Raw genomic sequence first — 487587 nt, 5'->3', positions numbered from 1 at the left:
CCATGACACATTAAAACAGAAAAAACAGTTCTTTGTCACACTACATGAATTGTTTAAAAGAACCCATTTGAAGGGTAGAATTTTTTTTTAATCGCTATTTTGGCTTAACAAAATACCACATTTACGAAGAGAGCACTTCTTATCCAATAATTAAAAAAAGAAGAAGAAGAGGAAGAAAAAAGAAAAAGAAGGAAAGAAAGTTCTTAAAATGATCTTTTCCAGCAAACTGAAGGCAGTGATCCAAAGTCCTTCTGAGCAAAATCCAGCATAAATTCACATTTCATTTCCATGCCAGGGTGATGCTCCTGGAAGTACTACCCCAGACCCCACCGCATCAGGCTCCTCCTTTGAGTGTGGCCCGAGTGTCTGCATGTCTCTGTGGACGCTGAGAAGAAAAAAAAAAAGAAAGAAAACCGGTCACATCCGTAGAAGTCTGTGGAAGCCAAGGTGACAAGACTACATGTTATAGGCCACGTAGATGGGGTCCAGCTGGTCGGCCAAGAACCCGTCTCGCAGGTGCATCCGCTGTTTCTCTCCCCGGGAGTTGATGGGGATGACACCGATGTCCACCACGACCACCACTCCTACAATCAGGTAATGCTCTTCCAGGACCACATTGGTTACCAAGGGAACCAAGTCCAAGGCTTCCTGCTCTGACCCGTCAAGTTCAACCACAACCACCAACAGGTTTGTCCAGGTAAAGACAGCACTAGAAGACAGAAGAAAAGCACCATTACTGGGGGAGACTTCTATAGAATGATAAGACTTTGTTTCTATTCACATCTGCCTAAGAGATCCCACCCACCTCCTCAGACTGGCACATCCCTCTGAGCTGGGTCAGCATTCAGCCTTCCCGGCAACAACATACCTTTCCAGATTTTCTCCTGGCCTTCTCTCATGGTGGCTCCTGTGTGGTATATATGGTGTTTTCTGGATTCTGCTTCAATGGCACAGGGTTCACTTCTGTCCCCTGGGGTGTATGGATTCTAGCTCTGCTACTTTACAGCTGCCTGGGATGGGTCCCCCACCATTTTCATCAGCCCTCTAAAGTGGCCTATCACCAGCTTGTTCAGCTCCCAGCTCTGGGGCTGCAGAAGTTTGGGAGCAGGAAGCACTCAGCCCAGCCCTCCCACTTTCTGGTCCTTAGGCTCAAGCTCAAGATGGAATCTGGTCAATGTGTGTGAGCAGGGTGATCCTCGCAGAGGTTATACAAGTGCTGGAATATTCTGATATGAGACACTGTCATTGCCAGACTAGAGACGTGCCTGAGCTGGCCCCAGAGGACACGACACATGGAGGGCAGAGCCATTGAGCCTATCTCCAGTCAAACAGTGGGCAAGGCGACATGTGAGCACGATTAGCAGTTCAGTCTCCCAGTACTGAGTTTGGAGATGACAGTAAATCAGCAGCAACTAATTCAGACAGCAGCATTTATTTGGTGGAAAGCCCCTTGAGGACTCACTCCTTAACTGCTGGAGACATACACCCAGTGCTTTACCACTCTATTAACCTGTGACACTGGCTTTTATGATGGATTAAAACCCTGATTTTCACCAGCTCTGGCACACACATCTACTTGGATGTAGGAACCAGAGTGCTGAAGGGTAGAAGAAACTATATGGATAAACCAGAAAGTTCCTGGTAGGAAGGGGACACATGAAAAAGGACACCAGATTTAGAACCAATCACATCAGCTCTCCCCTGCCTGTCTAATGATCTCTGTCCTAACTTGGGATGGGATGTATTTAGACGCACCATTTTTCCTACAAGCATGAGACTAAGTGTACTAAAAATAATGCAAATTCTATTCAGTATCATCAATACTCACGTATTATGCTGAAAGGGAGAATTACAGAGAGCATTAAGCAGGGTGTTGCTTGGGACTCCAAACACCTCAGAGATGTTTTGAAAGTGATTTCCTAGATGTGCTGGTGTTTCATTCCCTTGAAGCCCTATAACACTGAAATATTGGTTCGAATGGACTCTATGATACATTGTTGTATCTGACACCAATGGCCAAATAAATACATCTCCCAGGTAATTTGGGTCAAATGGTATCACATTATCTGAAGTATATGCCACTGTCCTGAAGTACTGGGCACCACTCAGCCATCTATAGTGTGTGGAACGTAAGATTCACTGTCATTCCTGGGTTTACCAGGAAGAGTAGGATAGGAACTGGAGGCTTTCTAAGGGGGCTGTATCAACATGAGAAATGAACTTGGTTGATGTAGTGGCTTGAATAAAAATGGCTCCCATAGACCCATGGTGTATGACACATTAAGAGATTTGACCTTGTTGGAGGAAGTATGTTACTGGAGGTCTTAGAGGTCTCAAAAATCAAGCCAGACCTAAAACTCATTGTTTCTTCCTGTTGCCTATGGATTCAAATGTATAACTCTTAGCTACCTCTCCAGGGCCACGTCTGCCTGTGTGCCTCTATGCTTTCTGCCATGACAATAGTGGACTAAGATTCTGAACCATAAGCCAGGCACAGTGAGATGTTTTCCTTTATAAGTGTTGCTGTGGTCATGGTGTCTCTTCACAGCATTAAAACCCTAATTAAGGCTTGCATTTGGCAATGTGGAGACAGTTTTGTCTTTGACATGGGGTTTCTCAGTAGCAGGCAACCTGGAGAACATGTGACTTGGCGAGGCGGAGACAGAGGGAGAAGACTCTAAGAGGTGTAGCAGGAGAAGAGAAGAGATCTGTGACTGAACAGTTCCCAGAAGCCCTGAGTCTATCAGAATCAAATCTCCTGATTCATCAATTCCTCCATCCTGGGCATCTACAAAACAAATGAATTGGAGGCCCTGCCTGACCACATCAGGGTCAGACTCAACTCAGGAGCCATGTAGTAGGTAATCCCAGTAATGCTTAGGATAAAATCCCAGAGGGAGGCCCCTCAGCATGCATCTTGAGGGAGACGATAAAGGCAACAAAACCAAGGATGCAGATGAAATTTAGAGCCACATAGGTACAAAATGAGGTCAGTCCTGGTCCCATGTCAAGTCTCAAGAGGTCTGCTTACTATCTTTTCCACTTCTGCCATCCATCTACAGTAAGGAGGAAACGAACAACTGGAGCTTTTGACCTAGTGATGCTTAGGATAAAAATGCAGGGGAGTTTTGGGGTGCTGAGCATAGAACTCAGGGCCTTGGGAGGTCGGTGTTGGTAGCATGTGATGACAGAACATGTTCATGCAAGGAGGATCTCACGTACTTTGCCAAGAGCTTAACACTCAGATTCAGGACTATTACAAAACATCTGCCTATCAGGAAACACCAGTTCTAAAGCTCAGCACCCCAATTTGTTTATTTATTAACAAAATAAATAAACAAATAAACAAGTAAATAAGTCTACTTATACTATTTTGGTTCAATAAGTGGCAGTAAGTCTGAGCCTGTGTTTGGAAACTCTTTAGAAGAATGAACAATCAGAACTAAAGTCTGAAAACTACTCAAAGCTATTCCTGCAGGTGCTTCTCTTACTGCTTGTGGCCTAAGACTGAGATTGGTCATGTCAGGCTCTCTGCCAGGAGCGTGTTTAGTGCCCTGAGTGTGTAAACACGTTGTCTGTCATCAAGTGAGTGACAAGCCTACAGTGAAAAGCATGGAGTCACTTTTCAGACTGAGACTCAACACCAAGGCACCACGCCACACCATGCACAGACTGACGACCTGCATTGCCTCCTTCCTTTTCCCACACAGGGGGCAGAAGTGAGCTCATGGGTGGAGACCTGCTGGTCAATGGCGCTGACAAATGCATTGAATGGGCTCAGGCAGAAGACGGAGATTCTCGCCTCTGGGAAGGACAAGAACTAACGTCCCCACTCTTGGGCCACTGTGTCCAGGGCCTTGTGGCTCAGGCTCTGGTTTAATTGAAGCATTTCTGACCTGACACACATATCTAGTAAGCTCACCCAGACAGTGCCTCTCCATGCTTATGTTTCCCATGCAAGTATAATGCCTCTTACTACCAAGTGTCAGTGGAAGGCATGTGTGTTTTGTTTGTTGTTTTAATTTTTGAAAACACAATACAGAGAACCAAAATAAACTTCACACCTATATGATTGCAGAAATTAACAACTTGGCTTCCTGGAAACACTATTCAGATGAAAACTTTCTTGCTTCCAGTCACCTGAGATGTCCTAACAGAATAGTTCTTTCCTGCATTGTCTTTAGCCCTGAGGAAGGCTTACCTTGAAGAGAACTCCACCCAGTCAAGTGCCTTGTCTTAGGGAAATTCCTCCACATCCTGTGATCAACAACTAGGCTCCTGACACCACAACAGACAATGCCTTCCTGTCCCCTTACCATTCTGTGACGCTTTTGTGGGCCCTGATGACTGAAGTCTCTATGTCTATTGGGTGGTACCTCATGCCCCGCAGCTCCATGGCTTCATCCAGTGCCCCCACCACGTAGAGAGCATCATGGCGCTCTGTTGGAGAAGAAACCAAGAACCAGTCAAGACCTTGCTTTATTCTATTTTCTTCAGAGTGACATAAACAAGAAAAGGAGATCGGGATCTAGGGATGGTTGGCTTCTTCCTCCTGGGGAGTGTCAGCTGCCTCAGGCTCAGACATTCCTTTATATCCTCCAGAGCAGGATGTCTAATCACCAGGTTCTCTTTTTTATGTTTTAGTTTTTGCTTTGTTTTTTCTTCTAAGGTGTGTTGTGTGTGTGTGTGTGTGTGTGTGTGTGTGTGTGCTTATACACGTGTGCACACATGTGGAGGCCACAGGTCAATGTCAGGTGTTTTTCACTATCACTCTGCACATCATTTTATTAGACATGATCCTCCCATTGAATTTGGAGCCCAGAAATCCAGTTATTCAGCTAGGCTGGCTACCAAGCCTCAGGAATCCTTCTCAGCATCCCAGTTACTGGTGATAAGGCCATACCTGTCTTTTCTTATTCTGTATGTGTTAGGATTCTGTCTAAGCTCCACCCCACAATTACCTGGCAACAGCAAGGTATGCCCCTCCCCATAGTTGCCAGGCAACAGCCAGGTAGACCTGGCCCACTATAAAAGGGGCTGCTTGCCAACCCTCCTCCCTCTCTCTCTCTCTTGCCTCTTGGCACTCTCTCCTCTCCTCCCCCCTCTCTCCACGAGGTCATGGCCGGCCTCCACTTCTCTTCTCTACTCTCTCTCTCTCTCTCTCTCTCTCTCTCTCTGCCTTTCTCTGCCTCCAGCACCCCATGAACTCCCATCCTCTGCCCTGAATAAACTCTACTCTATACCATGCTTTCACATAGGTATACAACAAGCCTCTCGTCACCCTCCTAAGCCTTTTCACTCTTTATCCTAGCCTGCCTCATTTCTGACTTGTCCACTAGGAATAAGCCAACCTTCTTTTGGACCAGCTTCTACCATCAGACATAAGATCACATCTACATCAGTGATCAAGGGACTTAGCAATGACTAATGGACTAACACCAGTCAGCACTTAAAGTCTGCGCTTCATGGGGTTGAACTCACAAGTCCCTCAGCTGTTCTCCATCGCCTACCCTGAGGCAGGGTCTCTTATTTAAACACAAAGCTTGCCAAATGGACTAGTTCAGCTAGCTCCAAAGATTCTGACTCCTGTGAACTGGGTTTCAGGAAGGCTACCAGGCCCACTGGAGGTCGAACTCTGTTTTCACTTGCTGAGTCATCTCCCCAGGCCTTCAAGACTTTCTTTTATCCTGCAAGAAAACCTTATAATAATGAAGATGTGGTCAGCTCTGTCTTTGCTTAAAAATAAGAATTCTATTTTAACTGGGTAATAAGTATGCCAGGGAAAATTTCGAATAAACAAATACCATGAAGTAAAAGCACATAGATCTTTCCTAATCTAAGCAGACAAGCAAGACGGAGACCTCTACTTGCTTCTCCTTACAATAGAGCTGTGCTTTCTTGCTCTGAGTGTGGGTTCATGCAACCATCCAGGACCAATGAGGTGAGGACAGCAGCCACACTCTGCTGCTTTGTTTCCTAGGGCTTAGCTGGCAGGATTCTGCAGGTTTTCCTTGAGGGCTGTAAACTAATACCTTCATTTACAACTTCAAACTTTACATCCTTGATTAAATGAGCCTGTGACTACCCATCATGAAACTGCCGCACTAGCATGTTCTGTCTCCTAAATGCAGCACTCAGGTTAGCAGGTGTGTTAGGTGATTTAGGAAGCCTCATCATCAAAGTCTAGAATCTCATCTGTCCAGGATTTAGGTCTCCCCATGACTCTAGAAGTGTATGGTAAAGCAGAGAGTCAAGGAAAGACTACAACAGAAGTGAATATTCAGGGCAGTTCTTTATTTTCTGTGTTGTGGGTGCATCTGCTCATGTGTCAACATAGGATATCTTCCCTCAGTTGTTCTCTTTTCTTTGTGAGACAGGCTCTGTCACTGAACCTCAAGCTCACCAATTTGGTTAGGCTGGCTGCCTGTGAGCTCCAGGAATCCACCTATTCTGCCGTCCTTATCCCGGGATTACAGGTGTATGTGGTTGTACCTAGCATTTTCCTTCAGTGCTGGAGATCTGAACTCAGGTCTTCCTTCTTGCATAGTAAATACTTTACCAAATGAACTATCTCCTCAGTTATTTGAATACATATTGAAAGTTGATTTTTTTGTGACATGTGGCCCTCAGGCATGCACTCTGCCACTGAACCACCCCCAAGGCTTGTGAGTATGCTTTGGTATCTCGGCTTCATGAAATATCCTAATGTGACTCTCGATATGGAGCCACAGGAAGGTAGCAACAGAGTATTCTACTGCTAGACACAGGGCTGTGTCCTAAGCAATGGGAGTAGGAAGGCCCAGTTGTTGGCAATTAGGGCTCAGAGACTCAGACTCCCTTCCAAATGTCAGAGGAGTAGTCATGGTAGACACAGCATGCAACCTCTGGAATTTATGAGGACACTAGGCACACTTCACCATAGGGAGTGCTGTGCTTGTATTTAGCTTTACATTTGCTCTTGGTTCTCAGAAGACAAAAGAAGGCACAGTTCTGTCCACTGCATTTATTTATATCTTACCTGCCTGTGTGTACAAGGTCATGTGTGTTTGGTTGTACAGGTGTGTGCACATTTATGTATATGCATGGGAGCCAGAAATCAGCATCAGATATTTTCCTTGGTTGCCAGTCACCCTGTTTGCTGAAAAAGGGTCTCTCATTGAACCTAGAAACAACGTGTCTAGGGTGGTAGTCTAGATGGCCCATGGAGCTAGCTTCTAGTGCTAAGATCTTAAGAAGCACATAGTGAGTTCTGGGGATTAAACTCAGGTCTTATGCTTACATGGTAAATCCTTTACCCAGTCCCTACTGGTCTCTCTTCAAGGTCAGGCACTTTCAGATGAGTAAGGGCAAGCAGAGGTCCTGGTGAGGCTCTCAACCTCAGAGCCATTTTCAGTGTTGGTCAAATTCAAATTCTGTCCAATGTGTAGCATCTTCCAGCCTGGACTCACCTCCATTTGCATCTGTGAGCTCAGTTCTCCTCAGGAAGCCCAGGTAGCCTGTTCGGGCCCAGATGGTCTGGGTGTCTCCAAAACTCAACCGGGAGTTGAAATGATCAGACTGAAGAGATTCATCTCCATAAATGGTAAAATAGCCACTGGCGTTGTGGGCACTGTGGACCCAGATCTATGGACAGAATGAAACATCATTGTGCATGGGCTACTTTGTCCACTCAGCCTTCTCTAGAGAAGAGAAGCTAACTCTCTACTACACAGCAACTTGTTTTCCACAATGGCTAAGGCTTCCTTGATTCAGTCCCAATACAAGACAATGGCGGTTTCCACCAGCTGTCTGGGTTGAGGGAGTGGGGGTGGGGAGTACAGACACACAAAGTTCTCTATAATAAAAGTACTATGTAAAAATAAGCTACAGCCACACAACCAAATAAGCCATTCACAATCTGAAAAGTTCATTAAAGCAGATTACAGGAAGATTTTAAAAATGAACAAAGTTGTATGAGTTTTCTATAGTTTTTCAAATGTGATGGTCATATTTAAGAGCAATTAGGAAAATGCTCAAAGCCTTCTATTGTACCTTTCCCTTTCACTTGGCCAGCATACCTTTTGAAGCAGACTATGATCAAATAACACAAAGTACAGTGAAGGGGCAAAGTCACCAGAAAGGACAGGCAGGTGAATGTGGGGTGCAGAACGGTTCAGTAGAGGCTGACATAGGCGCAAAGCAATAGCTGTGGATGATGTGGAAGCACTTAAAGGCCCAGGTAAACATGGAGTCAGACAATTCTCGGGACATCTGGACAATGCATGCAGTGATGCTGATAGCAAGGCCAGACCCATAAAGGTGGGCTTTCAGGTTATACTGTCTGAAGCACAGGCATTCTGAGGGCTTTCAGGTTATACTGTCTGAAGCACAGGCATTTTGAGATTGCATATTTTGTTATTTTACTAACATTAAAATAGCTGAGTACCTTGAAGTGAAAACTTCATCTGTACTATTTACCACTGTATCCCAAGACCCCAGATTAGTAGTACCTGGATCCTAGCAGACATTTACTAAGCACCTGATGGAGTAATTAAAAAGTAATACACAGATAGAAGGGAAATGTCAGATGAGGTAACAACTGTTTTCTGTTCTCCAGCATGCACTATTTCTTTGCTAAGACAACTGTGACAGATTATATTGGTTGTCAACTTGGCATGATCTAGAATTACTTTGAAGAGAAGTCTCTGGGCACATCTGTGAGGGATTTTCTTGATTAGGTTAACTGAGATGGCAAGAAACACCTGAGCATGGGCAATTCCACTCTTTAGGCTTCATTCTAGACTACAAAAAGAGAAAGCTAGCTGAACTCCATCTGTCCCACTACACTTATGACTGTAGGTATAATGTGATCAATGGCCTTGAGCTCCTGACATCATGACATCCCTACAATGATGGACCCTACCCTGGGACCATAAGGCAAAATAAACTCTTCCTTATTTTGCTCTTGTCACAGCAACAAGATAAGTTAATTAATACAATGTCATATAATTCGGTCTCAAAATACATAGAATGTCATATAATTCAGTTTTAAAAGGGGAAATGGTAGCCTGCTCTTCCTAACAATGTGAAGTAGAAGTTAGGGAAAGGCACATACCACTTAAGTCTCTTATATGGACTCTGAAAGGTTGTGCTTATATAAAGCAGAGAGCTAAAGAGTTGTCACTGGTACCTGAGGATGGAAAGGGATGGGGGACATGTTGGCTGAAGGGCATTAGCCTTCATTTAGATGATGAAGGACTCCTGGGAGGCGAGATTGTGCTCTTTTGGCTTGAAATTTGGCAACAGAACTTAAATTTTCTCACCATACACAGAAAAGGTAATTTTATGAGGTGATAGGTGTATCGATTACCTTGAATATAAGTCATTTTACAATGTATAAAACTACCAGTACATCAAAAATATTATGTGTACATTCTGACTTATATACTCTATTTGCCAATTATGGTTCAATCAGATTGGAGTAAAACTATATATATAAAAAGTCAACTTCCTAACATCTCCATTCCTGGTTGCCCTGGGAGGGAACAGAACTCTGAATGTAAGTAACACTTGTTTACCCTAGTTTGTATTTTATATCATCACAAGATGCAAACAAGGGTTACAAAGTAGCCAGACAAGGAAGGAATGTGGAGAGTAAGTAGAAATGGTTAGTCATGTGTTTACCCACATGCTCTGTGGGAAGTGCTCCTGGGTGAGCTGATAGTGTTCTGCTGCTGTTCTGCGACATGTAGGGTGGAGGATGCAGAGATGATCACATACAAGGTTCCTAAGCTGGGAAGCGTAGGCATAGGCAGAACAACTGGAAGGAAAGGTTAGATTTGGGCTGTGTCATTTGCTCATGCCCTCTACCTTCTCAGAGAAATCCTATCAGTGGAGACAATAAGGACATGGTGACACTTGACCTCACCAAAAGGGTGGCACTACTGATGTAAGTGCTGAAAAACTTAGGTTTGGAAGCATGATGAGCTTTTCCCCTCCAGTTATACCTTGCCAACAGCATGAGGGGACCAAATGACAGGGTGTGGATGTCATCACAAGTGACATAAAACGCCACTCTTCTCTCTGATCTGAAATACACATCTAATCACCACTTTGATAATCTTGGGCTTTTGAGTTTCATGGCCATTGTGGTAGGTAGAGCTCTGTTCACTCTGTAGGTTTCAATAATTTCCTGATGAAGGAGTTCTTAGAAATGGAGAAGGCTCATGAGAACACTCTCTAGAGTGAATCTGCAGAGATCAGACTTGCTGTGATTTTGGAATTCTCTGATGACTGTGTCTCCAGTGTCCTTAGGGATATGCCACTCTATAATACTGAGCTTTCCGGTGGTGACTGAATCCAGAAAGCACACCGTTAGCTCCTCCCTGGACACCATGACTTGCCTCATGTGAGCAGCATGAGTTGTGGATGATAGCAGGTGCCAAAGCAAAAACAGGCTCAGAGGACAGATCTCCCAGGAGGCTCTGTGTGACTCACCTCTCCAAGGTGGGAGTCCCCCAGTGGGCCTTTCGTTTCTGGATTGGCAATAATGATCCGGACCCCAGGAAGTATCTGTTTGAGGAAAAAAAGAGGAGACAATTTCTGATTGTGGCTAAAAAGGCAGGCAGGAATCAAACACTCTCCATTGGCAATCTTGCCCCAATGCCAAGTGGCCATTTCCTTTCCAAAGACCATTTGGAGAACATCATGGCATAAAGTTAAGGTGCACCTGTCCTGCTATTTTTCTCCTCTCCGCTATATTTGCATGCTAACTTCCTACAGGACCTATTCCTATGGGTAAACCACTTACATACAGACACTGATATTAAGTCCTTCCTCCCAATATACTTTCAACCTAGCAATAGTTTACTGTATCACATTGCAAAGAACTCAAAGGTCCACTCTAAAATCTCAAGTTTCTGACCTGAGTCAGGTAACATTCAAGAGTCAAGTTGTAGCAAGACACTCTGTGGTAGAAACTCATGTCATCTTGGAGCAGTCAGATGACACCTGAAGGGCGATGCCATGGTGTCTGTTCCTAACAGGCCCTGCAACTGTGTTGGGGTGGTTGTTACCACCTTCCTACCCCAAGAACCACTTCATTACAGGATAGAACTTGTAGTTATGAACATACAGATTCTAAAAGGCTGACAGCAGCATACGACCTAGGCAGATGATTCAATGAGTATGGGTGTTTGCCCTGCAAACATGAGGGCATGAGTTCAAATCCCCAGCACCCACACAAAAAACAATGTATGATTGTGCATGGTTGTGACCCCAGCATTGGGGAAGAGAGACAGGTGGATCCCAACAGCTCTCTGGTTAATCAACCTAGTCAAAAATGTCGTGGATTCTAGATAAATGAAGACCATATCTGAAGGCAATATGCAGAGAGTGAGTGAAAAAGGAAGGAACCCAATATCCTGCTTTGTCTGCTGTGTGTGTACATGTGTATGTGTATGTGTGACTATGGGCATGCATACCACATATACATCCACAAATAAAATAAACTTAAAAATAGAACTATGTCAAATGGAGAATTGTCATTTGTACCAAAAAGTAAAACAGCATGTAAATTTAAATACCCTTTTTAGTTCTGTCTTCACAGAACAACTCTGTAACAATGTGACAGAAACTAAACTCCTAGCTGATCACTGAGAATCATTATCCACACACTTTAGTGTAATATCCTGTTTTTAAGCTAGACCACTAGGATCACAAGAATCAATAGAATAGTTCACAGCCTTTGCTTGCATTGCGTATGAATAGGTGACTAAATAGTAGCCAATGGCATTTAAGTATAAGATAATGTGAAAACCTTCTCAAGTTCTGAAAGTCTTTTCTCCTCTTGAGGGCTAGAACAAGAGACTAATAATTGAACTGGAACAGTCACATTAAAACCTTTGCAACCCCCCCAGAATAGAGCCCATAGGGAGATACACAGCATTCAGGCTTGTAGTGGCTCCAAGCATCATAACTTTGTTATTTAAAAGTGATAATGTTTGAAACACTATTGCTGACTTCCTGTACTCATAGTCAAACCTCCTAAAACATTATCTTCGAGACAGCTTTCCCCCGGGGAACACACAGTCTCTGAGAGCACATTTCTTCAAGAGTTAAGGCCTACTCATCCTTACTCCCCTTTATGCTGGGGTGAGACTTTAACACTTGTAATACTTACTTTTCCAGACTCCATCAGAGGTAAGCTGTGAGGGGATCCCCTTTCTACCAACCGGACTCTGTAAGTAGAAAGACATAACTTAGTGGCCTTTTTGGCCACATGGCTCGGGCTTGGGCTTGGCAGGCTATTAAAGTAAGTTAATTGTTAGTATTATTCTACAGCAAAGGTGGAAATCCTACAGAGGGCTACTGATAGCAGAGGCAATTATGCCCTGGCAAGGACAAATGGCAAGGACACGTCAGTAAAGGATATGGAACCACATTTGCTCCATCTACAAGACAACTAGAACGATGCCTGTGTGCTCAGAGCGGAAGGATGGGCAGGAAGCAGCATCCTTACCCGTGATGTGATGGGGCCCGGGTGTGACCTGTAGGCCTACAGCTGGTATAGTTATGCTTGAGTGTAGACAGCATGCTGAGGAAGACAGTCTCTGGGTTGAGTAGCCACAGATGGCCTGCTAAACTAAGAGTGCCTGAGCTGAGGAACAGTGAAAATCCTCTCCAGAAGGAAAATGGTTTGGGACTAAAGCATAGTTAACAGTAAACTGGTCTGGAGAACTACTGAGAAGAACTTGGCTGACCACGACCTGGCTGGCTCATTGTCCTACCCGGGGCTTCATCGTGCTGTGCAAAGTCAATGAACTATGAACATCATGCATTCACCCAGGGCCTTTATTGCAGTCTGAGTTACAGAGGCTGGTGGCTGTTCCTTTACAACTGATTTATAAGCTTAAATCCTTGATATATGACCAAAGAGAGGTGAGCTAGCTCGAGAGTGGGAAAGAGCTCCACAGTCAGACCTTGGCTCACCAGGTCTCAGCACTGGCACTGCCTGGCTCCACCAGTAGCAGCCTCTTCCCCTTCCATGCACGGTCAGTTCATGGGACCTTTGAAGAGCGTGAGAAATGTGAACCACATCTCTCTCATGAGCCACCGAGAAAGACTTAGAAGCAAGCTCCATGGGAGATGGGGCTCACCTCAGGGATGGGAGTACAAGGTGTTATCAAAGTACCCACGGAGGAGAGTCCACAAGAGCAAATGTCCTTCAGTTTCCTCCATGGAACATAGTTAACTGATTTTCAAGAATACTTCAGAATATAGTTTCAAATGCTTGTTAATTATAAAAACCATATTATATCATGATCTTGTGATCACATTCTAACATAATGTTTAGTGAGTTAAAGACTCCCAAGTCTGAAGAGATCCAAAGCTGAAATAAAGGAGGGGGAAAAAAGCTAATAACAAAGATTTAAAATCTCATCTAATCTCAAGGTACCTGTCAGTTCACTTCAGCCAGAGGAACAATGCAACTCCAGGGAGCAGGTCAAGAATGGTACAAACTACAGAGCAGTGATAGCCCAGGTATAATTGTTAGGACAGTCATCTGTCAGAGGTTAGTATCTAGTAAAAATGAACATGCTGTACCCATGGCCCAGGTCCTATCTAGGAGAGCCACAGGCCACAGAAAGTTGACAAGACTAATGCCTTGTGGTCAAGACAGAAGGCCCCCAACTCTTCCCAGAAAATCCTGGAATGTACTTGGGAAAGAATGCAGGAACACTGGCACATAACCCCCAGAAGCACAGATTCATGTTAGCATGTGTACACACATACACAGAACACACCTGTGTGTATGCAACACACACACAATATTCCCAACACACTAATGAGAACCAATACACACACATACACACACACACACACACACACACACACACACACGTATACATACACATCCTTACACATATATGGAAGTCCTCATTTGTAGCACCTTTTTATAGTCATGGGCATATATACATAGCTCATGAATAACATACTACCCAGATGCTCTTACACTTTCAACACCCTCTAGCATACACGAGCTTGTGTGCCCATGTTCAACATACCTATATCACACCACACACATGCACATGCAGAACTCATGCCACTCACACAATGCACACCAGGGCCCAAGCTAGCAGAGAGTCCTTTGGCAAATAGATGTCTTTGATTTTCCCTTCTTCTACCCCGCTGCTGACTGACATAACCCCACCGAGGGTATGTTGCCTTTTTCTCTGTCCACTGCTCTTGGGAATCTTGGTATTCAGCTATTCACTAGGTTGCAATTAATCTAGAATCCATGCTTTTCTTTCATTTCGTCCTGCTTGCCTTCCTCCAGGATGGTTCTCATGGAGCCCGGGCTAACATCAAACTTGTGATGTACCTGATTTTCTGATCTCCCTACATCGGGGATCATTGGCGTGTGGCACTACCTCCCGTTTATACAGTGCTAGGGATGGAATACAGGGTTTCTTACCTGTTAAGCTAAGCAAATTCTCTAACTGACCTACATCCACAGCCCCAAAATTCATACTGCTCTAGCCATACCCTTTAACTATGACTTCAGGTTACACTCCATGACAGAGGTAAACAAATCTTCAAACTAATACTGGGTTGAGATTTGGCAATCCACTAAAACTGTGTCGTGAAATGTCTGAGAAATGTTTTTCTTTTCTACAGAAAGATGAAACAAGTCAAGTGCTTAAGAAAAGACCAAACTGAAAGAGATCAAGTAATATGAATTCATTTTCAATAAATACACAGTAAATAATACATTTAAAAATTAATAAGAACTCTCAAATAGCCCCTGAACATTTTCTCTTGTATATGTGGGAACTAAATTTATTCCAGAAACTGGAGGAATATGTATGCTCATTATGTAAAGCAGAAATATTCTCCACATCAACCTGGCTACAAACAGATTGCTAAATCCCTAACATTGGGGTTACAAGAATAAAATGGGTATTAACACCAAGCAGGCGTGGTTAGTGAATCTATTTAATTCCTTGCTTCTAAAGGGTGGGCCTACTGAGACCTTGATCGCAACTTCTAGCCTGCACCTATCTGTCCTCTTTTCTTCTTTCTCTCACAGTGCATACACAGCATACTGACAAACGAAGCTTCCTTAGGTTAATTAAGTGATAATTGGGCAGGTATCTTGATGCTCCCAAGTGAATGCCCCATTAAATCAGTTGGTAAAGTAATTAATCCTTATGACAGATCCTCACATAGGTGTAATGAGAAAACCACTACCCTACTTTCACAGGAACTCCAGAAGAATGAGAGGATCAACACTGTCAGAACTCTCCTGTCTCACTGCCTTCCAGCTGCTGGTTTTGCATCTTTTCTGAGGGAAGCACATAGGGTGCTATAGACTGATAGTCTAGGTCTCTGTAGGGAAAACTTACAGCACCCTAGAAATTACCCTCTCTCTCTGTTCAGCAAGGGTCCCGGGAAGTTTCAAGGTACCCTAAGAGCCTCAGAGTTCTTTTCTCCTTGGGCTATTACAGTTACCTGCAAAGACTCATTTTATTGTGCTCATGCTAAGCATAGGGAAATTGAAACCCCAGGGTCATAAGCAGGGAAATCTTGACTCTGACCTGTCTGAACCTGGAACCCTTATGTCACAGGAGCTGCAATGCAAGGTATACTTTATGTTTGTCAATCAGGGTCAAATGTAATGCTGAAGAAGTAAAACCTGGATATTATTTTCTTCTGAGAAGAAGTGGCTTCAGTGTGGAGGATGCAGTATTTGAGTTGTAAATAACATACTTGGCTTCTCAGAAGGTGATGAGGGAAAGCCCACTGGAGAGTGCCTGCTGTAGGAGGATCCAAAGGACGTGGATGGGGCTGTCAGTGTGTCTGGGTATCAGGAAGGTGACGTCCACTGACAAGGGAATGAGGGATGAGAAGGTACTCAGATTCTAGGTACTCAGCAGCCAAGGAAAAGGGACCTAGGCAGACGGAGTGAGCTGTGCAGGACTGATTTCTAGGAAGGCCAAACAAGCAGGGACATTGTAAACACCTAAAGTGGAGGAGGGTCTGAGGAGATACCTCAGTGAATCAACTTGAGTATCTCAAGCACTCACCCATATCCTGCAAACTTAAAGAGAGCGAGTTGCAAAGTCATGGAGTGAAAGAAGTATCTCTCAGCCCCATGATGTGGGGAAGAGCTGCTGCTGCAGAGAAAGAGCAGGTGTCTCTGCCAGACAGACTGGAAAGGCCTGAAGCAGATCTAGGTGAAGGAGGTGGAGGGGTAAGATCCCAGGAGATACTCTGGGGGCTCAGGAATAGTCCTCAGTTTTTCTCTACTATAGAAGAGAACTGAGCAAGTCATTTCAGAGAAACAGCACTGCATCATATCCAAGCTCTGAGATGGTACCTGAGCCAGTCTACCATGCTGATGGGAGGCCTGGTGACTGATCAGATCCAGCCCCTCACTTTAAGGAAGCCCATGCAGGAGGAGCAGTGGCCTAGGAGTCCATCAAGGGCAAGATCGTCCATGGTCATCACAACTGATGACATTATCCAGTCAAGTTTAATGACACACAACCCGGGAGCAATTTCCAGTACACAACTCACTGGCATGTCTCTTTCCAATAATTTTAATGTGCAAAGCAGCCTAGGCTGGGAAGACTATTACTACTGACTTGAAATTAGGACACAAGCATCATTCAGAGGCCTTAGTTAAGATCACAGAATTGATTGATTGCAAAGGACTCATCTTCAACACAGGCCTCCTCTTTCCAGCAGTACATCACTGATGTGACAGGGAATACAGATCGCTCACCACTACACACCACGCAAACCCTTACTTCATAGCAGTTCTCCCATGCCCTGCTCGTGCAGGATGAAGATTTATCACAGTGAAGACAAATGATGGGTAAAAGATCAACAGGTGAAGATAGTTCTTGAGACTGTCTTTTTCTCAGAAGAAAAAGCACAAATCCAATCTTAGGCCTTTCCCCACTGCCCAAATACTCATAACACAGGGAGACATCTAACCAGAGTGCACTGAGAACTCTGCTCTCTCTGGATTTGGAAGGACAGCCGGAGGGCAGAATTGCTGGAGGGTCACTAGCACAGATACTCTTTCAGTAAGGTATACAAACAAGACATTATTTTTCAGTAAGGTTTACAGTTAAGTGGATTTGAATTCAGATGCAGAGCTCCCACTTGGAGACCGTCAAGCATCTAACCCTGGGACAGGGTCACCAAATTTGGACGCCTTGTCAGTCTGTACAGAGAATGGTTCCTGTCTCTGAGGAGTTTCAACTGTATCCTTGGTCAGGCAGGGTACAAACTGCTTCCCTCGTCCTCATCCCCTAACCACACAACTACTCTTTGACTGTTTTCAATGTATTATAGCGTTGATAGGTGAGCAAAATTCTAGAAAACACAGGGTAACCTGACACATAGCAACACATTCATGTAACACCTAACTACCTATGAAATACATAAACCTGTGCTCCATCTGTACACCACACAACAACAATGTAGGGGCATCTCAATGGCCACTGAGCAGAACACAAACCATTCAATGGGGAGAACTGATGTAAAATAACAACATTTTTTTCTTTTCTCTTGGACATCTCAATAGATTCTTCTAGTCGAGGCAAGGTTTTCTCCAGACTTATCTTATATGGCCCCCCTCCCTGCCTTGTCTTCCTGAGACATAATACAAAAACACAAATGGGCACACATTAATAATCTCATTTAAAAATCTGTTTAGTAGCTTTGCAGAAAAGGTGAGTTCACTTCAACTTCAACTGTTTCATAAAAACATCAACATATGGTGCAAATGTATACATCCCTCATGTAGAAATGTTGATGCATGGTGACATGAAAAATGGGACCTGATATGGCCCTGACTTTTAGACACCTCTAGTCACACCATTGATCTTGTACAACCAAGTTTTTACCTGTAAAGTTTTGTCCAGCTTTCCCAGGCATACACTATCTCCACATAATGATAGTTTAAACAAGTAAACATGGCTACTTTCATCTTGGTTAACTTGGACACATACTTGCTGGATCACCAACAATGGAGGAAGGGAGGAAAGAGGAGAGGAGAGAACCCATACCTGTCATGTCTCAGGGCTCTCATGTCAACATAGACAGTGGTGGGGTCAGGTCCCGATGTCCCCTGCAAACAACAACACAGTGTGGTTAACCTGTTTGCATGGAAAGAAACTGTATCTATACTCTCTACTAACTGGTACGCATTTGCTTGATAAAAACATTAAGCTGAACAAACAACCCCAAAGACTTGGTGCTAAATCTATACTTCTCCATGTAGCCTTCTAACATCTGATTTGATCATCTAAATTCCCCAGGGAACACCTAAGGCCCATCACAAAGCTTGACTCCAGCCATGCATGTATAATAAGAATAAAGGGAGGAATACAACATGTTTTTCTAGGAAAAGTTTGGCTGCAAAAGTGGGTTGTCAGGATATGAAGTGTCTCTTGCTCAGAAACTTTCATTACACGCATTCAGAACAGCTATTTTTAGACCGTAAGATATTAAAGCATAAGCGTGACAGGAGCTGACAGATTGAAAGGGAAGATACAAGAGATAATTATTTTGTTCCTTTTAATCCCGCTTGTGCCTCTAGCCTCAGATGGCTATTTTTGTCTGTGACATAAGTCAGGGAGGCTCTATGCGTCTCTAAATCAGCTGAGCAGTAAGTACTCTGAGCTTTAACATAGCAGTCCAGAAATCTTGGCATCATAAAGGCCTTCTAAAAATATACTGGGCTGACTTCTGACCAATGGCCTCTGCTCAGGGAAGGTATGTACTATTGAGATGATAGAACATTTTACATATCATAAGGCAATACAATAAGAAAGTTGAAAAACATGGCAAACACAACAGACTTGTAAGAGGGCTGGGGAAGTTACACCCTTCAGAATTTACTTAACTGTACTACATTTCTTTAAGATCTCACTTTTGTACCAAAGTATGTTTAAAGATAAGAATACCAACAATAACAGCTTTGCTGGGTATGGTGGCTTATGCTTTTAATCCCAGTGCTCAGGAAGCAGGGGCAGTGCAAGCGGGTAGTTTTGAGTTCCAGGCCAGCTATTGTGAGACCCTGTCTAAAACAAAACAAATCACCACCATTTTGTTCCAACACTGTGGGATAGTGATGACTGGGGTCCCACCCCTGTGAGCAGGAAGAGGAACCACAGTCGAACTGTGGATGCTCACAGTGACAGTGGCCTCCAGTGTTCTGGCCATCTTGTAATTATTCAACACAGCTGTGCTTCAGAGCAGCAGATGGAGAAACACCATCTGATGAAATGAGCAATGGGAGACTCATAGCCACACGAGGCCAACTGAAGACCAGCAGGGCAAAGAATGGGTCCTGAGAAGTGGGTGATGGTGGGAAATGGAAGTGGAACAGTGATCACACTCATGGTGACACACCCTCTGGGTGGTACTACTCTCCGTGGTATGTAGGACAGGCCTACAGACCTCCTGTCAATCTCTTCACCACACTTGCAGCTTGTCTCAGTGCTGGAAGCTGGAATGGCAGGAGGTAAGAAGTGGGTGTGTGCTGGTGTGATGAACAGAAAAGTCCCCTACCTGCTCGGCCAGTGTCCACAGCCTGTGGGGCTACAAGCAACAAGAGGGTGGGGGCAAGAAAGAAGGAGAATATACCAAGCGACAGGAGGGACACGGATAGGAGACACACAGAACAATGCAACAATTAAAGAATGGGATGAAGAAAAGGGAAGGATGGGGGTTGGGGAAAATGCAGAAAGCAGGGAACAAAGTAAAAACAAGATGAAAACAATGTCAATGTGGAAACCATTAAAATTAACCACTATACTGTTAAAGATGGGAAAACTGAAAAGATGTCAACATAGCCACAGAGCACAAAAGAGAAATCGAGGATAGTCCATGGCATGTGAATTGTCCCAGGACCTTTATCAGTAAGGTAGAGAATACATCTCAACAGTGGCTTTAGGCTGCTTTGTGCTCTTTCCAATGACACTTAAAAGAATATACCTTATTGCTTCATTTCAAAGTATATATTTCAATGGTTCAATTTAATGACTTTATCAAGTTTTTAAAAGATGTGTGTGCATGTGGGTCTGTGCCTCTGAATGTAGGCACTCAGAGAGCACATAGGTCTTAGATCCCCCTGGAGTTACAGATGGTTGCGAACTGCCCAACATGGGTGCTGGGAACCAAACTCAGGTCTTCTGCGAGAGCTGTCCATGCTCTTAACCTCGAAGCCACCTCTTCAGCTCCTTAAGTAATTTTAAGTTCCTCACAATGGTGAAGAGAAGCCTTTACATCTGCAGTTACAGTATCTCACCCTATCCATAAGATCAGTAAGACAAAAGGATCAATGGTACATTGTTGAGATATGAAGGTATCAAGTACCAGGCTCCTAGACTGTATACTTGCTTCCTCCTCTTTACACACTGAATTTGACAGCAGCCTAGGGTACATAGAAGCCTGTCTCAAAAAAAAAAGTCCAATTTTTTAGGGAGAGTTGGGGTGGGACAGGCAAGTTTCAAAAGACAGTGAAAATCTAGCTAATTCACTGGCCTGTAATCTGCCAGTCTATGCCATGAGCTGCTAAATTGGTAAATGGAAGGAGATTCACAGGGACCAGACAAGGACCATCTTGCCTGGTTTTGAAATGTTTTACTGACACATGGCCCATGTGTCTACACGGTACTTTTCTTTTGAGCTGACCCTTCTGAAAAGATCATAGCAACACGAAGCCTGACTTCCTCACTCTGGCCCCCGAGTGCCTCCCTGCAGAGGGCTGGCGAGCAACATGTGAGCACTCGGGCTGCCAGAGTCTGATGATTGTCATACAGACAGACTTTGGGGTTCATGGACCTGTGGAGCTCTTCCTACTACTTTAGTGAATCCTCATGAAATCAGTGGGTGACTGAATGAGGATGTAACTTCAGGACAAGTACGGTAACCACTCGACTTACATGAGGAACTGGGTGAAGTGCTTAGTCCTGCCATGCCAAGTGGGAATGACAGTACTTACTTCACAGATGAACTGTGTGTTGCTTAAATAAAGTAACCCGTGTAATGTGTTGGAATGAATGCCTACCACAGGGAACATACTGAATAAAACTTAGACATCTATCTCATATTAATGACTTAACTTTTAGCCAGGTTGTGGGTAAAATGCAGTCTGATAACCAGGAATACTTCTTGACTGCACCAAAGAACAAGTCAATCTCCTCTCAGCTTCTCTAGACTCAGCTTCTACTGGACTTGTTCTCCTGACCTATCCTCAGATGGGTCCACAGACCCTGGACAACAAGGAAATAGCCAAGATCTCCAGAGACTGGACAAACACCTGCCATACCCCTTTCTCTAGGCTCCACAGAGTCAAGTCATCCCCAATGTCAGCATGAAGCAGCCAGATATCACAACGATGACGAACCTATTCCTGCTTCGCCGTCACATCTTTTTAATTTTTTCTTTTTTAAACAAATACTGGGGAATGTCTATCTAAGCTCCACCCCACACTTACCTGGCAACAGCCAGGTATGCCCCGCCCCATAGGCCTGGCCCACTATAAAAGGGGCTGTTTGCCCTCTTCTCTCTCTCTCTCTCTCTCTCTCTCTCTCTCTCTCTCTCTCTCTCTCCCTCTCCCTCTCTCTCTCTCTCTCTCTCTCTCTCTCTCTCTCTCTCTCTCTCTCTCTTTCTCTCTCTCTCTCATGCTCTTGGCACTCTCACCTCTCTGCCCCTCTTAGGCTCTCCTCCCCTCCCCCTCTCTCCACGTGGTCATGACTGGCCTCCACTCCTCCATTTCTCTACTCTCTCTGCCTCTCTGTCTCTCTCTGTCTCTCTGCCTCCACTACCCCATTAACTTCCATTCTCTGCCTTGAATAAACTCTATTCTATACCAAAAAAAAAAAAAAAAGAAAAGAAAAGAAGAGAAGAGAAAAGAAAAGAAATGAAAAGAAAAAGAACAAGTCAAATGATGGAGAATACAGGTCCCATGATCTCAGACTGGAGTCTGAAGTATCAAGGACAACATACAGCAGAAGAGAACAGGAGGTTGCAGCCAGTGACTAACTCCCCAGAGCACACTTTATTTTTACTTCTCTCATCTAAGAACATGGCAGAGGAAAACAAGTAGCTTGAAAGCTCAAATTAATTAACCTCTTATTATAGCTATTTGTTTTATGCTGGGAGAGTTGTACTGCACTCTCAGCAGTCTAACTTGTGTTCTCTTAAATGATCAAGGACTCTTAGTTCTATCATTGTGACTACCGTATTTCTCTTTATGGGGTAGTTTCAAGATTTAACATTGACTAGAACTTTTACTATTGATTTAATTTTACGGTTTTTTATAAACAAGCTTCTCACTCAGATCAATAACTTACCTTATCCTATGTAATAAAACCATCAGCATTCATATTTAAGTTCCCCCCCTTTAATGAGAAAACATCTGAAGATGTTTTCTTTATTGAGAGATGGAAGGAGATTGATTATCCTTCTTTTCCTTTAATGAAAAGAAGATGCTACTTTATGTGTTACATAGATAATGCAGAGAGAGTTTCTTTGCTTTGAATAGCTGTCAAAGCGATGAGAAATTGCTTCTAAGACAGGTTGATAATAAACAATGACACTGTTTCATGGTACCACAGAGAATGATGTTAAGCTGGGCACAGTGGTACATGCATTTAATCCCAGTATTTGGAAGGCAGAGATAAGCAGGTATCTGAGAGTTCGAGGCCAGCCTGGTCTACATAATGAATTCCAGGAGCCAGAGCTACATGGTGAGAACCTGTCTCAAAAACAAAGTAACCCAAACAAGCAAAAGAATCTGACACCTAAGTTATTAAACACTAAAGTAGTAATTCGATATTTCCAATATCTACTTTCGTCATAAATTCAACAAATGAAAATTGTGTCATTTTAACAGTTCAAGATTCTGAGAAATGCCATTCCTAAAGGTGACAAATAGCTTATTCTTAGAGGTTTTATTTATTTATTTATTTTGGTTTTTATTTCATGGCTCTGTCAATTGGCAAAGTCTACTTAACCTTTCTATGCCTTTCTCTCATCATAAAAACAATGACTAAACTTTATCCTTCTGTGTATGGGAGGATCTAACTAGAAGCTAAGAGGATCTAATTAAAGGGTTTGATATATTTATTAAAAATACTCCTCAGTCTGTCTCTGTGTTTTCTTATAGAGCAAAGTTTGGATGTCCATTTTCTCTTGTAAGTACAATTCACTTGATACAGATTTACACTGTGAGTTTATTTTGGAGGAAATTCAGATGTGCTATATGCTTTTGATATGGGAAACTAAACTCTGACCAAGAAAGTATTCACTTAATCGCAATAACTTTTGTTGAAATGCATCTAATGATGGTTAGATGATTCCAGGTTCAGCATTTTTTTGTTCATACTCAGAAGAGACAGCATCGGCAGATGTAGCAGTGTGTTGGCCCCTAGAGAGTCATCAGTGAAGCTATTCCCTAGCACAGCCGCTTACAGAAGACAGAGAGGATGTGTAGAGCAAGAAGAGGAAGAGGAGGGAAGGTCCTTGCACCATGAACTCTGAAAGGTCTTGGACGGGACCAGGACTAGGATCCAGCCTCTGCCACACTGCAGATGAAAGTTTCAGCATGCACAGGCATGATGACTCCATAAAGAGGAGGTGGTTCACCATGAGCCTGAGCAAGGGTGGAGAGCCGTGCGAGGCTGGGCAGTGAGAACAGCCGGGGGCCACGGGTGAAGACGTTTGCGAAATAAAAACAAGTCCTGAGTTATTCCTGCTAAATTTTAATTTTTAGAACTGCATTCATTTACTTATGACTGGTGGGGGAGGAGAATGCTGTACCTTGCTACGTGTGTGCAGGTCTGAGGACAACCCGTGGAGCACTCTCCTTCCACCATGAGGTTTCTAGGTAGCTCTGGCCAGCATCCTTGAGAGGAAGCACCTGTATCCACTGAGCAGTTTCTCTGGCTCCTTTAAACTGTAAAAGGGTGTGCTATCTGATATATTGGTGTATGTATATGTGTGGATACAACTATAGATGTGGCCGTGTAGAGCAAGTATTGTTCCTCAGATACCTCACTGGCTTCGAATTCGCCAAGCACACTAGGGTGGCTGGTGCTTGAGTTCCTAAGATTCTTCTCTTAGGTGCTGGGATTTTAAGTGTGTATACCAGACCTGGACTCCTTAATCATGTGGGTTTAGGATTTGAACTCAGGTCCTTTCAAAACAAGCAGTTTAAAACTAAGTTATCACCCCCGTCTTCTCAGATACATTTTAAATAGCATCTACCTATGTCTGTTCAGCACTAGAAAAATTACATGATTTCATCTTTTGAGTATTCAAGGTACTGTTGAGGCCTTTCGGTCTGTAATTTAAAACTCCAAATCTATAAAGGTGCATAAAAGCCTAAAGGGCCAGAAAATTCCTCTAAAAGTGACACCACTAATTTCACAAAACACTATCCCTAAGGAATAGACATTTAGGGCCTAGACACACACAGATGAGGCTCCCTTTCCAATCTGCTTAAGGAGTGTCTCAGAGAGATTAAATTTTCTCATCCTAACTAGCTGATTATCCAGAATCTCAGTGCTGAAGGGATATAAGGATGGTGATCAGATATGGAGAAAACCACTAGTAAGAAATAGCCAATCAATCGACAGCTAACATTCCCTCTGATATGCCAATGTTTGTGCACACCGGTGATGCTGGTCCTCCTCAGAGAAGCCTCGCCTTCTTCACCTTAACCATTTAGACAGAAGGTGTGAAAACCTTAGGAATATCTTAGCTTTTTATGTTTCTGTTTGCACACTGATCTTCCTCACACCTTATTTTACACTGTGTCATGTTCTAGAGAAAACTCCACAGGGTGCACCAAGGTTTTCTGCCTTCCACACTGTTCATGGCCCTATTTGCTCAGCAGCTCTGTCACATAGTTTCATAGCGTAACAGAACACGATGTCTCCAGTGACCAGCCTTCCCCAAGCTTTGTTGCCTCCTCCACTGCTATCGCCTTTCCACGGGCCATCACGCCAGTGAATGTGGTGTGTGCTGCAAACTAGCACCTGCCCAGACACTTCTTTGATCGCTCACCCTAAAGGACCTGTCTGTGCCCGAGGCACTCTTCACTCTCAAGTGATACTCACGTTTTCAGGGGAAAGGGCACGTAGAGCTATGTGTTGACTGTTTTTCACACTGACAATTAGAAATGTATAGAGGGTAAGAACTTTGTCACGGCTAGTTCCTCACAGGGTAGAGGTAGGAGAGGGTATAGATGGGTACAGAAGCTTTAATGTGTGCGAGCTATGAGTTGCCTCCCCACAGCCTGCTGAGCAGTGATGCCAGAAATGGAGCATTTGTTGATACTTTTCAAAAAAAAAAACTTTTTTAAAATTAGAAATTTTTTTTGAAAATATAATTACATTTCAAGCTTGTCTCAACACAATACTGGCCAAGGATGGCCTTGATCACCATCCCATGCCTACTCTTCTCAAGAGCTGGGGTTGCAGGGTGGCCACCATGTTGATTTATGTTGTAAGGTCTAAAGCCCAGGGATTTGTGCCTGCTGTGCCTGCCACTCTATCCAGGTGCTACCTCCCCAGTTCCACAAAGTTAATCCTGTAGCACATCTGGCTCAAATGACCTTTGCCAAAAGGTTACAAACCCCTAAATAGGACCATTACTCCTATTGCTAACAGTAAATACAATTTAATAACCATACTGATAAGAGTAAAATAAATAAAAGAATATATTATTTCTTCCCATTATGAAGATAACATTTAATTTACTCAATATTGTTAGAACATATTTATCAGATAACCACTAGGTTCCAGGTATATAGGAGATAGGGATTCCCTCCTATTTGTTGGATCTTACATTGCCTCATTGCAAACAATTGTTTCAAGTAAATAGATGGAAACCAATAACTCGTAAGAACACGTTCTTAACATGTCTGGGGAAACATGAACAAATATCTATTCATCCCGAAGAGGACATCAACAAATGTTCAATGAACTGATGCCAATTTTAGCTTACTTTATCTGGCATACTTAAAGGAATGCAGGTGAGGAGTCACTTATAGAATGGATGCCTTGGTCAGCAGCCTCACCAGAAAGCCACCGCAGCATGGGTGATAACTTAGGAATGTAACAGTCCCAGGAACTCCTATACAACTTGCAGGCAGCTCTGCTGAAGAGTCTCCCCTCTTTAGCAATTCCTTATTGCTTATCAAAGCAGTCCTGTGGGGGCTCATTTGTCAGACATCTCAGGGCAAAGATGCTACTTTCATTCTTTGTAAGCCATCTTAAAATATTGTTCATTTAGGGAGACAGGTATGAATGAAAGGCTCATAAGTTAATACGCTTGTATACTGCACACCCTTCTCTGCAAATTTTCGATTTTGTATAATAACAAACTACAGAACTTTGCCTTCTTTTGTAGTAATATTAATTAATTAATGCTAATAAGGAACCCTTTCCTGCTTCCCTTCTCCCATTTTGTGAACATCACTGTGACCAGAGCCTGACTCCAAGCACATGATCGCTTCTCCTTCCCGTGGCTGCTCTGTTCATCTACTGTGCCATTCCAGGCAGGAGGTGGGGGTATTTTATTGTGCGATCACTGCATCACTGGGAGAGGTGGATTTTTGTGCCTCAAGCAGGGCAACCATTTATGATAACCAATACATGGCAATAGAAAAAATTGATTTTGTTTCTAAATAAAATTAGATTTTATTCTCTACTTGGAAAACATTAGCTAACTAGTTACAAAATATGGCCTAAGTACTTCTTGAGACTAGCTTCATTACTGTATATCTGAATAAAATGAGTTCCGTGACCTTTTCACAATGCACACAATATACTTTTATCACAGACACCCCTTTCACTTCCTCTTGACCCCATCCTCCTTCCCGCTAACTCTTCCCTCCAATTATACCCCATTGTGTTTTTGTGTCCTCTTCTTTGTAGAAAAAAAACCAAATTTAGATTCTATACATGAGAAGAAATACTTAATAATTATCTTTAATTTGAAACTGCCTTGCTTAATTTAACATGATAATCTTGTTTCATGCATTTCCCAGTAAATGATGTAATAGCATTTGTCTTTATGGCTAAAGCACATTCCATTGTATATATACACATACACCCCTAAGCACACTCCATTATATATATACACGCACACACCCCTTCACATTAGCACATTGTATATACACACACACACCCTTCACATTAGCACATTGTATATATTTGCACACATGCACCCCTTCACATTAGCACATTGTATATATGCACACACACCCCTTCATATTAGCACATTGTGTGTATATACACACACACACACCCTTCATATTAGCACATTGTATATATGCGCACACACCCCCTTCACATTAGCACATTGTATATATACGCATATACCACCTTCACATTAGCACATTGCATATATACGTACACACCCCCTTCACATTAGCACATTGTATATATATGCACACACCCCCTTTACTTTAGCACATTTTGGTATGTGCTAAGAAAAAATTTGAAAACTTGACCATTAAAAAAAAAGACAAGATATATTCGGTTCATCTAAGTAAAAAGACTTTTCAACAATAGGAGTCCATTGTTAAAAAACTATGCAGTCAATTTTAAAGGAAAGAAGACAAAAACTGGGAACACGTACATAAGAATGTTTAACAAGCTGTTGGTAGCTACTTTCTGCTTTGATATTCTCAAAGCTGCTCTCTCTCTGCCTCTCTGTCTCTCTGTCTCTTTGTCTCTCTGTCTCTGTGTGTGTGTGTGTGTGTGTGTGTATGTGCACGTGCGCGCACACACGTGAGCATTTACCCTTTTACACAGTGGCTGGGTCTAAGCGCCGAACACGGACAATCGAGACGCCAATGGAGCCTTCTGAGGTTTACCCCGCAGCAGACTGCAGCAGCTATCCCTGCAAGTATCCATGGCAGGGACAGTGCACGTCGGGCCTGGAAGCCATTTGCTTTCCTGCACCTGCCAGGCCAGCTTTGGCTGTGAGCTAGCTAAGGAAGTCCTCCTCATATCTCACCCAGGACAGTGAGTGCTGGGCACAGACTTGAAGTGCTCATGTACTATTTTTGGCAATCTTCATCTTGTCACTTCACCCTTCCCACCAGTATTCCCTCTGCTCTCTCACTGTAAAGCTCCCTTCAGAGAGCTGCCTCCCTTCTAGCTATTTCATGGAAATGTGGTCTTGTTGTTTCTGTGTTGAAGACCTGACCAACACAGTAAAAATCTCCCTCGAGAAATTACCATCTCCCTATATATGATTCTAGACCTGTGGGTCAATGATTCTCAACCTATGGATCATGACCCTTGAGGTGTTAAATGGCATATTCTCAGGTATGCATATCAGATATCCTACATATCAGATATTTATACTATGATTCATAACAGTAGCAAAATTACAGTTAGGAACTAGCCACAAAATAATTTTATGGTTGGGGACATCACAGCATGAGAAACTGTATATAAGGGCCACAACATTAGAAAGGTTGAGAACTAGTGAAATAAGTGGTTTTCTTTTATCTAATTTTAAAATAAGTCTGACAGCCCAGTTTGGCCAAGAGCTATTCTTGTGCCAAAGTTAAAACATTCCAGGACACAGTAAGTGATGTGAATAATGGCTAGAAAGGAAGTCTCCAAGCAAAAGCAGAAAAGGAAACTGTGTAGCAGTCACACCTGTGTGATGACAGATCTGTCTAATGTAAGTAAGCACCTGCCAAGGGAAATCCCCTGAGCAGGTCTACACTGCACACATGGCATTGACACGCGGTCTTCTGACTCAGCACTCCATGGTTTCAATGAAACTTACCTGTAAGCAAATTGCCAGGTTCACTCTGCAGCCAAACGAAGTGCTAACGGCCCGGGGGTGGAGGCCCAAGTCCTTAAAGAGCTTTGAGAAAGACTGTGTAAGGGCGATTCGGGGGCGCTCTTCTGCCACAACCACACAGGTTCTTACCCGGGACAAGTCCAGGCCTCGTGCCTGGAAACAAGGACAGGGACACTAGCTAAGCCTTCAGCATATGCAGCTGTGTGAAACCTTATTCAACCTTCCACTCAAGAGTCCCATAGGGTCACTCTTCACTTCTAGTGCCAGCTGTACCCAAAGTGTTTCTGTAAGCTATTGGAGGAGGTTAGTGTAACAAAACCAAAACAGACCCTAGCCAAGCCAATCAATCAGCTGAACAAACACAGGACAAAACCATATACACATTCAAACTGGTAAAGATGCCATTGCAAACATGTTTGAAGCAATAGCGAGAATGATAAGGAAGGTTGAGGAAGGCACACTCCCTGGGGAGAGCAAGCATTAGTGTGCATTTTGTAGGGGTAGGACCTGCCAAGAATGGACACATGATGGGGCTAGAGAGCTGGCTCAGAGCTTAAGTGTGTGCTGGTCTCCAGAAGACTCGGTTCAGATCCATCACCCACAGCTCACGGCTCACAGCTGCTATAATTCCAGCTCCAAGGAACCAACACTCTTTTCTAGCCTCCATGTGTGTCCGCAAACACGATGTGTTCAAGTGCACATGTGCACGCGCACACACACCTTTAAAAAAAGAATGCACATATGGGAAATGGGAAATATGTTTAAGCAAAAAGGCAGAACTAAAATGTTAAGACAACTTTCTAATGACAATTCTTTGTTTATACCTGATGAGACTTGAAAAGTCATAGACCAGCTTTCATTATCAAGTACATCCATAATTATTTCTGAGGTTCTGCCACAAAGATAGCTGAACTATATAATGACACACACAGGAGGAAGAATTCAGTGAAATGAACAAAAATACTGAATGGCTAAAGCTGCCACACCCAGGCTGGGCTGAGAGTCACTTCTGATCTCATCTGTGGTCTCAAGTGAAGGTGACAGTACACAATCAGTACCGCTGGCTTGCGACACGGGGACGGCCCAAACTAGGCCCCGCAAGCTGTGGAAACAGCAGGGATAACTGAAGTGTTCCTCATGTGCTTTACCACTAGACTACATTCTCAGACTTCAGGATAACCTTGACATTAAAATCTGATATTTAACCATAACTGCAGACACAACACTGAATAGGAACTACTAAACTCTGGATGACACTAATAACTCTACCTGTGACTGTTCAAATGGCTGTGCTACAATAGCAACTCCAATTCTCAATACAAAGTAACTTCTATAATTCTTAAGTGCAGGAATGTGGGTAGAAAGGTTGCTTAATCCTCTGAATTTAAGTTTCTCGTCTTTACAAGGGATAGTAGTGTGTCCTGATTCACACAACTTTGGCAAGTGTCAACTGAACTATAAAGGTTATCACTCAATTGTGATAGCTCTGATAATTATGTACATGCCAACAAAAAAGGCAATGAAAAAGCACCTGACCGTGTTGTAAAACAATATAGATGGATCTAAGAGATACTCTCTGTAACTCCTCCTTTTATAAATAAGTAATTTCAAAAAAAATGCATTTGGATAGCATAATTCATATTGCACTGGGATGAACAGAAAAAAGTTCAGAGGAAATAAATGTACTAGGTTCTACTTGACTATATGAGCACACACAGAAACTTAAGTAACCTGCACAGCTATAGGCACACACACTGCACATACAAGCAGAGAAGTACAGGATAGAACACTATCAAGACAGGTCTTAGCATTATTTTTTCCCTCTTATCATTAACTAATGATTCCTCAACTCACCATGAAAACATGTCTATCAAATTCCCCCAGCTTAAGTGGAGGGAAACACTGTTCTTACTTTAAGTAAATCAAAAAGAAAAAGGTAAAAAACCCAAACTGTTTACTTAGTTGCAAAATAAATTTTTGTTACAGTGCAGACCTTCAAATAAGGGCCTTCCAGCAAAGGAAAGATGATCACATAAACATTTTCTACTTGAACACCAAAACCAGCTAGGAACAGAGACAGTTTACATCTTTTGAATAATACTGGAGGACTTTCAGACAAACTACTTTCACAATTCTTACTAGTGTCTAACAGTGGGAAAGTATTCATGAGGAAAACCTAAAACCTTAGTTTCCCCTAAATCAATCTGCAAGCAGATCACATGTCAGCTCTTTGGAAGGACTATGCTGCCCCATCAAGTGTGTGAGTGTCCTTTCTCAAGACTAGAGTGGCCTGGAGTGCTGGTGAGCTTTGAGGCCCTAAGAGGGGATGCTTACCTTGAGGGACTCAGTTTGTGAGCCCAGCCCTTTGGTGCAAAGCTCCATCACAGAATAGGAACAGAAGGTATCCCGGACTTTGTACTGACTCACAGCAAGAAGCCACAAGGCAGGATTGGTCTCCAGCTCAGAGGGTGGGATCAGAATGGACTGGTGCCCTGAGTACACACTGCAGAGACAAGACAGGCCATCAGGGCTGGAACCCAGGACAGGTGGGAAAGAGACAGTAACATTCACCCTGAGAAACAGGAATGCTTCAAGCAAGAAACTTTATTATGTAAAATAACTAGAAAATCCAGATACAAAATATATATATATTTTTTATAAATGTACTTTTTTATTTTTTATTGATATATTTTTTATTTACATCTCAAATGGTTTCCCCTTTTCTGGGTCCCCACTCCCCGCAAGTCCCAAAAGCCCTCTTCCCTCCCCCTGTTCCTCCATCTACCCCTTCCCACTTCCCTGTTCTGGAATTCCCCTATACTCTTGCACTGAGTCTTTCCAGAACCAGAGGCCACTCCTCCATTCTTTTTGGACATCATTTAATTTGTGGATTATGTCTTGGGTATTCAAAGTTTTAGGCTAATATCCACTTATCAGTGAGTGCATAACATGATTGATCTTTTGAGACTGGGTTACCTCACTTACTAAAATATTTTTTAAAAAATCACATAGAAAGAAAATTAGGAGAACCAAAAGAAGTCAGACACTTGACCTTCTGAGTGTGTCAATCTGTACTGTTTTACATCCAAATCACCACACAGAAGGACAAGCAGAGTCATTCTTATTTATTATCTTTATACTTGAGGGTATACTTTAAAAAATGAGATAGCAAATTTTAATTCAAAAGTATCTGTTCAAACCAACAGTTTTAAATACTCATTTATTTATTCACTTTACAACCCAGTATCAGCCCTTCCCTCTCCTCCCAGTGCCCCTCACACAACTCCTCCCAGTTCCACCTTCCCATTTTCTTTTGAGGAGGGGAAGTCCTTCTCACACCTCACTGTCATACACTAACTGAGACCAGATAGGGCACAAACCGCCATTTTTAATGTTTGCTTATCATTGTGAATTAGCAGTACTTGATCCTATGTATTATAATAAACAGTCTCAGATAAATATTCTAAGATTTAAAGAGATATTTTGCTTATATGAAAATTCATAGATGAAACCCACATTATTGCTGTGTTGTATCAAGAGACATATCTGTTTGTGTGCCTGTAGCACAAGCCATTTCTTCTTTAATGTGGTCAATCTCATTCAAAAAGTTTCAGATCAAAATCAAGAAAGCCCAGCTAGCTCAAGAAACATAAGAAAACTAAATGAGGGATTGGAGAGATGGCTCAGCTGTTAAGAGCTCTGGCTGCTGTTCCAGAGGTCCTGAGATCAATTTCCAGCAACTACATTGTGGCTCATAACCATCTATAATGTTGTTCTTACAGCATGCAGGTGTGCATATAGATAGAGCACTCATACATAAAATGAATAAATCTTTAAAAAAAGAAAAAAACCAATGAGTCCACAAACTTATTTCACATAGAGAACCATTGTAGAGGCAAAATTGGTAGAATATTTTCATCTCTCTCTTTCAACAAGTTAATTTTTGTGAAGTGGAAATATAGCAAACTCTGACGTTTTATATGGACTTTTCAATGCAGTTGGTAATTTGAAAATGAGAAGATCAGGTACATTTAAAGAAATAAAGTCAGACTTTATTATATTTTAAACTTCTCTGTGATTTGATTTGCTAAAATGTTTGTGCAAATGTTTAGAGTCATATTCAGTAAAGCCCATGTAAATAATTCTAATATCCCATACTAGGACACATTTTTATTAATTTGCCATTGTTGGTATTTATTTAGGATCTTTTGTTGTTGTTTTATTGAGATAAGATTTTACTTTGTAGTTTAGGCTGGCTAGCAGCCATCCTCTTAGAGCCATATAGTACTATGTTACAGGTGTGAGTCATCACACCCATCTGTACAGCATTACACAGTCATATCTATGAAGTATAAGATTTATATACTATCAAACAACTACCTGCTACAAGTTACTTCTTATCCAATGGAATGTGAGCTGAGTTTAGTCCTTGACAAACTTATATTCAGATGTTCTTTTATCCAAAACCTAAGATTCTATACTGTTTCCCACAAACTTCCAAAGCTAACATAAGATGGGCTTTCCAACAATCATTTTTTTCTTTCAAAGCATGTCCACATTACTCCCAAATTAACATACTTCAGATCTGACAGCAAAGCACTGGTCTTCTTAACTCTGGAGATTCTTTTAAGGGCTTAACCTATGTATCACCCTCTCCTCATCAGATCCATGTACATTAAAAATCTAGTCTTTGTTTAATTAAATGTATGTGTGCACAGGTGCACACGAGTGTTGCAGTGCTCGAGGAGGCCAGAGGCATTCCATCCTCGTGGAACTGGAGTTCCGGGCAGTTGTGAGCTACCTCTTATAGATTCTGGAAAAAAACTGGGTCCTCAACAAGTGCAGTGCATGCTCGTGCTACTGAGCCATCACTCCAGCCCTGCAAACATTCTGAAGACTGGGTGTTATTTCCAGAGCACAGCACAGCTAAAATAGATGTCTCATTCCTCCCCATCTCTGCATGAGAGGTTGAGTGGTGACCATATCCCAGCCTTTTTCCTAGAAATGTGTACATGATGCTCAGGGGAGGACGGCATTCCCACCTGGGCTGATTTTACTGAAACTTTAGATTTCATTTGTTATCAGGAGGCCTCATTTTCCAGGGGGCTTGCTGGCACTTCAGAATGAGCTTACAGATTCTAACGAGGCATGATTCTGAATTTGAGCTTTACTTATTAGGTAGTACTTATTAACTTCTCCAATTAGAAGCCTCAAGGTAGCACTGAACAGCAATCAGAATAAGTAGAAAATTTATCTCGGTTGTATAGATATTTAAAAACTACCTCAAGGCCAAACCCAGGAACATACACCAGAAAGAGCCTATGCTCTAAGAAGCCTACACTTTATACATCCTGTAAACCATAATTACCTGCCAGAAAATGCTGTGTGTTTTCCTACCTGAGAGGCAAAGAACAATGTTTCTGTTACTATCAAATACTATTCAGCACATTCATGATTCAAGATTCATAAGGCTACATTAATTAGATGTTCTTAGAGGCTTTTTATTGAAACTGAGATTTAAACAGGTACTCATTTATACTAAGGACTTTTCAGTACTACTAAACAAGCTTAGTAATTTGAGCCTAATATCGTAGGGAACAAAAACTGAGTTATGTAACCTTAGAATGCTTTTTTCCTCTTAATTCTGACAATCTAGCATATCCATAATTCCCCAATTTTAATTTCTGAATTGCTAGCATAAGGAGATCCAAATTTAAGAACATTAAATACAAATAACCTACAACTCGATATTTCAACAATACACACCGAGATTAATGAACTATTTGATCTAAGCTCTAGCATACAAAAACATTGGGCTCAGAATGTGAATTCAAGACCATCAATTTGAAGCACATTAATGAACAATACATAGAGTCACTGGCCTCTTTAGCATTCCATAGAAATCAAAAGAAAAAACCCATCAAAATAGGCAACATTATACACACACACACACACACATATGTATATACACACACATAAACAACAGATAGATACACTGAAGCACTGACAGAATTCAAGTAACACTACATGAAAATATGTGCATCATAAAGAAGGCTTGTACCACAAAACAAAAGCATATTAACTGCCAAACTGTATTATCAATGCCACGGCAGTATTGTGGATTATTGACAGTTGACAACCATTATCCAAAAGTGATTCCTCTGTCCTGACTCATGAATTTTGAATTTGCCCTTATCAAATCATCCATCAAAATCTGATCCATCAATTTTTATGCATACTGATTCTAGGGACCCTGACTATAAATACTCATGGGTAAGACTACTTAAGTAACAGGTTTACCTATATGGAACAAAGTATTTTGTAAGAATTTCTGGAACTTGGTCTATTCTAGGTTAAAGCTAAGCTTCAAATGATGAAAAAGACATTTTTCTTATATTATAAATGTGTATATTAGCAAGTGACTTCAGATTATTAACCTGACAACCCACATACAAACGAATGACAACTGCACCGAGTCTGGCTCTGAACAGCACAGCCATGTACTGTCTCAGGGCACTCCTGGATTGAGCCTCCTTAACCAGCACTCTGCTGTGAAAGGACATGTGGGCTACGCCCTGTCAGGTATTCCAAAGGCATTCTCTTCTTCTCCAGAAAGCTGTGGCCCTTGTGGTGGCACAGCCTGTAATGCCAGCACCGAGGAGGCAAAGATCTTTTAAACTTTGAGGGTGGCATGGTCTATATAGCAAGACTGTCTTGAAAACAAACCTCTCCCAACCAAGAAGCTATCTACAATTGATATCTGCTGGCAAAGAGAGTTTTCATTAATAGATTCTCATTGGGTATATTGACCACATTTCAGGGCAGACCTTCAGCTTAGGAGTAGTAAACCAACACAAAATGGTATTTTTGTAGATGTTTTGTCTCATTTTGTTCTCTTTGAGCATATTTTTGGGTGCTACAAAATCCATTTCTATAAAAAGGGCTGCTAAGGCTTTGCTGAAGATTAAACTCAACAGACTTAGTTTTTTTTTTTTAAGTGATATTTTATTGAATATTCTTATCCATAAATATAAGCATCAAATATACTTTTTTGAGTAGGTACAATAAGGGGTCTAACTGAGTCCTCTTCTAATTATCCTCATTCCTAACTTCTGTCTCTGACACTTTTTTAAACAATATGCATACCTTAGAGAATACTTTAAAACAATTCCGTTCTATCACTGACTCTCAATAGAATCTTCAATTCCATAACTGAAGGTTACTTAGTGATTGTGCATCTAAGACTCCACATGAATTTTTTTTAAGCAAGCTCTTTGTGATCTGTTTGCACAGGTTTTTGAAAAATAGAAATTTACAGTCTTTTGTTTACATTTATACAACTGCCTTTACTGTTTTAAAACCCTGTACCTTTTTGTATATGCATGTGTGTATGGAGACCAAAGGACAATCTCAGCTATTGCCCCTTAAGCACCATTCACCTTGGGGTTGTTTTTTGAGTTAGGGTCTCTCAGTAGCCATGGAGGCTAGGGTAGCTGACCCTAACTCCAAGGATCCTCCTGTCTCTAACTTCCTAGTCCTTGGTGCTGGGATTGTTACCATGTACCACCACATCTACCATAGTTTCTTGGGATCATATTTTACCATCTGAGGCACCCCTCATCTCAGAATATTTTAGCTTTGAGCCTTGTGAGTGAATTTGCAAGAACAGCTATTAATTAAGGTTACTTGCTATCTTATTCAAATTCAGAACTTTCTTGAAACAAGCTCCTACTCTGAGAATGTTGTCGGGTAGGCCTGACAGCTCCACAGAATCAAACATTCTTCCATTACTGACTGTATGTTGACTAGTCCTTTGCAAAACGAATACGGTCTTCTTAGAGAGGCAATGTTCAGAGGAGACTCACTCTTCTGCTCAGCTGGCCAAAACGGCTTCAGGTGCATGGGTCCAGCTGATATGATGAGGATACTCTGAGCTTTCCCGAGTGCTAACATACTCAATGCAATTGCATCTGCATTGAGGTATACAAAAACTATTAAGCATGTTACTGATTCAATTCAATTTGCTTTCTCAAAAAGCTGAATTATCTAAATACAATGTCCTTTCCAACATACACATCTAGGCTTCAGTAAAATAATTCAATATTAAAATAATATTAAATACTATATATATATTAAATTATATGTATAATGTTAAACACTAACATAATTGTCCATGAATGTCTAAATTTATAACCATCATAATAAGAAAAACTGAGAAATTATAGATACTACTGTCTCAATTATACAACTTTAGTAATGTATATTTATGAAATTTATAAGCATAAACATTATGGATAAAGTTTTGTGTATTAAAATACAAATAACATACAAAAATAACACAACACAAATAATAAACAACAAACAAAAGCAAGAACAAAAACCAACCTGTAGGAAAATACAAGAAAGAAAACAGCATGATGAGAGCCATGAGGCTGGGTCTGGAACACTGGTGCCTGCTTTAGTATAATTCATACACTTAGATGTACTAGAAAATGCTAATTAAAAGTATCCTACGTTAAAAACACACTCAGAAGACTGCATGCCATCTTGCAGATCACGGATACCTCCTGAGACCACCATTCACTATGTGATACTGCTGGCAGCTACATTCTTCGGTTTTCTTTTCTGAGAAAGGCTCTCATATTTCCAGGTAGGCTTCAGATTTGCTGTGATATTAGAGCTGACCTTGAGTTCCTGGTCCTCCTTCCTGCAAAGGAGCTGAGGCTGGACCTGAACCCCTGGTCCTCCTCTCTTTACCTCCCAAGTGCTAGACTAATAGGTGTGTGACATCATATTTATGTCTGTATTTATTCTGTATTTCTAAAAATGTGTACAGAAAAGATGTATGTATATTCAGAAAAAAAAAGATCCAGGAAAGAACCATTTGTATATTTTATTCTATCAATCATTCTGTATGTATTTTCTGGACACTTTCTAAGACCCAGTGCCAAGCTGGTGGCAGAAATGAGTACAATGACCGGAGAGATGTGCTCAGGCTTCATGGGCTTTCCTCTGGGCCTCTCCCCAGCCCAAGTCCACCACTGAGTAAGTCGGGGAGAAGGAAGAGAAGTCGAAAATTTTCATAATCCCCAAAGGCATGACTGCCAGAAATAAGGGCTTTAGATTCAAACCTGATAATCTTCTCATGGTTAAAAAAAATAATTTGTAGCCCCTTAGCAGATGCAGTCTACCCATGGGATGCTTCATCAAAATCTCATTTAGCTGCTGTAGAAACTGAAATTGCAAACCTCTTTAGCTCCTTGGGTCCTTTCTCTAGCTGCTCCATTGGGGAGCCTATGCTATTCTATTGGTTGGCTGTGAGCCATGGGTATTTTGATCCACCTTCCAAGAAGGATCAAAGTATCCACACGTTGGTCTTCCTTCTTGAGCTTCATGTGGCCTGGGAGTTGTATTTTGGGTATTCTGAGCTTTTGGAAAGGGGATAGCATTTGAAATGTAAATAAAGCAAATATGTAATAAAAAATAATTTGTATTCCACCAAAAAAATAAAAATAAAAACCCAAAAAACAAAAACAAACAAACAAACAAAAAAACCAGAAAAGAAAGAAATGAAAGTGTCAAAGTGTCACAGTTACTACACTCTAGTCCTGAGCTAGGGCCTCAGCGAGAGGCACAGGATCAGGGTTTCTACACTTAGCTCCACAGCCAAAGATCCAGAAGAGAAGGTGTATGGTGTCTTTTCATTGAAAAAAACAAAACAAAACAAAATCAATCATTTCAAGGATGTTAAGGAAGAACCTCACCTGCAGAGACACCAGAGGACAAACCCAAGTCCACAGTAGGGGTCCAAGCAGATGGCCACTTCTCTAGAAGGGTAAAGCTCACACTGCAGCTTAATAGAACGGCAAAAGGCACTGGTGGCTGCATGAGACATCTGAAAGACAGAAAGGTAGTAAAAAAACAAGTGACTGGACACCAAGTATCCAACATCTGTGGGACAATATGCCAGTGTTAAATTCATGGTAATTCTTATTAAATATCTCAAAGATACTTTCAGGATCAGAGTCAACTATAGCAAGTCTGGGTCATACTGTTTTAGAAAGGTAGATGCTGATATTTTCATTAGTCTTCTCTTTTTCATTTTTCTTTGGGAGGAAGGGAGGTAAGGGGTAGGTAGTAGGCATGGCCTCACATGGGCCACCCATAGTGGCCTGGAACTTACTACAAAGCGTAAGCTGGCTTCTAATTCGTAGTAATCCTTCTGTTTCAACCTTCTGAGCTATGTGAATTATATCTGTGATTCACTATACTATGAAGTCTTCCATTTTGAACAAATAAACCACACTTTAAATTTCCTGATACTCCCTCCCTATAACTTGAGCAATGGTTAACGATGCTTTGGATCTGAAAAGCAGAGTATATAAACAGAGATTCTTGGGTCCACATGATTCGTGTGCGTGTGCACATGTGTGCATATACACACTTTCAGATCCACAGTAGCTGCTTAATGGGGACATAAAACTATATTTATAACATTCTCTTCTAAGGTCCCACTACTCTTTGGATCACAGTTAGTTAATTCTCCTACCATGCATTCAAGGTAAGTGATCAAAATAACCTTTACTGCCCTGATGTACTAAGAAGGACATCATGTAGAACCAGAAAAAACACTCTGCTGCTCACTGTGTAAATGCTGAGATGCTAATGGCTCTATCAGGCCCTGTATTCAGAGCTAGGATTAAAAAAGAAGAAGAAAGAAGAGAGAAGGAAGAGGAGGAAGAAAATAAGGAAAAGAAGAGGAAGGAAAAAGAGGAAGGAAGAGGAAAAGGGAGGTGGGGAAGGAGGAGGAGAAAGAAGAAGAAGGAAGAAGGAAGGAAGAGGAGTGGGTGGAGAGGGTGGGGGAAGAGGAGGAGAAAGAAAGAGGAACTAGAGGAAGGAGGAGGAGAAGGAAGAAGGAAGAAAGTATGAGAGGGAGGACAAAAGAGGGAGGGAAAGAGAAGGAAAGAGGGAGAGGAGGAAATACGAAGGAGGGGAGGAGAGGAAGGGGTAGGAGAGGAAAAGGTGGAAAAGGAAGGTGAGGAGGGGAGGAGGAGGAAGGGGGAGAAAGAGGAGGAGGAGGAACTAGGTATAGCATGCTGCTAGTCAGCTCCTTTTTTTATTCGATATATTCCTTATTTACATTTCAAGTGATTTCCCCTTTCCTGGATCCCCCCTCCCCGAAAGTCCCATAAGCCCCCTTCCCTCCCCCTGTTCCCCAATCCAACCTTTCCTACTTCCCTGTTCTGGTATTGCCCCACACTGCTGCACTGAGCTTTTCCAGGACCATCTGGGCCACTTTCTTCTTCTTGGACATCATTTGATATGTGCATTGTGTCTTGGGTATTCCAAGCTTCTAGGCTAATATCCATTTATCAGTGAGTGCATACCATGAGTGTTCTTTTGAGACTGGATTACCTCACTTAGGATGATTTTCTCCAGTTCCATCCATTTGTCTAAGAATTTCATGAATTCATTGTTTCTAATGGCTGAATAGCACTCCATTGTGTAAATATACCACATTTTCTGTATCTATTCCTCCATTGAGGGACATCTGGGTTCTTTCCAGCTTCTGGCTATTACAAATAGGGCTGCTATGAACATAGTGGAGCATATATCCTTATTACATGCTGGGGAATCATCTGGGTATATGCCCAGGAGTGGTATAGCGGGGTCCTCTGGAAGTATCATTCCCAGTTTTCTGAGGAACCGCCAGACTGACTTCCAGAGTAGTAGTACCAGTTTGTAACCCCACCAGCAGTGGAAGAGTATTCCTCTTTCTCCACATCCTTGCCAGCACTTGTTTTCTCCTGACTTTTTGATCATTTTGACTGGTGTGTGGTGAAATCTCAGGGTTGTGTTGATTTGCATTTCCCTGATGACTAAGGATGTTGAACATTTCTTTAGGTGCTTCTCAGCCATTTGATATTCCTCTGGTGAAAATTCTTTGTTTAGCTCTGTACCCCATTTTTTAAGGAGGATATTTGGCTCTCTGGAGTCTACCTTCTTGAGTTCTTTGTATATCTTGGATATAAGCCCTCTGTCGGATGTAGTGTTGGTAAAGATCTTTTCCCAATTTGTTGGTTGCCATTTTGTTCTTTTGACAATGTCCTTTGCCTTACAGAAACTTTACAGTTTTATGAGGTCCCATTTGTCAATTCTTGATCTTAGAGCATAAGCTATTGGTGTTCTCTGTTCAGGAACTTTTCCCCTGTGCCCATGTCCTCAAGGGTCTTCCCCAGTTTCTTTTCTATTAGTTTCAGTGTGTCTAGTCTTATGTTGAGGTTCTTGATCCACTTGGACTTGAGTTTAGTACAAGGAGATAAGAATGGATCAATTTTAATTCTTTTGCATGCTGACCTCCAGTTGAACCAGCACCATTTGTTGAAGAGGCTGTCTTTTTTCCACTGGATGGTTGTAGCTCCTTTATCAAAAATCAAGTGACCATAATTCTGTGGGTTCATTTCTGGGTCTTCAATCCTATTCCATTTATCTACTTGCTTGTCACTGTACCAATACCATGCAGTTTTTAACACAGTTGCTCCTGTAGTACTGCTTGAGGTCGGGGATACTGATTCCCCCAGAAGTTCTTTTACTGTTGAGAACAGTTTTAGCTATCCTGGGTTTTTTGTTATTCCAGATGAATTTGAGAATTGCTCTAAGTCTATGAAGAATTGAGTTGGGATTTTGATGGGGGTTACATTGGATCTGTAGATTGCTTTTGGCAAGATGGCCATTTTTACTATATTAATCCTGCCGATCTAAGAGCAAGGAAGATTTTTCCATCTTCTGAGTTCTTCAATTTCTTCAAAGACTTGAAGTTCCTGTCATACAGATCTTTTACTTGTTTGGTTAGAGTCACACCAAGATACTTTATATTGTTTGTGGCTATTTGTGAATGGTGTCATTTCCCTAATTTCTTTCTCAGCCTGTTTATCCTTTGAATATAGGAAGGCTACTGATTTGCTTGAGTTAATTTTATAACCAGCCACCTTGCTGAAGTTGTTTATCAGCTGTAGGAGTTCTCTGGTGGAGTTTTTTGAGTCACTTAAGTATACTATCATATCATCTGCAAATAGTGATAGTTTGACTACTTCCTTTCTAATTTGTATCCCTTTGACCTCCTTGTGTTGTATAATTGCTCTCTTGAGAACCCAGCGGCAGGGGATGGCTGCAGGTTTGAAGGCAACCTGAGTCACACAGTGAGTTCTATGCCAGCCTCAGGAACAAAGAGACTCTCTCTACATTAAAAATGATGGGTATAGGCCTGCTCTCAAGAGTTCACTGTGTGGTGTATAGTTGAGACATAGCAGATAACTATAAGGTCTGCCAGCACTTTGCCAAGCATGATTAATATAAAGAAAGAAGAGAAAAGGTGCTCATATTTCCTTGGCTGGCAGCTATGGAATCTGCTAGGTTTTGAAAGTAGTTTTAACAGAGCGACAAGAGGGCAAACAGGTAAAGAGCTATTAAAAAAGCAAAAAAAAAAAAAAAAAACCAAAACACCCCAAAATCCAAACCAAAGACCCTCCAATCTCTAAGCCCACCCCAGTCTGAGCCCTGCCAATGTCACCATGCACTGAAGGACTGGGAAAGGCCCTAAAGGAAGATTTCCAAATACATGTGCATCAGACATGCACTCAAGCCAATGTACTACTTATCATGGTTGTGCCATGATATGGTGTGTCCTAAGCAGCCTTGCCTTTCAGTGCTGTTTTGCTTTGGTTGATGCTAAGTGTGTGTCCTTCCTCTGGGCATATAACCATTCCCCAGGCGCAGGAATCATTCAAAGTACAAAGCAACACAGTTAAGTGGGTGAAATATAAGACAGCCATAGTACAACATACCCTTATATTTTATATGAACCTTGACATCCCATAGCACCTATTACAGAGAAGACACCCATTGACTCTTCTAAATCTCATGGCATGCAACTGAATGCTTTTGTCTAAAAAGTAAAATCCAATAAGGATTTCTTCCAGAGAAAAATGGCCTCCAAGCAACCCTATGGGACCAGAGAGGCAGACCACATGCCAGATCACCTCCCATATTCTCCTGTGCCTTTCAGCCTTAAAACATATGAGGGTTCATTAATTCATATCACATGAGTTAAAACATATGGGGTTCATTAACTCATATCCCAACATACTTCTCTTCACATAATCATCACACAGATAATCAAAAATCTGGAAAACATTTTACGAGTTTGTAAGTATAAGCAAATTGAGTCACCAAGAACTATTACACAGAGGTCATACTATCCATTCCGTGTAGATGCATTTTTATTTAATCAAGATTTAATATTGTAGTTCCTACATCCATACTCCACAAGAATTATCACAACTGTGGGTTTCTATTTTGGACCTGACAGCAAGAAGGTCAAAGGTCACTTACAGATGGTAGGGTTTAACTCATCTTGCTCTGAGGATATTTCTTTCAGGAAGCTTTTAAAGAAATTATTTAATACTCTAGCTAATTTTGTGTGTTTTCCCTAATTCTACTGGAGAGAGGTCAAGTCTGAGGACTCTAACTTGTGATAGGTAACTAATTCAAACTGTCACAGCCTGACACAGAAGCAGAGATGGAGAGGAAACAGCTTCCTGGGGTTTTAGACCCTGAAGCACAGGACCCTGAAATCTGAGCTGTGATGATGTCCATTTTAAGTGACATCAGTAGTTCTATACTTTGACAGTCAAAAGGCTCGCTGTAGCTTTGCTAAGAAGCCATCCTTCCAGTTATGACTGTGCTCAAGTTTAACAAGTAAGAGAATACAGTGCAAACATGAAGAGCAGCAGCAGCAGATCTGAGAACCAGCAAGCCAGACGGTTGCATGTACTATTCTAGTATATAGAACTAGAAAGCATGAAAAAAATAGTTAGGGTTTTTGTTGCTGTTGTTATTGTTTCTGTTTGAATTTTTTCAGTACTGAAGATGGAGTCCAGGGCAACGACCATGTTAGGCAAGGGCTGCATGAGTAAACTGTCTCCAGCTTTCTCCACAGTATTTGGAAATTAGCTGTCAGGTAATGAAAGGTCATGTATGTTATAGCTCATATAAAAATCATATTATAGCTCTCTCACTGGAATACAAACACACATGACAACATAAGAACAATCAGTGCATGGTTTGTTGTCCACCACTGGCCTGCCCGTTAGGTGGACCCCTCTTCTCACCTTTACACCAGCTAGCATCCCGGTTGTGGACACACTAAAGTCAAGGTAAGCCAGCGTGTCTGGGTTGGAAGGTTTGTAGATCTGGGCAGGCCGCTTCTTTGGCAAATCATCTGCAGAGGAAAATGAAGCTATTAGTCTACTTGACTACACTAAAGACCATAACAGGAATATGCATGTGGGAAGAGAGTCCAATCACTGACCTGTGTCCAGTATGAGGGGCCATGTCCTGACATCTACAGCTGCTGCTGCCTCTCTGGACCGAAGCAGTTTACAAATCAATTGTGTTGTCATCAGACAAGCAGACCGACTCACCTGAGGACCACAGACAAGAAGGGAAGGGATGAATACACACCAGAAAGGACCATATCTGGGACTTGCTCATCACTTCTGTGCCTAGTGTTTCTCAAAGGTTAAAGGTACACAGTTTTAATTCCCAAGAGCTGAGGAACGATCTGGCTGTAAATGTCACCTATGGCCTGCTGGAGTTGATACAGCTACTCTGGCTGGCTAGGTGGGTGTCCTCCTTTTCCCTCATCACCCCGAGTCTCACTGCTGAAGCTTCACCCTTGCGGAGGATGACTGTTTCCAGGACTGTTCCAGAACAGAAACACATATGCTAGTCTTTACATTCCATATACATAAAAACAAACAAAGCATTCACATATACTCTAAAAACAAAGAAAACAACCTTCTACATCCAGAAGGGAACTTGAAGAAAGCACATGCATTGTTTTCATTCAGATTGCTAGTGTTTGGTGATGAGGCCTTCCTATGGCACCAACAACAGACCCCTTCAGTATCAATGCATTGTTATAGCTGCTCCCAGCTGCCCCTGCTTCCATGTTGCTTAGCCTAGATCTTATTCCCAGTGCTAGATGATAAAGTCCCTGGAGACAGACTATCTCCAATTCTATTAGTTTCATTGCAAACCCACATGTACAGTATAGCTAGCAGTTGCCCTCAGAGACTTTAGATCTGTAACTCACAGCTTGCCACTGAGCATAGGCAGGTCAAAGGCCCACAGCATCCTACCCAAGCCTTGGTTACCTCTACGATCATCTTGACTGTAGGCAATGTCGTTGCAATGTTCTGTGGATGTGGAGGTCGCACGGTGATTGGCACACAGCCCGCATATAGGCAACCATAAAATGCAGCAATAAGGTCTATTCCTACACAAGAGGAAAGCAGAAATACTTTTCTGAAGCCAGTTACTTGGCTTAAAGACCTCCAACACTCTCTCTCAGTGCAAGTTCTACTCTGGGAAAAGTCAGACAGGGAAACAAAGATTTTAGCTCCTTCCTCCCTGTGGCTTTCGGTAAGGCTCAGTGATTAATTTCTTGTGGCTTGTTCTTTTAGACACAGATACTAAGACAGCTTAGATGTTTCATTTATATGTCCTTTCTCTACATAACTATTCAATGGTATGATTATGTCTAGGAACTTAAAAACTTAATTACTGCCAATAATATGAACTACCTTCGAAACTCAATCAACTATAGAGATAAAGGTTTGGGTAGGTCTTGCTTTAAGACTCTAAAACAGGGTTAACGTGTAGTTTAGGCCCTGTGAGTGAAAATATGCAGAGGCAAGTGAGCTTGGTGAGGATCCACACAGAAACAAGGAGCATAATAAGCAGAAACTGGGACGCCCCACAAGTACTGTTGGGGGCAAGAAAGTGCTTCCTTCCATTGCTGTCCTTACCACCACTCTCAGGGGTCAAGACTGATCCTACTGCTTACCTGGGGGGTAGACTAATGCCACATGGTCTCCGTCCTGCAGGTGGCCCCTCTCCATCAGCATCACTGCTATCTTTTCTGCACGCTTGTGTAGCTGAACACATGTCAAGGAATTTGCTATTGTTCCCTGAATATTACAAGAACAGGTGGTTAAGGGGATCTTCACCACACCAGATCATGCATCATATAATCCATTTACATGAGATTCTCAGGTCAATGGATTTTGGGATATTCATAGAACCACAACTTTAATGATCACATTTATATGTTTTCATCATTCTCAACTCCTATACCAAAAGAAAACTAACTCTCCCTTCTCAAAGGCCAGCAACTGTCACTAGCTCTTCAGCTAGGCAGTTCAAGTGATTTTTTTCATGCAGACTTTTAAAATATGCAAAAACAGAAAAAAATCTTTAGGCCACCTCACAAGAGGCTCACCAGGAAAGACTTGTGTGGGTTAGGCACTGAGAAAAACTGAAACACATGCCATTCATTATTTACATTGTGAAGGAAAGAATGAATGAACTGAACTGCATTACAGCAGGGCATGCAGGTGTGTGCCTGCAGTCCCAGCACTTGGGAAGCTGAGGAGGAAAATAGGGGCCAGCCTCCGCTATTTACAGCCACTGTCTACAGCAACCTTAAGATATTGCTTTTGGACGTTTCTAGCTGATAGTCTATGGGTGAGGAAGAACAGAGAAGCAGAATGAAAAGTTATCATGGACAATATGGGCTAAGTTTATAACATTTACGTACATTTTTAAAAGAAGGATGTGGGAGCTTGTGGTAGTCATAGGAAATGAGCTTCAAGACTCAGGGACTGAAACTCCTAAATGAAAGATATGTGTGAAAGTGAGATCCTTAATGAGCTGCTAGGAGAACTGCCATGTGGAAAACACCTGTGTGGACAATGACCAGAGCCTCTGGGCTGTCAGAGAACAGTGTCTGGAAGAACACATTGAATTCCTGTCCCATGTGTCATAAACAGACATATGGAAGGGAAGGGAGGTCCTGATGGGATGTGCAGTGAAGTATACTCTATAATGCATTATGGTACACATACCCTTAGCTCATATTTAGCAAACATTCCCCAGTACTGTTTAATCACAGTAAGTCCTATGAAACTGAGTTGTAGTCTTGAATGACTGATACAAGAAATGGCAGGGCAGTGGAAAGCCACCCAGGTAACAGCCGAGTCAGCCTTCAGACAGCTACTGATGCTGTGATGTTTGATATTAGAGATGCTTAACTTTTCGAGTCTCTAAATTGATCCTTCTCCCACACATGTTCCTTTGTATCAAACTGGTATGTAAAGGAGATCAGTGAGAGCAGAGTGCAGCAAATATGCTGACTAGGCATAGATGTATGGAGTGATATGAGTCTAAGAAATACAGACTAGAAGTTGTAATTTGGTGCTTTCAAGATTAAGCATTCCTCTGAGCAGTTACGCATGGACATGTCTGTCAGCATAAATCAAAACACACACTTCCTGGACTGAAAGCTCATTGAGAAATTCAAAGCACTTATGGGGAAAACTAGGAAAGCACATCTGATGGTCAGGCTCATCAGAGCCACCCTTGACACTGGAGTACGGTGGTCTCTTTATTGGAAAAGCGACATACTACCTATGATCATACACAGGTGATGAGCTTCATGGCATACTGGAAATAGGCCTCAGAAGATAGCTTGCAGGATTGGCAACTCCATCTATCCCTACTGAGAACATCTACCTGCTAAGGCGGAGTGACTTACCATGCTACTGTTACTGTATGCCTGTCTCTGCCTAAGATACCTATAATTTCTCTACATTTATTAGCTACAATTTTCTTTCACATTCAGAAGAGCTAAAGTGTATTGCTACTATAATTTGGATATGGTCTGAATTTTCTCCAAGGTATCATGGGTCAAAATTTAATCCCAACCTTGAGATATTAGAATGCTGGAAACTTATTAAGACCAGTGTTTAGAGGCAAAGCTTCAGGACAGAGAGCAGATTACATAATGTCATTAGAATGGAACCTCCATGGTTGAATTATAGTGGGTTTCTAAGAAGTCGATGGAACCAGCACAGATACCCACAGTTCTTCTCTCCTCTTATCACATGACACTCTGAATTTTCCCAGGATTCTGTCAGCAAGAAACCTTTTATAAGGTGTGACCTCTCAACTTTGCATTCTAGAACTATAAAACAACATAAACCTTTGAAAATAAAATGATCTGCCTCATAGATTTTGTTATAGCAACAAAAAAGGACCAATTGCTGCTATTGATAAGACAAAGTCCACAATTTACCCCCTCCCCTTTTCTTTGGTTCTGAGATTTGAAAAGTTTGGATATGTCACAATGAGCAATCAATAATTTCTTAGAAAATGTCCTTTAATTCTAGCTTCTAAAAAATACCTACCAATAGTCTTGTTACTAAATTTGAAACTTAATTCACATGCTGTCTTTTATCTTTGATAAAATTCTAAAACAATTTCCAAAATACCCTTTATAATTTCCTGGGAATTAATATAAAACCCATCACATTCTGTGATAATAGTGTAGGGGAGAAATATGCCTTGTGGTGACTAAGATCTGAAACTATCATATACAGAGACTTAAAACTCATCAGTATTATCCTCAAGTCCCCTCAGAAGTTGCTATGTGGGAAAGAGGTAGACTATCATACTGTAAATCTGACATAAATTTTTGCTTCATAGATGTGGCCATGTGATAAGATGACCACAGAATGGGTAACCTTTGACTTGGAAAGAACATATTGAATAAACCTGACTTCCCCTGAGCACTGGAACCCTTCACTGGGTCACTGGAGATATAGTATGCGCTGAGATCCCTTGCCGTGGTGGCCAAGTGAAGCCTGTGAAATTATATTTTACAAAGGCAAGAAGTGTCTCCTGGGAAAAGTGCAACTCCTGTATATTCAGAAGCTGAAAAATCTCACTTGGCAATTTATTATACTTCTGAAAACTCCCCTCCTTCCTAGTGGCCAGTGGCTGGGACATAGTGGAACCAAACAAATATAGATATGAACGAATCCATCTTGTAGCCAAAAAATTCTGCTACATATTGCTCCAATCATTTATGTAATTATGGTAGAAAAAGCATTCCAGGAACTCAAGTCACAGGTTCTTTCTTGTTTTCTTTTCTTTTTCTTTTCTTTTTTTTTTTTTTTTAAGTCATTTCCTTTCAGGGCAGGTGGATTCTGAAACAATGGGCCCAGACTAAGGATATTTACATCAGAAGAACTTTACAAAGTCCTTGCCATACAAATGGGTATTGGGCAAGGTAGAAAGAATTTACATTTGAGTTGGTACCTAGCTCATAGCTACCTTTCCCCATCCCAGAGGCCAGGCTTTCTGTCTTGCAACTAAATTTGGATATCGACCCCCCCCAACCCCCCCCCCCCCCACATCCGCAGCACACAAGTTAATCCTGTTCCGCCTTTAACTCTTGACTTTTGCTTGTTATGCAGACAGGCTATCTCTACCCAGGCTCACCTGGATAGCAATGGAGGCCTGTGAAGAACTATGCTGTTTTGCAGACCCCACCTAGGGAGTCTTGGACAAAACAAAATTTTTAGCTTATCTAGGTGTGATTCAGGATACAGTAGATACTTTTTACTCAGAGAAAGACTCTCTGTGAAATGAGTTAGTTCGTTCACCAGGCTGAGGGCTAGAGGCTGCTACCGGAGCTGATCGCCCAGGGCCTACGGTAGCCCCGGGCATGGCACAGAGAAGAATGCAATGGGCAGACTAAGCAGAAATATTCTTGGAAGACAGCAAGAGCCAGACAGCTTCCCAAGTTCTACAATGCTGCCATCTTTGCCAGGAAGCTAGGTATGGAAACTGTCCTTCCTCAGCTCCCGGGCTAGCATGACAATGGAGCCACAATGAAGAAACCGTTTAACTGCATGCGCCCTGGACTTTGGGTAAACACCCTGTATTACCCGAGAAAGCCTAGCCTTTTACAGATGAATGTGATGCTTAATTTGAGATGTTAACTTGACTAGACTAGGAGATATCCAGAAATATACATTCAGATTCAATCCGCCTCCGTGGTCGTGTCAGTCTGTCATCCTGTTGGACCTGTGCCATCCTGGACCAAAGAATCCTGGTTATCCCACGGCAGACTTTGGTCTGTAACAATCCCTCTCTCCCACGATCCTTCCCTTTGTAACCTGAAGAGTAACTCACAGGAGGTTGGTAGCTTGCATGGCAATTACCATATAAGATTGCAAATGGTGTACAATGTGACACAAGTTCATTGCTACTGACTCTGTAAGAGCCTAGTGTGTTTGTGGCCACATACTGAGGGTACATGTTTGTGCCCAGACATAAGAGCCTTAACCATGTTTGTACATGGAGGCAAGAGGGCAACCTCAGGCATAGTTCATCTGTAAGGGGCTGTTAACACCCACCTTTGTTTAGAAGAGGTCTCGCACCTAGTAATCCATCTGTCTCTACTTTCCCATGGCCATTATTATAAGCACTTCATCTCCCACCCCTCCTCCCACCTTCCCCCAAAGTATCCCTTGTGTATATCAAGAATTAACTCAGAGCTGATCCTGTGCCATAGTGCTCCATACCCAAATACCTCCAGGAGAGTGCTTGGCTGCCAGGAGTGCAGACAAGTCTGTGAGCACCACTTCTGCTCAGAGGGACTGGCCCAGAACCGACAAGGCACAGGAACCGAGGAGCAGCCTGGGACAGGATCCTTCTGGTTTCCATCTGGGCCTTGAACTGACCCTGTGCCACAGTTCTCCATACCAAATAACACTGGGAAAGAGCTGGTCTCGTAGAAGTGCCAACACAGCGGTGAGTACAGTTAAGACCACCACTTTTCAAATTTCTGGCCCAAGAGGGACCCCACCCAGAGCCATAAGGACACAGGAACCAAAGAACAGCCAGGGACAGGATCCTTCTGGTTTCACTCTGCACCCAGAGCTGGCCCTGTGCCACAGCTCTCCATACCCAAATTCCTTCTGGAGAGAACTGGTATCACAGGAGTACTGACACACAGGCATGCAAGAGGAACAAGCCACAGCCAGAGAGAGCAAGACCAGCTAACACCAGAAATATCCAGATCTATTTGGAACATTAAACATGATAAAAGTAGGAAAAAAAAATCTCTTATGACGTCCTCTATGAAAGGAAATGATAAAAAGTTACCAATTAGACAGAAACTATTCCATCTCCAAGAGAAAATACTCAGTGTAATGGTAGCTTCACAGAATGAATTAGGTAGTGATCCTTCTGTTTCTATTTTGTGGAATAATTTGAAGAGTATTAGTATTAGGTTGTTTTGAAGATCTGATAGAATTCTGTACTAAACCCATCTGGTCATGGGCTTTTTTTTTTTTTTTTTTTTTTTTTTTTTTTTGGTTGGGGGACTTTTACTGACTGCTTCTATTTCTTTAGGGTTTATGGAACTGTTTAGATGGTTTATCTGATCCTGATTAAATTTGGCACCTGGTATCTGTCTAGAAAATTGTCCATTTCATCTAGTTCTGTTGAATATAGGCTTTTGTACTAGGATCTGATGATTTTTTTAAAATTTCCTCAGTTTCTCTTGTTATATCTCCCTTTTCATTTCTGATTTTGTTAATTTGGATAATGTCTCCGTGCCCTCTGGCTAGTCTGGCTAAGGGTTCATCTATCTTGTTGATTTTCTCAAAGAAACAGTTCCTGGTTTTATTGACGCTTTATATAGTTCTTTTTGTTTCTACTTGGTTGATTTCAGCCCCAAGTTTGATTATTTTCTGCCGTCTACTTCTCTTGGGTGTATTTGCTTCTTTCTGCTCTAGAGCTTTAAGGTACACTGTCAAGCTGCTAGTGAATGCTCTCTCCAGTTTCTTTTTGGAGGCACTCAGAGCTGAGTTTTTCTGTTATCACTGCTTTCACTGGGGTATTCACATTCATAAAAGAAACGTTACTAAAGCTTACAGCACACATTGCGCCTCACACAATAATCGTGGAAGTCTTCAACACCCCTCTCTCATCAATGGACAGATCATGGAAACAGAAACTAAACTGAGACACTGAGACACAGTGAAACTAACAGAAGTTATGGACCAAATGGATTTAACAGATATCTATAGAACATTTTATCCTAAAACAAAAGAATATACTTCTTCTCAGCACCTCATGATACCTTTTCCAAAACTGACCATATAATCGGTCACAACACAAACCTCAACAGATATAAGATTGAAATAATCCCATGCCTCCTATCAGATCACTATGGATTAAGACTGGTCTTCAATAGCAACAAAAACAACAGAAAGCCCACATACACATGGAAAATGAACAAAGTTCCAACTCAATGATAACTTGGTCAAGGAAGAAATCTAGAAAGAAATTAAAGAATTTTTAGAATTTAATGAAAATGAAGGCACAACATATCCAAACTTATGGCACACGATGAAAACAGTGCTAAGAGGAAAACTCAGAGTTTTGAGTGCCTCCGAAAAGAAACTAGCAGCATGACAGCACATCTGAAACCTCCAGAACAAAAAGAAACAAATACACCCAAGAGAATATAGATGGCAGGAAATAATCAAACTCAGGGCTGAAATCAAGCAAGTAGAAACAAAAAAAACTACACAAAGAATCAACAAAACCAGGAGCTGGTTCTTTGAGAAAGTCAACAAGATAGATGAACCCTTAGCCAGACTAACCAGAGGGCATGGAGACATTATCCAAGCTAACAAAATCAAAAATGAAAAGGGAGATACAACAAGAGAAACTGAGGAAGTTAAAAAAAAAAAACCATCAGATCCTAGTACAAAAGCCTATATTAAACAGAACTATAAAATCTGGATAAAGTAGACAATTTTCTAGAGAGATACCAGATGCCAAATTTAAATCAGGATCAGATAAACCATCCAAACAGTCCCACAAAACCTAAAGAAATAGAAGCAGTCATTCAGTCTCCCAACCAAAATTGAGCCCAGGACCAGATGGGTTTAGTGAAGAATTCCATCAGACCTTCAAAGACGACCTAATACCAATACTCTTCAAACTCGTCCACAAAATAGAAACAGAAGGAACACTATCAAATTCATTCTATGAAGCCACGGTTATGATAATACCAAAACCATACAAAGAACAAAGAAAGAGAACTCCAGGACTCTGAAGAAGGAAATCGAAGAAGACCTCAGAAAATGGAAAAATCTTCTATGCTCGTGGATTGGCAGGATTAATATAGTAAAAATGTCCATCTTGCCAAAAGCAATCTACAGATTCAACACGATACCCATCAAAATCCCAACAAAGTTCTTCAGAGACTTAGAAAGAGCATTTCTCAAATTCATCTGGAATAACAAAAAACCCTGGATAGCTAAAACTATTCTCAACAGTAAAAGAACTTCTGGGGGAATCAGTATCCCAGACTTCAAGCAATACTACAGAGCAATAGTGTTAAAAACTGCATGGTATTGGCACAGTGACAGGCAAGTGGACCAATGGGGACCCAGAAATGAATCCACACATCTATGGTCACTTGATCTTCGACAAAGGAGCGGAAAACATCCAGTGGAAAAAAAGATAGCCTTTTCAACAAATGGTGCTGGTTCAACTGGAGGTCAGCATGTAGAAAAATGTGAATTGATCCATTCTTATCTCCTTGTACTAAGCTCAACTCCAAGTGGATCAAGGACCTCCACGTAAAACCAGACACAATTAAACTAATAGAAAAGAAACTAGGGAAAACCCTTGAGGACATGGGCACAGGAGAAAAGTTCCTGAACAGAATACCAATAGCTTATGCTCTAAGATCAGGAATTGACAGATGGGACCTCATAAAATTACAAATTTTCTGTAGGGCAAAGGACACTGTCAAAAGGACAAATAGGCAACCAACAAATTGGGAAAAGATCTTCACCAACCCTACATCCAATAGAGGGCTAATATTCAATATATACAAAGAACTCAAGAAGTTAGACCACAGGGAACCAAATAACCCTATTAAAAATGGGGTACAGAGCTAAACAAAGAATTTTCACCTGAAGAAATTTCGATGGCTGAGAAGCACCTTAAGAAATGCTCAACATCATTAGTCATTAGGGAAATGCAAATCAAAACAACCCTGAGATTTCACCTCACACCAGTCAGAAAAACTCAGGAGACAGCAGGTATTGGCAAGGATCTGGAGAAAGAAGAACACTCCTCTACTGCTGGTGGGATTGCAGGGTGGTATAACCACTCTGGAAATCAGTCTGGCAGTTCCTCAGAAAACTGGACATGAGACTTCCGGAGGACTCTGCTATACCTCTCCTGGGCATATACCTAGAGGATTCCCCAGCATGCAATAAGGACACATGCTCACTATGTTCATAGCAGCCTTATTTATAATAGCCAGAAGCTGGAAAGAACCCAGATGTCCCTCAATGGAGGAATGGATACAGAAAATGTGGTATATTTACACAATGGAATACTACTTAGCAATTAAAAACAATGAATTCACGAAATTTCTAGGCAAATGGTTGGAACTGGAAAATATCATCCCAAGTGAGCTAACCCAACCACAAAAGAATGCACATGGAACACAATCACTGATAAGTGGATATTAATTAGCCCAGAAGCTCTGAACACCCAAGACACAATTAGCATATCAAATGATACCCAAAAAGAAGTTAGGAGAGTGCCCTGATCTTGGAAAGGCTTGATCCAGCATTGTAGGGGATTACCAGGACAGACAAAAAGGAGGGAGGTGATTGGAAAATGTGTAGAGAGAAGAGGACTTATGGGACATATGGGGAAAGGGGAATCAGGAAAGGGGAAAGCATTTGGAATGTAAACAAAGAATTTAGAAAATAAAAATAACAATAAAAAAATTAAAAAAAAATAAAAGGAATTTCAAACAAAAAATAGTACTTTAAAAAAAGTGTTATACTGAGGGACTGCGGAGATATTTGGAGCACTGACTGCTTTCAAAGGATTTGGGTTGGATTCTCAGCAGCCACTTCGCAGCTTGCAACCATCTGTAACTCCAGCTCCAGGGGATCTGATGCCTTCTGTTCTCTGCAGGAACCAGGCATCAAGAAGTGTACAGACATATGCAGTATAAACACTCCCACACATTAAAATAAAAATACATTATATTTTTAAAAAAATAATTAACTCATGTTCTCATACTTATAAGGTAACTGCTTGACTGACTGAGCCTCTCCAGCTTCTATTCACTTTGAAGATTTTAATACAATCTTTTACTGCAGCAGAAATGCTATCAATTTCAGGAACATGATTCATTTTTACAAGTAGTACTTGTTAAGAACTTAAGTTCCAAGTGAATATTTCCATGAAGTATTAATCATTTAGCCTCGGGTAGCAGGTCATTTTCCAACATCCTTATCAACGTTCGTGGGAAAAATTGATTTCTATTCTGAAACCACTGGATAAAAAGTAGGTTTCTAGGTAATGTTATTTCATCATTTAGAATTGTCTTCTAAAATAAGTCATTGGAGAGTTTTCCTGACAAGCTGATCATGCAAAGGCATCCATGGGTTAGCATTCATTCTAAAACAACAAACTCCATGGCCACTGACTGTGCCCTTGACACCATTTTAAGGTTTTAATATCTAAAACAAGGAACAAAATTCATGTTTTGAGACTATAAAGAAAATATTACAAATAAACAAAACAAAAAATTAAACGAGTTGGCTGAAGTTGCTGGAAAAATGATATTCTGCATGATTTGAGACCGAAAGTTTTCTACTATTAGTGATCATTTTAATATGCACTATTTCAACTTTCAATCTTACACACCTCATACCTAACTACTATAGTTGCTAAGGGTGCATGAATTGACACTGAATGCAACAATGAAAAATCCTTGACACACTGAAGTTTCAATTATTTTAAAAGGCCCACCATCAAAAAAATAAAGTTAAAACAATCAAATTCATAACTATTAAAAACAGTGTCCAGGCCAGATGAAAAGCATCCGAGCAGCCTCCCACACCCCGCAGTGGTGCCAGTATGATGAGAGGTGAGTGAGTATGTGTGGAGAGCTGGGAAAGATTGGAGTCTGCAGTGCAGAGGTGGGAGAGAATGTGAGGCTGACTAGACTGTGCACTGCGAGAGGGGTAATCGGAGACAATGGTTACAAGGTCACACTGATTGGATGACATCACTTGAAGAGGCCAGCAGTTGGAATCATTGTATCTACAAGGATCTACTTACACTCCCTGCTTAGACTTCCATAAAGCTTGAACACAGGTATTTATCCATCTTACAAAAATGGGAACACAGATGAGTCAATGCTAAAGGCGAATTTAAAAGTGAGTCACATCTGACTTGCTCTGTTGACAGTTTGTACAGTGTTAGGCAAAGTAAGGAAAGAGAAGAGGTTATACTCATAATAAGTTCTGAGAAAATATTATGACCAATGAAAAGGAGGTCAGTTATAGCCAAGACAACACATTCTAGTCATCACTTTGGAGGCAGTGTTGGAGGAGAGAGCCATGTTGGCTGTGGACAAAGGGAAGTCACGAGGAGCTTATAGGAAAACACAACATGAAGAGAGTCAGGGAAGAGGACATTAGAGAGAAAGGAAAGTATCAGTGTGAAGGAAGATGAAAATGGCGGTTGTATGAAGTAAAGGAATCATGTCTATATGCATAGGATGAAGATGGATTCAGTGAAAACGATGAAAATGGAAGTCTGGGACCAGAGAGATGGTTTAGCAGGTAAAGGATATATGCTCACAGGCGTGAGAGGTCTGTATTCAATATCCAGATCCCACATTATGGAATAAGAATTGATTCCCACAGGTTGTCCTCTGACCCCCAGAAGCATGCTGTTTTACACACACACACACACACACACACACACACACACACACACACACACACACACACACACAAACTGTAATGAAACTGAAATTAAAAGAGGGGAAAGGAATCATTTCAGATGCATGGGTATGTGGTCACTGAATTCTCAAAGTTCAGGCTCTGTGCCCAGCCATGTCAGTTAGGCATTCAGAGAATAGGGGACAATAGGAAAATGCTCTTTGTTGTCTCTAAGGACTCCCCCTCGATAAGGAAGGCTGTGAGCAGATGTAATATGTGATGACCCATCATGACTGATTCCACAAAGGGTAATTTCAAGCTGATAAGGAATTTTACCACAGAGTAAGGTGAGGAATGTCCAAGTACATATAGTCAGAGAATCACAAAGAAACCCTGAGCTAGAAGCCAAGACTTTGATAATTAGGAATCCTACAGATTTACAGACTTATGTACCTGCACTTGTCAAGAGGTCCAACTATTTATCTATTTTTCAAACTTCAGCTCCAAAGCATAAAGAAAAGCTAAATAAATAAATAAATAGATAGATAAATAAATAAATAAAACACCAAAAACCAAACTACATCTTTCCATGTAACTTCTATAGTTAGTATTTGCTACTATATTTAAGGTCTGACATCTAAGTGCTTTTATGGAAGAAGAGTTTGAATTGCTAATGTGAAATTAAAGAGAAACTTCATAAAGTAGAAAGGGTTTCATTCCCTAGAGTCTACGACTAAGCCATTTATATTTAAACAAGTTTGTTTATAATAAGAATATAACCATCTCCTAGGACTGCATTCATCTACTATAGGTACCATTAACCTCTTCATTTTGGGTGGAAATATTGCAGAGAAAGTGAAAGCACTAACTAGTGTACATTTATTGCTTTGCTGTCTGCTTCATGACTTCCTCCATAATGATGAACTATAAACTCTGAGCTGAAATACCCACCCCTCAAACACTACTTCTGTTTAGTAAACAAGAGCAGAAGTCTTTGGGAATATTATAAAAAGAGGTGACCCCCCAGGAAAACGTTCAGACTACTAAAGTAAGCCATTAGGAAATATGAGCTCTAGAGCTCTGGAGCCTACCCGACAATTGAGCAGAGTGTACAGCAGGTGATCTGGAGTGGTCTGCGCTCTCCACTGTAAGACCTCTGAGAGGAACAGGAACTGGAATGATACAAGGATATCAGGGTCATGCTACTACAGTCTGGGTTAGGCAATCTCAATATTTAAGTAAAAATAAATTATTTGAGTACATGCTTTCCTACACAAAGGTATAAGGACATATTTACATTTAAAAAATTCTGACAAACATGTCATCAACAGAATGAGCAAATACTTGGCTTTCCCTGTTGCTATTTATCACTCAATGCATCTGACTGAGACTGACAACTCCAAGGACAGCTATAATATCCTTGGTTAGGCAAGTTCTCTACAAGTCAGCCCAAGGGAGAGAGAAGGGAGCTAGTCCCCTATAGGTAAGATCATACAACATTTAGCCACTTTCCTCCTGGGGTTGCCAGAATATGCAATGTTTGATTTCTGTGATATTCAGGGCAAGAATCTAATCTAGCTTTAAAAAAAGCAGCTTCTATTAAATATGTGATTGTAGAATATCATTAAATTGCATTGCAAATTATATAGACTAAATGCATCATACTAATTTGGTCTGTAATAAGAAGAACAAAGGAGTGACCCCTGGTTCTGGAAAGACTCAGTGTAGCAGTATAGTGCAAAACCAGAACAGGGAAGTGGGAAGGGGTAGATGGGAGAACAGGGGGAGGGAAGGGGGCTTATGTGACTTTCGGGGAGTGGGGGGCCTGAAAAGGGGAAATCATTTGAAATGTAAATAAAAAATATATCGGAAAAAAAAAGGCGTGCGCCACCACAAAATAAACAAATAAATAAATAGAAAAAAATGAGGATAAAAAAAATTTAGTCTGTCAGTGCAAGAGTATAGGGGAATTCCAGAACAGGGAAGTGGGAAGGGGTGGATGGAAGAACAGGGGAACAGAAGAGGGTTTATGGGACTTGCGGGGAGTGGGGACCCAGAAAAGGGGAAATCATTTGAAATGTAAATAAAAAATATATCAATAAAAAAAATTTAGTCTGTAATAAAAGGACAGTCCCATTTCATATGAAGAGAAGGGAAATATCCATATAACATTCCAACATTTTTATCTTTTTATTTTAAATATATAGATAAAATTTTTATTGAAAAGGGAAGTAAAAACACTTTATGATAAAATTAAAGATTTACATGGAAAATATTTCAGATAAACACATTAAAATTGACAATGTTCATGGAAAATTAAAGAGTAAAGTGGTAGACATGTAAAACATTGCTAAATTAATTGAAATATGGGATAGAAACATTTTATGATAGAATTGAATATTTACATGGAAAACTTTTCTGAAGAAATTGTAAAAAATGTAGAAAAACATGTTAGAATTAAAGATTAACATGGAAAATTTTATATAGCTATAATAATGGTAGGCATAAAAGTATTCCTAAGTTGATTGAAAATGGAATTATAAACATTTTCTGATATACTTGAAGATTTACATGGAAAATATTTCTGATAAAATTGAAGAAATATATAGAAAAACATATTAAAATTAAAGATTATCATGAAGATAAAATGATAGGCATAAAGATAATTCTAAGTTGGTTGAAGGTGGAATTATAAACATTTTCAGATAAAATTGAAGATTCACATGGAAAATATTTCTGGTAAAATTCAAGAAATATATAGACAAACACGTTAAAATTGATTATTTCATGGAAAATTTTACATATAAAATGGTAGATATAAAAACTCTTTCTAAATTAATTGAAGGTGGAATTAGAAACATTTGTGATAAAATCAAAGATTTACATTGAAAACATTTCTGATAAAATAGAGGGAGTATATAGGAAGACATTAAAATTGAAGATTATCATGAAAAATAATGCAGATAAAAGGTAGACATAAAACATTACTAAATTAATTAAAAGGGGAATTACAAACATTTTCTAATAAAATTGAAGATTTACATGAGAAATATTTCATTAGTCTATGTCTTTTTATTGGGGAGTTGAGTCCATTGTTGTTAAGAGATATTAAGGAATAGTGATTGTTACTTCCTGTTACTTTTGATGCTATTTTTGTTTGTGTGGATATCTTCTTTTGGGTTTGTTGGAAGAAGATTACTTTCTTGCTTTTTCTAGGGTGTAGTTTCCCTCCTTGTGTTGGTATTTTCTATCAATTATCCTTTATAGGGCTCAATTTGTGGACAGATATTGTATAAATTTGGTTTTATCATGGAATATCTTGGTTTCTCCATCTATGATTGAGAGTTTTGCTAGGTATAGTAGCCTGGGCTGGCATTTGTGTTCTCTTAGGATCTGTATGAGATCTGCCCAGGATCTTCTAGCTTTCATCATCTCTGGTGAGAAGTCTGGTGTGATTCTGATAGGTCTGCCTTTATAAGCTACTTGCCCTTTTTCCCTTACTGCTTTTAATATTCTTTCTTTGTTTAGTGCATTTGGTGTTTTGATTATTATGTGCTGGGAGGACATTCTGGTCTGGTCCAGTCTGTTTAGAGTTCTGAAGGCTTCTTGTATGTTCATGGGCATCTCTTTCTCTAGGTTAGGGAAGTTTTCTTTTACGATTTTGTTGAAGATATTTACTGGGCCTTTAAGATGTAAATCCTCACTCTTGTCTATACCTATAATCCTTAGATTTGGTCTTCTCATTGTGTCCTGGAGTTCCTGGATGTTTTGAGTTACCAGCTTTATGCATTTTGCATTTTCTTTGACTGTTGAGTCAATGTTTTCTATGGTATCTTCAGCACCTGAGATTCTTGGTTCTATCTCTTGTATTCTGTTGTTGATGCTTGCATCTATGACTCCTGAATTCTTTCCAAGGTTTTCTATCTCCAGAGAGTGATTTCTTTATTGTTTCTACTTCTACTTATAGATCCTGGATGGTTTTGTTCAGTTCCTTCACTTGATTATTTGTGTTTTCCTATAATTCTTTAAGGGATATTTGTGTTTCTTCTTTAAGGGCTTCTGCCTGTTGTCCCATGATGTCCTGTATTTCTTAAGGGATTTTTGTGTTTCCTCTTTAAGGGCTTTTACCTTTTGAACGATGATCTCCTGTATTTCTTTAAGGGAGTTATTTAAGTCCTTTTTGAAGCCCTCTATCAGCATCATGAGATATGATTTTAAATCCAACTCTTGCTTTTCCAGTGTGTTGGGGTATCTGGGACTTGCTGTGTTGGGAGAACTGGGTTCTGATGATGCCATGTGAACTTGGTTTCTGTTGGTAGGGTTCTTATGCTTGCCTTTCTCCATCTGGTACTAGTTTGTATACTTAACTCTGGCTGGAGTTTGTTCCTCCTGTGGGCCTGTAAGCCTGTGTCCTTACTCCTCTGAGCTCAAAAGTGAAAGCACTGCTGGGAGATCTCTCTCTCCTGGAAGGCTATGCACAGAAGGCTGTGGAGTTTCCTGGCTCCCTGTTGCAAATGGTGGTGGGAAGACATCTGTCCCAGCTGCTTCACTGATCTTAGGCCCTGTGTGCTCGTAGCTGGTCCCCTCTAGAGAGAAGGTGGAGATCTCACCTCTGCGCTCAGAAGTGAAAGCGCTGCTGGGAGATCACTCTCTCCTGGCGGGCTATGCACAGAAGAGTGTGAAGTTTCCTGGCTCCCTGGTGCTGCTACATTTATTCTTAAAGCCTCTGTCTCAAGTTTGTCCCCAAATCTTTTATTAACAGACATGTACTACGTGAGGGGAATATGATGATCAAGTTCTTTTAATGAAGAAATTGCTGCATGTTATTACACTGACAGTATTTAGATGATTTTGTCACATTCCTGAGTAGCCCATAGTGAATGGGCCTACCTTTGTGCTGTGGGTAACAACGAGTCCTAAGCATTGTCAGAGCTTAAATGTTACAATGAGACTCAGAAATACATAGGCAAGTTATGAGCTCTGCTGTGTGGGTAGAGAGGAGGTAGATAATTGCTCTGTACGCTGCAGTAAGAAATCTAGCTGCTAACAACCAACCAAAAGACAAAACAGTGTACCCCAAGGCCACTATGAGGCACCGTGGGCCTCACATGAGGGCTGGAGGGGTGGGGGAATCCACAGAAAGAAGCAAGTGGTGAAGATCCATGGTTTCCTAATACTTGCCTCAGCCCTGCTCATGTGGATGATGGCACTTCATTTCTGTGCCATGCTAAAATCCCCTAAAACCTCCTGCCCACTGTAACAGTCTCCCCTGGAAGACCATGAAACCCAACTGTATGACTAGTAGGGAGGTGGGGTAGGATCACCAAAGACATGAAAGCAGCAATAGATGTGGAACTGACTCAGTGAGGACTCAGGACAGTGACTCTGTGAGTCTACAAATTATTAACATAACTCTAGAGTTAAGGGAATAACATGAGCTCTGACCTCGGTTCTCACCTTCCGGGCCTGGTCATTGTCCTCTATCTGACCCAGGTCTCTGCCACTAGCCTGGGCAATCCTCTTCCCAGACACTAGGTTTCCCACCATCACTGAGGCAGGGCCAATTTCTAGGGGGAAAAAAAAACAAATAATCTTAGAGACAGACAGAAGTGAATTTCTTAACAGGATTCTTACCCAATTAGTAAAGAATTAACCTTAGGAAATGCTCTGAAAGACCCAGCTTCAAATTGCTCTTATAAGAGAGGTTGCAAAGAAATCACTTATGTGCTTGTGATGGCCAAAATGAAGAAACCTGGATGAAGGCACACAACAGTTATATCTTCACTACACACAGAGTCCCTTAGCATCCAGTGAGCTGATAATTCTGTTGTCTGGTGTAAAGCCAACAGGTGATAATGCGTATTCAGAGGTGATTATAAAAGCTGTACCAAGGATCAATACAGGATGCAAAGCCAGAATGCACTCCCTGAGGAAGACTTCTGGATTACCTCTCTTCTGGGATTGTGATCTATAATGAGATTTGACTCAAACAAAGCAAATTATAACTCTTGGGATAGATACTCATTAAGGGACATGATAGAGGCCCACAATGAGATGTAGAAGAGTGAACCCAGAAGGCAGTATAAAGTGAAAGTTTTTTTCTACTCCACTGCTACAAACTCAATGAGCTTTCTTTCCCTAGTTAAAGCAGCAGTTTAAAAGAGAAACATCAGACATGTTTCCAGTACCTTCACTTTTCAATTATGAAAAAAGGAAATTTCTTTTAAAATATTTTTTATAAAATTTTGTATTACACTTATTTACTTGTGCATGTAAATGCACGTATGCCACTATGTGCATATGGAGGGTAGAGGACAACTGGGTAGAGACAGTTCTTTCTATCATGTGGGTCCTGGGGGAGTCAATGTCAGGCTCAGAACGAACAGCAAGCGCTTTACTCACTGACCTAGGAACTTCTTAAAGAACTGCACAAACTCAAACTCTTGACTGTTAGAAACCCAACACACCAGTCACATCTTTTCATTAAATGCTCACATACAAATGAAGGACTGTATTTAACAGGGAGAACATTAGTCATTCTCTCTCTCTCTCTCTCTCTCTCTCTCTCTCTCTCTCTCTCTGTGTGTGTGTGTGTGTGTGTGTGTGTGTGAAAGAGAGAGAGTAGGGGGTAGGGAGAGAGGTAGGATAGGAAGGCAGGAGTACAGAGGATAAGGGAAAGAAGAAAAAGATATTTAGTACATGAATTACAGTACAAGGACTGAGAAGATGATGGATTGGTGGGTAAAGTATTTGTTATGTAAGTGTGAATAGTGGAATGTGGAGTTCAGTCCCTAAAACCTATGTAAAAAGATAGGTAGGTGTGCCAGCCCCCCGTAATCCCAATGCACAAGATGTAGACAACACAGGCAAAGACAACTTGAAATAAGATAGCTAGCTAGACTAGCTGAATCAGCAAAGCTTCAAGTTTAGCAAGAGCCCCTGCCTCAGCATATTAGGTGGTAAGTGATTAAAAATACATATAAAGTTCGAGTCTTCACTTCATAGGCACTAAAGTGTACCCACATATATGAACATGCATACAAAACACATCATATCCATATTATAATCCATATAATATTATCCATATTATTAGGGGACATATAAAATAAAAAGATGAGATTCATGTTAATGTATACAGTGGCACAGAACAAGGCTTAGAATGGGCCAGTTACCATGACATCCCCAATGACCATTATTCTGGATTCCCCATGAAAACCTAGAATGCTGACTCAGACCAAAAGCACTCCAGGGTCTGTCCATCCTTCTGTCTAACTGTCTACAGCACAGGGTCATTCATCCTCTATAGACATTCAGTGGCCCATGCTGAATTTAGCTTGGCAGAAAACACATCATCCCCTTGACCTGGACACTATGCTTGGGACTCCTCAGTGTTCTTCAGCTATTCTGACAGATGTCATGAGGGAAGCTATAGCTGTGTATCTGTGTCTGTTCTGCAACTGTTGTAGAACTGTTGCTAGTTCTTCCAATGGCTTAAAAGTCATTCAGCACTTCCGTGCTCAGGTTTTTAATCATACTACACACTACTATTAACTGAATAAATAACTTGCCCATGAGAAAAAAACAACTTTGTTGTTGATGAACCTATAGTATAAGGACTTTGCTTGCAGCTCATTGCAAACCTTTACACATCTATTGCTAGAGCCAATGTTTGCTCTGGTTGCCAGTAACACACTTCTTCAGAATAATTGTAAATGTTTCTTCAAAGGGGAATTTTGAAATCATCCAGCTTAATTCCCTCACTATATATATAGAAAATGAGGTCCCAGAACAATGGCCTCTGGGGGCATTACAAGTCATCAGCAAATCTAGAGATAGTTATACACCCAGGTCATACACAGTGCCTCAGCTTAGCAGCTATGCAGTACTTGAGGGGTAGGAGTCAGATAGGATAACACGAGGGTAAAATAGAAAAGGGGAAAAAAGACAAGATACTTCTTAGTACTTCAAAAGCTCTGAGTTCAGTTTGTGGAATGAAAGAAAGAAAAAAAAGAATGTCTTTTGAAGACACATTATATTACTACACCTTCCACCCAAAACATCCCCGAGGTGTAAAAATACTAAGAACAATCTGATCTTAGAGCATAAGCTATTCGTGTTCTGTTCAGAAAAATTTCCCCTGTGCCCATGTGCTCAAGGCTCTTCCCCAGTTTCTTTTCTATTAGTTTTAGTGTGTCTGGTTTTCTGTGGCAGTCCTTGGTCCACTTGGACTTGAACTTAGTACAAGGAGATAAGAATGGATGAATTTGCATTCTTCTGCATGCTGACCTCCAGTTGAACCAGCACCATTTGTTGAAAATGGTGTCTTTTTTCCCACTGGATGGTTGTAGCTCCTTTGTCAAACATCAAGTAACCATAATAGTGTGGGTTCATTTCTGGGTCTTCAATTCTATTCCATCGATCTACTTGCCTGTCACTGTTCCAATACCATGCAGTTTTTAAGACTATTGCTCTATAGTATGCTTGAGGTCAGGTATACTGATTCCCCAGAAATTCTTTTTGAACTATTTAGTGAACGGTTTTAGCTATCTTGGGTTTTTTATTATTCTAGATGAGTTTGAGAATTGCTCTTTCTAACTCTGAGGAATTGAGTTGGGATTTTGATGGGGATTGCATTGTGAAGGCATGGATTGCAACTCCTCAGGCTACTATATGTTTGGCCAATCACTTTTCTTCTTCAAGTATTCCATTCTTGCTCTCTGAATTTGAGAAGGTTACCCATCTGCCTCACTGACCAACCTATGTCCTGGAGAGGTACAGACAGTCTGCAGCACTCAAGACCTGGTCACCTTTGAAGAGTGCTCAGCATGAGATCTTCTAAAGCGGCTTGCACATTTACTACAAAGGGTGCTGTATCCAGACACTAGCGGGGGTAATAAGGTCATCCACCTTTACGATGACTTCTGCACAATAGGACCATTCTTTAATAGGTGGCAGTAAAAGATCCTAAGCTAGTCTTAAGAGACAGGGGATGGGTAATATTGAGGAACAGATTATGTCACCTGGGTTTAGATTCCGGGTTAGGCACATTGTAGCTGTGTGATGTTAGACAAAACTGAATCTCTGTGCTTTTTCATCTTCATCTGTACAATGAAGACCACTCTTCTTGAGAGGTCCCATGAGGATCAACAGATTAGCACATATAGAAACCATGATGTTATATGGTATATCATATTTGTCTAACTTTAGTCTGGTCTATATATAACAGCCCCTATGCTATCAAGTTAGCAGGAGAGTTCCTATTTCCTAATTTACCACATTCTGACAAATTCACTGACAAGTGTGTGTGATCTAGTAGTATGTGACTGATTTAGAAACCGAGAATCATGCCAGATAAAGAGTAATGTGTTCCCAATCTGTCAGGCACTGAGGTAATAATCCCAGCCAGAAATAAATAGAATTCCTCATTTTTCAAAGTGTTATGCCATAGCCTACTGCTTTTACTCCTAAATTAACCACATAAAACCTGTAAGGGTGTATTATTCAGATTCTGTACACTAGGACCTTAATGGGTTTGCCTAGGGCCACCAATAGGTGACTGTGCACAACCATTTCCACCGGAAGTGTGACACAATGAATGTACAGACATCTTCTACCCACATGCTCTGTACAGACTACCTGAGTACTCACTGTCCCAGCAGAGCTGCTACATCCCAGCCAAGATGCAAACACATCTTGTGAGGAGAATGTTTTGTCTGGAGTGTGCATTGTGTGGAGAACTTAAGTAGAAGATTCCCAGTATGCTCAGATGTAGCCCCTCCTGAGCCTGCTATTGACAGAAGAGAGCTTATAAAACCCACTCAAGGCTGTCTGACCATGCAGGGCTCCATGGCATACCTGGCTGCTTTTGCCGTGGTTTCGGTAAATTTGTGACACAGGTGTGTGGGCACATCAGGACATTGCAGGGGTGAAGGGAGCCCTCGAGGAAAAGCTGCTTTGTTTCTGATAAATGGATGCCACCAAGTGGGGTTTTGGGAAGGGTATTTGCTGGTACCAAAGCCAGGCAATAAACTCCAACTTGATGTATACTGTCAATTGCCTGAAAAAAGAAGAAAGGGGCAGTCATTTTAAAATAGGAAATAAAAATAGAAACAGTACATACTGTATTTGTCTAGGTCTTCTGTGTGATGTGGATATAAATGTGTGTGTGTATGTATGTGAGTGTGTGTGTATGTGTGAGTGTGCATGTGCACAATGTGTTTACTGTATAGAGGACAACCTCAGTGTTGGATTTTAAGTGCTGTCCACTTTTATTTGTTTTTGTCTGTTTTGTTTTTTATCTTTTTGAAGAAAGGGTCTCTTTATTGGTTCAGAATTTGCAATTAGGTTAGGCTAGGTGGACAGAGAGCCCCAAGGACCTGCCCGTCTCTGCATTTCCAGCAGTAGGATGGCTTCTGAGGATGGAACTTCAGCACTTATACTTACACAGAAAGTACTTGACTCACTGAGCTCTCTCTCCCATCCACCCTATTTTTGATTTCCTGTTTTTTGTTTGGTTTGTTTGAGGCCCAGGCTGATCTTTAATCAATGACACTTCTCCCGCCTCAGACTCTGAAATGCTAGGATTACAGGAATGTGTCACCAGACCTAGCACTGGGAAATAGCTGCATGAACAAAAACTATGTATATATAAACACTCGCAAAAGACTTGTCACAAGAAAAATATTCATTTTCTCCCATGGAGTCTTACTAGGTGTACAAACCACACTTAAGGACAAGCCCCATACCCAGCAGTAGACGGTCAAAACAGAATGAACACAATAGTATTTTTGGAGGGATTTTTTTCTCATAAAGCTTTGCCTGGGCAATTTTTGTCTTTTATCATAAAGGTCTTTTGTGAATGTTTTATATATGATGTTTTCCAATTTTGTGTTTTTATAGGACTTATGCATGTGCTGGTGTGTGTATCTCTGTGTCTATGTCTCTTGTGCTTATTCTTTGGCTCTTTTTTGTCTCAGTCAGTCAGTCAGTCAGTCCGTCAGTCAGCCAGTCTCTCTCTCTCTCTGTGTGCGTGTGCGTGTGTGTGTGTGTGTGTGGGTGTGTGTGTGTGTGTGTGTGTGTGTATGAGTGTGTGTGTGAGTCTGTGTGGCTGCCTCCTTTCTAATGATAGAAAGAAAACGTGGATTTGGATGGGTGGGAAGATAGGGAGGACCTGGGAAGAGTTGTAGGCGGTGATACCATGATCAGAATATACTGAATGAAAAATCTCTATTTTCAATAAAAATAAAAATTATAAATCTATTGTTTATAATATTCAAAGTATGCATGTATGAAGAGTGCTCTGCATGAAGAGATGATTTTCTCCCTATATGAAAAAGGTTGCATAACTTCACAAAGAGCTATTGTAAAACCATAAATAGTTAAAAAGGGTGTAGAAAACAGTATATATTCTCATGATTGTCATAACACATGCTTGCTGTTCTCCGATATAACTGCTAAGTAGTTTTGCAATTCCTGACTTCTACCTTCATCTGTTCCGCTTGTTCCTAGACACTATAAAATTTCCAATCAGACAACAGAATATGGGCATATGGGCAAAGGATGGTTGGCAATGGTTGGGTCACAATTTTACAGTGAATGTGAAAAGCCAGAACTACTTAAATGCTTTAGACACAGGCATACTACCTGGAGTACTCTGCTCATCCACTGGAAACTGTCTTCCTCTGTGGAGTCCGGCCTCTGCTCAGCCACAATCACTATCCTTTCATCATGAAGGACGGTCACTGAGAACACAGCTATCCTGCAAGAATAGATGGAACTTGTGCTGAGCAGAGGATAGAGACCTGCTTCCATGGACTCTCGTGGACTCTCATAATTAAGGTTAATTACTCAAATCTCAGGGTGCCTTCACACTTCTTGCAGACTAAGGCTGAGGGTGAAAGGAACAATACACGCCAAACACTTGAAGACTATATTTGTCTTCTCTTTTAGGTTTGGGGATCGGTTATAGGTGTACCCAATATATAGTCAAAACCAACCTGCAGCTCCACAGAAAATAGTAAACTTACTTACAGTCCTATGACTTTTGTGTGCCATTTTTTTTGGGGGGGGGGCGGGTAACTTGGCTGCAGCTGCCCAGAGGCTGGCTGACTGAAGGATGAGTTTATGTATGACCAGTGGAAGGTCTAATATTTGGATACTGTATCAATCTTTCTTGAGTTTGCAACTATAAAGTAGCCCTCTCCACAGCAGCAGAAAGTTTCCTTGCAACTAGTGGTTCTTTGCTTAAATTTGCCTGCTTTGTATGATCACCACACTAATGTAGTCACTGAAAACTTCTACGATACATCCCTGCTTTTACAAATAGGTTCCCATTTTCTAGTTTTCCCCCCTCAAAGTGTATTATTTTTAAACTTTTTGAAGGTTTCTTGTATGTATACAATGTACATTGGTCATGCCCACCATTCTACTCTCTATCCAACTACCTCCCCCCACACAGCACATCTCTATCCAACTACCTCCCCCCCCCACAGCACATCTCTTTCCCAACTACCTCCCCCCACACAGCACATCTCTATCCAACTACCTCCCCCCACACAGCACATCTCTTTCCCAACTACCTCCCCCCACACAGCACATCTCTATCCAACTACCTCCCCCCACACAGCACATCTCTTTCCCACACAGCACATCTCTTTCCCAACTACCTCCCCCCACACAGCACATCTCTTTCCCAACTACCTCCCCCCACACAGCACATCTCTATCCAACTACCTCCCCCCACACAGCACATCTCTTTCCCAACTACCTCTCCCCACACAGCACATCTCTTTCCCAACTACCTCCCCCCACACAGCACATCTCTATCCAACTACCTCCCCACACACAGCACATCTCTTTCCCAACTACCTCTCCCCACACAGCACATCTCTATCCAACTACCTCCCCCCACACAGCACATCTCTATCCAACTACCTCCCCCCACACAGCACATCTCTTTCCAACTACCTCCCCCCACACAGCACATCTCTTTCCCACACAGCACATCTCTTTCCCAACTACCTCCCCCCACACAGCACATCTCTATCCAACTACCTCCCCCCCCACAGCACATCTCTTTCCCAACTACCTCTCCCCACACAGCACATCTCTTTCCCAACTACCTCCCCCCACACAGCACATCTCTTTCCCAACTACCTCCCCCCACACAGCACATCTCTTTCCCAACTACTTCCCCCCACACAGCACATCTCTTTCCCAACTACCTCCCCCCACACAGCACATCTCTTTCCCAACAACCTCCCCCCACACAGCACTTCTCTATCCAACTACCTCCCCCCACACAGCACATCTCTTTCCCAACTATCTCCCCCCACACAGCACATCTCTTTCCCAACTACCTCCCCCCTACAGCACATCTCTATCCAACTACCTCCCCCCACACAGCACATCTCTTTCCCAACTACCTCCCTACACACAGCATATCTCTTTCCCAACTACCTCCCCACACACAGCACATCTCTTTCCCAACTACCTTCCCCCACACAGCACATCTCTTTCCCAACTACCTCCCCCCACACAGCACATCTCTTTCCCAACTACCTCCCCCCACACAGCACATCTCTTTCCCAACTACCTCCCCCCCACACAGCACATCTCTATCCAACTACCTCCCCCCACACAGCACATCTCTTTCCCAACTACCTCCCTATACACAGCACATCTCTTTCCCAACTACCTCCCCCCCCACAGCACATCTCTTTCCCAACTACCTCCCCCCACACAGCACATCTCTTTCCCAACTACCTCCCTACACACAGCACATCTCTTTCCCAACTTCATGTTGCTTGTTGTTTTAAAATACAGCCCCCTCCCCAGTTAGTGCTTCCCATGAACATAGGTATGAGGTCATTGAGGCATGGGCGACCTGCCACTAGCTACTCCCAAAAGTAAGCTGACCTTCCATCTCTCAGTAGCTAGCCATCAACCATCAACTAGGCCTAGACCAGTGGTTCTCAGCATTCCCATGCTGCAACTATATAACAATGTCATGTTGTGGTGACAACCAATCATGAAATTACTTTGTTGCTACTCCCTAATTTTGCTACTGTTAAAATTGCAATATAAATATCTGTGTTTTCCCATGGCCTTAGGTGACACCTGTGAAAGATTGTTTAACCCACAGGCTAAGAGACACTGCCTGAAGCCTCAGGAGCACTTCCCGGGCCATGCTTGAACTGTAAATTAGCTTCATCTTGTGCAGGCCTTACATAAGTAATACATCTATTTTGAGTCCAGGCTATATTTTTAAATATAAACAATTTAAATAATTATTTATTTAAATTATTAAATAAATAATTGAATAAAACAGATAATTAAAGCTGGTAATGATACAGCCATGTGTCTATGAACTATTAGTTTTTGATAAAATTGCATCTAGAGGAGTTTCTGATTTCTTCTACAGTACCAGAAAGCTCAGGAGCTACAGAAAAAGATCCCAATATAACTAAAGTTTATTGAGTGTCTGCTGGGTGTCAGGCCAAGCTGGAAGGAAGGAAGAAAACTCTGGGACACTCAGATACATAAGCAGGCTCTTTTCCACATAAATTATGACTGACTGATTTCTGGGTCTCTTGGACTTGCATAGTTGTTTATTATAGAATTTTTCAAGATATTAAGTATTAAGTAAGATATTAATGGGTATCTCAAAGACTTCATATTAGTTTTGGAGGAATCACAACTTGTTGAGACCTCAATGGTCACTGAATCATGGTCATGGTATTTTTGTCATAGCAATAGTAACTCTATGAAACCAATTTTACAAAAAATGAGCATTTAATTTTCAGACAAGTACCACTAACCTGCCTCTGTAGACAAATTTCATGGGCTCTACAGCTAAGGCTGTGGCCACGATGTCGTCTGCATTGTGTCTTCGTCCACTGACTACCATCAGGCCATCCATCTTACCCACAACAAAGACTAGGCCCCCAGGACCAACAAATCCCAGCAAACCTGTCCTTATGAATGGGTATTCACTGATTGGAGCCCCAGAGCTTGTCATGGGAAATACCTAGGGGAAACAAGGCTGCAATTAGGCCACCTTACAGGGTTAACGGGGTCACAGTCTCACCACTTCTCTGTGAAAAGAGACAAAATTTACTTCCCTATATCCAATAACTCTGCCAGCATGAGATCATGGTGACTCTGCTTGAGATTCACAAACATGGCGCCATGTTTACTCTTCATTGTCCATTAGACTAGATTTCCAATCACATATGAGACATGCCTCTGGTCATACCTGAGAGCTTACCTGAGGGAAGATGAAGTCTGAATATGGGTCTTAGACTTTGACTGAATACAAAGGAAGCTAAGCACTAGCATTCATCTAGGTGCTTCCTGACCCTGGGTGCAGTGGGATAAACCATCTTACATCCCCACCACCATAGCTTCCCAGCATGATGGATTGTGCTCTCAGACTTAGCCAACATAAACTCTTCCCACGGAAGGGAACTTTCGTCAGGAAGATATAGGCAGATCAAAAGTAGCTAATGCACATGAGCATACATTTCCCATTGTTTCCCCACAGGCTCAGCAACGTTCTGTCGCATGTCTGGGTGATGTGCAAGAGCTTTAGGAAGCTCCTCTCTTAGGCTCCAAGCTCCAGACAGGCAGCAGCCACTATGCTTAAAATACCAGGTAAAGGTGGTTAATGGAGACACGAGGTACATTTTAAAATAACAAATAACAATAAGATGGTGGTAGCTGATCCCTATTCATTAAAATGTTACTTTTCCTTATTGGAAGCATGCTGAAAAGGAAAATGTAAAGAGAACACAGCTAGTTCAAGATGCAAATCTTATTTACTTCAACCTAGAAGATGAATAAAAATGCACATAGAAAAGGAAATGTTACTTAGACTTTTGCATTCAGCTCCAGTTCCGGACTTTTAGAGATCTGAGTTCATATTCCTATGTATGTTGGTCCCAAAATCTAATATTTAGGAATGAATAATCTATTCTACTCATGAACCAGTGAAAATCCATGTTACTCCTAAGGTTAAATACCACATGAAGAAAAGGAGTCCTAAGACTACTGTAATATAGTGCAGGACACCTAAACCTGAAATCTCACTTCTTCCATGCCTCTGTTAACTATATGTTCACCACTCACAAAAAGTGGGTTATTTGTGGATACCAGATAGTCACACATGCATGGTACACATCTCACACAAATCCTATATATATACACAGCACACACATGCACAACACATTATCTACAAACTACATGTATATCTATACCCATAACCTCTTACCATATATATTTCGCATACTCAGTTGTACCACTGAAGTCATTATTTAATGTACACATTCATTCAGGTTCTCCTGAGTTCACACCTGGCCAAGTTTAGTTGCTACGAGACTGTGTGAGAATGGTTGGCTCCCTGAGTAAGGACATTTACCCATATACCTATCACCCCATATACCACATACCTATGTGGACCATCGCCTATCACACATGTGGTTTTACATTACTCACCTGTCAGCTGAGAACAACAATACACAAAAGCAACCCATTTTAAAGAACCTGCTTATTTTTTCTAGATAAAAGGTCTAAAAAGGTCTAATGCTGATAACACAATTATAAAAAACAAAAATAGTATGCACAAAGCAGCCAGTTTAACTAATATAACTGGTCTTTTGTGACCTCTTCATCTTAGCAAGTTTCTTATTTGATTCTGAACACCTGGTAATGCTGACAGAGGCAGGAGCCAGGGAAAGAGGTAAAGGGCCTTCCCGTGGACCTACCTCGAAGGTGTTCTTAGTCATGCCAGAGAGACCGTAATATGATGTTCCTGTGGCAACTGCACACACACAGAGCTCCCCAATTTCATCCGTCCTGCACAACTGAGGAATCCCATCTGGCTTCACTGAACACATGATGGCTAAAGGACAAACAAGAAAGCACAGGAGAGCATGACCAAGGAGCAGGGAAGTTAACAAATCCAGGAACAGCATTGAGAGAACCAATGGGCAGACATACCACCTTGAATAAAATTCCAATAATGTCCAGTGCTCATTCTAAGAGCTGTAACACCTTATGTTGTATCAAAATGTCAGATTTCATTATTATGACAGCAGTTACTTCAATTACTCTGATTTTAATATGAAAATTATACTTAAGGAGAGAAACTTTATGTGTCATTTATATATGAGATGACAGTCAGGGATGTGTCAGTTATTCACTACACATAGACAAGAAGAACAGGCGAAAGTTCTAAAACAACCTCAGCCCTGCAAATGTAGCAGCACAGGTATGTGTTTGTAAGTCTTCCAAAGCTTTTCTAGTTTGAAAGCAGAATTTACAGCCTCCAGTGACCTACAGAAATCTGACATTTAGTTTAAATTCCCTGTTGCATAAAATCCTTCAGAGAATACTACTTTTAAGTTTCTGGCATTCAGAGAGAGACAGAGAGAGACAGACAGACAGATAGAGAGAGACAGAGAGACAGAGACAAAGAGAGACAGAGAGAGAAAGAGACAAATGACAGGCAGATTGAGGTAACTAGAGAAATCACTCAGAGTTAAGAGCACTGCTATTCTTGCAGAGGACTCAGGTGTGATCTCCATACTCACATGGTGGTTCACAACCATCTGTAACTCCAATCCCAGGAGATCCAACATCTACTCTGGCTTACATGGCACACGTATGGGGCAGACACACATGGAGGCAAAACACTAACACGCATACAACAATTTAGAGAGAGAATGCATATGAAATTGGTAGGGGATAGAATTAGGGGCATAGAGAAGAAATTACAAATGAAGGAATAGGGGTAGATTTGATCAAAACAGTATATGTATGCATGAGATTCTTAATTATATTAAAAAGAAACACTCAGTTCTGAGGATTTTTTTATTCTACTCCCACATCCTTGTAGACTAAAGCGCAGATGTGCTGCTTTACATCAAAATGCAGCAGAGTATAATTCCCCAACTGTGGAAGGCTTATATTATTATGCATTCAAACTGTGTAACTCTGCACTGCCTGGAAAGGAGCAAGTTCTTTATGTGCTAACAAATGAACATAAGACAAAAACACTGTGCACTATATATCCTACCATTGCATTTACAAAGCCAAAACCCAAGAAAGACAATGCAAGTACATATAGATATGGGGGTATGTTTCTTTGATATTTATGGACTACTTCTGAATAGAGATTTCTGAAAAGAAACCTGTGATACTGTAAGTGACTTGAGTGGACAGAAAGGGTTTTCATTGTTATGTCACTTGAATCTTTTGATGCCTCCAGCATGAGAATCCATTTACTTAAAAGCTAAGTTGCATGGTTGTAAAGAAAGCAAGCCACACAGCTAGGTGGTGTGGCTAGTCCTGGGAAGTAGACAATGAGCCTGAGATAGCCTGAATTTGGATTTAGGAGACCTAAGTTGTTTTGACTCTAAAAGAGCTTCATTACAGCAAGGGGACCAGAATAGTTCGAAGGCTGTGCAGTTAGGAACACTCAGACTAGGCTTTATTTCTGTTATGCTTTGAGAAAGAGAAAGACCATTCCCCTGCTCACTTCATCATTACAGATGGGCAGTGTGGAAAACCCACTTTCTGTGATTCCATGAGGGTAGTGTGGCCTTTTACCAACTAGACTTTGTCCCAGCACTCAGATCCCAACCAAGATCCTGTAAGAAGACAATATATGGCTATGTGATATAACTAGATATGTAACAATGACTGCTGCTCATATATGGATTTGCAGCTCTACTGTGTGAAGGCGTGCAGAGAGACTGCAAAGGATGTGCCTACATTCTGGACAGAAACTCTGAATGAGAAGGAGCCCTGGGCTCCACTCTGAAATACAGAAATGGTGGACAAATATGCTGCTGTGTGTGGCCCTATGAGACAGGCATCAGGAACAACAGTCAACACATTAAGAATATGGGCTGTAGTCCTGAACATAGCTCAGAAGCATCAAAGCAGATTCATGATGGACTGAAGAGGCAGGTGGTGTGTGTGTGGGGGGGTGGGGTTAGTGTGTCCTCAATCAAGTGACTATACTGCTTCCATGATAATCAGTAGCTTCACGCATAACAGAAACTGCCATTGCTCAGGTTTCATATACTCTGCTCACAGCCCTTCATGTCTTACTAAAGGCACAGCTTTGGCATCCAACTTGGGCTATGGCATCAGGATGATTGGGGGGGGGGGGGGTCTGGGTTACAAAAACAGAAGCAGCTGAGAAACACTGTGGTTTACAGAATTGGCTCATAATGTCTTCCTGGAGGAAAGTGTTCAGGAGAAGAGATATCCTTCACCAGCTTTATGAATATTGATGATTTCCTTTTCTTGGGACAGAGAACACTGCTTTAGATGTCTAAAGATTAACCAGAAACATCCAAGTTTTAGCATTTAAGTGCTGAACCCATGATATCATACAAAGGGAAATGGAATGGACAAGAAGAGAAGATGCTAGCCTGTGCTCAAAAAGCGTATACTAACTGATGAGTCAGGAAACCATGCAAGGACTGCCACCTTCACACTTGTGCTCACCAGATGAGCTTTATGTCAACTGGAAGCAAGCTCTATCTGAGAGGAAGGCCCCACAATTAAGATGCCTCCATGAGATCTAGCTGTATGCAAGCCTGTGGGGAATTTGCTTAATCACTGATCAATGTGGGAGAGACTGGGCCATTGTGGATGATGCTACCACTAGGCTGGTGGTCCTGACTTCTGTAAAGAAACAGATTGAGCTAATCAGGTCACAGGGAGCAAAGCAGCACTTCCTTATGGCTTCTCTAAACCAACCAGCTCCAGCCTTAGGTTCCTGCCCTGCATCCCTCAGCAGTCTAGTTCACAACAGATAATCCAATTAAAACCTTTCACTCTCAAGCTGTTTATTGTCACTGTGTGTTAGCACAACAATAGAAACTCAGACTAAGACAAAGCACCAGGCTGCACTCACCTCCGGGCATGACAAGGCCGACATCCTGCACGGTGAGCACGGACAGCTTCTCCTCTGAATCCACACGGATCACACCATAGGTCAGCCCATGCATGGATAGCACACCTCTCCCTGGTGGCTGGTTGCTGTCATCTGTGGGCCTAAAAGGGTGGTTATAGGTGAGTATGTGCTAGTGCAAGCAAACAAGCCATTCTACCTTTAGATGTGCACATCTATACACATGGCACCTTACTGACTGCAGAGCTAACGCTGGTATGTCTCGGGGAGAGATCTACTCAGACTCTTTTACAAAGGTATACAACTCAAATCTTATAGTAAACTTATATTGGTACAATTATTGCCTTACTTTCTTTCTTAAGGCACAGACATGTTCCTTGTTGCTGTGACAAATAATCTTACAAAATCAAAATCAAAAATAGTTTCTCCTGGCTCATGGTTTTAGGATATAGTCCACCATGGTGGGGAAGGAAAGGCACTGCAGGTGAGGCAGCTGGCTACAGTTCATGTGTAGCTGGGAACAAGAGAGATGGACACAGGTTCTCAGCTTAGTTTCTCCTTTTATTCAGTCTAAGTCCACTGGATGGTGCTATCCACAGTGGATCTTCTCACTAAAACCAGCCCAATCTAGAAACTCCTTCATAGACATGCCTAGAAGTTTCTGTCCTGTGTAGTTTTAGATACTGTCAAACTAACAATCTGAGTTAACCACGACACATGCTAATCGTCTAGGTACCTTGGGGCACTTGATGGGCTTCAGGCAGACCTCATGCCCAAGTTTGGCCACTAATGTTTTATCATCTGGATGGTTTCCCTGCCTGCATCATTAGGATACAATGCACATCTTAGCTGACTGCAGCTTTAGATGAATATTTAAACACAAATGTATGAGTCATACAAAGAACATTCTCAGCAAAAGCTAGTCAGATCAGACATCACAACTGGCAAAGATCTTAATGTTTTATCTCCTTTCCTGTTCTACCCTGCACCACCACTAACCTGTTCACATTTGCCTATTCAAAGCTCTGGACACTCTGATACGAAAGTAAGTATAAACTATGTGCATTTGTCAACATATTTTCAGTGAAAAGCAAAATCATCAAATGCATATTCTGCAACATGGTTTTACATAAACGCATCTCAAGATCTTTCCATGTGAGTGTCTAAACATACTTATATGGAGAATGTACACAGAGAACAATCAATGAATCTAGCTCTCTTAATACACAGCATTCAATAACAGGCCTCTGTTACTGAATAAGAGTCATTTATTTTAGCTCAATTTTTATATAGAAGGGAATACATCTGTAAAATATGTGTGTAGACAGATAACAAGAGAACAAAGTACCTACACTTAAAAATTTCAGGAATCCTAAAAACCTTTTGAAAATACACCACTTTGCTTTCCTTTTAACAAAATGGGAACACACTAGCATTTTCTCATTGATTAGACCTGTATGTGACTGAGGCTGCACAGTTGTACATACAAGCATTCAGACATTCTCTAGAGTAATCCTATGCAGAGGTGAGGAAATGTTTCTAGACCATGACCATAGCTCAGAGACAGAAGCAGGTGCACCTTAGGCAGCCTCAAGAATGTGCTTCTCACTGTGGTGCTTGGCTGTCTCCCAGAGGGCTGCATTAATCTCCCCCTTAAGTTGATGAAAGATGCATTTCTCTTCCTTGTTTCAGCTGTGTTTTCTTGATTATTGCATTAGATTTGTTCCTATTACTGTGATAAAGTAATATTACTGTGGCAAGTCCTGTAAGAGAGGGCGGGATTATTTTGGTTTACAGCTACAAAGAGGGTACTGTCTGTCAGTGTTGAAGACAGGGCAGCAGGAGAATAAGGCTGACTGGTTGCTTCCCATCATAGGCCAGAAACAGAGTGAATGAACAGAAGGATATGAAACCCCAAGACCCACACTCAGGGACTTACTTCCTCTAGAAAGGCTCCGCTTCCTGATTGTTCCATTACATTTTTGAACAGCACCACTAACTGGGTACCAAGTGTTCAAATACATGGGGTGGGGGTAGTGGGCATTTTACATTCAAACCTCAATTATTCACTGAGTCAAAGAGATGGCAAAATGAAAACATATAGTGCCGATAAGCAGAATTCAGATAGATTCAAAACACTTAATCAATATGAACAAATTAAACAATGGCTAATAAACATAGAGACTCATTTGTCAACTTTCAGACTTGGCTGATGAAAAGCCATGCTCAAGACTGCAGCAATGAGTACCTCACAAAGAACAAGCTACAAGAAGGAGCTCAGCAATTTCCAGGAATGCTAAAGGGCAGTTTCTTTACCCAGGAATATGGAGGAGAAAAATACACAGTTATGCGTTATATACAATGGTGCACTGATGTATAAAGAGCAAATTACCAGAAAAGGAAACAGCACGCTCAATCTTAGCATCCTGGCTTCATGAGAAATATGCTCTAAAGTAAATGACTTCAACTTGTGTCTGAGTTACTTAAAAATATGCTCAGCATTTCTTCCCCTTAAAATGGCATTTCCAACCTCTGTAAAGCATTCAGCAACTATTAGCTAATCTTGCAGTATAAAGCCTGAAAACATAGCTTCTATAAATTTCAAATTATAGTTTGGTACTGCCAACAGCAAGCAGAGCCAGGCCAGCCTCAAAGGCATTAATACAAAATAAATGGAGGCAAGCAGTTATGATGACTCCTTTCCCAGGGCTTAACAGAGTAAAGGTGACTGACTACATTTGCAAAGCCCTGCTGCCATCTGTCATTTACTTACTGTTTGCAAATGAGAACACAAAAGTCTTTCATTTCCTCATTGTATATAGGCTATTTCCCAAGGACCAATTCTCAACTGAGGAACAGTTGGACATTTGGGGGAGGAAACAGCCACTGGCAACATCATGTCCCCCCCTCTTGACTATAACATTCACTGCTCTATTTCTGTACAATATATTATTACAGAACAGTATACACATAATGTTATCATAGTAGGATTAGCATTAATAAGCATCCAGGATTTGTTGAATTCCAACAAATTTGAACTTCAACAAAGCTGAAAAGTATTTATCAGGTATACTTTCAAACACTCAAAGTGGATATATCCAAGCCTATGATACAGGTACTTTTTGATCCCCAAAATACATAAGCAAAATCTAGTTACAAAGCCAGGATGTAAACAGTAAGCAGATGGATACATGGGGGCAATAGCTTCCAGAGGACCAGCTGACCACGGTACTACGTTACTGATGGAGAGACAGCAAGCAAGGTGTGGCTCCATCCCTGGAACTGAGAAACACCAGAACACCAGACACTTGCTCCACGTGATAGTATCAACGTAGCTAATTTAGCTGAGTGTGATAGACGTGACCCCTAATCATAATGCGAGAGATGAAAACAGGAGAACCAGGAATTCAGATCAGTCTTGGCTACACAAGCAAGCTGGAAGCCAGATGAGGAGGATATGTAAGACCCAGCAAATGGTTCAAAGTAGCCTCAGGAATGCTGATTCTGTGAGAGAATATCTAGATTTATGGTAAATCAATCACTAAAATGTTATGGTACAACTCATTTGATGAGGGTTTCTTCTAAACTGCTAACCAGGACTGGGAAGGAGGTTCCTTTCCTAAGACAGCTGCTTTGCTTTTGAGCCACAGGCCATTACTGAAGGCTTTTCTCTTGGATGGTATGAAGAGCACGAAGGTGCCCGGGTCACCAAGCAGTGTGCACATGCACTTATCTCCACTGATTATCAATCCTTTATAGAGGGATCTTTTAAAAACTGAAGTAAAATGGCTCATAAGAAGTTAACTGCACCATGTATCTATTTGCCTTGAAGCTGCTTAGAGACCAGCTGAGACTGGATACTTATTTTAACAAATAGTATTTGTAGGAATTTTTCGGAATGCAAGGAGAAATTCAAGCTCGATTTTTTCCCCTTAGTTCAACCTTTAGAATAGGGGAATTCCAGAACAGGGAAGTGGGAAGGGGTGGATGGAAGAACAGGGGGACAGAAGAGGGCTTATGGGACTTGTGGGGAATGGGGACCCAGAAAAGGGGAAATCATTTGAAATGTAAATAAAAATATATCAATAAAAAAAAGAAAGACGTGATGAAATTCAAAAGATAACTAATTAAAGCCACTCTTTAAGGCAGTGAAGTAGCAAAGTAAAAACAGTATATATCAGACCAATGTAGCTTTCTCTTCTTTCAGATGGCTAGCATAGGCTATTATGCTTTTGAATATGAAATGTTTTCCTGTGTCTTGTGTTTGAGCACTTAGTTCCTGGATGGTGGTGTCTGGGGAGGCTGTGAAGCCTTGAGGAGGTAGGATCCGGCTGCAGGGCATGGTTTACTTTGCAAATGTTAGCAGCTACCTAAGTGCCAAGACCAGAAAGGATAGTCAGCCCATAAGCATAGGGAGGGAGGTAAGTTCCTCTGTGTATGTTCTGTCTCTGAGTAGTAAGTTTTATAGTAAGTTTCTGAGTACAATTTAATGGTGGTCTGAATGAAAACGACCCCCATGGACTCTCAGTGGCATCACTAGATGTGTGGCCTTGTTGGAACAGACATGCCACTGGGGATGGATAGGCTCTGCAGCTTCAGACACTCAAGCCAGGCCCAATGGCTCACTCTCTCTTCCCGCTGCCTTTGCATCTGGATGTAGAGCTCTCAGCTCCTTCTCCAGCAGTATGCTGCTGGAGATGGTGGTGGCCATGCTCCCACCATGATGATGTTGGTCTAGACCTCTGAATTGTAAGCCAGCCCCAGTTTAATGTCTTCCTTTATAAGAGTTACTGTAGTCATGCTCTACACAGCAAAAGAAACCCTAAAACACCTAATAACAGAATATACTCTTCAATCTAAGTAGTAAATGGTGAACAAGAGATGACAATTGCTCTCTTGGTGGTACTTAAGTCTGGCTCTCACTGAGGTGATTTTCAGTTCCAAAATAGTTTATGAGGAAAAATTTATACTTTTTCCTGAATTTTTACTTAAAATAATAAAGTAAAATCAGTCTTTAATAATAAAGAGAAATGCCAGTCTTTTCCTACATTTTAAAAATCAAACCATGGCTCTCTAATATGTTCATTTATTTTTTAAGTAATTATGAATGCTCTTGAAATATTCATGTTAATTTGTGGACTAGTTTTTACCATTTTTCTTTTTACAATTCTGTGTCCCTAATTCCATCCCATGAAGAAAATACTTGATTCCATTAGCAGATGGACATTTGATGGTGGAGTGCTGCCTTTTAGTGGTATTTCTTCTCTTGATTTTTCTCCCAGCTTTTTAATCTTATGACTTGATTTTATAAAGCAGAAGGGGACTGTTAGAGATGGGGCATCTTTTTTTATTTCTCTGGAATTACATTTTAATTGCTCTTTTATATTATCATTAATTGTTTTGCTAGTATCAAGGTACTGAAGCAGAATCTTTTTAAAGTCTTTTTTTTTTTTAGTTGAATAAATTGTCACAGTGTAGGGTAAAAAGTCAATTATTATATGGGGATATGGCTCAGTGATCAAGAAAGACAGACTGCTCTGGCCAAGGACCCAGGTTCAATTCCTGGTACCCACATGGCAGTACACAACAATCTGAAAAAGGGTATGATGAGGTCTTCGAGCTTCCATGGGTACCAAGTGCAAACACAAAACATCCAAACTCATAAAAATTAAAAACATTTTTAAAGGTCAAATATGACTGGGTATGATACTGCATCTCTGCAAACTCCTATATTTAGGAGGTAGAGGCAAGAATATCAGTCCAAAGCCAGTCTCAACTACACAGTGAAATCTAAAGCCTGCTTGGACAATATAAGATAGTGTTACAATCTGACAAAACCAAATCTGCTCTTTCTGTATCCTGTAGATAAAAGAGACCTGGGTGTTAGATTCACAGAGGCCAGAAAGACTCTGCTGACACACATCCACCCTTGGCTTGTCTCATCTTTCTGATGAGTTTGGTACCACATTCCATGTTCCCCTAGCATTTTTCTGTTTTACAATTTGCCTAGAGAAAAAAGAAGCATATAAAATGTTATGGTGACAGTAGTAATAAGATTATAAAATAAGATTTTTTTTTAAAGATTTATTTATTTATTATATGTAAGTACACTGTAGCTGTCCTCAGACACACCAGAAGAGGGCGTCAGATCTCATTACGGATGGTTGTAAGCCACCATGTGGTTGCTGGGATTTGAACTCAGGACCTTTGGAAGAACAGTCGGTGCTCTTACCCGCTGAGCCATCTCTCCAGCCCATAAAATAAGATTTTAATACTTGGGTATTTCAGTCTGTTTTTCTTGTTATAACAGAATGCTATACAGAATGATCAACATGGCTAATAGAGGTTTGTTTAGCTTCTACTTCTAGAGGTTTGGAAGAAATCCAAAAAGAGGTTGTTGGCACTGGTAACCATGTGCTGTTCATCATAATGTGATAGAAGGACATGCACGTCAAGCTAGAGCAAGCCTGCTAATCTTCTACTTCTTTCTCTCTTCATTATTGTTGTCATGGGACAGTGAACTCAAGTAATCCTAATCATCCTCCAAAGGCCTCACCTCCAGACACTATCAACATATAGATTTGGGGACCAAGTTTCTCCCCAACCTAAAATACAGAACTTAGAAAACAAATGTGTCCAACAGGAAGCCAGAACATAACTGTATGACTTCCTGATGTCACCTACCTAACCTTCATTAAGATGGAAACTCATGTAAACAGAGATGGACACATATAGACACAGAAAGACGAGTTTATGGGCTCCTCTTGCTACTTCTTGTTCTTTAACAGCAACATGACATATCAATACTGGTCATTCTGCTTGGAGACTGCCTTTCTCAGAGAACACCAAGCATATTAGTCATAACCATTATCTGCCTCTGGCAACCACAATGTAGGCATACTGCCTATGGCAGATTGCCAGCCTGCTGCACTCCCACAGAGCTCATCAGGGTCCTCTGCTGGCTCTTGGAAACATCTCTGCATTCTGTCCATCTATCAAGCAGGATACTAGAGGCTTCATTCATTATACATGACCTAGAGCCTTCCAATATGGTCTCCTTTGTGCAAGAGGCATTCTGTATTACTTACAAGGAAAAACTCACTCAGCAGTTGGTGGATCATGGTCACCATCTCACCAGGTCTGAAGCTTTGGGAAGACTTAACTTTTCACATCTCCAAAAATCTGACCCATGGGCATGTCCTCACTGGCACCCATGGTCCAGCCATAGGGGCCAACTAAACAGCTTTCTTATAACTCTCCCAGCTTGCCAATTTGTGATTCGTTCTCTCCCTCTCCCTCCCCCTCCCCCTTCTTCTTTTTTTTTAAATGGAAAAGAACCACAAAGTGATAGATGTGCTAAAGGGCCGAACAAATCTGCCAAGAGTACACAAATGCATCTGCAATTTTACCATCAATGATTACTTTTAATTAAGTGGACTAAAAGCCAGGCAAGCAATCAGCTGTACTGATGTTTACTGGAAGTTCAATTTCTCTTTCATTACCAAGGCAGAATAAGCTGTCCCTGGAAGATTATTAAACATGGGACACAATTTGGTTAGATGACAACATAGAAGAAATGTCAGTCCTAACCACTTCGAGCCAAAGTAATTAGTCCTCTGAAGCCCTTTCTCTACAACAGAACAGCAAAATCTAACAGTGAAATGCTTGTTTTCCTTTAAGAATTGCAAGTATTATACAAAATAAACATTACTGTTTATTAAGATGGTCAACTTGATTGGATTATGAAACATTTTGGATACCAGGAAAACACACATTTGTGTATGTCCAAGAGGGCATATCCAGAAAGGATTAACCTAATAGAGAAGTTAAATAGAAGATCCTCCTGAAATGTGGACAGTATCATCCCATGGGCTGCATAGAAAGGGAGAAAATGCAAGAGCAGAGCCCCATCATTCCCTGCCCTCAGCTTCCTGGTCTTTTGAGAAGCGAGCAAGCAGCTGCTTCATGTTCCTATCACTAGACAGCTGCCTACGACCCATGATTTTCCTACCATGATAAACCACAGCCCTTAAGTCATGAACCAATGTGAATAGCTCCTTTATGTTGCTTCTTCTCAGGTAACAATGAAACCATTACAAACAATTCACCATGTGCATTCTAACCCCTTCTACACTGTCCTGTACAACACTCTTTAAGAAAGTTCCATTTTGTCTTTACACTAAAATCTTTAATGAAGCTTTTCACAGCCCCACATAAAATAGTTTCATAGAATGTATCAAAGCTCTTTTCTTTAACCTAATCCTCAGAACTCTCACACATTAAAAACTCATGTCAAGTCTTCAGAGAATGTTTGGAGAAGGCGGTATGCCATCAGCACAAATGCAGTGACAGTCACTCCTGTCAGCTCATTTTCGCAAAACAATACTACATATCATCCTATCCATGCATACAACATTCACATAAAACATCAGACAGAGGACACTTTTCTATGTTCATATATTATAGAAACAATCCACAGAGAATCTTACAATGGGCCACAGCTCGCCATCTCTAAGTGGCCCAAGAAGACAGATGTCTACTCAGCAGCCAGTGCGGAGGAGGCAGCCTGCATAGGTGAGACCAGCCCTGCAGATCAGAAGATCCTGTCTGGAGGCCTCTGGCAGAAGCCTTCCAGTTTCCGCCTCCAGATTGGGAACATCCTCTGCCACAGCACGCCATCTCCAAGTGGCACATGAAGCCAGTTATAGACCCAGCTGTGCGAAGGAGACAGCCAGCATAGTCTGTATCCAGAGTTAAGCAGGGCCACAGAGCTACAAACCCAAATACAACTACCAGAGAGTGGGTCTCAGCGCCATCTTTGCTCCTGTGACTGTGTAACAGATTGGTAGGCAGGAATCACCAGAGTAGAAGATCTGTACCAGGACTCCACCTGTACCCAGGAACTCAGCAGCACCACAGCAATTTGTGCCAGGGGAAAGCAGGTCACCCAGGGTTGCTGAAATAGGCCTGCAGGCACACAGGAGGGGCAAGCACCAGCCAGTAACAGCAGGAACAACTAAAACAAGAGCTAACCAGATGGTAAAAGGCAAACGTTGGAATGTTGTTAACAGTAATAAAGGCAATATGGCATCATCCGAACCCAATTCTCTCACAACAGCAAGTCTTGGATACCCAAACACACCAGGAAAGCAAGATTTGGATTTAAAATCATATGTCATGATGCTGATGGAGGGCTTCAAGAAGGACATAAATATCTCCCTTAAAGAAATACAGGGGAACACAAGTAAACAGGGAAAAGCCCTTGGAGAACTAAGAAAAACAAAACAAAATAGGTGAAGGAATTAAACAAAGTCATCCAGGATCTAAAGAAAGAGGTAGAAGCAATAATGAAATCACAAATGGAAATAACTTGAGATATAGAAAACCTAGGAAAGAAGTCAGGAGTCATGGATCTAAGCATCAACAAAATACAAGAGATAAAAGAGAGAATCTCAGATGCAGAAGATACCATACAAAGCACTGATACAACAGTCAAAGAAAATAAAAAAGGCTCCTGACCCAAAACATCCAGGAAATACAGGACAAAATGAGAAGACCAAACCTAAGGGTTATAGGTAGAGAAGAGAGTAAAGATTCCAACTTAAAGGGCCAGTAAACATCTTCAACAAAATTATAGAAGAAAACTCCCCGAACTTCTTCCCTAAAGAAAGAACTTCTTTAGAAAGTTCCTTTAAAGAAGGAACTTCTTCCCTAAAGAAAGAGATGCTCATGAACATAAAAGAAGCCTACAGAACTCTAAATAGATTTGACCAGAAAAGAAATTCCTCCGGTCACATAATAATTAAAACACCAAATGTACTAAACAAAGAAAGAATATTAAAAGCAGTAAGGAAAAAAGGTTATGTAACATATAAAGGCAGACCTATCAGAATTATACTGGACTTCTCACCAGAGACTATGAAAGTCAGAAGAGCCTGGACAGATGTGGAACACAAATGCCAACCCAGACTAGAAACCAAGATATTTCATGACAAAAACAAATTTACATAGTAGCTTTCCACAAATCTAGCCCTTCAAAGGATAATGAATGGAAAACACCAACAAAAGGAGGGAAACTACACACTAGAAAAAGCAAGAAATTAATCTTCTTTCAACAAACCCAAAAGAAGATAGCCACACAAACATAAAAATTACATCAAAAATAGCAGGAAGCAACAATCTCTGTTTATCAGTCAATAGAATTCACTCTATTGTAAAAGGTCACAGGTCACAAGTTCTCCTATGTTTAAATGTGTACTAGACCATAACATCAGTCTCTGGAAAGCTATAAAGTGCATGCAAAGATGGTGCTGTCTTCACTTTTATTCCTCACTTCTAGTGGATCATCTCCCTACAGGCTGTGAGGCTTACAGGGTAGAAGCCAGGGGTGGGGGGAATAAGAGGTGGGGGAGTACAGAGTGCATAAGAGGGGGGTTCCCACAAGGTTGTTTGTAAGAAAATCGATGCAACTGGGGAGAGTCATATTAAATAAAGTTAGTCTCAAAAGGACAAATGCTGTCCTGTTTTTTTCTTGTTTGTGGATCCTAGATTGTATATAGTCATATAAAGAGATGTATGCATATATTAAATAAAAGGAGAAGTAATGTTTAGGGAAACAAAAGGCTTAATTGGAACAAGGAGGGTTGAAGAAAGGAGGATTAGAAGAATAGGGCGGGGATAGAATATACTCAAGGTATGAAATATATCTTTAAGAAAATAAATACATTCAATGCTGAAAGGAGTTGTTATCTCTTGAAGTCAGTTGTCTCAGGGAGTCTAATCCCAGTAGTTAATTTAAAAATTCATCTGCTTACAACACCAGCATTGGTTTAAACACACATAACAATTAAGCAAGAAAGTGGCTACTGTGGTAAGACTGAGGATGTGATCAGAGTACCAAGCAAGCACCAGCAAGCAGGCCTGGACTCAAGACCAACTTAGATGTCTCTTACGGTGTTTCCTGATTCAACCTTAACAACTCAAATCATAGCTTATCTATTTCTGTTCATGAACCTCAGGATCAATGTCAATCAGAAAGCTGGCACATGTGAGAACGTTACCACCCACACCAGGAAGGAAGAAAGCAGAGAAGGGCCATTACCTGCCATGAGAAGTGTCCAGAAAACTGTCATGATACTGTGCCCACAAGTCAGAGTTGTATGTGTCCAAAGCCTGGGGAACAAATACTTCTGATTCATTATTTCTTTCTATAAACTAAATAACCGTGGCCTTTCCACAGCTTTGTAAAATCCTCACCCTGGCAGGGACTACATGGCTGGAGATTTCCTGAAATTGTATGCTACTCCACAGCAATGTAGTGACTGCTTTCTTTTGTCCCAAAGTATGACTGAGATCAGAGAGTTGCCCAAGACCTCTACCCACTAGTTCTCTCACCAAGTGTCCTCTGGACAGGCTAGTAGGGGACAGACAGCTGACGGCATGACACACTGCAATCATGCTGGAGCTGATTTCCAGCAGACCATGATATGAGAAACAAGTCAGCCTAGAGACAACACACTATGCCATTTGGTGAAATAGAAGCAAATAAAAATCCAAAATGGCATGCCATTCTACTGTGCAAGCTGTAAACAACGTTCATGAAATGTGCATAAAGTCCCAAGAAAGAGCATGGCCCACAGCAGCCTCTCCCAGAAAATGGTGTAGGGTTACCACATGCATGGAGCTGAAAGTACGTATGTCTGAATACTATTTTTACTCATTTATCTAAAAGTAATTAGGTACCAACTAGTTACCAGGTAGAGGGTCACAGTAAATGATGAATAAATATACCAGTAAGTGGCACAGCCACTGAGGGAAGTCAGTAATTCTATGGCAACAGCAGAGCTCAGAAGTAAGCTCAAATATGGATGGAGTGGCCAGGCCACCTAGGCAGAGGGAAAAGGTGGGGAACTTGGAGAATGCCACACCTGTGAGGATTAGGAGACTCATTTAAATGAGACACCTGCACTGGGCCTTGGCCAGAGTGTGTTTGGTGAAAGGGAGGACTAGTTAGACGTGGTTGGGAATCCATGTGAGGGGTGATGGGTCTAGGAAAAGTGGTCGGATTCAGAAACATCCTGATAGGATGAGCACGTGAGTATGAGAGAGGGGAAAACCTGACTGTGTCACAGAAGGTTGGGGAGAGAAAGAGGTAAGTTACAAACACTTTCACCAGCACAAGGGCATGTACGTGCTTATTCTACTAAAGCATGAAGTAGAATGAATACTGGTGACTAATGCTTCAATCAGAAATCATATCCTGTGTGCCTCCCACGTGTGACCCATGGGAAAGAAAGACATAAGAACAGGGGCAGAGTACCCAGAGCGAGAGATGGACCTAGCTCTCAAGGACTCCTGGATCAGATCCCGAGTCTCAGTGAATGGTGAGAACTATGAAAGCTGGCAGGTACACAGAAAGACACAGTAGTCTGTGGATACAAAAGGAGCTTTTGGATACAAAGCTACCAGGTTGCACTTCATGGCCAGGCCTGACAACAGCAAAAGCAATGATGTTGCTCACTAAGGAGCAGAGGTACTACATTGTACATTTGCAGGCATAGACCTGTCATTTGAAGGGGACTAGTCCACATATATAACTGACACAACCAGAAAGTCAACAGGCCTTATAATATGCCTCCTTTAAAAAATAAGGGTATTGGTGAAAATCAAAAAAAAAAAAAAATCACTCTGGACAAGAAAATGACTTAGAGGTGAAGGTGCTTGCCATGGAACCTGATGTTCAATTCTAGGACCTCATGTACAAAGATACAGTGGCAAACATCTGTAAACCCAGCACCCCTATCATGAGACCGGAAATAGAATCAGCAGGAAGCGTATGGGCCGGCTAGCCTGGAGTATGCATCACAGAAGATACCTGCCCTCAACATGGTAGCAGGAAACTGATACCCAACAGCTGCCCCCTAACCTCCACATACACACTGATATATGCACCCCCCCACTCATGTACTCTCCCTTATACACAATAATGAATGTCAAAAGAACACACTGACATAGTGGTGAACTCTAGGGAACTCATATCAAACCCAATTGAAAACTTGCTAAAGATGCAACTGCATTTTTTCTACTTAAAAAAAAAACTGATATAGTATTGAGATAAATGTTGTAAGCAGCACAATGTGGAACCCCTACCTGATCCCACTTGCCCAACCCCCATACCATGAGGATGCTTTCCATGAAGGTCCTGCACAGGCTCTTCTACCTTGTCAGTAACCAAGTGTCACACTGCTCTCTCTGACATTGGGCCAAAGGGTTTTCTGACAGAAGCATAAAGGAAGGACACAGGAAGGTTCAAGAAGACAGTGCATGGCAATTCCCACATAACCAAAGAAGAGGGGAGAAGGTCAGTTCCTCCTTATCCTTCATCCATGATGCTGGTCTTGAAATAAAATAATAGCCTTACAAATACAGAGGCAGGTCCTAGCAGCCAACCATTGGTCTGGGTGTGGGGTCCCCAATGGAGGAGCTGGAGAGTGGTCCAGAGGAGCTGAAGGGGTTTACAGCCCCATGGGAAGAAAAACAGTGTTGGCCACCCAGACGTCAGGACTCCCAGGGATAAACCATTAACCAAGGGGTACACATGGTTCCAGCCAAAAATGTGGCAGAGGAATGCCTTGTCAGGTATCAATGGGAGGAATGGTCCTTGTTGTTGTGAAGACTCAATAGATGCCCCAACAAAGGAAAATCGAGGGAGGGGGGTCGGGTGGAGGGACATATCCGTGGAGGCAGGGGGTGGGAGGAGCGGTTAGGGTCTTTAGGAAGGGGAGAAATCGGGAAAGGTTTTACCATTGATAATGTAAATGAAGATGATATTCAATAAATAAAAAAAAAGAAATTGGAGATGAGGATGATAAACAGAGGAGACTTGTAAAACTAAGTTGGGACATAGCTGATGAAATAAGTTTTCCCACCCATAAGATTACAAGTGCTACTAATATAGAAGTATTAGCCAAAGTATTAACAACAACAACAACAACAACAACAAATACAGGAAACCTGAGATTTCTCAGAAGACTTGTCTCAATCCCAGCGGTCACTACAGAACTCCTGAGAGACAGGATAAGCATCTCAATGTCGTCGCACATGTTGCTGATATCCTAGGAATATCTGACTTACCCAGAGCTATGCATGTGGAGAGGATGTGAACATGTATTATTAGTGTGGAAAACAGGGTATACGATGTTGCTTTTGAAATGAGCTAAGTGTGATGCTAGGTTTATGGTGGGTTCTCATTTGTGGGCAACATTAGGAACACTGAGGTTTCTAAAATACTGTACACCCTCAAACAACACTTGGCCAAAATGGAGAAGGCTTGATGTGTATGAAAACCCAGGTCTTGGAGATTCCCAAAGACATGCTGGCAGATGTACTTCCAGTTAAAACAGAAACAATTGATTAGGAAGTGGGGATTCTTAACAGTAACCCCACTTGGTTAAGGAGCTCTGAGAAGCTCCTGAGAGACCAGGCAAGGTCTGTTACCTGGAGTGCGTTTGACATCATCATGGTGTGGGGTAGAAATGTAGGACATTTGTGTAGAAATGCTTTCAGTTGTACTAGTTTGAAGTTGTATACAAGATGTACATAAGTTTATCCAAAAGAAACTTTGTACCGTTCAAAGTTTTCATACATTATTTGCTTTCTGAGTTATTTCCCAGTTAACCTTTTATCATTTATATAAATGGATATATAATATGTCCATGTTATACAAACATGGTTCAAACATTGTACCATCAAGCCTACTTCACTCTATTCTCTGCTGACTTTAGAGTCAGTTCAGATGTGTACAGGTGCTGTAAACACTTGTCACCTCAGCTAGACTGGCTGTGACACGCCTCAGGATCCCCTCTCTGCCGTCCCAGCTCTGGGGCTAGCCACGTGCAGCCCCATGCTAGCACATGGGTACCACAGGTATGAACGCAGGTCTACATACTTGCCCAGCGACCATGATACCCGTCGATTATCTCACCAGCAGTTATTTTTAGTGGAGGCTATGAAAACTGACTTTGTTAAATAGATAAAAGATTTTTTAGTGAGACTTCTACTTAAATGCTGTGGTAACAATACAGATTTTTTTAAAGCTCTCCAAATAGGTTTAATCCATGGAACAAAAATTAAACTTCTGTCCAGTTTTAAGCCATTGTAAATTTATATGAAGCCATCTTCCAAAAAAGCTGATAGAGATCCAGATATATCACAGAAGATGTGGTGAGAAACAGAAGTTAATAATTTCACTGGCAAATTTGAATTGAATTACATATTTATATATAAAACAGCAAATCAGTCAGTAGAGATTAGTCATCAGAATATTGTTTTGTTCATTATAGCCAAAGCACATCTGCACACATTCCTATACTAGCAACTGTTAGAAATCTCATAAAACCATACTATTTCTCCCATGAGGTTAACTAAGTTACCAAACAATGTATTGTGTGTAACTCAGCAACAAGACAACTGTCAGTGCCACTGAGAGGAGACTAGGAGTCTGTAGCAACCTTCAATTTGGCTGAACTAGTTATAAGTCATCAACCCAGATGCAAGCCTTACTTGAATGTGACTGCTGACCCACACACAGTTCCAATTTGTCCCGAGTTTTTTCTAAGCTAAATAACACATCTTATTTTTGGAAAGATTATTTCTGTTTGTAAAGTCTGAGGCTTTGAAAATATTTTCCAAAAAAAAAAAAAACTTAGATAAAGGAAATTAAAATACAGATAGTCCTAACTTTTCAAAAGCACATAGACACATTATCACACATACAACAATATGAGTTCTAACACAGCACAAGGTAGCAACCTCTGTGTAGATTCTTAGCACTATGGGAACTCAGTAGCCCCCTTAGCGGCAGGCATCACTGGTTCTTTTTCTGAGCTGAGATTGAGACCACAGGTTGATCAACACGATGTTTTCCTCAAGTACTCTCCACATTATTTTTCTCAGACAAGGGCTCTCAATGGGCCTCATTGGCAGCTCACCAATTTGGATAGACTAGCTGGTCAGAAAGCACCAAAATTTGCCTGTTCCAACTCATCAGCATTGGTTTGAAGCTATGTACCACTGCCCCTAGATTTTTATACGGCTGTGGAGACCCAAACTCAGACCATTTTTACATAGCAAGCACATTACAACTGAGCTATTGCCCTAAGCTCTCCACTGGTTCTTTTTGTTACTCTTTCTCAGCACCATAGGCACATGTCTCCAAGGAACCAGAGGCCTCCTCTGGGATGTGAAGTCAGTCATCCGAAAATTACTCAAGGCATTATTTAGAAATAAAATATTAGTTTCAGAAACTATACTCTAATTTCTAACATTATGCAAGGCCTGCTGCTTCGTTTTAAGGGCTTCTAGTCTGGGTTGACAGAAGATTGTTTTGCCAGAGGTGGTGGCACACACCTGTAATCCCAGCAGATATGGTGGTATACACCTGTAATCCCAGGAGATGTGGTGGCACACACCTGTAGTCCTAGCAGATGTGGTGGCACACACCTGTAGTCCCAGCAGATGTGGTGGCACACAGCTGTAGTCCCAGCAGATGTGGTGGTACACAGCTGTAGTCCCAGCAGATGTGGTGGCACACAGCTGTAGTCCCAGCAGATGTGGTGGTATACACCTGTAATCCCAGGAGATGTGGTGGCACACACCTGTAGTCCTAGCAGATGTGGTGGCACACAGCTGTAGTCCCAGCAGATGTGGTGGCACACAGCTGTAGTCCCAGCAGATGTGGTGGTACACAGCTGTAGTCCCAGCAGATGTGGTGGTACACAGCTGTAGTCCCAGCAGATGTGGTGGTACACAGCTGTAGTCCCAGCAGATGTGGGAGCACACACCTGTAGTCTCAGCAAATGTGGTGGTACACAGCTGTAGTCCCAGCATATGTGGTGGTACACAGCTGTAGTCCCAGCAGATGTGGTGGTACACAGCTGTAGTCCCAGCAAATGTGGTGGTACACAGCTATAGTCCTAGCAGATGTGGTAGTGCACACCTGTAACAGTAGCACTTATGATGTCCACCTACTTCAGCCTCTGAAGTTCACAATCAGTCTGGGCTACACAGTAAGTTTAAATCCAACAAGAACTACATAGTGAAACTTGTGTCATAATAAAAATGATAAAAATGTGAAAGAAATACTCTTTCATCTTTGCATCTATAATTCTGAAATCCACATATGAAGAGACAAGTATCATTTGTTGTACTTGTGAATACTTCATGTAGATATAACATTTAAAATCCTACCTTTTCAGGGTTGGGAATGTACTATGATGGTGAAATGTTTGTGGAATAGGTGAGATCCTAGGATTGATCCTCAATACCATCAAAAAGCAAATAAAAACCACGTTTACATACTCATTACAAGTTGAGAATCTCTGACACAAAATGCTTGGTCTAAGAAATGCTCTGAAGTTAGGTCACTGGTTTGAGTTTGAAAGTTTTCATATGCACAATATTTTGTGGATGGGAAATACGTATAAGCACAAAATTTGCTTATATTACATATATTATTCATATAGCCCAAAGATAATTTTACATGTATTTAAAAAACAGTGGGTATAAATTGAGGTTTTAGAAAAATGTGTCATCATTTTCGTCACCATTTGGAGGATCTGTGGTTGTCTGGTGTCACCATCATTTCTCTGTGCTACTGACAAGCAACAATTGTCTCATAATTACCTCAGGTGAGTATTTAGCAAAATAGGGCACACTATCAATCTCCCCCTGCAAAGGTTTTGTTTTATTTTTAAACAGAAAAGTGGCCACATATTTTGTTTGGTGAGAAGTATCAGAAGCAGCAGGGAATCAGCAAGAATCTTCTCCATGGTCAAGAAGGCAGCTGCCAAATGTGTGCTTACAATGTTTCCTCCAGAGGCATTGGTCTCATGAACAGGAATCTGATAGATGTGTCATTTAGTCACAAATGACCACTGTTCCAGTCCTTTAGTCAATTCATCTCACCTTCTCACCTTGCCATCGTTGGCACTCTTAAGTGTTAGCACTACCACTATTATCATGATCACCTCTTCTACCATATCCCATAAATGTAACTGGAGCCTCTGATGTGAACAAAGCACTATATCCACTTCCTCCTGCTGACAGAGTCTAGAGATGTGTGTGTGCTGCTGACGAAGCTCAGGCATCCTCCCCACGATACCACTGGACAGATGGAGTCCATCAATACCTTGTTCACTCTCATAACAAAACATCCTCAGGCAATAGTATGTGCCAACACTCATATCTGTCTTTTGTCTTTGTATTCCAAGCACTGTTGATGGCACAGGTGACACCCTATCCTTCCAAACACCTTCCATACCCATACCTGTGTTTACTGCTGCTAACGCCATGTTCAAGAAAGTGTTTTTTATACTAACTACCATGCATGAAAACTCTAGTCAGATGGGTGGACTCATGAACACATGTGACAAGACCACTTTCCTAAGGAATTAGAGGATAAACAGAATAGCCATCTAGGAATGATAGCAATCTTACAGCTGTCACCCAGTCAGCATCTTGGTGTGAGCAGCCACTGCCAGGATGAAATGTTTCTGAAACCAATTAGGAATGGCATCCTTGACAATTTATGACAGTAAGAAAGTTTTTTTCCTTTAGAGCAGTGGTTTGCAACCTTCCTAATACTGCAATCCTTTCATACAGGTCTTCATGTTTGTTTGTTTGTTTGTTTGTATTTGGTTTTTTGAGACAGGGTTTCTCTGTATAGCCCTGGGTGTCCTGGAACTCACTCTGTAGACCAGGCTGGCCTCGAACTCAGAAATCTGCCTGCCTCTGCCTCCCAGAGTGCATGGATTACAGGCGTGCGCCACTACCGCCTGGCTGGTCTTCATGTTTTAGTGACCCCCAACCATAAACTTATTTACTTGTTACGTCATAACTGTTAATATCACTGGTGTTATTAGCCTTAAATATCTGATATGCAGTATGTCTGATATGTACCCCAACCCCAGATAGGTGGTGACCCACAGGTTGAGAAACACTGCTTTAGAACAAGTTTGCTAAGGTTTTTTTTTCCTCTCAGAGCAAGTTCACTGTGCAATGACTTATCATGGCCCCACGCAATTATTCTTTGTGAGCATTCTTTATCCTTGTATGGACTGCCTTCCCAGCTGTATGCAGAAAGCTCAGTGTCTTTCCCAGTAACACTGATCATCCATGTTTCATTAGCATTCCATTTTCACTGACACCGGCCTTGGTAAATCTGTCAGTGTTGTCAACGTCAATACTGTTTTGGGATCGGGAGATTTATTTTCACCACACGTTTGAAATCTTGATGTAGTATCTTTCTGGATCTATGTTCCCCAGGCTGTTCTTCACCTCTTGGCCTCAGGTTATCTTTCCTCCTTAGCACTTAAGTATCTGGTAATATGGGCAGGGATCAACACCTTGCTACGCTGTGCCTTTTCTTACAACTTTTCACAATCATCCTGATAAATATACAATTTTTGTTCACTTTGTTTATGGTGATAGGTATCTATACTTGTTTCCATACTAGCATAGCTTTAAGTGGCAATAGGTGCACTAGAACACTGAAGGTCAAGAACTTCCTTCCCAGTTTTTTTGATTGTTTCTCTAGTTTTTGTTAACTTGGACCATCCATCACCTTTAGGACACAACTCCAGTGGATTATCCCACCTTGGCTTCAGGTTATGCTTGGTGGTCAGTCCACTATGAACTTAAGAAGTTTTATGCTTGTAACAGTGCACAGTTTCTCCAAATCTTAGCTCTCTGTGCACTACGGAAATGCTTTTTTTTCTTAAATTATCCATGGAAAAACATAGGTTCATTCCTTCTTCTTTTCTTCAACACTTCCCATAGCAGCTTTATACCATATATTAGAATTTAATCACGTAATGGTTAAGGTTCATGGGCCTTGTTTTCCTAGGGGGCATCCCAGGGAATTTATTATTGGCATGCCTGGACTTCATATATGCCATGTTGTCACTCCCTGTGAATACTCAGTGGGAGAATGCATGAGTGTCAAGAACAGGGACACGGAAAGTAAAGGAGAATGGGTCACTATGTCCACTATTAGATACTAAATGAACTACAAATCATGTCCCTATATATTGACTGCAACTTGTCATATGAGGAAGAAAGGAAATACAGAGCAAATTGATGCATTCTCACATTCTCTAATGGCACCTATACCCACCAAAGAGGTGTTGGTCTGGTGTTTAGTTCCCAAGTCACAGATGGAAATAAATAATAGAGAATGTGTGTGTGTAAATTAAGAAATGTGAAGAGAAAAGACAATCAAATTCTTAGTATTCTGAAGTTTTCTGTAAGGTCTATGCTGTTTTCTTATTCAAATGCTCTTAAGAATAGATGTGTCTCTTTTGTTACCCTGTTGTATGGAGGGTTATGAAAATCTGCATAAGGTATAGGAGGATGTTATTTACCACATCAGGGCCAGGACCCAATGCCATTCCTCTACTGGTTTCCAGACTGCTCCAAGGTACTGTGAAAAGACTTTGCCCTGAGAGGGTAAACTCAGCCAAGCATACTACGGAGGTCTGAGATATCTCTGGCCCTGGAAAATTGTCTTCCAGAGAGGTACAAAGATCAGACCACCAGAGAAGCAGCATATTAATCTACTCTGCTCAGAAAAGGAGAGGTAGTACCATAAGACTGAGGGTACCCTGACACTCGAGAGAGACATTGAACCAACTTCAGGGAAGGGCACAGTTGGGTCCTCTGTGAACAGCCATTTTTCTTTTCTCAGTCAAAACTTAGAAAAGAAAGTAAATATATTTCTAGAGATTGTATCACTTGGACACTTAGTTTGTAGGCAGGAATTGAATTGTCAAGTCGTGTGTTATTTCCTATCAGTTGCAACAACTAAGAAAGAAATTTATGTTGTAAAAGCATAGAAAACCATTGCACTTAGCACTTGATAATCACATTTGCTCACTGAACATAGAACCTGACATCATATTCTACTATGTTCCAGAGAATACATGGTGTTCTTACTGAAAATAGTTCAGGATTATACACAGATATTTTGACTCATAAAATGATAAACCTTTCCCATTTGATCCACTATCTTTAATTTCTAAAGGAAAATAGAAAAATCTAGTTAGGGAAAGGGGGTTCAAAGGTGGGCAATAGTGTCAGAGATAGCCCCTGCTCCAGTTAGGGGTCCCACATGAAGTCCAAGATGAACATCTGTTACATATGTGTAGGGGACCTAGGTTCATTCCATGCGTGTCTTTTGTTGGTGGTTCAGTATCCACGGGCCCCTATAAGCCAAGGCCATGTAATTCTGTAGGTTTTCTTATGGTGTCCTTGACCCCTCTGGCTCCTACAATCCTTCCTCCCCACTTTCTACAAGAATCCCTGAGCTACACCTAATGTTTGGCAATGGGTCTCTGGGCTGATTCCCTTCACTAGGCTGCCTTGTCTGGGCTCAAGAGGAGAAGCTGCCCCTAGTACTACAGCAATTTGACATGCCAAGGCAGATCGATATTCATGGGAAGGCTTCCCTTCTCTGAGGAGAAAGGGAGGAGGGAGGGGGAGCTAAGATGAGAGTGGCTGGGAGGGTAAGAGGGAGGGGCTAGGAGGATAGAAGGGAGGGGAAGCTGTGGTTGGGATATAAAGTAAATAAACTAACTTTTATTAGTTTTATTAGACACATGCCAGATCTAGTGTCTCTGTCTGCTGCCCATGGGTCAGAATGTAGATCTTAGCTACCATCCCAGTGCCATGTCTGTCTGCTGCCCATGGGTCAGAATGTAGACCCTACCTACTGCCCCAGTGCCATGTCTGCCTATATGACACCATGCTCCCTGCCATGGTGAAAGGGGAACAAACCTCTGAAACCTAAGCAAGCCCCCAATTAGGTGTGTTATTTTGTAAGTGCTGTGGTGTCTCTTCACGGCAATAAAACAGAGGCTAAAATAGAGTCCAAGTTCAAAGTCAGACTGAGCACATGTCAAGACTCTGTGTTTCAAACATGTGAAAGATCTGTATGACAAGAACTTCAAGACTCTGAAGAAGGAAATGGAAGAAGACCTCAAAAAATGGGAAAACCTCCCATGCTCATGGATCGGTAGAATCAATATAGTTAAAATGGCCATTTTGCCAAAAGTAATCTACAGATTCAATGCAATACCCATCAAAATCCCAACTCAATTCTTCACAGAGTTAGAAAGAGCAATTATCAAATTCATCTGGAATAACAAAAAACCCAGGATAGCTAAAACTATTCTCAGCAACAAAAGAAATTCTGGGGGAATCAGTATCCCTGACCTCAAGCAATACTACAGAGCAATAGTGTTAAAAACTGCATGGTATTGGTACAGTGACAGGCAGGAGGATCAATGGAACAGGATTGAAGATCCAGAAATGAACCCACACATCTATGGCCACTTGATCCTCGACAAAGAGGCTGAAAACATCCAATGGAAAAAAGATAGCCTTTTCAACAAATGGTGCTGGTTCAACTGGAGGTCAGCATGCAGAAAAATGCGAATTGATCCATCCTTGTCTCCTTGTACTAAGCTCAAATCCAAATGGATCAAGGACCTCCACATAAAGCCAGACACTCTGAAGCTAATAGAAAAGAAACTGGGGAAGACCCTTGAGGACATCGGTACAGGGAGAAAGTTTCTGAACAGAACACCAATAGCGTATGCTCTAAGAGCAAGAATTGACAAATGGGACCTCATAAAATTACAAAGTTTCTGTAAGGCAAAGGACACCATCAAGAGGACAAATAGGCAACCAACAAATTGGGAAAAGATCTTCACCAATCCTACATCAGATTGAGGGCTAATATCCAATATATATAAAGAACTCAAGAAGTTAGATTCCAGAAAACCAAACAACCCTATTAAAAAATGGGGTACAGAGTTAAACAAAGAATTCTCACCTGAAGAACTTCGGATGGCGGAGAAGCATCTTAAAAAATGCTCAACATCATTAGTCATTAAGGAAATGCAAATCAAAACAATCCTGAGATTTCACCTTACACCAGTCAGAATGGCTAAGATTAAAAATTCAGGAGATAGCAGGTGTTGGAGAGGGTGTGGAGAAAGAGGAACACTCCTCCACTGCTGGTGGGGTTGCAAATTGGTACAACCACTCTGGAAATCAGTCTGGCGGTTCCTCCGAAAACTGGGCACTTCACTTCCAGAAGATCCTGCTATACCACTCCTGGGCATATACCCAGAGGATTCCCCACCATGTAATAAGGATACATGCTCTACTATGTTCATAGCAGCCCTATTTATAATTGCCAGATGCTGGAAAGAACCCAGGTATCCCTCAACAGAAGAGTGGATGCAAAAAATGTGGTATATCTACACAATGGAGTACTATTCAGCCATTAGAAACAACGAATTCATGAAATTCTTAGGTAAATGGATGGAGCTAGAGAACATCATACTGAGTGAGGTAACCCAGACTCAAAAGGTGAATCATGGTATGCACTCACTAATAAGTGGATATTAACCTAGAAACCTAGATTACCCAAAACATAATCCACACATCAAATGAGGTACAAGAAGAAAGGAAGAGTGGCCCCTTGTTCTGGAAAGACTCAATGAAGCAGTATTCAGCAAAACCAGAACGGGGATGTGGGAAGGGGTGGGTGGGAGGACAGGGGGAGAGAAGGGGGCTTACGGGACTCTTTGGGAGTGGGGAAATCATTTGAAAGTTAAATAAAAAATATATCGAATAAAAAAAAGAAAAAAAATATTAAAAAAAAAAAAAAGACTCTGTGTTTCAAGAAAACACATGAGCAGCAGCAACTAAATCAGCCCAGTGACCACGTGTCACATTGCCCCTTCTGCTAAGTTAATACCACCTAAAATAGTGATGAAAACAAAGTATCCTTGGAGATGACTGAACCAAGATCCTTTTTGGTGATGGTCCAAGACCCACAATGAAAACCTCACTAGCAAGAACACATTTTCATGAAGAACAAATTATGCAGTCAATATTATCCATGTGGACCACATGTTTGTGACTTTTTTGGTGACTGTGCTGCTATTTAACAGCACTCCTGAATCTTAAACATTTATATTCAAAGGACAATTTAAGGATTACTATATCCAGTTCTCTAACTCATCGGTGGACTAATCTGAGGTCCTGAGAAAAGTGCTTTGGTGAAGGTTGTGTGGTGGCTGACCATCAGCAAGACTGGGCTCAAACTTAAGACTCTAAACACTCGGCCCCCACCAAACATGATGCTCCTTCTTCTTAATACCTACTCTTAGGAACATAAATCAAACCCGTATTTTAAAGTGATCTTGGAGGAGGATAATTATGATAATCCTGCTGCACTATACAAGTGTAAGTATGTTTTGTGTTTCAAGGTCAAGCACAAAGGTCAGGTTATTCAGAGAGCACATATGGCACACTGCTTCTAAAGCATAGACACTAGACTCTTGCCAATAACATGATTTATCATCCATTTAAAGTAGTGACCGTCATAATTTCTAGTTTGACAAGATTAAAAGTGTTTTATACTTTGAAAAAATTCAATTTCACAAGCCTTTAATCTGGTTAATAATACAACAAAATCTAGAGAATCACGCGTTTTCTTACCTAAAAAAAAATATTTGTACTGGTTAAATTTCATTGTCAACTTCACTGGAAATGGGATTACCTATAAACCTCCTGGGCTGCATGGAAGGGTATCTGCAGTCAGGTTTAACTGAGGAGAAAAGGAGATATGTGCGGAATGACAGTGGCACCAGCTAATGGGCTGGGTCTCCAGGCTGAACACGAGAAGAAAGAACTGGCTGGGCATTAGCGTTCATCTCTCGTCCTCCTGACTGCCGATGCACTGTAACCTGCTGCCTCATGCCCTTTTATCATGCCTTCCTGCCCCAAGGAAGTGTATGCTCAACCTGTGAGCCAAGATCAACTCTTCCTTCTCTAAGCCGCTGTCATCAAGTGCTCCATCACGGCAACTAGGACGGTAACTAACATACTCTTCCTGTCAAGATTTTGAGGAAGCTCTATTTTTAATTTTTAAAAATTCTTTGATAATTTCAAACATCTGTATAATGTATTTTGGTTGTTTTTATCCTCCTGCTCCTCCCTCATCTTCTTCCCCCTCAAGCAGCTTCTTCCAAACAAATTCCCTGCCACTTTCATTTCTATGACATGCTGAATTTAATTAAGGCTGGAACACAGTCTCTTCTATAAAAGTAAAGCACAGCCTCTACTTTTGAACACTGAACCTCCTCTTATCATGGAGTACACATGCATTACCTGCAATAGAAGCCCACCAGAGGTGGGCACAGGGCAATGAAAAGTATGTTACAACTTTCAAAGACCAATATGTTGTCAACACTTCTTCCAGTTAGTGTTGATAACTTGAGAGGCCGGAGTGACTGACAGCCAGTGCCAGTTACTGATGATGCTGATCAGGTAATTCTCCCTTATAGCTATTTATACGGCTTGGCTTTTCACACTCTGCATCTCCATACTGGCTAGAGTAACTTATGATCAATAGTGAACAATGTTGCTCCCAGCAAAAGCATCTGAGGATATTCACCCCCAGGCTGTGAGATCTTCACAGTGCTCAGAACTCCTCATGTGCTACCATACTGCTCAACACTTCAGAAAACCAAGGGTTTTTATTTCCCTTTCCTTTACATTTTTTCTCTTTCATGCTTTTCTTTCTTTCTCTCTTTTTTGCTTCCTTCCTTCCTTCCTTCCTTCCTTCCTTCCTTCCTTCCTTCCTTCCTTCCTTCCTTCCTTCCTTCCTTTCTTTCTTTCTTTCTTTCTTTCTTTCTTTCTTTCTTTCTTTCTTTCTTTCTTTCTTTCTTTCTTTCTTTCACAACAGGATCTTATTATGTAATGTATAGCTGGCCTGAAATTCATTCTATAGACCAGATAGGACTTGCACAAAGAGATCCAGCTGCCTTTGCCTCCCATAGTGTTATGATTAAAGGTATGTGCTTCTATATCTGGCTTTGTTTCTTAAAGCACATTTTCTTCCATGGGACAAAAAGTAGAGATAAAATGAAACCACATATTCAGGGACATGAATACTTACTTCATTCTACTCCCAAATTAAACGTTTTTATACACGCCAATGAAAACTGAGTGCTGAAACCTGAAAATCATGCCAAGTCCATATCTTCCTATATAGCATTCTAACAACTCAGGTAAGAATTAATCTGGAGAGAACCAGAAATATATTTTTTTGAAGTAACCAATCTAGAAAATTCAAGAGAATTCATTCTTACATGTAAGAGTGAAATAAACTCATTATAGAAAACTGAAAGCCTATTCTTTTTTTTTTTTTTTTTTTTTTTTTTTTAAAGACAGAGTTTCTCTGTATAACTGCCCCGGCTATCCTAAAATCCACCTTTAAGGCCAGGCTGGTCTGCCCTCCGAGTGCTGAGATGAAAAGCGTGTACCACCACACCTAAGCTGAAGCCTGTCCTTATGCTCCTACTAAGCACGTAACTAAGTACTAAGCACCTCCCCTTTCAGTTGCTCCATTAGAACAGCTGTATAGTACAACTGACATGACCCAGTACCTCCGGATTGCCACAGTGAGGGCCTCTGGTGAGCTGGCACAGGGACAGATGACCTCCTGTCGAAGGCCTTTACTCTGGAAGACATTGAGAAACGCGTCACAAGAAGAAATAGACCCTGGAGGGAAAGAGGGACAATGGTCAGACAAGTGTAACAGTGTGCCTGACTTAAAATTTTCCCATAATAGCAAAATAATTTTGAAGTTAGAATTCAGACATAAACAGAGTAAGACAGTATGGAGAAACAAAACATTTACTACAATTTATTATTTATGTTATAGTAAAAGATAATATTTGCAAGCCTTTAGAAAAAGAATTTTAAAACTACAACTTCTTCATGTAAGACATTTTTGCTGACTGATGAATTTACTTTATTAAATACCTGAAACCTGGACTACAACTTTCAATATGCAAGTTCCAGAAAAATGTGTCAATCTATACAAAGAAAACTTCTCTTAAATGAATTTGCATTAATTACTAAAACTCTATGAAATATGCCTTTCAAATATGAATTTACTTTAATTTATGCAAGATGATCTGAGGTGATGTGTATTAAAAGTAATTAATTAGTTCATAGTTTATACAGTTGCTTGAAAATTGAAGGAATCATTTATAAACTAAGTTATCTGTTTCTACTTCACTGTCACCCACCAGTCATCAGGAAAGCGTAGTCTGCTTTAGTTTACAAATATATAGCTAAGCATAGTTTGCAGATGAGATTAGAAACCATCTTTCATTCAATACTCTTCTGACTCAAGGCTTCTGATGTTATAGACTACTATCAAAAAAACAAGCTATTTCAGAACATATAAAAGGCATTTTATGAAAATGCTAGTTTATTTTATCTGATCTTTAAAGTATTTTATAATGAAGTTGTGTTAAAAAATGAAAATTTACTGATCAATGATATAACTACAGTAGACCATAAAATAGTGCTTCCTGAGCTTTTATTCTATGCCAAAGAACTAGACATGCGGATTGACCCATTTTATCCTCAAGTATTATGATCTGACTACCACTGCACAGCTGAGAAAACAAAATTCAAAAAGCAACTGTCTCTATAGAACATGGGTGTTTCTTTGACTCAGGCCTGCAGACTATGAACACCTCATCCTTAACCATTGCTATCCTGGTCTTTAAGGAGGACACTGCTTGGTTATTTTAGGGAAGTCTCAGCCAAGATACAGATTAGAAAAATTAAAGCATTAAAGTGACAAGAAAGACAAGTGGAAAACAATGATCTTTGAGACTTTCCCATCTTAGAATCTACAATTGACGCTTCACTTACAGGGATTTGCTCCATCAGCCACTATTAACATGCGCAGGGAGGACAGGTTGACATCTCTCTGATCTCTGTGTGCTACAAGTGCCCAGTGCATGTCTCTTGATTTCACACAAGCCACTTTTGCTACAAAGGAAATAGAAGTTATCATATGTCAATACCAGATTATGTGGAGCTGAAAAAGACAGGTAATTGTGATTTGTGGGGAATGGTGAATTATCTTGTCACCAAGTCGCCCAACAGCCCACGAGAGACCAACCTTTATACTGGCAGACCTTCTGGATCCAGGAGAGGGGGTTTACCTTCATCAGCGAGTATGGGATGCTGATGACGTGCATCATGTTCATGACACTCTGAAACCAACGGATGAACACGAGAGGTAAGCAAAGAGGTGAGGGAACAGGAGGAGGGGCTTGCTGTTCTGATGCAGGGAAACATGTAAGCCAAGGATCAGCAGGCAGCAGAAATAAACATGAGCACTTCGAGGAGGTACTGAGGTAGACTAACACAAGAGGAGCTTTCAAGGACGAGAAGATGGCTGACTCAAGTTAGACTCAGTATTATTAGGGTATACTCTGGTATAATCCTTTAAAACAAAGTGACCTCTTGGAAGCCTGCATATCCTCTCTGTTCCTCAAGTTTAAGTCCAAGTCTTCTTGTTAAAATCTTGTATTAAAAAGAACCCCCAATAGGCATTTTTCAAAAGCTGATGCATGGGGTTGGGGAGATGGCTCAGTCAGTAAAGTGCCTGCTAGGTAAGCATGAGAACAGAAGTTCTGATCCTCCAACCCCACGTAAAAAGCTCTGCATTATGCCATGTGTCTCATTAACAGCAGCACCCGGGGGAGCAAGGCGGCACAGACATGGAAAACCTGACGCTCATTAGCCAGCCAGCCTAACCCAATCACTGAGCTTCCACTTCAGAAAGATCCTGTCTCCAAAACACAAAGACATCAGACATTTATCTTTGGCTTCTACACACACGTGCATAGGAACCTGCATAAGTACATATACCACATGCACAGACACATAGAGCACAACATATACACCACACGTATCCAAAATAAGATGACAATATAGAAATCTTTAACACTGATGAAAAAATGCTCATCATTGCAAACCAGGGAAATGCAAGTCAAAACTACAATGAGTCACTCTCAGAATGGTTATTACCAAAAACTCAAAACGTTTGTGAATACTCAGAGAAGGGGTAATCTCAAAGAAACTTGGTGGGAATGCACATTAGTATAGCCATAGTGCAAAATGGTTTGAAGATGGCAACATATAAAACCCTGAAAACAAACAATAATAACTAGAAAACTACAGTGTGATCCACCAGGATGACTACTGGGTACATTTACAGAGGAACTGAAATCAGTATGTTGAAGATATCACACTCACGAGCTCATTATAACCCTCTCTGTAATAGCCATGATATACATTTAGCCTAGGTATCTATCAATAGAAGAATAGATAGGAAACATGATATATATACACAGTGGAATATTTTGAAGACAAAAGAATGAAACCCTGCCATGTACTGTAATATGGATATAATTGAAGGATACTATGTTAATCAATGTTAATCAGACAGGCATAGGAAGACAAAATAATGCATGGTGTGATTATATGTAGAAGCTAAAATGTTGATCTCAAAGACGAGGTGAATGGAGTAGTAGTATTGTGAGTTCAGATGGGATGAAGAGATGGTGAATACACACAAGGTTCAGCTAGATGGGAATATCAACCTCTAATATCCTTCACTTAATCTTCACCAAATGACCAAGAAGTGATAACTTCTCAACTTCTATATTACAGTAGGATAACAAAGGTGGACAAGACTGATAGCTTTGGAGTAACTACCAGTGAAATTCTGAATGCTTTTGGAATAGTAATGATACATGATCCATGGCAACTACTCTGCTCTCAACCTAGCACATATTACATGTACCGAAAGGTCACCTGTAATTGTTAATTACAAACAAATATATAACATTTTATAGTCTTTCATTTTACAAGTTTGATTCCTTTTCAAAGAAGAGTATAATAGTTGTCTCCAAAATTGAATTTGCTAGTTTATAGACTGTAAGAAATGCAACTTTAGAAAGGTATCGGAACCACAGTCTTCCTTCCAGCCTTGCCAATGTAGATTGTGACTCTTAAACAATTCCACAAAGTGGATGATAAAATCTGACTATAAAAATGGTCAATGAACATAGGATGTGATTAAGACTTAGATCTTTTTGGCGATTCCTCAGAAAATTAGACATAGTACTACCTGTAGACCCAGCTATACCACTCCTGAGGATATACCCAGAAGGTGCTCCTACATGTTCATTGCCCATAAGGACACATGCTCCACTATGTTCATTGCTGCCTTATTTATAATAGCCAGAAGCTGGAAAGAACCCAGATGTCCCTCAACAGAGGAATGGATACAGAAACTGTGGTATATATACACAATGGAGTACTATTCAGCTATTAAAAACAATGAATTAATGAAATTCTTAGGCAAATGGATGGAACTAGACAGTGTCTTCCTGAGCGAGGTATCCCAGTCACAAAAGAATGTACATGGTATGCACTCACTAATAAGCGGATGCTAGTCCAAAAGCTCAAAATAAATAATTTATAATTCACCCAGCACAGGAAGCTCAAGAAGAAGGAGGACTTAAGTGAGGGTACTATGGTTCCTCTGAGAAAGGGAACAGAATACTCACAGGAGCAATAAAGGAGGCAATGTGTGGAGCAGAGTCTGAAGAAAAGGCCACCCAGAGACTGCCCTCAATGGGGATTCATCCTATAAACAGTCACCAAATCCTGACACTACGACAAGAAGTGTGTACCAAAAGGAACATGCCATGGCTATCTCCAGAGGGGCCCTGCCAGAGCCTTACAAATACAGAGGCAGAAACTAGCAACCAACTAATGGGGGACTAATGGATCCCCCATCAGAGGATCTGGAGGGTGGTCCGGAAGAGCTGAAGGGGTTTATAGGCCCATGGGAAGAACAATGACTTCGGACACCCAGACACCCCAAAACTCCCAGGGACTGAACCATCAACACATGGTTCCAGCCAAAAATATGGCAGAGGAATGCCTTGTTGGGCATCAGTGGGAGGAGTGGTCTTTGGTCAGGTAAAGGGTCAATAGAGGCCCCAACAAAGGGAAACAGAGGATGGGAGGGTGGGGGGTGGAGGGAAGGGGGGAGGTGGGAGTGTGTCAGTAGAGGGGCATATACATGGAGGTGGGGGGTGGGGGTGGGGGTGGGAGGAGGGGTAGGGAATCTTTGGGGAGGGGGGCTTTTGGGAAGGGGAAATTGGGAAAGGTTTTACTATTGGCAATGTAAATGAAGAAGATACTCAATAAAATAAAATTAAAAATAAAGTTGTATGCCACAATGGGGAAAAAAAAAAGACTTAGATCTTCTGCATAGCCCCAGGAAGGACTACACACAGTAAACCTCAAGCCAGTGCTTTCAGGGTTGGAATTTGTACACTGGGAATCACTGCTCCAAATGAAAATGGAAAGACCAGAGTACATCCCCCACCAGGAATGAAGTTTCTACAGAACCTATGCAAACCCAGTTGCTCTGGGAGGGCTTCTTCCCACTGAGTTGTAGGGTGACAGAGCTTATGCATTTCCAGGATGAGGCAAAATGTGTACTTCAATGTTTAATCATCTGGTGTTAGGAGTCAACAAAAAGGAACTCAAAAACTGCCAGGTACTGCAGACGGGAATGTAGAACATCATGATTAAAGCATGATGTCAACAAGAGAGCCACATGAACAGAACTGGTGATTCTCTCAAAGGGCTGAATAAAGCAGAGATACAGAAGACAATGAATAATCAAAACCACGGCATATGCTATTACAGATGCTAACTCTAATAGTAACCATTTTTTGTTCTTGAGAATGTGACAACAGAACCACATGTATCACAAATGCAGGCAGACTCAATACCAAGCCACATAATTCTTATGCTAAACACAACAGGTAAGACTCATTAGGTCTCCTAGCTACTCGAGAGGTTGAGGGAGGATGATCCCAAGATCAAAGCCAATCTAGATAACTGAGACTCCATCTCAAAAATAAAACACAAAATAATGTGTATTCCCTCTGCACCAGCACACACCAACGTGCCGACATTTCAAACCGTTCTTCTGCATCTCTACATGTGAGTGCGTTCAGATGCTGGGAGTAAGCCTCACCGGAACAGAGGCCAGAGGGGTTGGAGCCATAAGCGGACTGTCTAGAGGGAGCTTAGATGTTCATGGATCACATAAATAGGTCTTGTTCCTCAACAAATAGCAAACTGCAATGTTTATATTCCCAACAGTTATGTAAAAATGGGTTTTCTACTTTGGAATATAAAGCCTAAGAAAGTACTAAGAAACAAGGTTAGTCAAAACCACCCTAACTGAAATAGATGGGGAATCCCAAGCAGGCATTTTTTTTTCTTTAAGTGCCAACACCATCTTCAAATCTAAGGTCATCTTTCTACTAAAGTATCCACAGCCAGCTCAGCAATCACTTTTCAAGTGGCATTGATAATGAGCCAAACATCTCTCCATAATGCATACTAAATTTTCATTTAAAGGACAAGTGTAAAATCTGTCAACAGATAAAGCACCAGCAGGAAAACTTCAGAGCCTAAAGTTGGGGGGATATATGAACTTTAAAAGGGCTATTCTCATAGCTGATACCTCAATATATGGGTCAAGATTCAAAACAGTTTTTCTGAGACCAGCTGTCTTTACTGAACTTTTGCAGTAAGCTGTTATGTAAAGCTGAGTGGACAATATGTCTCCTAACAAAGATTTGTCTATCCTGTTGGGAAGGGCCTTCATACTTGCATACTTGCATAAAAGATGCATGAGGCACAAAGCGAGTTTACTTACTGTCAGTATGCCATGCCAGAGCCCCACATCCTTCTTGAAATCTAGGACATTCACAATGGTTTCCGCTGTAGAAGAGAAACAATTACAAGTTTTATTTGACATGATCACACAGCCTGAGTGGTGTGCCAAGGAAAACCCACAACCTAAGGGGTCATCCTGGATCTTAGAAGAATACCAAATTACTGTCGTCACAGCACCCAATAGTCACTTATGGACCACTAAGCAGCACTAGCCAGGCTGGAGACTATCTCCAGAATAATATTTGGGCATGTACGTGAACAGCAACAGCTGCCCACACATCACCACTGAAAAGTATCTGAGCATATCAGACAGGCCTGTGATTCCAGCACTAGGGAGGCCGAGAGAGGATACTCACAACTTTGAAATCAAGGCTGGACCACACAACTAACTCAAAGTCAGCTTGGGCATTCACTCAATAATACCCCCATCCAATAGTACCTTCATATTTATTTCCTGCTTTCCTGAGATTCTCTTATAATTTCTCCTCTGAGACCCTGTTCTGCTAACAGGGAAGCATGGAGGGAGAAAGTTTTGGCAGTGCACAGACTTGTTTTGTCACAAGAAAACTCTGTAATAGTGGTGGGAGTAGGACAATAAAGAAGGTAACATACATCTAGACAGAGATGGTGTAATATTGAAGCAGCATAGGGGTGAACATTCCAAAGGAGTAGCAAGAGCAGGGGGAAAGCTGTGAAAATATGTTGTTGAAAATAATTATTTCTTAAGACCCTTGAAGCAGTGACGCCAGATGCTCCAGTACTGAGGATGTGACCTTCATTTGACCTTCTTGCTCTTCTCAAACTGATTCAATGGGCATTTCAGTCCCCTGTACCCAGGCTCCTGGCCACTTCTCAGTGTTCTAGGGATTTATCAGTTCTAGGACTTATGGTCTCCTAATTCTGTCAAAATTTACCAAAAGTTTATGCATTCTATTTCCTGCTCTCCTACCAGAGAATAAAATGGAGGTAGACCAGGGAGATTAAATCAAAATATAGACACCCAAAGAAAATATCCTAGATTCCTTTTTATAAAGTAATTTAAAGTAAAGAAATTATTTTATATTCATGTATGCATTTATATTTGCTTCTGATACCTAAAAGGTGATAGCCCTGGATCTTCAAGACATGTAGATCAGGACACACAAGTCACTGTTTTAACAAAATAATAGTGGTGTTTAGAGGCCATGTTTCTCCAAGTGTTAGATGGCATAGCCATTAATAGATCATAACTAGGAATGACTTTAACAGAGCATGACTAAAGCATGACATTATTCTTCAAAAGAATAAGGATGAGGCAATCACATCAACAGCAGGAAAAAGGAAACTCACTTAGAAGTGGAGCAAGGGACCACTGGCTTCTTCAGGTCCCAGAAACTGATGCTGGTATAGGTGTCAGCTGTGACTATGCCCGTCCTGTACAGGCAGTTGGGGGTTACTTTAGCTTTTCCTTCTCTGTGTCCACTCAACCCTATTATCACGTTTACTGCCACCCACTCTACCTCTGCTTCTCATAATCAGAGAAACACACCAGGAAACACAACAATCCTCCAATAAAGCTTGAAAACCCTATTCTCAGAATTTCTTACTCAATAGTGAAGAGTGGGCTACAACATGGCATTTAAGAGAAAGAGCTTCCAAAGACATAGAGACACATGCAGGTGGGGATTAGCACGTGTGCCAACAGTGAGATGAATCACCCATCTCCAAATCTGTGTGGAAATGTGCTAACACCTCTTCTGGGATCAAACCTTCAAGAATGTGATAAATATTAAATGAGGCCTTGGGCAGGGCTCCAGGGGTCACGTGAGGACACAGTAAGAGTGTATCATATGGAAGGATGTTGGAACCCCACTGCCAACATTCTCACTGAGGACTTTCAGCTCAATCCCTGTACCCACGTTTCACCAGTCCAAGCTAAAACACTAACTACTGCTTAGTAAGGTCCCACACTGACGATGGCGATGGGCACAAACAGAATGCTACTTTGATGGGTCCCAGTAGGAATCATACAGGCTGGTTTGCCATCAAGCATCCCTGGTCAGCGGGGCATCTCCAAAAACCCAGATCCAAGGAGTCTCAGGGCTATCCCCACCTTCTGTATAGCCGCAGGCCTGTGTAAGTGCCTGACAGTGTGTCAGCAGCGCTATCCTTGTCACGGTCACACCAAGAACACTTCCATCTTTACACGTCTTATACTGAAACGAGACAGAACATATGGAAAGGGGTTTTGATAAATAAACTTCTGGTTCCCCACTCAATAGCTTCTAGTTATGAGACACTGTGAGTTCTAGTCACACTGCAGCTAGTATAATGAGGTGAAACACATGTCTTTTTCCAGCACTCCCAGCCTCTATAGAAGGCATCCATGCATCTTACCTCAATGTAAGCCGTGTCGTTATTTGCATCTTTGATGTGTGGAAACCAATCCCGAGGAGGTTTAGAGAGGTGTTTTGATTCTGTGACAAACCATAGCAGCTTTGGCCAACCTAGACAATAAATCATAAATTCCTGTTAAGTAAATAGGACCCTTAGAATGGGTCTGGAGAATGTCTTCATCTATCTCACAGCTTGCTTTCAAGCACTTCAGTCTATATGTAATCTCTGGCATTCTCATATGTAAAACTGACAGCATCATCAAGAATGCTCGAGAGACCACAAGCTATATCATGTCACCCCACAGATATGAGTTACCTGTATTATCAGAAATGTTGATTGATCAGAAAAGTTCTGTCCTGAACTCAATAGGACATTCCTGCACAAGTGAAGGGCCAGACTTAAAAATGAAAGATCTACAGAGGAAGCAAGTTTGGGGGGCTCTGTGGCATACCTTTGAACTGCGGGATCTCTCCTGTTGGGCTTTTTGGCAGTCCTTTGTGACAGGCATCACTAGTCAAGGCAACAGTTACTCCACAGCTTCCAAGCAAGAAACCTATCTGTTGGCTCCCTGCATCCTGAAGGTGATTAAGGAGAGTTAAAAATCTAAGACAAAATTTTACTCCTAGCCAAAACACTGCCTCATCTTGGGTATGTGGAAAGTATCTGCCCTTCCCAAGACTCTTCCCCCAGAACCCAAAAGGGAACTCATAAGCATGAGCTCACACATTTAAAAAGCTGGGTGTAGGTAGAAGGTTGAGAGGATTTGGGGGAGATAGGAAAAATAGTCAAAATATGTAAAAATTAATTTAAAAACAAAGACAATGATCCTAAGGTTTCATTATTGTGGAGAGAAATAATCTCTCAAAAGACTACCTCACAACCTGATTTTCACACTTTTAAAGGCTGGTTCCAGAGGTGTCCCACCTGGTAGGTACAGAGCCAAGAGGAACATTACTCAGAGTAATGACACCCAGGATCACCCCTTCCATCTGGCACATATCATGAATCAATGGTGTAACCAACACATACTAAAGTGAGCTATGGTTACAGGGCCATAACCCTAGAAAGCCTAGGAAAGCACCAAGCTGCCAGGACTGAATGTCACCTTTCAGCAGATGTCACAGATGGGGCTGTCCCTGGCTCCCACAGCCTCAGGAGCTGCCTCCCTGTGTTTTATTGCCCTGTACACAGCCTGCTTCTCATGAGAACAGATGATAAGCAGCCGAGACACCCAGATTCAACTTTTCTCCATCAGCTCCTCCACTATGCTGATGAAATGAAAAGTAAGTCTCTGAGTACCCAGCATTTGTGGAATGAAGAACATATCACAGTGTACAAGAGTCCAGGCTACACCCAGCTTGACTCTATGGGTGTCAACCTTTGGGAAGACTGGCTTGTTGAATCTCCCGCCCGTCCATCCCAGGAAATCACTGGACAAAGCAAAGTTCTGTCACTTAGGTATTCATTAGCATTAATATTTCAAAGCTGTTGTCTGCTAAGTGTTTAGATTATACTTTTCCAAGTGTAGATTTAAAAGGTATAGTATCCTTACAGGGATTGTTTTAGAGTAATAGCCAACAAGCTAATTGCATAATTAACACAACCCTGCAATGAGAGAGGTGGTAAGGCCCTCACTGGATGGGGTCAATCCCCATTTTGCAGACATTTTGGGGGACTTTTTACTGTTGCAATACTGTCTTTAAGTAAAGTAAAGATCAAATACTACTAGTCTGAGGAGGTGAGAAAGGCAGGTAGGAGAGGTAGGTTTTTAGCAGCAGGAACCGGGCTGCTTCTCAAGCTTATGCATACCTTGTTGAGTCACACATACACCACAGCTGTCTCCCAGCAGGGAGTAATTGGAGTAGCATACAAAGATAAAAGGTTATGACACTCTGATCTTGGACATAAAGCCAGGAGTCCACCCTTCCCTATACTCTGTGTGTGTGTGTGTGTGTGTGTGTGTGTGTGTGTGTGTGTGAGAGAGAGAGAGAGAGAGAGAGAGAGAGAGAGAGACTCATCACCTCCAAAAAATTTGTATGAATAAATAGACCCCTAAAAGCTAAAAATATAATTAAGTTGAACGAACATTTGGTAAGCATGTATGAATTCCTAGGGTGCTCAATCCCCAGGTCTGAGAGAATTTTTAAAAATAGAAAGAAAATGAGAAGGGGGAGGTGGGGGAGAAGAATGGCAGCAGGAGGAGGAGAGAGAAGGAAGGGATGAGAGGAGAGGAGAGGAGGGGAGGGGAGGGAGGAGGGGAGGGAGGAAGGGAAGGAGAAAGGGGGAAAGGAGGGAGGGAGAAGGGGGAGGAGGGGAAGGAGGAGGAAGAGAGCTGTGCAATATAAAAGGGTGAAGGCCATGTAACAGAAAGACCAACATGCCAAGACTGCCGTCAGCATCCAATATTGTCTCTACTTGCACCTCCTAGTCTACAAAGTACCTCCCTAGGGGCTGCAGATTAGTTTCAGACAAACTCTGCTAGGTCACTCACAGCCCCCTTGGGGTGACACCAAATACACATGCCAGAAACAACTTCATCTACAGCCTTCTACATCCAACATTCAACCAAGATGGTGGATGAGGTGATAAACTCTACAGATTACATGAAAACAAAGGTCAAGAAAGAACTTAGTGGTCCTTACAGTCTCTGCTTCTGACTCAAGAACAAGATAAATGGATAACAAGTCACACAGCAGCAATGGCTTCCTATGGTCTACAAGGTCTCTAGAAAGTCCCTGCCTCCATCTGGATAGATGAGAGGCCAAACCAGGGAATAGTCATGTAATTTCAGGATGTAAAATGAAATAAATCCTCCCAGACACATACTCTGACCTCGACATCATTTGCCAAGTACCTTGCCCATAAAAATGAACATGGATGACAGGTAGTTTCATTCTCAGGTAAAAGCAGACATGTAGACACACACAGAGGGGAAGAAAGGCAGGCTTGTGTCACCATAACTCCCACCCCCCACATTAAGGGCAGCAGATCAAAGTTTGTAACTTTCCCCTTGATTAAGAAAAGCTCTACAAAACTAGAATTCAAATATTCTTATGAATGTCCAAAAATTTCTCCAAGATAGAAAAAGATATCAGATAATGTTACTGTTTAGAAATTCCTTCTGTGTGGCCTATGTGGCAGTAACTCCTGACATCATATTAAATTTTCCTCATCACTATTGAGATAGGTCAATTAATGTCTTGTCTGTTATCAATTTTAGGTATGTTTATAATGGAAACCTTCAAGCACACAAGGAGATAAGAAAATCATTCTCATGTGTTAGGTCATCCAACATTAATAATTATAAGTTTTTGATCATGCTGACTCTATCAATTATCCTCACTATACAAGTGCATATTCATAAAAATATATATAACTAAGGACCCCAGCAAAGGATATGCATGCATACACACCCTACCCACAAATGTACAGTATCACACATATGGGTACATATTAGGGTCACACACGTGCCAAATACTTATTTGTATGTCCATATACTTTAAGGAACACTCACATAGCATACACTGGCATTTAAGAAAGTGAATCCCTGGTAACTGCCATACTGTGCACACAAGACACTTCAGCTAAGAGACTCTTTCTGGAGGAGACTCTCCTCACCCTGGCAGGCACCTGCTCAACTCCTTGTAGCCCTTAGCAGTTCTACTACATTTGCCCTCAATTCCTGTGGTGTGAGATCCCAAGTGCCTCTCTCAAAATGTCACTCTGTTCACCTAAAGTGGTGAACACACCAGATTCTGACCATTACTCCTTTCAGAGGTTCATCTGAAATGGTATTTGAAATGTTACTTTCTTTTGTTTCTGGACAGTGTTTCATTCAGTAGTCCACTTTGGCCTCATAGAGCCCAACGCATCTGTTTCAGTATCCCTATTGCTGGGGCTACAGCAAGTGCCACATAGCCCACTCTGGAAATATTACGAACACAATCAACCAGCTATGACTTGAGCTCTTTGGAGCAAGCCAGATGGCCTTGACAGCATACTAAAAGTCTCAGGCAGCAACAGACCCACTTGGCTGACAGAAAATCATATAGGTTCAGATCCCACGAGATAGTGATAACCACTTTGCTGATGTACACTGGCAAGGTTCTAGATTGGCTTTTTCTTGTCCCCCTCCCCTGATTACCAACTTCTCCTGATAAAAATAGCTAGATGTTTTCCTTTCACTACCAGGACTAAAAATAAATAAATAAAAGCAAGTTGGTACTTAAGGTATTCAACAAGATTTAGGATTAAAAACAAGAACTTTTAGCATAGGACAGATGATCAGTGGAGCAGCTGGAACAAAAGTCTTCCGGCTGCCATTTGTACCAGGGAGTCAGGCAGCTCCACAGCCTTCTGCACATGGCCTGCCATGAGAGAGTGATCTCCCAGTAGCACTTTCACTTCTAAGCTCAGAGGTGAGATCTCCACATTCTTTCTGGAGGAGAACAGCTAGGAGTGCACAGGGCATATGATTAGTGGAACAGCTGGGACGGGAGTCTTCTGGCTGCCATTTGTACCAGAGAGCCAGGCAGCTCTACAGCCTTCTGTGCACAGACCCTGCCAAAAAAGAGTTAGTCTCCCAGGAGTACAGACACAGGTTTACAGGTGGGACAAACTCCAGCCACAGACAGCAAGACCAACCAGCACCAGAGATAACCAGATGGCGAAAGGCAAGCACAAGAACCCTACCAACAGAAACCAAGGCTCCTTGGCAACATCAGAACCCATTTCTCCCACCACAGCAGGTCCTGGATGCCCCAACACACTGAAAAAGTAAGAGCTGGATTTAAAATTGCATCTCATGGTACTGATAGAGGACTTTAAGAAGGACATAAATAACTCTCTTAAAGAAATACAGGAGAACATGGGTCAACAGACAGAAGCCCTTAAAGAGGAAACACAAAAATCCCTTAAAGAATTACAGGAAAACACAAACAATCAAGTGAACAAAACCATCCAGGATCTAAAAGTGGAAGGAAAAACAATGAAGAAATCACAAAAGGAGACAACTCTGGAGATAGAAAACCTTGGAAAGAAATCAGGAGTCATAGATGCAAGCATCAACAACAGAATACAAGAGATAGAAGAAAGAATCTCAGGTACTGAAGATACCATATAAATCACTGACTCAACAGTCAAAGGAAATACAAATAGCTTGTAACCCAAAACATCCAGGAAATCCAGGACACAATGAGAAGACCAAACCTAAGGATTATAGGTATAAAAGAGAATGAAGATTTCCAACTTAAAGGGCCAGTAAATATCTTCAACAAAATTATAGAAGAAAACTTCCCTAACTTAAAGAAAGAGATGCCCATGAACATACAAGAATGTCATTTATAACTTAGTTATGGTGTTAAACCTTAGGTGAACCTGTAGAGTTAAGACAGGTGATAAGATGTTTAGCTAGATAATTACTCCTAATGGATATGCATGTAAACATTCTCTGTTGCAAACTTCTATTTCAATTTATGATTTGACTTTTTGTGTGAACTTGTGATGAACTTTGTAACATGTGGTCATGTATTCTGAAAGACGTTTAAGGACTGAGGACAAAGAGAGGAGTCAGAACTGAGGAACAGAGGTGAGAAGAGCTGAGCTGAGTGAGGAAGTGAACTGAAAAATTTTTAGTCAGAAGAGAACAAGATTAGAAGGGGAATGCAGAGTGGAATAACTTAGAAACTATAGGTAACATAAAAAAAACTAAGAGAGCAATGTGAGGGATGCAGAGGGAAAGAGGAAGAAAGAAGAGCAGAAGGAGCAGGCAGGCTTCTCCTCACCATGGGACCTGTTCTGTCCCACTGTAAGGACAAGGCAGGCTTAGTCTTTTTAAAAGGAACAAAGCTTTTTTCTTACAAACATGGTTTTAATTCATTTAGTATTAAAAGGGTGGAAGCCTTTTCTTTCTCAATGCAATAAAGATTGGAGCTCATTTTTCATCCAGAATGAGTGAGTTCTTTCTGGTTCACTGGTGCTTGGTCTTTTGCTCCATATGCATATGTAAGTATAGATGTGTATATAAGTATGCAATTGTGAGAATGTATGCATGTGTGTGTGTAAGTATGTAACTGGTGACACTTGGGAGACTGGCAGAGTTCTCATTGCAGTTTTGACTATTAGAAAAGAACCTAATAGTAGTCCCATTATGGAAGAACTTAATAATTACAGATATAATTTTAAGAATTCTTATAGGATCATCATTAAAACTTAAGTCATCTTTTGTCTATAAAACATCACCATAAGACATTACATTATCATTGATCTGCAGAGATCTGCTTCAAAGGAGTGTGCTATTACCAAATGATTATTATATAATAATAATTGATTATTATAATAACAGGAAAAGCATATTAATAGCAGGAATCTTTCCTAATTAGTCCCTCACAGTCTTGCTGAATGGGGCCTCACCTGTCGCAGATTATATAATAACCCAAAGCAGGCCATTTCAGGATGATCACCTGCTAGTATATTAGCTTGTCCCATTATGGCTCCAGACAGTACCTGGATTTCTAAGCAATGATACTAAGGAATAAGAAAATGGATCTAAATAGATTAAGATAAGACAGGGCCACATAAACTTAAGCTTCACCTTGGAGAAGGTGCACACCTGCAAATGAGACATGCTGTGTATGCGTGAATAATTGTTCTCACAAATAGATGAAACTAATGAAACTCTGGTCTGAGCCTTAGAGACAGCAAGAACATGTCACTGAACTTACAAAGCAAAGATAAATTAATTTACAAAAGTGTAGTCTACACAGTCTCACCCAGCACATTCAATTGTCATGGAGCCTGACACTTCCCTCAAATACAGCTTAATGAACAGTAAGTTTGTTACCTTTCTTGTGAGTGGCACTTCGATGGGGACAGGAACAACTTCAGCCAGCAAGCAACCATAGAAGGCCACCATGAAAGCAGCAGGGTCATTGTTGGGGAACACTAGCGCCACCTGGAGACGTGCAAGACACACAGATGCGTCAACAGCAGGATTTATATTTCTACAGACAATAGGATGAAAATTTCAAGTCCCCAACACAGTGGACAGGCAGACCTGTAAGATCAGTACTTAGGAGGCTAAAGACTATAAATTAAAAGTGAACACAGGCCACAGAGCAAGAATCTATATCAAAAGTGATGGATGCTAACAAAAAATGTTTTATGTAAAAATAATAAAAAGAGATATTTTAATAAGCACACCATACTTTTTCTTCAACTTACACGAAAGGAAACATTAACAACTACCAGCTATACTCCCATACCAGACAATATCTCATTTTATTGCTTGCTTCTTGTCTTCCATGGCCACATAATTTTCATATAAAAAAAAAAACCAACCCAACTGTACACAATATGTGCGTTTTTACCCTTTTCATTGGTCTAAATAAATAACTCTGCATATTCTGATATCATTCTCACTACTAAAATTAAATGTTTACATAATTCTTTACTGGGTATCTGGGCAAATGCTTAGGAGCTAGACCCAGATGGACTTAATTCAGAAGCTAAGTCACTTCTTAGTTCTAGTATCGTAAGCACAATTTTGTCCCAAGCTGCAGTTCCCTCTATGAGAAAGAGAAGAAGAGCAATAACAAACTGCATCTGACTGTCCTGGTAACAGTCAAGTGACAGAGTTTACAGAAGCATACATCACATGCCCTACTGGTGACCCTCACATTGCTAGTTCTGGCATAATGTCACCATCAGTCTCTTAATGCTGAGCATGCCAGCTTTCCCTTCCTACTACTATACGGATTTCATCGTTCCTGGTCTTCCCTGCTCATCCAACCTGCCCAGCTTGGCCAGTCACACAGTTCTGGATGGAATTTCTAAATAGGTTTTCCAACATTAACAATATGGCCATATCCTTGAGATTTTCCTCTTATGGATTCCTTTTCATGTTTCATATTTACCTTTTCATGCCTTGCTATGTTCCCTGGAATTTGTGCTTAATAATTATTTATTCATATTTATTTATATATATTTAACACAAAGATTTCTTGATATATTTTCACATTTTTGGTATATATTTGATGCTTTAAAAGTTTTCCTTTATATTCAAAGGTAATAAATATTTAAGCCAATTTCTCCATGCCTTTTAAAAGAACTGAGACAGTTTTGGAGTAGATATAAATTATGAGAAATGTGTTATGTGGTTTATAATAATTAAAATATCAGAGACTGTACTCATGCAAACTAGAATGGCTACGACACTTCACCAAGCAGCATCTCTGGGATGGTCATCCTACCTGCAAACTGTCTCTGAATGTCAGTAAGTGGTACATGACTGTTTGCAGCACAGCCAATTTAATATTTAGCCTACCCCAGTGCTCTCAAAAATGGTACTGCCAACTGACTGTATTTAGAAAGTTTCCTGTATGATAAGAGCTCTTTGTTTGGTTGTTTGGTTTTGTTTCTTTGTTTAATAGGGTTCCCACTGTGCTCTTCAGGATGGTGTCTCTATTTTCACATAAGTTCCTCTAACATGTTGCTATACCTATGGTGTTAAGTCTTTATGAACCATGTGGGTGTATTTTTATAGGCACATAAATCCAAAAATTCAGCACATATGCATCATTTCATACTTTTTTATTTTGGAGTTTCAAATGGATTATTTAAAAACATTTTAAGTGGCCTCATTGATTTTGGTAAGAACATTAAGATAAGGTAGTCTAGCATATTTAATATCCAAGACAAACAGGGTGGCATAAACAGATACTGATGGTAGTTATGAAGCCAGGAGCTGCATCTTAAATTTAGCCATTCTGAGTGTTTTATAATACAGGAAAGGAGGTGGGGAGAAATTAAGTTCTGGAATACATGACTTTTTTTCTACATGACTAAAAAACCAGCTAGAACAAGTCAGAAAGAGAGTAAGATGATATATTTATATGTGTAAGCATATTACCATAAACTAATTTTTGAGACCAAGTCTCATGTGAATCTGCCTTCATAAGGCAGTGTGTGTTGCTCACACGTTTTCAGACGGGTAGGCTCATGAAGAAACAAGAGAGAGACATTTATAAATTCATAATATTTCCAGGTGAGTACGTGATTCATTCCCAAAAAGCGGGCCATGATGTCTGAGGAAGCTGATCAAAACAGCAGAACACACAAAACTCCTCAATCAGATGGTCGCACCTGGTCATAAAGAATGCTTGCTTGCATTTTATGTCCAACCTTATTCTGCCAATGAGGAAGAAAGAGCAGGCTGAGTTCTGAAATTGTAGCAGAGAGGTTTTCTAGTTATTTGAACCTCACTTACCCTGTCTCCAGGCCGCACCATAGGTTCTTGCTTTGTACCTAATTTATGCAGAATGTTGTAAGCAACCTTCATACTTCTTGTCCATAGTTTGCCTGTTGATATAAAGCATAAACATACAAACAACTTAACAACATACACATGCATTTTCAGCTATGTTCAACTGTAAATATAAAACAAGCATTTTGGAGTCTATTTCATTCACCTATTCTGCTCAGTATTTGTGGTTGGAAGCAAGTGTCATGCAGAAGAAAGACTGACAAAAAGGGGGCAGGGATGAAAAGTCTATAAAACTGAAAGCTGAAAATGCAGTCATAAGTAGTACTGCAGATTTAAAAACAGCAGAGAGAAAGAGACAGAGACAGAGAGACAGAGAGACAGAGAGAAAGAGATATAGGAAGATAGGGAGGGAGGAAAGGAAAAAGGGAAGAAAGCAGAGGGAGAAGGAAAGCAGAGATTGGAAATTCTAATTTGTGCCTGTTTAGCCTGCCTTACACTTGGCCTATGATGGTACATGAGCCCACAAGTTAGTTGATAGAGGTTAATAGTATACAGCCATGGGGATGGGAGGGACGGTGTCTTGAAATTTCTCTCACAAACTTTACTCAAAATGTGTTTTTGCTATTTATTTTAAGCCTTCAACTTAAGTTCCTAGAAAAAGGAAAGAAAATAAATAATAAAAAAACTGACACATTGCCAGAGAATCATCAGAACCAGGTCTCAACAAACTTCATTTCTCTTAGTGTGTTAAGCTTGTACTATAATGCTTCAGGAAAATTTAATGCCTTCTTTCTACTGGACAGGGATGTGACTTCAAAGCACATCTCACTGGACTAAGCACTGAGAGGCTTCAAAGCTTTATCTATCAGTGACATCCATCTCTTATAAATATGTGCCATCTTGGGTAACTGCAATGAACACAAACTGTATAAAAATGGCTCTGGCAGATTATTCAAAGTCCAATTCCCTGCAAGCTGTAAACTTCTCAAAGTGTACACTTTCTATTCTCAGGGTTTGGAAGAGAAACCTTTGCACTTAGATAAAGTGCAAATTTTTGTAATTTTAAAATTCTGAGATCTAGAAATTTTTTTTCTGAGTTGAATACAAAAGTAGCAAAAATGTTAAGTTTTAAATTTAGGCTTAAGATAGTATTTTCTTTCTTTCTGAAAAGTTTCAACAAATTATATTTAAGAACAAAAACAAGCTCTGCAAAACCTTCATATTTCAAGCCTTTATCCTGAACTCATACATTTCCTGATAATACTGAATAGTGTAAGGTGGAGTAAAAGCAACTTCAAATCTAAGGAGCGTTCTTGCATTCAGAAGGGATTTTATAGCACAGTCAAATACACTCAGCTACTGAGAGCTTTCAAAACAAATCAAGGTTTTAGCCAGTATATTCATGTAAAAGAATAAAATGCAGATTGATCTAATTATGTCTCAATATAGTCAATGTCTAGATTTTTTCTTGTAAACAGAAATTCCTTTGGCTTATAACACTTTTTTTTTACTTAGAAAAAAAACCCCAACACTCCTCCACTGCTGGTGGGGTTGCAAATTGGTACAACCACTCTGGAAATCAGTCTGGCGGTTCCTCCGAAAACTGGGCACCTCACTTCCAGAAGATCCTGCTATACCACTCCTGGGCATATACCCAGAGGATTCCCCACCATGTAATAAGGATACATGCTCTACTATGTTCATAGCAGCCCTATTTATAATTGCCAGATGCTGGAAAGAACCCAGGTATCCCTCAACAGAAGAGTGGATGCAAAAAATGTGGTATATCTACACAATGGAGTACTATTCAGCCATTAGAAACAATGAATTCATGAAATTCTTAGGCAAATGGATGGAGCTAGAGAACATCATACTAAGTGAGGTAACCCAGACTCAAAAGGTGAATCATGGTATGCACTCACTAATAAGTGGATATTAACCTAGAAAACTGGAATACCCAAAACATAATCCACACATCAAATGAGGTACAAGAAGAAAGGAGGAGTGGCCCCTGGTTCTGGAAAGACTCAGTGAAGCAGTATTCGGCAAAACCAGAACGGGGAAGTGGGAAGGGGTGGGTGGGAGGACAGGGGAAGAGAAGGGGGCTTACGGGACTTTCGGGGAGTGGGGGGCTAGAAAAGGGGAAATCATTTGAAATGTAAATAAATTATATCGAATAAAAAAAATTAAAAAAAAAAACCCCAAAAAACAAACTTAAATTTGAAAACAAAACAAAAACATAAACCTGAATTTGTTTTATTTCCTGTTGGAACTGCAGCTCCCTGAATTAATATGGTTGTTATCCGCCATTCATAGGATTCTTGTCTGCCCCTTAGTGGATAGCACGCTAGGAGAATGTTTTGTCTTTCAGTGCTCTTAGTCTCAGGACAATTCTTGATTCTCAGTCATGCTAAACACTTCTTTGTGGGGGTTCACTAATGTCATAGGCAGGAACCAATGAAGTTCACAGTCACAGTCTGCAACTTAAGGTAACTCATACATGCTTCATTACCAGATGTTAGGATTTCAGCCATGTTTTCTTCCTCATCTCAACCCCATAGATCTTTAAAGTCATTTAATATCTCACTTGGGGAGTTCATTTCTCTATCAATGGTCATCAGTTGGTAAGAAACAATACAAGGAGCGGTGTTTTTTCTCCCATAAATAATTTAAGCCTTTAGACAAAACAGGGAAACTATTCTAGCTGAATAATTACGTTTTGTTGTCACTGAATAAAATAAACAGCAATGTGTTATAAACAAACCAATCAATTAAAACTTTCACAGTTTGCTAATGCTTCAATTTCATGTCGGAGAGAACTTAGGAGTTAATATCATTATACACTCACACACAACTTAGTTTTACATACAGTCTCACAAAAGTACAAAATCCAAACTCTGAACAAATATTCTTGAAATATACTTAGTATTTTTGCATCTTGTAGTTTACAGAGAAAAGGAACTGAGTAAGTGCAGGTGCTAGTATAAATCAAGGAGAATACACACTTCCAGCATGGCTGACAAGGACTGGTTTCTTCAGCTTTTCTTGGATTTGAATGACATCTAGGCTGCTATGCAGATAGTGTAACTGCAGAGAAAGGGCAAGAGTGGATATGGAGGGTACTACGGTCTCATTAGAGCACATCACCCCTGACCCTGGAGCAAGGGTTGGAGAGACTCACCAGGAACAACAAGGAGGGGTGGAAAGGCTGTCTGGCACATCCCTAACCCAGGCTGCCAAAGACAAGTAACTCAGAATGGATGGGAGGAGCTCACGAACTTCCACCCCCTACTTGAGGAGCTATTGGCAACTAATGGCTGCTGGGGACAGAAGAGTCCGTTTTCTTCAGGGATTCAGGCTACCCATGCTCTAGGAGATGGTCCTACAGCCATGCCTATACAGACAGCACTCAACAGACTCAGTGGGTGCTGGGAGAAAAAATGAGCACATTAAGTTGTGAGTAGAAAGAGGGGGTGGAGATAGGAGAAGAACTGAAAGGGAAATAATGGGAAATAGATTTGATCAAAATATGTCACATGCATATATGGATATTAAGAATTTGAAAATAAAAGGAAAACCAGAAACATTTATACAGTCAAAAAGAAATATATACTTACAGGGGTCCTAACAAAAGAGAAGGTGGGGAAGACGAAGAAGTGAAAACAAAAGCACTGTTCAACACTGAGCAGCACTGAGCAGCACTGAGCAGCACTGCTTATTTTCAAGAATTAAGATCATGGCATTTCTATTTCATATACTTCCGATTTCTATTGCAACTTGAAGTATCAAATGCTTTATAACTATCTACATTTTCTACTAGATATTCTAAATTTCTCAGCTGAGAATTCTCCTACCTCAGAACTTAATAGGAAATTAAATTTGGAGGCTGAAGGGAAACTTGAAGACTTTACAGACTATAGTCCTTCAATTATACCAGTTGTCTCAGGCATTAGAGCAACTTAAATTCAATGAGCCCCGCATTTTCTCAGAAAAAAGCAACCAATTTGTTTTTCATTTATTTTGTTTTCCACAGAGATAAGACTCATGCATAGTATCCACTGTGTCAGGCAACACTTTTATATTATGTACTGATAAGGTACAATCTTAGATTTAAAAATATCTTATATTTAAAATCTTATTTTCTAATATTTTCTTAACAAGCAAAAATGAAGATTGACCCAAGCATATGAGTGACAAATAATATTAAATACAGCAAAAAACAAATATAGAAAACTATAAGTGACTTACAAGCAGACATTACAACATTTCAGGCACAGGTATGGTGCACATGTAAGACTATATATCACTCAAAGCAATAGTCTGTTTCTTGTACCTCAAACTTATTATAGCCTTACCAGAAGGGCAAAGAAGCAAGCCCAGCTTCCTCAACAAGGAAGGCCAATAACAGGGAGGGGCTACAATTTTACTCCACATGATAAGCCTCTTGAGAAGAGTTATTCAACTCTGACTTCCCAAGCCAGAGCACTGCACCATTGTACAACACAAACTCAATATACCTTACTCAGCAATTGCAGGTCACAGGAAGGCACACAACTTCTGGGACAAACACACAGCCTGTGCTAGGGTCCTGACCTCCCACACAGGTGAGTGTTAGAATCATTAGCTATAGAGCAGCAGCAATTCCAAGTATATAATGAGCTTTCAGGATTAATTTGGACAGGTATGAGGGCCACCCATACAAAGTCTTCTATTTTGACTGAATAAAACCTTTTCCTAAAAGGATACTTTTTAAAAATACCAACAATGCTTATGCTAAATCACAGATAGCATTCTCTATCTTATTTTAAAGTGTTCAATGCAGCCACAAATATAATGAGACTATAAAATACATACTTGCAAACCTAACTTACTCTTAAGCCCAAATCCCATGTTGGTACCTGAAATGCACAGGTGCCCCTGGCGTTGCACTCTCCAAATGCTGGCTCTTAACCTTGGTGACTGATTTAAAACTCAAGCTCTCTCCTCATAACTATCCAAGGTGTTTGTAATATAAAAACAAAGCCAAAGTTTAAACAAAAAGGAATTTCTAATGTCATCCATGCAGAAGTAAAGTGAGCTATTTGTTCTTGTAGCTATGATGCGTAATTCTCTGTGAAGCTGGAGCCAGTAGTATGAAAATAGCTGTAATCTGTTTTCTCCATAGCGATGCAACTAAAAGAAAGGCCTCTCTAGCACAGCAGGCTATGTGCAGTTTAGTCTGCATTAAGGATACTGTGAGACGAACTAAGGGAAACCTGTTTATCTGGCTTTCTGTACTGTGAATCCAAATTTTAGTTTCTTAGTGGTAGATGTCAAAACGGACACAATCATAAATGCCATGGATCTCAATAAAAGATTAAAATCTGTCAAGTTTAAAAAGTCACAATTCTAAAAGTAAATTTCGGTGTTGAAATCCCAACGGGCCAAATCCTGATCTCACTGAGAGAGCAGAGGTAGATTTTTGTCAGAGGGACAGAATAAGGATCAAGGTCTGGGCGTGGGGTTAGTCCACTTAGATGCAGGATGGTAGCACATGATACAGAAGAACCACCTAGAAATCTGGTCAGACATTATCTTGTATATGTCTGTGAGGTTGTTCAGAGATCAGTGTGGGTAAGTTAGGGATGGTCACCCTTGATACTAACTGATACCAACTATCCAGCCAGGAGACCAGAAAGAACACAGGCAGAAAGTGAGCCACTTTTTCTCCGAGAACTAGAAAGGAGTTTTTCTTTGCTGCATCAGAGATTAGAACACAAGGCTTAGGAGAGGAATTAGCTCATTGGCAGTATGTGTACCTGACGTGTACAAAGTCCTGAGTTCAACCCCTTCCAGAGCAAAAACAATGGTATAAAATAACACAAGTCCAGAATCAGCAGCCGCCAGACTCCCAATAGTCAGCAGGCTTTTATCTTCCTACTATTTAAAGTGTAAGCATTACTTTTGTACAATTTGGTAGGCTGTATCTCTTATTGTTGTACTGTTCCTATTCCAATACTGGAGATACAAATGATATAGATGTTCACACAGTTATAACTCATTTTGTGCATTTTTGTCTCTATAACGGTACCTATGGTATTAATACTTTTTCTATAAAGGTACCTATGGTATTGATACTTTCAGTACCAATTTTGTTTGCATATGTAAATGCAATGAAATTTCCTGAAATTAGTAGTTGTCCACATTATATACTTGTACTCTTATATGATAAAAATTCCCAAGACCTCAGCTTTCTGCTGACTATAAACATAACACTGACCCAAATGGCTTTGATCAGTCTTGTCCAAAGACTTGGGCTACCCACCATGGCATTACAGAGGGCCGGAGTTATAAAGCTGGATGCATGCAATTGCCAATGGTAGTGACACACATGTAGACTTTTGCTTTCTGACTTGGTTCATTATGAATGCAGCGCATCTGCTCATAACTTTATGTGACTTGTATAAATAAACCTGAGTGTTTAGCTCAGCAAAAATGTTTCTGTTCTTACATATATTATTGTAGAAAGTGGCCCATGAAGTATTACGCCAACATTTCCCTATCTTTCTCCTATAAATCTCTATTTAAAAATATAAACAAATCCAGGTGTAGTACATGCCTTTAACCCTGGCATCAGGAAGGCAGAAGGTGGTGGATCTTTGAGAGTTTGAGGCCATCCTGGGCTATACAGCAATTTACAAGGAAGCCATATACACATACACATATATACACATACATGCATGTAAAATGACTTCTATAGAATTTTAAATATTTCTCCATAACTCTATTTATGAGATTTAAAACTTCTGGGACTTTAGACTTCAGGAGTTTCCATCACCTTTTAATTTCAACATCTGGGATTACAGCATATTGGTATTCTGGGGAATTGTGAGTCAAATCTAGGACCAAAGGTTGGATATATACTTTATACTGATTGTCAATGAAAGTATTCATTTGAAATAAACAAGATCAAGTGACATAGCAGAGTTACAATCACAGCTTTACACATTCATTTCTGGTTTTAAGTTTAAAAACAAAAAAGTAGTAACTTCTCAATCAACACAATTTTTTAATGGAAAAGTTCTTTAAATTTTCATCTACTTTTAAACCAAAAACAAACAAGGCAACACAGACATAAATGAGCCACCCGGGAGATGTGTTGTTTTTTTTCCTCTCCATTCAGCAGTGGTTATATGCAGGGAAGGCACAGGTCAGAGAGAGAGAACCAAGTGGCATCATGGGATTACCGTAAGTTAGGATGTACAGAGGTTTCCCATTTGTGTCCATGGTGGTCAGGCACGGGGCCTTCGGAGAGATGGTTCCCCATCGTTGTAGTGCAGCTTCTAAAGAGGGTGGCCAGTTTGTGACGACTCCCAACTGCTCCCCTCTTGTGGCCAGCATCTGGGCACCCTCTGGCTTTGGTTGGTTTGGATCTGGTTGTTGAACTAAATACATTTAAACATACAATATTTTTAAGAAAAAGATATCCATTGAGTAATAATTTTAGTTGTTTATAAGAAACCTAAGATTGATACTTAAAGGCTGATGCAAAACATGCTTTTCTAAAACCAAACCACCATAGATATAACAAAAGCACTGAGTGCTTACAATTTCCAAGGCAACACAGGATGGGGAACTTAGGTGGGTGTGAGAACATTTGTAGATAACAGACAAAACTGAAGCACATGCCTTGATTCTCACATTTTAATGCCTGGGTTTAAAGTTAGCACACTGTATTGAAAACTCTAAAAGGTTCAGTTCTTACATTATATTTTCCCTTGAATGACAAGATATAGGCAGAAATCTACAAATACTCTGAATAACAAAAACAGGGTAAAAGTACTTTCAAGAATAAAACTAAAAGCCTCAACATAGAACACAGTCCCTTTTTTTTTTTTTTTTTTTTTTTAGTCTAGATAGGTGTGAAACTGAAATTATTTCACCTATTTCTAGAAAAGCATTCTCTCTCAGAGTTTGAGGTATCACTTCAACCTCCTATTTGGAAAATCAGCTGAATCTTCCATACATTTTATTGTATTTTTCAATGTTCATGTGTATATTTTGCATGGTATACATGTATGCATGTGTGAGCATTTGGTCACATATACAAATGAGTGTGCATTTGGAGGCTGGAGATTGATGTGAAAAACTGTCCTCCATTATTCCTCTACCTTATTCATTGAGGCAGGGTCTCTCAGTCAAATCTAGAACTCACAGATGAGGCCAGTCTCACTCCGAAGCTTTCTCTGATGATCTTGTCTATACTTTCCCAAACTGCATTCTGTGTGAGTTTTAGAGATCTGAAATCCTATCCTCACACCGGTGCCAAGCACGTATTCCCATTGTCATCTGTTTCTCCATCCCTCAGCTGAGTCTGTTGCAAGATATTTCCTATCCATTCACATTGAGGCAGTGAGAGGCCAGTGATTGGAGGGGAGAGGGAAGGAGGAGCTAAGAGAAGCGAGGGGTGGAGAGAAGCTAGGTGGACTAAATGAGCAGGATATCCAGATGGCTTCTGGTGTTTTGGAGAGGGTAGAAATATTGGGAAATATTGGGAAAATAGATAATACTTTATCACTGTAAATTGGCATTATGTAATTGGAAGTTTTATATACATAAATATATTTAGTTAACTTCAAGTTTAAGAGTCATGCTTTACTGGATACTTGGAAGGAGTAGTGCAAAGACATGGCGGGGTGGTACTCTTTATTAATTATTACCCACTACAAGTCTTAACTTCAGATAACAAATAAACAAGAAGCTTGGGTTTGATCCAACAACAGATTTCTTGTGTTTCAATTTTAAGTTGTCTAGTTGAAGCCCCCATCATTCACTCTAACTGAGGTAGGGGGCAGAATCGTTACTGTGTTTCTCCAATCTCATAAGTTGGTGAAGAAAAGAACCCTTTGGCTTTGAGCCAAGGATCTCTATCATTTCATTTTGCTTTTATATCACAGCACTGAGTCCTTATGAAGAAGCCTAAGTCACAGAACAGCGGCACACTGTGCTGAGGGGGCAGATGGCTTCAAAGCTCTAACTGCATAGCACTTGGTGTACCTTTCAGATATGCATTGGGAACAGCAACCCACACTGACGTAGAGTTCTATTATTGAGGGAAGGCTAGATTATCACTCTTAACAAAATAAAGACACTTTGCATAAAATGTAGCACTGTACAAGGAGCCAAGGACTTCATAAAAGAAGGGGTAGAAAAAAATTACTTACCTTCTAACAATTCCTCAAAGTCATCAACAAAGAATTCTCGTAATGGTGGCCGCTTCGGTCGTTTAAGGGTATTGACAAGCTGCTGAATTTTTGCTGATACCCGGCTACTTACTGGTACACCTGAAAAATAGGAACCACCATAGACATGAACAAATAAACCCTGGAAGGAATAAGAGAATTTATGAACAATTTCCCAAACAACGTTTTTGTTTCTTGTCATGGGAATACATCCTAAGGCCTAATCTAATAATGGTGTCTCAGCACTGACCTATACTTCCATTGCCTGGAAAGATTTTTTCAAAGTGTACTTTCAAAGCCAAAAAGTAAGTAAAGCTCTGAAAAACATGAAAAAATAGCCATAGTTCTCAATATCTAAACACAGTATCTTCTCATCAATTAATCCAGATCAATTTGGTTCTGATGAATCCAAAACTAGTGGCTTAGAAGCTTAGGTGAGAATGTTAGTACTACTGCTGTGTATGATTCTGAGGTGAGGGAACACACAGTATGAAACACTGGACTGCACAACACAGGAGTCAGAAGTTTAGAATGAATAACCTAATTTTGACATAATTTACAGAGAATCTACCCAATTCTGAAACTTGACAGATTTCAAAGTTAACAAAAGATTTAAAATAATGATAAGAATAACATCAATGATCAGTTTCAGTAGTGGGTCTATACAAGAGAACTAAAGCCAATGCTGTAGGATGGAAGGACAGCCAATCCTATAAAAAATGGAATGGTGAGAGGTTTAACTGATATTTATGTATAAGTAGCATTAGGACTTCAACCATGCTGAGTACAGCATGCCAACTGTTAAAGAGATGGCCAGAGCAAGATAGTTAATTGTGAACCATTCAGTTATCATAGCAACATTAACAACATTGTAAAGAGCATTTATTACAGTAAGTTGATACTGTTTTATCCATTTTTCATAATGTTAAAAAATAACCTGTAATTTTACTGTCAGATCCTATGCTAACTTTTATGACCCCTTGTAAGAATATAACACAATTGAAGCAAAATGCAGCAGAAAGTTTACATCTGAGGTGTGCTGATTTGCATTGAACACTGGGAACTAGTAATGTTACTATAAAACACCATGATTAAAAATGTGAGAACTAAGAGTAGCCTTTTACTCTGTGTTTTATCCAAGCACTGATAATTTACTTCTAATTTTGAGAAAAAAAGATGACTCCTTCTCCCAAAATCTAAGACATTAACAACACCCCTGTAAATCATTTTGGTTTTTTTCACTTAACTTAATTTTGCCTTCTGAAGTAGATAATCAAGGTCTTAACACATACTGTAATTTCTTAAAGACTCTAATGACTCAACCAGTATTAGTTATATATTACCAAAAACATCAACATCTCATTAAATCTATTTCTTCTCATGGCTAAATTATGCAATATTTACATTCTTTTTAATAAGGAGAAATTCTTAGACAATTTGGAGATAATTTACATTTTTGGTCAGATCACCTTCTAAAAAAGTTCCTAAGGAAATTGACAAGCAATGAGTGTCTAGAAGTAGGGCCTTCAGTCAGAAAGATCAATAATGGTCATAGTAAGGACGGAAGTACAAAGTTCACACAGGAGGAAGCTCCTCACTGTCAGACATACCATCCCCTGTCTCCATGAGCTCAGCATTGCCATACTTTGGTGCTGTCCGGGATGTGGTGGAGCCCTGCGGCCTTTCCACTTGTATTGAGTGTTCTGAGGTGTATGTGGTTACATCAGGAGGTGCAGAATGATTTTCTGTAAAGAAGCACAGGAGATAATTTTCTTATGAGCCTCACGGTTATTCTGAAGGCCAAACAATAGGGCCTCAAAAATGTCTAGAATATGACAAACTCATACAAAACAGTCATTTTGATCCAATATAGTGACACAAGCCTGTATTCCAAACACTTGGAAACAGATGTAATGAAGTAAGTCTAGTCCTATATATATATTAAAAAAAAATACCTCATAAAATGAAAAAAAAAAGATTATTCTAAACCAAGGTCAGCCACAAAACTCCCAAACGTGATTAATATTAAAACAATGTATACAATCCCTAGTGAATAACAGGTAAAGATCAGATTTAATTTCATACAGGAGCAAGATCAGTGAATCTCTGTAGCATTTAAACTAGAGTACTGCCTAACATGACCAAAGGATAAAGTATCATACGCAGTGCACTTGTCTGTAGAAGCAAGGTACTTTTCTTACTGTGACAACAGAGGTAGCAGGACTTAAAGGACAGCATTGTTGATTCCAGGAGAGCAGGGGAAACATTTTAATCTCTCTGTGCCTCAGTTTTTCTACATATCAAATTGAAGCAATAATGGTGATCCCCTTATATATTGGGTTGATTTAACAAATTAATACATGCAAAATTCTCAAGATATTCCTGATAGTGAGATACACCAAGAGTAGTTAACTAATAGTTTAACAGTTAATTAAAACACGAATAGTCCTAAATAGGTACTCAAAAAAACCTTATAATGTATTAAGTGTATTAAGTGTCATTCCATGGCTGTCTTATTTAAAGATAGTATTGCTGTGATAAAATAGCAAACAAACAAACTTGGAGAAGAAGGGGATTATTTGGCTTACACTTCTATAGCACTGTTCATTATCAAAGATATTCAGGACAGCCACTCAAACAGGGAAGAAACTCGGAGACAGGAGCTGATGCAGAAACCATGGAGGGGTGCTACTTACTGGCTTGTATCCTGTGGTTTACTCAGACTGCTTTCTTATAGAATACCAGCCCAAGGACAGCACCATCCACAATGGGCAGGGCTCTCCCTCATCAATCACTAATTAAGTAAATGCTCTACAAGCTTGCCTACAGCCTGATCTTAGGTAGGCATTTTCTTAATTGAAGTTCCCTCCTCTCAGATGTCTTTAGCTTATATCAAGTTGGCATAGAACTATCCAGTACAAATGGCCACAGAACAGGGCAAACTTCCCCCCTATAGTATTCAGAGTCAAGCTCTTCAATGGTTAAACGGCATTGGAACAGGTTTTTATAATTATTAGAGCATTAAGTCCATGTCCAAGAGATGATCAATGAATTAGACATATGTGAATTCTAATAATGCATATCAGAATGCTAACTTTGATCACTAATGCATAATATATGGAAACTTTAGATTGCTTCCTTTATACTACTCCATATTAAAAGTATATAGCCTGATACTGCCTGAAGGTGGCTGCCTTAGTCTCTGTTCTATTGCTGTGAGAAAAGACACCATAACCAAGGCAATTCTTTTTTTTTTAAAGATAAGATTTATTTATTTTATGTGTATTAGTACACTGTAGTCTTCAAATGCACCAGAAGAGGGCATCGGATCCCATTACAGGTGGTTGTAAGCCATCATATGGTTGCTGGGAATTGAACTCAGGACCTCTGGAAGAACAGCCAGTGTTCTTAATAGCTGAGCCATCTCTTCAGCCCCAACCAAGGCAATTCCATAAAAGAAAGCATGTAATTGGAGGCTCACTTACAGTTCCACGCTTAAATCCATTATCACCACAGCAGGAGCACAGCAATAGGCACAGCAGGCAGGATGAGCAGTAGTTGAGAACCACATCTTGATCTGCTGGCAGGGAGAGTGCACCTGGGCCCAGCATGCGCTTTTAAAACCTCAAAACCCACCATCCCTCAGTAACACATTTCCTCCAACAAGGCCACATCCATGTCTAACCTTTCACACCATGCTGCTCTCTAATGACTAAGCACTCAATCTAAAGAGGCTGTTCTTACTCACCATGACATGGTGTTTCATGGATACCTCCATCAACAAAAGCACAGAAACACCACATAGGAAAACATGTCGTCAAATAGGCTGTAAAAAGCACTTTTATAGTCAGAGACCTAAAACAAGAAGATGAAGGCCACCCTGTTGGATCCTGGTCATAAATGTGCACAAGAGTCTTGGGGTTCTGCGTATGTTCTTGAATGACAGAAAACCTTCCACTGACTTGAGGGGATTTTGTCTAGTAGGCAAATACACACATATCAAGCATGTGGATAATGACTAAATTTCTACAGAAATTTCCTTGCATGTACTATACAACTCTCTTAGATAAAGATTGGTAGCTGGAAGGGAGTAATCTACCTTCCTGAGGAGGCTTCAAATGGCCAACTCTGGGTGACCGACCCATCTTATCCACCAGATCCTCCCTGAGAGCCTTTGGTTCCAAATACTTGAACAAGAAGTTTGAGAAATATACACATGACTGAACCACATGGGTCCAAGTTCTGTAATGAAGCTCCCATACCTTTTGGTTCCTATTTTATAATTGATGGTGACACCTATCTTACACTCACCTCACAATGGCAGTGAGGGAAATACACATACACTAGTGCTATACTTCACTACCATTGTACACACACTGTACTGGAGGAGAGATTTCTCACCAGCATGTCCTTCTGTGGTGTACACAAGAACATTCAACAGCCAGTTAGAATCAGTTGTTGTATAAGGCTTGAGTCAAGGGATGTTCTGTAGAATCAAAGGTGACAACAGTCTCCTAACAAGACCGTTCAGCATGTTCCTTCCTTAGAGTATCATGCTCTTTAACGGTTCTCAGCTTGCAACTCAGCTCTTAGTACATCAGAATGTGACTGGATATGTGGGGTCAAGTAACCTTTGTAGATGGTTACCAAAACAAGTGAACAAACAAAAATAAAGCTAGAGGAATGGACCTTAACCTACTATATTTGATGACCACATCAGAAAGGGCAATCAGGTCAGAGAGATAGCTCAGTAAATTACTGAGCAAGTGTGATGACTTCCGTTTCATCCCAGGAGCCCACAAAGCAAAATGAGACAAGAGACTTCCAAAAGTTGTCTTCCTATATCCACATATGTTCCATGGTGCACATGTTCTCTCCACATGCATACCAAAACAAACCAACACACAAGCAATCAACTAGGTAAATATTTTTTAAAGAAAGACTCAGGGTACAGACATAGACGGAGAAAAGACCATGTGGGGATTACAAAAGGCGTGGTTTCTTCTGAGCTAGGAGAGAGGCCTCTGAGAACTCAACACTGCTTATACCTGCACATCGCTAACTTCTAGGCCCCAGAGCTAAGGAATCAAGACTTCCTGTTCAAGTCTCACAGTCCATGGCATTTTACTACGACCACCAGATAAACTGCTCCATATCCTTACAGGTAGTTTCTGAGAACCTAGCCCCAGGATGGTGTGCCTTTGCCAGGAGCAGTCATCTGAGTACTAGAGGGAGGAGCAGGATGAAGGACATGCCACGTGGTTACTCCTATGAGAGGAGATAGGGAAAAAGAATCATCCAAGTTTCCTCTTTGTCTTCTTGTATTTAACCTTGTCACACTCGTCTGTGCTTCTGACAAATAGGCTCTTATGCATGTTTCCAAATGATCTAATTCTCTAGAACTCCACTACCTCATGGCCAAACATACCCTCTGGGACATATCACTGCAAAACAAACAAACAAACAAAACCCCCATAATCCATGCTAGCTTGTAATGATCAAGATCCTAAATGCATCCTGTAAAATAGAAACCTCGGGGTGTGAACATCCTGAGGTTTAATTTGATTCACATTAGCCATGCATTCAACATAATTTATCATTAGGACTATCCAATCAGAGTTTGCATTAAACAGATTTCACACTTCTATGAGGGAGGGAATAATGATTCTAATACATCTGATAGTATAAAAAAAATAGAAACAATGACAGCTAAGTAACTAAGTATTTCCAGATTTAAATGTGCTGGTTAGTTTTTATCATCCACTTGACACAACCTATGATATATGGTGGGGTGTGGGGTGGGGGGTGGGGGGCTAGGGAGATTTCATTTGAAGAACTGTTCAATTAGAGAGGCCTGTGGCCTAATGACTAAAGAATTCTCTTAATTGATGATAATGAGAGGGCCCAGCCAACTGTGGGAAGTATTGTCCACAGGCAGGATATCTTGGGCTATACAAGAAAGCTAGTCAAGTAAGCCAGAGAATAAGCCAGTAAGAAGCATTCCTCACATGATTTCCAATTGTTTGTGCCCTGACATCCCATGAGACAGGCCCATCCAACCACTCAGCCTACCCAGTCTGCCCTGCTATTTCAGGTTCTTGGCAGGTTGGCAAGTCATGGGCTAGGCTGCTACAAAACAGTATAAACCAAAATACTTCAATAAGGATGCAGATATTTAAATAAAGAGGACAAGCAGAATGCTCTAGAGTCCTGGCATTGAAACTTAAATGTTGTCCAAACTGTAGGTGACACCCAGACAAGCCACAAGATTTGCGTGAACACAGGCTGGCCATACCTCCTTTTGATCAGGTGTAAATATTCCTCTTAAAAACACAACTGCACTAGACATGACATAGTCCTCCACAAAGGCACCTGATGGTGACAGAAAAGCAGAAGCACCCTTACGATATCAAAGCATCCAAATGTGTTTGCCAACCACTGCTTATTCCAGGAGATTCAGTCAGCTTGAGTTCTTACCAAACCAATATCCTCTCCCATGTGTAATCAAGCAGAAGATAAAACATTCCTCTGCAGTATCCCCACAGTAGAAATTGAATAAAATGGTCTCTACTGGGGATGCAGCAACAACTATTGTCTCAGCCCAGAGTAATATACTAAGGAAGATCTGCTATAACACACAAATAAGAACACACACACACACACACACACACACACACACACACACACAATGATACTCCTACTACACTCAGGAAAATATTATACCCTATTACAGCCAGGAAAATGTTGATTTCTTTTTGTAGTTATTCAGCTACACAACAACCCTCTTCTAACACTGCTTCTACCACAGACTGATCTTTCCTGTTTGCTAAACTCCTAAAGTGATTCATAACTGATCTTAAATCTATATTATCTATAAAACAAACCAAGAGAAGGTTAGGTTGGAAAAGGCTGCTGTGGTTCCATATTTAAGGATCTAAGAGTCAAGATCATCTTTTATTATTATACACAGTTACCCATACACTCTTCCTCATACTTATGATATAGAAATCCCAGAAAGATGTGAAAACAAGGCTAGAACTATTATTTCCTCAATGTGACTGTAGAAATCCAACGACATAGTGTCCTGCAACCAAACAGGAACTGCTGCTGAGGATTCCCTGAACATAGGCCAGATTAGGGATTTCACTTAGCCTTTTGTCCTGTGTCAGGTCCCAAGAATGAATCTGAGAAACTCATGAGCACAGATGTGTGAATGACTATTACTAATTTCTAAATTAAATGCACTTAAAACACAGGTAATTAGAAGTCAGTGGCTAGGTGAAATTTTATCTTGTGTACCAATGAAGCATTCTTTTGAAATCAAATGCTAATTTCCTCCAGAGTGGAATGTGCAGAAGATAAAGGATGATTAACATACTTTAGGAGCTAATAAGCATTATTTGGATTTTAACACGTCAAGGTAAAATGTGTTTTGAAGATCACATTATGAAATCATTTCTAGCAGAAAGTGACAGGTCCCTATCCATGTTTTCTTTCTTTTTTTTTTCTTCGATATATTTTTTATTTACATTTCAAATGATTTCCCCTTTTCTAGCCCCCCACTCCCCGAAAGTCCCGCAAGCCCCCTTCTCTCACCCTGTCCTCCCACCCACCCCTTCCCACTTCCCCATTCTGGTTTTGCTGAATACTGCTTCACTGAGTCTTTCCAGAACCAGGGGCCACTCCTCCTTTCTTCTTGTACCTCATTTGATGTGTGGATTATGTTTTGGGTATTCCAGTTTTCTAGGTTAATATCCACTTATTAGTGAGTGCATACCATGATTCACCTTTTGAGTCAGGGTTACCTCACTTAGTATGATGTTCTCTAGCTCCATCCATTTGCCTAAGAATTTCATGAATTCATTGTTTCTAATGGCTGAATAGTACTCCATTGTGTAGATATACCACATTTTTTGCATCCACTCTTCTGTTGAGGGATACCTGGGTTCTTTCCAGCATCTGGCAATTTATAAATAGGGCTGCTATGAACATAGTAGAGCATGTATCCTTATTACATGGTGGGGAATCCTCTGGGTATATGCCCAGGAGTGGTATAGCAGGATCTTCTGGAAGTGAGGTGCCCAGTTTTCAGAGGAACCGCCAGACATGTTTTAAACATCTTGATAGTAAAATGGAGGACTGGACACAGAACTCCACTGACAATCTCTATTCTGCCTTGCATTATCTGATAGAAGACTTTTAGTTTGCTTTTGGAGTAATCTGAATTGACAAACTATGAGTAGTGATTTTGCCTGGCACTGGTTTTAGAATTATCAGCACACAGATGTGCCTTTGTTTGTGAAGCTTCTTTAGTGCTGGAGACACCATGCTCAACAGCTGCACTGGTACATGCACACAGAGACTAAAATTCTCTGTCCCTTCACACGAAAAGTTTGCTGAGCTGCTCTGAAATTATAATGCTTTAACCACAATACTGCCTCCAGTTGAGAGAGAGGTTGGGGCAATAGGGGGATCTTAGCCCTTAGAAGCCAGGCTGTGGTAACATCACCAATTAGTATACATGTGCTGTTTCAAGGCTAAGAGTGTTTGAAAATTATAAATACTTATGATGATTACAGATAAATAAGGATGATTTATAATAGTGGCTATTCAAACTCTCTGAATGAGTTTCTTAATAAAGAAGACTCCACAAGCAAAACATCCAACTGCCTGGCTCTTGCTCATTATAGAACAAATAGTGTATCTCTGTGGTAGATAATCAAAGATTTTTACACATTAGTTTTTGTTGTGTATTTGTGTTTACATCTATACATACCATTGTGCACTTATGTGGGTATGCACATGAGTGGAGGGCACAACTTGACATTGAGTGTCTTTCTCCCATTGATCTAACTATTTTTTGAGACAGGGACGGTGATAGCTGTTCTTGGTTGTCAAATTGACAACACCTGGAATTAACTAAAACTCAGCTGACTGGTGCACCTGTGAAGATTTCCCTTAATTAGATCATTTGAAATGGGAAGACACATCTTTAATCCGTATCTTCTGTGGTGGGAAGATCCACCTTTAGGCTAGGCAACACCTTCTGGTGGTAGCCTAAATAAAGGATACAGAGGAAAAAGGCTTTGCTCTTCCCTGGTTTCTTTGATCTCATTGGCAAGTTCATTCCGTCAGTAGCATTAGCATCCACTTCATCCAATTCTGACTTATAAACACCACCTGAGATATCTAGCCTCCTGGTCTGAGCTACTGGATTTCTTAACTTTCGACTTGCCAGATAGCCATTGTTGGACTAGCTGAACCACAGCCTGCTAGCCATTCTAATGAACCCAGTACATACACTAATACAGGGTCACTAACTGAGCAGGAACTCAGCATTTTTCCACACTGGCTGGTCAATAAGCTCTGGGAATCTCTCTGACTCACTAGGACAAGCATTACAGACAGGGGCTACAGACCCAGCTCTATTACACGGCTGGTGGAGAGCCAAGCTCGGGTCCTGATGCCTGCATGGCAAGCGTTTACCAAGTGAGATATCTTCCCAGCTCAACTTGTTATCTTCTTAGTAGAATAAAAGAATTTTTATGAGAATTCAGTAATGCAAACAGTGTGTATTGAAAGCAGCATTCATGTCAACTGAATTCTAAAACATTTTTGGAAAAGCAATTACTTTTATAAAGATTGGGTTAATTAAAAATACATTCTCAGCATACTCTGAGACATTGTTGTCAGATGAAGGCATTATCAAAAGATTACAGAGGCTTAAAATCAAGAAAAATGCATGTATACACTCTGCTTTTCAATGTATAACATAATGCTATCTGTTGTGCTTTGTTCTTAGTTCTTACTATACAGCTATATTAATACAGTGAGTGTGTTCAATTTCCCTACTTATGTGACCTAAGTCCTATATTTTACTCAACATTTTCAAATACATATTACTGAGTTTAAGCTCATTTTAGTAAACATACTGGCTAGACTAAGTTACATTTCTCAACTTTTCACACTGATAAAATTTTACAGAGCAATAACCCCTTCATTTCTAACTAAAGTTCTTTAGAGTTTTTAATTTTCTTTTATTTTGCTGTATGTAAGATGGAATAAGCCACAAAAAGCAAATACTAAGCTAAAATGCCCAGCTTTATAATTCTTAGTAAATACTTTCATAATTACAATGAATGAGCCAGGTCACTCTGAGTTGGGGTGTGCCCCAGTGGTACCCTAGGTTTAATGCCAAGGAAACAAGTTCTGGTTATGGTGATGGAGAGAAGGCCAGCAACTCAGACAGTGGATTAGTCCATCAGTACTGCAATGAGGACATCAGCCTGCCCCTTTGTTCTAGCATTCTATAGTCTCAGAACTCAGCACTGTCAGGTTCGAGGCTTTGCTTCAGATGTAGAGTAACAAGCAGACTTTGCCATATACACAGCACGCGCCACAGGAAAAAGTAAAATGAGAGCTCAGAGTAGAATGTTTTTATCCTATAGTAAGCCAGCCTGGCTTACCAAAATACATGGAGGATGTCTTAGACATATGCTCAATAAAATTTGCAGGAAAAAAATACAGGGATTTGAGATTTTGCTTGAACCAAAGAATAGAAGAATGCCCATTTTGGGAGAGACTGCATGGCTATCTCTTGGCTTTTCTTTCCTGAGTGCAAAAGAAGTCTCTTCTGGCTCTACAGGAAGCAACTTGCGCAATGGGATCATATGTGATTTGGTAGTTTATTTTGACTCGAGCTTTATCAAACGTGCATACTTATACAGGGAGGCATATATTTACCCTATTTTGCTATTTTCTTGTTCTAAAGCTTTTGATTATCTCAGAAAACGGCCAAGTGCCGCCAACTTTGCCTTTCTTCTGCCTTTGTCTCTTGAATGAAGTACTCTGATTTTCATAATTTTATTATCTTGCCATTGCTTTAAAAGTGACAATTTCTATAGATTAAGTCCCAGATATTCTAGGAACTTATCCTTGCGCCAAATGAGAAATTACTGAAATGTCACAAACTCAGGAGTTATATTTAGGCTACACTGAGCCTTGGTGTGTATGAGTAATGCAACCTTTTTATAGTTTGGATAAATTTAATTCTGCATGCTATAATTTCCTCAAGTATTCCAAGTGTAAACTCACAAAGGGAAAGCCAAAGGCAGTGGTTAATTTGTTCAAAAACATTAAGATTTTTACGGTAGCCCAGTCTAGTCCTCACTCTCAGGGCAGAAGTAGGACATCTAGTGCTCTTCCATTGTTTTGTGGATTACGATGCTTAAACAGTCCAATGGTAAGGGGTTTTCACAAGGTCAACTGCTTGGATTAGAGATACAGTAAGGTCTTTCTATCATGGAGCCAAGTAGAGAAGAGCCAGGGACTTGGAGGATCTCCTCTTAGTAAGATTCTGAGAACCTTCTAAAAAGAACAAAATCAGAGACTATAAAGACTTTCATGTGGCCCTGTTGGTGGTTAAAGTCTCTGCTCAGGTACCATGGACAGCTGACAGCCTCAGCAGTCGTCCTAAGCTCCAATAAGCAATACATTGTGTTGTCTAAAATATCTAATAGTGACATTTATACACAATGTTTAATTTTCTGATATTTCAAATGGAAGTTATTAGTAACATTAACTGGTAATTTTCTTCAAAATGTGATAAACTGAAGTAATACCACTTTAAAAACTTACTCAGGATGTTACTATTTTCTCCTTTTATTTGCAATAGTTCTAAGAGGTACAAGGGCAAGAAATTATGGTTCCCATTTTCCCCCTTCACTGATAAGTGACTTCAAAAACCCAGAGGTGGTTAATGGGGAAACTCAAAGCAGATGCTGCTCTTCAGGCAACGGACCAGCAAACACATTTTGTAGATGAAAAAGGTCAATGCTTTTAACAAAGTTTTTTAACTTTGTACACTGAGTTCAACTGAGGTGAAGCTTAAAATGTCAGTTTGAAATTACGTTACCTGCCCATCAAGTAGTTAAAGATCCACATTCTGAGTATGTGAACTGATTGTGGCATGTTTAATTCATTCATTCCATTTCCTGCTTCCTGATGGAAGGTAATTCCATAGTAATGCAGGTGTGGTTTGAGAGGACTGCATTTCTATCTCATAGTCTCAGTTTGGATGACAGTTTGATATGCAACTGCCTCCAAGTACCTGACTCTTCCTCTACTTGGCCTACATCATAGAAAGACCATTTACCTTGTGAAAACCTCTGAACTGTAAGCATCTAAATCCACAGAAAACAATGGAAGAGAACAGATCTAGAAGTCCTATCTCTGCCCTGACAGTGAGGACTAGACTGGGGTACAGTAAGTAACAAGCACAAGGCTGGAAATGGTAACATCATTCACATATTTCATATGAAAATACCCACAATTACTCATCTAACACATATTCCCTCTAATTATTACTTGCCTCGGTTTCTAAACTGTTTTCAGATGCCCCACAGCCGTGCCTCTGGTCTTTGCGTTTTAGATTTTTATTTTTCATTATGTATATGAATCTGAGGATAGAATCGTGTGAGTCTGGCTGCCTGAAGAGGCCAGAGAGGCTGCTGGATTGCCTGGAGTTACAGGCAGATGTGAACAGTTGAGTGTTTGTGCTGGCAACAAAACCCAGGTTCTCTGCAAGAGGAGTGTGTGCTTTTAACTCCGCTGGGCCACCTTCGTAGCCCATCTTCTACTTTTTCTTATCTACATACCTTCCTCATTTTAGAGTCTACATGCAGAATAGTTTCAAGCACCTAAATAATTGGAATGCATTTGGCAGAAATCATTAAGTCCTCCGAGTTCCTCAAATGAAACCCTCCCCAAATAACAGTAAGTATACTTTATAATCTGTTGTCTTGACCAACACTACAAAATTTCATTGACTAGTTTATAAAACACAAACATGTGATTGGATATGGCTGCAAGCTTTCCTAATGAACAAGATGCATTTTTTTGATGCATTCTAACACCAACACAAAGCTGGCAGAATTCTTGCTACAAGAGATTGAGGTATTGAATAAACATAAGCAAGAGTTTCAGAAATGTTTAGTCTAGTGAAGCAACCCAAAATCTGAAGAGTTTTTCCGGGGATCCATCGGAATCAATAACCAGAGCATTCTGAGAGAACAAACCAACACTCTGTGCTAACTCAGACAATGACAAAAGCAAACTAGCTTCACTCACCTATGTGTGTCTGGGCCATGACATCTGCCAGCCGGTGTGCGGCCCCACTGCCCCCACTCTGAGTGGAGGAGGAGGAGGTTGTTGATGTGGTAGAGCCGTGGATGGCCTGACTGATCCAGTGCTCCATGTTGATGCTGCCCTGGCTAGAAGTGGGTGTTCCCTGGGAATCACCCTGCACTGAGCCTTCATCTTCTGAACCGGAAGAGGTATCTGTTTTCAAGAAGAGATTTTACTTGTTAAACAGTGTAGCAAAGATGGCCACCCCTCAGTCTCAGCCCATTTCCACACACTACAAGAGACTCGCTTCAGAATAATTGCTTTTGGCTTCAAACATTCTTGAAAACTTATTCAGCTCTCCAAATACAGTGTTTTGTTTTTTAATTGAATATATTCTTCATTTACATTTCACATGCTAAAACCTTTCTCGGTTCCCCCTCCCCAAAAACTCCCAACCCCTCCTCCCACCCCCTGCCTCCATGTATATGCCCCTCTACCTAACCCACTCTCCCCACCTCCCACTCCTGATCTCCCTTTGTGCCCATGTGTTCAAGGTTCTTCCCCACTATCTGCTCTATAAGCTTCAGCATGTCTGGTCTTATGTGTAGGTCCTTGATCCACTTGGATTTGAGCTTTGTACAAGGAGATAAGAATGGGTCTATTTGCATTTTTCTGCATGCTGACCTCCAGTTGATCCAGCACCATTTGTTAAAAATGCTGTCTTTTTTACACTGGTTGTTTTTAGTTCCTTTGTCAAATATCAAGTGACCTTAGGTGTGTGGGTTCTTTTCTGGGTCTTCTATTCCATTTATCTATCTACCTGCTCCATACCAATACCAAACAGTTTTTATAACTATTATTCTGTAGTAGAGCTTGAGGTCAGGGATGGTGATCCCCCCAGGAGATCTTTTGTTGTGGAGAATAGTTTTTGCTATCCTGGGTTTTTTTGTTATTCCAGATGAATTTGAGAATTGCTCTATCTAGCTCTATGAAGAATTGATTTGGAATTTTGATGGGGTTTGCATTGAATCTGTAGATTGCTTTCAGCAAGATGGCCAATTTTACTATATTAATCCTGCCAATCCATGAGCATGGGAGATCTTTCCATCTTCTGAGATCTTCTTCAATTTCTTTCTTCAGAGGCTTGAAGTTCTTGCTATACAGATCTTGCACTTGCTTGGTTAGAGTCATACCAAGGTATGTAATATTATTTGTGACTGTTGTGGAGGGTATCATTTCCAAAATTTCTTTCTCAGCTTATATATCCTTTGAGTAGAAGAAGGCTACTGATTTGTTTGAGCTAATTTTATATCTGGCCACTTTGCTGAAGTTGTTTATCAGCTTTAAGATTTCTTTGGCGGAAGTTTTGGGGTCGCTTAAGTATACAATCATATCATCTGAAAATAGTGATATTTTGACTTTTTCCTTTCCATTTATATACCTTTGACCTCCTTTAATTGTCTAATTGCTCTGGCTAGGACTTCAAGGACTATATTGAAGAGATAGGGAGAGAGTGGGCAGCCTTATTTGGTCCCTGATTTTAGTGGGATTGCTTCAAGTTTCTCTCCATTTAGTTTGATACTGGCTACCAGTTTGCAGTATATTGTTCTCAGTATGTTTAGGTATGGGCCTTGAATTCCTGAACTCTCCAAGACTTTTATCATGAAGGGATGCTGAATTTTTTTCAAAAGCCTTTTCAGCATCTAAAGAAATGACCATGTGGTTTTTTCCTTGAGTTTGTTTATGTAGTAGATTACATTGGTGGATTTCCGTATATTGAACCATCCCAGCATCCCTGGGATGAAGCCTACTTGATCATAGTGAATGATCATTTTGATGTGTTCTTGGATTCGGTTGGCAAGAATTTTATTGAGTATTTTTGCATAAGGGAAGTATATTTCAAAAGGGAAATTAGTCTGAAGTTCTCTTTCTTTGTTGGATCTTTGTGTGGTTTTGGTATCAGCGTAATTGTGGCTTCGTAGGATGAGTTGGGTAGTGTTCCTTCTGTTTCTATTTCATGGAATAGTTTGAAGAGTATTGGTGTTAGGTCTTCTTTGAAGATCTGATAGAATTCCCCACTAAAATCTGGTCCTGAGGTTTTTTTGATGGGAGACTATTAACAATTTCTTCTATTTCCTCAGGACTTATGGGACTTATGGTTTATCTGATCCTGTTTTAACGTTGGCATCTGGTATGTATCTAGACAGTTGTCAATTTCATCCAGATTTTCAAATTTTGTTGAGTATAAGCTCTTTGTAATAGGATCTGATGATTTTTTTGAATTTCCACGGTTCTGTTGTTATGTCTCCCGTTTCATTTCTGATTTTATTAATTTGGGTGGTACCTCTGTGCCCTCTGGTTAGTCTGGCTAGGGGTTTATCTATCTTGTTGAGTTTCTCAAAGAACCAGTTCCTGGTTTTGTTGATTCTTTGTTTTGTTGATTCTTTATATAGTTCTTTTTGTTTCTATTTGGTTGATTTCAGCCCTCCCTTCTACTTCTCTTGGGTGTGTTTGCTTCTTTTTGTTCTAGAGCTTTCAGGTGCACCAAACTGCTAGTGTAAGCTCTCTTCATTTTCTTTTTGGAGGCACTTAGAGCTATCAGTTTTCTTCTTGGCACTGCTTTCATTGTGTCCCATAAGTTTGGTATGATGTGTCTTCATTTGCATTAAATTCTAAAAAGTGTTTAATATCTTTCTTTGTTTCTTCCTTGACCAGGCTATCATTGAGAAGAGCACTATACAAAGTCCACACGTATGTGTGTTTTCCATTGTTTTTGTTTGAACCTAAGACAAGCCTTAAGCTGTGATGATCTGATAAGGTGCATGGAATAATTTCAATATTTCTGTATCTGTTAAGTCCTGTTTTGTGAACAATTACATGGTCAATTTTGGAGAGGGTACCATGAGGTGCTGAGAAGAAGTTATATTCTTTTGCTTTAGGATGAAATGTTCTATAAATATCTGTTAGATCTATTTGGTCCATAACTTCAGTTAATTTCATTGTGTCTATGTTTAGTTTCTGTTTCCATGATTTGCCCATTGTTGAGAGTAGGGTATTAAAGTCTTCCACTATTATTGTGTGGGGTGCAATGTGTGCTTTGAGATTTAGTAAAGTTTCTTTTATGAATGTGGGTGCCCTTTGATTTGGAACACAGATGTTCAGAATTGAGAGTTCAACTTGGTAGACTTTTCCTTTGACTAGTATGAAGTGTCCCTCTTTACCTTTTTTTGACAACTTTTGGTTGAAAGTCAATTTTATCCAGTATAAAAATGGCCCCTCCAACTTGTTTCTTGGGACCATTTGCTTGGAAAATTGTTTTCCAGCCTTTGACTCTGAAGTAGTGACTGCCTTTGTCACTGAGATGTGTTTATTGTATGCAGCAAAATATTGTGTCCTATTTACAGATCCAGTCTGTTAGTCTATGTCTTTTTATTGGGGAATTGAGACCATTGATATTAAGAGATATTAAGGAAAAGTTATTGTTGCTTACTGTTACCTTCTTTGTTAAAGGTGAAATTCTTCTGTTTGTGTGGCTATCTTCTTTTGGGTTTGTTGAAAGAAGATTACTTTATTGTTTTTTCTACAGTGTGGTTTCACTTTTGTGTTGGCCAAATACAGTTTTTATATGTATTAAGTTTCATAACTAAAATGCCTTAAGTATGCTATAGGAAATTTATCTGGACATTGCACCTAGGCAAAGATACTTGACTTTCTCAGTATAACTGTTTGGGAAGAAGGCAGTATCTTCTTTGTACATATACATGAAGATATAGAATGGGGCACCATTTCTTAAGACGTGCTTGAGCTGCTTCCACATGTTTACAAATAGCGTTGCTGTGAGTCCTTCAGACTAATTATCTGAACTATGAACTATTTTTAGGCTTAAAAATAAGAACAACATACCCACAAGGCTCCTCGAATTTTGAGATTTTAATGAAGAAATGGCCATTCATGAAGAAATTACTTTAAAGTACACATACCTTATCTTCTCTAGATCTTGGTACATATTCATAATATCATATTTTATGCTCAATAAAATCTACTTATTTTATAGCATTCATATGCTAAAAAATGTTCCCATATTTAGTTGGCTTATCTTTCTATATGAAAAAGAGAGATAATCTAAGGAATATGTACATTATTCATGAAAACTAATAGGTGTATTTTCATTCAATATGCGTTCAGTTGGCAGCAATGGGTTAATGAATGACTGTAGTGTTCGGCATCTAATCTCAGGGTAAGAATAACTTGGGATCCCATCAAGAGATGAGTTAGGTGATATAATAAGAAACAAGAGAGCTCAGAAATATATAACAGGAAAGAACAGAAACAGAACCATTAAGAATAGCTACACTACCTATGTTCTCTACATTTTTGTTAAAAATATTAGAAAATTCCCTTTAGCATATAATTTTATATAACATTATTGATATAGATGAATCTTAACTGTTTTATATATTTATTTTTAAGACTGAGAGGTATGTAAATGAGTACATCAATGACATGTGCAAGCTTCTACCCACGAATTCTGCATACACCCCTTCCTAGTCAATCTCTCATTTCTTACAACAGCTCTACCACCTTTCAAGATAAAATGATAGCATAACATCCATGTGGGCACAGACACAAAATCCTCCACAAAATATTAGTTAACTAAACAAGCAAAATACAGGACGGATGATACACTATCACAAGTGGAGGCTAAAACTGGACACTAAAGCCCACAATGAAAGTTAAAGTTAGTATTTAAAGGTGAATTAATGTTCCTAATACAGTAAAGGAATGAAAACATGTGGAATCCTTTAGCACCAGTATTTGATAACATCAAGGTAATAACATTCAACAAACTAAGAATACAAGGAATATTTCTTCAAACTGTTGAAAGTCTATCAGTAAAAATCCATACTTAGATTTACATTTACTAGTAAATGACTAAGAACATTCCTCCTAAAGCTGAGAACGAGGCAAAGAAATCCTTATCGCTTCTAGTCAACCTTATTTAGAAGGTTATAGCCAGTGAAACAGACTGATAAAACTAATTATAAACACCCCAATCTAAAAAGAAGTGTCTTTATTCATAGATGGTATGATCTTATAGGTAAGAAACTAGTACAAATCCTCTAAAACTCTCAATTACTAAAAAGAGCTCCTGAGCTCTTTGGGTACAAAGATTAAGTGCTACTAGATGGAAACAGGAATTTACACAGGACCTTCTTTGTTCCTGTGGGAGTATGCTGTTATCAAAGTGAGACCAGTCAAGTGTTTTGGCTCCCTGTCTTCCCAAGGATCTCTCTCTTACACTCATTGTAATAAGATGTTATCTACCCTATTGGAGCATAGCTAGAAAGCCTTCACCACAGGCAAGCACATATCATGCTTCTTAACTTTCCTGGGACATATGTCAGCCTTTTAAAATAAACCATACAGCAACAACTATTTTACTAGTCACCTACAACACAGTAATTTGGAAGAAAGAAAATAAGCATGCCATTACTTTCAATCATTTTAGATGAAGAGTTAAGTTTGTCTGTGGACCAAATTATGCCTACTGCTTGTTTTTGTAAACTTTTACTGGACTACAGTACTTCCATTTACTGACATACCACAACGGCTGTTTTCACACTACAACAGCAGAGGTGAGGAATGTGAAACCGGTTAAAGTTAAAATATTGTATTTTAAATTTAAATTACTCACACTCCACAAGTAATACCCAGTGACTCCTGTTTCATGATACCATCTCAACTAATTGACCATTTCACTTGACTTCTTCCAAAATACAATAATATAGCATATTAGTATTTAAAAGATTTAACAATATGCATATACCTGTCTAGCAGAAGAAAGATCTAACTTCAGTTATAACTAAAAAATGAAATATACTCTATACAGATAAATAATTAAATAAACTTTCATAAGGCTTTGAGTAATTATAATGAGTGTTGATGAAAAGTCTAAAACACTTATTAATACAGGTACAAACATAATGATGTCAAAATTTTCCCTAACAAGTTACTCAGAAGCTATTTTTAGAGTGTGGTAACAAAATTGTTACCTCCTGGACTTATACCTGAAGCAATCTATGTCAACATACTGCAGACACTCTTGCACAAGTCAAAGGAGCCAGGTTATATGATCAACTTATGTATATTCTTCAAGAAATGAGTGAACAAAGACTATGTGGTTAGATACATACAATAGGCTTTTATTCAGGTGCAAAGAAAAAAAATCAATAAAATAATGACATTTGCAAGACAATGGAAGGAGTAAAGAGAGTTCATTGTATTACAGAAATAAACCACACTACTTAGAGACGAACCTGTATGTTCCTATCCACCTTTAGGATCTAGATAGTGTGTGTGTGTGTGTGTGTGTCCCTTGAAAGAGGAGAAGGACTTATAAGAGGAGAGGATAAGATCTAAAGAGACGGGGACAATAAAGAGCAAAGGGATATGTGTGACATAAAAGGGAGCGAGTGATAAATGGAGAATGAAAGGGATGATCAGAGGCATGGGGACCATGAAGACACTGAGGAGGATGAGAATGCTGTGATGGAGACCCACTGGATTGTACTCTGACTTAACAAATTTTAAGATAGTTGCTGGCACACATGTAAGAAGCAGAAATATTGAAGCTGTTGCTCACCTGGAGGAGTGTAGGCATCCATGGAGGTCTGTACAACCAGGGATCTTCGTTTGGAAGGCATAGGTACTGCCATTTTCCTTTCTTTGTGTTTAGCAAGAGCTGCCTGGACAGCTTCTGTATGAACATCTGAAACCAAGAGAGACCCCAATTATTCCATCATTTGGACCAAAGTCCTAAGACCAGAGCCACCATCTAACCCTGTGTCCCTGTAGTACATTAGATCTTTGTACCTAAGCTCAGAAATAAATGGGTAAAGGAAAGCACCAGAATGAAATTCCCAGTTGAAAGATACAGCGATTAATTTACTTTACTCGAATTGAATGTATGTAAACAAAATTTTGGTGCCAAAATGCTTGTGGCTTTATAAGCCACTTGCCCAAGCTTGGTAATTCCTTCCAATATACTGCTAGCAGAGCTATGTATTCCTCATAACTCACTACAGTCAGGAAGTGTAAGCCACAATCCAGACACTTCATTAAACATTTTATAAGTATTAATCCATAATATCATTTCCATAGATATTACTGAAGGCCAATTCTGTTTTCTCTTCCCATGGCTTGGGATGAAAGCGAAAGTGCTGCATAGGCTGGACAAAAACTTTAACATGGAACTATATCCCTAACCTGAATGAATGCTACAGTGTAAGACAGCATCTTACAAAGGACTTGGGCTAACAAGATAGAAGCAAGCACTGAGTTTCATGCAGCAATTTTCTTTTCTCTTTTTTAAACTCTGCAGAAATTTTTTGATAAATTATTTGATAATTTAGATATAACAGCTATAAGGTATAACCCATATTTTTATCGAGAATAGATTTTTCCATACAAATTTATTCTAGTTGAGGTTTTCCTCTCCAACTCCCAGATCCTCCTGACTGGCTATCTTCTCTCTCTATCTCTATGTCTATCTCTGCCCCTCTCTGTCCCTCTCTTCTCTCTCTCTCTCTCTCTCTCTCTCTCTCTCTCTCTCTCTCTCTCTCTCTCTCTCTCTCTCTCTGGGTCTCTCTGTCTCTGTCTCTGTTTCTCTCTCTCTCTCTCTCTCTCTCTCTCTCTCTCTCTCTCTCACACACACACACACACACACACACACACACACGTACACAAGAATACAAATAGGTATCTAAAAAATAATAAGATAAAAAAAAAAAGGAACAGACTCTGGCTACTGGTTTGCTGTATATTGCTTTCTGGGGATCCATCTCATATACAGTTAACAAACCCAGACACTATTGTGTATGCCAACAAGTACTTGCTGACAGAAGCCTGATATAGCTGTCTCCTGAGAGGCTCTGCCAGTTCATGGCAAATACAGAAGTGGATGCTCACAGCTAAGCAATGGACTGAGATCAGGATTCCCAATGGAGGAGCTAGAAAAAGGACCCAAGGAGCTGAAGGAGTTTGTAGCCCCATAGGAAGAACAACACTATGAACCAATCAAACCCCTGCCCCAGAGCGCCCAGGGACTCAACCACCAACCAAAGAGTAAACATGGAGGGGCCCATGGCTCCAGCCGCATATATAGCAGAGGATGGCCTTGTTGGACATCAATGAAAGGAAAGGCCCTTGGTCCTGTGAAGGCTCTCAATGTCCCAGTTGGGGGGGGGGGAGACTGCCAGGACAGGGAAGTGGGAGTGGGTGGGTTAGAGAGAAAGGGGGATTGGATAGGTGGTTTTCAGAGGGGAAACGAAGAAAGGGGATAACATTTGAAATGTAAATAGAGAAAATATCTAATAAAAAAACAGAACAGAATAAGTCAAAAAAAGCAGATGGAAAAAAAGCCAAAGAAAAAGCATAAGAAACATATACAGATGCAGAAATGCACACTTTAAACAGAAATCCCATAAAATACACCAGAAACTATAATAGATACACAAAGACTAATAAAAATAAAAGAAAAATATGTCCAGACAAAGAACCCCTACAAATCCACTGAGTTTGTTTTGTGTTGGCCATCTGCTGCTGGGCATGGGAGTTCACATGTACATATGTCCTACTGCGGTTGGAAGGGCTAGTTTTCTTAGTGTCATCCATCCCCGCTAGCTCTACAATCTTTCTGCCTTCTCTTCCACAGGTTTTCTTGAGCTCTGAGGAGAAGAACTGATGAGGAGTCCCATTAAGACTGAGCAATCCTAGGTGTCTCACTCTGCACATTGTCACACTGTAGGTATGGTTTTGTTCTATCCACTGCAAGGGAAGCTTCTTTAATGATTCCTGAGCATCACTTTATTGTTACCTTCCTTTTTTAAAAATTTATTTTATTTTATTTTTTTATTTACATTGCAAATGATTTCCCCTTTTCTGGGTTCCCACTCCCCGCAAGTCCCATAAGCCCTCTTCCCTCCCCCTGTTCTTCCATCAACCCCTTCCACTTCCCTGTTCTGGAATTCCCCTATACTCTTGCACTGAGTCTTTCCAGAACCAGGGGCCACTCCTCCATTCTTTTTGGACATCATTTAATTTGTGGATTATGTCGTGGGTATTCAAAGTTTCTAGGCTAATATCCACTTATCAGTGAATGCATACCATGATTGATCTTTTGAGACTGGGTTACCTCACTTAGTATGATGTTCTCCAGCTCCATCCATTTGTCTAAGAATTTCATGAATTCATTGTTTCTAATGGCTGAATAGTACTCCATAAATATACCACATTTTTGTATCCATTCCTCCATTGAAGGACACCTAGGTTCTTTCCAACTTCTGGCTACTACAAATAGGGCTGCTATGAACATAGTGGAACACGTGTCCTTATTACATGCTGAAGAATCCTCTGGATATATGCCCAGTAGTGGTACAACAGGGTCCTGGGGAAGTGTCATGTCCAGTTTTATGAGGAACCGCCAGACTGATTTCCAAAGTGGTTGCACCATCTTGCAATCCCACCAACAGTGGAGGAGTGTTCCTCTTTCTCCACATCCTCGCCAACACCTGCTGTCTCCTGAGTTTTTGACCTTAGCCATTCTGACTGGTGTGAGGTGAAATCTCAGGGTTGTTTTGATTTGCATTTCCCTAATGATTAATGATGTTGAGCACTTCTTAAGGTGTTTCTCAGCTCTCCAAATTTCTTCATGTGAAAATTCTTTGTTTAGCTCCATACCCCACTTTTTAAAGGGGTTATTTGGTTCTCTGGGTTCTACTTTCTTGAGTTCTTTGTATATATTAGATATTAGCTCTCTGTCGGATTTAGGGTTGGTGAAGATCCTTTCCCAGTCTGTTGGTTGACGTTTTGTCCTTTTGATGGTGTCCTTTGCCTTACAGAAACTTTGTAGTTTTATGAGGTCCCATTTGTCAATTCTTGATCTTAGAGCATAAGCTATTGGTATTCTATTCAGGAAGTTTCCCCCTGTGCTGATGTCCTCCAGGGTCTTCCCCAGTTTCTTTTCGATTAGTTTCAGTGTTTCAGGTTTTATGTGGAGGTCCTTGATCCATTTGGAGTTGAGCTTGGTACAAGGAGATAAGAATGGATCGATGCGCATTCTTCTGCATGCTGACCTCCAATTGAACCAGCACTATTTGTTGAAAAGACTATGTTTTTTCCACTGGATGCTTTCAGCTCCTTTGTCGAAGACCAAGTGACCATAGGTGTGTTGGTTCATTTCTGGGTCTTCAATCCTATTCCATTGATCCACTTGCCTGATATTATACCAATACCATGCAGTTTTTATCACTATTGCTCTGTAGTAAGTTTAAAGTCTAGGATATTGAATCCCCCTGAAGTTCTTTTACTGTTGAGAATAGTTTTAGCTATCCTGGGTTTTTTGTTATTCCAGATGAATTTGAGAATTGCTCTTTCTAGCTCTATGAAGAACTGGGTTGGGATTTTTATGGGAATAGCATTGAATCTGTAGATTGCCTTTGGCAAGATGGCCATTTTAACTATATTAATCCTGCCAATCCACGAGCATGTAAGGTTTTTCCATTTTCTGAGATCTTCTTTGATTTCCTTCTTCAGAGATCTGAAGTTCTTGTCATATAGGTCTTTCACTTGTTTGGTTAGAGTCACCCCAAGATACTTTATGCTGTTTGTAGCTATTGTGAAGGAGGTCATTTCCCTAATTTCTTTCTCAGTCTGCTTATCCTTTGAATATATAAAGGCTACTGATTTGTTTGCATTGATTTTGTAGCCAGCCACTTTGCTGAAGTTGTTTATCAGCTGTAGGAGTTCTCTAGTAGAGTTTTTAGGGTCACTTAAGTATACGATCATATCATCTGCAAATAGTGATAGTTTGACTTCTTTCCAATTTGTATCCCTTTGACTTCCTTCTGTTGTCTAGTTGCTCTAGCTAGGACTTCAAGAACTATATTGAAAAGATATGGAGAGAGGGGGCAGCCTTGTCTAGTCCCTGATTTTAGTGGGATTGCTTCAAGTTTCTCTCCATTTAGTTTGATGTTGGCTACTGGTTTGCTGTATATTGCTTTCACTATGTTTAGATATGGACCTTGAATTCCTGTCCTTTCCAAGACTTTTAGCATGAAAGGATGCTGAATTTTGTCAAATGCTTTTTCAGCATCTAATGAAATGATCATGTGGTTTTTTTCTTTGAGTTTGTTTATGTAGTGGATAGCATTTATGGATTTCCTTATATTGAACCATCCCTGCATCCCTGGGATGAAGCCTACTTGATCATGGTGGATGATCGTTTTGATGTGTTCTTGGACTCGGTGGGCAAGAATTTTATTTATTATTTTTGCATCGATATTCATAAGGGAAATTGGCCTGAAATTCTCTTTCTTAGTTGGATCTTTGTGTGGTTTTGGTATCAGCGTAATAGTGGCTTCAAAGAAGGAGTTGGGTAGTGTTCCTTCTGTTTCTATTTGGTGGAAAAGTTTGAAGAGTATTGGTGTTAAGTCTTCTTTGAAGGTCTGATAGAATTCTGCACTGAAACCATCTGGTCCTGTGCGTTTTTTTGGGTCGGAAGCCTATCTATGACCCCTTCTATTTCTTTAGGGGTTATGGGTCTGTTTAGATGGTCTATTTGATTCTGGTTTAATTTTGGTAATTGGTATCTGTCTAAGAAAATGTCCATTTCCTCCAGATTCTCCAGTTGTATTGAGTACAGGTTTTTGTAGTAGGATCTGATGATTTTTTGAATTTCCTTGGTTTCTGTTGTAATATCTCCGTTTTCATTTCTAATTTTGTTAATTTGGATACTTTCTCTGTGCCCTTTGGTTAGTCTGGCTAAGGGTTTATCTATCTTGTTGTTTTTTCAAAGAACCAGCTTTTGGTCTTGTTGATTCTTTGTATGGTTCTCTTGGTTTCTACTTGATTGATTTCAGCCCTGAGTTTGATGATTTCCTGTCTTCTCCTCCTCCTGGGTGAATTAGCTTCTTCTTGTTCCAGGGATTTCAGTTGTTCCGTTAATCTTCTAGTGAAAGCTGTCTCGAATTTCTTTTTGGAGGCACTCAAAGCTATGAGTTTTCCTCTTAGCACTGCTTTCATTGTGTCCCATAGATTTGTGTATGTTGTGCCTTCATTTTCATTAAATTCTAAGAAATCTTTGATTTCTTTCTTTATTTCTTCCTTGACCAAGGTATCATTGAGTATTGTTCAGTTTCCATGTGTATGTGGGCTTTCTGTTGTTTTTACTGTTACTAAAGACCACTTTTACACCATAGTGATCTGATAGGAGGCATGGTATTATTTCAATCTTCTTATATTTGTTGAGGTCTGTCTTGTGACCAACTATATGATCTGTTTTGGAGAAGGTACCATGAGGTGCTGAGAAAAAGGTATATTCTTTTGCTTTGGGGAAAAAAGTTCTATATATATATATATATATATATCTTTTAACTCCAATTGGTTCAAAGCTTCAATTAGTTTCATTGTCTCCCTGTTTAGTTTCTGTTTTCCTGATCGGTCCATTGGTGAAAGTGGAGTGTTGAAGTCACCCACAATTATTGTGTTAGGTATAATGTGTACTTTGAGCTTTAGTAAAGTTTCTTTTATGAATGAGGGCGCCCTTGTATTTGTGGCATAGATGTTCAGGATTGAGAGTTCTTCTTGTTGGATTTTTCCTTTGACCAGCAAGTAGTGATCTTCCATGTCTCTTTTGATGACATTAGGTTGAAAGTCAATTTTATCTGAAATTAGAATGGCAATGCCGGCTTGTTTCCTGGGACCATTTGCTTGTAGAATTGTCTTCCAGCCTTTTACTCTTAGGTAGTTTTTGTCTTTGACATTGAGGTGTGTTTCCTGTATGCAGCAAAATGTTGGGTCCTGTTTACGTAACCAGTCTGTTAGTCTATGTCTTTTTATTGGGGAATTGAGTCCATTGATGTTAAGAGATATCAAGGAGTAGTGGTTATTGCTTCCTAACATTTTTTATTTTAATTTTATATGTGTGTGGTTATCCTCTTTGGGTTTGATGAAAGAAGCTTAATATCCTGCTCTTTCCAGGGTATAGTTTCCCTCGTTGTAATGGTGTTTTCCCCCTCTTATCCTTTGTAGGGCTGGGTTTGTAGAAAGATATTGTGTAAATTTGGTTTTGTCATGGAATATCTTGGTTTCTCCATCTATAGTAATTGAGAGTTTCGCTGGGTATAGTAGTCTCGGCTGGCATTTGTGTTCTCTTAGAGTCTGCATGAGTTCTGCCTAGGATCTTCTAGCTTCATGGTCTCTGGTGAGAAATCTGGTGTAATTCTGATAGGTCTTCCTTTATATGTTACTTGGCCTTTTTCTCTTACTGCCCTAAGTATTCTTTCTTTGTTTAGTACATTTGGGGTTTTGATTATTATGTGACGGGAGGTATTTCTGTTCTGGTCCAGTCTGTTTGGAGTTCTGTAGGCTTCTTGTATATTCATGGGCATCTCTCTCTTTAGGTTAGGGAAGTTTTCTTCCATAATTTTATTGAAGATATTTGCTGGCCCTTTAAGTTGTAAATCTTCACTCTCATCAATACCTATAATCCTTAGATTTGACTTTCTCATTGTGTCCTGGATTTCCTGGATATTTTGGGTTACAAGCTTTTTGCATTTTGCATTTTCTTTAACTGTTGAGCCCATGGTTTCTATGGTATCTTTGGCATCTGAGATTCTTTCTTCTATCTCTTGTATTCTGTTGTTGATATTTGTGTCTATGGTCCCTAATTTCTTCTCAAGGTTTTCTATCTCCAAAGTTGTCTCCCTTTGTGCTTTCTTAGTTGTTTCTACTTCTGTTTTTAGATCCTGGAAATTTTTGCTCAGTTCTGTCATTTGCTTGTTTGTGTTTTCCTCTAATTCTTTAAGCGATTTTTGTGTTTCCTCTTTCATGACTTCTGCCTGTTGATCAAAGTTCTCCTGTATTTCTTTAAGTGATTTTTTGCGTTTCCTCCTTAATGGCTTTTGTATTCTCCTGAATTTCTTTCAATGATTTTTGTGTTTCCCTTGTAAGGGCTTCTAAGTTTTGATCCATTTTCTCCTGAATTTCTTTAAGTATGTCCTTCATGTGTTCCTGTACTAGCATCATGACCAGTGATTTTAAATCCAAATCTTGTTTTTCTGGTGTGTTGGGGTATCCAGGTCTTGCTAATGTTGGAGAATTGGGTCCAGATGCTGCCATAATGCCCTGGTTTCTGTTAGTAACGTTCCTACATTTGCCTTTAGCCCTCTGGTTCTCCCAGGGGTTAGATGATCTTATTGTCACTGGCTGGTGCTTCAACCTACTGTGGATCTTTAAGATTATCTCTGCACCACTGGATGACTGGGTTTCTTCTGGCACAGATTACTGATATGCTGGCTTCCTCTTTTGTGCCTTTGGAGCCCTTCTCAGTCTTGTCTCAAGCAATGCTATACTTAGGTTGTCAAGGTCAACCAGGTGTTCTCTGTCTGCTCTATTAAGGAGGGAAAAAGTTGTGGTGGGGGTCACTCCCTCTGTTGATTCTCACATAGGACACAGGTCCTGCGATGTACTGGCTTGCAGATGAACCGCCTATGTGCTCAGTTCCTGAGTGCAGACAGACCCCTGGCAGTTTGCATCACAAGAAATCTAAAGCTCAGGGTGTTAACAGTACATAGTGATCCTTTTGTGTCCCTGCAGACAGCAAATATGGCTGCGGGCTATTGTTACCTTCCTTTAGCAGAAAACTAGTATTTGAATTATGCCCAGGTCCTGACCTCTCTAGTCTCAGGTTCTTGGCCACCCCAGCAGAGTAAAGGATGGATTACATCTCACTGAATGGGCCTTAAATTCAATCAGATGTTACTTGGTGCCTTAGCTATGACTTCTATTGTTTCGATAAAATACCATGACCAAACAGCAAGTTGGGGAGGAAAAGGTTTATCTGGCTTAAACTTTCACAGCACTCTTCATTATCAAAGAAAGTCAGAGCAGAAACGTGAAGGCAGGATTTGATGCAGAGGCCAGGAAGAGATGCCACTTACCGACTTGCTCGGCCTTCTTTCTTATAGAACCCAGGACCATAATCCCAGGGTTGGTACCAACCAGAATGAGCTAAGCCCCTCTCCAGCTAATTAAGAAAATGCCCTACAGGCTTGCCTACAGTCCAATCTTATGGAGTCATTTTCTTTTTTGGTTCTTCAAGACAGGGTTTCTTTAACAGCCCTGGATGCCCTGGGAATCACTTTGTAGACCAGGCTGACCTTAAACTCACGGAGATCCACTTGCCTCCTGAGTGCAGGGATTAAAGGTATACACCACCATGCCTGTGTTATTGGAGGCATTTTCTCAATTGAGTCTCCCTCCTCTTGGATGACTTTAAGTTGTATCAAGTTGACATAAAACTATCCAGCACAGTTTGTTACTCCTATACGATTTGTGCTCCTACTATACTAGCATATCATGCAAGGAAGTCACCCTTGGTCACCCTTGTAGATCAAAGAGTTTGCAGCTGGGTTGGTCTTTACAGTTCTCCTCTGGTAACATGAAGAGTGTACCTTCCAGTACAATGAACACTAGTTATGAGGGGTAAAGGCTCTAAGTAGGCACCAGCTTGAAATCTGTGTGCTAATGAGTTGTGCAGGTGTTGGCTTCAGTTACCATCACTTCATGGAGACCAACCAATAGCTTTGGAAATAATCTCAGTTATTTGGGGATATCCCTAGGAGTCCTTCAGCTAACAATTCAATTAGATGTAACCCATTTCTGGAACGGGAGGTTTCATTTGGTAACAAGAGATGTCCACGAAGGCTTTTGTCTCCCCCATTATTTGGTGATTCTTTCACATATGAACATATTTCAAGGTGCTTCTAATATATTAGGCTTCCATTTGACCCCTGAAATGGCCCTTAGTTTTAGTTGTCCCTCCCCACTTACCCACCCTCAATCCTTCCCTCTCCCTTCTGCTTTGATCCCTCCTGTTCTACTCCCTAACTCATATACATTCACATCTATCTATCTTATTTTCCCTTTTTAGGGAGATCTAGCTCCCCACCTCCAATACACATGCATGCACACACTTGGATACACTCTTTCTCAATACCTAACACCTAACCTCTGTGGTTTATATGGATTGTAGCCTGTTTATCAAAGACTTAATAGCTAAAATGCACATAGAAGCAAATACATACCATGTTTATCTTTTGGGTTCTGGGTGACCACATCAAGAATAAGCTTGTTTTCTAGTTCCATTCATTTACCAATAAATTTCATGATTTCAATTTTTAACGGCTGAGTAATATTTCATTGTATAATTGGATCACATTTTATTTATTCATACACTAATGAGTATCTAGTTTGTTTCCTATTTCTGGCTATTATTAATAAAGCAACAATGAACAAGGCAGAACAAGTGTCTCTGTAGTAGAAATATAGTCTTTTGGGGGATATGCCTGTAGTAGTCACTGTTTTATTGTAGTAAAAAGACAACATGACCATTGCAACTCCTATGAGAGAAAACATTTAACTGGGGGCTTACAGTTTCAGAGATGTAGCATCAAGGCAGGGAGCATGGTGGTGGTGGAAATAGCAGGCATGGTGGGCATGATGCTGGAGCAGTAGCTTAGAGATCTCTCCCGATCCAAAGGCAGAGAGAGCCTGGTATAAGCATTTCAAACCTCAAAGCCTACTGACACACTTCTTCTAACAAGGCCATACTTCCAAATCTTTCTAATGCTATCAATGAGTTCCACTACTAAGTGAATAAGCATTCAAATAAATGATTCCATGGGGGGTAGGCAGTTGCTATTCAAACCATCACAATGCCAGGCTATACCCTGAAGTAGATGTATTCCCAGATTCCTAAGGAACAAACATACTGATCTCCACAATGGCTTTACAAGCTTTTAATCCCACCAGCAATGGATGAGTGTTACCCTTACTGCACATCTTCACCAGCTCTTATATGTTTTATTGATCCTGGCTATTCTGATTGGTGTAAGATAAAAATCTCAAAGTAGTTTTAATTTTAACTTTCCTTATAACTAAGCATGAAATTTAAGTGCTTCTCAGTCACTGTGTCTCAGTTGTGTTCCCTCTTTTGAAAATTCTCTGCTTAGATCTATACCTATTTTTTTATTTAGATTATTCAGTTTTTTTGATATCTGGTTTCTTGAGTTTCTTTTTAACGTATTTTAGATATTAGTCCTCTATTAGATGTAGAATTGGTAAATATTTTTCCCACTCTATAGCCTGATGCTTTGTCTGAATGATGGTATTCTTTGCCTTACACAAGTTTTTCAGTTTCATGAGGTCCCATTTATTGATTGCTTATCTTCGTGTCTATGTTACAGGTGTTCTCTTTAGGATGTTTCCTCCTATAGCACCAGTCAAGGATATTCCCCAACTTCTCTTCTATCAAGTTCACAGTATCCAGTTTTATGTTGAGGTCTTTGATCCATTTGTGCGAGGTGATAAGTATGGATCTATCTGCATTCTTCTACATGTAGACATCCAGTTTGACTAGTACGATTTGTTGAAGATGCTGCTTTTTCCAGTATGTATTTCTAGCCTCTTTATAAAAAAAAAATAAGTGCCCACAGGTATGTGGACTTATGTCTAGATCTTCAATTTGATTCTATTAATCAACATGTCTGTTTTTATGCCAAGAGCATGCTATTTTTATTACTGTAATTCGGTTGTATAATTGGAGATTGGGGATGGTGATATCTCTAGCAGCGTTTATCATTTAGGATTGTTTTAGCTATGCTAGCTTTCAGTGTGAATGTGTTTCCATATGAAGATGAAACTATCCTTTTGAGTTCTGTGAAGAATTGTGTTAGAATTTTGATGGGGATCGCATTGAATCTGTAGATTGCTTTTGTAGAATAGCAAATTATACTGTATTAATCCTACTAATCCATGAGCATGGGAAATCTTTCTATCTTCTTCAATTTCTTCAGACACTTTAAGTTTTTATCATACAAGTCTTTCACTTACTTTGGTTACCCCCAAAACATTTTCATAAAGACTATTGTAAAAGATACTGTTTCCCTGATTTCGTTACCATTTTGTCTTTTTTATATAGAAAGTCTATGGACTCTTGTTTGTTAACTTTATATCCTGCTATTTCGTGAAAGTATTTCTCAACTACAGTAGGTTCCTGGTGGAATTTTTGTGGTCACTTATGTATACTATTATCACAAATAAAGGTATTTTGACTTATACTTTACCTATTTGTATCACCCTTGCTCTTGTTTAGTTGTCTTATTGTTCTAGCCAAAGCTATTAAAGACGTATGGAGAGGGTGGTTTTAGTGGAAATGTTTTGAATTTCTCTTCATTGATGTTGACCTTTGCATGGTGCAACATTCTAAGGGGAGATAGACAAAAGACAACCAGCTATGGCAGAAAACTAATGGAAGATATAATCCAGAGTCACAGAGTGGCTAGTCTGAATTGTGAGGCCAGAGAAGTACTTTTGAAGACTACAAATAAATATTATTTCTAAAGAAGAGAAGAATACAGAGTCTGGGCACTAAACTATAAACAGAATGCATTGACTGAGAGAGTGAGGACCAGAGGCCAAGAGAAGGAAGATGGAGGTATAGTATGATAGCAAACAACATACATCCCATTTTAAGTAGAACAGAAAACAGAGGATTTTAAGAAGGCAAAGGACATGGTCTGATTTTTTTTCTTCACTTTTTGGTGAGATTCTTCTGGAAGGTGCATATAAGACTGTGTGTGTGTGTGTGTGTGTGTGTGTGTGTGTGTGTGTGTTTGAGGGGAGTCTATTTCCAGAGAAGAGGGCTTCTTATTTCCACTGTAGCAATGAGTGAACAGAGAATATAAAACTCTTTTTTATGATAGAATCGAAGATTTAGGTACAAAATATTTCTGATAAAATTGTAGAAAAAATAGAATAACATGATAAAATTAAAGATTATTATAGAAAATTATACAAATAAAATAGTAGGCATAAAATATTTCTAAGTTGATTGAAAGTAGAATTATAAAAACATTTTCTGGTAAAATTGAAGATTTACATGGAAAATATTTCTGATAAAATTGAAGAAATGTAGAAAAACATGTTAAAATTGTAGATTACCATGGAAAATTATACAGATAAGATGAAAGGCATAAAAATATTTCTAAGTTGATTGAACATGGAATTATAAACATTTTCTGATAAAATTGAAGATTTATATAGAAAATAATCCTGATAAAATTCAAGAAATATATAGAAAAACACATTAAAATTGACTATTTCATGGAAAATTATACAGATAAAATGGTAGGCATAAAAATATTTCTAACTTGATTGAAAGTGGAATTATAAACGTTTTCTGATAAAATTGAAGATTTACATGAAAAATATTTCTGAGAAAAATTGAAGAAATATATAGAAAAACATGTTAAAATTGAAGATTATAATGGAAAAGAATAGAGATAAAATGGGTTGTTGGCGGCGGCGGCGGCGGCGGCGGCGGTAGCAGTGGCTGCTCCAGCTGAAGGGCCATCAGCGGTGGAACCAAGGCGACACAGGGTCCAGTTAGGCCCTGCGCCCATGACCACTGACCTTCGCTGACCAGCCGGGCGGCAAGCAACTGCGGTTCTGCGGAGCCTTTCGCTGCACGGAAGCCACTTCAGAACTCGGCTGCCCGCCAGTCAGGAGAGACTCACCGCCATCTTGATCCCGGGCTCCAGAGATCGGTCAGACTGAGGTACACAAACATAATCCTAGGCCCAACACCGCAGGGGTCTGAGCCAGACGGGCGTTGGCCTGCACCCAGGCCCTGGGCTGTTCGAGTGGCCATCGGGGCGCCAACCCAGCCAGGAGTTTTTTTTTTTTTTGCCCCGGCTGGTGCACGCGCCGCCATTTTGCCTACAGGAGCCAGAGTGCTCGGGAGGGCAGAGACTGCTAACAAGCGTAGCCTGAGGCTAACAAAACGGGGGTCTAGGCCCCAAAAGGCACAGGACTGACCCCAAGAACTGGGCGGCTTGGTGGGCCATCTGTGTGTCAACCAGCCCAGGAGGTTATTAGCACAACAGACTCTCCCGGTGCTTTCGCGGAGCGCGGACGCGCACGCCCGCCATCCGGGTCACCTGGCGGACCCAAATAACAGACATAGCCCTGGGGAACTTTGCTCGGACCTTGGCCTCCCAGGCGTTTGCCTGGACTCAGGGCCCAGGCGACAAGGCTAACCTAGTGTGCGCCAGCCCGGTTGGGGAAATCGGCTGCCCAGCGGAGTGAGCGGAGCACAGGGGAGGTCACAGCAACATTCACCTTCGGAGCTCCCTGGGGGTGCACACGGGTTCCACCTGGTCCACAGACACAATCTGGGGCAAGGCCTCAGGCAGAAGCCCCCAGCTCAACTCTCTCCGCTTCAGATCAGCCTGGGTGGCCGCCACATCTCCAGGTCCCTCAAGAGGCTAGTGGGGGCTTCCGGGCGGCCAGCTGGGAGAAGTCGGTGTGCTCCAATAAATCCTGCGGGCCCCAGCAGGAGCCTTCAGGTGCCTGCTTCGGGATCTGAACAGCCTGGACAACAGCACCCTGTCTATAGGCAGTGCAGAGTGTAAGCTGTGCACCAGAGGCCAACGGGGAAGGGGCAGCTTGCACTGGTGAGTCCAGCACTGACAAGACCAAGTAACACCAGTGAGAGCTAGATGGCAAAAGGCAAACGCAGAAACGTCACTAACAGAAATCAAGGCAATATGGCAACATCTGAACCAAATTCTCCTCTACCAGCAAGTCCTGGATACCCCATCACACCAGTAAAACAAGATTCGGATTTAAAATCACTGGTCATGATGCTGGTACAGGAACACATGAAGGACATTGAGGAGAAAATGGATCAAAAGTTAGAAGCCCTTGCAAGGGAAACACAAAAATCATTGAAAGAAATCCAGGAGAATACAAAAGCCAACAAGGAGGAAATGCAAAAAACACTTAAAGAAATACAGGAGAACTTTGCTCAACAGGCTGAGGTCATGAAAGACGAAACACAAAAATCTCTTAAAGAAATACAGGAGAACTTTGGTCAACAGGCTGAGCTCATGAAAGAGGAAACACAAAAATCTCTTAAAGAATTACAGGAAAACACAAACATGCAAGGGAAGGAGCTAAGCAAAACCATCCAGGATCTAAAATCAGAAGTAGAAACAACTAAGAAAACTCAAAGGGAGACAACTTTGGAGATAGAAAGCCTTGGGAAGAAATCAGGGGACAGAGATGCAAATATCAACAACAGAATACAAGAGATAGAAGAAAGAATCTCAGATGCTGAAGATTCCATAGAAACCATGGACTCAACAGTTAAAGAAAATGCAAAGTGCAAAAAGCTTGTAACCCAAAATATCCAGGAAATCCAGGACACAATGAGAAGACCAAACCTAAGGATTATAGGCATAGATGAGAGTGAAGATTTACAACTTAAAGGGCCAGCAAATATCTTCAATAAAATTATGGAAGAAAACTTCCCTAACCTAAAGAGAGAGATGCCCATGAATATACAAGAAGCCTACAGAACTCCAAACAGACTGGACCAGAACAGAAATACTTCCCGTCACATAATAATCAAAACACCAAATGTTCTAAACAAAGAAAGAATACTAAAGGCAGTAAGAGAAAAAGGCCAAGTAACATATAAAGGAAGACCTATCAGAATCACAGCAGACTTTTCACCTGAGACTATGAAGGCTAGAAGGTCCTGGGCAGATCTCATGCAGACTCTAAGAGAACACAAATGCCAACCAAAACTACTATATCCAGCAAAACTCTCAATCACCATAGATGGAGAAACTAAGATATTTCACGACAAAACCAAGTTCACCCAATATCTATCCACAAACCCGGCCCTAAAAAGGATAATAGGAGGACAACACCAATACAAGGAGGGAAACTCCACCCTGAAAAAAGCAAGATAGTAACCTTTCATCAAACCCAAAAGAAGTTAAGCAATCAAATTTAAAAAATAACGTCAAAAATGATAGGAAGTAACAATCACTATTCCTTAATATCTCTTAACATCAATGGACTCAATGCCCCAATAAAAAGACACAGACTAACTGACTGGATACGTAAACAGGACCCTACATTTTGCTGCTTACAGGAAACACACCTCAGGGTCAAAGACAAACACTACCTTAGAGTAAAAGGCTGGAAGACAATTTTACAAGCAAATGGTCTCAGGAAACAAGCTGGAGTAGCCATTTTAATATCAGATAAAATTGACTTTCAACCCAAAGTCATCAAAAGAGACTCTGAGGGACACTTCTTGCTGGTCAAAGGAAAAATACAACAAGAAGAACTCTCAATCCTGAACATCTATGCTCCAAATGCAAGGGCACCCTCTTTCATAAAAGAAACTTTATTAAAACTCAAAGCACACATTACACCTAACACAATAATTGTGGGTGACTTCAACACTGCACTTTCCTCAATGGACCGATCAGGAAAACAGAAACTAAACAAGGACACAATGAAACTAATTGAAGCTTTGGACCAATTAGACTTAACTGATATATATAGAACATTCTATCCTAAAACAAAAGAATATACCTTTTTTTCAGCACCTCATGGTACCTTCTCCAAAATCGACCATATAATTGGTCACAAGACAGACCTCAACAAATATAAAAAGATAGAACTAATCCCATGCCTCCTATCTGATCACTATGGAATAAAAGTGGTCTTCAATAGCAACAGAAACAACAGAAAACCCACATACACGTGGAAATTGAACAATACTCTACTCAATGACACCTTGGTCAAGGAAGAAATAAAGAAAGAAATTAAAGACTTTTTAGAACACAATGAAAATGAAAACACAACATACCCAAATCTATGGGACACAATGAAAGCAGTGCTAAGAGGAAAACTCATAGCCCTGAGTGCCTCCAAAAAGAAAATGGAGAGAGCATACATTACCAACTTAATGACACACCTGAAAGCCCTAGAACAAAAAGAAGCTATTTCACCCAGGAGGAATAGAAGGCAGGAAATCATCAAACTCAGGGCCGAAATCAATCAAGTAGAAACAAAGAGAACCATACAAAAAATCAACAAAACTAGGAGCTGGTTCTTTGAGAAAATCAACAAGATAGATAAACCCTTAGCCAGTCTGACCAAAGGGCACAGAGAAAGTATCCAAATTAACAAACTTAGAAATGAAAAGGGAGACATAACAACGGAAACTGAGGAAATCCAAAAAATCATCAGATCCTACTACAAGAGCCTGTACTCAACACAACTGGAGAATCTGGAGGAAATGGACAATTTCCTTGACAGATACCAAATACCAAAATTAAATCAGGACCAACTAGACCATCTAAACAGTCCCATAAAGCCTAAAGAAATAGAAGGAGTCATAGAAAGTCTTCCAACCAAAAAAAGCACAGGACCAGATGGTTTCAGTGCAGAATTCTACCAGACCTTCAAAGAAGAGTTAACACCAATACTCTTCAAACTATTCCACAAAATAGAAACAGAAGGAACACTACCCAATTCCTTCTACGAAGCCACAATTACGCTGATACCAAAGCCACACAAAGATCCAACAAAGAAAGAGAACTTCAGACCAATTTCACTTATGAACATCGATGCAAAAATACTCAACAAAATTCTTGCCAACCGAATCCAAGAACACATCAAAACGATCATCCACCATGATCAAGTAGGCTTTATCCCGGGAATGCAGGGTTGGTTCAATATACGGAAATCCATCAATACAATCCACTACATAAACAAACTCAAAGAACAAAACCACATGGTCATTTCATTGGATGCTGAAAAAGCATTTGACAAAATTCAGCATCCTTTCATGCTTAAAGTCTTGGAGAGAACAGGAATTCAAGGCCCATACCTAAACATAGTAAAAGCAATATACAGCAAACCGGTAGCCAGCATCAAACTAAATGGAGAGAAACTTGAAGCAATCCCACTGAAATCAGGGACCAGACAAGGCTGCCCCCTTTCTCCTTATCTTTTCAATATTGTACTTGAGGTACTAGCTCGGGCAATTCGACAACATAAGGAGGTCAAAGGGATACAAATTGGAAAGGAGGAAGTCAAACTATCATTATTTGCAGACGACATGATCGTCTACCTAAGTGACCCAAAGAACTCCACTAGAGAGCTCCTACAGCTGATAAACAACTTCAGCAAAGTGGCAGGTTACAAAATCAACTCAAGCAAATCAGTGGCCTTCCTATACTCAAAGGATAAGCAGGCTGAGAAAGAAATTAGGGAAATGACCCCCTTCATAATAGCCACAAACAGTATAAAGTATCTTGGGGTGACTCTTACCAAACATGCGAAAGATCTGTATGGCAAGAACTTCAAGACTCTGAAGAAGGAAATGGAAGAAGACCTCAAAAAATGGGAAAACCTCCCATGCTCATGGATCGGTAGAATCAATATAGTTAAAATGGCCATTTTGCCTAAAGCACTATACAGATTCAATGCAATACCCATCAAAATCCCAACTCAATTCTTCACAGAGTTAGAAAGAGCAATTATCAAATTCATCTGGAACAACAAAAAACCCAGGATAGCTAAAACTATTCTCAGCAACAAAAGAAAATCTGGGGGAATCAGTATCCCTGACCTCAAGCAATACTACAGAGCAATAGTGTTAAAAACTGCATGGTATTGGTACAGTGACAGGCAGGAGGATCAATGGAACAGGATTGAAGATCCAGAAATGAACCCACACACCTATGGCCACTTGATCCTCGACAAAGAGGCTGAAAACATCCAATGGAAAAAAGATAGCCTTTTCAACAAATGGTGCTGGTTCAACTGGAGGTCAGCATGCAGAAGAATGCGAATTGATCCATCCTTGTCTCCTTGTACTAAGCTCAAATCCAAATGGATCAAGGACCTCCACATAAAGCCAGACACTCTGAAGCTAATAGAAAAGAAACTGGGGAAGACCCTTGAGGACATCGGTACAGGGAGAAAGTTTCTGAACAGAACACCAATAGCGTATGCTCTAAGAGCAAGAATTGACAAATGGGACCTCATAAGGTTACAGAGTTTCTGTAAGGCAAAGGACACCATCAAGAGGACAGATCGGCAACCAACAAATTGGGAAAAGATCTTCACCAATCCTACATCAGATAGAGGGCTAATATCCAATATATATAAAGAACTCAAGAAGTTAGACTCCAGAAAACCGAACAACCCTATTAAAAAATGGGGTACAGAGTTAAACAAAGAATTCTCACCTGAAGAACTTCGGATGGCGGAGAAGCATCTTAAAAAATGCTCCACTTCATTAGTCATTAGGGAAATGCAAATCAAAACAACCCTAAGATTTCATCTTACACCAGTCAGAATGGCTAAGATTAAAAATTCAGGAGACAGCAGGTGTTGGAGAGGGTGCGGAGAAAGAGGAACACTCCTCCACTGCTGGTGGGGCTGCAAATTGGTACAACCACTCTGGAAAGCAGTCTGGCGGTTCCTCCGAAAACTGGGCACCTCACTTCCAGAAGATCCTGCTATACCACTCCTGGGCATATACCCAGAGGATTCCCCACCATGTAATAAGGATACATGCTCTACTATGTTCATAGCAGCCCTATTTATAATTGCCAGATGCTGGAAAGAACCCAGGTATCCCTCAACAGAAGAGTGGATACAAAAAATGTGGTATATCTACACAATGGAGTACTATTCAGCCATTAGAAACAATGAATTCATGAAATTCTTAGGCAAATGGATGGAGCTAGAGAACATCATACTAAGTGAGGTAACCCAGACTCAAAAGGTGAATCATGGTATGCACTCACTAATAAGTGGTTATTAACCTAGAAAACTGGAATACCCAAAACATAATCCACACATCAAATGAGATACAAGAAGAAAGCAGGAGTGGTCCCTGGTTCTGGAAAGACTCAGTGAAACAGTATTTGGCAAAACCAGAACGGGGAACTGGGAAGGGGTGGGAGGGAGGACAGGGGAAGAGAAGGGGGCTTACGGGACTTTCGGGGAGTGGGGGGGGCTAGAAAAGGGGAAATCATTTGAAATGTAAATAAATTATATCAAATAAAAAAAAAGACAAAAAAAAAAAGAAAAAAAAAAAAAGAATAGAGATAAAATGGTAGATATAAAAAGCATTACTAAATTAATTAAAAGAGGAATAATAAACATTTTCTGATAAAATTGAAGATTTACATGAAAGATATTTCTTTTTTTGTTTTTTTGTTTGTTTTGTTTTTTTTAATTTTTTTCGATATAATTTATTTACATTTCAAATGATTTCCCCTTTTCTAGCCCCCCACTCCCCAAAAGTCCTGTAAGCCCCCCTCTCTTCCCCTGTCCTCCCACCCACCCCTTCCCACTTCCCCGTTCTGGTTTTGCTGAATACTGCTTCACTGAGTCTTTCCAGAACAAGGGGCCACTCCTCCTTTCTTCTTGTACCTCATTTGATGTGTGGATTATGTTTTGGGCATTCCAGTTTTCTAGGTTAATATCCACTTATTAGTGAGTGCATACCATGATTCACCTTTTGAGTCTGGGTTACCTCACTTAGTATGATGGTCTCTAGCTCCATCCATTTGCCTAAGAATTTCATGAATTCATTGTTTCTAATGGCTGAATAGTACTCCATTGTGTAGATATACCACATTTTTTGCATCCACTCTTCTGTTGAGGGATACCTGGGTTCTTTCCAGCATCTGGCAATTATAAATAGGGCTGCTATGAACATAGTAGAGCATGTATCCTTATTACATGGTGGGGAATCCTCTGGGTATATGCCCAGGAGTAGTATAGCAGGATCTTCTGGAAGTGAGGTGCCCAGTTTTCGGAGGAACCGCCAGACTGATTTCCAGAGTGGTTGTACCAATTTGCAACCCCACCAGCAGTGGAGGAGTGTTCCTCTTTCTTCACATCCTCGCCAACACCTACTGTCTCCTGAATTTTTAATCTTAGCCATTCTGACTGGTGTAATGGCCATTTTGCCAAAAGCAATATACAGATTCAATGCAATACCCATCAAAATCCCAACTCAATTCTTCACAGAGTTAGAAAGAGCAATTATCAAATTCATCTGGAACAACAAAAAACCCAGGATAGCTAAAACTATTCTCAGCAACAAAAGAAAGTCTGGGGGAATCAGTATCCCTGACCTCAAGCAATACTACAGAGCAATAGTGTTAAAAACTGCATGGTATTGGTACAGTGACAGGCAGGAGGATCAATGGAACAGGATTGAAGATCCAGAAATGAACCCACACACCTATGGCCACTTGATCCTCGACAAAGAGGCTGAAAACATCCAATGGAAAAAAGATAGCCTTTCAACAAATGGTGCTGGTTCAACTGGAGGTCAGCATGCAGAAGAATGCAAATTGATCCATCCTTGTCTCCTTGTACTAAGATATTTCTATTAGTCTATGTTCTTTTATTGGGGAATTGAGTCCATTGATGTTAAGAGAAATTAAGGAAAACTGGCTGTTGATTTCTGTTATTTTTGTATGTTATTTTTATGTTTGTGTGGTTACCTTCTTTTGGGTTTGTTGGAAGATTACTTTCTTACTTTTTCTAGAGTGTAGTTTCCCTCCTAGTGTTAGAGTTTTCCATCTATTATCCTTTGGAGGGCTGGATTTGTGGAAAGATATTGTGTAAATTTGGTTCTTTCATGGAATAACTTGATTTCTCCATCTATGTGATTGAGAATTTTGCTGGGTATAGTAGTCTAGGCTGGCATCTGTGTTCTCCTAGGGTCTGTATGAGATCTGCCCAGGATCTTCTAGCTTTTGTCTCTGGTGAGAAGTCTGGTATAATTCTGATAGGTCTTCCTTTATAAGTTACTGCTTTTAATATTCTTTGTTTAGTGCATTTGGTGTTTTGATTATTATGTGATGGGAGGACATTCTGTTCTGGTCCAGTCTGTTTGGAGTTCTGTAGGCTTCTTGTATGTTCATGGGTATCTCTTTCTTTATGTTAGGGAAGGTTTCTTCTATAATTTTGTTGAAGATATTTATTTGCTCTCTTCTATACCTATAATCCTTAGGTTTGGTCTTATTGTGTCCTGGATTTCCTGGATGTTTTGGGTTACAGGCTATTTGTATTTCCTTTGACTGTTGAGTCAATGATTTCTATGGTATCTTCAGCACCTGAGATTCTTTCTTTTATCTCTTATATTCTATTGTTGATGAGCATCATTGACTTCTGATTTCTTTCCAAGGTTTTCTATCTCCAGAGTTGTCTCCCTTTGTGATTTCTTCATTGTTTCTACTTCTACTTTTAGATCCTGGATGGTTTTGTTCAGTTCCTTCACTTGATTTTTTGTGCTTTCCTGTAATTCTTTAAGGGATTTTTGTGTTTCCTCTTTAAGGGCTTCTGTCTGTTGACCCATGTTCTCCTGTATTTCTTTAAGGGAGTTATTTATGTCCTTCTTGAAGTCCTCTATCAGCATCATGAGATGCGATTTTAAATCCAACTCTTGCTTTTCCAGTGTGTTGGAGTATCTGGGACTTGCTGTGGTGGGAGAACTGGGTTCTGATGTTGCCAAGTAGCTTTGGTTTCTATTGGTAGGGTTCTTGTGCTTGCCTTTCACCACCTGGTTATCTCTGGTGTTAGTTGGTCTTGCTATCTCTGGCTGGAGTTTGTCCCTCCTGTGGGCCTGTAAGTCTGTGTCTGTACTCCTGGGAGGCCAACTCTCTTCTGGCAGGGTCTGTGCACAGAAGGCTGTGGAGCTGCCTGGCTCCCTGGTGCAAATGGCAGCCAGAAGACCCCTGTCCCAGCTGCTCCAATGATTGTATGCCCTGTGCACTCCTAGCTGTTCCCCTCTAAAGAGAAGGTGGAGATCTCACCTCTGTGCTCAGAAGTGAAGGCGCTACTGGGAGATCAGTCTCTACTGGCGGGGATGTGCCCTGAAGGCTGTGGAGCACCCTGGCTCCCTGGTGTAAATGGTGGCCGGAAGACTCCTATCCCAGCAGCTTGACTCTATAAAACTTAAGAGCTATTATCTGAAGGCAGGTATGACTAACTCCATGGATATTACCACCCATCTACACCCCCCCATACACACACACACACACACACACACACACACACACTCACACACACAATGGTTTAGCCATTAGTTTGAGAATCAGGCTCCTTTCTTCACTACATCTCTCTTGAACTCCACATAAGCAATCTAGATTTCTATTGGAGGCCTCATTTTACATTTAGAGTAGGACTCAGCCAATTCTAGCCTCAGACACTTCTTGTAAATTATTTCATTGACACACAGTCATACTGCTTATCCAGTCCATGACAATAGTTCTCAACTTGCCTAATTCTGTAATCCTTTTATATATTTCCTCATGTTTTGGCATCCTCCAACCATAAAATTATTTTTGTTGATACTTCGTACTGTGATTTTGTTACTGAAGTGTCTCAGTTCTAAGACCATTGGAAATATGTGTTTTCTGATGGTTGTGTCTCACAAGGTTGAGCACCACCAGTCTATGGCTACTCATCATAGAGAGAGGGTAGGCAGGCACATGACTCTTCAGAGACACTCAAGTACCTTCACCTTTTATAGAAAACAGTTGCTAATCTCATGTTAAAGTTATTAAATGTCATGCCCAAGTAGCTTCTTACAGTGCTTAATACCCTTCAGTATTTGTGTGCACTGTTTCCTCATCAATTAGACTCAGTACCATGAGATAATCTAGTTTTCAAGTTATTATTTTTCTAATGTTCTCATAACAAAAGCCAGTAAATGAAGTTTTTAAAGAGGGTCACAGAAGGTATTAATTTTCTTCAAATACACAATTTCAAGTTTAATGTATCTTTCTTGTAAAACTTATTGGTTATAACCTAAAATTTGGAGAGAATCCTGAAACGAAATAGAGAACTACTATATAATTTTATTGTGATTGATCAACTATTTACACTTTTCCCTGAGATGTTCTCTTTTTTCTCTTCATGGATCACTCCAGAACAGTATAAAAGTAACTTCTAAAAGATATATCACTTATACCTAAATATTTCTATTTATTTTTTTAAAACAAGTATTTCCTTTTACACAACACTTGTTTTCCCAAAAACCTGGAAATTTAACAATGACATAGTATTAATTAATTCAACATCTATGTCAATCAACCTAGTGATTTGCTTTATATTTATTTTGTCTCCCTAAATATGATCTCTACCATGAAAAAGACAAGAGATATCAAATTAAGTTGATTCTCCCTCAGTGTGAAAGTTTCTCAACTTATGTTTCTATACTCTGGACATTTTAAAGAGGGAAGGCTGCTTTCTTCACTTGCACTACTTCCTTGTGATTAGATGCAGAGTGTGTTTGTCAGTTGCAACATCTCAGAGTAATTCATCTTCCATGGATGAATGTGACATTTGTCATTTTGTACAGTGGTGTCCATCAGATTCTTCTATAGAAAATACCCTATTTCTGATTCCAACTAAATAATCTGGAGCTGGCTGAACAGCCTAGAAATCCCAGCTACTCAGGATGCTAACATAGAACGATCACAAGTTCTAACTCTGCCTTAGCTCTACTTTGAACTCAAAGCTAATCTGACTTTAATGAGACCCCAAGTCAAACCAAACCAAACCAAACCAAACCACCACCAACAACAACAACTACAACTACAACAACCTCAACCCCTGAAGAAAACTGCTGAGAGGTGCACCAGGTTCAATCCCAGTATGCCCTCAACCTGCCTGGCCAAGTAATCTAGTAAGAGATACTTTGAAACTGTGCATATATTTAAAAGAAAAAAGAATCAATTGGTCAATCTCTCTACTTAGCTGGGCAAAAGAAAGATATAAATTTAAACAAGTTAACCACACTTATACAGATGTGGGGCTTTCTTCTGTGCTGTATTTGTTTTTAATTGCTGCTGTTGTCAAAGCTCTCAGACAAACTGAGGGTGAAGGTCTACACTACACATAAAATTTACACATAAGCATTACTTATTAATTATAAAAATATTTTACAGATTCCTGAGAAATGACTATTTTACAGAGGAAATGACTATGTAGGCTGATACAGGTTAAGGAGTATAAGACACTAAACCATTCTTACAAAAAAAAAAAAAACCCAAAAGGCTTTTAAAACTGGAAAATTTGAGACAACTCCTTGCCGGATGCAGTTCATCAAGGAGAGGCAAATAGGTCTTGTGGGAATGATACATGAGGACTGGTATGTCCCTGCAACCATAGCGAGGTAACACTGAGACACCCAAATGCTTGAATTTCATTCCGTGCTTCCATTAAGTTACTCCTATTAAATATAAGTCACTTTAGCAATAAGTAAAAATCATTTTGAAGTATGGCCTACATTATTGTGTATTTTTCATAAGACTTTAAACAGCTTCATACACAATTTTACTAGGTTCTTACCATGCAACTGAGAGAAAATAATAATAAGAGGACAATTCAAGTCACAAAGACACCAATATTCTCTTGTTAGGCAAAGTTCTTCATAATAAATGAGACATGTGAATGAGCTTTCTTTTAATTGAGCTAAGGTCTTCAGGAACAGAAACAAGAAATACATACTGTGGCCATCATAACAAGGACAGATTGTTTCTAGCCAGGTAAAGCAATATATAAAACCAATAAAGTAACTAAATTTTAAAATCTCTTTTTAAGACCTGCTAGATGGGTCAAGGAGTAAAGGCATGTGCCACCAATCCTACATTCTGAGATTGATCTTCAGGACTTACTTGGAAGAAGCTGAGAACTTATTCCCATAAAAGTGTCCTCTGGCATCTATATGCATGTCATTAAATGCCTATACACATACACAAAATAAATCCACTGGGTCATATATATTAAAGTATTTTCAATAACAGCAAGTCTAAATTGTGCTTTAACCTTAAAGCATCACTAAGTGTTTTAAAACATCTAAACAGTGTTTCCAACTAATTATATTATGAACAATAATTATGAGAAAATGAGAGTATCTCATCCTCAGCCTGTCTGATCCTTGTAGAGCCCTTCAACAGCACATGAGCCCCATCAACATATAGCACAAGGGTACAAAAAGTAACTTTCTAGAAGTGAAGAGAGCCTCTTGAGCCTGCAGATTCATTATGGCCCACAACGTTCTATGCAGAGTAGAGATGTTTGAAACAGAATTTTTCTCCATGCATTAAGATGTTGCATGGAGTTGGCTAATCCAAATCAAACCTCAACTACTCAAACCAAACAGAGCATTACTGCTAACAACTCAAAACAGTGACCAGATGAGAAAACAGACCTCTGAGACAAGATGGGTATAAAAAGCTGCCCAGTGAGACAGGAGACCACAGCCGTGTCACTACCTGACTTTCCTTCAGCCGCCACGTCTCCCGTTGTTTTTGTTGATAAAGTTGAATATATGTTTAACTCTCAACTAGGAAGGAAATGCCCACCACTATTGTCACTGGGAAGGTGTGCAAGAGTCTGGCTTAAAACGCTGTAGATTGGTGATGTTTAATGATTACCAACTTGATAGGATCTAGATTCACTTTCAAGACAAACCTCTGGCCATGTCTGCTGGGATTTTCTACATTATATTAACTGGTATGGGAAGAAGAAACTCAAACTGTGGGTGTCACCAATCTATGGGCTGTATTGCAGTAGGTGGGTCCCAGACTGAAGAAAAAGGCAGTTGACTGAGTACGAGTTTTCATTGTCCTCTCCTTGACAGGACCAGTAATCTCTTGTTTTGGAAACCATACCTTTCCAGATATGGTGGAATATATATATATATATATATATATATATATTCAAACAATAAGCCAAAATAAATCCTTTCTTAAGTTCCTCGTTAGCTATTCTGTCGCAGCCACAAGAAAAGTGCCTGGTATAATATAACGACCAGAGTTGAGTCCTGAAGGAGAAAAGGGCAAGGCTAAGCCCTGGGCTCAGTGCAAATGATAACTTGATGTTCTGCCCTGTCTGTCTCCAGAAGATGTGAGAACCAGGGGATCACAGGAGCCCCCAAACCCCAGCCAGCTTCAGTACCCTGGACCCAGGGAATAAGAAGCACTGTATAAACATGTAAGGCTGGAAGGGTGGGTATTACCTGAGACTATGAAAGCCGCCTAAATTCTGAAAGAGCACATATGATTAAAACCTTTGAGAACAACATGGCAATGTGATAAATGAGTTGCTACAAAACAGATCTTCCTCTTATCTTCATGAGTCTATGAATGAAATTTACCAGCTGTGATACATTAGAAACTCATTAAAGGACTTGATTAAGTGACCCACAAAATCTTAATTAAAAAGGTTCTTGATGCAGTTTTTCATCCACATGAATTAAAAACTAGATAAGAGGCTATGAATGGGAAATGAAAATGAAAAAATAAACCTCATTCATGTGAAGGTATTTGACAGGATGATGAGGGTCAGTTTATAGAGATGTTACAATGTCTTCCTAATGAAAGTCTGTAATGTCCACGATATATTATTAACAGGGTCTGCTGATCATATGAGACACACAGATCATGTTATGAATTCTAATTGTGTGTCAGAAATATAAATGCCTACAAAGACAAAACTCACAGGAAAAGACCTTGATTCTAGGTATGCACTTTGCTGCAGAAAAGTAACTTCTTATTTTTAAATGTCAATGCTCATGAGTACCAAGAGGTGGCTGAAAGCTAGGAACAAATAGCCTACAATATCAGAGAAATGAAAAAATTGCTTTGGGGTAGAGCCCAAGGTGCCCTTAATATAGTACCACAGCAAAAGATAAAGCAAAGCAGCTTAGTAATAACCTAAGAACTACTAAATAAGACCGATGTCCAAGAATCAAGGAGGCCTACACAACAATACTCATTTCAAGCTTTTGGTAGCATGGACTTTAGTACTCTGAAAAAAATGTGTTGAGCTCTGTGAGGAGTAAAAGAATTTGGGAGTCCGACAAAAGACACAAGGACCAAGAATTAAAGTCACTGCTCCTGAACCACATTCTGCTGTCCTCTATGAAGAACCAACCCAAATCTGTAAAGGGTTCTAATTCAGAGAACATCATGGAAGTTGTTTTTGGAGCTGGGTGACAGCGTGTTGATTGTTAGCTCTTTCAGTGATACAGAGCCATCTTTCTTTTCTGTGCTCTCCTCCGCTCTAACAGGTTATAGTTCATTCACTTTAGTGACTTTCCTTCTATTAATAGCCCCAAAGCATCCAAATATATAATTTAAGTCCAGTTTCACACAGCACTAAATTAACAGATCACTATTGTTAGTAAACAATTTGTTAGGAACTTCTTATATTTATAGCAGAAAGCAATCACACTAAACAAAATTTCTTTAGCAGAACTTCAGAAAGTCCAGGAAATAATAAACATCTTTGCATGCCACACAGTGCTTGAGGAAAAGGCACCAGTGCCTCTGTGAGCAAGTTTATTAAAAGCTTAGTGATACAAAAATGTTGGGTAACCTGGGATCATTCATCTCCCATTTCCTGCAAATATTGCTTCCTAAAACAATCACTATAGGTGACTGGTTTGTAAATCTATTCAATCAGACCTCACTCCTCCAATGGAGTTAGAAGATGAACCTTTCTCACTTCTGATTTCTCTACCTTACTACATCCTCTAATAAACATTTAGTTTTTCTTTTCATTTAGTTCTGAGAAATAAGGCACCAAAAAACCTAGTAATGGAAAATACATCTATTTCTGTAGAAACACCAGGATTAACAACCCAGGGTTTGGTGGGAAAATACTGGTTCTATTGGTTACCGTCTGTATTAACTTTAAATTAACTTAAAATTAAATATGTTTGTTGTTGTTGTATTGTGTTTTAAGGCAGGGTACCAAATCATAATCTAGGCTGGCTTTTGACTCTGGGTAATCCTCCTGCCTCCAAAAGTGCTGGGATTATAGCTGTGTACCCCCTTTTAGGCTTGAATAAATTTTTTAAAGGATACAATTTGATCATCTATAAAATGTGAATACCATCAAATAATTGCTGAGAGAATATATAAAATACACAAAGCAAACCCATGGCTACCAGTTGCACAGCAAGTACAAGGTGACAGCTACCTTCATCAATATTTTGAGGCAAAAGGATTATTGTGTAATACTTAAAAGGCATAAAGGGATTAGGTTGCTGACTGACTCCACCAGGTCTTCATGCAGTGCATCGTGAATTCCTGGAGCAACACTACTATGGAACATGTGACAGTTGTGGTACACATGTGATCAACAGTCATCCAAATACTGTATATGTTCTGTTATGACCACAGACTGCAACAAACATCAGTGAATCACGTGTGAACAGCAAGGACTTAGAACTCTGAAGCTAAACTCTCCCAATCACGCCACAAAAACAATCACTAGAATCGTTCTATTCATGAGACTCTACATGTCAAAATGGTTAAGTAAGATCACTGAACAGTCAAAGTCAGGAAATAGACAAATGTTCTTAAAATAAAGAGCATAAAACTCTTTGGGAGTTTTGAATTTTGTTTGAGACAGAACCTCCAGATGTAGCCCAATTTCATATAAAAGATGAGCAACTGAGGCAGGTAGATCACAAGTGCTGGGAATGAAGGTGTGTAACAACACACCTGACAATTCTGTCTCCTTCTGAAAATAACTAGTATCCTGAAAAAATGGTGAGCAAATACCATCATCTGATGCCATCTCAGTGCAATACATTGGCTGCTATTAATAAGAGAATCCTGGTAAATTATTAAATAACACCCATGCTATCAAATGCATATTTGGTGTTAAGCAGTGTGTTGAATAACATGAAGGGTGAATAACAAGTATAAAAAAACCATGAAGATACCCGTCCAACATGATAGCTTTCACTGCCCCTCAAGCCTACTGTGCCTTGGCTGTTCACTCCCCCCGCCCCTATCCTCCTCCTCCTTCTCCTCCTCCTCTTCCCCCACCTCCTCCTCCACCTCCTACCCCTCTTACCTGTACCCCTCCTCCCCCTCCCCTCCTCCTCCTTTTCCTCCTTCTGCTCCAATCCCTGTCAATTCCAGACATTTTATTACCCTCTCCAGCTGTACATTTTCCATAACGACACACAGGTAGATTCACAGAACACTTGCCCTTTCCAAGGCGATGCTTTCACAGTAATATATCTTTGTGCCATCGGTTTCTTTTCACGGATTGATATTGCAGTTTTAGCACTATCAATCCACTGTCTGATGCATTTTAAAATGGATAAATGAAGATACATAGTTTCTTCCAATTTTATCCATCAAGAAAAAAGTTGCTATGAACACTGGTTCCCCAAGTTTTTTGTTTGTTTGTTGTTTTATATAACCACATCTTCAACTTCTTTGGATAGACACCAGAGTTTAACTTTATAAAAAACTACCAAACTAAATCCTTAAACAACGATATAAGTATATATCCTCACCAGCAATGAGAAGCCCTGTTGCTCCATGTCTTTCCTATCCTAGAATTCTCATTATTTTGATAGTCTGCATTTCCCTGATGACATACACGGAGCATTTCCTCCCATGCTTTACTGACCATCTGTGCATCCCTTTGGGGAAATGTCTACTCACATCTTCTGTTTGTTTTAACTTGGTTGCTTTCTTACCCTTTTAATAGTCTGGCTATTAGTCCTTTATCACGTATCATTGAATGGTTAACAGAAACTCCAATCTGTGGCCCATCTTTCATTGTATTTGGGCACAGGTTTCCAATTTCAGTCGAGCCCAGGTTTCAGATTTTGTGGATCGTGCTTCTGATATGCTATCTAAAATTGACCACTATACTGGAGCTTGCCTCGATTTCTTCCATGCTGTCTTCTGGCAACACTTATGTTGTTCAGTTCAGACCTAAAGTCACAGTCTAGGAGTGGATTTTGTTTTTTGTTTCATTTCTATACAAGTGCAGTTCTGCTATCTGTTGAAAGGATCTTTCCCCATTGCTGTGCATTCTGGGCTGTCTATGCTACTCCACTGGCTCTGTTCTTATTTAGTTTCACAGGAGGTTATGGACTCCAGTGCACTGTTTCTATCTCTCCTATACTATCTCCTACACTGTGCTGGATCTCCACACTCCTATGTGAACTTAAGAATAAATGTGCTGACAACAATGACAAGAAAACAACAACACTAGATCTCTGATATCCTCTCAAAAAATGGATGTGATTGGAATCATATTTAACATGTCAATCAAGTTAGATGACCTTTTGCTTTTCTTTTGGTGTTGGAGTTCAAATACAGGGCTTTGTATATGCTAGGCAAGGGCTCTATCATTGAGACAAATGCCTAGTCTTAGAAGTTATTTGAAATGTTATCTGAACAATAGTAAATTTTCCTATGTGAACCACTAATAGAACATGTATTGTCTAGTTAAAACATGGGGGGTGGAAAGCACATGCTATCTGATGTATGTGAAGGTCAGAGAACAGTCTAAGAGAACAGATTCTCTTCTTCCACCACGTGGATTCCTGTGTTCAAAGTCAGGTTGTCAGGATTGGTGGCTTTACCAGCTGAACCCAGTTTAAAGACGATATCTTGCTATAGAGCCCACTCTGCCCTTCAGCTCCTAATATTCCTATCCTGACCTCACAAATTCTGGGATCACAAGTATGTGATGCTATACTTGGCATTTTTCTACTTGATTTGCTGTTTTCTACATATAGATCGTATAGTGTTTTCTTAGCATTATACCTAGGTACCTCACATTTTAGTGCTAATGTTAATATGTTTAAAAAATTCAATTTGTAAAGGTTCATGAAAGAAAATTTTGCTCTTACATCCTGCAATCTTGCATATTAATCAGCTATAGGAGCTTCTTTCTGATTTCTATATGCAATCTTGTTACCCAGGGTTATATAATTTATCTTCGTCCCTCCTGTATAGTTTCTAACATTTTCTCTATTATTAGCTGTGGCTTCTACTACGATACTGTATAGGAGAGGCAATCCCAGCTTGGCCCTGATCTTAGTGGAAAACCCACTTCTGACAATTAAATGTCATTTGATGTTAGCTTGGAACTTTGTACACATTCATTAAAGGGAGAAACTCCATCCTTATTCCTAATTTGTAGAGGTTCCATCACAACTACTAGACTATGTTGACTTCTTTTCCTATATCAGTTGACAAAAATCATACGACTTTTAGCCTTCATTAGCTTGCTTTGATAAACTGGTTGGCTTGCCAGTGTTAAGCCAATCTTGTACTTTCAAAACTAGCCCACCAGCACACTGTATATGATTCTTTCTATCCATAACTGTACTCAGTTTGCTACTGGTCCTAAGAGTTCTGCATCTTATTCATGAAACATTTGTCTACAGTTTTACAATACATTTGCATTGTTTTGTCTTATACTACCCTCACAGTATATTGGAAGATACTTCTTCTGTCTTCTGAAAGACACAGTAAAGAATTGGAAGGGTTTCTTAAACGTTCAGTAGATTCAGGACTGGGAAGATCTAAACCATCACCCAATTCCTTTAATACACATAAGCTTTTTTGAACACTGTGTTTCATTATGTAAGTTTTAGCTTATTCACTAGTTCAAATAATTGGTCCATTTCATCTAGGTTAAAATTCTGGGAAAAATATGTTATATATCATATTCCTTTAATTTTGGGAAACCCATGATCAGTAATAATGTCTGGAATTATTAATGTTCTTTTCCATTTCTTAGTTAACTACGGTTAACTAGGATCAATTTTATTATTTTTTAAGATAACAAACTTTTGGTTTCCTTGTATTTCTCTCATTTTTATTAATTTTTTACTCTATTTTGAGTGTTTTTATTTCTACTTTAGATTTACTTTATTCCTAACTTCTTAAAAACATTTAGATTTTAATTTATTAATTATATTAATTTCTTGTTTTTCAATGCTCTAGATTTCTAAGCACTGCTTTTTACTCATCTCAAGGTTGGTCACTTGTAATTTCATTTTAGTTCAAAATACTTTTCAGTGTTGTATGACTTTGATTCATGTGTCACTTAGAAATAATATACCGAATCTCCAGGTTTGTCCATCTGTTTACATTAATAACTTCTAGTTTAATTCCTCTGTGTCTTGTGAGCATAGTTTATTTTGCCTTTGTATCAACTGTAATAGCTTCTATGACTGAGAATATTATCTGTCTCGGAATATGTTCTGTGTCAACTTAAAGGTGGAAAGTGTCTTGGTGTCTGTAGTACTCTGTACCTATAAAATCCAGTCAATGGATGCTACTGTCCAGTTCATTTATGTCCTTCCTGATTTTCTGCTCCTGGCTCTAACATGGCAGCGTGGGGCTGGCATGTCCCACTCTCACAAAATGCGCCATCCATTTCTCATTGCTGCACTTCTTGCCTCTCATACAGGGATAGCTTATTGTTACTCACCGATGAATTAAGGGTGCGCGGTCTCCTTTCCTCTCTTGCCTATTCTGTGCTCTCAGTCCTTGTCCCCGAAGAATTTTAACTAGGATTACAATACTTGCTTTCTTGACTTCTTTCATTTATAACTGAATATTAAATGGCGATCTCTTGTTGAAAACAAGGGCTTGGGTCTGTATTTTTAATCCACTCTGAGATCTTTACATATTTAGATTACTGATATTTATGCTATTGATAGATATTTGCATATTAGTAAGTATATTACCATTGCTTTATATTTTTCTTGCTTTACACCTATTCTCTGCCTTTTCTAGCACTGTTTTATATAACCCCACTTTCCTCTCTCTTACCATGCCAATTATACTTTACTATAACTTTTGCATAGTCACCCTTGAGTTGACAACATACATTTATAATTAATCCAAGCAGGCTTTGAAATCAGAAAATACTACACCTTATAGGTGGTGTAAGGACTTCATTAAAAATTATTCCTCAAATTTTTGCCTGTCATTTATTTTACTGATACATAAGCTATAATTACTATATAGGTTAATTACTCTTAGGTCAATTAAAATACCTCATTTTGTCCACCATTTACTCTTTTTTGATGTTTTTAATTGAAATATAACTACATCACTTCCCCCTCTTCCCTCTCCTCTCTCCAGCCCCCTTTCCCAACAACTTTCCTAGAACCCATTCCATATCTCCTTTCTCAAACTGACAGCTTTTCTCTGTATTATTGTTACATATGTGTATATACAAATATATGTGTGCATGGATACATAAAGACAGGTATAGATCTTGTATCTGTGGCTCAGGGAACAGGAGGTAGAAAGACTGTAAGAGTCAGAACAGGAAGTCAGCTGTGAAACAGTCTCTCCTAGAAACGGCTGCATAAACAATGCTGCATAAACAATGCCAGAATGGCAATATCAATGCACATGTTAACACGAAAGGGAAGCTTTTCACAGGGCCTCACTCCTAGGAAAGAACTTGTAGGCAGTAATGACTGCTGGGAGAAGGAAAGTTAGCCTCTGGAGCTATTCTTGAGTTTATCAGATCTTGAGTATTAGGCTTTCCAAATGCCTGTTTACACTATTCATTTACAATTCTGAGTCAACAGTATCCCTATGATTTCAATTATTTGATGAGTCTAGGCAGACTCCTTAGCTTTCCTTAGAATGCTTTGGTATTTTTTTTTTAATGAGGACAAGCTTGAAAGCTTCTTAGTGACTTACAATCTAATAACCAATCTCTATATTCTTGATCTCAGTCTTTATTATTTTCTCCTTTTTGTGGAGTTAATTTTTCTTTTCTAATGTCTTAAGGAAAATGTTTACCTTTTTTGTTTCCTGAGATCTCGTTTTCCTAACATGAGTATTTGACACCAAATTCTATCTAAGTACCATTTCTACTGCATACTGCACATTTTGAATCAGGATCTTTTCTTCATGTCTATAATCCAACAACATGTCATTAACCTATTTCTGCTTAGAATAAGAAATCCACTCCAATCCTACCAATATGGCATAGGTAACCAAATTACTTTCACTTTCTTTAGTGTGGAGTCAATAAACCCTCGTGTTCTTTTAAGTGCATCTTCTGCATCTTCTTCCAGAACATGTGAGTCCCAAAACAATGCCCTTGGAACAGAACACTTAGTGGATGCAGCAAAGTTCCTACTTGCAGTATTCAGTGTGGAAGCTGTTGATCTTAAAATGCTGCTAGTCAGGTAGAACAGAATTTTAATTTAATCTTCCCTTGTTGAAAATTAACTGACCATATGTATATACTGAAAACCACACCATCCCTTTACAGATGTATTGTCACCATTCTGGGGATAGTAAATAATATGTACAGTCTAATTCAATGTGACTATGTACACTCTTGTCTAATAGCCCCAAGTATTCTAATGTAATAAGGGATAAGCATGTTTCTATTACCATCAGTAAGGAAGAGATTGAGTTGTCCAGAGAAAGCACAGGCCATGCACTAAGAATCTCCATAAAATCAGTGAAACCAGCTAGCTTAAGAGAAACCTTCAACTAGAAAATTAAACTTCAGGATAAAGGTAGAGATTGTTCTAGGAAGCTCTTTGATAGCAAAGGTGGTATTTGCTACATTTGGCCTAAGCAAAGGGCTCAGTATACACAATCATTTCATACATGTGTTGAAAGAAGTAAAGGAATGAAAAAGAACAGAAAAGTAAGATACAAGTTTATCCCTAGAAACTAAGTGTACCAAAGCTCACATCATGAATGGGGCAGTGGAGGATGACAATTTGAGAGGTAAATGTCAAAGCTCAAGTTTTATTTCATAGTATCTCTTAGCTTTTAAAAAAGTGAAACTAGAAAAAAAATCTGTCACAATAATTGTTAAACTGACTCAAAAAGCTTTTTAATTCTTAACTATTGTAAAACTTGAAATTTGTTAATGCTTAATGTTCATATTCACAGTATTAAAAAAAATTAAGTAGGAATAAATAAGATGTATCAGTAGATCAAAGTGCTTGTTGCCCAAGCCTGGCAGGCTGAGCTTAAGTGTCCGACCCCTGTAACTGTAAAGGAAAGAGGAGACTACAGACTCACCTTCTGAGCACCACTCCCCACCCATCACAAGCACTAGAGAACTCTGTTGAACAGCTGCTTTAAACCCAACACTTTACAAGCAGAGTGCACTTGTCACCACATGCCATCACAAGTGTGAAGCTTCTAAACTCAAACAAACATACAAAAATAAAAACTACCATCTACTCATGAAAGACTGAGAATTTAGAAGGGGAGCAACATGCCAGTATCATTCTGAAAACACAAGAGCTTCATGATCTCCCCAGAAGGATGAAGGTCATTCTAGAGATGCCACCAGTTCTGTTCCAGATTCAGTTGCAAAGGAGACCAGCTGAGAGTACCTGATCTCATTAGCAATGCAAAGCAAAAACAAAACAAATATGCACACCTTTAATCCCAGCACTTGGGAGGCAAAAGCAGGCAGATTTCTGAGTTCGAGGCCAGCCTGGTCTACAGAGTGAGTTCCAGGACAGCCAGGGCTACACAGAGAAACCCTGTCTGGAAAAAAAAAAAAAGTTTATCAAGCCAAATGAATCATTCATTCTAAGCACATTAGAAAAAAGCATCTTGCATTTTACACTTTTTTCTCTTTTCTCATTTTATTTTTTTCTGAAAACATCAACAGCAAAGCCCTGGTCATCACCAATTCAATAGTAAGCAGGATACAGTGGCCATGGAGCACGTAGCCTGCTAAAGAGAAATGGCTTTGTTTTTCTAGGCCTCCTCCTGGAGCACAAGGGTCAGTCGAGAGGACCCGGTGGCTGGGGAGGAAGTGTGGAGTTAATGATACTTGCAACCTTCTTACTAGAAGGCACAGGTCTTAATTCTGGACTATTTTTCCCCCTGTGGGTTTTGGGACCAATCATGCAAACTCTTTTATCATCCTGTATGAATCTGAGGCGAGGAGGCTGCACGCTGTTCAAGGCTTAGGTAATATCTTATCCAGACTAATACAGAAGAGGGGAAGAGCCCCTTCCCAGACTGCTTCTATTAATTTACCTTCCCTCTTTTCTGCGTTTCTCATCTCTTGCTGGCTCAAGGATCCAGGGTGCTGCTGCTGTGGTCAGAATCCCACTCTAGCCTCACCTCTGGTGGTCGGTGGTCACTATCAGAGGCTGCTTCATGATAGGATAGACTGGCAAACTTGGTTAGCAGAACCCTAGTACCTCAGAGGGTGACTAGGAGCGGAGCCTGACTCATGCCTGTGAAAGAGCCTAGGCTTCACCGGCATCACCTGCATCCAGGGGAAGGGCCACTTTCACAGGCTATTTGTATGGGACAAGTTTATGTTCTAGGAAGGTGACTCTGACTGCAGGAACAGGCCACACATCTTTGGACAAACAAGTCAGGAGAGCGTGGGGTTGAGACTAAAAGGCCTAAACTAGGAAGGAAGAAAGATTTAAAGACTTGTCAGGCCCAGAAAAGTGGCTCGGTATAACTTAAGATTTTGAAATAAATCTGACAGATTTCTTAAATAAAAACATAGGACATCTAGTTAAAATGGAATATCAAAAAAAAAAAAGAACAGCATTTTACTTTTAACATTGTTGTCAGTCTTGTTTTTTCTTTTTTCTTTTATTAGATATATCCTTTATTTACATTTCAAATGTCCCCTTTCCTGGTTCCCCCCTCCCCTGAAAATCATATAAGCTATCTCCCCTTCCCCAATCAACCCATCCCTCACCCCCTACCTCCCCCCCCCCGCTTCCCTGTCCTGGTATTCCTCTACACTACAGCATCAAATCTTTTTAGGACCAGGGGCCTCTCCTCCCTTTGGTGTCTAACAAGGCCATCCTTTGCTGCCAATGTGTCTGGAGCCATGGGTAACACCATGTGTACTCTTTAGTTGATGATTTTATCCCTGGGGAATACTGGGTGACTCATATTGTTGTTCCTCCTGTGGCACTGCAAGCCTCTTCAGCTCCTTGGGTCCTTTCTCTAACTCCTCCATTGGGGACCATGTGTTCAGTTCAATGGCTGGCTGAGAGTGTCCTCCTCTGTATTTCTCATACACTGACAGACCTCCCTGGTGACAGCTATATTCAGCTCCAGTCAGTCTTTTTTTAGATGTCAACTTAAACCTCGAGGTTTTCTATTATGAAGTTTTGATTATACAAAGAGGATACTGAATGTAACTAGAAATGAAGCTCTCTCATTTAGGCTTCATAAAGATAGTAAATTACCTAACAGTCTGACTCAATGCATTCTAAATGTCCAATAAATACCTTTATAGGCATTCATTTTCTAGATTTAGGTGCCCCCTACCTCCAATAAGTGCCTTTAAAAGAGCAGAAGTATACACATTATTAAAGAATTATCGATAGGAGTAGTGATTTACATTTGAAACCTCAACACTCCCAAGCCTGAGACAAGATGGTCACAATTTGGAGCCAGGATGTCTGACAAGAACTAAAATGTTAGCACCCCTGAATCATGTGGCACTTCACTCTGATTGGGGTTGCAATCAGTAGTAGTAGTAGTCAGCAGAACTACTACTAGGGCTTGATGCTTTGCCATATTATATGAGTTTGTGGGCAACCCAAGCTAAACTATTGAAAATTCATTATGTAGACTTATGGATTTTGAAATAATATAGAAAAATATAGTCAATAGGAATTAAATTTGCTACCATATAGGTACCTATATTGACTGCTAATTAGTTCAATTATCTATAAGGTAACAAATATTTCATAGGTAACATAATTTGATCACTGAGCAACCAAAGCAGCTTTACTAAAAATAGTCAGAGCCCTTGAGACCTCTCAAGGAACTAGAGGCTCTTTTCTTGCAAATAACCTAAATCTTCCAGGTTAGCTCAAGAAAAACAAGATCTACTCGGAAATTCTAAAAAGATAACAATAGCAGTAGAATAAAACGAGCTACTATCTCACTTCTTTTTAAATTTTTATTTTAAATATGCTTATCTATGTGCGGGCACCTACACATGTGAATGCAAACGCCTGCAGAGTCCAGAAAAGTCGGTGAGGAACAAGAAAGCACAGTGGGAAGAAGTGAAGAAAATAATCTCCTAATGAAAGTCTTCTGTGCTGTGCCTGTATGAATAAAAATGGTCCCCATAGGGTCATAAGGAGTGGCACCATTAGGAAGTGCAGCCAATGGAGGAAATGTGGACTTTTTGTAGGAAGTGTCATTACAGGGTGGGCTTTGAGATCTCTGAAGCTCAGGCCAGACCTGCCGATCCCTGTGTAGAACTCTCAGCTCCCCTCTCGTCATGTCTGCCTGCATACGACCATGCTTCCCCACCACGATGATGGACTGGGAGCCAGCCCAAATTAAATGTTTGTCGTTAAAAGAGTTGCTGTGGGGCTGGAGAGATGGCTCAGCAGTTAAGAGCACTGCTCTTCCAAAGGTCCTGAGTTCAAATCCCAGCAACCACATGATGGCTCACAACCAGCTGTAGTGAGATCTGATGCCCTCTGCTGGTGTGTCTGAAGACAGCTATAGTACACATGGATACTTAAGCTAGAGCTTCACCTATGCGGTCTAAATGTCCTAAGCTTGTGCCTCATAGCCAATGAAAGGCACACCCAATTCATGCATGGTGAACCAAGTACAGTGAGTCTAGAACCCCCATACAGTTCCTTACCTGACCGATAACGTTCATCTCGAGACCCTGAGGATCTTCGGCGGTGGTATCGAGAAGCTGAGGAAGGAGTGACAGGTGCCCGTCGCTCTTGAGGCAGAGCTTGGTCCACTCCTAAAATAAGGTAAAACAGCAGGGTGAGTGTGAGGCTGTTCTCAAACTCTAAGCTAAGGGAACTTAGTTACAAGAAATATTTAGTCATTACATTCCTATCACCTAATTGACCAGAAGCCTGGGAGGGGGAGATGTCACTCCTGACTGTTCAAGAGGAAGGTAGGACATATGTAAGGCAAAGTCTCAGAGAAGTTCTTCCAGTTGTGGGCAGGGTATAGACAAGTGTTCTTTCTTGTCGTAGAGTCCACCAAAGCATGGAAGAAGCATGAAGCCCAAGACATAGGAGGAGGAGGAGGAGGAGGAGGAGGAGGAGGAGGAGGAGGAAGAAGAGAAGGAGGAAGAGGAGGGGGAAGAAGAGGAGAAGGAGGAAGAGGAGAAGGAAGAGGAGAAGGAGGAGGAAGAGGAGGAGGAGGAGAAGGAGGAGGAGGAAGAAGAGAATGAGGAAGAAAAGGAGGAGGAAGAGGAGGAGAAGGGGGAGGAGAAGGAGGAGGAGAAGGAAAAGGAGGAGGAGAAAGAAGAGGAAAAGGAGGAGGAGGAAAAGGAGGAGGAGGAAAAGGAGGAGGAGGAGGAGGAGGAGGAGGAGGAGAAGGAGAAGAAGAAGAAGAAGAAGAAGAAGAAGAAGAAGAAGAAGAAGAAGAAGAAGAAGAAGAAGAAGAAGAAGAAGAAGAAGAAGAAGAAACAGCACATTTCGATAGATAAAGTGTGACTAAAGTCAACTTTAAAACAAACATTATAGATTATTTGCATGTAAATTTGGTAAAGGGGAAGTTATCCATATGTAGCATCAGCTTTCAGCTTTTGTTATTCCCAATTACTAATTCACCAAAATCTTGCTTCATTTAGTGCTAAATATATGAACAAGATGTACTTGAGAGCAGCTTTTATGCATTACCAAAAATGTTATCTTAGTCAACTTCAAAGACAAAAGCTGACACCCATATCTGCCAATCAAACTAGCACCCAGTAACACAGTGTAGACAAAGCTTGGTAGAATGGGAAGGAGTCCATCTCTACAGTTCAGACACCAAGGACTTGCTCCCACTGAGTACTAACAACGGTGTTTCTTTAGAAAAGACCACTGATAACTAGAAGAAAACAGACGTAAAACATGAGCTATGAAAAAAGTTAGTGCCTGTGTTTGGGTAACAGACAACTGGCTCTCCCATGAGCCTGGCTCAGCATTCCTTACGATAAGTCAACCTCAGGGAGCCAAGGAGCTCAGCCTCAGGCTGACACCTACACCTGGACGAACAGTGTGGCCCTTACAGCAGCAGGCTTCGCTCCACCCACCTCGGTTTCTACCTCTTCCACAACTGTGTTGAGATGATGAACCAACAAACTTGTCCAAATGTGATTAACATAGTCCCAGCTGATTTGCCTTTTAATAATTCTGGGATTAACATGTAGACCTTTCTCTTCATCGTCATGCTTTCAACGTACCAATTTGTGGATGCTTGCAAAACACCCCAACTGAAAATCAAGATACAAGCAAACCCTTCCCATACTTTTCCTCCCCTCGAGAAAAAAAAAAAAATCACAACCTAGTAATATTTTTTCATTTCATCTTGTTTGTTTTTCATTGAAGTATATGTGGAGACCCTTTCTCCTCTAGCCTGGGTCATTAGACCTGTGGTGCCATTAGGATCTCTTTCATCCTGGACTTGCTTTGGTTTAGCATTATTTTAGGTCACTGGTTCCTCGAATCCTTCCATGTCTTTCTTCTCCTCATCTTTTAAAGAGGCACAAGTAGCTGTTTCGGACAGGATAGCAGAGAAATAACACATGGAGGTCTAGAATGTCACAAAAGTAGTCTTCCTAGTGTAACTGGCGCGGGTACTGAATATTCTAGGAATTTTTAACTTTATATTTACTTGCTGTCTTTCATTTTGCTTTTCCCAAAAGTGCATAATTATGATACTGTTATCTTTAAGATAATATTTTTATTGATTCTCTGGGAATTTCACAACATGCACCCCAATCACACTCACTTCTTAGTCCTTACCCTTTGCCCTTCCATTCCTCCCACCTTTATGACCTCCCCCACCCAAAAAAATAAAAATAAGAATAAAACAAAGAAATATAAAAACACGTCCAGTTTGTGTTATTCATATACCCATTTGTACACAGTCAAAACTCTCAGTGGCCTGCCCTTAAATAGAACTGAGCACTTTCCCTCCTTCATCCCTACCTGAAGACAGCGATTGTGAAGAGCCTCACTTCAGATAATCTATCTGAACTATTTTTCTTTACACTGTCTCTTCTGTAACAACTTTCATAATTTCCTCTTTATTTTCCCTTAAGGAGCTGAAAGTCAGTTCTCTTCTTGAAGCAGAACACTAACAGATCTCTTTCAGGTAGATTTTTTTTTTTATTTGGGTTGATTGTTTGCCCCTGGAAGAGGTCCCAACTGTCCTGTGCCTTGAGGAAATGCCTCTGTGGCTGAGACTGTTTTCAGGACACTGTAAGCACTCTGACACAGTATCTTTAACTGCAGGATGTGCCTGCTATGCCCAGACCTGGAGCCTTCCTTAAAGCACACATGCCCATGAGGACGGGGCAGTTTCTTTCAGGTCCTTGTGGAGGGATACCCACGATTCTAGCTAGCATCCACGTGTAATGGTTCTCACTTTGCCTCTCCTTCACATTTTAGCACTTGTCATTGTTTCTCATGTTCTCTTGTTACACACTGACAAGCTTTTTGAAACAGCCTGAAGAGCAGCAGAAGTAAACACACTTCCAAGTTGCCAAGTTCACCAGCTGTAAATCTCAGTACTATGAATACAACTTTCCTGTCTTAGTTCATGAAAGTAGTTCTTCAGAACTACTTTCACCCTTTACCACTTCTTGAGATCCATAGTATAAGAGTCAAAGACTACTACCTAGTTTATTGATGAGTCTTCTATGGATATTATCAGTGAGGTAACTTTGCATGCTTGCTTGTATGGATTAAAAATGCAGTTTTGAAAGAGAAATCCATACAGCTAGGCAGAAGAGCTCCACCAAGCTGCCAGTAACAAAACATACTTTAAAATAGTTGAGTCAATATCGAATTCATTGTATTTTATCTGACTTTGTTCTAACCATGATTCAAAATGGTATATTCAAACAGGAAAAAAAACAACAATTGAGTATTTAACTCTATAGAACTGAACAGGTCACGATAAGGTCACTCGCACTCATTCTCTTTCTCCAGCACAAGGCAACTGACCAAACCTTGCTGCTGAAGCAGATGTATCTTCAGCAATAAAAGTACAAATAATTAGCCAAGCAGTTTAGGATTCACCACTGGGAAGAACTCACAGTCATCAAACATTTAGTTTAGGGAGCCATGATTGAAGACCTGTTCTCAAAAAGCCACGGACACCATGTTCTTATAACAGGAAGACTACCGAGAGGAGGGTAACATGGGCACTGCGAAAGAGGACATCATGAGACAGAAAGGGTGATAGTCCCCAACACCCAACAGTCAGGAGCATAAACCATTGATTCTCATCCATGCGAAAATACGCCTCAACCCTGAGTCCCTTCTCCTACAGTATTTATTAGGCACTACAGCCAAGCCATGAGCCAAGTCAGCTCACGAACCCATGAGAATGAAGGACAGGACCATATAGATGTCAGAAAAGCATGGCTAACAGTTTAGAACCTTTCATCCCACCTGGCCTCGAAGCTTAACGAATGGCTCTTCCAACACCTGCAACCTCGGTTTCTCACTTTCGTGTTCTAAGTGAGCACACCCTCTTATAATAATATAAATAGCAACTTAGGACCCCCATCTTCATTGAGCTATATTCACACCACTCTCTGACAATGAGGTAAGTTTTTCTTCTCTTTCATGACCACAAAATTTGGACATGTTCTATTCAAATGTATTGCTAGTAAATTTGGTAGAGAAAATAGGGGTCCGATCTGTCCTCAAGTCCTTTTCTGTACCTACACAGTAAGGCAAACCATGTCTTTAAAATTAGTTTTCAGAGAGAACCCCCTGTTTACAATATTATATGCCTATGCATAATTGGATGTGCATAGAATTTAAATTACATGCTGCCAAACATGGTGGAGAAATACTTTAATCCCAGCACCCAGAAGGCAGAGGCAGGTGAATTTCTCTGAGTTTCAAGACAAGCCTCACCTACACATAGTAAATTCCAGGCCAGCTAAGACTATATGGTTAGACCCCGTCTGTCTGTCTATCTGTGTCTGTCAGCCTGCCCCCCATACACATATCAGATACATTATGAGAAGGGACATAAACAGTAAGCAAAGACTTACAAAAACCATTTTGTTGATTAAAACAGAAAACCATCCATTACACCCCTAGTAACCAAACTCTTCCTTTCCTTAAACTCTGTAAAAGGCCACAAGCAACAACAAACAAAAAGACTTTTGAACAGTTCCTTACTCACTCTCAATGTTTCTTATATGTACGATCCCTTTCCTTTTGAATAGTTTCCTCACTACTCCACAGGCTTTGTAGGTTTTTTATTTCATCACTGAATAAAAGAACAAGAACCTTGATATTCCAGATACACATGCCCTGGTACCTGTAATCTTGGGCAAATTCTTTAACCTTTCCAAGGCCTGGCCTTTCCATCTGTATTTGAAAACACTAACAACAGGTAACACTGTAAAGCACTAGTGTAAGGACTTAATTAGAACCAGGAGATGAGCTGTTATTTCTGCCATTTTGCTGTTGAGGTTAACACAGGAAACTTCAACACTGTGCCATACTTGTTAAGTTCTTCTCCTTCAGAATCACCCCTGCATCTGTGCTAGGGGCCTCTCCCAGTTGCTTACAGACAGCTCTCCTCTAAGCACAAAGCATTCTGTATTCCCCACTTTCTGGCTCTGATGACCATAGCAAAAAGCAGCAAACTCATCCATGGAACACAGCTCCTCCAACTGTAGCCCACCTTCCTCTCTAGTTCAATCTTCCCGGTCAAACAGAAATTGTGATTCTTGCCAACTCTGGCAATTTTGCTCACTAATTTTGCTCTTTAAATGTCTCACCTACCCACCAGATTTGGAAATATGAAGACAAAAGTAAGAAAAGGCTAGATCATTAAGATTTCCCCAATAAAAAGTCCCATTATAGTTGTTGTACCTAACCCATCCAACCATTTCATATGACTAAACACTGAAGTTTATTTCAGTGAAGTATATTTCATGCCTTTCAGATAAACACTAGATATCACTATCAATCTCCATGGTAACCCAAAGAATAAGGTACAGGTGGGCCACTGTCTAACTTGAGACTCAATAAGTTAGAGCCAATAGGGCAGGACAGAGTTACTCAAGAAAAGATATTCAAGCATGGGGGTAAGGAGTTCTGCCTAGAGACTTTATTTCCAGAATGTCCAAAACTGCTTCTCAATCAAGTCCCACTGTCTTCTACTGTTTCAGCAACCTCTGGATAACACAGCAGCCCCTAATTTTACTGTAACTATAAATTAAGAAATTATCTAGAAAGTAAAAAGTACTTGTGGTATGGTTAGATAAGACATTTTCTACCTTTGCTTTGCACTAAAACAGATAAGGACACCACAAAATGAAAAACTAAAACCTCATTCTGAGCACCTTAGTACCTACCCTACCACACAAACCTTATTGTTCCTTTCACTGTTGCTTTCACTGTTATTTCCTTCTTATCGTCTTTGAACACAGCTACTGCACAACATCATGCATCTGTCTCGCAATCATCTTCCTATTATAGTATGTTGACAGGAGAACTCATGGTAAATTATGAATCATCTAAAGCCTGTGACAATTTGACATTTTCATTAAATGTCTATCCTGCTATACTTGTTTGTTTTGTTTGTAGTGCTTAGAATTTAACCAGTGCCTGAGCATGCTAGGTGAGCAATCTACTCCTCAGCAACATCCCCGTCCCTATCTGATTGTGTTCTACAATACTGGACAAGATACAAGTCTACTGTCGGGCCTAGAACTTCAGGTTGTTGTATTCTCTCTTATGACTCAGATTTTTCACACACAGACACAAAAAAATACATGATCCAGTCATAACTGGCACCATCTTTACTGTTAGGTAGCTAAATTCAATTCATCTTGAGTCCTAGGATGCTGACTGGACATTGGTTTAGTGATGCTCCCTTGTTACTACTGATTTTCTAACAAGAAACATAACTCATTAAAAGTCATTAAAAATAACAGAAAATTCTGCCATTCATGAGATAGAACACACATCATAGACAACAGAGTAGTAGCGTGTACATGGCTCACCACCAACAAAGCTCACTTAGATCACAGAGACGTTCCCTTTACTGCTGAAATGTCCTTTCTCTCACCATTCAAGATGGAAAGGATGCCTAAGTCTCAGACCAGAATCCCAGCTTTGAGTTCTTCTCTCCCACTTTTCAGAGAGGTAGCCTTGTATCTCACCTTCACCGTATATTGACTCATGGCACAACGTGCCTCCTCAACAAAGGGAACTTGTCTGTACAGTACTGTGTGCCCTTCAGGTGAAGGAAGTCACGTGTGCCACCAAACAGCATCACTGTCCAGAGACCAGTTGAATGTAAGTTATGAGGGTAGATTTTTGGGGCAGAATGAAGCAGAACCAAACCACCTGCCACTGAGGAAGCTCAGCACTCTTTCACTCAGACACTGAACGTAATAGTAACAGGCTCAGGCAAGGAGTCAGACAGCTTTAATTTCTAGAGAAAAAAGCCACAAGTGTCAACTGGCTTGCCTTTATACCCTCAAATCAAAGACCAAGCTTTTCATTTTCCATGCACCCAATGAACAAAATTCACCAACCTGACAACTCTACTAATCACAGACAACTTTTCCCATCACAATCTAGCAAAGCATCTTCAGCTAGATTTTAGATAAGGCCATCTCCATATTGGCTACACAAAACAACAAAGTGAGTCACTTCATGTAAAGGGATTCACATCAGAGCAGCTAACTTCAGTGAAAACATCAGATACTAGACTTTGCAGACTGAATTGTATAAAATAAATAGAAATAACTGACTAGAATGTGCTAGAGTCCAAAATCATGTAATCCTCTGCCACTTCTGGCACTGATTAGCACTAATGTGTCCAATTGGGATTTAGACTCATCCAAATCAGATAAAATCAGAACTGTCACCACTGATAGTAAGAGAGACCTGGTATAAAAGGCTCACACAAAAACACTGTGACACCTAGATACTGAATGTTTTGGCACTAAACACTGGCTACAGCAGTTGTTGGGGATGTTCCTTGATACTCTAGTGGCAAGGCTACAGTGGACAGCCTTGCCGACCTCCACTGGCAGCATGGGAGTTCAGTGGGCACAGGAGTGGGATGAGAGAACACAGGTCCAGGAGAAAGCACCCACTGCCTGGTGTAGGGACTAAGCAGCAAATTCGCACTGTCAACAGGTCTCACATGGTAGGTTTATTAAAGGGAAAGAGTAAGAGGGCACAGGCTCCCTCTGGGAGGGGGAAGGAAAGAAGAGAAGGACATCAGGGCATAATACATGTGCAGGACAGGCAACAGAGGCAACAGTGGGACTGTGTCCTCTCTGGGCAGGAAGTGATGTATATTGCTGTCCTTTTGGGCTGACTGTGAAGGTACCTGATCGTCCCACTGCTAAAAGGTCCCCTGGGGCTAACGATGATTGCTAACACCTTGTTCTACCTCTTCCTGCTATGTTCAAATTCTGGAACTGGGTGTGCACTTGCCTGCAAGTGGGTTGTGCTCACTGTGTGCAGGAGATGAGAGGTCCTCAGTTAATTCATCTTACTATTGTGGAGTAAGGGACAGAATACCAAACTATAGCTGCCTAGGAATATTTCACAAATAGATCATAGTAAGACTGGGACTGAGGGTCGTCCCAACCAGAAGGACCGGGTGAGAAATCCTTCAACAAGTGGCCTTTGAACTGAACATTAAACAATGCTTAGTACAGGCAAAAATGAACATTCCCAGGATTCCTAAAGTGGAAAACAGCAAGCATGGCCATCTGGGAAGCCAAAGTCAGGCCAGGGCAATAGGAAGTACAATAGCTGGACAGGACTGTTTGACCCACTCTGCACATGGGATCATCTATGGTCTGCAGTAGTAACAAGAAGGGCCCATAAATTCTCATCAAGAACAGATGCTGTGCCCATGTGAACCCTAGAAAGCTGCAGGAAATACAAGAATCTTAGCAACTGTCTTTTGTTAGTCTAATTCACGTACGTCTCACACCAACTCAACCCATAGCCTTGAAGCTGGGCATGAATTTATTTGCTGCTAATGATAAATACAGCCAGGTGAGCTCAGAATACTGAATTTGCAGAAGCAGCTCCATACCAAGAAACATTTCATGACTGCCATGTAATAAGTAACACCTTGCATATTATAAGATATGAGATATAAGACTCATACATATTATAAGAAAGGACGTGGGGTATTTGGATGGGGGAAATTTTACTATTTACAGTCACATTGAAATTTTGTTGCTTTTTGTTACCAAGTAAATCTTCTAAAAGTAGCAAAGACTCTCTATACATGCTACAGTGTGTTATAGAGACTCTTCCAAGAATAGTGTTAAGTAATTTATTTTCTTTTTGTCAATTTGATCTGGTTTTGAGGGTAACAAAGGATCATTTTGAAACAGGCATTTTCTTACTAAAAACTAGAAGTGTCAAACAACTTCCCTTAAGCAGCACTTTCTCTTGTAAAATATTTTCCAACCTATTATTTCTTCTCTATAATTCTCATTTTCTTTTTAGCTTCTAGTACACTGTTCCCTATCTGAATTGAGGTGGGCACTCAACAATATGCCCAACCAAGAGAAGCGATCATCCTCAGGTATCACTACAGTGCTGATCCGAAGACACTGTCCTGAGTATTCTCATCAGGAAGGAGCCACAGCCTGTCCTGCCAGGATTCTAACTTCACCTATGGCACTCTAATCCATAACCATACGCCCCACACATCTCAGAAATATTTTTGGAATACTTCCTATGGAAATCTTAACATTTTATCTGGTAAATAAAAAGATTTGTTCAACTACATGCTCCCTACAGTAAACACTAGAACAAAGATAAAAGAAGAAAGACTTCCCAGGCAGCTGGTCAAAAAAGAGTTCCCTAGGCTGGAGAAATGACTCAGAGGTTAAGAGCACTGGCTGTTCTTCCAGAGGTTCTGAGTTCAATTACCAGCAACCATATGGTAGCTCATGACCATCTAAAATGAGATCTGGTGCTCTCCTCCGGAATGCAAACAGAACACTGTGTACATAATACATAAATCTTTATTAAAAAAGAAAAAGGAATGGAAAGACCATCTTCATGGATATTTTAGAAACACCTGCTTTCCTCACTCTCTTCCCAAGTCCTGATGCTGAATGAAAGTTCATGCAGCAACAACGTCTCAGAAGGAGGTTACCTATAACAGCGTTTCAGAAGGAGCTTACCTATAACAACGTCTCAGAAGGAGGTTACCTATAACAACGTCTCAGGAGGTTACCTATAACAAGTCTCAGAAGGAGGTTACCTATAACATACTTGTGCTAGAAGTGGGGGAGTTTGAATGAGAATAGTTCCCACAGTCTCGTATATAGTCAACAGAGGCATAAGCCAGAACATGTACTGTTTTAGGAAGGATTAGGAGGTGTGACCTTGTTGGAGGAGGTGTGTCACGCATGAGACTTGAAGGTTTCTACATCTCATGCCAGGCTCCCCTGCCTGACTTCTACCCCATTCTCTGCCTGCAGTGCGGGGTGCAAACTTTCAGCTGGTGCTCCAGTACCACGCCTGTCTGCTCCCTGTTGTGACAGTCATAGACTAATTCTCTAAAACTCTAAGCAGGCCCCTAATTAAACACTTCATTTGTAAGAGTTGCTTTGGCTTGGGTTTCTTCACAACAACAGAACAGTAACAAATCATTCATCCTAAAATGTGACACCCTTTTTTCACATCACAGGACTGAATGGAGCTCATGTTTATGGGAAGGTAGAGGGACAAAGCAGACAACACAACTTAATACACATTTCTGCATTCAGTCTTTATTACATTTCCATCAGGAATTCTAAAACACAATCTACAACTAGCACTCAACTCTGTCACATACTACTTAATTCTCAGTCCATTTCAACAAGATCGTGGTAACTGTCAACAAGGTCACTGGGAAGACAAACGTAGACAAAGCTGGGAGATAGCTGAGACGGCTGCTTAGAATATGGAAGCTCATTTCAATCTTTCCATGTGATTGGTTTGCTGTGCTAGGGATCCAGCCTGGGCCTCTCCAGCACTCAGCCATAAGCTACAACACATTTCAAAGCAATGCACTCTATCAGAGGGAAAACCCAAAACATGCTCTATTAATCCAGCTTACAGATACATATGCTCCTGTTTTAAATGTACTTATTCTACTAAAAAGTACATTGAGTCATCTTCTCCTTCTTGAATTTCCTAAGTGCAAAAACACAGTTCAAAGTAAGTCTGACTTTTCAGAGGGACCCTGACCTTGAAACCATCTACTTGAAGATCACTTTCGTTTTTCTACTTAAGAAAACTAACATCTTGATCCTTGGTGATGGAGTAAGAAACCATGCAGGTTTCCATGTCTTTCCCTTTATCATATCTCAGGGATAATTACACATTCTCCGCCTAGGAAATCAGGCTTTAAGCCAGCAGTGCAACGTTAAGGGGTTAAAATCTTAACACTGGACATGCATCCCTTTTTAGGGTCTTCACACTGAAAGTGTCAGCTGACCAAGAATTACACACAGAACACTGTAAGTTAACAAGAAATATAGAAAGGACCCTGATTCTGGAACAGTCAACATTCATGCATGCAAATTCTGAGCTTAAGTACCAAGGTAGGTATTCTCTTTGGGGACCTAACCTCTTTGTCCTTCAGTGCCAGCCCTATACTTTGGGGAAAAGGACTTCCAAAAGTGTCCTTTGCCCAAGGGCTGGTCTCTCTCAGGGATGCAGGGCTCACCGAAACGAAAGTAAAACAGAGGCCGGTTCCCCGCTGCACTGGCCGCCCGCTCCCGGGCTGCCGCTTCTCGGATGTCGCACACCCCGATGTGGGCGGAGCGGAAAGGTCTCCTCGGCACGCCTTCCCCGGGCTGCAGTCTACACCGAACCACCGCAGCTCCATTCGCTGCTGTAACAAGTTGAAAAAAAACTAATTAATTCAGACTTTAGTTTTTTTTAAATTTGTTACAGCGCTGAGCAGAGCTGCCGACCCCATGCAGAAACAGAACACAGACCACCAAGGCTCCAAGGCAGATACCCTCTGCCTCCAGCCAGTCCCAGAGCAGTGAGGGCGACAGAAATGTCTCAGGTAGGCCAGTGCCCTAGCTTCACTGGGGTTTGGTTTGACAAACAAATCAACATCCAACAGCATCTATTGACCAAGCAGCCTTCCTCAAAGACAGGGCAGACACCCACAGATATCAGCGCGTGACCGTGACCGTGACCGCCGGGAGTGACATCGAGGGACAATCACAGCAAGGGGAGGCAATGGTGAAGAAATACCTTCCCCGCCAACACTTTCCCTTAGGTCTTTTACCAGCCTATTTACTTTTTCTTCTTCCAAATAAAACCATGCTTTTTGCCTTCACATGCCAGACCACAGGACATCAATCCCTAACACACACGAGACCACTTTTACATCAACTTCCTTAAAAAAAAAAAATCACATAAAAAGACACAAACAAAAACCAAAATCGCAGAACTACAAGCACAGCAGACTCTTGATATCAAGTTCAGTAGCCACAGAGATTTGGTTTTTTTTTTTTTGTTGTTTTTTGTTTTTAATGCCATGCCAATTCTACAATCCTGGGATTCAATAGTCTGGAGACTAGAAATGGGATGTGCACGCATGCATTTTAAGCTTGGTAGGTTTTCTGTCCTCCACAGAAAGTGCAGTTTCCGTTTCTGCCTTTAGCACTTGTGGTACTAGTCTTTTACCTTCAACATGGATTTTGCTCACACTCGGGTGGAGCAGTTCCTAAAGCCTAGCAAAAACTCAGCGGTGCTCTCCACAGGAAATGAGCTAACCCAGGAATCCACACGGAATGCCAACGTATCTCCGTTTTCTTAAAACCTGTACAATCCAACTTCAGTGCAGGAATTCTCCAAAGCCACAAATGTAACAGTAGTGGCAGGAAGTGGACTTTGTACTCTACAAGTAAGTACCAGTATGCTTATTTTACTGGCACCCCTAAAAACACCAAACCTTTATAATCATGCTCTCCAACTCAGGTTATCACAACATTTCCTAATTATTGCAAACCTTCTATTAATTTAAATCATAATCAATTGCAATAATTAACTCACCAAGTCAAAAAACCTGTTTAAACCACAAATTCTCCTATTTTTATGATTATAGTGTTTCGAAGAAATCAATATAATATTGATCTCTATCTACAGATGAAATATCTATTAAATTATATCAGATATTATTATAGAAAAGACATATATGCCTTCAATTTTCACAAAATCTATGAGTAATTATACAAAGAAGTTGGTTTTGTGGAATGCAGGTATCAAATGTGCACTCCTCGGGCAGATTCCACAGTCAGAGAAAAGCCTCTTTCAAATGTGGCTATTATCTCTTAAACTAGACAACTAATACTATTCAAGGCTTACGTACTTGGAGGCTGGGGAAGGTAGGCTCCAATTAATTTTGACCTCTTCTTTTCATATCCCTTTTGTGTAATGTCACCTGAAAGAGAACGGAAAAAAAGAAACCATTCAGAACAGCTTCAATGGATAAAGTTGGCCATTTAAAGAAGTATGACAAAATATACTGACACTTGTAACTATCTTTTATTTGCTTTATAATTAGAGATTTATAACAGAACCACTGTATATTATTTAATTTTCCTTTACCCTCAAAAAATTATAGTACTCATGGTATATATGTATATGTTTATATATATATATATATATATATATATATATATATATATATATATAGTCATTTGCTCAGTGCATGTTCATCTCTGGCCTTCTGGGTGCATTTCTACCCTGAGGGTCCAAAATTAGATCTGTGCAAATTTCTTCACATTTGCAGGCGCACAGAGCCTGCTCAATCTTCGGGAGCTCTCATTAACTTAATCAACAATAGATTGCACAACTGTCTGGGCTGGAAAGCTAGCAACACCATTACAGAGAAGCATCGCCTTTCATTAATGAGACTTTTTTTCCTTCCTAATCAGGCATGTAAGTCATAAGGACTGCTAGGGTATATTTGGGGGAAAAATGGCTAAGACCAAAGAAAGCATTAGATAAAACCAAGCAAAAGAATAGGGGACCCATAGAGATGTAAAAGATGGTCATTGTTTAAATACAAATTCAAATGTTAAAGTCAAAGATACATACACAAAGCCAAAGTCAGACCTTTTCCTAAGGGTTAGGTCAGTTAGGATACAGGCAAAATAACATTAACATGTACTAGTGTTTCCTAATTGTAAGCTCCAAAACACAGTGCTAATTTTACCCTTTGTTTTTAAAAGAAAAAATATACACATGCACACATTCATATGCATACACGCATACACACACACACACATCACAGACTTTGTCTTTGAATTGGGGCCAGTATAAAATTGATATTGCCCTTTAATTTTCTGAGGGTGTCTCGTATTCTCACCTACGTCTTCAAAGAGAAAAGATCTGAGCTTCCATATAAACAAACAAACCAAAGAATAATTAGTACTGTATGTCGACAAGTTGGTAAATTAGCTTATTCTAATGATATGTGCTTGACTATGGTCAAGTGACACTACAGGTTTGAGGGTCGATTCTACCATTCAAAGCTTGTTTGACACACCTTTGTTTAGGTTAAAAAAAACAATATATGATTAGTATTAAAACATGAACCATAGAAGAGTAGAGAAATAAGGAATACACATTCGCTTATCAATTGGTAAGTGGTTTTATGCTAAGTATATTTTATGTCATCATTATGAAAGAAGGGATCTGTGTAAATATTACACAAAGATTAAACTAGCATGTCTGACTACACTTTTCAACCATCATCTGTATATCACTGAAGCTGTTGCATTAAATCTTGAAAATTCCCCCAAACCGCACCTCTTGACCACAATGGCCACTATAGGTATGTCAGCACGCCATGGAACATTCTTGTAAGTGACCAGGAAAACAGGGGAATGAAGGAATGGATTATAGGATAGCTGTGAAATTGCATTTTGCCCCCTTTCTACAGTTACTTATACCTATAATACAATAAGATATAAAGAAATGTTTGGCTTTGAAAAAAAATAACAAAGGTTTGTAAACAAAACAAAATCACTAGTGTGACTTGAGAGCAAAAGACTATGACCAGTACTCAGAGAAGCACACCTCAACATTTCTGACAGGAAAAAGGAATGGGTTGGTCCCTGGTGCCTCATTCCTACTCAGAAAAGGCAGAGTCTGTGGCCCCTGGAAAGAAAAGCAGAAACAACTTCCCACACATATGCATAGATTCTTGAGAAATACCCAAAAAGACTTATGAAGAGCACTGCAGAAACAATTGCTTTAAAGCCTGTCTTCACATGGGACATGGTAACCTTGACTAATAAGAAACAGCTTTTATTAACAGCAATCATTCTTTACATATAACATTATAACTGAAGAAGCTAGTTTTCATGTTCATCAGAATGATGCATAATCCATCTTGCCTCTGGCTGAGACAAAACCCAATCCACAGCCTGGATTAAATTAAAGGGGAAAGGCAGGCCCATAAGAACACGAGAAGGAGTAAGAAGAACAAATAAGGCTACTCGTGGAAAACCACAGGAAAGAGGACCTCGCTCGGGTCTCAGGCAAAGTGCCATATTGCACTTTTCAGCTACAGCGCATGTCCAGATTGAGGGGCTGCTTTGACAATCCTACTATCAAAATTCTAAGTCCTGGTAAACCCAGAGTCATTCCACACGTTGATTACACCCAGAATTCAGCCCAAGTTTCATTAATTTCTCAACTGAACATTTAACAACTAGAAGAAATTCTTCTTTAATTTCACTTTAGGCCAACTTCAAAGGAAATGAACTTCGAATGCTGTCTTACTTCAAAATTGGTGTTATTTTGAACAGTTCCAAAGTCCCTGCTTTAAGGCTAATGAGATCTAAGGATATTTTTCTCCTTTAGCCCTGAATTCTCCCCTACACACACACACACACACACACACACACACACACACACACACACACCATCCGAGCATTTCTATATAGGATACTGAAGAATTCAAGGTGACCACCATACCTCCAAAGCTTGGGAGTATGAAGGAATGCAATGCAGAATGTTTACCTGTCACTCTCAGTACCCACACAAGGGTCAGCAAACAGACACAGAAGACAAAAGAAGCTCTCTCGTCTATATACTTAACAGGTTTTAGTGCCTGACAGTCTGTTCCATTATCTATGTCACTATGTTACCTGCAAAGCCACATCTATATAGTAGGTGGCTGTTAAAGAAAGTTCTGAAATGCTGTGTCCCAAATATCTTAAACGATCTTCATTCCTAACTGCAACTAATTTTTGAAGAGGAAACCAAGTCACAAATGCTATTTATGGTTCTTGACTCAGATGTTGGATATAGAGAAAGACATATCCTTAACACTAAAGCTTATTTCTTTTATAATCACACCTAATAATTATCATGCTCTGGCCAAAACCAGGGTAGAAAATGACCCCAGAAGAGACTGTTTGCTAGTAGATTCTTTCCTAGGTCTCTAAATGTCTCTGTCTAGTCCCATCTCTGGAGAACAACCCTGCAAACAGTTTCCTGTCAGACTCCTTCCAATCCCTACCCGAGGAGGATGGCACTTGCGTGCTCTAGGTGTCCACAGCATAAATGAAGATAATCCAGTTTCCATAGGGCCTTGGACTGATTCACTTGTCCATTATCCATTTTTGTAACATATTTACCTGTGGCTTATCCTGAACACGAGAGTGTTAAGCTTTTGTGAAAGAATCCATGTCTTACAGAATTCAGCCTTGACCCCTATATTTTCCCACTCAAGGACTATGAGTTGATCAATTTTTCACACAATAAGAGATGGTGAGAAACACCAGTGTCTATCTCTGACAGAGCTATAACTGGCAGCAGCAATACAGACAATTACCACAGACATGGGGGATACTAACTGTTTGGTAAGTGCATGGGGCAGAGGGCAGAGGGGAAAATCCATACTGACTTTGTTATTAAAGTATGCCATACAACAGATCACCCCTCTCCAAAGTGCCACTATCTGTAGCACTGAACCTAGACTCATCTACAGCCTCAAAACATTGAGGCTAAAAATACCACTGCTATTTTCAAAATCTAGAACTACTTAAGCAGCTGGTAGCCACAAGTCCAGCAGATTATGATCAATTTACCCTGCAGATTTATAGCAAACTTTGCAGTTGAGCTTTCTGTGACTTGTAGGTTTCTGAAACTACTGATTTTTGTACTGATGAAGATATAGATAAATAGTTACAGATTATCATCTGTAGAGAACAGGTGATACAATTATAGTAAAAAACAGATGATAGATGAAACATAAAAATAGGTAGATTAACAATAAATGACAGATAAAAATAGGAAAGATGGGATAAAGAAACCAGTTGATGGCCAAATGACAGAGACAGATAGTAGACAGTAGATTTTTCAAACATCTTCTCAGACACCTCTCTGGCTTCTGTTGAGGACTTAACCATTGTCAATGCTCTAGTGTCACGCGGCTCTCTGCAAGTACGCATGGTTTTCCATTTTACATCAGTTCAGGCTAACCAACCAGTGGGCTGACCCTTGTCTCTCCTTCTCATAGTGAATCTGTGCTACATATGCAGTCTTCAGGGTGAAGCCATAAATTCAAAGCAGAGGTGTTCTAAGAGCAAGGAAGCAGATCTTTAACTCCAGATGCTAAGGCTTCATTTTCTGTCTCACAATACAAAGCAGACCACCCCAGAGTTTAGACCAGGTTAGCTAACATTCCTTTAACTTGCAAAGAAAAGCAGTATCATTCAAGGATATTTTGAAAGTCAACTCCAATAAATGTTTCTTAGGTGGTAAAGAATCTCACTGATTCTAAATGTGTATCTAAGGTTTCCTCCTTTAAAAGTGGTTCCTTGTGCTGGAAGATGGCTCAGATGCTAAGAGCACTGGTTGCTCTTCCAGAAGACCTGGGTTCAATTTCAAGCATCTACAAGGCAGCTCACAACTGTCTAGGGTTCTGACATCCTCATACATACATAGAGGCAAAACACCAATGCACATAAAATAATCATTTTTTAAAAGCGATTCCTCACAATGAGCCTTAAATTACAGAATTCTTGTTTATTTCCCATCGAAAATTCCTAATAGCACACTTTTATGTTTTAATTCCCAAGAAACTAATTTATTTGCAAATAAAATAGGAAAGAAGTCAGTGCAGAAATTTTTAACCTCAGCAAGAATAAATTAAATTAAAGTGATCCCTTGTAATGGTAGCCCATGCCTTTAATCCCAGCACTTGGGATGCAGCGCAGGCAGATCTAAGTTTGAGGCTAGCCTGGTCTACAGAGTGAGTTCCAGGACAAGTGATGTCTTGAAACATCAATTTCAAGAAAAATATTCCATGTTATTTGTATGTTCCCCAACACTTCAGATTTAAGCAGCATGGCTTTGGTTTTGTTTTGTTTTGTTTTGTTTTGTTTTGTTTTGTTTAATAAAAGATTCAGCTGGGCATGGTGTGCAGGCTTGGAATTCTAGCAACCCAGGGAGCCAAATCAGGAGACTAACAAGTTCAAAGCCAGCCTGGGCTACACACAGTAAAGACCCTATCTCAAAATAAAAAGTGAAGCAAAGGCTGGGAATAAATCTAAGTGATAAAGTGCTTGCCTAGCATATACAAGCCCAGTACTACAAAAATATAAGGGGAAGATTAACTGATAAATCCCAAATTTACACACAAAATACAAGCAAAAAAACATATAAGATTGAACAATACTCTGAAATAGACATAATTTTTCTTTTCTCTCCACACAAGAAGAATTCTCTTATTTTGTAGACTAGTGTTTCAAAAAAATTTTCAGGACAGAAAAGTAACAGTTGGCCTAGCAAATGCAAGTTACAGTGACCGAAAGGAGCAGTGTCATTGTGGTCACAAGGCAAGTTTGCAAACTTTGACCCCATGAAATTGGTGCAGAACCAACTCAATCGCTGCCAGGCTCTAGACATGAGATCTTTAAGAGCCCCTTACTCCTCAAGGATAAAATGTGTACAATTGAGATACTTTTAGGGCTGGGATTAGTTTGAATAAACAGATGAGTTGAACAGTGATCATTTCCATTCTTGGTGTTGGGAGTTTATTTTATTATTTAATGCTGGAATGAGTGCTTTATATAACAAAGACATCGTTTCCATGTTTGGAATTTTATGGTTGTCAGAAGCCTTCCTAAGGCTCCTCTATTTAATCAACTACTTTATACAGCTTTGGGGCATAAAGGCTCCAACACTCTCGTGCAAATGAGAGTCCTTAGTTCTATGATAAGCTTTTCTCCAGAAAGAAACTATCACTGATGACAACTTTTGCATACACTGTTCACCTGCCTCCTCTCCTCACCCTCTCCTCACCCAAAGCAACCCACACTCAACCTAGACTACTTGGTGGACCACCTAGTGTCTCTTTGTTCTGACTAATAAGACAAAGGTAATACCTGTCAGCTTCCCATCAGTTTTAGAAATAGTAACACACAAAATCTCAAAATGGGTGCCACAGGGATGGCTCAAAGTTTGAAGTACTTTTCAGGCAAGCATAAGGATCTGAGTTTGGATCCTCAGAAGTCACAAACACCCAGCTATAAGATCAACCATTTATAATCTCAGTAGTCCCACAATAAGGTAAGACGTAGAAACTGGAGCTCTCTGGAAGTTCAAAGAAGGCTAATTTTCCCTGTGTAGGTGGTAGTAGGTAGTAGTAAATGAGATGAAACTGACTTAAACAAAGCAGAAGTCCAGGACTCACACCTGAGACTGCACTCCAATCCACCGCCTGCCCTGGAACATGTACACTTGTACTCACACACACACATACACACACAAACAGGTACATACACAGAGACATCATAGACACACAAGTTTTTTCCAACAATATTTCAATTAGCTATGATATATTCAAACTTATGACCAACCTTAGATAAAGTAGGAGGATATGTGAGGTGCACGAGCAAGTGCTAAGCATAAAGGGGCCTGCACAGTTATAATGGTAATAGACCAAGCCCTTCAGGTATAAAGGACAAGGAAGGCTACCTGAATACTAGGCGTTCTGAAAAGCTTGGAATCCTGTACTTTTGGTGCTTCTATCACTAGGTGTCACTTCTTGTCCAGCAGCCTGTTCTCTCCTCAGATCTAGCGACCACAGGTTTCCCATATTCCCCACTCAGATAGACAGAACACTTTCAAGAATGGAAATGTGAACACTCTTCCCAGTTTACAAAGTTAGCACCTGTAGGCTTCCCCCAAGCATCTCCACTTATCAGCCAGAGAGATCTGTTTCAAGAACAGGAATATAAACATGGGGCCTACACAGGGCTCTCACTGCTGTGACAATGACCCCTTCTTTGAAGGGTCACAAGAGGCTACCCTACTATCTCCTTGGTCACTGGTCACATCAAGTCACAATCTACAACATCTTCCCTTTACTTTCATCAAAACTGCTCTATTTATCACTGAATTCTCACACTCACACAATATTCCCAATGAGAAACACAGAAAATTACCTTACAAAAGGACACATTAATACCTGTGTTAAAACGAGAAAATTACCAAAGCTCACTCAAATATCGAGAAGGAAGGAAAATCATTCACAAGCACTACAGATGAACAGGACATGAGACTTCTCTGTGTGTATAAAAGAACTATCACAAGGTTCTTCTATAACTTAGCTAATGACAGAAGCAGAAAGGAAACATATTTTAAATATGCTACTTTACTAGCATTTTACTTTAGCCAGAGAGGTCCAAAACCACTTACGGTTTATATACTCTTTATGATTATCCTTTTTGTAGGTCTCCTAGGGCATTTCTCTCCAGTTATGAGAGGAACTTAAGGGATAGCCTGTGCTCCACTTGCAGTAAAAGGACAAGTGCCAGTGAAAGGGGAAAGTCTGCACAAGTTCCATACTGGGCAGAAGACTTGAAGACAAGCATCTGTATGACTAAGAAGTAAATCTACACCAAAATCCCTAAAGATCACAAGGGTAAGAATTCCAGTAGAGCTATTTCAAAATACCATTAGGGATGGCGGGGTTACAGAATGGTGGGCAGACTTTGTACTAAATTACACTATTGCTACACCAAACAGTACTGGTGCTTAGCTTAAAGTTCCTGAATAAAGAAGTTAGAATAAGAGGGGCTCTTTCATTCATTTTTTTCATTCATTCATTCATGTGTGTGTGTGTGTGTGTGTTGTCCATACACATGTGTATGAGTTTGTGTGCTGCATGTGTAATCTGTACATGTGTATATGAGTGTGTGTTTATATGTGTTATCTGTACATATGTGTATGAGTGTGTGAGCGTGCACTTGTGTCTCTGATCTATATATGTGTATACAAGTATTTGTGTATGTGGGTTCATCTGTGTATGTATGCATATATGTGGAGGCCAGAGATTTACAGTGTCATCTTCCTCAATAGCCAATTTGGCCTTATAGTCTAGCTAGGCAGCTTGCTCTGAGATTCTTATAATCACCTTCTTAGCCCTAGTATTACAGGGAGGCGCCATGTTAACAAAGCAGCCCTTTATCTACCCGACCATTGCCCTAGCCTTGACAAGAGGGGCTTTCAACAAGGCCGGCCATACGACAGCCAGTGGCCACATGGCTAGTCAGTCCAGAAGATTTTTAAGTGATTGTTTCATAAAAACTGCTGCAGTAACTATATAAAACTATATAACTGCTCAAAACTATATAAATACTGCTTTCTAACATTTATAGAGATTTGGATAAACTCTCTCTAAAAGAATCTACAGGCCTAGCGAGATGGATCAGTGGTTAAGAGCACTTGTTGGTTGGATTCTCAGCATTCACATAATGGCTCATAATCATCTGGAACTCCAGTCTCACGTGTTCTTCTGACCTTTGTGGGCACCAAGGGCATACCTGGTATATATGTAGGCAAAACACTCATAAACATAAAATAAATTACATTTTCCCCCAAAGGAAACCTACTACTCCCACTTAACTAGCCCAGACTAGTTTCTAACTAAATTCTAAAACTTATCCTCAGACCCACAAACAAGTGTAGCTCTCATCATAGCAGCTTTTCTTTATAGTAAATGGAGACCACTTATAGGCTTACTACTCTGTGTGTTTATCCTTTAGTAAGTGTCCTGTGACATTTTCTCTCTGATTTTAATGTGTAAAACCCCAGTTGCAAGAGATACTTAAGAGAAGCAGGTTGTACTCCACTTTCAACAAAAAGTGTCCAAAAGGGAAAGATTTTTATAATTGTAAGAGCCAGAATACCAAGAAGTCAGCTATGAGACATTGTTTTCTAGAAATGTCTGCCTAAACAAGACCTAACAGTAACAGACCATATCAAAGGGGTAAGATCTCATTGGGTCCAATTCCTAGACAAAAACTATATGTAACTAATAACTACTAAGAAAGGGAGTATTAGCCTCTTCTAAGAATGATCCTCTAATTGATTATCCAATATAAAATCATCAGCCCTGAAATTATATACATATAACAAAAATGGATGCAGCAAGTTATATTTACATATTTATGCATAACACACACACAACATGGGAGGGGTTGGAGGAAAGAAAGGGAAGAAGAGAAGTGATATAATTGTTTTAATTAAAAATGTATTAAAAAGAATTTAAAAATATAATGATACCTGTACTTTTAAGGAATAAGATCACAATAAAGAAATGTTTTTTTTTCTCAAATTGAAATCTTTTTTTTTATTCGATATAATTTATTTACATTTCAAATGATTTCCCCTTTTCTAGCCCCCCCACTCCCCGATAGTCCCTTCTCTTCCCCTGTCCTCCCTCCCACCCCTTCCCACTTCCCCGTTCTGGTTTTGCCGAATACTGTTTCACTGAGTCTTTCCATAACCAGGGGCCACTCCTCCTTTCTTCTTGTATCTCATTTGATGTGTGGATTACGTTTTGGGTATTCCAGTTTTCTAGGTTAATAACCACTTATTAGTGAGTGCATACCATGATTCACCTTTTGAGTCTGGGTTACCTCACTTAGTATGATGTTCTCTAGCTCCATCCATTTGCCTAAGAATTTCATGAATTCATTGTTTCTAATGGCTGAATAGTACTCCATTGTGTAGATATACCACATTTTTTGCATCCACTCTTCTGTTGAGGGATACCTGGGTTCTTTCCAGCATCTGGCAATTATATATAGGGCTGCTATGAACATAGTAGAGCATGTATCCTTATTACATGGTGGGGAATCCTCTGGATATAGGCCCAGGAGTGGTATAGCAGGATCTTCTGGAAGTGAGGTGCCCAGTTTTCGGAGGAACCGCCAGACTGATTTCCAGAGTGGTTGTACCAATTTGCAACCCCACCAGCAGTGGAGGAGTGTTCCTCTTTCTCCACACCCTCTCCAACACCTGCTGTCTCCTGAATTTTTAATCTTAGCCATTCTGACTGGTGTAAGATGAAATCTTAGGGTTGTTTTGATTTGCATTTCCCTAATGACTAATGAAGTTGAGCATTTTTTAAGATGCTTCTCTGCCATCCGAAGTTCTTCAGGTGAGAATTCTTTGTTTAACTCTGTACCCCATTTTTTAATAGGGTTGTTCGGTTTTCTGGAGTCTAACTTCTTGAGTTCTTTATATATATTGGATATTAGCCCTCTATCTGATGTAGGATTGGTGAAGATCTTTTCCCAATTTGTTGGTTGCCGATCTGTCCTCTTGATGGTGTCCTTTGCCTTACAGAAACTCTGTAACCTTATGAGGTCCCATTTGTCAATTCTTGCTCTTAGAGCATACGCTATTGGTGTTCTGTTCAGAAACTTTCTCCCTATACCGATGTCCTCAAGGGTCTTCCCCAGTTTCTTTTCTATTAGCTTCAGAGTGTCTGGCTTTATGTGGAGGTCCTTGATCCATTTGGATTTGAGCTTAGTACAAGGAGACAAGGATGGATCAATTCGCATTCTTCTGCATGCTGACCTCCAGTTGAACCAGCACCATTTGTTGAAAAGGCTATCTTTTTTCCATTGGATGTTTTCAGCCTCTTTGTCGAGGATCAAGTGGCCATAGGTGTGTGGGTTCATTTCTGGATCTTCAATCCTGTTCCATTGATCCTCCTGCCTGTCACTGTACCAATACCATGCAGTTTTTAACACTATTGCTCTGTAGTATTGCTTGAGGTCAGGGATACTGATTCCCCCAGATTTTCTTTTGTTGCTGAGAATAGTTTTAGCTATCCTGGGTTTTTTGTTATTCCAGATGAATTTGATAATTGCTCTTTCTAACTCTGTGAAGAATTGAGTTGGGATTTTGATGGGTATTGCATTGAATCTGTATAGTGCTTTAGGCAAAATGGCCATTTTAACTATATTGATTCTACCGATCCATGAGCATGGGAGGTTTTCCCATTTTTTGAGGCCTTCTTCCATTTCCTTCTTTAGAGTCTTGAAGTTCTTGTCATACAGATCTTTCACATGTTTGGTAAGAGTCACCCCAAGATACTTTATACTGTTTGTGGCTCACAATAAAGAAATGTTTAATGAGATAGATACAACTAAACTGAATTAAACATTTAATATAAGCATGCATTAAAATATTACAAATAATCCCATTAATAACGAAAATATGTTTTACCTAGTAAAGCAAAGTTAATTAATAAAATTAAAATTAAGAGAAAAATCTATTCAGTAAGATGACACATCTTAAGAGCCTGTAAATTCTGAGTAATGAAACTTCCATTTCTCAATTTTGTAGCTCTCAAGTCTCGCTAGTAAATCGGATTTAGTGGATGATGATGCTTTGATGGGGAGAGTAAGAAGGGGAAGACAGAGGTATTAGGAGCAATCTTCCATTCAGACAGAGAGACAGAGAATGGGATCCAGATTAGGCCAGCCCTCCCTTGCCAACCTTTGTTCCATAAGGGTCACAAGTCTTGAAGCCTCTCATTCTTTTCTAAAACTCTTCTCTGAAGAGAGGTATATTAGGGCTGGAGAGATGGCTCAATGATTATGAACACTTGATGTTCTTTAGAGAATCTGTGTTCTACTCCCAGGATCTGCACATATAGCTCATAATGTCTATACCTCCAGTTCAAGGGATCTGATACTCTTTTGGCCTCCTGGAGCACCAGGAATGCACACAACACAAACAAATCAATGCAAACAGAAAATCTATAGTCACAAAATAAAAATAGCATTGGGTGTGGGGTACAGGAGACACAGGTAACGAAGCAAAAACTGGCTTTTGTTCTTTAGTAAGATGAAGAAAAACAAGGAAATAAGTATACTGATTATCTAAAATGAGTCAAAGATCCCACTGGGTACGTTATAAATGAATATGCTTATCCAGGATTTCTAGGCTTCATGTTTATTGTCATGCTCATTCTACACAGGCCCCAAGAGCCTCAGAGACTCTTAGGACCTCAGATCAGCAGCAATATGGTCCTCAGAACTGCTCCATGCCGCCCTGGCCCATTTCTGCCAACCCATAGTGAGCAGTATAAAAATATAACATTACTTGTGAGAGCTATGCACTAAACAGGAAAAATGACATTTGGAGAAAGGAATGTGTCTGTCATTCCTGGGGTCTGAATACTGGCCAGATATCTGCCCAGGTGACAGTGGATAAGCCACCAGGGACAATGAGAAATCACGCAGCACCAGGCTCACTATCAAAAGAATTCTTTGGTAATTCGTGTATTTAACTTATATGGCAAGAATGAGACTATTCTTAAATACCATGTCCCTTTAGACTCCATATAATTCTAAAAATGTGTCAGGCCACCTTGCAGGTAAAATAAGAAACTAGATAACAGTGGATGTGACTACAACTTAACCAGAACTAAGAGTTTAATTATGCATACCCCTCATATCAGAACCCTGAAGAATAATTTAGAAAGCCATTGAAACACTGTCCTGCATTCCAATGTGGCCATACTGAATGAAACTCTACAAATTGCCCCTTTCTAGTCTAACTGGCTTATTGACAATTAGTGGCCAAGCTCTGTTTCTCAGGGATTCAAGGATATGGGCTCTGACATAATAACTCCTGTAACAAAATTGCTTTGTCATCTAATCACATAAAAAAACAAGAAGATTGCAGAGTTTATCAAAAATCTTCATCACCCTGACAACAGGAAGAAATAGGCTAACACTAGTAAATATAAACGTTCATTACAATCCAGAAACTCAAACAGTAAAAGTGCACATATCAGCAGAGCACTGTGGATTCCATCTGTAAATGTCAGGGTAAGGAATGCAAATAATGGCTGTACTTGGCTTCTACTTTGTTGCTTCTTAATTAAAAATGTCTACTGTATATATGAACGCATCTGTATTTAAAGCAACATGTATTGAAACCACATATCCTCATTACAAGAAAAAAACATACTACCATACCAGCTATCAATTTTAATCCTACTCACTAGGTTAAAAGATGCTTGAATGAACACATACAACTGTGAGTGCTCACTGGGAAATGGAAGATAGTTTACAGAACAGGTTGGAGACTTTCTTTTAAAACAAAAACAAAGATTACAGGTCAAAGTCTAAATCAGAGTACTAATAAAGTTTTCAACATGTAGAATTATTGCCAAGTCATTTGTATAAAAAACAACTTCAGAGAAGTGAGAAAACTCATATCAACATTTCAATGGCATTTAACACAGAACTCAAGCAATACGTAGCAAATTGTTGCACCATTTCATGTATTAGAATCAAGAGGAGAAAAAAAACCTAGATCTAATCACTGAGCTTTAGCAAGGTCAAGGCATAAAAAAGCAAAGTCAAGTTTCAATATGCTGGCAATTATTTAGAAACAAAACTAAAAACATTACCACTGGGGCTGGAGAGAGAGCGCGCAGCAATTAAAGGGCACTTGCCCCCCTTCTACAGGACCCAGTCCACTTCCCCACACCCATAACAAAAGGCTCATTAACTCCCTGTAACTCCAGCTCAGAGGAGCTTCTGGCCTAGTGGGCACTTGAACACGTGTGACATACACTCAGACACACCTGTACATATATATAAATAAAAAATAAATACAAATTATATCATTCAACTCACAATATGAAGAACAAGGCACATACATATCAAACTTGTAAAATAGGTACAAGATATATACACCTGTGAGAATGATAAAAAGCTGAGGCAAGGCAACGATCTACATAAATTAGCATAACTATGGGCAAAGATCAGAAGACAACATAATAAAAACATCAAATTTCTCTAAATTAGTCTACAACATTAAAATATATATCCACTGAAAATCCCAAGAGGATTTCCGGGAGCTAGAGACTAGTGAATTGTAAAAGTTATATGAAGACACAGAGAACTAAAGACCATCCCTGGCCCCAGAACACACACACTGTAATCAGTTTGGTATAGGCTCACACTGCATCATTTAATATTTGCTATAAAGCTATAAAAATCAAAACAATATGGTATCAGCAAAGAAACAAATGAAAACTCAGAGAATCTAAAAGTAGACCTACAAAAATACAGATGATTAATGTTTCACAAAGGTACAAAGTGAGTTAAATGGAGAAACAAGTACCTCAACATGTCATATAAAACTGGAAAATATATTAAAGAAAAAAATCCGTGCCTTATAACAGTAAAATAGATACCAGGCCTAAGTAGGAAACACAACTATTTAGACAAAATACAGGCTAGTTGAAGGGTTTGACTCACAGGTAGAATTGGCCAGCATTCATGAAGTCCTAGATTCAGTCCTCAGATATGAAAGAAACATTTCCTTTGGGGCTGGAGAGATCACTGTGCAGTTAAGAATGTATACTGCTCTCTCAGAGGACTGACGCTCAGTTCCCAATAATAACACTGGGCAGCTCACGACGACCTATAACTCCAGCTCCAAGTTATCTGACATCCTCTTCTGACTTGTCTCTGTGTGTGTGGGGGAGAGGGTATGTGTGTGGGGGGAGAGTGTATTATTTAAAAGTAAACTTAAAATACAGTTTAAAGATTACCTCAACTTGGAGTGGGCAAATGATTTCCACTGCATGGAAAGTATAAGCCATTTAAAAAAAGAATAAATGAAGCAAACTCAACCTAAGAACTTGAAACATTTGAAAATGTTTCCTACAAATTGCATCATTAAGAGAGTAACAAAGAGAAGAGGGGATGAAACTCAGTGATAGAATGTTTTCCTAGTATGTGCAAGGTCTTGGGGTCAATGGAGTTCACACCAGAAAAGGGGGGGGGATCAAATTACTAACTGGCAGAAGTTATCTTCAAACCACATATTGGCACTAAGAGCAACAAACATTCCAAGTAAACATTGGCAGACACACTCTGATGAGGTAACTAAGTGCTTGGTAAATAAACATAATAAAAACACACTGTTCACTCAGAGTTGATTTTTACAAGACATAGATTTTAAAAGAACACCAGGCAGGAGGAACGGAAAGGAAAGTATATATATGCTACAAAGCAGAGATTTTAAAGATGAGCAGGCGGCTGTGCAAAGCCACCACCCATCTCTCCCCTAACATCAAGGAGGGGAGATCACTGACAGTCTGAAAATGACAACCACTAACGAAAGCTTACACACAATCAAGTGCTGGAGAAAAAAATAACATAACATCGAGACAATTGCATATAGAGGAACGAACATTTCAATCCAAAATACCATATACTCATTATCACCACTTCCTATTAACTTCATGGCAATTTATAAATGTGTCTTGGAACGTGCATAAGTGTCAATTCTTCCTCATAAGAAAACACTAGGACAATATGACCAGAGCTGTAGTATCTAAGTATCTAGGAGCCAAGAACTTCATTATATATATATATATATATATATATATATATATATATATATATATATATATCCACAAAAGGGGAAATACTTGAAATGTAAATAAAGAATATATAAAATAAAAAAAAAACAGAAAAAGAACAGTGAAAAAAATTAAACTCACACTTTAACCCCCTAAAATACTTTACTAACCCTGTTCCATAATTACTATGTATTGGGAACCATAGTGTCTTAGGGCATGAAAAGGAAAAATAAAGCATCCATACAGTCTGTTGGCTATACCACACCATTGCCGAGTCCTGCTTGGCCATATGGAAGGGACAGTGTGACATGTTTTCCTGTCCCTGGAACAGAGCCAGCAGGGCGTAGGTCTCCAAGATTAGTAGGTGTGAGTCTTGTGTGTGTGTGTGTGTGTGTGTGTGTGTGTGTGTGTGTATTACTTCATGTTCCTTCCTAGGGAAATATTCTCCGTGCCAAGGTTATGTCCTCTCTGCCAAGGTTAATAGCGCCATGATAATCAAAGATAGCATGAGTCTGGAAGGCAAGGCTGTGTCTAATGTCTCAGCAAACTGGTAAGTGTTAAGACCTTCAGGACAGCCCTTAAGTCTGTGGAAAAGAACTCTAAAAACATGAGTTCAAAAATATATCATCCCAACTATGCAAAATATAAGGATGCAATGTGAGTTAATAAGGAACTTCATAAACCTAAAAGAACAGAGGCTGCTGCAGTATGAGCCAGCTTGTCAGAAAGATTGTAAGGAAGGATATAAAGAGATTTGGGGAGTGGTCATCGAAGGGCAAGATCCCACCCAGCTAAGTTTATTGTTTTTGCATACAAAGGAAGGCAGATTCCTGACGTCAAGTTCAGCCTGGGACAGATGAGATTAGACCCAAGTATGGTAGGAATGGCAATCTAGGGTGAGATCCCACACAGCTAGCATATTGTCTGTGCTTACAAAGGCAGGCAGATCTCTGAGTTCATCTGCAATGTGAAGAAGAAGAAGGAGGAGGAAGAGGAGGAAGAAGAGGAGGAGGGGAGGGGGGGAGGAGGAGGAGGAGGAGGAGGAGGAGAAAGAGAAGAAGAAGAAGAAGAAGAAGAAGAAGAAGAAGAAGAAGAAGAAGAAGAAGAAGAAGAAGAAGAAGAAGAAGAAGAAGAAGAAGAAGAAGAAGAAGACGACGACGACGAAGACGACGACGACAGAATGTACTTGCTGTCTTTTTCTAAGAACCAGGAGGCTATGGTCAGGGGATGCTGATTCGTGCAATAATCAAAGGGGAACCTGGGCTGAACAATTAAATTAATATGTAAATAAAAAACTGAGCTTTTAGTGTACAAGAGCTGAGCTATCCAGAGTTTTTATAGTTTTATAGTTTATCCAACAAAAGAGTGCTGCCTTGAGTAGAACATAGGCTGTCAGCTTGAACCCCATGATTGACTTCTAGTCATTTTTTTTGCAGCTCTCAAACACCCCCTCTCTCAGACAGAACCCATCTCCAAGCTGAGGCTGGTCCTTAACACACCATCAAACTAAATATACCTGGAAATGGAAGCAAAGGATGAGAAGAGGCAGCCTGCCCCTCAGTGACCTCACCTCCCCCAAAACCTAGAAGATACTCAGATGCATGTGCATAAGTACACATTTTAGGGGCTGAAGAGATGACTCAGTGATTAAGAGCACTGACTGCTCTTCCAGAGGTCCTGAGTTCAATTCCCAGCAACCACATAGTACATCACAACCATCTGCAATGGGATCTGATGCCCTCTTCTGGTGTGTCTGAAGACAGTAACAGTGTATTCACATAAAAATAAATAAATCTTTTTTTAAAATGACACATACTAATTGGAGATACACTATTAAAAGATTCCATGAAATAACTCAAGAAGTTCAAGAACAGACTGATACTAAAGGCTGAACCATTAGTTACAAGCAAAGCTTATTTTTTTATATTTATTTCTCTGTCACATCTCTATGTATAGTATTTTAAATAGAGTGACATTTGCTTTAAAAGAAAAATGTCAAGATACACTGGGTTGTTTCAAAATTAGCTGTGATAACAAGAAAGAGAAAATGTAGAAAAAGGAAAGTGCCTATAAAGGTCTTTATGCAGGAGACGCTGGAGGCTCAAACAGTGAGATGAGCAACGGAGGTAAGGTAAGGAAGGATGAGAGCCTAAACAGAGATGAAAATAGGAAAACAGTTTATGGGTGACAATACGTAGCTTCAATTTTGCTGTGATCGTCTGGTAGCTGATGAACATCTTTCCAAGAGTCAATTCTCCCTCAGAAATACTCACCAGTCCTAAAGGATGAGGTAGAAGGGGAATGGAACTGCCTGGCCCTAGATGGAGCTCCATTTTGAAAAAAGCATTCAGGTGGCAAAGCTATATGAACACACCTATATACTCATCAATAAGTATGTCAACCTCATCACACAGGTCAGTTCCACCCTGCTCCTCTCATCTGTAAGCTGACTGTAGGAGTCTCAGGGGATGAGGGGCCTAGTCATGGCTTCCACAGACATAGACAGGCCAAGAGGTCAATCTCTAGCACACACTGCATTTGCATGTAGACATGTGTGCATGTGGGTAGACTCGAGTGCTCAAAACACACACACACACACACACACACACACACACACAATTTCTTTGCTACAATAACAGTGAGAATTGCAAAATTTATCTTCTATAGCCACCTGAATTTGACAGATGGATGCCACATAACTCGTGGGTGGACAAGAACAGTTCAAATGGAGATTAACATGGTCAACCAATTTAGGGCTCTCAGCTATAATGGAGTCACCCTTTTCCTGAAAGAGCTCAATTCAATATTTTTCTACTTAATAATGTACAGAAACAAAAATCACATCAGAACAAGAGAAGTACTTGCTTTAATATTGGAGAGAAAAGATGTTTTCATCATACTCTCAGGATTTTTCTTACACTATGGACTGAGTGGTGATACAAATCACACCCACAGTTGTCACTAGTCAACGACTTCAATGTGTAAGCTTCTTTAACCTCCCCAGTGAACCCACTCTGGAAGTAAGAGTACCATTGGTGCCTCACAGACAAACACCCGATGAGGTTAATGGTAGAAATCTTACTACTGAATAATAAGTAAAAAATGCAGAATACAGGAATGAAGACTGGTATTACCGACAGGTAACTCAGCCATCACTCACCTAAAACACACTCCTGAAGACTCTGGCTCCTACCTGTTGCAATCAAGCATCTTACATGTTTATGAGAATCTGACAACCTGCCACTTCAGTATTGTTAACCTCCCTCACAGGAAACTAAGGCTCAAAGCACTTTGTACATTTGTAATCAAATCACCAAGAGTGTCAAGACCAGGTTCAGCTCAAAATGTTCTCCTTTCCCAAAAAGGTAGTGTCCACAATTCTTGATGGAAAATGCTCTATTAAAACAGCAGGAGCAGTATTTTTCAATCCGCAGAACAATACAAACCGGACAGGAGGCAGAAACAGGAGGATCAGGTGGTCAAGGTCATCGTTACTACATAGTATGTTCTAGACCTGGGTTACATGAAAACATCTCAAAAACAAACAATAAAAACTCCTGGTCACAATTATCAATGATTTTTTAAAAAAGATAATTTGGGACCAAAAGACAGCTCAGTGATTAAGAGTGCTTGCTGCTCTCTCAGATGATTCAAACTGGATTCCCAGAACCTACATTAGGAGTGAGCTTGCTTTCTCTCACTTTCAATCTGTCTGTCTGTCTGTCTCTGTCTCTGTCTCTCTCTCTCTCTCTCTCTCTCTCTCTCTCTCTCTCTCTCTCTCTCTCTCTCACACACACACACACACACACACACACAAATCATAAACACACAGACACACATATACATAGATTTTAAGATGTAAGAGATGATTCCCAAGAATAAGTAATTGAGAACTTTTGTTTTAACTCTGAAGATAATGCGAACTTGTTCCTGAAGTCAAGCTGCATATACAAAATCACCAATAATTTGCCTCATTTTGACAGTTTCGGTCCCTTCTATGTTTATCCTCAACAATTTTTCTCATGTATAACCAGGCTTAAGGATTATAATGCAATACATAGAAGTCACAGGAAAGACCATTTTTAAGAATGGAAGCATACTGATCTATTTATAGTCACTTATTTTTACCCTTTCCAGAATGTTAAAACTACACAGCATATGCAGTCTCTTTAGAGTGGTTTCTTTCATCTCTGCAACTGTGTTGTTAGAAAGTTTTTCCTTCTTATAGTTGAACAGTATTGTGTTACATGGATGCTGCAGTTCCTTTACCCATTCACTCAGTGAAAACTATGTTAGTTAGTTTGGGGCATTTCTAAATAACATTCCTACAGATCTTTATGTTAAATTTTTTGTGGATATGCTTGCCAGTTGTTTCGGTAGCTATCCATTTGGGGTTCAAGAGCTATCTCCTAGGATAAGGAACTTTTAATTTTATGAAACACAGCATGAGAAAGAACAAACAAGTCAAATGAAGAAGCCGAGCAAATGTGACTTTGAAGTAGTGGGGAGGGTCAACTTTCTTGTTCATTTAATGTGTTAACAGATGTATACTTGATGTAATGAGAAGGTCATTTGGCTTCCTTAGCCTTCCTCTCCAGCACCTAGGATATCAGTCTGACCATGAATAAGATACTCACGGATTTCTATTGAGAAAACACTAAATATATACTCAAAACCATCAAGTCATCAAAACAAAATGTAAAAGTCTGAGAAGGGGCTGAAGGGATTTAAAAGTCTACAAGGGGCTGTTATATGAGTCAGCATATAACAAATCTTGTTCTTTCAGAGGACCCAGGTTCAGCTCCCAGCACCCACATGGTAGCTCATAACAATCCATAAACTCCTGCTAAGGAAATCTGATGTTCTCTTCTGATTGCCTTGGGAATCAGGCATACATAGTCTGAGAAATTGTCACAACTCAGAACAGTCTAAAAAAGACAGGGTTATATAAGACCCTGGGATTGAAGGAGCTATCAGGAGGGAAAAAATTATCAAGGAAATCTAAATATATGTAATTTGTAGTTAATAACATCAATTTTGACTTCTTGTAACAGACATATATACATACATGAAATTTAAGTGATAGGGAAAATAGAATATGAAGGAGCACTATAATCTCAATGATTTTACACCTTTTCTCTAAATCTGAAACTATTCTGGGTTATATTTTGGGGTGGGAGTGTTTGAGAAAACATATCACATAGCCCATACATCTTAAACCTCAACTTACCACATAGTTGAGAATGTCTTTGAACTCCTGATCTTCCTGACTCCATCTCTGAGTGCCAAAATTATAAACATACACCACTACACACTGTTTTTAAACTCTGAAACTATTCTAAATTTTTAAATATAAAAATTTATTTCATATGACAATGAAACTATTTTAGTGCATAAAGATTAAGCCTAGACAGATGCTAGCAGCCAACCATTGGTCTGGGTGTGGGGTCCCCAATGGAGGAGTTGGAGAGCAGACTGGAGGAGCTGAAGGGGTTTGCAGCCTCATGGGAAGAACGACAATGTCAGCCAATCAGATGCCCCAGGACTCCCAGAGACTAAACCATCAACCACGGGGTACACATGGTTCCAACCAAAAATGTGGCAGAAGAATGCCTTGTTGGGCATCAGTGAGAGGAGAGGTCCTTGGTCAGGTGAAGGGTCAATAGAGGCCCCAACAAAGGGAAATGGAGGGAGGGGGAGTGTGTCGGGTGGAGGGGCATATACTTGGAGGCAAGGGGTGGGAGGAGGAGTTGGGGGTTTTCAGGGAGGGGGGAAACCGGGAAAGGTTTTAGCATTTGAAATGTAAATGAAGATTATAGTCAATAAAAAATTCTAATACAAAAAAAAGATTAAGCCTAGAATTAGTAGTAGAGATAATAAAAGCAAGAATTATATAATTTACTATGTCTATTTTATGAAGTTATGGGCCCCAAAGTAAGGATCTTTGAAAATAGAATGAAATGGTAATCTTATAGCTTTGTATGCTCAAAAAGAACTTACAGAAAGTTGTAGAAAGCTCAACATTTACTGACAAGTATATACTCTCAGAAGCCCTGGTAGAAACAGGAACAGACGTCAAGTTCCTAGTGTTGCCCTCCCAGCACAGGCTCCAGCTCCTTCAGCCTCAGCAAAATCAGTCAAGGAAGAGAAACAATTTATATGCCAAGAGTCATGCCACAGGGACAGTCGTCTGCATCAGGACATCCCAAAGTCAACATTCCAGCACTATACACTTCTAGCTGAAGCATGTCCTTTCCTATATCATAAGCCTCCCATGGGAATATCTAAGTGTCACCCCGTGATAGTGAATTTTGATTGTCAACACCAAGAGATTAGTAAAGCACACTAGGCTATGTCTGTGATAGTGCTTCCAGAGACAATTCAACCATAGGGCTCTGATCTAATGAGCTGGTTAATCACTTGATGGATATGAAGGCATTATTTAGACATGGAGAAAGCTCAGAAGCAGGGTCTGTTTGGAAGAAGTGGGTAACTAATAATGGGTGCTTGGGGCTACACCTATGTCTGGCCTCTACTTATTACACCATTTGTTTCCATGCCACCATGATGTGAATGACTCTGTTCAACTATGACCTTCCTGTATGACTGACAGTTCTGAAAACATACACCAAAACCAACCCATCTTCCCTTGGTTTCATGGCAGGTATTTAACTGTGATAAAAAGCTGAGTTCCTCTCTTTGCTTCTTGAGCATTTATCTGAGCACCAGAAAAGTACAGGATGCTGATGTATCCTCTACATGTATGCCTCCCTTAGGTTTATTCCTTGAAAAATCATAATGACATCTTCCCTGGAAGGCATAGTTCCCTTCTGCTAGATGGGATCCAGCAGCTTCCATCATCCACAAGGATCCAGAACCTCAAGTCTGACATGTTCCTATGATCATGAGCAGTAGCCTCTACTCCTGGCTCTACTCAACAGTGGTCATTGTCAAGCAGATTCACAATGTAAATTTATGATTAATTTGACCCAGATGATCCAATAATGTGCTGATAAGCTACAGAAGAATTACCTAGTTATCCTGGAAAGAAAACGCCAATGGGGACCATCTAAATATGAGCATATGCCTACACCCTTCCATGTTATGGGGCTGAGGGCAACATTAAGCTAGTCCTTAGCCTAAGTATCCAGCCTCTGATACATGCAATACCATCAAACCTTAACTGGCTTGACCATACCAGTCCTATAGAGTTCAGAGCCAACTCTCTCAGGAAAGCTTACATCAACAGTGTCCTTTCTGTTTCGTAGCAAAGCAGATCTTCTGTTCTTCCATATGGCTACATGAACCAGAAAGTCAGAACCATGAAGGCAAGCTATGGTTCCTAGGCAAGAGAAACTGTGACTGCATGCAAGGACAAAATGTACTAGCTCAGGCTGCCTACCCCATGCAAAGGACTCTCGTCAGGAACCAAAGTGAGTGAGCTACATATGATTCTTGTATCACATTAATCAAACAAGCTTCCCATCAGCTGTAGCATCATATCCACATGCAATTAGAAACATATGTGACTATGGCACTGTGACCTCTCACTGTGACTGTCTCTTTGGACAGCTCCAGAAGGGATACTTTGTGCTCCCTCAAGAACTTTTAAAAGCTTCAGATATTAAAGAAGAAGAAGAAAAACTTTTCCCTCTTAATAAATACATTTCTTTTAGTACACAGTGCACAGAATCCTAGAGTGTAGAGCTCTTATTCAGCCTCCACTTTCTGTTCTGTAAACGAAACCTTGAACAAATATATCTCAAAACCACTGTCAGTTCATGGTAGACCTAAGCCAAAAATACAAAGCTTTTTGTTCATTTGGATTAAACAAAGCTTCAATGAGATGCTAAACTGCTAATGTTCATACAGTTGCCCAGAAAACAATAAAGAAATTTAATGTAGGCCTGTGAAATTACTCACAGTAATTGCTGCCAAACCTTGCAATCTGAGTTCTATCTCCTGGACCCACATTTTAGAAAGGAACTGACCTGAGATTACCCTCTGATTTCCACACATGTACTGTGGTATGCTATATACACATAATAGATAAATGTTAAAAAATATTCTTTAAAGAAACCTTATACTTAAAATTTTAAGACTGAAACTCAGCGACAACCTCTATTGATCGATTGATCTCAATCAAGCAAATGTGGGAAGCTTGACAAGGGAAGTGGCCAACCCAAAACATCTGAGCCCATCCATAGCACAGAGCGGCAACACTGACACTACCACTTCCTTAATAACTGCTCACTGAAGGAGGTACTATGAAAAATAAAGTTCAACAGAGACAACCCATGGTGTTTCTTGGAAATAAATAGTGTTTTATAAACCAGGAGTGAGAGTGTGCATTGTTGGCTGAGTAATATTTTAGTTGCACCCACATATCATGCTTTATCTAATGGGGATCAAGAAGAAACTGGAGAATTTGCAGATACTGTGCACCCAGCAGCCAAGCATTTCCAAACACAATAATAGCATTGGAGTTAGATTATGAGATATTTGTCTTACAGGTGAAAAAAGTGATATTCTTGAAATTAAGACTGAGTCTAAAATCATTATCATGCACTTGAAGCTGCCAGGATTCATTGAGGGGCTCCCAGGAGCTCCTCACACACTGCAGTTTCTAACATGCAATAGCAGGTAAGTATTAACTCACAATGCAAATTATGGACCAGAGCTGGCTCTGCAGGTGGAAACCAAACACAGCCTGCTTCATAATTGGTAGGTGGCTCAGTGACTCCATGTATTCAAGTTTGCAAGTGTGACCTCATTGCAGACTCAGAAACCTAGGCTATGAAATGATGCTACCTACCACTTCTTTGAGTGGAAGAAGTGCAACTGAATAGACACATTCAGAATGAAAGGCCCAGACACACCTATCTCTTCATGAACTTTGAGGGAGCTCAAGAAAGGACTGCCCATTGAACCTTCATCAGCCATGATGGCCTGAGTTCCCCAGCTCTCCATCACCTTCTCCTCCTAACCTAGTAGCCTGATATGTTGGAGATAATGTCATTACTCTCATAAATGGGTCATAGTTTATAGGAATTCAGTCAGTCAAGATGGCCTACTCATGAGGAAGCTTCTTGTACATAAAATTGGAAGGTCACTGACACTGACTTTGCACTAACTGGATAAACGTCACTGAATAGTAACAAGAGCTGTTGGAAATACTGAGATGATTGGCATGGGCTCCTTAATTCAGGGCTTCTGGCAGATGGCTTTTATCATAGTCTCCTCCTGGGTAAGGGCACTACGCATGCGGAGGTAGGGGTATGAGAGACACAGTACGTTATGAGGAAGATACAATGTGCTTCTCGATGTCATAAGCTATCACTGCATTGACTCTGATCAGTCAGCAATCTAAGTGACATGATTTAAGAATGTTCTGAGAAGACCAATTGGAATAAAGATAAAGACTCTTTAATAGAAGGTTCTATAAATGACAATTAAATACAACACTTGGCACCTGAGAGGACAGCCTATAAACCTCACAATTTTACTCCAAACTTAGAAATCATCTAAAGGCAGATAGAACTAAGACAAGCTTACTTCCTACAAGTTTACAGCCCTCTCAGAAAAAGGCACAGTCAGGCAGATCCTTCTGAGGCATTTCCTCTTCTTTACCCCAAGTGACTAGAGAGGAAATATTTGCGGGTCCACTACTTCCTGGGGACCAGTTTTTTTATTCAAAAGCTTCAAGCACAAATGGTAACCAATTAGCTCAGCTCTAAAAAGCCCTAAAAAGGACAAGTCATTAACTTGTCCTAAATAAATCCAACTAACCCAAAACCAAGCTATCTGTTTAACATTCAGTGATGATTGTAGATGGACACGTATGTAACAATCATGTTCTTGTGGGAATCTTTAAAACAGTGACAATAGCAAACCTTATTGACCCCTTGCCTTGGTTTTAGGTGCTACACTTAGCCACGAGTACAACAGTGGCTTCATTCAACAACTGTAAAAATCACAATGAGTTCAATGTCATAACCAATAATTCAAAGAAAAAACTGGATTTGTGGCATAAAAAAGAAGTCAGATTTGGATCTTAACCTGCTCACTGTGTTCTGGAGCCTCACAAGGGTTGGTTTGGTTTTATATTCTTAAAAAAAATTACTAATTTCACTTAAATTTTGACCTTTGTAAATATCCCATTTTACCTGAATGTGTTAACCTTAACTTTCAGGTTCTTCCCACTAGCTCACAAAAACCCTGTGCTCTGCCATACAATTGTACCAGACAAGCTTGGAAATATATTGTAGTATAATGACCATGGTGCCTAAGCTCAAACATTTTAAAAGTAGAATAAAATTGCTTAAGCAAGGATAAATTTGATTTACAAAAAAAAACTCTTGCATTTTGGTGCAAAGGTCTCAAATATTTAAACTGAAGTTACCACAGAAAAGACACACATATGCTAAAGATGCTATAAGGCTGATTAACTAAGAGTTGGTAATGCTACAAATCCCAGTGCCAAATTTCCTTGAGCTACGTCTATCATTTAATAGGCATTTGTTGCCCAGTGTTGTGTCTCACCTGACAGCTTGCAACTGTTACCTTTTGGAACATATTAATTTATTACACCAGTAGCTTCTGAGCAACATAAAAGCATAGAATATCATCAGATAGCATCTCATTTCCCCAATTAGAGGTAGCCCATCTACCTCAAGTTGTGACCAGTGTATCTAAAAAAAGTGCCTTGACTTAATATCTCTCTTGTTCTAAAACTACTACAACCTTCATGAAGTAAAGATTAATGAAATCTAAAATAAGCCAATGACCATATTTGGATCATTTATTGGTAATGCACAGAATCATGATGGATGGTCCCCAGTCATCTGGAAGCACAGAACATACCACTATTTTGTCCCTATTTTCTTTACATCTGCTAATCAAAATCTACTTTTTTCTCCTCAATGTTAACTGCTAACATGGTTAAGTCTATTTTTCTGGACACATGTTTAGTATTAACTTGTAGTAAAGACATTTAAGACTACTTAAAATTATACATCCCCATACACACACACACACACTCACTCCCCTACCCACCTACTTTTTTTTGAAATCTAATATTTGGTGAGGAAAAGCATCAGTGCCCCAACGGAAGAAGTTAGTTCTCCGTTAACCACTAGGGGGCAATAACGAGCAACAAACACTAGTACTGTATTAATGGAAAACCCACTATGGGTATTTTCTAAGTGTTTACAATCCCAGTACTGCCACTATACTCATGTAGAAGTTCAAGGCCTACAGAGTGCACGTGCATATGTGAATATGTGTGAATATGTAAGTATGTGAAAGTGGGGTTCCATTTCCTAACATTTCAGCTGTACCCTCATTAGCTATTGAACTGCTTTCAAATGGATCTGCCAATGCAGCTTTAACGGAGTTCACGGGAGAAAGTATTAGAATCAGTGTAAAGCAGCCAATCATAAGATACTATTATGTTAGCCTACAAAGCTGGTTAAACACAGAAAAGAAAAATCAGCATGGCATTTACTTGGGAAAAGTCTTTCAGGTTCTTTGCCTAGCTCATCGGTATTTGCTATTACATTGTTTTGGGAAGCAGACTAGGAAAACTGGCTTTTATCTAGATTCCTGGGTAAGATACTTTCTGCAGAGGATTAGACCTACTCAAGTCCTGTTACATCAGCCTGACAACAATTTTGTCACCACTTTCAATCACCTTGCACAGAATTTAAAATTGGAAATGGAGAAGGAGACACAGGTGCTGGCACACACTTGCTTTTAAACATTAGTAAAATATAATGAATTAATACTTTCTTTTTGCATATTTTTCTTGGAGAAATAATGTAAATTGTATGATTGGTGAATCTTGGTGAGGATGGTTATTTCTGTGTTTTGTGGTTAAGTGTAGCTGTTTTCACTTTCAAGATGTGGGAGTAGAATAATTTATAGAATCCAAAATATAAGGGATATTAATTTTGCTTTTTTTGTTGGAATTAATTGGCTAAAATCTGTACACAAGGGCCTGCCCCCTTCTGAGCTCAGGATCATGAAATAGCCTTGAATCTGCAGGGGGCAAATATAGAACAGAAATACTCTTCTAGAACTCATCCTTTAAGGTGAGGGTGGCACTCAGTGAGATCTTGAGTTTTCAAGTTTTGAGGTCTTGTTTTCCTGTCATTAACTCCTTAATGTCTTTCTTTTATCAAAATTTAATCACAAATTCTAAAATTCATGTCTAACAAGACACTAACTAGAGTACACCGTCCCTGAAGGACAGCCAGCCCACTTGCATAAAGTCTTGGGTCCCTGTGCTTTGAGACCTAGAAGAACACTCTTACACATTGATATTTTCAGCAATGTGTCACACATCAGTAGTTGGCCTGTGTCTAACATAACAGAAGTCTTGAGCAGGTACAGAGGCTGCTGCGTATGGTATAAGAACACATAAATGATTAGTGTTCCTCTATCTTCATAGTCTTGTAAAAACTCACAAGGGGGTGTAAGGGGTTCACACCTGTCATCCAGAATTTTACAAATTCTATGCCAGGAGAATTACCTTGAATTTGAGCCCAGCCTGGGCTACATAAGTGAGTTTTAGGCTAGCCAGGACTTCTCCACCAGCTAGCTCCAGATCCTATAGCTAAGCAATGCAACACACACACACACACACACACACACACACACACACAAAATGGTGTTTGGTTGCTTTTCATTTTGTTTCCTATATGAAGGTCTCAAGATCCCCACAAAAACAAGCATCCAAATGCTAAGTTCCAAGAAACCATGTTATCATGATCATTTAGCCTGGTCACTGTTAGCAAGAATTATCCAAATGATACAAGTTGATCATGTTATCATGCTCACAAATTAAGAGGCACATAGAAAAGAACATTTAGTGGAAGGGAATGTTTCATTTTCTGGTTTCAGAATGAAAAAAGTTGATTTCTGGCAAACCAACAAACATTAATTAGGTAACTACACACAATGCCGCCAGAAAATTTAACAAATATAATCCAATTAGTTCTTTAACGTGCTATGAACATGGCTCACTTGTAATGATATGTCCATAATCAAAATTGTTATGAAATCATTTAGCTTTTTAATCCCAAAATAACCATAAATGGATAGGAATGGATAGGAGGTGTTAACACTTGGCATCATTTTTACCTGGCATTTTTAATGCATGGTTATTGCTTTCTCAGCAGAAGGATATCCCTGTCCTAGGTATTTCAAAAGTGATTTTTTTCAAACACAGGATGACTTCTAGTATGTGAAAGGAGTCTTAAAAGATGTCTAAGGTATCTAAACATAAAAACTTAGTCCTTAAATAATTCAACCTCTTCCCAGGAATCAGTCTGCAATGGTTTCACAATGAAACGTCATGGCCTTTGATCACTAGGGTAAGCATTCATCATCAATTAAAAACTAAGCACAGAATTAAAGGCCATGGGTGAGTTGAAGTGTACTTTACCCTTAAAAACCTGTGCCAACATGGAATGCTCACTTTGGGGACAGGACAGGCATCTCAGAGACCCTAAGCAAGGGGAACAGCCTCCATTCCTCAGACGAAGTAGATATTCCAAAAACTCTGATAAGACTGGAGATCTAGCTCCTTGTCTATTCTCTGGCCTCCTTGTAACAGGGATGACAACTTGAAGAATTAGATGAATATGAAGGTGGCTTTGTTCTCCATTATCCAGGAAGGAGTGACAGAGATGGTGATTCAAAATGGTTGTTGGTTCAAGCCTTCCATATTTAACAATTCATGCTAGGTCTGGTGTTCCTGAAAATGGACAAGCAGCACCACAGTCTGATGACAATTCAGAAGAATATAACACACAGGATAAATGGGCATCAGGATGATGTCCACTGCTGTGTAGGTTTGGGCCAGTCATGTTTTGTGCCCAGAAATCACTCTGTTATGTATCTGGTAGGTGGCCAGAGTTGACCGACCGGTGACTTTCAATATGAGAGCCAAAGACGACTATCCAAGTTGAAGAGGTGCCATGGCAACCCACATCCCTGCAGAGCCCTCCAAGAGTCCCACATTGCTTCTAGACCTCCTGCTGCCAATGTCCCTGCTTTTGTATGTTCTTATTTGTAGCTTTAAAAATTCGTAAGGCAAGAAAGAAAATCTAAATACTAATTTTTAACAAGACTCTAGATCCTACATGAGAGTCAGACAATGACTCAATAAACAAACCTTATTCCTACTTGAAAAGCTTTATCCTTATTACTAGCACAGTTGTCTCCAGGATTTCAAGTCATTGGCAGGTGAGCAGTACTGAGCCCTTCATCACATGCATGAGGAAAACAGACATGAGAAATAGGTAGATATGAGCACCATAAAGTGATGCAGTCTCAGCTACCCCTCTCTTTTTCATCAAGATCCTTTTAACATTTTAGATAAAGCAATACAAATTTAGCACTTCCTGAAACACATTGGCTCAAAAGTGATGGTAAGTGCAAGTCCCTGTAGTCAGTTGGCACTCCACCTAGTCACAACACCCCCCACTAGCTTCCCTTATAAGTTTGACCTGCTCTCTGCGAGCTTCTAAACAGACTATTGCTACTGCAACCCATCTTTACAATACTTTCCATAAGGAGCAGAGCTGGTCAGAGGATCTAATAGACATTATTAACAGTAGTGCCACTTTCCATTTGATGGAACCCAATATCGTCCTGAAGGAAGTGTATAAGATTTACAGTCCCAGTGTTACCTGAACATACCAATAGGACGCCAGTCATATTCTTAATGTTTCCATACTCACAGAAACCAAACTTTGAAACATGAACCTTCCATGGTATCAGGAGGCAGGAGTTTTAAGAGAGGGATAGGTCATGAGGGTAGAGGACCCAGCTTCTGTACTAGTTACTTTTCTGTTGCTGTGATAAAATGCCATGACCAAAGGGACTTAGGGAAGAAAGAGGTTATTTTGGATTATGGTTTCAGAAAGATAAGCATCTATCAAGTTGGGAAAGCACGTAGCAGGCAGACATGGCAGGACAGCATGGTGGCCAGAGCAAAAAGCTGAGACTCAGCCACAAGCACAAAGAAGAGAAAGCAAACTGAAGTGTGGTGAACGGCTTTAAATTCTGCCTCCAGTGACCTACTTCCTACAGCAAAGCCACATCTAAATCCCCCAACCAATTGCCACTAACTGGGAACTAAGCTCAAATATCTGAGCTTATGGAGAATGCTGTTCATTCACAGTCCATGAATGGAATCATTACCCTGATAGAAGGACTTCCAGTGAGTATGCTGTCATATTTCCACAAGTGCTAATATAGCAAGAAGTCAGTCTACCTGACTGGAAGATGCTCTTAAATCATCCAGTCCTCTCAGGCTTCTACCCACTTTCCTGGAGATTTAGTCATATGCACATACATGTGCCTATGCACTCAGTGTTTCTGAACATGAGCGTGAGTACTCTTTCCCAGAAACTAAGACTTTAAATAGTTTAAAACCCATGTATAGGTGATTGGTGATTAACCCATGCCCACACTTGGATGTGTAAAATCCTTTAAACAAATGTCTATTAAAATCTACCAGGATTTAAATTTCCTATTAAAATATTTGTGTGTGTGTGTATGTGTGTATGTGACAAACATTTGCATACATGTTCATATTAGGCAGATGCATATGAATGTGTATGTGCACATGCATGTGGAGGCTAGCAGACAACTTCTGGTGTAATTCTCATGAATGTCAATTCACCTCCTTTGAGATAAAAGTTTCTCATTGGCTTGGAACTCACCATTTAGGCTAGATTAGATGCCCAGAGAGCCTCAGTGATCCTCCTATATCTAACTCCCCAATACTAGAATTGCAAACATCCATGTTTTATGTGGGTGCTGGGGGATTGAACTCAGTTCCTTGTGCCTGAGCCATCTCCCCAGCACAAAAAAATCTTCTAGCAAGATTCAAAATTAAATAAGTTAAAAATTTATAAGAAAAGCCTTCTATGTTACAATGATATCCAGACTTGGTCTTCATCTTTATACCCTGTAGGCAAATGGCTGTGATGATTAAATGAAAGAGAGACCATTTAAGATCAATACACTCTGTAAGTCTAAGGGAGGGTTCATTATTTTTGCCCATGTCAATAACCTAATGCCTAAGTTTGACACATGGAATTAACAACACATTCTAAATTACTCATGCAGTGCCTACTTATTTCCTATTTTGCTGCTAGCCTGCAAATTTTCCTAAATATACATCTTCCCGCAGCCAAACCAGCCACAGTGAGGCTAATCTGTAACCATAGAAATGGCTTCCAGTACCCAGGACAGTATAATCAAGCTCCTAATGTTTTCTTGGCCCTGGTGTAGGCATGGCCCTCAGTTTGGCACTCAGCCTTCCTCCCCAGCCTACTTCCCTGAGCCCTGGAAAGGTGGGTAGAGAGTATGTTGAGACTGATGGTAGTAGCCAAGGCAGATGCAGATGAGCAGACACCAAGGAGGGAAAAACAGAAGTAAGTGCAACCTCGGAGATCAGTTCTGAACTTTCCAGGGCTATGAACTGGTTTGTTTCTATCACTGTTCACCCAACCATTGTTTCTGTACAGCCCACCTTCCCAGGCATTAGGAATACAGTGACAAAGTGGGGCTTCCATCCAACAAAAAGATAACAGTTAGGGAGCCATGTTTGTTACGCCCTACCATCACAGGGTGCCCAGGAAGTGCAGTTTCACACAGTGCTGTCTGTGTTCATGGCCTCTGCAAGGAAACTTTTAAAGCACCTCCACTGTGAAAGTTCAACCTAAGTCAGGACTGTATACAAATCTGTCTTCTCTAGTGTACAATAAAGAGTTTAAGGACAAGAACTGGATCTTATCTTATTTCCGCTCTGTGCACAAAGATTCAGGTTGATGCTGCAGCTATGAGTGCCTCACTTGTCTTGAACAGTCCACGTCCCATCGATGCTGCTGTCTGACACCATTTTAGAGCTAAAACAGCATTGCAGACACTGGAGCCTAGAACCACCTAAAAGTAGGCAAGACATCTTTCAGTGGTTATTTCTGCCTTCATGGTCTTACTCTAGACTTGAAATGTTACACATGGAAAGTGTGAAATTCAATCCAGGAGGGAAAGAGATAGTTTTCCCTACAGTAAAAACATAAGGAAATGCCAAGCATACCTCACAAGGCGAAATTACATTAGTAAATTATACTGAAAGGAATTGGTTACGCAGTAAATTTTCAAGGCCATATGACATCTCAGTGAGCCCACCATTTCTGAATAAGAATCTCACTAAAGGAAATGAGACAGAGCAGCAACAACTTTATACACAGCATCTGCATGTCTGCACAGTAGACACTGGCTTACATAGACAGGACTTACACACAGCATCTGCATGTCTGCACAGTAGACACTGGCTTACGTAGACAGGACTTACACACAGCATCTGCATGTCTGCACAGTAGACACTGGCTTACGTAGACAGGACTTACACACAGCATCTGCATGTCTGCACAGTAGACACTGGCTCATGTCAACATGACTTACACACAGCATCTGCATGTCTGCACAGTAGACACTGGCTCATGTCAACACAGCTTACACATAGCATCTGCATGTCTAGCAGAGTAGACACTGGCTCACACTGACATTGGGGTGGCATTTCGTACACCATCTAGAAACTTAACACTGACAAAATCATCACAAGTCAAACTGAAAAGGGGAATAAGAGTTCAGTAAGAGGAAAACTAAAATTAAAATTCTATTTTTGTAATATTGGCAGATATGTGTACAAAATCATGTGATTAAAATGAAAAAAAGAAATAAGCTCATATGTGGCATAATATTGATAATCATAAGGAAAATGTACTGGTAACATTCAATTGTGAGCACATTTGACATTTTAAATTCAGTGAATTTAGGCAATCAAATTTAAACTTCCTGATAACTATTAATTAAATGGATGTAATATACTTATCAATGGTTGTAAAACCCAGAGGACTTTAATATAAATAATAAGGCTTTAAGAATTTCTACAAAATGAATGTACAAATTTATCCCTGAATGCTTAAACGTCAGCATTTTCAAATATTTCAACCCAAATGATCTAACTTTTATAACTGTGAGAAGTGAATATTTGCATACAATTTTCAAAACTGCGTGATTCAAAGCAGGATAGAATGGTGTTTAATTATCAACAGAGCAACCTGGTCGGTGTAGCTGTGAAGCTGGACTAGAGACCATCTGTCCTCTATGTAAACGCTTGTTGAACATGAGAACATATAAACAGCATTTTGTTTCTTGGATAGCCCTGAAAGCAGGCCTCCCAGCTGGCCAAGTCAAAATGGTCCTATAAGGCTCTGCAGCACTCATTGGCATGGTAGGAACTAGTGGAGCCAAACACTGGCTCATTTATTTAAAATAATAAAAACTGGCTAGTAATTTATTCACAACACTACAAAGAAAGCTAAGAGTTCTAGCTGCACATCTGCCTTACATAGCCTTGCCCTCGGTACAGTCCTACGTATGGTAGCTGGCACTGTGACAATGAACGTCACCTGAGCTGTAAGGTGAGAGGCTAAGAGAACAGCATCTTAGCCTGGAGCAACTCTGAAGCAAACTGATACTGTGATTAACATCTCTATTAGTTAAGGGTCAGGCCCAAATTATGAATAATTTAAATATCTGTGTGTCAACAGAGAATCCTGCACACATCGGCCATATTCACACAGATTTTTTTTTTCTGGGTAGCAATATGGACATACTTTTCTTTCTAAATATACTTTATTTTTAAAGCAGTTTTAAATACAGAGCAAAATTTACTTCAAAGTACACAGATTGCCCATAAGCATCTTATGCTAGAGAACAATTTCCCCCAGTGACACACAGCAGAGTGGGGCACTGGAATAAGTGACGAGCACACTGACAAGCATATCATCCCATGCCTGTAGGTTATATCATAGCTGTTGTACCGCTATTTTTTTTTTTTTGCAATTTAAGCAGCCCCCTTGAAGAAAGAGGGGGGTTCATTCAAGATTCAAGAAGATAATAAAATGTATAAACCTCAAAAAGTTCCTGAAAGTTACAGATTCAAGAGTTGTATAAGCAGGGACAATGGCTGAGGAGAGGGGACTCTCCACCAGTCCTGCAGGCAAGCTTTCCACAATCGTGCAGCAGCTCTAGGAGCCAGATTTTACAAGTTGTCACCAACACTGGGGTGGGCTTTCCTGAATGTGGGTCCCTTTGAGTTGTCTGTGCTCCTGTAAATAATGCTAGGAGACTTCATAGGTTACGGAGGCCAACTTGGGTGCTATCGTTTTTGCCATCAGTGCCCTATGAAGGATGAAGAAACAGTTGGCTCACATATTCCCAAGAAAACACACAACAAGGGCTCATAAACCATAGTAAATGTACAATAGTTTTTGTAATGTTCTCTAAAACTTCCTGCTTGAAGACTTGGTAACCAGCTTTAAGTATTATTGTGAGGTGATAGAAGGTTTAAGTAGTAGAGGCTAACTGAGGAAGATCACTGGGGTCATGACCTATATTGGTCCCTCCTTTTTGCTTGCTAGCTTTCTTGTGAGATGCCGAGCTCCGCCCTCCCACATATACACAAACATTCCTGCTATAGTATACTGCCAAGTCATAGACATTAAACCACACAAGACAATTGACCATGACCTAAAACCATGCATTAAAGAATTTTCTCATTTAAGTTGATTACCTTGGGTATTTTATCAGAGCAATAGAAAACTGATACAGCACTCCATTGGTTTGGACAAATGTAAAATACCAAATATATTATCAAAACAAAAAAGTTTCACTGTCATAATATTCTGCATTCCACTTATTCAACCCTCTACACGATTAGTTCACAAAACCACTGATTTGTTCACTGTTCCTGTGCATTTCTGCCTCTTTGAGAATGTCATGAATAGTCAGTCATACAGTTACTACATTGCAGACCTGATAAAATGTTCCCTTACTGCATATGTGCTGGTATAACAGACAGGCCTGAGTCACCATTCTTGGATCCAGAACTAAATTTTTGACTGTAAGTGTTATAAAAGATAGAAGAAATACCTCAGGCCTACCAGACTGGATTCATCTTATGAATCCCATGAATGAAAATACACTTGTGATAATCACTTGAACAAAACAGGTGAAATCTACACATCTCTCATGCAGTGAGTGAATCTATTACAGGAAGAGTCTTCCTAGCTGTGAAAGCAGAGGAGACACGGAACAGGACACTCCTGAAGACCTGGACTGCTTCCATCGGACTGCAACAGTAAATCACAGTAAACATCTTGCTGCCTGCTTTAGACAAAAGCAGACACCTTGCTCTGCGGACATGCTGAAAACCTCTGGATGCACCCACCTAGCTACACCATTTAATCTTCACTATAGCGGATACTAACTTCCTACAGGAGATAAACTCTGAGGTTTAAGTCATTTGTCTTGATTCTAGATTCTCACACTGGGGCAGAATTTCCTGGAAGGGAGTAAACTCTGTGCCCTCAAACCCAAGTTCAAATTCTAACCCCTCTGGATCAACATCTAGGAATCTGCATCCCAAGATGCTGCTGCTGGAAGCTGCTGGAGGAGCAGGAGGTGGAGAGAACACTCCCACACGACCTCCCTCCCAGCAGCACCTGGCATAGTGAGTGAGGGACCCCCTTAATTTCCTGCACCACTCTGTTGAGCTCCTACTCTCTTTTCTTGTGCACTAAACTTATAAATAGAATCAAAGGAGAAGTGAATGCAGAAATTCTGTAAGCTTATAAAAAAGAATTTACCTGAAATAGAATTACTTGGAACTAGGATTCTCAGGAGCAGGAAAATACATGCTTGTGAATGTACTTCACAAACAGCTCTGCTGCTGGAGAAGTAAGAGCCCTAGTTATCACCATTAACCTACAGCAATTTAGCTTCAGCTTGTAAAGTTCACTGATGGGCATTAAAGGGATGCCCTATGGTCATTTTTATGCTAATAAAGTTTTATTTGCTGTATAAAACAAGTTATATAAGTAAAAAGTCTACTTAACATGGACATGTGAACATGTGTGTATTTATATGTTTATACAAAGATAAAAAGCTCAGTGTTTTTGTTTTTTTCATTATTTTTTATTTACATTTCAAATGATTTCCCCTTTTCTAGCCCCCCACTCCCCGAAAGTCCCGCAAGCCCCCTTCTCTCCCCCTGTCCTCCCATCCACCCCTTCCCACTTCCCCGTTCTGGTTTTGCCCTATACTTCTTCACTGAGTCTTTCTAGAACAAGGGGCCACTCCTCCTTTCTTCTTGTACCTCATTTGATGTATGGATTATGTTTGGGGTATTCCAGTTTTCTAGGTTAATATCCACTTATTAGTGAGTGCATACCATGAGTCACCTTTTGAGTCTGGGTTACTTCACTTAGTATGATGTTCTCTAGCTCCATCCATTTGCCTAAGAATTTCATGAATTCATTGTTTCTAATGGCTGAATAGTACTCCATTGTGTAGATATACCACATTTTTTGCATCCACTCTTCTGTTGAGGGATACGTGGGTTCTTTCCAGCATCTGGCAATTATAAATAGGGCTGCTATGAACATAGTAGAGCATGTATCCTTATTACATGGTGGGGAATCCTCTGGGTATATGCCCAGGAGTGGTATAGCAGGATCTTCTGGAAGTGAGGTGCCCAGTTTTCGGAGGAACCGCCAGACTGATTTCCAGAGTGGTTGTACCAATTTGCAACCCCACCAGCAGTGGAGGAGTGTTCCTCTTTCTCCACATCCTCTCCAACACCTGCTGTCTCCTGAGTTTTTAATCTTAGCCATTCTAACTGGTGTAAGGTGAAATCTCAGGGTTGTTTTGATTTGCATTTCCCTAATGACTATTGAAGTTGAGCATTTTTTAAGATGCTTCTCCGCCATCCGAAGTTCTTCAGGTGAGAATTCCCTGTTTAACTCTGTACCCCATTTTTTAATAGGGTTGTTTGGTTTTCTGGAGTCTAACTTCTTGAGTTCTTTATATATATTGGATATTAGCCCTCTATCTGATGTAGGGTTGGTGAAGATCTTTTCCCAATTTGTTGGTTGCCGATTTGTCCTTTTGATGGTGTCCTTTGCCGTACAGAAACTTTGTAATTTTATGAGGTCCCATTTGTCAATTCTTGATCTTAGAAAAGCTCAGTGTTTTAAGTAATACCACTGTGAACATGATTACATTTCCTTTTTATACAAACAGAAACTGCCTATTGCCCAGAACCAACATTAAACAGATATTAAATATTAAACCAATATTAAACAGACATAAAATGATAACATATTGAACAGATATGTTATCATTTCCATAATTTTCGAATCACATCTCCAGATCTAACCACCAAACCAAAGCAACAGCATTTAATACAAAAACTGATTTTTTTAAAAAAGCAGGTTTGCAGCATTTTTAGAAATAACCCTGCATTCTATCTCAAGATTGCTTCATACAATGCATGTCAAATTCTATCATGTCAAGAATCCAACAATATGGCTTTGACTATTTCTACATGAGTAATTTTCCAAAGGCATTTCATTTCATGTCAATACCTAAACTCTGAAACTTTCATTCTTGAGCAGTTCATGACTCCTTATTTTCCAATCCCCCAGGAAGTCAGCACAATGCTCTGATGCTCTGAGGTGTGACTCATTCAAGGAACTCAAGTAACATTATATCAAGTGAAGGACTCAAGAGACTAGGTCCTAACACTGTCCAGCTGGATAGTATGAAACAGTAACTTCCCCATAAATATCTCCTTAAGAAGCATAGTCTTGGGATACCTAGACAGTGGAAGGGGGAAAGCCATAGAGAGCAGAGATTAGACTGCATGATGCCAGTCAGGGGACAATGAAAGGGCACTGACAGGCAGGCATTCTGTAGATAGTAATCTACCATGGCATGAGGATCCACCCAAAGTGCTGCCACACCCTACTTCAGTCCTCTCTCTGATCCTGTGAAGCCTGTATTCTTTGAACTTTGTAGCCTTCACCCAGCTCCTAGTTCAGCTCCCAATGGCCTCTGAGGCTAAGTTAGTGTGAGTGGAGCCAGGCTTGCCCTCACAATGCTTCCCCTGCTGGGATTCTCAGTGTGCTGCCTTGCTATACACACATATACTGCTGATTGCTCAGGATCAGTTCCTACTCTGTTGGCCAGGTTTTGCCCACAATTTCTGATGTTAGCTCACATCCCAGAATAGCTAAGACTACCAGAAGCTCTGCCATACTCCCCTCAGAAATTCTTAATTCTTTATCTCTATCACTACCTTTATAAACTTTAGCAACCTTTCTAATTTTAGTGTGACTTTTGTAAAGAAGAATTTTAAAAAGGAAATTTTGAAATACCATGTTACACTTGCTTTTTTCCCCCTAAATATTCAAATGGTAGCAAAGATTTACTGGGAAGCAATTTCCACAGAATAGAATTAATTCTATAAATACTCTATATACTAGCAAATTACTACATAGATATACATACAAAGAGAGCTATAGAACACAATGGTTAAACCAATTTCAGAAACATACACATTGCTTGCTCTTCTAAAGCTGGTGTACAATCCAGACTAATCTTCAGAGCAGAATTCAGCAAGAATATTAAATCAACTTTGAAAGAAAAAAAAAAATAGCATGCCACAGCATATTCAATTTCTTCTTCCCTTTCCTGCCCACTAAACCAACTGCAAGAGATGTTGCCAGATAGATATTCATCAAAACCTACACAGAGATCTGAGGAAATAGTTTAATCAGCCAAGTGCTTTCATATAAGCATGTGGACCTCAATTCAGATCCCCAACAACCACTTTAAGGCAGGCACAGAGATGGGTCTCCGTGATATTAGAGATAACAGAGACAGAAGGGTCCCTGGGGGTCTCTGCTCAGCTAGTCTAGCCAACAGTGAGCTCCAAGTTCAATGATAGACTGTCTCAAAAAAATTCAGATAGAAGGCTAGAAAAAAACACCTCACCAGTTAAAAGCACTTGCTACTTCTTCCAGAAGACTGGAATTCAATTTGTAGCACCCACATGAAAGCTTACAATGCTAACTCCAGTCCTAGATCAGGCTTCTTTTGACCTCCATTGGCATTGTATGCACACAGTGGACATTCAAGCAAACACACACACACACACACACACACCCATACGCACACACGCACACCACCGTCCCATCCTCCAATGCATGGCTAATTCCTTATTCCTAAGCTATTTGATAGCTCTGGATGTAAACTTTCCATCCAAGCTTTCTTATGCCTGCCATCATCAACAGAGCCTTGTGCATTCAACCACACAAATAAGAGCATTCTGCTCTGACCTTGGGAATTCAGGGGAGGAATTTATATCTTTGAATAACCTTATAAAGCAGAGTCATGACCTAGAACATGCCTCGTACACAATTTTGATGGAAAACTTCTCTGTTCTTTAAACTACTATACTGGCTATCTTTCTGTAGCAGCCTTTTATAGTAGCATAGTACACTTGATGCAATGTCAAAATTAAATAAAAATATATTAAATCATCATGCACACTAAAGATTTATCACTGTGATTCTACTGCTCATACTTCATTTATCAAAAATCAACCATAGTTAACATTTGCAATTTTCGTGACATGGCTTTTGCTGGGTTTTGTTTTGTTTTTTAAAAAAGTCTCACTCTGTAGTTCAGCATTATAAAAGAAGCTGGCTATCATACTAAGTGAGGTAACCCAGTCTCAAAAGATCAATCATGGTATGCACTCACTGATAAGTGGATATTAGCCTAGAAACTTTGAATACCCAGGACATAACCCACACATTAAATGATGTCCAAAAAGAATGGAGGAGTGGCCCCTGGTTCTGGAAAGACTCAGTGCAAGAGTATAGGGGAATTCCAGAACAGGGAAGTGGGAAGGGGTAGATGGAAGAATAGGGGGATGGAAGAGGGCTTATGGGACTTGTGGGGAGTGGAGACCCAAAAAAGGGGAAATCATTTGCAATATAAATAAAAAAATATAAATAAATAAAAATAAAAAAGAAGCTGGCTACAGGCAGAATTCCCTCCCAGCCCCTGCCCCGCCACTCTTCCCCTGCACAACATACCCATCAGCACAAGAGCATGTTGGTATTGATACATACATATACATGTATAATACATACAATGTTTGTATTGGTATTTGCATAGATACTTGTAATACTTCTTGGCTAAAACTTTATTTTACTTTTAATTCTGAATTACAGAGAAGGAATAATCATGAGGCAGTGGAGAGAAAGAAGGAACTCTGCAGGTTCTCAAGGTTCACTACTCACTGTTCACATGCTTTCTCTTTGTTTCCTGGTTTCCAGCCTTAAAAGATGTGTAAGGTTATTTCTCAAAACTGTTTTCCTGACACCTCTGTATACAGCATCTGATAACAACAGTCCAAGAAGGGGGATAATAGGGGAAAGAGAGGAGAAGATCACCAACAAAGTTGAAAAAAAATGTACTTGAGAAGACCCCAGCAGGAGGGTTATAATTGACTGTCACTTCTATTAACAAGTTCACATGATCCAAGGTAACTCGACCTCACAAGTTGTATCTTTTAGAATTTTCATCACAATGGCTTAAACTTGGTATGAAGGGAAGGGTTCACATCTTGGCCAGCAAACTCCTAACGTACAGCTTCACATCTAACAGGTGCTTGTTTTCTTGTTATCCTCCTTGCTTTCCCCCCTAGCCCACCCTACCCCCAAGCTATTTAATCTCTACTGATGTCAGTTACACAATATAGCTTTGATTTCCAACTCACCAACTCACCAGCTTTTTAAAGTCACATAGCCACTTTCACTTGAGTCGATTATTGAGCCTCTGCCCAGCTAAATAATAGCCCAAAATATGCCTTGCATGTGGTGTTTTATCCCATAGTCCCATTTCTCACTGCAGAATTAGATATGACATGTGATGAGAGACTGAAAGGTATTAGTTAAGCAAATACCAAACAATCAAAGAAAACCTTAGTTCCTGTGTGTTTGCTATGGCCTTGATTCAAAATAGCTTTCCAGATTCCCAGGGACAAAAAATTGTCACTACTCAGGATCCCAGCTTTATTTACAGAAGAGTCATCAAGTGTCTAATTCACAACAGCTGTTCTTATCAGAACTTGAGGCCAAGCGAAAAATAAAAAGGGAGCAGGGAAAAATGTCTGAATTTATACCGAGGCTGACCAATGTGCTCGAGAGGTGGGTAATGTCAGCTTTCAAGTATGGCTGTACCAGAAACAGTAAGAAGGTAAACTCAGGGTCTACTAATACAAATAAAGCTTCAGACATGATGGAGGTAATGGGTAACCGTCATAAATTTCAGAAACCCTCAGCCCAGCACAGTGTCTTCTCACTGGCAAGAAAAGAGGCATTATCACCTAAGCAAAGATAGTAAGTTCAAGGCTTTCCTCTTGAACTAAATATAATTAAATTCAGGGACGTGAATTGTGTCAATTGTGTCAGATATCTCCATCCACTCCGAACAGTTTATAGATACCTCTAAATCTTGATTTTGCTATTTTAATGTCCACACCTAAGGAAGGGTCACAGTGGACGCTGTCCCTTTTGTCTTTGTCTTAGGACAGAGAGAGCAGATCTCAGCACAGCTATGCAGCAGCTTTCAGTGCATGAAAGAGGAAGGAAAAGCAAGCATATTCAAACTCTGTAACTAAAATTATACTTTCAAAAGGCAGAGGAGAATATAGGACGTGGAAAGGGAAGAGAAGGTAGTTTGGACCAAAACAAGTGAAATTCTAAAATAATAGAATACAAAACAAACTCAAAAGACCCAATCTTGAGAATTGATCGTGCCATAAAGCAATTATATTGTTTATGTGCTGAAAAAGAAAGAGAGAGAGAGAGAAAGAGAAAGAGAGAGAGAGAGAGAGAGAGAGAAGAAGAAGAAGAAGAAGAAGAAGAAGAAGAAGAAGAAGAAGAAGAAGAAGAAGAAGAAGAAGAAGAAGAAGAAAAAAATATGGTTGCCAGTGTGATTTAATCCCAGTCTTCTGGAGGCTAAAACAGGAGAAGCAAATAGAGTTTGAGGGTGCCACCACAGGTCCCAGTGTGAGATGAGAGTCTTTGTTGAACATCATCCTTCCATAAGATCAGAGAGAGCAAAAACAGAGATATGGAAAGCCATTGGGACACTGGAGCCAAAAAAACTAGAGATGCTATAGATAGCCAACCTCTTTACCGTTAACACATGAGCTCTTTCCAAACTAAAATTCCCAACTGGTCATTAGACCTTAAATCTTTGAGGACATTAACTTGTTAAATGTTGAAATTCCCTGCATCTAGAATCCCTTAATGAGGCCAACAGAAGGTTATGGAACTGTGTAGTGATTGGCTTAAGAGTGTCCTTACAGATCTGTATATTTTCTCCTCACACATCTTGCCTTAAACTATCGATGGTTTGTTCACACTCTTGTGACAAGACACACCACAGAAAGAGTTTAATGACAGTACTCCCAGCAGGCTTCACTCTAACTACTATTCGATATGTTTCCTTTTTTTTTTAAAGGTGAAATTTATGATGAGCCCTAATAAAATATCAGAGGCTATGTTGTGTGGGGCCAACTTGAACCACACTCTCACATTCAGCCCCTCTGTACCACGTATTTTCATGTGTTTGATGAGAATACTGAAAAAAAGAAGTAGCTTAAGAAGCAGCTGTTTGCAACACAAAGAATGTGATGCTGTATATCATACTATAATGGTTTAACCTCAAGAGCTTTTATCAAAGATAAAAATATGTGAGCATCTGACACTGTAAACAACATTTTTCTCCCAGCCTCGTGGAAACTGTGGTCCCAGGTCATGACTGGAAGCTCAGACGTTTTCAGATATACCATTTCCCAGGGCGTCTGCCACAGGCTAGGTGGTAGACTAGGTGTTTACACAACAGAAATGCCTTTTCTCTCAATTATGAAATCAGAAATCCAATGCTAAGGTGTGTGCTTTCTTTGAAGGCCCCAAAGCCTTCCTCTAGCTTGTGACAGCATCATTCAATCTCTGTCCTCACAGGCCCTTTTCCTGTCTCTAGTTATTCTTACAAGAACTGCAACCTCTGCGTTTATATCGTTGTGAGATACTGACGTATGCAAGACCCACTCCATTTCTTGGTAAGAATTGCAGTCCTGGGAGGCAAGTTTTAGGAGGATTTGATTTCAGGACAGGTGCTAACACAACTAGCCATGAAATTTAGAATTCAGTGACTGTAATCCTGGAACACTGTGGAGGTAGAAGACATGAGGAAAGAGTGCTGAAAGACAGCCATGTGGTATTTTTGGACCTCAAACCTATGACTCAGTTTTGATTAAACCTTCCCTAGCAAATGGCTTCTGCATAGACAGGAAAGAGAAAGTATGAAATTCAAACAGGGAAGGTGATGATCTCAAACCATTCCTTTTTCTCAAGTTACCATTGGATTCTGTCCTCTATCTTGTGTTTTCAAAAATATCACTTTCAAAAGCACTGGCTAATACTTAAGTTTCCCCATTCTTTTTCTCAGAAAGAATTAAAAATGCTATGATAAATGCTATGATAAATAAAATATGATATTTTATCACATATTTTATAGTGATAAAAGGTAAACACCAACACCTCAAAAAAGGCCAATTTTAGTTCATCTCTAGCACACAGTACAATGGGTTCGTGTTTTCATTAAACATCCACAAAGTAAGCTAGAAGCATCCATTCAGGTTGAAGGTCAAGTCTCATTTTCTACAATCAAGTAATGAGGGGAGAAACCCTCTAGGGAGAAGGCTGACCATTTCAACTTCAAATAGGAAAGCCATCTAAAGGGAGTTGCAGGAAAACAGGAACCATCAGGTATTTCTGTCTACCCTGGGGAAAATTCCCCTTCTTTAGGAAGACAAAGTCTCTACACTGACAAATGCATGTGCTCTTCTTAAAAGACTTTCTAATGACTTAGCACACACTCATTAAATAAGAATTGACACCCCGGCACCGATTTTCAATCTTCTTAATTAATGCATACTGCACTGTAACCTGGTTGGTAAAGTGCTTGCTTAACATACACAAAGTCCTGATAGGTTTCAATCCCAGCATCATAAACTAGGCTCAGTGACACACTCCCATAATACTAGCATTTCAGAGGTGAAAGAAGGAAGATCAAGAGTTCCGGCCACCTTAGGCTGCATGAGACTCCACCTCAAACAAAACAAATCAATGCATACATACTTGCTTCCCGAAGGCAGCTCTCTAATTCACAAAGAAGCTACAAAATAAAAGAAGCATTTAGACTGCTGTGAGTACCCCACATCAGCTTATTAAATGGGTCACGACATCCTAGGAAACAACGTCACTCCTATTACAACCAGGTTTCTTCTTTTGCCTGAGCTGTAACAAAGGGAGAGAACAGGAGACGATGCTGAGCAACGCTAAGTAACATATCAGAGGCGGTCATAAAGCTGCTGCTCTGGCTTCAACTGAGACTGTCTCCCAGGCGACAGGGAAGCTCTGTCTCAGGGTTGAGCTTACTCTCAATTTTCCTGTTCTTTCTGTTTCTAGTCTATATTTCTAGGGATAGAAAATGTTTCCTGAACTTTCATCATTAAATAAGGGTATGACTCTAGGCTTTCTTCTATGTCAACCTGACACAGGAGCCAATGGGAAGACAATGAGTTGGGGCTCTTGAAGCTGAAATCATCAGGCCTTCCTCCTCTCTCAAATCTAAGACAATATAGCCACCCCCCTGTGATTCTTGGTTTTATTTGTTTTGTTATTTTGGGGACAGAGGAGGCAGCCTCTAATCAAACAATCTTACAAACCTTAATATTATCAAGAAAGGACTAAACTTTGTAAGATTTTTAAATTTAATTAACAAGATAATGGTAGTCATTAATACTATCAAAATACTAAATCAATATGAAGACTTTGAAATGTATATTATAAAAACTTCTAATTATACATGCAAAAACTGCATCACTGAAGTACAATGATTGTTAGGGAAACAAAAGAATTCATGTTAGTGAATTATACTATCTCTGAATCGTATTCCATGTCATTTTGTCATTCTTTCATGTCTCTGTCTACTGAAATCTTATAGCATTTCTTATCAACTGGAATAAAACCAGTTAACAGATTACATTAACCATTTAATTTTGTGCATTTTATCATTTTAATAATGATTTCACCTGTACTTAAAAATAATCTTTTTTAAACTTGCATAATTCTAAATAGTATTTATTAAGAATTCACTATTCCACTGAGCACAGTAACACACACCTGTAATCCTAGTTAGGCAGAATGATCATGAATTCACAGCCTGGGTTACACAAGTAGTTCAAAGCCAGCCTAGATTGCATTAAAAAAAAAGAAGAAGAAAGAAAGAAAGAAAGAAAGAAAGAAAGAAAGAAAGAAAGAAAGAAAGAAAGAAAGAAAGAAAGAAAGAAAGAAAGAAAGAAAGAAAGAAAGAAAGAAAGAAAGAAAGATCAGGTGTTCTATTTTCAAGTCCTTCTAGCCAGCAGTTTGATATAGCCTGTTCTTCCTCTCCATTTCCCTAAAGAAAACATCCAAATAAAAGTTTACCGAGGATAAATCAATTTTAAAACCTTTAAAAGATAATCTCTCAAACACCCAAGCTGGCCTTGAACTTCTGATTCTATTACCTCCACTTCGCACTTCCTGGGGTTAGACAACCATATTGTCTTCATGTGGTGTCTGTGACTGATTCCAAGGCTCAGTGGATGCTTCAACAAATGTACTCTACCAGCTGAGCTACATTCCAACTGCTAAAACTAATTCTTACAAAAATTACATTTACACTGGAAGAGTTACGTTTTTAGTGAAATAACACCTGAAAACCAGTTTCTGAAATAGAATAGGTTTATAGAAGGAGGCAGATCTGTGATTTACAAAACCAAATGATTTCAAGCTAATCATACTGTAAAACAAAGTATGAAACCCTATATATACTAAGCACTACAACAAATATGTTAAAGAAGTACTAAACATTTAAAAAAAATAAAAAAACCAAGGTGTCAGGAGCCCTTCCTATGGGAGCCTTGTCTGCTGGTTTTGGCACTGTCTTCCTAGGACCAGCATTTAGCAAAGACCAAGAATTAATATCTACACAACCACTACCACTGCAATCCAGATGTTGACAAAGTAAGAAAGAAATACCACACTATGTTTATGGTAACAATTATAAACCTATTGTGACTTTTGAAATTAGTAATGTATGTTTACCAACCCAAAATCCATTCTCCATTTGCATTAATAAGCAACACTTATGTCCTGGAGAAGGTAGATTCCACCTGGAATTTAACAATAACATGGTCCTCACCTTTTCTGAGACACTGGTTTGAGAAAATTTGCCTCAACGTCCTCAAGGAGGCTGCCCAATCAGATAAGCCCTAGAGTCCCTGAGGAACATCAGAATAAAATGAAGAACAAAACTTTAAATGCTTCAGCCAAAAAGACGGTTTCCTTTGTCTTCCTCTTTACAGAGAGAAGGTTCTGATTATAAACAACTGAGGTAGAAGACAAGCGTCAACTCCTGGCTTCTGAGGAAAAAAAAATGTTCTAGAGATGATGGTGGTGGTGGCTGCACAATAATAAGACATATCTAATGTCACCAAACTGTATACCTCAAATAGTTATTTATACTTTATCACAAAAAAATCATAAATGTAAGCTATCAGCAGGCACTATCCTGTCTTCAAATTCTTGGAGACTATAAGATATATTTGCTTTTAAATATATTTACTTCCATGATGAAAGATAAATACCACTACAGTTTGTAAGATACAGAAAAAAAAATTTTAGGTGTTAATGGACTTAATAAACTGTATGAATAGTGCCTGGATCTAGGCCACAGCATTTGTGTTTGGTGACTCTGGAAACAGTTTGCTTAGAAGCTCACATGAGTGCTGCCCCCAACTCAGGCGTGCTTCATGCAGAACATACTCAGCTCCTCCCTGACACTGGTCTAAAATACAAAAGGCCGTATTAAATCCAGGAGCACTTGGGTGCTGTTACATCTTGCCAACACGCTTTTTGGAATCTCTATTCTTCAGGGTCTTCTCTCCAGGCTGATTTTTCTGCTTCTACGGGCACATAAGGCCCAAGTGTCTAACAAGGTTTCACTTAGACCCTGGCCCTCTCTACTGCCTCTCTACAGGATCAACACTGTGTCCAAGCCAGACACTGTTGAGACTATCCAGAGCTGGCCTGTGTTCAAATTCCATGGCTTCCACCTCTAATCAATGTGACAAGAGTCAAAGGACTTTATCTCCTGTACTATATTATCAAATGATTGAACTGAGGCACATTTGTAAAATTCTAAGAAAACTTAAGGCCTAAAGTATATCCCTCTACAGATACCCGACCCCTCTCTCCTCATACAGATATGAAATGTGAGGAAACTAAGCTATTTCCTCGGTTTTTATATTTAAAAAGCCCCCAAAACATACAACTTCTAAGAGACAAGCATTTCAGGGATCATGAATTAACTATTCCCAATTTAAACAAAAAATATGAAAGATGATTGTAATTCCATAATTAAATAGCAACAAAAGTGAAGGCAAATAGCACCCAAGACGAACTGGGGGAAGGGTGCTCCTACTCTGGCCTTAGCAAAGGGGCTCGTTGGTTGAGTGACTATGTGTGCATGGAAGCTGGTGCACGGAGAACTCGGTGGTCAAACTCAGGTGTTGTTCCTCAGTTGCTGTTCACCTTGTCTCTTGAAATAGCCTCTTCCATTGGCCTGAAACTTACTGATTACCTAGGCCAAGTGGTCAATGACTCCTAAGGATCCACCTGTTTCCACCTTCATAGCACAGACCGTTGATGTGTATACCACCACACACCTGTTTGTCTTTGCGCTTCAGTTCTGAGGACTGAACTCAGGCATCATGATGTCATGGCGGGCACTTCATTATCTCCATTTTATGTCTACCACATAAAAAGCATCTTAGTTCCATAAAATTAGAGCCCTGAACAACTAACCTTAGGCAATAGAGATATTTTTGTCTAGCAAAGGACAAAAGATATGAGCTATTTTTATCACGCCTGATAAACACCAAGTGACAATGTTGATGGCCATGCTAACACAGAGTTAGGAGGAAAGTGAACTGGCTGTGTAGATCTACCTGTGACACTGTGGACACAATCGGACTTCCAAAATATTTTGCTCCTGCATATCAGCCAAGCTGTTATAAATAAATCTCTCTCTGTTCCAAGGATCTCTGGAGCCATGTTTCCTGCCTTCCTTAGGGTCTGTTCGCCTTTCTATGTGAAAAATTGGATAGGTTTATTTCCATAGAGAGAACATACAATACGCACACCACACAGATAGTAAGTAACTTTGTGAGAAGCTCTGCAGAAAAGCACTAAGTGACAAAATGTGCTACACTATGGTTGCCATGGAGATGAGGCAAATGCACAGGACAGCACTTCTTACTACAATACACAAAGACCATCTGGGTATGAGAAATTTGATTTTGTAGGACACTCAGCTCACACTTCGGTCAGTTTTTCCCACACACAGTTGTTTTATGAACTGTAACTGTGTGATATTGTCTAATATGCTCAAACACTGAGCTTAAGATTCTACAAAGCAGTAGGAATGTGATATAGCTCAGAGGAACAGCACCTCGCCTACAATGTGTGAGGCGTTAGGTTTAATCAAAAGCACTGAGAGGCAGAAAGAAAAAAAAATCTTAAAAATTGGGCATAGCTTAGAAGGAACCTACTATTGCACTAAATGGTTATATCACCAAATTGCTTTCTAAATTTTTCTGTTTATTCCCATAAATTTGGGCTGCTCTTAACCTTGGTTAAAGAAACCTCTTGTAGTGAGGTGTGTTCATGCAGACTCACAACAAGTCAAAGTCCTGAGAATAAATGACTGAACTAACATTTATATTAACTCCACCCTCAAGGCTCAAGAAACGGCTTGGGAGATGGGACAGAAAGACTAAAAGCAGCAGACGAGAAGAAACCTGCCTTGGGAGTCTGGGTTACCTCATTCAATATCATTTTTTCTACTTCTGTCCATTTGCCTGCAAATTTCCTTCTTTACAACTGAATAATATTCTATTATCTATTTGTACTACATTTTCATTATCATTCACCCGTTGAAGGACCTTTAGGTTGCTTCTATCTCCTGGCTATTATAAATAGGGCTGAACAAATATCTGAAATAGGATGCCAAGTCCCTTAAGGCACGTGGCAAGGAGTGGTATAGCTGGGTAGTAAAAAAGCTTAGGGTTTTGTGCTTGGCTGATTGGTTTATTGAGTATTCTCCATGGTCTCTCTTATCTGTGGTTCCTAACTCCAAATCCTAAGATTTGACCATACAACAAAAAATAACCAAAGAAACCACGAAGTTAAAAAGAGAGTCTAAGATGAGCTTGGGTGCCTGGAGGAGGGGAGTGGGACACAGGCGTGAGATGAAGCAGGGAAATGGACAGGGACAGGGCTCCAGCTGGTTGGGGGTGGGGAATAAACTCAGGAAACACCTTGGAAAGTATGCAAAACTGTGGGCCAGAATACCAGGAAACTGCCTGTCCTAGAAATGGCTGCATAAACAAGATCAAAGCCAAAGCAGTACCAATGGACATGTTAATATGAAAGGAGAACTTCTGGGTGTCCCAACTCTAGATGAGTAACTAAGGCAGCTAATGACAGCTGGGAGAACTGGCCTCTCCCACATTTGAGTCCCCTTACTTATTGCCCAAAGCAGGGTGATCAAGCCCCAACAAAATGGGACTAAGTGGGTTGTATCATATGTGGGTGAGCATGCACACATGCATGCATATATACATATGTATGTACATAGCAATTATCAAAGGAAAAGAGGTCATCTATTGGAGAGAGGGGAACATGACCTGGCAGAGTCTGAAGGAAGGTCATAGGAGGCAACTAGAAGAATGAAGGGGTGAAACTGATAGAGCTCCGTTACAATTAAAAACATAATAATTTTAGCTGGGCAGTGGTAGTGTGCACCTTTAATCCCAACACTCAGGAGGCAGAGGCAGGTGGGTCTCTTGTGAATTCAAGGTCAACCTGGTCTACAAAGGATAGCCAGGGCTATATAGAGAAACCACATTTCAAAGAAAGAAAAAGAAAAATGTAAAGGATTGTTAGGTGGGTGGTGGTTCACAACTCCCAGCACTCAGGAGGCAGAAGCAGGCGAATCTTTGTGAGTTCAAGTTCAGGTTGATCTACAGAGTGAGTTCCAAGACAGCCAGAGCAACACCGAGAAACCTGGGCTTCAAAAAACCAAGAGAAACATGAGTCAATAAGTGCCACAGAGAGGCCGGGCGGTGTTGGCGCACGCCTGTAATCCCAGCACGCTGGGAGGCAGAGGCAGGCGGATGTCTGAGTTAGAGGCCAGCCTGGTCTACAGAGTGAGTTCCAGGACAGCCAGGGCTACACAGAGAAGTCCTGTCTCAAAAAAAACAAAAAAAAACAAAAAAACAAAAATCAAAAAAAAAAAAAAAAAAAAGCCACAGAACAGGGAGGAGCACTGTAAAATGCCATCTTCTGGACAGGACATTGTCATTGCACTCCAGGATTCATAGCAGCTGTAGCTGCCAGCAAAAACATGCATACTATCAAGTCTATTAAAATTCCAACACACACACAGGGGTTTCACATGACTCCAGCCCTAGCTGAGGAGCTACTATTAGTTGATGGCGCTGGGAGGCAGGAAAGTCCTCTTTCCTTTGCAAGTGTGACCATGGAAAGGCTGCCCATACCTTTCATACAGGTTTCAAATGTGACTTGGGGGAAGGAGGTGAAGCTAAGAGGAGGAACATGGTGGTTGTTAGCTGGAAAGATGGGTTCAGGTAGAAAGGGTAGTAAGGGGTGACCAAAATACATTGTAAATGTATATGAAATGCTCCAAGAACAAGAAATATTAAGAAAGATGAACAAAAGATTTTGAATAGTAGCTAAAGATATACAGATGCACAAAGATGGTCTGTAATTTGTCATCTTAGAATGCTAATCAAAGACTCTTCAGTCTTCTAAGAAGGTAATTGCTAAGTCTTTAGAGTGCTCTGACTGATAGATATGTCTCTAGGCTATACCACAGGATCCATGAAAGCTGTGTGCTTTACTGTATGAACCTCAAGCCATGCAGAATGATCTTTATCTACGAAAAGGGATAGAAATAAAGGAGGTCCACATGGGCAGCCACCTTGTGAACATAAGTGGCCACCAGTAAAAACCGTGGATCTTGAGCTCAAGTGAGTTTAACAGTAGTTCATGTGTGCTAATACACACAATTGCTAGAAGGAGGACTGCCCCACAGGCAAGACAGCAGAAATCATACCTGGTCTCCCAACCCATCTCCTGTCTCCTCTTGATGTTTTAATACCCATTCATTGAAATCAATTACAAATAGGATTAAAACAGCTTTGCTAGTCGGCATTCAAGTAAATTACTGAATCAGAGAACTTGCAAAATCATTTAAAGCAGAGAACATTTGCCAGGTAGTAACGATCTTTTATTCCCATGGTATCTAAAAGCTCCAATTAGGCTAATGGCTGATTTCTGTGGGCTGCTGTCTTAAAATACAACTACATGCAAGTGAGCCTTCACTGTTGAGCATCATTAGGAGGTTCCAATAAGCTATATCCAATAGAAATTTTCCACTAAGTGGCCCTGATCAGATTAGCATTACTCAAGGTTAATCTGTCAAAGAGTCTCCTCCAACCACCTTTCCAGCAATAACTCTGTGGACTGGAAAGGGTGGACATCTCAGCAGCGCTTTACCTAAGTGTTTTTCTGTGTAGGGGATCTCTGGAACCCTTTGTATTCTTACAAAATTACTGGATGCCAGAAAGAGTAATTCTGAGGTTTATACCTATAAAACATGTACCACAGTAGAAAATTATATTTTATTCACTTTAAAATAATAAATTCTGGAGAAAGCAAGATAACTCAGCTGGCCAAAGTACATACTAACAACATGAACCCAATGACTTGATTTCAGTGTAATAGTGGACAACAAAAACCAACTGAATTAAGTTGTCCTGTAACCTCCATATGTACCACGACATGAATACACATATATTTACAATAATAAATGTATCTGGGGACAGATATACTAAGACTATTGAGACCTGAAAGATGGCAGCAGGAAGCGTAATTACTATACAAGTTGAAACACCATAGTTTGGATCTTAAATACCCATTCCTACAATAACAAATCACGTTGAAAAAACGACAGTGTTGTTTTCTAAAATAAAGGATGGGTAGCCAATGTTTTCCTTGAACTTTCTTACATCTTGTTTCATATGAGACAACAAAGTTCTCTCATCCATCTCTGCACTCAGTTCATTGCATAGCAGCTTTTTTGGTTTATGAAGACTATGGCCTCACATCGATATGCAGTTTTAAACCAGGTAAGAATTTCCTTTTTTTTCTGCTATGTAAATATAAAAAATTACTTTCCCTTAAAGACTATTTAGAATTTTGATTATGGAATTTGCATTCTCCTCAACAATCTTCCATACTTAATTCCTTTCAAATCTATTGTCCATCTTGAACTTTAAGTGGTTCTTTTGCTGGCACATGATCTCTAAGCACATACCAATCATTTAGGTAAGCCTGGTCTACATGTCTTCCAATGCTGACAGTTTGTGCTATAACAACATAAATTAGAGATATACATTTTCATCATTAATCACATTATCATTAGTGGGTATAATATTTATGAAAATTTTCATATTCATTTCAAAGAATATGAAATCAAATCAAATATCTATGACTAGGAGGAGAGTAATGTGAAGGAGTCAATCTTTTAATTTCTCAGACGACATATGTAAATGTATACAACCAAAAAGCTAGAGCATGTAACTCATTCTTTTAAATGAGAGGCAGTCCCCGTGGCTCAAAGTTCAGCCCATGAGCAAAATACATGCATACTTCTATGAGGTGACTGTGGTGAGATGTAGCAAAACTGTACTTTCACTATTTCACCAAGCATATTCCAAGTAAAATTAGCCTTTTCTTCCTTCAATTATATGATTCACGGTATGAAAATGAATTTGATGGGCAGATACTACTGCCCAAACCTTGCCCAAGGTTTTGTTCCAAATTTCCTGAAAGAGCCCTGTATCCCAGCCAGGAACTCCCATTGGTCACAGCAAGGTGGAGCCCTGTGGACACATGAAATGCTAAACAAAGGTTACAGTTGAAAATCAAAGAAGCCATGTCCTAGGAAACAGACGGGCTCCAGAACCCATTTATGTGCCCAAGTCATGGGGGCATGTCATCTCTACACACAGTCAGAAGAGCAGTCTCAAGGGCTCTAGAGTCACATTTGGCTACCACTCACCTATTTCAGAAGGCACAGCCATTACAGTGTAAGTGGTCAGAGAACTGTAGATCAGAAGACTCTGCCTCTATTTCAGCCACTCATGGTTTACTTATGTCTGAGGAAAATTACCTTGATTTTGTTAATTAAGCAGGAAGACCAACCTAATGGGTATGGTACCATACCTGGCTAGAGTAACTGGACTTTGGAAATACAAAAGGGGAACTGAACAGTAGCTATGCAGAAACAATGTGACCAGCCAACCTCCTGCTCCTTCCACAATGTCTTCCCACTAGTATGGACTGTACCCCCCCTGAAACTGTAAGCTAAAATAAACCCATTCTGAAACTGCTTTTACCTGAGGAGTTTGTCTTAGCAACAGTCATTTTAAAAAAACAAACAAACAAACAAACAAACAAAAAACCAACTTGAAATCTGTATTTGTGAAGAAAAACCAAGAGTTATAAGAAATTTACTACTCTTTATACTTTCTATATGATACTTAAGATAAAATCATCATGAAGTTACACTATGGAAAAAATTATACAATCTTTCTCATCATGATAGAAAATTTAGCTTGGCTTTTAATAGGATCTATGCAATGAAACAGATGGGCCTATTTTAAGAACAGTGCTTGCTGGTTTTTGAGAAACATAGTAAAGCCCCTGCCAAGTAAAAGTTGTTTATGCTTTTGCTTTGGAAACAGAGGGAAAGTTCTCCTTTAGTACTTGAACATATTAAGTATTTCAAAATTCTGATATATAAAGTATGGTTCTATTTGGTTCACTTTAAATCTAACTTTTAAAAAGCACGGCATAACCTCCAGCCCAGGTTTGACCAGGTCTGTATGAAATGGACCAAAGTATTTGAAAATACCCATTCTATTGATATACCTGTGATGCTCTAATTCAACCTATTATGTGGGGGCCATGGCTGTGATGTAAATGGCCATGAGAAGCAAGCCCACATCTGTAGTTGACTGACGATTCTCCAAAAGACCTTTCTCTCCCTTTCATGTTAATGCATTTTAGATCAGAATCTGACTAACAGCTGTACCAGCTTTTGCCAACTAGACTACATACAGCTCTACTAACATGGCTCAGTAAACCAGGCACCATTTTACACTGAGTTAGTGTTCTTGTTCAATCAACAAGGCTGGGAAAGCTTTTCTTCACTTGAACTCTACTCATCACATAGATCAAGGGTCTAGGGGAGTATAGCATGCAGAGACTCACACCCAGCCACATTCTATGCTATCAAAGCCCCAGTGTGGAACTGGGGGTACCAAGAACTGCATTCTTCATTCTTCATTTCCTACACTTAGTTTGCTCATGGGAACGAAGCAACAGTCGTTTGTGAGAAGCCCCTATGCAACAGTCAGTTCCCATGCAGGACTGTGCACATTCACCATGGTCACACAAAAGGATTTGCAGGCATTCCCTACTAGTGGAGGTGCTACCACTTGTGTCATTCAACTGTCTGATTTTATTTAACCACCTGTAAAATGCCCTGTTTATCTAGAAAACAACACATATTTGAGTACAGAAACTTAAATATTTGTGGTAACACCTTTAAAATTCACATAGAAATGCATCTTTCACCAGTCCATTCATTCATCAGAGAATCACTTTGAGGAAAGCTACTAATACAGCCCAACACAGCCTTGTAAGCTTCCTTATTTTTTCTGGTAACTAGATTGAGGAAACTTTATAGTTGATAGTGGCATATCATCAGACTGTTTAGAGGTTGGATACATATGTAAGGTGTGTAGCATAGAAATCAACATAAATACACTAAGTGTAACACAATGTTTAAAGCAAGAGAACCTCAAAGGGTTAAATGCAAAGGGCTTAAAAGAGAAGGTGAAAGCTACTTACTCCCACTTGTGGTAGACCATACATATCACTGAGAGAGTAACATTTTTCTCATGACAATGAGTCTTTTACAGTTTGCTTTGTCAAATATTAAATTACCACATTTTATGTAATGTTTATATAAAATGCACCATGCTTAGAACTGTAAATTGTCATAAAAACAACTTAAAATCTTTCACACAACTTTTAACCAAAACGGATTAACGGAATGAGACCATGTGTTCCTCAGAACTATTAAGAAGCAAGAAAAGAATGTGATTCCCTACCCTCTTCCTTTACAAGGGGAGACAACAAGAAAATGTCTCATTCCACTTGGAAGTCCTGAAGATCCATCCAATACCAGGGTTTTTAGTGCTCAGTACAGACTCTTCTCACAGTAGGAGAAAAGTGCAAGGCTCAAGAATAAGTCATCCTATTACCAGACACTGAGTAGGAAATCTTTATCAAAACAAACAAAAACCTTTACTGCAACAAGAGAGGACAAAGCAGGAGGCAGGAGGAAACATGATGATGTTATTCCCCACAGGACCCACAGAAGATGCAACCAAGGAAGGAAACACTAGTGATTAATAAAAAGTCTTCTGGAATATAGCAGCAACTTCCCAACCTGCAGTGTCAGAGCTGATCTTCTAAGAAGAGCGTTCTCACTGTACCTGTACCTGGACAGCTCCTACTCATCTCTAACAATGAGGACATGAGCTCTTTTGCAGGGCCATGAGAAACAGCCCAATGCCATCTGATGCTTACAAATTACAACTAATACCCCTTTCATCTGGACAACAGAACATCTGATAGCCACTTACCACACACACATCATGGTCTGTGTTATTATTTAGGGCTTCACTTTTTTTAAAATATTTTTATTTTCTATATTCTTTGTTTACATTCCAAATGATTTCCCCTTTACCGGATCCCCCTCCCCATATGTCCCATAAGCCTTCTTCTCTCCATCCCTTCTCCAATCACCTCCTTCCTTTTTCTCTGTCCTTATATTCCCTTCCAAAGCTAGATCGATCCTTTCCAGGATCAGGACCCTCTCCATATTTCTTCATGGGAGTCATTTGTTATGCAATTTGTGCCTTGGGTATTCAGGGCTTCTGGGCTAATTAATATACCCAAAGGATTCCCTGGCATGCAATAAAGACACATGTTCCATTATGTTCATAGCAGCCTTATTTATAATAGCCAAAGCTGGAAAGAACCCAGATGCCCCTCAAAGGAGGAATGGATTCAGAAAATGTGGTATATTTACACAATGGAATACTACTCAGCAATTAGAAACAATGAATTCACAAAATTTTTAGGCAAATGGTTTGATCTGGAAAATATCATCCTAAGTGAGGTAACCCAATCACAAAAGAATACACATGGAATGCAATCTTATACATTATTCTTTATTTGCAAAAATCTCACAAAGATGGTATACAAATACCCCTATGGTTATATTTATCTCTACTTTCTTGTGTAAAAAAATATAATTTCCTCTATGATAAAGCAAAAACATGGAATTTATTGGATTGCCTTTTCACAGTGAAAAGACAGCACTTTTATTGCCTGGATTGATTATGGATTTTTGCCATTTTATAGGGTTCTCCAAAGATACAATACTTCACAAATTAGCCACTACCTACCATCTTTTCTACTGTGGTATAGACAGGACAGTACAGTTTGCTCATCTTTCATAATTCTTTATCTTCTCCCAATTTTCAGTAACAGTAGCATCTATGCATGCTATCAGGAAGTTTCCAGAAATATGAAACATGAAGGTTCACATTTACCTTTTTAATCAACATGATTTTTACTGTTTTACTTTTGGATTTTGTTCCCTTATAGTATTCCTAAATTTATGTCAATGTAATATTAAATATTCCAATAACCTCTGTTTCCAGGGCTGAGGCCCAGCTGGGACAGTTTTTTCATAGTTAATCTGGCAAGTAGAAATTAAATGACATAGCTTTATAGCATTAAGAGTAAACTCCTGCCTGATTTGATGGCACAGATCTTTTATCCCAGCACATGAATATTTTGCTTACTGGGACTGTCCTAAGCAATTCAATAAATCTTCAAAATATCTCAAGAGGCAGGTAACTAGAAGCTATGACATGGCACAGCCTAGAATGCTGAAGACAGACCATCACCATACCTAAAGGTTGGGGTTGCATCCAGGAAACTAGCTGGGGCACATATTCACGTGGTCTTCTCTCAGTCCGTACCCTTCAGTGGAATTCTCACAAGACAGTAAACTGATTTCAACTCATGTAGGATTTTATGGGCAAACTTTCAATTAAAGTGCCTTGTACAAATGTCGTCTAAAGAAGGACTAATCGAGCAAAACATGATAAACCAGTCGGAATGCCAAATGGCTTAAGAAGTCACCACTGGTCTAGCATTTTTATGACTGGAAAGAAACGATAGTTCTCTCCAGGATGTAAGATGCTGCCAGGAAAGAGTGAGTTTCTCTATGCTGATTCAGAGAATAAATCAGGAAGTTCCAGGAAGCAAGCCTTTAAGTTACGCATAAAGCAGAACCCAAGAAACTGAAGGACCAGACCTCAAACTGAATTACTCTTACAGTCCCATCTCAGTTCTGCAGGTGTGATATTCTATACTGGCAAGAGAATAAAGATAGCAGCCTGGAGGAGGGTGATTTAGACCTGACAGTAGGGGTACTAAGCCAGGCCTAACAATATGCATATGACTACAGACTGAGGCGTTTCTTTATAGTATGCAGAGTAAGGAAGCTCTTAGCTGCTTCAAGTTTTAAAATGCAATTTCACATCGTGAGTTGAGTTGTCATTATGAAAATATTCCTGCCATTTTTTCAGTTATGCTTATAAGACTTGCATAGTACTCTTGCAAGAGTCCACATGCATAAATGATCCCATTTTAAGACTTAAGAAAATTCCTTGATAATCCATCTCTACTTGTTCTGCTATTATCTTAACAGCTCATCCTTTTATTTTGATTGTGATATTTATCCCCTGCACCAGTCCTACACACAGTATAAAGCCCTGTCTTGAAACATGATCCACAGGAAGCTATATAAGGACATGACAAGAGATTGGGAGAAATGTCTCATACCCAGTGTGCCTCACAACATGCACATAACATACAGACTCTAGGAGATCCTTCAAGATCTATCAACAGGGCAGTTAAGAAGAATCTGTGTTTATTGAGGAAAATAAAAGCAGCTTCCTTTCTTGAAAGCTCAGGGAAATCTAGAGACTGGTTTCCTGGACTGAGAGGCTTTGAGCAGAATGTGGAATCCAGGACCTTTCACCCACCCTATTCAGGTCTCATCTGGCAGGATGATACAGCAGATATAAACTGATACGACTGAGTCAACAGCTTCTCTTTCTTTAGACAGCATTCCACAGAGCAGAAAAGAATGAACTTTGCTAGGTGCCCACGGGGATGCTATATATCTGCCAAGACCCCTCAATGTCATTTGTCACCCCAGCTATTTCCTACAATCTTTTAGGACCACAATGGATAACAAAAGGTCAAATTCTATTGGAAATATCACTCAAGAGAGAGAGTGAAAACAACCACATTCCAGTTCTGACCCATTCTCCATCTTTTCCTCCTGAATCAGGAATCTGCCAAATCAAGTCCAGGATCACATGCTACCTCACAAGCTCACCAAGCTTGGCAGGACACGAACTGCCACCTAACAATCAAGCAACACTTCCCAGTCTCCCTCAACAAGCTGACCATGGGACATAGTGCTAGCTTATGAAAGATAAGGAAGATATGGCTCCTGGCACTTGGTGAAGTCTGATTCTTCCTCATACTTCCAAGGAGGGAAAAATGTTTGGGAAGAAGTAACATTCAGTATAGAACAAAACTAAAACATGGCAATAGTCAGGAAGGCCGAGAGTAACAAATGTCTATTCGGACTAGGTCACTCTTGGCGGGATGGCAGTCACCCGCCACTGAACATAATCCCAGATAAAGGGACACCCTACAAGGCTAAAATAATAAGTGAAAACTATAAGACAGCTGTATTTAGCTTGGTACACATAAATAAAGAGGAGACACTGGGCAGGGTTAAGATACTCTGGGAAATGAAAGAAACACCTGAAGAGAGGAAGGAAATATGGAGGGTGTGGTGGACAGTGTAGAAGGTAAGAACACTGATATGTAAGCTTCAACCATTGACTGACTTAATCAGTAGTAAAAACCTGAATGCCTGCCTCTGAAAGTTCCCAAGTCCACCCAGAAATGTCAATAGTAAAAGGCAAGTAAGGCACATTAAACACACTGCCTGAGTAGAGCCAGGGTTTATATCTTGCTCCAAACAGCTTCTTTTGAGCAGCTGTTTCATCTTAGGAACTAGAGAGGTGGCAGGTTGATCGTGTTCTACAGATACAAGGTTTGCTGTGCACATTCGCATGCAGCACCCTGTTCTTATTTTCTTCTTGATCTAAACAGAGCTGCTTTCAAGGACAAATGGCTACATAGTTACCTAAGAGCTTGTCCTAAATGAAGGATGCCAGGACCTGCCAACCCACAGAATCAGAACCCATGTTTTAAATAAATGCATGTAGTACCATCAGTGGTTCTTCAGATATTTCTGACCATGAAAAAAAAAAAAAACCCACACAGCAACATTCAAAGATAGGCAGAACTTGGTGACAAAAGGCCCAGGCAGGAGTCTTCAAAGTCAACTTGGACAAGGCCAGCATTGCTAAACAATCCTTGTGACTCTTCAGTAGACACACGGACTAGAAGTCACTTACATTTTGTTTTGTTTTGGTTGTTGGTTTGTATTTTTTGAAGCAGGGTCTATGTGACCCAGGCTTGCCTTAAACTTCAAAAGAATCCTCTTTTTTTTTTTGGGGGGGGGGGGAGGTTGCTTTGTTTTGTTTTGCCTCTCAAATGCTTCCATTAGATGTGTGTACTGCCACATTAAGAAGGTACATTAAATGCTACCTTATTAAACCAGGCCAGGGTACACATAAATAATCCAATTCCCACCAAAGTCTATCCAAACTAGCTCATTCTCTTGGTGCATTACTTTTGGTTCATTGCTAATTCTTAAAGAACTGTATTTTGGTGGGTACTATCACTGGTCAGTAGTTTCCCCAACTCTGGGGAGAAAAAGAAAAAGTTACTTCCTTTTTAAATCAGTTAATGCACAAAATGGAAAAGGTGGGCACCATTTACACTCCTTTTTCAGGTAAAGAAACTAAAGAAAGCAACACATCAAAAGGCCAATAAAGGAAGTGGAATGAAAGGCAAATCTCCCTTAACATCACCACCGCCACCACCTCTACCACCTCCTCCACCTCCACCTCCCCTACCACCACCTCCTCCACCTCCACCTCCTCCACCTCCTCCACCACCACCTCCTCTACCACCACCTCCTCCACCACCACCTCCTCCTCCACCACCACCTCCTCCACCTCCTCCACCTCCACCTCCTCCACCACCACCTCCTCCACCACCACCACCACCTCTTCCACCTCCACCACCACCACCACCACTACCTCTTACACCTCCTCTACCACCACCTCCACCACCACCACCACCTCCTCTACCTCCTCCACCACTACCACTACCACCACCATTTTGGCCATTCACTATGCATAGCAATTCCAGAGGCAGTTGTTCATGTTGTGACTTTTGTTCGGAGTTTTACTCTTGTTTTCTTTTGCTTTAGAAAGAGTCTCAGTTTGTAACTCTGGCTACCCTGGAACACAATACCTGGGCCATGATGGCTGTCAAATTTGGATGTGCACGCTTCTGCCTTCTGAGGGCCAGGATTAATGATACAAGCTACTACTCCCAACAACTTTTCTTCTAACACTACAAAAGCTGGAGTTCAGATCTGTGCTATTTGTCACTCTTGCAAATCATTCACAAAGTTCTCTGCACTTTCTGGACCTCAGGTCTGTCCTCAGCAGCTAGATGCTACCTCAGCACACCAAGACACACTTCAGAATTAATTCTTCTACCTGTGTCCAAATCCAGCATCTCCCATGTGGTCCCACCCTGCCAAATCAGCTGCCACTGCAGGATCTGAAATGCAATCAGACACTGAGGTTTCTCTAGAAAGCCTCACTGCAGAGTATGAGTGCGATCAGTCATTCAGCTGAAGGGCATGAAGCAGAGGACCTGGCCTTTCCATGAAGTCACTTCCACCTTTACCATCCAGATGATGGCAACTGGTCTACACACCTTCCAATCCAACTCACATGCTACACATTTGACACTCATATGTTAGATATGGGAGGCTCAGTCCCACTTTGTGACAGAAACAGGGACCAGCCATGGGTTAGCTAAGGGAGGCAGGATCAGCCAGAAGTCATTCACATATATATTCCCAAACTTCTAGTTTACTGAGCAACTAAGTATCTACCTGGATAAAGTACGAGTGAGGCAATAGGAACAAGAGAGATCCAATTCCCTGCTCTCATTGGGCCCTTCTGCTTCAAAGGCAGAATAGTCTAAATGAAGCAAAATTCATAGTGTACTGATAGTAGTAGCCAGTGTTGTGAAGCAAGCCACAGCAGAGGAGAACAGACAATTAGTTCAAACAGCATTTACCAGCGGTACACTTCACCAAGATCAGGCCCTTTCCTGGAGGGAAGAATGGAGAAAAGAGCTCAGAAGCCTGCAGGGCTGGATCAGACACAGGAGAGAATGCATTTGAATTACAACACACAGGCATTGTGTCAAACTTCCTGTGAGGAGGTAATGTAGGTAGGTCCAGAATCCCCCTTTCAGCTAATGGCAGTTCATCAAAAGTGCAATGTGAGGCATGCTGAACTACAGCCACGGCGGTCCAGTCCTGAAAAAGATGAAGAGCTCAGCTTCCAGCCAGTTTCTCACCTCTGGGAGCTCTAACACACACAGTATCACCCCAGCCAAAGAGGGTCATTCAGCATGGTGCCCCACTTCTCATGCCTTCAGATGCTATCAGTGGTCCTGAGCATGCTCAGAGAGGTCCCAGATATGAGGACAAGACGTCCCACTGACAAAGGCTGCTGCACCAAGTGGAATGCTCCACCGAACAGAGGCAGATGGGGGAGGGAGACATTCATCCTAAGGTTTCTTCAAACACTTTTAACCTCTGTGAGCTACATTTTCTACAAGCACTGATACAGTGTCAGTAACCATGAGATGAATTTATGGTGAAACCAAGTATACACAGCGATGCCGCTAGCTCAGTCAGTCCCACTGTGGCCTCACTGGTAATATATACTGTACAAATTTAGACAAAATCAGAAACATCTCCAAATGTCCTCCAAAATGAGCTCACAAATTTGACTAAACCTACAAGTTCCAATCCATTTTGCTCTAAATAATAAAAATTAGAATCTGACTCCCCTCAGAGCAGTAATGCATCTTTCAACACCCAATCATTTCTTCCTATTCACTCACTCATCTATTCTAATTCCTCAGTCTGTGGTTCCCAACCTAGATGATCAAGATCACAGGAAGATGACTTGTTTTCAATGTTCACTTTCTCTAAAATGTCTGTTCCTAAACTGTGCCTGACACCTCATCTCTCTTAATAATTTATGGCACATTGGTGTCTTACCTCTCTAATTTAAGAGTAAGCTCTCTGGGTGAAATTATTATACTTCTTTATATTCCCACTTAAGACAATTCTATACAAAGTATGGTTTTTTACTGTATTAATACTATGAAAAAAATACCTAAAACATCACTGATATATTCATTCCTTCAAAATCACTTACTCAGCACTTCTATACACTAAGTCTCTGTGAGGCATTGTCAACCTAATGACATTTAAAATGTCTTGGCCTAAAAGCAGTAAGTCTGCATAAGGACAAGGCTAAACTATCCCACCGCAAGCAAATGGCTTATGAGTGCTCAATAGTTTACAAAAAGTGAGTCTACATGCTATAGAAACCTAGAATGAAGGTCATTTTCCACAATACAGACAAGGAGCCAGCACTGGAGAAACACAGCTGCTATAGAAGTTGAAGAAAACTGGTGGGGTTAAGCCTCCTGGCAGCACTTCCCACAAAAAAGAACAACAACAACAAAAAAAAACAAACAAAAACAAAAACAAAAACAAAAGCATAAAAAAGCACTTCACGTCTAGTTTGATTTACTCTACTTACAGGTTAGTGATTACTGTTAGCATTCGGTCTAAACTCCACCCCACAGTTACCTGGCAACAGCCAGGTAGGCCTGAGCCACTATAACAATGGCTGCCTGCCCCTCCTCCCTCTCTTGTTCTTGCTCTCTCTGTTTCTTGCCCCTGCTCTGTCCCCTGGCCCCTTCCCTTTCCCCTTCCCTCCCTCTCTCCATGTGCTCAAGGGCAGCCTCTTCTCTACTTCTCTCCCTCTGCCTTTCTCTGTCTCTACCACCACCTTAACTCCCTCTCCCCATGCCCTAAATAAACTATACTATACTACAGCACCATGTGGCTGGTTCCTCAGGGGGGAGGGAGGCCTTGGCAGGGGCCGCTGAGACATCCCCTTCCCCACCCCACACCTCATCACTCCTCCATTGAACGTAACTGCCCCCCTCTCTATCTTTTATAAACATCAATAACTGCTTCATAGATGCTAGTGAAAGACGGGAAACTCTCAGATCTGAGACAACGACTTCGTTTCTCATGGCCCAGTGGGTGCATGAGCTTTACAACTATGTCCATTGGTCCAGTAGACACAGTACATATAGGTTTGCGTCAAGCAAAGAAAACCATACATTGGACATGAAGATGACTGGACACAGGCCAAAATCCCACAAACAACACATGGGCAGCAGCATTGCCACACACTAGACAAGGGTTCCCGGGTTGGTCGTGTGCTGGCAAGGGAATAGGAGGCCAATGTAAACATGCTGTATCACTATCCCATGGATCACAGTTCACAGCTCGACCTGAGAGCTCCCAACCCACCTCCACAAGGCTGATTTCACTTCACTCAAGAGCAACCACACAGTGGGAAACAGCAAATACACCTGAGCTTTGTCGCATGTGCTGTAGCTGATAGGTCATTTTTCTGCCAGTGAAATGGGCCAGTTCAAGCCAGATAAGATTATATTAAAGGCAGGTTGATTGGGAAGCTGCTCTCAGAGCAGTTCACTGGCCCCAAGGATTGAGGCTGGGGAAGCTGACATAGGGAAAGGAGGTAGGGGAGAGAGAAAGTGAGAAAGGAGCATGTGCACAGACTAAAAACAGACAGACAGATAGACAGACAGACACCTACCAAGACCAAGACCAAAATGACTGAATTATATAGGGAGGGGCCTCTAGGGGAAGGGCAGCCCAATCCCTGGACTGGAAAATTCAGGGTTGGGGGCAGGGAATGCCAGGTAGGGACTGAGGGATGCTGGGAGAACATGGAGGCCAGGTCTGCTTTGGTATGTAAAATATGCACCTCAGTGCCTTGTCCCTAGTCTGGAAACCAAACAATAGCCCTGTATCTCCTCATCAAATATCCAACTACATTCCCATTATTTTTCTGTTCCTTGGAGATAAATATCTAACTTGGTTACCTTGGTTCTCTGTTTATGGTATCAGTGAGCATCCCCTGGATGTCCAACCCCTAAAGTAACTGACAGAATGTTTGTCTAGCATGCAGAAAGCTATTCCCAGCACCACATACATGACAATCATGGTGGTGCATGCCAGCAAAACCAACACTTGGGAGTTGGAGCAGAAAGATCAGGAGGTTCAAGATCATCCTCAGCTACATAATGAATTTTCAGGACCACCCTAAGCTAGGACTCTAAAAAATAAAATCAGTGTATGTCTACATGTACACACACACACACACACACACACAGTAGACTCAATCTCCAGTTTTCCAACCAGTTACTTACCCTGTAATTCTCCTTATGCTTGCTTACCTGGTTAAATAGTAGATTCAAATTCCAACCTAGTTCTTGACAGGAATGCTCAAAACATGACTTCCCTCCCCTGCACTTTGGGCAACAGCTAAAAATAGGAATTTGATTTTTCTTTTTTAATTTGCCACTACCTAGTAGAGAAGTCAACAATAACAATGAATTAGGACCTCTTCACATATGCATCAGTGGACAGAACTGGAGTAGTGGCGCCTCTATTCTATGAAGCCTATGCCAGTACTTAAATCAAACTGTCATTTTGGCACATAAAGGAACTACAACCTAAATCCGTACTGCAACCTCAGCTCAGGTGAGATAGGAGCCTGAGGACCTGCTAAGCCCTCTATTGCCTAAGTGTTTGTCTACCTCTGATGGCAGTGTGCCCCTGGAAAATTCTGCTCTTCTCCACTGCTGTGGCATTAAGAAAGACTCCAGCCAGACAATAACTGAACAAGTTGATACTATTTACCACAAGGCTGCTTTTAAGAGGGAAACATCACCCAGTTTGGCAGATTTCTCAAGATACTGATTTTAAAGATTTCTTAGTTCAGGTCACTGAAAACATTAAGAGGATAGACAGAAGGAACACATAGGCTAAGCACTCCTCACAGGCTTGATGCTGTTGTACTCACTCCAAAATCAGGGCACAGGGGTTCCATTTCAAAAGAAAGGTAGAATTCAGACCATGGAATCACATACTTCTGTTTTCTCTTGGTCAGAACTCTTTCTACTTTGGGCTTAACGATTGGCTTGATTCCTCTACCATCCATAAGCAATGAAACACTGCCACCCCTCAGCATACACAATCCAGGCAAATAAACTCCAGACTTGTGCAGTGCCCAAATGGGGATGTTTTATTGCTGAGGTGTTTTAACATTGTGCACTTATTTAAAATTAAGGCGGGATCTCATAGAGCCCTTAAATGTGTTATTAATGCTAAAAATCACTTTTTACTTTTTCTACCTTTTACTACCTTCCTAATGCTGAAATTACAGTTGTGCACCATCTTACTCAGTTTTTATTCAATGGTTGGAATTGAACTCAGAGCTCACTGTATTCTGGGCAAGCAAGTACTATCAACTGAGCTTCCTACATACCTCTAACCCTACCCCACTATCTTCCTACCTTCATTCTGAAGATACGTCTACAACCTTAGCGAGTACAACGATCCCCTACATTCAAACCTCTACAGTGAAAAAGAAGGGCTGTCACTTTCTCCTGCTTGTTGAAGATATTTATCTCAATGATCATCACTATGAACCAAAGGCTATGCTGACAGGGACACCAAGATCTGGTTCTTGCTCCAGCCAATGTGTTGAGAGTCCCACGAGCTAGGAGTTTCTCAAGTTGATTATGACTTGCGCTTGGAGCATGGAGGTGCAAAGGGGCCAGATTCAGGATCCATGAACAGAAGGCAATAGGACACACCAGCTACAATATAATGTAAATCCGAGTGCAGTGCAGAGAAGCCAGTTCATCGACATGCAGTGAAACGATTTCCCTTGCATTACAAGAAGGACTAAGGAACCAGGGTAGCCTTTCACCCAAACCTTTCAACTCAGTCTAAAGCACCCACCCACCCTCATTTCCCCACTTTACATCACACTGATTTCACAAGTCTACCTTGAGAACAATTGTCCTCAAATTCAAGGTTCTTTTTTTAAAGTTTTCAACATTACAATTTCTCTTCCTCTCCCCCCATACTAAATTTAAAGTATTTCTCCCAATCTGTTATCAAACACACCTAGTATTTTCTTAGAATTCTAGAGTATTTTATACCTTACAACTAGCTAACCATTAACCAACGACACACAATGCCATGCAAAACAAAGTTTTATCAATACTAATACTGCGAAAGAAGCCAACCATAATGATACACACCTGTAATTCTAGCACTTAGGAGGCTGAGGCAGGAAGATCAAGAATTTCAGTCCAGTCTGAATTACATATTAATAGTATTCCCAATCAACCAATCAATTAGTAAGAAATACAAAGATCTATAACAAGTCTAAGTTATAGTTTTTTTCCCCTTGATCCATCCAAGGGGGAAAAAAAGGCCAGCCCCTCACTTCTGCCTACAACAGCTCACACTGAGCCATTTGAAACCAGGAACCCTCCACCTGACTCAGGATGACCCCAGGACAAGGAGCAGCTTGAGGAAAATCATACCTCTGGCTCTCTTAGCATTCCTGTGTCTAAGTTCACTAGAGAAAGAGCTCTATCTCCTCCTCACAGGACTTCCACTGTCTGAACACTAGGTTCCATCGAACCCATTCTGTTCCAACAAACGACCCATATGTCTCTTTCCACCCACCCATCACATCACATTTTAAAATGAGTTGCATTATTTTTCCATTTTATTCAGACATGCAAATGAAATATACAGACGTCTAAATCAGAATGATACTAAAAACAACGAATCTTTGTTGACACATTCATAGCATGGTCTCTCCACTGATGGATGGATCCCTAAAATTTCAAGTCCCTGCATCTCTCAGGTAAAAATACTTTGAAAGGAAAAGACTTCAGGATGTCAAGCTGGCCTCTTTGCTGCACCCCATTTTCCACATTATCATTTCTTAAACTCTCTTGTGGGCCCTCTGGCAGCACCACTGTAAGCACCTAACAGCACAGCACATAACCTCTCTTAAAGCAGATGTTATCACCCTGCTGCCAGCCCTGTCTCCAACTCACACTTCCACTCCCAGGCATTAGGCATAATTCTAGGATGCCTAGAAGAGACCCTCAACACAATTATAATCCTTTCATGGAAACATCAAAACAGAACACAGAGCACTCGCAATCACAAATGCATGCCTTCATAACTTACATTTCTTAGGAGGCACTATAAAGTAGAGAAAAGTAACTCAGCAACGTAACCCCTGTCTGAGTGCCAGGCCCTATCACAAAACTCCACCTTTAGCCAGGATCCTAACAGCCACAGCTATGGCCCAGAGTTGGACTCACTCTTGCCATGCTCCTAGACAGCAGCAGGAGACTGTGCCCTCTCCTAGCACTCAGCACAGAGGGCCTACCAAGTACTTATTAAACAACCATTTGTCCACAGAAAATATATAACAAGTTTTATTGAGCCTCTTCCTCACTTTCCATATTATAGAATCTGTTATTTTTCTACTTAAATGTTTTCTAGCTTAACTCAAAAGTAATATGCAAAATTTCTCACATGACATGGCAGCCAGCTTCAAGATGGGTCCTAAGGAACCCCACCCTTAGTAAGATCCACCATAGTTTAGTTTTTTGGGTGGTGTTCACGCCATTATTTAGTTGTCTCTTATTTGGACTCAGAGCTACGCAGTATCCGTAGCAGTGAGGGTATGTACTGCTTCCGGCACTAGGTCATAAAGACAGGATCTCCTACATCTGGGGACAGTCTGCTGCCACATGGTCAAAGCACATCCATCAGCCTTTCAGGTAAGTCCCAGGTAGCAAAGCCCTGAAGCTGCCTGTTCACACTAATGTTACTGTGCCACCATAGAAGGGACCCTTTAGGGCCAGCTAAGCATTCATATAAATATAGACTTAACCTGCATTTTTTCTGTAATTCAGACACTGAGACAGAACAATACTGTACTAGGTTCTGTACAAAATATAAACGTATATTGGTTTAAGATGCTACATATTGGAGCTATTATGCAACAACAGATACCTAACACACATGGCTTACAGGCCTCGTATGTTCTATCTCTGTCTACCTTTCCTGTCTCCAAAAATGTCTCTTACTAGACTCAATAACACTGCATTTCTCTTAGTTTCCCCTAAAGGCTGCCCATTCCCTTTACTTTGCAACACATTTAAAAGTTCACAATATTGCCAGGTTGTGGTAGCACATGCCTTTAGAGGTAGGCTGATCTAAATTCAAAGCCTAGTTTATAGAAAGAGTTCTAGGGTAAACAAAGAAAAACCCTGTCTTAAAAAAAAGACCATACAATATGATTTTTAGCCAATTAAAATATAACATATATGCATATATATAAATCCAATAAAAGAGGGATATGCACAGCTGTGTGTGTGTGTGTGTGTGTGCGCGCGCGCGCGCTCCAAATGTTAAAACTACTTGGGTGCCTGGCCTTTCGGGGATTTCCTCCTTTCCCTTCTGCATTTAGGCTGTTGGTACTTCTATACACTATCTTACTCTTGTCCCAAAGTTCTCAGCGACACAGACAAGGCTTTAGAGAGCACCAGTCATCTTTTATGACTGAAGGAGATGCTGCTACCTCCACACTGTCAGCAGAGGCTTGGGTCACCAGCTTGTTCCCCCACAGATCGTAACTGCCAGTCCCTTTCTCTCCACTCTCATGACAGTGGTAGCTTTCGGATCAAAGACTGTGTGCCCTCTCTTAGTGCTCAGCACACAGAGCATACAAGTACTTATTAAATCACCATTTGTCCACTGAAAATATGACCATTTTACTAAGTACGCTTCTGGAATTTTCATCACAGAGCTTATAATTAAATGTTTTCTTTAGAAGCACTTCAGAAACCTAGGTACAAGAATGACCAGAAATACTAATGGGCTGAGGCCAAAATGATCAAAACCACTAGAAATCTGACAGGCAGTAGTACATAATTAGCATGAACTTGTTTTTTACACTTGCCTTTGGTACTTCAAGTAAAATAAAACAATATGCAAAAAGAGTTTACCCTCTATTATCAGTCTCTGAATTTCTGTAGTTAACAGGATCCCCTTCCGTCTTGTATACAGCCAAATGTTAGAAAGGCACAGCACCAGAACATGTCAAGTCTTGTCCTCTGTAAGGGCATGAGGTAACAAAGAAGAGAAAACACTCACAAATACCCCAAGAGAGTGGAGGTGGATGGAACGCTTCCTAGCAATGCTGTGAGCTAGAATCATGCACAATAGCTGTATAAGGTGGTAAAACGTAGCTGTTTAGCCAAGTGTACAGAGGGTCCATCAAAGGATCTAGATTGAAAGTGGAACCCCCATTGGTACACATTTAAAGAAAATGGGACTTGGAATGGTAGAAGATAAAAGCTACATAACTAGAAAAAAGTCCTTTTCTCCCTCTTAAAGCTGAATACCTTCATGAGTGATGGGCTCACTGGAAATGCTAAAGGACTCCTTTAGTACCTACGATCTGACCAGAGGGCCTGACCAGTGGGCCACAATGTTTCCATCCTGTATTAGCTAGGGTTCTGTTGCTATGATAAAATACCACAACCAAGGCTACCTATAGAAGGAAGCATTTACTAGAGCTTCAGAAGGATAAAGTCCGTCGTGACAGGGCAGCAGAGCAGCACACAACAGCACGGCAGCAGGAGCAGGATGCTAAATTTTCATATCTTGAACCTTCAACACAAAGTGGACAGTGCAAACTGGAACTAGACAAGGCTTGTTTGCTTGTATGTTTGTTTGTTTGTTTGTTTGTTTGTTTGTTTTTACTCTCAAACCTTGCCTCCAGTGACATACCTCCTCAAACAAGGCATCTCTTAAATCTCCCCAAATAGGATCACTAACTGGGGACCAAATGTTCAAACACCAAAACCTATGGGGAACTTTCTCATTCAAACCACCACACATCCTAGCTGTGGACGTACTGTCACAGGTAAAACACTGACCTAGTTTGGCCTCAAAGATGGGGGCTCTGGCAGATTCCAACCAACTCAGAGCAACTGAAATATAATGCCTGTCTGCATGTACATTAAACTACCTGCAGATGTCAGAGGAATGACAATGGAAGTCAAAAAGGCTCATTCCATTCGCTAAAGTAGTTGTTCAGTGCAGTTTGAGAAAATCTTATTCTCTTACTTTTAGAAGGCAGAGATAAATTAATGTTTTGGGAAACAACCCTTGTTATATAAATATTCTAACTACTAGTTCCACTTATACTTACATACTAAGACGTTCTCACATTTTTTGCTCTTCATGTAAACAGTTTTTAATGTGTCTCCTATATTCTCCTTTAAGGTACTTTTTCCCCCACTCCTATCTTTTCCTTAATCATATTATTACAAGTATGTTTCCTTTTCTATACACTCAAAAATATAAAAGGCTATCCATTTTTTTTTAAAGATCCTCAATTCAAGGCCGGAGAGAGCGCCCTGTTTGTAAAGTTCTGGCCAAACAAGTATAAGACACCAAGTTTGAGCCCCAGAATTTATACATAAAAGCCAGACATAGAGTCATAGCTATAATCCCAGTAATGGGGAGGTAGCTGACCAGATACCCAAAGCTACTCATGAAAGTTCAGCCACATGCAAGGGGGGGGGGGGAGGGAGAGAGGGAGATCCTTCTCCATTTCTCCAGCAAGATGAGTGACTCCTGAGGAAGGATAATGGCTGGGTCGCTATTTTAAGCTTCATAGGAACAGAAGAGCCCAGAAACAATGCCTCAGCTCAAACAAGGAGCTCAAGATGAGCAGCACAGCTTTTTTCATAAGCACACCATTTGCTTATTTTTAAGTGTGTACTGCACACTGCATTGAACACTGCATATCAGTAGATAGTCTCAGGTAGACAGGGCATGAAATCAGATATCAAGAGAGTCCTTCCCAGTAGGAGAAAAGGAGTGCAGCCAAAAGTTGAACTCTAAACCATGGCTGGATGACAATGGGAGTGAACATTTCAAATTAAATGCTCCAAGAAAATGCTTAGAAATAGAAGGAATTTAAAATATCTGAGACTCAGATGGAGACAAAGAGACAATGGTAGGTGTAGAAGAATAGAAATGGTCCAGCTAGTAGCACAGAGCCCAACCACCATTCAGTAGACATGGCAGGAACCACAATACACTGACATCACTTTTCTACAATAGAACTAGAATGCCTGCAAGTGTGTTGCTGGCAAGTCCAAAATGAATGATGTACAAATGGTCCATTTTCTTACTCAAAAATCTGTATATCAAGAGTCTTGTCTGCTCTGAAGTTTTTTGGTCATTCTCTACAATGGATACTCTATAAAACATTCTCACAGAACAAAGAATTGCCCGGCAATGCAATTGTGGGGCTCTCCTTATATCTATTAGTAAATCTTAAGTTAATTGAGGAAACACTGAAATAAGATAAACCCAAGAATCAATGAATCCACTTAGCCATCTGAAAGGCTTAGGCTATCTGATAATGCCTCAGCATCAATAGTTTTCAAAATAGTGATGTATGTAATAACTCCAGAGGAGACAAGCTCACATTTGTGGAGAGCCTTCACAGTAATACTGGAGCATCATACCACCTCTCTGTGTTCCTAATTCCTCCTAAGTAAAAATCAAAACTATGATTTCTAACAGAGGCTGAAATAAGATTTTGAAAGTTTTATAAGAATTATGTATTTGCATCTATGATGTCATAAAAGCTAATCAGAAGAGAAAAATCCCTCTGCCAAATTATAATCTACTTAGTATCGTAGAACTTTTGAAGACATTTGTGTGTCTCAAGTCAATCATTTTTCTCAAAGAAAGAAGTGTTTGAATATCTGATCCTATACCATAAATCCTGAATTATCTAAATGGGATAATAGGCCATCTGGTCCTTGAAACAAAACCTGGTGTAAAGTAGCAGAGAAGAACAGTAATACACTCAAACCAAGATCCTCTTACTCAAGAATTTGGGCAAAGCAAGTGGGGCACTGTAAGGCTCAAAGCTGCCCAAGACAATCAACTTAATATTTTTCACCCTTGCTCTGTGAACCACCACCACCGTTATAGAGCATAAGGCTCTTGATATCAACATGGAGAAACCATGAGTCCCCTCAGCCTGCCACATCTCACTCCATCTTGTTCAACACTCCTCTCCAGAAGTTGTTTTAGTAGCATGGGTCCTCCTTTATTTTCAATTCACCATCCACACCAAGGAAAAGAAGGACTGGCTATGCAGCCTGGTCCCTGTAGAAGAAAGGAGCTGGGTCACCATCAATATATAGAATGCTAAAAGATAATCTACACAAGAGAAAGCACTGACCATTTAAGATTCTAGCCTCTTAACTTGATATCCCTAATGTGAACTTCCATCTTTCCAGTTCTCAGTCTTTCTGTCACTGCACCTAAGAGCAGACTTCAAGTTTCTGTGTGAATCTGAGGCAATGACAATTTTAGAAATTGGCAAGAACAAATCAAAGGAGTTATATAAAGCAAATGTTTACCCAGCATCTGCTGCATATAAGGTGTAGGCAAGGCTTCCTTGATATTACCAATCTACAGGTAGTCTTTCTTAACAAGATATGCTGAGAACAAAGCATGCATCACAAAGGAAGGGACCACACAGAGAAGAAATACCACAAACTGGAGCAGAAATCAAAACAAAGGAGAGGAAAGACAAAATTAAAGTATTCAATGGCCGAAGAATAAACAATCCTCCCCAACCCCAACATAGCATGAGTCAAACACCACTTACATAAATAATAGTCAGAAATCTTCCTGTTAAATGTCCATTAGGACTCACAATTTTCAGCCTCTTACTGCATGGAAGTGAATGAATTGGTCTCTATTGTTTTCTCCTCTGTTTGCTGATAAACTCAACAATTAAGATACTTGAAAACCCACTAATGTCCCACAAAGTCTGATAATTTGAGAAAACACACTGTCAATCAACAGAAAATTACAACAACTACTTTTTGGTATTTTTCATGTATGACCATTTTCTGGCTGGTGAAAATCACCATCAATTGACAGAAGAGGAAATTGTGTGATGGCACAAATAAGCCTAGGAATCTACTGGTCAGGGGATGCTGAGCCCCTAAGCAGAAGGCTCTCTCACATATGGCCCCTCATGAGGTTCTGTTGCTGCTCTCTATCTCTGAGACTTCTGATTGCAAAACTTCAAATAGCAAGGCTCCTAGCTACGATCTAGCTCTTAGAGCCTTGTCATGGCTTTGTTTTTGCTGTTATTTCCTCTATATATTGCAAAAGAAGGCCTAGGGACACTAATCTGGTTTTATTAATTAGGGATCTATATGGTAACATTGTAATCCAAATTCAAAATAACTCTGGCTCTCCAGTTTACAGAGAGACCATTTCCAGCCAACTGTAGTCTTAGAGACTCAAAAGTCTCTTCTTTTTAAGAGAGTTATTTTCTCTTAATAGGTCACATAAGACTCTACTTTCACTTCCTCTCAAGTCTGTATGAGAGAAAGGAAGATTTTCCAGCCCAAAGAGAAAAGGTTCCTCAAAGTCAGACTTCAACCACTGTGGAAAAGAATACTAAAGAGACGAACATTTTTTGACTAAGAGACAATTTTTTTGCCTGAGACAGTCTTCATCTGTGGGGAAGTCACATCCCTATTCTCTGAAGCTGTGGAGACTTACTTAGGGGACAATGTTTCTGCATGATCTTCTTATCATAGGCATCAAAGGAAGCGTCCTGATGCTGTCTACAGGCCTGTAGGGTACAGTGTCTAATCACTGTTCTTGATGAGATGCAAGTAGTAGAAAACCAAAGTTATAATCCTACAGTAGTCAAGTAACTGAAAGTATATTGAAAAGGTTACTTCCTCAAAGTGTGCAAGTTCATTAGCATGACGTATGGAACATCGTTTGTGATTCAGGCTTATTGATTCCTCTGAATTTTCAGTAATTTTAACACTAAGGGTCTCCAGTTACAGGAGAATCAACAGGCTACTTTCTGAGGTTTAAACCTTACAGGGGTACGTTTATGGCAGAATCGTCTCTGGTTACCAAAAGATAAATATTAAAAAGTAATGTTTTTCTACCTTGGAAAATTAAGCTCACTAGAAAACCAAAGCCACAAAGGCATTCCTGGATAAACTGCATGTGGTTTTAGCTCAGCAAGCAAATCATTACTTTAGGAAAAGTCCTTACCATTTAAATACATCTTTGCCAAGCAATTTCTATGTTTTCTAATTTCACTTTCATGTATCAGAATCATTAAGCAATAGAGTCCTGCCTCATAAGTCACAGAATCTCACTCAATAGAATCTCCTAACAGATCAGCAGGTAGCTTCATCAACTACTGGAGCCTCCTAAGCTCTGTGGGCTGATTTGGAGAATGCATTAATATTTTATGTTTAAAGGCTTCTCCATATATAGCTGTCAATGACTACTAAATCCCTACAGTAATACAGACATAGGTCATCACTCAGGTCCAGCAGGCTAATGACACCCATATAGACTATTCTTAAAGTACTTTCAGCAGGCTTTGCAACAACAGTGTTTATAAGGTCTGGTGGAGTTGTCTATCTGTTTTAGCTATTAGCTGATAAACACTTCATAAAGACTCCAAACAGTGACTATTTTAATGCTTATCCCTTAATTATGATGATAATGGTATAACTGCTCGGGAGAGGAAATTAAAAAAAAAAAAAACCCTGCCAAGAACAATTGCAATTAATTTCTTCTCTCCATCTGCCATTACTAGAATTTTCCAAACTGGGTGAAGCTCCCAACAGAAAATGATAGCACAGGTCTGGTTCAAGTTTCGTATATCGAAATTTAATGGTCAAACTAACTGCAGCTTATTGGCCAGTGTGCCTCCTATTTTTATACAGCCCATGAGCTAAAAATAGAAAGATTATGACAAGATATATGAACATGATTGAAATGAACATAGTTTTGTAGCACAGAACTTCATGTTCACTCGTCTGTATCTGTCTACAACGAACTGCTTTCCCTTTGCAAAGACAGGTACTGATTCGAGTATGTAGGACTGCATGTCTCAACACTCCATACCATTATTTGAGTAACATACAAGTTGTATTATCATATAATTTTATTGTAGTATGTCTTTAAAAGGGTAATCCCCAATGTACCACTACCACTTTTGTTTCTCTTTCTTTCTTTCTTTCTTTCTTTCTTTCTTTCTTTCTTTCTTTCTTTCTTTCTTTCTTTCTATCCTTTTGTTTTGTTTGGTTTGGTTGTCTTTTTGCGGGGTAAGGGGGAGGACAGGGTTTCTCTGTGTAACCCTGGCTGTCCTGGAACTCACTCTGTAGACCAGGCTGGCCTAAAACTCAGAAATCTGCCTGCCTCTGCCTCCCAAGTGCTGGGATTAAAGGCTCGCACCACCACTGCCCGGCTACCACTACCACTTTCAAGCATAGAAAAGAAGACTAGTTACCAGTTCAGAGGACAAAGCCATATATGTTGGTTGTGAAATGAGGTAGGAACTTATACATGCACTGTATGTGAGCATCTATATAAAGATTTAAATATCACAGTATTCAACATGTAAGGAAGCCTGTCATGAAAATTAAAAAAAACTTAGTGTATTTATTACAAGAAACACACACATATATACATACAAAAAAAAATAAGGACTCCTACCAAAATTTGAGATTCGTTTATTACCAAGAAAGACTATTAAGTGATGTTAAGTCAGTTGCATGATGGCTGCAGCCAGAAATAACATGTCATAAGGAAAAAAACACATGTGTGTGGTCTATGTGTGCACAGTATATGTGCACGTTGATTGCACAGGTGCACATGGATGAGGACATGGGATGCCTTGTTTTAGTCTCCTTATTAGCAATCTCATTCCCTTGAGGTAGAGTCTCTCACTGACCCTGAAGCTAGGCTGGCAGTAAGTGCCAGTGATCCTCTAGTCTCCATCCCTACCCCTTGCTCAGCACTAGAGTTACATATGTGTGCAATGTCGCCTGACTTTTTACTTGGATGCTGGGGATGCGAATTCAAGTCCTCATACTCACTGTACAGCCAAATGTTGTCATCCACCAAGCCATCTTCCCAATCCCAAAGAAACAATCTTTTTAGAGATTATTAGTCTTTTACTTAGAAAAATCGCCTCAGCAATTCAGAATATTGGATTGTATCAGTAATCAATTAAAAAAACGACAAGCAGACTAATTTCTATTTTTCTGGATTCATAATGAGTTGACAGATCCAACATGCCAAGGCTGTTGTTTCTTCAAAGTATCAATTTAGTTAGCCTCTATGGATGATGAGTGGACCAACCATTTGGGTTAACACTCTCAAAAGTTAAAAATTAATTTGTCATAACCTGAAGGAAAAATATATTTACATATAACCAACCAACAAACACAAAGCAATAACTTCAGAGAACAAATCCTCAAAGTTAATTCAAAGTATTCAAAGTCAACTAAATAAATTGTACTTGCAGGTATTTTTTGAAAAATATTTGCTTCTATTTTGGCTCAAAATATGTTATACCAACACTTGGCAACATTCTTAATCTTTAACAACCCATCTAGCTTCCCCAGGATTTCCAGTTGTTAAGTCCAACCTGTTACTTCATCTTGGTCTCTAGAAGATGAACAAGCTCTATAGCACAGCTTTGAGTGGCTTCTGCTCAAAACCCAGTATACCTGTATATTCAAATCTCAAACCTGCCATTTAGTTCCATAGTATATCCACAAGCATATCACATTTACCTCAGTTTTCTCATCTTTAAAATGGAGCTAGGCTGGGCTTGATAGCAAAGTTTTATAATCTTAGCTACTAAGAAGGTTAAGGCAGGGCGCAAGTTAAAGGCCTGTCTTGAGGTGGAGCAGCCGGGCAACTCAGGGAGATATTGTCTTAAAATACTAACAACAAAAAGCTAAGGATTCAATCCACAGGGGTGGCAAAATAAAAATAAAACCTGACTGGGAATGTTGTGGGCCCAACAAAGAATCTACGACATAAATGTTTGTTTATGCTAATATAGTGTGGCTATTTCCATTTGTGCTCAGTATCACTCATGATAATTCCACATCTGTCACCTGAGCAGGAGGATCAGAGTAGAGTTCAACGCCATTCTGAGAAGAGTAACCCTTTTCCTAACACCAAACAACAGAAGCATTTTATTTTGGCCACTCTCCCTTTTGGTCTATCCAAGCCAAACTTCATTATGATTGAATTTAATTTCCTACAGAAACACCTGGCAAGGCCAAACAAAGCCTTTCAAGGATGACCAGAAGAGGAAATGCTTTCTTGGTCTCCTTTGTGGTAGAATTTCCCCTCTGTTGGAGAAAGAAAGATACTACCTCCTGCCGCCTGCTGCACAGGTCTGTGCAGCACTCTTTATGAAGCATCACCAGGAAACCCAGACTAAAATATAAGACAGACACTATGGGTTTTGTTGCACCCATAAGCCTGGTGACACCCAGTCAGTACAGGGCCCTTAAATGGCCACAGATGGGTGAAGAACCATCAGTTCTGCCAAAAATCCCAAGTGCATTATTGTAAGCACTATGCTCACACTTAGGTGATTCTTTTTGTTTGCTTTTCTGCAGACAGACCCTTACTATTTAATTGGGCTACTATCAAACTCAAAATCCTCTGCCTCAGCCTTTCTAGTGCTGGGATTACAGGTGTGCATCAGTAAGTGATCATAAAGAGTGCTCTCCTGGGTGGGTGGAGGGTCCGTGGAGCTCAGCGATAGGGCAGGGCACTAACCTAGCATTTCTGAAGCCCTGTGTTTCATTCCCCAAGAATACCATCCCATAAGTGTGAATTCCATAGACTAAACAAGTCACTTCTAAAATTGTAATGCAGTATGAGTTCCAAAACAGTATTACATTCCAGAGAGAAAAGAGGAGGCAAAGTCAGTACTCAGTCAAAAAAAAAAAAAAAAATACACATTACCATAAAATAAAATTTTAACTAGCGCAGTAGATTTCTTTTCCATCTTGATTCTATATTTTAAACAATGCATATGAGAACTATGTTTTTCCAATTTGAAAAGAAGACATTTTCCACAGACTACTAACCCAACTATGCCTAGAACTTAAAACCAGAGTTCACATATGCTCAAATAGTAAGACGCAAGTGTGTTTTTTCCATTTGCCACAAGCAAGATTCGGTTTTTGAACAATGTATCATCTAATGCAATGATTTTTCTGACTGAAGAAATAGCACTCACCCTTAGAAAGGAGGTATGCTTATTAATGGTATAATTTAAACAACAAACAATATCAAGGAAAATATAAATATGGGAACTACATGTGTTCCAGGTTGGCATGCTGCTTATAAGCACTTGATACTTGAATACCATAACAAAAATGCCAAGTCTGAATGACGAAGGCTGCTCCAGTCCAAGCTTCCACTAATGGTTCCTTCCGCTAAGAAGGACTCCCATAGATGACTTGTTTCGGATACTCATCTTTGTAAGATTGTAGCCTCAAGTTAGCACAATGCCCTGGTTTTCTGCCTAAGAAGGTTAGTGTCCCGAACTTGTTTTGCAAGTTAAGGATTAACAGGACAGACTTCAAACATATCCAATGCCAAATTCTAAATTGGAAGACATTCTAAAAAAATCAAAACTTTAAAGTTACATTTTTCCTTTAGAACTTTCTTACATTAAATTCTTAGTTCAAAATAAATGTGTATGTTTTTAGCTTTTGTGAAGAGCTGTTCTAAGTATTTTACTGGTTTTAAAATCTTTACAGCTACCCTTATGTAGTTAAAGCCCAATCAGAATCTTACACAGTGTCTCATCGACTTAACTCAGCATAAACACACAAATCTTTCTTTGCAGGGTCGCACTACTCTGTCCTGTGAAGGTGAACTACTAGCCAGCGGGAAGCCAGCACTTTACTGTTACGGAGTTGCATTTTTCTTTTAAGCAGCACACTCAAAATAAGTCCTGCTAGGCTCCAATACAGTTGCTATTTTTACAGTTCATTTAAGACTTTGAAGCTGTCAAAGCTTATGCATTCAGAAAGCAAGCAACTGTGCTGGAGTGGAGGGGTCTGGCTGCTGGCACCATCTCCTGCCCTTTCCCTGCTGTGCCCTGCATAGGCTGTCCACACAGAGAACCTGAGCTTTTCCTCATGGCACTGCTGGCCCAGAGTCCCTCAACATCTCACCAGTTTCTGAAGACACAGGTAGCACCTCCAAATGTGAACAATTCAAGTAAATCCTGTACTTCTTCATTCTGTAATTAAAACCACACCCACTTAGCATGCCACACAGAGGAAATAAGAAGCCTGCTAGCTCTCTCCCATGTTACATCCCTCCTCAGACCCAAGTCTCGGGTAGTATTACATGATGGAGACACAATCTCAGAACTAATGTTTCCGTAGCTGAAATCTCCATTCATGAAGAATTTATCTTTTCATAGGAAAATGAATTTTTTAAAAAAGATTTATTTATTTTATACATGAGTATACCACCATTGCTCTCTTCAGACACACCAGAAGAGGGCATCAGATACCATTACAGATGGTTGTAAGCCACCATGCTAGGACTTGAACTCAGGACCTACGGAAGAGCAGTTCAGTGCCCTTAACTGCTGAGCCATCTCTTCAGCCTACAGAAAGAAATTTTGAGTAAATGGAAATAAGCTAAGCATTCACACATACACACACACTGAGTTGCATAAAGCCTAGACTAACATTACCTAAAAATTTATTATAAATGTTTATATTCAGCCTCCACCCTTAGGTGCATGGATGGCAACCTGCTTCAACAACCCTACTTCCCTCATCCTAGCTGGGTAAATGTGAATGAGGTAGGGGAGAGATAGATACCTTCTGATAATATAAGCATTTTTAACAAAACAAACTCCACAGATAAATAGGATCAATGCTGATTCTCCAGTTAAATTTCCTTCAGAGTCAATTTCTAGCAAATTGTTTTTTATTTAGCTTACAATTCTTCAGCAGCAATAGTCACAAAGATTGTGTGGCTCTAGTCTTTACTTTCCCACTAACATAAGGGTGCCCTGGGTAGTCTCTTTCCAGTGTTGTGGACATCGAGCTTGCAAGCATTGCTGACTATATTCATAATATCATGAGGATGGACAGACTTGTGATGTTTCTTTGTGAAGATGGCTAGACTCAGCATAGTTCTCTGCACATGACAATGTTATAAGCCTGAAATGCCACAACCCCAGATTCCAATGCAGCCAGGACATCGGAAATAGGATGAGTGTGTTTTGGACTCAGCACAACATAACTCATCTGCTTTCCAGAAGAGAAAAGCATCACACACACCAAAAGGAGTAAGGCCCCGAGGGTACTAGAAGGTAGAATAGTCACACAAATGTACTCACCTTAAACAACATCTACAGTTCAGGGAAGGGGGCAGAAATAAGTAGCTTTTCCGTCATTTGTTTTTGAAAGGACTTAAAAGAGTAAGAATAAAACATCCTTGTGAAAGCATAGTTCAGGTTCTTAGGGGAGTCTACTTTTCCAACATGTCTCCTGGATTTGGATGGGAACAAGGTGACAACTCGTGTGGTGGGGAGAGGACTAGAACTTGCATCTCAGAGGCCTGCTTACCAGTATGAGGTTGCTGGCCTGTACGGAATCCGTGCATGAAGTAGCAGCTTCTCCACAGATACCATCAGCTGTGAGTGGCCTCAGCAGCCAAAGCCAAGACACCATTGCTTATCTGTGCTGTATTTGGTATATGTGAAGATATGCTTAAGTCATGCAGAAAGAAAAATGTTTCAAAAAGAAAATAAATCTTAATTTTTACTATGAAGTTAAGTGATTTTAAATAATAAAACAAAGGTATGCCTGCTCATAATATATTAGCTCAAACTTTTGTGAAAGACACTTTCAGTGGTTAAACCACATCCAGAGAAGTAAAAATGAAAGCATTTTCTTTACCATTTAAAGAATATATTACAAGTAAGGGAGGTTCACAAAACACAGTATAGTTATTATCTGGACCTTTACATAAAGTCCTAACTTCAAGCAATCACCAAATGTTGCTAAAATACCAATCTAATATCAACGATTATAACTTGGAAATATTTGGAGCTAGAATACACGCTTCTTAACTACATCACTGGAGATGCAATATCATACATTTAAAACAAATTTGATTTTTAAAAAAAGCCAAAATAAAGGTGGTTACTCAGCTAAGCAGTAATAAGATTTGAGACACATATTAATGTGTGACAATCGACCAACTAATTCTGCTTCCTGTGTGAAAATAAATTAGCACTATATCAAATACAAAGAGCATGACCAAGCATATTTTGGCCTCTCAAGGTCATCATTTTAAATTATGAATACAGTTCTAGGGTACACACTCATTTGCTTTATTGGTGAAAACACAACCCTACAAAAAGAACACTAGGGAATAAATTGTCCACTCTGTGTGGTGCCCACACACTGCCCCTCTTCCCTGGAGCCTGTCAGGAAGCCTGTGGTAGAAGACGCCAGCAGAGGCTTCCCTTTGAACACTGAGCATGAGCAGATGATAGGAACAGCAACATCAGGGTACCTGGCTGGCTCCACCATTTTACTCTAGTAGCATTCTCCTACACATAAAACTGTAGAGTGAGGCTGGCTACTGCTTTATCACTTCCAAGTCAAAAGGTTTCTGGCAGTAAGAATTTAGACATGTTTTTAGTGACCCCTCTGCCTTTTACCTCTGTGCTAGAGTTGACCAGAAAATCCTTGACTATGTCCATTGCCTCTCAGTATCAGCTGACTTTTCCTGTAGACTTCCAGTCCGGCTCTTTGTCCTGATAACTACTTTGGCTACAGGACAAAGGAATCCACTCCACTGCTTTAAGCAATAGAAGTTTTCTTGCTCATTTCAGTCATTTATCACATTGTAAAGACTTATAATTCCTTGAATTTTTACTTGGTAGGAAAGAGGCCACTATTCTTCCCACATCCAATATATCAAAAGTGCATATATCAAGGCACAGTGCACAGTGCTGGGACTTTACACTTAGGGTGAGCATCAGCCTAATAAAATACAGACAAGAGTTTTCTCAGTAATTCATGAATCTAAAACTGGCCAGTCACCTTGTGGATATAAATGTTATGAATCCCTAACTTTTCCATAGAGAAACCATCCAACTAGATGAAGATAAATATCATAAAAACAGGAAGATTCTCAAAGGAAGAGTGCTTCTCTTTCCAGTCTGACACAACAAATGACAACAAGGACAGCGTGCATCTCTTTCACAGTGTAACAGATTTACACATGCCAAGGGCATCTGGAGCTTGCTGTTGAGTAGGAAATTATGAGTGATGTCTCTTTTCACCTCCCCCAAAGCTTATCGCTTTAAGCCAGCCACTCTTAGAAAGGTGGGCTTATACATCTACTACAAAATAAAAATGGCCAGCTTCCAGGCCTTAATGACATTATTTTTAAAAGTTTCCACTCTTTTCCACTTCACAAGTAACCTATTTGTAAAGAATGTGGACTTAAATGGAAACTACACATATAACTTGAAAATAGTGAGCATCCTAAAGATGTTTTTATGAACAAAAAAAAGATATGGAAAATTTTGATACTTATAAAGCACAATTCAAACTTAGACTGCAGAAGACAACTGGATGGTAGGTGCTCCTGCACTTTTGGAGTTTTGGGGGTTTTTTTGGGTTTTTTTTTTTTTTTGTTTTGTTTTGTTTTGTTTTTGTTTTGTTTTGTTTTGTTTTTTCAGATTTGGTTTTTTCGAGACAGGGTTTCTCTGTATAGTCCTGGCTGTCCTAGAACTCATTCTGTAGACCAGGCTGGCCTCGAACTCAGATATCCGCCTGCCTCTGCCTCCCAGAGTGCTAGGATTACAGGTGTGCACCACCACCACCTGGCACTTTTGTTTTTAAGTGATTAAGTGCTTCATCGTCCTTTAAGGCACATATCTAGGGAGACTATGCTATGTTAATTCTATAAGAATAATTGAGGACATTTGCTACACCTCAATACAGACAACTGAAACACTAAGGGTAAAAGTATGTTGTTCCAGAAACAGTATCCAGATCCTTCCACAGCAATGCTGTGGATGAACAGTTGTCCCTTAAGGACTTGAGGTAACAAACTCAAGTTTTACAAAACATGTCTCCCAGGTGGACTCAAGCTCACAATCACATGCCTCAGCCTCCCAAATGTTGGCATTGAGTATACACTACCATGTAAGTTGATGCCATTCTCAAAGTAAATCAATATATGATACATTTGACTGTGTTCTAAGTTAAAACTCTTAATCCACCATAGAAAAGTTTGTTCTCAGCAATAAAGCCTTTTGTCATTTACATACAAGAATATGTAATTTGGGGATGGAGAGTTGGCTCAGTGGTTAAGAGCACTGACTGTTCTTCCAGAGGTCCTGAATTCCCAGCAACCAAATGATGGCTTCACAACCATCTGCAATGGGGTCTGATGCACTCTGCTGGTGTGTCTGAAGAGAGCAAGGGTGTACTCATACATTAAATAAATAAATCTTTAATAAAAATATGTAATTTGAGCAAACAAGTTAGTCCTTTTTATATGAAGATTCTGCATAATTCGTGGGAAGGATTTTAGCAAAAATCAACCTCTCTACTTTCTGAAAACTAAACAGCCAATAGGAAACTATATATTATTTACAAAAATCTCTTATTGTAAAGGTATATAAACAAAATGAGATTTAATGTACTTAGGAAACCCTATTTCAAATAATGTAGCAATAAATTTAAAATCTCAGATGACAGTCTCATGTGACATAAGACAAACTAAATTACCTGATTCCAACCTGTTAACAGAATCAGGAAAAAAAATTCCTTAGTCACCTTGGCATGGTTTCCTGACAAGAAAGAAGGACTAACATTTATTTTGTCTTCTTAATGGGAAATCAACATGTTGTCTTTTCAAGATTATTTACTTTTAAAACAAAAACAAATAAAAAATCTGCCCCAATATTAACCTTAAATCATATTAATACATACACATAAAATCATTATACCACTCAGGTTTTTCAGACAGGCTCTTAAAGATCAAAGTATGGTACATCTCTAAGCTTTCAAACACTCAAAGTTACACTGGACTTTAATTACCTTTAAGTATCCATGGTTTATGTCTGCAAAGATGGCTATTAGAAATTTAATTCTATGTTCTCATTCAGATACTGGAACAAAATGTCTTAAAATAGATAACTGATAACATAAGGCACAGGAACTTATTCTCCACATCTCTAGTGTTTAAGAACTTACATAACACAAACTAAGACCTAGATTCAGACTTCAGCACTCCACAAAAACAAAGGGAAGGATCTGGGAGTAAAGAAAGTACACTACAACACACAGAACACCCACCCCGCACACATATGTGACTACAGAAAGATGCTCTGTAACTAAAACCAGGAAGAACACCACATTTCTAAAGTGAGCTTCACTCAGAAATTATTCACAAAACCACATGCCCACTTGGTTTTTAATAAAATGACACCAGATTCTGTAGCAACATCAAGGAGCTAAGAAAAGTCTTAAGCATCCTAGAATTTCTCTTTAATAAAATATAATCACTGTAAATTAAGTGTAACAGCCTTTTCCAGCTAGAATAAGACTATCATGAGCTCAATGTCAGCCTGAGCTACACGGCAAGACCCTATCTTCACCATCTTCAAAAATGTAATAACTATATAAGTAAGTTCTTATAATTTAGTCTGGAAATGACATAAGAAAGATACCACTGTCAAGTAAGAAAACTTTTTCACATCGTAAGTATTTTTTTTTTACTGTTTTGAGGTTTGTTTTGTTTTTTTAAGAAAAAGTACAATTTTCCTTCATATGTAAAGTTTAGGGTTTAGACAATAATTTAGTAGTGGAGTGCTTTCCCAGCTTGTTCAAGGTTCTGAATTCAACTCAATTCCCAACAATAGGATGGATGGATAGACAGAAGGATGGATGGACAGAAAAACTGATTAAAAATAGAGTCTTAGTTTCCTTTCTAATACTGTGATAACACCATGGTACAATAATTTGTAACCCACCATGTCTTCACTCCAGCACTATGGAACAAAGTGGTTTACAAAATTATTTGGCCACTGTTATTTCCACACCAATATGCAACACAAAAGAATTCAAGAATATTTCTTCTAAAAGATAACTTCAGCCATGCTAAATGAACTCAGACCACCACCAAAAAAGAAGTTACCTCCAAATTACTTCTACAAACACTATTTCCTCCTGAAAACCACAGTGCTTTCTGTAAATGCTTTTCATATTCTGGGGACACACAAATTATCAGCTGACTGAACTAACAGTGGCCATTGCCTCTCCTGAGGATAGTGTGATGTTCCTACCAAGCATGCCAGCCAGTCCAGTAACCAAGCCCTCTGTCATCAGAAACCATCTGCCCTGGAGAGAAAAGCATCCTTTGTTACCTGTTGGGGGAAGTAACCCACAGGGAAAGAAGCACCCTGCAGAGAGGTACAGAACCACCAAGGCCTAAGGAGACCCCACAGCCAGCACTTCAGAAGAGGGGAACACAAAGCTTGCCAATTCCAAAGATGGCAATTCTGAAGAAATGATTTAATAGTTACATTAAATAAAATGTGTTATTTTTTATAACAACTGGTCAAACTCTTAATTTTTTTGTTAAATCATTAAGTTGCATTCCTTTATTAAATTTAATCACTCTGTTGGAATAAGCTCACAAATAAAACACATGCAGCTAGATTAAAGTAGCCACTCAAACATTTTCCAAGTCACAAACTACACATCTTAGTGAACATCTATACAGTTAGAATGGCCATTCTGAAGCCATGGGGCATTGAGCTTAGCACTTGTGAGAGCTAATCTTGGTAGTTAACTTGGTAGTCAGCATGTGGGATCAACTAAAATCCAAGCATCTGGATACAGCTATGTAGGATTTTCTTGATTGTATCATTTGAAGTAGGAAGACCCACCCTAAATCTGGGCCTCCCCTTTTGGTGTCAGTCTACACAAAAGGACATGGAAGAAAAAAAGCTTTGCCCTTCCCTCCTTGCCCTCAAACACTGCAAAGCTCGTCTGTTACTGGAGTGTTCCTTTACTAGTCTGAGAACCTACTTCTGTAGGACTCCAACACTGACTGAAAGCCAGCCAAGATATCCCATCCTTGTGGACTGAACTACCACCAGGTTTTTGGGCCTTTCTAACAAGAGGCAGTCATTGTTGGACTAGCTGGATGACAACCTATAAATCACTCTAATACATCCTATGGTGTGTGTGTGTGTGTGTGTGTGTGTGTGTGTGATTTTCTTATTTTATCACTCTATTCCTGGAGAGCCCTAATACACACTTTCAGTCACACACACACACACACACACACACACACACACACACTACACACACACATAGAGTTAGAAGGACTCTTCCACGACTCAGGCCTTTTTGCTTATACTCCATCCATCCTCATCATCTCAACATCTTTTGTTTTAAATAAGGAGCACGTGTCTCTGCTCAACTTAGCCTTTCAAATACCATCTTCTTTCCAGTGATTCGTCTGACCTTGGATAAGCTAATCACTCTCATTCATATTAAAACAGGTTAAACTACTTCCTCTCACTTAGAACAGTATTCAAGTGCCATGAATATAATCACATGCATCAATTAATGATCTCTCTGATCACTCATGTTAAGGTTAATTAGAGAATCTGGTTTCAACAGTATGGGGTTGCAGGGTCAATTTACAGGCAAGTATTCCAAGTGAAAGGAAAAGGGCTTCATTACTAGCATCAAAAGTATTTTCACGCTCTTTCCTCACTTACTTTCTTGTCTCTTGTCCCCTTGCTCTCCCTCTCTCCCCATTCTCCTCCCCTCTTTCCACGTGGTCATGGCCAGCTCTCACCCCTCTATCTTTTCTTTCTCTCTTTACTCCACTCTCTTTTTCTTTTCCTACTTCTCCATAATAAAGCTTTGAAACTTTATTGAAACTTAAAAAAAAAAAAGATACTGTATTTTCACAGTATCTACTGAATGAATTACTGCCAAGAACTTATTCAGTACATTAAAAAATGAAAGGCAACTTATTCCACATAATATTACTTTAAAAAAAAAAAACATTTACAGTGACAGCCCCTTAAATGGCAAATTTTCAGTGATTTTTCAACACTTGGATTTTAGTGTACACACAACTTCACAGGAAGTTAGGCAGGAGTGTGGCTCAAAGCATACAGTAGACTCAAATGAGGCATGGATGAGACCTAGCCCATCCACTGCTTTGTTGGGTGGTCTTTGACTTGTTTATAGGTTTCTCCCTAAAACTCACTTTCTTTTTTTTTTTTAAATTAGGTATATTCTTTATTTATACTTCAAATGTTGTCCCTTTTCCTGGTTCCCCCCTCCCCTGAAAATCCCATAAGCCATCTCCCCTTTCCCAATAAAACCACCCCCACTTCCCTGTCCTGGTATTCCTCTACACTACAGCATCAAGTCTTTCCAGGACCAAGAACCTCTCCCCCATTTGGTGTCCAACAAGACCACCCTCTGCTGCCGATGTGTCTAGGGCCATGGGTAACTCCATGTGTACTCTTTGGTTGATGGTTTTGTCCCTGGGAGCTCTGGGAAATGAGAGTAACATCTATTTCTGTGGACTTCTCCAAAGATGCTGGTTACATGTATGGAGAACAGCTCACTGCTGATCCACAATCAGCCCCTTGGCAAATGAATTCACTCCTACTATATCACCACCACAATAATTACAAAAACACTGCCAGTACAATATTCTGAGTTTTCAAGACATCATGGTAACAAGTGTGTATGTGTGAGAGAGAACACAAACACACACATCTACAAGGTCTACACTCATGTCTACAGAGAGCTGAGCTTCTGCAAAAGCTACAGTTTAGTTTTTCTTGCTCTAACTCAGGAAGAGCACAGCACTGAGAGGACAAGCAACATGTAGAAGCTTTGGAATAAAGTCCAGGGTATCAGGCCTAGGTTGGCTACTACCTAGTGTATCTCAGTAAATGTAGAAATAAGATGTCCCCAGACTCTCTAAAGATGGGTTGCCACCAACCATAGTGGTTATTATTGGTATTGTACCTGCTTTCAGATTCTTTCCATCAACTATACATCCACCGAGTTACCAACCAAGATCAACTATTCAGACAGGAAACAAGATAGGAATCCTAATCTAGTCAATGGGCATTTTTATAATGCAAAAGAATAGTTAAGATCATCTCTAAAAGAAAAAAATTACACTAATGTGTTCTCTTTTTGAAATTTTGGGGTGATCACAAACATCTCTACCTGTCATATGACAGGTTCCAAATAATCTCCAAACCTGCAACCTGACCAGTTTTCCTTTTGGTGGAGTACTAATCAGATAGCAATGTAAAGTTGGGCTTTGCATTTTAAAACTATAGGGGTGGGGGTGGGGCAGAGTGACTCTTAGAAGGTGGAAGAATAATACATCCATTTAGAGACCATTTAGAGACCATCCCCCCAAGTTGGTAACTCAGCATTTCCTCCCCAAGCATTCTAGGACCCTTGTGCATGAAGAAGTACCATCCACCCCAGAATCACCAGTGCACTCACAAAGGCAAAGGCTACATCCACCTGAACCCTTCTTAATCTTCAAATGGCTAAAGAGTCACCTCTCTGTGGTGGCTTCAATGTCTCAGCCAATCTGGCAGAAGGACTCTTGCATATACATGTGCATGTTTGCATTCCATACTCTAAAATACACCACACAGACACAGAAAACACCTGTGACACTCTGTTGCATCTCAGGGCTGTAGGAGAAAACCGTGTCAGAGCCATCACAGTTATATGAACTGTCCTTCACGTAAGCAGATGGACAACATGGGCTTACTGTGGGGCACCAATATTGGGGTAATTTTATTTAAGAAGATTCAGCTTCTTTGTTCACTTGCTGGTCAATGTTAAAGCAAGCATGGGAGAATCCTCTAGAAACACTCAAGCACACATACACTGAAACACAGGGATAAGACAAGCAGTACACACACATAGGCATGCACACTAGCTATTGCATTTGGATAAGAATGACTCCATAGGCTCATATAGTTAAATATTTAGTCCCCGTTTGGTGGAAATGTTGGGGAAGGATTAGAGGAATAGTCTTGTTGGAGGAGGAGTTGAGGGAAGACTTTGGGGTTCAGAAGACTTGTGCTATCCCCAGTGCTCATTATATGTGCTTTCTCTCTCTCTCTCTATAATAGACTCTAACCCTTTGAAACCTTAAGCCAAATTAAACACTTTTTGTAAGTTACTTTTACTATATCATCTCAGAAAAATAACTCGCACACCAGCCTAGAAATATCTACTCAACAGCTTCTGCACTTTCCCAATCCACTTCCTCATCCCATCAGCATCAGGCCAACACCTAACACCCAAAGGAGCTGTGTCTTCCAGACAAACTATGATCACTCAGTTTTCATTAAGTGCCTGTTAGTCTCTATAAGCCGTCTCTCCTTGACTCACTTAAGTTGTCTGAGACTGGAAATGATTTCCATGGGTTTGGAATTTCCTCCACCCATGTCACAAGATTCTCCCCTGCAGGAAAAAGCAGTAAGTGGTATGAGCTCTTTTGGATATGTGCCCCTTTAGCCATAAAACATTACCTTCTATCCGAAAAGAAAAGAGACAATCTGACATTGCTGGGGATAAGGGGATAACAGAAACTGTTCTACCCTCCAAATGAATTCAGGATATCAATAAAGCCCAGGCATTTGACCTGGTAGTGAAAATCAGTAACTCAGTGAGCAATGTATCCCTGCTCTTGTCTTTAGCTCACTGGAGAGTCAATCACATGCCTGTTGAAATGTACATGTCTGCCACTAACCTGCCAGTGAACAAAGCAGCTGGATCTTATCTTTCAAATAAAATGAAATCATATCATTCCCCTGGAATGTGTAGATCTTTCAAGACTCACTTATCCATTCTACATCTATGCTACCTACAATAGGAACAAAGACCTTGAATTAAACATACTTAGCAGCTCTGTCAGGAAACTGCATGTCAACCCTTTGATGTGGAGTTAAGTTCACATATGCTTATACCTAAGACAACTAGAACCTTCTGAGGGCACAGGAAAATGCCTGAGGCCAAGAGCTGACAGTTTCGGAGGTAGGGACCTGAACTCCATCCATCTTCCCAGTGACACTCTTACTATTGAGTAGCTGACTTGCCTATGTGTCCATTAGGAACATAACTCACAAGAATCTCTTTGAATACTTACTGTTCATTTGGATTGCATAGTTTGCAAATAGGCTGAATAAAATTACAAAATGCCAAATGTTTCAGAATTAACCGTGTTATAAAATGACTGAGAAACTGACCTATTGTCTTGGTTAGAGTGTTACTGCTGTGAACCGACACTATGACCAAGGCAATTCTTATAAGGACAACATTTAACTGGGACTGGCTTACAGGTTCAGAGGTTCAGTCCATTATCATCAAGCATGACAGCATCCGGGCAAACATGGGGCTGGAGGAGCTGAGAGTTCTACATGTTCATCCAAAGGCAGGCATAAGACTGGCTTCCAGGCAGCTTGGACAAAAGTCTTAAAGCCCACGCCCACAGAGATACACTTCCTCCAACAAGGCCACACCTACCTAACAAGACCACATCTCCGAATAGTGCCACTCACTGGGTCAAACATATTCAAACCACCACACCTATAAAATAATGTCCATATGAAAATGCATCAAAATGACTATTTTTACATGAATGGAATTATGATTTAAAAACAAAATAAAAACATCCTATTGACTAGAAAAATTTATCTTGTATTGTTGATTCTATATGCTTAATAAATTATAAAAAAATAAGCTCAGGCCCAATGTACATCTTCACACTATTCAAGCTCCACTGTAATAGAGAAACTGCAGAGGTCTTGTGAAACCACTTAAATTAGAACAGAAAAATCATCAACCTTGAGTATAGCTACTGTCATTTGTTATAATAGAGAACTAACCCTTGAAGGTCTTAGACAGACTGGTGAAAATATGCCAAAATTTCCACAAATTTCCTTTGATTAGGACAATCATGTTGAAATGTTTTGTTTCATTCTGTTTTTAGATGACATTAAGAATGAAAAAGAGGCAGGCATGGTGTTTTAAGCCCATTACCCCGTCACCTGAGAGACTGAGACAGGAAGACTTCCATTACGTTAGAAGCCAGCTTAGGCTAAGAGCGAGACCTGTGTATGTGAAGGAAGAAGAAAGTGAAAGAAGGATGAAAGCAAAGGAGGGAGGGAGGGAGAGGAACTAAAACATGTTCCTCAGAATTTAAAGTTCAGTTATATAAAGTACACAGAAAAAGTAGAAATACTTTTAATAATTATTAAATATTGTTTAAACTACTTAATAATTATTAAAATTATTAGAGAAGACTTAAAGCAGTAGAGTAAAAGCATAATTATTATTCATAAGTTTTATTTTTTTAAGTTCAGAGCAAAAAAAAAAAGTTTCAAGTGGACATGGTGGCAGAGGTCTTTAATCCTAGGACAGCCAAGAATGCATAGAAAGGCATTCTCTAAAATTTTTGGTTGTGAGCCTAGTCTTTAATGGCTAGCCATCTCTCCATCCCGAGAGACAGTCTCAAAAGAAAAAAAAAAAGGAAAAAAAAAGAAAGGAAAGAAAGAAAAGAAAAATTTGTTTCATTAGTTAAGTGGAGCAGGCTGGTCTCAAAATCAGATATCCCGTCTCTGGGCTGGGATTAAAGGCATGTACTACCACACCCAACATGTACCACTTTTTAAGTTACTTGTGTAAAACAAAGTTATAAAAATGAAGCTAGTATTCATCTTAAAGAAGTTTTACCAAGCAGCCTAACAGGTTATGGTTTTATTACATTTGTTTCTACATCCTGAATGTGTGAGTCACATCCATTTGTAGTCTTATTGGTACCGAACATTCACAAGAGGATATCACTATGAAAATGTGCTTTAACCTCTTCTACCCTCAGAATGCTTCTGAGCAATTCTTTCACCCAAATGTATGGTAAAAGTCTCTGACTTTCCATTTCTATGAATATGTCTAGTCAAATTCATCTTGGCGTATCTACTGGAAATCATGCATAAAAACAGAAACAAGCATGCAAGTCAATGTCTTCAGATGCCAAGGAGTGTCTGCAAATAAAGGACTCTAAAAGCAAGGTCAGGGGGCTGCAGCGGTTTAGCTTACACAACCAGAGCAGTCCTCAACTCATTCTGATCACTGAATTGATTCTGTACCATGATTAATGGGGGACATTCACTCTAAGTACCAGCACACTTTACCCCTGGAAAATCTACTTAAATATTCATGAGCTGTACTTACTACTCTATGCAACTCAGAATCATTAGTGGACATGTCTTACTTTTATATTCCAGAAGGGGGTGGGGGGAGTATTTGTCTGCCAAAGCTAGAAACAAAGAGCTATCTACAGATAAAAGCACTGGGTATCCTAGAAAAGGTCCTCACGAAATGCATGGTGGGTAACCTGCCTCAGCTTTCATGTTAGGCTTTCATGATCCAGGTTCTAGCCTTCTCAGAAAGAAAAACAGGCCAGTTTACCTTCCTTAGTTTTTCTCTCATGCCAGCTGCCTTCATGACTCCTAACTTCAGTAGAAACCATAGCTAGGGTCATTCTTGATGCAAATAACCTACCGAAAATGTCCATGTTCCCAACATTCAAGTGCCAACTTTCTTATCCCCAGCCCAAGTTTGTCCCAATTTCCCATCCCCCTCCACTTCTGGGATCCACAAGAGCTGGCCTAGGAATCCATGAGCCATTAAGATATAAAATATAGCCATCCTTCCAAGAGTCATACTGAAGTCCCTTCTATCTCACTCCATGATCCTAAACCACTCTGGAATACTTATGTAACACAGATGAGGTTATAGCTCAATGGATAGCTCACAATACACAAAGTCCTAGATATGATCCCTAGCTCCTCATAACATAAACCAATAATCAAAGCATTGAATTGGAGGCAGGAGTATCATAAGGTTCAAGGTCATCCGTGGCTATTTAGCTCAGTCTCCAAGGCCAGCCTGGGCTACATGAGACCATGTCTCCAAAGAAAAGAATTAACGTAGGATATATAGGTTCAAATGGGACTACAAAGGAACAATAAAAGACTGTCCTGGACATCCAAAAAGGTGGGCCAAATTTCACCTATAAGTTTCTACATGAATAACTTACACAGTAAAGTTATTCTTTGAAAGCATGCTGGTTCTGATGAGATGTTTAAAGGTGAAAACATACAATTTTAGGAAAAAATAGTTTAGTTATGAATACAATCAGCCTGCTAGATTTGACATTCATTTGCATCTAATAAGGCAAAACTATCAAAATAAATTTTTTGAAAACAGATAAAATTATGCTGGAAAACTGGAAAATGGTTTGTCCATTCTAGAACAAGGCTTGGTGGAAACTGCATGGCATGTAAGTGTGAAGGTCTTAGTTTGGATCCCAAGAAACCTCCAAAATGACAGGTGTGGTGGCGTGAACCTGTCACGGGATGGAGGGGTGGAGATAAATGGATCCCTGAAGCTCACTGTCCAGCCAATAGCAATTCAATGAATTTCAGGGTTAATGAGAGAACCTAGCTCAAAACTAAAGATGGAGAATGATCACGAATGGCACAGGACATTCCCCTTGAGCCTCCACACAACCTCAGGAACACGCACCACTCATACTAACAAGCACATACACACAAGGTGGGGAACTTAAAATAATTTTTTGAGTTTTCCAAAGACTTATTATCTTTAAGGCTTGTTTCAAGGAATAACATTTTAGAGAAAATTTTCTATACAAGCACCTTTTTTGTTTCTTGGGTACAACAAAGTCCTTATGATATGCATTATTTTACTTATTTAATTTATTTGCTGACAATAAGAACTGATCCTAGGGCTAGGCAAGTGCTCCAAAGTATAGCCTCATCCCTAAAATGTACCTTTTTCATCTAATAAATACAATCTGTCTAATTCTCTAATTCTCTGTCAAGTACTTCCAAATCTCAAGGATGTTGGGAGACTGGCTGTGGCAGTGTCTTAGTCAGGGTTTCCTTTCCTGCACAAACATCATGACCAAGAAGCAAGTTGGAGAGGAAAGGGTTTATTGAGCTTACACACTTCCACGTTGCAGTTCATCACAAAAGGAAGTCAGGACTGGAACTCAAGCAGGTCAGGAAGCAGGAGCTCATGCAGAGGCCATGGAAGGATGTTTCTTACTGGCTTGCTTCCTCTGGCTTGCTCAGCCTGCTCTCTTATAAAACCCAAGAACACCAGCCCAAAGGTGGAACCTCCCACAAGGGGCCCTCACCACTTGATCACTAATTGAGAAAATGCCCCACAGCTGGATCTCATGGAGGCACTTCCCCAACTGAAGCTCCTTTCTCTGATAACTCCAGCCTGTGTCAAGTTGACACACAAAACTAGCCAGTACAGGAAGCAACTCAAGTTTTTAAGATTTAGTATCCAAGTAGACTTGACTTTCAGTACATTACAGGCTTAGTCTCTTTTCAACATCTTTATCTTATGCATTAGTAAACTGAGGCTCTGAGAGAGACAGACTCTTGCCAGCATACCCTAGAACTTGAAATACAGCTGCAACTCCTCTTTAGCCTTTTTCCAACACCAGCAAACAAGCTGACATATTTCAAACCGTTTTTTAATGTTTTTTTATTGAAAAGGGAAGTAAAAACACTTTATGATAAAATTAAAAATTTACATGGAAAATATTTCAGATAAACATGTTAAAAATGACAATTTTCATGAAAAATTAAAGAGTAAAGTGGTAGACATGTAAAACATTGCTAAATTAATTGAAATATGGAATAGAAATATTTTATGATAGAATTGAAGATTTATATGGAAAATATTTCTGATAAAATTGTAGAAAAACATGTTAGAATTGAAGATTATCATGGAAAATTTTATATAGATATAATGGTAGGCATAAAAGTATTCCTAAGCTGATTGAAAGTGGAATTATAAACATTATATAAACTTGAGGATTTACATGGAAAATATTTCTGATAAAATTGAAGAAATACATAGAAAAACATGTTAAAATTAAAGATTATCATGGAAATTATATAGATGAAATGATAGACATAAAGATAATTCTAACTTGATTGAAGGTAGAATTATAAATATTTTCAGAAAATTTGAAGATTTACATGGAAAATATTTCTGGTAAAATTCAAGAAATATATAGACAAACATGTTAAAATTGACTATTTCATGGAAATTTTTACATATAAAATGGTAGATATAAAAACTCTTTCTATGGGCAGTGGTAGCACACACCTTTAATCCCAGCACTTGGGAGGCAGAAGCAGGCAGATTTCTGAGTTCGAGGCCAGCCTGGTCTACAGAGTGAGTTCCAGGACAGCCAGGGCTACCCAGAGAAAACCTGTCTCGAAAAAACAAAAATAAAAAACAAAAAAACAAAAAAACCCAACTCTTTCTAAATTAATTGAAGGTGAAAAAAACATTTGTGATAAAATCAAAGATTTACATTGAAAATATTTCTAATAAAGGAAGTATATAGAGAGACATTAAAATTGAAGATTATCATGAAAAATAATGCAGAAAAAATGGTAGACATAAAAAAGCATTACTAAATTAATTAAAAGAAGAATTACAAACATTTTCTGATAAAATTGAAGATTTACATGAAAAATATTTCATTAGTCTATGTCTTTTTATTGGGGAGTTGAGTCCACTGTTGTTAAGAGATATTAAGGAATAGTGATTGTTGCTTCCTGTTATCTTTGATGCTATTTTTATGTTTGTGTGGGTATCGTTTTTTGGGTTTGTTGTTAGAAGATTACTTTCTTGCTTTTTCTAGAGTGTAGTTTCCTTCCTTGTGTTGGCATTTTCCATCTATTGTCATTTGTAGGGCTGGATTTGTGGACAGATATTGTGTAAATTTGGTTTTATCATGGAATATCTTGGTTTCTCCATTTATAATGATTGAGAGTTTTGCTGGGTATAGTATCCTGGGCTGGCATTTGTGTTCTCGTAGGGTCTGTATGAGGTCTGCCCAGGATTTTCTAGCTTTCATTGCCTCTGGTGAGAAGTCTGGTGTAATTCTGATAGGTCTGCCTTTATAAGTTACTTGACCTTTTTCCCTTACTGTTTTTAATATTCTTTATTTAGTGAATTTGGTGTTTTGATTATTATGTGCCGGGAGAGCTTTCTGGTCTGGTCTAGTCTGTTTGGAGTTCTGAAGGCTTCTTGTATATTCATGGGCATCCCTTTCTCTAGGTTATGGAAGTTTTCTTCTACAATTTTGTTGAAGATATGTAAATCCTCGCTCTCATCTATACCTATAATCCTTAGGTTTGGTCTTCTCATCACGTTCTGGAGTTCCTGGATGTATTGGGTTACCAGCTTTACGCATTTTGCATTTTCTTTAACTGTTGGGTCAATGTTTTCTATGGTATCTTCAGCACCTGAGAATCTTCTATCTCTTGCATTCTGTTGTTGATGTTTGCATCTATGACTCTTGAATTCTTTCCAAAGTTTTCTATCTTCAGAGTTGTCTCCTGTTGTGATTTCTTTATTGTTTCGACTTCCACTTTTAGATCCTGGATGATTTTGTTCAGTTCCTTCACTTGATTATTTGTGTTTTCCTGTAATTCTTTAAGGGACTTTTTGTGTTTCTTCTTTAAGGGCTTCTGCCTATTGACCCGTGATCTCCCGTATTTCGTTAAGTGTTTTTTGTGTGCCCTCTTTAGGGGCTTTTACCTGTTGACTGATGTTCTCCTGTATTTCTTTAAGGGAGTCATTTAAGTCTTTCTTGAAGCCCTCTATCAGCATCATGAGATATGATTTTAAATCCAACTCTTGCTTTTTCAGTGTGTTGGGGTATCTGGTCTTGCTGTGGTGGGAGAACTGGGTTCTGATGTTGCCATGTGGCCTTGGTTTCTGTTGGTAGGGTTCTTGTGCTTGCCTTTCGCCATCTCTGGTGCTATTTGGTATTGTTGTCTCTGGCTGGAGTTTGTTCCTCCTGTGGACCTGTAAGCCTGTGTCCTTACTCCTCCGAGCTCAAAAGTGAAACACTCTCTCCTGGCAGGTTATGCACAGAAAGCTGTGGAGTCTCCTGGCTCCCTGATGCAAATGGCAGCGGGAAGACTTCAGTCCCAGCTGTTCCACTGATCATAGGCCCTGTGTGGTCCTAGCTGGTCTCCTCCAGAGAGAAGGTGGAGATCTCACCTCTGTGCTCAGAAGTGAAAGCACTGCTGGGAGATCACTCTCTCCTGACAGGCTATGCACAGAAGGCTGTAAAGTCTCCCAGCCCATATTTCAGATCTTAAAAGAAGCCCCATTCTGCCTTTTTGTTGTCTTCTAATACAAGATATTTGAAAAATTATAAGTACTGCTGTCACAGTCATTGCCAATTTAAGAATTCTAATACTAGCCCAATGGGAAATGGCACTGACAAGACAGTTCTGCTTGCCTTCACATCCCCCAAGATTCAAAAACAATTCCAGACAGAATTAATAAGACACAAGCTAGGATTTGTTTTGCTCTGGCTCAAAATGGTTGCAAAGGGACTTTTTCTTTTTAATTGAAAAGTTCTCCTGTTACTTATTGCCTTACTATATCGCTGATTGGTTAATAAGTACAAACAACAAGAGAAGATTACCATTCTCCTAAAAGTAGTGAACACATAAAACAAATTAACCATTTCTATCTGCCAGGCTAAAATGAACAGGTGCTTTCCATAGGCAATGACCATGGACTAGAATGCCTTGGGCTCCTTTAGTGTGTCTCTTGGGGACACTGAAGTCTAAGCCAAAAATTGTATCTCCTGAATGAATCACATGAATCTAAGAAGCCAAAAACTCTGCCTGTGACCAAACAGCATCAGAAACATGTAGGACACCTTCAAGTGGAAAACACTCAGTGCCTGTGAGAAGAGTGCTGCTCAGTCAGTTGGATCCTTCATCTCTCATGTATTCTCCCTTAAATCCCCACTGTCCTGTCAATGATGGCTTTATCCTTTTCTAGCTACACTGGTTTTAATATAAGAAACAAGCAGGCCTCCAATATATATATATATATGTAAAACAAGACGCAGTTACAGAACAATAAAAACACACTTTCTTTGAAGACTCCTCCCAGCAGGGCAGACTGATTCTTTGAAATGTATGTCACCAGATACTTTAACACCAGAAGTCGCATGGTCTAGTTTATGCACGAGTGGCCCAACCCATTTCTCATCGACTATTCATAGCAGCCTTGATGTTCTACTGTGTAACTCGCCAACTTTGCCTATTCATCTCCCTAAGGACTTCAGGAGCACTGATAGCCATACTGAGGATACATTATTCATAGCACACTGCCTTGCAGGATAAGCACTTTTTACTTCCATGTGCTTTGTGCCAGAACATGTTATTTGGCCAAGTCACAATTTAATATTCTTTGAGACTAAATAAAATATACAACATTTTGCTATATCTGAATTAAATGCAGACTGCTTATTTACTGCACATTCTATTACCTAAGCAAACATGAGGATATGGTACATATAATGTCGAGTGTATGGTTTTTTTAATTTAAGCTTTGATTATATTTTTACGATTTTTGAAGCTCCTTTGTGACCCACGATCTCTCTGAATTTGTACCTCATCCCAACTGTTTCCAACATTCCCCTTCCAAAGCTGAACTATGGGGCCACTAATCCAGGACTAGAGACCAATGAATGAGCATTTGGGGACATTAAGTATATTCTACCGCAGGACCTTGGGGTAGTTCTGTGTACTTCTGCCTGTCTATAGCACCTATGCCAAAAGTCACACATTCCTATCCTATTTCAACAATTAAAAACAGCTCATTCTAAGCAGTGTTTAAGTCTTAGTAAATCTACTTTACATAGAAATGCCTGGCATATGCCAAAGTTCTAGTTCTGATAACTTCAGAGTTTCTCAGGAAACTCAGGAAAAAATGACATTACAGGATCAGATCTGAGGCTCCATGGGCCCCAGGGCCAAAAACAAGAACCATTTTTTTATTCCTTTTCACATGAATCAGCTTACAACAGACTCCAAAGGCTATATACACCAGCAGGTGTATACACACACACACACACATACAAATCCTGCAGCCTAGAGTACCAATCTAGGTAACAAGCCATCACAGCCACAACCCAACCCAAATGCTAAAGACCAAACCGGGAAGACTAAGAGGAGCATCCCTCCCAAAAGGAGCAATGGACACTGAATTAAAGATGGCAGAAATACAGGACTAGGGAGCCGAGGTGGAGAGAAGGCAAGAGCTGCCTATCATTCCCAACCTCTACACACTCCACATTTCTCAAGGGGGCAAAGCCAGCATTAGCACTGACCATGCCCTCCAAGGACTGTGTTTTTCTGCATGGGAGTCACAAGCATTCCATTTTGACAGCCTAACTAAAATAATGTTTGCTGATTATTTTATTACACATAGAAGAGCTTTCAGAATTCACTTTGATCCTTAGGTATGGGGGGCTGAGGGCCATCTAAGCTTTCTCCCTTAAAGCATTTTATCTCTTGGGAGGGGAACCAACCAAGAAAAATCAAATACCATAACATATACCCATCAATTTGAACATTAAATTTTAATCCATTTTATGTTGAAGATGAGTTAAGTCGCATTACTGAACCTCTAAAAGCAATGCAGGGCTCGGGTGGGAGGGAGCAATGTGCCATATACAAAGGCTGTGTCTGCAATTGCCAAGGCTGAATAACGAACAGCTCAAACATCCAGTGAAAGTAGAAAGCCTGAATCAAATGCTTCCCTGTCTCCCAGCTGTGCTTGTCCAGAAGATGTGGGTTGTCAGTTCAGAACAAGACATGGAAATGAGAGGTGGCCAAGCTCCAGAGTGGCTCTCTGTGGGTCACCTAGCAACCAGACAGGGTACATGGCAATAGGTACCAGCCCCTCCCCACTCCCATTCAGCTACACAATGCCAAGTAGAAAATGAGAATGCACTACTCTTACCAAGAAAGCAAATCAAAGGTAGTGTGCTTCCCCATGGATGTGTGACCTGATAAAGAGCAAGAAAACAGCTGATCCTGCTTCCACAGGGAAAGAGTGGAATGAAGGTTTCCACTCCCCATTCTGACTTCATATTCATTCTCTCCCTTCCCTTCTCCCTCTCTGGCTTTGCATGATTCATTCAGTATTAAATGACAGAAAAATGAAAGTGTAAGATGCCAAATGAATTCCCTTGTGTTAACCAGGTATACATGATGACAAAATACCTAAGAAGAAAAACTCAGATGATTTATTCTGGGTCGTGGTTTCAGGAGTTTCAACCCTTAGTCACTAGATTCACTGCTATGGGGCTGTGGTGAGACAGCATTATTTATCATTTATTCAGAGGGCATAATAGAGCTGCTCATCTCATGGTGGCCAGAAAAGAGGGAGAGAAGTGGGAAAGGGGAAGGGTAAATAAGGAGAGAAAGAATATAGAGGAGGGAGAAACACATGGAAAATATGAGTGTATGTATCCCTACACACACACACACACACACACAGTGACACAGGACATACCCTTCAAGAGCAGGGCATCCCCAATGGCCTACTTCTTCCAACCAACCTCCACCTGCTAAGAATGCATTCATATATGAATTTGTTAATAGATCCAAAGTTAGTGCCCTCCATATGTAATCCTCTCTTGAAGGTACACCAGCTAGGAACTTTGTCTTTGAAAACTGTTTAAGATTCAAACCACAATAATCCTTAGAATACTAGCCAAATCAAAGCATAGTTCTTATGTCTATAATTGCAGGGAGGATAACATGTTAATCCTTAAAGAATGAGATCTCAAAAAAAAGAGAGAGAGAGAGAGAAAGTAAACACCATACATTAATTGTACTGAGAATACATCATTTAAACACCTTTCGGGTACTTTTACTTTTAATAATCCCACAATAGGCAATTCTATACAACCAAGAATCACTATCTTACTTGGCTCCAGAATCATAACTCTGATAACATGATTGCACAGATTCTGAAACAATGAAAATCTGAACTGGAAAAATGACCGATGGTTTAAGTCTATAGTCACATAAAGACAAGATGTACTAGCAATTGCTAAACTAGATATACTCTAGTACCTGTGAGTGCCTTACTCAAATGTCTTTCTAAGAAACACCATGGGAAGAATATTAAGCAAAACTGAGACATATGGCATAATACATTTGGCAGAAGGTTTTAATTATCAATAGTACTAGCTGCATGACCCAAAGTTGATAAACTCCCATTGGCCCTTAAACTATAACTACAATGAAATGCACTTAATTGCTATTTCTAAATGGAAGGTGGCATCCTCTATGTCTTTGTCTTGTATGTAACAAACACTTCTAACTGCCCCATAACTATGAAAATCAATTTGCTTAGTCAATGAGATCCTTAGCCTCTTTAAGGGTCCCATGAACCATGAGGAGATTTTTGTTCTTAAATGGGATAAAGGGCAAGATCCTTTATCTTCATTACTTTCCTGTTGCTGTGAAGACACCATGACCAAGACAACTTATGAAAGGAAAGGTTTGTTGAGGCTTACAGTGCTTAGAGGGTCAGAATCCATGACCTCATGGTGAGGAGCAGGACGGCAGGCAGGGAGGCAGACAAGAATGCAATAGGGTAGAGCTGCAAGCTTGTGTCCCAACTGGAAATGGCACAGACTTTTGAAACCTCACAGCTCGCCCCCCACCCCCGATAAGACACCTCCTCCAACAAGACCACACCTCCTAATTCTTGCCAAACATTTCTACCAACTGTGGACCAAGCACTCAAATATATGAGCTTATGGGAGCCATTTTCATTCAAACTACTACAACATCCTAACAGAAATGGTCCCACTACTCTCAATCCAGGGAATATCACTAAGCACATCTGCCAACACAAAGTATGTAGGGCCAGACATCCTATAGCAATCCGATTTTGCACTGGCCCTTTTCAACAGTTCATTCTAAGTCGCAGCCTAGTTCTCAAGTATCTCTAGGAGAAAAGGGGAATTAAGTGATGCCAAGAGATGTTACAAAGAGTTTAGCAAGCCAAACACATAGCCAGTTTTTACAAGGCTAAAAGTAGAAGTCTGTGGTGTCTTGAATAAGAATGGCCCCCACAGGCTCATATATTTGAATGCTTAGTCAACCAAGGAGTAGCACTATTTAGAAGAATTAAAATGATTAAAAGGTGCAGCCTTTTGGAGGAAATGTGTCATTGAAGACGGGCTCTGAAGTTTCAAAATCCCTTGGCAAACTCAGAGTCTCTTCCTGTTGCCTGTGGGTCTAGATGTAGAACTCTCGGTTATTTCTCCAGCACCATGTCTGCCTGTGTGCTGCCAGGCTACCAGCCATCATGGTAATGGACTTAACCTCTGAAACTGTAAGCAAGCCCCAATTAAAAGCTTTCTTTCATAAAAGTTGCCATGGTCATGGTGTCTCCTCACAGCAACAGAACACTAAGACAAAGTGCATATTGTATTATAAAGTCACAACTGAATCACTTTTGAACTTGATCTAAAACAGGCATGAAATGAGAATACAGGAATTCACTGTGCCTGTGATGCCAAGAATAAAACAATTAAATCATGTCTGTGATTATACACTCCCTATTATCTAGAACTTGCTGCCCATAATTAAGCTTCCCTAAGGGCCATGGGCACTCACTATCAGGATCCCTTTGCTTCTTCACTAGAGCACAAATAACTAACACTCCATTGTGAATTATGTCCAATAGAATTCCCAAATAAGCTGGTCTTAGCTTGTTGCTATGAATTCATTCATACTGGGGAGGAGGAGGTTTTCTTTGAAAGGCACAACTCATTTCCTTTATAGTTAAAAAAATGCTAACTAGAAACCCAAACCCTTTTCCTATTTATACAATATCGGGCATCTGTAACATTTCTTACAATATTTTACAGAAAAAAAATTCATCTTGAGGAAAAGAAGTTTCAGGAGCCATGATGAAGCACAGGACAAGACACCCACAAGATTTTTATTTACCCCTATTTTGCTCCCAGGACTGCAGATTCCAGGGAGACTTCCAGGTCTCAAAATAAGGTCTCATCCATTACTAAGTAAATGCTAGTCTGGCTTTATGAACTATGAAAATGCTGCCTTATAGTGAGGACAAGAAACAAATCTATGATAGAAATGATAAAAAGTATGCAGTGAAATAGGTTTATGAGCTCAGATTCTAAAGCCAGGTTGTCCAGATCTTCAATAAAATGCAACAGTAACAACAACTTCCTCAGGCAATGCAAGAGAACAGAAAGCACAAAAGATGTCACCTAAGTCTATCTACAGACATGTGCTGAGTAGTGTTTTTATTACACTATATAAAATCTTGATTTGCCAGATCTGGATTTATCAAAAAAGAAGGAAGCAGAAAAACTAAACAAAATTAAGAATTCAATAAAAATCCCTCACTAAGTATCCCATTAAGATCATTCACCCTTTCTTTTTTTAAGATTTATTTATTAAATGTAAGTACACCATAGCTGTCTTCAGACACTCCAAAAGAGGGCGTCAGATCTCATTGTGGATGGTTGTGAGCCACCATGTGGTTGCTGGGATTTGAACTCAAGACCTTCAAAAGAGCAGTCAGTGCTCTTAACCACTGAGCCATCTCTCCAGCCCCCTATCTTTAAAATATAAATTGTACAGTTGGTCGTTTCTCCTTGGAGAAAACCCTTTCCTGTCACTCTAATGCCCCCACCCTTCTATCCCACTAATGTTGGATAAAATTCTGTATCTTGGGAACTTATAACATGGAGATCAAGTTAGACAGATGAGTACTGCTCAAAGCTTAGCCTCTAAGGCTGGTTGCAGAGCTGTAGTCCTTACTTGGGGCCTCCAGTAATTACTTCTAATGAACAAGGCTGCTGCTGCTGCCTCTGGCTTTGGGAAAGCATAGATATTAGAGTAAAGGCTTCAAGGAGAATTCCAACTAAATTCAGCACTGCAGAAATTCAACAGCTGCCCACAGATTGGATCCTTCAGAGAAATCTGTGCCAAAATTCTTCTCTCAAGATAGCCCTGAAGTTTAGAGAAGCAATAGAATTCTCCCATGAAGACAGATCCAAGAAAAAAAATTAGGGGACCAAAATATTCACTGTGAAGTAAGCAGCCAAAATGCTGATAACCCAAGGACTACGTTAGGACTTGATGGTCTCCAAGCTGATGGCCTGAAGGATTCCTGAAAATTCAATAATGAATGGCTCAGCACCTAACACCTGTTCCCTCGGGCTCCCTCCTTGGCTGCACCGCCACAGGCTAGCTTGAGGGGGCTAGTCCCAGTCCTGGTCTTCTAGAAAGAGACCCTGTGAATTCAGACTAAGGGTTAACTAGTGCCCTAGATCGTGGCATCATCTATACCCTTCTAAAAGCTCTGCTCCCCACCCCAAATGGCACCAGAGCATTACATAAAAGATAAAAACAAAAACATAGTTAAAGCAATGGGTTTGCTTGTTTGGTATTTTTGTGAAAACTAGAAACTATTATGAACCAGAAGTTCATTTCAGGAACCAGCAAGTAATTCAGCAGATAAAGGCATCTCCAATCATAGGACAGAGCTGACTGACACACTAGCTAACCCGTCTACATCTACACTACACCTACCCACAGAGTGAGTGAGTGGAGTGAGTAGAGTGACTGACTGACTGACTGACTGACTGACTGACTGAGTGGCGTGAGTGACTAAGTAAGTGACTAAGTGAGTGACTGAGTGAGTGAGTGAGTGAGTGAGTGACTGACTGACTGACTGACTGACTGACTGAGTGCCTGAGGAAGAGACAGAGTGAAATGGTTGAGTGTGTTTTCACAGGTAGAAACACAGTGTCTCCTTTAATGGGTCCTATATATTTGGATTTTTTTTTTAGCACCCTTCCTACATCTTATACCACTGTTTCATCAAAACAGTTTCAAAAAAAGATGGAACTTATAACTATATTCAAGGTTGTTGATATCTATGAATCAGCATCTACATTGGCAGTTCACAGGTGTCCCTAACTCCAGTATACACCACCAGGAGCACAAGCATGAATGTAGGAAAAACGCTCATAAAACATAAAAATATTTTTGGATTGAAAAAAAGTCAAGGTCATTTCATGGGTTAGATACCACTGCATAATAGCTGACAAAATAACAAATGTTAGGAGCTGAATAGATAGATAGCTCAGTGATTAAGAGCATTTGTTGCTCTTTCAGAAGAACTGGGTTTGATTCCCAGATTGAACATAGTGTCTCATAATCATTCATAAACCCAATTCCAACAGATCCAAGAAACATGCATGCAGTGCACATGCATACATTCAGGACACACACACACACCAATCTAAACAACAACAAAATGTTGAGTAGAAGCACTAAACAATGCCTAGTACAATAACAAGAGGTTCAAACACTATACAGCTTCAAGTGTAATCAACTAACTCAACATACAGGACATGAGGATACTTAGCCTTCGAGAGGCTCGAATTACTGATGATCCCTAATGAGATGATGATAACCAGGGATGACCAGACCTAAGTTCCTTGACCCAAATTTTTTCAAAGAACTTTGTTGTTAATCCTTTGGGGACATAGTGGTGTTCTTCTAAAATCTGGTGCTTCGTGTGCAGTAAGCGTGCTGATTCGTCCTCATTTGGATTAAACAAGGTAACTCACATCCTGACCACTGCAAACAAGAACTTTCTATAACCTTGAGGGAAAAAATAGAAATGCCACAATCTGTTCAGGTATAATGCTCACCCACCATCACCCAAATAAGTGAGTTTTTATGTTCCATTTCCTTCTCTTCAGAAAACCTGAAATCACACTGAGAAAATGAGAAATCCTGATTATTCTATGGAGTGAGAACAAACATCTTATTGTAATAATCTGATGCTGTGCTTCTTAGAAGCACAACAGCTTACCACACACACTCTAGCATGTGTCTGTTGTTTCTAACATTTGGGTTTATTATCATTCTCTTTAAGTTTCTATCTTGAGTGGATGCAAAAAATGTGGTATATCTACACAATGGAGTACTATTCAGCCATTAGAAACAATGAATTCATGAAATTCTTAGGCAAATGGATGGAGCTAGAGAACATCATACTAAGTGAGGTAACCCAGACTCAAAAGGTAAATCATGGTATGCACTCACTAATAAGTGGTTATTAACCTAGAAAACTGGAATACCCAAAACATAATCCACACATCAAATGAGATACAAGAAGAAAGGAGGAGTGGTCCCTGGTTCTGGAAAGACTCAGTGAAACAGTATTCGGCAAAACCAGAACGGGGAACTGGGAAGGGGTGGGAGGGAGGACAGGGGAAGAGAAGGGGGCTTACGGGACTTTCGGGGAGTGGGGGGGAGGCTAGAAAAGGGGAAATCATTTGAAATGTAAATAAATTATATCGAATAAAAAAAATTTAAAAAAAATAAGTATACCACGGCGGGGGGGGGGGGGGGGAGTCTCTATCTTGAAACAGTGCAGAATAAAGAGCTGAGTACACTGTGTAAATCTATACAAGGTTAAGAATACTTGGTCAATTGATTGTTGCAGCAAACATACTAGCATCTGTTTACTACTAAATTCACTGCAGTCCCTTTAAAAAGAACCAGCACAAAACTCACACATGTATCCCAATTAATTAGTGACACAACAATCCAACATTTCTAGAACCTTTCTCAATCAGCATTTCCCTTCGAGCAGCTAGAAATATATTCACAAAAGTCTCTGAGCTAGGAAAAACTTCAAATGTCTTAGGCATGCAGTAAAGTAATGTGATCTCAACCCAATGCTCTAACATGTTAGGGATGGTATCTAGTAACAGTATGTTCACATACTTGGAAGGATTAAACTTTCATAAGTAGTCAACAGCAAGGTAACTATTTCCAGCGAATTTAACATGAGGCATGAGTACAAATTAATGTGACAAGCTTTCACATGTTAGGTATCAACCTGAGAAAGAAATGGAAGAAATTTGCTGTGTACCAAACCTAAATGTTCCCATTGCACACACTCATCTGAAGAACCATCAGTCTTCAGTAACCTGACTTACGAATACAAACACTCTCGCTTGAGTAGTAAAGGAGTCATGACTCCTCTCCCTCCTCAAGAATGCAATGAACAGATACAGTACATATCTGTTTCTAGGGCACCTTTAATGTACACAGGGCTCTTTCACCACTCCAGTTGTAGAAGGAAGGTGGCAAAACGTCAGTGTCCTTTGCCCCTTCTGGCTCTACCATTTAGGTTGCCTTCTCAAGATAGAGGTATCACCTACAAACTCCCACAGTCCTGGTGCCACGTATACGATGATCTGGTGCTGTGGCACACATCTATTCCATGTCCTGGGAGATCAATGATCGTAACCATTGACCCTGTAGTCTCTCCTCCTTCACTCAGTCCCCACACCAGCACTCATCTCCATGCATAAACGGGAAACAGTACACAAGCCCCATGCCAACTCTAAGGAGCCAGGAGGGAACCCTCAGCCATGACCAGCAGCCATTCTTCATGGCTCACTGATCACACTTATTCTCATAGCCCCTCCTCCTTCAGGACACAGAACAACCACCCATGAAAAACAAGGCTCAAGTTGGGTAAGGTATGCCAGTTCAAGCAACATGGATTCTAGGCATGAGATTAAAAAATGATTCTATTAAGTAATTTACCACCATAGACAGGGGCACTTTTTTTCTTATTAAAATCATTTGTAAATCTGTATTACTCCATTCTGCATTAAAACAACACGAAGCAAGTTTCTTACCTGTATATCTTATTGACAGAAGCATTAAGCTCCTAATGTATTCAAAAATAAATGATACATTATAGAAACAAAAAATACCACTAATTTGCCTAAACCTTCCATATGCCCAGTTGATTTGAACCATGCCAACAAGGGCAGATGGCTGATACTTAAGATTTCCTTTTCACCTGTTTATCTTGAGTTAAAAGCTGAGTCCAAGGCCCATCAACATGAGCCAATAAAACAAAGGAAGCGCCCCCCCCCCCAAAAAAAAACACTTGCTATAAACACAGAGCTATATATTTCTCAAAGGAGGGTTCTAATTCTTGCTTTGAAGAACTTCAAAATAACACAAGGACTGTTCTCAGAAAACCAGTGAGCCTGCGAACAATGCCCACATGTTCAAGATAACTAGAGTGGACAGTCAGCATGTCCTCTAGTGTTCACAGAAGAACAAGCACAGCTGAAGGTCAAACTGTGCACAAGAATTCAGTGATTATCAAGAGTGCATGGCACAAACAGAGCATTTACTCAAGAACCACACGCAGCCTAAATGTAGAGCTAACGAACAACAAAGCTTACATTTCAAATAGGGATTACAGTCATACAAAAAAGCAGAATGAAATTTTGTTCTAAATGTGTTAAATTCTCGAATTCCAGCTTAATCTACTCACTGAAATGTCAGAAGTATTAATAAAAATGAATTACAGAGTCATGACTGGGGAAACCTCTATAATTTAAGTTCTGTATTTCTAGCTATTTGAATATAAGCAAATGCTTCTGTGTTAGTAAAATATGAGAGTCTTTTTGTAGTCTTGTAATCAGAGTTCGTGTTGACTCAAGAACATGCTAGCATACAGCATTCTCATCTTTTATAAATGTAATATAAGTTAACACACGAACCATTTCCCCTAGACAGCCCAATGTTCAATGAAATTACAAATGCATGTTCATTCACATTACACACATACACACACAGAGTATGTTTACATAATACTCAAAATCACACACTAGAGCTGCAGGAATAAAGTCAATTGTATACATTAAGAACATTACAATGTTTAAGAACATTCAAACAGTGACTACACATAATTTTAAGTTCTAATGATTACCTAAAAATTCTAAAAGTTGGAAAGCCTTTCCCCTAGTTGTTTTGTGGTTTCAAAATGAATCCTATAAAATAAAGCTCCATTGAAGTCCGGCTTGTTTAAAACCAGGGCATTTACCGGCTGCCCTTGTTCCATGTGTACCTGCGAAGCCTGTAAAAACACAAAAATACATTATAAAGCTGAACTGTAGTTCTGGCTAGCTTTCTAATCCATACTTAGGTATATTTTTGAGGGCATCTGCTTGTTCAACCTTTTTTTTCCCTGTGCAGTCTCAACAGGTTCATCTAAGTTTCTATCCCTTCTTCTCAACAACTGCAACTTGGCTTCTCATCCTATGGAGAACTCAGTTCTAACACAAAGGACTCTTACATATCTAACTTCAAAACCCAAAGATACCCACGTTTGGGGTGACTAAGAATGGATCTGCCACGGAAACAAATATGTATGTCCATTTTCCAAGCATGATTTTAAAAATTAAATGACTCTCCACTTAGAGAACAAAATTTGAACTGCCTTTACACCTAACCTTTGGCTGCCATATGAATGCTGATTGCACTTTATGTTTCAGGTTTATGGCTTATTTTTAAGATTTACTTATTTTATGCCTGAGTACACTATCTGCATGTATACCCGTGTGCCAAAAGAGGGCATCAGAGCCCATTACAGATGGTTGTGTGCCTCCATGTGGTTGCTCAGAACTGAACTCAGGATCTCTAGAGGAGCAGCTAATGAGTGCTCCTAACCACTGGGCATCTCTCCAGCCAACAAGGATTGTATCTTAAAAGAATGGTAGTATTCAAGGTGGTAGGATTGCTGGGAGTCCTGGGAAGCGCGCTCCAGGGAACCGTGGGACCCCAGCCTCTTCCTGTTCACTTTATGGAGCAGCAGCAATTGCTCCATCATGTATTTCCTACATTACTGTCGGGAATCCCTATTCCAGTCAGCACACCCAATAAGCTGCGCTTCCCAGACATCCCCACCTCAGAATGCACTGTCTTCCTTCAGAAGTATACCAGTCCTCCTCAGCAACCCTCCTCAGCAAACTCCTAACCACAATGTACTGTTCTGACCACTATCAGACCACCTCTTCTCCTGTCCTGCAAGGAATCAGCAAAGCTCCACTTCCTCAAATATAGCCATCGTCAATTCTGAACACCAGTCTTCTTGGACCACACCAAGAGCCCCTCTTCTGTTTTCCCTTATTGCTAGGACCACAATTAAGAACAACACTCATCCTGGCTATACTCTCTGGACACCCAAGACAAAGTCCTAAACTTTCTATGTTTAGGTTTCCTGATCTAATTTGGCCATAGCTTTGAGGGATTAATGGAGACAGCAGTTACCCAGTGCTAACAATATTAACTACATGAATATTCATGACAAGGGCCAAAAGGAAGATGGCTTAGAGCACAGCAAACATGGGGACCCCCAGATTCCTAACTCTTATGTAAAAGGCCAGATCAGTAATATGTGTATATCACCCCCAACTCTGGGGAACAGAAACAAAGATTCCAGGGCCTTGTTGGCCAGGAAATCTACTCAAATTTATGATTCCAGGTTCAGTGAGAGATTGTCTCAAAAGAAGGATCAAGAGTGATAGATACCCAACCATAAACCTCTGGCCTCCACACACATTAGTCCTTCATCGCTCTTCAGATTCCCAAAGTTAACCTGGCATGTAAAGGAGACCGCTGGACATTTTCTTAAGTGTAAGTAAAGCAGATAAACAAAACAAAATCTACTTGCTGCTGCCACCGCTTAAGCACCTCTGAAATACAAACCATCGACAGCCAAGCAACGCACTATAGTAATGACCCAAATCACAGGAGAACAACTGGTTTCAAGAATTACTACTGACAAACTTAAGGGTTGATGACTGCTTATCTTCATTCAATTCGATATCACAATTTATTTGAACAAAGTACCTGATATAAACCCTTAATGGTCCATTTACAGTATCTAATGGCAATGAGATTAAAAGTTGCCTTTTGTGAGAAAACACAGGAAAAAGCACCACGGCTATATATCATGCTTTTATATGTAACAAGTTGCCCCTTAACAAGAACCTTCTTTTATTTGTGTAGATTCTACCAATACTTGCATCCAAACATGTACAGGAAGGATGTAATAGTTTATCTTAATTGCCAATTTAATAGCACCTGGAATCACCTAGGAGACATACCTCTGGGAATGTATAAGAGAGCATTTCCAGAAATGTTTGGCTGATGATGGATGTAGACAACACCATCTCATGAGCTCAGGACTGAATAAAGAGAAAGCTTGTGGAATACAACCATTCATGACTCTTTGCTTAACGGTGGTTACACTCTAATCAGTCATCTCACATCATGTCTGTATGTACAACTCATCTTAATGGACTGCATGTTCCAACTGTGAGCCTAAATAAATTCTTCCATTGGCCAGGTACTTTTGTTACAGGCAAGGAGAAAGGTATCTAATATAAAGGAAAAACTTCTAACAGATATCCTACAAAATTGGGTAAAACCTTGCTATTATTATCTGCTACGAAATAGCCTGCCATGAGCTAAGTGAGAATAAGTGATTTAAAGTTTAAGGGAACTACAGGGCAAACGGGCTTCATCTTCAGTTACTGACATGTGTGCCACTTCTTGATAAGGCAACCCCTATTCTTTTCATTACTTGTGCAAGTGGGATGGTATTATCTTATTTCAGAGTTAAGACCATTCCTGTTCAAGGTTCTCAAGACAGCTCAATAGGTATTTAAGGCCCAATCTTTGAATTCCATTTATATTATATTAGTTAGCCACTGTTGGTGCCATCCATAGGCTTTAATGCCAAATTACTCTGAAATACCAGTGCTAGAGCCCCAAAAGAAAGCATCATTATTATTTCTCTAGTCATGTGTATTGTGGGCTGCAGTTCCCTGGTAATGATCCCTTGAGAGACACATTTACTGACAAATGAAGGAAAAGCAAGAAAAGGCCCCAAATAGCCATGGGTCTACAAAAAGGACCGAGGAAAAAGACTCATAACACTCCCAGCTTCATCAAAAAAAAAAGGAAATAGAAAAACCAGATGCTGGGGATGGAAGCAGAGACTCCCATCATCATAGGAATACAGCCATCAGGCAAATTTACAGTAAGCTGGACAGACTCCTGTGCCATCGCGGAGCTGATGTTTGTAATGGCCTGTGACTGGTGCCAACATGTCTATTTGAGAAGTATGGATAGGCCCGTGGATCTCAGATCCCATTCCTAAAATGGAAAAACAGCCACGTTGGCAAATAGTTGGATGTGAGCTCATGGCAGCCACTGCTTTCCAGAGCACAGTAACGGTGAAAACAGCAACAGGCAATGTGTGGGTCTGGCTTTAAGAACCACTTGACACCCTGCCCTGGATATTCAACACACAAGCCCATAAAGCAAGGGCCCTAGACTGGAGAATTCAACTCTGAGAACCCTTTCACTTATAAGGACCACGGTCATGAAGAGCAGCTACCCTAGGAAGTTAATAAGGCACAGGCTTTGCATGTAGGGCTCTTGAGTGCAGACCCCTGGAGTAAAGGCTGAGCATCCTCATGCCCTTTTTTGTACATTCTATAGAATCCTTGTTCCTATCCCCTTCTGCAAACAAATATTTTATGGGCCTTAAATGTTCTACAGGTAAGGAGGGTCCTTTGGCACTAGTACTATGAAATTATAAGCCGCTGTTCCTTGTCCTGTTTCAAGAGAACAAAGATCACAGTTCCTTTGTTTTTTAATCCTATCTATTCTAGTATAGAAGCTATGAAACAATGACAGAGTTCACTTCATGCAAAACCATTTACCAGAAAAAACAAAAAAGCCTGGAAACCACATCTTTAACGTCAAAGCAGCAACTCACTGCTGCGTGCATATACATGTATGTGTCTTTCACACATGTAGTGATTTAAGCCATCACAATTAACCCCTTCATAGCACCTGTCAACAATGGAAACTTCGTAAAAGAACCAGGCTGTGAATGAGATCACAGTCATAATCCTATAGCACCAAGGTCTGAAGACAAACCACAGTGACCCAGTAGGGCCTAAAGCCTTCCCAAGCCAGCGTTAGACCACTGCATTCTGTGCAACACTAATGATGTTTCATGTACCGCACATCTCAGGAGACAGTACTGGGTCCATATAGATACAAACTGAATGAACCGACAGAAGGAATGGACAGGCACTTCCTGGCCTCAGGCTCAATGTGAATCACATGGGTTCCTTTGATCTGGACTGTCCCAAAGTAGAAGCCTAACCCTTGATGGTCAGATAACTACATTTGACTACTGCAGACATTATACAATTTTAATCATATCCATCAACAGTCACCATAGGCCAAGATCTCTGGGTTTTTGTCATCATGCCAGGCACAGCATACTGGAGCTTGCTGTGACATTTCCAGTGTTTAATATGCTCCCAGAGCCAGCAGCCCCACTCTACTGCGGCGAGTTGCAAAGCTGCATCGTGACAGCTACATTGTGAAAACAGTGACTGTGGCTTTCCTGCCACACCCTCTTTCTCCAGGGTCTCCTGTAATCCAGGCTAATCTCAACCTTGCTCTGTAGCTTAGGCTGGCCTCAGAGTTCTGGTCCTCCTCTACTGGGATTGCAAGTACGCATCACTATGCCTAGCAAGTCACTTATTTTGGGGGTGGGAAAGTAAAGATCCTTGAGAATAACCTTAACTCCACACTACAGTTTCCTGGGAAGGCTACAACAAAGCCAAAGATTTACCTCAGCTCTTCATAAGACTGAGCAAGGTGGGCACTACAAGGAGGCCAAAGTTGGCATAACCCACCCTTTATTATACCAATACATTGGCATGATGAAGGAATCCAGGGAAAGACACAACACACATAAGACCTGAGGACACCTGCAAAACCAGCATGAAACAGCAGATCGAGCCCTATTGTCAAGTTCCCACTGTTCTTAAGAGCTACAAGTCAATTGCCTATTGTGCAGTCTTTGTTACTATAGTGTTATGTGCAAGGCAGCAGAAATATGTTATTGGTGTTTTAATGGATTTTTATGACATAGTCTCAGGTATATATCTGGGGATCAGTACTTGACATACAAATATTAAGGACTGGAGCTCATATCTCCCGGACCCGCATATAAGCCAGGAAGGTCTGTTGTCTACCTATAAGCCCATCACTTAGGAGGCAGAGACAGGAATCCCAAACAAGCTGGATAGCTAGACTAGGTTGGCAATCTCTTCAATAAACAGGATGGAGAGCAATCAAGGAATAAAACTCAGTGTCAGCTTTGGGAGTACATACGTGCACACAGACACACACACTCAGGTAATCATCAAAGGCATCAAGTCACTTCCCTGCCCAACATCAGCTTTACTGGCCAGAAAAGACCACGGCAGCTGGGTCAAGGCAAGCAACATCAGGCTTCATCCTGGGACTTAAAGTTTGCTTCTCACTCAAGAGGGCTGTGCTCATGTTCACAAGCCCAGTGTAGTCTAAGGCCTGCTCACACCCACCAGCAGCAGATCTTTCACATAGTGCCAGTGCTCTCCTGGGCATTCCTCAAACAAAAGATAAAAACAGTAACTCCTCTTGCCAGAAAGGATAAACAGAGTGAGATAAAGGAAGGAACCAGAGCTTAGAGGTTGCTCGCCAATCTGTCAACTAAAAGGACAATGCCAGAAAACAGATTTAAAAAAATCCACTGAAGTGATTTTTTTCACAGCCTTCCCTTAACACTTCATGAGGAAATCCTATAGAGTTGATGCCCCTGTTAAAACTATGATAGAGTTCTGCAAGAGAATATGGTGTCTTCATTGGTTTCTATGTTTGCCACCAAAAAAAAAAAAGGTCTTTTAAAATCATTATCACATACTAGATTATATAATATGAAATTGATGTTTTGTAGGTCAAAACAGTATTGTCAATTTGATATGATTCAACTGAGCAAAACCTACTTGTGCTCAGGTGAAACTTTTTTTTATAAGTTTTTTACTTATTCAGTTTATATCCTGCTCACTGTCCCCCTTCCTGGTCATCCCCTCCCACAATCCTTCCTCCACATCCCCCCATTTACCCATCCCCTTCCTCAGCTGGGTATCCTCCATACTGTGGCTCTTCAAGAATCTGAGGCCAGGCACTTCCTCTCCCACTAGGTCAGAAAAGGCAGCCCAGCTAGAAGAACATATCTCACATACAGGCAACAGCTTTTGTTTCAGTTGTTTGGGACACACATGAAGGTCAAGCTGCACATCTGATACATATGTGTGGAGAGGCCTAGGTCTAGCCTGTGTATGTTCTTTGGTTGGGGGTTCAGAATCTGAGAGCTGCAAGGGTTCAGGCTGGTCTTCCTGTGGAGTTCCTATCCAATTCAGTGCCTGTAATCCTTCCTCTTATTTTCCAAAGAGTCCCCAGTTCCATCCACTGTTTGGCTATAGGTGTGCTTAGATAAAACTTAATCGTGCAGTCTAGGTTGGCACAGTAAATATTTGATTCAAAAATGGCAATTTCATATTGAAGTACAAACTCATCTTTTATTCACTCAGGATTTTATATACTCAAGAGAGACATCAATATCATACCAAGGAAACTGCAGGAATGAGATAACCAATACCTCCTACCCCTATGGATACTTGAAGAATAAAGCAGGACACCTCTATTCATTATCGTATCATAACAATCAGAAGTCTAAAGAAAATCATTTTGACATGTTAACGTGGCATCAGTTAAAAAGTAATTATTCTCATTCTAAAGAGGAATAAGTATATTATTAAGCTACCAATTTGAGATGCTGTAAAAGGGAAAACTAAAGTGAAGACTACAAGTCCAAGACTGCAATTCCTAAACTGATCACCCATTGCTGTAACTGTTAGGCATTCACTTGCTAACTTGCTTCTGTTTTAATTTATATCAAAAGAGGCAGTGGGACTTGGGGTGTAGCTCTGTTGGGCCCCATTCTTCCTCCCAGCCCTATGCTCCCAGAAGTAAGACTCAGACTCAAAATATATTCACAAATACCTTGACCATATATATAGCTAGGCTCTTCTCTAAAGATAACCCATTTATTTTAATCTACATTCTACCATGTGGCTGGTTACCTGTGATCAGGTACCATGTGCCTGTCCCCTCACATCTTCCTGGGTGAATCTTTCAGCACCTGGCTATATCCCAGAATTCTTTCTACCTCTTGGATGTCCCTTCTATTCCCTGCCTAAGCCATAGATGATAAGCTTTACAATTGATAGGTGATGCATCCATACAATGCACAAGATATTCTCTCTACATAGTTCAATTGGTAAAGCATTTGCCTAGCATGCAAAAAAAGAAGAAAAAAACCACTCAGTGGTTTTTTTTCAATCCCCAGTATCATATCAACCTTACATGGTGATGATGTTCATCTATAATCTCAATCTCAGCATTGGGGTAAAGGTGGGAAAAACCAAAATCCAAACCAAAAACCAAAGTTCAAAATCATCTGAGGCCAGCAGCCCAGGCTCCATGACACGTGTTACAAAACAAAAACTAAAACAACAATGAAAGGAAGGAAGGAAGGAAGGAAGGAAGGAAGGAAGAAACAAACAAACAAACAAACAAACAAACAAACAGGGGGTAGGAAGGTAGGGGTGTGGAGGGGGAACTGGAGAGATGGCGCAGTAGTTAAGAGACCCAGGTTCAGTTTCCAGCACCCACATGACTATTCACAATCTCTAACTCCAGTTCCAGGGGACCTGACACTCCCCCTTCAGACCTCCCTGAGCACTGGGCACACATGTAGTATACATATATATGTTCAGGCAAAACACTCATATATATGAAATAATGTTTAAATGTTTTTAAACTAAAAAAATATATAAAGGGAATAACAATCCCTGACCTTGCCTTTATTGTTGAAGGGTATTTTGAATCAAACTATTAGGGTTGTGGAACTCTGGGATAAACAAATACTATAGCCCGGTTTAGTGTACAATTTCCACCCCACAGCTTTATCATTTACTCACCCTTATATCCTACATACAACTGTATATACAGTTCCTGCAGAGCACAGTGGTTCACACCTATAATCATAGCATGAGATATGCAGAAGAGGTTAGATGATCACATGTTCAAGCTCACTTTCATCTATATATCTAGTTCAAAGCTAGCCTGAGATACATGAGAACTCATTTCAAAACAAAACAAAAAAACCTATACTTTAGGAGTTACAAATAAAAGGCTGTTCTTAAAAGATGGTTAAACCTGATGTTAAAATAAACAATGAACACATTCTGGACTGTATCAACATAAAGTGTTCCATTGGGCAAGCTTTCCAGAATACCTTTGAAGGGTCCAGAAAGCCTGTTGATAGCTTCATCTTCTACTTCAGTCAGCGCACTCAGACCTATTAGCAGTCAGTATAAGAGCCTAAGAAAGACATGTAAGTAACAACATTCAAGAGTTTGTACACTGACAGGAAATGGAAGAGCATACAATGTGGAGACACGGGAGTAAGAACATGTAATTTTATGTACCAGTTTGAGTCATACACAGGATACCCTGATGGCAGATAAAAGCCTGTGAGGATGTTTCTACAAGAGATTATTAGAATACCTGTCTGTGGGGCGGTGAGCTGTGCATAGGCAGCCTGGGCCCCTGTCGAGCTCAGGCTTAGAACCCCAGAAAGGGACTACAGGTGTTTGGTCACACCCCTTGAGCCCCTGTTGCAGTTATAGCCTCCCACAGCAACCCCTCCCCTCCCCCACCCCCCCCAGCCCTGAGGTCTAGGGCCATCAGTCAAGAGCAGCACCAAGCCCTCCCACATGCAAATAAGGTTTCCCCAAGCTCTCAGACCAAGCCAAAGAGAAATGCCTGCTGTCAGACCCTGATCCACATCAAAACTGTATATAAGAATCCTACCTGGAAGGATTAGGTGTGCGAGAACTACTCCTGTTGTCCGAGAGCTTCTGTCATCAGAGCTGTAACACTTGGGAAGTGCTCTACTGAAGTGCCACCCGAGGCTCTCCTGCACTCCTCACTGGCTCTCTGGCCTCTTAGTAGGCCCATCCCAACCTGACTCAGTGCAGGGAGGCATGGAGTAACCAAGACACAGGGAGACAAAGGTGGAGCCAACTGCAGCAGCAGCAGAAGCGACTTCCCCTCCCAGCTCGCACCCACTCCCCTTTGCCAGAACTCTCGCACCCAGCTGTGTCAGGGATCTCCATGGAAAGCCTCTAGCCACAGGCCCACACCTGTCCATAAATTATATAAAGCAGATGGCCCACCTTTACCATTGATGTGTACCATCCAATATGTCTAGGACCTGAATAGGACAAACAAGCTGGAGGGAGGCTGGACTAGTTCTGTGCCTGACTCCTGGACTGCAGAGCCTGCTGTCACCAGCCCTCAAAGCCAACCTAGCATGTATACAAGGGGCTCTGGGACTCCCAAGGCTTTCAAACCACACTGTCTCCTGAGTCTGCACATCATGGAGCTTTTAGCTTCCATTATTGTTTGAGCCAGTTCTTTCCAGTAAATCTCACTCTAGACAAACATATGCATCTTACTGGCTCTGCTTCCCTGAAGAATCTGACTTCCACAGCACTCAAGTTATTTTATACATATGGATGATCTCATAAAAGAAATTTCACTTTACAAGTAGCCTCTGAGCTTCCCTCTAGTCTCTAGAGCTGGTGCCCTCAGTCACAATTCCAGGTACAATTGAAAGATGTCTAATAAATTGGAATTGATCACTGGACTGTGTATGCAGAGAAGTCTGAGAGCTCACGTGGCAGCATCCACCAAGAAAATGGCATACTTATCAAAAACACTAAATATGTTTACTAAACTAAGTCATCTGGCAGCTTATCACAAAAACACAATTTACATCAATTTGTTCTTAATACGTGATTTGTTCATAATACATGATTTGTTCATAATGCATGATGAATCAAAACTTGGCCTATTAATAATTATGTAAGTCTTTAAATGTCCTTGAACTATTTCTGTCTTTTCATATTTTTAGAGCAAATAGGCCTAGGGTTAGAAGAGTATAAATAGTATTTACTGACAACAGCTGGATGACATGAAGACAGACTTATACCCATAAGGTACTGATGACCCCAATTGCTTCCCTTTCTCCCTCTATAAAAATATGGAAGAGCCGAGTATCTTCCTTGTGCTTCCAATGGCTAACATGTCAAATTTTTCTGAGAAATTCTCCTATCCCTGAGCCCCTCACCACACAGCCCCTGTTACCTATGTATCTCCACACACTCCTATCTGACAGTGCTCACCTATTCGGCATGAATACATGTTTACTTTTGTATTGATACTTCAGGTTCTGGAAAAGCTGTTGGAACTTAGAGTCAGGTCTAGACCCCACACCACTCAAAGCTAAATCACACCACAGAGCCAATCCACAGGGAATTCTTTACTAAGGTCTCCAGACAACACCGGCCCCCAAAGACAAAACAAAACAACAACAACAACAACAACAAAAAAAAAAAAAAAAAAAAAACCAAAAAAACCAAAGATGACAAGGAGAAACAATTTAGGAGTATGACTCATTTATTAAAAAGGGAAATATTATCAAATCAGCATTCACTTGTAGGAATTCATGCTCATGCCTCATAGGTGGCTACAGATACACTTTGCTAGTATAGAACTTTCTCAAATCAAGAAAAGAATATCTTGTATGGATTTTCTTTCTTGGTCCAAAAGGCCACCTCCATAAAACATTATGTCTAACAGATACACGTTTACAGTGGGAATTTAATCATGATACTCAGGATCATCAATGAAACGCCCCCTCCAGGATCCTCTTTTCCCCTCCTACACAGCCCCACAGCTCTGTACCCACTTGTTACATATAACCCCCTTGATAAGTAAGCCATCCCTCAGATCCAGAGCAAATGTAACTATAGGTATTTACAAGACCATCTATACTATGATTAGTGTTTTGATTTGTTTTGTTTTGTTTTAATTCTTTGAATTGGAAGACCTTTCTTGGAGGTTACCACCAGTCACAGTTTGGAAAGCAAACTCATAGCAGGGAATCTTTCCTCCAGGCTTTAGCTTTTCTAGGCAGACAAACAGAAAAGAAAAAAAAATCACAACTTACTAAGGAGAGATTTAGTGGAAAGCTTTGTGAAGCAGTAAGTACCCATCTACAATACTTCAGTGGTTTAGGCAGAGGCTTGTCTTTCATTGGGAGGGGTAAACAAGCTGAGAAGGAGCCACATATGGGATGACACGGTGACTGACCAGGTGGCAGATCATGTGGAGGCCCATAGGGAAGATATGGAAGATAAAGCTCAAGTCAAATGTTCAGGGGTCTGAGCTAAAGACAGAGTACAAAGGGGTATGGTTGGCCAGAGTTTGTTCTGGTTGCTCAGTGGGAACAAGCTCCACATCTAATCATTTGTAGTACAGAGAATGGGTCTAGCCTTGGCCTAGGTAAAACCAGTCATCCACAAGCCTTAAGACATTTGAAAGTATTTCTTAGCAGGAAGGAAAAATGGTAAAGTTTTTATGTATTTATTTAGCTAGAAATAGGTACTTCTCTGAGGCACAGGTTAGCTTGAACTCAAGTTCCTCCAGCCTCTGGAGTGCTGAGATGACAAGTACACATTGCCTCACCTTGGCATGGTAGAGGACTTCACCTACCCATGTGTGCAGAAGCAAGGAGTTTGGAGAAGTTCAACACGGTCAGATGCTAAGTGGGATGAGGCTCATTCTTACCACCCACCTCATCTCTCAGGCCTTTGTATTATTAAGTACTTCCTGATATTTCTAGAGATATTTCTGCTTCCTATACCAAGCCTAATTCATTCAAGGTACTTTAATCTAGCTTTTATAATAAGTAGGAACAATAAGGCTCTACAGTAATAAATCACAAATGGTCCCTCTTCTAAAGCACAGCACTCATGGGCTATGAGCACCCTACCATTTGCATTGAAATAGTCCCCGGTATGGTAGTGTGAAAAGGTAGGACTTTTTTGGGGGGGGGGGCTCTACCCTCAATGCCTGGACTTCATGGCCTTGTAGGGGTGGCTTGAGGGAACCAAGTCATTTTATTGTTCTGCCACATGAAGATGCCAGAAGTTATCTATGAGCACCAAACAATAAGTCTGCTCTATTTTGTATTTTCCTTGTACTTCAAACGCTATAAGCAGTAAATATCTGTTGTTTATAAACTCTCCAGTCTAAGGTACTCTGTTATAGCAACCTGAATATATTCAGAAGGTAACATTGCATCATTATCATGTGTAAGTAAACCAAAGCTCTGTGAGGAAGCACTGCAAAGCAGCAAATGGAGTTCACTAGAAGATAGAAAAGAGGGTTAAGAATAATTCTACCTACAATAAGAGCACTGATCTATGTTTGCAAGAGGATAGACCAACCATGGCAGAAAACTACACTTGGGACTGGATGGCATCATACCACACCCTTATTCTTCGGAGCCTCACTTCCTGTGATGGCTACAGCACTCATGGTTAACACTATTTCAACTTCTACTTCTGAAATTCTTGTATTTTTCAATCCAATACAAAGTACATACAAAAATAGTGCCCCCACTAAGCTCCTTACTAGTATTTTATATAGAATGTTATTTTAGCAAGATCACAATGTGAGTAAAAGAATTTTAAAACATTAAAATGACAGGCCCATAGAAAACACACTACTCCTGTCCCATTTTCCTTGTCACCATAGTTTAAATATCTGTTTCCTAGAAACTATCTCTTTAGGGCACACAGGAGGCTGATACAACAGTTATTTTTGAAAATCACATCGGGGAATGAGTGCACTATATTATTGCTTATTACTATCATAACAAATTATCACAAAGGTAACTGTTTCAATGAATATAAATCTATTTACTCTCTTAGTTCTGGATTTGAAAGGCATCATCCTGCTGAAGTCAAGGTGCAGGCAGAGCGAGTTCCATTGCAATGGCTCCCAGAAGCAATCAGTTCCCTTGTCCTCAGAGCTTTTAGGAGCCACCGGGATCCCTTGGCTCATGGTCCTTGCCCCACTACCATTTCTGCTTCTGTCCCCACATCCTGTGACTCTGTCTGTCTTCCTCTCTCACTATATTAGGGCTGCCTCTGTAGTCCAGGATCATCTCCCACACAAGACTCTTAATAGTTGCATCTGAAGTGTTCAGAACATATTCACAGGAGTCAGTGACTAAAAAATGAACATCACTGGAAACCATTCTGACTATTACAAATGCTAATAAACTTTATGTAAAGTGTCTATATGTTTTTTTTTTCCGTTAAGAGACCTAAGTATTATATCACTTGATTGCTAACAGAATCAGAGATGCCAAGCAGTACGTTTTCTTTGTAAATCTGTCCAAACAAGTACTTAGTACCTAACCATATGCAGTGGAATTTAGTGTTATGGAGTAGATACTTAATAAACATTTAAAATCCAATAAAAGAACTTTAAACTTTGCTCTTTTAAATAAATTGTATGTCATTACAACAAAGTAGTCTTTCATTAAATATTTAAAGATTGAGGTTTTCTAACAATCAAAAGATTTCTCTTATTACATAAATTACCTTTCCCCATGAAGCACACTTCTATTGTTTTATATAGAACTAAAAATGTACAAAGAAAAAAAGATAAGAAATATTTATGGGTTTTGTCTATGAGCAGGACTTTTGCCTAAGGAATCACAAGAAGGAACAAACAAGCTTTTTCACACAGTGAAACCCAAATGCAGTGCATTTCTCTATTGAGCTGAGCATTTGAAGCTTTATACACCAGTGTCTTAAACAAACCAATCAAACCCAAAAAAACTTTCTGAAAAATTCACAACCTATGGGTAAATCAAAATCCATAAACATTGAAGCTAAGGCAGCATGATAGATTTCAAAATCTAATGATGTCCCTGCACCTAACTTTGTTGACAAAAAAAAAAAAAAAAAGAATTATCCCCACATGAGGGACCAGAAAGCTGGTTCCTGGCTGTACTATTCATTAATGTAGCTGTAACTTTCTGCCTGTAGAACAAAGAGTTTAGAGTTTGGAATTCCAGCTACTTTAGTCATCAGACCTCAGACAGAATATGTTAAATCTGAATATTTTCCTCTTAAGAAGTGGAGCTGGAGTACTACAACTATGATTTTTATTTTAAATTAACTGCCCTGTATTAATGATACAAAAAGTAATGGGCTTATTGTGACATTTTCATCCATGTATATAACATACTCTGATCAATTTCCCCACATCATAACCCCATCTTCTTATCCTTTCTACCTACAAATAAATCTCTACAGTTATCTCAACTACTGGAATTGAAGTAATTGGTTAGAAATGTAAGCTATAGATTTAGGAATATATTGAAACATTATTCAAAGCTTCTCTTTTATTGGATTTTAATTGTTTATTAAGTATCTACTCCATAATACTAAATTCCACTGCATATGGTTAGGTACTAAGTACTTGTTTGGCCAGATTTACAAAGAAAACGTACTGCTTGGCATCTCTGATTCTGTTAGCAATCAAGTGATATAATACTTAGGTCTCTTAATAAAAAAACACACACACACAGGCACGCACTTGGGAGGTGGAAACAGAAGAATCAGAATTTCAAGGCCATCTTCAACTACATTAAGTTCAAAGCCAGCTTTGGATACTAAAGACTTCCCTTTCCCCCCCTAAAAACCTACCTTATAGAGATTCAAGACAAATAAAACAAACAAAAAAATACTGCTGACTATTTCAAATCTATCATCTTCCCTGTAAGAACACAGCGTTACTGTAGACTAATCTCTCTCAGTCTATTTCAAGGATTAGTGTCTGCAAGATTTCTACCCCACTTCCATTCTGGACAGAGGTTCAAATCTGCAGCTCTACTTGCATCTAAGAATGAAAGATTCCTAGGGTGACTACTTACAGCCTGCTTTTGCTTGGTATTCCACATTAGGAAGCACCGACTAATGAGCATGGATAAGCCAACCCTGTCCTCTTCGCACTGATTTCTTCAAAACAAAGCCTGGAGGGCATGGATAAACACCATGACACCATGCTATGTTGGCCTACAGAGTGCCTCAGCACTGGGGACTAACCACAGTATAGAGCAGCACTCTTTGGATAAAAAGCTCCTTTAGGAAACCTTCTAGACCCCAGTATGCTCCCTCTCCCTCCCTGACTCCCTGAAAGGACAACAGGAGAGCAGCTGGAGTCTCTATTGTTCAGCACAAGGAATACTGCCAACCACTATAATTATCTTCTGTATGATTAAAAAAACCTCACTCCATGCTGCCCTCACCAAAGCTTTAAACTAAAGCTGCTCTGAAAGAACAGCTTTTCTGCACCTTCCAAAGCCAGACCCATCCCAAGATAGAGAAAGTAGCACAAATATTTGCAAGGTGGCTGACATATGGGTAAAGTTTAGCCAAATGTATCATGGACAGTCAACCAAAGGCAGAGCACATGAATACAACACACCCCAAGTTTCGATACTTACATACAAGTCAGGATTACAGCACAACTATGTTATAATAGGCAAACTATTAAATAACACAACTATTTAAAAACAGATCTGTCTTAAAGGTCCTTTAGTAGGCCTAGTACAGAGTCATGAATAAGGCAAAAATGAGAGGGTCCTATTTACCCCTAAATGTGTGTGCTTTAGTCCAAAGAAGAAAGCACTTAAGTCTAACATTAAGGTCTCTGTTCCTTCCATTTGTTCCAAAAAGCCAGAGCCAAGGAAGATATAGTAAGAATCAAAGTGTGTATCTTTAGAAAATTCAAATGTATGCCTTTTTAAAGATAATTCAAATAAATGCATTAACTCACGCAAGGAATCATCCATTCTAAACCTCTTTGACCAATTCTTCCCTTAGAATTCATTCTAAGATGAAAATATAGGATTCTACCAATGACAGTCAAAGAGCCCAAATACATTCTAAGAAATGGCCTATGCCAAACTCCTTTAGGGTTTTTCATGTCAGAATTGAATTTGTCTTTATAATCATAAACTTTTTTAATACAAGTAATGTTGTTCACAGAAGTAGAAACAGAGGAAAGTCTAGAAATATACACTTGCCTAGCATGCATAAGATCACCAGTTTGGTCTTTACCCAGAAATGGAAAAGGGAGGGAGAGGAGGGGAGAAGAGAAAGGAGGAGAAAGGGAAAGAAAGACATCCATTAACTCATAAAAAGAATCTCAAATAAGGGGGAAAATAACTAGATTCTTAGCATACCAGATCAAAGTCATTTTCACTAAGATATGCAAAGCTATTAGCATTGACTTCCACTAGAGCTCTACAGGCTAGGCACTGCCATGGCTAAAGAACACCCAAGTCCTCATATGGAGCCCCATATAACATCTTCATTTACAAATTAAATATACATGAATATTCATCAGCAAGTCTGTTATCTTTGTTGTATCTCCCTCATGACCTGAAAACTTACACACACACACACACACACACACACACACACATATACAAAATCACCTTCAATAAACCATAGTACTATAATTCAATTCTGGCCACTCAGACTTCCTAGATAAATCTTCCTTTAACCAACTGCGTAGTTTTATAAGAAGACTCCATGTAATAAAGTTTAGCTTACTGAAAGCTCTCTAAGTATCATATGACTATCATTACAATGATGTAACTAGTACACTAGTCGCCCCAGCACGGCTCATCTATTACAGTGACTCAATTGTTCCTTTACAACTCCTGAGACTCAAAACCAGCCCCCATATTTCATCAACCCAAATCTTTGTCATTCTTTACTATAGTCAATCAATTTTGTATCATAAAACCAAGAAGTTTAAAACTACATCAAGCTCTTATGATTCACTGCTTTATATTTAATGCAAAATTGCAGGAGACAAGGAAACAAATCTGATGGCCAAGCATTTATTGCCACCTAAACTTGAGTCACCGATCAAGCACTTCTATTTTTATTTTTTCTTAGAGGAACATTCTTAGAATGATCTCCAACAAACAGGACAATTTGGGGAGAAAAGATAAAATCAGGAAGAAATTGATTAAATATTCTTCTCCGTCAAGAACTTTTTTTGTTGCAAAATATTATTGAGACAAAAGAATTTGAGTCATCATTTCATTCACTTGCAGCCTAGCAAAGAATATCAAAGCAGACATTAAGTATTAGCATCACACTCCAAAGGCAAAGCTACCTTTCTGAGAAACTTACACACAGAAGATCAAGAGCCAATTCCTTATTGTACAGTGCACAGCATCATTTCCTGGCCACTTCATTCAAGAAAAAACAAACATAAAAACCTAAGTAGCCCCTTCAGCCTTTCAAGTAAAGGCATCTTTTCCTAAAAAGATTTACTCAATTCAGAAACAATAAAATCAGCCAATTTACCTCCGAAATAGGGGCTCTTTTCCCCAAAAAAGGGTGTGGGGTAGGTTTCTTTTGAATACTTTATTGACTATTTAACAGTAAAAATAGTTTGTGTTCGTTTAACAAGTTCAGATAACAAGCCATATCAAAAAATATTGATAAAATTACAGTCAAAGCAGATTAAAATCACAACAAGGAAAGAAGTACATATAGCTTCAGGTATATTGGGAAGTATGCTTAGTTTTCACCTCTTCTTGGGATAACCACGCTACTAAATGAATTAGCCACAAATCTAACTGCCCATGTTCCAGTTCCTTCCTATTATATATACAGAGGGAATTGACATTACATTCCTAAACGGGATTAGGGTTAGTATTGGAGTGGCCATATTCCAGTGAAAAAGCTAGCTAAGATAAGCATATAATAAGAAAGGCCCCTACACTGACAAATGCCTTCCTTTAGTTCAACAAGCATCAAGTCATCCCAAGGGCATTTCAGGGTTACACCTTCTCACATCTCATGCACACCCGATCTGTCTCTCCTATACATCCCTCATATTTTTTTCAAGGTCTGATCACTTATTTTTTGTAACTCAGTGTTATTTTTTACTATAAAAGCTTAGTAGTAGAGGCTTTTAGCAAAGATCGCTATATTTCTTGAAAATCAGTTCCCGACGTTTAGCTTTGGCTTCATTCATTCTCTTGGCCAAATGTTTAGCATATTCTACAGCCTCCTATACTGTGTTGCATGGAATAACAAGATGCTGAATCTTGTGTGCTTTGGTCCTGGATTCCTTATCTTCTTTATTAAGAGCTTTCTGGCAATATTCTAGCAAAAAACATCTTGTTTGAAGAGACTGAAAAATTTTTAAGATTCTGCTAGCTTTTTTGGACCCCAACCACCAAGTCACGGTAGTATGGGTCAGTCTTGAAACATCTTTCCCCAACCTGTCTTTTTTACAACAATCAAGTTGAAAACACTCATCTGCAATGCATCTGTGAACAGACCTGCACTTCTTTCTCTCTCCAGTATTCCTTGTTGTATAACAAGCATGTTCCTTATTCAACAGCAGTTACATTCTGCCATGGGTCAAGACACCTTGCACCATGGGAAAATACTGCTGTTCCCACCACTGAATCAGACCATGTAACCCTTCCACTTTTCACCCAGAGCATCAGCAGCTACTTCTGTACTCATGTGCTTCTCATAGAGAATACAGAGCTTCATCATCTACTTCAAAGAGTTTCTGACAGCCAGTGACTGGAAAGGAAACAGTAGACACTCAGCCTCATCTTGACACAGCCATGAAAAAGAACCCTCATAATCTTAAAGAGACACATCTAGAATATCTTCCCTACCAAAAGCCCACTTTTATCTGCACTTTTGAACATTTTCCATCAGAGAAACTTTTCTGGAGTAAGGTTTTTCAGAAAAGTAAAGTTCAACATGTATTTTACTTACTCTGGACAATTAAGTATCATATGCTTTGGGTTAGAAAATAAGTATGACAGGCACAAGAGCCTCAAAATGTTAAGATGGCAAGGGATTACAATGTCTGAAGCATAACTAAATTGTCAGAGTCCAAAAGGAACTATCGTCCACTGACACACAAATGGATTCTATTCAGAATACATCAAAAATACAAGTTATCAGTGGTTAAGAGCACTCTGCTCTTGCAAAGGACCTGGTTCAGTTCCCAGTACCACATGGTGCTTACAACCACCCCCAAACTCCAGTTATGGGAGATTCAACACCCACTTCTAGTTTCCATAGGCATACATATGGTACACAACAAAGAAGCAAGTAAAACAAAAAACAAAAAACAAAGATCTTGCTTGAGATATAGCAGAAAGTCCTAGAGTACTCACTCCATCTCTGGACAAGAAATAGCTAGCTCACTGACAGGCCTACTAGACAACCAGTGACAAATAGCTTATTAAACAAGTGGAATCATAGAGCAAGGATTCTATCAATTCTCTAGCAATGCTGTAACCTGCTCCCCGGTCCAAGGCCAAACACAGTAAAGGAGGTGTGCTCACCTGCTCTTCCACTTCACAGGGAGAGGCCAAGTTAAAGCACCACCTGACCGGAATGGATGCTCTTATTCCCAGAACAGACAATATGGGCTTCCTGGCTTCTCCCATTCAGACACTAGTACTACAAGGATGGCCTCTGCATCTCCGTGAGCATCTAAAACCACACTCACAACCCCAGTCTCAGAGCCCCAAGAGCTTGAACATAATCAAGAACCAAGAGTGTGACTGTACCTCAGCCTCAGTTTCCATACCTATAAAATATCAGTTCAAATAGACAATAACATGGCGTGATTTTCTATAAATAAGAAGCACATTCTGGCTTGTGAGTTGAGACTCTGATGCCTGGAATGTGCAGCCAGACCCGAGAAGATCTGCAGCAGCTGAGGGAACATGAGCCAGCAAAGGAATCTGATTTGGAGCCAATTCAAGGCACCTAAAATTGGACCCACTGGTTTTATATTCTTGGCAAGGCCTGACCAGGCAAACAACTGCAATAGTTTCCACCTAGGATATCTCAGATTCCTTACCTCTTTTAATAATTATCGCTGTTCCTAATTCATGGTAATTAGGATGGGGACTTAACAGCAGGTAATTAAAGCAATTGCACAATTTGCTATTATATTACAATGTCATAGGTTCCTAGTAAGAAAGGACTCTATAGGAAGAATTGCTGCGTGAGAAAGAAGGTCAACAGGTTCTTCCCCCAACCAAAGAAAGCAGCTTTTTCACTCAAGCACTCCTATAGATCAAGGCCCAGGCCATGAGTCTGGTAAGAAAGGCACAGCATATAACTTTCTGGCCAAATCCCTCTCAATTTTAAACTGTTAGCCAACCTGACACCTTACTCCAGCTCTAGATATTCTAATGTTCCCTCTATAACGTTGGGTATATGAGAACAAGGACTGTGTTCCTAGTCAGGAATCTGAATCAACTATAGCACTTTGGTACTAAAGACCAGAGAGCAAACTCAGCAAACATTCGAAGAATTTTTCCTTTCAAAAAAGCAACAAAACACATAAACAGACTAATCAACAACCACCTTTGTGTTCATGTGTACATGCTCATTTTTTTTAAAATAGGGTCTCTCCCTGACATGACGTTCCAATTAGATTAGACAGGCTAGCCAGTGACTTCCAAGGATCTATCTCTGCCTCTCCAGTACTAGGATTACAAGCACACACTACCATAACTAGCCTTTACCATAAAAAAAAAAAAAGTTTTGGGGTCAAACTTATGTTTACCATGCAACCATTATACTGACTCCCCAGCTTCCTCTGCACACAGATAATACAGACAATTGTGTAGAGTCCAAACTGGCAAATAGTTAAGCTGAGGTACAGTTCCCACTCACAAGTAATGATCACTACAACAGGAAGCCCTACCATCCTTATGTAAAAAGCCCAGAGACTATGGAAGCTAGAGTTTCCCCTACAGACTCAAAGGTAAGGGAGGCTGCCAAGGAGCTGCCCCAGAGCTGCCCCAGACTCCATGTGACCTGGCTCATGGCTCAGTTATCAACAGAGAGCAGCTAAACTCTATCAGTGCTAACTCTGTCACCGTGCAGTTCATCATAGTCTGCATATCACTTGGTATAGGGAGAGACAGAAATCAGCAACTAGCACCAAAGCTTTTCACCGGGCATCCAGAATCAGATGCCAAAGGCCTGTGCACCTTCCCAGAGCCTCGGGCTCTTCTGCCAAAGTATCTCACTCAGGCACAGACCTATCTTTCAGAACTCTACTTTGTCTAATGCAGGAGCCAGCAGTCACCTGTGACTAAAGGACTATATTTATAATTTATCTTCTCAAATGCATTGTAATTACATGCAATTTAATGTGCCCCAAAGACTACTGCTGCCATGGACATCGCTATCCTACTAAATAAGAATGTAAATAGATACCACATAGGAGGAAACCAATCTCACCAAGTTGCCCTCTAACCTACACACACACACACACACACACACACACACACACACATGCTGCTGTACCACAGGCACACCCACACCCATATACACATAGAATAAGGAAGTATAATTTAAAAATAAAATGTCCACCACCTCTGAGTTCTTCAAACTAAGTCAACAAAGGAAAAGGACTTTGGCAGCATGAGAAAGCACTGCAATAAGAACGCGGTCAAACAGGCCTCGCTGTACGATCTAGAATGTCTGTGGAAACCAGATGAGACCTGAAAAATGACATCTGCTGTGTAATTCTGAAACAAGGTGTCTCATTCACCTGGAGATGAGTACCCAGGAATCTGCCTGCTGTTGCCTCCCCAGCTGTTGCTGGGACTGTAAGTGCAAACTACCATGCATGGCTCTTTGTGTGGGTTCTAGGGAACAAGTTCAGGTGCTTACATACCCAGCACTTTAGCACATTAGTTATCACCCCAAACCCCTTTCACACCTAGTCTATTAACAAGTCACTGTCAGGTGATTTCAGTGTCCACCACTTAGGATGAGTGAGTGATCCCAATGACCACCCAGTACTGGCATCAGGATCACAGATGACATCACCAACCATTTAGTACTACTTCTGAAACAAAGACTTGTTCATTCTATGCAAAAAAATTAAAAAAAAAAAAAAAAGGCAATTGCCTGTTTCCAAACTCACAAAAAAGGGTAAGGCTATGCAAACAGTTTCCAGGACACATCTTGTACTCCTCATGAAATGTAAAATCTACATTCTGTTATATTACAAGATTCGAGCCCTAGGTCAGCTCTGACAGCAAATATTTAGGTGACAAAACAGCAATCTGTGTACTGCTTTTTTTATTTCAGGAAAAATAGTTCATCCAGATGTTAAACAAGAGGCAAATGGTTTCAATCTTTCATCTAATCAAATACTACTCTAGCTATCTTTTCTTTTTTTTTTTTATGGTGAAGGAGAAAGTTTATTATAGTTTTTTTTTTTTTTAAGATTTATTTATTGTATGTGAGTACACTGTTGCTGCCTTCAGACACACCAGAAAAGGACATCGGATCCCATGACAGATGATTGTGAGCCACCATGTGGTTGCTGGGTTACTGGGAATTGAACTCAGGACCTCTGGAAAAGCAGTCAGTGCTCTTAAGCTCTGAGCCATCTCTCCAGCCCCTATAGCTATCTTTTCAAACTCAAGAAACTTAAACTTACAATCTTTTAGGGCTCAAATGATTTCATCTTAGTAACTGCCCTATAGCTGTGAAGAGACCATGATCAAAGCAGATTACAGAAGAAAGCACTTAGTGGGGGCATGCTTACACTTTCAGAAAGTTAGTCCATGAGCATGGTTAGTAAGAGAACATGGCAGCAGGCAGGCAGACAAGCAGGCATGGTTCTGAAGTAGTAGCTGGGACCTTGTATCCTGATCCAAGAGAGAGAACCAGATTAGACCTGGCCTGGGCTTTTGAAACCTCAAAGTTCACTCCCAGTGACACTTCCTCCAACAAGGCCACACCTCCCAATCCTCCCCAGTCCATCAACTGAGAACCAACCATTCAAATAGATGAGCCTATGGGGGCAATCTCATTCAAAAACACCACAAATTTCTAATAAAGGAGCAAATTGTTGTGCTGTGTTACTTAGGTCATTTTAACTTAAGCTTACACCAATAAAAGGCCTTTATACTAACTTCTTTGCAATTACAGACAGGAGATAAAGATGCTGTATCAACAAATGTCAGTTCTCGAGGACACACATTCTACCAGATTTAGGTATGTTTCAAAGGTTACCTTTCTTGGAATGTGTAAAGACATAGCTTTAAACAAGGGTTTAAGTTTTTCTTACTAGAATTTTGCAATCCTCCAATACAAAGCCACCCACAGGTTCAATTAAAGAACACAACCACACTTCATGCATATCTCGCAGAAAGCCACTTGGAACAGAGCCACACCAACAATCCCTTGGCTTTGTTGTTTAAAACCACATGATATTAACCTCCCAACAACAGACATCATGACTCACCTTGTCACCAAGGGGTCTCTAGGAAATAAAACACTGACACCCAATGTCACAGATTATTTTTTTCCCTCAAGTAGGTCGCCCTGATTCAATCTAGTCATGCTGTAGGGCAACGAGAAGCCCTGGGTGTGAGGAACTACAGCAGGAATCTGCCCACTCTTTTCTTTCTGCTTTTTCCCAGACTGAGAAGCAGCAACCAACTCTTCTACACCAGCATATCTTGAGATTCTGTCTCCCAAAAACCTCCACTCCCATTACATGCTTTTAAAAAAACTGTCGTTTGTCCTGGGTTCTAAAACTGAGGCAATTTTCAAAACAATTTTATCAATTAAATTATTAGGTAGCAGTGCATAATTTGAACCTCATGCAAAACTTAAACTTAGATTGTGATAATAACTGCTATTTACTTCACAGACTATCAGATGAACCCTTCTAATTCCTCTTATATATTTTTGGATGGGGCCAATTCCATAAGCAAACCAATACTGAAGCAAATGTGAATTCTGTCCTTAGAAGAAGCAGTTCACCACAAGGATAATGCGTTTTGTGGCTTTTTCAAATGAAGTTTCTGCATAAAAATTTTAATGGAATTTCCCTAAATAGTATACTTTTGATATGATACTTATAAATATGAAAGGTAGAGAATTATTGTAGTTGTAAGTGACTCCCTGTCTTAGCTGGTAAAACCACTCTGGAAATCAGTTTGGCAGTTCCTCAGAAAATTAGACATGGTACTACCCAGCTATACCACTCCTAGGCATATACCCAGAAGAAGCTCCAACATGTAATAAGGACACATGCTCCACTATGTTCATAGCAGCCTTATGTTCATAACAGGCAGAAGCTGGAAAGAACCCAGATGTCCTTCAACAGAGGAATGGATACAGAAATTGTGGTAGATATACATAACGGAGTACTACTCAGCTATTAAAATGAATGAATTCATGAAATTCTTAGGCAAATGGATGGAACTGGAGAATGTCATCCTGAATGAGGTAACCCAATCACAAAATAACACACATGGTATGCACTCACTGATAAGTGGATATTAGCCCAAAAGCTCAAAATAAACAAGTTACAATTCACAGACCACAGGAAGCTCAAGAAGGAAGACCAAAGTGGGGGTGCTTTGGTTCCTCTGAGAAAGGGAACAAAATACTTACAGGAGCAATTATGGAGACAAAGTGTGAAGCAGAGACTGAAGGAAAGGCTACCCAGGGACTGTCCTACCTGGGGATTCATCCTATACAGTCACCAAACCCTGACACTATTATGGATGATAAGAATTGTGTGCCGAAAGGAGGCTATTTTGGTTGTCTCAGGAGGGGTCCTGCCAGAGCCTTATAGATACAGAGGCAGATGCTAGCAGCCAACCATTGGACTGAGCACGGGGTCCCAAATGGAGGAGTTGGAGGGAGGACTGGAGGAGCTGAAGGGGTTTACAGCCCCATGGAAAGAACGACAAGTCGGCCAACCAGACACCCCAGGGCCCCCAGGGACTAAGCCATCAACCAAGCAGTACACATGGCTCCAGCCAAAAGTGTGGCAGAGGAATGCATTGTTGGGCATCAGTGGGAGGAGAGGTCCTTGGTCCTATGAAGGCTCAATAGATGCCCTAGCATGGGGAAATAGATGGGGGGGGGGGCGTAGGTGGGAGTGGGTTGGGTGGAGGGGCATATACTTGGAGGCAGGGGATGGAAGGATGAGTTGGAGGGTTTCTGAGAGGGGGAAACCGGGAAAGGGTATAACATTTGAAATGTAGATAAAGAATATATTCAATAGTGTCTTAGTCAGGGTTTCTATTCCCGCACAAACATGACCAAGAAGCAAGTTGGGGAGGAAAGGGTTTATTGAGCTTACACTTCCACGTTGCAGTTCATCACTAAAGAAGGTCAGGACTGGAACTCAAGCAGGTCAGGAAGCAGGAGCTGATGCAGAGGCCATGGAGGGATGTTTCTTACTGGCTTGCTTCCCCTGGCTTGCTCAGCCTGCTCTCTTATAGAACCCAAGAATGCCAGCCCAGGGATGGTACCACCCACAAGAGGCCCTCCCCCCTTGATCACTAATTGAGAAAATGCCTCATAGTTGGGTCTCATGGAGGCACTTCCCCAACTGAAACTCTTTTCTCTGTGATAACTCCAGCCTGTGTCAAGTTGACACACAAAACCAGCCAGTACAAATAGAAAATTCTGAAAGAAAGAAAGAAAGAAAGAAAGAAAGAAAGAAAGAAAGAAAGAAAGAAAGAAAGAAAGAAAGAAAGAAAGAAAGAAAGAAAGAAAGAAAGAAAGAAATCAACCTCACTTACGAGTGCCACACACACTCATGTTGTTACAAAAAATACTGGATCCTGTGTGCAAGTTCCAGAAGGAGGACAAAGGGTCATGGTAGATTTCAGACAGTATAATATCAATTTCAAGGTTTTAAATTAAAAAAAGAAAAAGAATACTTTTTTTAAATGACACTGACAGTACCCAACTAGCTAAGTCTACAGAGCATGAGAGTCTTAAAAAGCTATTATTTATTTTGTGCATATACTGGGGAATTAAAAAAAAAAAAAACCCTACCAAATGAAATAGATATGTTCCATGGTGGTGTGAGTGAAATAGACCCCATAGAGCTTATATATTTGGATACATGGTCCCAAGTTGGTGGTATTATTTAAGAAGGATCAGGAGAGGTAGCCTTGTTGGAAGAGGTTTGTCACTGGGGAGCAGGCTTGAAGATCTCAAAAGATTTACGCCATTCCTAGTATTCCCTCTCTGTTTCCTGAGTGTGGATCACGATATGAGCTCTCAGCTGTACCTGCTGCCTTTGCTCCGTCATCATAGATTCTAGCCCTCTGAAATCACAAGCCCAATCAAGTGCATGGTGTTTTATCATAATCAATAGAAAAGTAACTAAAAGTTAATCTTCAAAGGTTATATTATTATTCCATTGTAATACATAAGGAAACCCTAACTTTTCATGCATGCATTGTAAATAGATACTTTATTACTTGCATTTTAGGTATTTAAACCTGTCAGTAGTAAAAAAAAATGTAATTACCTCTTTAAAAATTGTGGTTCTAAATTGTGCCATGACTACATACCTGTAATCCTAGCACTTAGGAAATATAGGCAGGAAGACTTGAAGTCCCAGGTTATGTTCATCTTACAAAACAAGTTTCAGACCTAACTGAGCTGCAGAAGACCTGTCTTAAGACAATAATGCTATTTGGGGGGGGGGCTAGATTATGAAAGAAAACTAACTCCTGGCAGACATACGGGTTTGTAGTGGCAAAAGACCAATGCTAAGCAAAAATTGAAATAGTCAATATGGATGTAGCTTTGACCCCACCTCTCACCACTCACAACATATCCCCATGTGGACCAACCCATACTACTCAGATGCAGAACTGCATCTAATTCACAGCATCACAACTACCAATCAATGGCTAAAACGACAGGCTCTGATTAACATGGAAAATACCCATCAATGTTCACACCACAGGTAACAATAAATTTCAGCATGATACACTGGACTCTAAAGCCATAACTATATATCACATTTACTGAGAGCAATCACTTTTAAACCAGAATTACTGACAGCTTTTGGGCAACCTATTGGACAAATATCCGCGGGGTACAGACTCTGACACCACAGAATAATTCATTATTTAGAGGAACTAAACATTTTATGGATAATCAGGATAATCATTAACAGTCTCAGTACCATCCCATTATGTCCTGAAATAATTCCACATGCACCAAGAGGAAAAACAGCTCTAAAACCAGACACAGAACTCGGGACCCAATCTCTTCACTTTGCTATTTCCAGTCTACAGCTACACAATGGCATAAAAACCTTTGTGGAACGCTGGTGTGACTTTTCACTTTTCCTAGAACTTAAAATCCTAAAAGTGGGAAGAGATATCAAATGTAAATAGGTTTATCTCCGTCATAACCATAGCTATAGCAGTCTTTTTTCACTGAATTAGAATAAACTCAAAACAGTGGCTGCCTCCCTGAGCTATATACCCGACATTACTGTGAATAAGTTGTCCCTTCTATTATGTTAAAAATTTAAGAGCTTAACATTTTAGAAAACAAACTCTGTTCCTCAAAACTGTACAGTAACAGAAGTTCTCATGGTGCTATCCCATGCAACTGTAAATCATTAGGCAAGTTTTACTTCTACACACAGATCCTGATATACCCTTTTCTAGCACATCCATAAGAAGCTACCACAAACTTAAGTAATGCACATGTACCTCACATTTCTGGAAGTTAAGTCTGACACTGTCTCATCTGACTAATAACAGGGCAAGCACAGGGCTGTATACTTCCAGACACTTCACAAGGAATGTTGTCTCCTTCCTGCCTCATCCTATTTCCAGAGTCCCACAGTCTTTGGTTGGGAATGAGCATCGACCTTCAAAGCCAAGATGAAAAGCCTGCGGAAGATTCACTGGGAATCACCCAGCCCTTTTCCGTAGTCACTTAACACACAATACCATGTTCTTTGACCTGCTTCTCCCACACTACTTGATAAAAACAAAGAGGCAGCTCCCCGGTGCCTGCACCAGCTTCTGGCTTCCATCTCAAGCCTTTGCATGAAGTTCCCGTGAAGTTATATGGGTTTTGCTTTAACTGTCCTTCACCTGTGCTTTGGGACGCAAAGCACCAGCTGTGAACTTGCACCACAGAGACCCATGCAATGACCATAAATACAAACTCACCTGCCTATGAGTCACTCAGGGAATAGCAAAGCATGGGATGCCAGTACAGCACGTGCTGAGGCCAGCCCAGGGGCTTCCCAACACCTCCTCCAGAAGCAGGCTCATCTCTGGCTAGCAAACCCCACTCCAGCTGACTCCAGGTAGGTTCAGACTCTATATTAGCCCAGGAACAACAATCCAAAATGGCCACTTCAATGTTAGTGGAGTCATCAACACCAGGGATAATACCAGCACTAAACAATCTTTACATCAACAGTTCTGTGCCTGGCATTAAAGCTGCTTTTCCACTTCTGCCTTTGTACTACTCTTTAAATAGTCACTTCCACGATGCCCAATAAACCATATATACTTGGGCAACATGAGGGTGGGTAGCTCCAGTAAAAATACTTTTAACCAAAATTATATACCGTGGGAACTCAGTCCAAGAATGGAGTTTAGAGAGAATTCTGAGTGTTTCTTGTGAGAAAACTCCAAACAACCAAGAGTCAGTTTCTTCAAAAATACAGAACTGCTCTTGGAGTGTTTCTTGTTCCTCCCAGGTGCAGCAGATAAGAGTGAGCTTACTTCAGATTATTCATTACAACTGGCTATTGTAATTTGTTTAAATGCCTCTACAGGAAAACCTTTTTTGCCACGTGCACCTTATCCTTGTGATTATATGCAGCCTGAATTTGTGAGTTTATCCATGTGACCTTTCTTAATCCTCAGAGTATAAATTGTCTGATGATGTGAATAAAGTTGACTATTCCATGAGACTTTATTTTTTAGGCTCCATTCTCCAAGGTTCCACTGTCTTTATAGTGCTAAATAACATACCAGACTTCATCTTTATCAGGGCCACATGCAGCCAAAGCTTGTTTACATGAGAAGTCTAGAGTTGATCTGGCTTGACTAGATCTACTTCTAGTGTTGACTTTTATAATACCACACATTTGTGTCTTACTAACATTTTATGGTTTTTCCTCCCATCTGCCTAACGGGAAATATTTCTCTAGATACAACTATATGCTATATATAAAATGAATTTGAATTTATAGCTAACTGGTTCTGATGTTTGGTGCTAAGGAAACCAAGAGCTTATAAACAAAGAATCTTAAAAATTCGTATCACTTGGGTTTAGTCTGGGGAGCCAGATGACCAGGCTGGGGCCACTGCCTGATTCAGTGGCAGGGCACTGCTTTGAGACAGAATGTATCCCTTATAAGCATTTATAGAACCACATGAAAATTCAGTATAATGGAAGAGTGTGAGCAGACAGGATCCTAGATTTGCTCAATTTATCAGCCTATAGTTAATACCCACTTATGTGATCCTAGCCACTACCACTTTTTTTGCTTCAATTCTTAAATCTCTCTTCATATGGGTACCAATGACCCTTATTGACAGCAGTGTGAGGGGGCTCAAAAGCCAAGCTCACAGCAAGATGCTGAATCAAAAGCTCCTCTGTCAACTTATTACTGTTTTACACTGTCAACCTCAAGAAGGTGTCTGTCATTTGTGGCAGTATAAAATAGTAATAAGTTGACAGTTTCCAAAAAAGGTATCATTAGGATATAATGTGCCGATATAGCCAGTACAACTGTAAACATGGCACTTGGAAAGAAGAGGCTAAAAGACCCAAAGTTCAGGTCTTCCTTGGCTACCCAGTGAATCTGAGACCAGCCCAGTCTCAACAAAACAAAATATTCTCCTATACTCTATTAAAAGGAAAATTCCTCAGATTAATTTAGTAAGGAATAGCATATCTGTGCAGAGAAAAGAAAAATAAACTGAAAGCAAAACAAAAACTAGGGTCTTGAAAGAGGGCTCAGCAGGTAAAAACGTACTACCAAGTCTAAGAACCCTACAGTAGAAGGAAACTGAGTTCTGCAAACTCCCAGAACCCTACAGTAGAAGGAAACTGAGTTCTGCAAGTTGTTCTCTGACTTCCACATGATGTTCCACCCCACCCCCACCCCCACCCCCAGTGACACCCACCCCTGCTGGCCACATACAGTAAGCATATAAGTGTAAAACAAAGTTTCGTTTAAAATTAAAAACAAAAACATTTTAAATTGGGCAACTTATTAGAACCTAACTAACAATGTGATCTGACAGCATTGGATCTGTCTCAGTAAACCGGGAGTTGGAAAACATTAGCTAAGTATGGCCTCATCGATCAACATTGAAGTGATTACAGCCTAGAGAGTTCAATACTCAGGCAAAACTCCTTCTGTATTAAGCCGCATATTGGCTAGCTCAGTGAGGCCCCATGCACATACCCAGGCCAAATCCACCATCTCCCACAAATTGTATTTAACAAATAAACAAACAAAGAGTTTGGGAGTTGGTTGGTTTTTGTTTTGTTTTGTTTCCTTTCCAAATACCATCCTCTGGTGGTTTTACATAACAATCTCTTCACTTTCCCTTTTAATCCAATTCAGCTCTATATATCCACCAGCCTTCTTTGCCACACTTTAAAATACATCACCTTGAGATTTCCATTAGTAATACCTTCCTGAGACATCTGCCAGAGTTGGTAAAGCAGCTGGTATTGACTCTGGCTCTGTGAGTCTGTTCAGACCAAGTGTGCAGATTCCTGATGGGTCTCTTCATTTCCATTCTCCCCCTCCATTTCTCTCAAAGGAAGAAACAGATAGAAAACTGTTTCCCTCAGTCCATAAAAACTAGACTCTGCAATCACTGACCTTGCAACAACTCTATACCTGAGAGCTATTTGATTAAATACCCAACGTGGACTAGTATTTATATATGGAATGCCTTTTACCATCAGTTGAAGACACAAAACAGCACTCACATACTAAATTCCTCAGTAATCAGTTTCTTACTTGGAGAGAGAATGCTAGGCTCAGTTTAGCTTATTTACCTATTCATCTATTAAGAACTGACTGACCCAAAAGCTATTGAGCTACAGAGTGAGTAGGAGACCAGATAGTAAAGAAAAGCTCAAGAATCTTCAAGCTTCTCTCTTTTAATTCCATAATGTCCATTTCTAAAAGTACGAAAGATCACTAGCCAACTTCAGCCCAGTGAGTATAATAGAAACTTTCACTTCATCCAAATTCAAAGTATTAAAATATAAGCATCACTAATTTTGGAATGTCCAAATGGACGGAGAGGTTCTGACAGGTGTGGGATATATTAACTCTTCAACAGTTGAACACACAGACGTGTGAGGAGTGGAACCCACTAAAAAGGTAGTTATCATTAGAGGAGAATAACAGACAAAACTGGCTCATCTTTATTCTGGTCACAAAGGAAGAACTGCACAGGCTTTAAGAAAGGAGAAAAGATGAGTTTGCCGTGGGAACAAAGAAATGCACGCATGCTTCATCTCCACTTATGGCTACTGTGAGCACATGTGCCCAGGGCAGGGGCAAGTCAAAATCAGAATGGTTTGTGACTGAAGTGAAGTGGTAAGGGGCGGAGGGAGGTTGTGGAGATCACAAAAGGAGAAAGTCGGAAACAAGGAGCATGAGGGAAATATCATATCTTATGTTCAGTCCACCGAAATAAGCTCTAACAGTGAAACTTCAAGTAAAGTGGTGAGCCTTTTCCATGGCAAATTTATTTCAAATCCATAGATCATGTAATTATTGAAAATACTTCTTCTGAGATTGCATTTGTTTACTTAAAAGAGGATTTTAAAGAAAAGATAAAAGGGGAAGTAGTTCATTTCTTGACTCATAGATTTGTGCATGCTAGAATTCGTAGATAAGGAAAGGAAATCATCTATGTGCCATCTTGTCTCCAGCAGGCTAGGCAGGAAAGGACACCTTGCTATCTGACCACTCCTAAAAAGGGGCAATGCTGCTTGAGCTGAGGGAACAAGGCATAATGTACCTAAGTAAGTTGTCAGCAAATTATCAAGCAAACAAGAAATGGAATGACCTGTACATGAATTCTAGACTCCTTAGTGAAAAATAGCCTAAGGAACTGTTTTCATCTATCTCAGTAAGATGAGGGGGAAACCAAAAGGATAATAAGAAAGGCAATTCAAATAAACACAAGAGCATGCCTGATTCCTCCACAGGAGTCATGTGCTCATGAGCTCAACAGTTGCTTTAGCTAGAACTCCAATTTGAGTAAAGGTACCAAAGTCTGAATCAAAAGCTAAACTTAGATGCCTTCAGGAAGAAATGCATGTACAAGTGGCTATAACAGCTCACTTGAAGTCATGGAACAGCTGGGAAGCTGAATTTTGGTGCCCTTCTTAAGACATATTAGATGCAAAATATTTTAAAACCTTTGCCAAGCATGTTTGAATCCCAGTGTATATTTTGCTACCTGTATTGAACAGAAGAGACCACCATAAAAAGCAAATCTCTCATATTCCTTATCGGCACCTGATGAACAAATAGCCTACAAGCTGACCATTAAACCTTTAAAATATGTGCATTACTCACTAATAAGTGGATATTAACCTAGAAAACTGGAATACCCAAAACATAATCCACACATCAAATGAGGTACAAGAAGAAAGGAGGAGTGGCCCCTGGTTCTGGAAAGACTCAATGAAGCAGTATTTGGCAAAACCAGAACGGGGAAGTGGGAAGGGGTGGGTGGGAGGACAGGGGAAGAGAAGGGGGCTTACGGGACTTTCGGGGAGTGGGGGGCTAGAAAAGGGGAAATCATTTGAAATGTAAATAAATTATATCGAATAAAAAAATATGTGCATTAGCTTATTTAAATTCAAGCCCCCAGCATAGTGCCTATTATACAGGAATTAATTAAATCTTAGATTAATGGAGGTAGGATCTGAACCCTCCTATTGGCATCAAGTACTTCTGTATAGTCATCTACCTTTTGGCCTTATGCCTTTGTTCTCAGTTTCTATAATTGCATAGCAAGGTCTCCAGATTAATGGTACCTGCTTCCCATCATCCCTTGCCTTGGAGTGAATTATAGTATCTGACTTCAAGTAGACAAACTGTATTCTCAGTAGGTCTGAACATAGTCAATACTAACCACAGCAATGGTTCTTAAACTTTAGCCCTTATGACAACCATTCAGAAAGCTTGTTCTAACAGGTCACAGAAGAATGGGAATGATATCACGTACCTGTAATCTCAGCACTTAGGAGCCTCGGCAGAAACATTGAGAGTCAGAGGCCAACCCTGGCACTATTACCTCAAGGAACACACATCAAGTTTATCTCAGCTCATTTCCCACTATTCCAACATCTCATAACTCTGTTCAGATTGCACCTTTTGTGAAATAATGCACACCCATGTTCAACAGTAGTTTCTTCTTCATTATCTAGATTGCTACTAAGATTCAGAAATATATACATAATGAAGCCCATAAAAAGGGGCTTCTCAGGCTGGAGAGATGGCTCAGCAGTTAAGAGCACTGACTGCTCTTCCAAAGGTGCTCAGTTCAAATCCCAGCAACCATATAGTGGCTCACAACCATCTGTAATGAGATTTGATGCCCTCTTCTGGGGTGTCATAAGACAGCTACAGTACATATAATAAATAAATAAATCCTTTTTAAAAAACCGTGGCTTATCACATGCATATTATTTTTAACATGTGCAATGATTCTTTTTTATTATCAACCTGGACAGTTTAAGAAACAGATAGGGATTAGTAAGGTGCACCATTGGGTATGTCTTTGAGGGCATTGCTAGAGAGAAGTAGTTTCAGAGTAAAAATGCTGAGTGTAGGCAGTACCGTGCCATGGGCTGAGGTCCTTGAACACATAGAAGGGGGAAAGGAGAGGACAAACTGAACGCTAGCATTCGCTCTCCGCTGACTGAATGTAGATGTGATGCGAGCAGCTGCCTCACGATGCTACTGCCACAGCTAGAACCACTCTAACAGTCAGCCTCTGCACACTGATGAGTTCACTGGACCGTCAATCTGCAAGCCAACTCAAATCCTTCCTTCTTGCTTTTACCAAGTATTTGATCAAAAGCAATGAGTAAACTAACTGATAGCACAGAGATATTTTTCATTATATGTTACTGATAAGAAAAAAGCAAATATTGCAGAACATAACCAAAATATAATAACATATTTAAAATATGGATTTGGTGGGGAAACAAGAGGTAAGTAGACAGATGGATGCTGTGAGGGTATATAACCTGTAACTGGATTTGAAGTGTTTTCAGAAATGCATTCCCTGCAAGCCTCACAGGATGCTGACTTTATTGCTTACGCTCAGACTCCCCAGCCCCAGGCCAGGTGTTTGGCAATGGGGAAGCGCATTCAGTGTCTGAATGCCAAAAGCCTTGCTTTGCCTTCATACCTGCAAGACGGAGACCACAGCCACCATCTGCACACTAGACAGTGTTCTTCTGAGGAGTCATCAGTTCTTTTGAGGATTCTGAAGCACCAGTGCAGCACAGGACCTGGAGGATACTGATTTGGCTAATCAGCTCCACTTTGAAACCCAGCTTTTTATTTATTTTTGATATTTGTTTTGTTTCTCTATTTACTGTCTATCACAGTTAAAAAGTACAAGGAATGTGCATATTAAAGTTTAATATGATTGAGTTTTTATAATTATGATACTTGAGTGACTTGGAATTCACTTCAACTAAAGTAGACATTCCATTCCTGCCAGCAAGAATCCGAGGAAGGCATGCCAAATCATCTCCACAGCCCTGACACCCTGGCTACCGGGAGTGCCATAAAGGAGGGAGAGCATTTGGAATCCCTGCCTTTATATCACCCAGTTATACAGATCTTAGGTATACAAGTACATAGTGGAGGGACTTACCAATTCAATACGGATTTGCTAACTATGTGCCAGGCACAGCTGAAGAAAAAAGACTAGAAGATAAACCCTCAGCAAGTGTTTGTCTAGTGGGCACTAGTGAGAAAAGTCACACGTTGCTGAGGTAGAGACACACTCTACTACTATGATAACTCAGAAAAGGAAATATCACACAAGGGCAGGAAGAGTCAGTCCTCAGGCAAACAAAGCTCAAAGCATAATCCAGACTCCTGAAAAATACCTGGGCTCCGGAGACCTGGGAAGCACTCCCAACCTTGGCTCACTTGAGGTGTAAAGAACATACACCATCTGAAAGAAGAAACTTCTTTAAAAGATCTGGAGGAAGATTAGCATGAGTTGCATTTTTGCTACATAGCCACTGGTACTGGTATCAGCTATGAAAATAAAAATGTCAACTTTAAGTACAGACATTCCTTCAGTAAGCCTCTCTGTTTATGCTAAAAATTACAAAACAGCTTGAACTTAACTGTAACCAGCAGACAGCAAACCCCTTATTATCTATCCATCCTCTAGTCTGCCTCATGAACTGCTGGACGAGGGCTCTCGGCAGCAAGCCTCCCTCTGCCAGTCTAGGAATAGCAGTCTAGTCACATCCCATGACAGAGACTAAGAGCTGGACACATGCTAGCTTTCCTGCAGTAAAGAACAGAATCATGCAAAAACTGCATCACAGAAAGGTGCAACCAGTCACAACAGACTTCTGAATCAAACATTGTTCTGGGGTCTGTAGAGGTTAGCACTGCTCATGGTAGATGTTGTCCTGTGAAGGGTAACTAAGGTGCTAGACTTAGCTTTGAGGAACTTATCCTGAAACCTCAGCTGCCAGTATCATACAGGATAGTCTGACTGTCAAGGATCACTAACACAGCTTTCCTTTTCCATGCTGGGAAAGTTTCATAAACTTCTCCATAAAATGGAGAAGCCTTAGCAAAGAAAATCAAACATTATTTTTCTGCACCCAGGTATGGTAGTGTATTCCTGGTGAGACAGCAGGATTAACAAAAGTCCTGACAAGCCTAGGCTACATAGTGAGTAAGATTTTGAATCAAAACAAAATAAACAAACATACTAGGGTAGCAAAGCCTTGTCCATCATGCCATTTTACTCTTGCTGCCCAGGTTACAAGCTCAGAATATTCCCACAATAAATTAAAAACAAAACAAACAAAAATATAGCTATTAATGAGAAACAACTGCCTAAAATACAAACAAAAGATAAATCAACCAGAAAATGGATAAAATTGATCGAAATATGATAAAAGATACTGAAGTGTATCCTAGCAGAAGGTAACAATACAACTCTGAAGGAACTTTGAGGAAAGGCTGCCAGAATTTTATTTCCCAACTCACAGTTGAAAGAGATTCTTCTGCCAGAAAACAAGTGATGTACCTGAAGAAATATATACAATAAATCACTTGAATCCTCCCTAGAGTGTTCTTTAAAAACCTTTGTCTGTTAACACAAGCCTTTCAACCAGCTACTCAGGAAATGTATTAAGATTGAAAATTCAAGGCCTGAGTGAGACCCTGTGTCAAAATAAAAGTTAAAAAGGAACTAAGAAAACATCTCAGTGGTAAAAGGCTTATTCTACATGCATAAAGCCCTAAGTTCAACCCCTAGGACCACAGAAAAATAGAAAAAGAAAAGAAAAAATTTAAAGCCAAGCGTGATAGTACATCCCTATAAATTCAGGAAGTTAAGACAAAGGGACTGCTATGAACCTGAGACCACTCTGGGTACACGACAGGCTCCAGGACAGCCTGGGCTATTCACTGTCTCAAATACATTTAAAAACAATTCAGGAGGAAAGGTAGGGTAGTTAGCACAGTCCAAGACTAGCCTGGTCTACAAGTGAGTTCTAGGATAGCCACAGCTACCTAACAAGACTGGTGGCTTGTAGGACATAAAGAAATGAAGTAACAAACAAACAACAAAAAAGCAACAACAACAACAAAACAAAATACTGATCTATGGGATGTTCCACTTTTCCATTAAACTTAACCCATAGTCATGTTAAAATAAATATTAATAACTGATACTATTCAATCAGTGTTGAGGATACACTGGACATTGTCTACATTTGTACTTAGTTTATGATTAAGATACAGCTGTGATCCCACTTTACAGAAGCAAATGGATTCAAAGATATGTCAAGGAGCTCAAGCCCAGATAGTCCAGGGCTGTAACAATGAAAACCAACAGTGTAAAATCTCACTCGGAAGACGTTTCCCATTCGCTCCCCTCAGGGCCATATCTACACAGCTGGAAGAACAAGACTAAATTTACCCCAGGCTTCAAGGATGGAGCTCACATTCACAAAGTGGGAGACAGGTTGTCATTTCCATAAAAGCCACAATGCACAAAGCAGTGGCCAACCTTAAGATTGTCTCTTTGCTGAGCATAGCCTGAGGTTTACCAAAATGTGAGTCACTGTGTCAGTTGGTGAGTGAAAACTGGAAGTGTCCTAAAGTAGAACAGGGAAGGGTTATGTGGAAAGAAGCCACTCTGCTAAGACACATGACACCTTGAGACAAGCTGACCACTCCACATCCTTAAACTTTGTTTTCCGGTCTAATTCAATCTAGCTGGATCTGAATAAAATTCACTATCTTCAGTGATAAGTAATACCATGTTAAGTCCCTTTCCCCAATAACTGTAACTTGAGCTGATGTCAGACCCTCGTTAGAAAGGTCCTCCTCCAGTAAGTGATGACCGGAGCTGATGCTGAGTCCTTCCACTGCCTGAGAACACAGCTCTTATCCCTTGGTTCAGGCCTCAGGGGATGGACTGGAGCTGAAGATAGTCTGCTTTCTCAGTCATAAAAGAACAAACAGAAGAAAATTGTCTCCACATTTACTTCTGGCTTTTATAGTTTGTGCAGAAAAATCAAAGATGTTCACATACTGGACTCCATCACTAATCCAAGAACCAAACTACCTCAGCTAATGAAGGCACACATCTATCACCTTTCAGAACACCAATGACTGTTATTCTTTTCTGAATTACTTTTCTCTTTTTGCTTAAATAATTACAAATAATTGTTGGTACATAAAAGAGCTGTATGATTTTTCTTTCTAATTAAGTTTTAAAAAATTATTCCATATATTTTTAAGTTGTAATCATATTCCTACTTCATGTTAACTATTTTAAGTAATTAGAAGATTATAAGGACTGTGGTAATTACAAAAAGTAAAATAATAATATATAGAATGTCATCATGAATAATTGACCTCTCTGATTTGCTTCAGATCAGGGAAGCTATACTAACAGACTCTAAGCTCCCTTGTTATTCTTGATTATGAAAATAACTTAATAAGTTATTTTCATAATCAAGAAATACAAATCAAATATGTGGTAGCCAAAACCAGAAGTTCATAAAATCCATTAAACATGCCTTAAAAGTACAAGTGAGCATTTTATTTTAGGTGCTTATTTACATAAGCACCCCAAAACTAAGGCCTGGCCTTTCACATGCTTCAGCAGATCGTAAGGATAGCATTGCCCAGTGTGCTGCTTCCTCCTGGACTGTTTTGTAGAGCCATCTTGTTGCAGTGAGGGCCTCTAGGATGAGGTAAGCAGGGCAGGGAGGACTCTGCACTGGAGGAAGAGGGCTTCTTCCCTCAAGGAACTTGGCAAATCTTCTCAGAAGGTGAAACAAAAAGTAAGGCCTATAGCCACAGAACCCGGGCCAGAGTTCCTGGACCACACCCACATGCCAGCTGCTCTGCAGCACCTGAGGAAACCAACCCTGCACAGGAGCTGCAGGGCCTGGAAACAGAGGACTCAGCTCCAGCCCACAGAGCTGCTGAGAAGAGTCAGTGCTGCAGGGAGATGCTGCAGAAATCAGTCTTCTGGGCCAGCTCTCCCCCTGCTGCCGGCAGCTTCTCATAGGGAAGTTTCCGCTCAACCTGCCCTCAACTTCTCTCTTTTCACTGTCCTTCCTAGCTCCTGAGAAGGACTCCCAAAACAACATCAATCCTGTTCTACTGACTCAAATAATTCAAATAATTTACAAAATCAATTTACATGATTTTAAATAATAATTTAAACTTTAAAATAATTCACACGTTATTAAAACTATTTTTTCTGAGCATGGTGGGACCATGTCCACACTGGGGAGTCTAAGTGTAGTGTCCACACTAGGGAGACTAAGGCAGTGATCTAATACAGTGATCTGCAGGACAGCCTGGAGTACAAAGTGAAACCATGTCTCAATAAAGCAACAACAACAAAACTGTTTTCATTATTAACCTAAGTAACTACAATAACTTTAGTTGTTAGTTCTCAAACTTGGACAAATGGTTGGGGTCACTAGGAGCATGGCAACCCAGACTCTGGCTGCTAGTCTCCTTCAGCCCCTCTCTGTTACGGAGACATCATGGTTGGAGTACCCTGCCAGGTACCCTGAACTCTCCAGCATAGAAGAGTCAGGCTGGGTTTTCCTTCCTCCAGCTTTTCTAATCCCTATATAACCCAGCCATTTTAGCTACTGGTCTCTTGGTCTCTTGGCTTCTTAGCCATCACTCTTGGTTCCCACCCTCTTGGCCTCTTGGCTTTCCCCTCCCCTGCCCTCCCCTCTCTACTCACCTGGCCTGGTTCCCCTTGCCAGTCATGTCCACTCTTCAGTCCCCCAGATGTCACTGTCTGCCTGTGATCTCCCTTATATCTACAATAAAAACCTCAAGCCCTTAGAAGCAGTCACAGCCTCCTTTTATTTCTTTTTCTATTCACTAATAACTTATTCAAAACAACTAAAATAATAAGTATTACTAAGTTTAGAAAATAAGATGCTGGGCTGGAGAGATGGCTCATTGGTTAAGAACGCCAACTGCTCTTCCGAAGGTCGTGAGTTCAAATAGCAGCAACCACATGATGGCTCATAACCATCTGTAATGAGATCTGATGCCCTCTTCTGAGGTGACTGAAGACAACTACAGTGGGTGGGCGGGCGAGCAAGTGAGCAAGCAGGGGCCAGAGCAAGAAGAAAAAAGTCTGAAGACAGCTACAGTGTACTTACGTATAATAAATAAATAAATCTTAAAAAAAAAAAAAAAAAGGAAGGAAGGAAAAAAAGAAAGTAAGATGCCATCTACAAAAATACATTCTGGAGTCTTTTATTTCTCAAGCTTTTATCAGTCCCTTGGGGGGAGGAGAGTATACTGTTCTGTAGTGATCTCCACTATAATTAGATCTGCAGAAGATTGGTTCTTCAGCAGGAAGTTCACTGTACAGTAACCCTAGTGATCACATCTGATATATGGCTAACTATGAACACCAGTACTGGTTAAACATGTCCCTTCAAGATAAGTAATGTCTAGAGAGTAGGACAGGGTAGCATTTAGCGATTCTAGGTGTCAAAGCTCTTAACACATCAGCAAATCACTGAGGAAATGCAAGCATTTGTTCTTCACTATTTTTATTTAGATTGAGACAAATCTTTAGCAAAATTTCATTCAGTATAAACTTTCTCTTCTTTACCCAATACTGTCAAAAAGTAACTAGATTTTTTTTTTTTAGAGGAAGAACAATGTCTGTGGTTGGACTCTACTAATATATTTCTATTGTCTATGGTGTATAGCTCAGTACTTTGATGACTTCATATTCAAAAACATAATATTCTGTGAAAATATTTTAGTATTTTACACCAATACGTTAATAAAAATCAAGGTATCATTTTCACTTAATATTCTATTTAGAATATAATGTTATAATTGTCATAACCAATACACCAATAATTGTGGCGTATTGGTTAGTTTTGTTAATTTGTTAACTTTTGCTAATTTAGAAACTATGAAATATGATCAAACGTGATATGAAATGTGTATCTCACATGGAGTCTGAGTTTAGGAGCCAAAAGACTATTAGGGGAGAGGATGGGGACTGAATCAGAACACAAGAAGCATAATCACCTAATTAGAGAATAGTTATACTCACAAAAATTATGATTCTGCAAAGCAACACATTCCACTGTCAGAAGAGGCAGAAGTGGAAGTAGGTGCTCTAGCATACACGTGCCATTCTACAGTTCAGGAGGCTCAGACTGGGGCGAAAATGCTGCAAGATCCAGACCTGCTGAGGCTATAGAGCGAACTTGAGGCTAGTGTGAGCTATATGGAGACCATATCTCAAAAACGAAACAAAAGTAAAGGCAGGTAGGGGTCATGAGGATCATAAAGTAGACAGCACTACCTTCACTATAATTTAGTGAAGGCACTAAATTATAGTGAAGGCAGATTAAAATGAAGTGATTCCTTCTTTTTTTATATAATTTGCACTTTTTATTCTTTGTTTTATAAATTTTTTATTTTTATTTATTTTTTATTGAAAAAGGAAATAAAAACACTTTATGATAAAATCAAAGAGCCACATGGAAAACATTTCAGATAAAATAGAAGAGATATGTAGAAAAACACATTAAAATTGACAATTTTCATGGAAATTAAAGAGTAAAGTGGTACACATAAAAAACATTGCTAAATTAATTGAAATATGAAATAGAAACATTTAATGATAGAATTGGAGATTTACAAGGAAAATATTTCTGATAAGATTGTAGAAAAATGCTAAAGTTGTAGAAAAAAATACATTTTAGAATTGAAGATTATCATGGAAAATGTTATAATAAAATAATGGTAGCCATAAAAGTATTCCCAAGTTTATTGAATATGGAATTATAAACATTTTCTGATAAACCTGAAGATTCACATGTAAAATATTTCTGATAAAATTGAAGAAATATACAGAAAAACATGTTAAAATTAAAGATTATCATGGAAATCATACAGACAAAATGATAGGCACAAAGATAATTCTAAGTTGATTGAAGGTGGAATTATAAACATTTTCAGATAAAATGTAAAATATTTCTGGTAAAATTCAAAAGATATATAGACAAACACATAATATCAAAAAAAAAAAAAAACCAGGAAGCAGCAATCACTATTCCTAAATATCTTTTAACAACAATGGACTCAACTCCCCAATAAAAAGGCATAGACTAATGGAAATATTTCTCATGTAAATCCTCAATTCTATCAGAAAATGTTTGTAATCCCCCTTTTAATTAATTTAGTAATGTTTTTTATGTCTACCATTCTATCTGCATTATTTTTCATGACAATCTTTAACCCTAATATCTTTCTATACATTTCCTCCATTTTATCAGAAATGTTTTCAATGCAAATCTTTGACTCTATCACAAATATTTCTAATTCCAACTTCAGTTAATTTAGAAAGAGTTTTCTTTTTTTATTTTTTATTCTATATTCTTTGTTTACATTCCAAATGTTTTCCCCTTTCCTGGTTCCCAAATCTCCATATGTCCCATAAGTCCTCTTCTCTCCACCCATTCCCCCAATCACCCCTCTCCCATTTCTCTGTCCTGGTAATCCCCTTCAAGCCTTTCCAGGACCAGGGCCCTCTCCTCCCTTCTTCTTGGGAATCATTTGATATTCTAATTGTGTCTTGAGTATTCAGAGCTTCTGAGCTAAATAATATCCATTTATCAGTGATTGCATTCCATGTGTATTCTTTTGTAATTGGGTTACCTCACTTAGGATGATATTTTCCAGTTCCAACCATTTGCCTAAAATTTTTATGAATTCATTGTTTTCAATTGCTGAGTAGTATTCTATTGTGTAAATATACCACATTTTCTGTATCCATTCCTCCATTGAGGGACATCTGGGTTCTTTCCAGCTTCTGGCTATTATAAATAAGGCTGCTATGAACATAGTGGAGCATGTGTCCTTACTGCATGCCAGGGAATCCTCTGGGTATATGCCCAGAAGTGGTATAGCAGGGTCCTCTGGAAGTGTCATGCCCAGTTTTCTGAGGAACTGCGAGACTGGTTTCCAAAGTGGTTGTACCATCTTGCAATCCTACCAGCAGTGGAGTATTCATCTTTCTCCAGATCCTCGCCAACACCTGCTATCTCCTAAGTTTTTAACCTTAGCCATTCTGACTGGTGTGAGGTGAAATCTCAAGGTTGTTTTGATTTGCATTTCCCTAATGACTAATGATGTTAAACATTTCTTAAGGTGCTTCTCAGCCATCCGAATTTCTTCATGTGAAATTTCTTTGTTTAGCTCTGTACCCCATTATTAATAGGGTTATTTGGATCTCTAGGGTCTAACTTCTTGAGTTCTTTGTATATATTAGATATTAGCCCTCTGTAGGAAAGAGATAGGGTTGGTAAAGATCTTTTCCCAATTTGTTGGTTGCTGTTTTGTCCTTTTGACAGTGTCCTTTGCCTTACAGAAACTTTGTAATTTTATGAGGTCCCATTTGTCAATTCTTGATCTTAGAGCATAAGCTATTGGTATTCTGTTCAGGAACTTTTCCCCTAAGCCCATGTCCTCAAGGGTCTTCCCCAGTTTCTTTTCTATTAGTTTCAGTGTGACTGGTTTTATGTGGAGGTCCTTGATCTACTTGGAGTTGAGCTTAGTACAAGGAGATAAAAATGGATCAATTCACATTCTTCTGCATGCTGACCTCCAGTTGAACCAGCACCATTTGTTGAAAAGTCTATCTTTTTCCCACTGTATGTTTTCCATTCCTTTGTCGAAGATCAAGTGACCATAGGTGTGTGGGTTCATTTCTGGGTCTTCAATCCTATTCCATTAGTCCCCTTGCCTGTCACTGTGCCAATACCATGTAGTTTTTAAAAAGTTATTTACAGTTTGCTCTGTAGTATTGCTTGAGGTCTGGGATACTTATTCCCCCAGAAGTTGTTTTACTGTTGAGAATAGTTTTAGCTATCCTGGGTTTTTTGTTATTCCAGATGAATTTGAGAATTGTTCTTTCTAACTCTAGGAAGAACTGAGTTGGGATTTTGGATGGGGATTGCATTGAATCTGTAGATTGCTTTTGGCAAGATGGCCATTTTAACTATATTAATCCTACCAATCCATGAGCACGAAAGATTTTTCCATTTTCTGAGGTCTTCTTCGATTTCCTTCTTCAGAGACCTGAAGTTCTTGTCATACAGATCTTTCATTTGTTTGGTTAGAGTCACACCAAGATACTTTATATTGTTTGTGGCTATGATGAAGGGTGTCTTTTCCCTAACTTCTTTCTCAACCTGCTTATTTTTTGAAGTATAGGAAGGCTACTGATTTGCTTGAGTTGATTTTATAACCGCCCACTTTGCTGAAGTTGTTTATCAGCTGTAGGAGTTCTCTGGTGGAGTTTTTTGGGTCACTTAAGTAGACTATCATATCATCTGCGAATAGTGATAGTTTGACTTCTTCCTTTCCAATTTGCTTGTAAAATTGTCTTCCAACCTTTTACTCTAAGGTAGTGTTTGTCTTTGACACTGAGGTGTTTCCTGTATGAAGCAAAATGTAGGGTCCTGTTTATGTATCCAGTCTATTAGTCTATGTCTTTTTGTTGGGGAATTGAGTCCATTGATGTTAAGAGATATTAAGGAATAGTGATTATAACTTCCTGTCATTTTTGATGTTATTTTTTATATTTGAGTGGTTATCTTCTTTTGGGTTTGATGAAAGAAAAAGCTTACTATCTTGCTTTTTCCAGGGTATAGTTTCCCTCCTTATATTGGTGTTTCCCACCTTTGTAGGGTTGGGTTTGTGGAAAGATATTGTGTAAATTTGGTTTTGTCATGGAATATCTTGGTTTCTCCATCTATGGTGATTGAGAGTTCTGCTGGGTATAGTAGTTTTGGCTGGCATTTGTGTTCTCTTATAGTCTGCATGAGATCTGCCCAGGATCTTCTAGCTTTCATGGTCTCTGCTGAGACATCTGGTGTAATTCTGATAGGTCTTCCTTTATATGTTACTTAGCCTTTTTCTCTTACTGCCTTTAATATTCTTTCTTTGTTTAGTACATTTGGGGTTTCGATTATTATGTAACAGGAGGTATTTCTGTTCTGGTCCAGTCTGTTTGGAGTTCTGTAGGCTTCTTGTATATTCATGGGCATCTCTCCCTTTAGATTAGGGAAGTTTTCTTCCATAATTTTATTGAAGATATTTGCTGGCCCTTTCAGTTGTAAATCTTCACTCTCATCTATACCTATAATCCTCAAGTTTTGTCTTCTCATTGTGTCCTGGATTTCCTGGATGTTTGGGGTTACAAGCTTTTTGCATTTTGCATTTTCTTTGACTGTTGAGTCTATGGTTTCTATGGTATCTTCGGCATCTCAGATTCTTTCTTCTATCTCTTGTATTTTGTTGTTGATATTTGCATCTATGGTCCCTGATTTCTTCCCATGGTTTTCTATCTCCAATGTTATCTCCCTTTGCAATTTCTTCGATGTTTCTACTTCTGTTTTTAGATCCTGGATGGTTTTGCTCAGTTCCTTTACTTGCTTATTTGTATTTTCCTGTAATTCTTTAAAAGATTTTTTGTGTTTCCTCTTTCATGACTCTGCCTGTTGACCCAAGTTCTCCTGTATTTCTTTAAGTGATTTTTGCATTTCCTCCTTATTGGCTTCTTTCTATCTTTTGACCCATATTCTCCTGAATTTCTTTAAATGATTATTGTGTTTCCCTTGTAAGGGCTTCTAACTTTTGATCCATCTTCTCTTGTATTTCTTTAAGAGATTAATTTATGTCCTTCTTGTGTTCCACTAACAGCATCATAACCAATGATTTTAAATCCAAATCTTGTTTTTCTGGTTTGTTGGGGTATCCAGGACTTGCTGTTGTTGGAGAATTGGGTTCAGATGCTGCCATATTGCCTTGATTTCTGTTACTAACGTAACTACGTTTGCCTTTTGCCTTCTGGTTATCTCTGGTTGTTACTTGGTCCTGTTGTCACTGGCTAGTGCTTGAACCTCCTGTGAGCCTGTAAGGCTATTTCTGCACCACTGGATGACTGGGTTTCCCCTGGCACAGATTGCTGATGTGCTACCCTCCTCTTGGGTGCCTTTGGAGCCCTGGTGTGTCCTGTCCCAAACAATGTTATACTCGGGTTGTCTCTGTGAACCTGGTGCTGCCCGTCTGCTCCGTGAGGGAGTAAAGATGGCAGCGGGGATCCCCTCCTAATGGCAACCACCCCACAGGGCACAGAACCCACGCCTGGCTGACACACAGACGAACCGCCAATCTGCCCAAGTCCTGGGCGCAGGTAGCAGCCCATCGGTCTGTGTGCTTAAACTCGGGATATCTCAGTACCTGGAGCCACTTGTCCTGTCTGTCTGGGAGTGAAGATGGTAGCAGGGATCCCCTCCAGTGATTCCTTCTTCTAATCTCAGCAGGACACATGGCAGTCAATGCTGTATTAGAAGCCACTTGGGCACACGGTACAAATATGAATTCTGAGTGTCCTTGTACTAATAATCATTGGCCTGCCTCTGCCTGGGCCACTCTACATAACTAGCACTACACCTCTACAATTGAATTCAAAATTCAGCAGGAACATGATTAAAGGGAACAGGTGAGAAATCCTATTTCAGTGGAAATCTATTTTATAAATTATATCATCTCTGAGAAACATTTAACAAAATACTATTAAGCTAAAACATCTTGGCTTTCAATGTTATTTCCATTCTTTGGTATTTGCTTCAATGTTCCACCACATCAATTACTTTGTTGCTCTTTGTACCCCTTTAAAAATAACACAGAAGCTGGGCAGTGGTGGTGCACACCTTTAATCATAGAACTTGGGAGGCAGAGGCAGGAGGATTTCTGAGTTCGAGGCCAGCCTGGTCTACAGAGTGAGTTCCATGACAGCCAGGTCTACACAGAGAAACCCTGTCTCAAAAACTAAAAAAAAAAAAGAAAAGAAAAGAAAAAGAAAAAAAGAAAGAAAGAAAGAAAGAAAGAAAGAAAGAAAGAAAGAAAGAAAGAAAGAAAGAAAGAAAGAAAGAAAGAAAGAAAGAAAGAAAGAAAGAAAGAAAAAAAGAGAGAGAAAAAAACAAAACCAAAAATCAGAGGTTCACCATGCTTTGGAGAGAGGAGAACCAGGCAACTATGAGAGATCTCAGGAGGGGCGGTGGTCTGTGGCTGCTCCTATTTGGGGGTGGTCAGAGACCAATAGGTCTATCAGGGACTAGATTCAAGTTAGGGAGTGGGAGGAGTGGAGATAAGGGCAGGCTTTTCCAGGTGGGAGATAGTAGCGCCCAGCAATTGTGCCAAGAAGACAAGCTGAAAATGAAAAAATGAAAACCATAAATAAATAACGCCGGAATTTCTCTGTGTGCTCAAGAGAGAGGAAGAAAAAAGAAAAAGGAACTATTCCCCAAAAGTACAATAGTACAGAGACCTTTCTTTCTCTGGTAGTGTACACTCACTCAGAACTGCTCCCTTACACCAACCCCCAGTACAGTGGCTGACTGGTTAAACCCTGTTTTCTCTCATTATTGAGCTGGTTTACTGAGATCTATGCCACCAGTGGCAGGTTAGATCTTTGCTGAACCTTTCCAAAGCTCTCTCAGAAACCACAGAGAGACTGTTACCACACACAACTTGGTGAAAGGAGGCAACAGGGAAGGAAACTGGCCATTTGGCACATACAGGCACCTTTGGAATAGAACCCGAGTTCTATTCCACAGATGTCATTACTTATTTCATTGTTACCCATTTCCACCAGCCTGTTGCTCCAAAATTCCTAAAACAAACAAGCAAATAAACAAATAAACAAATACCCAGTTAGTTTAAAAATTAAACAGAGTTGCATGTATATTGATGATGGATGAAAAATAATATCTGAAAAATGGCACATTGAATTTTAAGCACAAACTTATGTACAGAGGGCTTCTTAATTTCTTCTGTGCATTGGGATCTCACAAGGAACTTTCTAACTGCCTACCTGAACAAAGTATTACACATGACACAAGCTGACCCCCATGGCTATGACTCAAAGGCCTGGCTTGTATTTAGCCACCTGATGATGCTCCATCACTGTTCTTTCCCTGACCAAGAATAAAAGTAAGTTCTGGTCTTCCTCAACAACATGAGACTTTATTATTAACAATACAATCTGTAGCAGGCAATAGAGACAACAAATCAATTCTAAAGATAAGCCCACTGCTAAAGAACTACCTGCCTGACTAGGCAATCCTCACAGCTGCAAGGGACATAGAAGGACAGGAGGTGGCCTTGCTTCCCCACATTCACCTCTAGTAGGAAAGGCCTGATTAACCCAGCTCTGAAGAACCAGTGGAATGTAGGAAGAGGAACAAGCAAGAAGTTATCTCTGACACAGAGGACCAGTAACAGTAAGCTAGATCCTGCATAGATAACCGTCAAGTCTGACTAGTGCTTATCATGAAATCTTACAAGTTGTTTCTCCAACCAATCATTTCTCCTATTTTTAAGACAAATCAAACTGAGTATTTTTAGTATCATCTAAGCTCTTGACTATATATAAAATAACTTTATCTTTTAAATAAGCCACATGGCAAACCCAAGAGAAAGAAATCCCAGAGTGAGTGTCATTCATACTTCAGGTCATCAGTTTGTCACAGTTCACCTTATCAAGTTGAATAGACTTGGAAACATCATAGAAATCACAATACCTCTAGGTAGGTGCTAGGACATTTCTAAAGAGGCTCAAGGGAGGAGGACCCGCCCTGAAGGTGGATGAAACCATCCTAAGGACTAGGGTCTCAGACTGAAGAGAAAGCAAAGGGGAGGAAGGAGCTGAATACTCTGCTTCCTAACCTCAGACACAGTGGGAACAGTCATATCAGGCCTTCCTGCTTCTGTGATTCTCCTGCCATGATGGGCCATTCCTTCAAACTGTGAGTAAAAATACGTTTTCTTCCTTAGTTAGCTTCTGTCAGTACTTTGTCACAGAAATGACAGAGCAACTAACTTTGTCTTAATCCACCAAAGTACAGTTTAAAATTAACTTCATTTTTAATTTCCAGATTTACATTTATTATCTCCATTTTATTATACAAATTTTCAAACATATTAAAATGCTGAGAGTAGACAACGAATGCTCAGATTTTCTCTACTCAGGCTAACAGTTGCTTAAATTTTCTCTGGCCTTCCTCTTCCCAGATATGTATCATCACAGGCCCCAGCCAATCGGAGGAAAGAGAGCCTCAGGTAAAGCGGGGTTGGGCAGCAGCTAAGTGCTGAGTCTGAGAAAATGTTTCTAATCGAAACAAAGACAGAATTTCTGTGGAAAAGCATCTTCGTTAACTACCTTCAAGCTAAGTTCTAGATGCATGCTTATTCCAGTTCTGGACGGCAGGAACTCTTTAAAAATATATATGAACGGTGACTAGGCAACCAGGATGGCAAGCTCTCAATACATGTTTGATGAATACATGAATGTTTAAGAGTATGAAAAGAACATGTTCTATTTAGAGAAATTGTATTTGATTTGACATCCCAAATAAACCACTGTTTCTTCACATTGGCAGCAGGCAAAGCTTGCTTCAGGTAAATAATTCTAATGGGAAACCAAAACATTTTTATAAAAAATAAAATACTAGTAATTCAGGCACACATGAAAATTTCAACTAAACATTTACGTTCCCAAACATGGTACTCAAAAAGGCAAGCCACTATCATGACCAAACAGACAGCCTTAAACTTCACAGCATTTGGTTCTGAGGAAAAAGAAAAGGGTTGGTATAGGTCAGGATCCTCCCTCTTCTTAGATTCCATTTTGGTGATAAATTTTACATAGTGAAATTTCTGTTTCTGGTTTACAGACATGTGAGTGTTTCTAGCATTTATTTTCTTCATGAATAATGTAAGAAAGAGATCTCCAGTGTCAACATTTAAAATTCCAGATGCACCTTGACTGGTATAAAGGGGTGCAGACCATACATTCCTCCATACCCTGCAGGTTCCAATTCCATTCCTGGGCTGTGTGCAAAATGACCTTGATAGAAACCTACAGGCACCAGAAATTCACCGAGGAAGACTTCTAGTCCTTGCCTCCCTTCCCAAAATGTCTCCAAAAGATAAACTATGAAACTCACCACTGCTATTCTGAACTTTCTGCCCTGAGTTGATTTAACATGTGTTTAGGCAATGACCTGCTTCCATGATACAGGTCCCGTGATGCTAAAAATATATCTGCCTGTGTGACTTTTGTTATAAAATAAATAAGTCCTCTAATACAGCTAAAGCTAGAAAGATTCTGAAATGTTTGCTTCCCAATTTAGAAAGCCCAGCCCACAGGCTTCAGTCTCTGCTATAGAAGCTGCACTGGTAAACTGTAAGACATAAAACCAAGCAGGTGGAAGGACAGACCGAGATAACCAGGCCAGTACTGAGTGTTCATCACATGTTATTCACCAAAGAAACTAAGAAACAACTGCCATTGTCCGTTACTGATTTTTTTTAAAGTACTAATTGTATATACATTAAGATATATGTATTCCCAGCATGCAATTGACACAATGGGATCAGTTGGTACAGCAAGGAAGTTAACCCTTATCTCAAGATGAACAGCATAGGAGGGGTTTTGATAAAAACCCAAAATGATTTCATTTTGGATATATTTCTGCATCAAAAAACCTACATAAGGGCATTTGACTTTATTAATGAAAACTATCATTTCCACTACATATAATAGTTCATAGAACATTACAAGTCTAGGATCTCTTTGAAATGTACAGATTGTACCTGCTTCACAGAGTAAAACAAGACCCTGATCAATTTAGACACTTAACCTAGGCCATCACAAACCATTAGCATTATTATACTTGATCTTTGGATCAGAGAAAAAGACTTAAAACATTACCCATTGGTATAATTAAAAGTCAATTTTGAAATGTGTCTAGAAAAGTCTTCCGCTCTTTGGCTTATATGGCTTAAATGTTTCTTTTACTCCTGTTCACTATGGGAATTCCCAGGGTGCCCTGCAGCCCCTTCAGCCACTCCCCATGCTCCTGGGTGTGTGTATTTCCTCCACAAGGCCACGAACAGGTGCTAGCCTCCACTAGGGCACAGCAGCTGCCTGCACATTCCAACAGCTGGCAGAGCACCCAGAAAGCAGGAAGACAGGAGGCTAATAAGCTACATGAATATACCCTAAGGCTTTCTATCAAGGTTATGGAGAGATTTGGTATTCCTCCAATACTTTGACTAGGAAGCAAGTATAATAGCAAGAAGTATCCATGCATTAAAAACTAAATTTTAGCAAAATGAATATTGCCTGGATTTTACAGAAACTAGCTCTTCTATGTGAAGGACAACCCTCAGAGATAACTGGTCCACCAGCACCGAGGGAGGACACCCTAAAGCACAACTCTTTCTTGAAAGACTATAAAGCAATCTCTTCTACTAGTGTCTCACCACACACTAAAACAAAAAAACCAAGTTCACAATGGAAGGCAGAGTAGAAGCCAGCATTCCTCTAGCCTCAAGAATAAGAAACAGGAGAACAGGACATGCATAGTCTCAGGACTCCAAGTGTCACAGCAAAATCCTAGACCCCAAGAGGGATGTTATCCCCAACCAACATGTTAACTGAGCTTGCACATACAGGACACATGAACACACATTTATAAATACATTAATCCCAATGAAACTGGCTTACTGTGAAACATTTCATGTGGCACCCTAAGCCTTGTTAAAGATGGGTTTCTACCTCTCTTCTTCTCCAGGAAAAAAAAAAGGAGAGGTCCAAGATCATGCACAACAAATTACTTACTGCTAATAGCTCAAGAGTTCATTAGAGGAGCTGGAGAAATGGCTCAGGGGTTAAGAGCACTGACTGCTCTTCCAGAGGTCCTGAGTTCAAATCCCAGCAACCACATGGTGGCTCACAACCATCCGTAATGAGATCTGATGCCCTCTTCTGGGATGTCTGAAGACAGCTACAGTGCACTTACATATAATAAAGAAATAAATCTTTAAAAAAAAAAGAGAGAGAGAGAGAGTTCATTAGAACTCCTCAAAGATCCAAGGTCACACCATAGTATTCCAGGTCATAACTGAGAAAACACACAGCTCCAACAGTTCTATGTATCTACAGAGAATTCACCTTCAAGGGCAATTTGCTGGGTAAACCATTAGTGTTCTTTTTTTATAGCCTAGGTCTAAACTAGGCTACTATGTGACCATGGCCAAGATAGCAGTAACCTTTTTCTACACTTCAGACACCATCAAGTACACAACAAAGCCAGTAAGGACTCTAATAAGGCACTCAGGGAATTTTGACTACAAAATGAATGCAGAAAAACTCGTGTGGCATTGCTTCTGAGTCTGGATCACTCCTTACCACTCATTATTGTCGGTGTATTTCTGGGGCCTTCATTCATTATTTGATATTAGTTACCTGGAAGATGGCATTACCTCCCACCAGCCAGTGAGCTCCAGGTTCAATAAGAGACTTTGTCTCAAAAACTAAGAGCAATAAAGAAAGAAACCTCTGGCCTCCACATACACATATACATACATGTACAGAGACACAACACATCTGCATGGGATCATAGATTTCCATGAATTTGAGGCCAGACTGGCCTACAGAGCAAGTTCCAGGACAGCCAGGGCTACACAGAGAAACTCTGTCTTGAAACAAATAAACAAACAAAGCAATTCATTTGAAATGTTATACATAGAAATACATATTGCTGTTTTTTCCTTGAGCCCTACAAGGCTTTCCAAACCTACAACCTTTCTCTCCCCTCATATGGGACATTCTCCCAAGTTGAAAGCATTCATAGGCATTAGTAAAGTAAATCTACAAAACTGGAGTTTGTTTAGATACACTAAACCAAGAGCAGCACTTCATCTCCTAGGGCCAGAGCTCTGTTGCCTAATTTCCCATTCCCAAGACAAACCAAAATGTATTTATAAATATAAAAATGAACAACAAAAACAGTATAGGTGACTATGTGCTGCCTGGACCTTGTTCCCCTTGCCTTGCTACCACCAATGGCTACAAGGCCTCAAAATCTGCAGGGGATCACAGCACACCCCACCCACCAGGAGGAAGAGGAGGAGGGAAAGGAGCAGAGCAGCAGCAGCTTTAAGGATGAGGGTGGGGACGATAGTAGAACAAACTGGACGAGGGAATCCTAGGGGTCAGATAAAGGATGGGGGAAAGGGTGCAAAGGCAGAGAAATCAACCAAAGTTAAGTATATATGAAAATCTCATATGGAAACTTATTACTTTGTAAATCCATTTTCAAATACAAATGTAATTTTAAAACAAACAAACAAAAACTGAAAAACAAAAAAGAGGAGCAGAAGGAGCCGGCGAGATGGCTTAATAGGTAAAAGGTTGTATAAACCCAGCAACTTGAGTTTGATTCCTAGAACCCATATTGGAAAAGGAGAAGCAAGTCCCAAAAGTTCTCCTCTGAACTCCACATATATGCCATGGCATGTGCATTCCTGGATTCACATACACATTATACACACACAAGATAATAATAAATACAGTTCAAAAAAAAACAGGAGAAGAAAATGCTCAGTGTTCAGAGTGGTTTCCTCATGATGGACTTAACATTGGTAAAAGACTAAATACTTTTCTAGAAGGTGATGTGTGAACATGTAAAAAAAGTTGTTTTGTTCTGAGAATACCTCAAGTGGGTACACAGTCTACATGCTGAAGGACAGAAGCCTGGCATCGGCATCTGGAGAGTGAGCCTCCATTCCTCCCTGCCACTGCCAACCCCAAAACCCAGCAGACATGGTGAGGCAGCAACTCCACTAGGACCCCAGGGGAACCTCTCCACAGGTCTCAGTGGCCACAGAGCCCTGCTCCAAGTCACACTGACAGGTGGACCACTTGACACCTCTGTGACACATGGCCACAGGCCTCCCTTCCACCCAGCAATAACTGCAGCATTCCACTCCATATCTCTTCTACTTCAATAGCAACCCTCTCTATGTTCCACCATACAGCCTAAGGCATGTGACAGTAATGACAGCCAAGTTCAAGATACCTCCTAAGCCTAGGCTGGCAGGAGTGACGGGGCATGCTGGACAGGGGCATCGTAGACCCACATGAAAGCATGGGAGAGTGTTCTCAAAAGAAAAGGACACAAGCTACCCTTGTCATTGAAAACACTTTACAAAATTTCATCTTGACTTTGCTAAAAATTTAATTTTCTAATAACTGGTTAGAATACATATTAATTTGCACTAATTTATTGTGTTAAAGCAACTGAAAAAAAACGTATTAGAATACATTGATATGCATTAATTTATCATGTTTTTAAAAAAGAAAAGCAAAATATAACAGTACAATTTTGTAGGATTATAGCTATTGTTAAGCAGTCAAATTATATTTAAATCCAAGGTCAAGGTAATTATGTTTGTGATTCTCAAAGAGGCATGGGTTACATGCACAAAAGGGAGAAAGGAGATACCTTTTACTTAATCCCCAAACTTTACATATTCAACTAAGCATTGCCACTGCTACAACTACATCCCAAACCTTAGGATCAAAACAACTACTAACAATTATACCACAGTAATACTACTGAAAAATGTTTCTTCTTTTAGTAGGCAAGCAGAGAAAGGGGTGGCAACACTGCTCATTAATGTAAGGACAGAGAATAAACATGCAATTCAGACAACATTGTAGGGTAGTTTAGTAGTTGTAAATTATGGTAACCTACTTCAGAGTGCTAGCTTTTATTTTTATTAAATTTAAGATAAATTCTAATACTTTTTTGTTGGAAATAGTAAAAATTGAATAAATATAAAATAATGCAATCACCTAAAAGCAAAACAACAGAGAATCAACTTTTCCTTGCCTTGCCTTGCCTTGCCTTGCCTTTCTTTTTTCTTTCTTTAATATTTACTTTTTATGAATATAAGTGCTTTTTTCTGCATGTATGCCTGCAGACAAAAAGAGGGTATCATACTGTGACCTACCATATGGGTCCTGGGAACTAAACTCACGGCCTCTGAAAGAACAGCCATTGCTCTTAACTGCTGAGCCATCTCTCCAACCCAGCTTTTCCTTTACTCACATTTTCCAAAAAGACTAAGACTTAAAGTTCTATAACATTATAGAAAATGCTATAAATTAAAGGGAATCAAAGCCAGAATACTGTACATAAGTCTAATGGCTATTCCTGGTTGTCAACTTGACTATATCTGAAATGAACTACAATTCATGGAGTGCAATGTAATGGTTTGTATATGCTTGGGCCAGGGAATGGCAGTATTAAGAGGTGTGGCCTTGTTGGAGTAGGTGTGTCACTGTGGGTATGGGCTTTAATACCCTTGTCTTAGCTCCCTGGACGTCAGTCTTCTGCCTTCAGATAAAGATGTAGAACTCTCAGATCCTCTTTTACTATGCCTGCCTGGATGCTGCCATGTTCCCACCTTGATGATATTGGACTGAACCTCTGAACCTGTAAGCCAGCCCCAATTAAATGTCCTTTATAAGACATGCCTTGGTCATGGTGTCTGTTTACAGCAATAAAACCCTAACTAAAACAATAAGTTTTCAAAGAATATTTAACTCAAATGTCATGTTCAGGATGCTGCAAAATAACATTACTTTTAGTTTAACCCCCAAATCCTAAATGACTTGCCAGCAATTGCCTGTATCTTTTAAGGAAAGGATGGGCTCTTTCTGGAAGAACTGCACTAAAACTTTAGCTGAGATAAAAGAACAGTCCACCTTCTGACACGCAACAGGCTTGAGCACAGTCATTGCTCATATCTAAGTGTACCATTGCTTTGAGGCACATTATAATCACACTACACAGAAAAGAAAATTGAGGTATTTGTTGCCCAAAGCCTGTGTCCACTTGAGCTGTTCTAGTGGGATTTATGATCCCTGAGAAGTAATTTTGAGTCTTCTCTATCTAAGAGATACTAGCAACAAAATTCCAGAAGGAAGTGTCTCCTAGCACCCCACCTGGAGTCCTGTTGAAATGATGACCTCCCACACTCAGGAGAGAGAAGCAGACTGGAGACACAAACAGTCACACTCTGGACAGCTCCAACACAGAAAGTGATTTCCTTTCCTGTCCCTTTGTTACTGGCAGTCACCTTGAGAATTCATTTTGCCATAGTCAGCACGTAGTGACAACAGCATCATGCTATGTTTTCAAGGTCAGGTGACTACAATGTTCAGGTATGTGGACTACACTAATTCTACAAAAACTCTACATAGCTAGGCCAACACAAGTGACACATCACATGGCTGATACATGTCTTTGTGTATAACAAGGCTATTGTCACCATCTTACAAGACAATAAGAGCCCCTGTAGACACCTCTGCTATGTGCCCTTTCTACTCCCCACTGTCACTGAGGGGTGGGGGTGACTCAGAACTGTTCCTGAGATCTACTGATCAATAGAGTCCTTTCCCTACTAACTTGGGCTCAAAGCCAGCTAGATACCTCAGAGAGCTAGACCTCAGAAGCAGAGCCTGTTCTGTACCCGGGGCTACAAAGAGAAATGGGACAGCTTTGAGTCTTCCTGGTCCCTGAGCTGGACACCTTCTACATCTTGATGCTTAGAACTAAGCTTTCAACTTCATACTAATTCTTCTGCATAATTTAGTTTGAGTTGTCTAATGTAATTTGCAACCAAGATCCTATCTAATTCATACATAGACTCCAGATGTCCTTTGACCCTGGTGAACTGCAGACAGGACCCAGCACCATTTGGCTAAGATGTTCTACTTTTGCTCTAACTCATAAAAGATCTGTAACAATAGTAGGCGAAAGTCTTCTTAAAATGTCTGTGGCTATGGGCAAGTTACAGGTGAGCTCTGGAACAGATCTGAAGGTATACAGCTTATAGCTCCAACACTTCTATGGTTTATAGCTAGCTACTCTCTGCAAATATCATCCATTATCTCTCTCAGCTCCTTTTCTCAAAATCAATAGAAGCTCTTCTTTTCTGTCTCAGCTCCTACCTACCTTTATTGCCTTTACACAGCTCATTCGTCTTTCCCACAGTCCAGCCAAGTCCCCTGTAGCTCCCTCTTTTCCTGGCCAGCTCCTGCCACTCCTCCCACCACCAAAGGACATCCACCAGGGCCCCTTGGCGGGCTTTCCCTTGCACTACTAAAGAGCTAGACCACAACTCCATAAGTATCCACAATGATTATCATTTCCTGTCCTGAATCATGGATCACACCATTTAATGGTTTTCAGTTCTCATCTGCTTCTCCACTGAGGTGTACTCCTCACCAACAGTGATCTCATTTCCTAACATAGTATCTGCATCGGAAAGATATATCACTAAGCATTGTAGAATGACCAAATGATTGAAAAAATACATCTCCAAAGCATAAAAGAGCAGAATATAGAAAAACAGATGCACAACAATTACAGCTTTGTGGCAGTAAGTATCCACATGAAAGACAAGTAAAAAGCATGTCCGCGCCAGGTGTGCTCCATATGATCCCAGCACGGGGAAGCTAAGGCACGAGAACTGTCTTGAGTTTTAGCCCAGAGTACACAATAAACTCAAGATTAGTCTGAGCTACATAGCAACGCTCTATCTTAAAAAGAAAGGCGGGGCTGGAGAGATGGCTCAGCGGGTAAGAGCACTAACTGCTCTTCCAAAGGTCATGAGTTCGAATCCCAGCATCTACATGGTGGCTCACAACCATCCATAAAGAGATCTGACACCTACAGTGTACTTACATATAATAAATAAATAAATATTAAAAAAAAAAGAAAGGCTAACAAAAAACATCTACAATTTTAATTTTTGTTCCAATGACCTTCAATAAGATATGTTTCTAATAATTACTTCATGTAAAATACAGATAAGACTATACACCTCTGAAAGCATTTTTCTAAAATAATTTATGTTTTAAAGATTTTTTTCATGTGTGTGTATGTGCATATCACTGTGTGTGTGTGTGTGTGTGTGTGTGTGTGACATGTGTGGCATGCCCAAGAGTCCAGAATAGTGTATTGGATACCTTGGAGCTGAGTTAGAGGCAGTTGTAAGCCACCCAATGGGAGTGCTGGAAAACTGAACTTGGTTATTCTCCAAAAGCAGCAGTAAGTGCTCTTAACTGCTGAGCCGTCTCTCCAGCCCTTTGAAAGCATCTAAAAGTTTACTTTGAATGTTTGCCCAAATGAATTCACACCTTAAAGCTTTTCCTCATCCTGAGTCTGTGGGATTCCTAAAGACCAACCCTGATACAGCCTATTGAAGCAGGCTAAGTAGAATGGCCAGAAAAGAGAGGGTGTTGTCCCCACTCCTGGGAAATCTATTCATCATTAGCAGTGACAGCATCACAAAAGGAAACTTAGGAAGAAAAATTTAAAAGAAAGCTATATAGAAAAAAATAACCTATTGGTGAAATATGCAGTCAAATTACAACCTGAGCTAGCAATCCCTCCTTTTAAACTCCCAGCATAACTAACAGAATAAAAAATATAATAAAATAAAATAAAACAAAACAGGCATGATGGTGCATGCCTAGGGTCCCAGTCATTAGAAAGCTAGAGCAGGAAAACTGTGACTTCAATCCAGCCTGAGCTACATAGTGAAAACCCAGACCAGACATAGTGAGATGTTGTTTCTCAATAATATTTTTTTAAAAGCTTAAGCAGTATCAATTTTAATAAACTGGCACATGAATTCCCCTGTACAAGGATTGCTGCTGGCTATGGGCCAAAATGCTCTTGACAAACCGCCTGACCACATTCCCACACCCTGTGAGACTGAGGACCCAGTAATAGAACATGAAGTGTGTCACCTTCAAGCCTGCCACAAACCTTCCCAACTCTCTTCCAACACCACTGTAGGCTGAGATAGAATAGCCCATAATGCCCCCTGCTAAGGCTGCAGAGCAGCTGGGCTCAATCTTGACTAATTTGCTTTAGAAAAGAAAATAATACCAAGAGCTTTGTCTACCCACTCTACCTGTCCCCCTTACTTGTAACCCACCCACCCCCCGCCAAAAAAATAAACACCTGAGGATGGGGTTATGGCTCTGTGGGTGTTTCATGAGCATGGATGAGGACCTGAGTTTGGACCACAACACCTATGTTTTAAAAAAAAGAAAAAAGAAAGCATACTAAGTATGCTTATAACACCAGCATGTCAGAGCAGAGTTCCTGAAAGCTCTAAAGCAAGCCTAACTGAAACGGCAAACTTCTGATTCATTGAGAGACAAGGTAATAAAGCAGTGAGCAATAAAAGGAAACATTTGAGAGTCCGGTCTAGCCTCCATATGCACAGACAAGGCTTTTGAGAGAGGACAAGCACACATGAGCGCGTGCGCGCACGCGCACACACACACACACCACTGTTGCATCTATCCTTGTGTTAATGCAAAAGCATGCTTACTCTACTGCAGCCCCACTACATAAGTACTTTGATTCTCCTCACCACACAACTGTGAGCATCTCTCTTGATGATGCAGATCATATTAATATAATAGGAGATATGGTTCCATTACATTTAATTAGCAATGCTTAGCACAAGGCCATCAGAGCCTTGGATCTATGTTCAAATGCCAGAACAATGCTAGAGAAAGAATCCTGGAAGTTGTGTCTTCATTGCCTGCCCTGACAATAAGGCATATATTCAGGACTGCATCCAAAACTATCAAACAGAAAACCCTAAAGAAGCCAGAAAAGTCTTTGTATTTTGTTACTTTTCCTAACATGTCCTTCTTGCTAACTGTGGCTGTCTTCCTCTGTCACTCTGTATCTGTTTACAACAGGCAAACTGGAGCCAAAAAGGGGAAAGGTTAACCTCTCCCTTCACACCAGGATGGGGTCATCTTTACTCTTCATCTTCACACAGTAAATCATTTGAGATGGATTTATAGAACAATAAAAACTCAGGGGAAAAAAGGGCTTTTTCAGCTGCACTCATAGTCAATCATTATATTTTGTAGCTGTTGAAATTGTTTTTCTATGAATACAAATGATTAACACTACTCTCCTGCTCAGGATAAGTTCAATACACAGAATTCATTGCCCCAATATTTTAATTTCACTTCCTTAGGATGTGATCCATTGGTGAGTTGGAAATTTGACTTTAGCACTGATAGTTATTTCTCCACCAATGAAATGAGCCAATTCAAGCCAGATTAGATTAATTAAACAGAGGTTTATTGGGAAACTGCTCTCTGGCAAGTCCACTAGCCCCAAGAACCGAAGTCAGGAAAGTCACCATGGAGTGAAAGAAAGAGGGGAAGGGGAAGAGAGAGAGAAAGCTGCATGTCTGTGTAAAGAAAGAAAAAGAAGAGAAAGAGAAGAGAGAGATCAAAATGTCCGGATTATGTAGGAAAGAGCCTCTGGGGGAGGGGCAGCCCAGTCTCTGGACTGGAAAGTTCAGGGTTGGGGATGGTGTATGCCAGGTACGAACTGAGGGATGCTGGGAGAATCTGGAAATCAGGTCTGCTTTGGTACACAAAATATGGGCCTCAGCCCTGGGGTCTGAAATCTAATAAGCACTTCAGTTCATATTGAATATTTCTAGGCTTGGGATATACATCATTGACATATCATATTTAAAACCATTCACTTATGATTAGAAAATATCTTCGATACCTAGAAAACAAAATCCCCACCCCTCAAAACAGGTATGTAAGATCTGATATGCCATCTACACAGCTAGTAAGCCGTGTGTGTGTGTGTGTGTGTGTGTGTGTGTGTGTGTGTGTGTGTGTGTAACACCACTATAATTTCTCCAGTTTCCCAAACAGCAAATACACTATATTTGTTGACTGTCAGATGCTAGGTCTGGGGCTAGGATACAGAAATGATACAGAGAGAGCCAAGGGCTGTTTGCACAGTGAGTGACAAATGTCCCTGCATATCTCCAAACACACATGCGTCCACATTGTGCAGTACTGAGCCTACCCTTCCCTGGGCTTCATTAATTTAACATGGTGAGGAAAGGCCCCTGCCATGTGAAGCAGGTAGGAGAGATGTCCTGCATGCAATGCAACCAGCTCTGAATATTGTTTACTATAAGCCAGGCAACCCCGCCTGACACATACTCCACAAGTCCACTCTCAGAGGCTGCTGGGACCAGAGTGCATCTCCCTTCAGGGACGTCAGCAAGGGTGATATCTCTGTATACAGCTCAGAAGCAGAAATGCTTGGAAAGGAAGGAGAATCAGACTCTCTGGCAGCTGCTTGTGGGGAGACACAATGTAGCAGGACATGTGACTGAGCTCCTGCCCATCAACCATAAACAGGAGCTTGCCAGAAAATATGCTGATGGGGTAAACTCATGAAATCACCAGGATTCCAACAGCAAGTAACATTCTGAAAATAAATGGTTGAAATAAAAAAAAAAAAAAAACCTACAATGACTTGGCAACTAAATAATCTCTTTAAGTGTTTTTGAAAAAGCTTCAACCTGTAACACAACTGTCTTACCCCACAATCCTCATGCCCAGCGCCTTTACAAGCACACAGCCTGTAGTCCCATAGTACTGTAGGGTGTATTGAGAAAATGCATTCTCTCAAGTATATAATATGTGTGCTTGCAATGTTTTAAGGAAATGCTTCAAGAAATCTCTATTATCAAGACATTTGAGACTTCCGCATGGGCTCCTCTACTAACTAATGAATTTACAGGTCTGGGCCTAAAAGACAAAGACAGCATTTAAACAAGTACTGCCCCAATCCAAGTAGAGACAAACTTCCTTAAACAATTATTTAACCTGAGGAAGGGAGAAAAAAGTGTTCATACCAGGCTGTCCACTGAAATAGAAGGCTTCTCAGAAATCCCAAGCAGCCATACCACACCCTGTCCTGATTCCTTCCACTTTCAGACAATCCACAGAGACAGCTGTAGAGGAACACTGGGGAAGATATCCATGGAGAGCTACAGACCTGTGCATGTCACCAAACACACCACAGTACCTAGAGCTACTCTGGGCACCACCCAAGACACAACAGAAGAGCCGCAATGCCTGGCCACCAGAGTCTCCACTGTACCTCAAGATCTAAGGGTTAACAAAGTACTCTAATGACAATTAAAAGCAAGTAACTTTTAAAACAGAGACAAACCAAACACAGGGGCACAAACACAGGGGCACAGTCCTGGAATCGTAACACTTAAAAGACAGAGAGAGAATAATCATGAGTTCAAAGTCACCTTCCACATCACAGGGAGTTTAAAGACAGTCTGGGCTGTGTTTAAAAAAAAAACAAAAAAAAAAAAACAAAACAAACAAACAAACAAAAAAAAACGGAAAGCCTAAACCATAGGTCAGTTAGTCGAGTACCTGCCTAGTATCCACAAAGCGTTTGGTTTGAACTCCAGCACTACATGAACGAGGTATGGTGGCTTCCACCTGTAATATCAGAACCCAGGAAGCAGAGGCAGGAAGATCAGAGGATCAAAGCTACCAAAGTGAGTTGCAGGCCACAACTACACTTGTCTCAAAACTAATAAATAAATATCAAAGATATTCTGTGATCTGACATGTTCCCACCAGAAATCTTCAGGAAGCGAGCCTTTCTAGGTCAAGCAGGGCCTCGGCAGGTAAAGGACAGGAAGTCATCAGCCCTTTAGCACCAGCAGCAATAGCATGTTCTTGTTGTTGTGGTTGTTGCTACTTTGTCAGTGTCTTATATTAACTATATCACAAGTCTTATTCCTTTTTTTTCTTTTGTTGTTTTGAGACAGAGTTTCTCCATGTAACTGTCCTGGGCTTGCTTTGTAGACCAAGCTTGGCCTCGAACTCACAGAGATCTACCTGACTTTGCCTCCAGAGCACTGGAATTAAAGGCATGTACCACCACACCTGGCCTACAAGTCTAATTCTTTTTTTTTTTTTCTGATTCTTTGTTTTTATTAATTAATTAATTAATTAATTTTTTTATTGAGTATCTTCTTCATTTACATTGCCAATGGTAAAACCTTTCCCAATTTCCCCCTCCCAAAAGCCCCCGTCCCCGAGGATTCCCTACCCCTCCTCCCCCCACCTCCATGTATATGCCCCTCTACCCGACACGTTCCCACCTTCCCCCTACTCCCCCACTCCCCCACCCCCATCCGTTTCCCTTTGTTGGGGCCTCTATTGAGCCTTTACCTGATCAAAGACCACTCCTCCCACTGATGCCCAACAAGGTATTCCTCTGCCACATTTTTGGCTGGAACCATGTGTATCCCTTGGTTGATGGTTCAGTCCCTGGAAGTCTTGGGGTGTCTGGGTGTCCAAAGTCATTGTTCTTCCCATGGGGCTATAAACCCCTTCAGCTCCTCCGGACCACCCTCCAGATCCTCCGTTGGGGACCTAAAGCCCAGTTCAATAGTTGGTTGCTAGTTTCTGCCTCTGTATTTATAAACAAGCCTAATTCTTTGGTAGGTTTTTTTGTTTGTTTGTTTGTTTGTTTGTTTTTGGATTTTTTTTTTTTTTTTTTTTTGAGACAGGGTTTCTCTGTATAGCCCTGGCTGTCCTGGAGCTCACTCTGTAGACCAGGCTGGACTCGAACTCAGAAATCCACCTGCCTCTGCCTCCCAGAGTGCTGGGATTACAGGCGTGCGCCACCACCGCCCAACTAACAAGCCTAATTCTTAATCTTGTTAGTTTAATCATTTATCAGAAACTAAAGCAAGCACTTTAAATTTCTCATTAAAATACCTTGGTTCAGACGCATTAAAAGAATATATTTCTTTGGGTAAGAAAAAAAAGTTTTCTACCAGACTGAGAAATAGAGGAACTGCAAAGTGTGGTCTAGCCTCCTAACCTCATAGTAAAGCAGACAGCCCAAAGAAAATACTGAATTTTTCTTTAAGTTTAGCTGTTGAGCTTGTAAAACCATTCTCTTTAAAACAATGAAATAAAAAATAGCTCATCAAAGTGACTCCAATGCTCTTATCTGGGGGGATGCTTTGCTAATTACATTTAGATTAACAGATGCCCTACAAATTACCTTTTCAGAAGAAAATGCTCCTACAAAAAGAGGCAGGTCTAGAGCAACGCCACAGGCCCCTTTCCCAAATCACCTGATATTCACTCTACTCCTCAGGAGGCTATAACCAAGTATATTTAGGAGATGACCCTCTGAGTATGCTAATTGTGGTATCTGAAATAAGAATGGCCCCCATAATCCTATTCATTTGAATGTTTGGTCGTCAGGGAGGTGGTAGGGGCAGAGTAGGAGGTGTGGCCTTGTTGGAGGAAGTGCCTTACTGTGTTGGGTTTGGGGGTTTCAGAAGCCCAGCATGTCTTTCTTCCTGCTGCCTGTGGATCCGGATGCAGGACTCTCAGCTATCTCACCCTCACCTGTCTGCTTGCTTGCTGCCTTGCCTTTCACCATGATGACAATGGACCAAACCTCTGAAACTATAAGCAAGCCTCAATCAACAGTTTTTCTTTATAAGAGTTACTGAGGTCATGGTATCTCTCACAGCAATAGAACAGTAACTAAGACTGATCAAAGACAGTGAGGGCAGCAAGAGAATTCTGGGAGAACCCTGTAACCCTCTGCCACATTCTCCTGAGCACTGCTACTACACAGGACATTTCCCAGCTGGGCTTCCATCCTTCATGGCCGCTGGCCAAATCTTGCGCTGCTCATTCCCCATAAAGACCTTAGAAATCTCTGAAAGAGTCACCCAATGAAAGATGGAAAACAAGAAACATTAGGAATGCTTCTCCCAGTAGGCACCAGACACATGGAGTCACTTACAATACAAAATTCTCAAAGGTTTGGCTATCCAGGGACAAGGAAGTTTTCCATTCCTGTTCAGATACAACCTCACAATTAAGAGGCTCTGACTTTACGGATGCTTGGCATTTGTCATGTACTTTTTCTCCAATGAAAGGGAGAGAAGGCAGAGAAATAATTAAAATATTGGCTATAGCTATAATCCATTGAGGATGTGACAGGTAACAAACATGCTCAACTACTTACATAAGAAACAATACTAAGTTTTACAAAGAATGCATAGGCTGCTACAGAAAATACTACCAAACAAAGAGGGCCCACCAGATCTTACCAACAAGAAATGGCCTTGAAAGCAAAAAAATTAAAAAAAAAAGAATTAAAGGCCAGCTTCCTTGCCCTCTTATATCTATGTCCTGATTCTCAGAATAAATCAAAGAAAGATCAAGGGCAGAGATACTATAATACACAGTCTAATATTAGAATTCCAATTCTATTGATACTACACTATACCACAGATGCTCCTTGGTCTATAAAGTATGTCAATTTACAAGTTTTGGGCTTTTCAAAGGCACAAAAGCAATACACAGTCAGTAGAAACTATCCTTTGAATTACAAATTTTGATCTTTCTACAAGCTAGTGAGCTGTAGTATAATATGTCTTATGATGCTGGGAAGTGGCCACAGGCTCAGTTCTCCATCCAGCTACACAACGAACAGGACAGACAATGGACTCCACTGCCCATAGAACCAAACATCAGATAGGCTACTCACATTTTCAGGCTTTGTGGACATGGCCCTATCGTAAGTCAAGGAGCATCTGAACTACATTATATTATTTATTCTGTTCTACACAACACTGTTAGCTATGCATTCTAGTCTATGTAATATTATTTTGTAGTGTGCTATTAAATATGTTATTTCTTCTGTCCTATACTATACAACACTGTGCTATAATATGTTGCCCTACACTAGAATATAAACATATACCCATTATTACTTTCATATTACTATCTTCTTTTCTAATATCTTCTTTTTTTAATATGTTCTGTATAAGTGAACTTGTACATAATCAATGGCATTACCTATCTTTGAATAATTCTCTCTATATTTTTTCTGTGAATTCTTTCTATCTTTTGCCATGTTTAGCATCCAAGTAAGAAAGACTAAGGCCCCCACTGAGATCTTAGGAAACATATACTAGTACATGCTTACCTTCACACACATGTCCCATGTTCTACATGTTGAAGAGATTAAAGTAAGGCCACCAGTTTTAGTGGAATGAAAATCAATATTCAGAATAGTGACAGCTACCAATGCTCTAGCATAACTGGAGGCAGGTCACAATTCAACTTCACCCAATACGACACATGGATTATTTATCATAAACAGTATAGAACTTAACTTTATGTTCTACCTGTATTTAATGTGTTTCTGCTCATGTGTAAATTGTGCAGTGACCAGAGGTTGGCATCAGGTGTCTTCTTCAATCATTTTCCAATGTATTTATTGCGGCAGTCTCTTGTTGAACCCAGAATTCACCAATTCCTGATAGTGTATCTAGCCAGATTGCTCCAGAGACCCAGTCTCTGCCTCTCTAGTGCTAGAATTACAGGCACCACCACACCTGCCCAGCTTTTTTCCCCAATGTAGAACTGAGGATCTAAACCCCAAGCACTTCACACCTGCACACCAAGCGCATTTCCACTGAGTTATCTCCCCAGGGCCCTAACGTTATTCTGATAAAAGTGATGAACCTGAGGAGGAAATAGCAATCAGCTCTACTAATGACTACTGTCTACAGGGTCATTACATGAAATGTAATAATGGGTATATGTTTATATTCTAGTGTAGGGCAACATATTACAGCACAGTGTTGTATAGTATAGGACAGAAGAAATAACATAGTTAATAGCACACTACAAAATAATGTTACATAGACTAGAATGCATAGCTAACAGTGTTGTATAAAAGAGACAGGGTAGGAAGGGAAGGTTTGCAAATGAGCCATGTATAAGCAGCTGGATCTCCCATTAAGTGGCTTCAACCCTACATTTTTTAAAAAAGAAAATGCTTCGGGGAGCAGTTATGAATAAAATTAATATGAAGACTAAAACAGAGCAAAGATGCTGAAATTATTAAACAGGCAGCATGTCAGTGACCCTTCTCCAAAGTTCTAGCCCGATGTTTGTGAATATAAGTATTAATCATTAACCAGATCTCCTGGCCAATATCACCATTGTCATCTTATATAACATCTTACATCCTGTGCCTAAAAAAATTAACCACAAAGCAAAGGGAACAAATATTACATTATTTTATTATAATACATTAACACTACTGAACCTTTAAAAATATATTTAACCTCACACTGTATTCAGGCATGCATTTCATATAAATTCGTGCATATTTAAGCAATGGCAAGAACATTTACAATTCCAATTCCTTTCTAAGAGAGCACCTACAAAGTTACTAGAGGCTATAAAGTAATAACTGTCCCCCCCAGGGAATAAATTATGCATACATACACAAACACACACATATACACAAAAAAATTACAAGGATCCAGTACATTAAGCTGTGCACATATGTAACTGTGTATATAATCTACACACATTTACACATAGTCATGTATATAAATGTAGATATGCACATATAAACACAAATGTATTCATGCACATAGTCCTGTGTAAATATTCACATAATACATTCACATATATATCAAATATACATACATGAATACATATGTTCTTACACAAGTACAATATATGTAAATGCTCACATATGCATAAATATGAGCATGTACACACAAAATCACATACATACACACACTCACTTCATTCCACACACGTGAAAATACAAAGGGGTTCATGTTGCTATAAAAGCAAAAGTATTAGAGTTCAGATCCCATGTAAACAGCAAGTGGGCTTAGCAGGCTACCTGTATTTCCAGTCTCAGAAGGCAGAGTCAGGAAATCCCGCAGAGCAAGTTTACTAGCAGACCTGCTGCACTGGCAAGCTCTAGGTTTGACTGAGAGAGCCTGCCTCAAGAAATAAGTCAGAGGAGCTATTGAGGAAGAGTCTGAACATCAACTATGGGCCTCCACATATATCCATACATATATGCACACATACCATAAACACATGAAAAGAAAAGAAGGTGGTATATCTATCTCCTGAATGCACCTACTGGAAATGAATGACTCTATTTCATTGCACATTTTTTTTATTTCAGACAATCAGATTATATGCACAAACACATATAAATATATTCAGACTCAAACACATGGTATACACAAAGACACATGAAAATCTCTTCTCCACTAGCATTCTCAAACTTAAATTACACAAATTCTGCTAATTATAGTCAGAGTCAGCAGAGACATATATGTGCCCTCTGAATGAATACACTCATTCTCCCTGTTGCCACAGTAACAGCAATGATGTAAAATGGTGCTGTGTAACATGGTGCCACTTATTCAACCCAACTTCCTGGGATCTGACCCACTTCTAACATTTTTTTCTGTCTGAGTGATTTCCTTCTGACTAAAATCATGAGATAATTCTTTCCCTTCCTGCTTTTTCTTTCCATGCCCTTTTCACTACCCTTTCATCATCTCAGAAACTAAATCATAGTTGTCAAAACTGAAGGCAAAGAAACAGCCTCGGGAGCTATCACTACAGAGAATGAACCAAAGAGGAAAAAAAGGATTATTTATAGAAATCTATAAAAACAGAAACTCAAGAAATCCTGAGTTACTTCACAGGACAAGAGGCTAACAGAAGTAATCAGGGAAATACACCCCTCGGCCCGGATGAGAGCTCTGTGTATAAAAGAACATCTGACTGCTTTGTCCCCTATTTCATAAAGCTGAAGTGATAACAAATAAAACAGAAAAAGTCTAGCCAACTAGAGAGAAGGGGAGATAATCTGCTCTTCAAGGGTACAATGATGACATAGTCTCACCACACTGAAACTTATTTATAAGAAAGGGCTATAAAAGTCCATAACGGTGTTGGACTTAGTTTTAGAAATAAAAGCAAATAACATCCTTGTACCAGCATGAATCAGGTGTTCTAAAAATACTAACAATAGACAACATGATAGGAGTCTTCTTTAAAAAAAATTTATTTATTATATATAAGTACACTGTAGCCGTCTTCAGACACACCAGATGAAGACATCAGATCTCATTAAAGATGGTTGTGAGTCACCATGTGGTTGCTGGGACTTGAATTCAGGACCTCTGGAAGAGCAGTCAGTGCCCTTAACCGCTGAGCCATCTCTCTAGCCCGATAGGAGTCTTCTACAGTGCTCAAAACATAACCCAGATAGTGTGGCCAAGGGCTCCTCATATATGATTTCTAGGAATCTAATTTTAAACATTTTTACAGCTGACATATCAGAAAAATATAAGGTACCAAGTAGTATTGACACCAGAAAAAAACTAACCAAAAATAAAACTAACATTTCAAGCAAAAATCTCAGTATCTGAAAAATACAATCTAAATCTCCTAATGTTGCTTTATGTTTTTCTTATTTCTAATATACAGATATGTTGTAGGATATTCGAACACACTGTGAACCCCAAGATTGTGTTATTTACTAAATAACCTATTTCTAGTCATGGTGTGGCTCAGCCCTTAGTACACACCTTTAATCCCAAATAATGAAGGTAAAGTTAGTTTTTAGAAGGAAGCACCCATGTTTGAAAGTGATGTCTAATTGAGTGGCAGACAAAGAGATGAATCAGAGAAAGATTTGACAGAGAAGAAAGAGGTTACTTAAGAGAAGAGCAGGGCAGAGGAGAGAGGAGGCAGTTTTACAGAGAGAGTTTCACAGGTTGAAGAGAGAACAAGCTAGACACAGTTGAAGACAGAACGAGCTAGAGAATGAGAAGGAGCCAGAAGATTAAAACAGATTGCCAAAATTAGTTTGAGGCCAAGCAGAGCAAAGCAGTTAGAACCCTAAAGAGAAGTCAGATAGAATCAGTCAACTTAGAGGAGTTTGAACCAGAACAGTTGAGTTGAACCTGTCACAGCTCGGAAAGAACAAGAAAGGGGGTGGGAGTAGGGAGATTATTCAGCAGTAAGTCTCAGAGATGGAAAGCACTCAAGGCCTAGATATGATTGTATGGAAGCTAGAAGCTTCCAGGACTAGGCCTAGGTTAGCAAACAAGGCAGTAAGCCTCAGAAACAATTACTTCAGGTGAGTAAAAGTTACATTTACACAGATAACCTATGTTCAGGTGATATAAAGGTAATGATTCATTAATTAAATAATTTGCTAAAGAATCTAAAATTTTCCTTCCCATACAGGTACCTTCTGTACTGAAAAAGCCTCACCCCTAGGACTGGGGAGATGACTCAGGGGTAAAATATTTGCTGTATAAGCTTAAGGACCTAAGTTCAGTCTTCAACATGCACAGAAAGCTCACTGTAGCACTGCGCATCTATAATCTCAGTGCTGGGGGTGACATGCAGAGAGATCCTGGAAGCTCACTGGTCAGTCAGTGTTAACAGAGGGCCCCAGATTCAATAAAACACCTGTCTCAGAAAATAAGGTGAAGAGAATAGAAGTCTCCCAAAGTAGACCTCTGGCTTCCACATGTGCACTCATTGGTGAGCACATCAGCACATGCATGTGTGTGTGTGTGTGTGTGTATGTGTGTGTGTGTGTGTATGCACACACACACACACACATGCTCATACATGAGTACATACATAACACAAATGCCATTTTCCTCTTCTCCCATCATCCATCTGTGTTGTGTGCAAGCCTGAGGCTAGCTTTATAATCCCAACTGACTCACCTTTGTCATTACCCACATGTGAAAAAAGACAGATGCACAGAACCAAAGATGGAAGCTTCAACAGTCCTCATCAAGGCAGATGTATCACTTCTGCAAGCTTGGAAAATCCAATGAAGAGCAAGAATCATGTTGTCCCCATCATATTTATTAGCATAATATAATAAGTGTGATCAGAATGGAGGTATTCAATGAGATATGACTCATTTGATAAAGTATTTGCCTTGCAAACATAAGAAATTAAGTTTCATCACCATCATCCATGTAAAAGCCTATATGTTACATGTAATCCTATAATCCCAGAAGTGGACTAAAGAGACAAAACGATACTTTGAGTTTCCTAGTCACCTACTCTTGCCAAGTCAATGTGTTCTAGGTTCAGTGAGGGACCCTGTCTCCAAAGATAAGTAGAAAGCAATTGAGGAAGATATTTTAACATCAAACCTCTTGGCTATATACCTTTGCCCATATGCCTACACACACACACACACACACACACACACACACACACACACACACACACACACACACACGGGGAAGTATGAGGGGGGCAGTCAGGGGAAGTAACTGTGGAACTACACACTCTAAAATCAACTCTGAGAATATCTCCTGCAGCAAATTCCTTCCAGGGTTGCACTTACTTTCAAAGGACAGTGTTGGGAACAGAATGCTAACTAAGGCTCTTCCACAGACTTAGACATCATGTTAAAAATTAGTCCTCAGTAATAAACCAAAAATCAAAGTACACCATGTTCTGGGAAGCACAAGACATGCTGCAGATCTAAAAGTTCTTAGAACTTTTAGTCTGCATGAGTGAGGTCAGAATAAAACCAATTTACAAATGAAGATGGGAAGCCACATCTATCCTTGGGAACTTGGAGCCACTGTTGACCACTCCCATGCATTTCAGTCTTCCGCATGCATAGGCCCTTCCTCTCTAGCCCTCTCCCTATATTAATCTGCCGTCCATCTGTATTCTCCACCCAAAGTAAAGCTATAGACTTTTAAAGTGCCTTCGACACAAACACCTTTTTGATTCTAACCCTTATAACATGACTGTTCTCAAGGCCCAGTCTCCTCCAAAGTTTCATAGGAATTCTTCCTTTCTGAATCCTTGATCTTCTTGTAATTGTTTTCTGGGGGGGAAAAAAAGCCTCTCTTCTCTAGGCTTCCATCTAATGCACCAGTTCTCTTAAGGAACTACCCTCTAAAATCAAGCAGGCCTTTTCTCCACTGTCTGACTCTTTATAGATTTCCAAATGTGAACCTTCCTTAGGCTTCTCTCTTCCTAGATGCAGATATCATCCTCAACTAGTAAACTCATTTTTACGTCCCAGACTCCCCCATCCACCATAGTTCAGATTCTTCCCCAAGCATCACTTCACATTTCCAAACTCACTGCTCAATGTTACCATCGGTAACATGAATTTATGTCTGAAATCAAACTTGTCATCTCCCCAGACTTGTTACTTAGAATAGTTAAGTCTTCATTATCAATTTTATGAGATTTGGAATACCATGTGTATTAATGACTATGAGGTTGTTTCCATTACAATTTAACAGAGTTAGGAAGAGCACCTCAAGTATGGGTGGTCCCATCCCATAGCCTGGTGTTCTGAACTAAATAAAAAGGAGAAAGTTGCCGGGCAGTGGTGGTGCACGCCTTTAATCCCAGCACTTGGTAGGCAGAGGCAGGTAGATTTCTGAGTGTGAGGCCAGCCTGGTCTACAGAGTGAGTTCCAGGACAGTCAGGGCTACACAGAGAAACACTGTCTCGGAAAAAAACAAAAACAAACAAACAAAACAAACAAAACCAAGAAAGCCAACTAAGCACCATCATGTCCCCGTGCCCCACCTCTGCTTCCTGAACGCTCTGCCAGTTTACTGCTGCCAGGCCTTCCTCAGCACTATGGACTGCACCCTCAAACTGTGAGCCAAAGTAAATGAACCAACCATCTACCAACCCTTCCTTCCTTCCTTCCTTCCTTCCTTCCTTCCTTCCTTCCTTCCTTCCTTCCTCCTTTCCTTCCTTCCTTCCTTCCTTCCTTCTTTCCTTCAATTGCTTTTGCCAGTTACTCTGCCACAGAATCAAGAAAAATAACTAGCACATTCTTCCTGATTGTGAAAATCCACCCTCCCTCCCTCCCCCTGCATTTCCTCCGTCTACTTGACTATTAAGTCAGTTCAGCTTATTCCCTGCTCCCTTTTCTTTTCCTCTTTCACCATGATTAGTGACAATCTCTAAGACCATCTTCCCATCTCTCCTGCCTCAGCAGTATGCACATCCCAGTCATCTCATGATTCTTTTACCAAAAACCCTCAGGGCTTATATCCCAAGTTGAGAACTTCTCCATTCTGTCCTTGGATATGAACACCAATCTTCCAAAGTGATGACAAGCAGCAAAGCTGCAAAACATTCATAGGCCCCAACACCTAAAAGGTCTGAATGGAATATCTGTTATTATTCTATATTGTGCATGCACATTCTTTAAAAAATAACTTTCTTGATAATTTTGTGATATGACCATAAAGGTTGAACTGCCACGAAGCATTCTCCAAGTAAGGCTAACATACACCTTGCTTAAGCAGCTGCCTGCCTAATAAGCAGAGATTTCATCCCTTCCATCCCTGGATCCATCCCTGGAGCCACAGCAAGCCGGGCCTTCCACTGCTGGAAGGCCTGAAACCAGCTGAGTTGTATCTAATGATGAGACCGATTTGTTCCCAAATCGGTTTATGTCTGTTCTACTTGCTACACAATAAAATATGACTTGAGAAAGAATAAATTAGTCTATTGAAACTCAGATGAATGCTGTACAAAGACTTGACATATGAAAATGGTTTGTTTTTAGTTTTTCTAAAGGCATGGTCTCACTTTGTAGCCCAGGCTAGCCTTGAATTCATAACCATCCTGCCTCTATCTCCCTAGTACTGGGAATTATAGGTACACACCACCAAACCTATCTATGTTTCTTATTTTAAATTTTTTTAAATGACTTAAAATTAGATGTGAGTGCCAGGCATGGTGGTGCACGCCTGTAATCCCAGCACTTGGGAGGCAGAGGCAGGCGGATTTCTGAGTTCAAGGCCTGGTCTACAGACTGAGTTCCAGGACAGCCAGGACTACACAGAGAAACCCTGTCTCGAAAAACCAATAAAATAAAATAAATAAAATTTAAGCCTTAGATTTTTTTTCTCTACTGGCTGGTCATCCTTTTAGAAAGCTCTAAGCTATAATAATAGACCTCTGTTATAGTTGTACTACAAGCAAGAATGAGAAGGCAGCCACCAGTCAGCAGAACCTTCCTCAAAGTTGCCTCAGCCCCACAGCAAGAGCTCAAGATGCACAGTTCAATACTTTAAGGTTAGGAGTTTATTATTTTTATTATCAGGAAAATGAGACAGTTAATCCTCACTGTCAGCTTGATTAGAGTTAGAGTCACTTAGAGATCCAACTCTGAGTATGTCTGTAAGGTCATTTCCAAAGCATTAACCAACGCAGGAAGAATCACCCTGATTGTAAGGAGTACCATCCCATGGGCAGGAGTCTCAGACTGCATAAACTAGAAAAGAAGGAGAAAGGCAGCCCCTTCCTCTGTGTCATGGTCTACAAGATGGGAGCAAGCAGTGTCATACCTTTCCTGCACTCACTCACCTTAGTGAGACTCCCAGTATTACCTCACCCCTGCCATGATCCAGGGGCTGTATTCTTAAACTATGAGCCAAAAGAAATCCTCTTTCTCTGAAGTTGCTTCTTGATGAATCTTTGGTAATAGCAATGAGGAAAGTAATTAATAAATATATAGAATACAGTGGCTCTAACCACGACATTCAAAGGGTTTCTACCATCTAGAAAAGATTTTTAAATATTCTATACCTTAGCAGGGCAGTTGGTAAGGAAGGCAAAGCAATTTCACTCTCCGAGAAACAGAATTGTCTTAGGGGAGCACCCCTGGACCAAGACTTACCTGACAGAAGCTGAATTTCTGTTAAAAATCTATATCTACTTTTTGAAACCGGTTTATGTAAACTCTGGAAAACTTGTGTGCAGCTCAAGAAAGCAACTGCACTTAGTTCGGGAAAGAAAGAGCTGAAAGAAAAGGCTTTAAAAATTCTAGAATGGGTTTAAGAAAGGAGAGGCCCAGGGGAAGCTCAGTTGGGACTTCCAAAGCTATCATGCAAGAACAAGACAGTGTGTGCCTTACTCCATCCCTGGACGTGAAGACACAGAGATCCCAAACACTTCCCTGACCAAAAAGGTTTAGTGCAGATCTGAAGAGTCTATAAATCTCCCTCTTGGAGTGTCCCCACCCCCTCCCTAGAACCATTAAGTCTCTGAGGTGCTTAGTATAGAATCCTAGTCCTGCATCATAAGCAGCAGGGATCTCACAGCTCCTCTAAGTACAAGGATGTGGCAGAGGTATTTTATTGCCTAAGTAGCATGGCTACACAAATATTGCAAGATCCCTACAGCAGAGAAGATGCCCGGAATACGGCTCATTGGTGAAGTGCTTGCCTAGCACTTAGAAGGCCCTTGTTTCCATGCCTAGCACCATACCAAAAAAATAAAAGTAAATAAACTTAAAAGACTGAAATGTGTAAGCCAAGTTACAACTCAGAAGCAAGTCTATTGAAAAAAAAAAAAGGGGGGGGTTGGCTACATTTCATGTTCATGTTCATGACAACTATATTTACAAACACACATGTACAAACTGTTATCAAAACATACAAACCTCCATGTGTCATAGCACCTTCTAACACAGCAGCCTAAAGCAAGAGCAATCCTGTTGGGCCTGACAGATGCAATGGCATTTGATGGGCAGCAGACAAATGATACTGAGCCTCTCAGGATGAAGGGAAAGCTTCACAGAAACAAACAAACAAAGACTCCTACATCCAAAGCATCAAGAATACAAAACAAGGGCTAAAGCAAGAGCAAGATACTCTTATTTTTCTTTAAATAAAAAGTTTTGGGTGAGCTACTGAAATTCTGAGACTTTCTGACTAGAAATGACCAAGTCCACTGAACCCAGAGGCAGGAAGCCAGAGGCAGGTCTGGGCTTCAGGTGCACACCAGTGAGACCTTCAGCCTTCAGCTGCTTCTCACTTTCTAACACTACCTGCTTCATACGCTTAAAGGACAGGCCAATGAACTACTGCATGTAAAACTGTGATAAACCAGACAGCCCTAAAATTGTTTTATCAATGTTATCTTCATGGACAGTTAACTTAAAATGCCATTAAGAAAATAAAATGAACTAGTACAATGTTAGAGTTGTAAGATTATGAATTTTTAAAAAGATATCCAATCATATACAATATTAGTTCTGAAAAAGAAACTAATTTTTATTCTGACCTGTTGATGTCCTAAAATCCTAATCTAATTGATAGCTGAAGTTACAGGAAATCTTTATGAATATCAGAGAAAAAGGGGTGACAATTTTTAACTTAACACATAATAATTCACAATAGATGGTTGGAAGATGAAGAATTAGTGATCCCTCTCATGTAGGAATCTACATCAATAAAACCAAAAAAGTACAGCAAAACCTTTGCAACTATGTAATGTTAACTGTCAACTAAAAAAAAAAAAAAAAAAAAACTTAACCCTAACCCTAACCCTAATCCTAACACTAGCCCAATCCCTAACCCTAACCCTAATCCTAACTCTAACCCTTAACCCTAACCCTAACCCTTAACCCTTAACCCTAACCCTTAACCCTAACCCTTAACCCTTAACCCTAACCCTTAACCCTAACCCTAACCCTTAACCCTAACCCTAACCCTTAACCCTTAACTCTAACCTTTATTGTTCTCAAAAAGTGGTTTATGTGTACATGTGGCTTTTTTTAAGGATTTATAAAATATAGACACCCTTTAACTGTGTTTTATTGTTATTAACTGATGACTGCTATTTCACTATTCATTTCAGTAATTATATCCAGTATTATTAGTACTACAAACTGTTTTGGATTGCTCTTATTTGCCTGAAAAAGGGGGAAGTAAATAATTTTGTCACCTAACAAGAAGATTATAATGATATTACTTAGCATGGAAAATAATAGTTAACAATTAATAAGACTGCAGTGTAACAAAACATTAGATTACTAAACATGTCACAAATGACAAAATTTCAAAAGAACAACAGTTTGTACTGTTTGGGACCTTCTTGAGCTTTTTCTAGGTTCTTCTGAGAGGTTTTTTGGTGGTGGTTGTTGATGCTGCTGCTGCTGCTGCTGCTGCTGCTGCTGCTGCTGCTGCTGCTGGTAGTGGTAGTGGTGGTGGTGGTGGTGTGGTGGTGGTGGTGTTTGGTTAGTTGGTTGGTTGGTTTTTTTTCTACACAAAAGTTTTGTAAAATACTCACAGGAGCAATTATGGAGACAAAGTGTGGGGCAGAGACTAAAGAAAAGGCCACCCAGAGACTGTCCTACCTGGGATTCATCCTATAAACAGTCACCAAACCCTGACACTATTATGGATGACAAGAAGTGCGTACCAAAAGGAGCCTGTTATGGCTGTCTCCTGAGGGGCCCTGCCAGGGCCTTACAGATACAGAGGCAGATGCTAGCAGCCAGCCATTGGACTGAGTGTAGGGTCCCAAATGGAGGAGTTGAAGGAAGGACTGGAGGAGCTGAAGGGTTTGCAGCCTCATGGGAAGAACAGCGATGTCAGCCACCCACAGGCCCCAGGACTCCCAGGGACTAAGCCATCAACCAAGGGGTACACATGGTTCCAGCCGCAATTGTGGCAGAGGAATGCCTTGTCGGGCATCAGTGGGAGGAGAGGTCCTTGGTGCTATGAAGGTTCGATACTTGCCCCAGCATGGGGAAATCAAGGGGGGTAGGTGGGAGTGGGTTGGGTGGAGGGGCATCTTCTTGGAGGCAGGAGTGGGAGGATGGGTTTCTGAGAGTGGAGGAAACTAGGATAGAGTATAACATTTAAAAGGGTATAAATGAAGAATATATTCAAATAAATAAATAATAAAAAGTTTTGTAAACTCTACATCTTTACCAGAGCAGGACAAGACCCAAGTCGACTGGGCCGTCACTCCTGTTCACCTCTCCCTCCTGTGAATGCTGATTCACAGAAACTACACTATCAGGTTCTTACCCTGGGGAAACCCCCAGCAAGGACCTCAGATCACCTTCTTCCCTAGTCACTTTCCAAAAAGAATTCCATCAATGACGTGGAACAGATGAGGCCTGTGATAGCAACATAAAGACAAAAGCCAAACTTATCAATTCTAGATCAAACACCAGGATGCCATAAATTTTGCATTCAACTCATGGGTCCCTCAACACAGTCTACACATATAAAATTATGTAGAAATCACTCAAAAGAGCACTTGTTTCCTCCCTCCTCAGTGTTTCATCTTTATAACCTCCGGCACTGCTGAGCTCCGCTGAGGAGCTACCTACCCTAGAAAGTAGAAGGAGCGCCGCTTTGCTCGCGACCTCAAGGTACTACTCTCCAGGCCTTCCTCGGTTGCACAGTGGGAGAGGGAGCTCTTAATACCAAATAAGAGTTCACATCACAGGTGCAATTCTGCTTTTTAGTTTTCCTCAGATTTCTATGTATAGCTTGCCTACTTGGAAAACAAAAAGAAAGCAAGGGACTTCCTTTCCAACATCAAATATCTATAAGAAAATAGGAGTATGGTTTATCCGTGTTCACAAAGCTTTTCTAGAAAGTAGGAGAAGCAAGACAAAACTAGAATGCCCTGCCTCATTCTTTGCCACTCTGGTATGAATACATGATAGACAAGATGAGAGAAGTAACCACTGGCTCCCAAAAACTAGCCAGCTGCACTGGAATCACCTGAGACTGGATTCTGGAGGCCTGCACTGGGGCAGGAGAAACCACCAATGTGAACTGGATCTTTGGGTGACTGTAGTAAGTGGTAAGAGAAAACTGGTGAGATAGTGATAATCACATCAGCCTGCCATTGCATTATTTGCTCACAGATATCAATCTTTCGATGGCAGTAATAGCTACACACACACACACACACACACACACACAAGAAGATCTAGGTAACATCTGAGCATGGACCCACAGATAGGGACTGGTTGAGGATGCTTGTTTTAGTGTGGCTGAAGCCTTGCTTCTGCTAAGAGCCACAAGGACAGAGGTAAATAGCTCCCTAGAAACTACTCCAAAGCAGCCTTTAGTGGGGAAGTCACCCTGTACAACAAAGTATACTCCCTCAACCACAGGCCTCACCAAAAAGCCTCAAAGGAATATCAGAGCAAAGGGCATTTATGAGCAGACAAGGAAAAGCCTTGGTTCCAATTAACTCTCAAACTTGCAATGACCAAGCATTGTTTTCGTTTACATTGCCAAAACTTCCAGGATTTGTTCAAAAGCTACTATAAATCACAGCTTTTACTACTGGAGTATAAAACTTGTTTTACAAAATAAAATATGGAAATATGTCACATATATATCTAAAAGATAACCACTATTAAGAGAGAACAGATTCTCTTTTATATATCTGCAAACACTCTTTTTTCAATCAGAAAAGGAGTAAAATATACCCAGAGTTCTACTATAAGAAGTTTCTTGGGAACAGTTATCTGTTTATTAAGAAAGTTACATGGTTGACAAAGCAAGGCATTCTGTTGTGTGTAGCAGGTGACTGACCAAGTACAAACCCTCAGCTCCTGCTAGTCCACCTCAAGGCCAGATCATCTGAAACAGAATGTGACCTCAAGGAGAAACTGATGACACAGCCCCCAACCTTCTAGTAATAATGTAAATTAACAGCAATAATCTCCAAAAGAAACACAATCATTCTGACCTGGAATAAGTGGAACTTAAAACCCAAAACACAGTATACTCTTAGTAAAAGGTAGCCAGACAAAAGATTGTCTCTGATCTTTAAAAATTAGCACAGTTTCGCAGCCTAGACAATTAAAGACTTAAACATTCCACAGGACAATAGAAATTATCTAGTGCCCTGCCCACTATAGCATGACAAGCTAAGGAACCAAAGTAGAGATAGGGGTGGTATAAGGCAGGCACTGGAGACGCTCTTGCCTGCCTGGCTACCTTAGTTTGCTAAAGTGTAAGAGCACGCTTTTCTCTACCATTAAACAGTCCCCTGTAGGAGGTCCCAAGTCCTGATACTACTACTGAGGCTATGGAGCAGTCACAAAGTGGGAACAAGCATGACCTCACGCCAGAAGACCCAACAAGCAGCTGAAAGGGTCAGATGCAGATATTTGCGCCCAACCAATGGACAGAAGCAGCTGAACTAGGGAAGGCTGAAAGAAGCTGAGAAGGACAACGCTGTAGGAGGAGCAGCAGTCTCATTTAATCAGGATCCCAGCATCTCTCAAACACTGGGCCACCAAACACACCAGCTGATGTGAGGCCCCCAACACACATAGACACTAAGGACTGCTGGTTCTGTGTTCATTCAGAGATGATGCACCTAACCATCAAGAGATTGGAAGTTTAGAGGTCAGGGGGCTGGGGGGGGTGGGGACATCCGGGTGGAGACAGGGGGGGGTCGCGAGGAGGTATGGGATGTGGAACAGTCAGAGGGTGGATGGGGGTGGGGGGAGTAAAATATGAAGTGTAAAAAATAAATAAATAAATAAATTGATTGCTAAAAAGAGCCCCCCCCCCCAAAAAAATAGTCCCCTGTAAAAGAATTACAGTTCCTTTTCCTGTAATTGCTTGTGGGCCTATCAAGAAACAAACTCTTCAGAGTTACCAGTGTCATCCCTGTTAGGACCATTATACTTCCTGGTGAGTCCAAAATAAGATCTGGTATGAGAGGACTGTGAAGGAAAACAGACAAGTCCTTCAAAACAGCCCAGGAAGGCCAGGCATGGTAGCACACAACCATATTCCAAAAGAGAAAGAGATAGAAGCAGGAGGGTCAGGAGTTCAAGACCAGCCTCAGCTACATAGAGATTAAAACCAGCTTGTGCTACATGATTCGTCTCAAGTAAGTAAACAAACAAACAAACAAACTAGGGCTGAAGTTAAGTATATGCAGTTAACACTGCATAAAGTTTTGCAGAAGGCCAAATTTAGTTCACAACACCCATGACAGATGGTTCATAATCTCCTTTAACTTCAGATCAAGGGAGATCAACACCATCTTCTGGTCTCTGTGGGCACCTGCACTCACATAAACGTGTACACACACACACACACACACACACACAAGAATACCCAAACAATGTCCCATAGTGTTTCTGAAGATAGCAAAGACAGAACCTATGCTGAACTAAAAATTTAAGGCTGAAGAGCTAGATATGGTGGTGTAGGCCTGTTATTCCAGTTCTCTGGTGGTAGAAGCAAGATCAGAAGTTCAAGGTTATCCTCAGCTGCAGAGCAAGTTTAGTTCTAGCTTGGGTGACAACTGACCTTGTCTCAAAACAAACAAACAAAAGAATTTTGAACCTGAGCCATCTGTAACTGATAAAACCTCCTGAGGTAAAATGCTGGTAAGGAAGAACCCTCTCACTGGCTCAGAACAATCTAGAAGGCATGACTCCTGGAAGAGTTCTATCTAATTTTAGTTTATATACTGGACTGTCTTTTCTTTTTCACAGATACACAGAATATATAGACAACATAAAACACACACTTATACAAGACCTACCACCCACAACTCACATGCAACACAAAGCACAACAACCTACATACTATACAACACATGGTATAACTCACATAATACATCACACAGTCACAGTTCAACAAAATTCAAATGATATATTTAAATGCATACACATAAAATATATAACATAACTCACAAGATATGAAATACAACCTAACATATATGCACACTTACATATGGAAGCATCTGGGTTTCCATTAATGATTTACTTCATGCAGAGTTAATATCACTTCTGAGGAAGTACAATCTGCTTTGGGGGTGCCAGATGGACCAGGTTGGTGTTTTTTTTTTAAGATTTATTTATTTATTATATGTGAGTGCACTGTATCTGTCTTTAGACACACCAGAAGAGGGTAGTGCACAACTTTAATTCCAGCACTCAGGGGGCAGAGGCAGAGGCAGATGGATCTCTGAGTTTGAGGCCAGCCCTAGTCTACAGAGTGAATTCCAGGACAGAGAAACCCTAAAGAGAAAAAAAAGCTCCAAATCATATACATGTCTTTTTAAAAACAAGGAAGAACACATCCAGGCCCAATGCCGTCTTTTAGTAGGTTTAGTAGTACCTTGCAACCTTAAACCTTGAACCTTCTCCACTATCTGCCTGGGAATACTGAATACTATTGGCAGCCTTACAAGATACAGCCCACAGACATCAGTAGCTCTGGTTAACTTCAGCATAGGTTGGCCTTATTCCCTCTACAAACCCCCAAATTCCCCATGCCTGTACTTCATCTGAACTAGCTACTCAATACCTGACCCCCACAAGGATGTAGCATCTGGTCCTTCATTACTGCCAGATCCCCAATGCTTCCCCTCTCAGCTGCCCTACCCAGGTGCCCTGCACTTGATGCCCTTAGCACCCTCCTAGCTTCTTGGCAACCGGCTCAGTCCCCTCAGTGCCTGGTCTCCTAGCACCCAGCTTTCCTAACAGCCCTTAGCTCCCGAGCACCTAGCTCGTTGGCCCCCCAGACTCTTTACTCATTCCTCTAAACTCAATTGCACTCCTTGCCAAGAAAACCCATTTGGCACACTCACTTTCAATAGGATCTACTCAACTGTTTTTCTGTTAGTACTGAACCTCCCACATGTTACTTCTTAGCTCCTTCTGTATTATAAACTAGGCTGTCGCCCACCACTCTCATAGTGGTTAATATCCAGTTGCACTTTTAAAACTGCTAAAGAAATGAATGCTTAAAGAAAAGAAATATTTCAAGAGCTCTCAAATGGCAGAGGCAATCTCTGAAGTGGATTTGATCACAAATAGATGTAAACACAAGTACACGCACACAAACACATAAAACTTCCATTAAAGTACATATGAACATGCAAGAACATGTTCAGCTATTTTCAAAAGACTCCTGTGTCTGCTATTTAATAAGTAGTAAACAATACACCAAATCTACTGATATAAATCTCCAGAGCTCATTTTTATCACCAAAGCAATTATCCTTTAAGCACATATTTCCTGTAGGAAAATGCTGAAATTTAAGTCTAAAATGGAGAAAAGTATAAGCTGAGTTTTCACAGTATGAAAAAAATGCATCTGCCTTTTTTTTTTCAAAAATAACATCCAACATACAAACTTATACCATATTTAAATTTATAGCTGATCTTTGGAATCAGTTGCCTTTATTATGGGCTTCATGGCTTATAATAATCAGAATCACCACAATATTCCACACTCATTGTGGGGTACTGTGCCCCAAAAGACCAAGATTCTCAGAGTCACTAGAAGGAACTAACTAACCAGCATGCATATGCCAGGGCACAGTACTTGCAAGGCAGCACTTGGCTTCTTCCCTATACAACTGTGATTTCACTGTTGCACAGACAACCAGTGTTAAGCCAGGCTCAAGGAGCTACAGCATAAAGACTTGAGAAAGAACTGATTGGTCAGAGAATGATAGCCAAAATCCACAAAAGAGGATTAATTTTCCAGAAATATTCCACAAACTAGATGGTTTACTTAGCAGTAACTTGGTTGAAAGAAAAGGTCTGCTGCATGTTATCAAAGATTCACCACAACATTACATATACAGATATAGATATAGAAATAATTACTATATTCTGAGAGCCTGTGAATCAAAAAGACAACAAAACAGAAAATGGTATAGAGGAAGAAGGGTGAATACATGGAAGAGAGAGATGACCCAAGAATAAAGCTGGAATTTAAAAGTCACAACTGAAATTAAGAGGTTAAGAAGATGGCTCAGACAGTTGTTACAGATGCCTGTAATCGCAGTGCTGAGGAGAGAGACAGGAGTTCCGGGAGCTTGCTGGACTGCCAGCCTACCCACATCAGTGGGCTCCAGGTTCAGTGAGAGAGCCTGCCTCAAAACTTAAGGTGGAGAGCAATCAAGGAAGACACCTGATAACAACATCTGGCCTCAACATACACACATGAACATACATTTGCATGGACATACACAAACATGTACATATGCTTAACAACAACAATAAATTAAATATATAACTCTAGCTATCTTCCCATAGAATTCAGGAGTTGGCAGTCACAACATCAACACTTTCATCTGATCCTACAGTAGCAGATATAGAACCCTTCTGAAGACAACATGGAAAAATACAATTAATTCAAAATGTAGCATAATGACTCAGTCATCCATAGTCAACTTAATATAAACCACCAAAAGTCAAATTGTATCTTTAAGACTGAGTTATTTTACAGATAGGGGAAGCTTTAGATGTAAAACATTTAAATGAGCCAATATTTTGTTTTTTTGAATTCTGACAACTATCGCACCACCTAAAACAAGACTGAATAACTTCACAGCTTAAAGAACAGGTGTCTTCATAAATATGCAAAAATTATATAAAGATACAATTAATGTTCCATGTTTTATATTTAAACTTGTCATGTGAATTCCAACACGTAGGAAGCATTTACACTACTTTCTAAAAGAAAATTTTGATGTATATACAATATAAAAAAATTATCTTGTTTTGGAACTTATTTATTTAATATAGCTAGTACCAACTTAAAGAATTCCTTATAATTGCATATTTATCTTTATTAATGTTGAGATACACATTTTCCAACTAAAGAAATAGGGAAATGCCTTTACTTAATATCTGCACTCAGCTTGTATTATAGGAAAAATCATAATGAATATAAACACACATATAATTATTATCTCAGTTATACATACAAAATTATAATGCAAATAGAATAAAGGAATATGGGAGAGTGTGAGTGTCAGGAGACATGAGTGAGTAGAAAACATCTCAAGGCAGTATCCCAAGATGACCACATGCCACACAAAATGTTAGCTACTTTAGACATGATCCTTTCTGTTAACCTTTATGTGGACTAAGGATTTTCATTGATGTACCTGGGAGATGGCTCAAAGGCTGAGTTCAAGCCCTAAAGTCACGTGGGGTGGCACACACTATAATCTCATCACTCTTACAGCACAATGAAAAGCAGAGACAGGAGAATCATCCAGCAACTCATGGACTAGCTAGCCTGGAGTGCACTAAGCAGAAACCAGAGACGCCCTACCTCAACAACGTTCTACAGGTGCAGAGTCGCTCATCAGGCAGGCACTTGCCACTAAGCCTGATGACTTGAGTTTAATCCACTGAACCTACATGCAGGAAAAAGAAAACTCCTGCAAGTTGGTCTCTGACCCCCACATATAAGCCATAGCACATGCGCATACATGCGTACCAAAATTAATAAACAAACAAAATGTAATTTTTAAAACAAGCTGGAGGAATGAATTAACTCCCAAAAGTGTTCTCTGACCTCCCCACAGGTGATAGTATTCGCTCATCCACATGCATCATATGCACATCCAAAAAAAGTTTTAAATAATTTTCATTTGCTTAAAGAAAACAAAGACATATATGTACCTGTAAAATAAACATAATACATAATCTAGCAAAATTTTCTAATTATTTGGTTATTTTCACAATTATATGTAATCCCTAAATAGTTTCCTCTCAAGAATATAAAGATAAAAATAGTATAATTAGAAAGCAATAATCCTGACAATTTTATTCAACTAATTATAGTTATGGAAGTAAAGTACCGTTTGGAGGCTGCATTTTCCTAAAATATCCTTCATTGAATTTTATACAAGGGATGGCTGTAATTAAGGTAATTATTATACCAGTAAAGAAAAGTGAACCATTTAGGGTATATGAAAGTAAATATGTAAAAACTAAAAACTACCACATATTCTATGAAATCTATCTTTTAAAGCATGCTGTTGCCCTAGGCTGGGAGTCAGCTTAGTGGTAAAGTGCCTGCCCAGCAGGCTTATATTCTGGTCTCACTCCCAGGGTAGCCACAGAATAAAAAGTAATTCTGTTTCCTCCGTTAGCTGTGCTTAATCTGCTTCAAACAGAGAAAGCTACAGCTGAATCCAAGCATGAGGCAGCAGCAATGCTTAAGCCAAGGCTGAGGCCAAACGACCCAGAGACCGACCTAAAGCTCAGTCACAAGGTTCTGGCCTAATATCACCTCAGCCCTCAGAACACACTTTGCTGTTCATAAGAATGGCGTGACACTTGGATTGTAGGTGTAAAAGAAGAAAAGCAATAGATGCAAGACAGCTGTTTTGGTGTTCAGCATATAGTGACCCACAGAAAGTGATGGCAGAGATAGGTGTGCCCCATGGTCAGAGAGATAAGAAACTGCACTCCCACTAGGTAGCAGTAATATTTGTAAGTGCCAGCTGCCAGGCAAAGTGGCAAGAAGCCCCTGTAGTCCCAGCTATGCAGGTGACTGATGCAAGAAGACCTCGTCTGCCCAGGAATTACTAAAAAACAAAACAAAAATCCACCAAAATCTCAGTTACACACCATCTGCTCCCACTTGTACTGTGGTTCAGGGTAGGAAGTACAATGAGCTGTGCTCTGCTGTCTGTTAACTATGGACCAATCCCTGCGAGAACTGAAGACCACTATTAAACTGAATAGGCACTTACATGAAATCAAAGCATGAAACATGAAACAGCCGAACACTGACTGCATCGGAAGTGATTGGTGGCTGCTTTAAAATGATCACAATCATTCTGGCTAGGATAAAGGAAGCTTCACTAGAGGTCAATCTTTTACTGTAAGGATGCTGAAGAAGTGATTCCTAGAACCTTGTTTAGAATTTGTTTTCCCAACAACAACACAGCCAAGAATGGGCAGCATTTTCTTACCAGAAAAAAAACAAAAACAAAAAACAAAAAACAAAAAACTCAAATCAAGATTTCTCATGAAGCTCTGTCATATCCAGCCTTCTGGTTCTTTTTTTCTTTTTCTTTTTTTTTTAAATTTAATATTTTTATTTTCTATATTCTTTGTTTACATTCCAAATGATTTCCCCTTTCCCGGATCGCCCCTCCCCATATGTCCCATAAAACTTCTTCTCTCCATCCCTTCTCCAATCACCTCCCTCCTTTTTCTCTGTCCTTATATTCCCTTCTGGTTCTTAAAGCATACTATGAAGAAGAGTTAATCCCGAGATTAGATTTTCCTCTGTCTTCTATGAAAAACATGCAAAATTTTAAAGCATAAAGAAAATTTAAAGAACTACATAGCAGACACTCTTTATCCACCCTTAAGTTCACAAGTGCTCCATACGGCTTTATATAGAGACACAGTCTTATGTACCTCAGGCTGGTATTGAACTTCTGATCCTCCTACCGCCATTTCCCAAGTGCTAGGATTGCAGGCGCCCACCACTATATCTGGTTTATGTGGTGCTTGTAATCTAACCTGTAACTTCATGAATGCTAGGCAAGTACTCTACCAACTGAACTACATCCCTGGCTATGGATTTGATTTTAAATAAGGTTCTAGAGCAGTAGTTCTCAACCTTCTTAATGCTGAGACTCTTTATTACAGTTCCTCATGCTCTGGTGACCCCAATCATAAAATTATTTCGTTGCTACTTCACAACTAATTTTGTTATGGTTATGAATCGTAGTGTCCATATCTGATACGCAGGATATCTGATATACATCCCAAAGATGTCACAGTCCACAGGCTGAGGACACTGTTCTGGAGGTTGAGCACCACAAACACAGCATATGCACACCCATCTCTACAGCCAAGCATAGTGAAAATGAGTTCTCCTCGTGGACTTGCTACCTGACTGGGTCGAAGTGCTACAACTTGGCTCTCCACCAAGTAACTAGGATGATCACTAAGCTTTCTAGGCCACCTCACAGGCAAAAGTTAGATTTCCAACTTTGGTGTCAACTATAGGTAGGCTGCTCTGAACTTTCATGGTATACATTTGCATTGAAAAGTTTTCAGAAAACCACAGAACCCAACATTCGTGTTAACTTACAACCATTTGAAGTTCTATCTCATTCATATGTGTTAAAAGGTCTGAGCTGTACTTTAATTGTTTTGTTTTGTTTTCATAGATGCTGGGTGGAATACAGGGCCTCAAGCATTCTATTCTACCACTGAGCTAGACCCTGTTTCATATCTTTGGAAAGCATTTCAAATGAACTAAAACTGTTCAACATAGGGCTGAAAAGATGGTTCAGTGGATAAAAGTCCTTGCCAAGGAAGCATGAGGACCAGAGTTCAGATCCCCTCCATCCACATAGAAGCTGGAAGGGCATGAGAGCTGCCTTGAAATCCCAAAGCTCCAGAGGTAGACACAGGGTATCCCTGGGGCATAGTGGCTGGCAAAACAAGCCGAATCAGCAAGCTTCTAGGGTTCAGTAAGAGTACCTTGCCTCAATAAATACAATGAAGAGCAAGATAGTTGATGTCAACCTCTGTTCTAAACAAGCATATAGACACACACACACATACACACACACACACACACACACACCATGGAAACAAGGAAAAGAGATATCCAGGGCTAGAAATAAAAAGGGTTACTTAGAGAAACATAGAAAATGAGGCACATAAGGGAAATCTGAAGATATTCAAACAATTGCTGGATGAGTCCAGGAACCAGACTTCCTCTTCTGAATAACAGAAAGTTAAAAAAAAAATTAACATCTAAAACATAAACCTTTCGATTCTATGAAATCAAAATAAAATATCAGTGTACAACGAACCAAAGAAAGGCAGATTCTATTTCCTTTTCACTTTAATTGAAGTCAACTATGTGGGTAAAATTATAATCTCAGTTCTGAGAGCAACAGCAAAATAACCCAAAGCTCTATTTCTGATTGGGCCCATATCAATGTTGTGATCCATGGGTTGGTGCCTCGACATTTGCAAATAAGACTTGTGTTTCTAGAACTTCTCTATATGACACAGCACTGAAATTGTAACCATAGAAATAAAAAGCAACTAGCAACAAAGTTTCAACCCTGAAGGGCTGATACCACTACATGTGTATTTCAAAGACTTGACTTCAATGAAATTGTCCCCTTGATTACATAAGTCCTTAAAGATTACTATGTATTACTAAATCTCAACAGCTTTAAAGCAACCATTATATTCTCTAAGGAAAATAAGACCAGAACATGTTTTCAGAGCCTGATGACATTCACTTAAGAATACAGAATAAAGTACCCTAAAATGGCAATTCCACCTCATTACTTGTTTCTTTTTAAATAGGTAGTTATACATAATTGAAACCATGATTTCTGCAACACCATTAAATTCACAGAGGGAGAGGGTAAACTTCAAAGTCTATCTCTGGGTTTTTATCTTAAAAGAAAAAGCTTATCAAAGAGAGTGGGTAAGAAAAAAATGTACATGATGCTCAAAGCTCAACGGCTGCAAAATATAAACCTCCCACGACCTAGCATAGGTGTCCAGCACTTGAAGAGGGCTCAGTGCCACACCAGCACAGTAAGACCTGCCTGTAGCAGACCAACAGCTAGAAAAGAATGAGGCTCTAGGCTGCGCTCTTGGGAGCTGTCTAGCCTCAACCAATCGAAGGCTCCATGTCACCTGCTCATGTGGTCTTCAGCTGACCAAAATGCTCATGCATCTCCAGTACCCAGGACAGAGCTGACCATGACTTTGTCTCCTCCATGTTGATGTGTAAACACCACCAGTCTAGGAGGAAGAACTTCCAAAAGCAAAATAGAATTCTGCTCTGCATTAGTAGGGAGAGGAAGGGAAGGCACCACAACATTCAGGAGGCTTTGGCATTACCTCTGGTGCAGATTCAAAAGCAGATATACATTAGAAACTAAAACAGACTGCCTTCCCAGACTCTATCAGGACATCCTTCCCAAACTTTCGCCCCAGAGTTTGCTTAAGTGAGTACTAACTAAAAGAAGCCACTGAGAGAAAGAAATATTTTCTTTAAAAATAAATAAGCAAACAAGCAAACAAATCTGTACTGAAGCAACATGATAGCTATTCTAATATAAAATAATCACCCAGGAAAGATCTATCAAGAAAGACTTCCTGAAAACCATGCATAACCAACAGCCCAGCCTGATTTACAAGAAACCTGTTTTTTAAAAAAAAATTAAAAACACCGTCTCAATAGTCACTCTTACTTCAAACCACCTCGATGCACTGCTTTTTTAAAAACTAAGCAGGCTCAGTGGTTAAGAATGCTCTTGCAAAATAATGAGGTTCTGTTCCCATTTACCCCTATCAGGTAGTTCACAGCTGCTTGTAATTCCAGTTCCAAGGTATCTGATAACCTCTGGCCTCCACTGTGTGTGCATGTACTTAGAATACCCAAGTAGGTATTCAAGTACATACATATATGCATACATCATACATACATTCATACATCATTCATACATACATACATACATATTTAACTTACATAGCCGGGCATGTGGCTTAGTTGGTAGAATGCTTGCCTAGCAAACTCAAATCCCTAAATTCAATCCCCAACACTTCAGGAATCAAAAATGCTGTGGTGGCAAATGCAGGTAATGCCAGAACTCTTGACAGTGAATCCTCATGGTCATCCTCAGCTACTTAGTAATTTCAATGGCAACCTCATGAAACCATCTCAAGAAAAAAACAAGTGTTTTCTTTTTCAGGAATAAGAGATTCAAGGAACTCTACCCCAGCTAACAACACTGTGGAGGAAAGAACAGGTGGCTCTTACCCAGTACCCTGTAAGAGTGGGACCCGGCTCATATGATCCCATTCTTACTGCTTTTTTTTTTTTAAATTATGGGAAGGGATTAGTTATGTTGCCCAGGTAGACCACAAACTCTTCATCCTCTTGCCTCTTGCCTCCTGAGACCAGGAATGAAGGATGTGCACTACCATGCCTGGCTTTTCAGTTCAGTCCTGAAGGTAGGTTTCACTAACACCATCAATAGTTAGCAGAGGAAACTGAGACTGAGAGAAACTGAATAGCAGAGCCAAGGAAGAGGCAGATTCAGAAGGCTTATCCCCCAAAACTCTAACCACTCTAGCACAAACTCCTCCACATTAAAATTCAAAAACAGCCCAAAGAAATTCAAGAAACACAGATCACCAAAAGTGATATAGCTCTTGATGCTTTAAATATCCACATCCAACCTCTTCATACAAATGGCTTTTAAGTGAACTTAGTCTTCTGTAGCATTTGGCCAACTAAACGATGCTCCTTATTCCTCTTCTCTGAGAGTATCAGCTTTACAACCTCTCTTAATATACATGACATCTTGACATTATTATGGTTATAATTATTATCATTATTATTATGGCTACTACTCTGAGATGTCACCCAAACTGGTACCAAACTCTCCACCTTCTGAGTAGCTGGAACTACAGGTACACAGCATCATGTCCAGATCCTTGGCATTTTTTTTATGCAAGATTTAATAAACTACTCTTTGTTAGCATACCTGTAAGGTCAATACTGAGTCTCCAATATTTTCATCTCTACAGAAAAGCAGATTTTAGTTTAGCAAGAAAGGAAACTGAGAAAACCAAAAGAAAGAGAGAGAGAAAGAGAGAGAGAGAGAGAGAGAGAGAGAGAGAGAGAGAGAGAGAGAGAGAGAGAGAGAGGGAGAGAGAGAGAGGGAGAGAGAAAAGAAAGAAAGAAAGAAAGAAAGAAAGAAAGAAAGAAAGAAAGAAAGAAAGAAAGAAAGAAAGAAAGAAAGAAAGAAAGAAAGGAAGGAAGGAAGGAAGGAAGGAAGGAAGGAAGGAAGGAAGGAAGGAAGGAAGGAAGGAAGGAAGGAAGGAAGGAAGGAAGGAAGGAAGGAAGGAAGGAAGGAAAGAAAGAAAACTGAGTAAAAGAAATATATAAAATAAATGTTCCTAGCTTTCCTTAGACTGACAGACAACAAATATAGTTCCATTATAAATCAAGAAAAATCCAGGAACAGATTTACCATGATCTGAGAGTAAAGACAGGCTACATGCAATGAATGATTTCAACAGATCAACTGAGGAAAGGCTGGGGTGAGTGTATCTTCCAAGTCTCCAAAGTTTTGTTTTACAAACTGCTCATCAGTGGGACAGCTACTCTCTATATAGAAATAAGTACCCAGATAAGTCAGCACATGAACACACCATACATCTTCAACAGAAGGTTCAACCTGAGGCTGATATGACTAAAGCAACTCTGATTCTTCAGCTGTCTTTGAACCACCCCACCAACACATGAATGGTTAGCAGGAGCTGGGAACACTGTCCTTGATGACGAAGGGTCATATTTCCTTCTATTCCATCCCACAACATGACCAGGACCCCAGAAAGAACAGGACCAACTGTTGACTTTCAGCTCTGATTCTGCAAAACTAGCCAATCCAAAGGGAATCAACTATGTGTCATTATGGTTGAACCTTTTTTTCAGGAAAGAGGCCAGGTTGCCACCATCTTCCCAAACTGACAATCATAAAACTAGATAGAATTCCCTCCATTGGAATTAGCTTTAAACCTGAAATGATCAACCAAATACATACATTTATTTTACAGAAGGGACAAAAATCTAAAAAACTCAACCAAATAACAACAACAAGTGATCAGCTAAACTGAAATATCAGCCCAATGACCAAAAATCAAACAACAAAGTAGCCTAAGGTTGAAACTTAGGCTCTACCTCCAGGTCCCATGCAATGAGGAAAATGGAAACTTTACATAGAAAAGTTTTAGTTTATAATTTTAGTGTTCCATTACATTTCAAAAAAGTAAGGCCACATATATGTAATGGACTAACCAAAGAATCTAGTCTTTTAAAGAATAAAGATCTATGGAACACATAAATAAGAATCTCCCTTTCTGGGACTGATGAGAGTTGGTTTAGGTCTGTGTCATAGTCTCCAGTCATTTCAGAAGAAAAGAATTTTCACAGAAACCATTTCCCAAGCTAATAATCAAGTAATGATTTAAAGTCATCAACCCAGAAGAAAATATATCTATTCAGTCCACATCAATCAAAAATTCCTATATACTTAACAAGCTATATTTCCTTCTTCTTTCCTTTCTTCTTTTGATCTTTTATCTATTATCCAAAGCATTGGGGGGGGGGGGGAACCTATCTCAATTCATAGTTCACAACACAGCTCATATTAACACCAAAGATATCCAACAATGAAAAAAATTGCAATCCTTAAACACACACACACATACAAATTACTAGTAATTTATTTCAACTCAGTTTACAATTCAATATCACAGCATTTCCCTGACTTTCTTCCCAACTGGATGCTGAGGAAGCAAAAGGATATACAGGATATGCATGCTAAGATGACTTTAAATAGTCATTCCCCTGGCATGCTGACTTCTCCATGTGCCACCCGCCCCACACACACCAGCTGGGATTCCCAATTAGAGTCTCCTCTTTAAGAGCGCTATTTATCATCATCAGGAACAAATGGATGCAATTACTTCTTTTGAGATGTGACAAGATTTTGACCCTCAGCATAAAAGAACAGTGAGCACTGACAACAGGGGGTAACCTTTGAATCATACACACACACACACACACACACACCACAAAAGAAGGAAAATTAAAGTCAGTTATCTTAAAAGTAGAATACAGAAAGGGAAAAGGGAACAGAAAAAAAAAAAAAAAGAACCAAACAAAAGATATTATCTGTTACAAAAAAAGAAAAAAGAAATGTTCTCCTTCCCAGAATAACTATCAATGTGCACAAGTCAGTAATTGTACCTATGCAACCAGAAGTTTGCTTTTTAAGGTGCTTTTTTTTTAACATGAAGAACTAGAAATGATCTTATAATATAACTAAGATTCAAACAGGTGAGTCAGTTGTTATATGTGACATCAAAACTAAGATTTTTCAATACATTCCTTTGCAATACAAAAGAATGCTATAACTCATTCCATAAATCACTGCTTTATTAAAACAAAAATCAGTTCTAAATAAAAAGATAACCCATTTGGAAAAGGCTGCGAGGAGGAAGGCAAAAAGTGACTCATAACATCCAGCAGCATCCATAGGAGCCCCATTTGAAACAAAATAGACACACTGTTAAGCTCTCACCTCCTAAGTCAGACCTAAGGAGTGTGACCATGGCACTGCGATCCCTTACTAGTATCTGAAACAATCTTACAAATGTGGTAGGGAGAGGGGAGAAGGGAGAGGGGACAGGGGAGGGGGGCGGGGGAGGGAAGGGGGAGGGGGAAAAGAGGAGAGGGGAGAGGGGAGGAGAAGGGACAGGGGAGGAGAAGGGAGAGGGGAGGAGAGGGGAGAGGGAAAGGGGAGGGGGAGAGGGAAAGGGGAGGGGGAGAGGGAGAGAGAGAGAGAGAGAGAGAGAGAGAGAGAGAAGCTAAATTTGACATCAAATTACTCATTAAGGAAAGAACATTCAAATCCAATTATTTCCCTATGAAGAATCTTAAACTGTACGCTAATATCAATGTTACTGAAATACTTTGTATTCATGTTAAGTGTACTAAATAGTAGGTTTTCTATAACATTTTCATACATGTGTATCCTTTACAGCCTGCTTTCGTTCACCATCCATGCTCTACCATGTGCTTTCCATGCCCTCATAGATCTCATTTCTCTCCCTGCAAACAGTCCTCCTAATGCTTTTATGCTAGTATTTATGTATGTATATGTGGATAGACAGACAGATAGAGATGACTTTAGAAGAAAACATGCTTCTGCCATTTATCTTCAAGCAGAAACTGTTTTGCTTTGTTTCCTTCCAATGAAAAGAAGGTATGCAAAGTTTGGATGGCAATAGAGATGGTCACAGCACAGAAGCTGTATAGAACTGTATCTTACTCGCTCTGTAGCAACAGAACACCTAAGCAAGACTCAAGGACTGAGGAGAAGGGAAGAGGGCAAAATCTGGCCCTTGAATGAAATGTCTGTTGTGTTGTTCCAATGGAACAATGCAATCCCAAAACTTTAGATAGCCACTGCTTTAAGATTCCATCCACTCTTTTGTGATAGCAGTGGGCTAGTTACATGGGGCTGCTTGAGTGCATTAAAAATAAAACAGTATTGATTCTTTGACCAATACAGAAAGACCTGACATTCAAGTATACTTTTCACTATTTTCTTGGAGCACTTTTATATACTGAAAAAAAAAAATGTTAAATCAGACTCTTTTGGAGCGTAAGTAACAGCTGAAATAATCTGGTATGTTAGTTAATAAATCAGAGCAGAAACTAAGCAATTCCCACTAGAGGAAGTTACAAAGATATTAGGAATATGACATGCTAACAATTTAAAAGCAATTACATGGTAAGGTATTTGCCTAAGAACATGAAGCCCCATGTTTCAATCTCTAGCAACACATAAACTGAGCAGGGTGGCAAATGCATGGGATCTCAGCAACAGAAAGATAGAAATTCAAGGTCATCCTTAATTGCCTAGGGAATTCATGTCCAGGGATTCTCACTTCAAGAGACCCTGTGTCAAAACAGGCTAAAAGGAAAGCACGGGAAGAAGCTTCTTTCTTCCCTACCTCTTATAAGGCTAATGAAGTATAGACACAGCCCCAGAAACAAGCGACCAGTTAACAAAGAAACCTACTGACACCACAGTCAGTCAGTAACTAAACTGGATTGCTTTTTATATTTGATCTCAGCCAAAAAGAGCTGACAAGCAACAATTTTTTCCCTTTAATAAAACATCAGTCTGTTTTTATACTATGTTTTCTGTTTCCTCCTCTAATTTGTTTGGCACTCCTGTATAGACTTTCTTCCTCAAGCCAAATAATTTTTAATCACATATTAATGAGATTGTGTCTAGATCTTTTAAACGCAAAAAGAGAAGAAAATTAATGTGAAATTCCAAAAGGCACAAATAGAGGGTTTTGTTGTCATTGTTGATGTTTGATGCTGTTGTGTTTGCTTGTTGGTTTTAAAGAAGAAAATAATCTAAGAAAAAGAGTATGAGAAAGGCCCCACCACAGCCCTACCTGGCATACTGCAGAAGTCAGCTCTGGCATGGCTTTTTCCCCAGCTCATGTTCAGACCCAAGTGTCTGAATAGATCCAAGATACCTGGCCCCAAACCAGTGAACATCTCCACACATGTAGGCTGTCTGAATCAATATAAGAAGTTATACGCTACACCTCCTGCAAAAACCTCTTGGGTTATGTGACAAGAATCTACAATGGCAAACAGCCTAGCTTCTTTCAGTGAAGGAAGCACTGGGCAGTGACAGAGGCTAGAAAAAGGGAGAAGGTGCAATAAAGCAGGAAGGTTAGAAAAAAATCTGCAGCCAAGATACCAATGTATAACTCTTTATCAAGCAAACAATAACTCTTTATCAAACAAAAATAGCACCAGTATAATACAGCACCCAGAAGATGGTACAGACCCAAAATGGACCAATGTATAGAAATCTAGATAATCTACAACTCATTTAGACTAGTAGCTGACATAAAAACTTTAATAGTCTGGTCATTTTTTTCAACATATGGTATGTGATTAAAATGGAATTTTCTTTCATTCTCCTCTTAGAAAATAAGCCTTGAAAATTCTACATATTTTCCAGTAACACTTTCTGATATTCTGATAGTTGAATAAATAAAATAATAACCAACTCTATATTAGAACAGCAGCAATACTAGAAAACAAATTGATTCATCTCTTCCAGGAAAACAATCCGCTTGGTTACAAGACATGGAATTTCAAATGATCATTTGTAAATCACAACTAAAACTCAACAATGACAAAGCCCCACTTTATAATAAAGTCAAAGGTAGCACAGCTAATAGATGGGGGATGAGCAGGATGCAAGGCGTAGCAGAGGCTGAGCACAGTGACAAAGGAGCAGAGTGACTTAAAGGCTTTGATTCTTTTTTCTTTTTGTAATTCTTAAAAGTTTAGGTCAGGTCTCAACATAGCTCATATACAAAAAGAAAATAGAAAAGGACCTCCTGAATACAAATATACATACACACACCCCTAAGCCCACCCATTCACCAAGAAACTCATTGAGTCCTTTAAGTTCTATACAGACACAAGGTGTTCACAGGGCGTTAAGCTAAGTACACCTCATCTAAAGTGGCTTTCCATACTTCTCTGGGCAGCAAGAAGCAAACACTCACTCTTCAAGAGTGATCGATGATGTTACCTAAAAACAAAACCGGACAGCTACTCTCAACAATGGAAGTGAGGGATATGTGGTTCCAGGCATTATTCGAGGCTTTGAGAGTAAAAGTGAATTGCCTTCCTGGTAGGCAAGGAGATTCAGACGCTGCAGAAAGGACTCAGTTCAGATGGCTTCTCTCTTTCCAAGTATGGGTAGAAAGAGACACATCACATTAACATAATGCAGACAGAGCAGAGGTAGTTGAATTGAGTGAGAGCATGAATGGGAAGGGGTACTTTAAATACAGGGTGCAGATGATAAAACAGAGCTGGTAAACTGAAGAAGGCAGTCTTTCTGAAGCCTGACAAATGTTTCTTCATAGCTACTTAATAGAAATATATACTGTACACACTGCATACCTCATCTTCCAGCTTAAATCTAAAGAATTCAGGCTTGCCTTTTCTGCCCGTGGAAGAGTGATGCTCTCTCTTATCATCTCTAGCTGGTCAGAACAGAGGCAAGAAGCACAGTCTGGTACACATTATCTTTTTCCTTCCATTGGAGTTTCGCAGGGACTGCTCCCAAACTTGGGAGAACCCCAAGTTTGGGATATAAGAAAATGTCCAATCTAGGAGAATCTGATAACACAAGCAACGCTGACAGCCACCTGGCTTATATCCCTCTCCACCCTGAAAGTGTTAAAAGGGAAAACACCAAGTCAACGTCAGCTCCTCCCATGATGAAAACTGGCACGAATGAACTTACATTCTGGCTTCTGGCCCTCACAAACCGTTACCCCCAAAAAAAAAAAAAGTTCATGCTAAACTGCTCCAAATATTAACTCAGGAGGAGGCAACAGCCTATTTCCACAGCATTACACTGTAGTCTTCTCAAATGAGTGGGATGACCATTAAATATTATTAAACATATTTTGGAACTTTATTGGATGAAAAAGAAAAAAAAAAAGACCCTACAAAACCCGAGCTGAAACTTATGACAGTTGAGCACATGATGTCCACCACGAAGAGCAAAGACTAAAGCGTATATAACACTCCGTGAAATCACAATAGCAGAGCAGCCGCAAATCTCAATATCCCTATCCAGCGATGGGAATGAGGCATCCAACCTGGCCTGAGGGGAGAGGTTTTAGGGCTCTAACTCAACCAGCTCATCACAAACACGCCAGAACAATAGTACTACTATCTTCCTCCTGCTGACAGGACGTGTGCCTGCAACCTCAAAGAGATCCAATCCCGAAGTCCACTGACAAGTTTCGCATTAAAATCAGGCCATTCAGGGGCCGTCTCCAAGCATGGAACGTGGTAGCAGCGTACCGCTGGTGCTGGTGCTGGTGCTGCTACTGGTGGTGGTGGTGGTGGTGGTGGTGGTGCTTCTGCTGCTGTTGCTGCTGCAGCTGCTGCAGCTGCATCAAGGACGCGGCGCCTCTCCATTAGGGAAGAGCGCACATCCCCACCAAGGCCATTCTCCGCCAGCCCTAAAGGTTGCTCCATCTTGCTTCGTAGCCGGGAGCCCCGGGCCCAGCCGCAGAGCAGGGGGCATCGCGGCTGCACCGCGCCAGCGGAGCCTGGAGGGCGGGGGCCGCGGCACGCGCGCGCGTGCACACAAATACACACCACACACACACACACACACACACAAGCACGCGCGCACACAAGCACATGCACACACAAGCACCCGCCCTGGGGCAACCACTCGGGGCCCGGGCCACGATCAGGGCCGGGGCCCCGCCACCCCCAGGCCGGCGCGCGCCCTCCCCGGAGTGACAGCACGGCCCGGCCCGCGGGGCCCCGAGCGCGCGCCGGAGAAGCGGTGTCCGGGCCCGGCCCGGGCGGGCGCGGGGATGAGGGGGATTGCTGTTACCTTCCGACAGCTCCAGCTCCAGCTCGGCCAGCCGGGCCCTCACCTCCAACGGCAGAGCCATGCCTTCCAGGCTGCGGTCCGCCATGCTCACCGCAGACGCCCCCGCCCTGCCGGCCTCCTCTTTGTTCGCCGACGGAGGGCTCCTCAGCGGCCACCGCTCGAGCCCGGAGGAACCGCACTGAGGAGGCGGCGGCGGGCGGGCGGCAGCAGGAGGCCGGGCGGCGGCGGGCGGGCGCGCGGGGATTTTCTCCTTAGCCTCCTCAGCCTCGTCAGTCTCCTCAGCGCCTCCTCAGTCTCCTCAGCGCCTCGTCAGCCTCCTCGCGTCTCCTCAGCGCCTCCTCAGTGGCTCGTCAGTCTCCTCAGCCTCCTCCGCGCGGCCCCGACCCCGGCGGTGGCCTCGCGCCCGGCTCTCTGCGCGCCTCCCCCAGCCGCGGGCTCGGGCCCCGCTCGGCCGGCACCGGATCACGGGCCCGCCCGCGGTCACGGCCACAGGGCTCTCTAGCTGCTCCGCGGCCGCCCTGCCCCGGCGGGAGCGAGCGCCGCTGCGCGCGCACCGGGCAACAAGAGGGAGCGCGCGGAGGGTGGGCGCGCGCGGACGTGCCACGGCGGCGCGCGCTCAGGGGGGCGGGGCCTCCAGCGACTACTTCGAGAGCGCGCTCGTGGGACAGCCTTGCATTTGGCCTTAGGGGGACTCTTCCCAACCCCGAGGTTTAGGCTCCTCAAGACTCAAGGAGAAAATTAAAGAAGGCATTCTGAAGCACATCCTAGCCTACTTGTTAAAACTTCAAATGTTAGGGATAACATTTTTTTTTAAATACTTTTAAGGGGAAAAAAATAATTAAAAAAAAAAAAAAGCATGAGCCATAGATTGAATACTAGGTTTGAAGTTTAAAAGCATGGATCTAGAACAGACGAGGCTGGGTCTGTCACACACTGCCCAGCCTTTCCTGAGACTGAGGAGGGCCTGTTATGCATGAGGAGTCTTCAAGTGTCTTCTCCCTCACCCCTTAAAATATCATCCCCTGCTTTTCTTGTAGCTCTTGTGAATTGTTTTCCCCTTGGTCATCACCTCTGATGGTATCAGTGTCTGTTCTGAATGGCTGATAGTGGAGTGTGGGCCAGCTGTCTCCCAAATAACCTCACCTAGTTGCCTCTGAAGCCCCAATCACCACAAAACCAAAGACAGCATCTCCTAACATTAAACATCCACCTGCTTTTTAAAGCATTTTATTAACTCTTTGGGACTCTCATACAATGTATCCCTTAGCTCCTCCCAGATCCATGCCCTCCTCTCTTCTATCCCAATGTCATGTCTTTCATTATTATTATTATTTAACAACCTATGGACTCCAATTTGTTCTGTCCAACTATTTCAGGGTGGTTGATCTCCCAGGATGCACATCCTTATAGAAAACAAACAAAACAACAACAAAAACACTACTCTCCCTCCCTGAGACTCCATGGACAGGTCATAGGGGAGGAGCTCACTAGCCCTTTCCCATGGCCTGCTAGAATGTTGACTGGCTTGATGCTGTGCACACAACCATAGCCGCTGTACGTTTGTGAGTCCAGACGTCTTGTCATGTCCAGAAGACAGTTTTGCTCCCAGTCGGGCTCTTACAATCTTTCCACTTTGCCTTCTGTGATGGTGTCTGAGCTTTGGGGGTGGGGTTATGACATAGACGCCCTATTTGTGGCTGAATGTCCCACTGACATTTATTCTCTCCACTTTGATCAGTTGTGAGTTTCTGTGTCAACCACTATACAAAGAAACTCCTCTGGTGAGGTCGGAAGGCTGCACTAGTCTGTGGGTAGAGAGACACAAATTCAGAGGACAGTTTGATGCCTCGTCCATTTAGCGGAGTAGTAATAGTAGGTTAGGTTCACTCCTGGAACCTGTGATCTCCCTAGCCAGATTTGCCGTGCCAGGCATATGTTTCCTCCTGTGAGGCAGGTCTGAAATCCAATCAGACTGCAGCTGGGAAAGTATATGACCTTGATCCTCACACATAGTATGAATATCTGCAGGTTATTATTGCAGCATTCATAGATGGTTAAGACTGTTAATCTCTCTCTCTCTCTCTCTCTCTCTCTCTCTCTCACACACACACACACACACACACAGATGGGGGGGATCCATGGCACAGCATGCATAGCATCTTCCAGTACCATGCAAGACAGCCAACAAGAAGAACCTTCCTGGTCAGCCCTGATGGACTCTGCTGTGCCCTAGGAACAATGTGTGTGATGCCTTCAGCGTTAGGGTCTTACCCATCATCTGCCAGCTTTGATCAGCTACTAGCTAATAAAATCTAGGCTATCAATTATCTAGACTAAACCCACCCTGACTTTTCTATCTTCCTTGATCTTCACACAGCTTTTGCTTCTCAGTCCCCTCAAACCTATCCCACAAAAGACGCTTCTATCCTGTGCCTGCAAGCACCGTTTCTAGCCCCCATTCTTCCTCCAGCCCGCAACATTCTAAAGACCATTGAGATGGTGCGACCAATAATGGGTCCCTACATTTGTCGGCAGTCCTCTTTCAACAGTACCTCAGTGCATTTTCTTACGGAATGCAAGTGAACTTTAGACTAGTGGACCCTCACCGACCTTCATCCTAGTCTTACCTGCCCACCCCACCCCCAGGTTCTTGAAGAAATGATGGCCAATCTTCAGCATCCTTGCTAATTGTACATTGTTGAATGAAATATTTAACAAGTCGAACCAGCTCATTCCCTAGCTTGTGCCTCTGCCCCAGTGGCCTGACTGACCATGCACTGGCAGGCAGTGGCCGACCTGTTTTTATCTCATGCAGATTCTGACTCTGAACTCCACAGTCTCTCCACCCAGCTGCTAGATTCCCACTGGCAAGTGGCTACCATGCCAATCCTGTGCTCCAAATCACCCACAAACTTTGTGGAGCACCTCAGGCAAACCCACACTTGGCCACCATACTTTCCTCTCTTGAACCAAGACGAGCCGCTGTGTAAAGGAAAACACAACACAAGCAGTTCAGAAACAATGGTAGTTCAAATCTCTGGGCACAAACCTAATCTTGTAAGCCTTATTAAAATTGGGTCCACCATGATACTAGGAAACTCTAGCAGCTATATCTTACCCCTCTGCTGTCCCAGTTCCAAAACGACCTAACTCTCTTCTTCTGTCCAACTGGAAGTCCCGCCTACTTGCCCAGTGATTGGCTCCTTTATTCATTAGGGGATGGGTTCACGAGAACAGTACCAGGCCCATCCACAACAGTACATCAGTCTTTTGAGGCAGGACCTCATGCAACTTACTACGTAACCAAAGATGGTATGCACCATGCTGCCTGGTTTATGCACTGCTGGGGATCCGTTCCAGGGCTAAACCAACACTCCAAACCCAGCCCTCAAATGGAACACCTTTCTTAATTTTTTTCATTTTGTTTATGTTTATTTTTATGTATAGACAGCATGTTAGATCTTCTGGATCTGAAGTCACAGACAGTTATAAACTACCATGTGGGTACTTGGAATGGAATCCAGGTCCTCTGGAAGAGCAGTTACTCCTCTTAACTGCTGAGCCATCTCATCTTGATCATGAATTCTCTTGTCAGCTCAGGATTTTCCCTGTCAACTCTCTTCTTCCTTTCTATGTTCCTGTCACTCTGACCTCATCCAATTTGACCTTCAGTTAGACTTAATCTTTAGCCTGTGGGTAGACTCCTTGAAGACAGGGAACAAACCTACCTGCCTCTGTAAATCCCATCCATTGGACAAGTATTGTCTTCTTATGAAGATCTGCTTCTCAGTAGAGAACTGTGGGACAGAAATAAGTCACTAGCAATGAGGAACTTGAAAGTTGTGAGCCCCAAACTGCTGGTTCTCTTTGTTCTGGGCTGTGTCCTCTACTGTGGTGTATGTCCATTGGTTTGGTGTTTACTCAAGAACATAGTAAAATACAGTAGATCCTGCTGGCACAACATTTGGTGTCATTCTTTTCATTATGATCAATCCAGCCACTAATTAAGAAATGTCTCGAGATTGCATTCCTCTTTCCAGGTTATAGATGAAGAACCTTAGGGAAATAAAATATAATAAAACCAGGACTGAAACCCTAGTCTCCATTACTGTCCCATAATGCTTTGTCTGGGCATTTTTTTCCCTTACTTGCTTTTGCATATGTATTGTTTCCAGTTTTGTGTCGTTATGGGTTTTCTATGTGTGGTCTCTAAATGTGTATGTGTTTCTCATGCTTTTCCTTTGTTTCCCCTTTTGTTTGTTTGCCTGTTTATTTTCTAAAGAAAGAGAAAGAAGGTGTGGAGTTGAATGGCTGGGGAGGTGGGAGGATCTGGGAAGAAATGAGGGAGGGGAAACCATGATAAGAATATATTGTATGAAAAGTCTGTTTTCCTTATCTTTAGTCATTCCACGCCATCATGTCCGTCCTGATGCCGCTGCTGCTAAGGAGCCTGACCATCTCTGCCCCAGCAGCTCATGGTGCCAAGGGCTCAGGTCCACTGGAAGCCGCCATGGGAGCAGCTCCAGGTGCTGGCTATCATCATTGGGCTCACTTCCTGCTTCGTGTGTTGTCTTCTGCCTGAGGCCTGGGTCCTGTCACACCTGGAGAGCTACAAGAAGCAGGAGTGAAGGGAGCTGTCTCCCCTCATCCTTTGACTAGACCACTCTTGCCAGCCCACCTTGATCATGTTTCCTGCATTCCTGACTGGCCTTCCCTGGATCATGTTATTCAATTCCAGTCACCTCTTCTGCAGTCATGACCTTTTGATGTCACCATGGTGACAACTGGGACCACATATATTGGTTCTACTTGATGGGATTCCCTCTTTGTAACAATAAAGTCTATTTAAACCTTGCTCCAGAAAAAAAAATAATAAAAGTGAAAAAAATCTATTTTCAATTAAAATAAATGAACACAATGATAACATCCTAAAGTTATAAGCTAAAGCACAGCAGCTATAACTGTCTGCACCAGGATAAGGTCAAGAATGAGCCAATCACCACCCTACCATGGACTAAGGGGGCTCAATGAGTCCCACCTTTAGCTCAGGAGCTATATCGACCCTGATGGTTTCTAAGGAAAAGATGGTAAATTTTCTTTAAAGCTGTGGTTTAACCCATACTCCATTGTATAGCCACATACCAATGAGACTATGGACAGAACAATTTGGTCTTGTTTAAAATTAACTCAATTTTAAAAAGAAACAAACAAACAAACATAGAACAAAGAAAAGGTTGAGGAGTATGGGGGTAGGGATGGATCTGAGAGGAGTGGGGAGCAAATAATGATAAAAGTATCTTGTATAAAAATCTCAAAGAATTAACAAAAATATTTATTTAATGTTTTTAAAAAAATAGCCTAGTCTCTAAAGTAGAAAGTCCTGGGTTCATTTTACATTGCAAACAGAAATGGCACCAAGTGAATTTAAGACAGGATGATGTCAAGATAAAGGGCTATAGTCTGCTTTTAGGAACTCTGCAGGTCAGGCTGGAAAGATGGCTCAGTAGGTAAAGGTGTTCGCCTGACAATCTGATTCAGATTCCTGAGATCGCATGGTAGAAACAGAGAACTCACTTCCACAACACACACACACTCACACACACACCTTTAAGAAACGTTTAGGTCATGATTATCTGTGAATGTAGATTTCAGAGCAAACCTGTATTTGCCATAAATGCGTAGGTTGGGTAGCTAGGTCTGAGCTGACAAGCCTGTGCTTCAGCAGGCCTTTGATTACAAAATACAGTGGAGAGGGTGTATGCTCGTGACTCTTAAAAGTTTTTTCAATAACACGATCCCCAACTTTATCAGGAAATTCTACCATTTCCTCAAAGCTATGATGTCAAAAACCAAACTCATCTTACCCACTGGCCCTCACCCCAGCTCATTATTTCTGATAATAACATTCCTTTCTCTTACTTATCCCTTCTCGTCCCAGAGACCAAGTTTCAATAGCCTCTGTCCATATTTTTCTCACGAATCTTTTCCTCCCTTTCTGTCCAACTGATACAGCTCAAACCAGGCCTGGTTTGAGAGGTAGACAGAAGAGTGGGGATAAAAATAGGAGGAAAGAGAGAAGCTAGAAGAGAAACAGAGATTTGCTGCAGATTGCAGAGTCTATTCAATTCACTGTGGCATTTAGAAAAAGATCTGCTGTTCTCTCCTATACACCTATGTTCGGCCGCAAAATTTTCTCTGGTCATGAGGAGCCCCAATTACTTTTGCCTCTGTTTCACTAACATCTTCCTTTGTCTTCTCTCACCAGGTCTCTGACCTGTATCATAGCCACATGTGAAATTTCATACAGTGACTCCCAGCACAGTAATATGCATCTATAACTCCAGCTACTGAGAGGCTGAGGCAGGAAGACTCTGACTAAAATATCTGTGGCCAGCCCAGCATGGAGCTCACATCTTAAATCCCAGCACTTGGGAGGCAGATCTCTGAATTCAAAGCTAGTTTGTTCTACACAGTGAATTCCAGGAGAGTCAGAGCTACATAGTAAGACCTTGTCTCAAAACAAGCAAAGGTTTGAGGCCAATACAACAAAACCCTATCTTCTAAAATTTCTTCCCCAAACAAATTCTACCCCTTCCATGAAGCCAAGCCTAATGTCACCTCTGGAATTACACACCTCTTTATCTGTCTGTTCTCTCTGGGATTTGTAATTAATAGGTGTGCCTTATCTGACAGCTAACTTATCTACAACCCCAGCATTGGGTTCAATGGCAGAACAAGAGACATATTGTTTCTCAAAGAGTAGTCCTGCTCTGGTTGTCTGTGTCATCATATCCAGTTTCACTCATGCTCAACCTCACAGAATGCATGATTTTGTATGTATAGCACATGTTTACATGTACAGAAAACTGGTTCAAATGTGCATCGAGGCCTACAACAAGTAGCTGAACTGATATTGGTAAAGATAACTAGAATAGACTCTAAGGTCTGTTGGCTCAAAAACTCTGCTAAAAGCCCCAACACCTCCATCTGGGACTAGAGTCACTTCAGACTTTTTACCTTCAGTAAAAAGTTTTATTTAGGAAATTAATGAGTTTTATTTAGGAAATGGCTCCCCAATCACCAGCATTTTTTATTCATTTTTTAAACAGAGTCTTTATAGCTCAACCTCCAACTTGCCGTTTCCCTGAGGAGGACTGGAGCTCCAGATCCTCCCTCCAAGGTCTGGGGTTAAAGCCATGTTCCACCACACCCGTTTATGCAGTGCTGGGGACTGAAGGGAAGGCTTGATAAATGCTAAGCAAGAGCTCCACCAGCTGAACCACACTCCCAGTGTTGTCAGGGCTCAGCGCGCAGTGTGAGGTCAGAGGTCAGACCTGCCGGGACTCAGGTCATTCGGTGTAGTGACGCGCACCCGCACCTTGCTCACCAAGGCATCCCGTCCATCCGCAGCAGCATTTAGTAATACAGTAGGGTGATTTACATTATCTGAGAAATCAGCCTCTCTAAAGTGAAGGCCAGGAGACATGGGACACAGTTCAGAGCATTTAAATAGGCAGGACGAAGAAGGAAGGAAGAAAGATAGTCTCCCCATCAAGGAGGCAGGCTCAGGAACAAGGAGGTAAGGGAGACACTTTCTGAAGAGCGAGTGATATGTACCATTGCAAGCTATCTGTGCTACTCGGAATTTTGCCCAGATACATCCTCGACACAGTGTTTGCATTTCCACGAAGGGGCAGCTACAAATATCTAATTAAATAATGAATTAATCATTATATCAGCTTGTAGTAAAATACTTCTTTCCATATCTTAGCCACTAATTGGTCACCATTTGTCTTTCTACCAGGAAGACGATGCCTCCAGTTTTTCTTTTCTTTTTCTTTCTTTTCTTTTCTTTCTTTCTTTCTTTCTTTTTTTCTTTCTTTCTTTCTTTCTTTCTTTCTTTTTGTTGTTGTTGTTGTTACATTTCAAACTTATTCTGTTGAAGTACCTACCTAATCTCTAACTGGACTTGTGATTTCAGCAAATCCGAGGTATAAGGGAGAAGTAAAGGAATGTGTTAAATCTGAGTATGTTAGAGGTAGCAGTGCTGGCCAGAGAGGGTTTATTTATTTATGAGATCACAAACAGAAAGGAAAACAAAGTCTCAGAATAACTGCTCCCCTTGCAGAAGGGTATCTGGAACTGCACCCTGGCTTCTTAAATCGTATTGCTCTTGTTCTGATAAAATACCATGACCAAGGTAGCTTACAGAAAACATGGTTTAGCTGGTTTATGGTTCTAGAGAGAGATGCAGGGCAGCAAGCAGCAGGCAATGCAGCAGGAGCAGGGGGCTGAGAGGTCATGCCTTTAACCATAAACACAAAGTAGAGAGAGCTAGCTGGAAGTGGGCAAGGCTACACGCCCCAAAACTTACCCATGAAGACATAGTTCCTCCATTCAATTCATAGTTCCTCCAGCAAGGTACATTCCCAAACAGTGCCACCAGCAGGGAACCAGGTGTTCAAATACCTCTGAGCCTCTGAGGAACATTTCTCATTCAAACCACCACACAGTGTGAGGTGATTTCAATCTCTATCAAGGTAACAAAGAATTTATTCATTTTTGTGTTTTCCTCTCCATGTCTCTATTTTGTGACATTTTTTTCTTTGTTCTCTGACCCCACAAGGTTCTTGAAAAGAGTTGGTTGTAAACTTTTGGTTTTAGAGCTCTCCAGATAACTGAGTAATAAATCCCATGGAGGAGGGTGGCATAGTGCCCTGTGGTTGCAAGGATCTTTCTAAACTGCAATTTCCATGCAGAACTGTGCCTGGGAACTCATGGTTTGCTTAGGGTTCAACCATATCTTCATGTATTATCAAAGCTGGGTTCAGACAGGCATCAAACAGATGTGGCACAAAGTTTGAGTTTATTTAATTGTCATTTAGAAAACAGCATGAAACTTTGCATTTCAAGATCATTAGTATTGTTGTAGCATTTCTGTAGCATAGATAGATAGATAGATAGATAGATAGATAGATAGATAGATAGATGACAGATAGAGAGAAACATTTTATCATATATTGAATTACATGACTGTATCCAAGTTCAGAGACTTGTGTGTGCATTTCTGCTTCCGCTTTTATTACTGTTCTCTTCCAGAAGCAGCAAACCATCTGTGATAGTTAGTTTTCTTTGTCAACTTGACTGGAAACACGTGTGTCCAGGGGAATATATTTTTTTAGAGAGGTGTAGCTGAGGAAGGAGGACCCACCCTAACATGGATGACATCATCCTATAGTATGGGGTCCCAGATTTCACTAGAAGGGGTAAGGAGGAAGCCCGCTGAGCACCTGCGTTCATCTCTCTGATTCCTGACTGAAGATGCAGTGTGAACATCTGCCTCACGCTCCTGCTTGCTGTCATGCTTTCTCCACCATGATGGATCCTGTCTTCAAACTGGGAACCAACGTAAGCTCCTCCCTAGGCTGCTTCTTCCAGGTATTTTCGTCATAACAATCAGGCAGTAACTAATGTGCCACTTGGTCCATTTACCTAAGAGCAATTGCAGCAGCAAAGGAAAAGAAACCACAGATGATTCCACGGAGTCTGAAGCTACATGGATTTGCTTTCTCACACCACTGATGCAAATACTGAGAATTCAGCTGCCAGTCAAAGATGTTTTCACAGAAAAGCAAGTTGTGAATGTGTGTCCTGGGCAAACCGCCTAAATGTTTTGTTGTATATGTTTTCACACATCAAAGTATAATTATCAATGAGGTAATTATTTCTGATATTTTAGATAATTTGGTGGATTCTAAACCACTTCTGTTAATGGTGCTGTGGCTAACACAAAGTAGGAAATTATGTGCACATTATTCATGTTTGCTGTTAGATTGTATGAATTTTCTGCGGCATATTTCCTTTGCCAATCGTGATTGATTAATGCCTGATAATTAAACTATTGTCCAAATTGGCATTCCCAGAATTTGTATCTGCAAATGGCTGAGACAAACAGCACAAGGACTTTTGAAGTAGAGGAGAAAGAAGTTAAAACCAAACTTTGCTGCTGAAAATCCACTGCAGGGAACTGGACATGGTGGCGCACTGCTTCACTGCCTTCATCCCGCTAATTGAGTGGCTAAAGAAGGCAGACCGCTATGAGTTCAAGGCCAGACTGGTTTATATGGTGGATTCAAGGCCAGCCAGGGCTATTAGCATTGAGACTCTATCTCAGAAAAGAAAAATTATAGGGTGTGGGGAAGAGCAAAAGGAAGGAAGGAACGAAACGAACGAACGAAGGAAGGAAGGAAGGAAGGAACGAAGGAAACCCACAGTAGGCTAGAAGAATGGCTCATTGGATAGAGCCTCTCCAGCATAAGTGTGAAGGTCTGAGCTGGAATTCTTAGCACCCATATGCACCTGCAATCCCAGCACTGCCTCAGTGAGAAGGGTGGGGGCAGGAGAGTGGAGCCATAGACTCTTAGGAAAGCTTTGGGGCAAACAGCAAGAGACCCTGTCACAAACAAGGCAGAAGGTGAGGACTGACAGCTGAAACCGGTGCTTGTCCTCTCCTGTCCTACACACTGATATGGAATGCACATGCTTACTGTTACCATTTTGTCTAAGCTCCACCCCACAGTTACCTGGCAACAGCCAGGTGTGCCTGACTCCCTATAAAAGGGGCTTCTTGTTGCCTCCTCTCTCTCTTGCTCCTCTCTTGCTCTGAAAAAAGGCATTGGGATTGTGTCACTGTGAAGCTAAGAGCAGTGTTTTCCACTGGTTCTGTACTATTTGATTTCTACACTCTATAAAACAACAAGAGATGGTGTGACCTCCATAGTTTATATAAGATCGTGCTCTCCTAAGAACATCCAGGAGACTCGGGCCTTCCCAGCTACCACCCAGCTAAACAAGAAAATGAAACTAATCTTTTGACAATGGGAATCCAGCAGAGAGAGAGAGAATCAAGAGATAGCCAAATCCCAGTCTGCCTAGAAGTTTTATTTAAGAGGTACCAGTCCATGGCAGAATCCAAGTGTGTCAACAGAGTACAGTGATGTTTCAAGTTAGACCACCAAGAAGCAGACTAAGGTTTTGGGGGTTATATGTCTTATTGAACCTACTCTCACAGAAGAACAAGAAAGAAGTGTTTAAATCAGGGCAGGGAAGGAAAAAGAACACATCACCATGGCTCCATCCAAACACCAAGCATTTGGCTTGAGAGCATCTGTGCACAGAGCCATCTGGGCAGGTGGCCAGCCATATGTTGTGGAGCAGTTACCCATTACCTGTAGTGGTGGAAAGGGCACTTCCAAAGGATGGGGTGTAGGGGGTGGAGACATACTTGTGTTAAAGATTCTACAAGGCTGGTTAACTAATTAGATAAAAATATTATGACAGTGAGAATTGAAATGTTACAAATAGAACCAAAATATCTTGATTTTTAGTGCCTGTAATAACCAGCCATCTTTTGCTTGATTTGTCCTGACCTAACGTCCTATGCCTTGTCAGGTAAAACCCACGGAATATATTAACTCAGTAGACCACAAGCTTCCATCAACCCTAAAGTCAAAAACATAATCTGATAGTATCTAAAACCTGCAGCAGAATTTTTCCTTCTGATGTAATTCATCTGATGCCCCTGCCTGTGTGTTGGGAAAATGTTTTGATTTGTGATTTTGGGATTCTTTTTTTATGACTGAAACGGTTCACTTTCACCATAAAGTACAAACAGAATCACAAAATTAACCTGTGTAATCTCAGAAATGGAAGCTGGACTGACCTGACTGAGCTTTGGGGGTGGGGGTGGGGAGTGCTTATTTTGTATTTATTTATTTTTTATATTCAACCAAGACAAAGAATTGTTTAAAGGATTTCACTTACTTTGCATACACTCATGAGTTTTAGACAGAATTCAGACGTGTGCAAAGACTTACAAAGTCATTGGTATAAATCACTCTGACCCCATTCAGATTGGTTTGTAACCTATTTGTGTAGGGTCTGAAGCCCAAGTACAAGACCAAGGATGGTTAATCTTCTTTATCAACTTGAAGAACTTAGAACTAACACAAACCACACCTCTAGGTGTGTTGGTCTGTCCTAACCAGAAAGTTTTTTTTTCTTTTTTACTTATTCACTTTAAATCCTGCCCACTGGACCCTCTGGGTCATCCCTCCCACAGTCCTTCCCTCAATCCCCCTCCCCTTCTTTGAGTGGGTGGGGGCCCCTAGGTATTTCCCAACCATCTAATATCAAGTCTCTGTGAGGCTAGGGGCATCCTCTCCCACTGAGGACAGACAAGGCAGCCCAACTAGCAAAACATAACCCACGAACAGGAACAGGACAGGCAGTAGTTTTTGGGACAGACCCCATTCCAGTTGTTCGGGACAACATAAAGACCAAGTTGCACATCTGCTACATTATGTGCAGGAGACCTAGGTCCACTCTGTGTGTCTTAGTTAGGGTTTTACTGCAGTGAGCAGACACCAACACCAAGACAAGTCTTATAAAGGACAACATGTAATTGGGTTGGCTTACAGGTTCAGAGGTTCAGTCCATTATCATCAAGGCAGGAGCATGCGGCATCCAGGCAGGCATGGTGCAGGAGGAGCTGAGAGTTCTCCATCTTCATTTGAATGCTGCTAATGGAAGACTGACTTCAGGCATCTAAAATGAGGGTCTTAAAGCCACGCCCACAGTGACACACCTACTCCAAGGCCACACCCACTCCAACAAGGCTATACCTACTCTTTCAGGGCACTTCTAAAAGTGCCACTCCCTGGGCAGAGAGTATACAAGCCATACTACCGTGTACATTCTTTGGTTGGTGGTTCAGTCTCTGAAGGATCCAGGTTAGCTGACTCTGTCGGTCTTCCTGTGGAGTTCCTCTCCCCTTAGAGGCCTTCCCAGAAGGATTTAACTTGGTAGGGGAGACCTATATCCCGAGTGTGGGTGGGGCCATTCCATGAGCTGGGATCCTGGACTAAATAAATAGAAGAATGTGAACTGAAGAGCTGCATTAACCTCTCTGTGTCCCAATTGCAGATATGTGACCAGACACCACACTTTTGGTTCCATGCCTTCCCTGCCATGACAGATTTTCCCCTTAAACTCATTTTTCCCAGGGGCTAGAGAGATGGCTCAGTGGTTAAGAGATGACTGCTCTTCCAGAGGTCCTGAGTTCAATTCCCAGCACCACATGGTGGCTCACAACCATCTGTAATAGGATATGATGCCCTCTTCTGATATGTCTGATGACAGCTACAATGTATTTATCATATATAAAATAAATAAATAAAAGTTTTTAAAAAAGAAAATGAGAGAAAAAGAACTGTTTTCCCCCTATGTTGTTCTTTAAAACAATTTCTAATTTTGTGTCTGTATGCACAGTGTGTGTGTGTGTGTGTGTGTATGTGTGTGTGCACAGCTCATTTACATGTACTGCACCCTTATGCACACACGTGTATACACAGATACACACATGGTATATTGTGTGTTTGAAATGCAGAGCAGAGGACACTTTATAGAGAACTAGCTCCTCCTTTCCACCTTGTTGAAGCCGGGTCTCCTATTTCTGCTGCTATCTAGGTTCCTATACTCCAGGCTAGCTGGCCCACAAGATTCTAGACAGTTTTCCTGTCTCCTCCTCCCATCTTGTTAAGGGAATGTTGATATTATAGACATGTGCCATCCACATCCATTTTTTTTTAATTACATGGGTTCTGGAGATCAAACTCAGGCCAGCAAGCTTGCGTTGCAATGACTTTTGCTTGCTGGCCCATCTCCCTGCCCCATGTAAACAAAGGCTGGTGAATTGGAGGAGGCAAGGATGCATCCTTTATTTTTTTTAATATATTTTTATTTTCTATATTCTTTGTTTACATTCCAAATGATTTCCCCTTTCCCGGATCCCCCCCCCCCCATATGTCCCATAAACCTTCTTCTCTCCATCCATTTTCCAATCACCTCCCTCCTTTTTTTCTCTGTCCTTATATTCCCCTCCAATGCTAGATCAATCCTTTCCAGGATCAGGACCCTCTCCGTACTTCTTCATGGGAGTCATTTGTTATGCGATTTGTGCCTTGGGTATTCAGGGCTTCTGGGCTAATTAATATCCACTTATCAGAGATTGCATTCCATGTGTATTCTTTTGTGACTGGGTTACCTCACTTAGGATGATATTTTCCAGATCAAACCATTTGCCTAAAAATTTTGTGAATTCATTGTTTCTAATTGCTGAGTAGTATTCCATTGTGTAAATATACCACATTTTCTGTATCCATTCCTCCTTTGAGGGGCATCTGGGTTCTTTCCAGCTTCTGGCTATTATAAATAAGGCTGCTATGAATATAATGGAGCATGTGTCTTTACTGCATGCCGGGGAATCCTTTGGGTATATGCCCAGGAGAGGTATAGCGGGGTCCTCCGGAAGTGTCATGTCCAGTTTTCTGAGGAACCGCCAGACTGATTTCCAAAGTGGTTGTACCATCTTACAGCCCCACCAGCAGTGGAGGAGTGTTCCTCTTTCTCCACATCCTCGCCAACACCTGCTGTCTCCTGAGTTTTTGACCTTAGCCATTCTGACTGGTGTAAGGTGAAAAATCTGCCATGCTCGTGGATCGGCAGGATTAATATAGTTAAAATAGCCATCTTGCCAAAAGCAATCTACAGATTCAATGCAATCCCCATCAAAATCCCAACTCAGTTATTCACAGAGTTAGAAAAAGCAATTCTCAAATTCATCTGGAATAACAAAAAACCCAGGATAGCGAAAACTATTCTCAACAACAAAAGAAATTCTGGGGGAATCAGTATCCCTGACTTCAAGCAATACTACAGAACAATAGTATTAAAAACTGCATGGTATTGGCCCAGTGACAGACAAGTGGACCAATAGAATTGGAGATCCAGAAATGAACCCACACACCTACAGTCACTTGATCTTCGACAAAGGAGCCAAAAACATCCAGTGGAAAAAAGATAGTCTTTTCAACAAATGGTGCTGGTTCAATTGGAGGTCAGCATGCAGAAGAATGCGAATTGATCCATTCTTATCTCCATGTACTAAACTTCACTCCAAGTGGATCAAGGACCTCCATGTAAAACCAGACACACTGAAACTAATGGATGCATCCTTTAGATATGCCCAATGAACACTTGGATATAAAGCGTTATATACTGTGCAAAAGATCTAATTTAATGAAGTGCCCTGCCCAGCCGTACCTCATCAGACCTCTGCCACTTAATGCAGTGTGTGGACTCTCACTGGCCACTGCGGAATCAACTGCTAAGTCTATTCTGTCAGCAGTGGAACCCAGTTACATCTGCTCTCTTGCACTAGTGTGGGCAGACTTTAGGCAGAAGGAGCACTGCTAGAGTACTGTATCTGGAACCAGAGCCTACAGATTTGCATGGGTATGTTATTCCTTAGCTCCTACCCTGCCTCTGTCATGGAGATGAGATAAGATAATGCAGAACTCCTAGATTTGCTGTCTCTCTCTTCTGGCATGTCCATTTTCAATGTATAATAAGAGGAAGTCCTAACTTTTGACCTTTTACCTAATACCAGAGTTAAGGATGCCATCTCCTTGAGGATCTGGCCTAAGATAAGAGTCAAAACATGGCCATGCATACAGCTTCTGGTTTCTCAAACAAAATGCTTGTGCTAGTCAACTTCCAGACTCCCACAGTGGGTAGAGAAAGGTACTGAGGGGACTGCCGCTTCCCAGTAGTTGACCCCAATATGAGAGACTCAGGGCATTTACCCAGTTAGAACAACTCGCATGGCATGCACCATGTATGCATGACTGTGTGTGCATTTCTGTGAGGGGGGGTGTACATGTGAGGATGTGTATATGCATACCTGACATATTCACATGGAGACAGATGTCAATGTCAGGTGCCTTCCTCCATGGATCACCACCTTACTTTTTGAGACAAGATCCCTTGCTGCTGCTGGAACTCACAGATTAGGCCAGGCTGGCCGACCCTCAAGCCCCAGGAAGCCTCTTGTTTCCACTCCCAGGACTTGGATTACAAGTGCATGCAACCAGCTTTTTGGTGGGTACATGGTCCCTGTGCTTGTTCAACAAGAACTTTACCAACGAAGCCATCCCTCCCTTCCCCCCACCCCCAGCCCTTGAGCATCTTCTTTTCCAGAGTCAGTAGCTTTATCAAGGGCTTCTGTAGCTTTAGTGGTGTCAACAGACCCCAGGAAGGAAAAGATATACACACAAACCACCACAGGATAAAGCAGGATTAATAATTGCCATATGAACCGAGTGTTTCTGGAAAAGGTCAGAAATGAGGAAGTTGGACTGGAGAGATGGCTCAGCAGTTAGGAACACTGACTGCTCTTTCGAAGGTCCTGAGTTCAAATCCCAGCAACCACAACCATCCGTGATGAGATCTGACTCCCTCTTCTGGGGCGTCTGAAGACAGCTACAGTGTACTTACATATAATACACAAATCTTTGGGACTGAGAGAGCAAGGCTAACCGGAGTGAGCAGGGCTAGCTGGAGCGAGCAGAGGTCTTCAATTCAATTCCCAGAAACCACATGAAGGCTCACAACCATCTGTACAGTTATAGTGTACACCTATACATAAAATAAATAAATAAACCTTAAAAAAAAAAAGAAAATGTGTTAACTCTGGTTATCATAAAACTCTAGACAAAATTTCTCTTAAGAGCACGGAGGGCCAGAGTTTGGATACCAGCACCCATAACGTGACTGTAACCTCAGCTCCAGTCTGGAGGACCAGTGACTTATAGACTTCCAGTCTAGCTGAGAAAACGTCAGCTTGGGTTCAGGGAAAAGACCTTGTCTCAAAGGAGCAGGTAGAGTCATAACGGAGGACCCTTGATGATCTCCTTTGGCCTCCATGCACATTCACAGAAGCATGTACCCACTCACACATGTGAGCATACATCCGTAGACATGTCTGCATACATGTAAATGAATAAATAGAGCTTTAAAATAGAAACTAAAGAGACGGTAAAATAACACATTGGGGGCTAGAGATGGAGGGAAACATGGACTTGAGCACCATTTACTTTTTCTAAGAGATAGATCTTTAAGAAGAATTGAGTCAAAACAGCACAGGACACTGACGGAGCAAAAGACAAATCAGACAGAAATAGAGTCAAATGAAAGGAATAATTTTTAAGATGTATTATATTAGACGAGATCTTTTAAAACAAAGAAGCAAAATGCTGTTTTTAAATGCTGCAGTGGAAATTAGATTTGGTGATAAATTCCCCAGTGCTGCCGCACCAGAGTGCCACACATGGGTGGCTTTAAATAACACGGTGTATTGTCTCGTTCTGGGAGTGAGAAACCTAAGCCAAGATGTCAGTGGGACATCTGACATCAGGAGGGGGAAGTCTTGCTTTTCTCGGCTTTTGGCAATTTTGTAGATGTCTTGAGGTTTGTTTGTTTGTTTGTCTCTGTCTCTCTGTCTGTCCCTGTCTCTGTGTCTCTGTGTCTCTCTCTGTGTCTCTGTCTCTCTGTCTTTCTTTCTTTCTCTCTCTCTTTCTTTCTCTCTCTCTCTCTCTCTCTCTCTCTCTCTCTCTCTCTCTCTCTCTCTCTCCCCCTGTTGGGATAGTACATCTGTATGGGAGGGTAAATCAACACATTGGTGCACATTCACATAGAGACTAGAGGGTAAGCTCAGGTATCATTTCTGGGGACATTGTCCTTGTTTTTTGAGACAATATTTATTACTCTGCAGTAACTCACCAATTTGACTACACTGGCCTGCCAGCAAGGCTCTGGGATCTGTCTGTCTGTCATCTGTCTGTCTGTCTGAGCCAGTCTCCCCAGCACTGGTGTTTGGTGTTACAAGTGCTCACCAGTACACCTGGCTTTTTTTTTTTTTTTACATATACTTTTTAAAGATACATTCTGTTGTGGGTTTGGTCTAACGCTTGTATTGTGTTAACTGGGTCCCCAGAATTGCATGAGAATCCACATGTAAGATGTCTAAGGTCCCTGTCGCCACTTGGTTTGGTTGGTAAATAAAGTTGGTAGCAGCTGATGGCTGAGCAGGGAGATTTTTAGGCAACAGGACTTTTAGGATTCCCAGGCAAGGAACTGAGGGAGAGAGAGAAAGAAAAAGAGAGGGAGAGGGAGAGTGCCCACAAGCCACCATGCTGGGAAAGATGTAGTTGCCACACCTGAGAAGGCAGGACAGAAGACAGCTATCCATCATGTAAGAGCCAGGAAAGAGCATGCCAGCCCGCCCAGCCCGCCCAGCACGCCCAGCCTGCCCAGCCTGCCCAGCCCCCACTGAGTCTAGGGCAGCAATGATAGAATATAGATTTTTAGAAAGTAATAATTCAGGAATATCAGAGAGGAGGTATTAGCCACATAGAGGTTTGGGGATAGCCCAGCCATTGAGCAGTTTAAGGCATATTAAAATATAAGGCTCTCTCTCTCTCTGTCTCTGTCTCTCTGTCTCTCTGTGTGTGTGTGTGTGTGTGTATCTCTGTCTCTCTGTCTGTCTCTGTCTCTGTCTCTCTCTGTGTCTGTCTGTCTGTGTGTGTGTCTGTGTGTGTGTGTGTGTGTATGCACACGTGTATAAGTCAGAGCCCATGCCTGGTTTTTTTTTACATAAGTTCTGGGATCAGACTCATATATATCCTCATGTGTGCATGGCAGGCTGTTTACTGACAGAACATCTCTCCAGTCCATCCCTCAGTGTTTCTAGCTTGTGGAAGCATCCCTCCACACTCTGACTTCAGGAGAACACAGCCATCTTCATACGTCTTTCCTCCATCAGCACTTGCATCCATTTATGCAGGACTGAGAATCAAAACTGGGACTTTCTAAATTGTAAGAAAGTAAACAACTACTGAGCTATACCCCCAGCTCACAATACATCTTTTGGCTGATTTGATCATTCGCAACAGAGTATCTGTGTAACCCCAACTGGACTGAGACTCACAATATAGAACAGGTTGGGCTCAAACTCAGATCTTTCTGGCTTTGTTTCCAGGGTCTGGAATTAAAGGCATGTGCCTCTATGCCTGCCTTACAATGCAACTTTTATTAGTGAGTGGTTCATAGATAGCTGTACTGTCTGGTTTTGTGTGTCAACTTGACAGAGGCTGGAGTTACCACAGAGAAAGGAGCTTTAGTTGGGGAAGTGCCTCCATGAGATCCAGCTGTGGGGCATTTTCTCAATTAGTGATCAAGTGGGGAAGGCCCCTTGTGGGTGGTACCACCTTTGGGCTGGTGCTCTTGGGTTCTATGAGAGAGCAGGCTGAGCAAGCCAGGGGAAGCAAGCCAGTAAGAAACATCCCTCCATGGCCTCTGCATCAGCTCCTGCTTCCTGACCTGCTTGAGTTCCAGTCCTGACTTCCTTAAGTGATGAACTGCAACGTGGAAGTGTAAGCTCAATAAACCCTTTCCTCCCCAACTTGCTTCTTGGTCATGATGTTTGTGCGGGAATAGAAACCCTGACTAAGACAATAGCCATGTAAATTAACTTCTTGGTCCTGGTTCCTGAATAGTCCATGGAAAGACCCTCTCTTGGAAGCATCTGTCTTGTCAACAGACAGAACTTGTGTCTCATACACTGTCACCCCAAAGGGGAAGAAGAGATGGCGCCCTCTGCCTTTGCCTGCCCAGTTTCTGTTTCATTCCCACCCATTAGGTAAGTTGCTTCACTTTTTCTGGGGTAGAGTATCTTTGTATGTGTGCAAGTGTTTATTAATTAATTAATTAATTAATTAAAAAGAATTAAAATATTGCATGCATATGGCTTCCTGTATGCAGAAGAAAGCAAGAGGCATTAGGAGATACCTTCTGGGGGAAAATGAGACAATTAGAACAAGAACTGATAGAGTAACTCAAGTGATTGCCTTAGCAGTGGCAATGAATGGAATGTTGTAAAGGATGGGGTGAAATTACATTTGGTTACCAAATAAAGAAAAACATTAATCTAATTGTAGCAATTGTCTACAATCATAGTGCACTACATTGCCAAGTTCTGGATATTATAATACAGTAGCAATGTAGCATTCACTCCTTTGCTGGGTTTTAGGCCCATCATGCTGCTATTTGTTGTTTTGCTTCCTTCCTCCCTTTCTTCCTTCCCTCCCTTCTTTCCCTCCCTCCTTCCCCCCCTCCCTCCCTTCCTTTCTTCCTTCCTTTCTTTTTCTTTTCTGTCTTTCTTTCCTTGGCTTTGTTTGAATCAGTCAAACTATTTTGCATCTCATTTTAGTTCATCTGAGTTTCCTTAAACCTCTGTTTTAGTGTCTTGTTTTCTCCGTTTGTTTCTGTTGATTGTAACACATGGGTAAGTTGAAAAAGGAGGTTCCCAGCAGGCCCCGTGACAGGCCCCTGCCATCCCAGTGCTCAGGAGGCTGAAGTAAAAGGACACAAGTGTGAGGCCATCATAGTCTATGTAACGAGTAACATAGTGTTACATAGTGAAAAACCACCTCACAAAACAAGGCAAACAAAAAAGCAGAGGTGAAAAGGAGAGGAAGAAGAAGGGAGAGAAGGAGAAGGGAAGGGGAAAGGGGAGGGGAGAGAAGAAAGGAGGGGAGGAGAGGGGAAAGGGGAGGGGAGGGGAGTAAGGGGAGGGGAAAGGGGGGGAAGGGGAGGAGAGGGGAAAGGGGAGGGGAGGAGAGGGGAAAGGAAAGGGGAGGGGAGGAGAGGTGAAAGGAAAGGGGAGGGGAGGGGAAAGGAAAGGGGAGGGGAGGGGAGGGGAAAGGGGAGGAAAGAGGAGAGAGGGGAGAGAGGGGAGAGGAAAGGGGAAGGGAGGGGAAGGAATGGGGGAGGGGAAAAGGGAAGAGAGGGAAGGGGGGAGAAGAAAGGGGAGGAGAGGAAAGGAGAGGAGAAGGGAGGGGAGGGGAGGAGAAGGGAGGGGAAGGGGAGGGGAAAGGGGAGGAGAGGAAAAGTCAGGGGAGGAGAAAGGAGGGAAGGGGAGTACAGGAGAGGGGAGGGGAGGAGGGAGAGCAGCGGGAAAATCATCTTAAACAAAGTATGTTGGGGATTAACCTCTAATGTTTTGTCTTAATTCAGCTCTCAAAATCATATGGGAATCTGCATGTTCAGACACTGGGGGTCCCTGCCCCCAATTGTTTTTGATTAATCAGTAAAGAGCCAATGGCCATGGCTGGGCAGGATGAAAGAGGCGGGACTTTTAGGATTTCTGGACATGGAGAGGGGCACCATGAGAGGGGTGTAGGATGGGGAAGCAGAGAGGCCAGAATTAAAAACCCGCCAACATGTAAGAGTCAGGGGAGCGGCCCAGTCTGGGGTAGGAAAAATAAAATAGATACATTTAGAAAATGTTAACTCAGGAATACCAGAGAGGAGTGTGTGCTAGCTGCGGGGAGGTTTAGAAGTGGCCAACCATTGAGCTAGAGAGTGTGTGTGTGTGTGTGTGTGTGTGTGTGTGTGTGTGTGTGTGTGACTCACAAATCCAGAGAGCTCAGGCGGGTGACTAGAAGCTCAATCACTGCCTGGGAGCTCAGTACAGATTAACACAGTGCAGATTCACCAGCAAAAGCATGGTGGTGCGTGCCTGTAATCCTAGTACTTAGAAAGTAAGAGCAGGCATGTCAGAAGTTTACAGACATCCTTAACTACATAGTGAGTTCAGTGGTAGCCTGGGTTATGTGATACTCTCTCCCAAAAGAAAAAAATGAAGGAGGGAGAGGGGCGGTTCCCCGTTCAGGGGCTGCACCTGCTGATGGTCTTGGTGTAGATGTCCTAAGGTTATCACAGGGCAGGAGGTCAGTGGAGTGCAGGTGCATCTCTAGTGTCTCTCTTTCCTCACAAAGCCACCAGGATCCAGTCATAGTGCTCTGTCCTGAGTACTTCCATAATCCTGTTCCCCCCTAAAGGTCTCAGCTCCAAACACCCAGTTTACCACTGGATTACGTTACTACCCTCTTCACAGAGCTCCAGCAGGAGCTTCATAGGGAACAAGCTCTCTCTGACATTTGATGTTGTTGATTATACATCTGCATCGGATCATATATGTACATACATAGTAAACATGACATCAGTGGAACAGAATTTGGTTTCCCAGTCATGTGTCTTTTTTCGAATTAGGAGAGGAAATCTGTAAAGCGTATCATGATTTTTCTTTTCAGTTTACATTCCGATCCTCTTTCTTGGCTCTCTAGGGTCATGAAGACCTTGTATAATTATGCCAGTAATGAAATATCTTTACCACATCTTCAATTTTAAATGATAGTTTTGCTTGATTTAATATTCTAAGTTGGTGAGTATATTCTTCAACATTTTAAAGTCATATTACATTTTATTCTGTCACCAATATTTCTGAAAAGAAATAAACTATGACCCACATCATCACTTTGTATTTAATTGTCAATTGTATGTGAAAATTTATGAGTGTGAGTATATGTGTGAGTGTATGTGTGTGTGCAAGTGTATGTGAATATGTGTGAATGTGTGTGTTTGTGAATGTGCGAGTGTGGTATTTGTACAAGCCTCAGGTCTCTTCCTTAACCATTCTCCATCTTGGTTTTTGTTGTTGCTTGTTTTTTGTTTTGAGATAAGGGTCTCACTCTGTAGCACCGGCTGGCCTCAAAATCACAGAGATATGTTTGTTTCTTCTAATCCCGGGTGCTTGGATTAAGGATGTATTACCTATCCACCATTCCCAGCTTGCCATGTTGGTTTAGTTTGTTTATTTGTTTTTGAGACAGAGTATTTCATTTTTACATGGGACTTGCCAACAAGCTCAAGGGATCCACTGTCTCCGCCTCCTGAACATATGCACCATTCCTGTCCCCCACCCCTATTTTCTCGTTTTCATGCCTCAGCGGCCATTGGGGCGTCCGGTAACTATCCTCTCCCCTCTCGTGGTTTCAAGATTTTCTCCTTGGCCATGCACAGCGGCTCACACAGGGATTCTTATCCTTTGGAGGCTAAAGCAGGAGGATCTCTGAATTTTGGTCATCCCGAGCTACAAGAGATCACATCTCAAAACCCAAGAATAAATCCTCTTCATCTTTGGTTGACCACAATGGGCTCAGATTGCTTTCCTTGCTTGTTTGTTTGTTTGGTTTTTTTTGTTTTTTTTTTCTTTTCCAAGACAGGGTTTCTCTGTGTAGCCCTGGCTGTCCTGGAACTCACTCTGTAGACCAGGCTGGCCTCAAACTTAGAAATCTGCCTGCCTCTGCCTCCCAAGTGCTGGGATTACAGGTGTGCGCCACTGCCCTCCCCCCCACCCCCCACGGGCTGCTTTCCTTGTTTTTATTCCAGCTCCAGCTGGCCTGGAACCTAGTTATAGGTTCATGGTGTGAAATACTTTCCTTAGGCGATTATAATTTCCTATTTCTTGATGAATTAAGCTTGGCAGTCTTCACTAAAACAATGTCCATTTCATCTGTATTTTCAAATTCACTGGCATGACATTGTTACTGTCTTGTGTGTGTGTGTGTGTGTGTGTGTGTGTGTGTGTGTGCATGGCTCTAGTGACAGATCCCTTTTGTATCCTAGGAACAGGATTTGTGCCTCGCTCTATTTTTGATCAATTCCACAACTGTCACTTTGCCACAGTTTCCAGCTTTGTCACTGTGATCTCTGTCGCTGAGCTTTGTTCCAAAGCTTCTCATTGGATGACGTGATTGTCTCAATGCTTCTTATTGGCTGCTTGTCTGGGTTTTAAATGCTGCTCCTCTCTTTATCCTTCATGTTGTTTTTCCCTTTTGGTATAATTTGGCACCAGCTTTCAAAATCTTATTTGATGGACATCAAGCATATTTAATGAAATATATGTTTACTTTTATTTAGTGTGGGGTACTTACAAATTCATGCTATTGCATTCATATGTGGAGGTCAAAGGGCAACTTAGAGGAGTCAGTTCTCTCCACCATTTGAGTCCTGGAGATCAAATCCCTACCCACTGAGCCATCTTGCCTCTGAACTTCACTAGTATTGGAATTTCTTTCTTTTTTTTTTTCTTTCTTTCCTTTTCTTTATTTAGTATACTATGTTCTGCATGTACATATGTCTGCACACCAGAAGAGGGCACCAGATTTCATTACAGATGGTTGCGAGCCACAGTGTGGTTGCTGGGGAATTGAACTCAGGACCTTTGATAGAGCAGCCCATGCTCCTGACTGCTGAGCTATCCCTCCAGCCCACTATGCGTCTTTCTCAGTTTCCTTTCTCTTGGGTAGGATGGAAAGCCATGCGTGTCCCCTGTTAGGCTTTGGCTTTGTACCCACACGTCTGGCTGGTAGCACTGGCTTATATAGAAAGATATCCTTCATTTCTAAATGAGGAAAAGCATTTCCTCAGCTCCTTTTGTTGTTGGTGATTCCCTTAACTACACGGATTCCAAACTATTTGGATGTTGACTAACTCTTTGTTGTGATTTTGCTTTGTTTGCCTTTTGGAGCTAAGGTTTTGGTTATGAAACCCAGGCTGGCCTTGAGCTCACTTTTGTAGCCCAGGCTGCCCAGATGTGAAGTACTGTGATTGGCTCATTCAAAGCATTTTTATTTTTCCATTATGGTCATACTCAGTGCATGGTGGACAGTATGTGTTTTCTGGACTTAAGAGACATTTCTGAATCTGACTATTAATTTATATTGACCGTTTTGCATTTTAAGTGACTGATTTTCTTACTTGATAACTCCTATGGTGACAGAAGTGTACTGGGGTTTTCCTCTTTAATTGAAAACCTGTGGATTTTTCCTCAGATGGGAAAGCTACCTCAGTTGAGGACCCCAGCTGTGCCTCAGTGTCAATAATTTGTAAATGATCCATCCACTTTTATTAGCTGATTTTAAGGTTTTACAGATATCTACTGAGCTTTAAATTTTGGTTATTTTTCATTTCTGGAACCTATATCGCTTTTTATAATGTCATGTTTCCTGACAACCATTTCAATTTTTATTTTATTTCTTTAAACCTGACATCTTTGTTTCCAAATGCATGTCTAGTAATCTATTTTTAATAACCTATCCAGCTACATTTCAATTAAAACCTTTAAAATTACATGGATGTGTCTGTGTGGGCTCCACACATATGGAGGTCAGAGGGCCTTCCCTTCTCACCTTCCTCCACGTGGACCCTTAGGCTAGAACCAGATTATCAGATTTCGTGGCAAGTCTTTGCCCACTGAGCCAGCTCTGTATCCACCTTTATTCTTGTGTTTCCTGATTCTCATTCATGCTGTCTCTGCCTCTGCCGCAGCACCGCCACCTTAAGTAGCTTTGCATTTGTAATTTGTAAATTTGAATTCGTAATCTTGTCATTTTTGTAGCCTTTGAGAATGACTCAGTCAGTCACCCCGATCCTGGCAAGGCTATACTGTGAGAAAGCCTACACATTCTTCTTCGGATACTGGAAGTACCAAGAGCCTCAAACACAGCCCAGTCCAAGCCTGCTGCTGGTCTGTCCTTAGTTTCTGAGTTATAGATATGAACCTGTATACAAGACTATCTACAAGCTGATAAGGCCCCCAAATCAAATTCCATAAGTTTTTTTTAATGTTCTTATGCTTATTTCCAAAGAATATTTTGTCACAATCTCTCATAGTTGGAGTGTGATTCTCATTGGGGCATCCCAGTTTAATATCAGGACTATCTCCTTTAAGATCTTGGATATTAAGCTGGACAGTGGTGGTGAACACCTTTAATCCCAGCACTTGGGAGTCAGAGGCAGGCAGATTTCTGAGTTCGAGGCCAGCCTGGTCTACAGAGTGAGTTCTAGGACAGCCAGGACTACACAGAGAAACCCTGTCTCAAAAAAACAAAAATCAAACAAAAACAAAAACAAAAAAATCCAAAAGAACAAAAAACAAAAAACAGTGTTAAGAGTGAGTTCCAAGACAGCCAGGGCTACATAGAGAACCCTGTCTCGGGAGGAAAAAAAAAAAAAAGATCTTGGATATTGGGCATGTCTCTCTTGTCTTAGGAGAATATATAACTCAAATGCAGATATATTCATATATAATATACAAATATATATACACATATACATATATGTATGTATATAATATATTTGCATATATCATATTTATTATATATACCATATAGTACACACTATATAATTCATATATAGTATATAATACATGATATATACATGTATTATTAAAATTATATATTATATATACATATATATAAAACTCAAATATAAGTATAGCAAATGCTGTCAAGACATTAGACCCATAGATGATCATGTGCACTTACATATACATATATATGTAAAATGTATATGTATACTTATGAACCTTGTGAATAGCTTTCATATAGTAATTTGGTGTTTCTATAGTCACTTGAGATTTGTACTACTTTTTTATTTGAGACATGATCCCAAATATCCCCAACTGACCTTCAACTTGATATATAGCTGAAGATAGGTCTAAATTTCTGATCTTCCTGCCTCCACTTCCGGGACATTGAACTTATAGGCCTTTGCCCAGGTTCTGGAGATCAAGCCTCAGCCTCATGAATGCTAGGCATGCTAGGCAAACACTCCACTAATTGAACTACACACTCAGATTCTTAATATATAAAAAGAAGTGCAATGTGTCAAACTGTGTTACATAACCTTCCCCATTGTTTTTAGCTGAGATTATCTAAAGAATCCAATCTGCTGGTTTTAGAAACTAGAAGCTACTACTTAACACCAGACTATTTTTATATGTTACTTTTATTAAAATGAAACTTGAATAAAAGAAAAAGCAAGCAGACACCGGAAATGGGAAGACTGTAGAAGAGTCACGATGGAGGAGAGGGCTGGAGAATACAGAAGGCAGCTCTAGCAGGGGAAGACGTCATACAACATAGAAACTTCCAGCTCAGCCTCTCAAGTGCTAAGACCAGAGAAAAACAAGTGGCCACTGCAGGAAAAGTTATCAGCCTGGATAGCCTGGAAAGGCAAGGGGAGAAGGCACATCGGAGCATGGAGAGGACGCTAGGAGCCACCCTTTGTAGACGGTTGCAGCAGCTTCAGGGTGTCCAAATCTGGTGGCTGCTCTCAGGACATTCCTCTTCTCTGTTCCCTTCACCCTTGCCTGACTCTTGACTTTACTTCCCAGTCTTGGTCCATCCCTACCCACCAGATATAACGGTAGGACTCTTTCCTAGCACCAACGGTGAGTGTTCTCGCTGAGTCTTGCTCTTGGAGACCTGATCTCCTTGTCTGGATTAAAGCTAACACAAAATCCTTGGTACTTCAGTTTGGACCTCTATCATTGTCCTGACAAGCGGCAGTCCTAATCACCAAAATATAGGAGAGATGTAGACACGTGGGAGAAGGGAAGGCTGAATTTAGAGCACGTCTGGGCTGGGGATGCATGCTTTATGCAGTACCCACAGAGTGAGCATGAAGTCCCAGGCTGGATGGCTAGTACCCCTGAAACAAAAGCTGGGGGTGGACGCCTGAATCTCAGCAGGAAGATTAGAAGTTCAAAGTCATACTTGGCTACTTCAGTCCCAAACTGTCCTGAGATACATGAGACCCAGTCAAAAGAAATCAGTTGAGACTGAAATACTGAAAGCTTTGTAAGTTGCTAGCTATATAAAATTCATATCTCAGGACACTTATAATAATTAAAGCCAAGAAGACTCAGTATATGGAGGGTAACTATGGGACTGGAGAGATGGCTCAGTGGTTAAGAGTGCCTACTGCTCTTGCAGAGGATCTGAGTTCCGTTCTAAGCACTCACATTAAGCGGGGATCTGACACCCTCTTCTGACCTCCACTGACACCTGAACTCACAGGCACACACCCCCCATACATACATATACATACATTCAGGATTTTTAAAAGTCTCATATAAAAATAAACTATGCAACTAAAAGCACAAAGGATGGAATTGCGTCACACAGAATGAGAAGCTAACTGGTCCAAGAATGAGCCCTGCAACCACCAATATTCCATGGTGACCCAAGAAGGAGAATAAAAACGAGCCAGTCAGTAATGCAGAAGTTCTGAGACGTCCCTCGGTTTGCTCTAGATTATGGACATTAAATGTTAAAACAGTTACTAAAACGCCCAACTGACCACCAGAAGACCTGAAGCTCTGCAAACCATCCAGCTCAACAGCAATTAAGATGCATTATTCTCCATGAATAAGTACTCTTTGGAAAGTGAAAAGTATTGCTTTATAGGCTTCCTAGGTTTTATTGCTGCATTTTTATATAGTTCATAGAATCAGGATAATAGAGGTTTTAGACAGCATGGTCCCTGAATTACTTTCCACTAAACCTGAACCTCTTAAGCCGCTGCAATGCCCTCTTCACAGGGAAGGTAGAAAAGTGCACAGTGTTATGCAATCAGAAGCCCTTAAACTGGAAGGACCTTCAGAGTTTCTGAACCAACCAATCAATGTGCTTTCTTTAAAAAGAGAAGAAGGAAGGAAGGAAGAACTCTGAAGGTCAAGTGATGTGCTCAATAGTAAACCTGCGAAGTTAAACTGCAGGGCTTTGAGTGGAGGCTGCCCTCTGCCTTTCAGGTCACAATCTAAAGCAGACTCAGAAACACAGCTTTCACCACAGGGGGATAAACAATAGTTTATTTTGGAGCCAAATATGAGTGGCTGAAGCCTGTATCTGTGCCTGGAAACACAGATTCGGATTGTTTCAAATACCATTTCCTACATGGTAACAATTTCATGAAATTTGTATAGTTACAGAACAAAAGAAAGTCATAAATCAAGGCAGTTTTCAAATACCTTGATGGGAACCATGGGTGAACAGGCTAGAGCAAAGCTGGGAAATAGATGTCAACTTGACAGGATCTTGAACACACAGCAGACGAGTCTCTAGGCATGTCTGTGATGGGTTCTCTAGATGAGCTAAGTCTCTGGGTTCCTCCTTGCCTTGCAACTATCCAGGTAAGCTGAGCTGGCTGGACGGTGAGCTCCGGACCTGCCTGCCTCTGCCTCCCTGTGCTGGAATGATGGTCTTTGTACATGAGTCCTGCTGACCAAATGCGAGCCCTCACGCTCACAGGGGAACTGTCTTCCTGAGCAAACTCCTCCTTAGCCATTGTTTGTTGTTGTTGTTGTTGTTGATCTTAAAACCAGAATATAGTTCCTCTCACAATATTAATTTCTGTTCTAGTTTCCGTCTCTGCTGCTATGATAAACCATCTGACCAAAAACTTGAGGAGGAAAGAGTTTACTTCAGCTTGTATTTCCAAGTCAAATCTATCATTGAGGGAAGTTAGGGCAAGAACTCAAGCAAGAATGGAAGCAGAAACTGTGCAGGCAAACTGCTTACTGGCACGCTCCCTGGCTTGCTCAGTTAGCTTTCTTATACAGTTCAGGACAACCTGCCTAGGAATGGTCCTTCCCACGGTGGCCTGGGACCCCCTAGATCAATTAGCAATCAAGACAATCTCTCCCCTTCTCCAGACTGCCAACAGGCCAAACTGATCCAGAAAAATTTTCAATTGACGTTGTTTTTTCCCAGGTGATATTTGGTTGTGCCAAGTTGGCAATAAAAAATGATCCAGCACAATACATTTCTTGTTAACTTGATGCTCAACACATGGAGGCCTCAGGTTGATGTTGGGACTCACCCTTGACTGCCCTTCCAACCTGTTTATTAAAGCAGGGTCTCTCAATAAAAGCCAGAGCTTCACGATACGGCTTGTCTGGCTACCCAGATTGCTTTGGAGGTCCCATCTCCGCCTTTCAAGGCTGGAATTAGGGGAGTCCATAACACCCATTCAGAATTTACATGGGTTCTGAGGAGCTTGAATTTCTCTTCAAACTCGCATGAACTTAATCACTGAGCCATCTCCCCAGCCCCTGGGGAGTTTGACAATATGTGCATCCTTCTTCTTTTTTTTTTTTTTAAAGATTTACTTATTTATTATATGTAAGTACATTGTAGCTGTCTTAAGACACTCCAGAAGAGGGAGCGTCGGATCTTGTTACGGATGGTTGTGAGCCACCATGTGGTTGCTGGGATTTGAACTCAGGACCTCTGGAAGAGCAGTCAGTGCTCTTAACCACTGAGCCATCTCTCCAGCCCTGCATCCTTCTTTAAAACTTACAGTAGAATCTTTTTTTTCTTCCTGTATATAAAAATATATTTATATATTAATTTTACATTTAAAATATATATAAAATATGTAATATAAAATTTGAATTTTATACAAATTAAAACATGCTGTATGTATTCTTTGAGGACTCATAATCCCCTACCACCACCCCACATGTGCATTAGATGCAAACAGGCTACGGCATATATCTGACACACATTTATGTTCTGTGTGAGTAGAATCTGTAGAATAAATATACTTCAGCTTATTTATCCTTTCATTATCGATGGGTATTATAATGGTTTCCAGTTTGAATCTGTTGTGCACAACACCCTTTAGAACATGGTTATGCTATCTTTTGATACACTCTCAGGAGGAGAACTTCTGAGAAGGTCAATGTCTTCCCCTTATTAGGAATGATAGCTGCTCCAAAAGGATCACACTCATCTGCAAGGTTGTAACGATTAGCACGGACTATCAGTTTGAAAAGATCCAGAATCTGGGCCTGTGAGATAGCTCAGCAGTTAAAAGTCCTTGTTGCCAACCTGGAAGGCTGGAGTTCAATCCCCGCGGTAGGAGACTCCTGCAAGCTATCCTCTGACCTCCATGTGCATGCCATAGCACACGCATGTGTGAGCATGCACACGTGTTTTCAAACAATAGGAAAAGTCAGGGGAGGCTGGCTCTGAGTTTGGCTCCAGGTGTTGAGATTTATATTCCATCCTTTAGTTTGTTTCTGTGTGGGTTGTTAGAGGAGCCTGTGCCTGCTCTCTCACTCTTGTCTTGTTTCTTATACTCTGTTCTCATTTCTGACCCACTGATTCAGTTTTTTTCAATACATTTCCAGGATGGGTGTCATAGTGAAGTTGATAGAGTGCTTGCCTAGCACACAAAGCACTGGGTTTGATCTCCAGTACTATACAAAACTGGATGAGGGGGCACACACCTGTGCAGCCAGTGCTCAGAAGGCAGGGGAAGGAAGACCAAAGTTCAGTCATCCTCAGCTACCGACTAAACTCAAAGCTAGCCTCGAGGGGAAAAAGATCTGGGCTTGAAAGATGATAAATGCCTTCTGCACAAGTGTGAGGATCTCGGTTAGGACACCCAGGGCCCCAGACTGAGTGTGGGCTGGAGAGATGGACACCCAGGGCCCCAGACTGAGTGTGGGCTGGAGAAGATGGACACCCAGGGCCCCAGACTGAGTGTGGGCTGGAGAGATGGACACCCAGGGCCCCAGACTGAGTGTGGGGCTGGAGAGATGGACACCCAGGGCCCCAGACTGAGTGTGGGCTGGAGAGATGGACACCCAGGGCCCCAGACTGAGTGTGGGGCTGGAGAGATGGACACCCAGGGCCCCAGACTGAGTGTGGGGCTGGAGAGATGGACACCCAGGGCCCCAGACTGAGTGTGGGCTGGAGAGATGGACACCCAGGGCCCCAGACTGAGTGTGGGCTGGAGAGATGGACACCCAGGGCCCCAGACTGAGTGTGGGCTGGAGAGATGGACACCCAGGGCCCCAGACTGAGTGTGGGCTGGAGAGATGGACACCCAGGGCCCCAGACTGAGTGTGGGGCTGGAGAGATGGACACCCAGGGCCCCAGACTGAGTGTGGGGCTGGAGAGATGGACACCCAGGGCCCCAGACTGAGTGTGGGGCTGGAGAGATGGCTCAATGGTTCACAGCACTTGCTACTCTTGCAGAGGTCCCGGGTTCAATTCCCTGCATCCACATGGTAGCTCATGAACATTTGCAGCTCCAGTTCCAGGGTATCCAATTCCTACTTCTGACCTCCAAGAGCAGTGGGCATGCATGTGGCACACTTATATACAGGCAGCCAAAACACTAATGCACACTAAAATAAATAACAATTAAAAATGAATCTGGGTATGGCAGTATGAGCTGGGAACCTTAGTGGAGAATCATTTGAAAAAGATGTCTCACAGGCCTGTAAACACATACACGCATGCACATACACACACACACACATACACACACACACACACACACACACAAATCCATTGTTGTTACACTGACCTGATGTTCATTTTATTTTTCTTTTCTTTCTTTTTCTTTTTCTTTTTCTTTTTCTTTTTCTTTTTCTTTTTCTTTTTCTTTTTTTAAGACAGGCTGCCCTGGAACTCACTCTGTAGACCAGGCTAGCCTTGAACTCAGAAATCCACCTGCCTCTGCCTCCCAAGTGCTGGGATTAAAGGTGTGCACCACCACCGTCCTGCTGCTGTTCATTTTCAAACAGCCATCTATCATATCCTACGCATGTGACTTAGTCAAGGTTTTCGTTTTTATTCAGTTGGCTCAACCGTCCATTACAAAGCTGCAATTACAAAGCTGTACAATTAGAACTAATGCTGTGATTTCTTCCAAGCTGAGCCCTGAGATCCATTCACATTCAGCACACACACTTCCAGTGCATACCAAACTTCTGAACTGATGTTCACCTTGGCCGCTCGTAGCACTTTATGATGCCATGTATGTTCTAGAAACAGTACGTTGGTCCCAGTACATGGGTACAGAACATGTGGGTGAGGCTCCTTCATGCTGTTCGCTCTGTCTGGGAAGGTGTGATGGCGCTGAGCTGTGACGTCCAGGTTGTTGTCGTAACCTGGTCGGGTCCGTAAAATGGGACCTGCTCTACAAAGTCAAAGATATTCTTTATATTTTCATTTCTCTAGGCTCTCCAGATGTCTCATGATGGATTTTTATAATTTTCCCCTTACAAGTCTTTTACTAGGTTTCTTTCTAGCTATGTGTCAATTTTTGATGCTACTTTAATGGCATATCTTTGAAAACATCTATTCTTTGTTCCTTGAGAACAGAGGTGCGATTTTTAGCACCTTTCCACTCACATCCAGTGAAATCCTCATGTATTGATCCCAGTAATTTATATGTGAGTTGCTCTGTTTTTTCATGTTCACTAGGTAAATAATAGTTTGATTTGTTCTTTTAAAATGCTTATAACTATTTTTTTATTGTTTCATGAGCTGATATCTGTAGTATAACATTGAACTGAAATGGTGGTATTACCTTACGCTGTTCTTTTCATCCCTGAGTCAGTCTCTGACTTCTCCCCAGAGAGAAAGATGCTAAAGGTGTGTGACAGACATTTTTTATTAGACGGGGAAGCTACTGTCCATTTTGAGCTTCTTAAGAAGTGTTATTTGTGTTTTATTAAAAACCAAGGATGCAAACTGTGACTTGGCTTCAATTGTCAGCTTAGTTGAATTAATAAACAAAACACCTAAGACACTAATGAGGCACACCTTTAGATATGACCGGGAGAGGAGAAGACACACCCTAAATGTATGCGGAACCTTGGGTTATAGTCCCAGACTGAATAAAAAAGAGGGACTGGAGAGATAGCTCAGCTGGTAAAGTGTTTGGCATACAAGCCTGAGGACGTAAGTTTGATCTCCAGCACCCACACAAAAAACATGGTCCAAATGTCTGTAATCGCAATGTGGTGCTGGGGAGATGCCTTATAGCAGCTGTTCTCAACCTTCCTAATTCTTTGACCCTTGGATACAGTTCCTCTCATTGTGGTGATAACATAAATATCTGTGTGACCCCTGGGGGGGTGATTGACCCCCCAGGTTGAGAACCACTGCCCTAGAGTAACAGAGCTTGCTGTGGAAACACGAGAACCTGCATTTGAGCAAAAAGGTGAGGTGTGGCTACACACGCGTGTAACTCTAGCACTGGGAAGGCTGGAGACAGGAGGATTGCTGGGACTTGTTTCCTGGCAGCCAGCTCCAGGTTCAATGAAACCCTGTTCAAGGGATTAAGGTGATGGAGTGGGATATCCATTCTCCTCGGACACCATTAGTGCGCAGGCACCTAACTTACTCCCCGAATGTGCTTGTGCATAAACCCCTACACACACACCACACACACACTCACACACACACAACACCCCACACACACCCACCCCACACCCACAACACCCCCCCACATCCCCACACACCCCCACACATACTTTTTAAAAGAATAAAAGAAGGAAAAAAGAGGAGAACCATAGTAGAGCACCAGCATTCCTTTTTCTCTGCTTCCGGTTAGCACTGCGCATCAAGCTGCTCCAGTGGCCACGCCTTCCCTGTCACGTGGTCTGCACTTTTCTGAACTGAGAAGGAAAACAAGCAAGCCCTTCTTCTAAGTTGCCTTTAGTAAGGAATTATGTCAGCAAAAAGAAAAGTAAGTGATGCGCGTGCTGAACTCTACCAAATGCCGTTTATAAGCCAGCTGGAGTGATCATGCTGTCTTTCCCTCGTTAGATGCGTTTCTGCGATGATGATCGCGCTGTTCGTTGAATCCCTTGTGCTAAGCCTACTCTTCAAACGTGGGAATGACATATCTTTCCTTCTACTGCCGATAGCAACTTTATGAATTTGTTTAATATTTTTGCACCTGTGTTTGAAAAACAGGTTAGTCCGTAATTCTTTTCTGAGGTGCCTTTATCTGGTTTCTGTGTTTAGGCTGCTCTTGGCTTGTAAACAGGTTAGGCTGTGTTTCCTCTCCTACTGCTTTCTGGTCGTATTTATGGAAGATCTGCGTTAGTGACTCTTGAAAGATGTCTCAGAGATGATACAATCACAACCTCCAGGAGGGGATCAGACCTGGCTCGGACAGCGTATACCCACAGGCTCGCAAATAGCCTTCACTCCTCTGCTCCGTTGACTCTTGAAAAGCCCGAGGGAAGTTTCCAAGAGTTGAGCCAGCAGGGAGCCCACCGTTGACCATGGTAACACTGATGTCATAAGATCTCCCACCCTGGGCCACCCATTCCTTTTCTGCCCCCACTCCAGGTCTCTGCCCACATTTTCAGGCTGTATAATGACCTCAGCTCAGAACTTTGACTTGATAGCACCCTCGAGCCTTTCTGCTGACCTTGACCTGGCGCTGCTTCCCCACTGCCTTCTCAGATCCTTTTTTTTTTCTTTTTCTTTCTTTCTTTCTTTCTTTCTTTCTTTATTTTTCCTTCTCAGATCCTTAATGCTTTCATGGTATTGTTTTTTGTTGTTGTTGTTGTTGTTGTTTTTTAATGTTCCCCTTATGGAGTATTTTTCATTACGTTTCAGTTAGAAATGGAATGTCCACATTATAGATATGAGAAGCATAAAGCATCTTCTTTTGTCTTGTCAAATCCAGTCTCTGGAACAAAGCTTAGTCTACTCAAGCCAGACCAACCCCTTGACAGTGAAACCTTCCTGGGAGGTGCAACTTTAGAATCAGCCCACACACTCCAGTCAAACAGCAGAACCATAAAACAAAAACAAGCTAACGCTTTAGAATTCTTTCAATTGGAAAATGTCTTGGTGTTCTTGTTTAAATGGATAAAAATGGAAAGCATTTTTTTTTTTGTCTGACCTCAGTGGGGAGAATACCTCACAATAGATAAGGTCAAGGCGTACACTTAAGAATAACAGAACAGTCCTCAGGAGCATTGTAGACTAGACCAGAAGCGATGACCAAATCTAAGATTATACAAAAGCTTATGAGGAGGAAGAGACCTGCAGCACTGTGAGGCACCCAATGAGGATGCTGGAAACAGCTCTCCGGTCCTCTGGGAGATCTCGGTTTTAACAGCTGAGCCATCTCTCCAGCCCTTTGGTTCCATTTTCCTGAGATCCCATGCACAATCATCAACCCTAGTATTATCCTTTTTATCCCCATTGTAAACGAGCATAGGCTTTCTTCTTTCTGAAAGGAAAGTCTTTTTTATTTTAAATTATCATCATCATCATCATGTTCATGTTGTGGGATGTGTAGGAAGGGGACTATTTCAGCATGAAGAACTATTTTATATAATTGGTTCTGTCCTTTCACCTCTCCCTGGGTGTTGGATATTGAACTCAGGTCACTAGGATCATGCACAAAGTGTCTTTCCTTTGCTAAGGCATTCCACTAACTCATTATAATTAAAATTTTAAGAATAGAGTCAGATCCAGGCAGTGCTGGTGAACACCTTTAATCCCAGCTCTCAGGAGGCAGAGGAAGGAGGATCTCTGTGGGTTCTAGGTCAGCCTGACCTACAGAACAAGTTCCGGGACAGCCAAAGTCAGATAGAAAAACCTGCTCTTGGAAGACAAAAACAAAACAAATGAACAGAGAAAAACCAAAAATAGAGTCCTAAACTAGACAAAGTGGATCATACCTATAATCTCAGGACTTGGGAGAATTCCTTGAGTGCAAGGTCAACCTGAACTACAGAATGACAGTCTCCTCATCTCAAAGCAACAGGGCCAGCTAGATGGCTCAGTGGGTTAAGACGTATGCCATCCCGTCTGATGACTCGAGTTTGGTCTCGAGGACGTACATAGTGACTCTTGCAAGTTGTCCTCTGACCTTCACAAGTGCTGTGGCACATATGTGATGCCCCAAACAAAACAAACAAACAAATAAATAAATGTAATTTTAAAAAGCATAATAGCACCCTAAACAGGATTCTGCTGGGACATTGTGCATCAGAATATCACTCCTGTTAGCACTGCCTGGAGGTAAAGAGCACAGTTCTCTGCCCGTGTTCCTTGCTCACATGGAAATCATGCTGGGGGAGATTACTTCTCCCAGGTGATATTTACAGAAAGCATTATGCCACTGCACAAAAGCCATGAATAAACAAATTTAAAGAAGGAGTTGTCCAGGAAAAAGAGAAGTTAAATATGAAGGATTTCAATATTGCGTAAAAGAGTCTTTTAGAAGGTGAATTGTTCTGTTACCACCAGAACCCAGGCTGACTCTATTCTTTTAGAGTTGAGAATGTGCTATTGGGAACACATAGTGACCCATGGGCCCAGGGCAGGACCTATCTCTGGCAGCCTGTCTTCCGGTACTGTTCAGGTTTCCTTTCTGTCGCTGTGATAAAACATTCCGACCAGAAGCAGCTTAGATAGCATTGGCTTACTCCTCCTGGTCGTAGTCCATCATGGAGGGGAGTCAAGCAGGAACTCGAAGGCAGGTCTGCTTGCTGTTCTGTGAAGCACTAACCAGGAACGCTCATGGGGAAAGGCTGCTTGACTGCTCCTTTGGTCTCACACTTAGCTGGCTTCCACAAACAGCCCAGGACCGTCTACCCTGGAAGAGTTCCACCCCTAGAGGGCTGGGTCTGCCTGCATCAGCTAACAATAAGATAAGTCTTCATAGACTCAGAGACAGTTCTGCAGTTGGGGTTCTTCGCTCAGATGATTCTAGGCTGGATGGAGGTGACAGCAAAAGATGACTAGGACACCCACCTTCCTCAACAAGGGCCTGAACAGGGAGAAGAGGTTTAACATCACACGAGAGTGTTGAAGACCTCATAGTCTCAAACTGTAGAAGGTATGGCCACAGTGTGTGATAAGTGCTTAGACAAGATAGAAAAAGCCCTAAGTCATAAGATTTGATACTATGTCTCCTCCTCTCTCTCCTCTCTCTCTATTTCTGTGTGTGTTTCTCTCTCTGTGTCTCTCTGTCTGTCTGTCTCTCTCTCTTCCCCCTCTATAGATAGATAGATAGATAGATAGATAGACAGATAGACAGACAGATAGATAGATAGATCGTCGTTAGCTTTAGTTTTTGAGACAAAAATCTCATATGGCCAGGCTGGTCTTAAACTCACTATTTTGCCAAGTATGGTCAAAATTCTGATCCTCTTGCCTCTGCCTCCTTTGTTCTGAGATTACAGGTATGTACCCTACTATGTGACGTCTCTTTCTTCTTTTGGGCATTCACTAGGAATCTTGAACATATCCTCCCCAGATAAGGGGCATGGCTTTTTTACAGATACAAACCCATTTTTACAGATTAGACCCTTTTCTTGACTTCATTATGCACGTATATAGTTCTGGAAACAATAAGCTAAGGATTCGTGCAAATCTAAAGCTTGAAACTTATGTGAACTTTAAAGGAAATATGATGCCATTGGTCTTGATTTGACTTCATCTTTCATCATTCTTCATTCTGAAATCCAGCAAGGAACGAATGTTTTCTACCTCAAGTGCTGGCCATAAACGTCCAGTTTCACTTGAGATTGGCTTTGCTTTGCTCTGAAGCCATAGTCCAATGCAGGTGCAGGGTTACACGAGTCATAGGGAAAGTGAGGCCAGGCTGTCCCCATCCATGATCACTGGAGCAGTGTACAGAGCCATATTGGGGAGTCAGGCCACATGGTAGGAATTTGACATTGGCCAAGGACAATCCCTGGCAGGAATCTGACGTTAGGGCATAATAGGGAAGTAGGTTACAGCAGGCCTTTTTATCCTAGGGTGGAGTGCTCAGAGTGTACTTGACATTGGTCAAGGTGAACTTCTCTCAGCCTACTTTGAGCACGGATTGATCCTGCTCCATCTAGGGTGTAGAAGCTCAGAGTGAAGGTTAAGCTCACTGTTCCTCCTGGTCTACAAATTCCTGAATTAAGCAGGTGACCCACCAGCTGCTGGAGCAGTCAAGACAAGGACCGCCAGGCAAAGCTAGACAACTTCCACTGGAACTCAGCCCAGAGTCTGGGGGGAAGGGCTTGCCCAAACTGTTAAAAAGTCTGACCGACATTAAAGTTCTGGCCTCGATCAGTAAAATATTGTCCTGGCCTTCTTTCTTTTCGCCCCTTCCCCATCCATCCCTCAGCTTCTGTTCCAGCAACCCAGTTCATAGTAGCTGCAGGCAGCTATGGAATACAACAGAGCAGTGCTAACGTTGATTGTATAACACCTGCACACACTGAGTGAGGTAAGCAAGGGTCCTGAGGAAACGCTGGCTTGCCTTTCACATAAGAGGTGAATGAAACCCAAGCAGCAGCTAGGGGCATAGCTCCGTAGGTACAATGTTCACCTAGCACTCATGAAGCCCTGCGTTTGACCCCTAGTGTTGCATAAACCCAGAATGGCGGTGCACACTTGTAATCCCACCACTAAGGAAGTGAAGGAACAGAAGTCCAAGGCCATCTACTTATCAAGTTTGAGACCAGCCTGGAACTGTCTGAAAACAAAATCTCCAACAGCAAAAATGACATAAATGCCATGGCCAAGTCTACATGTTCATGTAAAATAGGAGGTAAAGAAACCAAGTCTTGCAGGGCTGTGGTGGCGCCATGGCCAAGTCTACATGTTCATGTAAAATAGGAGGTAAAGAAACCAAGTCTTGCCGGGCTGTGGTGGCACATGCCTTTAATCCCAGAATTTGGGAGGCAGAGGCAGGCAGATTTCTGAGTTCGAGGCAAGCCTGGTCTCAGAGTGAGTTCCAGGACAGCCAGGGCTACACAGAGAAACCCTGTCTCTTGAAAACAAACAAACAGAAAGAAAGAAAGAAAGAAAGAAAGAAAGAAAGAAAGAAAGAAAGAAAGAAAGAAAGAAAGAAAGAAAGAAAGAAAGAAAGAAAGAAAGAAAGAAAAAGTCTCACTCCTTGATTGACATGACCCTACACATCAATGCAATGGCTCCCTGAAAACGACACTGTAAAGGCTTCACGCGTGCCAGGCAAGCACTGTAGTAACTGAGCTATGCCTCTGGCTCCTGCTTGGGTTTCATTCATTTTCTATGTAAAAGGCAAGCCAGCTTTTCCTCAGGACTCTCGCTTACCTCACACTCACTCAGCTGGTTCATGGAACCAGCACCGGTTCTGGAGTGGTTGGAATGAGGATGTCCCCCATAGGGTCCAGTGCCTGGGTCCTAGGTCCCCTGTCTGGGAGGTTAGGGGTCACAGCCTTGTTGTGGGATATATGCCAACGATGGGGAGGGGGGGGGCTCTGAGTACCTAAAGTCTCGCCTACTTTCCATTTACATTTTCTGCTTAGTGGTTCAAGACATGAGCTCTGCGCTTCCGGCTCCTTCTGCTGATCCTAATGCTTGGTCTCATGCCTCTGCTCTGCCATCATGGACTCTTGTCCTCCTGGAGTCATAAAGCAAAATAAATTCTCTCATCCCTAAGTTGCTTTTAGTCGTGGTGTTTTCTCACAGCAACAGAAAAATAACTAATACAGGTTCTATGACTGGACAAATAAAAATTTTACACACACACACACACATACGTTTTATTGATGCACAGAGGGGAACAAAACAAAACCATGACATTTTTAGGAAAAAATGAATGGAACCGGAGCCCATCGTACCAACTGAAATAAGCCAGACCAACGCCATGTTTTCCTCACAGGTAGAATCTATGTCATACGTGCCATGAGTGTAGAAGGAGGACCACTGACTGGGGGAGCAGAATAGTCAGAGGGAGAGAGGGGAAGAGAAGAGTAGCAGCGTGAGCATAAGCAAAGCACATTGATTTGCGTGTGTGAAGAGAGCACCATAACGAACCCGTTACTTGCTATGCTAAGACTCTTCAGGTTGGAAATTTCCTCTATATTTTACACGACCTGAAATGCTCACCACAGCCCAAATTTAGCACTTATTCGCATTACTCATTGTCTTCGGGTTTTACTGCTGTGAATAGATGCCATGACTAAGGCAACTCTTATAAGAACAACATTTAATTAGGACTGGCTTATAGGTTCACAGGTTCAGTCCATTATCATCAAGGCAGGAGCATGGCAGCATCCAGGCAGGCATGGTGCAGGAGGGGCTGAGAGTTCTCCTTCCTCATTTGAAGGCTTCTAGCAGAATACTGCCTTCCAGTCAGCTAGGATGAAGTCTTACAGTCCATACCCACAGTGACACATCTATTCCAACAAGGCCATACCTTGTAATAGTGCCACTCCCTGGGCCGAGCATACACAGTCCCTTATTTAAAAAAAAAAAAAAAAATCTGCAGAGCTGGGGAGATGGCTTAGTGGTTAAGAGCACTCTTTGTTCTTCCAAAGGTCCTGAGTTCAATTCCCAGCAACACACAGTGGTTTACAACCGTCTATAATGGGATCTGAGGGCCTCTTCTGGTGTGTCTGAGACAGCTACAGTGTACGCACATATATAAAATAAATAAATCTTTAAAAAAAAAACCCTGCCTGTACAGGCCTGTGTTCAGAGTTCACCTCAATCAGCTCACACTGGGGACATAGGCAGGGATGTGGCTTGCCTGGTAAGGTTCTTGCTGAGCATGTACTAAACCCCAGCACTTCATCAACCGTGCTCGGTGGTGCATTCCTGTAATCACAGCACTTGACAGGTGACAGAAGAATGAGGAGTTCAAGGCCATCCTCAAGGTCATTAGCTGGAAACCAATTTCAATCATTCATCTCATCCTTACCCACAAGGCTTCCAAATCCTTGCCATGATAAAATCCAGATCATGTCCTCTGCTGGCCTCACCTGAAGTCTCACTTGCCACACTCTGAGCCTTTTATTTCCTGGACTTCTGTGTGAATTTTACCTCACTTTTCCTCCTGCTACTGTAGCAAAAAGAAAACACACACACACACACAGAAAAAACTTTTTTTTTTTAATTAGAAATATTCTTTATTTACATTTCAAATGATTTCCCCTTTCCTGGATCCCCCCTCCCCCGAAAATCCCATAACCCATCCCCCTCCCCCTGTTCCCCAATCAGCCCTCCCCTACTTCCCTATCCTGGTATTCCCCTACACTGCACATGGAGCCTTTCCAGGGCCTTTCCTCCCTTTGATGTCCAACAAGGCCATCCTCTGCTGCCTATGCAACTGGAGCCATGTGTACTAACTGGGTGATGGTTTTGTCTCTGGGAGCTCTGGGAGTACTGGGTGGTTCATATTGTTGTTCCTCCTATGGGGCTGCAAACCCCTTCAGCTCCTTGGATCCTTTCTCTAGCTCCTCCATTGGGGACCCCGTGCTCAGTTCAATGGCTGGCTGAGAGTGTCCCCCTCTGTATTTGTCATGCACAAGCAGAGCATCCCAGGTGACAGCTATATCTGGCTCCAGTCAGAAGTACTTGTGGGCATCGATAATAGTGTCTGGGTTTTGTAATTGCATATGGGATGGATCACTATGTGGGGTAGTCTCTGGATGCTCCTTCCCTCAAACTCTGCTCCACACTTTGTCTCTGTATCTCCTCCTGTGGGTATTTTGTTCCTCCTTCTAAGAAGGATCAGAGTATCCATACTTTGTTCTTCCTTCTTCTTGGGCATCATTTGATGTGTGAATTGTGTCTTGGGTATTCCAAGCTTCTAGGCTAATATCCACTTACTTATCAGTGAGTGCATACCATGTGTGTTCTTTTGGGATTGGGTTGCCTCACTGAGGATGATATTTTTCAGTTCTACCCATTTGCCTACAAATTTCATGAATTTGCTGTTTTTAATACCTGAGTAGTGTTCCATTGTGTAAATATACCACATTTTCTGTATCCATTCCTCCATTGAGGGACATCTGGGTTCTTTCCAGCATCTGGCTATTATAAATAAGGCTGCTATGAACATAGTAGAGCATGTGTCCTTATTACATGCTGGAGAATCCTCTGGGTATATGCCCAGGAGTGGTATAACAGGGACCTCCCGTAGTATTTTTGGTGGTTGTTGTTTTTTCGAGACAGAGTTTCTCTGTATGGCCCTGGCTGTCCTGGAACTCACTCTGTAGACCAGGCTGTCCTCGAACTCAGAAATCCGCCTGCCTCTACCTACCAAGTGCTGGGATTAAAGACATGCGCCACCACTGCCCGGCACCTCCTCCAGTAGTATCATGCCCAGTTTTCTGAGGAAGCACCAAACTGATTTCCAAAGTGGTTGTACCAGCTTGCAATCCCACCAGCAGTGGAGGAGTGTTCCTCTTTCTCCACATTCTTGCTAGCACCTGCTCTCTCCAGAGTTTTTGATCTTAGTCATTCTGACTGGGGTGAGGTGAAATCTCAGGGTTGTATTGATTTGCATTTCCCTGATGACTAAGGATGTTGAACATTTTTTACGTGTTTCTCAGTCATTCATATTCCTCAGGTAAAAATCCCTTGTTTAGCTCTGTACCCCATTTTTTAATAGGGTTATTTGGTTCTTTGGGGGTCTAACTTCTTGAATTCTTTGTATATATTGGATATTAGCCCTCTGTCAGAGGTAGGGCTGGTAAAGATCTTTTCCCAATTTGTTGGTCGCTGTTTTGTCCTATTGACAGTGTCCTTTGCCTTACAGAAACTTTGTAATTTTATGGGGTTCCATTTGTCAATTCTTGATCTTAGAGCATAAGCTATTGGTGTTCTTTCTGTTCAGGAAATTTTCCCCTGTGCCCATGTGCTCAAGACTCTTCCCCAGTTTCTTTTCTATTAGTTTCAGGTTTGTGTCTGGTTTGATGTGGAGGTCCTTGATCCACTTGGATTTGAGCTTAGTACAAGGAGATAAGAATGGATCAATTTGCATTCTTCTGCATGCTGGCCTCCAGATGAACCAGCACCATTTGTTGTTGAAAAGGCTATCTTTTTTCCATTGGATGGCTGTAGCTTCTTTGTCAATGATCAAGTGACCATAGGTGTGTGGGTTCATTTCTGGGTCTTCAATTCTGTTCCATTGATCTACCTGCCTGTCACTGTACCAATACCAGGCAGTTTTTAACGCTATTGCTCTCTAGTACTGCTTGAGGTCCAGGATACTGATTCCCCCAGAAGTTCTTTTACTGTTGAGAGTAGTTTTAGCTATCCTATGTTTTTTGTTATCCCAGATGAATTTGAGAATTGTTCTTTCCAACTCTATGAAGAATTGAGTTGGGATTTTGATGGGGATTGCATTGAATCTGTAGATTGCTTTTGGCAAGATGGCCATTTTTTACTACATTAATCCTGCCAATCCAAGAGCAGGAAGATTTTTCCGTCTTCTGAGGTCTTCTTCGATTTCTTTTTTCAGAGACTTGAAGTTCTTATCATACAGATCTTTGGCTTGTTTGGATAGAGTCACACCAAGATATTTTATATTGTTTGTGACGATTGTGAAGGGTGTCTTTCCCTAAGATTGTGAAGGGTGTCTTTCCCTAATTTCTTTCTCAGCCCGTTTATCTTTTGAGTATAGGAAGGCTACTGATTAGTTTGAGTTAGTTTTATATCTGGCCACTTTGCTGAAGTTCTTTATCAGCTGTAGTAGTTCTCTGATGGAGGTTTTTGGGTCGCTTATGTATACTATCATATCATACAATCATCTGCAAATAGTGATAGTTTGACTTCTTTCCAATTTGTATCCCCTTGACCTCCTTATGTTGTCTAATTGCTCTAGCTAGAACTTCAAGTACTATATTGAACAAATATGAAGAGAGAGGGCAGCCTTGTCTAGTCCCTGATTTTAGTGGGATTGCTTCAGGTTTCTCTCCATTTAGTTTGATGTTGGCTATTGTTTTGCTGTATATTGCTTTAACTATGTTTAGGTATGGGCCTTGAATTTCTGTTCTTTTTAAGACTTTTAACATGAAAGGATGCTGAATTTTGTCAAATGCTTTTTCAGCATCTAATGAAATGATCATCTGTTTTTTTTCTTTGAGTTTGTTTATGTAGTGGATTACATTGATGGATTTCCATATATTGAACTATTCCCGCATCCCTGGGATGAAGCCTTCTTGATCATGGTGAATGAACATTTTGATGTGTTCATGGATTCAGTTGGCACAAATTTTATTGAGTATTTTAGCATTGATATTCATAAGGGAAATTGTCTGAAGTTCTCTTTCTTTGTTGGATCTTTGTGTGGTTTTGGTATCAGCATAATTGTGGTTTCATAGAATGTGGTGGGTAGTGTTCCTTCTGTTTCTATTTTGTTGAATAGTTTGAAGAGTATTGGTGTTAGGTCTTCTTTAAGGTCTGATAGAATTCTTCACTAAAACCATCTGGTCTTGTGCTTTTCTGGTTGGGAGATTTTTAATGACTGCTTCTATTTCTTTAGGGGTTATGAGACTGTTTAGATGGTCTGTCTGATCCTGATTTAACTTTGGTTTTTGGTATCTGTCTAGGAAATTGTCCATTTCCTTCAGATTTTCCAGTTGTGTTGAGTATAGGCTTTTGTAGTAGCATCTGATGATTTTTTGAATTTCCTCAGTTTCCATTGTTATATCTCCCTTTTCATTTCTAATTTTGTTAATTTGGATACTGTCTCTGTGCCCTCTCATTAGTCTGACTAAGGGTTTATCTATCTTGTTGATTTTCTCAAAGAACCAGCTCCTGGTTTTGTTGATTCTTTGTATAGTTCTTTTTGTTTCTACTTGGTTGATTTCAGCCCTGATTTTGATGATTTCCTGCCTTCTACTCCTCTTGGGTGTATTAGCTTCTTTCTGTTCTAGAGCTTTCAGGTGTGCTGTTAAGCTGCTAGTGTCTAGCTTCTTTTTGGAAGCACTCAGAGCTATGAGTTTTCCTCTTAGCACTGTTTTCATTGTGTCCCATAGATTTGGGTATGTTGTACCTTCATTTTTATTAAATTTTAAGAAGTCTTTGATTTCTTTCCTTATTTCTTCCTTGACCAAGGTATCATTGAGTAGAGCATTCTTCAGCTTCCATGTGTATGTGGGCTTTCTGTTGTTTTTGTTGCTATTGAAGACCAGCCTTACTCCATAGTGATCTGCTAGGAGGCATGGGATTAATTCGATCTTTTTATATCTGTTGAGGTCTGTTTTGTGACCAATTATATGTCCAGTTTTGGAGAAGGTACCATGAGGTGCTGAGAAGAAGGTATATTCTTTTGATTTAGGATGAAATGTTCTATAGATATGTTAAATCCTTTCAGTCCAAAACTTCTGTTAGTTTCACTGTGTCTCTGTTTAGTTTCTGTTTTCCTGATCTGTCCATTGAGGAGAGTGGGGTGTTGAAGTCACCCACAATTATTATTGTTTACTGTTGACTGTGTCTAGTCTGCTAGTCAAGGCGGTATATTTTTAACTTACAATGTACCCAAAAAGTGATGTCATACATGGGAACTGGATGCTTGGCCAACGCTGTTGTAAGCATGCAAATTGAATCAGAAGCCTTCCTGAGAGACCAATGCAGTGGCAAACACTGCTTTGCAACACTCTGCCAGCACAGTAGGCTCTAGGAGACTGTAAGAGACAAACCTAGACCCAGCTTCTGAGGACACTTCAGATAGCTATCTGTCTGACAGCAGCAGCAGAATAGAAGCTGCCCCGTCTCCTGGGTTGAAGCGCACCCACGATCCTCCTCTTGGCCTGCTGAAGTCACCAACTCCAAGATGAGTCTCTCTCCTGACTCGTGATGATGACTGTTCTCTGAGTCAGAGAACGTTCACCCATATTCATTCACATGCTCATCTGCTCAGGCATTCATTGCATATTTATTGTCTAAATTATGTAGACTGTAGACACGGATGCAAAACAAAGAAGAATTTGGCTGTCACAGTTGCTTTGGCTTGTGTGATGGGGATGAAGTGGAAAGTCACTGTGGGGGCTGCTGTGGTACTGCTAAGCCAGTCCAGGCTGGAGAGGATCCGGGTTGTCCCTGGAGGAGATAAGGATTCAGTTCAAGTGCTCTTGGGTCCCAGTGCCTTGCAGAACAACACGTGTCACAGGAGCTAGGTGATCGGGAGCCCATCACGAATGCGTCATGTTATGGTTCCAATCTGAAATGTCTTTTACAAACTCATGATACTGACAGGTGGCCTCCAGGTGGTAGCGCTGTTTTGGGGGGTAGGATACCTTTAAAAGGCAGAGTCTAGTTGGTAGAAGTAGAACAGCAGGAATTTGACTCAATAGTTTTAGGTCAGAGCTGACTCCTACTTCCTGCCTTTCTGACCCACCATTCTCATGCAGCTGTGAGCTGAGCTGTTCCACCACAACTCCCTCACCGTGGTGAACTGAAAACATGAACCAAAATAATCTCTCACCCATTATGCTATTCCTATTAGGTGATCTTTCACAGCAATACAAAGGTAACTAGCATGTCCCAGAAGTCCAAGGGATAGGTATGTGCATATTCATGTGTGCCCAATGTATATATGTATGTATGTATATGTACAGAGGACAGCCCGAAGCTCTTATTCCTCAGGTGTCAACCAATCACCATTTTTAAAATTACATTTAGTAGCCAGTGGTGGCGCACGCCTTTAATCCCAGAACTTGGGAGGCAGAGGCAGGTGGATTTCTGAGTTCAAGGCCAGCCTGGTCTACAGAGTGAGTTCCAGGACAGCCAGGGCTATACAGAGAAACCCTGTCTCGAAAAACCAAAAAACAAACAAACAAACCATAAATTACATTTATTTCTTTACATGTATGGGGATGCACATGGATGCCATAGCACATGTATGGATCAGAAGGCAATGTCTGTCTCTGTCTCTCTGTCTCTGTCTCTCTGTCTCTGTATCTCTGTCTCTGTCTCTCTGTCTCTCTCTCTCTCTTTCATAACAGGCTCTTTCGCTAGCTTGGAATTCCAGCAGGCTAGACTACTAGCCAGTGAGCCCCAGGGATCTGCATGTTTCTGTCTTTCCAGTGTAGACTGGGATTACAAGTGTACACCATCAGACTGTTTTCTTTGGTTTTTTGTTTGTTTGTTTTTTAACGTGGGTTCTGAGAAATCAAACTCAGGTCCTCATGCTTGAAATGCAAGCCCTTTGCAGCTGAGGGCCAGCCCCAGCTCTCCACTTCCTAGTCTTTAGACGCTGGTCTTAACCTATCCGTATGCATATTTTTCTGTATCTGTTTTCCCCCCACTGAAATGAGCCGATTCAAACCAGATTAGATTATGTTAAATGCAGGTTTACTGGGAGGCTGCTCTGGGGAAGATTAATTCACTGGCCCCAAGGACCTAGGCCAGGGAAGTCACCATGGGGGAAGGGGAAAAGGGGGAGGGGAGGGGGTGCAGAGAGAGAGGGAGAGAGAAAGAAGGAGAGCAAGGAGACCAAAATGTCTGATGAGCCTCTGGAGAAAGGCAACCCAGACCCTGGGCAAGAAAGTTCAGGGTTGGGGGGGGGGAATTGAGGGGGGAGTTGGGGGAGGGGTATGCCAGGCAGGGACTGAGGGATGCTGGGAGAACCTGGAGGCCAGGTCTATGTTGCTAGGTAACATATGTACCCCAGTTTCTAGTCCCTTGTCCTAAACCAAATGAGACCTACAGAAATGACAGAAAGATAGTTTTACAACTGTGTGTGTGCTTTAGAACAAAATAACGGACTCTGATGATTTGGGGAGCATAAAGGCAGCTGGAATGAGAGACAGGTCATCGCTAGGACCCACAAGGACATTATGCCACAAAGCATACAGCGCTAAGGGCCAAAGTAGGAAGCACCCAGGACCCAGGACCAGATCCTGCAGTCATATTCCCACTCCAGGGAAATGAGAAACAACTGACCACAAAGTCCATTTACAACGGTCACCAAAACCTAGGACCGAGAGAGGATAAAAGCTTCTACACAGACCAGCGGGATAAAGTGAGGATTGGAGCAGATAGCTGTGGAGAAGTGTATCACAAATAGTCAGGCACGGAGAGGTAGCTATCAAATGTTGCCACCTGTAATGGAAACTGGAAAGTTAATCTGAATCCTCACTTCAGAACTCAGGAAGAGGAAGGGACAGGGAGGGGTCACGGAGACTGGTGGTTCACAGATAACAGAGGTACAGCTGGACCCGTGGAATAACTGTTGCAAATGTTGGTCCCCATTAACTGAATATTTCTAATGGGATTTTGAGCATTCTCAAAACAAATAAATGATAAGTACTTAGATGGCAGATACACCAGTCAATCTAATCTGATTTATACATGTGTTGATGGCCACATTGTACTGAGAATATGCACGATTGCTTTCTGTCAAAGATTAATTGAAGCCAGCCGTGGGGCCGTTTACCTGCTAACCCAGCACTCTGAAAGTAGAGGCAGGTGATCAGGATTTCAAGGCCATCCTTAGTTAAAAGCCAGTTCAAGGCCATCCTGAGATACACAGCAAGCCCTAGAAGAGCCAGGGTCACATAGTGAGGCCCCATAAAATAACAGTAACACAGAATGAATTTCCCCTTTTCTAAACCTAAGTCAAGTCAAGCTCTTGGTTCATGTATTTGATTTCTTTTGTTCTCTTTGGGCTTTTAAATTTTTATTACCCTTCGATAATTTCAAACATTGGTCACTTGAGAGTGTGTGTCTGTGTATGTGGTGTGCATGCACATCTGTGTGCACACTTGAGTGCATGTGTGTGACCCAGAGTTCCTTTGAGCTCTCCATGTCCAAACTCTACCTCTATTGTTTATGTGCAAGCCCTTTGCCTACTGGGTCATCTTCATAGCCCCTGCTTTGTTTTTTTGAGACATAATTTCAAATCCAGGCTTGCCTTAAACTTTTGACAAAGATAGTTGTGAATTCCGGATCCTTCTGCCTCTGATTCCCAGAGGCCAGGATTGTAGGCCTGTGTCACTGCACCTGGTTTCTTCCATAAAATAGTATCCCTGCTGAGAATAGGAGAGGTGCCTTCAGTATTATTTTTCTCCTTTTTTCAACAGCACCAAAAAAGCAATGGGCTTGCCTCAGATTTGTGCTATCCAGTTTGGATGTGCTACAGAGGCTAAACGTATGCCCTGTGAAATCTTTACAAGGCTGATAAGAAGCGCTCTGTGATTTAACTGAGGGAACGTAAAACAATTATTATTCTTTGTTCTCTTGGAATAATTTTCCACTGGGGGGAAAATGAAGTTTGTTTTTAAAAAGAGATAATTGTATTTTTTCATCTTCTGTTATATGAAGTCTGATAGCTCTTTTCTACCACTCCATCTCTGTCCACTGGCCCCTTTTGGAGTGTTAATTTGGAATAAAAGCTGTTTGTTAATTTATCCCCGAGTCAGACTGGTTTAAGGACAATACTTATTAAAAATGAAGAGCATTTACCAAAAAGAAAAAAGAAAGAAAGAAAGAAAGAAAGAAAGAAAGAAAGAAAGAAAGAAGGAAGGAAGGAAGGAAGGAAGGAAGGAAGGAAGGAAGGAAGGAAGGAAGGAAGGAAGGAAGGAAGGAAGGAACTGCTAAAAGCCAGCATTGTTTCATGTGAAAATTGTGAACATTTAGTCTGCACAGACTGACGTGCAGTGCAATTACACACAAGGCTAACAGACTGACACCCGGAGGGAGAGCAGGCAACTGAAGGGCTTTCTCCAGCTTAAGAGCCAGGTTCTGTGTCAGAGGCTATTTGACACAGCCGTTCGTTTCCCTTACATGAGTGGGGATTACTACTAACTTCTCTTAAAAAAAAGAAAAAAGAAAAAAGAAAAACAAAAACAAAAACTTTTATTTATTTCATATGCCTGGATGTTTTGTTGGCACCCAAATGCAGTCCTGCTTTCCATGGAGGCCAGGAGAGGATGTCAGATCTGGTCAGACTGGATCTATAGTGGGTTATGACTACATGCGTGTGCTGAGAAACTGAACCTAGGTCCTCTGGAAGAGCACAAGTGTTCTTAACTACGAAGCCATCTACCTCTCCAGCTCTATGTACTGACTTTTCTATAAAAAGCATTTTTTTCCTGAAAGAAAATGTTATCTGTTATGTGGAAATGCAAACACAAACTCCATCCAAGAATGAAATGGAGACCAGACATGTAACTCAGTGGTAGACCATCTGTCTAGCAGGTGCAAGGTCCTCTGTTCAGTCCCCAGAACTGTCCAAAACAAAAAATAAAGAAAAATGTTCATTACCTGTAATTAACACAGAGGTCTGACCTGCTATGGCTATAGGCATATATAAGTCTATACATTCTAGTTGTATGAATTGTTTGATAAACCAACCTTACCCAGTAAGTTTGTTAAACCTCTGATGTTTTTGAGCTGGTAAATACACTTCTGTGCTGATACTGGAACAGAGACCTAAGTGGTTCTAACAAAAGGGCAAAATTTGAAGGGTTTTGTTTTGTTTTGCTTTTTTTTTTTTAAGGTAGGACTTCATGTAACTCAAGCTGTCCTTGAATTCAATATAGAAGTCAAAGCTAGTCTTAAACTAGTTTTTTCCCCCCCTTAGGTTCACTCCCCTTCACCTCCTAAGTGCTGGGATTACCGACCTGTGCATCACTACGTCAAAACTAAACTCCAAGTCAAGCAAACAAATAATATTGGTTTAAAAAAAATCTTTTTATATTATCTTTTATTGATAAATGCTCGCTGTTTACTGTGTGAGCACAAGTCCATAACATCCCCTCTGTAAAAGCCAGGCAAAAGGGCCAGGTGACTTGCTGTCCATGCCTTGGTGAGCTTGAGGGCAATGAGAAAAAAAAAAAAAAAAAAAAAAAAAAAAAAAAAAAAAAAAAAAAAAAAAAAAACTTGTCTTGAAAACCAGAGTGGGGGCTGGAGAAATGGCTCAGCGGTTAAGGGCACTGACTGCTCTTCCGAAGGTCCTGAGTTCAAATCCCAGCAACCACATGGTGGCTCACAACCATCCATAATGAGATCTGAAGCCCTCTTCTGAAGTGTCTGAAGACAGCAACAGTGTATTTACATATAATAATAATAATAATAAGAAGAAGAAGAAGAAGAAGAAGAGGGAATAATTCTTTTTTTAAAAAAAGTCTCTAGCAGCCTTCTGCTTCCAGCAGAGTTAGTAAACTGACCAGCCTCCTCCCTAGGACTGGAATTACAGGCATGCACTACCACGCCCTACTCTTTGTAGGGCTCTGAACTCAGGTTCGCATACTTCAAGGCAAGCTCTTTTTCAACTGAAACAGCTCCCTGGATCCCAACAGACTTATTTGGGGAAAGTGAACTTCGAGGGAGGAACTGCTTAATCAGATTGGCCTGTGGGCATGTCTGTGGCACTTTATTGATCACTGACTGATGCGGGCAGGCCCAGTACACTATGGGCAGCAGTACTTTTAGGCAGATGGTCCTGGACGAAGCACAAGGCTAGCTGAGCTTGAGTCATTGAAGAGCCAGAAAGTGAGACCTCAGGCAATATCTCTCCCTGGGTCCTGCTTTGAGTTCCTGCCATGAAGTCCCTCGATAATAGATTGCAATCAGGAAATGTAAGCCAAATAAGCCGCTTCCATCCCAAGATGGTTTTGTTTTGTTCTGTGTTTTACCACAGCAACAGCACTGTAACTAGAACACCTACACACACACACATACACACATACACACACACACACACACACACACACACACACACACGCACGACGGAGCCTGTGGACATGGAGTATAGCACATCCCTACACACACACACACACACACACACACACACACACACACACACACACACACGACAGAGCCTGTGGACGTGGAGTATAGCACATCCCTCCAGTGGATACACATTGGCACCATTCCAGCTTCTAGCCACCTCGCTGTGACATTTTAACACTTGTCCCTTAGATCAATTACTTATCTCTGTGCTCAAACATCTGAAAAGAATCAACTCAAGAATGTTTGAGGAAAAAAAAAAAGAGTGTTTATTTGGCTTATAGTTTAAGGAGATACAGTCCATCAAGATGGGGGAATCATGGCAGAGGGAACACAGGGGGCTGGCTGGTCACTTGGTCACACAGGGAGTCAGGGTGCAGAGGTGAGTGCTGGGGCCCAGCTGGCTTTCCCCTTTGTATGCAGCCTGGGTAGGGAGCCCCCAGAATGGTGCTGTTCACATTCAGGGGAATCTTCTCACACCTCTTAACCTAACCTAGAAAGCCCCTCACAAACAGGCCCAGCAGGTTGTCTCCTAGGTGATTGCAGACTTTGTCAAACTGACAGCCAGTATTAACCAAGGCAGCTTTCAAGGGTGCCCTTCCTGACTGTTTTCATCTGGCACTGGTGGAAGCCACTGTGGGCTGTGCCACCTAAAGATGGTTGGGCTTGGAAAACCCTGAGAGGTACCTATCAGAACAGGCACACGAGTCTATTTTTAAGTGTGCCTTCCTGGGGATAAAATTAACTTTGTAACTTCAGTGACAGTCTGCATTTCATGACTACTCAGGAAGTACTCTCAAATTTTATATTTTGCTTTTATTTTATTTTTTTATCCACTTAAATATTTTTTAAGCTTCCAGTTAAAAGTTAAGATAAAATTGCGTCAGTATAAACACTTCATGGCACATATAAAAACCAAGCACCATAAAAACCGACTACAAGGTAAAGAGCATGAAAATGAGCCTTTCTCGGTGCTTCTGCGGGAAGCCTTATGTCTCTGGGTAAGGCGGGTCTTCCAAGAACAGTTCCAAAGGTGGGAACAGAGGGTGGGCAGAGGGTGGGGAGAGTGGGCTCTGATGCTACCAACACGGAATGAAATGGTTAGAACAACCATGAGTGATTTCCTAATAGCTGAAGATCCTGTTTTGTCTGCTTGCTTGTTTGTGACAGCATCTCTTGCATCCCAGAACCAGGATAAAATGACACTTTGTCATTGTGATATCAGAGGCATGCTTCCTCAATGATGGTGTGCTTGTGGTTGAAACCATCTTACATCACATGCCGTCAGTCTCCACTTTCTTGTGTCTTTGAAGCAGCGGTTAAAAGAAATGAAAATGTGAGCGTGTAGTTTGCTCAACTTTTTTTAAAAATAAATTTTATTTTTTTAAGATTTATTTATTTATTTATTTTAAAGAGTTATTATGTATACAGTGTTCTGCCTGAATGTATGCCCACAAGCCAGAAGAGAGCGCCAGATCTCCTTATAAATGGTTGTGAGCACCATGTGGTCGCTGGGAATTGAACTCAGGACCTCTGGAAGAACAGGCAGTGCTCTTAACCTCTGAGCTATCTCTCCAGCCCCTAAAATAAATTTTAAGGCAGGCATCTTTCCTTATACCCTAAAGCCCGCTTTTCATCCTATCTCTTTAAAATTTTTATTACATGGTACATTAGTTTATTTATTTATCTAGTTAGTTAGTTCTTTAGTTATGTGTAAGGCAAGAACTGTAGCTTACTATTGTGGAAGAAAGAGGACAACTTGAGGGAGTCAGTTCTCTCCTTCTGCCTTGTGGGATACAGAGATGAAATTGAGGTCATTAGGCTTGCTGGCAAATGCCCTTACCACTGAACCATCTCTCTGGTCCTTGCCTGCATCTCTCGTACAAGATATTTTTTCCACTAGAAGTATGAAAACTGGGGACAGGGGGTTCCCCATAGCTTGAAGTGCTATGGGGGTGCAGAGAAAGAGAAAAATATATTGTAGGATGGGGGTAGTGGTAGAGGGAAAGGCTTGCTTGCAAGGGCTCTGTGTCAACTGACTTACATATCCAAGTTTCCTGTTGTGTTCTAAAACCAGACAATCGCCTCCCCACAAGGACCATGCCTCTTATCTAGCAATGCCCCAAGGTCTGTTGAATTGCAACACACTTCTTCAACCTAATGGAATGCTTTGGAACAGGGCAAGCACCTGTGCTCATCTTGGACTGTCTACGCAAGCTGCCAGTATGTTTCCCTGTGATTGGTGGGTGCTAGTGGAAATCCCTAAGAATACTTTCTTCTGTTGTGGAAGGGGCAATGAGAGGTCATACCAGCTGTCTCCTCTGGTTTCTGGGGTCCCACTCCTTTCCTTCACTCATGTTTTTGCCAGGTTGGTTTTACCTCTTCCTGTTCCTGTTGCTGGGAGAGCAGGAGAGAGAGTCTCTACTCTAGGATGGTTGCCATATTTACCTTGAATTCATGAACCTCCAGGAGTTTTTTAGTAGGGTGTCCAACTCCGCAAATATTTGATAACCGTTGTCTTAGGGCTTTGTTGCTGTGAAGAGACACCATGACCAAGGCCACTCTTATAAAGGACAACATTTCATTGGGGCTGGCTTACAGGTTCAGATGTTCAGTGCATTTTCATCATGGCAGCAAGCATGGCAGCGTCCAGGCAGACATGGCGCTGGAGAAGGAGCTGAGAGCTCTACATCTCTTTAAAAGGCAGCCAGAAGGAGTCTGTCTATCACAGTGAGCCAGGAGGAGGCTCTGATTCCACAATGGGTAGAATTTAGTGGACCTCAAAGCCACAAGAACACACTTCCTCCAACAAAGCCACACCTACTCCAACAAGGCCACACCTCCTAATGGTATGACTCCCTGTGGCCAAGCATTCAAACGCATGAGTCTATGGGGCCAAACCTTTTCAAATTACCACAGTGGTTATGAAGAAGCTGCCCTCCCCAAGCCCCTGAAACAAGTTTCCATTTTTGGCTCCAATTTTATTACCTCACGGTAGTGGTGTCCATCCTATGTCTCCGGATCTTGAACCACTATCCGGTTAAAGAAGCCTATTTCTTTTTTCTTTCTTGAATTACTGTGTTGAAATTGTGAGCTGTTGGGTCTCTGGAATGGGTTTAGGGAGTGTTGAAGGTCCCGTAACTCCCAATACTGTTCAGAATGGGATCTGGAAGGAGTTGCGTGACTCAAAGAGCAGAACTCTGGGAGCCCCGTCTAGAGACATCTCCTCGATTCTTGGACTTACTTTAGCACATTTCTAATCCGTTAGAGAGCCCACATCCTTCAGATGACTCAGTAGATAAAAGCACTTGCCACCAAGCCTGACAACCGAAGGGTATCCCTGGAACTTCCATGGAAGAAGGAAAGAAAAACCTCAGTATGTTGTCATCCATACAAGTGCCCTGGTATGTAATAACAATAAAATCTAGGCATGTCCTCTCCTGCTGAGGCCCAACCACGCAGTCCAGGTAGGGGGAGCAGATACAATGGAGGCAACAGAGTCAGATTTCACCCCACCCCATGCTCCAATTGTTAGGGGGCCCAAGTTGCACATCTGCTCCAAATGTGTAGGGGGCCTAGGTACAGCCCATGCTCTTTGGTTGGCGGTTCACTCTCTGTAAGCACCCCTGAGCCAGTTAACTCTGTGGGTCTTCTTGTGGTGTTCTTGACTGAATTATTGAGATAGATAATAAATAAATAAATAAATAAATAAATAAATAAATAGCAAAAAATCTAAAAATATAAAACTGAAAATAAACATTTTTTCTAGAAGCTGATTTTAACCAATAGTCTTGTTATTTATTCAGAATGAAGAATTAGTAGAGGAAAAATATGTCTCCTGGAAAATGCAAATTAGACAAAATGACACTTATTAATGGACACTTCCTCCTACCACACACATGCCAACCAATTGGCATTTGTAGCAGCCTAGAAGAAAAATCAGCAGAACCATCCACTTCAAAATAAATCAAAGCTAGGCATGGTGGCCCATACCTAGGCTACAGCAGGAAAGTGGAAAGCTCAAGGCCAGCCTGGACTACATCGTAAGATCCTGGTTTAAAAACAGACATAAGACTGGGGAGATGACTTAAGAGGGAAAGGCACTCGTTATCAAGCGAGATAACTGTCAGTCAGGGTTCTCGGAACTTATGGAATGTCTGTGTCTATTAAGAGAATTTATTGTGATGACTTGGTCTGTAATCCAACTAACCTAACAAATAGCAGCTGTAGATGAGAAGTCCAAGAATCTAACAGTTGCTCAGTCCCACGAGGCTAGTTGTTTCTGCTGGTCTTCTGTAGAAGTGGGTTCCAACAGATGTGCTGGCAAGTAAGTGCAAGCAGGCGAAGAAGAGTGAGTCTTCCTCCTTCCAATGTCCCTATGTAGGCCTCCAGCAGAAGGTATGTACCGTTACCCCTAGATCTGGAACTTGCTTTGTGCCAGGCTGACTTTGGACTCAGAGATCTCCTTGCCTCAGTCTCCTTGCCTGGGCCTAAGCTTTTCATGGCCACTATGCCTCAAGATCTCCATGTCAAGGTCCATCCAGGTCAGAAACTTGCATCTTCCAGCCTCAAGATCTGGATCACAGGTGTGCTCTCCAATTCTGGATTATAGTTCATTCCAGATGTAGTCAAGTTGACAACCAGGAATAGCCACTGCAATGACCTTGTTCATCCAGTGGTCCCACATGACCAAAGGAGAGAACTGATTCCTGGAAGTTGTTTGTCATCTGACTCCACAGATGTGCTTGCTATAACAAGTGAACACATGCACACACACACACACACACACACACACACATACATATATATACACTACACATATACCCATACTACATACACACTCATACATATATACTACATGCACACACTCATACACACATGCACACATACCACATATACACATACTTACACACCCCCCCCACAACACACACCAGATTGGCAGACATAAGAAAGTACAAAAATGAGTTTCCCATTGATTACTCAGAGGCTGTCCTCCTTTGGGTTATCACTGCTGTGATGAAACATGACCAAAAATGACTTGTAAAGGAAAGTGTTTGTTTGGCTTTGCTTTCATATCACTGTTCATGTCTGAAGGAAATCAGAACAGGAACTCCAGCAGGCCAGGAACCTGGAAGCAGGAGCTGATGGTCAGGTCGTGCATGGACGCTGCTTCCTGGCTTGATCTGTATGGCTGGCTTGGCCTGCTTCCTTACAGAACTCAGCACAGTGATGGCAACATGCATAACTGTCTGGGTCCCACCACCACCACCACTGATAAATCACTAATTAAGAAATGCCCTGCAGGCTTGTCTACAACCTGATCTTATGGAAACAATTTTCTCAATTGGGGCTCCCTCCTCTCTGATGACTCTAGCTTTCGTCAAGTTGAAAGCTAGCCAGCACAGTGGGCAATGTGCTTGCTGTGTCAGCAGGAGGGCCTGAGTTCAACCCCCTGACGTGTACAGAAAAGCACATTCCGGAAGAGGTAAGAAGAGATAGGGAATTCCTGGGGTCCGACGGCCAGCCAGCCTAGCTTCAGGCTCACAGCCTAGCTTCAGGCTCACAGAGAATCTCATCTCAAAATATAAGGTGGAAACCAACAGAGAAAGACAGCTGATGCTGACCTCTGACTGCCACACATGCAAAAATGGCTGAGTGGACCTGCACACACACACACATGTGCATAGCATGGACACACACACACACAAGACAAAACAAAATGAACTAAGCAAGTATTGCTTAGGTACCTAGCATTGTGGTAAATGGTACTGCAGAATTAAATAATACAATTTTTTGATAGGGAAGATCTTTTCAAAACTATCTGGGGAGACCAACAGTGGAAATAAAGAACATCACATGGTACAAGGAATTGCAGACACAGAGGCAGCCATGTAAGGACAGGTAGACTATGAGGTTCTGAGGAGGAATGGGGTGAACTAGGAACTGAAGACAGGCTTTTGAGGGGCAAGCAGAAGGCTGAGCAGGGCCCATGGCTAATTGGATGAGCAGTTAGGGGTCGTGCTTGGGGTACTGCAGCCATCACAGCTCTTGAGATGTCCAGGCAGGAGAATCCAAAGCTTAAGGTCCTCCTCAGCTACATAGTGAGCTTGAGGTTGAGCTTGAGGTTGTCTCTCCAGATTCCTGCCATTCCTTTTCTTGAAGGATTAGACAGCAATTCAGTCTTTGGGAATTTCCCTTCTACCTGTCACCATCTGTCTTAGTCAGAGTTTCTATTCCTGCACAAAACATCATGACCAAGAAGCAAGTTGGGGAGGAAAGGATTTATTCAGCTTATATTTCCACATTGCTGTTTATCACCAAAGGAGGTCAGGACAGGAACTCACACAGGGTAGATACTTGGAAGCAGAAGTGGTTGCAGAAGCCATGGAGGGATGCTGCTTACTGGATTGCTCCCCCTGGCTTGCTCAGCTGGCTTTCTTACAGAACCCAGGACCACCAGCCCAGGGATGGCACCACCCACAAGGGGCTCTCCTACCCTTGATCACTAACTGAGAAAATGCATTACAGCTGGTTCTCGTGGAGGCATTTCCTCAAGGGGCGGCTCCTTTCTCTGTGGTAACTCCAGCCCGTGTCAAGTTGCCACACAAAACCAGCCAGTGCACCATCCACAGGTGCTATCTATATTCAGCGGCTGAACCCTAGTGGCTTGTAAAGGCAAATCCACATCCCTTACCATGCACCCGGGACCCCTTTATTGCCCCGGAGTGGCCCTAGTCCACCTCCTCTTCTTTTCTACCCACCGCCATCACCTTCATTCTCAACAGTAACCCCCCTCTCCAGACACTAAGAGTTTTAACAGTTTTCAAGCCATACTCTCTGGCTTTATCCAAATCTGAAATCAAACCAAATTTGGAGCCTGGAGAAATGGCTCCATGGTTAAGGGCTTGGACTGCTTTTGCCCAGGATCTAAGTTTAATTCCCAGCACCCATACTGGTTGGATCATGATTACACATAACCTTAGCTCCAAGAGAGCTGACTCCCTCTTCTGGCCTCCATTTCACAAGCACATTCTCTCTCTCTCTCTCTCTCTCTCTCTCTCTCTCTCTCTCTCTCTCTCTCTCTCTCTCTCATATATATATACTTGTATGATAATATACATAATATAAATATACAATTATATAATATTATATATAATAGGTATATTATACCTATATAGGTATATTTTATATATAATACACAATATATAATATATATAACATATATATTCCATAACTTCCCTTTCTATCATTTGTTTTTACCTCCAAGACGGGAAAACAGAGAACTGAGAAAAGAAACCGCACATGTAACGAGCAGCCTTACTAAACCGACATCCGTCTCACTTTGGCCCTTGAGGCAGTAGAAGCAGGAGGAAAGCCTGGCCTCCCGACCTCCATTTGTGTCCGTTTCGCTCAGACTCTGGACAGGTATGACAGTCGTTGAGGAATGACCACCTACCTGACCATCTCATGACCCTTCAGGTCCGAAGGCACAGAGACAAACAACTGTCCTAAACCTGCAGTTACCCTGTATTCCAGAAAGAACGAGACCTTTGGGATGGAAGACCCTCAAGGTGAAGATAGTTTTCCATGATGGAGGGAGGCTAAAGCTGTTCTTATAGACACAGAGTGGCTGTCTCCGTGCTGCTGTAACCATCCTGGCAAGAGAGGAGATACGCTAAAGACAGACATATGTGCTCCTTTCTTTGGATGTTGGACCTTTGAAACAATAGACTTCAAGACACTGGGGTAATTACAGGAAACTCACGCTGCGGGAGCAGAAAGGCTGCCACACTGAACGTTAGGCAGAGAAGAACCTACTTCCCAGAAAGTGACTTAACAGCATTGACAACTTGTCAGACCACCATGCAGGATACCCTAGAGGCAAGACAATGACGGATGGGTGAAGGAGGCCCAGGACTAGGCCTCCATCAGAACTGCTTGGCTATACAGACCTTTTTAAAAAAGTATAATTTGTTTATTTTATGTGCTTTGGCGTTGTCTGTGTGCATGTTTGTGTGAGGACCCTGGAACTGGAGTCACAAACAGTTGTGAGCTGCCATGTGGGTGCAGAGAATTGAATCTGGGGCCTTTGCCAGAGTGGCCAGTGGTGCGCTTAACAATCCCGAAAGACAAGTGGAAGATGGGGCGATCACCAGACCTGTGTTTGTTCTTCTTCCCAGTGGTCCCATTGAATACACCTCCTTTCTCCACTTCTCCTTGCTTCTTTGATTGGCATATTGAGAATGGGTGGCCGAGCCTCTTGTTAGAACTATGAGAATCCAGGCTTGGACCCTAGCAACTCTGGTTACAGTGACAGCGATTAGTAGGAAGACAATTTACAGAGTGCAGTGCAGGCCCAGAGCTGCGACAGTGACAGGAGAGACCACACCTAGACCAGGACTCTCCTGTCCTTACACACCTGCTTGCTCCCTTCCTGGCTCTTCCTGTTATGCCTAGACCAACGCTAGCACTGTAAAGGTGGACTCGGTAGTGAGTGCATCCCTGTATTCTTCCCAACGTGCTGGTTAAAGTCTAAATTACTCTCTGCTCTTCACCATTATTCACCCCTTCAATGGGTGTGTTAAGACTGGGGGAAGGCGTAGCAGCAGGCAGCTGGGGCAGGGGCTTTTGCCCTGAAATTCAATTCTGGCTTTGGGCAGACCTCCCTTTCTCTCTCTGTCTTTCTGTGTCTCTGTCTCTCTCTGGGTGTCTCTATGTCTGTCTCTCTGTCTCTGTGTCTCTCTCTCTCCTTCCATTCCTCCCCCTCTCTCTCCTCCCCATTCCCTCTCTTTCCCTTCCTTCCTTTCTTCTTTCCCCTCTCCCTCTCCATGTGCAGGTTCCTGTGTATGCGCTCATATGTGCATGTGTGTGTGTGCACATATGTGTGTGCGAGTATGAGTGTATAGAGATGAGAGATTAATGTCCCATATATTCCTCTATCTCTTCTCACTTTTTAAATTACGTATCATTGTGTTTATGCACGGTGTGTTTGTGTATGGGCACACATATGCCAAAGTGTACGTATTGTAAAGCAGGGTCTCTCTTCCCACACGTTCTGGGAAATGATCTCAGCAGGTTAGGTTTGTGAGGCAAATGCCTTTAGCCACTGGGTCATCTTGCCTGCATTTCCACCTTAGTTTTTGAGACAGGATCTCTCAATAAACCTAAAGCTCAGCTGGACTGGCTGGCCAGAAAGCTGAAGGGCTCCTCCTGTCTGCCTCCCCAGCACCAGGATTGCAGCTGACTACCACCCCGTTCAACTTTTAGTTAGATGCTGGCAATCCAAACTCAAGTCCTAAAGCTTGTGTAGCAAGCATTTTAGCAACTGAGCTGGCTCCCAATCCCTTCTCCATCTCTTATGGGACAGGGTCTCACGTAGTCTAGCCTATCATCAAACTCACTATGGCCAAAGCTGGGCCTTAACTCCTGATGCTCCCAGGTCTACCCTCAAGTGCTGGGTCAGGGGCCTGTGACACCATGCTCAGCTCTGAGCTCAGCCCCTAAGCAGCAGCATCATGGTCCTGCTCCCTCCCTGCTGGAGTCCCCAGACCAAGGAGGGGGACACACAGTGAATACTGTGATGTGCAGGGCGGTGTATGACAAGGTGACTTTTTGTTGTTTGTTTTCATTTTTGTTTTCTGAGACAGGGTCTCATGTAGCCCAGGGTGGTCTTCAACCCCTGATCCTCCTACCTCTATCCCCCGAGTGCTGCGATTACAGGCTGTACCGCCACAGGTTTTCTTTTAATGTGTGTTTACGAGTGTGTGCCTGTATGTTTGCAGGTGGGTAGCCATGTGCACACAAAGGCCAAAAGAGGATGTCAGGCGTCCTCCTCTATGGCGTCTCACCTTAATCCCTTGAGACAGCATATTTCATGGAATCTGGATCTCACCTTTTTTGGCCCAGACAGGTTTTGTGGCTTGCCAGCCTTAGCCGTGCTTCCGTCTGTGCCTACCCCAGTGCTAGGGTCACAGGCACATGTGGCCGTGCCCAGCTTTTTTTTCCCCTGAACTCAGGTCCTCAGGATCATTGTACAGCAGGCGCTCCTCTGCACTTAGCCATCTCCCAGTCCTCGATGCTTTCTCAAGCACCCCACACATCACGAGCTCCTTGGCGAGCTTGTGTTCTCCAGTCCATGAGATGCTGCCCGAGCCACCCACCAACCCCTGAGCATCAGGAGTCCTCTGTCCAGCAGCTTACTGACAGAGAATCAGCTCCACCAGCTCCCACAGCTGCTGATAGGTGAGGACTCGCAGGTGGCCTGGTCACCCCGACTTCTGCCTAGGGATTTCCCCAGGATGGCATCTGGGCATGCCTAGCAACGAGGCTTAGATGAGGGTCCTCGATGTAGGAACCAACACAGAGAGAGGGCTTGATGTTCAATGCTATTTTTCCTGGGAAGAGCTGCTGCCTAGATACAGCAGAGGTGTAAGAACTTCTATGATCTACTGTATCTAGTCAATTACAAAACGCCAGACTTGCCAACCCACCTGGGAAAAGTTTAATCACTTTTTAAAAGAAAAAAAAGCAAAACAAAACAAAAAACAAAAAGACGTTTGTCCTGGGGCAGAGAGAGTGACTAATAAGTAAATAATTTATATTGGACTCCAAATTTCCTGGGCAGCCTCTGCACAAGGCTCATGCACAGCTCAAGTCAATAACTGTCAGATCACGGCACAATCAAAGGCCAGATGCGCCTGAGGGCTGGACTCCAGACTCAGCCATAGCTGTAGCCCAAGTTGATAATCTTTCTCAGCAAAAATGACTGCTTTCAAGCAATTTTGTGTGTGTGTGTGTGTGTGTGTGTGTGTGTGTGTGTGTGAGAGAGAGAGAGAGAGAGAGAGAGAGAGAGAGAGAGAGAGAGAGAGAGCCTTTAGTGACAGTGTTTAGAGAAAGTGTTTAGTCTCTTAACTGTAGCTCAGGATGACCTTGAATTTCTGATCACCTGTCCTCTACCTCCCAAGTTATGGAATTACAGACATGCATCATCATGGCCAGTTTGTGCAATGCTGTGGATCAAACCCGGGGCTTTATGCTTGCCTAACAAGCACTCTACTAACTAAGCTGTGCTCTGACCATTACTCCACTTGTCTACAACTGTGAACATTACACTCGTGGAGGATCAGAAGGAGTTAGTTAGCGTGTGTGGAGATGGTGGGCCATCTCCATTTAAAACTGCCAGTTAACAGAGCTATCAATTTCCAGCCAGTAAATGGGACCCAATGTCCCTAAGCAGGTAACTTACATCTGAGTTTTCTTAGAGACATAAGGTTGTCCGAGGACCAGGAGCAGGTTTGTACAGGAATGGGTGTGTGTGTAGATGGCCTGGACTCTGCATGGCCAGATGTTAAGAGGATGGTCTGTTACCATTCCCCAGAAGTTACTCCTAGCTGCTGAGTACTTTGGCAGCACAGTGCAGCTGTGTCCCCCTCCCCCAGAAGCTGTTCCTGGGGCACTCCTCCCAGGCCCTCCCGGTCTGCAATCCACCTATGGGCCTGGCCTTGTGTTGCAAGAATAGGTGGCCGGTTCTCAGAGTGAGGACTTGATACCCAAGCGAGGAAGCTGAGGAAAACTGAAATGGAGTGGTGTTGGGATCCATGAATGAAGACAAGGAAGACCTAGGATGACAAAGCCAGGGACATAAAGGAGTCCTGGATGTGTAGAGACCCGGGAAAGGAGAGGAGAGACAGAGGTGGGTAGCACGGGGCAATATAAGGGAAGGTGGGAAGGACAGAGAAGGAAGCAGGGAGGAGGATGAAGAGGGGGAGAAGGAGGGGAGGGGAAAGAAAGGAGGGGAAGGGGAGGAGCAGAAGGAGAAGAAAGCAGGGAGGAGGAGGGGGACGAAGAGGAGGGGGAGGAGGGGAGAAGCTGATTACTAGCATCCATTGCTCTTTGCTTCCTGACTGTAGATGCAGAGTGACGAGCCAGCTCACGTCCTGCCATGCCTTTCCCTGACATGATGAACTATATACCCTTAGATAACGAACCAAAATAGATTCTTCCACATCAAAAGAAGAAAAGAAGCTGGGCGGTGGTGACCCACATCTTTAATCCCAGCGCTTGGGAGGCAGAGGCAGGCAGATTTCTGAGTTCAAGGCCAGCCTGGTCTACAGAGTGAGTTCCAGGACAGGCAGGACTCTACAGAGAAACCCTGTCTCAAAAAAACCAAAAGAAGAAGAAGAAGAAGAAGAAGAAGAAGAAGAAGAAGAAGAAGAAGAAGAAGAAGAAGAAGAAGAAGAAGAAGAAGAAGAAGAAGAAAGAGAAACTTTACCCCCATTGCAGCTGTGTTAAGAGATGGAGATTTGAGAAACATTAACCCACCAAGGACACCGCCCTCATTAATGGACCCTGTAGTAGAGCTGCAGAGGCCATGGTGTTCATTGCTTTTGACCTCCGTGCTAGCGATGATATAGCATTCGTGCTCTCTGCAGAAAACAGCTTCGAGGTGCCATTTTGGAAGCAGAATAAAGAGCCCTCCCCAGACAGAAAGATTTAGAGGCTTGACCTTGGATTTCCCACCCTTAGAGCTTTTGAGAAATAAAATTATGTTGTCTCAAGTGTGGAGCAGAGACTGAAGGAAAGGCTATCCAGACTGCCCCACCTGGGGATCCATCCCATATACAGTCACCAAACCCAGACACTATTGTGGATGCCAACAAGCGCTTGCTGACAGGAGCCTGATATAGCTGTCTCCTGAGAGGCTCTGCAGTGCCTGACAAGTACAGAGGTGGATGCTCTCAGCCAACCACTGGACTGAGCACAGAGTCCCCAATGGAGGAGCTAGAGAAAGGACTCAAGGAACTAACAGAGCTTGTAGCCCTATAGGAAGAACAACAATATGAGTCATCCAGTACTCCCAGAGCTCCCAGGGACTAAAGCACCAACCAAAGAGTACACATGGAGGGACCCATGGCTCCAGCTGCATATGTAGCAGAGGATGGCCTTGTCAGACACCAAAGGAAGGAGAGGCCTTGGTTCTGAGCAGGCTAGATGCCCGAGTGTAGGGGAATGCCAGGACAGGGAAGCAGGAGTGGGTGGGTTGGTGAGCAGGGGGAGGAGGGATTGGGATGGGGTGTTTTTGGAGAGGAAACCAGAAAAGGGGATGACGTTTGAAATGTAAATAAAGAAAACATCTAATTAAAAAGAAGTAAATAGTTGCTGTAAACATGAGTGGCCTTTCCCTTTCTGCAGGAACAGTTTACTATTAGAACTGCTTAGAGATCCCAGGGCGGGCGTGGATGTGCGTCTGAGGCACCCACACATCACAAGGGCTTATTCCGGGCCACCTCATAATAAATCCTTTAATAGTTAAAAAAAATGTTGTCTCAAGTATCTTGTTATGGCATTATGCACAGCCCATGACATTGTATTACTCAGACATACTCTGATTTATTCAGTTTCCCACTGAAATAAATTCAGAATGTTTAGGCTACTTTTCCACAAGTAATGCTTCCATGTCCTAAAATTATAGTTGCTTAGTCAAGCATTAGGCATTTAAAATATTTTTACAGTCACCAGAGGTGTTGGCGCCTGCCTGTAATGCTAGCACTTGGGAGGTAGAGGCAGAAGAAGGAGGAGTTTAAGGCCATCCTTGGCTACATAGAGAGTTCCTGGGCTGCATGAGACCCCAGCACAAACCAACCAACCAACCTACTGACCAAGAAGGAAGCCATTGCCTTCTGATGTCCTTGTCTGTTTTTGCAATAACAACCAGAATCCAGTAACACCCGCCCACATGCCGGGCGACTGGCGGCAGCTCTGCTCAACACGCCCACAGACGTGCTACTACCCTGTGTCTGCGGATTGACAGAAGCTTGGCTGGGATGATGGTAACGGTGCTCTGCGGCAATGGAGGTTGAGCACGCACAAGGGGAGAGAGAGGGCTGGCCGGCCAAGCCTGTTGTGGCCTTGTTTGAATTTTGCTGACATTCCGTGGCTTCAGCAAGTCGTAGCGCTGAGCCCAGCACCTGGAAGGAAGAGCATCACGAAGTCCCAAGGCAGGGTTCTGATTCACAGGGAGGTAGAAGATGAGGGCTGTTGGCACAGCTTGTGCTGCTGGTCCGATTGAGAATGGCTGCCTAGGCTCACGTATCTGCACTCAAGGTCCTCAGAGAGTAACTTGAGATGGGTTAGGAGGTGTGGCCTTGTCCTAGGAAGTGTGTCACTGGGGGTGGGATTTGGGGGGCCCAGCGTTGCTCTCTTCCTGCTCCTCGCAGCAGATCCGGATGTAGCACATCAGCTCCTTCTACAGCACCATTGTCTGCCTGAGTGTGTCCATGCTACCTGACCTGTCGATAACGGACTGAATCCTCGGAAACTGTAAGCAATCCCGTTAAATGCTTTCTTTTTAAGAGTTGCTGAAGTCATGGTGTCCCTTCACAGTGATAGAAGACAGATTCAACAGAACACGACCCAATAGTGTGAGCCAACACAGTCTTCCAGCATCAGTTAAGAACATTTATTTTACTCAAGGTTTATCAACATTGGATATACCATATTTTCTAACTTCTGTTAATATGATAGGCAAAAAAAAATCTTATTAACAATTGTCTTTATTTCTCAGACTAATAGTGAAGTATAAGTCATTTTTGTATGTTTATTGACAATCTCTTTTTTAAAAAATATTTACTTATTTTATGTATACAAGTACACTGTTGCTGTCTTCAGACACACCAGAAGAGGGCTTTGGATTCCATCACAGATGGTTGTGAGCCACCATGTGGTTGCTGGGAATTGAACTCAGGACCTCTGGAAGAGCAGTCAGTGCTCTTTTTTTTCTAGTCAGTCACTGAGCCATCTCTCCAGCCCCTGAATATCTCTTTTTACTATAATTATAATGCAGATTAATTATGCATATTAATGAGCTTCATACTGTCATTTCCACACTTGCATAACGCGATTCAGTCATGCCTCCCCTCCTTTCTCTAATCCTCGCCTACTGGCCCCTTGCCCTTTGTATTTTTATTTATGATTTTAGAATTGCATCTTCATATACATGCATTGTTTCCCTATTAGTTTGTTATTGTTATTGTGTAGCCCAGGCTGTCCTCAAATTTGTTATGTAGCCAGTAGTGACCTTGACCTTCTGATCTTCCCACCCTCACTTCCTCAGTGTGGGGATTACAGATGTGCACCGGTGCACCAACTGACCGCCCGATGCAGTACTGGATCTAGAACTCTGGGCTTCCTGTACATGAGGTAAACACTCAGCCAACAGAACCATAGCCTCAGTTCTTTGTTTTTTTAAAGCAGAGATTTTAAAATGTTGGACCTGGCAAGATGGTTCAGTGGGGGAAAGGCCCCACCAAGGCTGATGAGGAAGTTCAATCCCAGGACCCATACATTTCAAAGAAAAAACCAGTTTCTCTGACTTCCATGCTTGTGCTATGGTGCTTGTGCCCCCACTCCTAAACACACACACACACACACACACACACACACATGCACACACGCACACATACACACATGCATACACACACATACACATATGTGCACACACATGTGCACGCACACGCATGCATGCGCGCGCGCGCACACACACACATACACACGCGCACACGCACACATACACAAGAAGAAATGAATAAATGTCCTAAAGGTTTTTAAGTGCCTTTCCCTGGACCCTCTATTTTTTTTCACCAAGGTTCTGAGGAAGATAAAACAATTTTATAGGTCATTCAAACAAATAAAGCCTTCATTTTGTGCTCAACTATTTGGCTAAATCCATAGGCAGATTTTGATATGAATTGTCCTGTTCATTTGTGAATTCTCTATTTTGTTTTTTATCCAAGAAAAGGTACATTTTTGAACATTTACTGAAATATTCAAAAATAAATGTTTAAATGTTTTGGTTTGTTTTTTCTTCAAGACAGGGTTTCTCTCTCTCTCTCTCTCTCTCTCTCTCTCTCTCTCTCTCTCTCTCTCTCTCTCTCTCTCTCGGTTTTTTTGAGACAGGGTTTCTCTGTGTAGCCCTGGCTGTCCTGGAACTCACTTTGCCTCGAACTCAGAAATCCCCCTGCCTCTGCCTCCCAAGTGCTGGGATTAAAGGCGTGAGATTAAAGCCACTACTGCCCGGCTCAAAAGTAAATTTTTGCTCAACATTGTCCTTAACAAAACCAAATCCCAATACCACAAATTGATCTCACTTTTTCTAGTCTCTATGGCTTATTCAAATGACCTTCTCTCAAGGCTTTGTTTGGGCATGTTATTTCTGGCCATTTTCACTGAAATCACTAATTAAGTTGAAAAAGGAAAAAAGGAAAAGAAAAAAGAAAATCAGGAGAGGTCTAGTTAGCCTGCCCCACACTAGTAATTTTGTCTTCAGAGACGTAGTGTCTCCCTGGGAGAGGGCCATGGGACGGTAGCAGCACAGGGAAATTATTGAATGATAAAAACCAAAACCATGGTAAGAAGAAAAATTAAATTCTCAGTAAGACAGAAAATAAAATTAATGAGTGACACTTTCCAGGCTGGGGTGAAGCCCATTGTCGAATGCCTCCCTGGGCACTATCTCCAGCCTCACGTCACAGACTCGCATGTCTATAATCAGTATTTATAGATGGGGCAATTTTCCAAAGAGATGAAAAAGGAACATCATGGGGAAAGTTGTAAAAATATGATCTTGTGGCCACCAAGGCAGCTCAGCAGGCAAAGGTTCTTGCCACCAAACCTGATGGCCTAAATTCATTCCCTAGTGCTCTCATGGTAGATGGAGAGACACTATTCCCTGTCGTGGTCCGCTGACCTCTACATGTGTGACAGACAGACAGGCAGACAGACAGACAGACAGATAGACAGATATAAAAAAAGTTTAAATAAATTTACTTAGCCAAAGGGTAGTATTAAAGGGTAGGATTATTTTTTGTTTTTGTTTTGGTTTGGTTTGGGTTTTTTTTTTGGTTTTTTTGATTTTTGGTTTTTTCGAGACAGGGTTCCTCTGTGTAGCCCTGGCTGTCCTGGAACTCACTCTGTAGACCAGGCTGGCCTCGAACTCAGAAATCCACCTGCCTCTGCCTCTGAGATTGCTGGGATTACAGGCGTGCACCACCACCGCCCGGCTATGATTTTTTTTTTTTAACTCACAGCTATATTCTAGTGACAGTGACTAATTAGGAAATAAAGAGCAGATGAAGGAGAGTAAGGATATATATATATATATATATATATATATATATATATATATATATATATATATATATATAGTGTGTGTGTGTGTGTGTGTATGTGTGTGTGTGTGTGTACTTTATGTGCAGATGCCAACAGAGCCCAAAAGAATATCTTGGATGGCCCAGAACTGAAGTTATAGGCAGCTATGAGCCACTTGGTGTGAGTGCTGAGAACTGAACCTTGGTCCTATGCAAAAACAGCAAGTGCTTTGAACTGCTGAGCCATCTGTCTCGCACTATACACTAACATTCTTGACAGGCTTTAAAACCTAAATTTCCATTGAAATCTTACTGAGAAAGATGGAGAGCATCGGTGTTAGAGCAAGAGTATTTCTCACGAGATAAGAGAAGCCTTCTTCCCTTGATATGTTTTAAACTTTCACTGTGCATTCTTACTACACAGGAACTGTATTACCTGAGGGAATTTTCATACAAGTGTACACTGTGTTCTAAGCATAAAGCCGCCTGCCTGTTTTTAATAATGACTAGTAAGATCCTGCTAGGCAAATAGCGCACAGGAAATGACTATGAAATGTACATGCAGCACAAAAGGCTGTTCCCTAAAGGTGTAGCAGAAGGAAGGGATGTGGAGTCTTGGAAGTTGAGGGGTGGATTCCATATTCAAAGGAGGACCCTTGCACAAGCCTAGCACTATAGCATCTAGGCATGGTCTGGGGTATGGCAGAAACAGGAAGAGAGGGGTTGTGGAGAGGAAGAGGGAGAGAGAGGGAGAGGGAGAGGGAGAGAGAGAGAGAGACAGAGAGAGAATGAATATGAATGACAGAGAGAAAATTATCCGAAGGTTAAAGCAGAAAGGAAATTAGCTATCTGGCCGGTCTTTGAACTACACGTATGGAGGACAGATTGGAAGAAGACCTACTTAAAAGAAAAATTATGGAGACTAGAAGCTGCTACTCAACAGCGTGGTGGACTGTAGAATCCAGGAACTGACACTCAGCAGTATAACAGAAAATGAAACAATTTGGTTCTCTGGGGTCTACCTTCTTGAGTTCTTTGTATATATTAGATATTAGCCCTCTGTCAGATTTAGGGTTGGTAAAGACCAAATAACCCTATTAAAAAGTCGGGTATGGAGCTAAACAAAGAATTTTCACATGAAGAAATTCAGATGGCTGAGAAGCACCTTAAGAAATGTTCAACATCCTTAGTCATTAGGGAAATGCAAATCAAAACAACCCTGAGATTTCACCTCACACCAGTCAGAATGGCTAAGGTTAAAAACTCAGGAGACAGCAGGTGTTGGTGAGGGTGTGGAGAAAGAGGAACACTCCTCCACTGCTGGTGGGATTGCAAGATGGTGCAACCACTTTGGAAATCAGTCTAGCAGTTCCTCATAAATCTGGGCATGACACTTCTGAGGGACCCTGCTATACCACTCCTGGGCATATACCCAGAGGATTCCCCGGCATGCAATAAGGACACTTGCTCCACTATGTTCATAGCAGCCCTGTTTGTAATAGCCAGAAGCTGGAAAGAACCCAGATGTCCCTCAATGGAGGAATGGATACAGAAAATGTGGTATATATACACAACGGAGTACTATTCAGCAATTAGAAACAATTAATTCATGTTTCTGATGAATTAGACAAATGGATGGAGCTGGAGAACATCATACTAAGTGAGGCAACCCAGTCTCAAAAGATCAATCATGGTATGCACTCGCTGATAAGTGGATATTAGCCTAGAAATGTGGAATACACAAGACATAGTGCACATATGAAATGATGTCCAAGAAGAACGGAGGAGTGGCCCCTGGTTCTGGAAAGACTCAGTGCAGCAGTATAGGGCAATACCAGAACAGGGAAGTGGGAAGGGGTGGATGGGGGAACAGAGGGAGGGAAGAGGGCTTATGGGACTTTCGGGTAGTGGGGAGCCAGAAAAGGGGAAATCATTTGAAATGTAAATAAAAAATATATCGAATAAATAAAAAAAAAGAAAAAGAAACAATACAGACCCCCCAGTCTTCACAGGTAATGTTTTCAATGTCTGTCAAGTCGAGAGTTACTTCACGTTCACACAAACAAGCAAAGCTCAGGAAAATGGAACCTGCTCTCCAGAGAAAAGACAGAGACTGATGAAACCCAAAACAAAACAGATGTTGGAAGTAATGATTTTCAAGTGTCAATTATAGGGCTGGAGAGATGGCTCAGCAACACTCGCTGCCCCTGCAGACGACCAGGGTGTGACAACACTGCACTACTCCAGGTTCAGGAACCAGTGCTCTCTTCTGGCCTCTTCAGGCACTGAACACACATAGAACATACACATACTTTTAGGCAAACATTAATACAGATAAAATAAAAATAAATGTTAAAAAAGTATCTGTTATAATTGCTATCTATAGTCAAATCATGTTCACAGCAAAACAAGATATGTTTACAAAATAAGTGAGCAGATGAACACCCCTCTAACTGAAAAAAAAGTATCTGAAATAGAAGACTCACTGGATGCATTCAGTGTCCAAATGAAAATAATAAATGTAAAGAGTAAATAAATATGAAGATTGATTAAAATAACAGGGTGTAGCCAGGCAGTGGTGTTGCACTCCTTTAATCCCAGCACTTGGGAGACAGAGGCAGGCGGATTTCTGAGTTCGAGGCTATCCTGGACTACCAAGTGAGTTCCAGGACAGCCAGTGCTATACAGAGAAACCCTGTCTCAAACAAAACAAAACAAAACAGTGTGTCTTAGTCACTAATGTAGTCCTGGGAGACGCACCATAACCAAGGTAACTGTTATAAAAGAAAGCATTTGAATGAGCTTCCTTATAGTTTCATAGTGTTAGTTCATGATCATCATGGCGGAGAGCATGGCAGCACAAAGCAGGCATGGCACTGGTGCGGTGGCTACGTCCTGATCCATAGGCAGCAGGCAGAGAGAGGCAGACAGGGCCTGGCATGGACTTTTGAAACCTCAAAGCTCATTCACAACAACACACCAACGACACACCTCCTCAGACAAGGCCACATCTTTTTACAATGTTCACCACTGGGGACTACCCATGCAAATATGGGGCCCATTTTCCTTAAAACTACCACCCAGCGTATAAAGATTGATGAGAAAAGATTAAAGTTTTATGGATTCAATAGGCAATGTTAAACAATATAACTTATGGTACAGTTTTCATGAAATTTTATGGAAGGTGTGATGGTTCATATATGCCTGGCCCAGGGAGTGGCACTATCAGGAGGTGTGGCCTTGTTGGAGTAGGTGTGTCACTGTGGTTGAGGGCTGATACCTCCTCCTAGCTGCCTGGAAGCCAGTATTCTGCTAGCAGCCTTCAGATGAAGATGGAGAACTCTCAGCTCCTGCTGCACCATGCCTGCCTGGATGCTGCTATGCTCCCACCTTGATGACAATGGACTGAACCTCTGAACCTGTGAGCCAGCCCCAATTAAATGTTGTCCTTGTAAGAGTTGCCTTGATCATGGTGTCTGTTCACAGCAGTAAAACTCTAAGACAGAACGTATAAGTTTACAGAGTACAGGTGCTCACTAAATAGTAAAGTTGGCAAATACAAAGAGGGCCATGTGGGAACATCATAAACTGATAAACAGCTGGGAGCCAGATCAGAACAGGACATCAGGAAAGTCGAAAGAGAAATCCAACCCTTTACATATGGTGAGCAGCCACGGAGATGCCAATTTATGCTCCATTGGATATGAATGAGAACAGAAGAGTCTCATCATTAAGGCGCCAGAACGGAAATAAGAAAACCACCACGGTCACCATGACAACAACAACCCTCCTTAATCCAGAATTCTTCGTACTGTAAAGATTCTCCTTAAGGAATCAAAATAAAAAGGAATTTTCATGCAAAAGACAAGTGTGTCACCAACAAACCCACGGGACAGGAAGTTCTTTGGAGTAAAGGGTGTCGATGACAGATGGAAGCCCAGATCCTCAGACGTAAGTGAAGACACTGCGTGGCGGCTCACACCTGCAGCCCCAGCACTCAGGGCCAAGGCAGTAGGACTGTTCAAGTTCAAAGCCAACCTGAACTACAGCGTGAGACCCTGTCTCGACCCTTCAGCCTCTATCTGGAAGGAAAGCCACTCTTGTATCCTAGAATCTGGGAGGGAGGGAGTAGGATCAGAAGTCTGAGGTTCTCTGCTGCCTGCTGTAGTTTGGATGGGAATGTCCCCCGTAGGCTCCCATAGCTGAATGCTTGTTCCCTAGTTGATGGGAAGGTTTTGGGAAGGTTTAGGAGGTTTGGCATTGTGGGAAGAGCTGTGTCACTGAAGGTAGGCCTTAAGGTCCCTCCCTCTCCCTCTCCCTCTCCTTCTCCCCCTCCCCTACCTCTCCCTCTCTCCCTCTCTCCCTCACCTCTTCCTTCCTCTCCCTCTCCCCCTTTCCCCCTCCCTCTCCCTCCCTCTCCCTCTCTCTCTTTCTCTCTCTTTCTCTCTCCCTCTCCCTCCTTCTCCCTCTCCCTCCCTCCCTCTCTCTCCCTTTTTCTCTCTCCCTCTCCCTCCTCCCTCTCCCTCCTTCTTCCTCTCCCTCCCTCTCTTTCTCTCCCTCTTTCTCCCTCTCCCTCCTTCTCCCTCTCCCTCCCCCTCTCTCTTTCTCTCTCCCTCTTCCCCCTTCTCCCTCTCCCTCCCTCCCTCCCTCTCTTTCTCCCTCTCCCTCCTTCTCCCTCTCCCTCCCTCCCTCCCCCTCTCTCTCCCTCTCTCTCTTTCTCTCTCCCTCTCCCCCTTCTCCCTCTCCCTCCCTTCCTCTCTCTCTTCCTCTCTCTTTCTCTCTCCCTCTCCCTCCTTCTCCCTCTCCCTCCTTCTTCCTCTCCCTCCCTCCCTCTCTCTCCCTTTTTCTCTCTCCCTCTCCCTCCTCCCTCTCCCTCCTTCTTCCTCTCCCTCCCTCTCTTTCTCTCCCTCTTTCTCCCTCTCCCTCCTTCTCCCTCTCCCTCCCCCTCTCTCTTCCTCTCTCTCTTTCTCTCTCCTTCTTCCCCCTTCTCCCTCTCCCTCCCTCCCTCCCTCTCTTTCTCCCTCTCCCTCCTTTTCCCTCTCCCTCCTTTTCCCTCTCCCTCCCTCTCTCTCTCTTTCTCTCTCCCCCTTCTCCCTCTCTCTCCCTCCCTCTCTCTCTCTCCCTCTCTCCCTCCTTCTCCCTCTCCCTCTCCCCCCCCTCTCTCTGCATCCTACTTTCTGATAAGGATGCAAGCACTCCGCTTTTGCTCCATCACCATGCCTGCCTGCCTGCTTGCTGCCATGCTCCCTGCTGTGATAGTCATAAACTTTAATCTTATGGAACTGTAAGCACCAATATACTCTTTCTTCTATAAGTTGCATTGGTCATGGTGTCTCTGTCACAGCAACAGAAAACTAAGACAGCAACATAGGAAGTTCAAGGCCAGCTGGGCTACATGAAACCCTGCTAACTACACTAACCACAAAGAGGAGGGAGGAGGGAGAGAAATGAAGACTATATAACAACTACCAATGAATATAAAATATGCCTAACAAAATAAAATGAAAACCAGAAGGAATATTTGTGATGTTTCTGTTTTTATGTGAAAAACTAAAACAGTAGGTTTTCATGGGGCTTTGAGAAGCTGCAGAGACAGAATATAAGTTCTCGTCTTCACAGCATGATACTCAGGACCGCCAGCTCCCTAGACCTGCACCAGTACATGGAGCAGCTAACTGAAGTCTCTGAAAAATAAATGTGACAGGCACAAGGCGGAAGACGAGCAGAATCTCACACATCACTGTAAGAGCTGTGAACTGCCAGGTCTTCCTCCGTTAGTGTCTCCCAGCAAAAACCCTGCCTGCAATTCATAATAGACGATGCTGATACAGAAAGGCCCAGGAGAACTCTTCAGTTCTGGTTTAGAAAATAGGGGGAAAGATTTCCTAACCCTCAGAAAGCTCCAGTCTTCCCTCCTTCTAGCCACTCATGCCTCCATCCCTACGCCAGCCATTCTTCCGGTGGCTGCAGTGGCAGCGACAGCAGGACCTCTGAATAGAGCTTAAAGTCGTGATAAATGGGGCCTCCCTCTCGATTGGGAGGAGCTGGGAGAGCAAACCAAGGGAGGAGTAACCCCATGACTTTCACCGCTCTTCTCTATTGGATAGTCCTCACTGCAGGAGCTGCAAAGGGAACTACTCAGCAGGGCAAGACAGGCAGGCAAGGCGCTAGTGGTTTGGTTGGATGAATGATTGAGGAGCCCAGGGTTTGAAAAGCACCATGGCCAACAGATTTAAAGAGCCGTTCAAGAGCATGAATCCACAGTGATGCTCAGGAATACCCAAGCTCGCCTCTGAATTATGCAAGCATGGATTGACTTTCCATGTGTATACGTGTGCAACTCCTGCTTGTCCCACAAGCTGGGAAACCCTGTCCGCTCTTCTTCCCTCCACCCTGCCGGCCGGAGAAAATACAGGCTAACAGGCCATCACTCCTCATTCCCTGCACTTCTGGGAGCCCACCTAAGAGTGCTCACCCAGGGGCTCCGGCCACAATCCCAGCTCCTAGCTGTCACTAAGCTCTTGCTTTATAGCCTGGGTGTGTGATTTCATTGACCTTCACCCATGAGATTGGTAAATCTTCCTCAGAGTCACCTCTCGATAAAATTGCTTTCATATTCTTGACTCCACTTGAATTGACTTATTGCCTATTAGTACATATCCAGGTATATGTACGAGGGTGTTTCTACAGAGGTTTCACTAAGGAGGAAAAGCCCACCTTAAATGTGGGTGGATTAGTCACATGGGCAAACGCCAAAGAATGAAGAAGCAAAAGAAAACTGAACACCAGAATTCATTTCTTTCTCCTTCCGGACTGCAGACAATAAACCCAGCAACCTCAGGTTCTTGCTGACAAGCCTCCCCTGCCCTGTGGACTCCGTCTCCACCAATCTTGAGCCAAAATAAACTCCTCCCTCCTCCCTCCTCCTTCCTCCCCCCCCTCCCCCTTCTTTCCCTCCCTCTCCCCCATCCTCTCCCTTCTTTAAGTTGTTCTTGTCATACATTTTATCAAAGTAATAAAAAAGTAACTAACAAAAAGAGGTTATAGGAAAATAAAAAATATAAAAATTTATTTAAAAAACAATTTGAAAGATGTAAGTAGGATATAAGCATTCATGTATAGGAAAGTCAAAGGCCATCAATCAGATTTGATCAAATTATATATGCTCATAGATAAATTAAATATATATAATAAATATATATTATAATAATATAATTTTATTAAAATACACACACACACACACACATATATATATATATATATATATATATATATACCCATAGATATATTAAATACATATAATAAAGCATCTTGCAAAGCAGAAAGAAGGCTGAACACAGCAGTGAGTTCCTTTTCTTCTTTTGGCTTTTCAGGACAGGATTTCACTGTGTAGTTCCAGGACAGTTCCTGGCTGTCCTGGAACTCACGCTGTAGACTTGTCTTGCCTGGAACTCAGAGATCCTCTGTCTGATGAGTGCTGGGATTCAAGGCACTGCCCAGCTCAGAGGGGAGTTTCCATATATCTCAGCAGGGACTTAAGGCTAAATGAGAGAGGGAAGAAGATTTCAAAGGACCCAGCAACTAGGGTTGGAGACTTAGCTCACTGGTAGGCACAAGGCCCTCAGCTCAGTCCTCAGCTTTGGGAAGGAAGAAAAAGACAAAATAACAAAAGACCCAGCAACTAATAATTCTGTATCTAGCAAAGTTAGCCTTCAGAAGCAAAGCTCCTACCGAGTATTCGGTGAGGAAGGGTGGTCAGCTAGGGGCTCCACCCAGTTCATCCCTTAGGACGAGCCAAGAATCATCGTATATTCTACAAAGTAGACACACAAACACAGGAGACAGAGGGGTTACTGACCGATCTGAGGCGGGGGCCTGGAAGCAGGCAGCTGTCCTAGCATAAAAGTAGCAGAGATCCTTGGGGTCCAGGACAGAAAATGACAGGTACAGATCCGGCAGACTGAAAGGGAGCAGAGAAACAGCAGCCACAAAAAAGAAAAAGAACAAAACCTGACAAACTGTGCTAGGACAGACACGCAGCTCCTAGCAAGGGGCTCTGGTTGACCAGTTAGTTTCAAGGCCCCTTGAGGCCCACTTTCCTCTCCTCCTCAGTTGGTCCCGTCCCTCCTCCATTGTTAACAGTTGCAATCTGGGGATAGGATGAGGGCAGCCTCTGGAGCCAGAGGCAGCTTTCCTTAAAGGGGTCAGTCCCTGCTTCCCAGATCACCCCTGACCCTCCTACAAGAGATTAAAGCCTTCCTGCCCAGATGAGAGCTAAGATAGCTCATCGCTACCAGACAGTCCTGTGTTCATAAGACACATTAAGGAGACATTTTCAGACAAGAAGAACATGCTGATGGATAACACACAAACAAAACGACTGGAAGGTATAAAAGACAAAGGCAGGGGTTGGTAAGGCATCTCAGCTGTTAAAGGTACTTAATATTCAGTCAGAAGCCTAGAATTCATTTATTCCCGCACCCTGGCACCTTGGACAGGCAGGTCACAGCCATCTGTAACTCCAGCTCCAGGGTTATCAGACGCCCCTTTCTATCCTTCGAAGATAACTTCATGCAGTGGTGCATGATCACACACAGATATGCACACACATGCACATAAATAAAAACAGAACCTATTTTGAAAGAAGGCAAACACACCTTTGATCCCAGCACTCTGAGAATTTGAGACTAACCTGGTCTACATAGCAAATTCCAGGCCAGCCATGCTTATATAACAGGACTATCTCAAAACCAACTAAGTTAGTAATTAATTAATTAAAATAGAAGACAACAGCAAAACAAACCCATAAGCCAGATCTGGTTTCTGTAATCCCAGCACCCAAGAGGCTTTTTATGAGTATAAACTCACCATAGAGCAAAACTCTATATCCAAAACCCAAGATCCCCCAAAGCCCCAGCTACACGCTGCCTATGTAAGACCCATTTTACCTATAATACGAACACACCATGAAGCTGAGGGTTAGTTGAAGGATACCCCAGCAAGTGGCAGAGCAAACAGGGCTTCCTCTACTTATGCAAATAAAATAAACCTTTAAGTCAAAAACTGTTAGAACAAAAGAAAGAGGCAAGAAAGCCACTGGATAATAACAAAGGCACAAAATGACCAGAGGATATTACTAGAAGTATATATACTTCAATATCAGAGGGCCGGGGTGGTGGCACATGCCTTTAATTCCAGCACTTGGGAGGCAGCGGTAGACAGATCACAAAGAATTTGAGGCCAGTGCAGTGTCCTCATAGACAGCAAGCGCTAGGCCATCCAGGATTACATTGTGAGACCCTGTCTTAAAAGGAAAAAAAAATGAAACAAGTCCCAAATATATAGTTTTAAAATATACAAATCAACCCTGAGCTGATTCATAGGAAGAGGTAAACTGTAATATAGTAAGAGCCAAGGAATTGACATCCCATTCTCAACAGACAGAAAGATGATATAGCCAGAAAAATCAAGAGATATCTTACTCACTTGCACTTCAGGCCAAACAGATCCAGCAAATATTTATAAAATACTCAACTCAATGTAGAATGTGAACTACACATTCTTTGCAACTGTCCATTAAACAACTAGAGTTCAATTTCCCGCATTCATAACAGGGAGCTCACAGCTCCTGTAACTCCAGCCCCAGGGGGTCCACTACCCTTCTGGCCTCTGTAAGTTCCTGTACA

General features: G+C 40.9%; 1 protein-coding gene and 1 pseudogene across 2 annotated transcripts; one reads left to right on the top strand and one right to left on the bottom strand.

The window, feature by feature from the left end:
* Nucleotides 1-393: 393 nt before the first annotated feature.
* On the bottom strand, nt 394-409403 carry Dip2c (disco interacting protein 2 homolog C). Of its 2 annotated transcripts, XM_052157069.1 has the most exons (38): nt 408883-409403; nt 201294-201365; nt 199632-199799; nt 188578-188688; nt 149813-149938; nt 143173-143382; nt 131655-131789; nt 130027-130146; nt 128050-128247; nt 120827-120918; nt 118403-118513; nt 112013-112136; nt 111562-111671; nt 111278-111380; nt 109166-109230; nt 104525-104618; nt 104272-104391; nt 102987-103101; nt 76468-76607; nt 73301-73437; nt 71357-71565; nt 68181-68295; nt 66393-66594; nt 61995-62104; nt 57629-57709; nt 45749-45872; nt 45057-45178; nt 44210-44321; nt 44010-44119; nt 38604-38734; nt 31174-31342; nt 28822-28992; nt 18063-18124; nt 12161-12218; nt 10477-10551; nt 7449-7623; nt 4317-4440; nt 394-709 (listed from the first exon to the last, which is right to left on the bottom strand). In XM_052157069.1, exons 1-38 carry the CDS (start codon nt 408965-408967, stop codon nt 457-459), a joined length of 4839 nt encoding a protein of 1612 aa, XP_052013029.1. In that variant the 5' UTR covers nt 408968-409403; the 3' UTR covers nt 394-456. The 2 variants fall into 2 exon arrangements, with proteins under 2 accessions (XP_052013029.1, XP_052013030.1); XM_052157070.1 differs by lacking the exon at nt 199632-199799.
* A 3896-nt stretch (nt 409404-413299) lies between these two features.
* On the top strand, nt 413300-413510 carry LOC127664350 (cytochrome c oxidase subunit 8A, mitochondrial-like; annotated as a pseudogene).
* The last annotated feature ends 74077 nt before the right edge of the window (nt 413511-487587 follow it).

Source organism: Apodemus sylvaticus, chromosome 14 (assembly GCF_947179515.1).
Source record: "Apodemus sylvaticus chromosome 14, mApoSyl1.1, whole genome shotgun sequence".
In the NCBI taxonomy this organism is placed as follows: domain Eukaryota; kingdom Metazoa; phylum Chordata; class Mammalia; order Rodentia; family Muridae; genus Apodemus; species Apodemus sylvaticus.
The sequence above is the reverse complement of the archived record's forward strand: the minus strand, read 5'-3'. Positions and strand labels throughout refer to the sequence as shown.

What these genes read in the sequence shown, in the direction of transcription:
- Dip2c (XM_052157069.1), bottom strand. Translation starts at nt 408,967, where the DNA reads ATGGCGGACCGCAGCCTGGAAGGCATGGCTCTGCCGTTGGAGGTGAGG. An exon ending in CAGTCAAGATGATCGTAGAG is followed by an intron (nt 44,322 to 45,056) that starts GTAACCAAGGCT and finishes TGTGGTCCTCAG; the next exon opens with GTGAGTCGGTCTGCTTGTCT. An exon ending in GGATGCTAGCTGGTGTAAAG is followed by an intron (nt 38,735 to 44,009) that starts GTGAGAAGAGGG and finishes TCTGTCTTTCAG; the next exon opens with ATGTCTCATGCAGCCACCAG.